The 480,072-nt window shown below is 39.0% G+C and overlaps 18 protein-coding genes, 1 long non-coding RNA gene and 1 other non-coding gene across 37 annotated transcripts in view; 10 read left to right on the top strand and 10 right to left on the bottom strand.

Annotated features, from left to right (window-relative positions):
- Positions 1-491: 491 nt before the first annotated feature.
- On the bottom strand, positions 492-12,532 carry Cerk (Ceramide kinase). Its single transcript, XM_019048085.2, has 8 exons — positions 12,324-12,532; positions 10,756-10,974; positions 9,615-10,031; positions 8,527-8,679; positions 7,556-7,708; positions 6,689-6,885; positions 5,693-5,829; positions 492-5,205 (listed from the first exon to the last, which is right to left on the bottom strand). The coding sequence occupies exons 1-8, from the start codon at positions 12,457-12,459 to the stop codon at positions 5,118-5,120; spliced, it is 1,500 nt and encodes a 499-aa protein (XP_018903630.1). The 5' UTR covers positions 12,460-12,532; the 3' UTR covers positions 492-5,117.
- A 21,389-nt stretch (positions 12,533-33,921) lies between these two features.
- LOC109034737 (uncharacterized) lies at positions 33,922-38,390 on the top strand. The gene is made up of 2 exons (XM_019048031.2): positions 33,922-34,191; positions 36,270-38,390. Exons 1-2 carry the CDS (start codon positions 34,009-34,011, stop codon positions 36,375-36,377), a joined length of 291 nt encoding a protein of 96 aa, XP_018903576.2. The 5' UTR covers positions 33,922-34,008; the 3' UTR covers positions 36,378-38,390.
- Positions 38,391-42,143: 3,753 nt separating this feature from the next.
- Positions 42,144-54,747, bottom strand: LOC109034775 (uncharacterized). The gene is made up of 3 exons (XM_019048096.2): positions 54,617-54,747; positions 43,784-43,887; positions 42,144-43,155 (listed from the first exon to the last, which is right to left on the bottom strand). The coding sequence occupies exons 1-3, from the start codon at positions 54,632-54,634 to the stop codon at positions 43,038-43,040; spliced, it is 240 nt and encodes a 79-aa protein (XP_018903641.1). The 5' UTR covers positions 54,635-54,747; the 3' UTR covers positions 42,144-43,037.
- A 24,615-nt stretch (positions 54,748-79,362) lies between these two features.
- Positions 79,363-107,470, bottom strand: LOC109034774 (uncharacterized). Its single transcript, XM_019048095.2, has 2 exons — positions 107,099-107,470; positions 79,363-85,582 (listed from the first exon to the last, which is right to left on the bottom strand). The coding sequence occupies exons 1-2, from the start codon at positions 107,123-107,125 to the stop codon at positions 85,277-85,279; spliced, it is 333 nt and encodes a 110-aa protein (XP_018903640.2). The 5' UTR covers positions 107,126-107,470; the 3' UTR covers positions 79,363-85,276.
- A 12,929-nt stretch (positions 107,471-120,399) lies between these two features.
- LOC109034745 (synaptic vesicle membrane protein VAT-1 homolog-like) lies at positions 120,400-182,949 on the bottom strand. 2 transcript variants are annotated; one of them, XM_019048043.2, is made up of 9 exons: positions 182,559-182,949; positions 142,721-142,847; positions 133,583-133,798; positions 131,170-131,312; positions 130,574-130,677; positions 129,220-129,296; positions 126,843-127,037; positions 125,141-125,396; positions 120,400-122,548 (listed from the first exon to the last, which is right to left on the bottom strand). In XM_019048043.2, the coding sequence occupies exons 1-9, from the start codon at positions 182,771-182,773 to the stop codon at positions 122,523-122,525; spliced, it is 1,359 nt and encodes a 452-aa protein (XP_018903588.1). In that variant the 5' UTR covers positions 182,774-182,949; the 3' UTR covers positions 120,400-122,522. The 2 variants fall into 2 exon arrangements, with proteins under 2 accessions (XP_018903588.1, XP_018903589.1); XM_019048044.2 differs by having other exon boundaries at positions 129,241-129,296; positions 182,559-182,948.
- Positions 182,950-183,274: 325 nt separating this feature from the next.
- Positions 183,275-188,225, top strand: LOC109034769 (ribitol 5-phosphate transferase FKRP). Of its 2 annotated transcripts, XM_019048088.2 has the most exons (3): positions 183,275-184,499; positions 185,626-185,773; positions 188,061-188,225. In XM_019048088.2, exons 1-3 carry the CDS (start codon positions 183,849-183,851, stop codon positions 188,081-188,083), a joined length of 822 nt encoding a protein of 273 aa, XP_018903633.2. In that variant the 5' UTR covers positions 183,275-183,848; the 3' UTR covers positions 188,084-188,225. The 2 variants fall into 2 exon arrangements, with proteins under 2 accessions (XP_018903633.2, XP_018903632.2); XM_019048087.2 differs by having other exon boundaries at positions 183,277-184,499; positions 185,626-188,171.
- On the bottom strand, positions 187,278-199,380 carry LOC109034729 (dynein intermediate chain 2, ciliary). 2 transcript variants are annotated; one of them, XM_072301857.1, is made up of 11 exons: positions 197,938-199,380; positions 197,033-197,176; positions 196,284-196,488; positions 195,223-195,470; positions 194,533-194,809; positions 194,041-194,202; positions 192,752-193,002; positions 191,713-191,890; positions 190,862-191,090; positions 189,907-190,140; positions 187,278-188,415 (listed from the first exon to the last, which is right to left on the bottom strand). In XM_072301857.1, the coding sequence occupies exons 1-11, from the start codon at positions 197,989-197,991 to the stop codon at positions 188,229-188,231; spliced, it is 2,169 nt and encodes a 722-aa protein (XP_072157958.1). In that variant the 5' UTR covers positions 197,992-199,380; the 3' UTR covers positions 187,278-188,228. The 2 variants fall into 2 exon arrangements, 1 of the variants encoding a protein (XP_072157958.1); XR_011900098.1 differs by lacking the exon at positions 187,278-188,415 and having other exon boundaries at positions 189,973-190,140; positions 190,735-191,090.
- A 130-nt stretch (positions 199,381-199,510) lies between these two features.
- wech (tripartite motif containing 71 protein wech) lies at positions 199,511-241,291 on the bottom strand. Its single transcript, XM_019048072.2, has 2 exons — positions 241,017-241,291; positions 199,511-210,270 (listed from the first exon to the last, which is right to left on the bottom strand). The coding sequence occupies exon 2, from the start codon at positions 210,198-210,200 to the stop codon at positions 208,167-208,169; it is 2,034 nt and encodes a 677-aa protein (XP_018903617.2). The 5' UTR covers positions 210,201-210,270; positions 241,017-241,291; the 3' UTR covers positions 199,511-208,166.
- Positions 241,292-244,224: 2,933 nt separating this feature from the next.
- LOC140224881 (uncharacterized) lies at positions 244,225-247,896 on the top strand. The gene has a single exon (XM_072301861.1). The coding sequence runs from the start codon at positions 246,871-246,873 to the stop codon at positions 247,894-247,896; it is 1,026 nt and encodes a 341-aa protein (XP_072157962.1). The 5' UTR covers positions 244,225-246,870.
- Positions 247,897-248,694: 798 nt separating this feature from the next.
- LOC109034755 (CCR4-NOT transcription complex subunit 10-B) lies at positions 248,695-268,493 on the bottom strand. 3 transcript variants are annotated; one of them, XM_072301858.1, is made up of 13 exons: positions 268,054-268,493; positions 264,189-264,461; positions 263,174-263,324; positions 260,811-260,986; positions 259,686-259,817; positions 258,346-258,458; positions 257,408-257,559; positions 256,563-256,765; positions 255,891-256,012; positions 254,952-255,185; positions 253,792-254,050; positions 251,903-251,981; positions 248,695-251,193 (listed from the first exon to the last, which is right to left on the bottom strand). In XM_072301858.1, exons 1-13 carry the CDS (start codon positions 268,129-268,131, stop codon positions 251,138-251,140), a joined length of 2,028 nt encoding a protein of 675 aa, XP_072157959.1. In that variant the 5' UTR covers positions 268,132-268,493; the 3' UTR covers positions 248,695-251,137. The 3 variants fall into 3 exon arrangements, with proteins under 3 accessions (XP_072157959.1, XP_018903609.2, XP_072157961.1); XM_019048064.2 differs by lacking the exon at positions 268,054-268,493 and adding an exon at positions 264,677-264,911; XM_072301860.1 differs by lacking the exon at positions 264,189-264,461.
- Positions 268,494-272,448: 3,955 nt separating this feature from the next.
- Positions 272,449-275,588, top strand: LOC140224880 (uncharacterized). Its single transcript, XR_011900097.1, has 3 exons — positions 272,449-272,814; positions 274,299-274,406; positions 275,481-275,588. It is a non-coding gene; the product is annotated as an uncharacterized lncRNA (long non-coding RNA).
- A 10,627-nt stretch (positions 275,589-286,215) lies between these two features.
- Positions 286,216-310,880, top strand: scramb1 (scramblase 1). Of its 5 annotated transcripts, XM_072301863.1 has the most exons (11): positions 286,216-286,252; positions 287,808-287,908; positions 293,217-293,274; positions 294,515-294,562; positions 295,462-295,683; positions 304,110-304,220; positions 304,956-305,173; positions 306,149-306,313; positions 307,889-308,050; positions 308,811-308,884; positions 309,941-310,880. In XM_072301863.1, exons 3-10 carry the CDS (start codon positions 293,259-293,261, stop codon positions 308,868-308,870), a joined length of 1,002 nt encoding a protein of 333 aa, XP_072157964.1. In that variant the 5' UTR covers positions 286,216-286,252; positions 287,808-287,908; positions 293,217-293,258; the 3' UTR covers positions 308,871-308,884; positions 309,941-310,880. The 5 variants fall into 5 exon arrangements, with proteins under 5 accessions (XP_072157964.1, XP_072157963.1, XP_018903604.1 ...); XM_072301862.1 differs by lacking the exon at positions 286,216-286,252 and having other exon boundaries at positions 287,827-287,968; XM_019048059.2 differs by lacking the exons at positions 286,216-286,252; positions 287,808-287,908 and adding an exon at positions 292,228-292,427.
- Positions 287,965-289,219, top strand: PIG-C (phosphatidylinositol glycan anchor biosynthesis class C). Its single transcript, XM_072301864.1, has one exon. The coding sequence runs from the start codon at positions 288,400-288,402 to the stop codon at positions 289,195-289,197; it is 798 nt and encodes a 265-aa protein (XP_072157965.1). The 5' UTR covers positions 287,965-288,399; the 3' UTR covers positions 289,198-289,219.
- Positions 310,881-313,542: 2,662 nt separating the features above from the next.
- Positions 313,543-320,943, top strand: LOC109041503 (uncharacterized). Its single transcript, XM_019057872.2, has one exon. The coding sequence runs from the start codon at positions 313,914-313,916 to the stop codon at positions 315,291-315,293; it is 1,380 nt and encodes a 459-aa protein (XP_018913417.1). The 5' UTR covers positions 313,543-313,913; the 3' UTR covers positions 315,294-320,943.
- A 711-nt stretch (positions 320,944-321,654) lies between these two features.
- LOC109034746 (uncharacterized) lies at positions 321,655-390,261 on the bottom strand. 8 transcript variants are annotated; one of them, XR_011900095.1, is made up of 6 exons: positions 389,913-390,259; positions 368,574-368,745; positions 362,210-362,316; positions 355,737-355,851; positions 352,604-352,668; positions 321,655-326,007 (listed from the first exon to the last, which is right to left on the bottom strand). XR_011900095.1 is itself a non-coding variant. In XM_019048045.2 (5 exons), exons 1-4 carry the CDS (start codon positions 389,974-389,976, stop codon positions 352,631-352,633), a joined length of 381 nt encoding a protein of 126 aa, XP_018903590.1. In that variant the 5' UTR covers positions 389,977-390,261; the 3' UTR covers positions 321,655-326,007; positions 352,604-352,630. The 8 variants fall into 8 exon arrangements, 3 of the variants coding, with proteins under 3 accessions (XP_018903590.1, XP_018903591.1, XP_018903592.1); XR_011900096.1 differs by lacking the exon at positions 352,604-352,668 and adding an exon at positions 349,663-349,729; XR_011900094.1 differs by lacking the exon at positions 352,604-352,668 and adding an exon at positions 327,373-327,525.
- A 1,835-nt stretch (positions 390,262-392,096) lies between these two features.
- On the bottom strand, positions 392,097-401,809 carry Gmer (GDP-L-fucose synthase-like protein). Of its 2 annotated transcripts, none has more exons than XM_072301853.1 (7): positions 401,624-401,809; positions 400,727-400,879; positions 400,201-400,315; positions 398,937-399,065; positions 397,779-397,992; positions 397,129-397,257; positions 392,097-395,461 (listed from the first exon to the last, which is right to left on the bottom strand). In XM_072301853.1, exons 2-7 carry the CDS (start codon positions 400,867-400,869, stop codon positions 395,223-395,225), a joined length of 969 nt encoding a protein of 322 aa, XP_072157954.1. In that variant the 5' UTR covers positions 400,870-400,879; positions 401,624-401,809; the 3' UTR covers positions 392,097-395,222. The 2 variants fall into 2 exon arrangements, with proteins under 2 accessions (XP_072157954.1, XP_018903574.1); XM_019048029.2 differs by having other exon boundaries at positions 400,727-400,885; positions 401,624-401,806.
- A 158-nt stretch (positions 401,810-401,967) lies between these two features.
- On the top strand, positions 401,968-416,167 carry LOC109034732 (uncharacterized). Its single transcript, XM_019048025.2, has 7 exons — positions 401,968-402,273; positions 403,339-403,517; positions 404,618-404,703; positions 406,126-406,249; positions 407,467-410,210; positions 411,276-411,513; positions 413,219-416,167. The coding sequence occupies exons 1-7, from the start codon at positions 402,228-402,230 to the stop codon at positions 413,396-413,398; spliced, it is 3,597 nt and encodes a 1,198-aa protein (XP_018903570.2). The 5' UTR covers positions 401,968-402,227; the 3' UTR covers positions 413,399-416,167.
- Positions 416,168-425,077, bottom strand: LOC109034733 (dolichyl-diphosphooligosaccharide--protein glycosyltransferase subunit TUSC3). Its single transcript, XM_019048026.2, has 8 exons — positions 424,732-425,077; positions 424,051-424,223; positions 423,172-423,289; positions 421,870-422,010; positions 420,925-421,065; positions 420,272-420,419; positions 419,342-419,507; positions 416,168-417,528 (listed from the first exon to the last, which is right to left on the bottom strand). The coding sequence occupies exons 1-8, from the start codon at positions 424,810-424,812 to the stop codon at positions 417,516-417,518; spliced, it is 981 nt and encodes a 326-aa protein (XP_018903571.1). The 5' UTR covers positions 424,813-425,077; the 3' UTR covers positions 416,168-417,515.
- A 38,962-nt stretch (positions 425,078-464,039) lies between these two features.
- The window catches only part of ACC (acetyl-CoA carboxylase), a 90,171-nt gene continuing 74,138 nt past the window's right edge, over positions 464,040-480,072 (top strand). The window contains 2 exon segments of the mRNA XM_072301855.1: positions 464,040-464,536; positions 476,537-476,810. Coding sequence (XP_072157956.1) covers positions 464,068-464,536; positions 476,537-476,810 — 743 coding nt within the window. The 5' untranslated portion in view covers positions 464,040-464,067.
- On the top strand, positions 474,976-475,047 carry TRNAE-UUC (transfer RNA glutamic acid (anticodon UUC)). Its single transcript has one exon. It is a non-coding gene; the product is annotated as a tRNA-Glu (tRNA).

Here is a 480,072-nt window from a genome sequence, read left to right as displayed (position 1 = left end):
GTAGTTTCTAATTGCAAAATGTAGTCCAATTCACAGCTAGAGGCTATTGGTTACAAAAGAATGGGACGGGGAATATCACAATGACACAGATTTAAAGTAAAATACACAGTTGAGGAAAAACTTTAGTGTTAAAGGCCACATGGCTTAGCTTGAACAGCTTGATGTGCGCGTTACAAATAGCTTTGCTACAGACACCTAAGGGAGAGCGAATGAAAAACAATGAGACTGTTTAAACGTGCGAATAAAAATCGCTGTGTGAACATTCAAATGCTGTCAAATTCAGTCTTAGAAAAGATTTGTGAGAAAAAATTTGAATGCATTTCATTAAAATTTGCAGTTCCTTCAGATCAAATTAAGAAGAAAATTCTCTGAAAATTTGGAAGAAAAACTTTACAAATTTCTCCAAAAATTCGTGATTTGTCAAGGAAGCTTGGCTTTCTTTCAAAAACTAAAACAATAGCGAGAGAGTTCTGACTTTAATGGGAAAAATCTCCGCATGATTTCATGTTGATCATAAAACATTGCATATACTTTATGCAGTGACATCATAATACTGATTATTCATTTACAAGAGCTGCATCTGAGACTAAAGTTGTGCTGTACTTTTCTACATCTTGAACATTCTAATAAATATTTGGACCGTGTTTAACAGAAAGGAACCAAGTCACATCAGCTATTGCAAACTTTAACAAGGCAATTGCATTTTTTACAAAAGAACGTTTGTGTGGATTTCTTTGAGAACGTTGAGGAATTTGCTTCGACCTATGGAGAAAATCCACTGAAATTTGCACAAAAATCCGCACAACCGTTTTCATGTAAACCATTAAATTGCCAAATTAAAGTTGGCAATAGCTGATGTGGCTTGGTTCCTTTCTGTTTAACGCTGTCCATTTTATGATTCATGCGATCTTATTAGGCAACACAGTATTTGAAATTTCTTGAAACACACTGAAAATTGAAACACTCGCAACAGTCTTATCATTTCATGAATCACAACTCATAAGTGTCATGCAAAACTTATTCTGAAAAAAGTTTCTTCCATTGAAAGCATTTTTAAACCCACTCACAAAATTAATAAGTCCCCCCTAAAAAAATAAAATGCAAAGAAACAAATTAAACATTAAAATACTTAGACTTGAGAGTATTATTCGATAAAACCTAAAATTTATGAATACAGCTGACATTAAGATACATTTCAAGCCTTCGGAAAAGAAAAATTGCAATTACATATCGCACTCTAGAGCTTAAAACTACACTCGAGTATAAAAAATTTCTAATGTGATATTCGTGGAAACGAAGTTGTTAGAGAGACGTGATTCTATTGTTTTCTTCACACGATATTCTTGCTCACTCTTTCAGTACCTGATGGTCATAATTATAGCTGAGTAAGAATTTAATTGAGCTAAGTCAGTGGCATCCGTTTTTTTTAAAATTCATTTTCTGAAAGTACAGAGTGAACAGAAAGTATGGAAATTTAACTATCAGAAAAACTATGCTACAACCCTCCTGCAAAAACTCCTTACTACTGCCCCATTTATTCAATGGCAATTTTGCAAGTTGGCAAGAATGTTTTTCCTAAATTTAGATCCATTTAAAATATAGATTTTAGGAGAGGCGATCGCTACCTCTCCAAGAATCGATTGTTTAACATAAATTCAGACGGAGGAAAACCAGTATTGCCAACTTGTCAGAATTGCCACTGCATTCATTTGTTATTCCTTTACTGCGTTTCTTTTTTGGACCCAATAGGGAATAATTAGTAAGCAAATATGCGTAATGTCAGTCTAAAACAATTCTAATGAAATAAGCTTAAAGTAATACCTTTACCAATACCCTTCCCCAGAAATTGACTATTTTTAAAAATAAAAGTTAAGCAGAAAATGAAATTTTCAATGATTATTTAAATGCATTATGAAAGATTGTATCATTTGTTTCCATAGAGGACTATTTTTCTGCTGGAAAGCTCTGACAGCTTTGAGGCATTACTGCGAAAATTAACAACAAAAAAATAACCTGCCTAAAAAGAGATCATAGGGATCGTAATACTTATTTTTGCACTCTAGAACCACTCACACAGGGGCTTAAAATAAGTTATTCTCCAACATATCGTTTGAAATGGATTGGCCAATTAAACAGGTTTCAAGTTAAATTTTGTGGGTTTATTATGCTCTACTATGGTTTTGATCATTGCAAAGGATTCACGCTATCGCCTCCTCTCATTCGTGCCTTTCGACAACCCTTTAATTATGCTTACTTTCAGCATTAATTTATTCCATGGTAAGTATGATGTTCTCAGAATGATAGATTTCAAACCCTCTTATCATGTGGGTAACACTATGTAATACAATATAAAAATAAAAATAACACGTTTGATCCTGATACAACTTTTTCTTGATAGTGTACATTTCTACACGTAAAAATTGGGCACATTATTCTCCATTCCTTTTGGGAGACGGTAACAGATAGGAAACACAAAGGAATTCAACTTAAAGATACAGTAAAGCACTGAAATTCAATAACAGGGCTTTTCCACTGTTGAACTGAATAATATGATCAAGTGTTTTCAAAGACACCGATGATTATTAAGCTAAAATAAATGCTATAAAAAGGTACAAAACTTGATCATTAAAATTGAGCAATCTTGATTTTTCTTTAATTCCCATACATTTCAGTGGAAATTAATACAGCGGTACTTTGAGTATGATCTTAGTAAATCACCAGAGACATTGAAGTGACCAGCACAATATTAATATTTACATTGGAAAGTTATTGCACGTAGAATTAAATCTAAAGAATAAAACAATTATTTCCTGGTAAGTCACAAAACAACGAGCGAGTACAAAAATTTCTTCGTTTGTTCTAAGATACTAAAAAATCACTAAAATAATGGATGAAAACAAATGCTTTTGCCCAGTCAAGCATGGAATTAACTTGAATTAATCATTCAATCAGAATTGAATACGATTTTAATCGATTCACTTTGATACATTGGCTCAAATTAAACCGAAATGGATCTTCCATTATTAGCCATTACTAAATCTTGTTTACGTATTTTTTTAGGTAACTCACCATGTGGTCTTGTTGAAAGCTTTACAGAGTGATCTTCATACAACACGAGAAATCACAGAAATTTTTAAAAAATAAGATTGACTTTAAAAAAAAAGTGAAAAGAAATAAGGAGATGGCTCATATTGTTGCCTCCCCCATGAAGGAAAGTATCTTGATCGCTGATTCAGTATTTCTTACCGGCATTTTATTTCTTCATCGAAAAGCTGTTGAATGAATTTGCTGACAATTTCCAGTGAATTTTTTTTTACACTTGTGAGAAAATACACAGTAATTTTCAGAAAATTTGAACAGTCATTCTCCCATGGAAAAATAAAATGTTCATAGAAATACTGAAGCTGGCGAGATACTTTCCTTCCGAGGGAGACGATTATATGGAATGATTATTCTTTTCACAAATCAGAAAATATTTCTTCTCTTGGCTGTCCTTTAAGATTAGCAATCAAGCCAAAAACAATGTGATGTAATTGAAAAAAAAGGAATTAAAACATCACAACTTCTAGAACAACTTCTAGAACATAGAATAATTTCTTTGAGAAATTATAAGATCACAACTCCTAAATGATTTCTGAATATACAGTAATTTATTTAATTTGCTGGACAGCACAGCGGTAAAATTACAAAAATAGAAACTTTCTAGGTATTTCCGGTTTCAGAACCTATTAACGACCGTCTGCAAGGCATTTGCCTGACGCAAAGAGGCTACAACTTTTTTACTATCTTTCCGCAATTTTAAATATCATGACCATTCTCACAGCTGAAAAAAATAATTGACTGAGTGGTGTTGGGATGAAATACAACCCGTAGTAAAAACGACACGGAGGTGTTCACTAGAGAGCAAGGCAATGATATAGGCACGTTCATCTAACCGCAACTTTTTTGGCCTGCTTCAGAAACAGCATTCCGTCACTCATTACTCAGTGCAAACAGGTACCAACATTGTCAAAACACTCGATTTCTTTTTTATAAATGCCATCTGTACTTGATGAGCTCAAGGAGATCATGATTGTTAGTTACTGCAAATGCCTTTGGGATGTCAACAATAAAACTACAAAAACGCCTTTACTTCAGGGTTGCAAAAAACCTGCAACTAGTCAATCTTTCATGAGAGTATTATTATTTGACATTTTATGCCAAATTTTCGGAGAATGTACTTGAAAAGGTATAAAAAAAATCACATTAAATTCAAGCATTATAGATTATCTGTCATGCTGCAAAAAGGTAAATATGAGGATGAAATACGTATGATAGGAAACAGAGCTAAGTGATTTCGTAGTTTTACCATCAACGAGCTCTGGAGGTGAAATGAAAGTCCGACTTGAAAGATGAGCGTAGAGGAAAAAGTTCCTTCCAACTCTTGGCTCGCCTTATGAGGTTAATTACTGCCTACTTTCAACCATAGTAACTGTGATATGAGCTATGATTCGTTAGTTATTATTTTGTTTTGGTAGTCTATGAACTATCCAAACTTTTCGATTATTCGCATCACCTCAGCCCCGATTAGCTTGGATAATAGGGAGTTTACTATATGAATATACTAAATTTTTGTTATCAATATGGCAGTGGATTCAAAATTATGATTTGAATTAGAAGAGTCCATGGTAAAAATTTATTATCTGGATTCAGATTTAGGTAAATTTAGGATTCAACCCATTGCTGAATAGGTTGCACCTGGGGACGATCCAGTTACCAGTGATTCTTTATCTTATTCTGTTAAATTATGTTGAAAGTTACAAAAAAGGGTTTCTTAATAAGCAGTTGTGACTGACCGCAGTGTTTTTCATGCGGTAAAAAAGAATTCAAGATTGTGTGAATGATGTAAAACCATAAAGGACCTTTCAATACTAAACAATTGCCATCAAAAAGAATACAAACGCATCGGAGAGCTGAGAATTATTCGTGTGAATTCATTTCGCCTCCAGAGCTTTTTAAGGCAAATGTCTACTTGAGCCTTAATTTCTAAGTCGTTGGAAATTTTAAACATGACACATGAGTATTTTGAACTTATAAGCATGATAACTCATACCGCTCTCGAGACAAAGAAAAACAATTTAAAAACAAAAACAACGTCGCTTCCTGGCTTCGGATAAAGTCTGCTCTGCTCCACGATAGAACACTTGTAGCACCTGTCGGTGAGATCTACAAAAATTAAGAGAAAACATTACACGAGAGGGCACATTGGAAACATTTTTGCCGCAGAATAAACTTTTATTAAAAACTAAGCACTAATTTTGAGTGATAAGATTTTAGTACCCACTCTTTGGAAAAAATTGAGTAATTTTTTAGTTCCTTCCTATCCTGATTTGAAGTCAAATCTTTCCCAACAAATTAAACTATAAAATTGTGCAAAAAATTTGAGCCCAATCAAAAATTTGTTTGACATTTCTGTTTGGTTTACTGACACTCTAAGCTTGCCTTAAAAAATCATGTGTAAGCTTTTTTCCGATTTTTCAGACTTTCTGGATCAGTGGACACCCTTTATCAATAAGAGCCTGTATAAAAGGGCACAATTTTATTTAATTTTTGAATCTGATTACCTTATTTCCTCCGACTTAAAGCAGAGAGGAGACTGAAAAAGAGACACATAGAATATTGAAAAAATATAATTTGTGAAGGATGAACTTACTGTATAAATACTGCTGGTTCTTCTAGCACTTCTCCGTCACAGTTCCAACTACTAACGTCACGACTTCTACACCTTTGAGGCAGTGTGACTAGTTTTAACTGAGATGTTCGATGCACGTCGACAAATGGTAAGTCATACTGAAAAAGCGAGAGATTTCACGAATCAAAATCATAATATTTTTTGAGGCCATGCACTATACAGAGAAAAGTTCTTGCTGAATCGAAAGAAATTCCAATTAGTAATTCCCAGACAAGATTTGAGCAGCTTGGAGGACAAGGCGCATAAGTGCAGTTTTGGAAAAAATTGATGTATTCATGATTTCAACTAGAACTGGTCTTAAAAAATATTCTGTGAAAAATTCACTCCCAAATTCCAATTTTTAAACATAAAAAAATTGAGTTTGAACTTTCTTTCTGCCATAAGGCTCCATGTGATTTTGAAACTTTATAAACGTATTTCTCAAAATAGCAAAAACTGCACTTCAACGCCTTAACTACCAAGTCCATCAAGTCTCGTTGAGCCAAGAGGAAATCTCCTTGTTTCAAACGGTACTTTTGTTATTTCAAAAAGATATCCTGTCACTTTAAAGATATTTTCAGTTGACTCAGCAAGAATCCTTGACTGGGATTCTTTAGTGGAAAATTTTTCTTAAAGTAGACCAATGGAAAGGGTTAAAAATTGAGTACTCCACTTTACGCCCATAGTAAATATTTTGCGCATAAAACAAAAGACACACTGAAATCTCCAAATTTGAAAACCTTGCCAGTATTAATTTCACCTTGTTGAGCATGTGAGACAAGGGGGGAAAATTACAATACATACACCAGATAGCATATAGAGTGTATAAGCCTCTTGCCATGAGAGGATAAAAAAAATTAAGGGGGCTTCTGACTGTGTCAAGCCATAAAGTATCGTAATCTTAAAAATCTAGCTTCGAACTCTAGGTGAAATCCAGATGGGTACGATGAACAAGTAATACCAGAGAATTCTACTTACCACACTTTTCTTTTTTCCAGAAACAGTCAGCAACATTCTGAGGTTGTTAAAGATGGATCCATGTTTGACCAAAACAAGATCAATAGATCCATCTCCCAGATGACAGTGCGGTGAAACACCGTTCGGTGAGCGAGGGCATGCACTTGATACATTTGTTGCAGCTATGTTCCAGTACTTTCCACGTACTTTCATCCACTCTATAAAAAAAACCAATGACAAAAATTAAGAGGGAGAAAAGCATTGAAAAGTCTATTAGGAGTTAAAATGATGCATTCAGTAGCGATTTTCGAAAGGTACCTATATCGTTTTTAAGTCCGTTTAGATGCTTTAAAAATAAACAAACCTATGAGAGGTAGCCTGAATATTTCGTTCTTAAAACTATGCTTTTTGCATTGTGTTGTTGATTGTTGTTCAATTTATATGGTGATTCATACCTTCAGACATTTATTTCTCACTTTTTCACTATAGACTGATTTAGTGACTACATCATTCGACATAATATCGAATTCTTGGTTCAAAGTAAAACAATCTAACATAACGTTATATGCGAATTCTTCATGAGTTTATTGTGTTAATTTATCAAAATTTAGTGACTGACCGGTCATAAATCAAGTAAGGCTTCATTAAACGCAAGAAATTTTGATTGTAAGAAGCACTTGGACGCTTTTTACCACCGTGGTGCAAAGAGCGCGAATGAGCAACAAAGTTATATGTATGTTTACATTTGAACCTCGACATACCCACTAAATCAGTCCATTTACCACACTATCTCTTATATCGTATTGTATTTTCTGGACACAATGCTCCTTGAAAAAGAGGGTTTGATGAACATAATATTTTGATGCAAAGTTAAAACTGTGCACTTACTTTGAAGTTCGATCTGTTTTCGCATGTCTCTCTGAGGTAACTGACACCGTTTACAATCTCGTAAACACTTGGAATCGGCAGCTGGTTGTATTGGTTGCTTGAGGAATGTAATTTCTACTTCGTAACCCTTATTTTGTATAAACTGAAAGAACCCTGAGGCAAAATTGAACAAAAAATTATTTAACAAGAATATGAAGCAACCGCTTTAATGAACTACGAGACAAGGTAAGAGTTAGACCTCTAAAAGACTCGTTTCCTCATTATTTTACACAGAAGATATTGTACGCATCAAAAATTTCTAAAATTAATTTATAAGTGAAAGACTGACGTTTGTAATTCACATTATTTATTGATACTAAATTTAAACTTCCTTCTCGCGAAACAACTATAATCAACATGCGTCAAATTAGCCATTAGGCCACAAACAGGGTGATGCACCACCTCTGTAACCAAGGTTCTTGCTCTTTTGTAACGAGGTCCCTTTAAAAGTTTGGGAGTTCCCAAAAGTTGTTTCCTTTGACCTGTAAACACCCACAAAATTTCAAGCCTCTACCTCCATTTGTTCAAAAGTTACAGGGAAGATGCCTGGTGTTGGTTGTGCAGGACACTCTGGATCACATTTTTGTCACCTTTTTCAAAAAATTTTTGTCCATGTGTGAGCATTGTATCTAAGATTTGAGGAACAAAATTCGTATCAAATGGAAAACAAGGTAACTGAAAATCAAAGTAAAATCGAAAAAATAATCTGAACTTTTTACTTTGAATTATAAACAAGAGAAGAAGTGTGTGGATAAGCAGCTAGATGAAGGAAATGCATCAACAATTATTAGTTGATGAAAATGGACTGCATTGTTGCAAGTTAAATTACGGAGGATTTCAACGGAAGGTGAGTTTTCTTCACTCTTTGGAAGTAAGAGCAACTGCAGATAAAAGCCAATACAAAAAGTAAAGACCATTGAAACAGATTTTACCAGCAAAGTCGTATCGTTTGGGGCCAAGCCATCTAAATCTTTCACTTTCTTTCAGTACATCTCCTAGGAAGCCATACGCCATGACAGTTACAAAAAATGAGCAAAAATTTACACCATTATGCACGCTGCTAATATCAAGACCAGTGCTATGACCTAGAGACAAAATAAAAGAAAGTTGATTAGAATGATGCATAGATGACGATGATTGGTACAAATACAGAGTTTAAATTCAAGGTCTGCTAAGAAAACACATACGAGCAGTGCAATTGGGTCCATTAAAAAAGTTTGACGGGACAGGATGCCCAGCACTTTTAAAAAAAATTAAATTCCCTGATAATTTCATAATTTCCATAACCAAAATGCAATTTATTTCCTGACTATCAACAATTTACAGGGGAAAAGATCTAGGGTCTTTTCATGATTTTCAGAGCGAAGCAGTAAAAAATTCCTCCATCTACCGTAGTTTTTGGCAGAAAGAAAACTTTGAAAATTTCATGATTTTTGAGCAGAGAAATAAAGGTTCTGTGATCATTGATTTGTTGGAAGTGATATGTTTGGAGGACACTTGCTTTGACTTCTATACATGGTAATAATCTTGAAAAAAGTTTATGATCAGTTTTCAGGATTTTTCTACCATGATTTATATGTAGAGATTCACAAAGAAGTATCAGAGGCTCGTGTTCCAGACGGATGGAGGCGCGTGCTAACAAACGGAATTTGTCCGATTTCTCGCTGAATTCCCAATTTTTTGGAACATGAAAGAGAAAACTTGACGGTTTCACAAAAAATATTACCGTATCAAAATTTTTTCATGCAAATTTCATTACGTTTGTCACGTTTCCCCCAAAAAATGTCCAAATAATTCATGGTTTTCCAGGTTGCTGGATAAACTACTTGACAAACGAATTTTCAGGAGGACTGCAAAATTCCCTGACTTTTCCCAGTTAAGTAAAACATTCTATCCTAGGTAAATCACCAATCTACACAAATCTTGGAATGTTCAAAGATCATTATTTTCAGAATTAACCTATGCTAGATTCCGTTGAATTATTAAATGAAACTTTATTGAACATTAAGGCCTCACTTACCCGTAATAATATGAATCACAGCTGTTTGGATATCACAAGTGCCATGAAGAGAATAAGCTAGACTATCTGTACTCCCACCAGGAATGACACCGATTCTAACTAGGGAGGCAGGAATTTTGGTGTGAAGATTGTTGATATTCACGCCTTTTTCTTTTGCTGCAAGGAAGAGAACAGCATTCATTACTTCCGAAAAAGTTCCATCGCCACCGATGCACACGATGCCGTCAAAATCCTGAAGCCTTGATGAATTGATAGTGTCACGGGCATGGTGAGGTCTTTGAGTGATGGTTAAGTCTACTTCAATTTTGGCTACATCCAAAAGAGGCTTCACGACATTTTTGAAAATGGAGACACCTTGCTTTTTTCCTCCATAAGGGTTTACGAACATCATCAAACGCTTCGGTCTAGAGGTTAAGGCTGCAAAATATAAAAGAACAAAAATTTAAAAGAGAGTTCAAATCAAGGGAATCGTGCATACAAGGTTTGGTTTGGTTTTAAATCATCTTTGCATCATGCCTGCGGTGTATGATGGAGGTCAACGAGTCTCAGTCTGGGTAATGTAAGGCTCTCCAGTTTTTAGTGCTCAGCCTTTGTATCTTTGTAAACTGCAACAAGTAGCAACCATCTACTATTAGGAATAACCAAAATACAGTGCTAACAAGAGCATTATAAGTACTTCTAAAATCTTTGAGTGTCCTTAGTTTCAGTGATTACCTCATACAGTTTGGCAAATGAAGATTTTTTAACAACTATGTTGATGGCCAAGTGCAAAACCATGTATCTCCATTAGTAACGTTTCAGACTTCCTGTCATACTTCACTTTTTCATTGGGAAATTAGATAATTTAATTATTTGAAAACTTCCTTGACTTTCCTCCTCCGACTGCAGAATATTCTGTAAAAATTTCCAGCCATAAAGTCGAGTTTCACTTCGAAAAAATGAAATAGGAGCAAAGATTTTGAAACACCGTAATGAATATACGTGGTTTCACACTGTGGACATCCATGTATAGGAAGTACAAAGTTTTAATGGATCCTTATCAAGGGACTTCCGGTTTCCAGTGCCACTTTGCCTTATTTTGAGTAACGATGAACATATTTACTCATTCAATCATACAGGCGCAGTTAGGAACATGACTAACCTTCAATGAATGAATTTAAAGTGGAGATCCATCTTGAAACAAGATTTTGGTCCGAGTTTTGAAAAATAATGTCCTCACACTTCCATTTATTTTTCTTTTTTTTAGAGGCGTATGAAATTTTGAAACTGGTATGTTTCTCCGTGTGAGAGCAGCAAGAGACGCCATCTTTTGGCCAAGAGTCAACAGCTAGTATGTCTTGCACGGAAACTGTTGAGCGAGCTAAAAAAAAAAAAGAAGCAGAATTTTTAATTATTGCGTAACTGAAAACAATCATATGTTGAGCTCAAAAACAGAAATAATTCACTTTTTAATGCGGCTGATGTTAGAAAATCAAGAAGTAAAACAATACCACATACTTCGGAGCAGCTATAGAGATTACATCCTACAATGATATGATAATGTAATAAATAGTGATAACCCCTTTGAGTCAAGTAAGTACTTAATTTATCTAAAAAACAAAAAATGGTTGGGAGGGTTCGGTTGCTCAAGGTGAATGAATAATTAGGCATACTTATGCTAAAAGGAGCAAAGTTACACGCACAACCTGACCCGTGCACATAAATCTTTCCAGCAAAAATAAATCCATTTGTCATTCAATTGATTGTAAAAACCTTAATAAGCATGATTTTTCAAGTGATGTGCTTGGAGATTTACAATACATTGAGGCTGTGAAGGTTTTACATTAGTGACAGAAGAACCTTGGTTCTTAAACCTTGAGCAGCACATCAGAAAAATACCAGGTTCTCATATTCATGAGCCCAATCTTCTGAAAAGTTACGAACTGATTGCAGTAGATGCACGAGTCGTTTAGACAGAGCAAGTTGGAAATGTAGTCAACGCTGTACAAGCCAAGAAGTAGCTCTGTATTAAGATTATCAGTTTACTGAATTGTGACCCACATTGGCTACATTCCCAACTTTCTGTCTACATCAAAAAGTGCGGTAAATATTACTGAAACTTTTAATTATGAATGAGTTTGACTTGAGAGTTTGTTAACTATCTGGACAATGTGCATCAAAATCAATAAAAAAAAACATACGCTATCAGCAGAGCTTTCTCAAAAGGAATGGAGGGTGATTGAAAAGAAACAAATGCAGCATAAAGTAAATAATGATTTGCTTTTAACTCAATTTCTTCCCTAGAACTAATGCTTGAGAGTAATTCTAGCCATCTGGAACCTTTCAGAAAAACTTTTTGGCAGAAGCAGTGCCCAATTCTATTGTACCAGTAACATCCTTTGCACCTCTTATGATAGGGTTCATTGTGATTTAAAAACTGTAGAAACAAGGAATAAGGTGTTGAGACACCTCCGTCAGAGGAGTAGGAGATTTAAATTGAACGGACTGATACACCTTCCCAAAAAGTAGGTGGACCGAAAGCATCAAGGTTAAGTACAGAATGCACAATAAAACTAATCCTTCACTATCCAAGGTAGCGATACATTTTGCATTGAGTGTATTATCAATGGTTTGGAGCAGATGAACTAAACAAAAAACTATACTGCTCATAGAAAGATACATGATGTAGAGCTCAAAAGATGCAGTTGGATAAGAGAAGGGTTTACTCACTGTAAGGGTTAGTATCTAACTCCCATAGCAAAATGCCTTTGTTGAGATAAACTTTATGCCTTTTCTTTTTCACAAAAAAACTATTTAGTAGTACGACCTCATCAAGATCACTGCAGATGTCAGTGATAATAGTCATGTTTTAAATGCATTCACGCGTTTGCACACATTCTGATAAAAAAAACTACTTATCTATCTAGATAAGTTTATTTATTTACAAATCGGTAGTATCACATTTTCCCTGAAGGAAGCAGCAGTGTACACGAGGAGCTGATTTAGCGGGTAATTCAAAATGCGGTATTAGAGAGGAGGGGAGAGACATAACGACCGGTGTAAGTCGGCAATCACATAACTCGGTTTGCGACGCGACGTCGCAGACTTCCTGTCATACTTTATTTTTTAAATGGAAAACTGCTCAGGGCCAGATTTAGGGGGTGGCCACATGGGCCGCGGCCCATGCATGGCGGCAAATTTAGAGGTCGGCATATCTTGCAATTTTTTTAAATGTTTGTACAAAATAAATTTGATTCAGAAAAAAAATTACCAACGAGAAAAGGCGACAGAATCTCTCATTTCCTGAAAGTTAAAGTGTAGTAATTTCTAATTTGTTCGTCTTTCGGTGATACAAGAGACAAGGCCTTTCATTCGTCTGGTTAAGAGAGAAGTTCTCTCTCAACTAGTATCGACCACAACAAGATGAGCCCTGCACCCCGTTTACGGCCGTTCTTTCCCGGGCTCACGCTCGGAAAGCACTTGGGTGCTTTTGCCGGCAACCGAATTCCCCGCGCACTACCACCGCGGACCAAATTACGAGGCCCAGCCTGTATTTTTGCGAGTGTGTGTGTGCGCCAGGTGTCCCTTTGACGAGCCGCGGAATGTTGCATCTGATCAATGAGTGCGAGAGAGATGGACGATACAAGGGCGGCTTGGCAAAGCCGAGTGGTCTCCCTTGACGTGCCGCATCTGCGCAATGAGTGCGAGAGAGAGAGACGACAAAACAGCGTATCGACCAATCCAAGATGAGCCCTGCACCCCGTTTACGGCCGTTCTTTCCCGGGCTCACGCTCGGAAAACACTTGGGTGCTTTTGCCGGCAACGGAATTCCCCAGCGCACTACCACCGCGGACAAAATTACGAGGCCCAGCCTGTATTTTTGCGAGTGTGTGTGTGCGCCAGGTGTCCCTTTGACGAGCCGCGGAATGTTGCATCTGATCAATGAGTGCGAGAGAGATGGACGATACAAGGGCGGCTTGGCAAAGCCGAGTGGTCTCCCTTGACGTGCCGCATCTGCGCAATGAGTGCGAGAGAGAGAGACGACAAAACAGCGTATCCACCAATCCAAGATGAGCCCTGCACCCCGTTTACGGCCGTTCTTTCCCGGGCTCACGCTCGGAAAGCACTTGGGTGCTTTTGCCGGCAACCGAATTCCCCAGCGCACTACCACCGCGGACCAAATTACGAGGCCCAGCCTGTATTTTTGCGAGTGTGTGTGTGCGCCAGGTGTCCCTTTGACGAGCCGCGGAATGTTGCATCTGATCAATGAGTGCGAGAGAGATGGACGATACAAGGGCGGCTTGGCAAAGCCGAGTGGTCTCCTTTGACGTGCCGCATCTGCGCAATGAGTGCGAGAGAGAGAGACGACAAAACAGCGTATCCACCAATCCAAGATGAGCCCTGCACCCCGTTTACGGCCGTTCTTTCCCGGGCTCACGCTCGGAAAGCACTTGGGTGCTTTTGCCGGCAACCGAATTCCCCAGCGCACTACCACCGCGGACCAAATTACGAGGCCCAGCCTGTATTTTTGCGAGTGTGTGTGTGCGCCAGGTGTCCCTTTGACGAGCCGCGGAATGTTGCATCTGATCAATGAGTGCGAGAGAGATGGACGATACAAGGGCGGCTTGGCAAAGCCGAGTGCTCTCCCTTGACGTGCCGCATCTACGCAATGAGTGCGAGAGAGAGAGACGACAAAACAGCGTATCCACCAATCCAAGATGAGCCCTGCACCCCGTTTACGGCCGTTCTTTCCCGGGCTCACGCTCGGAAAGCACTTGGGTGCTTTTGCCGGCAACGGAATTCCCCAGCGCACTACCACCGCGGACCAAATTACGAGGCCCAGCCTGTATTTTTGCGAGTGTGTGTGTGCGCCAGGTGTCCCTTTGACGAGCCGCGGAATGTTGCATCTGATCAATGAGTGCGAGAGAGATGGACGATACAAGGGCGGCTTGGCAAAGCCGAGTGGTCTCCCTTGACGTGCCGCATCTGCGCAATGAGTGCGAGAGAGAGAGACGACAAAACAGCGTATCCACCAATCCAAGATGAGCCCTGCACCCCGTTTACGGCAGTTCTTTCCCGGGCTCACGCTCGGAAAGCACTTGGGTGCTTTTGCCGGCAACGGAATTCCCCAGCGCACTACCACCGCGGACCAAATTACGAGGCCCAGCCTGTATTTTTGCGAGTGTGTGTGTGCGCCAGGTGTCCCTTTGACGAGCCGCGGAATGTTGTATCTGATCAATGAGTGCGAGAGAGATGGACGATACAAGGGCGGCTTGGCAAAGCCGAGTGGTCTCCCTTGACGTGCCGCATCTGCGCAATGAGTGCGAGAGAGAGAGACGACAAAACAGCGTATCCACCAATCCAAGATGAGCCCTGCACCCCGTTTACGGCCGTTCTTTCCCGGGCTCACGCTCGGAAAACACTTGGGTGCTTTTGCCGGCAACGGAATTCCCCAGCGCACTACCACCGCGGACCAAATTACGAGGCCCAGCCTGTATTTTTGCGAGTGTGTGTGTGCGCCAGGTGTCCCTTTGACGAGCCGCGGAATGTTGCATCTGATCAATGAGTGCGAGAGAGATGGACGATACAAGGGCGGCTTGGCAAAGCCGAGTGGTCTCCTTTGACGTGCCGCATCTACGCAATGAGTGCGAGAGAGAGAGACGACAAAACAGCGTATCGACCAATCCAAGATGAGCCCTGCTCCCCGTTTACGGCCGTTCTTTCCCGGGCTCACGCTCGGAAAGCACTTGGGTGCTTTTGCCGGCAACGGAATTCCCCAGCGCACTACCACCGCGGACCAAATTACGAGGCCCAGCCTGTATTTTTGCGAGTGTGTGTGTGCGCCAGGTGTCCCTTTGACGAGCCGCGGAATGTTGCATCTGATCAATGAGTGCGAGAGAGATGGACGATACAAGGGCGGCTTGGCAAAGCCGAGTGGTCTCCTTTGACGTGCCGCATCTGCCCAATGAGTGCGAGAGAGAGAGACGACAAAACAGCGTATCCACCAATCCAAGATGAGCCCTGCACCCCGTTTACGGCCGTTCTTTCCCGGGCTCACGCTCGGAAAGCACTTGGGTGCTTTTGCCGGCAACGGAATTCCCCAGCGCACTACCACCGCGGACCAAATTACGAGGCCCAGCCTGTATTTTTGCGAGTGTGTGTGTGCGCCAGGTGTCCCTTTGACGAGCCGCGGAATGTTGCATCTGATCAATGAGTGCGAGAGAGATGGACGATACAAGGGCGGCTTGGCAAAGCCGAGTGGTCTCCTTTGACGTGCCGCATCTACGCAATGAGTGCGAGAGAGAGAGACGACAAAACAGCGTATCCACCAATCCAAGATGAGCCCTGCACCCCGTTTACGGCCGTTCTTTCCCGGGCTCACGCTCGGAAAACACTTGGGTGCTTTTGCCGGCAACCGAATTCCCCAGCGCACTACCACCGCGGACCAAATTACGAGGCCCAGCCTGTATTTTTGCGAGTGTGTGTGTGCGCCAGGTGTCCCTTTGACGAGCCGCGGAATGTTGCATCTGATCAATGAGTGCGAGAGAGATGGACGATACAAGGGCGGCTTGGCAAAGCCGAGTGGTCTCCTTTGACGTGCCGCATCTGCGCAATGAGTGCGAGAGAGAGAGACGACAAAACAGCGTATCCACCAATCCAAGATGAGCCCTACACCCCGTTTACGGCCGTTCTTTCCCGGGCTCACGCTCGGAAAACACTTGGGTGCTTTTGCCGGCAACGGAATTCCCCAGCGCACTACCACCGCGGACCAAATTACGAGGCCCAGCCTGTATTTTTGCGAGTGTGTGTGTGCGCCAGGTGTCCCTTTGACGAGCCGCGGAATGTTGCATCTGATCAATGAGTGCGAGAGAGATGGACGATACAAGGGCGGCTTGGCAAAGCCGAGTGGTCTCCTTTGACGTGCCGCATCTGCCCAATGAGTGCGAGAGAGAGAGACGACAAAACAGCGTATCGACCAATCCAAGATGAGCCCTGCTCCCCGTTTACGGCCGTTCTTTCCCGGGCTCACGCTCGGAAACATAGAGTACATACAGGGTGTACCAAAAGTCCGTCCCACCCCTGCTAACTTTTGAACGAGTTGAGCTGGGGTAATGAAACTTTGGGAATGTACCTATCTCAAAGGGGACCATCTTTTGGGGGGGGTCAAAATTTTGGTTCACCCTCAGGGGGGGGGGGCGCAGGGGGCCTCCAACTTTTTTTTTTTCAAATGCCAACCCCTATCTTGTGATACCTCATTCGAAAGACCTTAAAAAACCAAGAATTTTTGCGCAAATCGCAGATCAATATCTTAATTTTTGACCGAGTTATGATAGGTCAAAGGTCAAATTTGACCTATTTTCAAAAAATCATAACTCCGGTTCAAATTATCGTAAAGAAAAAAATAAAACGGGAAAATTTACCAAATTGTGTCCGCTTTTAAGGAAAAATAGCAAAAATCACTTCGATTTAATTTTAAGGGGTGGCTCGTACCCCCAAATACTTCAATTCAAAGGTCATTTAATTTTCCCGCGAAATAAGCCAATTCCCCCTAGATTTGCCTCCACATTATCCCAGTAAGATCAAAATCAGTTCAACAATACGTTGGCGAGCCCCCAAATTTGGGGAAAATTTTTAAAAAAACCAAATTTAAGGTGATGAAATTGGACCGTTTAAATTTCGTTTTTTTTTTAACTTAAAAATTAAAAAAAAATCGGAGTAACAATTTTCCGTTTGTTAATTTTATCGTTCATTTCTTATAAACGGAAGGCCTTGTCCAAACAGAGATAGGTTTACGGAATTTAACATTCGCGCAAAGTTCCGTGAACTTTTGCTGGTAGTGTTAACATGGCTCTCGCAAAAAATATGTCCAACACGAGTAAACGCGTCTTATGCACCCCATCTCCTCCGGCACTTTCACTTGATGGTTTTTCTTGATGTTTCAAGTGCGGCCCATGGGCAGCAAGTACGTAGATCCGGCCCTGAAACTATTCAACGGAAATTCTACCGTGATTTTTCTTCTCTGTGCGAAGAAAATTCTGCAAAAACTTCAAGGAAAGATGTCAATTTAAGTTCTCCTTTAAAAAAATAACATAGAGGCGGAGCTTTTCAAACACCGCAAACGAGATAATATGTGATTGCGGACTCACGCTGTCGATAGGCAAGAAAATGATGTTCCGAGAGAAACGCGTGTTTCTCAAAACTTTTAATCTGGTCTAGCTTGGCTATTGAAAATTATCGTTTCTAACTCAATTTTGCAGGTAGGGTCATAAAAATATATCTCCATGAATTAAAATGATAAGGATCCATGATTCAAGCGTTCTCTCGAATAGATACTGATGTACATACATTTTAGGGGTTTGGAGGATAAGGCGCATAAGTGCAGTTTGTTAAAAAATTGAGATATTGATAATTTCAAGTAAAACTAGTCTTAATGCATATTCTGTGAAAAATTCGCTCCCGAAGTCCAATTTTTAAGCATCAATATGTCAGTTTGAGCTTTCTTTCCGCCACATGGATCCATGTAATTTCAAAAAAGACAGATTTCTCCAAATAGCAAAAACTGCCTTTATGCACCTTGTCCTCCAAGCTCCTCAATTTTCACAAGTCCTGTGCTCTTTTTTTTTCTTTTTTTCGCAAAACACCTCTGACATACTCAAATCTTTTTAATGAGCTCTATACTAATTAAAAATTGACGAACGGTCTGATATATTCGGCATCTGCCTACTTACGTCACATAGAATTATGCGACATCGTTTGATAGCGAAACCGTGAGCATTTGCGGGCTCAAAGTAAGCTCCAAAATAGAGAGGTGCGACGAAAAAAAAATTCTTGCCCACATAAGCCGCTCATGGTTTCATCTGCCGTAAGTAACGTGACAAATAATCCACAAATAAGTTGTCTGGGAACCTGTTTCCAGTAGTCATGAAAAAGTGGGTCGAAATCGCATAAAAACTCGTCACTCAGTCAAAATATATCCTAAAATGCCTTCTACGATGGAAACTACCTGCGGCATGAGAAGTTCTCTCCGTTCTAAGTTGCCGTACTAAGGAAGAACGCCGTATGAACATTCGAGAGTTGCCGAATTTCCCCGAATAAAACTTTCATTTTTTAGGAAAGTTATGCATAGTTTTCCTTTAAACTTTCAGATATTTTAAATTAATTTGCGTACAAAAATGTGTGAAAACTTTGGAAACAAAAAAATCACCATTTTCTCAGTAAATTTAGTTTTCACTGGAGGAAATTTGGCAACGTCTGAGGGCACATACGGCGTTTTTCCTTAGCACGGCAGTAAGGGTACGAGTACTTCGTAATCGGAGGAAACAAGACGCATGATGTGCGAGCCCGCGATAACGGACCCTCTCATTGACTCGAACCACCCAGCGGCGCAGAGATACAACTATTCGTGCTTGATGGATGTCTGTGTTGCATCTGAAAAATTGAAGGCGCGACACGATCGCGCTTACCGTAAACTCGCAATGCTCCGCTCTATGCTGCCAATGAGGTGTAGCTTAGATTCGGAGGAAAAGTTTAAAAGAGAAGATGTCTCTCCTACCATCGACTGTGTAATTGACACTCGATTTTTGTCTACTTTTTCTTTCAATTTCATAACGGCGCTAAAGAAGGTCGTCCATGAATTTTAATCTTGCCACGATACTTCGTCACCTTCCGGTCGAAGTATCACAAACGCCATGCGAAGTTTAAAAATTTCCGCCGCCATTTGATTTTTTACAGAGGAATTGTTGGTTGAATCTGTTTCAAAATTTCACTGAATATTATCTGCATTACAAAGAAAATTCAGTGTAATTTTCAAATAGCTTCGTTGAACAATTTATCTGTAAAAAAATATAATGGCGGCGGAAATTTTTACACGTCGCATGGCGCTTGTGATATTTCGACCGAAAAGTGACGACTTCTGTGCCCTCATTCCCCAAGGACAAGTAGTGGTATACTAGAAAATTTAACCGGATCAACTTGTACATACTTGTACATAATATTTATCCTTGACATTTTCAGGTACGATTCTTTAAGTGCAAGGAAAGGTCCAGGAAATTTCAAATAAAATATTCACAAGTTTTCTGGAAAATTCACGTTTCATCAGCTGCAATTCGGCAAATTTCACATTTTGATCCTTAAGTCATTTTACTAAATTATCATTGAGGCCTTAAGACTCTCGCACACTGTCAAATTACGGACAAATCGGAGGGTCACCGATGCCCCGAAATCACACCAATGTCCAATCCAGTAGGCTTCGAGTGTCATCGATGACATCTGAGTTTGTTCCTATTGTGAACATGTGGTAAGGGACCGCTCAAGTATTACTTAACACACTTATTCCGATTCTTGACCACCCCCCCCCCCCCCCGACCACTCCTGTGTAACACATTTGAACGGTATTTCGTAATTAGGGCCTTTAATTACTGGCTCATTCGTATGATCACTTATTTGCATAGGGAAACTAATGGTGCATACATTATTTCTAGGCTAAGCCAGGAATAGTAGTTCCTAATTGTTAAATGGACGTCTTTCTATCAAGCGGAACTACGAGCATTGTGACGTGAGCCCTGTAATGCATATATTCTCATGGGTATCAGGGCTCATGTCTTAATGCGCATAGCTCCGTTAGATAGAAATACGTCCAAATGTGGTCCACTTGATTGACCTTGCCGAGTTGCCGTACTACAGAAGTATATTCTACGGGGTCGTCCCATGGTTAAACTAGATGGACTCCAGAAATGGGCTTCATGAGTCAAAATAATATTTTTGCAGAAATTTCCGCTTTTTCAAAATAAACTTCGGACCAAACTGACGGGCACAAAAAAAAAAAAAAAAAAAAAAAAAAAACTTGGCTAGTCCGTAAATTCCCACAAACAGTAAAACAAGATATATCGACGGTGAAACTACCAAACCACGTATCTCGGTTTGCGACGTCGCAGACTTCCTGTCATACTTTATTTTTCAAATGAGAAACTACTTAACATCCAGTCTTGAAAATTTCTGTGATTTTCCCTCTTTGTGCGGAGAAAATTCCGTGAAAATTTCAAGGAATGATATTGATTTGGTCTAGTTCAAAAAAATAAAATGTGAGCGTAGATTTTTAAACACCGCAAACGAGATACGTGGTTTGGTAATTTCACCGTCGATATGTGTCGGCCGTGCACTTTATAACATCCTGCTAGCCACAAAATACGCGGCAAACAGGTTAGTGGCTTTAGCGATAAACAGAAGGGAGCGTAAGGGTCAAAGAGGGTTGTCATATTGCGTCGAACAACAGCTCGGTATTCAGAGGTCATCCCAGTAAAAGTGAGTCAGCTTGACGTCAGGCTATGTTTCATAAACTACCCTGAGTCAGACTGACGTCACCCTGAATCAGTCTAGACTCAGGGTATAGTTTATGAAACATAGACTGACGTCAAGCTGACTCACTTTTACTGAGGCAATTACTTACCAATCCAATTTTAAAAAAATGATTACAGGTCAACAAGTCGTTACAGGTATGAACACCTAAATGGAATTAAATTAAAGGTGGAGTGATGAGCAGTCATCAAAACGCCTTCAATTCTTTAAGTATGTGATTATATTCCGCAACGCACGAATAGTTGCATCGTACCTGCCGTCGCTCTTCAACAGAATGTAGAGGAGGGAGCCGACTGGTTTAAAAGGTTAAAAGCCTGCGATGACGAGAAAAGCTATATAGTTTTATGAAAAATATAGCGGCCTAATATGTATTAAAACTGTATAAAACACTACGCACAGGGCCGGATTTACCTCCTTGCCACCCATGGGCCGCCTGTATTTTGCCGCCCCTTCTTATTCGTTTTGAAAAATCGGTACAAACCATCAAGTGAACATGCCGGAGGAGATGGGGTGCATAAGACGCGTTTACTCGTGTTGGACACATTTTTTGTGAAAGCCCTGTCAACACTAGCAAAAGTTCACGGAACTTGGCGCGAAAACCAAGTTCCATAAACCTATCTCTGCGTGGACAAAGCCTTTTATTTATAAGAAATGAACGAAAAAATAATGAAAGAATAAACATGAATGTGGTTCAATGATTTTGATTTCCGCCACCGCGCCAACTGCACTATGTTTGGCGCAATGCGTGAAGTATCCCTACAGTCTTGTAGGCGCCATGCGTTTTATGCCGACCGCTGTTGACCGCACTGTTTTTGACGCAATGCGTGAAGTATTCATGCAGTCTTGTAGGCGCTATGCGTTTTACGCCAACCGCTGCTGACCGCACTACATTTGACGCAATGCGTGAAGTATTCATTGAGTCTTGTAGGCGCTAATATGTGTTCCATGCTGACCGGCGCGCCGAGGGCTTCTCCTTTCCATCTCAAGTCCTCGTCATCATTGGTTTCTGCGCCGCGCCGCTCCAGGCCAAATTGCGTGTTTGGTTTCTCTCTCCACCAGACTAATGAAATGCTCTGTCTCTTGTATCACCGAAAGACGAACAAATTAGACATTACTATACTTGAACTCTCAGGAAATGAGAGATTTTGTCTCCTTTTCTCGTTTGTAATTTATTTTCTGAATCAGATTTTTTCATGATACCTACATTTGAAAAAATTACAACTTTTACCGCCCCCTAAATTTGCTGCCATGGGCCGCGGCCCACGTGGCCACCTCCTAAATCCGGGCCTGACTACGCAAGGTGTTTTCTCTTCAAAATTTCACGACGAAAACAAATCACGCAACGGGAGGTCTGAAAATCGACTCTTAAACAAGATTTAAGTGTTTACAATCAGCAGTGGTTCAATGGCAAAAATACAAATGACGTCATTAATTTGTGTAATCTAACTTCCATTTGATCTGTGTTCAAAATATTTGCCAAAATCCCGTTCAGGAGTTGATTTCCAAAATTTCCGTCGTATGATTTTTTTTCAATGTAAAATTTTGTAAGGAGAGAACTCGTGCGACGTTAATTTGGACCGCGTTTAGCAGAAAGGAACTAAGCCACAGCAGCTATTGTCAAATTTATTTGGACACTTTAATTGTTTACAGTAGAACATTTGTGCGGATTCCTTGGAAATTTTAAAGAATTTGCTTCGTACTATGCAGAAAATTACTGAAATTTGCACAAAAATCCGCAGGACCGTTTTCATGTAAAAATTAATTGGCACAATTAAATTTGGCAATAGCTGATGTGAATTGGTTCCTTTCTGCTTAATGTGGTCCATTTCTAGTTCAGACCCTGTCTCCATTGTAAGGATCCTATCAGTCGAATGACAACTCTAAAATGGCCGAATCGATCAGAAATAAACTCCTCAGTGTCAATGCTCTCACACTTAACGTACTCTAGATTCAACGTCAGATTGTTTTCTTTTAACAACGGTGCCTTAAAAACTACCATTCCGTCCTCTGAGTGTCAACACCAGAGAGAGTGCATGACACGGAATCCACTTGTCTTCGGTCCATCAACGCTTCTATTTTCCGGCAAGGACATCGGCTCATTGTTTTTGTACCCGCGTGTTTCCTTTTGTCTCTGCCGGAAATTGCGCAAAACCCCAAAATCGGGCCCCTCACTCTGCCGTGCTAAGGAAAAACGCCGTATGAGCCTTCGAGCGTTGCCAAATTTCCCCTGGTAAAGACCTAATTTTCAGAATTTTTTTTTAATATTTGGCTACCAATTTCTCAGATAATTGTGTTTGTAATTTGATCTAAAACGTCTGAAAATCTCAAGGAAAAATATTCATAATTTTCCTCAAAAATAAATATTTTATCGAAGGAAATTTGGCAACTCTCGAATGTTCATACGACGTTCTTCCTTGGCACGGCAGCACTCCAGGCGGTTACTGCCGTTCTGAGGAAAAACGCAATAAGAGCCTTACTTTGCCAAATTTCCTTTGACAATCACGAATTTTCGGAAAACTTTATAAATATTCTTCTTCAGATTTCTCGAAAAAATGTGTTCGTAATTTGATCTAAAATATCTGAAAATTTTAAGGTAAAATAGGCATAATTTTCTCCACAAATAAGTATTTTTAAGGGGAAATTTAGCAACATGTGAAGGCTCATACGGTGTCTTCCCAGCACGACAGGTTACCTCTAGTGTTGAAACTGATACAACAGTTCAGATCTAGTTTTCTTTATGTACGTTTTCAAACTGGGCATAATCTTTCTCTATATCTTCATCAAACTTTGAGAACGTATTCGTGAAAGGAACATTCTGATCTAAGGCTGCATTTTAGTTTTATAACTTACAGGTGGTTAGATGTATCAACTGTAAACAAACACATGACCTTGTTTCTGATTTGCGTCAACGGGGTAAAATGCATCTCTTGCAATCGAAATGTCTCGTATTTAATGAGTCAATAATTGACTTATGATTTAATCGATCTGTCGAATATAGCAAGAATGACGCAGCTACTAAATTGGTCAATTGCACATAGAGTATCCCTAGTGACACAGGTTACAACGGCATGGTAAACTGCAGATTGATGTTGTATCGGAGTGTTGTGCATGTTGTCTCTCCGGTAGTTGAAGGGTCACCTCCTGTTGAAAATTGCAATACAAGCGAATTATAGGTTGCAATTTTTTTGAACTGCATATCGTCTATCTTTCTCACACATGTAATATATTCTATTGCTTAAAAATAGCATTTGTCGAAATTATAATTTGATGGATGATTGGAATGATGAAACATTGACTTATCAATGGTGCAAAGTGTTGCAGTTTCATGGTAAAAACTTACAATGGACCACTAGACAAGGTACGAATTTAAGCAATCTGATACATGTTTCTTAACCGGAATTTCACGTAGAACACGATTCACACTACGAAAATTACCGAAATCAACTTCTAACGAAGATATCAACGTTTTTATTTCGCACTGATCACGAGGAATTTGAACTGCCCGCTCACAAGAAACTCAAAGCTCTACGTGAGTCAAATCGCGCACTACAACGGTTTCAGCAAGCTTCTCAGTCGAGCAATGTTCATTTTCCACCATGTGTTGTTCAAACTATTGGTAATTTGCTATAGCTGAGCCAAAGTGTCAAGATTGAAGTTGAAGATTTTTACATCGCAGAGACTGTCATGATAAACATTTAGCGCGCGATGTGAATCACGTAGAGCATTGAGTTTTCATGAGCGGGTGGTTTGAATTCACGCATCAAGAATCATCAAATATCTTCGTCAGGAGTTGATTTTGGTAATTTTCGTTGTGAGTATCGTGTTCTACGTGAAATTTTGGTTGAGAAACATGTATCAGAATGCTGAAATTCGTACCTTGTCTAGTGGTCCATTGTATTGTATGGACTCGTAAAATCATTTAAACATTTTTGTTGTAGAGTCTTATTTGGGATGCCAAACCGGGGGGGGGGGGGGGGGGGTGTTCTTGGGGCAGGGATTGAAGGAGAGAAAGATTGAATAAAGAGGGAAAATTTCCCAAAGGCAAGTGCTCCCGTTTGTACCTGGTAACGACCGGCAATGGTGATTTCAAACATTTGTCTACTTTTCTTACTCGGCGTTTAAGTCTCCAAATATATGCACGTTACAGCACAGCTGAATGATTAATCTGATGCATCTTTATCCTCATGAGCATTGCACGCATCACGTTGTTGACACGGTGATCTTACTAACCAAACAACAATCGTCCATTTGAGTCAAACTGCGAATTGAAATAATCATATTCGTAACATTACTTCAGTACCAACCGCGCGCTTTTCTCAGGACACAGACTTCTTCTCAGAAATTATAAAAGAAGATGAATGCGGAAAGTTTAAGGAAGTAAATGTTACTTTAGGGGTCTTCTCCACCTCATCCTCCTCTTCTTCTTTTTCTTCTTCATCCTCTCTCTCCTTCTTTCCCGCTTCGTTTTCTTCTCCTTCTTTCTCCAACCGCTCCAAGCCCTTCACTGCCGTGCAACGCAAAAACGCCGTAAATGCCATTTTAAATTTTTTGGAAACAATGTATCATGCTATCATGGCATAAGAATTTGTGTCCCTTGGGACAATTTTTTTACAGAATTCTTTCGCAAATACTATCAAGAACTTAACCTGAAAATTTGAGGTGCATGGGTAAAATAGTTTTTATTTTATAAAATGTTAAGTTCCAAAAAAACGCGGGAAAATCTTGATGGATTGACGGCGTTCTTGCTTAGCGTGGCAGTCTAGATCAGAGGCCATCTAGATCTTTCCAATCCAGATCAATGAGTAAATCTTTGAAATGTGTCAATCACCTATTGATCTATAGTTTTGTTCGGGTCCAAATTCAAAGATCGACACGTTTGTGACGACAGCCGGGGTCCGTCCATATCGCCAAACAATATCCGGACGTGGCCCGGGCGGCGGGAGACAAAAACTTGATCAGGTGACGTAATACCCAATGGGGCTGGTTTCGCTCCATTGTGATCATTATTAAATGTGAGACACAACTCGTTTTTGAACGGTAATGTGCGTGGCAAGCATCTCTTTACCAACACCTTCCCTCTATTATTGACGCGCCACAGAGCGCGCAGTGGGCATAAAGAAACCGGACCAGCGTTGCCACCCCGAAAGCTTTATCACGCTTCTCGAAAAATGATTGATTTTTACGTGAGCAGATGAAATGAGGTGATTACTGCCATACTAAAGAATAACGCCGTATGAACCTTCAGGCATTGCCAAAATTCCTTTGGTAAATTATGAATTTTCGAGAAAATATGTGAACATTTTTCTTCCAATTTTTCAGAAAATTTCGTTCACAGTTTTACCTACGGTTCTTGAAAATGTACCGGAAAAATATTCGAAAATAATCATTTTATCGAAGGAAATTTGGCAACTCTCGAGTGTTCATACGTCGTTTTTCCTCAGCACGGCAGATCAGTCATGGGCTCCCTTTTGGCGTATGATTTGTTGCGTCGTCTAAGTTAAAAATCTGCGTAAATTTTTACTGAAGACAACGTTTATACCTCTATCCATAGCGAAGTGTTAATGTATCGGTATCGCCCCATTTGAAGCTGTGGTGCAGAATCGATTATTAAGGAGCTCTCGCGAACACATCGATCCTTTCCCATAGGTTCAAATGGCAAATCAATCGATGTATCGCAAAGTGCGCCACGCAACTGACCTACACACGATTCCAGAGAATCATTTGCCACGACAAATTTCGAATTCACAGGAATAATACAGGATTAAACCACGGGAGCAGTAGCGCATTCGGCAAATAAATGGATGTTTCGATTGAATGCGTAATTTTTTTGATAATCAAATCTTGCCTTAAAATGTCAAATCTTGTAATTTTCTTCATTTCACATATTTTTGTTGTTGTTTTCCCATGCGCACAGCCAATGGGATATTGTTATGCATTATTGGCTTACATGTCAAAAGTTGCTTTTTTAACATAATCGCTGCGATATATGGATCCTTAGTTCGGCCGCAACTGGAGCCCGGGACGGACCACCCTTAGCCTCGATTATACGCGATGATCCGCGATTATTCGAAAACCGCGGGTAGGAAAACTAAGTTGCACGGCTTTAAAATCTGACAGGAGCGGATTCGAATTGTTAATGGGGAGGGGGGGGGACCTCAAGACTTGCTCATATAAAAATTGCTCTGGTTCCAAACGAGATGCCCTTGCACCCTGAAATGAGCGGAGCAGCAACACGTAAAAAAGCATTAATATTCTGCCGTGCTAAGGAAAAACGCCGTATGAACATTCGAAAGTTGCCAAATTTCCTCCGACAGAATGTGTATTTTTAAGGAGATTTATGAATATTTTTCCTCGAAATCTTTAGAGACTTTAGGTGAAATTACGAACAATGTAATCTGAAAAATTGGAAGAAAAATAATCATAAGTTTTCTCAAAAATTTGTGTTTAATCGAAGGAAATTTGGCAACGCCTGAAGGTTCATACGGCGTTTTTCCTCAGCACGGCAGTATTGTGTTCAACAGTATAGAAAAAATTAGAAATGATCGTAGAAAAATTTGCGACAATTTTATGCCGCGCTAGCAACGTATGATACAAGCAGTTTTGATTCCTTCGGTACCGCGAAATTATTCTAATATGCGATTTCCTTTGAGATATTGAGGTAGTAAAAACAAACAGTCGCGGAGCAGAACGGATCACATTTGTACCTAAAAGTAACATTGATAAAAAAGAAGTATGAAAAAAATTATAATTAAACATGTATGCATCGAAGAAGCTATACTTAATGGACAATTTTTTTGTTTTGTTTTTCAATATACCTGAAATTCTCTTCAGTGATATCTTGTTTCAAAAGTAACCTGACGATATCACAGGTTTGCTTCAACTCTCACGCCTTCATATTTCACACCCTGACTACCGCGCTGAGGAAGAACGCCGTATGAACATTCGAGAGTTGCTAAATTTCCTTCGATGAAACGTTTATTATTGAGGACATTTATGAATATTTTTCTTTGTAATTCTCAGGGACTTAAGTTGAAATTGCGAGCAAAATCATTTAAAAAATCAGAAGAAAAATATTCATATTGTTAGCAAGAAATTCGTGTTTTATCAAAGGAAATTTGGCAACGCATGCAGGTTCATACGGCGTTCTTCCTTAGCACAGCAGCTTACACTCTTGACTTTCCACAAAGGTCACCAAAAACATTACTGCACGTTTCAAGTACCAAACCGTACAATAATATTAACGGTTATTATTGAATATTTCTTGAAAGAATTTGTTAATTTCCAAGAAGTGCGAGTGATAAATGCACAGCAAAGTATTCACTAGTTTTATCGAGCGGCATGAGGGCTCGTTTTGCACGAGAACGCGACGCGATGTCGGTTATAACGCCTTGATACAACTATTCGAACTTCAAGGATGTCTGGGTTGCATATACACATCGACGAAGGCGTTTTAACTTTTTCATCCTCCCGGCCTATGGGAGCAACGACTCTGCGCTTGCGCGCTAGTTTAAACCGTTACTGCGATGAAACACTGGATAAAAAACACATTGGATCTAGAGTCCAGACTCTTAAAAACATCGACAAGAAAAAATACTCTTGATTCAATCGGATTTAAGCTTAAATCAAGAACCAAACCTCTTAATTTGAGCGGATTTCCTTTTGATTTAAGCTTAAAGCTGATTGAATCAAGAGTCCTTTTTCTTGTCAATGTTTTCAAGAGTCTGGACTCTAGCCCCAATGTGTTTCTTTTCCAGTGAAGAAGGATATAGATGGCCGAATGCAAACCCAAGCATCTCCGTTTGCGACGTTGCAGATTTGCTGACATACTTTATTTTCTCTTCGAAAAAGCAGTCAACTTAACTTCATAAAAACCTCCTTGATTTTTCTCCTCTGTTGGCAGAATTTTCTGTAAGTGTGTCAAGTCAAAAAGTTGGTTCATCTCTCTTCGAAAAAATAAAAAAGGAGTGGAAATTTTGTAACATCGCAATGGAGGCACGTGGTTTCGCACTTTGGCCTGCGATATAACAATTGCAAAAATATTACAAACCAAGAAAGTACGGCCGGAAAAAACCCTTATTTTGGTTTTGATATTGAGAGGTGAACTTATGCATTTAATTTTTACGAGTTCGAGATTAATTTCCCCTAATTCTTCGTCTTGTGACTTTTCCTCGCTATTCCAATAGAACGAAACCACACATCTCCGTTTGCGACGTTGCAGAATTCCTGTCAAATTTTATTTTCTCTATAGAAAAATAGTCAACGTAATTCTTTGAAAACCCTCTTGATTTTTTACATCTGTCGACAGAATATTCTGCATAAACAGGCTTTGAAGTTTGCCTGTTTTACTTTGGAAAAATCAAGAGGGAGTGGAAATTTTGAAACACCGAAATTCAGATACCGGGTTCCGCGCTTTTTTTTTTTTTTTGTAATTATACAAGTCGAGTTGTAAAACAGTTCCTTCCTATTTTCAATCGGGCTTTTACACTGAGAAAAATTTTCAGTAACATCTACTATAAGTCTACTTGATTTTTTACACAGTTATACTATTTAGTGAAAATAACCACCGAAAATCACTGAAAAAAAAGATTGTAGGTTTTATCAAACCCTGACACAGTGATCCGAGTATGCCAATGAACACCAGACCTTATGGTATAGCATTTGCCATATTACGTTAAGTATAGCCAGAGATCTGGTGAATACTACCGTAATTCTGGTTATTTTCACTAAATAGCATCACTGTGTAAAAAATCAAGTAGACTCATTGCAGATATTACCATACTTTGTTTTTCAGTGGCAAAAAGAAACTATGTGCATAGGGTTTGCGTGCAACACACCGGAAAAAAAAAACACATTGGATCTAGAGTCCAGACTCTTGAAAACATTGACAAGAAAAAATACTCTTGATTCAATCGGATTCTTGCTTGAATCGAAACGAAATCCGCTTAAATTAAGAGGCTTGGTTCTTGGTTTAAGCTAGATTCTGATTGAATCAAGAGTACTTTTTCTTGTCGATGTTTTTAAGAGTCTGGACTCTAGATACAATGTGTTTTTTTTTTTTTTTCCAGTGCACACTGAAAAAAAAATCTCGGTGTATTTACGAAGAAAAGGGTAAAATTACCAAGAATTCAGGGTTCTATTTGATCCCAGTTTTTTCTTGGTAAAATTACCATTTATGGAATTTACCGAGAAATCTCGGTAAAATTATTGACTTTCTCGGTAATTTTACTGGACCCCGGTAAAAACGCCAATATTTTTCATCGACTGTGGTAGAATTACCGAGATAAAATGGCCAAGTTACCGGGAATTGATTACCAATAAAAGTTGTATTCTTACCTGAGAAAAACAGTAAATTACCGGTTTTTAGGTAAGCTTACCAGTCTGTCTTGGTAAAATCACCAATAATTGGTAAAAAAAGTGAGATGGTAAAGGTACCAACGGACCTTGGTAAAAACGCGCCGAGAATTTTTTTTCAGTGCACAGTTCCTTTTACCATGAATACGTCCCGTTTCGTCTCGACGCCCACGATCAGCGGCAACGTCGAGACCGAGTCATGTAAGACGAGAAAAAGAAAGTTGTAATCCTTAAGCTCCTGACTTCCTGAATTCATCTCCTCTTGTGCGCGCGCGATCTGATCCAAGATCCGAAACAGTGCCCCCGACCCCCTCTTCCCACTTCAGAATCCAGCGTTGCCAAATCGTGCGGATCGTGGCCCCGAAACCCTCGCGCTCTCCTGAAAAACCCGGTCGAGTGCGGCAAGCTGGCTTTTTTTGCCGGGGCAGTAAGACTTACTCTGGTCAGATCAACACTCATTTGGAATTGATACTTGCCGACGTTCATTGCACCTTGCGCACCGGCTTCCTTCTTCGGCGATCCCGCATCGATTTTTAACCGCGGAGCGCACTCCAGTCATGAACCGGTTGTTTCGTTTCCAGTTCCCGTAGATCACGTAGATAGAGTTTTAAAGGAGGTATTATTCCATGTTGAAAGTGTAAATTATTCGGACTTTGGATATTTTTAGGAAGATGGATATCTTTAAATATGTAAGTGTATTCTTTTCTCGATAATTACAGTTTGTGTCACGATTTTTGAACACTCAGCCGATAGGGAGCGCTTCTCATTTCAACCTGCCTCTAGAATTGAGGGGCTTGGAAGACAAGGCGCACAAGTGCATTTTTTGGAAAAATTGGAATATTGATGATTTCAAGTAAAACTAGTCTTAATGCATACTCTGTGGAAAATTCGCTCCAAAATTTCAATGTTCAAGCATCAAAAAGTCGGTGTGAACTTTCTTTCCGCTATAAGGATCCATGTAATTTCGAAACTTCGAACATTTATTTCTCGAAATTTCAAAAACTGCACTTATGCGCCTTGTCCTCCAAGTCACTCAATTCTAGTATACTAGTGACATAATGTGCTCAAATTGAGCACCAGCTTATCAACAAGATAGAGGAGAGGGGCTAATTAATCTATGATAGGTACCTTTATTGAATGCTTCAAATGTCAAAGTACGGAGAACGATAATCGTTTTTCTATAATTTATTTTTTGGCAGCAGTGAGCTTTTCCCAAAACTGATAGTTGAAATTTGGATGAGCAAGTTCACTGGAAAAAAAAAACTTATTGGATCCATAGTCCAGACTCTTGAAAACATTGACAAGAAAAAATACTCTTGATTCAATCAGATTTAAGCTTAAAGCAAAATGAAATCCGCTCAAATTAAGAGGCTTGGTTCTTGACTTAAGCAAAAATCCGATTGAATCAAGAGTATTTTTTCTTGTCGATGCCTTTAAGAGTCTGGACTCTAGATCCGATGTGTTTTTTTTTCAGTGTTCTTTCATCTCAACGGTGTTATCTTCTTCGGGGAACTCAAAAACGCGCCAACGTAGATAACAGTTGAGCGCTCTTCTCCGATAAAGAGAGGCTCTAAAGTAAAAAATTATAGACGGTGTCATTATTTATAAAAAGTACAAGCTACTGTTATATGATTGAAAAGTACACTGGAAAAAAAACACATTGTATCTAGAGTACAGACTCCTGAAAACATCGACAAGAAAAAAAAACTCTTGATTCGATCAGAATCTAGCTTAAATCAAGAACCAAGCCTCTTAATTTAAGCGGATTTCGTTTTGATTCAAGCAAAAATCCGATTGAATTAAGAGTGATAATTGCTTGTCAATGTTTTCAAGAGTCTGGACTCTAGATCCAATGTGTTTTTTTTTCCAATGTAAGTCATCGGAACCATCTCCGGGAAGTTTCGTCTATGAGGGCAGCTGGCAGCTTTGAAATAAATTGCCCCGAAATTTTGAAAACCCAGTAACCACATGCCCAGGATTATTTTGACATTCTGTCCAAATGTGAATACTCAATTTTTTCGTTATACTTTTGGAGATATAGAAAAAATCTTCACATGAAGAATAAAAAACGCCTTAAAAATAATAGCCTTGTTGAATTAAGCGCGTTGCGGTTTCAGCCTCGACGCGAAACCAAACTTCTGGGTTTAACTGTAGTTTTTTGCCACTTCGATTGAAGTCTAGGTTTAAACGAGATTTCTTCTGTGCATTTCAAAGGCATATATTCCACCTTAGTTCACCGTTTCTTGGACCACAGATTCAAAAATAATGTCAGTGTTGAATAATTTCCACTCAAAACATTTCAATAGAAGTCTCCTTGATTTTTTTAAAATCATGGGCAAAAATTAGCACGACTTTGGAAGGATGTTGCACAGCCATAACCATATAAAAAGAGGATTGTTGAATCAATTTTACAACCTTGGAATGGGGAACATTCTCTTCTCTGGCAAACGACGCATTGTCGGCCTGAGCAGTGTCCTCTCCTCGCCTGCAGTTCACATAATTACAGTTCAGTTCAGTTGATGTCTCTTTGCCCGTGTAAATTGCCTGCAATTCACTCGTTAGGCAACTTTCCATACCGTGCCTCTCTTTCCTTTTGCTGGTGTTCTATTTTTGACGTGCATCTTCACAAATCTGGACAGATTTCAATCAAAAGGAAATATATCCGTTATGGGATAAATCCTGTCCTGTATGCTATAAAAAATGCATGAAACCTTGTGGATCTCGAGGCTCATGTCAGTATGGATACAGTTTCTTTCGATTCAAACATGTCCACTTACCGAATCCAAAATCCACTTTGAACGGTGACAATAGTAACGGCAAACTGCATCAGCGCAATTCTCAAATATTCATTTCTCAACCTTAAAATCTGAGTTGCTCCCGAACATACATGCGGATCCAGAGGGGTGTAAGATGCGCACGCCCCCGCCTCCGCCTCCTTGTTTGCCCGAAAAAAAGGGGGGAAAGGGGAGAAAGGTAGAAGGAAGAGACGGAAGAATTGAATAAGAAAGGACGCTTCTTATTCATGACAAAATTGACTCGAACTGCGTATTAATGCTTCAAAATTCTGAAATTCTTCTAAGGGAAGCACCCTTGACCTACCTTACGCCCCCCCCCCCCCACAAAGTATCTGGATCCGCCTATGCTCCCGAATAATATATTTTTTGGAATATTTTGCGTCAAATCGTCGTTTCCGGGACGAAGGAGCGTAACTCTATTCCCAAGTTGCAAAATTGACTCAAACAATTAAATTATTCACACGAATATATCTGTGCAATTCAACTCCAAAATTTTACTGATTTTTGCACGCGAGATTATAGGAATAATCATTGAAATTTTCAGTCAGGAATGTCCAAGATTCTCTTGGCAAAGTTACAATAACTAACAATAAGGGGGAAACTTGACAATATTGGAATGTAGTTACGATCTTTCGTGAGGAAACCGACGAAATGACACAGAATTACTGATTCTAAACTGTAGTGCAGTATAGCTATCTCATTTTTCCTCCACCTTGGAAGACATTTTGCCTCCATCAAAAATGTTTGAATAATTATAAATCCTCTATGCTTTGCGCTGACATTTCAAAGGAGAGTTTGTGATCTCTGACTACTGTTTTCAGGTACAATGCGTGATTCTGTGGAGTTTAAACGTCGTGGCAATTGGTACGGCCGCCCCTCTGCCGGGCGAAGGAATTAGTTTAATCGACTTCCTCATGGCCTCCTCAGCCAAGAATGTACAGAGGATATCTTTTGGGCCTGACGACGGTCTGCGTTACAGAAAAAGCTACGAGGAGAAATACGGTCCTCGAGGCAGGGACTTGGTCGCCATGCTAGGCCAGGGTGACGTCAATGTTGGCTCTGGAGGATATTTCTCTTTTGGGAAAAACAGGGAAAAAGTAAGTTCTGCCTCTAAGAAACTTCCTACTGCACAAGGATACATGAGAGACTTTGAGGACAAGGCGCATGAGTGCAGTTCGTGAAAAAAAATGATATATTGATGATTTCAAGTAAAAATAGTCTCAATGCATATTCTGCGAAAAATTCGCTCCCAAATTCCAATTTTTAAGCATGAAAAAGTCAGTTTGAACTTTCTTTTCACCGTGTAAGCACTGAAAAAAAACACATTAGATCTAGAGTCCAGACTCTTAAAAACATCGACAAGAAAAAATACTCTTGATTCAATCGGATTTTTGCTTAAATCAAGAACCAAGCCTCTTAATTTGAGCGGATTTCCTTTTGATTTAAGCAAAAATCTGATTGAATCAAGAGTATTTTTTCTTGTCAATGTTTTCAAGAGTCTGGACTCTAGATTCAATGTGTTTTTTTTTCCAGTGAGGGATTCGTGTAATTTCGTAATTTCAAAAACGTATTTTTCGAAATAACAAAAACTGCACTTATTCGCCTTGTCCTCCGAGCCCCTCAAATATGAAAAACGGACTTATAGATAGAGTTTTGAGTGAAGGTAATCATAGTCCTGGGAGCATAACCACACTCTAGCATAATATTTGCAACAGATTGGTACATATTCCACCAGAACTTTGATTGCCTTCGCCTCAAAAGTCTACCTGAGTCCAAAACCCAAGAGGGGTTGAAGTTTACATTCTACGTTGATTCTTATGGAGAAATAAAACTTCAGACCTCTTTTTGGTAGCTAGATACTTGACCCAATTTTTTTTCACCGATATCTAATTTGGCCAACAAATTTAATCCAAGTCATTTGGCTGTGTTGCTCACGTCGCCCTTTAAGCACCGCTACAAATAAGACAAACGGAACCGACACAACACGGAAACAGAGTAAGAGAAAGTATTCACTTCGATAACGGCGCAGAGATACAACTATTCGTGCTTGATGGATATCCGTGTTGTATCTGCAAAATTGAGGGCGCGATGCGTGCGGACTCGCGATGCTCCGCTCTATGCCGTCAATGAGGTATCGTTTTGATTCGAGAGAAAAGGTAAAAACAAGGTCCGATTACATCTCTCGCGTCTTCGGCTAAAAGACGGACGGAACCAACACAACATGGGGACAGAGCAAGGGAAAGGTCGCGCGTTGATGACGGCGCAGGGATACAACTATTCGTGCTTGATGGATGTCCGTGTTGCATCTGAAAAATTGAAGGCGCTGTGGCACTAGGCGTGAGCTCGCGATGCTGCGCTCCATGCTGCCAATGAATTGCCGCTCTCATTCGGGAGATAACTTATGATAACCAAACCCAAAAACGTCTCTCCTATCTTCGGTTGTGTTGATATTTGATTTTGTACTTTTTTTCAATTTGATGTCTTATTATTTTTTTAAGATGTATTTGTAGACCTACATCTCGGCTCGGATGTACCAGCCTTATAGAACCTGCGGAGTACGCAGAGGCGGATCCAGCAAGTTGGCAACACAGAATTTCCTCCATTTAAACCTAGCACCTGGAGCGCCTGGCCCCTCCAAGAATCGATTTATTTCCAAAGGTTTAAATGGGGAAATTCGGTGTTGCCAAATTGCTGGATCCGCCAATGGGAGTACGTGTTTTCAGCGATCCTTGGGTGACCCAGCTTGGGCATCAAAGGAGTACATTCCATTATTTGGCGAAATCTCATCACCTATACCATAGCTTATAACTGGGCTTAGTAAACTATTGGTTCATAGAGCATTGCAGACAAAAAGCTGTTTAACTAACTTTATAAATGGACGATAAAAAATTGGGATCATACAAAATTGGGTAAAAAGTCTGGCCACCCTCTTTTTCTCAGTTTCAACTTGATGTGGGTTGGTTCCTTTCTGATGAACTCGGTCCAAATAACATGTAGAGCTCCACACTGGTCCGGTCGATATCAAGGAAAAATTTGAATCCGCGTTGTGATACCTCGGAAATGAATCACCACATCAGACCAAAAATGTAAATCTTGAGATCCATTTGAGTGCTCGCCTAAGATATAAGAGGTCGAAAGATTATTGTTGTAACTTATACCTAAGTACTTGTTTCAGGCGAAGGTGAAACGCAACAACCAGACCCAAAGATCACAAAAAGCAAAATCATCAACAACGACGACTACAACAGAAAATCCAACGGATGTATCTAAAGAAACGACGTGATGTGATCATTTCAAAATCCATACATCTTTCTCTGATCTCCAGGAAGTCGCGAAGAGGCTGGTAAGGTGATGTTAGGGGTGTCTCTTCGACCATGACCTAAATTCGATTGAAAAGGCTCTTCTCTTTGAGTTCAGTAAATTCTTTCAGAGACGAAAGCTTCATTACAAAATCGATGAAAAATTCTGCCGTGCTAACGCAAAACGCCGCACAGTGGATCGAGTCAATAAGAGATGTTGGACAAAATTTAAAACTTTAAAAGCTCATAACTCCGTTTTTACAAACTTTTAAGGTCTTCAAAATGGTCCCGTTGGTTTTCTCGTAAAATTTTCTCTAAGGATCACCCCTCAAAATTTAAAATTTGACGAAATTAACATCTAAATTTGCGCTCGTAGTCAAAAAATTCATGTCCAACCTCTCCCATGGATTCGGTCCATTGTGCGCCGTATGAGCTTTTAAACGTTGCCAGATTACCTTTGATAAAATCCGAATTTCCTCAGAATTGTATGAATTTTCTAAATGAGTGTGCTCCCGATTGAATCTAACGTTTCTGAAACTTTAAAGGCAAAATATTCAAAACTTTTATAAAAATAAATATTTTATCGGGCAAATTTGGCGACATTTGAATGTTTATGAGGCGCTCTTTCTTAGCGTGGCAGAATTCTACTGTGCTCAGGAACCGCGTCGTTTATATATTGACAGGTTGCTATATTTTTGTCCATAAAATACGAATGTTCTAGACAATTTTACGGACGTTTCCTTTAAAGTTAGTGACAGCTAGATTTAGTGCCTCAAAATTTCAAGGGAAAATGTTCACGACCGGGGTTTATCTCAAAAATCAATAGTTCATGGGCGAAATTTGGCCCCTTTAGATGCTTACACGACGCTTTTTTTAGCATGGTGGTATATGACAGGATTAAAATTCCATCACCGTTAAAATATGTCTCGTCAACGAAATCAGACGTACTCAGAGTATGACAGAAATATTGAAATTGTTAGTAGGTTGGCACACTTCAAATATTAAAATGCATGTCACGGTTAAATATTTTAAACATTTTTTCATTGAAAAATTAAGTAATAAACTCCTTCTATCAGTTTTTCACGTTCACAGCTGCCAATGGTCAGTGACGATGTTTTTGTGCATTTATCTACTTCTCTACTCCTGCGTTTAAGTCTCCAAGAAAATTATGTACGTTAAAGACTTGAGTAGTACTCTATCGTGCTAAGGAAAAACGTCGTATGAACCTTCAGGCGTTGCCAAATTTCCTCCGGCAAATCACTAATTTTCAGGAAAATTTTTGAAAAAATTGCTGCCAATTTCTCAGATACTTTTGTCTGTAATTTGATCTAAATGTCTGAAAATTTCAAGGAAAAATATTCACGATTTTCCTCAAAAATAAACATTTTATCGTAGGAAATTTGTTAACTCTCGAATGTTCATACGGCGTTCTTCTTTAGCACGGCAGTACTAGGCTAGGGGACCTTAATTAAATATTCATGACCTCCCAGGGGGCGCCAACCTGAGGAAGACCTACGACTCATTGTTGAGAATTAAACATGCTATGAGGAGAACTACTGATGTCTACCAATTCATTATTGCCTGATGACAACTCACCGATACCATTGAGCATAACTTGAGCAAGTTCATTTAGCTACATTTTTATTACTAAATGTTAGGTCAGTCAATCATCATCATCACGAGGAAAAATTGAAAGACATCATTTTGTGACAATAGTGTGGACCGAGCGATATTTTACCACTTAGTCTTATACATAGAATGCAATATGCACTTTAAACATTGCGAATTGCTTAAACTCTTTGAGACTTGTAAAGCAAATATTAAAATAAAAGATTAATGGGAAATACTGCTCTAATGAACTTGAACCCAGAGCCCCCCCCCCCCCAATTCTTTATATTTTTTGTTTTTTCTATTATTATTCTGACCTCAAATAGTGTATATTACTTATTGTGAATTTCATTGTTCCAGTCGTGCTGGACTTGGAATGTTCGGTTCCTTCTTTTCTTTTCTTGTACCGGCATGTAAAACATGTTCAAAGATTTATTTTTTGAAAGTAAAACAATAAGACATTTTTCTTATCATATTTTTAACATTTTTTTACCATTTGTTCTTACACAAACCATGTGTTTGCCATTTGTTACATGCAAAAGGATTAAAATGTCCGTTTCTATAGTTAATTTATTTTTGTTGCAAAAGCAGCGTTTTTTTAGCTATGGGACTGACAAAAAATGTGATATTCCAGATGAGATTTTTTAACATAAGAAAATCTCCCTAGTAACACATTCTTCATGGATGAGTAAAAAAAATTATTGAGTTTTGAAATTATTGCTACCATAGTTAAAAAATTGTTTCTCATGTAACAATGAAAACAGAGTAAATCCCTCGATGTACAAATATATTCAAAAGTCGATTTTTCGCCCCCAATTTATTAGCTATTGGAAGTTCTTTAAACGTATCACATTCCAAAATTTATGATAGAATAACTTTTAAACTAAAAGTTTTTTTTGTCTCTTTTTCGAATAATGCGTTCTTGAGGAGAAAAGCAGTTGCTAGTTTCAAATTTTGGTTTCAGTTAGTGATAGATAAATGTCTAAATCGCAAGTATTTATCAAAGTATCAAAATTTATAAATTTCCCTGTCCAGTGAACAAATTAGAAACGTCAGTAAAGAAGCTGGTAACAATACTGCACTTGTTAAGCGGTTGGATCGTTCATAAATCTGAAGGGGATTTAACACGATTTAATTGACACGCAGAATTACAATGGAAAGCAGCATCTTTGTGAATCCACAACGTATTCTGTTGAAGTATTAAAAGAGTGTTTCATCTTTTTTGGCATCGCTATTTGCATTGCCTTTTCTATAAAATGTTTCATCATTGAACGATCGCTGGTTTTTCTGCATGCATTTTCTTTTGATCATTTGCAACATCATAGTTATCCTTTTCGATTCATTCGTTGTTGCACAAGCAGCGAGAGTAAATATTTTCTAGTGGTTATCTTTTCCGTGATTATGACCAAAATAAGTAGATTCTAGGTTGTAGAATGGGTGTTGGAAAGATTTTGTGGAATTTCATGAATCCAGAGAACTGAGGAAAAATCCTAAAAAATAGAAGGAAAATCATCCTTGAATGCGGAATAATACAAAACTTTATAAAAAATATATATATTATCAATAAATTAAACAATCTTTCGACTTCCACATGATAACAATCCGATTTCAAAACAACGTATTCCAACTAACAAAAAGAACATTCGCAAAATACCGATACACTCTAAAATTTAGTATTTACAAAATTTGTATTGCAATCGTGGCCTTTTTCGATGGATTTTTTTCTCTATTACAAAATTTTTTTAGAAACCTAATTTTAAAGACCCTCTAGGATCAAAACAATAAGCTTCCTGTACAAAACTTATACAATTTATACCTTTGTAATAAATTTACGGAAACTATTTATCACGCAACTTGATCTTTTCACCTTGTGTTAAATTCATAGGTAATTCATAACATAAAAAATCAGAAATGTGTAGTGTTTTGATCCTGAAAAGGAGACAAATTTTTTTAAACTTCTACATGCTCAATATTTTGATTCTAGGGACTCTTTAATCGTAAAAAAATTAATAATTTGATAATACAGGAATAAATTAAAAATACTACTTAACTATATAAGTACTTAATGTTATTGTCATACATTGAAAGGAAAAAAGTATAGAACAGACAACAGAAGAAAAAAGTTTCCCAACTACCGATAAACAACGTACTAGTATTGAAGAGAAGCCTATATTAAGCAATAACATATACAATCCAATTTTTTCTTTTTAATTTCTTTTTTTAAAAAAAATAAAGAATTTAGGCGTATAAAAGAAGACAAGGAGGAAAACTAGGCTTACAAATAAATATAGAGAATGAAGTGAACACATACATAAATGATATTTTACTTACATATGATTCTCCGTTGAATAGGTGCACTTTCTATTAATACTACATTTGTTTAAGAGAACGGCAACAGGAAAAAACAGAAATAAGTTATCTTCACCGGCCAAAATATTAATAGTCTCGAGCGTTCAACGTTCCCTTAAAGCGCTGGGATTTTAGGTGGAGCATTTACAAAAAACGATCCAATGTCCCACATTAGAAATGCGCTACGGATTACTTTACAAGGACGTTGTATCAAAGGGGCCAAAAAAATATAAATCCAAAATTTCACTTTCTCAGACGAGTGAATCACAACGTAAATAATAAATGAAAAAAAAAGAAAAGTAAATCATGTGATTCTCTCATTGACAGCTATTCAATCGGAACAATTAAATAGGTGAAAAAGAAAAAAAAATACTTGAAAAAAATGTAGTCATTTTACAGAGAGAGAGAGAAAACATCATAAAAAAACTTCATTATATTTAAGGCTATTTTAAATTTTCAGTGGAATGGATTTGAAACGAGCTCAGGGAAGAAAATGCCGCAGACAGTTCTACTCAGACACTATAGCTGAAAAAGCAATAATTAAGAGGGTTCATTTTATCTTTCCCTTGTTATACTTGTTTATATTCTTCTATTCCTTCTCTTTCTCGCGTTTTTTCCTCTTCATATCCTCCTTCGTCTTTCTTTCTTAGAAAGGCACCAACCGTTCCGTTTCAGCGTTAACAACCAACGTGGTGATTTCATCCATCTGGACTGGATCAAGCTGTCAATGTCATATCCAATCTGTGCAAAACATTGCATCGGGAATTCGTCCAGCCCAGTGTAAATGGTCTTTTAGAATCAGCTTACATGTCATCAATGATCATCTTTTTACACCCCTTCAATTTAAATTCGCTTGTGCGCAGCCCGCCAAATTAGCGTTGGTGTAACACACCTTATTGAGGAATATGGAGACCTCAGTTTGTGTTCTTCACACTCCCACATAAAATAAGTATATCGATTATATTGCCGATAAAATAGCCAATTCAGAAGCCCGAGGTATCGTATCCCGGATCCTCTCCAACTGCTCTCGTTTTTCAATCGCTTTCGACATGAAATTCATTTTTGCATATTGGTAACACTTATTCCACCCCTGGTTGAAATATCATTCAAGAAAAAAAAAATCTATACCTAAGAGTTAAAATTATACCTATATTTTACAAAACAAATTATATCCTGAATTAATCCAACCTCCCAACCATCAGGCCACAGGACGTCTAAATACAGCGAGTATGTTCCACCCTCTATAAAGTGTCTGATTCTTTTCTTTGGAAATTAAAATTGAATGGTCTTAAATCGCGGCTTGATAAAACATTTAATACAGGTCTAAAACATGTCCAAACCTTCATGAACGTATTTTCATAAATGTGAATATATTCCATTTGTTTTTCCCTACAAAACTGATGGGTATTCAAACTTTTCTTTCGCTTTGCCTTTCTTTCGATACATCTAGGAGTGGTGGGAGATTGAATTAACGACTGAAAAAAAAATTATAGAATGAATAATTACTAAGTGATTAAAAATCAATATACAACGCTGACTAACAGCTGAACACTAGCGCTCTAATTTGCATAGCAAACTTTAAACCCGCATGGAAATGATGTACAGATCTCGAAGATGGTCGAAAGGAAAATACCGCCGAGAAAATTTTATGCACACGTATTATCAGCGAAACATTGAGCCTTGCTCGAAGAATGACAAACTTTGATTCCGTATCTTCGTGCTGTGCAGCTGTCAAATTTATTGAATCTCAGGATAGTTCTTCCCTGGAGCTTTGTGAAATAAAAGAAGATGTATCAGCCGTGAAAAATGATCGTATATTTTGACGTTTCTTTGAACACAATTTTCGTTTACATGAAAAAAGTTCGGCACGCATATTTCAGCACGAGTGCTCTGCAGATTTTCGATTGGGCAATCAGTTTTTTACGATCTCTTTTCAAATTCTCGATCGGGAAATACATTGATACAGGGTGATATAATATGATACGTGCTTGATAGCTGGTAATTTTTGAAAAGAATGTCCCTTAATCCCGGCATAAAATTGGTTTGATACTGATCATCGACCCCAGATCGAAAATGACCTCACTGCTTCAGTTTGGACTGATTGTGAGTAATTTTATTTTACAATGACAAGATCTCTTCTTTTTTTTGCGACTGGTATGGATTGTTCAGTACGTAAGTCCTTAAAAATTTCCTTTCATCGGGTATGAAAAATTTGCTATGGCATCTAAAATTATAGTTATTCGTTTGTACTCTAATCTTTGAAAGCTAAAAATCACAAATTGCAAAATTGAAAACAACTTTCAGTTTGGCAGGGAAGGGCATGGCACGACTTAACGTTACCATACCCTTCCCCTAGATATTGCTCTGACCTACATTTTCTATCGTTAGTTCGTTGTTCTCACACTCGACTAGAGTGGCTAAAACAACTAATAGTATTTCCATCGTAACAATCGTAAAAGCAATCATTTTCACGGCTGTTTTAGATTTTTATAATAGCGTGATACTAAATTTATCGAATAATAGTATATCGCAACTTTGGCATTACAGGCAAAAATAAATCCAGCAAAGTTCCGTGAACCTGTGAACGCGGAACTATATCTACTTATCCGCTACTTCGTTCTTCGTGGATTTCTCCTACTACGAATCTTTGGGTTAATAGAGAATAACGAGGTTAAGATTCGGTAGATTCAGTAGATTCCTTCGAGTGGTGAGTAGTATTTGTAAGGGTACAAATCTGGCCCTCCATATCCGTAGAGCAGCTTGCCATTGCCGTTCTCGTCATAGTAAGGATATCGGTACTTTGGTCTGAAATAAAAACCGATAATAATGGAATTAGTAAACGATATGGGCGATCCACATAGACAACATAATTTCAAAAGAAGCTGGAAATGCTGCAAAATTTTCAAACATGTTTTTTAGACAAAATAAATAAATAAGAATAGTTCTACTTACTTAATAAAATTATTCTAATGCTGCCGTGCTAAGGAAAAACGCCGTATGAACCTCCAGGTATTACCATTTCCTTTGATATAACACGAATTTCCTGGTAAACTTATGAATATTTTTTCCCCAATTTTTCTTATAATTTTTCTCGCAATTTCATCTAAGTTCCTGATAATTTCAAGGAAAAATATTCATAACTTTCCTCAAAAATGAACACATTACCGAAGGAAATCTGCCAACTCTCGAATGTTCGTGCGGCGCGTTCTAGCGTTCTTCCTTACCATGACAGAATAGTAGAGCATCTAATCGTGGTTTTCAAAGAGTGTTCGTAATTTTTATTCCGATATCAATCGGTATCTCAAATATCCAAATAGAGAGTAACTATCTACGTGGCATTATAATATTAAAATAAATATATTGGACTTACAGGTTTTGCAGAATGATTTTTGATGTAAAATGATGTATGATTTAAAATAAAAACGATACGAACCTTTCAAAGTATTGGAAATTTGGAGCCCTTGGAGTGAGAGTAGCGGCAGACTCCAGCAGCATAGTCAGGAATACAAAAATCCCTGCGACCAGAAGGGATAGCCTCTGAAAAAAAAGAAAGAAAAATACACAAAATAAGTGAATATAATAAAATAAGCGATAGCCAGAATTGAAAGAGTGGCCCCTCCAAAATGGGAGTGGGTGAAAATGGGTTGTTGCCAACCTTATAGACGTTTATCGCCTGCTGCATCTATTACCATAGTCATTCTAAAGTTTCAAGCTGATTGTTTCCAAAATTCAATGCAAAAAATTGGTTTAAATATAAATCAAACACGTCAGAATATGAGGCATGAATAAAGTTTCTAGTCGTACATGGAGATGAAACCTAATTATCTGCATTTTCAAATCATCTGCATGGGGCAGAATGCTTGGAGACTTAAACGCGGTGTTAGAAAAGTAGATAAACACATAAAAACATTGCAAGTAGGCAACACTGTTTTTCTTCCATTTAAATGTATGTAAAACAATCGATACTTGGTGAGGCAGCTCTGTTTATCGTTTTATATGTTTTATTGAGGGAATTTTGGCAACTCTCGAATGTTCATACGGCGTTCTTCCTTAAGCGTCCAGCCCACGTACAAACTGGGGCTCTCAAACTGGCACTAATTCTTCTATTTCTCAGCCATTTCTGCACGGAATGCCTTGAAAATTTCAAGATCTGATCTGTGATGTATCCCGAACACATCGGTTACCCTCAAAGATCGTCGGCCCGAAGATCTTTGAAAGGCAACAGTCAACAGTTCCATCGATGAGCCTCTTTGAGGCCCCTAGTTTGTAGGTGGGCTGGACGCTTTAGCACGGCAGTACATGTCTACGCGACAAACACAACATTGCTGCAGCCCGCTGTGGTCATACTCTATCCATAGAGGTACTTTACGAAATGGGAGACAACTTCAATCCGCGGTCGGCGAGTCGGCGTGAAGCGATTAATATCTCTTTTCCTCACCGCATCGCGTCGCATCGGTTGAGTCAGCGTTATGACAGCGCTCTTTCTCCCTGTAATTCCTCACTCCTTCCTACCGCTAAAACGGCTCGGGATATCCCATGTTACGATCACTCTTACTTTCATCTCGATCCGGTGAGCGCCGCGCTGGAGATGGCACGACACCCGACTCTACCCGATGGGGGGGGGGGGGGGGGGGCTGGTGTGCGGAGGGGCGCAGCGCACGCGATGGAGGGGAGGCGAAAGGAGGTCACAACTTTCCCATTTCCGAAACGCGACGCGACGCGCAGCACGCGCGGCGTTCAGCCGATAGCTTTGGAGTTCGGACTTCGGTCGCTGTCTTAATAGCTTCGAGTCGAGATGCCGTTCGGCCGTGCTAAGGAAAAACGCCGTATGAACCTCCAGAAGTTGCCATATTTCCATTTATAGAACACGAATGTAATGGTAAACTTTTGAAAGTTTTTCTTACAATTTTTCAGATAATTTAGTCCGCAATTTCACCTAAAGTTCCTGAAAATTCCAAGAAAAAATATTCATAACTTTCCTCGAAAATAAACATTTTATTGGAGGAAATTTGGCAACGTTGCGATGCTAAGAAAAACGCCGTATGAGGCATGAACATACGAAGGCTCCCAGATTCCAGGGGCAAAATACTAATTTTCGAGGAGATTCATGAGTGTAGTTCCTTGAAATGTTCAGATACTGTGGAATAAACTGCGAATAGAATTATCAGAGAATTGGAAGAAAAATTTTCATACAAGTTCGCAATGTGTCGAGGGGGATTTGGCAACGCCTGAAGGCTCATACGGCGTATTTCCTTATATTAAATCCATTAAAAAAAGAAAAACACCGTATGAGATACGAACATTCGAAGGCTGCCAGATTTCTGGGGGTGAAATATGTATTTTGAGGAAATTCGCAAGTATAGTTTCTTGATATGTTCAGATACTGTAGAGTAAACTGCGAATACAATTCTTAGAACATTAGAAGGAAAATATTCATAAATTGCCCTACAAATTCGTACTTTATCGGAAATTTGGCAACGCCTGAAGGCTCATAGGCCGTATCTCCTTAGCACGGCAGCAGCGGTCTTTTATTTCAGTGTGTTAATGATAGGGCATTTGTAGGGGCCCCTCGGGGGGGGGGGGGGGATACATATGCTATGTACGATAGTCACTTGATAGACGACAAGATTCGGAATTCTAGAACATTTACTTCGGATAAAAGCTGCTTGAGGGGCCGCATCTATGGGCTGATTATTTAAATTGATAGACAAAGCGATAGTTATCGGCGATTCTTGAAAGTTGGCAAGACAGCTTTTCTTCCATTTAAATGTATGTGAAACAATCGATTCTCACTGAGGTAGCTTGCCTCGATCGACAAATCAATGGTTTCAAAATGCTGATTCTTAAACGCCACGTAAATGGTCCGCTCATCCATATGCTTCATTCTGACCGAGATATTGGATTTAATAATTCAATTTCGATTTTGTTGGTTTGCTTTTTTACCCCTGCGTTTAAGTCTCCTGGCGAGCGTACATTTAAACGAGGATCCCATCACCTCCCGGAGTTGAAATACTGACATCAGTATCATACTCTCTTGACCCATTACTGTGTGGTGCCCTATGACACTCTTTTACAATGTATTAGAGTTCCTATCTTTATACTTGAATCACTGTTGCCAGATATTGCAATCGGAATTTTTCCCCATTTAAAACCATGTAAAATATCTTTATTTCATTGCAGGCACCTTTGAGTTGAATCAGTCGACGTTAAAACCGAAGTCTGTTTCCTGACATCTTTAGGGAAGGTCGTCGATGGCTAAAGTGCGAAAACACGTATCTCCGTTTGTGACGTCACAAACGGATTACTGTCATATTTTATTTTTCATTTAGAAAAATTGTAAATTTTATTTCTTGAAAGCTTCCTTGAGTTTCCTTCTCTGTTGGTAGAATATTTTGTATAAAGCCAAGCTACAAAGTTGTACGCCTCTCTTTGAAAAATAAATATAGTAGCGGAGATTTTGAAACACTGCGATGGAGATACGCGGTTTCGCACTTTGGCCGTCGACGTGTTCGATCGACCAATCGGAGGATGGAAGTAACTGACGTCGAATCATGATTCATACATGATAAACATACATTTCCATAAGACGATGTCATTTACATACAAATGTCACACAACTGTTTGGTGTAATATATGAGTGTGTGTGCGCGCTTAAGCAATTATGAAAGATTCATATATACCGATGAGCGCGAATTTTAAATGAAAAAATTATGCGATGAGCAAATTCCTAGTAAATATGGTATTTGCTGCACACTACTCGATTGGATTATGAGATAACACGATTAATTAAACTGCATAATCACATATCCCGATTGTGACATTTCTAATTTTTTTCACGTGTTTTATTTTTTAGTGGTAAAAAAAAACCAACATAGTGGCTCGAAATTTTTGCAGTGTAACCACGGAACGCTGTAACGATAAAGCAGAGGAATTTTGAAGCCACTGCGTTGATAAGTTTTACATTTAAAGAATAAAATTCGCACAAGAACTATAATTATACGAATTTGAGGTACGTGATTTTTTAGTGAAGCCATCGAGCGTAGTATGATGTATCCAGCGAATTTTAAACGTTTTTCTTTGCGGAGGTAAAAAATGAACTGAAAATCGGAGGCATTCATCTGATGGCTACTGAAACGGATTCTGCTGCTTTTAGGTATCAGCGTGAAATCAGGAAGATACTAAAATGCAAATAAGGGATTTTTTTTGACGTTCTGTGCATTCGAGACTTTTTAAGAATCAGTGAGGAGTCTTAATTAGCCAATTGATGGAGCTAATTTTGAATTGCATTGCGAGATTATAGATCCAACATTCCGAACGATGTACAGGGCAAACTTTCAAAAATTAATTTTATGTAAGAGATTAACATTTACAATTAATAGAGCATGACATCATCAATTCACTTTTTTGGTCTGACGCAGACCCTCGAAATTGATGGCTGTTAGAAAATTATCAGTTTTCAAAGACAACCTTTCACAGCCCCCCGCACCCTCATTTTTATCTCTCCACTGATATTCTACGCAAACTGTCGGCCAATTTTGCAAACTCTGACTCATCCACGACAGAGATGCAAAACAGAACCGATTTACTGTTACAAACCTCATTCGGATGCCGCACTTTGAAATGAAGTGGGTCAAGGAGTGAGAACAACGCCGTGAGAATGACTCTACTAAACCTTAAATCGTTAAAAAACGTTGCAATTTTTTCCTCTCATTCAATACTTAAATCGGCTATTTTTAAAACTTTACGTGTCTTCTGTCTAACGAGCCCTAGAATATAGGCATTCTTACAGAGCTCGGAGCTCATCAGTAAAGAAACTTGCGAGGTTTTAAAAGCAATCGAATCACTTGTCATGTCGGCAATGAGGAGAGAAAAAAAGTGCATGGCTGAGACAGAAACTGACCAATCAAATACATGGGAGACAAATTAACCAAAGCCAATGTATGACTGGCAGTTAAAAGTGCTGTTCGTTGCTTTCAAATCCGATTACTTTTGAGGATGAAGAAGCGGAAAGAAGTAATGGTCAATCAGTGGCGTAGCGAGCTTTGCGCGGATGTATCGATAGTTTCGTCATTTAAACCTATGGAAAAAGATCGATAAACAGGTTGCTCGCATCGAGCACCTTAATAATCGATTCTTTACCATAGCTTCAAAGGGGAAAATATCGATAATCGATCTCTCACGCCTCGCCACTGTAGTTTATCCTTTAATTTAGATACTTTTTAATTGGTGTTCATCCCGCATAACGCTAAAAATGATTCAGTCCTAAAGAATTGAACCGAGATATACTATGCTATGGCTACACTCAAAAACAACGTATGTGCATGATTGCAACTTCTTCAATTTTGCTTGAAAACTAAATTTTACAGGAAAATCAAATCAACATCATAACCCATAATTTTTACAAGTAGCCAGGGAGTGATAGAAAAAATATGGGAAAAAGTTCTAGCTATGATTTTGATTTATTTCCCCTCTAAATATAAAGCATGCTTAGGAATTTTAAAATGTCGCAACTCAAATAGATGGTTATGGAGTTTAACCGTCGAGTGGTCTCCAGGTATAGGTTACGTAAAAAGGAACGGCATTTTCTTAATTTTGTCCTCTGAAAACAGACTAAAATCTTCCAAAAATGCCTGCCTCAGACATTTCATTTCGGCAAATCTTGTTCTGAGTAAAAGGCATTCTTAGTTCATTTATCAGCGATAATTTTATTCTTCTCTAATTAATTTTGCAGCGGTACGTGTGTATACACAAATTGAAGAATTTCTCCTGAATTATCGGCGGCTTCTGTAGCGGTCGGCATACAATTCGTTCCCAATTATCTGATTTTCCTTGAAATAACTGCATGCGGATATTTGTCGGTATACCAACGCAGCGGCGAGGCGTTAAAGATTGTCAATATTTCCCCATTTGAATCTGTGGTAAAGAATCGATTATTAAAGCGTTCTTTGCGAACAACCTGTTTATCGATCCTTTTTCATTGGTTTAAATGACAGATCAATCAATATATCGCAAAGCATACCACGCCACGAAACTGATACCAAGCCTTCGGCACTAATTAATTGTGTGATCAGTGCGTGTGCAGATAATATTCTTTGCTGGGAATTTACTTAACTCCTGGTTAAAGAGAATGCTGATTTCTCTTCCTTGAATTTTGAACTGCACGATACTGTAAAAGTGAGAAACATTCAGAGACTTAAACGCAGGGTAGAGAGGTGAGCCAACCATACAGAATTTGGTCATTTATCGAAAATAAAAAAACAAAAAACAAAAGCAACATAAACAAAACAACAGCAGTTCTGAACCATCTTTCTTAACATTGGAACTGCACGATACTGTAAAAGTGACTAGCGTCCAATGAATGACTTAAACGCAGGGTCAGAAAAGTAAGCCAGCCGAACAGAAATGGGGTTATTTATTGAAAATAACGGCAGTTTTCAACTCTCTTTCTTAATTTTTGTACTGCACGATACTGTAAAAACAGAAACGTTCAGAGACTTAAACGCAGAGTAAGAAAAGTAAGCCGACCATGCACAGTGGGGTCATTCATTGAAAATAAGAGCAGTTTTTAACTCTTCTACTAAAGCGGGCCTAGGGCAATGTGGCAATGCTGCATTGTTCGCTTATTGCACATTTTTCTAGTCAGATAATCCGTATCCAAAGTTTTCAGAGATCCGAGCGGGAACTAACACAAAATTACAGGAATTCCATCGTGACAAAGCATAATAAGGTGGGGTCTATAGTTGTTCAAAAATCACAAAAAAATAAATGAACTTCTTAAATCCTATCATAGAAGGTCAAGAACGAGAGGAGAACGATCCAAAAATCCGCTTAAACCTAGGGGGTTGTCCTTTAAGTCACCCTATTTTCATAGCCTAGCGCCCATTTTAGTGGTAAATTAAAGGAATACTATGCCTTAAATTATGCAGAAAATGGTTACTGTGTAATAAAATCTTTGGTCTCGGCAAAACACCTACGTTTTACGGGGCTGCGCGGGTGACCTCTCAGTACGATTGAGAATACGTGGAAATTCTGAAACGTCGCATCACTGATAAATACGTGCAATGGACTTAAGCCTTTCAGGGCGGCTTTTATCAGTGAAGGTAACACATTTCGTCCCATGGTGAAATTTAAAACTGAATACCGTTCTCGGTTAGTAATGAACTGATACGAATGAATCTGGGTCAAAACTATGCCTCACCGGGGCAGGCATGCGGAGTTGAGATTTTACCATCGGCGCGGGTAGGGCAGTGTTGCCGAGCGTCCGTTCGAACGGGAAGTTATGAAAATAACTGTACAGCCGCCTTCGCACGGTCGAAATTGGGTCTTCGAAATGGGTAATTGATAACCCGCTTCTGCACAATTTGCCGAATGAGAAGGTTGGAAAGCAGAGGCGGATCCAGCAATTTGGCAACACCGTACTTTCTTTATTTAAACCTATGTTAAATAATCGATTCTTGTCGGAGCACCTAGCCCCTCCAAGAATCGATACATTTCCATAGGTTCAAATGGAGAAAAACAATGTTGCTAATTCGCTGTATCCGCCAATGCTAGAAAGGAGATCGATTACCAGTAGAAAAGACTGCTCGAGAGATACTACACGGATTAGTGGTTCCTTTTTGCAAAATGTAATCCAAATATCAGATACTTCATTCTTGTCAACACATTGAGAATTGAATTAACCCAGCCACAAGGAAAAGATCTTCTGATCGTGGGGGTGAATTCTGCAAGGGAGCTATTTTTGTCAGGCGTCGATTCGGAAAACGGAACATGAATTTTTAAAGGGGGAAATGTCATTATTGTCGCGAAGATTACCTAACTTGTGAGCCGTACAGTTCCATTTTATGTTAATAGAGGGCGTAAGTGCATCTCAATTGGTCAGTCTTAGCCCCGTTCAGGATAGATTAAAATTTTGCATGATATTTTTTTATGACTACATCCTCCAAGCAAGCTGCAAACTTCAAACCGGCAGCACTTCGATTAGTACCTATTACATGTTTCAGCGATTTTCGTTCCGGCATACTCCTCCATGCAGTGGTGCTAATATCTTAATTTTGACACTAAACTCAATTCTTTCGAGGACGGTCGGTTGTTTATTTTTGCAGCCGTGTTTACAGCACCGTTCCGATTCATTCCACGATTAAATGAGTGATCGCATCCAACTTGCTAAAAATCGATTTGAAGAGATGTTCTTAAAAAGCTCCTTAAAAAAGTGTAAAATTATCGACACATCTACTCGGTAGTGAGGCATGGAGGTGAATTCACTCTTATAACAAGTGGCGATTCTTGGTAATGACAACACTGTTTTGCCTCAATTTAAAGTCAATAAAAATATCGATTCTAGGTGAGATAGGCTGCCTCACCAAGAATCGATTGTTTCTTTTTTTTCAAAACCTAATGCACAAAATTGGTTCAAATATAAATTAAACACGTCAGAGTGTGAGATATGAATAAAGCTCCTACTAGTACAAGGAGATGAAACCGAATTATCTCAATTTTTAAATCATCTGCATGGAGCAGAATGCTTGGAGACTTAAACGCGGCGTTAGAAAAGTAGATAAATACATAAAAACATTGCAAGAGGCAACTCTTGTTTCTCCTCCAGTTAAATCCATTAAAAATATCGATTCTAGGTGAGATAGGCTGCCTCACCAAGAATCGATTGTTTTACATACATTTAAATGGAGGAAAAACAGTGTTGCCAACTCTAACGGCACAGTGAAACCGGAAACGGAAACCGTATCATCTTCGGCGGCAAGTGGTGAAGCGAATGAATAACACAGGGAGGGGATGTGCAGAGTTGGCATGCACCTATACTTCTGTGCTAAAGAACAACACCGTATAAGCCTTCAGACGTTGCCATATTTCCTTCAAGAAAAGCCAAATTTACTGAGAAAATTGTCAATATTTTTCCTCAAAATTTTCAGTTGATTTTGTTCACGATTTAATCTAAAATATCTGAAAATTCCAGGGAAAAATATGCAAAACTTTCCTCAAAAATACATCTTTTATTCGGAGAAATGTGGCAACTCTCGAATGTTCATACGGCGTTTTTCCTTAGCACGGCAGTATAAATGTGCATTTTAGGTAGGAGGGGGGACTTCTGTATGTGATGGCACTAGAGGCAAAAAAAGCCGTCTTTCGATGATTTAAAAATGCAGAAATGAAGCTCACTGAATGGAACGAGAGAGACCCAATTTCGCGAAAGGAGAAAGTATGCCGAAATAAGCCGGGCCCTTCGGACATACAGCGCGAACACGCTAACGGACTTGACAGGAAGTATTCTTTTTGATAGCGGCAAACGTGCAAACCTCAAATAGTCGAGATACATATTTGCTGACGAAATATTTGCGAGGAGAAGGGCACTCACTGTGGATGAAAGAGGAAGAGGAAGGGAGTGGAGGGGGTCCAAATTGAAAGCGGCATTACTTTCCTTCAGTTCAAAGATCACCAGAAATCCGACGGTAGGGGCAAATTCCACCCTCCTAGGATCGGAGAAATTAGCAAGTCTCAATGATTGTGCTTAGTAAAGTGTAAGATTCTGATCTAAAGAAAGTTTAAGGTAAAAAAAAAAATCTTTGCAATAAATTAGATTTCCGCCAAAATAAAAACAGATTTTGTGTGCGATATCCAAAACTGAAGAAGAGACTATTCCTGATCGTCCGAAAATATTAGTGTGAGTGAAATTTCAAGGAAAGAAAAAGCAAGAAGACAAGAGGCACTCTGGAACTTGAAATATTGTCGAGCAAAAGGTATTTTTGGTAATGTGGTACAGTCGCGAGTGATGGAGTGGTGGTGGTGGTAGCACTATCGCTTAAAATTCCTTCCACCTCTTGCAAGTCACGAATTCCGCAGAAAAATGGCACTTGGTGAAAAATAGATGCGAATTCCGGAATGATCCTATAGGTAAAACTAGAGTACTTCAGCAAATACATTATTTTGAATTTTTGGGAGAGGGAAAGCGAAAAATTACGGCAAAAAAGAGGTAGCGAATGCTTGGGGAGGGGGTGGTGGATTTATTGCGTAATATTCCTTCCTCCCTCAGTTATTCACATTCTTCAGGCATTGAAGAGTTACATTAAGACCAGTTGATACATTCCTCCGAATAGTTTCGAATACAGATCGAGAAAAAGACATTATCTTCTCGAGCGCAAAAATTTGGATTCGTGGCGAGAGAAAGTAAAACATAAGTTGTTAAAGAAAGAAAGCGGGTGAAGGGGAGGGTGGTAGATGTACCGCCTAAATTTTTGTCTCTTCTCTTCTGTCTCTCATTCCAAAATTTAGTAGTTAAAACGACGTAATAGGATGAAGCCCAAACTTCTGAATAATTCCGGAATGGAAAAATAGACCGTACCTCGAATTTTGAATTTCGAAACGAGAGAAATAAAAAATGAGGCTGAGGCGGAAGGAAGAGTGCGGGTGGCGGGGGCGGTGGTATTGTCAAAAAACCTTCATTTTTCCACCAGTCGAATTTTCAGGATCAGGATAAAATTACAAACCTCGAAATGATTTATTATACTGTCAAAAGGACCGCACCTTGAGTTTGAATTTTGAGGCGAGAGAAAGTAAAAAATATGGCGGAGAGTAATGGCGGGGGGAGGGTGGAAGAAGTACTGCCTGAAAACTCCTCGTTCATTTACCGGTTGGAATTTCTGGAGTAAAAAACGACACAGTAGGATACGACACAGACCTCGAAACAATTTCGAAAACTAGAGAATAGACCGCACCTTGAAATTCAAATTTTAAGGCGAGAGAAAGTAAAAAAACATGGCGAAAAGTACAAAGGTGGGGGGAATAGGAGTTTTGCACTATCCTTTTCAGTCGAATCTCCTAAAAACGACACAACAAGATAAAGCGGGGACCTAGAAATGCTTTTGAAAACTGTAGAATAGGCCGCACCATGAAATTCGAATTTTGAGGCGAGAGAAAGTAAAAAAATGGCGAAAAGTGCGAGGATGGGGAGGGGATAAGAGTTTTGCGCGATCCTTTCATCAGTCGAATTTCCTAAAAAACGACACAACATGACAAAACATAGACCTCGAAATGATTCCGAAAATTGTAAAATAGACCGCACCTCGAAATTCGAATTTTGAAGCGAGAGAAAGTAAAACACTGAGCGGAGAAAAAAGTGCAGCGACTACTAAGAACTATCGGGAAGAAAACAAAATCTGTACACACCTACCGGGAAGTATTCCTTGAAAGGCACACAACATTTTTGAAAAAGTACTAAAGAACTACAGAACTAGGTATTGTTCTTGAGGGAACTCACCGAACATTTGACGGCCATGACGGCGACTAAGAGGGAACGTGCGTTCCTCGGCGGAGCGCCGGGATCTGAGCCGGGTGAAAGTAGTCGCTCGAGCACTGAAGTAACTTTCAATGGACGAGAGCTCGGACGGGAGAAAATGAGAGTAACCACTCGCGGCGCGGGGTCCCGCTCGTCCCCCCCCCCCCCCCACCGGCTGCCCCGCGACGCGACGCGCGGAGACGGGCCCAAGCCACGCTTTCACAGTTGGCGCGCGACGCTGAGTTTCGTGCGCTACCAAGTGCATGATATCAAGCGAACCATGTCTACAGGGTGTCCCAGGATTAAGTACGAATACTGAAGGAGTCGATTCTTTGGGTTAAAAAAAGACTTTTTTGGGGTATAAATTTTTTTGTAAAAACGCTTTCCCTGGGGGCCACGGCTCCCTCAAAGTTGGAGGAAAAAATCGTCTTTTCAACACGGTGATAATGTTTATCAACCAGTACATATCAACCAGAAGGACATTTATATTGGGTAACTATCCGTGACGAAATTTACTCAAACCGCTCTGCAAACCGCGATGCTTTAAAATTTCGAAAAAAATTTGAGGGAGCCCCACGAACTCGCGTCCGACAGCCCCTGGACTCCTGTCCAATAGCCTACCCTCCCCCCTCCCCCATTCAAAATGTCTGGATCTGCCTCGGAATTTAGTACTGGCGCGATATATGGACATATTTCTACCAAATGGAACTATAGACGCGTGGGAAAAGATGGGGTGTGCTCTAGAAAGCTGCATACGAAACAATGTTAAAGTGAGCGTGATTCCCTTTGAAGAAATGGAAAAACGGGATTTTAGATTCTGTCAAACGGAAGTATGTGCCAACTGAATGCGACACTCATGAGCCATGGGCATGTGACAAGAGCGTACTGGACAGGGCTCATGAGTTAAAAACTCCCAGGCGGAGCCGCGGCGGCGGCCTCGTCGCCGCTGACGTCATTGGCGTTTTATAATTCCCATTCATTCTTACGGTCCTCGACTAACGAGTACACCCCTTCTTTCCCACCTGTTTCTTGTTCCGTTTGGCAGGAATACGCCCAACTTATCAATTTTAACCTGCCTGTTACCACTGAAAAGGCGATGCAAGTTGCATAGGTTTCAAATCACTGCGGTTCCGATCGTACGAGAAAGCCGCGCGCCACGCGGTTGACTCCGCGTCGCGCGCTGCCTGTGGAGACGCGGCTTTACGGGTGGACGCGGCGCGGCGTGCGCGCGGGCCGCGTCCGACGAAAGCAAAAGTGTCTCGCGTCTCCTCCGCTATGCCGCCGAACTGTGCACCAGGTTGCCAATGTATGTACAGAACGGTTGAAAACCAATGAAATGGTCGGAATTAGGCGAAAAGGAACCGAAATTTTTGACTCCTTTCAAGAACGGCGTATCTCCCGCTGATTCCTGGTGCAGGTGAGCGTTTCCATGATTAGACCAAGGAGGTTGGTTCCCTTTTTGTGTAATGACGTCGGGTATCATTGCTCAACGCAAACGCAGAACGATTTTTGCCTCTACACCTTCGAATTCGCCAATAAAGATCATGCGAAAATAACACGGAGACTTGAACGCAGAGTAAGAAAAGTTGACTAATAGTATGAATACGGTAGCGGTGGCTTTAAGCAGCGTAATTATATCAAATTTTGTTAATCTTCCATGCATGCTAGATATAGCCTCCTCCTCCTCCTCCTCCTCCTCCTACTCCTTCTTCTTCTTCTTCTCCTCCTTCCTCCTACTTCTTCTCCTCCTTTCTTGTCTAAAGAAATGTCTCTAAATTTTGAAACGATGGAGAATTTGCAAATGTCTGAGGTCTGGTGAGTGTCATGTTTAAGATGAATCTATTCAGAGAACTGAGAATGATCCTTGGTAAATGAATTGAAATGAACAATTATCGGAGGAAACTTGACATAATAACTGAAACTGCTAAAAAAAACGTGCTTAAATGAGAAATGCCACCAGATGATGTTAAAAGGCGGTACATTTTCTTACTTTTACATCTACTTTTCTACAATTCTCTATATCAGAAAAAATAAGGAAAAACACTGCGAACTCGGCTCAATGAGCACTATCAGTTGAAGCAATAAAAAGCTCAAATTCTCCATTGCTGCGCCAAATAAAAGTCGAATCTTGCACCTCCAACCTCCTAATATTTAAGTTACCCCAATAATGTAAAAGAAAAGGAAATGCAGCAGTGGCGGTGCATGCTTTGCGATAAATCGATTGATCTGCCACATAAACCTACGGAAAAGGATCGATAGACAGGGCGTTCGCAATGATCAACTTAAAAATCGATCCTTTACCGCAGCTTCAAATGGGAAAATATCGATAATCGATCGTTCACGCCTCGCCACTGAAACGCAGGGAATAGAGGAGACTTTCAGGCGACTTCTTCCTTGCGTAACCAGGTCTTTTAAAAATTCATACAGAAGGTGCATTAACTAGCGGGCATATTCAAAAACACCGGAAGTTCGTCAGACATTCCTGACATTTCCGCTCTTTCGTCGCTTCACCTTTACACGACTTTTCCAGTGAAATGCATGAGGAGAAAGAGTGATGTATTCTATCTTAATGTGTAAGTTCCAGCAATTCTGAGCCACATAACGTACTGCAAAGTGGAATACCTGTTTCTATTCGTCTAGTTATTACATTTCTACTGTGATTTGTAATTTTTTGTTAAAAACTCATTCTAAGGTAACCTTGAACTTTTTTCCATAGAAAGACGGATCAATACAGTTAAGTTTGAATATTAACGCCAAAGAATTTTTGCAAAAGCATTTGAGTGAATTAAAAGATGCTTATACCTCATAGAAAATGCTGTAAACGATTTAAAGTCAAAATGAAGTAAATTTCACAGGGTCGGACTGGCTCGAATCTGAGGGCGTAGACCTTAGACCCTTGGCTGGTTAAAGGGGCGTAATGTGATGATGGGGCAGCCCCTTCGTGGAGAGGAGTTCAGAAAATTTTGGCAAAGCAGCACAAGTTTACGCTATTTTCAGGTTCAAAGTTATTAACCGTACAGAGTAAACATTGTAAAATTGAACGTATTAAAGTGACCGACAGACTTCTGAAATTAAAAAAAAAAAAACAAAAAAAATTAAAGCACTAGACGCATCTAGGCACCATTATTTCCATAAGAACCGTGTCAGTGCTGCGGTTTACTCGAGCTTAAGACGTGGGTCTAAAAATCCACCCTAAAAAAGAATCAGGCAAGAACCTGAAAAAAGAAGAGAGAACGAGTAACAACACAGCCGACTACAAGAAAGACGTATTCGGGCCTCTTTTTTAACTTTTCTCCCGAATCTGAGCGACACCCCATTGGCAGCATATAGCAGAGCATTGAGAACTCACGCTTCGCTTCATCGCTTCAATTTTTCAGATGCAGCACGGACGTCCATCAAGTACGAATAGTTGTACCTCTGCGCCGTCGTTAACGCGCATCCTTTCCCTCCCTGTATTTCCATATTGTGTTCGTTTCCGTTTGTCTTATTTGTAACGTTGCTTTAAACTAGAGCAGAGCATTGCGAGTTCACGACTCACGCAATCGCGTCTTAGATTTTTCATATGCAGTGTGGACATCCATCTTGCGAGAATAGTTGTATCGCGTTTACACTTTAGATGTCTCTTACTTTTGAATTTCGATATGCCCGAGATATGCTATGATATGTCCAAATCAATAATCATTTTGAAAAGGAAGAAGTATGTTTAAAGGTCTCTTAAGAGGTATATGAAGTGTGCGTATGTCTAAAAATCGAACCGGCTATCGCTTCTACGGGAGTTACACATAGAGAATGAAGGAGGGGGATGATAAAGCGCCTGTATGTCAACAAAAAGGTGACAATTTCACAGAAAAATGTTTACGCTTCAGAAAGTAGTTCTTGGACCTCTGTTCACCACTATGGGTAAAAGCACCTCTCTTCACTCCTAACTCTCTCTTCTTCCGTTCATTCTTTCCGCATATATTCTCGGTCGTAATTTTTTTTCTTCTTATTCTGCAATCTGTCTGAGGGGCGCGTTTTTGGCGCGCCAAGGGGGCGTATCTGTCAATGCCAGATTGGCCTTATGGCCAGTCCGAGCCTGAAATTTCAAGTTGCTCGTGGAAAGTTCCTGTCGAGATTGAGTACGCTATTGTATTAAAAACTTCGAACCGATTAAAGTATTTAAGTATGACACTTTAATGGTCTCATTGCATATCTTTAAAAGAAATTGTGAACAAACCAAGAGAATTCCAATTTTATTGTCCTTCTAAAGATGCACCGAATTTTCGGGCTGTATTATGTATGAATAATCAAGAAACGAAAATAATTTGGACCCTCCCTCCTACTTTTGGAATGTTCCAATATCGCATGATCGCGTCTTTTCATACTTGGGTCGCCCACGATTAGATTACCTTCTTAATTTATGAAAAAATGAGAGAGTAATGTGAATGAGGGGGGGGGGGAGGAGAGGAGAGGAGTATAAATAAAAAAGTATAACTCTTCACCTTCGTGACTGACCTCACATGATTCACCGCATAAAAAATTCGATCAACAAAAATACCCACAATCAAATGCACGGATTATTTTTGTAAAAAAAGGTGGATGCGGTACCGTGTTTGTTCGTTGCATAACCTAATTATTCTTCGACTTTTGGGAGTCTTCTAGAATACGGTAACTTTAATTTTCGGCTGTAAGTACAATAAGCTTCGGTTTGGAGGAATATGGGCTGTTGGGTCGCGTTTTTGGACTATGGAAAACATTATCATAGTATAAATTAATAGTTTTCTTCTTTTTTTTTATTTTGTAAAAGAGAGAATCATTGATCGGTCAACAGTGGTGTGAAATTCGTGGAATTTACTAGTTATAACGAAAAAAATTTCCCTGCCCTACTTTAACGACGCAATTTTTCAATGGAAAAATTTTAGGAAAGTTTCACTCGCAAAAAAATGTATCAGTAGAAATTACATTTTAGTAGAGGAAGAGAAGGACTAAAATTGCATCAATTAAAGACTCATGTTTTGATAGTTGATACGAGTCCCAAAAAATAACATGTGTAGTTCATGCACCGGTCTCAACATTCATATAAAGTTTACTATCAAAATACGGTCTGCGTGGTTCAACTAACCAGTGCGTTTCAATTATTGGTGAAAGAATTGATAGTATTACGTAAAATGAATAATCTACTACCTCAGTCAATGAATTGCTCGTAATTTCAAGAAATTGGAAAATTTGCAAAGGAACAAATTTTTTTTCGGGCTTACCGAGTTTTTTGACCGAACGCGTGAAAGCATCTCTGTTTTTTCGTGGAAAATTCCAATCGCAGAATTTGATCGCGTTTTTGCATTGAGAGAACCGTCATCCGAGTAAAAAGGAACGTTTTCCCTCATTTTTTACACCTTATCCGCAAAATTTCTCTTGAATTTAAGACATTCAGGAATTTTCAAATGGATTACATTTTCTTTCGATTTTTAGATATGTGTGCAAAAGTAAGAGAGTATCACTGGTTAGTTCTAGAAAATGTCGTTCACGGGGAAATTTTTTTCTTTTTTGGCAATACAGCCGCGAGAATCCAAACAGGACGGAGTTTTTGCTCCAGAACGTCCCAAAGTCACGATTTTTCAGAGTGTAACCGGTTTTATTTATAGCTTTTCAGTGCAATTCGTAATTAATTTTAAATTCAAGTGGTGTGCACGTGAATTCAAATGCGAGGAATCATTAATGCACGCACTTTAAAGTAAAATCTCTCTAATTTGGATATCTCCGTGTTAGAAACGGTGCATACTTCCGTGTATGTAAGAGAGGAGTGTACATATGAAATTGTTCTCCTGATTCAGTGAACGGGATAGGAAAACTTGAGTTTTTTTGAAATTCAAACTTCAAATGTTTAAGTAATTTTGCCACTCCGAGAATGAGAAGATGTTATGTTATATATAGACACCTGACCAATGACCAAAAATTACGCTCTTCCATTTTATTTTTGCGCGCTAGATTTATTATTACAGGGACATTTTGAATGAGAGTTGCTTTTCCTCATTGGCAGATCCAGACGCTTTGAACGGGGGCGTCAGGGGGTCTGGGGGCCCTTCCCCTCGAAAATTGTCGAAATTTGAAAGCATGTAACATGCAGTTTGCGTCAATTTCGTCCTGAATAATTACCGTATAATGTGTCTTTCCTTCCTCTTTCCTCCCTTCCTTCCTTCTTTCTTTCTTTCCTTCTTCTTCTATCTTTTCCCTCCTTCAACGCCCTCCTCCCTCCGGGTGCACGACTGCACGGGTGAAATGAAAAATATGAAATGTTAAACATGTCTGTAAAATATTTCATAAAATTGCACAAAGCTATAAAAACGTGAAACATATTTCCAGGGGCTAAGTATACACCATGCACTAAAAAACGCCAAAAAGTAAAAACCAGTCGCCTCTCATATAATTTTGCATTTAATTCCGAAAAATATTTTTCAATATTTTTCATATTTCTCTGAAATTTCAAGATTTTATTTGTATTGAAAAATTGCAACTCAGACTGCGTCTCAACTGCGTCAAAAATACACATTTTTGACGCAATTGAAGCATATTTTTCCTTGAAATTTTCAGATATTTTAGATTAAAGTGTGTACAAAATCGTCTGAAAATGTTGGGGGAGAATATCTGCAATTTTCCCAGTGAATTCGGTTTTTACTGAAGGAAATTCGGCAACGTCCGAAGGCTTATACGGCGTTTTTCCTTAGCATGGCAGTACTAACTGCTCTCTTTGCTATCACGGCCGAGATGGCAGCGCGACGGGGAGGAATGTAGACGGTGGCGGGTGGCGGTAATAGTATTACGAGTCAAGTCGAGGCGAAATGAATGCATGAGCGTGTGATGCCAACACCGATTTGCGAGCCTCGCGAATCGCGATTCGGGGGAGGGGGAAAGGGGCTGAGAGCGCGGGCGGGCGTTTGGCGCGGAGCGGACGCAGGACGAAAGAGAAAGTGAATTGGGCGGAAGAAAGTTTCGTCTCGTCTCTGGAACCCAAATGCTCGGCGACGTCATAGCTCGGAGCTTATTGGACGTTGCACGTTCGTCGTCGGGCTGAAAAATCTGGAGGGTTTTTCGATCTTAGTGGTAACGCGAAATGAGTGGTTTTATCGAAATACGAGCGGTGTAATTGGCTTAATTTAGATAAGATGCTACATTTTAAGCTTTTAATTTGATCGTAGGAACCTGAGGGCTGATCGTTGAGATTGATGGATGAAGCTATAGTAGACTCTGGATTATTCGGATTAATTGGTGCCGGGCCCAATCCGGATGAAAAAGAAATCCGGATAATAATAGTAAACACAAACACCACCAACCAACGCTACAGTATTCTTATTATGTATACATCATGTACATACCAACACGAATTTAAAAGGTTAACGCCAAACTGAACGACTCAATGGTAATTGTGAATGGTAGCCGACAACGATAAATTACAATACAACGATTAAAGCGCGCAATGCGTGAAGTATTCATGCAGTCTTGTAGCCGCTAATGTGCGTTTTAGGCTAACTAACCGACTGCACTGCGTTTGGCGTAATGCGAGAAGTATTTATGCAGTCTAGTAGGCGCTAATGTGTTCCACGCCGACCTCACTGTTTGGCGCAATGCGTGAAGTATTCCTTCAGCCTTGCAGGCGCCAATATGCCTTGCGACCGCTTCTCCGCGGATCCGCTCACTTATCGGAATGCGTACGTAGTTACATGGTTGCAAAATCGATCCGGATAATCCAGAGTCCGGATAATACAAAGCCGGATAATCCAGAGTCTACTGTACGTACAAAGCGGACATAGGGAGTATGTAGTGATCCTATTGGTTGAAATGGGTGGTTCTTATAGACTGAGGGGGTAAATGTTGGACTAGGGTCTCTCGTGGGTTGCTGTTAGATAGTCTATTTACCTACCTCCTTTGTCCGTTGCAACCACCCGCTTCCACCAATAGGATCCCTCCTGATCTGTTTTGTCTTCTTGTCTAAAGTTTAGTCTATCAATTTTAACAATCAGCCCGCTGGATTTATACGTGTCTTCAACTTTAGTGGTGGTTGCAGAAACCTCAAATAGATTAAAGACTACAAATGACTAAAAAAAAAAAAAAAAAAAAAAAAAGACTGGTGGTGAAATCCCAATAGGTGCCCACTCAAATTGAGACATTTTGAAGCAATGGGAGCAAGGTCCGTGTTGCTGATGAGCCCCGGATTACGTATAATACTATCATTGTAGGGCTCAGGGTTCCTAAGCAAAATTGGCTTAGCTTTATTTCCTCGAGATGCCTCAATTTTAACCACCAGGTGTATTATTTTGGAATAATTGATATATCGATAGCGTAAGGTAAATTTAGGACGTAAAAATCATAGAGATATCGAACACATATTGGTAAAATACTGGTTTCTCTTTATATTTATGGTAAAAAAAAATAAAGATAAAAATAAAAAAATGGATCCAATTTCACCTTGCTTTATTTTCTGGCGTGTTTTTTTCGCGACGCAAAACTAAGCCACAATATGCCTCGAGATTTCATCTCGATCAGGGCCGGATTCACCTGCTTGCCGCCCATGGGCCGCCTATATTTTGCCACCCCTTCTCATTCGTTTTGAAACTCGATGAAAACCATCAAATGAACGTGCCAGCGGGGGAGGGATGCATAAGACGCATTGATATTCGCGTTGAACACATTTTTTGTGAAAGCCCTATCAACAGCTACCAGCAAAAGTTCACGGAACTTTACGGAAAGTTAAGTTCCGTAAACCTATCTCTGTGTGGACAAGGCCTTCCATTCTTAAGAAATGAACGAAAAAATTATGAAAGAACAAACATAAATGTGGATCAATGATTTTAACTTCCGCCGCGCAGACTGCACCGTGTTTGCGCAATGCGGGAAGTATTCCGACAGTCTTGTAGGCGCTATGCGTTTCACGCTGACCGCACTGTGTTTGGCGCAATGCGTGAAGTATTCATGTATTCTTGTAGGCGCTATCCGTTTCACGCTGACCGCATATGACCGCACTGTGTTTGATGCAATGCGTGAAGTATTCGTGCAGTCTTGTAGGCGCTAATACGTGTTACATGCCGATCGCCGCGCCGAGGGCTTCTCCTTTTCATCTCAAGTCTTCGTCATCATTTCTCTCTAATTGTAAGTCGCGCCGTTCCAGGCCAAATTGCGTGTTTGGTCTCTCTCTTAACTCGACTTATTGAAGGTGCTGTCTCTTGTATCACTAAGAGACGACAAAATTAGAAATTACTATACTCTCAGGAAATGAGAGATTTTGTCGCCTTTTCTCGTTTGTAATTTTGTTTTTATAAATCCGATTTTTTATACCTACACTTTAAAAAATTGCAAATTTTTGCCGCCCCTTAGATTTGCCGCCATGGGCCGCGGCCCATGTGGCCACCCCCTTAATCCGGCCCTGATCTCGATTACAAAGAAAGCACTCCTAAAATTTCAGGGTAGAACGTCTCTAAATTTCTCACGGATAAAATAAACGAGGTAGGAAATTAGGCTACTTTCAGTGTAGTTAGGCAGATTTTGAATAAATTCGTCGAATGATTCTTTATGACACCGATGAGTTAGAAGATTGCGTCTTGTCAATAGATTATTCAGATTTTTGTATACTGAAGAAAATTAGCTTATTCTGATTTTTCTACAGTGTAGAAAAATCTGAATAAGCAACTTAACAGATATCGCTCCCTAAGGAAGTCTGGGTGCATTACGGTTCCATTCCTTGTGGAAGGTCAGACTTGTGGTATTGCATAAATTAGGTCAGAAACCTGAGGAAAGATGGAATTTTATGCTAAAAAAAAGAGATCATTCCCCTTTTCACTTCAATATATGGAAAGGAGGAAAAAGCAGTGTGCCTATTTACATGAAAAATAGAGAATAAAAAAAATTGAGGATGTAAAAATTAAGGATTTAAAAATCGGAGGGAACTCGGCGTCTTTCTCACGAAAGAATGTAACTGCATTTCAATGTTGCCAGATTTTTCTGCGCAGAGTGCATTTTTACCAGGAGAATTTTGAGAATTTCCGACTGAAAATTTCACTGATTTTCTTCTGATCTCATTCAAAAATCAGACGAATTTTCGAAGAAAATTATGCGAGTTTATTCTAGCAAAAAAATTGGATTGTTTTAATCAATTTCGCAACATTGGAATTTGGTTACGTTTCTTCGTGCAGGAAACGACAAACTGTGAATAAAAATAACACGATAGATTGTGAGTCGCAGAACGGATGGAAATAATGATCATGCTGAAACACTGAATTGACTTTAAAAAATCGAACTTGACATCGCATTTAGCTCTCGCATTCAATGTGTTGATTTCTTCTCAGCGCTCAGCTTTGTTTATTTCTTTTCTTGGAATTTCTGTGCTTTTTTTCTTTATTGCGATGAAAATTGAGGCATCCGATGAATGAAAGAGGTGAGTAACATTTTTGTGATTTCGAGGAAAACTAGTTCACAATTAGGCCGGAATTTTAAGACGTTACTCGAAACTTCCTCGACTCGAGATTTACTCGACTCGAGGAACCTCCAAAACGGCCTCGACTCGAAACTCACTCGACTCGAGAAAAAACTCCTCGACTTGAAAATCTACTCCACTCGAAAATCTACTCGACTCGAAACTCCGTCGTCCAAAAAAAAAAAATGGCTTCCAGGTGAGAGAATGACGTTCAACGTCAATTAAAGAACAGATTAGGAATTTATTTGGAATAATAATCATGGAAAAGTGCGTCAAATTAAACTTTAGCGGCTACTTTCATAAATTCCCGGGCCATGAGTTAATTTCTGATTCATCCGCTTGAGTATGCATTCGTGAGATGGTGACTGGTGAGAAGGCGGCCCCGGCCATTCATTGTATTTGTTTGTTTGTTTATCAGTGCCAGACCAGTAATCCTTTTAATTAATTGTTTCAAAGTTAATAATTCGATTTCTTAGTGGTTTTTGTGTTTCTTTATGTGATATAGCCCTTTGTGTCATAGTTCAAGCGTTCAATGGATCCTAATCGTCTTTGAGAACACGGCTAAACCCACACCACAGATGCTTAACATTCATGCGATTGAATGGAAGTGAATTTCTCGGTGATTGAACCTTTCTTTTCTCCTCAGTACTTATTTTCATCATACATGTATTCCATCATGAATTCTCTGTGAAATTTCTCGGAAATGCGTGATTTATTCTCCGGAGAAAAGTTGATAGTGTAGCCCTTATCCAAGCGTCAGCGTCTCAAATACGTACCAATTATGAAACCCTGTGCTTTATTATTTCATTTATATTGTCTACATGTGATTTATAGCAAAGGAATATCCGTTTCTCTCAGGTAACTTATCAAAAATTACAAACCATACCCTCACTCAAAAGCATCTTCTTTCAAAGCCCTTTGGTTAAGATTGTGATTCATCAAGTTGTCAGCTGGTTTTCACAAACACAAGTTCTATCGAGTCAACATTGAACATTAAACACTGTACCTATGAAGCAGATTTGTGACTTTAGAGATCAGGTTTTTCTTCATTTTCCAGTTTCTGAACATGATTTAATAGAAGTTTTCTACTTGGCCTCTGAAAGCACAAGCATAGGCCACATTACGCGATTCGTATCTCTCATGATTATCAATCTTATTCTACCTAATAAGCGTTTTAGAGCTCACTGAGTGTATGTTGAGACAAAAGTCTAGTATTTTCTTGTCACTGCTCACCAATGGTGCTGTCTGAAAGCATGTATCAACCTGTTATATTGCTGCTGACTTGGAGCTGATCAGATAATGACATTCGTCTCAACATGCGATGAGCAAGCTCTAACAGCGATGCGCAACTGATTGTCCAATCTAGAGGACTTTGCTATCATGATGCTTTTCTTTGGGTTGGTATGTCAAGTGCTCATAATTCTTTGAAATTAAAATGTGTGCGGTCTCCTGGCCCTCAGGTATTTACCTAAGTTAATCCTGAACCAAAGGAATCTCTACTGAGTCATAATATTCACTTATCCCGACACACTGCAGCACATGGGCAGTTCGAATGCTATTCTCATCAAAGTGTCAGACTCAAGAGTTTCCAAGATGGCCATTGCCCAGCATTTAAGAGAGCAACCTACCTCAGCAGTTTGTGTATCTAGTGGCTGTCTCATTCAAAGATCATGGTTCTCTGCTGATTTGATATTAAACAATTTGCGGAGACCATGGATTGATTGTCCACAGCTGTCAATTTCAACGCAACTCATCAGCCTCTGAATTCACTCATCCACGTACCCTCTCATCCTTCAAATCTTCTACCATATAGTGCAGAGAGTTTGATTTTCTGTGAGTATTCATGACATCATGTTCTATAACTTTCATTCCTTCAGCACACAGTATTTTTCTGTTAGGTTCGGCTATTAACCTTGACCTGAAATGCCCATTTTGTTTTGACTACATGCTTAGCTAAAATTACTTCGTCACCAAGTGTCCACATTTGTAGTGAAGTGGTGAAGCTGCTCATAAATTAACTGATTTGATTCTCTCTTCTCAGAAACATTGGAATTCCTCACTCAAATATTGCTTCATTTTTGTTGATGGGACAAACTTGATCTTTTCTCAGTGCTTCATTTCTCCTCTAGTTCTTATGATGATTTTTTGGGGGGAAGGAGGGAGAGGCCAAGGTGCAAAAAGTTAGAGTGAGCATGTTCATGTGTTTTCTCGTGTCCTTTTGTATGTTTTTAATTATGCTCTCACTATTTTTGCAATACCTGGCACCCATGGCGTCACTAGAAATCGCCCTGATAAATTCTATTTTTTAAGGAATTCATTGCTCGGGAAGCCTAACCAGTGGAAATTGTTTGTATGTTTCTCTGAGACTCGGCGCTCAGTTGTTAGAAATCTGAGGCCCCAAATATCATTATTCTTCTTCACTTTACTGAAGAAGTAAATGAGGCCATTTTTAATCCAATCTGTCAATTTTTATGTTGATTTTCTAGGGAGTTACCTACAGGAGTGTTAGCAAAGAATGGGGGAATAATGAGTTGCTCGAACATTTTTCTCCCTGAAAAACTGAAAATTCAGTGTCAGGTTCTTCAGGTTTTTTTTGGAGGAGTAGGAGGGAGGGCGGGGGACGAAGATGAATTCAGGATGAAAGCTATTTCTTTATTTCGTGGAAAACCCATGTTTAAATTAAAGTAAATTAGGTTAAAAACCAAGATAGACTTTTGCAAGTTATTATTTTTGATTAAAAACAATACCTCAGGGAACCAAATGTTTTTTCACCGAAACAAACGATGTAATGTCTTAGATGACAAAAAACGGGAATAACTTTTAAAACTATCATAAAAATATTTTATTGAACATCAATTACATCAACTCCACGTCAAATGAAACCCATTAATGCCCTTGGAATTGCATTAGGATCACTATTTGATGAGGACTTTGAATTTGAAAGTAGCTTCGTAAAGTGCATGACCAAAATCCCAAGTGCACAGATTGCCATAAGTAGCAATTACATTGTAACAATATTGCAATTCCACTGAGTGTTGTGTATGTTGCCTAGCTCCTATTTGAAGGGGTCCCGTTTATTGAAACTTGTTGCAATTTTTCAATGCATTGCATATTGCCTATCTTTCTGACACATGGAACTCATTTTGTTGATTGTTTAAAATCAGCATAAATCGACTAAATGATGTAAAAATGTTGCAATTTAATGGTAAAAAAATTACAATTGTATTGAAATCAAACTGCAATTTAATTTCAATATTTTCGTTGCACTGTGCTACTTGGGATGCGTAGTACCCGTGGCGCTGTACTCTTCAGTAGCTCTTTCTGAGGTTCACTTTCTTTGATGAAGCTTTGAGGGAAAGGAGGGGATGCTCTTCGCACGGGGGTGGATTTAAGGATTTTTTTACTCTGAAAAATTAACCCTCTATGACAATATAAAATGTTGAAATTCAATGTCCGTGACCCCCAAAAATCGCCCTTCAGCTACCGTTTCAAAACACCGAAGTTGTAAGGTAGTTGCAACTGAGAAGGAGAAGTTCTAGAGGAAAAACAGTATACTTTTTTCTTTGAAGGGAAAAATAGCATACATATCTAAAGTAAACAAGGGAAAGTGGGTAAAATTAAATTTTAGCAATAAAATTCATAAAAAAATTCACTTCATTCAAATTCACTTTCATAACAAAACAAATCACTTTCAACCAAGTTTCCTCAGAACTCCCTTGAGGGACCTCAGTACCTCACTCACGAAAATCTCGAGATTGACTCAACGAAATTCACTTGAGGAAATTTGGAGGTGACTCGAAGCGCGTTTCGAGTCGAGGAAATTTCGAGTCGCGTCTTAAAATACCGTCAATTCTCGAGGACACTCGAAAAGCGTACTCAAGGAAATCTCGAGTCGAGGAAGTTTCGAGTAACGTCTTAAAATTCCGGCCTTAATCTACATCTACAACGAGAGGCGTGGCTCGTAATAATTTTAAACTGATGCTGCCGACCTAGGATTAGGCCTCAAGGTATGAATTAAAGCACCATTTTGTGTGTGACCGTTCACAAGAAAAATAACTGGAGTCCTCAGAAATAAAATAACCGGTAATTCGATTTAAGCCGTATTGAGTCAAACACTGAAATTTGAGACAATAGATGGAAAACTTTCTCACTTAAAAAGGTATGGTTTTAGGTACAGTGATATTAGCATGATAATCAGCAACATACTCTCTGGTAGCAGATACTTTACCTCTAACAGCATTCGCACCAAAAGTATGGTAAATGTTGCCGGATGTCTGATTATATCCTTACCCTATAGTATCACTGTGTCGAAAATCAAGTGGGCCCATGATAGAATTCACTATAGGTACCTCTGGTAAAATTTGCAATACTTTGTTTTTGGTGTTTTCTAATTGGTTATTGTTTTAATAGAGGGCATAAATTTGCGTTTAAATCCGGCAATTTTCTATCATGCTTGTGTCGAAATCGATTTTTTAAAAGCTCTTTTCGGAACTATAAGATTTTATTAAAAATTAAGAAAATTATTATCATATATTTATTATCATGTTATATTAACACGAAATCATCGAAATAAGTTCGCAACAGCGCTGATTGCAACACATTGCAGGCACTTCGTTGTTTGAGTAGGAGAATCAACTCATGAAAAAAATTCGCGATGCATCGAAGAGAAAGAAATAAAAACTGGTGAAAGTTAAGCTTAATAATAAATGATGACAACCAATTTTTTTCACCTCTCCCCTCTCGTTTTCCTCTGTTTCTTAAAAAATCCCAAGCAAAATTTCAAAAATTTTGCGGAGCTGTTTAAACACAATTTTAAGGGAAAATTTGGAATTTCCCTGGAGATTTCGGTTGTTTGTCCTTGAATCCCAATTCAGTTTTTTTTCATATTTACTTTCAAATTCCACATAAATTTTTTTAAAAAAATTAAATGATTCTATTTCAAAGAAATGAATGTAAACTTTCCATCGATTATCTAAGTGATTACAGTTATGATTTGCATTCAAAATTACGCGAAGGGTGTTCACCATTCAAGCGAGTCACGCATTCTTTTTCTCTTTAAACAATCATACGAATAAATAATTTTTCAAACTTATTTCTCATTCGTAGTGCTTCTTTGTAGCAAGGCCCGTCCTTTAAAGGGAATTTGATATTTTACATGAAATTATAGGCACATTCTATGTAAAACTATCATTTTTTTCAAATACATTTCAAAGTTTGCATGAATGAAAAATTATGCAAGCACAGCAAGGACGATGACGATGGATAAAATCGAAAAAAACCGTATCTTCGATTCCGATGTTGCAACTGGCAAGCCTCTACTAAGGGTCTATTTATTTATGTTTTTTAAAGAGAAAAAAACGAGCCAACTGTTTTTTTTTAATTTTCTGAGAATTTTCTAAATTCATTGACTACGTAACTCTCCCAGGATATTTCGAGGCGATCTTAGTTTGTGTTCTTAAGCAAAAAGTCCAACAAAATTGGAGATTTTTAAACTATGTATAGTGGAGTTACGCCTCTCTCTATTTTACATGTGGATGTATCATTTTACATATATAGTACAGTTACACCCTCCTTGACGATAAATTAACATTATGTTACCTTAATATTTATGTGAAGTTGAAGCCGTAAGGAGTAATTTATGCTTTTTAGCCGGGAAGGCTTCGTCATATTCGTTTTTTCCTCGAGATTTATTTACCGAAAAAATGACAAATGCATTGCGAGTACTTCTGCGAGCAAATCGCACATGAGCAGATATCGAGTTCTTTCCTGTCTTACCGGAGGAACTTGATCCAAAGCTTCTCACAAATAATTAACCGAGTTTAAACTTTTTAACGTTTTCTTCAAAATCACGTATTTATTCGTCCCAGTTTTAAACAAGTTTATTCGAGAAAGCACCTAAGCGTGATCTATAGCTTCCTCTCACTATATTAATAAAACGCGGAATTTAAGGCAGGTTCTCTGACATCGAAAAAATGTTGTTCTATCAAAATTGTGGGGTATCACGGATAAAGGAGTTCAGTGGCATATTTGACTGCTTCGGCAGTAAGAGTCACTTCGAGCAAAACTCGTCTCAGGATATACTTTGTGAGAAATTGATATACGGCAGCACATATTTTTGCAACAATATTTCATTCGAAAGTGCATTTTGATGACTTGAATCGAAAAGCACGCGTTTCCACTGCAACGTTTCAAAATCTCCGAATACCTATGTTTTATTTCTTTGGAGGAAAACGACATTTTTATTTCCTTGGAATTTTTTTTATGAATATTTCTGAATGATGAGGTAAATTTACCAACAATTTTAAGAGAAAATGCACATTGGTTTTCTTTAAAAAATACAAAATATAAGTTGGGATTTGCGAATAAGTCACATTTCGGATACGCAATTCGACTTAGGCCATCGATATACTATGAAATGAGCCTCTTTGTAATTTATTTCTCAACTGGAGATGTAATTGGCGACAACAAAATGACGTTGGAAGAAAATAAGGTTCAATTTTCCACCCTCTTTTCGCGGAGCACGCATATTTTGCTTTAGAATTAAAATTTGGCGCCGCTGCATTTCTGCGCTCATGCTAAAAGCAAAATTAACCTGCGTTCATTTCTACATCTTGGTCCTCAGAAGAGCGTCCTTTCGAAACGCTCAGAGACTTAAACGCATGGGTAAAAAGGTAGACCAACCCTGCAAAATAGGGTAATCTATTGAAAATATCAGCAGTTCTTTATTCTCCTACAAAACTGCCCAAACTGTTGATACAGTTCTGATCAGTTTTTTCAAAGTATTGAAAGCAAGAGAAGAATAAAATACAACGAAAAGAAAATTATAGTTCTCGAAGCGTAGAGCATTTTCAAAGAGTTTGAATTTCCACGGGTGTCTCTTCTTAGCTGTAGCAGTGGCGAGGCGTTAATAATCGATTATCGATATTGCCGCATTGAAGTTATGGTAAAGAATCGATTATTAAGGTGTTCGTCGCGAACACCCTCTTTATCGATCCTTTTCCATGGGTTTAAATGACAGATCAATCTATACATCGCAAAGTGCGCCACGCCACTGAGCTGTAGACGTGTGCCGAGAGCCTTTTCAAAATAACCCCCCCCCCCCCCCCTAGTTCACCCAATTAAAAAATACGGTGCTTCTTTTTGTCTTACCCCGGTGATTTTTACTGTAGTTCAGATTTCATTCAAACATCTGATGATGGTGATTTCCGAGTCCTTAGTCCACATCTTCAGATCAAAATTGGTGATAGAATATGAAATTTTTCTTCGCGTCCCGTTTGCGAACTTGTCATCTCGAAAAAAAACTACGAATAAACAATCGCACAACGCTGAATCGTCGAAGTGGAACTGGCGTGAAAAAATGAATTGAATAAAAACTCTAACGAAGAATCACTCACAAAATACACCGATGGGTAAAATAGAAGAATATTTGGACGTATTTCTGCCAAACGGAACTATTTACATTATGACGTGAGCCCTGTTATGCATATATTCTCATGGCTCCCAGGGCTCATGTCGTAATGCACATAGTTCCGTTTGGCAGAAACACGTCCTTTTGTCTCCATCGCAACGTTTCAAAATCTCCGACTGTTTTTTATTTTCTTCCTTCTAGGAAATATCCAAGATAGTCCAGGCGCCTGGTAAGTCTACCTGGAATTTTGGGTACACAGCGATTTTTATGGCTTACTTTATGTTTTTTGGGTCGTTGAATCTGAATCTGAAGTTTCTTACCGCGTATTTGGTGAGCATTTTCCGCCATTTTGAAAAAATGGCCTTTTTTTGCGGTTTTTTTTTTATATAGCGGCTACGCATGAGAAAAAATCCCGGATTTAGCTAATGTTTTGAATAGCTGACAAAATTTGAAAGAAAATGGTACATGAATATGCTAGGTTTGCTCAAAAATTGAGGAGCCTCGGATCTCGGAACTTTGGAACGCTTCGGAACTTAGCTGACCGCGGCGAGCCGGATCACGCGTTAACGGGTGCGCCGCGAAAACGTGAATGGGCGCGATGTTCACGATGCTGTATCTTCCTCAATGTTTAAGCAAACCTAGCATATGTATACACCATTTTCTTCCAAATTTTGTCAGCTATTCAAAACATTAGCTAAATCCGGGATTTTTTCTCATGCGTAGCCGCTATATAAAAAAACCGCAAAAAGAGGCCTTTTTAGGCCATTTTTTCAAAATGGCGGAAAATGCTCACCAGATACGCGGTAGGAAACTTCAGATTCGGATTCAGCGACCCAAAAAACATAATGTAAGCAAAAAAAATCGCTGTGTACCCAAAATTCCAGGTAGCCTCATTTTTAGCTACCAGGCGCCTGGACTAAGATACATCCTTGAAATTTTTGGTGAATATTTTTGAATGCGTGAAGAAAATTCACAAAAAATATCGAGTAAAACACAGCCAGGGGAAAAAGTCGTATAAGCCGTCAGGAATTGCCAAATTTCCTTCACTAAAACACAACTTTCCCGGGAAACTGTTTTTTTTTTTTTTTTTTTTTTTTTTTTTTTTTTTCAATTCCGCACTGAATTTTATTCGCAGTATAATTTAAACTATCTGATAGTTTCGAGGAATAACATTCATAACTTTTCCCAGAGGCGGATCCAGCAATTCGGCAACACCAGGTTTCCTCTATTTAAACCTGTGCTAAATAATCGATTCTTGGCGGAGCACCTAGCCCTTCGAAGAATCGATACATTTCCATAAATTTAAATGGAGGAAATCTGGTGTTGCCAAATTGCTGGATCCGCCTATGCTTTTCTCAAAGATGAATATCTTATCGGAGGGAATTTGGCAACGTTAGAATGCTCCTGCGGCTTTCTTTTTCTGCACAGAGGAACAGTTAGATCGCATTTAGCAAAAATGAGCCAGAGGAATTGCAGTGTTTTCAAAATCGTGCAACTTCTTCTTTTCTTTTAAAAATACTTAATATAAGTACGGTATTAAAATTTACACGATTATTTTCCATTAAAATTAACAATTTTTTGGAGGGAAGCAAAAACTATTTGCTTTTCTGGGAGACTTTACAGATAATTATGAAAACAACATTTTAACAACACTGCAATCACGCTGGTTCCTTTTTGCTGAACGCGATCCAGTTGGCTTATTTTCTTCCAAAAAAAATAAAGCAAGCGGAAATTTGCAACGTTGCCATCGAAGATACGCATTTGTTGTCTTTCGTCATTGATATGTTGATCCAAAAACCCATACCGTGCTATATGGAAGTGCACTACACAATACTAACACCACAAACGCGCACATTTATTTTCACATAACCTCCAAGCTGCCCATCACCACGTGGAAAAGGAACTCGACGGAATCAAACGTTTATCCGCGGACACCGGACCACGAGTACTAAAAGAGAATTCGCGGGGAATCCTGAATGAACTTTTGGTTTGCGCCTTGAAAAGAAAACGAAAATAAAAATACCCCCAAAAAACGCTCAAGCGGATAAATAAATAAATAAAATGTGGATGGAAATACAATGAAATGGGTATCAACGTCGCTTTTCTCTTTGTCTTATATAATTGGCAATTTTAAAGTTTTTTTTCTCTCTCTCTCTCTTTCTTCACCTTGATCGAAAAAAAAATTCAAGAGTTGTTGAACTATAGCCGAAAGTAAACTCGTGAGGGGCCGTCATTATTTTATTTATGTTTCCCGCTTCGATCTTTCAATTATTTATTAGATTTGTTCCCCTCCTTTTTTAAATTTAAATTGTGACGCTTTAAAATAAAGCATTAAAATTCATTTGCACGGATTTTTGGTGCGTGTACGGAGTAAAGTATTCTTTTTTTATCCTAATTTCCTTCTGCTTAGAGCTTTTTCGTCTGTCAGTCATTAGTAAGTTCTTATTTTATTGGCATATATAAAAAACAATAAAGTAACTTTTTTTTTAAAATTTTAATCCTATTACTCCAGTGAAAATTTTACTCGCTCACACTGCCGTGCTAAAAAAAAGCGCAGTGTGAGCCCTTAGGCGTTGCCAAGGTTCCTTTGATAAAACGCACATTTTCTGGTAAACTTATGAATACTTTTCGTCCAAGTCTTCAGATAATTTTGCTCGAAATTTCACCCGAAGTTCCTGAAAGATATTCACAATTTTCCTCATAAATAAACGTTTTTTAATGAAGGAAATTTGACAACTGTCGAGTGTTCATACGGCGTTCTTCCTTAGCATGGCAACACAGCATGACGTGCTTGAGGAAATTTTGGAATATGCAGCATAAAAATAATTTTTATATTTATTGGGCACCGCAGGGTAAATGAGGAGCATGGAAGTTAAGTGGGATAAGTGCAAATTTTGCTATTTATTAAAGAAATACGTGTTTAAAATTTCAAAATTACCTACATGAAGCCTTATGGTGGTAAGAAAAATCAAACACACTCTTTGATGCTTAATAATTGGATTTTCGTTGTGAATTTTTCTTTTAATACTTTTAAACTTATTGATAGTTGCAATCATTAATCTCGCAATTTTTTTCAAAAACTGCACTTATCCCACGTGTCTTTCAGGCTCCTTAAATGACATGGGCCAGCTTTGGAAAACTCAATCCAAGGAAGGGTATACAAAATCTCCCTATAATAGAGTACCATGGTAAAAATTGGCGATAGAAGCTGTGTTTCAAAATACCATAGGAATTCTTATAGCCGGCTAAAGAAGGCGACAGAAAATCATATAGCTGGCTGTAGAATGCGGAGAAAATCATACGGCCGGGCTATACGAAGCGATAAAAAATTATGAAAAGCCGGGCTATAGTTCCTATCGCCGGGCTTTACACTTTATCGCCTGCTGTTGCTTTTTCGCCATCGATTATAAAAGGCTTTAAGATATTGTGTAGAGATTCGTGTGCTTTGGAAATCATTAAGTTTGATACGGGACCACCTTAATATTTACAAAACATACATTATATTTTCCTTTGATACATATTTTTTTTCATCAATTAAAACGAGAACAATCCATACAGGATGTGCAAACATTTCAAAATCATGAGTTGAATAACGCTGACTCCGCCAGATTAAATATTAGAGCCTAACACAAAGCGGAGCGGCGACGCACTGGCGCCTACAAACCTAACGGGGATACTTCACGCATTGCGCAACGCGTGAAGTATCCCTGTTAGGTTTGTAGGCGCCAATGCGCGTTTCGCGCTGGCTGCCCGCGTGCCACGGCGCTTGAAGCAACTATTTCACACCAGAGGTATTGCACAGTATCATACGAAACTGAAGGCGCTCTAATATATTAGGAATGGCAGGCATCCATCAAAAGTACGGAGCTTTCCTCGCAGAATAAACCCAGATACTACGGCCCAAATAGAGAGCAGTTGTCCAAAAACTCACTAAGTCGTAGCATCCGTAATCAGTAACGTTTAGCATACACTTTATCGCCAGGCTGTTGCTTAGTCGCCATCGGCTATAAGAAATCGTGTAGCCGGCTATAGAGGCTATTGGAAATCTTACAGCCGGCTGTAGGTCTATGGTATTTTTGAACACAGATTCTACTGCCAATTTTTACCAGGGTATTTGGTACTATTTTATTTATGTGTGTCCGAGACGAACAGAAATCGCCGGCAATGTGTAAACACTCCACGTCTTGTTTCAATAAAGCGTAATAATGCATGCGCATCGGCTTGCTTGATGTTTGATTGATGTTGCCCTTGAAAGCATGATCTCAACTTAGAGCGCCTTCATTTTTTGTGATACTCTCCGCTTGCTCAAGCTGTTAGTTTAGTTGCCTATCCAAAAAAAACCCAGTTAAGATCACTGATTTCACTACACGATCTCTTGAGACTGCCGGTTGTTCCCATGTTTCCAAAGGGGAAATACATAGATTTCAGTAAAATGCAAAACAATCAGAACTCTAATCTTGTTCATTTATTTCTGAATTTTATGATTCTCTATTTAATGCTAAAAGCTTGCAAATAACCGGCCATGATTACTATTATACCTGCGGCACATCGATGGCTAAAGTGCGAGACCACTTATCTCCGTTTGCGATGTCGTAGACTTCTAGTCATACTTAATTTTTTCTTTGGAAAACTAGGCAACGCAATATCTTGAAAACTTTCTTGGTATACCTTCTTTGAAGGTAGAATATTCAGTAAAAATTTCAAACTATAGAGTTGACTTGTTCCTCCTCTAAAATCTAGACTAGGAGCGGAGATTTTGAAACACCGCAATGGAGATACGTGGTGTCGCGCGTTAACCAGCATGCTCACCAGTGGCGTGGCGTGAATGATCGATTATCGATATTCCTCGTTTGAAGCTATGGTAAAGTATCGATTATTAAGGTGTTTATCGATATCGACCCTATTTATCGATCCTTTTCCATAGGTTTAAATGGTAGATCAATCGATATATCGCAAAGCACGCCACGCCACTGAATGCTCACTACGAAGCCTCCTGTTTTTTCATCTTCTCAGTTTCTTGCATTCCGAAAACTCGGAAGCAGTGGTGAGGCGTAAATGATCGATTATCGAGATTTCTTCATTTGAAGCTGTGGTAAAGAATCGATTTTTAAGGTGTCCGTTGTAAACACCCTGCTCATCGATCCTTTTCCATAGGTTTAAATGACAGATCAATCGATATATTGCAAAGCGCGCCACGCCGCTGCTCGGAAGCACTCGCTACCTGATAATTGGACGTATTTCTATCAAACGGAACTATGTGCATTGTGACTTGAGCCCTGTAATACATAAATTCTTATGGGTCTCAAGGCTCATGTCTTAATGCACATAGTTCCGTTTGACAGAAATGCGTCCAATTGTTGAACTTTCGAGCATCGCATTGAAATCGAACTATGTTGACCGCTGACTAAAACAGTTATTACCAAACATATATGGCTTTGCCTGATAGTAACAAGCAAAGGACCCGACAAGAAACGGGTGTTCATAAAATTAGAGGAGGACTCGCACAGGAACAGTTTGTTACGCAAGAAAAAAAGTATTAGCTGAGAAACCGAAAGTGAGACTTTCTCCCAAGATCCCCGTGGCGCGGCGTGCTTTGCGATACATCGATTGATCTGCCATTTAAACCTGTGGGAAAGGATCAATAAACAAGGTGTTCGCAACGAACACCTTTATAATCGATCTTTTACCATAGCTTCAAATGGGGAAATATCAATAGTCAATCATTCACTGCAAGATCCATCGCCTGCTCGGAAGCTTAGTTTTAGCAGTTAGCAGTAAGATCAAATCAAGGATCATTTTCTCATTAACTGGAGTCATAAAACATTGAATATCGTTGATTAAATTAGGGAATTGCGACGTTGCAAATTTTCCAGTTATATTTTCATTTTTTAATGATGACGAAAACGTTGTTGCACGAAAACTCCCGTGATTCTGCGCTTCTTAATTATATTTTTTCCAGAATATTTTTTAAAAGAAGAATACATTTTTAAAATTCCGTAGGCTTATAATCGTTTCCCCAGTATAAAAACGCGTACCAATTCCAAGGCTGCAAAGCTGACTGAACCAATTCATTTTTTTTCCTTGATAATTTTTTTTTATTAAGAATATGACTGTGCATGTGCAATATGTGTCCAAAATTTTGCTGATTTTATCCTTTGCTTTGGTCGGAGAAAAAAAATCAATTGAATCAGCAGAAAGAAATTTCCAACAGTTTCCCGGTAAAAATACAGATTCCGAGAGGAAGTTTCGCAACTTGGAAACTTTATCACGTGCTTCGTCTGGGAATTTATGACTTTTTTTGGTTGTCCTCCATTTGAGAAATTCGACTCAAATTAACTGGAATATTGAATCGTCGTATGCGGGACATGCTTCTCCAGTTTCACCATCAAATGTTTTCTTTTTTCAAGTAGAACAAACGTATTTGCAAAGGGTGTCTCAGAAAAAAATGGTCGTTGCGAAAAACTTCTTACGGACTGCTCGTCGTTTCTTAATACGAACTTCGGATGGACCCATTCTGCTCAATGACACCCAATTGGACTGGATTTTGCAGTAAGCGACCAATTTTTCCAGCCAATTTTAGGAGCAACGTGAATGCCATTTCTTTCTCTATGCAGATAGGTGCTTTTATATGGATGAGCCAGAATTTCTTATCGCAAGATGTAGTCCCCTTATCCCGTATGAAAATCTTTGAATTTCCGATCTCCATGGACAAATCTGATATCAACATGTCGTATGATGACCTTCATCTCGGCAAATTCTTTCAAATGTCCTACCATGTTCATTTTTCATAGCATATGGTTTATAATATGTAAAAAACCTTCATCAAAATAGTTGGGAAGTTTCGTTTCAAAAAAAGCATATTTAAAAAAGAAATCCAAATCAATAATCCAACGAAATCTATTTTTATTCAGTCAAACATTTTGATTAGAGCTCCTGCAAAGTTCTTACTTACAATTTGATTCTAACTAAAATAAGTCTAAAATTACGATGTTTACATTTACAAGTTAATAAGTTATTTCCTCAAAAAAATCCCTTTGAAATTAATAAAATAGTACACAATAGAATTTAAAGGCTGTACTTTAATAAGGAGTGATGCAAACTTATAAAGTTGCACTGCTTCTTACTATTGTGTGTTGAACTTCAAGAGGGTGAAACCACATCATCAATCAAGCATGTCTCTCTGGGCTGTTTTCAATGCACGATTGGTGATGTGTGATTTTACAACCATTTATTCGACGTTGCACAGCAACATTCGAGACAAAGAGATAGCCTGACTAAGAGAGACTTATGCATTGAAGCGCGTATTGTATGTACATTGGCCTAGTCACGATCTGGAAGGAGAAAAGGCCACAAAAAAGTTGGGACGTATTTACAAGCCCTTTTTAGCACAATGCATAATCAGAGGAACACAATAAAGGTGTATTAATAAGTTGTTTTATAATGTTGTGAAATAAATATTAACCATTGAAAGTACTTATTTACGAATGGTGATTAAGAAAGATTTCTTGAGTAAAAGAACTTTCATAGCGAGCATATCCGATTTTCGGGCTTTTAACTGCTCTCTTAGTCTTTCATTAACTGGGTGTAAGATTAGGTTATTACAATTAAAGGAACCATAATTTTATAATCGTACCTGAAGCTCATTAAATACATTTTTTTAATATTAAATGTAGGGAGTAAGCAAGACATTATAGTATCTCAAGATAGTTGTAAAAAAAGAGAAGCAATGATGAAGAGATTGGACTTTCAATTTATTCTCAGCAGTCCATCAGGACATTATGAAAGACTAGAAATTATTTACAAAATGATTTTATGATCATGCATGACTAAATGGTTTGATTTTTGAGTGTAAATTTGTCTTCGGATTAAATTTTGAACTACTTTTTAAAACACGTAATACAAATCTTCCTACCGAAAATAATGAAGCGTGTGTGTTTTCAACGTTAGTACTTAAAAAAAAAAAAAAAAACAAGATGTTACACAAATATCGCAAAAAACCTCAAAGTCCATCTAAAATCTTACAGCAATGTGCATTCTAAGTATCGTCGATGCTCTAACCAGAAAGCGTATCTTTATTTCCGTATGAACCACGGACAGCATCAGAGGCGGATTCAGCAATTTGGCAACACCGGATTCCCTCCATTTAAACCAATGCTAAATAATCGATTCTTGTCAGAGCACCTGACCCCTCCAAGAATCGATACATTTTCATAGGTTTCAATGGAGAAAAGACAATGTTGCCAATTTGCTGGATCCGCCAATGGAAAGCACAAAGTTATGCGGAGAACAGGGCTCACATGAAAATCCAACTACGCTCTCTAGTCAGACGGGCAAAGTTATGTGGGTACCATTCAACCTACCCAAAGTGAAGAATGCACTCGACACCCAGTCAACTAGGTGCTTTGAGAAAAAAATCAGGATAACAGGTATAACTTCTACCTAATTTCAGTTTCCTTAAAGTTTGTACAGTTTTCTCAGCAAACGCGACAAATGGTGTACCTCATTCAGCGAATTTCTATTAATTTACCAATAATTGAGAGATTTAACTACACGAATTGCTAGAAAATATGATCAGTTTATCTATAACAATGGTATGGATGATGTCAGAAGCTTTTCTCGAGGGGCGAACATTTTTGCCCTTCTCGTAGAAATTTCTTTTACTTCACTACGACTACAAATGATCAGAATACAAAAAGCCATTAGATGCAACTAGATATTTATGAAAACACTTATGTCTTCTTCGAATTGCACTTCTCTATTTTGAGGAATTTGTGCACGCTGGATTACAAAGTTACAATGAGTGATTTCTCTCATTTATAGGTATCATAACATTCATAACTGCTACATTCACAAAAATATATTTTGAATATGAAGCAAGGATACTAATCAATATTAATTAGTTCTGAAGAAAGAAGTCTAGCGCTGGTTGGTTCGATGAAAAAAATAATAATAGAGGCTGCTAAAATATTTGCCTACTTGAGTATTTGAAGGAGTTTTATCCACCAACGAGAATTGCATATTTGGTTACTTCGTCATTGTTCCTGGCTTGAGGTTGATATTAAATATTACCGGGACAACAAAGTAATCATCCAACTAGGAAGTATTTTCAAGTGAGACCAATTTAACTAGTTCAGCGTTATGGACTCAAATCGAAAGAAGATCATGGTGAGGTCATTGCGATAGTGACCTCTACCCATATCTGAGTTTTCCGTAATACCGTTTACCCCCAATAAAATAAAGACCTCGACCGCTAAAGAGGAGGGGGGGGGGTGTCACAAGTCGAAAATTCTAGCAGAGGTACGACTGCATCGGAAAGTGATTATTTTTGCGATTTCTTTTCGAATTTTTGGGGGTTTTAAACATCATCTGACAAATCAGCGCTCAATTGAAGCAGTGAAGGCTGGTGACTAGAAACTCTGACATTGACGGTCAGATAGCATCAATCTGATCAAGATAATAATGCAACGTTGTTGCTATGATATTTTATTTCCAGCGGTTCTGCTTGATATTTAAATTACCATGCCCTGTCATCCAAGTTATCGCCTCTCTCAGGCTTGGGAGGTGATGACCGATGAAAAAATTCAATGAGGGTACTAGGCACTCAGAACATAAGTATATACCAAGAGGTGATGCAAGGAAAATAATCTTGACTGAAATGAACACATCTTATGTGGTTATCTTATTTCATGATTTCTTACTTCTTCTACTACGGTAGAATAATTTCTAAACGCTAGAGAAAAGATCTGCTTGTTGAAAGCAAGAAGAGAGAACCTAAGATCGATCAGCGTAATATTTCATTTATGAAATTTTCATTTTAATACTGTAAACGCTACCTTATTTTCCTCATTTCTGGGCATGAAAATTTGGTTGGATTTCTACTTGCACTGCTCCTTTTAATGTGCTTTTTTGTTCACCTCCTTTCTACCCGTGGCAAACAGAGCTATGCTCTTCGTGCGCTTGGTCCAAAATTAAAAACCAAATTTAAACGGACATTCTTTTTTTAAAAAAATGAAAATTTCGATGAAATATTTTTAAAATCAAGTGTAAGATAGGCTCTCTCATCTTCTATCAATATCTATCACTTCCTCGATGGCCTGGCGTTCTTAATCTTGATTTACTTTGTTTTTAGTTCCACGTGAAATTTGGACAATTTGTCACACCTATTTGCCATGTACCGAAATGTGTGCGTCAAACCCTGTAAGTCAGTTGATTATTATACTTTAATCGTTCCTTTTTGGAATTGGTTATTCTTCATGACCGCATTTGCAATAGGGAACTACTATTTCCAGCTCATTTTAAGTACAACGTGAGTGCCATTAGTTTCCTACCCTGGTAAAAATTGGCAGTAGAATCTGTGTTCCAAAATACCATAGACCTACGGCCGGCTGTAAGATTTCCAATAGCTTCTATAGCCGTCTACACAATTTCTTATAGCCTTTTATATAGCCGATGGCGATTAAGCAACTCACAGCCAGGCGATAAAGTGTATGCTAAACGTCACTAATTACGCATGCTAGGACTTAGTGAGTTTTTGGACCACTGCTCTCTTTTTGGGCCGTAGTATCTTGATTTATTTTGCGAGGAAAGCTCCGTACTTTTGATGGATGCCTGCCATTCCTAATATATTAGAGCGCCTTCAGTTTCGTATGATACTGTGCAATACCTCTGGTGTGAAATAGTTGCTTCAAGCGCCGTGGCACGCTGCGACGCGGCAAGTGGGCAGCCAGCGCGAAACGCGCATTGGCGCCTACAAACCTAATAGGGATACTTCACGCGTAGCGCAATGCGTGAAGTATCCCTGTTAGGTTTGTAGGCGCCAGTGCGTCGCCGCTCCGCTTTGTGTTAGGCTCTAATATTTAATTTGGCGGAGTCAGCGTTATTCAACTCATGATTTTGAAGTGTTTGCACATCCTGTATGAATTATTCTCATTTTAATTGATGAAAAAAAATATGTATTAAAGGAAAATATAACGTGTGTTTTGTAAATAGTTCCGGAACAAACTTAATGATTTCCAAAGCACACGAAATGCTACACAATTTCTTATAGCCTTTTATAATCGATGGCGAAAAAGCAACAGCCAGGCGATAAAGTGTAAAGCCCGGCGATAGGAACTATAGCCCGGCTTTTCATAATTTTTTATCGCTTCGTATAGCCCGGCCGTATGATTTTCTCCGCATTCTACAGCCAGCTATATGATTTTCTGTAGCCTTCTTTAGCCGGCTATAAGAATTCCTATGGTATTTTGAAACGCAGCTCTTATCGCCAATTTTTACCAGGGTGTGTAGACAGGTGCTTCTACTGATTAACCAGAAGTAGGAGTTCCTTACTGAAAATTGATGTCCAATTTGAATTGTAAGGAGGCGGTTGTCTCTGTGACCCTCTTAAAAGCACGGCAACTTCGTTTTATAACAGGTTTGACATCAGTCTAAATAATGTGGTCTGAAGCTTTTAGACTTGGCGCCCGTCAACACTGATGTTAAAGTGATATTATACTGACATCATTCTAATTTCTCCTCTAGACAGTATGACGTCTCTCTCACTTTTACGTAGAAACATACATGGACCCTCCACTGGTACACGATGATGGTGGTAACTTTGACCCTCAGGGATTCAACATTTGCGCAGTTTTCAGTTTTGATGACACCTATAAGATCTCTGCTCATGCGGATTGTCAAAAATAGAGAGATCTTGTTATCACTAACTTGTTTACTCCAGTTATTCTTCTAGTATCAGTAGAAGTGCAACTGGTATCAGTATGAATGCAACTGATATCAAAGCAGATGTGACTGGAATCATCAAGAGATATAATTGATATCAGTGGAGATCCAACTGATATTAGAAGAAATCCAACCAGCAAAATGCTTTACCTGCTCCTAGTATGCATTTTGAACAGGCCACAACAGCCAAAAAACAGGTACTCTCAGGGTTCGAGTATGACGCCCCGAAAGTAGAATTTTTTCTCCGTCGTAAAGAGGTCAATGATGGTCTTCAGCTTAAATTTGGTGGATCGATTGTGAATCGCAATCGAAGAACCAAGGTCAATAAATCTGTCTTAGCAGTTCTATTTGTTGACCGAGGTCATTAGATAACGATTAAACAATCCAGATGGCTGATTATTGAATTTGATAGACAAAGGGAAAATACAGCGATCCAGTGGCGAGGCGTGAATGATCGATTATCGACGTTCCCCCATTTGAAGCTTTGGTATACAATCGATTATTAAGGTATTCGTTGCCAACACCCTGTTCAGTGGCGATTTTGCAAGTTGACAACACTATTTTTTCTCAATTTAAATCCATTGAAAAAGATCGATATTAATGAGGCAAGCTGCCTCACCACGAATCGATTGTTTCGCATACATGCAAATGGAGGAAAAACAGTGTTGCAAACTTCCAAGAATCGCCATTGACCCTGTCTATCGATCTTCTCCCATAGGTTTAAATGACAGACCAATCGATACATCGCAGAGCACGCCATTCCACAGGAGTGATCCTATTGGTTGAAGAGGGTGGTTGTTGTAGACTACAGTTGAAAATGATGGACTAACTATAGGATGTCTCGTGAGTTGCCATTCGTTAGGTTATCACTTACCTCCTTTGTCCATTTCAACCACCCGTCTCCACCAATAAGATCGCTCTGTCGCCACCTAGTTCATCCCATTGTCTATCAAGTTATAATAATCAACTGGGAGGCGCAGGTGCTAGAAGTGTGATTGCTACGCGGAGCGGGTGACGTTGTCGCGAAGCGGGACGAAGGGATGTGCGAGCGCTCTCTAGCGGGGAGGAAGTGAGGTCAGCCGGTGGTGATCCCGGTGAAGCTGGTGATGGGGACGCCGATGTCCCGGATGGCCTGCTCCTGTCGGCGCTGCTCCATGCGCCCGTCCTTGCCGAGCCCGAACTTCTCGATGAGGATCTCGGAGTGGTGGCCGTGGAGCGCCTCGAACTCGGGGCGCCGCCGGGCGGCCACGTTGGGGTCGAACTCCCACTTCTGCTTCTTGTGGTAATCGTTCGAGCCGGCGATGGCGTCCCGCAGCTTGAACACCACCGAGTCGATCCCGCACATGACGCCGCCCAAGAGCAGCACCACCAACTGGGCAGTCTACAACCAACAGTAAAAAAAAAAAATTGGTTAATATGTGTGTCCATGGAAAAAGGACCCAAGTCCCGGCTTTAGTGCAAAACTTTAGAATTTTGTACAGTTGATTAGAATATATCTTTGCGTGTATAAATTACGTAACGCTCGAGGAAACGGGATATGAGTATCTGCGTTACGCTGCGTTAAAAGGGGTGATGAAGGGGGATAATGGGTGATAAAGGGTGATGAGGGGTGATGAGGGGTGATGAGGGGTGATGAGGGGGTGAGGGGATGAGGGGGAGAGGGGGTGAGGGGGTGAGGGGGATGAAGGGGTGAGGGATGAGGGGGGATGAGGGGAGATGAAGAGGATGAAAAGGATGGGGAGTGATGGGGGATGAGGAAGGACGAGGGGGATGAGGAAGAATGAGGGAGATGAGGAGGATGAGGGGGATGAGGAAGGATGAGGGGGATCAGCAGGGTATCGGGGGGATCAGGGAGGATCAGGGGGATCAGGAGGATCAAAAATGCCAAAAATTTGTTTACGTAATTAAATGAAAACTCCCCAAGTACAATAGTGGAATAACAACAAAAATACCAATTCTGCTTAAAATTACGCTACCCAGAATGTAATGTGGAGATGAAAAGTAAAAATTTCCATTTTTACCATGTTTAAAGGTCAACACGATAAAATTAGAATGCAATTATTTGGCACATTGAATTGGCAAAAAAAAATAATCTATAAAAAACACCCCAAAATTGTAAAAGGGATACTAGAGTGTGTCTTCCTATTAAAAGACATGTAAAACTTGTTTAATAAAATTTTGCACGAGGTCTATTTTTTTTATTTTTTTTTTTATTTTTTTAAGGCAAAGTAGGAACTATGGTCTCTTTTCTATGGAGCGTCACATATAACCTTTAGCACCTTATCCGAGTCCATTCCCCGGTGCGGCGCGGCGTGGGTATAGATACTAGGCTTCGGCAAGAAACTCCTTCTATAACGGAAACAGGCAACACACATCACATTCTCGGAGATGATGCAAGTGTAGCGAAGACGTGGGCGCTAGGCAGGCTCAGACGGCAGACCATGACCCGCGCCACAACGTCCCTCCGCCCTTTTATGAACGGAATCGTTACGAGGCGCCTGACGCCACGGGAGAGAGATGAAAAACTCGCGGAAAACACGACCTTGACCTGCTGACTCAATGAAAAAACGGTCTTCATTTATCCATTTCTGAATTAAATCTTGAACTTTCATCAGATGCCTCGGCTTCACTCACTGGGTCAGTTGCGCTGGTCACAAAATCGCGTTTAGTGCTCGATTCTTTCATATTAGCTTATAATAAGATCTGTCTAAACAGCGACTTACTACACTGAATATTAACCGAGATACCGCGCTTTGAAAAATTCGATTTATGACGTCATCCACCGAGGTAGTGAGACCCTTGGTTTTTTCCACCTTGCTTTCCTCCGAATTTCACGTTGAATAATCAGTGCAAATAATTGTCTCCCTACCTGATGAAAGCAAGGTGGAAGAAACCAAGGGTGTCACTACCGCGGTGGATGACGTCATAAACCGAATTTTTCAAAGCGAGATATTTCCGTTAATATTGGACTCACAATTGGAGAGTTGCTGTTTGGACCGACCTTGTTGTTTTTAGCTGATCTACAAGACTCAATCATCAAAAAAAGATTCTATGACCGGCGCAACTGACCCATTTGGTACCCTTTCTCAAGTAGCAGCGATCGCGATAAGTTGCGATTTGAGAATTCACCATTTTATCGACGGTGATTTAATGCAATGTTATCGAATAAAAATTGCGATAAGTTGCGATTTTATCTCTTAAATTTGCGATAAGATCGTGTTTTATAATCGTCATAAATTGAGATTCGATCTAGATTTTATCTAACGCGATTTCATGGAGATAAAATTGCGACAGGATCGAGGACAGGGCCGGATTTACTTACTTGCCGCCCATGGGCATTGCCGCCCCTTTCTCATTCGTTTTGAAACATCAATAAAAGCCATCAAGTAAAGGTGCCGGCGTATGAGACGCGTTTACTCGTGTTGGTCACATTTCTTGTGAAAGCCCTGTCAACACTACTAGCAAAAAAGTTCACGGAACTTGGCGCGAAAGTTAAGTTCCGTAAACCTATCTCTGTATGGACATAGGCCCTCCATTTATAAGAAATGAACCAAAAAATTATGAAAGAACAAACATAAATGTGGTTCAATAATTTTAACTTCCGCCGCCGCGCCGCGCTGACCGCACTGTATTTGGCGCAATGCGTGAAGTATTCCTACAGTCTTGTAGGCGCTATGCGTTTCACGCTGCCCGCTGCTGCCCGCAGCGACCGCACTGTCTTTGGCGCAATGCGTGAAGTATTCATGCAGCCTTGTGGGCGCTAATATGTGTTACAATTGTTACATGCCGACCGCCGCGCCGAGGGTTTCTCCTTTTCATCTCACGTTCTCGTCATCATGCCGTTCCAGGCCAAATTCCGTGCTCGGTTTCTCTCTTAGTCTTAACTCGACTAATTAAAGGTGCTGTCTATTGCATCACAGAAGGACGACAAAATTAGAGATATACTCTCATGAAATGAGAGATTTTGTCATCTTTTCTCGTTCGTAATTTTTTTGTCTGAATCCGATTTTTCTTTATGGCTACATTTAAAAAAATTGCAAAATTGTCTGCCCCCTAAATCTGCCGACATGGGCCGCGGCCCATGTGGCCACCCCCTTAATCCGGCCCTGATCGAGGATAATCACACAGATGTTGATGATCCTAGCGATTTTATCGCCAAAAAATCGTAAGAAAATCGCAAATTGATTTCAAAATATCCCGATTTACCATCGAAAAATGCTGCTTGGGTTAGTATCGAAGAAGTTGTGCTGGTTCCTCCCTCTCTACTTTGTGAAGTCCCGATCATTTCCATTCAACGTCGTCCTGAATCGGGCATTTCTGTCAAACGGAACTATGTGTTTTATGACATGAGCCCCGTTACGCATATGTTTTCATGGGGCTCGGGGCTCATGCCTTGATGCACATAGTTCCGTTTGACAGAAATACGTCCAATCATAATGCGAATACCAAATTTCCGTGTCATATCTGAAAACCTCCGCAGCATCCGTTTGCCAAGCCCTGATGCCAAATTTCCTTTCCTCGGCGAGAGTGGTGGCGATCGAATGAACGCCAATGACTAGCACTCATTTTGCTGACTTTAATCGACAAATATTTCTCTTATTCTGATCGAGTGCACATTGTCCTCGGTGTGGACGCTGGCCCGGTTACCCGGTTGCATGGATGATGAAGCAGAAACGCAGTTAATTAATTTCCTCTTCTTTTCTCTTCGTTTTTAATTCAGGTAATCTTGACACTCATTAGAGTCATTTTACTCTCCTCGCGCCGAACTTAATTGTGGGGCCTCGTGCTTGGGCAGTGCTTTTCATCCAATTTTATCATCCACCAGGTTCTAAAGTTTGTGACGTCCTGATCGCAGAGTAGCAAGTTGGCAGCGTTGCTTTCTCTCCATTTAAATCTGTGCTAAATAATCGATTTTTGTCGGAACACTTGGCCCTTTCGAGAATCGATACATTTCCATAGCTTTAACTGGAGAGAAACAATTTTGCCAACTTGCTGGATCCGCCGATGTCTGATCGAAGAATTCAAACGGCACGATAAAGCGTTTTCTTGTAAAGTTCAAGATAAAGCACATTGACGATTGACGGTAGAATTCCAAAACCACGTATCTAGGCTTGCGACGATGTGGACTTCCTGTCATACTTTGTTATTTAAATGGAAAACGACTCAACGGCAATGCATATAAATTTCTATAATTTTTCTTTTCAGTGCGAGTGAGGAAAGCTCTTGAAAATAATTCAAGGAATATTGCGTATTTAAGGGGCTTGTGGGAAAAGGCGCATAGGTAAGTGCAGTTTCTGGAAAAATTTAAGATGTGGATGAGGATGTATCTTCATATCTTCAAGGATGAGGTCTAAAAAGGCCCAAACCGGTATAGATCTCTCGACGTGACTCCAACTTAATATTCCTATGCAAACTGCCTGAGCTGAACACTCTCCCCCCTCAGTTTCGTACTGGTGCGCATTAGAGCTCAAAAAATTAATTTTGACTTTAATTTTAATTTTTGGAACTCCTTGGCTTTGATTCCCCCGCGAAACGGTGTGGACCCAGCACCATTTCTCCACCTTGTTAAACGTTACTAAATACGGATACTAGGACTTGGTTAGTTTTTGGACCACCGCTCTCTTTTTGTGCCGTAGTATCTTGATTTATTTTGCGAGGAATGTTCCGTACTTTTGAAGGATGCCTGTCATTCTTAATATATTGGAGCGCCCTCAATTTCTTATGATACTGTGCAATACCTCTGGTGTGAAATAGTTGCATCAGACGCCGTGGCACGCTGCGGCACGGCGGGCGGGCAGAGAGCGCGAAACGCGCATTAGCGCCTACAAACCTAACAGGGATACTTCACGCATTGCGCAATGCGTGAAGTATCCCTGTTAGGTTTGTAGGCGCCAGTGCGTCGCCGCTCCGCTTTGTGTTAGGCTCTAATATTTAATCTTGCGGAGTCAGCGTTTTTCAACTCATGATTTTGAAATGTTTGCACACTCTGTATGGATAATTCTCATTTTAATTGATGAAAAAAAAATATGTTTTAAAGGAAAATGTAATGTGTGTTTTGTAAATATTAAGGTAGTTCCGTATCAAACTTAATGATTTCAAAAGCACACGAATTTCTACACAATTTCATAGCCTTTTATAGCCAATGGCGATAAAGTGTAAAGCCCGGCGATAGGAACTATAGCCCGACTGTATACTTTTTTATAGCTTCGTATAGCCCGGCTATATGATTTGCTCCGCTTTCTACAGCCAGCTATATGATTTTCAATAGCCTTCTTTAGTCGGCTATAAGAACTCCTATGGTATTTTGAAACGCAGCTCCTATCGCCAATTTTTACCAGGGTGAATATTTTTATTATTCAAAACTAATCAATGGTTTTTTTGTTTTCTTTTTAAATAAAGGACGAATGAGGATTTACAAAGTCGCAATCGGAGGTACGTATTTTTTTTTGCTTTAGCCATCAAAGTGTTACTTTACGAGGTTATGCCAAATTAGCCTACCAAGGTCAAAGAATAGTTCCCTTGCGACGCATTACAAATATGAATCGACTGGAAAGATCAATCAGAATGTTGACCTGAGTCTGGAAGCAATTATCCGTCGGATGAGTTTTTTAAAATTGGTTTTTTTAACTTCGTGAAATATTACGCTAAGAACGCATGTAAAATCTTTTGAAATTAATTATAGCGAAGATGATCTTACATCCTACAAAATTTAAGCGACTTCTAAGTCACTTCACTCTTAGACTCGAGACAAGCCCATAGTGCGAAGCTTTCTTCCGATCGGCTGACTTCCTCATTTGTTTAGGTCCTGCCCTTTCTGAAATAAATTTACTCTACCTCTATCTCAAAAGAGCAGAGGCGAGGCGTTAATAATCGATTATCGATATTTCCGCATTTGAAGTTATGGTAAAGAATCGATTACTAAGGTGTTCGCTGGGAACACCCTGTTTATCGATCTTTTTCCATAGGTTTAAATGACAGATCAATCGATGTATCGCAAAGCACGCCACGCCACTGCAGACAGCTCTCACGAGGAGAGCCTCCTCTTTGCAGCGTTATTCGATGGATGGATATCAGTGGCGTGGCGTGCTTTGCGATATATCGATTGTTATGCCATTTAAACCTATGGAAAAGGATCGATAAACAGGGTGTTCGCAGCGAACACCTTAATAATCGATTCTTTCCCAAAGGTTTAAATGTCACAACAATCGATATATCGCAAAGCACGCCACGCCACTGATGGATATTAGACTTAAAAACTGCTTGAATGAGCAAACCGCAAATGAGTATGATGAAAGTGCGAACGACAAACCCACAAACGCAGCAATAAATCGTTAAAGAGCACCATGACGTACATTAACGCTATTTCGAGTGAGAGGAATTACGTAACTGTTTTACGCGTCATGACATGTGAATTTTTCGAATTGTCGGAGTCTCATGCAAGTTAATAATCATAAATCGCAGGGAGTTAAGGAACGATCATTACTTCAAAGTATATTTGAGAGAACGTGTCTCAGAAAAGTTGACACGTTTTAGTCGAATAATGAATCGGTGACTTAACCCTGAACTTAACTGAGACTGAGCGCTGTTTGTCTAAAAATTTGCGCTATGCGTTATACTCCTCGTGCGTCCAGGAAAGGCTACTCGTAAATTCTCAGAGACCAGTTTTTATTTGTCCATTTTTTCTAATTCGTAGAATTTTGGCGTATTTTCCGACTCCAAAATCCCCAAAAATGCGGAACACGGTGACAAAAGAGTGATTCAAATTTTAAAAAGGGAAGACGCAGTTCTGATTTCTGGGGATCTTTGAGCTGTATTTTGTTGGTCATAGTTCAGTAGAAAAAATAGAAATGCTTGAGAATCTCTTAACAGTTGAATGGGTAATAGAGTGGCGGGAACTTTTGGCACTTCACTGAAAAAAAATTTTCTTGAGATATTATTTTGACTTATAGCGTCGTTTCTTGTCGGCAAAATTCAGCTTTATTGAGATAAAGAAACGTTGTTTTGCTATCATTTCTTTAACTTAAACTTAACGATAGCAAAACGACGCTTCTTTAACTCAATAATACTGATGTTGAGTTGAATCTGCACGGATTTAACTCCAAAAAACCAAATTTTGTCGACGCTTTAAGTCGAAATTATACCTAAAGAAATTTTTTTCAGTGATTTGCCATGGGTCTGCTATACTGAACACGAAATTTTCGATACTCAAACGATCAATAAAAATAATCGAATTTTAATTCATTTCAAAGCTCTGATGAATTATTTCAAAGTTGTTTTTCTTTTAAATATGTGCTAGTCATTAACATGTACCTAGAGTACCACCTACAGATACTGAGCTCACTCTTCTTGAATCACCAACACTAATTTGGTAATTTGGTGGTTCGGAAAAGTTCTCTTTGCCTGCGTTGAATTATGAGGGCAATTTGAACGGTACGCCTCGTTCTTAGACCATTACAATCAAGCTCAATAAAAAAAGTTGATCGATCATAGGTATTTTTTTTCTCTCTTGAGAACACTGGCACTGCTCTTCGCGAGCAAAATATTTGACTATAATTCGGTCGATTAGCAGCAGACTCATAAAAGATGTTTCCACCTTCTTCTTCTATCATCTCGTCTTGAGAGGTGACTGTGTTATGGTCTTCATTAGAATTCTAGTTGCCGTTTTCTTCAAGGTTACCTTCATATAGAGATAAAGGTATTGTTCCAACAGAGTGGTCTATCCGTGTCGTAGGTCAAAAAACAAGTCCTCGGATCTTTGCTCATACGTAAGTTTCGGTCATCCGTCTTAAATATTTTCGTTATGCAACTAAAATTCCGGGTTGCTCTGTGGTCTGTGCGTTTCGCGTGTTGGCCCTGAGATTTTAATGAATCCTTTAAACAATGGCGGTACGATAAAGGCGTGAGCAAGCGTACCCGAATGGCAAAATGAAAATACTTTATGAAAAAAAAATTAATGAAAAAAAAGTTAGAAAATAAAGAAAAAGTAGTTAGCATATATGGAAAGTAGACGGAAAATTTAAAGTGAGTGTCACTATTTACGAAAGAAAATAGGTCTATTTCCTGTCTACAAAATGGATCTATTTTCCGTCTGAAAAATTGACAGGGCTATTTCCTTTAGAAAAAATATCCAAAAACCTGATGGAAAATAGAGAAAAATTGGATATTTTCTTTATCTCTTTCTTAGTAATTTAAAATTCAGAGAACAGATAGAAAAAACACAGAATTTAGACAACAAAACTGTCTGTTTTTCTTGTATTTGAAGTCCGGAACATAGACTGAAAATAGAAATATTTAATAATTTTCTTACTTTCTATTTTATACATCTATTTTCTTTCCATTCCATTCAATTTTATTTTTCTGTCTATAAAATAGACAATTTCTGAATTAGTGTTAGACAGAAAACAGAACTCCGTGTTACTTGGGACATTTGCACATTGGAGGGGCGATGGTTGAGCGAATTTTTCTTCGGGTCAAGCGAGGCACTATTTAGGGTGAAAGAAAGTTATTTAGAGAGATAGTTTCACCCTGGTAAAAATTGGCAGTAGAATCTGTCTTCCAAAATACCATAGACCTACGGCCGGCTGTAAGATTTCCAATAGCTTCTACAGTCGGCTACACAATTTTTTATAGCCTTTTATGGCCGATGGCGATTAAGCAACTCACAGCCAGGCGATAAAGTGTATGCTAAACGTCACTAATTACGGATGCTAGGACTTAGTGAGTTTTTGGACCGCTGCTCTCTTTTTGGGCCGTAGTATCTTGATTTATTTTGCGAGGAAAGCTCCGTACTTTTGAAGGATGTCTGCCATTCCTAATAAGTTGGAGCGCCTTCAATTTCGTACGATACTGTGCAATACCTCTGGTGTGAAATAGTTGCTTCAAGCGCCGTGGCACGCTGCTGCGCGGCAGGCGGGCAGCCAGCGCTAAACGAGCATTGGCGCCTACAAACCTAACAGGGATACTTCACGCGTTGCGCAATGCGTGAAGTATCCCTGTTAGGTTTGTAGGCGCCAGTGCGTCCGCCGCTCCGCTTTGTGTTAGGCTCTAATATTTAATCTCGTGGAGTCAGCGTTATTCAACTCATGACTTTGAAATGTTTGCACACTCTATATGGATTATTCTCATTTTAATTGATGAAAACAAATATGTAGTAAAGGAAAATATAACGTGCGTTTTGTAAATATTATGGTGATTCCGTATAAACTTGCGGATTTACAAAGCACACGAATTTCTACACAATTTCTTATAGCCTTTTATAGCCGATGGCGAAAAAGCAACAGCCAGGCGATGAAGTGTAAAGCCCGGCGACAGGAACTATAGTCCGGCTATTTAATTTTTTATCGCTTCGAGTAGCCCGGCCGTATTATTTTTTCCACTTTCTACAGCCAGCTATATGATTTTCTATCGCCTTCTTCAGTCGGCTATAAGAACTCCTATGGTATTTTGAAACGAAGCTCCTATCGCCAATTTTTACCAGGGAATGTGGAGGTCATCAGAGGAAATATACCACAAAAAATATCTGAAAATTTAAGTGCCCCCTTTTAGTGCAGTATTTTAAGAATTTAAATTTTTATATTCGAGGGGCTTGGAGGACAAGGCGCATACTTAAGTACAGTTTCTGCTATTTCGAGAAAAAACGTGTTTGGTGTTTCGACATTACATGGATCCTAATGACGGAAAGAAAGTTCAAACTGAAATCTTGCTGCTTAAAAATTGGAATTTGAGAGCGAATTTTGCACAAAATGCACTTAGTCTAGTTTTACTTGACATTACTATCCCAATTATGTCGAAAACTGCATTTATGCACCTTGTCCCCAAAGCTCCTCATGCACTCACTCTTCATATTTTCTGGAATGACATGAATAGCCTGAGTTGCTGAATGTCTATAATAAAAATAACTAACTAACTAATCAAATTAAATCTTCGACTTCCAGTCGCCACTCCCAACGATCCTATTTTTTCGGGACGCCCTAATCTCCTGAAATTACAAACAACGTTATTTTTCCCCTTCATTTTCATCCAAATCCTCATCGATTTTATTTGTAAACTCGTCGACAAAGGCAACTTAGATTGTTCTTTACTGAGCTCTGGATTTTTGACGACGCTCATCAGAAGGCATGGACTGACATACTTAGCTTGCGTTAAAGGCACACAAAAAAAAAGTCGCGTGAAAAAAAACCCAGCAATATGTGCTGATTGAGTAATTTCTGTTTGATGTGCGGTCCAACTGTTGCAAGTCTCGGTCCATGAACAAGATCGACACAAGTCGCTTTAAATATGTCCAAGTTTGAACTCGACACGAATCTGTTGCCTCAGCAAATCAACATCTCTCTCACCTTTTTCGGTTTTTTTGTTCTCTTTAATTTGCAGATCAAAATTGACCAATCCAAATAACTTATCTCTTTCAAGGTTGCTGACCTCCTCCTCGGGTATTCAAAAACTCTTTACATCAGAAAAGGGGAAAAAGTTTTGGAATACGCTACCGTGCTAAGTATGAACTTTCGAGAGTTGCCAAATTTCCCTCGATAAAATGTTCGTTTTCGAGGAAACATATAAATATTTTCTCTTGAAATTTTCAGGACTTTTCGATGGAATTGCGAGCGAAATTATCTGAAAAATTGGAAGAAAAATACTCATAAGTTGACCAAGAGATTCGTGTTTTATCAAGGGAAATTTGGCAACTCTCGAATGTTCATACAGCGTTCTTCATTAGCACGGCAGTACGGTGGGTCGGACGCGTGAATCAAAATACTAATCGAGTTTTGACGGGCGAATCGAACACATCGACGGAAGATAATATGATCTGCCGAAACACCAATTTTTCACTCCTAATATTATTTGTTGAAAATTTATTTTTAGAAAGAAGCATACCGCGAGGGTCTATTTGAATCTTGGAGGTCATAGAGTGATGGTCGGTTCTTCCTACTCGCGAGAACCCAAGTATTTTATGAGAGGCAGTACCGATGTCCATTACATGCAGCTCCATTACGATACCATTTTTTTACGATCTTCATATCCTTGGGTTGGTATCGAACAAAATTGGCGGCTATTTAAAGGCGTTAGACGCACGATGCCCTCGGCCCACCTATTGCAAGTTGGCAACACTGTTTTTCTTCCTTTAAATAGTATATTAAACAATCGATTTTAAGTGAGGCGGCCTGAGTCACCTAGAATCGATATATTCAATGGATTTAAATTGAATATAAACAGTGGTGCCAAATTGCTGGGAACGTAATTGCCTATCCGCCTTTCCGTCATCTTTAAGCCCTTCACTGGCAATAAAGTAAATTGAACCCAGAGGCGATTTTGGAGAGTTGGCAGCGCTGTTTTCCCTCCATTTAAATCCATTGAAAATATCGATTTTAGGTGAGGCAGCTGCCTCCAGAATCGATTGTTTTACATACATTTAAATGGAGATAAAACAGTGTTGCCAATTTTCAAGAATCGTTACTGATTGAACCTCTTGTATCTTTATTTTCCGGACACTTGACAGCGTTCCTCTTAAAAATCTAGTTTACCTCATTTTTAAATTCGAGCGCTGAGGTAGATCAGTAAACAGAATCGGTGAGCGATTGCTGACCAACAGACAGAAACCGAGAGTGATCTACATTCGACCACTGTCAGCTATTTTTGTTCATAACACTGCTCTGACAGCTGATGCATTCCATTAATAAAGGTGACTCTAATTCGATTGCAAAAACTCACTTTAAAAAAATCGCTAAGTGATCAATTATTTTTTGGCTATATTCTGTGGTAACTTTCCAAAATATTTTTTAAATTGAAAATATTTTCATTATCTGCTTTGAGATAACTTTTAAAAATACCACAGTAAGTACACTGTAGAGGCCATCTCTGCCGTGCTAAGGAAGAACGCCGTATGAACATTCGGGATGTTGCCAAATTTCCCGTGATAAAACCTGTATTTTTGAAAAAATTCATGCATATTTTTCCTTGAAATTTTCAGATATTTTAGACGAAACAGTGTACAAAATTGTCTGAAAATTTGAGAAAATAATATTCACAATTTTCCTAGTGATTTCGGTTTTTATCGGAGGAAACTTGGCAACGTCTGAAGGCTCATACTGCGTTTTACCTTAGCACAGCAGATCTGGTCCTGGAATGCAACAATTAAATAGCCGATATTCTGGCTTACAATTAGCTTATCTAGGTATTTGCTTACTATGCCTACCTTCATTTTTAAAGGAACGTATTTATGCTAAACGGAAGCACAGACAGGTTGGAAAGTAGGGGTGTGTACGTTAGTCAAGGGCCGTAAGAATGAATGGGAAGTATTAAGCGCCAATGACGCCAGTGGCGATGCTGCATACAGTTAGCGCTTCATTCCTCTCGATAGAATATCAAATCCCGCTTTTCCCTTTCTCCAAAGGGAATCACTCCCACTTTTGCATATTTTCTTACCCAGCTATCTAGAGCACACCCCATATTTCCCACTCGTCTATAATTCCGTTTGGCAAAAGTACGTCCATTCTTAATATGCTACTCATCGTTTCGGTAGTCACCTATTCATCGGTCTCCAGATCTCGATTAAGCCGCTATCATCGATGTTTGGGGATAGATGACCATGTGACCAAATCGACAAGCATTCAGATCAAACGAAGAAAAAAAACCACAGGAAGGCTTATTATTAGTAAACAACCTCGGTAATTTGATTTTATTACAGCGAAAGTAACTTATTTATGAGTCAAGGCTAACGTCAGGCATTCGAAAATGTTTAATTGCTAACTGTCAATGTTCGGATGACATTGTGACTCCGGTAGGAATCGTAAATTGGGGGAATCCAAAGATATCGTACTTAACTTCGTCCGTGGGATGGATCAGGTCTAGCGACCTTGGCGACGCGCATCTCTATAAATATGATTCTGTAGGTATATGATTTCCGCGGAAACATTAACCCCTCCGTAGCGCAGCACGGCGGGTCGAGTTGATCGCGCTCATTCTTGAGGATCGGAAGACATTGACAATGAGTCAAAAAGAAGTGAACATCGGAGACATTGTTACGGTACCTATGATCTCGCCGGCGGCGATGATTAATATTAGTGTGACAGACTATGTTAGTTTTGGAGTCCCCCAACAAAGTAGAAACCCCGTTGATGTTTTTGCTCCCTATCTTTGTATGGAGAGTTTGACTTGATATAGATGTGGACTCTCAGGGTAGCGCGGAATATCTCCTCCGTTACAGCCTCAACTTTGAAAGTTTTTTTTTGAGCTTTGCACGTAGAAAAAAACTTCATGCATGGGACCTGGAGTTGAGGTCATATGGATCTCTGAAGTTTTCTGATCACGCATCCGAAAACTTGAGGTCGAGCTGCCGAAGTTCGGGTCAGACATCGAGGCACTTCGGTATGTACCGGAGCACTTCAGATGTGTGACCCGAACCCTTCGGTATATATAGAAGTACTTCAGATGTCTGACCCGAACTTCGGCAGCTGGGCCTCAAGTTTTTAGATACGTGATCCAAAAACTTCAGAGATCCATGAGACCTCAACTTCGGGTCCCACGCACGAAGTTTTTTTCTCCGTGTGGAGATGATTTCAGAGAAAACCAGTGGCACCATCGTGTTTTTCGCGAAATTTCACTCAGAAACAGAGTTCAAATCGTAAATTCTGGTCACATGCAAAAGCTCCATTCTCCCTCTTCGGGTTTAATAGACCGGAGTCTGTCAGACTTGTATGCACCCTTCTGTAGCGCAGCGAAGAAGGAGGGGGTGGTCGAGTTCATCGTACCCGGCGAAGACCGGAAGACAGAGGACAGTGCGTAAAAAACTAGTAAACACCGGAGACCTAGTTGATGATATTCATGGTCGGCCCGGAGGCGACGAATGCGACGATTAAGATCGCGGGCGGAAGGATGCGCTGACGTGAAATCACGTAATTTCGTCGTCGCGACGCCGACGCGCGTCGCCGCCACCACCAGAGGCGCCGGAGTGGGATCCGACGAAGGCGAGTACATTCTCGAGTCGATCAGGTGCATCCAGTTCAAGGACCACGGAAATTTCTCCGGACGGACCGCGGGCGCCGCTACCAGATTTTGCTGAAAATCCCGCCCGGTTCTCCATGTGAGACCTTGTCTCCATGGGACGCTTTCATGGGATTTGTCCCAAGTTCGAATCGCAGGAATGAAACTTCTGGAATTTTTCCCAGTTACCGCCTCCACGGTACGAGGCTCATACGGTCCTGCGACGAGTTTGCGCGAGAAGATAAATTAGTTAAAACCGAATATTTAACCGGGATTAAAATAATAATTGCACTCAATTAACAATAATACACATTAATTAACTAACTTAACATTAATAATGGAGTAATCAACGAAATATAGCACAATTCGTTTTCACTTCTTCCTCTCTCAGTGGGTCCTAGGGGTACAATTACCATTTTTGATACTGGGACAAATTTATTAACTCAATATTTTTCCCAACTTCGCAAGTGGGATTTTTCCCAGGGACAAATCCCGTGAAACGACCCGCGGAGACAAGGCCTAACTGGGAAAAATGCCAGAAGTTTCATTCCTGCGATTCGAACTTGGGACAAATCCCATGATAACGTCCCGTCGAGACAAGACCTGACTCAATGATGGATATCCGGATCTTTTCGCGCAGTCTGGCAACCTCGCGGCCGGGCGCCGGGGAGATCCAACCTCCATCTCGGATCGATGCGCTCGGAATAGGGTCACTAACATCGCGACCCCGCGACGAGACGCGATGGCGACGGCGACGGTCAGTCTTCGGCCCGCGGGCTGATTATTGAACTTGATGGACATAGCGATAGACAAAAAAAAGACGCAGGGAAAATGCAGTGATCCTATTGGTTGAAACGCGAGTGGTTGGTATCGACATCGGCGGATCTAGCAAATTGGCAAACTTGTTTTTCTCCATTTAAAACTATAGAAATGTATCAAGTAGGGGTCAGGTGCTCCGACAAGCATCGATTATTTAACATGGATTTAAATGGAGGGAATCCGGTGTTGCCGAATTGCTGGATCTGCCTTCGGTTATCGACCAGGGGGAATGATGGACTATAACGGAGAATTTGCATGCAATTTTTGAGTGTTTGTGTTTGGGATTTAATTGTTGCCATTTTTTTGCACTAAAAATTGACTAAACCCCTCTAACACGTAGAACCCATCTGATGGAGCGTTTCAAATCGGCATATATTGACCAAATTATGTCAATTGTGATGAATAGATTGCCATTTTATTGGATTAAAATTGCAACGTTTTTTCAATGTGTTCGTTGCACTGTGCTGGGGACGGAACACTTGCAAAGGGAAGGGGGTCCCGACAGTGGCGCGTCATGCTTTGCGATATATCGATTGATCTGCCATTTAAACCTATGGAGAAGGATTGATAGACAGGGTGTTCACGACGAACGCCTTAATAATCCATTCTTCACCATAGCTTCAAATGGGGAAATATTGACAATCGATCATTCATGCCTCCCACTGGATCTCGGTGGGATTGAAGAAGAGAAAGATTGAATGAAGGAGGAAAATTATTCATAGATTAAATCAATAAATCGATAAATCGATAAATCGAAAATAAATTGATCGATAAATTCATATTTTGGCAATGCTTTTTATCGATCAAGGTCGTTCGATAACGATTCAACAATCGACTCACTGGTTCGACCCGGTAACGATGTTCTTACGCATTTGCCTACTTTTCTACCTTTGCGTTTAAGTCTCCAAATATATGCATGTTTCTAAAAGCGTTAGCACGGTGCGATTTGGGAACTTAGAATTTTTTGGACATTACTAAGTGAAAGTATCACTATTTCTTTCGAACTGAACGCAAAGGTCGGCAAAAGTTTGGATATGAATTACGCAGTCATATCTTTAGTTGAAAATTGAATTGTTCGAGCCAATTTTGCAAACTTGGAGTGGAGTTAAACGATCCTCCGTCTGAAAAACGATGGGCCCGTCAACAGATGGAGGGATCTTAACCCTTCAATCTTCAACTCTACAACCATCAAAATGTGCTTTTTATAAATTGAAGGCTCGAGTCTAAACGTACCATACAGCGTTTATCTATCAATTTCGTCATTCGATGTAAAATTGTATAGAAGTATATGATTTGTAACCGCAGCGGTGTGAGCGCGTGGCATGCTTTGCGATTTATCGATTAATATGCCATTCAAACCTATGAAAAAAAATCGAGTATCACGGCGATGCTAACGAACACCATAATATTCGATTCTTCACCACCGCTTCAAATGGGGGAAATATCGATAATCGATTAGGTATCACGCCTCGCCACTATTTGTTACTCTATGCGGATAACGTTTTAAAACTTAACTCAGGCTGAAGGCAGCCGATTTGCGGAATACTTTTGCACCTATAAACGAATGAAGCTTAATTTATATTCATGTTCAGTGTTCGAAACTCACAGGCGCCAACGCGCCAAATGCGCCTAAAAAATTGGCAATGGCCCCTAAAAAATGAAGGCTCTGCGCCAACGTGGCCCCTAAAAATCCGGATTTTCACAGGAAGTCACGTAAAGAAAGAAAAACAAATCTATTTGAATTGAAAAAAACTCAGAATTTTCAGCACTACAAGTGAAAGCTTGCTTTCTATTCTTCACGTTCATTCTTAGTGCTTTCGTCCTCCCAAGTTACAGCTACTCACTAGTTTTGTTACGAAAACATCTTGCGTCTAACTTTTCACTAATGCGCCGTAATATATAGGCAAAAAGTCAATTAGGCCCCTAAAAAATCTTCAATGGCGCCTAAAAATCGGGCTTGATGCGCCACATAGCTCATCAAACTCAAAGGTGAGATTCGAACACTGTTCATGTTGATAACCTAGCGGATGTTGCAAAATGCGTACTATTACAAGAGAGAAAGAAAGTTCCTCCGATATTGCGTGATTTATTGACTTATTGATTTCAGCGGCGAGAAAATTTATGACATTTTTATGGGCGAAGAGACTCCCTCGACTCTCCTCCTCTCAAGAAGAGAGGCCAAACTACGCAGTACCTTTCGATGCTCGAACACGATTTTAATGGCAATTTATTGAAGTAATCCTGAGTTCAAACTCTGAGAGCAGAAAATGGAAAACCCTGGAAAAATATCATTGACTCACTCTGAAACTTACAGTTAGCATGATTAAGGGTAAGGAATACACATTGAAAAAAACTCCGGCCGTGGGAGCCGCAATTACGGGCTGTATAGACATACCGTCCGTTCCGGGCTCAATTGCCGAAAATTACGGCTTCTGGAGCCGTAGCTTCGGCCTCTGAACCCGGAGAAATCAAAGCTACGCCTCCAGCAGCCGGAATTTTCGGCCTTTGAGCCCGGAACGGACGGTATGTCTATATAGCCCGTGATTGCGGCTCCCACGGCCGGATTTTTTTTTTTTTCGGTGCACTAAAATATTTTCAAGGTAATGTATTTCCAAAGATTCTCAGATATTCCCGAAAATTATATACGTACGATTATGTCTGTGAATATTCACTGTGCGTCGCAATCGATTTACACATACGTGTTCTACTAATCTGGTCGTCCTCACAGAAGGAATCCTACATAAGTAAGAAACTAGATTCCGAGAAATCAGCAATCCTCGATAGGTTAGCAGAGACTATTATTATTTTTAGAGGCAGAGTCCATCCAGCGACGGACCAGGAGCACTTTTGAAAATGCCAAACCTCTTGTCAAGCATACTTTTCCAGGTTAATATGCATGACGGCATCTTCCACTTCAATGGTATATTCTCAGACGGGCCCTACGAGCTATTCAAAACCGTACGTTTGAGATAATTTATTCAAAAAAGACTTCTAAATGTATCACCCAGTAGGTAATCATTTTGTCTACAAAAAGCAGGATTTGTTTAATTTTTTATGCGCCCTTGATAAACAATCACGCAAAGTTGAATTCAAACTTCTGCATGATATTTTTACAACACAAGCTCGAAATATATGCGTTATTTGTTTAGACAAGGAATCGCCCCGGGCTCTTCATATATGGACGGATTTAACCGAATTAGCCCAACAGCATTTCACGTTGCCTAGTTTCATTTCATGTTTTATATTTTCAACAAAAAAGTAAGCATCATTTTGAATTGAGATTTTGTCAGTATATTTTATAAGCCAGGAGAACTATACGAAAAGTTTCAAGGCATTATGTTGTCTGGTTGACAAGATAACTTCGGAATGGAGAGTTCCAGGTACTATAGAGTCGGTGAGCGGTACCTACTGATATCTCAGATATCGATTGCCAAAGTGCGAAACCACGTAAATCTATCGTGATGTTTCAAAATTTCCGCTCTTCCTTTTATTTTTTCCGGGAAAAAAGCAAAATTTTTAGCTTGAGATTTTTACAGAATATTCTGCTAAATACTGATGAAAAAAATCGAGGAGCTTTTCAAGCAATTATGTCGGCTAGTTTCCCAAAGAAAAAATAAAGTATGACAGTAAGTCTACAACGTCTCAAACGGATATACGTGGTTTGCCATTTTGGCCACCGGTATGTAAAACTGCGCAGTCACAGGTCTTTGGCTTTTTGTTACCGAACTAGTTAGCCGACAACATGATCAAATTTTAAGGACAGAAATTCGAGGATAACGCGCAATGCGCGAAGTATTCCGGCAGTCTTGCAGGCGCTAATATACGTTGAGCACGCACCGGTCGCACCGTAGTGTAAGTGCAACGCGTGAAGTATTCTTGCTGTCTAGTAGGCGCTAATATGCGTTCTACTCCGGCCGGCCGTCCTGATTTGGGCACGATTATTCAAACTTGCGCAGTTAGCGTTCATCAACTTATGGTTTGGACGTATTTCTATCAAACGACCGAAGCGCCATAGGGTGAGGAAGGTTAAGGGGATCTTGGATTGGCGGCGGAATCGGGCGTCCGGCGTCCGGCCTATTCCGTCCTATACTCGTAATGCTTTTCCACGGCGCTTAGGTCTGTTTGACAGAACGCGCTATCCGGGATTCTGAATTCCTCAAAAGGAACTCAAATTGGAGCTTAGTTCCGTTTGATAGAAATACGTCCATATGCAAACTAGCTAGGGGATCTACTTGTGCAAACGCTCAAATTCAAACAGAAAATTTCACAGAGGCCACAATTTACGATGAAATTCTTTGAATTTTTCCGCACTTCTCAAATCAGTGTTACGTATACCAAAGGATTGAAATTTAGACGCCTCCACAGTCTCCAGGATGAAATCACATTTAGTATTTTTTCTATGAACCGATTAATTGAGACCCTAATTTTGAAGAAATGTCCATTGATTCATTTTTTGTGTGAAAAATACAGGCACGCGGAATTCAAGTCCACTTACCGCGAAATCCTCTTTATCATATCATATTACTTGACATCAATTTCATGCAAGGAAGGACCGAATCGTTAACGCTGCGAAAGGGAACTTTCAGCACTTCTGGACACCTACACCGATAAATTTAGCCGCCAAATTTTTTAGAGAAATTTTCGTAAATTTTATGAGAAGATTTAAACACAGATATCAACAACAATCAGGCTCTCGGTCGATCTCAATCCCTCCATCGCTTTCGACGTACGTAACCGCGGCCCGAATCGCATGCGCCACTGAAGAAAAACATCTCTTAGCTTTTTTCGACACCCACATGAAAAAATTTAGCGACCAAATTTCTCAAAAAAATTACCCAAAGGGATCATAAAAAGTCACGATTTTCCGTCAATTCCTTCGAGTTTTAACGTATACTGCTGAGCTAGGGAAAAACGCCGTATGAACATTAGAGAGTTGTCAAATTTCCCTTTATAAGACATGTATTTTCAACGATATTTCTGCACATTTTTCTGTTAAATTTTCAGATATTCTAGATTAAATTGCGTACAAAATAGTCAGAAAATTTTAGGGGAAAATATTCACAATTTTCCCAGTAAATTAGGTTTTTATCGAAGGAAACTTGGCGACGTCTGAAGGCTCATACGGTGTTCTTCCTTTGCATGGCAGTATGGCCTCGGGTAAATGTCACGCACTGAGGACTCAAGTCGCAAACGCTACAAACGACGAGCAACTTTGAAAATTTTTCGACACCCACATCGAAACATTCAACCACTTTTCTCAATATTTTAAAATAGATCAACGGAGGAACCGATTTTCCGTAGAGCCCTCCAAACCTATGCGTATTTCTTCAAGGTAAGCGCCACTGAAGAGAAACGACGTTCAGCACTTTTTGACTCCCAAGTCGAAAAATTTAGCCACTAGGTTTCTCAAACAATTTAGCTACTAAATTTCTCCAAAAAATTTAGACTCCGAGATCAAAGATGGGGCGATAGGATCAAAAATCGGGGCGATTTTCCGTACAAGCCTCCAAACCTTGATTGCTTCAGGTACAGGTCACGCACCAGCGAGGGTCCAAATAGCAAGTGGCACTGAAGAGGAACAACTTTTAACACTTTTCGACATCCACATCGAAAAATTTAGCCACAGAGATCAACAAATGCCTCCGAACTTGAACGTGTATCCGTCACGCACTGAGGTCCCAAATTGCAAACGCTATAGACGACGAACAACTTAGGAAACTTTTCGACAACCATATGTCGAAAAATTCAGCCACAAATTTTTCAAAAAAATTCAGCACCCTTCCTTTGAAAAAAATTTGACACAGAGATTGACGAAAGCCCAATTTTCCGTCAAATTCTCCGAATTGTGATGTATCGCCTCAGGCACATACCACGTAACACAGGACCGAATTGCGAACACAATTTTGAAAACTTGTCGACACTTACACTGATAAAATTCAACTTTTTGGAGGAAAATTTAACGGCCAATTTCTTAAAAAATTTAGACTCAGAGATCAACGAAAGCCCGATTTTCCGCCAAATTCTCCAAACTTTGAAATATTGCCTCAGGACCGAATTGCGAACACAGTTTGAAGACTTGTCGACACCCTCACCGACACAATTCAACTTTTTGGAGGAAAATTTAGCGGCCAATTTCTTAAAAAATTTAGACACAGATATCAACGAAAGCCCGATTTTCCGTTAAATTCTTCGAACTTTGAGGTATCGCCCCAGGACCGAATTGCGAACACAACTTTGAAAACTTGTCGACACCCACACCGATACAATTCAACTTTTTGGAGGAAAATTTAACGGCCAATTTCTTAAAAAATTTAGACACAGAGATCAACGAAAGCCCGATTTTCCATAAAATTCTTTGAACTTTGAGGTATCGCCCCAGGACCGAATTGCGGACACAACTTTGAAAACTTCTCGACACCGACACCGATACAATTCAACTTTTTGGAGGAAAATTTAGCGGCCAATTCTTAAAAAATTTAGACACAGAGATCGACGAAGCCCGATTTTCCGCCAAATTCTCCGAACTTTGAAATATTGCCTCAGGACCGAATTGCGAACACAACTTTGAAAACTTGTCGACACCGACACCGATAAAATGTCAACTTTTTGGAGGAAAATTTAGCGGCCAAATTTCTTAAAAAATTTAGACACGAGATCAACGAAAGCCCGATTTTCCGTCAAATTCTCCGAACTTTGAGGTATCGCCCCAGGACCGAACTGCGAACACAACTTTGAAAACTTCTGGACACCGACACCGATAAAATGTCAACTTTTTGGAGGAAAATTTAGCGGCCAAATTTCTCAAAAAATTAGACACGAGATCCAAAGTCGATTTTCCGTCAAACTCTCCGAACTTTGAGGTATCGCCCAGGACCGAACTGCGAAGACACCTTTGAAAACTTCTGGACACCGACACCGATAAAATGTCAACTTTTTGGAGGAAAATTTAGCGGCCAAATTTTTCAAAAAATTTAGACACAGATCAATGAAAACCCGATTTTCCCGAACTTTGAGGTAGCGCCCCAGGACGGAATTGCGAAGACAACTTTGAGAACTTCTGGACACCGACACCGATAAAATGTCAACTTTTTGGAGGACTTACCGTGAAAATCACTCGGGTAAGGTTCATGTCTAATCGGGATGGCGTGTGGACCTATGCTCTACGATCGTGGTGCGGAGGTGCGCGACGTTTGATGGTCTGGGTAGAAAGCAAGTCTTCTGCCGGGGAATTGCGTCATGTCCCTCAGACTGGGACGCAACTAGGACGGACGGGGCAAGAGGTGGTCCTCACGAGGGTCAAGTTGCGCCACCGGCTGCCGCGGCTCAGCTTCGACACAGTGCCCGATCCCCGGTCGCGGTGCCCCAACCCAATTCGACGGCCACTCGCGCCACTCGCCAGCGCTAACTCAACTATGAGTAATTATTCACGACTCGGCTTGTGAGTCGAGTGCCGGCGTCGCGACGACTGTTTGTTTTGCTCATTCCGCGCCGAGCCGGGAGTGGTGGATCGTCGCGCCGCGTTTAGCGCCGCGACGCCGCGCCGCCATGCGGCATCCTTATGGACGATGCGGACAAAAATCGCACTGAAAAAAATCTCGGTGTATTTACTAAGAAAAGGGTAAAATTACCAAGAATTCAGGGTTCTATTTGATCCCAGATTTTTCTTGGTAAAATTACCATTTATGGAATTGGTAATTTTACCGAGAAATCTCAGTAAAATTATTGAACTTTCTCGGTAATTTTACTGGACCTTGGTAAAAACGCCAATATTTTTTATCGACTAGGTGGTAGAGTTACCGAGATAAAATAGCAAAGTTACCGGTAATTGATTACCAATAAAAGTGGTACTCTTACCTGAAAAAAAAACAGTAAAAATACCGGTTTTTAGGTAAGCTTACCAGTCTGTCTTGGGGAAATTATCAATAATTGGTAAAAAAAGTGAGATGGTAAAGGTACCAACGGAGCTTGGTTAAAAACGCCGAGAATTTTTTTTCAGTGCGGTAAAAGACACTTAACTTTAAATAATGAAGATAGTAGCACCGACATAGGGAAAACCCTTTGACACTTTCAAAGTAAAACACTCAATGAATAAGAAAATGTTATATCTCAGGATTTTTTGCGGATTTTTCGAGAACAGTTCATTTGAAGTTGGCAACCTCGAATTATAGCCTTAAGTTAATAATGTATAAAAGCAACGTAAAACACCTAACTTTTAACTTCAAATATCTCTGATAGTCGCAAAAAGTCGCAAGATCTTTTTGGTAGAATTGAAGTTGGATATCTGAGGATTAAGAAAATGTCAACCGCCCAGACCATTTTGCGTTTCAAGCGAGAAATCTTCATTTGAAGTTGACGTCTTTTTCCAGTGTATTTCTTATGGACCAGTCATTCTCGACCCATTTCCCGCCCACTTTCTTTAGTTTTGAGCGAAAAATTTGAAAATAAACCATCATTGTGAGTCAGAAATATCTTTAAGATGACAAACTCCAAAAAAATATTCAGATGTCGAGTTCTGAATTTTTGATTTTTGTCCGATGTCCACAGAGGGCCGCACTGTGCGCCGCGCCGTGTCGATCTATTCTGCGCGCTAAAAGGAAGAACGTCGTATGCTGCCGTGCTAAGAAAAAACGCCGTATTTACGCCGTACATTCGAGAGTTGCTAAATTTCCCCGAATAATACATGTATTATTGAGTTTTGTTATGCATATTTTTCCTTGAAATTTTCAGATATTTTAGATTAAAGTGTGTACAAAATTGTCTGAAAATTTTAGAGAAAAATATTCACAATTTTTCCTGCAAATTCGGTTTTTATTGAAGGAAATTTGGCAACGTCTGAAGCTCATACGGCGTTTTTCCTTAGCACGGCAGTATGAGCCATTGCACTCCAGGTGGCAGTGATCGCCATAAGTTGCGATTTGATCGAGGGATGTATGAGGTCGATTTATTGCAATATTATATCGTATAAAAAAGTGCGATTTCATTGCACAAATTTGCAATAAAATCGCAATCATATTGACGGCGGCAAAGCGTGTACAGATTTTGTAGCGTCTCGTCAATGGTTCAAGAGAAACAAATTTGAAAAAGAAGCGTGGTTAGAATCGAACAGCGGGCTTATGCTTCAATTATCTTGTAAATGCCTGAAAGTCAAATTTGGTCAAAATTGACTTAACATGCCCTCCCCTACAGGATCGTAGGGACAGATTTAAAACCAGAACCAGCCTATCTTCATCAAACTTTGCCTAATTTCCTTTCATGTTACATGTATATTCTTTCCATAAAAAGGTAATCAACATTCTGACTTGAAATTGGACATATTTCTATCAAAGGGAACTGAGTGCATTAAGACATAAGCCCTGAGACCCAGCATAAGAATAAATGCAAACCAGGCCTCACGTCATAATGCATATAGTTCCGTTTGACAGAAATGCGTCCAATTGTGCGAGTATTTTGTTTACAGGCTAGCCGAAATGTACTCACATTTTCATGGCGTTATATAATATGGAGTTTGGTTCTCTGTTTAAAAAAATGAAACAAGAGGTAATTAGTCGCACCGTGAGATGCAGCTAGGTTGATTCCGTTTGAATCTGCCCATTTCAAAGCTTCCCTGGTAAAAATTGGCGATAGGAGCTTCGTTTCAAAATACCATAGGAGTTCTTATAGCCGACTGAAGAAGGCGATAGAAAATCATATAGCTGGCTGTAGAAAGTGGAAAAAATGATACGGCCGGGCTACTCGAAGCGATAAAAAATTAAATAGCCGGACTGTAGTTCCTGTCGCCGGGCTTTACACTTCATCGCCTGGCTGTTGCTTTTTCGCCATCGGCTATAAAAGGCTATAAGAAATTGTGTAGAAATTCGTGTACTTTGTAAATCCGCAAGTTTATACGGAATCACCATAATATTTACAAAACGCACGTTATATTTTCCTTTACTACATATTTGTTTTCATCACTTAAAATGAGAATAATCCATATAGAGTGTGCAAACATTTCAAAATCATGAGTTGAAAAACGCTGACTCCGCCAGATTAAATATTAGAGTCTAGCACAAGGCGGAGCGGCTGCGCAATGCGTGAAGTATCCCTGTTAGGTTTGTAGGCGCCAACGCTCGTTTAGCGCTGGCTGCCCGCCTGCCGCGCAGCAGCGTGCCACGGCGCTTGAAGCAACTATTTCACACCAGAGGTATTGCACAGTATCGTACGAAATTGAAGGCGCTCCAACTTATTGGGAATGGCAGACATCCTTCAAAAGTACGGAGCTTCCCTCGCAAAATAAATCAAGATACTACGGCCCAAAAAGAGAGCGGTAGTCCAAAAACTCACTAAGTCCTAGCATCCGTAATTAGTAACGGATAGCATACACTGTATCGTCAGGCTGTTGCTTAATCGCCATCGGCTATAAAAGGCTATAAGAAATTGTGTTGCCGGCTATAGAAGCTATTGGAAATCTTACAGTCGGCTGTAGGTCTATGGTATTTTGGAACACACTATTTGGGATTCTACTGCCAATTTTTACCAGGGTATTGTCTTCGAGCCCATCGTAGATAGGAGAAGATTATTAAATGGGAAAGCCCATCGCACTCAAGAATTTCCTCAGAGACGTTTTCACGTATACAACGAAATGATGAGCCACGACTTTATAGTCGACAACGTGACTCGTGCAATTTTCAGCGTCATCAGCGAAGTGGGACCTTGTCTATTACCGGCTTTCATTCATTATCGGTGGACCAAAATGGCTCAAATCAGTCATGACACCAAGTTTGCATCCAGTATTGGCTGAGGTATCGCTCGTAGAATGTAGAGGAAGAGAAAGAAGACGAAAGAACAGGATAAAAAACGAAGAAAATCAAATTCTTCTTAAAATTCCTTGTAGCCACTGATTTTCCCTCTACTTATTATTCTTCTTTTCCTTCTTCTCTTTCCCTTCTTCTTCTTATTCTTCTTCTTCTGTTCCTTCTTCTGCCTCTTCCTCTCCTCCTTCTTCTCCTTCGCTTTCTCATTCTTATACTTTTTATGTGCCTTCTTCTTCTTCCTCATCTTCCGCTAGACGCTGATTTCTTTTCAGTGGCCTCAATGGAAATCGCCTTCAAAATGTCGCGTATGCACCCCCTTGACGGCCAAGTTCGAATAGTTATCTCACAGAATAAGGGGCACTTTGACCATTTGACGTGAAAGGAACGCCTGCAATCAGAATCGAAACAATGAATACTACATGAAATATAAATTTACTCTGACTTTGGTTCTTGGTACTAAATTATGTACCAATTATTATTTTTTTTTTTTTAAAATCTCGAAGATATGAAATTCAATCAACTAATTACATTAAATAGCTGGGGTGAGAACCATTCTTCAATCCGTTCAAGTATTTTGTAACGCATTCATGCCGACTTTCTACCCTGTCGTAATAAAATCTATATTTTGAATTTCGTACCCTGCCCCCCCCTCCCCAACACCCATGAATATCTCAGAAAAATTCGAAGATAGTCTGAAGAATTGCTGACAAAACTTATTTTCCTGAAAAATCTCGTAATTTTTCCTCCTCTTCCTCTGAGAGGGAGCCTTACGTGAGGAGGGCGTGACACCCCTCCCACTCCTTCTGTCGTAGGACCCGGTAAGGGAAGTCCAGATCCTCTCCCCGTCCCCTTAAATGACTTACGTAATAGTTTAATGGCCCCTGAATGAGCGCATCATTAGAGACTTAAACGCAGAGATAGAAAAGTAGACGAAAACGAGTTTATCCATTCCTCGTTACACGATGATCATCAAGTGCACGCAATACTGGACCGACAAAATGTGGTAAAGCGCACATCAATATCATTAATAGCATAACACTAATAGCACATGTTCGTTGTTTCTAAAATGAGCCTGAAATATTAGTTCCTAATTGCAAAGTGTAGTCCGTTCGTTCATCATACCCACTCAAAATTTTCGGAGATCATACAGTGAAAAAGAAGGGTAAAATCCCCGAACATTTTTAAGAGTTAGTGCAATTAGCTTCTGAGCGGAAATTTTTCGCAATCCCAATACTTATCTTGCACTTACAGCCATCATAATGAGCCTATCTGATCCTCGAGTCTCGAGTCTGGTAATTGAGAATCGTCACGAGTGAGAATACTGCCGTGCTAAGGAAAAACGCCGTATGAACCTCCAGGCGTTGCCAAATTTTTTTTTTTGATAAAACAAGATTCCCTGGTAAACTTATGAATATTTTCCAGAGAATTTTGTTCGTGTTTTGTTCTAAAGTTCCTGAAAATTTCAAGGGAAAATATTCATAACTTTCCTAAAAAATACATATTTTATCCGGGGAAATTTGGCGACTCTTGAATGTTTATACGGCTTTACTATTCCTTAGCATGGCAGGATCGAAGACAACTTTCTTGACAAAGGAAGTTGGACTTGAGGCAGAGTTTATGTTCGGCTTCACCGCGTAGTAAAAATACAACCACAACACTGCGTTCTGCTAAGGAAGACCACCGTATGACGTTGCCTGATTTAGTCGGATAATATCCGAATTCTCTGGAGGACCTACACTGAAAAAGAAATCTCGGTGTATTTACTAAGAAAAGAGTAAAATTACCAAGAATTCGGGGTTCTATTTGATCCCAGTTATTTCTTGGTAAAATTACCATTTATGAAATTGGTAATTTTACCGAGAAATCTCGGTAAAATTATTGAGCTCTCTCGGTAATTTTACTGGACCTTGGTAAAAACACCAATATTTTTTATCGACTGTGGTAGAATTACCGAGATAAAATGGCAAAGTTACCGGGAATTGATTACCAATAAAAGTGGTATTCTTACCTGAAAAAAACGGTAAAAATACCGGTTTTTTGGTAAGCTTACCAGTGTGTCTTGGTAAAATTACCAATAATTGGTAAAAAAATGAGATGGTACCTAAGGTACCAACGGACCGTGGTAAAAACGCCGAGAATTTTTTTTCAGTGTATTATTGTTTCTCTTTGAATTTTACGGAGGATTTTATTCGCAATTGATAAGACGGATCCAACCGGATCAGCTTAACTACATTCCACGTGGCCTGATTTTCTATTGTGTTTTATTTTTAACTCCAGCTTAATTCTCTTTTTTATTATTAGGTAAAGGATGGACTTTAGTAGGATGAAATTTGAAAGGATGGATCGTCGGCACGACAAGACACTTCACTCACAGAGCACCGACCTGTTCGGTCGACAAACATGCACAAATTTTCAACAATCAGACGTTAGCATATAAATTTTATCATGGTCAATTTGGCAACGTTTGAATGCTCATATATCGCTCGATCCAAATGTAGCATTTCTATTTTCCTACCCGTGCGGATGTTGTTTCCGGATGGATTTAGAGCGAGTTTGCGGATTGATCATCGTTCTGCGGTGTAATTTGGCTTGTTTTATATTTTTCTGTTCTATTTTAGCGGTGCAACAGAGGTAAACAGAGGCAAGAGAGCGGCTTAAGTGGAAGCCCAGCTTGCGGCGAAGGTGTTGCGCCATTCGGAGTGGCTCATGCGAGAAAGAGGGCGCAGTGAATATTACGTGCGCAAGCACACGTAGCGAGGAGAGACCCGCGCTTAGAACCACTTTCGGAGGTTTCGAGAAAAGTTCATTAAAAGATCCAAATCAGGCGCATAATTCGGCAACGCCGTCGAAATATGTCGATGGCTATAGTGCGAAACCACGTATCGTCACCTTCCGGCAGGGTTGCAATTTTTCATGAAAAATAAAATTTTGAAATTTCAGAAATTTCTGAAAAATATTGGAAAATACCGGTTCCTTTTCATGTTTCGCAAAATGTAAAAATTGCGAATTTCTCCTATTTTTCTGTATTTGAGCGCGAGTTGCATACTCTAACCCCTGGAAAATATGAAATATTTCACAGCCTCGAGACATTTCATGAAATATTTCAAGGAAATTTCCAATTTTTCATATTTTTCATTTCACGCGTGCAACCCTGCCTTCCGGCCGAAGTATCACAAGCGCCATGCGACGTTTCAAAATATTCGCCGCCATTTTATTCTTTTACAGTGAAATTGTTGGTTGAATCTGTTTTTGAAATTGTCACTGAATTTTATCGAGAGCACAAGGAAAATTCAGTGGTATTTTCTAACAGCCCCATGGAACAATTTCTTTGTAAAAAAATAAAATGATGGCGGAAATTTTGAAACATCGCATGGCGCTTGTGGTACTTTGGCTGGAAGGTGACGGTTTGTCCATTGCGCGGTTTCAAAATTTCCGCTCTTATTCTATTTTTTGAGTGACAAGCCAACTTTATAGCTTGAAATTTCAATGGCGTGTCGAGTTTTACGATGTATAGATTGATCTGCCATTTAAACCTACGGAAAAGGATCGATAAACAGGGTGTTCGCAACGGACACCTTAATAAATCAATTTCACCATAGCTTCAAATGGGGGAATATAGAAAATCTATTTTCAAGCCTCTCCACTGCTTGAAATTTAAACAGGAAATTCTGCTGACAGGAAAGGAGGAAGTTTTCAAAAGTTTACGATGATTACCTCTCCAAAAGAAATAATAAAATATGATAGGAAGTCTGCAACGTTGTGAATGGAGATACGTACTTTTGCACCGTAACTATTGATGTAGCGGAGTCAGGTACAATGTGCCTCATAGGGTACTTAGGGATAAAAAAGTGTAATGACTATACCGCACATACATAGAGTAGGTTAATTTTGCATCATTTGCCGCGAAGAGTGGCAAAAGGTGCCAAAAATTGACCTTTCGGCAGCAATTCAGATTTTGAGGACGAAAATTGGGCAATTCAGTAAAATGCTGTTGAAGTTTGCCTGCAATGCTGTCATCCTTCAGAAAAATTCGGTTTAACCTTTAGATATCCAAGACTTTCATTATACGCGAAGTTCCGAGTCGGTACAAGTTGACCCGTATTAGAGTACATATTTCATTTCGGTAGTTTTTGAAGTATTATCTATGTTATTTCTAGGTTTTTGAAGGTAATGAATACTTTCGTTGACATTTTTATCTTTATGGTAACATATACCTAGTGGCGCTCTCTTAATTTCCACATCCTCTCCACAATCGTTATATATAACTCCACCAGAAAAGATAGTCGAATCGATTTGACCTGGCTTAGGATTTTTAGGGGTAATCATACAAACAAAAAAACAAAAAAAAAAAAAAAAAAAAAAAAAAAAAAAAAAATCTGACACGACACAACTCTTGCCAAAATAATTTTTAGGGACGCTTGAGAAACCTCCAAACATGGTTTTACCTTATTATTTCCTTTTTTTCAAAATGGTCATCGATTTGGACACAATATAGCAAATTTTGAGCGAACTGAAATTTGAATATCCTCGAATTTCAAAAGTAAGAGACGCCTCAACGCGCGTTGATGAGAGCCCAGAGATACCACTATTCTGCCGTACTAAGGAAAAACGCCGTATGAGCCTTCAGGGGTTGCCAAATCTCCTTCGGAAAATAATTATTTTTTGCGATAATTTGTGAATATTTCTCCTCCAAATTTACAGAGGATTTTGTTCGTAATTTGATCTAAAAAGTCTAAAAATTGCGAGGGAAAATATTCGTAATTTCCTCCAAAGTTAAATATTTTCTGAGAGGAAATTTGGCAACATTCAAATGTTCATATGGCGTTATTCCTTAGCACAGCAGTATTTGTGCTCGATGGATGTTGCACCTGCAAAATTGGAGGCGAAATGGCACACGGCGTGTGCTTGCAATACTCCGCTCTGTGCTGCCAATGAGGTGTCGCTCAGGCTCCGCAACAAAATGTGAAAAAAGAGACCCGATTGCGTCTCTCCTACCTTTAGATGTATTACTTAAGGAGTCCTTGAAGCACCGCTACAAATAAGACAAACAAAAACAAATACAATGAGAAAATAGAACGGGGAAAGGGCCCGCGTTGATGACGGCGCAGAGATACAACTATTCGTGCTTGATGGATGTCTGTGTTGCATCCTGCAAAATTGAAGGCGCGATGGCGCGAGACGTGAACTCGCAATGCTCCGCTCCATGCTGCTAATGAGATGTCGCTCAGATTCGGGAAGTTAAAAAACGCTTACAATTTTCCTGTCTTCAGATGCGTTGCTCACGTAGCTCGTGAAGCACCACTACGAATAAGGCAAACGGAAACAAACACGATATGGAAATGGAGCAAAGGAAAGGACACGCGTTGATGACGGCGCAGAGATACAACTATTCTTGCTTGATGGATGTCCGTGTTGCATCCTGCAAAATTGAAGGCGCGATGGCGCGAAACGTGAACTCGCAATGCTCCGCCCAGGGTGGCATGTAACATAAGAAAGAAATGAAAGATTGGAAATTTCAAGCGACTGTGAAATATTTCATATCTTTCAGAGGTTAGAGTATGCAAGCCGTGCTCAAACACAAAAATAGAAGAAAGTCACAATTTTTACATTCTGCGAAACATGAAAAGGAACCGGTATTTTTCAATGTTCTTCATAAATTTCTGATCCCTAGTAGCAATGGCTCTTAAAAAAGTTCTACAATAAGTTGTCCAAAAAAATGTAAAAAACTTGTAAATTTTAAGTAGAAAAAACTCTTAAAATACTCGTTTTGGTTTTCTTTTAAGTAAAAAATAATGTTATTATTATTAAAAGAAAGCGTAAAATTTACGTAAAAATCAATAAACTATATCCTCAATTTTTATGGGCTGCAACTTTTGCTTTTATTTAGTGGTTAGGGTTAGGGTACTGGTTAGGGATTTCTAGGGATAGTTGCAAAAAAAAAAAAAAAAAAAAAAAAAAAAAAAAAAAAAAAAAATTCCCTGACACTTGATTTGTTCTTTTATCTTTTTTATGTCTGATTCTTCTTTTAAGGTGCCTTTGTAGTACATATACACATATATCTAAAGCTATTATGTACCGGCCCTGTACGAAAGCCGCGGGTCAATTTTTCGCGGGCTGGACATCTGAGGGTTAAACACTCATCCATTATAAACGATAGGAATTATGATTTGAAACTACGACCCAAGATATTTGAAAGAGTGTTGAGCATAAAGGGCTAAAAAAGTATTGTATATTTAATCCCAAGCTGGATTTTGCTAATTTTTTAAAAGAGAACAAATCAACATCATTCCTTGAAGTTAGCACAGAATTTTCTTTGCACCGAGATATTTTCGCGCCTGTGGGAATTTTTTAAAAGTTCGATCCAAGAAAGTTAAGAACGCGATAGGTATAAATAATACAGTCCATGAAACTGGTCGGAAAACAACAAAAAATCCATACCTACTCCAATGCCAGTTTCCCTGGCCGAGAATCGGAAACGCGAGACTTTCGATCATTTTCCCAGGGATATATATTCGCGCCTCCGAAAATTTTTGAATGCTCGATCCGAGAAAGTTAAAAACGCTCTCTAAATATTGTAGTTGATGCAACTGCTCGGAATTTGGCGAAAAATCCACGCTTCCATGCTAATTTCTCCGGCCGAGAATCTAGAGCTTCGGATTTTCGGTAGTTTTCTTCCAAGGATATTTTATACCTGGGAAACAACAAAATCCATGCTCCCGATCAGGCTCGCCACATCCCATCTCGGGCCCTGGTACCAGTTTTAAGGTCCGGGCCCCAAGCACGGAGGGGAAGGGGGTCCGAGGGCCATCTATTGCCATAACTCGGTCAATTTTTATCCGCTTGAGTTGATCTTGGTCCTAATCGATAGGTATTGAGTTGATCTTTAAAATGAGATCAAGATCATGTTTGTATCTATCTTAGTTTTGAAGTTACAGAACCAGTCCCGGTACTTTTGGGACACCATGTGTAAATGGAAATAGCCTCCATGCACGCTGGGCAGTTGGCGTGTCGATTTCCTTTGACATTTTTGCAGTGGTAAACGCATAGCTGAAGTGCGCTCCAGCTAGAATTGTATTTAGCAAATGGGTGGATTTTCTACGAGGATTAAAGATAAACAAGTGGCACGGAATATAACAAAAGAATATGAACTATGCAAAGCGATTATTCCGATAAATGAGCTTGGCTGATTTGAAAACGCCTTCAAATGCGGCGTGATACCTCACGCATTCTGGAGAGTTCAAATAGTTGTATCATTGCGCCGTAAGAATGTGACGGAAGATTTAAATGGAGATAGCCTCCATGCACGCTGGGCTTGTCGATTTTCTCTGAAATTTTTGCAGTGGTGAATGCATAGCTGAAGTGCGCTCCAGCTAAAATTGTATTTACAAATGGGTGGTTTTTCTACGAGGATTAAAGATAAACAAGTGGCACGGAATATAACAAAAGAATATGAAATATGCAAAACGATAATGCGGGTATCGGATCTTGGCTGATTTGAAAACGCCTTCAAATGCGGCGTGATACCTCACGCATTCCGGAGAGTTCAAATAGTTGTATCATTGCACCTTAGAAATGCGGCGGAAGATAGCAATTGAAATAGCCTTCATGCAGGCTCGCCACATCCCATCTCGGGCCTTGGTATGACCAATTTTAAGGTCCGGGCCCCAAGCACGGAGGGGGGGGGGGGGTCCGAGGGGCATCGCCCGAGAAATTTTAGAAGTTATACGACTGATTGGACGCATTTTGAAGCTTCCATAAAGAATTTTTCCATCAATTTCTGCGGAATAATTATGGTTTTTTTTTTTTTAAATACTTTCAGCACAAAATACTTGCGAATTGTTGCATTCGAAACAACTGGAAAATTTTTATTTTTTTTTGGGGGGGGGGGGGCACATGATACTATTTTCGGTTCTATGGGGGCCAGGCCCCCCTGGACTCCCCCTTCGTTTGTCTATGGCAAGGGAGTTGAGCCATGAGCAATTGAAGTCGAGGATGCCCAGACTGGAGACCCTTAGCATCTGACGACGGAAGAAAATGAAGCGGAACGGAAGAGACCACCTATCTCCATTGCGGTGTTTCAGAATTTCCGCATCTCTTTCATTTTTTTGAAGAGAAACGAGCCAGCTTTAAAGCTTGACATTTATAAAACATATTCTGGTAACAGTGAAGAAAAATTCTGGTAGTTTTCAAGAAATTATGCTCACTAATTCTCCAAAGAAATGAAAATAAATGCAGTGAAACAATACAAAAAAAGAAATAGTCAGTATGTAATAATAAAATAATGCAGTATAATAATGAAGTCTGCAACGTTGGAAACGGAGATACATGGTTTTGTGCTTTGGCCATCGATGTGCTACTCCTGACAGATATTCCAAGCTCTCACAGAGCTTGTAGGTGCTACAAAAAAATCTTTGGTCATGTTTCAAAATTTAAGGACAGTAGAATCACCTAAGGATTTACTAGCGAATAGCTGAATTATCATGAAAATCATCCCGGTGAACATCTTGCTTTACAATTGATAAAATAATAAACTTGGAGGAGTCGGAAAGCTCCTGGTAATGATGTGGGTAACTAATTGAACTATATTCTTATCATCTAAGAAGAAAAGAGATTAGAAAATCAAATTCATACTTTATTTCTGTATGTGATTAATTTCTAAACATGATTCACAAATATATCAATCGATATTTTCCACATTGAAAACAAGATTTTAGTATTCAAACTTTATTACATGCGCTGATACGAAGGATCAACGGTTAAGTATAGGTAAAGTTATGTGCTAATAGTTGACCAATGGAGTATACAAGGTCTAGCATATCATAAACATTTTAAGATAGAAGCGAGATATCATTTAATTATGGCCGTAAGACAACTGAAAATTTTCAATTGTAAGGTCCAAACATGAGTTGTAGGGTAAAAGAATTAACACCGAAAGCTAGATCAAGATCCACAGTCTTGGTGCACTGTTCAAGCAAATAAGAAAAAAACTTGCGATCCAAATTTCATGCAATCAATAAAATCGAATGAAAGCTCGAGTTGACACAAAGGCAAACATCAATTCAATTCCTGTTGTTTCAAACCTGTGCTTTTGCAACTGAAAAGTATTAGTGAAATTTGTTTGAACACGAAGCACAAACATGCTGAGTTGAGAGAGAAAATAAAAGGTTTTAAAACTTGCTCTACCTCCCTTATGAAATCATTTCGTATCTTGAATTAGGTTATTACTAAAATAATAAGTGTATACTTCTAAATTAGTTTTCTTCCATTATTGTAATAAAAAAAATAAATTAGGATTGATCTATTCTGACAAAAGGACATTTCGCTTCTTGCCCTTAATATCTGATGGTATTTGAATTTCTTAGACGTTTGTTATATTGCCTAAATATTGATGATATACTTTCATACTGATGTTTCTTACCCTGAGGTTGTCCGATCACATAAAGACAGGGTACATTTTCTGCATTTATTCAGTTGTTTACTTTGTTGACGGATTTCAGAATTAATTTCCGTTACTTTCATTGTCTTTTTTACAATGTGTAAGGAAAGCAGGATAAATTTTTACTGCGCAACTTGACAAAACTACAAGGAGGTTAAAACAATATCTAGACGAGACTGAGAGTAAAATAATAACTTTATTGAAATTCTGAATTATTGAGAGGACAAATTGTGATGATATAAAAATAAAAAAGTAAAACAAACAAATAAAAATTAATATGATACAGCTACAAGCCTCAGAAAGTTAAAAATAAATTATTAAAAACACAACATTTAAAAACTAAAATATGCAGACTGACTGAAGATTTTGGTCTTCTTTGCCGAATACTTTTTGACCGAGTTACAGTAGATCTTATTTCATCTAAAACCTTATCATTCGTTATCTACCTATCATTTTCCTGCATTTGACTCAAGCTACTCGACAAACAGTCATCAGGTTATTAAATAAGAAAGCTTGTACACGTATACACATGCTGCAATTTAAGTCTCATTTGGTCCACTCCTGCACAAAGGAACGTATAATGTTTGCCCCGTTCCAGTATTTCTGCGAGCATTTTATTTCTTCATTAAAGAGCCGTCGCAAAAATTTGTCTGAAAATTTTTGTATTTTTCATCACAAACACAAAGAAAAATCACTAAAAATTTCAAACAAATTCAGCTGACAGTTCTCCCATTGCAAAATAACATGTCAGTGAGAAATACTGGAACAGCGCAAATGAGATACATTCCTTACTGCTGGAGACAACAATTTGTAGAAAACCACTTTAAAGTTTCTCTCAACAGAATTCGTGGGGCTAATGAAATATATTGAGCTGTAAAATTTAAGGAGATCATATTGGCTCAAGTATCATGCAGTGAAACATTTATTGATTCCTAAGCGACACGAATCTTGCAAAAACACCGAAGAGCAAAATTTGATCATTGATTTGTCCGAGAAAAGAGACATACTTACTTTTGGCAGTGACAAGAAAAATAACCACAGATGGGAAAAAACAACTAAAGCACATTAAAAAATAGAGCTTGAAAAATGTCAATTTGATACTAAGAAATTAGAAAATTTCATCAATACTTGATCCCAATTGCAAGACCAGAATCGTTTGCTTTCCTCTTAAACTTAGTAAGTAAAATTATCTTAAAATATACAAAATTCTCAACTGCGGGCCTGCGAGAGATAGGTTTTGATTACGAATATGAGTTACAGTTGAGACTTATCATTCTTCGTTGCTAGCAACCTATGTATTTCAAAAATGTAATTTGCGTTAATGCAACACTGGACATGGACATAATCTGCAGCAGAAAAGTTTTAAAATTGGTTTACGATTTTGCAAAATTAGGCCAGAATTCTAAACTAACAAAAGTATAAAAATGTATTTCGATGGATGTAACTGGATGAAATTAACATCGAAATCTATGATTTACCGCTCCGGTCTAATAATTTTTCTTACGACACATCAAACAATTTAAATTTTTCTGTTACCTAGTTACAATGGTGAGATTTTCTCGTTTTTTTATTATGTTTGAAAAATGGACGAGAGAAATGACAGGAAAAGGATGATCGGACCAAACATTAGGAAATGAGGAAACCTGCCCTGCCCTGTCCTGATTGAAAAATACTTATTACAAATCACAAAATGAAAGCACGGCATTGTCTATATTTTAGTTGTTAATACAACTGGTTGTTAAGACAGCTTTAAGATAAGATACACGGATAGATAGACTGACTTATTTGAATAGGATAAAGTAGACACAAAATAAGTAGGACCCATTAATATCGAACACGGAACTTAACAAGAGCCATGAAGGTAGGTATGCAGTCCCCAAAATATTTGTAATATTGTGAAACAATTAATTTATTTACGCAACATTCTTGTTGAATTATTCGATACTCCATTCAGTTGGAAATTGAATAAGAATTTTTTTGCGGCGACTAAAATGCGGAGTTTGAATTTGATCGTCTTCCCTTGTTATTTGCTTTTCCATCGACTGAATAAAAATATTACATGTTATTGACCAACTTTTTGAAAATTGAAACAAATCCTGAGGAGCTCAGCGTTTAGATAGAAGTAAGTTTTAATAACACTGGCGAGCAGTGAAATTACGGATTGAAGGAGTCAACTTGGAGATTGGAAAGAAGTTACTCCAAATAGGCTAAAATTATACAGTAAAAATTATGGATTTTTAATTTTGAAAGCTTCCGGTCTCATGTTGTGGTTGACCAGAACCGTGAATGGCTTATTTCGTTCAACTTGCATTCTCTTTTGATTTTTCTGAAAAAGAGAAAAAGAACAATTAAAGAGTGGAATTTAGTCTTGGTGTCTAGCAATTTTCAAAAATAAAATTCTCTAACACTTCCCTGATTTCCCTGACAAAAATTGCCAAAAAACCGGGGAAAACTTTAAAATTCCCTGACAGACGGAAAAAATAATTACCCGACATTTACCTGTCAAAAAGGAAAAATTGTCCCAACTTATCAACACGGTTGAACTGATAAGATGTAAGTAAGGATTTGTTAATGTTTTAGGGATATAATGTAATGAACAGAGAAAAATATATGGTGCCTAAACTTATTCAAGGTACGTTTGCCTCATTTTTAAAATTTAAGATATCAGCAGAGATTCCAGTAGAAATTTTAGTATTGATTCGATTTTACTAAAACTTGATTCATTGTCAATTTTCAAAAAAAAAAAAAAATCTGAGTTTTTCAATTTTCCTGACTTTTCCCTGACACAAAAATCACTTGCAAAATAAAATTCCCTGACATGCCAAATTTTTGCGGATTTCCTAGCGCTTTCCCTGACATTTCCCGGTTTTCGAGGTCGCTAAACACCCTGTAAGACATTAATTAGAAATTCGAGCACAGTGATACTTGTGGCGTGGGGTCTGCTGGTACATCAACATCTATATCTGTGCAATAAGCAAGAGTTCAATTCCTTGGGTTCAACTATTCTAGATTTCACTTTCTCTCTGTCTCTCTTGATTTCTTTGTTCTTTAGGAATAAAATGCGCAGTTGAAAGACCACATTAACATTGAGAACCACATGAACAAGTTTCGCAGACACATGATCCAAATTTCAAGTCCAAAAGACATTAATTCCTTTTTCAGGGATCTCAACCCCAGTCCTTAATACCCAAAAAAATCTCCATTAGCTCTTTGGTTACGGATCTCAAGCCTGGGGTGTTATTTCAGTAAGGGTACTTACATTAGGGTACATTTTCGTCATGTTGGAAAATCGACGAGGTCCGGGAGGCAATCGGTGCTATCTATGAAAATAATGGGCTGTATTAAATTTGAGCCAATTTGAAGCTTTTTCAGCTGATGCTCAAAGGGATCAAAACTAAGGGGCAAAATTACATTGGTTTAAATGGGCAGAAAAACGCCTGATCTTCGAAAATGCGTTCTTGGATCTAAAATGCGCTTAAATGAAAAAAAACCTGACCAGCTCTTGGAGTGGCATCTATGATTCCGTTCGAAACGAGAAAATCACACTTTTGACCCATGGGTGTGGGTAGGGGGGATCACTCGAGTGCTAGATAAAATATTTACACCAATTTCGTTCCAGGCTCGAGAAATGGCATGGAAGGCAACATTCGAAAGGGCCAAGTATAGTTCTTAAGGGCTAAAACAACTATTATACATTATTTCTCATCAAGTTTTGAGATACATTTGCCTCGTTAACTTCGGAACACTTATTTTGAGTCCCATCAGAAAGTCTCAAAAGCGATCACTAAGCTGCGGGTGCGGCGCCTCAAAACCGGCTACGCCGTTACCCCCTTGTCCTCGCTCATGGATCAAAAGTGTGATTTACTCGTTTCAAATGGGCCCTTAGAAGCCTCTCTGAGAGCTGATCAGGTTATCTTCATTAGAGCGCATTTTAGATCCAAATAACGCATTTCCGCAGATCAGGCGTTTTTCCGCCCATTTAATCCAATGTAATTTTGCCCCTTAGTTTTGATCCCTTTGAGCATCAGCTAAAAAAGCTTCAAATTGGCTCAAATTTTATGCAGCCTATTATTTTCATAGATAGAACCGATTGCCACCCGGACCTCGTCGATTTTCCGTCATGACAAAAATAAGCCGCACCCAGGGTACATAGGACTGCAGGTCAAATTCATAAGTTTAAACTTTTTGCAGCAAATTGTCAAGTAAACTGAATCCTATGGAGAAAAAAAATTGATGGTGGCATTTCAGTATTTCTCTGCATACTTGGTTCTTAGGCCTTTTCAATACCTAGCCTGTAAATTCGTAATCAGTAAAGAGCGATTGCAATAAATTTTCCGAAAGAATTCTTGTTTTGCATCACACACTCAACTTTCTCGCTCTAGCTTCCATATGTCTCCATAAAATTAAGCTTACAGCATGTTCTGTCTGTTGACATGACCATGACATAGAGCAGCTCAATTCAAAAGCGATTCCTGACCTGGAGATGGATAGATTTACCAGAAAGAAAGATCAAAAATGAAGCTCAACATTTTTTCTGATCATTTTCGCCATTTTGTGGTTAACTTGAAAACATTTCAAGCCACAGTTTCAATTTGTTTCCCTACCAAAAAAATAAGGTATGCGCTAAAATTTTCAAACCTTGCGATTGAAACATGAGGGCTTGGAAGTTCAGCCATCTACTTGCCATCAAGTGGCACCTATCACATAAAAAAAGCATAATGTGCAAAAAAACATTATTGCCAGTCACAGCAAGCGCATAAAAAGGAAAATCTGTTTTAGGGATCTCGGGAGATAACATGTACCCCGCAATTAAGTACCGCAGTCTTTACATACTGTATTCAAGAAGTGTCGGGGCAAAAGGTTTGGTACGCCCTAGATTTTTAAGAAAAACAGATAGGTAAGTGTCTTGTTGTCTTACCTTCAGCGGGAGGATTGCTACTTCCATTTTTGTCAGCATCCTTGTCTTTTTCCTTCTCCTTCTCTTTTTCCTTTTCCTTGTCCTTGTCCTTATCTTTGTCCTTGTTCTTTTCTTTGTCTTCCTTCTTCTTTTCTTCTTTGTCTTTGCCTTTGCTCTTGGCTGGAGTGGCAGGTTTGGGTTTGGGCTCTAGACTAGGATCCAGGATAACTTTGCCCACATTCTTGCGGTCATGTAATTTTTGCATAGCTTCAGGAACCTAAATTATTGAAATCAGTTAAAATTAGAGAATAACAAAAGAGAGGAAACAGAGGGAAGAGATGTACCTAAGACATTTGTTGCTGAGCAAGCCTTGAAATTCGGATACAAATTTTTATTGAAAGGTTCTTCAACCTAAGCCTTGAACTGAAACCCTTCGTCAGCAACGAAAGCTTCTCCTTAGTACAAAGTTGGTGAAAAATTGGAACAAGATTAGCTGATACAATTTGTTGATGTAATACGTCACGTAATCATGGTGAAAGCTTCAATGATAACTCATAATGACAAAACTAAATAACGGACATTTGGAGACTTGGTGAAAATACTTTAATTCTAAGGAAACTGCCATTCTGCAAAAAACAAGCGCCAAGTTGCGCATTTTGGGCCCCTATTTAAACGCACATCACTGAGAGAGCCAAACAAGGTGGCATCCAAAAATATCTGTCGGGTTATAGATTTTTGATAATTTAAACTAATATTGTTGATCAATCGAGCGTAATGGATTGGACAGGACTCGTTGGGCTCTAAAACACTCATCAGAATCTGACCAATCAGAGCGGAGGATCAATCAGGATTGTATGGAACCTCCAAATCCTTCTTCTATAAGGATTCTTCTTTGGCTCTAAAGATTCTACCATCAATCCATTACGTAGGTAAGTTCTGAAAAATTTAATGATGTCATATCAACGCACAAAATTGTATGATCCACATCCACCCATTTAGGCTTGACCAATCAAAAACAAAAATACGGGTACTTAACAACTTTTAAGAGCAAATGGAGTTGGGTAAAACGTTTTCTTACCCCATTGACTGAACGCAATGAGTGGGACTCGTCCGCGCTGTGCTGGGCCAGATCTGAGGCAACGAGTCCCACTCATCCTAAGACTTGGCAACATTATTTGCGTTGTTTTGGGCCACACTTTTCAAGTTTAGAAAATAACCCTCATTTTTATTTTTGCTTGGAATTTTCTAGCTTTTCTTTCAGTTTACGCTCGAGTTTACGCTTTGAGTTTTCTATTTTGTTTTGCACTGGTTGCAGTTTAATTTTTTGCACTCTATCTTATGACATGAGTAATCTGCGTTTCCTCTTGGATTTGCAAACCCTTTTCTCTTGTTGCATGCTGTTTCTTGTCAAAAATGCATGATTTTCCCTAATTTTCCACTTATCCCCCCAATTTTTCCTCACAGATTTCAACAACACAGATGTATAAAAATGGAAGTCATATTCATCGACCAGCCAATTTTTCTCTCTTTGTAGTCTAGTAATAAGTAACCAATTAAATTTTTTTGAGTTAGTGGCTCTACAAGCCCCAAAAATCTGATTTTATAGGGTAAAGGTGAAATTAGCAAATCAGGGCCAAAATTAATGACTCATTCTGGGCGCAGAAACCCAAAATTAATTGATCAGTCAATGGGTTAAACGAGTTGGAATTGTAAAAAAACTCACATCTTCCAAAGCCCAGGTAGAATCAACAATTGGTTTAATTTTGCCATCCTTGAAGAGAGCAAAGACTTTTTCTACTATTCCGGCAATGTAGGCAGATCCGTTCTGCTGGTGCAACAAATGCCTCAGATTGAAACCGGAAACTGACTTGTTGTCTTCGAAAAGCTTGGTAGGAGTGAATTTCTCGACTTGCCACCACTGAAAATAAACAATGAACGTCAATTAAATATTAGGAATTAAAAATTAAAGAACACTCATGAGGACAGAATTTTGTCATCAATTGAGGACCTATCTTGCGAATGCTATTTGCTTTGAATTTACCTACTTGGTTTCAAATTTATATGAAGGTTTAAAAGTCTAGTGTCTCAGCTTGGTTGTTGCAAAGCTTTATTTGGATAAATTTTCGGCAAAATCAAAATAATATTATGAGGATGATATAGATATAAAAATGTGTGTGTATCTCAATTGCAACGTTTAAAAATCTCCAATAATGTTTAATTTTCCTGAAGAATAACGAATCTTTATGCTCCCTTGCAATTTTGAGGGATGTTTTAGAATGAATGTAGAAAATTTGAAAAACAGTGTCAAAAGAAAATGTTGGTTAGTTTTCTTTAGGAAAATTAGACAAGAACAAAGATTTACAACGTCGCAATCTGAGATGCACATTTTTACACTTAATCCATCGATATCTTTTATATTAATCTTCTGAAGAGAAATCAGATTCAAGAAAGAACCAAGCATATCAAAACAACATTTTTGTTCCTAAAAACTTGCACCATAAAGAAATTGATTCAGAGGCAGAGACTATTTTTGTTGTACTTCAAACCCTGGCTTTAAAACTACTGTATTTTGAACGAGTATCAGGATTTTGAGGATCCTGTCATGTTTTGACCTTTCTTGGATTTGAGGAGTGATCAGACAATCCTGAATTCAACCATTAGAAAAGAAAGCTGAATTGCCTAATTCCAGTATCGAATATTTACATCCGCACATTGTAAAAGCTGTCACTTCTTTCATTCATACATTGGATTAAAATCTGCAAACAGTAATGCATCAATTCCTGTAATAGTTTATTGCTAAAGATGCAAAAGCTTGCTAACCAATGTATGATTAAGGTGATTGGTGCATTGTCATGGACAGATAATAATTCTTATTTTACCCACTCATTTGAGCTGTCACAGACTATAGCGATGACATTTGTTTTGATGAGCAGCTACATGCAATTAAGTTCGCTTTGAAGCAGTCGTGAAACATTAAAAACATTCATTGCTTGCAGCACCTAATGTTGAACTTGACGAGGGGGCAATGTTAGCCAAGAGATTCTTAGAAATCACTTGTTAGTTTGACATTTAAGCTTCACAAGAGGCATGCGTGTTACGACAAATGATTTAAACATAGAGTTAGTTAAATGTGTCAGTAGTATACATAAAAAGGACAAAAATACAGTGCGAGGGTGAATTAGTAAATAATATTTTGACGCTGATTTAGTAATAAACATTCCTAAATTTAAAAAAAAAAAAACTCAATTCTGGCTATAGAATAGATGCAATGTTTTGAGGGATTAGATTATGATTAGATGCTTGAAGCTCTACCTTGGCACCTAAAATCACTATAAATTCTTAATGATGACATCGATGAATGCAGTTAGATACATTCACGTATAAATTCTCAGTTCATTAAAGCGATTTGGCTGAAGAAAAGTTTCATTGCATGAATGTATCCAAATTGAAGATGAGTGCAATATTTTTAGGTAGTGCGACAAAACAACTAGTTCATTACATGCAAGACCAAGGTGCTTGACTCTTTCTAAACAAATAGGAAACAGTGATTTGAATACATACTCTTCCTTGATGGCGGCTAAGCAACAGACTCGCAAAGCAATGTTTTTAGCATGAAATCATAAGTCTATCAAACGCCAGATTTGCATTAAGAGGTAGTTGGACAAAAGAGTGCTTTCTGCTATGGGTTTCCTTCGTAGATAGCATTCTTTTGCTTGGTACTATCTATTAAAAAGGAACTCCTTGGTTGAATTTTTTGTGACTTATCCTGGTATCTCAGTAAGGGTTTTTTGATGATTTTTTTTAGAGAAAATCGGAAATATATTTTTACTTATGGGCATATTCATAGATGTTCGAATTCTTCAAAAGTTTGAAACAGGAGCAAAAGAAATCTTTCCTCCAACAAATACAAAACAGGGTGTGCCATAAAATTGAGAAGACATATTGAAAATTGGCCCGGCTGAATTCGTCTTTGGCGAAAACTTTAGGAGAGTAAAATGAACCCTATAAAACTTGATATCATTTGGAAATAAAAGGGGAAGAAAGTTAAAAAGAGATAAGCTTATGAAAACAGTTAGACAACACAGAACACACAAACTTACAGTTCGACAGATGCAACTTACGGATCGGGCAGCTGTAAACAAACTCTTTGTTTCACCAGTAACACTATTTGCAGAACCTGCAGGACAAAAAAGAAAAAAGAATGTAAGAATATAACTCAAGAGGAACTTGAGGATCAAGAAAAGGAAAACATACAGCTTTAGTAAAAATCTCACTTGGTGGTATTTAATTACTTATTTAACTTATCTTTGCCGACACTTTAGCATTACTTCAATGACCTTTCCAAACTAGAAGCAGAAAATCAGGAGGCTTCACAGCACTGATGGCAGTTCGTCACCTTCTGGCTGAAGTAACACAAGGATCCATTTACACACGGATGTTATGTTGTCGCATATCTTGGCGGTATTTTAATTTTTCTTTGAAACTTTGGCTTGTCCTTTCATAAAAGTTTTGCAATTGATCTTGATAGCAAAAGAAATAATAGGTAAAATTGTCGAGCGATTCCGTTTAATAGTTTATCTGTACAAAATTGGACAAGTTTGACTACTTAATATCTAAACACAAAAAGGCACTTGTGGAACTTTGGCCTGGGTGACAAGTTACCTTCCTAATGGTTGAAACAGGTGATGCTTTAAAGAAAAAAGATCATTCAGGAGAAAGGACCCTGGCACTTTCTTCATGGGGATGTGTACGACGATTGGTTTATAATTTTTGTTTTACATTAACTCGTCTACAGATGCTGATGAAAAATCATCATTGCACCAACTTTCTTCAAAGTACCATTTTTACACAATCCACGGTTGAAGTTTGGATAATTACTTAAATAGGCAGCGCTGAGATGAAGAGTTGGAAAGATCCTTCTGTCTTTCAGCACTTCATGAAAACGAGAAAAACTTTCACGTTTAGGTACATTGTGATCAGAAGCAGTCTTATATCAGACTCTGCACACCTTTTCGTTTCACTGTAGAAATCAGATTTTTTCTCTCTCTCACTCTTTCTCTTCCCTCTCTTTGCCTAGGTTTTTCCTTGTTAAAACACCATGCTGCCTTCATTTATTTGAGGAAATATCAAAAATTCAACTGCAGATTGTGCAAAAACGGTGCCTTGTAGAAAGTTGGCACTATGATGACACTAAATAAGCATCCACAGACGAATTAAATGCAATAAAAAAATTAAAAATCGATCATGGTACACGTCCCCATGAGGAGTGAGCGAAGTCCTTTGCTTTTGTAAAGTATTTTCTCTATGCAATGAGTATTTCTATATTTCATTGAACAAACACTGATAGCTTTGATGTAAGGTCAACAGTTTTAGCTTGAATTTATTCGTATTCCATACTACAGTCAACAAGGTAAAGCCCGTTCAACAGACAAACGTGAGTCTTGCTTCACTAACCATACAAAATATATTTTCCAAGAGGCTTAAGGAGGTTGTAGCCTTTGCTGACATCTTCGCCACACAGGCAGTCTAATACAAAGTCAACACCACCTTCTGAGATCCTGAAACAAAAAAATCAGTAGTCTGTCAGTCTTCAAGTTAATAGTACAATCAATCATTTCCATTAAACCTTTCTTAATTTTCTTTGGAAGCCAATCGGAAGTAAAGATGTATGAGTAAATATTTAAACGTTTTCGAAATGCTAAGCTCTTGCTTGCATGTGGTGTGAGAAAGGAAATCTATGAGAGAGAGAGAGGAAACTTTTTAATGGAAACCAATTTTATTTTTATTCAATTTATTTCTTTACTTTTCGTCTTCTTTCATAAAATATATTTTGGGAACAGACAGAAACTCAGCAGGATTTTTTGAATTTCCTAGCTCAACATGTGATTCTGACTTTTCTGCAATGTGAGGAAATTTCTAGGCTGAAATTACAACTACTTTTTGCAACAGAGAACACTCCGCACCCTTCTGTTTCGAGTGATTTAAAATCTAATTTTTACATTTTAAAGCCAAATAAATCTTAGAAATTTGATAGAAAAAGCACAGCTTACTTTTTCACTTCCGCAGAGTAATCAGCACCACGTTCAATTAAGGTGTTGACAGATGACTGGATGGCTTCATGTTTGTCTTTCGATGCAACTCCGAAAACATGGACATCTTTCACAGTTTTACTTAGTTGTGCTATGGCTTGTCCCTATAACAAAAGATAATGATGATTTTAGTAACTCCGTGTTATAATAAACTAATAAGTATGTCAATTTCAATACCATCGGAATGACCAAAAACGAAGGGGAAAAATAGCCGGCCAGCCTTGTAATACAAATTCGATGTTACTTTCAGCAGTACCTAAAAAAGAGAATAGCTGAGCTGCTTAGAGTTATTTAGGATTATTTAGGATAATTTTCTATTTAAAATTCCCATCTTGAGATACTTTTCCTACTCCATCTTAAAGTTTTTGAGATGTATTTAAAAGGACATAATTAATCGAAGGAGGAACAACTCAGAAAACACATAAAATTGTACTGTAACATCTACAGAATTTCTTTCGTATTATGCTTTTTGTACAGAAAATTAATTCACAACTTAAAATTGTGCGGGTGGCTTCGAAAGATACACATATCATGGTGTGAATGTTGATATTTACTATCACATACGCAAGGCTGCGATGTAAAATTTGAAATCTGCTACTACATGATGCAACTGCCTTCAAGGATGCATTGAAATAAATACACATTGACGCACAACAGTCAGTGCATTCAGGTTGGAAAACTGGCTGTTTGAATGATAGAAAGTAAGATTTAGCAGAGCAGGCTGTCGTGAGAGAGAGCATATCTAATTTTGTCAATTATCATGCTTCACTGAAGAAACATTGCTACATTGACTCAGCCTCTTTCTCCCTTTCTCAGCCATCACAGCCGGTGCTGATGCTGGAGTGGGAGGTAGGTGCTCCAATTCACTAGTTTTGCATTCATGTTTCCTGTTAGGAAATACAAAAACAGCTATAATCCTGAACTGCCTTGCTTGGTGCTCCATCGTGTGAGGGGTGAGGGTGAGGGAAGGAAAAACAGAATCTGAGAAGTACACTGGTACCTATGGCCTTTGAATCATTCGTTGAAAAGCTTGTAAAATTTTACATATGAATCATTTGTTGAAAAGCTTGTAAAATTTTACAAATAAGCACCTAATCTTCACAAAATTTAAAAATCGGGAACCCCTATGGTCAAATTTTCATTTAAATTAAGCCAATTTTGGTCAATTTTAGCGAAATTTCTGCGTACGTACGGTTTTTTGTGTTATATATTACACATTCTGTACCATTATTTAAAGATGCAACATTTCCCTGAATTTGACACAATTATAATGCTGACTTTTTTTCAGAGAAAAATTGACCGGAGAGGTTTTTTACAATCGAAGTTTTGAATTTTTTGAAAAAGTTTTTTGTGTCATTGTTACTGAAGCAAACGTTTATTTTTAATCAAAAAACACACAGTCAGGGTCGCCGTAATTTCATTATTATCAAATTCTCTGACTTATATCCAACTATTTTTGCTTTTACCTGACTCCAAAATTTTCTGTGATTTTCCCTGACATTTGAATAAGAATAAAACTTCAACTTCGGTTTTTCCCTTTAAATTACACTCACTCTTCCCCGGGTTGCCACAGTATTTAGAAAATGAAATTCCCTGACATTTCCTGATTTCCCTGACACACTTTGGTGAAATTCCCTGACAATTGAAGATGTGACCGATGGTTAGGAGGGCATAATTGGACGTAGTTCTACCAAACAGACCTATGTGCAAGTGAGAAATGTGGGGTGTGCTCTAGAAAGCTGCATAAGAAGCAATGTAAAAGTGGGTGTGGTTCCTTTTGAAGAATTGGAAAAGCGGGATGTTGCATTCTATCAAACAGACCTATGTGCAACTGAATGCGGAACTCATGAGCCGCGGGCATGGCAAGAGAGCGTTGTGGACAAGGCTCATGAGTTAAAGACACGGATCCGCGGCTCGGAGTCTCCATCGTCGCCGCTGACGTCACTGGCGCTTAATTATTCTCATTCACTCTTACGGCCAGAGAACTAACGAGCACACCCCACATTTCTCACTTGCACATAGGTCTGTTTGGTAGAAATACGTCCAATTGAAAACAGTTTTCAGGCAAATTTTGTTGTTCGAAATCTCAAACCCATTCAGGAAAGCAAAATGAAGGTGTATTAACAAATTTTCCCTGACATTTTAGTAATTTTCGTCATATACCCTGACATTTCCCAGTTTTCCCTGCCTGTGGCAACTCTGTTCTCCTTAACGCACCTCGCAAAATTCCCTGACTTTGCCCGTTTTCTAGACCGCTGGCAACCCTGACACCCATTTTCTTCGGCACCTTTAAAAAAATAAGAAGGGGGAAAAATAATCTTTTCCATGGAATTAATCGTGGGAAATTTAATTATGGCTATTTTTTGCGACTTACCACTCCACCAGCAACTGAGTGGACAAGGAGGTTCTTTCCGGGAGTGAGACCGGCTAATTCGAAGAGGAGGATGTATGCTACAGTGTAGTTTAGAGTGATGGCAACGGCATCGGCAAAAGAGACTTTTGCAGGAATGGGGAAAGCATATTTTGCAGGAACGGCTACCAGTTCAGCCCAGGCCCCTAGTTCTGGCAATGCAACAACCCGATCTCCGACCTGTAAAAAAGAAGACGAAATAAAGACATTATGTGAATAAGCACAGCTGATCATCTACAATGGAGCATTGGCACAAGAAAATGGACCACTAGACAAGGTACGAATTTCAGCATTTTGATACATGTTTCTCCACCAAAATTTTACGTAAAACACGATGCGCACAACGAAAATTACCGAAATTAACTCCTTCCAAAGATATTTAATGATTCTTGGTGCGTGAATTGAAACTACCCGCTCATGAAGACTCAATGCTCTACGTGATTCACATCGCGCGCTAAACGTTATCATGGACGTCTCTGCGACAAAAAAACCTGGCAACCTCAATCTTGACGCTTTGGCTCAGCTATAGAAAATTGCTTATACTTTCAACAACACATGGTGGGAAATGAACATTGCTCGATTGAGAAGCTTGCTGAAACCGTAGTAGTGCGCGATTTGACTCACGTAGAGCTTTGAGTTTCTTGTGAGCGGGCAGTTCAAATTCCTCGTAACCAATGTTAAATTAAAATGTTAATATCTCCGATAGGAGTTGGTTTCAGTAATTTTCGTTACGCGAATCGTGTTTTACGTGAAATTCTGGTTAGAAAACATGTATCAGAATGCTTAAATGGACCACTAGACAAGGTACGAATTTAAGCAATCTGATACATGTTTCTTAACCAGAATTTCACGTAGAACACGATTCACACTACGAAAATTACCGAAATCAACTTCTAACGAAGATATTAACGTTTTTATTCCGCACTGATTACGAGGAATTTGAACTGCCCGCTCACAAGAAACTCAAAGCTCTACGTGAGTCAAATCGCGCACTACAACGGTTTCAGCAAGCTTATCAATCGAGCAATGTTCATTTTCCACCACGTGTTGTTCAAACTATTGGTAATTTGCTATAGCTGAGCCAAAGTGTCAAGATTGAAGTTGAAGATTTTTATATCGCAGAGACTGTCATGATAACATTTAGCGCGCGATGTGAATCACGTAGAGCATTGAGTTTTCATGAGCGGGTGGTTTGAATTCACGCATCAAGAATCATTAAATATCTTCGTCAGGAGTTGATTTTGGTAATTTTCGTTGTGCGTATCGTGTTCTACGTGAAATTTTGGTTGAGAAACATGTATCAGAATGCTGAAATTCGTACCTTGTCTAGTGGTCCATTCTTACCTTGTCTAGTGGTCCATTGTATTACTTCATCTGAGAGTGCTCAATGAGCTGAAGTATTTTTCACAATTTTTTTCAGAGATGGGAAATTTTTGAGGAAAAGTATATTTAAAAGTGAGAAACTGTGCCGCCTTGTGACGTCACCTGGCGGCATTTCCCATTTAAATACATTAATTCTAGCAGATTAGGTAATTTTGTCTTAACCCCTCCAATAATTGTTCAATTTAGAATAACAAGGATACCCACTTGCTTAATTCTGTTTGTATTTTCATCTGAAACATGAAATTCACCGAACAGACCTAAAAATGCTCCACTTGGTACATACATACTCTTCAATATGGTTCATAAAACGTTGAAAATTATTGCCGGAAATATTTCACCAGGGTGTCTATTAAAACAGGCTGGCCAAAAATCAGTACTTTTACAGTACTTTTTCAGTACATTTCCGAGAAATTCAGGACCTCCTCAACGGAAAAATTCAGTACTTTTTCAGTACCGCCATTTGATGAAATTCGAAAAATTTCAAAAATTTGAATTTCTCTCTCAAATTGCGACAAAATCGAAAAATTCCGGACCTTCTAACGGAATTTCCGCACTTTTTCAATACTTCCGGACCGCCTTTAAAAAATCAGTGCCATTTCCGAACTTTCCGGAAATTCCGGACTTGTAGACACCCTGTTCACGATTTTGAATTTCATGACATTTTGCCTTCGACCTTAAAGGACAATCGTCAGGAGGAGGGGGATCGAGGGACACTTACGATTGGAGATCTCGATCGCAAAGCTATGACGTCACTGTGAAAACGGCAGACGGGTGTGACGGATCCGCCGACAACAGGCGTGAAGCCCGTGTCGTGTCGCGGGGCGTCAACGAAGCCTCGGTTCCATGGACGGCGCGCGCGACAAGAAATCGCCCGCGTCACAGGGCGCAAGGATTTTAACGCGAATTTTTAGAGGAAATGAACGTAAATCAAGATATGCAACAAATTTTGCCCACGTATACTATTTCCACTTAAAATTTTGACAAATAAAGGATTCATGTCATTAAAAAGGCATCTTTTGACCGTGTTAAGAAGGAAGGAACCAAGTCACATCAGCTACTGCCAAATTTAATTAGGCGATATGATTATATGCTTGAAAACGGTTTGTTTTGCGGATTTTTATGCAAATTTCGGTGAATTTATGGCATAATGCGAAGAACATTTCTGAAACTTTTCGAAGAGATCCGCACAAACGTCCTCCGGTAAAAAATGAAATTTCCCATCTAAATTCGGCAACGGCTGATGTGACTTAGCTCCTTTCTGCTAAACGCGATCCATTTCATCGTTTCCTAGACGAATACTGTATTTTTACCACGGCACTGTTTAGCGATAACTGACTGAAACTCTAACTGATATTTCTTCCGACTAAACGCAAAATTCGGGAGAAAACTTACATAGCCATATTCTTGTAAAAACTTAATTTTTTTTGCTAAATTTTGCAGCCCTCGAATTGAGTTCTTCGTCTAGAAATTTCCCATTTCAGCTAAATCCCAAAAATCTTTCCTGCGCAACCTAAATTGAAGCTGAAATACGAACGCGAAAAGTAATCCTTCGATTCGACTGATCGAATGAAATATTTTGCATTTGCATACTTTCGGCCTCAATCCAGATTTAATTAAAAGGATTTTTCATGAAATTGCCGGCCGAAACATGCTTCCGCGCATTATCAGGGTGTCTACCAGTTATAAAAAACCAAAATTGGGGACTTTAAGGGGTGTTCTTTCGAGAAAATCGGGGGCTTTTTTCCCCGAAGTAGTAAGAGAAAGGGAGCTAGTTAAAGCGTTAAAAGGCGTATTTTACACGACTAATTTTACAAGTCATGTTGAACCGACGAAAACATACGAAAAACCAAGCAACCCTTCAGTTGTTATATTCCTGGTTATACCGTGCCGCCGCGGCTGGCGGGAAAATTTGAAAATGCCCGTGTTTAGGACGATTTTGGTCATTTTTTGGGGACCTGAACAAGAAAATTGGGGACTTTCAGGACATCGGGGACATTGGGGACTTTGGGGACCGGTAGACACCCTGATTATGCAAAATTAAAAACGAAACGGGTATTTTGGCGAATTTAATTCGATTCTTCAATCTTCGATTACTCCCCCTACAGGTTCTCGGTGACACCCTACGGCGAGCTACGCGTCGCGTGCTGCTTGTAAAGCCTTCGCTCGCCGAAACGCAAAACGCACAACGCATGTCAGTTTCCGGATTCGCCGCGCTGGTCCCCCGTCCAAGGGGAGGAGGTGGCTCTGCCGGGGGGACCGGGGGGTCGGGGGCTCCGAGAAAGTTAGGAGATGGGAGGCAAAGGTCAAAGGCTGAAAATGAGTCACACCAGTTGCGCCTTGCGCCGGGACGTGTCGCCGTCGCAGCGTCCCACCCACTCGCCTTTCGACTGTTGCTTCTTCAAAGGCGCGCGCCGCCACCGCTACTCACTCAACTTGTACTTTCCAGCTCCTCATTCTCATGACTTGCAGGCGCACAGTGGATCGAGTCAATAGGAAAATTTCAGCGGCGTGGCGCGCTTTGCGATATATCGATTCATCTGCCATTTACTACAATGGAAAAGGATCCATAAATACAGTGTTCGCATCCAACACCTTAATAATAGATCTTTTACCAGAGCTTAAAATGGGGAAAAATCGATGATCAATCATTCACGCCGCGCCATTGGAGAAGTGGGACGTAATCTGGCAACTTTGAAAGCTTATATTTTCGAAACTATGAGACAAAAAAGTTTAAAAGTGGTTCCATTGGTTTTTTCGTAAAATTTCATTCTGCAAACACCCGTGGAATTGAATTTGTGACGAAATGAACATGAAAATTTGAAATTTTCGACAAAAATTCCATGTCCGACCTTTTCTTTCGGCTCGTTCCATTGAGCGGAGCTATGAGCCAAGGGATCTAGATATTCACGGTTGCCATTATTTTTTATCTTCAAATCCCCCGACTTTTCCTTTTCTACTTTCGCTTTTCCCTAACTTCAAACTTTTCTAATTCCTTGATTTTCCCTGACCTTCGAACACGATTTCCACGTTCCTTCTTTTCTCTTCAAAGTTAAAATACGTTTTTTCCCCTGAACTTTGGACACAATTTCCTTTCAAATGATATGATAGATAAGTAATAAGATAATTTTGATAAAAAAATTTTTGATATAAAGCTCCGCAAGAAGTAAAATTCGCGAAACGTTCTCCGAAAATCCGTGTTTTCCGATTTCCCTGACGTTTTCCTGGCACGAAAATCGTACGAAAAATGAAATTCCCTGACATGCCGAATTTTTGCGGATTCCCAGACGAGTTCCCTTACTCAAACAAAAAAAAAAAAAAAAAAAAAAAAAAAAAAAAAAAAAAATTCCCTGACATTTCCGATTCTTCCGGTCGCTGGACACCCTGCCAATTGGTGCTTTTCCTTGCTATGCGTCAAACCGAGATTAACTGTAAGTTCGAGAACAAGCGGCTGCACGAGCCAGGCGATAAAATTAGGCCCTAAAGCGTCGCCGACGATTCAACACTCATCACCTCTCGCCCACGCACCGAAATCGGATGCACTTAACTTGCATTACTGATTCGCCTCCTTTTCGGAGCCTGAAACCCAGTTTCACATTACACATTACGCGCGGCGCGAGCGAAATGAAACCACCCTTCGCAGCGTTGTCACGTCATGAGTCAGAATAATTCACGTTCGAGGATAAAATTATCCCTTCTTCAACTTTTTTCAATTCTTAGAGGATTTAGAAGGCTTTACCGAACGTGTTAAATTGAAGAAATTTTAACTTGAGATCCTGCGAAGAGTTTCCCTGGCTTTCCCTGGTAAAAATTGGCAATAGAATCTGTGTTCCAAAATACCATAGACCTACGGCCGGCTGTAAGATTTCCAATAGCTTCTATAGCCGGCTACACAATTTCTTATAGCCTTTTATAGCCGATGGCGATTAAGCAACAGCCAGGCGATAAAGTGTATGCTAAACGTCACTAATTACGGATGCTACGACTTAGTGAGTTTTTGGACCAATGCTCTCTTTTTGGGCCGTAGTATCTTGATTTAATTTGCGGGGAAAGCTTCGTACTTTTGATGGATGCTTGCCATTCCTAATATATTAGAGCGCCTTCAGTTTCGTATGATACTGCGCAATACCTCTGGTGTGAAATAGTTGCTTCAAGCGCCGTGGCACGCTGCGGCGCGGCAGGCGGGCAGCCAGCGCGAAACGCGCATTGGCGCCTACAAACCTAACAGGGATACTTCACGCGTTGCGCAATGCGTGAAGTATCCCTGTTAGGTTTGTAGGCGCCAGTGCGTCGCCGCTCCGCTTTGTGTTAGGCTCTAATATTTAATCTGGCGGAGTCAGCGTTATTCAACTCATGATTTTGAAATGTTCGCACATCCTGTATGGATTATTCTCATTTTAATTGATGAAAAAAAAATATGTATCAAAGGAAAATATAATGTGTGTTTTGTAAATATTAAGGTGGTTCCGTATCAAACAGCTATATGATTTTCTGTAGCCTTCTTTAGCCGGCTATAAGAATTCCTATGGTATTTTGAAACACAGCTCCTATCGCCAATTTTTACCAGGGTTCAGACTCTCGATTTTATCTCAAAATAAATAGTAGCTCACAGGATGGAGAAAAGGGTATTATATGCGTAATCTAGAAAAAAGAACTAAGTATTAGTTTACTAGCTCCATCGTTTTTAAAAGTTCATTTTTTTTAAACATTTGCGAAAAGTCGAAGGCTTTCTTGACTTGGCTCAATTTATTCTCTTTTTGTCGTGGAACCCGAAGAGAGAGAACCGTAAGAGAGCAAGTATGGCTCAGAGCATATTCAAAGGCAACTGGGGATCGATAATCAGAAAGGTAAACGAAAATGTCAATATTTAGGAGTCTTAGCTAGCTTTAACCTTCCTAAGGCCCAGATGGAAGATTCTAGGAACGAAATTCTCTTAAAAGTTACTGGCTTCCGCATTGAAAATTCACAATCCGAATCCCAGAACGCCAAGAGGAACATAACAGCGTTTTCCAGATCTCAAGCTAAAAGCTTCCGGGAATAGTTCAGTGTTTCTTCGTTTAGTCTTCTTCCAGAGTTCAATGCGGGTTAAGCCTGATGTTGGACGATGACGAAAGTATTATGACAAATCTGTCCAGAGAGCAAGGATCCAGTTTGACAAAACTTTCGTGAATAAGAGCTCAACATGAGTTTGATCACTTGTTATCAGGCACAGATGCATGCCCCTCACCCCCCTTTTTAGTTCTTGAGAAAACTTTGAAATCCCGAGTGCGTAATTTTTTTTTCAGCCCGTCTCTTCAGCCGATCTGAGTAAAATGAGTGAAATCAGCATCAAACCGTCTGTGAAGTCTATTATCTTTTAAAAAAAAGTGCCTTTCATTCATCACACAATTTTGACAAATTAATAAATCCGAATACCCGTAAATTACGAGGGAAAGTACCGATTTTGAAGAAATTTGACAACGTATGAATGCTCATACGGCGGTTTTCCTTAGCACAGCAGTATTGACTGGATCGGCAGCTCGGGGCCTCACAAATATTTACCTCCGGGACAAAAGGGCGTATGTGCACTTGACGATGAACCCCCAAGTCCATGTAATTCAATGCTTTTCCGGGCTCATCTCTACGTGTGGTTACGCCCTTTTATCAGCCATACGACGAACTATTTCGTCTCAGCCCGCATACCTTGAACCCCCGCTGTTCAGCGATCGAAGTCAGTGTTCTAACTTCACCGGGCGCCATGCGCAAAATGCGCCTGAACAGCAGACTTGCGCGTCTGAGAGGTGTGCCAAAAAATTGGATCAGTCTTAATTTCTTTTTCCAGGTTTCCCTAAAAGAATTCCCCAATAATTCCCAGTATTTCCGATTTGCGGGGTTGCTAGACGCCCTTTCAAGACAAGAACATTTTCAGCTTGACGGCAAAACTGTTTAATTTCTCCCTGGAATTTCATGGTACACCCGACCCTCCTCGCTTTCTGCCTTACTAAACGGCTCGAATGATTTTGGCGAAAAATTAGTACACGGAGTGTTAACTAAAACAGGCTGGCCAAGAATCGGTACTTTCTCAGTACATTCCCAAGAAATTCAGTACATTTCCAGTACCTCTATTTCACGAATTTCGAAAAATTTCAAAAATTCGAAATTCTCGCTCGAATTGCGACAAAAATGACGTGGACACACAATTTCATTGGTGGCTTGAAGATTAACTCATGTAGGCAATTACTACTCAAGAATCAACGCGCAAGGCGGATTGCATGCTTTCTAGGCTCCATTAAAAACACGCGTGGTATGAAGGAGAAAATTCCGGACCTTCTTGCGGAATTTTCGCGCTTTTTCAGTACTTCCGGGCGGCTCTTAAAAAATCAGGACTATCTCCGGACTTTCCGGAAATTCCCCACTTTCCAGAAATTCCGCACTTGTACTTAAAAAATCAGGACTATTTCCGGACTTTCCGGAAATTCCCCACTTTCCAGAAATTCCGCACTGGTACTTAAAAAAGCAGGACTGTCTCCGGACTTTCCGGAAATTCCCCACTTTCCAGAAATTCCGCACTGGTAGACACCCCGGAGTACTGATCGGAGTCCCTGCAAAATTCGGCAACCAAGACCCTGAACCTGACACGGATCGGAAACAACATGAGCCGGCGTTGATCCGCGAGCGCTCTGGATGAATGTTTAAACGGAGCTGTAAAAATAGCGGGAAAAGAGCCGGATGACGGGGGCGTGGGCGGGGGAGGGGGGCAGCCTTGACGGAGGGAGGAGGAGGAAGCAATTGAACTGACTAATCGATTCGGAAATAGGCGGATCGATGGAATGAGAGAGCTTTATTTTAGAATCCGAGGAACCCGCGACTCGAGATGTGCAACTCGAGATTCCAGCTTCCAGCAAGTCCCATACTTCTCTTTTTTCGAGATTTTGAGGGATGATCCTGGATTTTGCGAGAAAGGAGAAACTGGAATCAATCGTGATGAAGCGAGATCGATACGGGGTGTCTACTTGTTTTTCATTTGGGAACATCCTGATGAAATCCTGATTTTTGACTGCTAAATCCAGATTTCATAATTTTCCCAAATCCTCATTTTTTGCAGAGGCGAATGTAACTTCACAAAAATGGCTCGATAAAAAAATCCGATCGGACAGCCGACTTTTCTCAAATCCTGATTTTACGACCGATTTTTCCTCAAATCCTGATTAAATCGGGATCAAATCCTGATAGAATCGGGAAACTCCTGATTCTAGACACCCTGCAATAGACATGCAATAACATTTTTTTATGGAAAATTCCCATTCATGATAAATTTTGATGAGCAGGTATGAATTGGGATAAATATGGGTAATTTGGGATAAATAGGAGTAATCAAGGGATAATCGGGATGATTCGCAATAAAACATGATAAATACACTGGAAAAAAGTCGCTTGGATCTAGAGTCCAGACTCTTAATAACATTGACAAGAAAAAAAACTCTTGATTCAATCGGATTTTTCCTTGAATCGAAGAGCGAGGCCTCTTGATTTGAGCGGATTTCCTTTTGATTCAAGCGAAAATCCGATAGACTGAAGAGTATTTTTTATCGTCAATGTTTTTAAGAGTCAGGACTCTAGATCCAAGTGACTTTTTTTCCAGTGTAGATGAAACGAAAAATAAAATGATACAATGGAAGAATTAATAATAGATAAGGACGGAAATGGTTTTCAACCATTGAATGACTTTTTAAGGTCCCTTACCTTGAATTTGGTAACGTTTTCTCCGACAGCCTCGACTTCTCCAGCGCACTCGAAGCCCAGGGTGAACGGAGTCTTCGGGGTGGTGATACTGCCCTGCCGGGTCATCAAGTCCTGGAAGCTCAGACCGCTGAAACAGACAAGTAATTCCCACGTTAATTTGAGTGATAAAAAATGAGAGAGAAAAACTCATCGCAAGAAAGACAAAAAAACCCTAACGAGTCGCATACGAAGCCTTATCATCGTTTCCCTCACGAATGAACGTAACTTCATTTCATTGCTGCCAAATTTTCCCTCGCAAAATGCATTTACCTAGGAGAATCTAGGGTGTTCCTGACTGGACATTTTACTGACTTTTCTTCAAACTTCATCCAAAAATCAGAAAAATTTTCGATAAAAATTGCACCGGTACAACTTTGTAAAATAAATTAATTGTCTGGGTAAATTTGGCAACCTTGAAATGGAGTTACGTTTCTTTGTGCGGGAGACGACGTTCCGTGTTAAAATAGCGGATGTCGCCTCTTAAGTTTTGAGAAAATCGCATTCAAAGTTTTCAAGGCTGTGCGTTCCGATTTCTGTGCAACAAGTAGGGTTCGGCCAAGGAATTTCTTATGGACCAAATCCTCCTTTAAAAAATGAGTTTAAGAACTTTAAATTTGAAGCAAATGTCAACGAGATATAGTGATTTTAAAGAAAAGAACACATCCGGTGTTTTACGGAGAATTTTTTTAAGGCATAAAATGAACTAAAGATTGCAAGAGCAACAATGAATTTTTTTCTATATTGAAGAAGTAGAAATAAGTAAAGACCGATTTTTAACGCGTAGGTTGTTACGATCTCTTTCAGAATTCAAAACCGATCAGATAAGTGGTTCAGTTTTACGAAGTTACAATACGTACATTTCAAATCGCTGTGTTACTAAAAATTCAATGAGAGTGCAATCACGTAGTTGTTGATAAAAAATTAAGCTGCGATACTTACTCCCACGTTTGCGCTCTTTAAAAATTAGAATAGATCATTATGTGCTGCTTATCACTGACTGAGAAATTATTTTTAGCCCCGGAAAAAATAAGTAACCAATACATAAACAAAGAGCCGGCATTGACCTTCTTGGAATTACAAAGCACGGAAAAAAATATCTGACTGCAGCGTGGATTTGATAAAAACTGCGAAATGATACATTGAACGGAGCATTTCGTGGAAGTCGATTCCTCATTCTGCATCAGAAATATCATTCGGACGCTGATAGTCACTTCGCAGCTTCGTCGCTTCCCCCACGAAAGGACGTAACTCCATTTCAATGTTGCCAAATTTCCCTCCCTAAATTGCATATATATCAAAAGAATCTTGGAAACTGCTATCTGAAAATGTCACGAGTTTTTCCTCAGATATCATGCAAATATCAGAACAATTTTAGGTCGACAATTGTGCACGGGTATTCTTGTGTAAAGTGAATCAATTGTTTGGGTCAATTTGACAACCTTGGAATGGAAATACGTTCTTCCTTCCGGGAGACGACGACTTCTTGACGCAACTTAGCAGCAAATATGTTCATTCATGATGCTTTTTACAGCTGAATATCCTACTTCGCGTTCACGTACATTTAAAAACGGCAAAAAGCGCAGTATGCGTGATCAATTTCACAGATGAATATCCTATTCCGTCTTTGGGGGCATTCTGATAAAGACATGGATTTTCAGTCCTACACGAAGGGTTGAATTTGCGGGGGGGGGGGGGGGGGATTCATGGGCCTTGGAAGCATTCACAAGTTTTCAAGATTATCGAGAATTTTGAACTGCATGAGCGGAGACGTATCAGGGAATTTTGAAATTTTCGCAGAGCTTAGAAAATTTTAAGGATCTAACATATTATGAGATTTTCACAGAACTTCAACATTATTGAAGATCTAAGACGAAGAGATTTACTTTGTTATCAATAAAGAAACTCACTCTTGAGCAAAAAGACCTGGAGCGCTAAAATCGATTAAAAAATTTAGACAAGGACCTCGGAGGGTCCAATTGGTCCCCCCCCCCCCTCCTTCACAGGTTCAGGACTTTTTGGTCCCAGGTCAAAAAAAAAAGGAAGGTAAAATTTAATAAAACCTTGATAAAACCGACCGCAACTCTCGAGAATCTTTTATTGAAATTACATTTCTTAACGTACTTTTTCCCGAAGGAGAAACTGACACCCTCCATATTTAATACGTACTTTTCAATTTTTGGCGATTTTTTAGACCGTAATTTTTAAACAGAAAACCCCGCAGACAAGAAACAAGTTTGTTTTGGCTAGTTCGCTCAGGGGTCCCAATCCAAATCCACGCTAAGACATTATCGATAAGGCCTACCGTTTTTTGCGTCGTTAAAAAACAAATCGGAGGGGGAAAAAGCACGAAAATGATACAAATACAAGTAATGAGATTAGAGCGAAAACATATTCGAGAACGAAGTGATGCTGTTATTTTTCACAACATGAACGGCGGACACCGAACAAGGATGAAACGGACGAAAGAATAAGACGCAATTTTTCCGAAAGTTAGTATAAACATATTTGCGCCTGCTTCGAATGACTCGAGTATTTACTCGAATAGCAAAGCAAATGGATAGATTAGTGCCAGCCAATACTGCCAGTGATGAATTGAAGTTTAAACAATGCCTACGATAAGTGCACTTGCTCGTTTATCCTGATTAGTTGCATTAGGATTATAGTCGGTGTCATTTTCGAAAATTTTCGATGCGCTTGAATAGCACCCTACTCTTACAGCGTTGCAATTATTACAACGTTGAAATTTTTTTAAATTCCCTCCCAAACGTCACAGTTTAGACAAACTTGAGACAAAAAGAATGATATTAACTGTTAAGATGTTGATTACGAAATGAGACAGTCACAAGAAATGATTTGGATACCAGTGGCGGATCCAGGAGGGGCCATCCTCGAGCCCAAAAAATGGGGGCGGGGAGAAACGGGAAAAAGGGGGGAAGAGAAGGGAAAAGGGGAAATAGGGAGGAAAGGGAGAAAAAAAGTGTTTCTAAAAAATTTACTAAAATATTTCAAGACAGAACTATGTAACCAAAGTTTACTAAGCCGACGGTTACTCATTGTCAGTGCCGCAGAATAAATAGTCCGTTCACTTAAGTGAAATTACTCTGAAACGGTGTTAGTCGTCAATCTTTAACTTTCAAATAATGCACAAATTGTACGCTAAAACCGCTTCAAATTCAAACCTAACTCGAGGCTATTTTTTAATAATATTTCGGGGAAAGCTCCCCGGACCCCCCTTGCTCTGGGAGGTGTCGACCCCTCACTCATCATCAGCATAAAAAATACCCCACCCCCCTCCAACTCACTCTGAATCCACCACTGAAGCTACGCTGCCATGAACATGAGTAGACAGTACGAATATTCGAATCCCAACGAGAAAATTAAAGAATTAAACATTTATGCCAGATAATGCAGTCTCATTGTCACTGCCGTGGCGTGCGTTGCGATATATAGATTGATTTGCCATTTAAACCTACCAAGAAGGATCGATATACAGGGTGTTCGCAACGAACCTTTTAATGATCTATTCTTCACCACATCTTCAAACGGGGAAAATATCTATGATCGATCATTCATACCTCGCCACTATATCAGTCTAGCAGGTCAGAAACCTGTTGCATTTACAGCTCAAATAAATCTTCAGCCTAAACATATTCCTCTCATTTCAAAGGACATTTTTCCGGAGTGAAGACATTTTCATGAGGCATTCCCGAACACTTCGAAAATCGTGGTATCCGAGATACCCACCACAAAACATACCCCCTTCTTTGCGTCGAGAAATCGCGCCTCCCCATCCATGCGACTCCAATTGAAAGTATTTAAACGGCAATTTAAATTGGTAGCGGCGTCGGGTGCGCCGGCCGGGGGCACGGGATCTATCGTGACATATTTTAATTGAATAAAAAGGCGAGACCGCACCGACCGTCCGATGCCGGTGATTCGATTCCGAACCGATCCGCTCAACGAAACGCGCGCCGTTTACACTCGAATCCCTCCTTGCTGAAACCACTTACGTCCACCATGGGACGAAGACGCAGTATTACGGATGATTGAGTGCGGACATGCGCGGTTTTGAAATTCCAAAATTGACCGCTTCACTCATTACAAACCCGCATGACTGTGGAATCCACGATCTGTTTAGATTGCGATCGTTTTCGGGCCTATAATTTCGACCAATCATGTCGAATTTATTTTTTCCGAAGGCTCCGCTCGGGTTCAAAGTTGTGCAACCGTGTGGAAAGGCGGGGTGCGGACCTTCTCTCCAATTATCGTCGCGGCTCTGACATAAGGGCGGATCTCTACGTCAACGTGAGCCCCAGTGGCGTGGCGTTCTTTGCGATATATCGATTGTTATGCCATTTAAACCTATGGAAAAGGATCGATTGTTTAGGTGTTCGCTGCGAACACCCTATTAATCGATCCTTTTCCATAGGTTTAAATGGCATAACAATCGATATATTGCAATTCACGCCACGCCGCTGCCCTGTTTTCCGTATAACTCTACGTTGTCCAGGGCTCATGTGAGGATAGAGGTGCGACGCCACGGTCCGGTCTTCAAACGCTGAAGCGCTCGGCCCTGCAGCTGTCTGCTCTGCTGGAAACTCCGACACCGACAGGCTACAGCAAAACTGGTTCGGGGCCCGAAATGCTACAAGTGCATTGCGGCACTGCTCCGACGGTCAGTGGCGTGGCATACTTTGCGATATATCGATTGTTGCGCAATTTAAACCTATGGAAAAGGATCGATTAACAGGGTGTTCGCAGGGAACACCTTAATAATCGATTCTTCACTACGCTTTCAAATGGGGAAATATCGATGATCGATCATTCACGCCACGCCACTGGTTTTAGTGTGCAACGGTTCAAATCGTCCGATTGAGAGCGAAACGTAATGGACGTTTTGATACGTTTAGTTTAAGTACAGGGTGATTAAACCGCCAAACATGAAGCAGGAAAGGAGCAGAATCCAACCTGAATTTACTGTTTGAGAAGTAGTGACCGAAGATATGAAGTGTCTGACTTTACTTTGGAAAAAAAGAAAAAGGAGATAAAAAAATGATTTAGTAATGCTCATCCATACGAGCTCATCTCTAAAAAGCCTATTCATTTGTCCACATCTCCTGTAAGCAAATGAGATGTATTTAAATAAAATCAGAGACCAAACGGCAAGAGGAGGGGGGGGGGGGGGGGGAGCACGGAGCATAGGCAGGAATTCGGGAAGAAGGCGATCACAGATTACGAAAAACGTTACAAACCGTGTGACCTCTGTGACATTTCATGACATCGGGACCCGAAACGTCTCAACTCTCCTGAAGAAAAGACTTTATTCTGCCGTGCTGAGTAAAAACACCGTAGAGGCATTCGAAAGCTGGCAAATTTCTTCTTTGAAAATATTTACTCAGAAAAAAAGATATGAATACTATCCCTCGAGATTTTCAGACTTTTTATATCAAATTACGAACTAAATCCTCTCAGCAATAGGCGAACACATATTCGCAAATTTTCCTGAAAATCCGTGATTTGTCGAGGGGAATTTGGCAACGCTTGATTGTTCATACGGCGTTCTTACTAAGCACGCCAGTAACGCAATGGCGTGGCGTGCTTTGCGATATATCGATTGTTATGCCACTTAAACCTATGGAAAAGGATCGATAAACAGGGTGTTCGCTGCGGACACCTTAATAATCGATTCTTTACCATAGGTTTAAATGGCATAACAATCGATAGATCGCAATTCACGTCACGCCACTGCAGTATCGTCGAATAGAGGCGCGTCTCCTGACGATCACACGCTCGGGCATGGTCAGGGGCATACCGAACGGACACGTCATAATTAATGGGATCCCTGCGTCTGGCCAGATTTTGGAGCCACCCCCCTCCCCCTCTTCGTCAAACACACGGGCTTTTCTTCTTCTTCTTCTTCTTCTTCTTCTTCTCCTCTGAGAGACGTCACGGGATGACCGCGCCTCGCGTCGGATTACCGTCCGAGATTATACATCGTTCCCCGAACGTAAGGGCATATCTCACTTGGCGTATGAGCCCCGAAAAGCATGGATGAATATGTAAACCAGGGCTCACGTGGCAATTGACACACGCTCTTACGTCGGAGGGTCGACAATCAGATTGAATTGTGAGTCTGCCGCGGCGCGGCGTTTTATTGCCGCGTCGCGACAAAATGACAAAAAGGCCCCGGTTGTCACAATAAGAGTCACCGGAGGAAGCTGGGATTGTCGTGTTGGTCCTCGACATTGTGCTAGATCGGGGTCGAGAGGGTCTCCCTGGCCGGCCGAATCCGAAGTGACTCCTTGCAAGGTGACAGTGAGAGAATATTTTCGAGATCCTTAGCTACACGATAAGATAATGTAACTGATATTTTGTATCAACATGGGAAGCAGAACACAAAATAACCTAAACGGGCGATTGATATTTCCCTGACTTTTTAAAATTCTTTGGCATTTTCCGGCATTCCCTGAGTGTGGCAAGTCCTTTTGGATGATCTGGCCGAAAAAAAGTAACTCAAAGTAACCATAACCACGGACATTTTTAACTGTGTAAAAAACTCATTTAAAAAGTGGAGAGGCGTAAATGATCGATTATTAATATCTACCCATTTGAAGCTAGGGTGAAGAATCGATTTTTAAGAAATTGGTTGCGAACACCCTGTTTATGAATCACTTTTCATAGGTATAAATGGTAGATCAATCGATACATCGCAAAGCACGCCACACCACTGCCTTCAAACCGTGGTTTTTGACACTGAGATCCCTCTTCCACGAGGGGTCACAAATACAGTTCAACTCGAAATCAAGACCATATAACTTATAGTGCGAGGCGTGCGGAACGATCGATTTTGGATATTTTTCCATTTGAAGTTGTAGTAAAGAATCGATTATTCAAGTGTTGGTTGCGAACACTCAATCTGTCGATCCTTAAGCACAGGTTTAAATGGCAGATCAATCGATACAACGCAAAGCATGCCACGCCACTGGTACGGAGGAGAAAAAAAATGACGAGGAAAGGGGGCAGGAAGGGAGTCGGCTGGATGACTAAATAAATCTCCTCCCTTGACCTTAAAAATAACCTCCCATCCCATAGCATCCCGGGAGTGAATCTGTTCCGCCAATGCGCCGTCCCAGATCAAAAGGACCACTATCGATTCTTCGCATTTTCGAGGAAGAGGTTACCGAAATAACCCGACGAACCCGTCAGATAGACCATTTCGGAGTTCATTACCCCCTCCGTCGCCCGTCTTGCGGGGGGGCCCCTGCGGTGTCCTTGACGGCTCTTCGATGCACAACATCTGCCAGGCCCCCCTGCCCCCTCCTCCCCCGGTCGAGAAGCTCGGGTTTAAAGCAGGACTGGAAAAAAATTCGGGACTCGTGCGGCAATGGTGGCACATTACTTTGAGAGTGTAGGTAATAGAAATTTTTTAACAGTCAACATCGAGTATTAGGTCAGCGGGCTGATTCATGGAATTGATAGACAAAGCGACGAAAATCGAGTATTCGGTCAGCGGGCTGATTCTTGGAATTGATCGACAAAGCGACGGAAAAAGAAGCAGGGGTGCGAATAATTGAACATCTCAGGTCAAAAACGACCCATCTCGAAAAATGAAATTTTTTTAGGGACGATAAAAACTGCGTAACAGCCGGAAAAGCAGTGTTTCTACGCTAAAAAATAAATTAACATTGTAAAAAACCCGAGTTGAGTCGTTTCTGAACCGAGGGATTCGTTTGTTATCGACTGCACGGTCGCGACCAAAATCGTGGAGGCTGAGATTTTTTTTTTTCTTTTTTCCCCCCCAGATTTTCAACTCTTGTGAAATAATGAGACTTGTCACACACCCTAGGTTATCGATAAATTCAACAAAATTTTGATCGCCGCGTTGTTGTCACGAAAATCCAGCTGCGCGCAGGAAGAAAATGCGGACGCCTTGCACGATTTGCACTCGAGCAAAGAAGTCAGAAGAGAAAATGGAGCGATCCCATTGGTGATAGCGGGCAGAGTAAATTATCATTCAAGGATTATAATAGTCCTTCAAAATTGAAATTCCCTGATGTTCCCTAAAATTTTCAACGTTTCCGAGCCACAAAATCCCAACCTTGATATCACATTACATTTTCATGGCTCTCAAAACTGCGATCTGACAGAAGGTCGGAAGCAGCTTTACAGCAGAAGATTTACTTTAAAAAGAATTTTCATTGCGATTTTTTTCAGGAGGCACCCAACTTTCTACTTAGGCGAAAAAGGGTTTAGTTCTATACACTTTGATATTGCCTTCGTCGTAATTGTTACAAAGACTCGAGCTCACTCAAGCATAAAGACCTAGTTGCAAAAATTCCGACTCTCAGAGGGGTCTCCTAAAGACAAACCGCAGACATTGTTCTAATTTTTACCTCGGAAGCAACCACAGCATGTTAATTAAAACCTCTGCGCGTCGTGAGCGCAGATGGTACATTTCTGAATATTCTTCGCGGGTTTAGCGATGTAGATATCTCGGCTGGCTGTCGGATGCTAACCAAACGCACCGCTCGCAGCTTTGAGTCTTTGACGTTCGATCAAGTTCGAGGAGACGTTTGAAAAATGAAATCGCCGCATTCCATCATCGACAACATTCCGAGAGTTCAACGCGAGATTCCAGGCTGAAATTTTTCTGACAAGAGTGCAGAATCATTGAAACAATTTCGCCTTTTGAGCCGACGCACGAACCGACATGAATATTTAACAGCCAACTGCATCGTAATGGGTGGCAAAATCGCAATACTGATTTGATGAACGTAGAAACGAGCACTCCACACAGAACTGAATAAAAATATCGATTAAAAGGTTACAACCGAATCTGCAAGTACAATTCCTCTGTAACTTTCACTTTTAGGGATTCAGCATTTTCATCGCGGGTAACAACTTTCATTCTGTACCTTCTTGACTTGATGACGTTCAGTAATGCAGCAAAGAATGAACTCGTCAAACGGACTACATTTTGCAATTGGGGACTAAATTAATGATGGGTCAGTTGAGCTTGTCGCATAATCGTGTTTTGATGCTTGATTCTTGTGGATAAGCTACAAATAATAAGATCCGTCCAAACGACAACTCTCTACGTTCAATATTAATCAAGATATCTCGCTCTGAAAAATTCGTTTAATGACGTCATCCACCACGTGACACCCTTGGTTTTATCCACCTTGCTTTCATCACTAGGGGGGACACACGTTTGCACCGGTTACTAAAGGGGAAACTCGGATGAAAGCAAGGTGGAAGGAACCAAGGGTGTCACTGCCACGGTGGATGATGTCGAAAACCAAACTTTTCAAATGGCGCGATACATCTGTTAATATTGAACGTAGAAAGTTGCTGTTTAGACGGATCTTGATACTTTTATCTAATCTTCGAGAATCAAGCATCAAAACACGATCCTATGACCAGCACAACTGACCAATAAAGAAATTGCACACACATTTTTTGTTGCATCATCGGAAGGGGCCTAAAGAGCTGATTTTGTAGTATTTTTTATAATTTTTTTCTGACTTGGGAAATAGAGTTAAAAGCGAAAAAATGCACCGCTAGTGACGTCATCTAGCGGCATTTTCCATTTAGAGGCATGTATTTTGGCAGATTAGATCATTTTGTCATATCTCCTCCAATAATTGTCCAATTTTAGAACCGAGGGTATCCTCGTGTTCAGCTCACTGGTAGCTTCCATTTGAATACGAAAGTTATCAAATTTCAGACACCTGCAAATTCTCTATCATGCATTATTTTTCAGGGACGCTCGGAAGGGCTACAGAATATCAGAGGAACTGCGGGCTGATTATTGAAATTGATAGACAAAGCTATAGACAAAGAAGACATAGGGGGTATGGAGCGATCCTATTGGTTGATATGTGTGGCTCTTATAGACTAGGAGAAAATGATGGACTAGCTGTCGGGTTTCTCGTGAGTTGCCGTTAGTTAGTCTACTACCTACTGCCTTTGTCCATTGCAACCACCCGCTTCCACCAATAGGTTCCCTCCGTATCCTTTTTGTCATCTTTGTCTATAGCTTTGTCTATCAATTTCAATAATCGGCCCGCAGGCAAGGACGTCTTCTGCAGGCTGATTATTTACTTCCCTCATCTATTGACCTTGATGGATGCGGGCTGCGGATCTATGAGACAGAGATTCCGAGCGATTCAGAACTAATTTCAATAGATCCAGCTATAGATCCACTGATAGATGCGGATCCCCCGGCCCTAAGGCAGTAGATGCGGTGACATCTATTAAAACTGTGCTTCTGATTGGCCGACTGGTACTGCCGCGGCGGGATTCGAACCCACCATCGCTCGGATTGGTAGCGACTGAATATCGACGCCGCTATCCACTGCGCCACGGTAGCTGATAAGACGGAGTTGAGTAAAACACGATAAATGATCTATTTGGAGGTTAGGTTTCCTACGCGCTTCTTCTTCTTCACTCGGTGAATCAAGGTGTCTGATTGGTCAGAACGATTATTTTCATTTCAAAGCAATCGTTCAACACTGTATTCCAATTCTGCTGATCTATCGCTCATCCATCGGATAGAATCACAGTGTAGAATCACAAATAGTTTGATCATAGATGCGCGATAGATGAGATTTGCAGATCTATAGCCGAGATCTATGAAAGTAAATAATCAGCCTGCTGGCCGTATCCGACTTTCGACGGGGCTCGGGGTCGTCGGCGCGCGACGCGAGTGACGCGACGTGGACGTGGACGTGGAAGTCGCCGTCGGTTTCCCCGAAAAACCGGCGGTGGGTTCTTGGGCCGGCGGCTAGGACCAACGGTTACCTCGGCCGTGAGTGTCGTCCCCTTTCATGGCTCAACAAAGGAGTCTGACGACGACCAAGACGAAGACGACGGAGACGATAAGATCCTCGACTTGGGGTCCCCGGCCGGGCTGCGGTAACCTTGATCCGGGCGGCCGGCTCCCGGAGCATTCTTGGGCGCGAGATAATCGGCACGCGTTATTCAACGGCCACCATAATAATCCACCCAGAGGAGATCTCTCTCCTTCCCGTTCCTCCCTGCCTCCGCGCCGCGCTGCACAGTGGGACGAGCCCATGATACACCTAGTCCAATTTCCAACATATTTGGGAAACTTTTGTAAGCTTCCAGGGTGATCCACAAGTCCCAAGCCACCCTTGTAACCCCTCTTGGCTTATCGTTGAAATTGATAGACAAATTGATAGACAAAGCAGACATAAGGAGTGTGGAGCGATCTCATTGGTTGTAATGGGTGGTTCTAATAGACCAAGGGGGTGAATGATGGACTAATTATCGGATCTCCAGTGGGTTGCCGTTAGTTAGTCTATTACCTACGAGCTTTGTCCGTTGCAACCACCCGCTTCCACCAGTAGGATCCCTCCACATCCCTTTTGTCCTCTTTGTCTATTGCTTCGTCTATCATTTTCAACAAACAGCCCGCAGTTTTAGAAACAAATAAGGTACTAACTATTTCGAGTGAAATTAGTCCAAATCCCACTTTTTGAGCATCAACAAACAGTTGGAACTTTCTTTCTGCCATGAGGATCCATGAAATTTCAACTTTAACATGTATTCCTGGAAATAGCAAAAACTGCACTTATGCGTCTTGTCCTCCAAGCCCCTCAAATGCCATTTTTGCATCCGACGCCTTGTTTGGGCTCGAAGCCGAAGCAACAGTGTGCATAGGGCACGCGTCCTTAACAAAGTTGCTTTTGGCTTAAAGGCGTCTATTTCCAGTGCGACACTTCCCGATGGCTGGTTGCACTGTGCGGCGGTTGAATGGGGGCCTGGGTCCGAGGAGGCAGCTCTGGCGCAGGGTTAATGAGCTCTCCAAGCGCAAGATTCAGATTCGGCCGCGTTAATTAGCGCGACCCGCACGTGACACCCGGGATCCAAGCTTCGCCGTCCTCGTCGCCCGTCGCCCGACGCGCGACGTCGCCGCTGTCAATAGAACCTGCCACGCCGCCAAGTGCCCCCAACTCCAGTACCTTATTCCCAGATAAAAAGAGAGCCACCGGAGGTACAAAATCTCATCGGCTCAACCTTCCTGGGCTTCATGGAACTCCAAGAGACAAAAAAATTGAACAGATAGATTCTGAGATATCGCTGTAGACAGATTTGGGGGACGTCGGACGGACGGACACACATTTTTTCAATTATGGTTATTTTGACTCCTGGGACCTTAAAACGTCTAGAAATGATGAAATTTCAACTTTTTTTTTTCTTGGAGGATAACAATACTTCCTCTCTACCCTAGGGGAGCGAGAAAGTAAAAAAAGGCGGACTGGCAAATGATTCAAAATTATGAGAGGTGAGGTGCCAGGGTGTCTACTGAAGCAGGCTGGCCGAAAATCAGCACTTTCACAGTACTTTTTCAGAACATTCCCAAGAAATTCGGTGCCTCCTTAACAGAAAAATTCAGTACTTTTTTAGTACCTCCAATTGACAAAATTCAAAGGATTCTAAAAATATGACTTTTCCGCTCAAAAACGGCAAAAATGACAAAAAATACAAAAATTCGGAGTTTTTTTGCAGGATTTCCGCGATTCTTCAGTACTTCTGGACCGCCCTTAGAAAATCAGTACTATTTCCGGACTTGTAGACATACTGGGTTCCATTTGCTTGCATTACCGGGAATGGGTCACTAAACCATGAATGAATTTGAACCAGAGACAAGAGACTCTCCACGGGCCTCTCAGCGGCAGGTGGAATCTTTTACTTTCTGGGATTCAACACTTCCTTATGGACAATGGGTCAGTTGCGCTGGTCAGAGACTCGTTTTTGGATGCTCGATTCTTGCAGATTAGCAGGAATAATAAGATCTTTCCAACCGTATTAGTCTACGTTCAATATTAACTGAGATATCGCCCTTTGAAAAGTCTGGTTTTTGACGTCATCCACCGTGGTGGTGACACCCTTGGTTTCCTCCACCTTGCTTTCATTTGTCTGGGAAATTCACATTTTCACTGGTTACTCAACGTGAAATCCAGATGAAATAAATAAGGTGGAAGAAACCGAGGGTGTTACTACCATGGTGGATGAAGTCACAACCCGAATTTTTCAATGCGCGATATCTCAGTTAATAATGAACGTTGAAAGTTGCTGCTTTGACAGATTAATTCTAAGCTAATCTATAAGAATCAAGCATCAAAACGCGATTCTGTGACCAGCGCAACTGATTCGTTGAGCCATTATTCTTGAACAACAGCAAGGTGGGCAAGAAGTGCGGCAGGTCAAAACCGTCGACGTTTTGGAACGACCTCCATCCACCCACAGTCTTCGTCATATATTTTTCGTTCCTAGCACCCTACGAGTCTCCATTCCCTCCAAAACCCAAGGATACTTCTATAGAGAAGAGTATGGACACAAGCAACTCTTACGAACCAAAATAATGCCAGCGACTACAGCGGGCCGATTTTTGAAATTGATAGACAAAGCTATAGACAAAGAAGACAAAAGGGATATGGAGGGATCCTATTGGTGGAGACGGGTGGTTGCAATGGACAAGGTGGTAGGTAATAGACTAACTAACGGCAACCCACGAGAAACCTGACAATTAGTCCATCATTTTCTCCTTTAGTCTATAGGAAATACACATTTCAACCAATAGGATCCTTCCAAACTCCGTATGTCCTTTTTGTCTATCGCTTTGTCTATCGACTTCAATAATCAGCTCGCAGGTCAGGGTTGTTGCCAACCTTCGACGATTGATCACCTGCTGCACTTTCCACCCTAGCCACGGTGGAGCTCTCGCGGGAGTAGCCTCACTCCGTGAGCGGAGCATGCAAAAAGCTCTAAGTTAATTAATAGTGCTCGTACGTAGATAAGTCGGAATCGAGCAATACAGAGAACGGACCCGAAATCTGCAAGTCGATTCATCTCCGGTCCTAAAGTTTCCGCGGCAGGTGGGTGAAATGACGAGAACTTCATTTTTCATGATACTTCATGATCTAGTTTTTCAAAGAAATTTTACAACCCTGTCCGAACCCTAGGTGGCAATATGGTTCATTAAAAATGAAAGAGAGGTGAAAGAAAGAAATATGAGAATATGATCCTGGAGGAAAATTAATTTATCAGACCAATTTTTTGGGGGGGGGGGGGGGGGAGAGAGTGGGGAGTGGGGGAGATATCCCGGGGAGTAAAACCTATACAGCAACTTCTTAGACCGAATAATCGAAAGTACGCTATTGGAACAAACTTTTCCTCCCTCTGAGTTCACCTCATGGTAACTATGAGAAAAAGTTGAGGCCGAATTCCTCCGACGTGACAGCCCTGTTTTCACACCAGACCCCTCCTTGGACTCGAATTTTGAGTTTTGACGGTTGACATAAATATTCTTGGGAGTGGTGCCGTGCTCGAGTCAGGTTTCTCATCACCCCGAAATGCAGTTCGGCATCTATGACAGTCATTGGTCACTCGCTCCTCAGATGAAGTATCTTGGAAGACCGCGCACTATTCCTCTTGACCCTTATTTGAACGTATTTCTGCCAAATGGAACTACATATCGACGGTGAAACTACGAAACCACGTATCTCGGTTTGCGACGTCGCAGACTTCCTGTCAGACATTATTTTTTAAATGAAAAACTACTTAACGTCTAGTATTGAAAATTTCTGTGATTTTTCCTCTTTGTGCGGAGAAAATTCTGTGAAAATTTCAAGGAATGATATTGATTTGGTCGACTTCAAAAAAATAAAATGCGACCGTAGTTTTTTAAACACCGCAAACGAGATACGTGGTTTGGTAGTTTCACCGTCGATATGTGCATCATGAAGTGAGCCCTGAGACCCATAAGAATATGTGCATGACACAGCTCACTTCATAACGCACACAGTTCTGTTTGATAGAAATGCGTCAATTTAATCGAATCGGATCCTTTGGAAACGATCGTCTCCCGCACCGAGAGATGCAGAGGAAGTAGACGAAGAGTAAAAATAAAATAATAGGAGGAAGAACACAGGACAGAAGACGGATAAGTGAGAAAAGTAAGAGCAAACAGAGGGAGAAAATTGAGCAAAACTGGAGGAAAAATAGATTCGTCCTCCTTTTCCTCATCTTCTCTTTTCGTCTGTTACTCTTCTTCCTCCTTTTCTGCTACAGAATCCTGTTTCTTCTTCTCGTTCTTTATTTCCTTCTTTTCTATCTTCTTACTCTCTTCCTTTCTTTCCTCATTCATTCTTTCTTCTCCTGCGTTCCATGTTTTCACCTTACTCTTACTGTTCCTTCTGTCCTTTCCTCTCTTTGTACTTTCCTCATTGCTCTGCTTCCCTTTCTTCCAATTCCTATTACATCATAAGTAGGAGTCTCAAGACTAGAGTCTAGTGTTAAACGTTCTCAGCACGCGAGCGCAATAAGAGTTGCATCATAAAATAAGCTAGCGGACGATGCAAGTGTAATAACTCCATTGGGCCTCAATGTTCTAACTGTCAATGACTGAAGAGTTCTCTGGCAACTTGTTCGTTGCTCTACCCGGAAGGAAAAAGAGGAGGCCCAGGACCCGCAGGGTTTTTGAATGACAGGATTGCATTATGCAAAAAGCAACTACTACTTCCGGCTCATTTCAGCAACGATATCTAATGTGTTATCCGTTTCTTGACTGGTGCTTTTGAGGATTAGCAGCGCGTTACTGCAAAATGAAGTGGAGTTGGACTTGTTCTTTTCAATGTCTGACACCCGTGGAAAGGCATCAAAAAGTAAGGAACTTCCTTCCTCAATAGCTTACCGGAAACCTAAGCTATAGGAAGAGGTGAGTAGCACATGACATGCTACTAGGTTCTCGGAATGAGTGTAGCGTTTACGGTGATACCACTATTCGAACACTTGAGAGCCCGTGCTGCCTACACCGAAAATTGAAGGCGAACTGACACGGCGTGAAAGTAGACTAAATATTATTTTAACAAGAAAGGAAAGGTGATTCTATCCGACCACTAACAGCTTGCCTACAGTTTTCAGTGTAGGCATCACGAGCTTCGTGTTCGAATAGTCGTATCATGGTGAAGTAAGTAGCAAACTTCGATATATTTCAGAGTCTCATCAGAATGTGGAGAGATGAGGCTCACACAATAGCAGTGCGCCTGCAATTTCCAGTGTAGGCAACACAAACTCTCACGAGTTCAAATAGTCGTACCATCGTGAAGCAGCAAACTTCGATATATTACAGAGTCTCGTCCGAATGTGGAGCGGTGATTCTAACGTAATGGCAGTCGCCTACAATTTTCAGTATTGGCAAAACGAGCTCCCACGTGCTCGAGTAGTCGTATCACCCTGGTAAAAATTAGACCGCGTTAAACAGAAAGGAACCAAGCCACATCAGCTAATGCCAAATTTAACAAGGGAATGTGATTTTTTACGAGAGAACGTTTGTGCGGATTCCTTTGAAAATTTTGAGGAATTTGCTTTGTATTATGGAGAAAATTCATAGAAATTCGCACAAAAATCCGCACAACCGTTATCATGTAAAAAATTAAATTGTCCGATTACATTAGGCAATAGCTGATGTGGCTTGGTTCCTTTCTGTTTAACGCGGTCCAATTGGCAGTAGAATCTGTGTTCTAAAATACCATACACCTACGGCCGGCTGTAAGATTTCCAATAGCTTCTATAGCCGGCTACACAATTTCTTATAGCCTTTCATAGCCGATGGCGATTAATCAACAGCCAGGCGATAAAGTGTATCCTAAACGTTACTAATTACGGATGTTATTAGTTATTGGACCACTGCTCTCTTTTTGGGCCGTAGTATCTTGATTTATTTTGCGAGGAAAGCTCCGTAATTTTGATGGATGCCTGCCATTCCTAATATATTAGAGGGCCTTCAGTTTCGTATGATACTGTGCAATACCTCTGGTGTGAAATAGTTGCTTCAAGCGCCGTGGCACGCTGCGATGTGGCAGGCGGGCAGCCAGCGCGAAACGCGCATTGGCGCCTACAAACCTAACAGGGATACTTCACGCGTTGCGCAATGCGTGAAGTATTCCTGTTAGGTTTGTAGGCGCCAGTGCGTCGCCGCTCCGCTTTGAGTTAGGCTCTAATATTTAATCTGGCGGAGTCAGCGTTATTCAACTCATGATTTTGAAATGTTTGCACATCCTGTATGGATTATTCTCGTTTTAACTGATGAAAAAAAATATGTATTAAAGGAAAATATAACGTGTGTTTGGTAACTATTAAGGTGGTTCCGTATCAAACTTAATGATTTCCAAACCACACGAATTTCTACACAATTTCTTATAGCCTTTTATAATCGATGACGAAAAAGCAACAGCCAGGCGATAAAGCGTAAAGCCTGGCGATAATTTTTTATCTCTTCGTATAGCCCGGTCATATGATTTTCTCCGCATTCTACAGCCAGCTGTACGATTTTCTGTAGCCTTCTTTAGCCGGATATAAGAATTCCTATGGTATTTTGAAACGCAGTTCTTATCGCCAATTTTTACCACGGCATCGTGAAGTAGCAAAGTTCGATATATTTCAGAGTCCCATCCGAATGTGCTATAGAGGTGATTCTACCGCAATAGCAGTTCGCCTGCAATTTTCAGTGTAGGCAACACGAGCTCCCACGTGTTCGAATAGTCGTATCACCTCGAAGACCAAACTTCGAAAAATTTCAAAGTCTCATCCTAGGTCCCATCGAGCACGCTCTCAGCTCAATCGCGTGAATAATTCGGAGGAAGCTGACGATTGACGAGAAGCCCGGTGTTATGAAAACCGACGAAATTGGTCCGATCAGAGGGAGCAACTCTGGACCCGGGGCCGGATTTCGGATTATCTGATGCAATAATCGAGCGCTAATTACTTCAACTCCGCCCGGCGGCCAAACCTGCGGCTCGATTATTGAATCGATATCGAACGACCTTAATCGAGAGAAAGCATTGCTAAGGTAGGGAGTTATCGATCAGAATTATTCGATAACGATAATCGAATCGTCGGAGCTATAACGCCATGCGCCAACTCATTGTCCGATTAAGTAGATCGTTGAGGCGCCCATTCATCTGATGGATTTGATAAGAATCAAAATATCAAGAGTCTATTAATTAAGCCAGGCACTGGTTATAGCCGCGGCTTGCTATAATACAGAGTGTCCGATAAGTCCTCCTCCTCTGACTTACACTGGAAAAAAAAAAACACATTGGATCTAGAGTCCAAACTCTCGAAAACATCGACAAGAAAATGGACTCTTGATTCAATCAGATTTAAGCTTGGGTTAAAAGAAAATCCGCTCAAATTAAGAGGCTTGGTTCTTGATTTAAGCTTAAATCTGGTTGAATCAAGAGTATTTTTTCTTGTCGATGTTTTTAAGAGTCTGGGCTCTAGATCCAGTGTGTTTTTTTTCCAGTGCACACTGTTAAAATTCGAGGAGTCGATTACGGTGCTGGGGACTACATAGCATCCAAAAACCACAGTTGATATCAGGGTGTCTACACAGAGAGAAATTTCAACACAAAATATTGGTTAATATGGAAAATAAAACAAAAAATAACCCTCGCCTTCAGTTGAAAACTTCAAGAGAAAATGCCAGTTAGTTTTCTTGAAGATATTTAGAAAAAAAAACGAGTGGTGAAAAACAAAGGCACGATCGGAGGAACGCATCCTCCTAGTCTCTCCACTGTTTTCTGCGCGAAGTTCACCGCAAACTGTATCAAAATTGACAAAAAATTTGTGGTGGTTTGTGTTCCACTTCCTACATTAACCAAAAGTAAGACAAGGACAAAAATATTTTTATCGGTGTACTAAAAAATTGTGCGTTTTCCTGATATTTTAGACGAGATTTCCTGACTTTTCGCGCGAATAAATTGACACTTGTTCAATTTGAAAAATCAATGTATTTGATGAACTGAATCAAATGTTCGAAACATGCTTGGACCACTCAGCGTTTCCTGATCCATGGCCGATTTTCCTGATATTTTCCTCGCAACATAAAATTTCTTGATATTTTCCGGTTTTTACCGATAGTGGACACCTTGGATATGGATGCAAAGTGAAATTAGCACCACAATAGTCTTTGACACTCAGCAAAATGAGTGGATTCCGTTCTGAATTCACATCACTCGGGTTTTTGGGTGCTATATAGTTTCCGACACAGAATATCACTCCAAAATTTTTTATAGTGTAAGAATGCATTCATGAACCTATCAACCGGGAAGAGGCGACAACCCCCCCCCCCCCCCATTTTAGGATGTGCTACAAAGCAGTTTTCAGTGACCGAGAGGCACCACCCGAATTTCCGTTTCAGTTGCAGAAGGAAAGGGGTGTTCGGAACTTCTTGGACATCCTATACAAGAACTTACATTAAACGAAATAAGAGCACGGATTCCTCATGCGGCTTGTCAACGGTCCAGTGAAGAAAGTGATTATTTACTTCGGTGAATTGCTATTCAACTTTAAACTAGAATGATAGGAGAAATGAAACAATTAATTTTTGAAAATAAACAAAATTAATTAAAAAAAAAAAAAAAAAAGATTCATTTTTAATACCACATGATAGTGGGGCGCCCGGATTCAAATAAGATGATGGGTTCTGAGAGGTATGTTTAGCGACAAAGTAACAGCTAACGGTGAGAATTTCCGTTGATGAATTCTTAATGGACTTGATATTTTAGGTGGAAAGTTTCGAGGGAGATGTTGACAAGAATGTCACATATTCCGTACACACCTCGACGGATTTAACAAGAATGGATTTAATTGCATTCCACTACGTTCTCCTCATTTTTATTGGGGGGTTGTGCCATACCCCCGCGAAATTCCTGCCATTTTTCAATGGTTTAAAGAAAAACTGAGAGGCATATCTCAAGGCTGCAAAATCTGTCCGATCATGAGATACGATCGGTGAAAAAATTTTCTGGAGAGTGAAGAAATTTTTGTCAAAAACGACCCCGAAAAAATGTTTCGAAAAAAATTCCGACGATCTTTCGGAGACGTTCCGAACAAATTATCTGAGTGAAGGGAGAATAAAATTCCGGACTTGTAGACACCCTGGAATACGTTTTACAAAAACTTGATGCTGAAGCAGAATTCTCTCGGATTCCCACCTCTCTTAGACAATCCGTTGCCATTCGCAATTGAATCAGTGAGAACGAAAACACACCAACTCGGTAACTCGAAAATGCTCACTTTTCACTGAGGACAGACAGTATTTTCATAAAGGCCATTGAAGTTACCGTATGCTGTTAAAATTTGGACATCTAAAGTGTCCTTAAGTACTTGATTTTAGGCACCACAAATCGTTTGCTTAGACTAACTTCTTCACCTACTAAGCAGTTTTGTGTGTGTCTTGATTATTTTCATTTTTCCGAGTTGGTGTGTTTTCGTTCGCACTGATTCAATTGCGGAGACGCTCAAGAAGGATTAAACTTGGTCTGATTTTAATGTATTGTCATTTACTAATCCGAGTAAAGAGAACGAACGCATCGAGAGAATAATTAATTTGAAAAAATCAAGACATTAGCGGATCGGAATGGCGATTTCAAAACGTGACATTCCGTCCGATTCCGCGTGCGCCGCGCCAGCATTCCGACGTATTAAATCCCTGAAGCCTGAACAATTGCCACCTCCATCACCGCGGCGAGGAATTTGAATCAGTCGATAGTAAAATTATAACGTAGCCTCTGTCGTTATCGGATGGACCCTGGAATATTCCCAGTCTTGCGGACTTTATGGCTCGTCAAAAGAACGGACGTGTCCGGTTTTGGCGGCGGTCGCCCGATTCATTTGAATATGACGGCCGGAGGACGCGGCCGATTCGTCTGGTCCCGCGTCCCGTCACCCATGGACCATTGTTGCCATTTTGTCATGAAAAATCAACCCGAACGATCATAATTTATGGCTATGCGTCCCAATTCACCCTGCTCTGTCCCTCCTTATTCATAACTGGGCGTATTTCTGCCAAACGGAACTTTGTGCATTTAGACGTGAGCCCTGTTACGCATGCATTATTATCAGGGCCGGATTTTCCTACTTGCCGCTCATGGGCCGCCTGTATTTTGCTGCCCCCTTCTCATTCGTTTTGAAACATCAAAAAAACCATCAAGTGAACGTGCCAGCGGGGGAGGGGTGCATAAGACGCGTTTATTCGTGTTGAACACATTTTTTGGGAAAGCCCTGTCCACACTACTAGCAAAAGGTCACGGAACTTTGCGCGAAACTCGAAAGTCAAGTTTCGTAAAACTTTCTCTAATGGACAAGGCCTTCCATTCATAAGAAAAGAACTAAACAATTATGAAAGAACAAACACAAAAGGTTTAATGATTTTACTTCACCGCCGCGCCGCACCGACCGCACCGTGTTCGGCGCAATGCGTGTAGTAATTGTAGTATTCACGCAGTCTTGTAGGCGCTATGCGTTTCACGCTGACCGCACTGAGTTTGGCGCAATGCGTGAAGTATTCATGCATTCTTGTAGGCGCTATCCGTTTCCCGCTGACCACAATAACCGCACTGTGTTTGATGCAATGCGTGAAGTATTCGTGCAGTCTTGCAGGCGCTAATATGTGTTACATGCCGATTGCCGCGCCGAGGGCTTCTCCTTTTCATCTCAAGTCCTCGTCATAATTTCTCCCTAAGTCGCCGTTCCAGGCCAAATTGTGTGTTCGGTTTCTCTCTTAACTCGACTAATTAAAGGTGCTGTCTCTTGTATCACTAAAGACGACGAAATTAGGAATTACTATACTCTCAGGAAATGAGAGATTTTGAAGCCATTTCTCGTCTGTAATTTTTTTTTCTAAATCCGATTTTTTTTACACCTACATTTAAAAAAATTGCAAACTTTTCCGCCATGGGCCGCGGCCCATGTGGCCACCCCCTTAATCCGGCCCTGATTATTATGGGTCTCAGAGCTCATGTCGTAATGCACATAGTTCCGTTTGACGGAAATGCGTCCATCTCGTATCCAGGGTGTCTACTAAAACAGGCTGGTGAAAAATTAGTTATTTTACAGAGCTTTCTCAGTATATTCCCAGGAAAGTCAGTACCTCCTCAGCGGGAAAATTCAGTACTTTTATAGTGCCTTCAATTGACGACATTCGAAAAATCTCAAAAATTTGAATTTCTCACTCTAACTGCGACTAAAGTGACAAAAAATGAAAAAACACAGACCTTCTTGCGGAATTTCCGCACTTTTTCAGTACTTCCGGACCGCCCTTAAAAAATCAGTACTATTTCCGGACTCGCAGACACCCTGACGAATCAATACAAATCCGCGTGCAGATTCTCCATTCAATATACGCCAATTGCACCACACGATATTGCAACCAACGGTGGCCGCGCGCGTCCCGATGAGTCAGAGCCCGTTACGTCACGTCCACGCCTCCTCACGACGACGCGACGCGACGGGACAAGACGTTTCGCGCGCCGCACCGCGGTGCCCGTCGCCGTCGGGCGGATCACAAAAGGTTGAGGTTATCCTCATCCTCCACTCCCCCCCCTCCAATGGCCCCCCGCCCCGGGGTTCTCGGAGTTACCGTCTCGAGAAGATGACATCATTCCGCAGGCATTTGAGCGGGCGGTGAAATGCCGGCGTGGCACCCGATCCCTGCCGCGCCCTCCGCAGCCCGTCGTTGTTGACAGTGGCGTGGCGTGCTTTGCGATATATCGATTGATCTGCCATTTAAACCTATGCAAAACTATCGATAAACAGGGGTGGACACCTTAATAATCGATTCTTTAATACAGATTCAAATGGGGAACTGTCGATAATCGATCATTCACGCCTCGCTACTGGTCGTTGAGTTAGGCTTCGTAGGGACCTCAGGGCTACAGGTGGCAATGCAACTTCCACTTGCAGAAGTAGAGCTGTATCCTGGAGAGCAAAAGGTGTCCACTTTGGGAAAAGTCGAGTTTTCCGCATTTCGAGGAGCACGAAAAACGATCCGATGACCTGTCATCATGGAACTACGCCTCGTAGGGACCTTTGGCAACTTCCACTTTGAAAGCTCTACCGTGAGAGCAAAAAGGGTCCCGGCTCGAATTTTAGGAAAAGTCGAGTTTTCCGTGTTTGGGGAATCTCTGAGAAAAGGCAAGTCCATCGGTGTAAAAAAATTGGTAGTCCTCTTATGCCTCGCTGAGGACAAACGCACTGGTAAAAAAAACCTCTCGGTTCAAGAGTGCAGTTTCTTGTCGCCGGATTTAAGAGTCTGGACTCTTGTTTCAAGCGGATTTTGAATTGAATCAATGCAAAATCCGCTTGAAACAAAGAGTTCAAGACTCTTAAATCCGGCGACAAGAAACTGCACTCTTAAGTCAATGCACCGCGGCAATGGTCCACGAGGTTTTTTTTACCAGTGCGTCTTTTAAAAATTCGGAAGTAGTTGGGATTTCCACTGATAAAATAATCGTTTTTGAACACAATTGAACGTGTACCGGCCAAACAGGACATGACATTAAGACATGAGCCCTGGGACCCACAAGAATATATGAATAGCAGGGCTCACGTCATAATGCACATAGTTCTATTCGGCAGAAATGCATCCAACGAAACTATGTGCGGACATGAGCCCTGAGATCCACAAGAATATATGAATAGCACTCACATGAATAGGGCTCACGTCATAATGCTCACAGTTCTGTTCGGCAGAGAAACGTCCAATTGTAAATATTTTTTCTTACAATTTTAAGATTCTTCAGATTAATCTACGAATTTGATTCTCTGGAGAAAGATGAGACAAATTTCACAAATTTCTCAGACAATTCGTATATCATCGGAGGAAACTTGACCAAGTCTGAAGGCTAACATGATGTCTTTCCTTAGCACGCCTGTATTTTTCTACTTTATCAAAATTAACCTTAATCGACATTATCGTTCTTGCTACCGTTGCAATCCCAGGGCTTGGACTTCCACTTCGGACTGCATTAAGCAAAAAAGAGCGAATATTTCCGGCTCATTACAGAAACAACATACGTGTCGTTAGTATTCCCGTACAGGTGGGTGCTATTATGGATGAGCCACGAATAGTGGTTCCTTGATGCAAAATGAAGTCAAAATAATAGTCAGCAGATCTAAACTCGAGAAAACATAATTTCCCGAGAAAATCTGGAAACCGAGCAATGCAGATACGTGATTTTAGGTATCAACCCTCGACTCCGTGAGAACATGGAAACCGTCCCGGCGATACTTCCGGTTTCAATTTCTTACTCGGTTCTGCGAGGTCCCGAGGGAAAGGAGGGAAGGAGGAGGGAGGGGGGTTGTCTGGTTGGTGAGACCGTTTAATGACATCTGAACCCGACGCGGGACGGGATGAGATAAGCGCAGTCCGTCGCATTGTTGTCCATCCGTAGTTGAAGGATTACGGACGACATCCTCGTAATAGCCCTCCAATTGTCGCGGGAGTGGTCTGTTGCATACGAAAGTTGCAGACAATCGAATGAACTTCCAAAAGGTAAAACGGCCAAAAAATCACCATGAGCGCAACAAGAATTCAGCGAATTGAGTGTCGTGACTGGGACACAGAACACGAAGGGAAAATGGAGCGATCCTATTGGTTGAAATGAGGGGTTTTAATATACAAAAGGGGAAATGGTGTGCTAACGACACACAATGGATCGAGTCAATTAGAGAGGTCGGATATGATACTTTTTACTAAAACTGAAAATGTTCATGTTTGTTACGTTACATTTTAAATTTCGAGGGGTGCTTGCAGCAGAAAATTTCACGAGAAAACCAATGGAGCCATTTTTAGAATCTCAAAATTTTGTATAAACGGAGTTATAAGCGTTTGAAGCAGGGCCGGATTTACCTACTTGCCGCCCATGGGCCGCCTGTATTTTTCCGCCCCCTTCTCATTCGTTAAGTGAACGTACCGGTGGGGGAAGGATGTATGAGACGCGTTTACTCGTGTTGGGCACATTTTTTGTGTAAGCCCTGTCAACACCAACAAAAGTTCACGGAACTTAACGCGAAAGTTAAGTGAACCCGTAAACCCATCCCTGTTTGGACAAGGCCCTCCATTTATAAGAAACGAACTGTAAAAACAAACATAAATGTGGTTTAATAATTTTAACTTCTGTGTTTGGCGCAATGCGTGAAGTATTCATGCAGTCTCGTAGGCGCTATGCGTTTCACGTCGACCGCTGCGGACCGCACTGTTTGACGCAATGCGTGAAGTATTCATGCAGTCTTGTAGGCGCTGTGCGTTTCACGCCGACCGCTGCGGACGGCACTGTTTGACGCAGTGCGTGAAGTATTCGTGCAGTCTTGTAGGCGCTATGCGTTTCATATCGACCGCTGCGCCGAGGGCTTCTTCTTTCCATCTCAGTTCTCGTCATCAATCAATCATTTCCGAGAAATTCAGTACCTCCTCGACGAAAAAAATCGGTACTTTTTCGGTGCATTTCCGAGAAATTTCGTACCTCCTTGACGGAAAAATTCAGTACTTTTTCAGTACCCTCATTTCACGAAATTCGAAATACTTCAGACATTTGAAGCTTTCTCTCAAATTGCGACAAAAATAAAAATTTCCGGACCTTCTAGTGGAGTTTCCGGAATTTTGCAGTACTTCCGGACCGCCCTTAAAAAATCAGTGCTATTTCCGAACTTGTAAACACCCTGGCCCTAAATTCGAAAATGATCTAAAAAAAATCGAAATCTCAATTTAAAGAGGGGGTTTTGGGGTGTTTCGGCTCCTGATGCAGTCCGGCCTGTTAACCCTGGATCACCCTGTACAGACAGCGACCATTTCTCCATTTAAATTTGAAACTCTGGCGAGTACTGCCGTACTATGGAAAAAGCCCGTATGAACATTCGAGAGTTGCCAAATTTCCCTTGATAAAACATGTATTTTTGACAACATTTATGCACCTTTTTCTTTGAAATTTTCAGATATTTTAGACTAAATTGCTTGTAAAATTGTCTGAAAATTTTGGAAAAAAAGATTCACAATTTTCCTAGTAAATTCGGGTTTAATCAAATAAAATTTCGCAGCGCCTGAAGGTTCATACGGCCTTCTTCCTTAGCATGGCAGAGTGCTTATTACGACGAAAAATGGATGGAAACTGCAACGAGATGATGATGATCTCGGAGCAGAGTGCGAAGAGCTGTCGCCGGTCTACAATTGGAAGTGGAAGTAGGAAAAGGCGAGTTTTTGTACGGGCATCCGAGTGAAAGGCGGTCCGTCCGCGACTCAACTTTCAAACTGTTTATTGCTAGTTGTCTCGTTCGTCGAACCGAATCTAATTCCACAATCAAGCTTCTCCGACCTCCGAGCCCGACTACTCAGCCTCCGCAAAAATTAGCGCCGTTCCCACTGAAAACTCATCTCCCTCATCAAAGCTCCTCGGCAAGCTTTAATTATCGGCCGAAATATCAATTCTTATCGATACTTGCGACGCTTCACAGGAAAGAAAAACATAGAGAAAGAAATTTTAGTCCGAGGAGCCACAATTACTTCCAGTGCTGCCGTGCTAGGGAAGAACCATGGTGTCTAGTTTTCTTGGCAAAGCTCATTCCCGGATTTTTCCCTGATTTTCAGGAGCTCGTTCCCTGATGAGAAACCGAAGTTTTCTCCCAATTTCCCGAGATTTTCTTGGGGAAAAGAATATAATTTTCCAGAGTTTTAGATATGAATATCGATTTTGATTCATCTTACAGCCATTTCTTTGGCGCACGTTAGATCAGACCGCCAAATTTGAAAACGAAATGATCCCTGGGTGGTTCGAGAAGAGATTCTCGGTTTTTGGAACAGATCCCCTGATTTCCCCCTGATTTTCCCAGTAAATTTTCATTCCCTGATGAATCCCGGTTTTCCCCGGTCTTTAAAAAACTAGGCACCATGGAAGAACGCCGTATGAGCCATCAGGCGTTGCCAAATTACCTTTGGTAAAACACGAATTTCCTGGTAAACTTCTGAATATTTTCCTTCCAATTTTTCAGATAATTTTGTTCGCGATTTCGCCTAAAGTTCCTGAAAATTTCAAGGAAATACATTGATAACTTTCCTCAAAAATAAACGTTTTATCGAAGGAAATCCGACAACTCTCGAATGTTAATACGGCGTTTTTCTTTAGCACGGTAGAGTGGATCCACTTTGGTCGAGTTGAGTTCGAATCAGATCCTGACGTTTCGACGGAAAACGATCTAGTGTTCTTGAGCATAGTTTGACTACATTTTGGAATTGGAAACTACAATTTCTAGAATTTTGAGTTAAGTTGAAGAAATGGATGAAGTCCGTTTTCCCGCCTAGTTCACAACTCCTTCGCACAAAACCTTAAATCGAGAGGAGCAAGCGACACGAGTGAGAAGAAAAAGAATCAGTAAAATCGTAAAAAACCTGTGCAAAGATCATTTTTACAAGGTTTTCATTGAGATGATATAAAATGGTGGTTGGCCAATAAACGCATAAAAAATTGCTAATAACAAGTTTTTCATTAGTTTTCTTCACTTGCCTACGGCTGAGTGCATTTTTGAATTAATACAGTTATAATGAAATATCTTTACTCGAGTTTTGGCGTATTAATTTAAAAAAGAGAGAAAACAGTCTTCCGAGTCCGAGCAAATCTTGATCCATTTTCTTTGCCCTGTTTCGTTTCTTCGTGCAAGAACACGAATAAAGACGATAACGGGTCGCTCGGGGAGGTTGGATGTCTTCCTGTCATTTTGGAGGTTCCACTCATGTGCGAATCAATAGTAACCGCTACAGAGAGCTCCAGGCTTACAAAATGTCTCATACTTTCGAGTTTCGACGGGTTTTCCTCAGCATGCCACCCTGGATCCAGGCGAGGAACACGCCATCAAGATACGCGCTTTCCCGGTTTCACCGCCCGGCAGATGGAGGAAGATACGGTCCTCCGACAATCCGACATGGAGATAATTCACTCCGTCGAGATGTCGTTTTCGTTTCTCTCCCGCGGCACGTGCGACACGAGCGCACTCTAGCGGAGAAAAGAGAATGCGAGAAATTATATCATCCAGAATCGCCGAGCGCGACGCCCCGGCCCCGGAGTGGGTACTTGCCGGCTCCCGACGAGTGACTCAGTGGTCATTCCGTGAAAAAATCGGGAGGAACTTCCACCGAATCGAATAAAAATAGGACGACACGTCTGCAATACTCCGCCGGGAGGGGGCCAAAACGGGGGGGGGGGGGGGGGGGTTCAGACGGTCGGACGCCTACAACTCCCTAATTCGGCCTCTCCCGTTCCGATTGACGGCCCAAAAAATGCACCCCCCCCCCCCGCCCCCTCCCCACGAGCCACGCTTACTCTCTCCGCGTCCCGATACAAAACCCGTTTGGGCAGATCTGGAGATAAAATACGGCCGGGAGAAAGGGAGGGGGGCTTTAATTGGTGGGTTAAGAGGTTGATAGGTGGCGTGGTTTCATTGTCATGGCGCAGACAAATATTTGCAAAACAACGGGACGCTGCTGTGTCGAGGTCTGCAAAAATTCGGCTGGACTCGTCGGGGGCAAAAAGATTTCGGTGTAAAAATAAAGAATATGGGTCAGAGCGTCGCGCCACCAACGGCGCACCTCTCTGCTCGGACCTAACCCCCTTCCTGTCTGCTCATTGACTCGCATCTGGACTACATTTTGCAATTAGGAACTACAATTCCTGGCTCGAACATAAAAACGCTTAGGTGCACAGGGAAACTGATGGTACAAACGTTGTTTCTAAACCGAGTCAGAAATTGTGGTTCCTAATTGTAAAAAGAAAGTCTTTTTGTGTCCACTGTATGGGCTTAACTTCTGGGCAACCTGATGGGAGGTCACTCAAAAAGAAAAATCCTCAATGTCCACTAAAAAGAAGGCGTTGGCTTGTTTTAGAAGAATCGTCTGCATATTTAAAAGAAAAATACGTGGAAAGGAAGTCAAAGCTATACTGTGCGCATACATTGCATTGTTTCTTAATTATGTCCAGGCAATGGCATTTAATTTCTTACAGGACAGCCGCCATCCGCACAGTTTAATTTGGCTGCGACATAGTCGGGTGTAAAGCACTTTTAAGATTAGAGATAAGATTTTAATATGACGTCACAGTCGTGGCGCTTATTTCTGTAAATACGAAATTACTCATGCGGAGCAAAAAAACCTCATTTAGAAGTGAGTTCCCCTTTCTAGAGCGACACTGGTTTCGACGGATGAGGAGGGCAAACCGCAGACGCGTTTTATATTTACAAAATAATCATCATGGCTATGACGTCATGTCAAAATCTTGACTCCGATTTCATTTTCCTTCCTCTCGCTTTTTTTTTCTTTTGAAGAGGTGGCTGAGGGAATAACTGTGAATCATAGACGATATACTCAAAACTCTCCGACTTTCAAAATTTTCAATTTTGGTCTTGCTTTGTTGTGGGGATCTACTGGGCCTATATGCAATTCAGGAGAATTTCTGGGGTAAAAATGTCATTTTTTTGCGCTAGGCTTAGGCGTTTTCTCGACATCTCTAATTTTCTAGCTAGCGATCTCTTCTCTCAATTTTAATATCTTAGGTAAAAAACGTAAAAACAAAATATTCTTCAAAGTGATAAAGCAAACGCGGATTTATGCAAAGTCCTGACTGACAGGCATGGTTTTAGAGTTCGGTCATAGCGATGATGCGTTGAACAGCTCTAGGATGAGGGGCGAATGATCGATTATCGATATTTCCCCATTGAAAGTTATGGTAAAGAATCGATTGAGGTGTTCGCTGCGAACACCCTGTTTATCGATCCTTTTCCATAAATTTAAATGACAGATCAATCGATATATCGCAAAGTACGCCACGCCACTGGAGCAGATGGTCGCGAAACTTCGTCCAACTAGATATTCTTCATCAATCACACTGAAAAGAAATTTCTTTAGATTTTATTTTGACCTAATGCGTCGTTTCTTGCGTCAACGAAATTTTCCTTTTTAATTTTTCTGCTTTTTTTTTTTTTAGTAAAACCCGTGCGTATTTAACTTAATGACAGTTTATTTTTTTACTTAAAAAAACGTCATTTTGCTATCGTTAAGTTAAAGTTAAGATAGCGAAACAACGTTTCTTTACTTAAGAAAAAACGAACTATATTTAACTTTAAAAAAAAAAAAAAATTGTTGACAAGAAACGACCCTCTAGATCAGAATAATATCTTAAATTTTTTTTGCCCGGGGCAAACTGCTCACTGACTCACTCATCATGATGATTTGACGATGATCGACCATGGTCCTAGAAACTGAATTACAAAATAATGAGGAAACGTCCAAGTAAAAGCAGTGGCGTGGCGTGCTTTGCGATATATCGATTGTTATGCCATTTAAACCTATGGTAAAGAATCGATTGTTAAGGTGTTCGCAGCGAACACCCTGTTTATCGATCCTTTTCCATAGGTTTAAATGTCATAACAATCGATAAATCGCAAAGCACGCCAAGCCACTGAGTAAAAGAGAAACAGGGAGTTCCCTGGAGTTTATAGTCTGAAAGTGTAATTAGAGGACAGTGCGCTTCATGGTTCGAGAGAACTCGAGGCTTCCCTAATCCGCACTTGTGTAGAAAGCAACAGCGTCAAAAAACTGAAGGCCGACGAAAACATGGATTATCTCCCCTTGCGTTTTCCAACCGACGAAGGTGGAAAGTGGACACTAATCGTTTTAAGTCACCGGTCCTAAATTACCACTGCTGTTTTATTTTTCTTCCTGAAAGACGAGGGGACACAGAAAGTTAGAGGTCAGTGGGCTAATTGTTGAAATGTATAGACGAAGCTGTAGTCGAAGAGGACAAATGGGGTATGGAGGGATCTTATTGGTGGAAGCGGGTGGTTGCAATAGACAAAGAAGGTGGAAAGTAGAGCTAACTAACGGCGTCTTGTCCTCCAATCCCAGAGACAAGAGACCCCCCACTGGCCTCTTGGCGACAGGTGGAAGCTTTCGGGGATTCAACAGTTCTTTATGGACAATTACAAGGGAGCAACAGTCATCACCCTAATTTCGGCTGTTGACCTACCTACATGGTGGATGATGAGCTTCGGGTGACGTCATGAGCCAAAAAAGTTTCCCAAACTTCGGCCGTTTTCGGCTCGTTTGCAAAACGAAACAGACAACACGTTGTTAAACATCAACCATGTAGGTAAGTCAACAGTAGAATCAGAGACAAGAGACCCTCCACTGGCCTCCTAGCGACAGGTGGAAGCTTTTACTTTCGGGGTTTCAACAATTCCTTATGGACAATTATTAGGGAGCAACAGTCATCACCCTATTTTCGGCTGTTGACTTACCTACATGGTCGATGATGAGCTTCGGATGACGTCATGAGCCAAACAACTTTCCCAAACGTCGGCCATTTTCGGCTTGTTCGCAAAACGAAACTGCCAACACGTTGTTGAACATCAACCATGTAGGTAAGTCAACAGTAGAATGCTGAAGTCCCGAAAGTACAAGCTTCCACCATGGCCAAGATACTAGTGGAGGGTCTCTTGCTCTCTTGTCTCTGAGTAGAATGCTGAAGTCCCGAAAATAAAAGCTTCCACCATGGCCAAGACGCTAGTGGAGGGTCTCTTGTCTCTGTCCGATCCCCTCGATTAATCATTACCGAGCTGCGATAATCTCACGATGCCACGTTCCTCGTCTGAAAAATGACGGTGCTCATATCATCGATAAGGATTCGTTTCAATGGCTCAAATGAAGGTGAGCGTGGAAACAAAGTTGATTAGAGATGCGTGTACCGATCGCTTTTGTTGTTGAACTTTCTCCGCCAACGAGCGCGCTTTCAAGGGGTCTCCGTGCTCCTCCGTCTCCCGTCTCGGAGGTGAAGGCCGACTGACCATCCTTACGTAACGCGTTTATTGGTTCATTGACACGGGACAACCCGTGGCTATCCGCCTGATTCGGTCCGTGATTTACGGACAGAAGCTTCAGCCCTGGCTGATCGGCGGCTCCCGACACACAGTGGATCGAGTCAATAGGAGAGCCTGGACACATTTTGGAAACTTTAAACGCTTATAACTCAGTTTATACAAAACTATGAGGTTCTAAAAGTGGCTCCATTGGTTTCCTCGTTAAATTTCCCTCCAAAAGCAGTCCTTGGACTTTAAAATGTGACGATATAATCATCAAAATTTGCAGTTTTAGTAAAAAATTCCATGTCCGACCTTTCTGATTGTCTTGATCCACTGTGCGACAGTCCGAGTCTCCCGCGCGCGCTAAGGAAAAACGCCGGATGAACCTTCCAACGTTGCCAAATTCATTCACAGAAAATACTTATTTCTCAGGGAAGTTAAAAACATTTTTCGTTGACATTCTCAGACACCTAAGATTAAATTACGAATAAACCTCTGTAGAAAATTGGAGGGAAAATACTCGCAATATATTCAAGAAAATTCGTGATTTGTCGGAGGAATTTTGGCAACGTCTGAAGGCTCATAAGACGTTTTCCCTTAGCATGGAAGAAGTGGACCACTGGGCTCCACGGGGCTTTTTTTCTCGTCTCCGCACTGGACGGCGATCGAGGTGGAAATTTCCAGACTTAACTCGAGTAGCAAAAAAATCTGCATTTTTAGTAAACAAGGGTACCTAGCCGCTGCGCGGCTCAGCCCACCATTGGCGCGACGACGTGCGTCTGTCTGCGCTGAAAAAAATGAAAGTCGAAAACAAGCCTTGGTTGCACTGGAAAGAAAAACACATGGGATCTAGAGTCCAGATTCTTAAAAACATCGACAAGAAAAAATACTCTTGATTCAATCAGATTTAAGCTTAAATCAAGAACCAAGCCTCTTACTTTGAGCGGATTTCCTTTGGATTTAAGCTTAAATATGCTTGAATCAAGAGTCCTTTTTCTTGTCAATGTTTTCAAGAGTCTGGACTCTAGATCCAATGTGTTTTTTTTTGCAGTGTGGGCTTCGCTTTTTGAAATTTTTGAAAAGTGCCTTCCACCAGTCGTTGCTACTGAGGCGCGCTATTAGAATTTCAAACGGGCGATGAAAAAATATTTACGACTAGAAACAAATAATCGGCTTAGTTTTCCTGGTGGGGAGAGGCCGCACAGTGGAGCGAGTCAAACATTTTTCGTTCCAATTTCCGTGCGATTCAACACGATTGTTCCTTAAAAATTACTGATTAAAACGTTAAAATTAGATTTTCCAGAGGAAAGAAACTAAAAAAATCTAAACGAAAGACGACAAACACAAGAAGGTTAGAGGAAACTTTGCATATCATGCTCGGATACCAACTTTTAGGAGATTTTGAGGGCCGGCAACATTGCAATGCATTTAAATAATACATTCCTCGGAAAATTGACAACGCCGCGATAGAAATCAGTGGTGATTTACTTAATCGACACAACAGGCAACGCTGGAATTAAGTTAAAGTGTAATATAAACAATCGAAACTTTAGTTAGTGTCTCGAGCGACGGATACTAAATGAATTTTACTATAACGCCGGGATGCAACTATTCGGGCTCTGTGGATGTCCGTGTTGCATACGCACGGAAAAGAAGGCGTCTTGACATCGGTCACTAACTGCCTCACCAGCAACGCTGATCGAGTCAAATAGAGGAACCCGACAAAATGTGGAACCACTGAAAGCTCAAATCGTTGTTAATACTGATTTTGATGTTTTAGAAGTGATTTCAGTGATTGATTCATAAAATATCCTTGAAAGAGGCACCCCATACAGTTTTGAATGTGAATAAGTTAACATAAAAATTTGCATTTTCTGTCGAAAATCGCATGTCCAACCTCTCTGAAAGGCTCGTTTCGTCGGGGGCGGGCTTTACTGCGAGGATCTAGAACAACGGCGTGCTTTCAATTCTTCATTTATACTCCAAAGACATCTCTTGAACACGAATAGTTGCTCTACAAATCATGCTCAGCACATCGCGATATCAAAATTGAAGCGCTAAAGATACTCCCGCCCTACGCCTGTATGCAAGTATTCGCGTCTGAGAAATATCTACGAAGTACAAACAAAGAATTGAAAGCGTTCGACCATTTTGGATCCTCGCAGAAAGGTCCACCGTTCGCGCCGCATCGCGGGTGGAGTGGTGAGTGCCAGGACGGTCAAAACGCATTCACTTTAGTAGGTATGCAACACGGACATCCTAGGAGTTCGAATAGTTGCATCCAGGAGTTGAGATGAAACTGGCATACTGTTGGTCGCATTTGAAACTAACTAAGGGCACATTGCTTGTTACGCTAACAGCGTAACTTAATTCCAGCGTTGCCTAATGTACTGATGAAGTAAACTGAAACTAATATTCAGCGCGACATTGCCGATTTCACGAATAATGCTTCAATTATTAAACTGTAAGACAATACGTTGCTGTCCGAATGAGGGCTGCGCGCCTAGCTTATCTGATCTAAGAACGGCAAGTGCGACAAAGTCGTTTCAAGATCACTTCATGAAGAATTCGAGCGCGCATCTCAACATATTAGTGTTATTTTCCGCTGAAAAGTTGGAAAAAAGTCCAGTCAGAAATGTTCTAAGGGTAAAAACGGGTGCACTGGGAAAAAAGAACACATTGGATCTGGAGTCCAGACTCTTAAAAACATCGACAAAAAAAAGTACTCTTAATTCAATCAGAATCTAGCTTAAATCAAGAACCAAGCCTCTGAATTTAAGCGGATTTAGTTTGGATTCAAACAAAAATCCGATTGAATCAAGAGTATTTTTTCTTGTCAATGTTTTCAGGAGTTCGGACTCTAGATCCATTGTGTTTTTTTTCCCAGTGTGGTTGTTACAGACTCAGGGGGTAAAAGATGGACTAACTATAGGGTCTCTCTTGGGTTGTCGTTGGTTAACCTATTACTGACCTCAATTGTTCATGGCAACCGCCCGCTTCCACTTAACTTTATCTAAAAATTCAATAATTAGCCGGCTGTCCCAATGGCTCGTTCTACCAGGTGCGGATCCGGCAGATTGGCAACAATGAGTTCTTCCCATTTAAACCTGTACTGAATAATCGATTCCTGTCGAAGTTGCTGGCCCCTGTGAGAATGGATACATTTCCATGGGTTCAAATACACGGAAAACAAAGTTGTCAAGCTACTGGATCCGCAACTTCGTTCCACTGTGTGGGGCCGATGAGGAAGTTGACACACCGACGCGACGCGAGCCGGTGCTTGACATGCCTCTCAGCATATATTTACGCACGGGAGACCCAAGTTCATCAATGAGTCAACTTTTTGTGAATGAATCCACTACTACGCGGCCTCGACGGAAACGGAACTATTCGAGATTGAATGATTCATCATTTCATGATTCAAGTATGGCAATCGAGAAACAAGTGCTCAGCCGCCTCGAACTCATTGCCTATGTCGGCGAGGAAAGCTTTCTACGTTTCCCAGTCTGTATCTGTAGGTTTTTTTTTCTCTCTCTCTTCTTTTTTTAAGGAGCGCGTATCGGAAAACTGCGGAGGCTTGGAGCACATGGCCCGCGTTTAGCAGAAAGAAACCAATCCACATTAGCTATTGCCAAAAACTGGGCATTTTAATCTGCGACAAGCGAACGTTCAGGCAGATTCCTGTAAAAATGTTAAGGAATTTGCTTCGTACTGCGCCGAAAATTCACTGGCGGCACAAAAATCCGCACAATCGTTTCCATGTGAAACACTAGATTGCCCATTTGGCGAAAGCTGATAAGGCTTGGTTCCTTTTCCTTAACGCGGTCCAATTCCTACCCTGTTAATGAAATGACGTCACGAAATAAAAAGGCTACTTCCTAGCAATCGATCAAATCGATTCCATTTTTCAGAAAATCGAAGTTTGACGGGTAAATTCGAGAAAAAAATCGGACTTTCCAAGATAATTGATACAAGAAAATTTTTCCGTCAAGTCTCACCGAAAGTTCGAAAATGCGAATCTTCAGGGACACTCGCGTTTCTTCCGCGCTTTCGAAACTTACGGTACAGCCTGGCGTCACGATCGTCAGTTTCTCCTATTGAGAATTCAAATGCAAAATTGATATCGCATTGTCGCTTGGTCAATGATCACGACTTTTCGCGATTAATTGAAAAAATAAAATGAAAAATAAACGGACAACATAACAGAGTCGAGACTAATATATTCATCGAGATGTCCTTAATGCCCCCTGGGGTGTGGATTACCTTCTGAAACCGCTATTACAGTGCGGCGCACGACCGGTGCTAAGGAAGAACGCCGTATGAACATTCGAGAGTTGCCAAATTTCCTCCGATAAAACGATTATTTCAGCGAAACGTTATGAATATTAACCCTTGAAATTTTCAGGGACTTCAGGTGAGATTGCGCACAAAATAATCTGAAAAATTGGCAGGAAAATTTTCACAAGTTTACCAGGAAATTCGTGTTTTATCAAAAGAAATTTGGCAACGCCTGAAGGTTATACGGCGTTTTTCCTTAGCACGGCAGTACAAAGGACTCGTGGTCTCGGTAAACAGCACGAGCGGCCAAGTTATGATAGCCTGAGGGGCTCATAACCAACTGTAGAATTTCACAAGTCAGCGGCGTAAACAAGTGATAAAATAAAGACCTCTTTCACGCGGACTGTTAAGAATATTGCTGCCCCCCTCCCCTCCCCCCATCCTTTCCGCGTGATTTCAAAATAATGCATTGGATTGATGCATAGACGCATTTGTTCGATTGGGTGCACCCGCGAGGAGTAGAATGAGAATCGACAGGGTGACCTTTTCCTTGAATTTCTAATGTTCTGACTTCTCGAGGGGTTTCAGCGTGAAATGGCGTTCAACAAGCCAAACTGATTTTGAGATTCGGGCTGTGACGCAAAATCAAAAAAACGATTGGATCCCAAAGAGAAAACAAGAACAGCAATTTGAATTGGACTGCATTTTGCAATTTGGAACTATAAATTCTGGCTTACCTGAAAAAACACTTAAGTGCATAGGGAAACTAATGTCACATACGTTGTTTTTAAACCGGGCTAGAATTTATAGTTCCAAATTGCAAAATGTAATCCAATTGCAGGAAGAGTGGCACCCCCTACTTTTGCGTTATACGAGTTGTCTCCGATTGGCTGATCAGCCTGGTGCCCACATTCTAGGGTCCTTATGGAAATTAACACGGGGCTACTTGTTCATGGAAAATACCTCGAAAAGAATGAAAAATGTATGCATCAGAGATTTCTCTGCACTGAGCAGAAGATGTTCAAAAACGAAAGTATCCATAATACAGGGTGATCCAGAATTCGTAAACAACTAGCACTAACCCGGTAACTATTGTTTGAATTGAGATTAAGACTCGAAGTCTCGTGAGTGCTCATAGGTCCAAGAAAACGACTTTTGGAGACCCTCGAAATTTTGAAGGGGCCACTGTGGAAAGGGTCAAGGACCTTAAGGACCTTGGGGATTGCAGGGACTTTTGGATCACCCTGTACATCAGACTTGATAGTCGCCGTGCAGACGAGGATCTCCCATTCAACGAGGCGAAATAAACTTGTCGCCAGTGGTGGCAGAACGACGAGAGACAGATATGTTGCAGTTCATAAAAACAATGCGATACGATAAGCAGAGAGATAACACGCAAGCGAGAATGACTCGAATGGATCGGCTAACGGCTTCGCCTAGGACCGCGACCGGCTAGAATAAAAATCCGCCGGAAATCAAAGGAGAACATTGTTGAAATAAAATTGCGCTCTTTCTCACGTGAACACCTCCCGAAAATTTAGCAATAATTTCAGTTTATGGCCCGACGATGCAGGCGTTCTCCTCCCGCAGGATGTCTGATAAAATTTCAGTTTGGATTTTTCCGATTTTTTCTCGCATTTTAGATGAATATCCCTGATTTTTGGTACGAATAAATTGACACTTGGCTGATTTGCCTAAAGGATATACTCGATGAATTGGCGCAAACGCTTGAAAAATGCTTGGTGCCTTCAGAATTTCCCAATCCATACGGCCGATTTTCCTGACGACATCGAATTTCCTGATATTTTACGGGTTTTCCGGATTATACTGACGGCAGATATACTGAACCAGAGACGAGATAGAAGATAGTAAGGAAGGGAGGGGAGATCTAAACCCCAAGGTTTTAATCAAATGTTTGAGGCACCTAATCACTAACTAAAGGTGCCGCTGGCATGCTGATGCTTTCCCAAAAATAAAACACAGATGATTTCACGATTTCAATTTCCAAAATGTAAAAAGTTCTCGGATAATCAGAGATTAAAATAAACTAAAAATTTTCAGATCCCTATAATTCAAAGATTTTCAAAATGAAAAAATAAAATTTCTCCGGTTTTTTTTAAACCCGAAAGTAAAAGTTAGAGATTTCAAACAATTCTGCGATCAAGGAATTTTAAATTCCATGACACTCCTCTAGGTTTTTCAGGTTGCAAACCAGCCTGTCCGCGTGAGGAGATTTACCTAGATTTTCAGTAGATTACGTAAATAATACTTTTTGGAAGGAATATACAATCTGCGGGAATTGAACTAAAATTCGCCTAAAATGGAATTTTTCGACGATAAAAAAAGGAAAATGGAAGGAAATACAGCGTGCAATTTTATCAGTCGGGAGGAGTCGGATTCTGAAGTTCTGCCCAAAAAAAAAATTGAATTGAAAAATTTAATTTAACGTCTGCATAAAACTTGAAATATTCTCCAAAAAATGTCAATTTTTTTGTCTTTTTCTTCCTATCTTCCGCGGCAGAAATGTTGACTGCAAACAACAGGATTCATCGAGTTTCCCCAGCTTTATCAGACGATGATAACGAGAGGACGACCGGCTGCGCGAAAACCCAGAGGCAAAAATTCAACGATCAGTGTGCGGAGTGGCAACCTTTTTTAGCCATGACTCACACGCGCCTTGTAAGAGCCTTACTCCTTACTCCCATACCCATAGGCAAAGCCAAAAAAAAGTGAGATGGGGAGGGAGGAGCCGTCAAGAGAGAGGATATTCGCGGGTCAAAAATTCCGATCCCACGAAAATCGACCCAACTCTTTCCACTAACCGAATAATGAACTCCGGCTGAGAAAATCCTTCCAGGCTCGGCGAAGTCACGAAATAATTACCTTACCCCTCCCGCCGAGACGAAATGCGCAACTTCGGCACGAAATTCAGGAAAGCCGACGAGGAAAGGCAGTTACAAAAACTTGGAAAAATTAATGCATGCTCGGATAGAGAACAAGTCTCCTCAAGATAACATAATAGAAGAGATGGTCGACTTGATTGGCCGCTGGACCAACCAACAGCTGAGGGTGCCAGCATCCCAGGGTACAGAGGGGAAAAATTCCAGAAAGGAAAGAGTGTTGCATAACCGCACAATGGCGTCCTGCCGCGGTTGAAAACAGACAGGAAGACCCCGATCTCAAAATCGCCCTTTTTTCTCCCCTGTGATAAATCAAAACACGGCTAGCAAGCGTTCCTTTTCCCCTTGCGTGACAGGAAAGGATAACCGGGAATCCTTATCTGTGGTCAGGATAAGAACAAACAAAACGCGACTCTCTGAGCGCGAGGGACAGAATCGGCTTCCTCACCTGTTGATAGGCGAGGCCCTCTGGACCGGCGCAGAACAATGCCGTTCGTAACATATGTTTGTGAACAGATGAAAATAAAATATCGGCTTTTCCTAGAAATTAAAATTATTGAGAAAACGCAAGAACAGTCCACAGTGCATGGAGACGTTGATAAATGAAAGTTGATGGGGATTCAAACGTTAAAACTAAAGTTGTGATGCTTCTGGAACTGTCTAGGTAGAAGGTATCCAGATTTACTGAGGCGGTGATAATGAGAATGACAGTGATTAGAAGAGAAATTGGAAAAGTAGACAAAGTTTACGCGAAAATTGGGAAGGATAGCGGCATGCTTTGATGAACGATCACTTAGGATCGAGTCCCAACGACAAAGGAAATGAATGGAATCGAGTAGTTACTAGCATATGGAAGTAGTGTCACTCACTGAAGCGGTGAAGGATTTTAAAAAAGAGGAGATTCGACTCACCATGACTTCACCCTGATCAGGATTTCGCCTTCAGCAACGGTGGGCTCGGGTTTTTTGGCCGCTTTCACGTATTTCAAGCCGCCAAAACCAGTCAGAACAATGGCCCTCATTTCTTTGGCTGGCTCCTCGGGAGTTTTATCAGTGCTTTCTTCGGTTTTGACTGCGGCTTCCTCGGGTTTACCACCCTCGACTTTCTTCTCTTGTTCCTCAGCCATGATGAGAATGAAATACTGCGATTGAAAGCTGTGGATCGGAAGGTATCAAAGCGTTGAACGGTAACAATTCGAATCACGCACTTCACGGGTTTAAACGCACTATCAACAGGCGAAGCGTCCGCCGAATACCGCTGTTCGTGCTGTTCTTCTCCAGGACAGGATGTTTTGGGGTAGGGAGGAGAGGATGGTGGAATGAGAGAATAATGAGTAACGATGGGTGGTGGGAGAAAAGTACGAGGCTAGGTGCAATCGTGCAAGTTCGGCACATGAAAGTATCCGAGCTTCGTCAAAATTCCTTCGACAGATGACTCACTCCGTGCTTGAAGCTATGAATGAACCAGCACTACGTCACCACTACTTACAAAATGGCGAACGTAATGATTTGTTACTTGCTCACCGTTTGCGTTCCCCTTGCTATCAGACATCCCCCTCTTTTTCCCCCTCTTCACCCTTCAATACTCTCCAAGTTAAAAACCCCTCTCATTTATCCCCATCGACTATTCCAGAGACTATTCTGAAGTAAGAAATTATTTAATAATTCCACGCCTCTTTTAATATTCTATTTTTAAAAATAATAATGATTTTTCATGGTAGTATACTTATTTTGGTCTTGATCCTCTCAGCAACAGGATTGTCATGCAGTGTATCTTGTGTGCAAGCGTTGGCACAACTTCACCATGTTTTCTCCCGTTTGTTTGTAAACAAACAGCAATGCTGGCTCCAAAGTGAAGTGTTCAAAAGTCTAAGTATTTAAGAAAGTTCAAGTTTTATTACCCACAAATTTCAATCTTCATGAGCATTCTCCTCTTATTTTCGGCTCTGCGAAGACGCTCTGTACTAACATAATCCATATTTGAGTGATCGCGTGTAGTACCTTCAGTGATCAGATTGTCAGCTCAAGTTGCCTTTTCATAAATCAAGATTTGTTTTTCTCCTCTAATGATCAACGGATTTTCAAAATAATGGTGCAAATAGATAAGAAAATTCAAATCACGATCATTGCTCGCCGCTGACATTAGTAGCATCTTTCATGTGAAATGACTCATCTGATGACTCCAAAGCTCTCAAAGTTGATATGCGCTTTAAATTCAGAAGACTATTGACACCTGTCATCGTGCTTCTAAATCTTAGTCTCTTTTACGTGGTTTGGAAACCGAGCGGTCCTGCCGATTACTCTTTTATCATCAGAGAATTTGAACAGTTTGAACACGATCTAGAAGCAACAATATCCTCGATAGCTGTCAGTCACCCATCTCGTAAAATTTTCATTATATCTGATGATATTATTTATCCACCAATCAGTTTGAAAAATTGCAGCAGTAATTGTGTTTTGGTAAATAGAGCACCAGCTTTCCACAAAGACTTTGCATCTCAATATCCACTGCAAGCAATCGATTCTGAATTCATATTTCTAGTTCCAGACTCAACAGAATTGCCTGAGCATGGGATCCTGGAAGAAATGTTAGAGTATCTTGAACGACGCAGTATTGATTTTTTAGCCCTAAGATACAAAAGCACTGAAGGCTCAGACTGTCTACATGCAAATGTCAATATTCGAGAATGGTTCCTACAATTGAGCTACCCAAAGCAGAAGAATGTCTGCAACATATTACATGGGAAACATTTACTGCTAGCTAGGAAGACGGCTCTGATGAAGTTATCTGATCCTTTCATGCAACCTTTCCCGGAGGCTTTATATGTGCAGATGTCTGCTTTAAACTTTACAGTAAGTTTGAATTCTCTTCTCCAATATGTTGGATTTGCTTTGCTAACGAGAGCTTTCAAGGCTCTCATCAAACTTAAAACTGTGGGCCTGTAACGCAAGTCTGAGCTATAGCTCTGTATTTTGTAATATTCATTCAAGATCTCTACAAAAAATCTAAAAGTAGCTCAGATTTATCGCATATTTTCAATGAATTTAATCCTAAGTGTGCAGCTGGGGTCTTTAAGTTTGCACATGCAAACCTGAGGCTCTCGATAATGTGCAGATTAATTACTGTGCCTATTGAAAAATATTATGAATGAATGAGTTTGGAAATATTTTTTATAGGTTCAAAGAAACTGTGCTCCAAGTTAAAAAATTACAAGAAAGCTTACAATACAAGTGAGCCTAAAAAATTTAAAAGTACCAAAATGTTCTCAGGTGCTAAGATTGTTCACCAAGTATACCCTCAGACGGCTTTGTCTTGAAACCCTGTACATCTGTTTTTTGTTTCAAAATTTTACTTGACTTTTCAAATACAAACAGATTAAGCATGGGGGGAAAGAGGATCACCCTCTTCACACTCCCTATAACTTGTAACTTCATTCTCCCTTTTCATATGCCCACCCTTTAGTAGCAACAACTGTCAAAAAAACTTTTAAAAAGCTTGAAAATTTTAAAAAGGCAACTCTTAAAAAAAACTGTTAGAATGTTTGTTTTGGGAAACCTTTTTTCAGGTATTTTTTAAAGTAAAATTAATGCTACTAAGTTTTAATGTAAACTCTTCAAATATCAACTTTGCTTACTTTTTCAACACTAAAAAAATTTGAAAAAATGTAAAGAAATGCTGAAAAAATTAGTAATTTTTTCAAATAGACTTTGATGTAAATTTCACAAAGAGTTCAATTTTACTTCAAAAAATAGGCAAAAAGGGTTTCCTAGAAAAGACAACGTAGTTAACAGTTTTTTTAATATTTTTTTAAAAATTGCTTTTCCAAAGTCATTGCTACAACAGTAACTGATTTTGAAGCTAGCTCTTTGAGGTATGCTGGCACAATTGTTTAGGTACAATCTTCTTCTAACTTAAAATAAGCACCAGATTGAATGTCAATTCTATCTCCCTAACATTCATCACACTCTCTCTTTCCAGATAGTCATGCATCCCAAGCATCATGTAATGGACGGAAAACCATTGTTTACAAGTCAACATAATCAGTGGAAAAAGAACCAGCTTGATCTGAAACGAAGGATCGAATTCTTCAAAACAATGGGAATCAAGAAAGTCATTAATGAGAAAGGTAACACTAAATGGTATGGCTGTCGTAAGGATACTCCGCGGTGTTTTGGAACCGTTATCGAAGATATGCCATCTTATCTTTTTGCTGGAAAGTGGACTCCACCTTGTTGCTTGGATGCTCTCAGAAAAACTGCTCTGCATGTTTTTCATGAGTTGAAAAACTCTGGAGTCCGGTATTGGTTGGAGGGAGGTAGTCTGCTTGGAGCGTTTCGTTCTGGCGATATTATTCCATGGGACTATGATGTAGACATAGGAATTTACTTAGAGGATCTTCATAGAAACAGTTGGTTAAGAAATGCCGTCGAGAGACCAACAATAGATGAAAAAGGTTATTTATGGGAAAAAGCTGTTGAGGGAGATTTTTATCGCGTCCAATACAGCTCTGTAAATCACATGCATGTAGATATTTTTCCATTTTACTCTAAAAATGGTACCATGACCAAAAATTCTTGGTTTAAGAGCCATGTCCAAGACAAAGAGTTCCCAGAAACATTCCTGAAACCTTTGGCATCCATACCATTTTTAGGTGAAGTAGTCTCTGCACCAAATAATATAAGGGAATTTCTAGCTTTCAAATTTGGAGCCGATGCTATTAACAAGCCTGCTTATCCCAATCCTTCAAAATTGGCTTTTCCCAATACCTGAAGATGAAGGAAAACTGGTTAACTTGAATTAACTTTGGATGAAACATTTTCTTGCCGTTCATAATTGATTAATAAGTTAATGCTAAAAGAGTCGCTGATTAATATGTTTACTTAGTCAGCAGCTTGTCACCATGTTCCAAAACCAACTAATCAAAAGTAATATTATTAAATCTTCAAATTCATTTGAGAGAGAGAAAGACTTGGTTGTTTTATATTTTTGTCCTCCATAAGGCACACTTTATGCTCAAAAGTGTATTTGATGAAAACGTTATCAGGTTGATCAAGAGAAGCAGGAGTACATAAAGTGCACTAATGCACAAGCCTCTGTTAGTGGTAGTGTAAAGAAATTGTTTAATGAAAATTCTTTTTGTTTGGTAAAAATCCAAAAGGAACCGTAGAATACACTGATTTTTAAATATTTTGACCTTTTCGCTGAGTGAAGAAATTTTTTGAAAATGAGGACATTTTCAGACTAATGAGGAAATTGCGACTAATTTTTCCCCTTAAAGAACATTTTAATTCCGGAGATCTCAACACACATAGCAAAATTTCCAGAAAAATGATCTTTGTCAAAAATTCAGTTTTTGAGTCATGGATGGAAAACATACTCCAGAGTATCTTGAAAATCAATCATGAGTGGTTTAGTTCATTTTTGTGCCAATGGAGGACATAAAGTTACATTTAAATCAAATAGTTTTTAGCTATGAAAAAGACAGATGAAATATTTTGTAAGCTTTTTTGCAAAACAATCCTCCAGGTCCAAACTGCACATTGTAAAGCTGAATTCATGGTCTGATTGAACTTTTCTAGATATTTCTTGTTTCAAAATGTTTATCAAATAGATCCATCCAACAGTATCAATTTGTCATTTTTTTTTTTTTTTTGGCATTGAGGTCACTTTTTTAAAAGTATGGTGTATCAGTGGCCAAAGTGGGAGATCATGATTCTCTGTTTGCGACGTTGCAGACTTCCTGTCACACTTAGTTTTTTCTCAAGAAAACTAGCCGTTGTAATTTATTAAAAACTCTCTTGATTTTTCTTTTCTATCAGCAGAAAATTATTCTGTATAAATACTAAGCTATGAAGTTGGCTCGTTTCTCTTTAAAAAATAAATCTTAAGCAGAAATTTTAAAACATTGTAATGAAAGTAAGTGGTTTTGCAGTTTGGCACTAATGAGAGTCTTAAGAAAAATAGCCATATCTACATTGCAGTGTTTCAAAATCTCATCACCTTTTTTAATATTTGGAAGGAAACCAATCAATATCCCCTCTCGAAAATTGTTGCGATTTTTTTTGCCCATACGAAAGTTACTTCAACTAAATTTTAAGCTAAAATTTTGGTTGGTTCCCTCCCAAGAAATTAAAGTAGAAGATGAGATTTGGAAACCCCAGAATATAGATGTTTTTGCTATTTTGCTTAACTTCATCCAAGTATGATTCTTTTATAATCAAATTTTTTTCCTCATCGTTGATTTATTTTTCACTGTGGATGTAATTTATGTATAGAATGAAATTGAAATACTCACGTAAAACATTAAAATACTCTTTATTCACCTAACTTCATTGTTATCACATCAATTTTACAGTGGACATGGTAACCGTCTATACTTATAAATATTTTAAGCTGACTTCTTCTCATTGCAGAATTCATATTATGGTACTTATGAGAGAAAAATTTATTTTGATAGACTGCGAGCAATCATTTTAACTTTAGGACTGGTAACTCAAATGTATTGCCTGTAGAAGTTGTTGACATTTGTTTGATTTACTTGAACACCTTCATGTAAGTTTCTTCTTTTAATTTGAATTGCACTATTTTGAAGTTTCACTTTGTTCTGCATCAATAACGTTGGATGACGCCGTTGGCTCTCGAACGAGTGCTAGAAGTTTCTCCAACTTGAGCTGCTCCAGAATGCGTTGGTCCATCTGAATGTTCTTCTTGGGTGGCTTTGCTTTCACACGTAGATTAGGCGACAGCTTCACAGTTGTGATAAACCCTCTGGTGAAAATGAAAGACAGATCATCATTTTAAATGTATGATATGATAAAGCAGTCATAAGCTAATCCACATTGATTTTTCTCTCTGAAGAGTTCAAATCTCGAGAGAGAAACTATTTTTTGTATCCTAATCTTATTTGGACCGCGTTTAGCAGAAAGGAACCAAGCCACATTAGCTGTTGCCAAATTTATCTGGGCAACTCATTTTTTACATGAGAAAGGTTGTACGGATTTTTGTGAAACTTTCAGTGAATTTTCTGCATGATACGAAGCAAATTCCTTGAAATTTTCAAAGGAATCCGCACCAACGTTCTCTCAAAATTAAATTACCTGGTTAAATTTGGCAATAGCTGATGTGGCTTGGTTCCTTTCTGCTAAACGCACGCGGTTCATTTTACCTGTGGTTTTGAAATGGAATAATACAGGAAATATTTGCTCATAAAAAGCATTAAAAATTCCTCAAATTTATAGAAAATTAACTTAATATAAGGCTAGGATCTTCTTCCTACATAGGCTGCATATATAATGGCTCAGCTTCACAACTACTTGCATCACCTGTGGTATCTCAAAGTTTTCATGTTTTTTTTATTTTTTAGAGGGAAATTAAATCAACATTATGGCTTTAAATTTTCTCCGATTTTGTCCTCGATATTCCATAGTTATTTTTGGGAAATTTCTCACTATCATGTTGATTTATTTCCCATCTAAAAAGAAAGGATGTATGAAAATTTTAAAGCGTTGTTGTAGTTTAGGTACGAAACGTGAAATACAGCCATTCAGCTATCACTTTTATTCGGTAGCCCTGAAATCACATTTCACATAACTTCAATCATGCAGCATCTAATTCCTGTTTGAAGGATCAAGAATTTAATTCGATTTTGACAACAGCCGTTTCAGCTTTATTAATCATCGTCTATTGGAAAAGAATTTTAATCTAAAGAGTTTTTTGACTTGATCGTGGCTAGTAAGAGTTTAATACCTGTATTTTTTCTAAATCTAATTTAATTAACAATTACACAATCGTGAATAAAAGAAGTTTACAAGGCACTAAAATGCATTCTCCTGTTTTTCGTGTATTTTTAATTTTAAAGTAATGAATTGTCCAAGTTTTACAGGTGCAGGCAGAAGGTCCTTTGTTACCTTAGACAATAGCTACATCCATTTTTCACAAAAAATTTCACGTCCACGGTGAAACTCCCAAATCACGAATCTTGATTAGCGACATTGAAGACTTCCTGTAATACTTTCTATTTTAAATGGAGAATTACTCAATGTCAAATCTTGAAACTCAAAAACTCCCATAACTTTTTACTCCGTGCAAAGAAAATTCTGTGAAAACTTCAAGGAATGAGGTTGATTTGTTCTCCTTTAAAAAAATGAAATTGAAGCAGAGATTTTTAAACCCCTCAAACGAGTTACGTGGTTTAGGAGGCTCACCGATGATATGTAGAAATATTAGCGTTAAATTTGGCTCAAAACAAAAAGATCTTACTTGTCGTCTCCAATAATAATCACAGGCAAGTACCAGTTGAATGCTAGACGAGACAATTTAAATCGATTTTTGGCAACAACATTTTGCACACAGATTCCCCGGTACTTATTAACATTCAGGTCGAACACATGAATCCTGCAATCTTCAGTCACAGCAGCAAATACTGTACTTGAGTAAGGCGCCCATTTCACGTCACCAACGGAGCAGCCAAGATCGAAGACAAAGAGTGGCTCACTGGAAAAAAGACCAAAACTTTAATGCCAAATTACCAAATTTTCACAATTCATAGTAAAAGTAAAGTCCAATGGCCTTATTTGTTACTACTCTGAAAAGTGGGGCATAATGTATAAAATTAATGCAAGCCATTTATTTTGAACCTAACTGTTGAATCAATCGAGTATCAAATGATGTGGCCACTAAACTGGTCTCAAAAATTAGTTTTCCAATAATAGTGTAGACAAAAAAACTAATATACTTCTGAAACTAATCTCTAAACTCATCATGCAGTTCATCAAGAATCTCATCATTAAAATTACTCGCCACATTTTGCGTCGAGGTGTTGTTTAGTAGGGTACAGTTTTTCAGTAATACGCTTTAAATTTTTAATGTGAAATATTTCACTGTGAGCTTCACATTGGAATTCTTGCCAAATCCTACTTGAAATTCAGGAAGCTTTATTTTATGAGACTACGATTGATCTCTTAAGAGCCATAAAATACTTTCATAAAAAATTGAGAAAGAAACCAATTTTTGACTGTGAGCTGAGGGCATTTAAAGCAACGCTGTAAAGAATGTGTTTGAAATATTAAAATATTATAGCTCACTTACTCTCTCCCGTCTTCCCAAATTTTCACTGAATTGAGAAAGAAACCAATTTTTGACTGTGAGCTGAAGGCATTTAAAGCAACGCTGTAAAGAATGTGTTTGAAATATTAAAATATTGTAGCTCACTTACTCTCTCCCGTCTTCCCAAATTTTCACTCTCCAATCTGCGCCACACGAGATGAAAATATCAGGAGAGTATTTATTGTATTCAATGCGATAAACAGGCATATGATGAGCTTCGTAAGTGAAGAGATATAACGATGCATACGCTGTACTGCACTTATAGATGTTGCCTTCCTCAGTGCCTACCAGAAATATTTCTGGATTTTCCGGGTGAAATGAAATCGCTGTTCCGCAACCTACGAAAGGAAAACAGAGGAATTTTGAAAATATCGCTGAATGGTGTGCATTTAACTTCAGTCATTAAGAGGCAAGAGGCTCCTCCATTTCTATTGAAAAATTGTATCCGCCAAAAAATAATCTAGATTTGTTTGTTTCAGTCACAGTCTCTAGGTTCGAATCCCAATTTTGTGAGTCGCAGTTTTAAATTCCATGCATCTGAAAAAGTGTATGCACTACAGCTTGGTGAAATTGTGAATCCTTGTCCAACGTCATGTCCTGGAGATAATCATTAAATTAGAAAAAGGTAGAAATACCGATTTAGGTATGAAATAATCCTTTATTACTATATTAACTATTTTTCTCTGAAACAGTAAAATTAAACATTCAGCTACCTAAATGCTTTTTAAACTGAATTTTGCTGATGAGAATGATTTTTAATGGTGAAATAACAGGAAAATGCGAATCATCTCTATAGGAAAATGACCCAAGCACCACAGCCTGCAAATTGCATTAATTTAAAGTTTTATAAAGAACAAAAAAAATTATCATAAAACTTTTGACGTGTGAAAAGAATCAACTGAACAGCTTCCATCGTAGAGTACCTAGATAAAGAAAAATCGTCTCAAAAATCAAACTTACCGACCAGATTCATTTGATTTCCATTAGGCCCAGCTATTGGATCTATATTCAGAAGTAAATGGATGACAAGTGTTTGCGATAATTCATTTTGCATTACTATCCAGCTGCATACTTTGCCATCAGCTGAGACGGAAAAAAAATTAAGATCCCCATCTATCAAATCTGGTCCCCAACACACCTGAAAAAATTGAAAACCATTCAGTCAAATATCTGGATATCTAGGAGGTTAGTTGAAGAGAAGGAAGTATCCAGAGTAACTCTGATAACGCCACTCTTCAAGGACTCGCTTGGTCTTTCAAATGATTAATGAAGAAATATCTATGTCGCTGGCCAAAAGCAAACGGACTTTAGCCAACAGCGGCAGATCCTGATTGACCAAAATTTAGCGGGTCATAGTTTTAGCTGCTCAGTCTGCTTGATTCTTAAAATAAAGTCATGAGAAAATTGCAATCTTTATCTTTAAAAACATTGTGGTAAAAACTTTAAAAAAACAGATAATCTCTCATTGGGTCAAGTCATTTTTCAACTTCTCTTGTGCAGATCTAACTTATATGTGCGTGGATCCTTCTCATAGTGTTTGCTACTGTGTACACTGTATGGTCTTTAGGGGAACAGCTTTTGAATTTTTTCGAAGAAGTTGATCTCTTGAGCACATAGTTTTACAAAAGAATGATTTTTACTCTGAAGGAACCGTTCCAATAAATGCGTTGATATGTCTTGCAGATGTATAGTAATTTTTAAGAGCGTCTTTATACACAATAGCATCATCATGAAGACTTTATCAATGACTATCGACACTCTCTGAAAAATTGGAACTTAAATGGCGGAACTGTTGCATTTAAAATTAGTTTCATTTGTCGTACAACTGGGAAAAAATGTATCGGGTATTAATACTTGAAATAGGGTCCCAAGTAATTCTGATGAGGGTTTGCCGATCTCACGCAGTGGTCTTGGGTCTATCAGTTAAACTTCGTCTTTTTTGGTGAAAATAGCTTCAAGATGAGGATAAAAGATCTAATGACGAATCGAAAGATCTTACCTGCCAAACTATGCCTCCATGTTTGTTAGTAACTGAATTACTTTCAAACTGAGCTTCTTTGATTGGTAGATGAGCATTGTACACTGCCACAGAGCCATCGTATCTCCCAACGACAATGAAGTTGGATCGGCTGGAGTGAATATCAAGGCACATTGCCCCAGAGTCACAATAGTTTATATACTCAGGGAACGATGGGTTCTTGAGAGTGAAGAGACAAACGTATCCCTCTGTTGCCTTCATTTCGAAATTAACTGATAAAATATTTAACTGAATTTATTTCTAAGAATAATGTTTTGTTTCCTTGAATAATTGAAACTATAGTACGTCTGATACTTTACAGTATGTAAGAAACTACTCAAAAACAATGGTAAAGAGGAATTTCCCCTTCGTTTCATGATGATCAGGGGGTCTCTGCGAGTGTTCCTCAACATCGCAGAAAGATGGAGATATTGAACAGGGCCTTACGAGGAAATAGAGGTGTTGGGTGCAGAAAGGACATTTTTTGGTTACGGTGTCTCAGAATCTCTACTACTAATTTATATTTTAGAGAGGAAACTTTTAGGGAAATTCTCTGTAATTTTTCATTTTCAGCATTGTAAAATCATTAAAAAATTCAGTATAAGTCTCAACGAATTCCATGCATTCGCCTTAATTATAATGGATGAAACGTTAGCAAAGATTATAAAACACTAAAACCAAGAAAAGCCCTTTTTGCACCCAGCACTTCAATTAAGAGTGGTTCACAGCACGTTTTCCGTTCATTATTTATAGCTGTTTGATGATCATTCAGAAAAAAATGTTCTCAGCATGAAAAAGGATGGATCCATCTCTCTTAGCATGTGTCAGTTCTGTCGTCAGGCTAGAACTGAAACAGAGTGGAGAAAAGCTCCAATGGCTAAGACTCGTTGGAGTTCCGCTCCCTCACTAGCCACTCAAGTGAATGCTATTGCATGGTCGTGAAACGATCCAATACAGATCTAACCTTATTTGCCTAAACCTTCCCAGGGTCCTCAGCCCTGAAACGTCTGAGCAGCGGCGTACATATGCTCTTGGGCTCAACATAAATCTCTCTGTGCCTTGTGTCATGGCTCATCTCCACATAATTGTGCTTTGTCTGGGAAAATTATCCTCACAGAGACTGATAGATAATTTTCAACTTTCAAAAAGATTATTAGAATAGATTAGGTATGTAACTTGAAATTATATATTCAAAGAACTTTTCAGAATACGAAGAAAAGGAGTAGCAGACAGGTTCTTGCCATAAGTATTAAAAAAAAGTAGATTCTTACACGATCCAAACGTTGCACCAAACAAATCATAGTAACGAGGGCTCCACCTTAAATCTGTAACAGCCAACTTTTTTGTCTTCTCGTATGAAAATTTCCATAATGGGAGGAGAGTTCCTTGCCCATCTCGAAACTCATCTGATGGATCTTCATAGTACCTGAAATCTAATTCAAAATGTTGTTATCGAAGATTCAATCTGGCATTCTGAACGGCATGATTTATTAGGGAGGACCACTCACATGAAAAGAGATCAAATTTTTCAGGAATGCTATTTTCGGTCAGATGGGGTGAAAATGTAGGTTTTTTATTTTGGAAAAAAATGCAAACCCAACTCCCAAAGCAACCTCAGATCAAGCAACTCAAACTCCTTTAATTTATTTTTGATGGAATATGTTATTAGCTCTGAAATTTTGGTCATTAGTATGAACAAACTCGGTTTGGTGCAATGCAAGCAAAAACATAACTGTACCAGGGTAAAAAACCTCGGTTCCTACCTTGGGAGATTTCATCGTACAAATTCTGATTCACCATTCTCTCTATAATTTTGGCTGCTTGTAGTAAACGGACCATGGTAGGATCCATGCCACCTTTCGACGACTTCTTCCGTGGCTCTTCTTTCTTAACTTGTGAAGTCATTTTTGAAACACGCTCTTTCTCTTTTTCTCTTTGTTGTGCTTCGTAATCTTGCTGGTATGTGTCGTAAATTATCCATTGGGTAACATATTCATTCAGTGTATTTCGTGGAGGCGGAATGGTCTGAGTTCCTATTTCCTGTAAGAATTATATTCGTCAGGAAATCGCAAGCCCAAGTAGGTAATCTCAAAAATACAGTAAATTTTCATTGAAAAGTCAGGGAAATGTAGGAAATTCCAACTTCATAATTGTGCTGCTCCATCGAAATTATCGTAAAAATTTCAACTCAAGCAGCGGCTGCCAATGCACCCGGTTTTTAACAGCGAAATGAATAAGAAAAGCAATAATGAAGTTTAGTAGAATAAAGTTACAGGAAGAAGTGTTTTTCAAGTATACAATTTTTTAATCAACAACAGTACTTAATAAATAAAATTTCAATTGCAAATATTGCCTCTTGTGCTCATGGTTGTTCCATAACTTTTTCCATGACAGTTTTTATTTTATTCAAGTATAATGTTTCCAAACACTCTTAGGCAGAAGTACATGCTCACCCTAGTAGGATAAACTGAAGTAAGAGCTGCACGGTCACTGAAATTGAATTGGTTGGTTAATTTCTTTTTTTGACCTTCGGAAGCACCATTACTTTGCATCTCTGAATCAGCCTCTCGTTTTTCATTGAATTTATCATCATCCTCTTCATCTTTCTCCTCGTCTGCTTCTTCATCTTCCTTGATAGGTTCCTCTTCGATTTCATTCTTAAAATCCTCCGATTTTGCTACAGGAGCAACTTGAGGTGTTTCTGTAAAAAGACTGTCTGAATGTGTCTTAGGATTTTTCTTATGAGATTATTGGAAGTTAAAATACTTTATAGAAAATGGATTTCAACAATGCCAGTCGACAATCGATTACTGAATGCAAAAGATGCGCACCGCGATGCAATGTTAAAAAATCTCCGATAGTTTTTTTCCTAAAGGAAAATAACAGAGATACTTTCTTGCAATTTTCTAATTTTTTAGATAGAATGAAGGAAATTCATAGACAATTTGAAAAGAAACTGATGGCTAGTTTTCCCTTTAAAAAACCATATGAGAGACTTGCAGCGTCATAATCTGAGGTATGCACTTTTCAACTTAGCCATTGAATTCAATGATAATTTCTATTGACGTACCCCACTCAGATAATGTAAAAAAGTCTGAATCCTCCTAATTGAAACTGAGTTTAGTTATCTTTTTCTGTACCTACTCATATGAATTGAGTAAGCATCAATTGAGTCTTAATCTTTTATTCTGGGAAAAAATTCTAGTTTATGAAAATTCGACATATTTGAAGCTAGTAGGTCTAGAATCTAGTCTTTTTGGAAAACGAATCTACAACCAATGAAAGAAAGATTTTAGAAAATATTTATCAACCTAGTTTTTGGTCAATAACAAACAAATGTAACATTTTGTCCAATCAACTCTATTTGTGCAAACAACTAGTCAAATTCTTCATAAGAAAATTCATCAAGATCTTGAGACGTAAGAAATGCCTTGTGTTTTTAACTTGAACACCTTTAATCATGGAAAGCTGTTAAATTACAAAGATGCCATCAATTTAAGAAAACATTACTTGCCTGGCATGGAACGACCATGTAACTGGTCCGCGGCTTCTGGTGACTCAACATGGATTACTTTCGACTCAAGCTCTTGAACAGTGATGAAATTAGGCTGCGGCTCGCAGCTGATGAATGCTCTATCTTTGTAACTATACTCAACCCAATCACTATGAATTAATGGATTCTTTACTACGAGAGATCTTGTGATTTCCTCTTGTAATTCCTAGAATTGCATGTAAATTTCAAATAAAAATTAAAATCTAATATTTTTAAGTAGATACATCATAATTCAGCTTCAAATTCTGTCTATGTTTAAGAAATCACTTACTTAAATAAAATATAATTTTTCAGCATTATGTATTTGGTCAGTGATTTTCCTTTTTATTTTAAACCACCAACCTCCTTGTTTCCAGATTCTATACACACTATTTTTTAATGGACAAAAAACAAAGTAATCGTTACACCTCTCGAAAAATTTATTTTCTTCTCTATTTTGCAGAATATTCTATGAAAATTTCAAGAAATATTTTTGGCTAACTCCCCTTCAAAAATAAGACTGGAACAGAAATTTTTGAAACCAAATGGTAAACCATTAAATGTTTTTTTTCTTCTTCTGAAAATTGAGTAACCGACTAAAGTATGTGGATATATACCTACAATTAATAAACATAGCTGCTTTTTGAGAGGAAATTCTAGTATTCAAGTTTCTTTGAAGAAATTGGAAACAATTTCAGAAATAAAATATGCAATGAACGAAACAGAGTTACCTTCTCGCTTAAATCCAGCTGATCATCAGGTTTCAACAAACTCTTCCCTTTCAGCCATGGATCACTTTCCTCGCCACCTGGTTCTCGCAGCTGATAAGATGATTTTACTTTTACAGGTGATTTTATTGATCTTAATCGCGATGCCTGTGTGGAAATGAAGTGATAGAGCAAAGTTTAAATCCGTAATACAAGACATAATAAAAGAGAATTCTGACAGAATCTACAGAATAAAGGTAAAAGAATGCAACTGAATTTTTCCGTCGAAGGTTGTACGTTGAACCTTTGCTATGATTGAGCAGGACAGATGACATGTTGGCAACATCATAATATTCAATTCTGATTTATACCTAAAATCCTTTATTGCAGGTTCAAATAGTTCTATAATGCTTTTCCTGAAGACAATTAACAATGCTTCTTAAGTCAATGAGTGAATTTATAAGATCAAACAATTAAAAAACTATATTGACGGTGAAAGTCGGCAATCACATAACTCGGTTTGCGACGTTGCAGACTTCTGGTCATACTTTATTTTTTAATTGGAAAACTACTCAACGGTAATTCTTTAAAACTTCCGTGATTTTCCTTCTATGTGCGAGGAAAATTCTGCAAAAACTTCAAGGAATCATGTCCATTTGTTCTCCTTTAAAAAAATAACATAGTTGCGGAGATTTTCAGACACGGCAAACGAGTTAAGTGATTGCCGACTTGCACCGTCGAATGGTTTTTGCTTGGTAAATATCTACCAATGCTTCTTTCAAAATTTAAGCCTTTCAGATAGTTTTTTGAGGAAGAAATTTGATCAGAGAGTTGGTCGCAGCTTTTTGTAATAATGGAATACTTACCTGTTGGATGCATTAATTAATTAGAAAACAACAAAATTTGACAAATAATTTATCTTTACTTACCGATTTTTGAGTAGTAACAGGGGGTGGTTTTCTTGGTGGTGGTTTTTGTGGCATTTTCTCCAAGTTTCAATGTACAACAATTTAATTAAATTTACTTATTAAATTTATTTATTAAATTTACTGTTTTCAAAGAACTATGTGCAAAATCTCAGAACGCTGTTGTGAAAATCATTCAAGGATCCTACATTGCTCTGAATTGTTATGACTTCAAACAATGTTTCGGACAACAAAAGCATTTGTTAATGTGACATTCGTTATCATTAGGAATGTGTGCTCACTTTAAAGAGGAGTAAACTCTTTTAGAAAATTGAACACAGATTATGAGATATAACAGTTGCAAACACCACTAAAATTGATTGGCCACCCTATCACATTCCCAGCTCAAAACAATCCTCTCAGCACCCTAGCAACCAAGTACTGTTTACAATCTAAGATATGTATCTGATAAGCAGCATACATACCCGATGAAAGAAACTAAAGAAAAGCAAATTTAAAAAGATATATGTATTTTGGGCAACTTGATAGTTCTAATAAAAGCTTATATTTCTAGCAAATCTTTCATTTTCATTTCTTATAACTTTCTCTTCAAAGGCACCCAGTAATGAAGACATTTCTGTCAAAAAGTTTCATTAGAATTTAGTATGATTTTTAAATCTTCATCGTAAGCATTAATGTAAGCACCCAATGTTCTGGTATCATTGACTTTACTCAAGCCATTCTGTTAAAGTAACGTTTACAGTGTATTTGAACAGCTCCGCTTTAATCTAGACCTTCTTCAGTAGTGTTAATTATTAAGATTTTAGCAAGAAATTTGTCCTGTTCAGTTGAAAATAAAGTAGATTCAAAATCCTCTTAAAACGTACGTACTAAGTAGCCTTTTGAAAATTTTGTGTGAACTTGTACTTGTGCACTTTTTATGAATCCTCCATTCGATTAGTCAAGAAAATATTACTGCTCATACGCAGTTTAATATTGCAACTGAGTCATACACCTTCTTTGATTCACAGTGCAGTAAACAAATTTTAGAGTTCGAAAAGGTTTTAATGTAAACTCGTATTTTAAATGAAGACATCAGTGCTAAGAGTCTACTAAAAATTGGGAAAAATAAGTTTGCCCCATGAGAGTTAAGAGAACCCTGATTTTGAAATGTCGGTAACATTTTGCCACGAGACAACATCAAATATATCATGTGTCTGGAGTTGTAGTCTCAATTAGAGTTGGATGCTGAAAGTCGCCAAAGTTCAGCTTTTGGTACTCGCTATAACTTGGAGAGCTCATATTGAAAAAAAATTCAAAAAAGGAATTGGACTGTCTCTCAAGAGAAAATGTCTGGAGAGGAAGAGGAGATTCCGCTTAAGATAAAATGTTCTTGCTTTAGACTGTCACACTAATGTCTTCACATTTTATGTAAATTTTACAAAATTTGAGGGCAAAAACTGGACTAAATTTTTCTTTAACTTTCATTTTAAAACTTTCTTCGGATAGATTTTGCCAAAATATTTCTTCTAGAATTTATGAAATTTTCAAAAATCAAACACAATGGAGCGGGGAAAAGAACAAAAAACACAATTGATTTGATTAAATCTCAATACATTTTAATTTATTATTAAAAAAGGTTAAAAAAATGAAAAAGAAACAAATACTTCGAGAAAAGACAGTTTAAAGAAAGAACACAACGGTAAGATGAAAACATAAGACTAACAGTAATAAACTTCAAAAATATATTATACAAATGAACTCATTGCATACCTGAATGCACCGAGGATAAGTTACTGTACAAAATAAATACCTATGAGAAATAAACCAGACCTCACGACAGCGAGGTTGAAAAAAAAATGTCGGTCGTTTTTCATAAACAGAACCTTCTCTCTTCTCTTCTCTTCTCTTTCAAATTGAGAATGAGCAGTGATGTATTGAATACGAAGTTTCTCTTTCATAAAGAAAAACTTTAAAAAAGACAATGATACATGATGCACAGCGGTTCAGGTATGCAATGCAAATACGATAGCCGACAAAACCTAAACGAAAATTCTGAATTGATCCAACTTGTGATTGAGCAAAAAAATGTATATTAAATAAAGGAAAAAATATAATTCCTTACACTTAAGTAATTTACAAGCACTTTGTAAGCGGCAATCAATAAACACGCAGTGGTTTCATCCTCTTCTTTTTTACAAAATTTTCAAGCAAAAATAATTTTAATTGATTTTGTTTTTCTTTCGTTTATTTAATTAGGAAAAAATAGCTATTTAGATTTTCAGCCGTTCGTAGGTATAATCCTACACACAAACAAAAAACTCCACTTTCTCTAACATGTTTCAGCGAGGTTCTGAGTTACACATCTTTTCATTTCATCCACCTAGTCTGCAAGCGTAAAAGAAAAGTCATAAGAATCATGCCCTTGTGCAGAACATCTTACTTTACATGCGCATGAGATTTCATGAAGTCTGATGAAAAATCTTGAACATTACAGAAGAAAATATGATTTCGCAAGAGAGCACTTATCTTTTTATCTCCTCAAATGCTTTTAAACTTCACTTCAGTTTAAGACATTGGTGAATTAGAAATGAAGCTTGGAACTCTGCATAATGTGAAACATATTAAGAGGATTGGAAAGTGACAAAGATTACTCATGCTTTGTCTAACTACGAACACAGCAATTAATTAGTAGATAAAAGGAGACAGCACTCATTGTGCTTAGAAAAATCCTATACATCTTCATAAGAGTGATAGGTACCTATTCAAGGTAAAACGTAACAAAAGAAAACTTAAAAATGGAGAAAACTTTAAACATACACCAGCGAGTTAAGACTACCAAGACTAATTAATACTTGCAAGCACAATATACGAAAAAATATAATGCACCTCCTACAATCCGTCGCTTGGCTGACAAAAGGGCCCAACTTCAATTTGAGATGAGCCCAAGAAAGCATCGAGTTATATGGACAACAGGGCTCATCGTCGAATGTAGTTACGCCCTTACGTCAGAAAAGCAACGAATAGATGCTCAGAAGTCATTGACTTAAACTTGTGCGTAAGATTGACCAACAAAACTTAGGGTCGCTATTAGCAGGAACTTAGATACATATTTTGATTTTTCACTATTTTTCTTACGGAATATGTAACGTTTTTATTAATCGTAAGAGAACTTTTTTTGTAGAACTGAAATAAACACAGTACTTTCATGTGAGACAATGACTACTAAGGGTCACTTTGAGTAGTAGCTGGTCTGTGGCCTGTTACAATTTAACTCCAAGACAAATATTAGTGCACAGGAATGGTGTATTTGCTTGACTGCCTAGATATTTGTGATACTCAGGTGTCTGGTAGCCAGTATCAAATTTCCGGTAAAGTCAACCATACATATACTGAATAGTCGTTCTCAGACAAAGGAACGTAACTGTTGGGATTGCCAGTGGCTCACCAGCCATCGACGAGAACAACCCTCATTCGCGAGCCAGCCATCATGGCGGCCTGAACTTAGTATTGCTTGTCCTCTTTTGTGATTTTTTTAATCAGATGTTTATGTGTCACTTTAGATGAATAAACATGTTTCAAAATTAAAATGGCTTTCTAGTTCTCCTTTCAAGCCTACCACTTCACCACCAACAAACAGTAACTACATTCCACGTTGCAAAATTTCCCCTCGCAAACTCTACTTTAGCGAGGAAGCTGTTGGGCTTTTCCAGGGGAAAATTACACTCATTATGATTGTGAAAACACATTAAAATCAGTTCAATTTAGGACAGAATAGAGTCATGCTCCACTCGAGTAAAAAATTAAATCAGTGAAGCTGCATCAACCTTGGAATGGTTGTACGTTCCTTCGTCTGGGCATCGACAAAATATACCATCATCGCTTCCCGGAGACTGGCATTGGCAAGCAGTTTATCGGAGAATCTTATGAGTAAATAGACAGTCCAGTAGTAACTACAACTCTTATAAATATAGTTGATTCAACTACCCAGGTAGCACAATGCAATGAAAATATTAAAATATGATTGCAAATTGATGCAATATAATTAAAATTTTATTACCATACCTAAAATTGCAATTTGTTTACATAATGAGAGAATTTGCAAAAGTCTGAAATTCAATGAATGCCGTGTTTGAATGGACACTACCAAGTGAGCTGAACACGGGGATACCCTTGGTTCATGAATTGAACGATTATTCGAGAAGATATGACAAAATGATCTCATCTACTAAAATACGAGTATTTAAATGGGAGATGCCGCCAGATGACGTCACTAGGCGGTGCATTTTCTCGCTTTTAAATCTATTTTTATACTATTTCCCATGACAGAAAAAAATTATAAAAAATACTGAGCAATCAGCTCTTTAAGCACTTCCAGATAAAGCAATAAAAAATTTGCTTGCAAATTCTCCATTTGGTCACTAAATGCTGATGTTAAAACCAATAAGATGAGATTCATGTATCAGAAAGATCGTCATTTTGCAATACAAGGAGAAATGACAACTTATTTAATATTATTGCAATGAACTTCAATAAACTGTTTCCCTTCAATCTGTAAATAGGTAACAAACAGGACACTCTGAAGCAGTAGCAATTGTTTTACTATATAATTGTATTCAGTACTACTTGGGTATTTCATCATTAATGTCGAAAGAATTGATTAAATTTCAGATTTCAAGAAATGGAAACATTGTTGATTTTCTCTGCATTGTTTGCGAAAAAATAGGCTCTACAGTTACTGTACAAAAAATAACATGAAATTGACTACATATTACAGAGATAAATCTTTAGTCAAATGCAGCAGATTCTGATTTTTCGGTGTAAGTAAAATAAGGCCTTTGAAATTCAATGATGTGGAATTGATCTAAAGAATGTGCAGTTCAGGGAACCTTCCTTATTTTCCCAGCTTATTTGAACTCTTTCGCAAAACACTTGATATCACTAAAGAAATAGTGAAAGTAGTGGTGAAGTGATCTCAGTTCAATGCTGGGTTACAGCAAGCAACAGGGCGTCTACTAAAACAGGCGGGCCAAAAATCAGTACTTCTTCAGTACATTCCCAAGATTTTCAGTGCCTCCTCAACAGTAAAAATGCAGTTCTCATTCAGTACCTCCAATTGACAAAATCCGAAAAATTTCAACAATTTCAAGTTCTCGCTCAAATTTCAACAAAAAAGTCAAAAAAGTAAAAAAAAATTCTGGACCATCTTGCAGAATATATGCACTTTTTCAGTACTTCTGGACCGCCCTTAAAAAATCAGCACTATTCCCGGACTTGTAGACACCCTGTTTCAGGTACCTTGTTCACCTGAAACCTATTAAGAGAGTTTCCTATAAATTAAGTTTATTCATGCCACTCTGACAACAATTTCTGGGAAAATAAGGATGGTTTTCTCTGGAAGCTGCATAGATTGCTTTCAATTTGACGTTACACAGCATAGTATATCCTCTTAGTTATTGAATAAGAGAGAAAATTATGACAATATTCGACGGGTTATTTTTCAAGAGGGATAACACAATCGGAGCTGTTTTTTCATGGTTTTATTGGGGGCAGTTTGAGCAAATGCTCCTTTAAATTTGAAAATTTATCGGTTATCATTCTAATTTACAAACATGCTCAAAAGAAAGAATACGGATTGTAAACACCGATTGAAATGATGGATTAATTTTGAAGCATGGACAAGAGCAGGGGCAGACTGGTAGTCGAAAAGTTAGGAGGCGACCTGAATGTGGGGGCCCCTCTAAGAAGGTCCGGGGGCCCTCCTTCGAAAATTTTTGAAAATTTCACACTTTTTAAACGCAATTTTAAGCATTATTGGAGTTGAAATTCCACAGTTCCTGAACTTCAAATAACCCATTCTCAGGATTCTTCAGGGGCCCCTTCATCATATAGCTCTAGGCGACCTTTCATGTCTCTTAGAGACAAATTTTCAAGGATTTTGGGGCCTTCTAGTGACAGAAAAGGATAGAAAAATTACAACATTACGGGGAAAAAAACGATGACTCGAAATAAATTCACCGCGGGGCCCCTTCGGGACCTCCGCGGCCAATTGTTAGGAGGCGATCGCCTCCCCGCTCCCATGGCCAGTCCGCCCCTGGACAAGAGGTTTCTATTCAGAAGCACATAAATTAACAAAGGCTGAATTCTTAGAGAGGTCATGGGTGTAAACCGAGAAGAATCAGAAAGTGTGCAATGAGCCAATTTTCTTTTTAAAAATTCAAACTAACAGCATGCATGTAACTAATTTGAACACATTGGTGCATTTGCTTGGATGGGTCAGTTGCACTAGTCACAGAATCGTGTTTTGATACTGTATTCTTGTAGATTAGCTGAAAATAATAAGATCCGTCCAGACCGCGACTTTCTACGTTCAACATTAACCGAGATATCGCCCTTTGAAATGTCAGGTTTTTGACGTCATCCACTGCAGCAGTGAGACCCTTGGTTTCTTCCTCTTTAGTTTGATCAGAGATACAGAGGGTGCAACACGAAACTTCAACGACATTAAACGTAAACAAACTGAAGTGAACTGACTGATCGCCTAATCTCTTCGTGGCGAATGCGTCAGCACATGATAAAAGATCTTTAAAGTGAATATCCGTCTGTTTCTTGAGTTCTGTTACGCTTAACGTACTGGAAGTTTCGCGTTGCACTCTCTGCATCACTGATCGAACAAAAGAGGAAAGAACCAAGGATGTCAATGCCACAGTGGATGACGTCAGAAACCTGACTTTTTAAAGGGCAATATCTTGGTTAATATTGAACGTAGTAAGTTGCGGTTTGGACAGATCTTATTAATTTTCAGCTAATTTACAAGAATCAAACATCAACACACGATTCTGAGCGCAACTGACCCATTATCCGGTTAGTCAGTCTTCAAAGGTTTATGATCAGTCTTAGTACATACAAAGAATCAGCTAATACAAACACACTAGTGTAATAAATAAATGAAAAAAGGATAAATATATTGCTTTGCTTATCCATCACCAATTTTTCCCTGTTGACATGATAGAGGAAAAATGTTTACTGTGAGGAAAAAGCTTTTATCAGTTCAAAAAAAAATTAGCTGCTATTTTATTTTACTTGCATTAACTTAATCCTAACTAACACCTAGCCGCGACTAAATCACCTAAACTAGATTTCTTGAAACTAGTTTCAGTGTTGAAGGTTTGAATGCAGTTTTCATCCACCCTGTTTTTTTTTTAGAGAATACAACGGCCTCTTGGTCAGAATTACCTGGTAGGTAGTATTGACTTAAATCAAGAATGTAACAAATTTACCCGTAAAATAGTCTTGAGGTATTGATCGGTTAGGTACTAATTTCAGTCATTAAGAGTTATTTGTACAATATGGAAAATTCAAACTACAATAATTAGTCTAGTCAAGTTGTGAGGTAGATTTTCAGTCTTAGTAAAAAAAATATTTCATAAAGGGGTCACCTTTTCAACTCTGTGATAGGAAACATGTCAACCTAATATACAATAAAAACTACAATAACATAAATTAGTATTTTAAACATTAACATAATCAATTGTACATATTCATCAGTCTTACAAATAGATTTTAAGTCTTATAGGTAGGATATTGAGTATAGAGACAAATTGCTGGAGCTTGCCAAGTTTAAACTCATTACAAAAAAAAAAAGAATTCATAGTGTTACTATATCAGGGGATTGTCAATGTTTGGATGAATCTTACTTTTTAATCTTTGGCCCTGATGTTTTTATAAAATTATGACAATGATCATTTCGGACCAATACGCAGGTCAAAAGCAATCGCAAAAAACGCGTGCTTGTCGAGAATTACAATTGATAAAAATAAACATAACATTACACCGCACTTTAGTAGAATAAAAAGCGATATCACGTTATTTTTATCAATTTTACTTTCCAGCAAGTACGCGTTTTTCGCGATCGCTTTTAATGATCATCGTCATAATTTTATAAAAGCATCAGGACCGAAGATTAAAAAGTAAGTTTTCTCCAAACATTAAACTCATTAACTTTAATTAGCTTAAAATCAATAAGTAGGAAAATGGGGCAGTGGCGAGGAATATTGCAGGGTTGTGCTACAGTTTCTCCTCTGAAAGATTTTATGAGAAAGTCAAAATGTTCGTTAAAAAGTAGAACCGATCATTTATAAGAAGAGAAGAAGCTGATCAAAATCGAAGTTAACTGAGCAAGACCATGTCTGATGCTGAGATGAGCCGATAAGCAAATACCGTTCTACTTGTCTGGCTACGTCATTGGAGCCTGCAAGAAATATCGTTTCAAACTGGTCACATTTTGACATGTTCAAAACATGATTTCTTTTGCCATTAAGGGTTACAAAAATCTGAACAAATTTCTGGAAGCTTAACAGCACTTCGTACTTTCAGAGAATAAATTTTTAAAAAAAAAAGGGGGCCACTGACCCACTAGCATCAGTTCTTAAACATAGGCGAGTGAAAACTGAAATTATGAATATAAATTGCAAAGTACAAAACAAAGAATGGGTGAATCTCTTAAGTTTGATACAAACTTAACAATGTTCTGCAGAAGAAGACTTGTTTGAACTTGTGTGGAGCTCATTGGAAAAATCACAAATTTCACCTGTCAGCTACAATTTGCCTCTTACTTTCTACATAATGCAAGAAAAGTACATAATTTTGCTATAGACCTTATGAAATGGGGAGGGGGGGAGGGCAAATCCTACAAAAAAACAAACAAACATGGCACAATTTTGCACATTCTCAATGGAGCAATTCGGAGCCCAAACTGAACCATGAATTCCAAAGGATTCAGAGTAGAGCAGTGGTCTGCTAAAGCTTTCAGAACAAATGATTCATCTTCATATCTCGAAGGAAAAATTTCGTAAAACGTAATTTTTCTTAGTTTCACTGGTTTCTCTGATGAATAAGGGGACATACATCTCCACATTGTTACTTTAGGAAGAAATGAAAATAGGTTTCACTGGGAAAACCGTGATACTTTCACTAAGATTCTGTTGGCAACTGGGTCATTACCAACTTACTGATTAAACGGGCTACGATGATTAGTTCATTTTAAAATTTTGGAAAAACAACAAGTTTTTTATCATTTTTAAGTAATAAATAAGTAAAAATGAATGGACGTAAAATTTCAGTCGAAAAGAGTGTTGCTGATTTCTTCAGATACTCCATACTTTTGTGGATCGAATATCATACCTAAGTAAAAAAAAACTATGATGCAAATCGCTACCAGCAGCTTTCAAAGAAGAATGATAATAAATTAATAAATTAAGGCCTTTAACAAGATAAATATACATTTTTCTTCTCCTCATTTTACTTTCTCCATATAGTTCAAAATCTGTTATTTGTGGCTGTTTTTATTTTTCTCTTCTTGAAATTTGTGGATCTTAAACTGAACGAATTTCTGCCGAACGGAACTATGTGCCTTATGACGTGAGCCCTGTTAGTCATTTATTCGTATGGGTCTCAGGGTTCATGTCTTAATGCACATAGTTCCGTTTGACAGAAATACGTCCAATTGAGTCTCGGAGACAATACTGAGTGTAAAAGTAAGGCTCTTACAAGTTGAGCTAAGTCCTGAGTATTCATGAGAATGACCACAACAATAATAAACATTTAATAACTGAAAAAAAGCAAAAAGCACTAGATGAACAAAATAATAAAGAATAAACTTATTAATTATAAAAAAAAAGAAAACAAAAATCAAATTAAATAAAAATTCAAACATTTTCTGTTCAGGTCATTGCGACTTGTCACTAAAATCAAATTCAGAGATAATAACACACTCCAGTAAGATTGAATCTTACAGATAGGTCCTTTCGAGACAGAGCATTTGTTTAGTACTTCAAAGAAACTATTTTAACTTTTCCAACGGACTTTAAGTCAGTAATAAAATTTCATTTTTGAATTAATAAAATCATAAAAAACAAACGAAGGATTTATAAAAATTAAGTTTTCAACTTGAGATCGAATTAAATAATGATCATGATGATTAAGATAAGTTAATCTTGTTTTAGTACCTGGTTGGAAAAAGTTACTTATATTAAAATTTAAAAATTCTGTTTTGATAAATATAAGATCAGAACAAGTCAATCGATAAAATTTTATAATTTAAACGGGTCATTTCTTTTTCTTTTGCGAATTAATTTCAGAATAAATGAAGCTTAAAAGATTACACTCGGTTATTTGATGAACTTCCTTACAATCGTTAGCAAAAACAAAAACCATCATTTGAGGCCACTTTGATTCCATACCTCACAGGAATTTTAAAATACTTGAATCCTATTATGACCGAAGTCTACAACAACAATTTGCCCATCCGGTTTCACCGCAATTCCACAGGGTCTATCAAACTGGCCGTTTTCTTTCCCGTTGTGCCCGAATTGGGCAAGGCAGCATGTGCCATCATGCTTGATGACTTGGATCCTGTGATTTTTCGAGTCAGCAACGATGATATTGCCTCCCTTGTCGCAAACCACACCTTGAGGCCGCAAAAACTGTTTTGGTCCTGATCCTTCCGTGCCAATAAAGAAAATGTTTTCAAATGCTGGATCCAGGACAACGATGCGGTGGTTGTTGAAATCAGTAACGATGATTGAATCATCCGGACCGAAACAAATGCCTCTTGGAGAGTCTAACTGTTTCCAAATCCCACCACTGGATACGTCAAAGCCATACTTCTTGAGGAAATTACCGCGCGGGTCGAACAACTGTAAACGATGGTTGCGAGTGTCTGTTACAATTATACAATTCTTTGAATTGACCGCGACGTCCCACGGATAATTGAACTGACCGTTCTTGGCTCCTTTCTCACCGAACTTGAGAAGAAAAATACCTTCGAAAGTGAAAATTTGAATACGGTGGTTGTCCTTATCCGCAACGATGATTCTGTTATCTTTGTCGACTGTCACACCCGCTGGTCGATCGAATTCACCATCCCCTTCTCCGGGTGTGCCGAAGGCTCTGATGAAAACCCCATCACAATCAAAAATCTGGACTCGGTTGTTACTTCTATCTGCAACGATGATGTTACCGTTCTCATCACAGCAAACGCCCCAAGGTCGACAGAGCTGACCTTCTCCGTCACCTTCCGAACAGAAAGTAAAGGCTGGCAATCTAATGTTGTGATAGACACGATTAGCACGAATTCTAGCAGGAGTAGGGAAGTGATGAGGATCCCGTAGTAGGTCAATGGAACTCCTTTGATTGAATAAACCATTGACGCCATTAATACTGTTCATTCCGTTCAATCCATTCAGGCCATTGTTATTCATTGTATGAGTAGGTCGACTGGGCCTTAAGGTTCTTGCGTTTTCGGGAATAAGATTATTACCCAGTAGTGAAGTTTGCCCTGACTGAGACATGAAAACATTATTGCTAGTCGAGGGTTTGATGAACGGCGATTGATCGATGGAGCATCCGGAAGACAAATTCCTCATCATGTTGTTGATTCCTGTGCTCAACCCGTTGGGGATTCTCTGCGAATAACTGATGGAGGGATTCCTGACAGCTTTCGCTAGTCCTTCTCCCACAGCAAGGCTCGAAACAGTATGATCCGCGCTGGAAATATCTCCCATCTCACTGATGGCCATGATGAGATTTGGGTCTGGCTCGATAAAACTAAAATTATCACTTTCGTACGGTGACAAATTTGCAGTGATTCCATTCAGACCTCTCAGTTCGTGCATTGCTCTCCCTTTGGTTTGAAGGAGATCCACATTATTGCCATACTCGAGTCTTTCGGATAGATTTTCCGAGACCGACATGTACCTATTGATGGCTATGTGAAGGCATTCTATCTGCTGGAGGAGCGCTTTCTTTTTGCTGATCTTGGTTTGCTCCAGCTTCATCAGAATCTCCCTTTCCCGTTTGTTGATGAGCATCTGGAAGCGTTGAAATGCTGTTCGGACGTCTTTCATCACATCGCAAGCTCGCATCTCAACGGCATCGGTCATTTTCTCAGCGGTCTCGACTCTCATTTTCATTGTATCTATGTTAGTATTTACATCTTCTAAAAGCTTTAAGCTAACTGTACGGGCACTTTCAATTGCGTCTTCCACGAGGACCACTTTGTGAACCGAATGTGAAAGATCTCTGCATTCGCAGCAAATCGGTACGAAACAGGATTCGCAATAGAATCTGTTGATGGAACCATCGTGGATCCGGCAATAATTCATCATCCCGTCCTGCACGGGTGGGCTCAGGCTCAAGATCGAGGAAGTTAGACTACTCGAAGTTGAGCCGGATGAGCTTAATCCTGTGTTCCTCCACATATTACTTACTGACTTAGAGGACAACATTCATTACTGACTTAGAGAAGGCAAGATGGCATCCAAGCTCCGGTCTATCCAAACCACCAACTTCAGCTTTCTGAAAAGAAAGAAATTTACAAAAGGTTTTAAAAATGAGTAAAGAAAGCGCTTTTAGGGAATGGGTCATAAAACAATGTACTTAAACTATGAGTTTTCACGGCAAAAAATGGATTTCTTATTTAACAATTCAGTTGTTAAAAAAGTGACTGAAATGCTTCAAATGTACATTTTATTTTAAAATCTACATTCAAAAATTGCAGTCAATTTTTTTAACTGCAAAATTGTTAAATCAGCAAATTAATTTTGTCCGTGAGCTTGAGCGAATACATCTTTCCACATGTGGATGACGTGTAAAACCTATCAAGCGAAGACGCTCGGAGCGCCTTCAATCTGAGCGGGTAGACTTCAATTGTTGACGTGTAGTGCGAATTGCCGAACGTGCGCTTTTGAAGGCTGTTCAGGTTTTCAACGCCTGCGTTAGAAGTCAAATTGGACCGCGTTAAGCAGAAAGAAACCGAGCCACATCAGCTGATGCCCAATTGAATTGGGCAATTTAATTTTTTACACGAGAACATTTGTGCGGATTCCTATGAAAATTTTAAGGAATTTGTTTGGTACCATGCAGGTAATTCACTGAAATTTGCACACAAATCCGCACGACCGTTTTCATGTAAAAAAATAAATTTGCCAGATTAAATTTGGCAACAGTTGATGTGGCTTGCCTCCTTTCTGCTTAAAGCGGCCCAATTGATAGCGGCAGACTTCAGTATACCGCCGTGCTAAGGAAAAATGCGGTGTGAACCTTCAGGCGTCGCTAAATTTCCCCTGGCAAATCACTATTGATCAGGGAAATTTTTCAATATTTGTCTACCAATTTCTCAGATAATTTAGTTCGTTATTTTATCTAAAGATTTTGAAAATTTAAAGGAAAAATATTCAGAACTTTCCTAAAAAATAAACATTTCAACGAAGGAAATTTGGCAACTCTCGAATGTTCATACGGCGTTGTTCCTTAGAACGGCAGAGTATAGGAGGTTACTGAATAGGCGAGCCAACTTGTATTGACGCGACGGAGAATGACAAAAACAGAACGAAAACAGAAGGGATCACAGCTAGGAGCACGTCCACTTGTCCGGCAGTCCTATCTCAATTTCGGGTGAGAAGGGAAAACGCGGGGGAAAAATCGATGAAAGGGGAAACTAGAGAAGAGGGTCCGGTCCTTTCAAGCCACGGTTCCATAGACAGCGCACGACGCGATGTTCGTCGCGCGACCGGGTGCAATAATTTTAAAGCCTGTTACCACTGAAATTACCGTCCTTTAACGTCACTAACGTCGGCGGAACTGAACAGGTATCAAATCATACCACCTGGTCCCCTAGATCTGCCGCGTGGCTCAATTCGCGTGGTTCAATTCGCGTGGTTAAGTTCGCGTCGCGAGCTACCCGTGGGACCGGGGCTTTGGCATCATCCTTGCTTTCGCGGCCGCGTTACCGAGGCGAAGTGAGCAGTAAGTGCAATACTGAGGTGCTAAGGAAAAATGCCGTATGAACATATGAAAATTGCCAAATTCTGAGAATAAAACGTGTATTTTAGAGGAAAGTAAGGCATACTTTTCCTTGAAATTTTCAAATGGTTAAGATGAAATTACGAAAAAAACTGCCTGAAAAATTTGAAGAAAAATACAATTTTCACAGTAAATTCGTGTTTAATTACAGGAAATTCGGCAACACCTGGAGGTTTATACGGCGTTTTTCCTTGGCACGGCAAAATAGTGAGGTGCCGAGAAAGTGGACCTGGTTTGCCGTGCTGAGGTAAAACGCCGTATGAGCCTTCAGGTGTTGCCAAATTTCCTTTTACAAATCACTAATTTTCAAGAAAATTTGTGAAGATTTTTCTTCCAATTTCTCAGGTAACTAGTTTTGAATGTAATTTGATCTAAAAAGTCTAATATTTTCCATGAAAAGTATTGATAATTTTCCTCAACAACAAACATTGTATCGGAGGAAATTTGGCAACTCTCGGATGTTCATACGGCGTTCTTCCTTAGCACGGCAGTAAGTAGCGTCTGAGCGAACTATTTTAAAGAACGAATCCTTCATTCTCTGTAAAATTGTCAACGATCATCGGCAGGACTCTCAGAATCGTTCGGATGATCGAAAACTTGACGAATTGTACTTTTGATTGTATGGGTGGCCCCTCTCGATTTTCCTATCAGGTAAGACATCAGTAAGAGCTTCATTTTATACGCTCGCTTGATTCAGCTTTGGACACATCAAAACACGAATTTCAAGTTTCAGAAAATGGCAGAAAAGGGCAACATGTTACTCAAGACAGCGAAAAGTGCAGCTCGGTGGCCAAGTGCGAGAAAAAGCCGTAAATTTTACACGGTCGGGCTCTGAGGGGCCCAAATGCCAGCTGGAATTTTAGAATTTTGTTCTAAAAATCCCTTTTTCAAGTATGGTGGGGGGGGGTGTACTGAGGGGGCCTAGAAATACAGTCTGCGGGTGGGTCGATGGGCCCCAGCTTGGTAGATTACGCCACTAGCGAGACCACCTGTCATTTCCCCTGACAATATCCGCTTGTCGTCGACTTTTTAAAATTTCCCGACTTTCCTAGCTTTTCCCTTCTTCTACCGACTGTGGCAACCCTGAGTCTGTTTTCATCCCGTTTTTCTCCGGGACGAGTAGTAGCGAAGGGTGGTGTTATACGAGGGTATTTCAAAAGAACTATTTAGTATTTTCTTGACATTTCTCGACTTTTCCGATTTTCCCAGACGATGGCAACCCTGAGTCCGTTTTTACCCCGTTTTCCTCCGAGACGTTCAGCGAAGGAGGGTGGAAAATCAAAACCTTTTTCCTTCCGATTTCGATCGATATGACCGAAGTTCCAGACAATGGATCTTTTTTCTTTTTTCCTTATATTTCTCGATTTTTCCGATTTTCCCTGACTATGGCAACCCTGATCCACTTTCATCCCGTTTTTCTCCAGGACGTTCAGCAGCTAAGGAGGGTGGTATAAATTAAAAAGAACTATGTTCTCTTTTCCTGTCATAACTCGATTTTCTCGATTTTTCCGATTTTCCCTGACTATGGCAACCCTGACACTTCACCGTTTTCTCCGGACGTCAGCACGAAGGAGGGGTTAATTAAAAGACTATGTTTTTTTCGTCATACTCGATTTCCGATTTTCCTGACTATGCACCCGATGCACTTCACCGTTTTTCTGGACGTTGCAGCGAAGGAGGGTGGTGGGATCGGGATGGCTGCCTCGGGGTTGGGGCTTGAGAGGACGCTCTCGGCTCGCGCTGAGATAACGGGCTGGGAGTTTGTTCTTCTGGTCCGGGTTTGGGTGCCATGCTGCGCGGCTCCACCCGTACGCTCGGCCATAACCACCCCGCACGGCACCGCAGCCCACCACACTCATCTCAATGGGGTGGCTCTTGCGGAAGGTCAGGTTCACCCTCCGTCCCCCAGTCCCGAATCCGAATCCTTCAGCCGCTCCACCACCGTTGCCGCTTCGTCCCAATAACCACAATTCTCTCCATCAATTTCGTGATTGATGATTCCTCCCCGGGAAGTAAACAAACATTGATACATCAAACTCATTCTTCTGAGGGACGCGTTTCGATTTGCCTTCTTTGTAAAAACAGAGAGCAGGGTGTCGGGTTTTTTTTTTTTTTTATCATTTTGGGGAATCCTGATGAAATCCTGATTTCTGGTGATGTCTGACTGCTAAATCCTAATTTCATAATTTTTTCAAATCCTGATTATTTGCGGAGAGGTATTAAAAATTTCCGCATAAGCGTATGCGAAAGCAGAACTCTAGAATTTCGGACGGCCGACTTTTCTCAAATCCTGATTTTACGATCGACTTTCCTCAAATCCTGATGAAATCGGGATTAAATCCTGTTCGATCTTAAATCTTGATAGAACTGGGAAAATCCTGATGCGACACACTCTGAAGAGACATACTTTAGCAGTCTTAGGATGAGAATTTCTTCCGAAAACCCTAAATTAAAGACATAAATGAAACTAAATGCGAGATACGGCATTCGATTAGTCGAATCTGACTGGGATTTTCGCATTAATTAGTATTAGCTTTTTGGGATTTTCTGAAGAGGCTTTTAATTTTATAGACTGCTGAAGTAAGCATCTACACTGTTGCTTTTCTGTTTTCACAAAGAGTAAAAAGTAAAACTCAGGCCTCAGCAAAATTACTTCGACGAGGCAATGTCTTTTTACTTCCTGGGATGAATCACCTCAAGGTGCATCTCCAAGTTTCGCGCGATGCATTCCGGGCACGGTCGATGTATTTCAAATTTAAACCTTCGACTGCATTATTTTGAGAAAATCGAAATTTGTCTGTAGATTAATATTTGAGAAATTTTCGTGCCGAATATCGACGGTCTAAGTACAAAACTACGCATCTCCGTTTGGGACGTTGCAGACTCCTTGCCATACTTCCCTTTTTTGCTTGAAAATCTAGTCCACTTATTTTGTTGAAGACTTACTTGAATGTTCATCTCTATTAACAAAATATTGAGTGTGCATTTCATGCAATAATTAGCTTGTTTCTCTTCGAAAAATTAAATGGTACAGGAAATTTGGAAACACAGCAATAGAGATATCATCTTCCAAAGTCTTGAATCTTTGAAAGTACTGTTCCCAATATCGATACATTGAAATCGGTTGCAAAATGGAAACAATACTTGAGACTTCATTTTACAAGATTTTGAAAGATAATTTCCGGCACGGACATTCCTGAATGCTTGATCTACAAGCTGACATTTCGATTTTCCCAAAATAATACACTAAATGGTTAAAATTCGAGATACACCGATCGTACCCAGAATGCATTGCACAAAAGCTAAAGATCCACCTTCAGAAAAATCAAGAGTTAACTCTGAACCCAAGTACTGTCGTGCTGTGGCTGATTGAAACTGACAGACAAACCGAAATTATTTTTTATGCGAAAGTAGAGTGTTACCATAAAAATTGATTTTTTCAAAAACTCGACGTGAACTATGCTTGAATTAATAAAACACCCTTCCTCAGATAAGAGGAAGTCAACTCAACTTATTGTTAGCTCGCATCTTGAGAACGGTTCACACATTCACGGTACGAAACATTTTCAAATCGCCTTCAATTTTTCACGATACCACCCGACCACTGCTCGAGTTGAAATAGTTGTATCCTTGCGCCTGAAAACGATTTCACGTTTTGCCAGCCTCGTTTGCATTTGGACAAAGTTTCCTGGTGCAATATCTACCGGAATATTTTGTACAGGGAAAAACGCCGTGAGATAATTCGAACGTTGCAACATTTCTTCCCATAAAATATACGTTTTAGAGGAAATAAATGAAGTTTTCCCTGAAAAATTCGGGATGATATGCGTCATTCACACTGCATTACTCTCCATTTACAAAAGCAGATTATCTGGCAACCAAAAGAAAAAAAGTAAAAACCTTACTTTAAAGTTTCTGGTTGCGCAATTGCAGTGGGTACTAGGTCAACAAGGCGATTTAATGAGTCACGTAAAATTCAGATTTCACATTAAATTTCATTATACGATGAATATTTTTTTTGCGACTGAAAGAGAATTCTATCAACACAAGACAACAAGCGTTCATTTATTGAAATAATTAACTTCATTAATCGTTTCCTTCACGCCACTAGCGCTTCCCTTAACGCTACCGTATTTTCCCGGGGTGATCTCAGGTTTGAGTGGTACCGTAAAAATTAGTCTGGGGAAAAGGCCGTGTATATATTCGATAAATGCCACATTCGCTTCGAAAAAAATCTATGAATATTTCCTCGAATTTTTCGGATACACAAGAATAAGGTGAAAATAAAAGACTGAAAAAAATGTCAGATTTTACAAAAATTCGTTTTTTGTCAGAAAGAATCCGGCAACAAAGTTACGGTAGGTGGAACGATATTCTGACCGGGATAAGTTTTCACCCTCTCTTCAAGTACGGAATCTTGGCGTGTTGATCATTTGGACCGCCTTTAGCAAAGAGGAACCAGCATGATTACAGTGTCGTAAAAATGTTGCTCACTGGAAAAAAAAGTCGCTTGGATCTAGAGTCCAGACTAAAAACATCGACAAGAAAAATTACTCTTGATTCAATTGGATTTTTGCTTAAATCGAAAACCACGTCTCTTAGTTCAAGCGGATTTCCTTTTGATTCAAGCAAAAAGAAGATTGAATCAAGAGTATTTTTTCTTGTCATTGCTTTCAAGAGTCTGGAATCTAGATCCAAGCTACTTTTTTACCAGTGCTTCTTCATAATTATGTTAAAAATCTCCCAGTATATCAAACAGTTTTCACTTCCCACCAAAAAATTGTTAATTTTAAAGGAAAATTGCGAACTAAACTGTCTGAAAACTGAGAGGAAAAATATCTTAGACTTCATCGATGAATTCGTATTTTATCGCAGGGACTTTGGCAACGCTTGAAGCTTCATATCATACGGCGTTTTCCCTAAGCACGGCAGTATAAGTGTCTGTACTCTCTCTATGATAGTTCACTACGGCAACTATGCGCGGAGGAGCACTGTCTTCCTTCTGTTGGCTTGGATCCCTCCCCCTCCCCCTCCACCCGACTTCATGGTCCTCAACCCTTCCGCCACCGCCGCCGCGACGCCTAGGGCCGTGCTGCCGTACTTAGGCAGAACGCCGTATGAACCTTCAGACGTTGCCTAGTTTCCCTCGATAGAAACCGAATTCACTGGGAAAATTTTGCATATGTCTTTCAAAAATTGTCAGACAATTTTTGACGCAGTTTAATCTTAAGTATCTGAAAATTTCACGGAACTGTATGCATGAATGTCGTCAAAAATACATGTTTTATTGAGGGAAATCAGACAACTCTCGAATGTTGATGCGACGTTCTTCCTGGGCGAGGGAGCGCGAGTCTGTCACGTGACCCGCCATCATTTAATCTATTGATCAGCTTGGTTTCTTCCACTGATCGACTTCTCGAAGCTCCGGCAACACACCTGTGATCTTCGACGAAAATCCAGGGCACGGACCAATTAAAAGCTCTCGCTGTCCCACCCGGCACTCCATATGCCTGGTGAAAGTCCTTGGGTGCGTGCGAGTTGGTAGCATTGTTTTCCCTTCGTATGTATAGGCCTGGTTACACGATAAAATTCCCGTCAAATTCCGATCAAATGGTGACTGTGCGCACCATCTACCATCAAATTTCTGCGGCCTGCAAAAATTTGATGGTAGATGATGGAACTGTGGGGCTCATCCTTCATCTGATTTCCACACAACCGTGCTTATTTCATGCTTATTTCAATCAACACGCTGTTTTAATTAATTTTACTCATCAATCTAGATAACTCTCGACCGCCATCTTGGTCATCATTTTGATCGGAATTTGACGGGAATTTGAGCGTGTAACCAGGCCATAAAGCAATCCAGCGATTCTAGGAGACGGATTCTGCACAGTCTAGAATCCAAAACCTAAAACCCTCCTAAAATCCGATGTCGACGAGGTAAAATGTGCGCGCTGCTAAAAGATCGAGCAATATTTGGAGCTTTTCCAAAAGGCGAAACGTACACGCTGATTGAGCATCGACCGATAATTTGAACAGAGGTGCAGACAGTTCTTCGGCTTACGCAGCTCCAAAAAACCAGGGTTCAGCGTCCGCACGGTGACATTGCGCGTTCGCGATGTTTCTGAACAAAAAATAGCGCGTTTGCGATCATTTTCTAATGGCCTGGTTACACGATCAAAGTCCCGTCAAATTCCGATCAAAATGATGACCAAGATGGCGGTCGAGAGTTACCTAGATTGACGAGTAAAATTAATTAAAAGAGCGTGTTGATTGAAATAAGCACGAAATAAGCACGGTTGTGTGGAAATCAGATGAAGGATAAGCCTCACAGCTCCATCATGTACCATCAAATTTTTGCAGGCCGCAGAAATTTGATGGTAGATGGTGCCACCAGTCACCATTCTATCGGAAATTGATGGGAATTTGATCGTGGAACCAGCATATAAAGACTAATCGCGGTCGCATTCGTTTTATGAAAAGCCAACTCTTTAGCAGGATATTTCTCTAAAAATTAAACACTTGCGCAGCAATTTTCTTAAAAATTCATCGTTTCCGCAACATACTGTGGAAACAACACATAGTTTTTAAAAAAATATAGTTTTGTAAAAACCAAACCGAGGCGAAGAGTGTTCTCTCATTAGAATAAAACCGATTTTTTTATTCGTGGAACCGGGTCACGTAACCGAATTTCTTTCATAAGTTCTATTAAGTTTGGTAATACGAACCGACTGTGCATTACACGAACTGAAAGTTGGGACGAACCAATCGTTGGAATGGCATAGAACACCGGGCATGTTCTCTTTCATTTTGTGGATATAGAATTTTACCTGCTTGAGAATCGAAATAGTTGAATCACGCGTCTTGCCCCATCTAACTTCACTACTCCCCTTCATTATGTGGATATACAATTTTACCTACCTAGAAGTCGAAATAGTTGTATCACGCGTTTCGCCCCATCCAACTTTTCTACTCCTGCGTTAAAGTCTCCAAGGTAGCAGAAAAGAGATTATCCTTCATTGCATGGATAGGCAATTTTACCTACTTTGAAGTCGAAATAGTTGTATCACGCGTTTCGCCCTATCCAACTTTTCTCCTCCCGCGTTAAAGTCTTTGAATCAGCCCCAAAATGTCGACGTTTCCCTTCTATTCATAGATATGCAATTTTACCTACTCGGAAGTCGAAATATTTTAACACGCGTTTCGCCCCTTTCAACTTTTCTACCCTTCGTTAAATCTCCGAGTCGGCGGAAAAGAGACAAGGCTCTTTTTTTGTTGTTGCAAACATGCGAGACGGTTATGCTGCTGCACCATTGTGACCGAATCTATGAAAATCGAGATCATCTTCCTGAAGAAAATTTCCGAAACTTAACTTTGCGCCAAGGAAGATCGCGGAAAGCGCCTGCATCCGTTTCCCTTGAAATGGCCAAAAATTGGTATTTCCAATGAAATACTTCGATTTTTTCCTTTTCCCGTCGCTGTTTCGAGCACTTCCGATTGCAATTTCGAAATTTCCTTATGCGTGCAGATGCTTCTATTCATAAGTGTTAATAAACCGTAAGAAAGTAAAAATCGAAAAAAACCCGAATTGGTGTGTTTTCGAACTCACTGATTCAATTGAGGGTTTGGAAATTTTTTGGAGCAAGCATCGAGAAATCCCGAAATTCGCGAGATGGCGAGATTTTGGCGCAAAATCATGGATCACAGTCGCGAAATAACGTGAAATTTCCTTTCCGTGACAGTTCCGGCTTAAACTTAGAGCTTTTTCTGAGGTTCGGAGTTCGTTCCAGAAGAAAGTAGTGGCACTATGTGTTTCTCGCAAAATACCACGCAAGAAAAGGTACAAAAATCGCGAATTTCCCATGCACGGAAGATTCTCATTATCCCTGCTTTTCCTAACGTGCCGTGGAGCCTTGAATCCTGCAGTTTGTGCACCCCTAGAGGAGAGTAGCAGGTACACGCGCACAACCTCTTGGAAATATGATCGAGCGAATTTCCCCGAATCGAACGATTAAAAGCATCGGCCGCAGGCGCATTCGGGAGAGCACCGACCGCGAGACAGGGCGCCGAGAAAAAAGAAATCGGGTGAGTCATGAGACAGATTTTTCCTGCAATCCCTCTCCAAGGAACGATGCACTTGTCAGGAGTCCATCCTCCGGGAGTCCTATCTTCAGGCATCCTACACGATGGAGTTCTGCCTTCAGAAATCCGACACGATGGAGTTCTGCCTTCAGAAATCCGACACGATGGAGTTCTGCCTTCAGATTTCCTACACGATAGAGTTCTGCCTTCAGGAATCCTATACGATGGAATTCTGCCTTCAGAATTCCTACACGATGGAGTTCGATCTGCCTTCCGGATTCCTGCACGATGGAGTTCTGCCTTCAGAAATCCTACACGATGGAGTTCGATCTGCCTTCAAGAATCCTAAACGACGAAGACTTCCCTTTAGGAATACTACACTGCCACGCTAAGGAAAAACGCCGTACAAACATTCAAGAGTTGCCGGATTTCCTTCGATAGAATGTTTATTTTTGAGGGAGGTTATGCATATTTTTCCTTGAGATCTTCAGGAACATAGGGTAAAATTGCGGACAAAATTATCTGAAATATTAGAAAAAATATTAACAAATTTTCCCGAAAATTCGTGATTTACCAAAGAAATTTGGCAACGCCTGAAGGTTCATATGACGCTTTTCCCTTAACACGGCCAGTGCACGACGAGGCTAACAAAAATTAGAATGAAAATAACAAGTTCAAAATGATAATTCGTCTCCTCGCAAAAAGTATCTAATCTTGCCTACTTCCTGTTCATGAATTCTATCACGATGGAGCGCTGCGAACTTTCAAAGGATTTCGGTATCGAGGTTCCTACTCAATCTTTACTTTGAAATTAGATAAATAGATACTTTATTCGGAAAAAAATACTGTAAAACAATCTATTTTTACTTTTTCCACATTGCTTTTGGCTCGTGCTGTGGAGTTAGTATTGGAATACGGATTAAAATGAAATTGCTGGCTTGGAAGAACTTGGTTGACCACATCGGTTACTAACTCAGACTATTTAAACAAAGTAGAACCACAGAGAAAATATACTAACAATGAATTATCTAGTTAATAACCTATGAAATCAGATACAAATAGGAGAAAAATGATCAAATCTGTCTTTGACGCGCCAAGTGCTGTACATACATTTAGAATTGTTTTTTAAGAGCTGTACATACATTCAGAGTTTTTTTCTAACTCGGAAAAATCTTTACGAATTGTAAAAGGAAATTAAAGTTCTGGCGGTGGTAAATTTTAAATTGAGACTGGAGTGCCGAGTATGTTCCGGGGACATACATTGTGTAGATCCCGGGGTCCTACACAATAAAAGAAGAAAGAAAGAGAAAAAAATCGTCAGATTCAAAAGAATCTATTGTTCTGATTAGAAGACGCAAACCCACGCCCATCAAAGTAAAAACCAACGAAAAAAGAAAGTAAAAAAAAGGGCTAAGCTCTTCCCGATCAAAAACACTCCTTAGTAATTGAGCGTGAAAACGGGGATGAAAAGAAATCTGCCGTGCTAGGGAAAAACGCCGTATGAGCGTTTGAATGTTGCCAAATCTCCTCTCAGAAAATATCCATTTTCGAAGAAAGTTATAAATACTTTCCCTTGACATTTTCAAACTTTTCAGATCAAATTTCAAACAAAATCCTCCGAAAAATCGAAGGAGAAATATTCACAAATTTGCCTGCAGATTCGTTGTTTCTCGGAGGAAATTTGGCAACGCCTGATGGTTCATACGGCGTTCTTCCTTAAAACGGCAGAAATGCACTCTTTTCCATTGACAGATGAAATTATTACGGAATACGGACACTCCTACCATCGCTGCATCGCCGCTTCGAGTTGCCACTTATTTCATCCAATCTATTATTAGGAGCGTGGATTTCGTAAACGGAAGAAATCGTTTGAGCGAGTAACTTTGTTTCCAAATGGGTAAAAAGTGTAGTTTAGGTGAGTTGATAAAACACCGACGCACCAATGCATTCCGAATGGTATTCAAGCGGGGTGTCTTCACCGTGTTCATGACTTTCTTTATTCCCTAATATTTCCCTGTTCGCCGAGAAAAAATTACCTGCTGAAACCTCAGAATTCCCTGTCGTTTACGGCTGGATCCTAATGGAAACTATAAGATTTCTCACATGTTCGAAGGAAAACAGAAACATTTTCATACTTACTAATTTAAAACATGATTGATGGGAATGGAGAAACTTACTCACCGGAAATACTTTTTAACTCATGCTTAGCCGTATTAGCCGTATATATGTTGGTTATCGCAAAGAAAACGTTCGACAAGGCGCTTGAGAATTATCGTGGGGCGAATCTGCGGGTGGATGGTTGAACAGTTATATCGAATGATCTTGATCTATAAATCCCTACGTTGGCAGTGTTAGTCATCGATTAAGGTTCTTCGATGACGATCCTAAAATCAACACGCTGATAGTTGACTTCCGAAAATAACTTGCGTCTCACCCGAATACGTTGCTTAGACAAGGAGTGTGAAATCCCTTGGATTCATTGTCTTCGCTCTAGGTAGGAGGGGGAGGGGGTTTTCTCGATGTAAATCTGGAGCTTCATCCAACCTTCTTTCAGATTTGTTTGGAACCTAAAACGTGAATTCGTCTCCCTACATAATTTTTTTTTCTTTCAAAATACAGTTTTCTAAGTGTCTGGCACTTTTAAAAAATATTCCCCTGGATTTCAACCATCAAAATGCAAATAATTCCCTGGTTAATGACAATATTACGAGGAAAATTCCACGGCATTTCCACAAAATATCTGAGTTTCCGTGTCCAATTTTTCGGCGATAGTCATGAAGTTCAATGCGCTTTCCGCTGATTCTCCAATGCTGAGTCATGGTTTCAAAGCGAAAAAAAGGAACTTCCCGTTTTGCAGCACCGAATTGATTGACAGTTTTTCGATTTTCCTGACTGTCATCTTCCGTGCTAGGGAAGAGCGCCGTAAGAACATTCGAGAGTTGCCAAATTTCCTTCGATAAAACATGTATTTTTGACGAAATTTATGCACATTTTTCTTTTAAATTTTCAGATATTTTAGAGTAAATTGCGTACAAAATTGTCAGAAAATGTTGGAAAAAAATATTCAAAATTTTCCCAGTAAATTCGGTTTTTATCGAATGAAACTTGGCAACGCCTGAAGGCTCATACGGCGTTCTTCCTTAGCATGGCAGTGCTATGCTACGGAAAAACACAGTGTAAGTATTTGAATGTTGCCAAATTGCCTCTTCTCAGAAAATATCCATGTTTGAAGAAAGTTATGAATAGTTTTCCTTGACATTTTCAGACTTTTTACGTCAAATTTCGAACAAAGTCCTCCGAAAAATCGGAGGAAAAACATACAAAAATTTTCCTGCAAATTCGTTGTTTTTCGAGGGGAATTTGGCAACGCCTGATGGTTCATACGGGGTTCTTCCTTAACGCAGCAGTTCTGTTGGGTCGTTCCACGGTGCGTCGGGGCTTGGAGCCGCCTCTCGTCAAGTTTCAGGGCTCATTTCGACGGAGATTGTTTCGAGGTCGTAAATTAGCCGAAAACGTAAAATGTCACTGTTCCCGGAGGAATGAATTAAGTGCGTGCACGGCCCGGCCGGAGGGACTGGGACAGGGGCGCAGGGGAGTCACGGTCGCGCGCTACACTCCCGTATGATCCCTCACACGTTGCCAGACTCCCTTTCATTAAACACGGATCAACAAGGAAACTTGTAAGAATTTTCCTCCAAATTTTTCGGAGAGTGTCACCCATAAGTCAAACTACAATATTTGAAAATTTCAAGAGATAACATTCATAAACTACCATAAGAATGAATGTTTCTTAGGGGGGAATTTGGCATCAACCGGGTGTTGATATGGCGTTTTCCCTTGGCATGGCAGTACAAAGGGCTCCTCGGGACTCTTAGACATGGCCGTATTTCCAGCTCGCTCCCATGTGCACCGTATCGCGACTCCGGCTGCGGCCCTTCCAGCTCCGCGCCGCCTGCCACTTCCGCGTAGGCCACCCGCCCAACGATGACGTCTCAACAGATTTCCGTCCGTGTTGTAGCAAATCTTGCACCAATAGATCGTATTCGATACATAAAACACGAACAAAATTCTCACAGATGCTTTAAATGCAGGTTTGCCATAGAATTCGGAGAATGAAATTCCCTGCCATTTTCCCTGATGACCCCGACACATTTTGGTGAGTTTCCTTGACACTTGAAGATATACCGGATGGTTAGAAGGACATATAATTGGAAAAAAGTTTTCAGGCAAAATTTGATGTCCGAAACGTCAAACCAATTTAAGAAAGCAAATAAAGGTAACTTAACGATTTGTCCCTGACATTTCCAAGTTTTCCCTGACTATTTAAAAATCCCTATTATTTCCCGGTTTTCCCAGTGTTCTCTGACTAAGGCAACCCTGAATCTTCCTAGGTCGTCGTTACGATTTTTCCTGCGGCAGCTGAATCTAAAATGACGTCGATATTTACTCATCTTGCTAAATTTTTCGGAAAATCTATTTTTCTGAGAAAACCCATTTGGGGGGGGGGGGGATCTTGGTGATCTTAAAGTGAGATTTTTTTGGACCCCAATCCTGAACTAAGCGATAAAACGTAAAAAGAGATCACTCAAGTTATTTCTCCTAAAATAAAGCGACGAGGCAGGTAACTGAATCATTGAACTGTGTTTAACATCGTTGCAAAGTGACATCAGTTATGATTTATCTAGCTGGATCATGCGATGATCCAGATCCGACAGAGACTGAGAACTGGGGGTGGAATATTGCGGAAGGACGAGAGAGGGCCTGCCAGAAGGAAACTGAGGAAATTAAAGTGTTTGCATGAACTCTCACACACAATAGAATCACGATACGATAGAAAGAACCACCTGCTAAACTGAGGCAAAACGCCGTAAGAGCATTCGAAGGTTGCCAAATTTCCTCTCATAAAATATGTATTATTGAAAAGTCATGCATTGTGTTTCCTTGAAATTTTCACCTATTCAAGATCAAATTACGGACAAAGCCCTGCGAGGAGGAGGAAAAATAATAATAAATGTTCCCGCAGATTCTTGATGGGTCAAAGGGGATTTGACCACGTCTAAAGGCTCATAAGTCATACGTCGCGCTGTCCATCCTTCGCACGGCAGTATGCACGGTATCATCCAATAAGCATCCAATTTCGAACGGAAACCTTACGGCTTGGACATGTAAGTGCAATAAATAAATCAAAATTCCAGGTGGTGTAAGGTATTTCTAAGTTTGACCCTTGAAGGGGTAGAAAATGACCCTAGATGGGACAGGTTCTTCTGGTCCTTTGGGAGCGTTCATGACGTATGTATCGCGCTAGGAAGAGGTGTATGAACCTGCGTTTCACCATATTACGGGGAGGCGGGATTAAAGCTAACCTATCAATTAGTAAAACAACAGTCAACAACACAAGGTCAAAAATTTACAATCCTCATTACTTCGACAAAGTGTCAAATTTGTCACATTATCATGAAAAATACGTCAAATTTTATCCAGTTATACATTCAATAGTTTCCCCACAATTTCTGGAATCCTAATGGGGGGGGGGGGGGGTGTCCGTCAAACGTTACGGCATTATTAAAAAGGGTCTGTGGTTGCGTTACGAACGGGTGTAACAAAATACGTTACGAAATGAGCGCCGCAAAAGTGCGTTAATATGGTAATTTACGAACGCTCCCTTTCCCACTGTCATCTGAATCTCTCAGTTCGCAAACGACCCAACTTGCGTTTTAAACAATGCTCATTTTTTTCCGTAGGAACAACTCTTTGTCGCGTTCTTGTATCATTGACTTTTTGTCGAGCTGTTGCGCAGTTTTTGTAGTCACCTGAAAAATTTAATACGTCCGAAATGGGTCGTTTTCAAACTGAGAGATGATCCAATTATAAATGGCTCGCTCACTCGCACACACGTCCAATTCCCGCTTCAGGTAAGATAAGCAGCGATTCTTGAAAGTTGGCACCACTGTTTTTCTCCATTTGAATTTATGTAAAACAATCTATTCCTCACCTGAAATCGATATTTTCAATGGATCTAAATTCAGGAAAAACAGCGTTGCCAACCTACAAAATCGCCACTAGGTAAGATACGCTGCAAGTCTCCCAGATAATGGACAAAAGTTCCAACATCCGATTACGAACATCAATCAAATCATAACTTCCCTTCATGAGAGTAAGAAACCTGCGCATATCATGACACTTACGTAATGTTCATACGGTGGGCTGTTTATTTACGGTCGTTTACTCCCCTCAGCTCGCTAATAAACAACATTTTCTAGAACTTACAGGAAACCGTGTACTGATCTATTGCGACGATATCAGGGTGTGTAGTAATTTTCAAAACAAAAAATTCTCCAACAAAAGCGACTAAAAAACCGGGGAAAATCTTGAAATTTCCCGAGACGTAAAAACTTAATTCCCTGACAAAAAGGGAATATGTTCCTCATTTTCAACACGGTTGAACTGATTGGATGCAGCTAAGAATTTTATCATGATTTAGGAATACAATGTAATAAATAGAGCAAAATATATGGTGCCTATACTCATACGAGATATTTTTTGCCTCATTTTAAAAATTTCAAAGACATCAGCAAAAATTCTAGGAGAAATATCGGCGAGATTAAAATTAGCGAAACATTTCCCAAAAAATCCGTGTTTTTCAATTTTCCTGACATTTCCCTGTTTTCCAGTTTTTCCCGGGGGCTAGACACCCTGGATATTCTTCGTCGATACGTTTTGAAATCATGAACTACAATTTCTGCCACAGTTTAGAAACAACATATGTAACTCTAGTTCCCTACACGTATAAGTGTTTTCACGAACGAGTCAGAAATTGTATTTCTTAATTGCAAAATGTAATCTAGTCAGGAAATGTACGGCATTTGTTTCTTTTTTGCTTGACTTCCTGGATATTCTATGTTGACAACCATTCCATGAACGTATTTATGCTGAAATGAACGGTGTGCAAATAAACTGTAGTAAAAGGAACTAGGTACATAGGATTTGTAAACTTCATAATCGAATCCTGTCGTGCAAAAACAGATAATGTCCATTTTACAGCTTTCAGATTTGTTTATGTTAATAATACTTTTCAGTAGTGGATTCGATCATGAAAATGCTGCAAAGGTTCGTTTTGGGGTTATAAGAACCCGAGAACAAGAATTTTCATCACTTTCGCATTGTTGCATCCAACTCTGAAAAGTATTATCAACCCAGAATAAACCAAGACTGGAAAAATCGTCATAAGCTGTTTTTGCACAATACGATTCAAGATATTTTTATGCAGTTTGGTTCTATTAACGGTGGTCATTCTCATCATCCAAGTTTTCCAGTCTTCGTTTATTCTGGGTTGATAATACTTTTCAGAGTTGGATGCAACAATGCGAAAGTGATGAAAATTCTTGTTCTCGGGTTCTTATAACCCCAAAACGAATCTTTGCAGCATTTTCATGATCGAATCGACTACTGAAAAGTATTATGAACATAAATAAATCTGAAAGCTGTAAAATGGACATTTGCTGTGTTTGCACGACAGGATTCGATTATGAAGTTTACAAATCCTATGTACCTAGTTCCTTTTACTACAGTTTATTTGCACACCGTTCATTTCAGCATAAATACGTTCATGGAATGGTTGTCAACATAGAATATCCAGGGTGGCAAGCAAAAAAGAAACAAATGCCGTACATTTCCTGACTAGACTACATTTTGCAATTAAGAAATACAATTTCTGACTCGTTCGTGAAAACACTTATACGTGTAGGGAACTAGAGTTACATATGTTGTTTCTAAACTGTGGCGGAAATTGTAGTTCATGATTACAAAACGGAGTCAACTGTTATCGACCTGGGCATCTGATGACAAAAATTTAAAGGACCCGTTAATTTCAGAAGTCAGCAAGAACCTGCAAACGACATTAACGGCGTTGGGAGATAAGTATGCAGAAATACTTCGAACACGAACGACTTCGGCGTGACTGCACCTTGGCGAGGAGTCACATTTTAAAAAGAATCATTCAAGACATGAGATTCAGACGCTTGGTGCCAATTCGCGAGGGGTCAATTCCTGATCATGCATCCGCGATGATAACAAAGAAAGGGGAATAAAGAACACCTGAGGACGGCGCACAGAAAACACAAAAGAGAACGAGACAGGTAAAATCGTGATAAAACAAAAGGGGCAGGTAAATGGCATGCAAATGGTTTTCCGAGGGCTAATCAACTCACCGCAGATCAAACACACAGAGTAACACACATCAAACACACATCGGGTCCGAACATCGGGCAGCGAATGATAATGCGTCGCCAAAACTGGGAGCCGAGGAAAAGGGACAAAACGGAAAACACGGGAGAGAGAGGGACGAACCAAGGGAAAAGAGAAAGCGAGAATCTCCGTCTCTCTCTGGTCGGGAGGAGCGCGGGTGAGGGGATGCTAAAAATCGGACCCGAAGGCCACGCTGCTGTGCTAAGGAAAAACGCCGTATGAACATTCGAGAGTTGCCAAATTTCCCTTGATAGTATATGTATTTTCGACAACATTCATCACTGGAAAAAAGAAAAACACATTGGATCTAGAGTCCAGACTCTTAAAAACATCGACATGAAAAAGTACTCTTGATTCAACCAGAATCTAGCTTGAATCAAGAACCAAGCCTCTTAATTTAAGAGGATTTCGTTTGAATTCAAGTAAAAATCCGATTGAATCAAGAGTATTTTTTCTTGTCAATGTTTTCAAGAGTCTGGACTTTACATCCAATGTGTTTTTTTTTTCCAGTGATGCATATTTTGCCTTGAAATTTTCAAATATTTTAGATCAAATTACGTAAAAATTGTCTGAAAAGTTTGGAAAATAATATTCGCAATTTTCCCAGTAAATTCGGATTTTATCGGAGGAAACTTGGCAACGTTTGAAGGCTCATACGGCGTTTTTCCTTAGCACGGGAGCACGGCCGTGATTCGTGTCGACCGAGCGCGTCTTTTGTCCGAGGACGGAGAAATTCGGGCGAAAGAGGAGGGAGGAGAAAGAGAAGGAGCGAGAGAGACGCGGAAACCTGTAGCCTTTTCCCTCGGGTTCAACAAGTGCTCGAAAATAAAAACAACCCCCAGCTCGCTGCGGCGGTGAGGGGAGGGGGCGCGCCTTTCAGAGAGAGAAAAATCAGCCCAACAGATCTCGGCTGGGAGCCTAGAGTCAGGCAAAAAATAAGCTGATTCCAAGGCCAAGTGTACACTTGTGCAGGCTTGCAGGTAGAGAGGGATGGGGATGAACGGGGTTGCCGGGTGCCGTCCGCGATGCGTTGAGTTGCGCGGGGGTAGTGCTGATTTTCGGCGCGGTTGGGCAGCCGTGGGGATGAGTGGGAGGTTGGGGTAGGAACCGAGGAGGCTCGCTTACTCAGGCCCGCTGTTGCCGAGGTGGTCGCGGAAATGGTGGATTTTTCGTTGGTCACGGAACAACGGGAGAGAGGAAACAGGTGACAAGCAGAGAGGAATTGATTACATGCACACGTTTGTGAAGGTACCTATCTGTGTAGATAAATCTATGCACATATATAGTCTCCGAAATAAGCAAAAAGAGTAGAATTCGATGATAGTACGCGGAACATCGGACTGCAGATACGAGGGCGAACCAATGATAACAAGATCAATTAGATCACATTTTGCAATAAGGAACCACTGTCTCTGGCTCTTCTCTAAAAACACATTTCTGCATAGGGAAACCAATGTCATATATGTTGTTTCTGAAATGAGCCAGAAATAGTGGTTCCTTATTTCAAAATGTGGTCCAATTTAAGCAGGAAGGGGCTGAGGATGAACAAGACTTGCAAAGGAGGCGAAAGTCCAAAAACTCGTCCAGGACAGCTCATGGGTATTCTAAATTTCGCCTTTTCAGCGAGGCAAAATATTCAACTGTTTCCATTGACAAATAACAATAGAGGAAAAAACCTCATGGTTTTAACGTGTAGGCAAAAATTTCCTTCGAGGAGGGAATTGAATGAAGGCCAAAATTAAAAGGCTCCATTGCGTAAAAGCGTCTATGCCATGGACTGCTACTAAAATGATTCTGGTATTTTGGAGTAAACTACTAGTAGGAGGGTTTGATTTTCTATTATTATTGTTAAAATAGTTTCTTTCCACTCACTTCCCAGGGGCTTTATAATTTCAGAATTGCGACTTCCTGGTCCTATCCAAAACGTGAAAAGAGTTCCGAAGTATAATAACAGCGGTCTCACTGTGAGCATTTAAGCAAGGTAACTCGATTAGAATGGATCGCATTCGATGCATCAAACAGGTGAGATTGTATCGATATCGATTGGTTCGACATATAAACATAGCCTTAGAAGTCAATTGAGTGATATGAGGGAGCGGGTTTTTTGTGATGGGTTTTTTATTCGTATGAGTAGGTAAAAAATGTCAATGAAAAGTGAAATTGTTAGGAATTTTCTCATTTTCAGCTTTTCCAACTTGAATCCGAAATTTTTGTTTGAGAATGTGTTCTTTTGTTTTGAACCAAACGATACATGAAGCACGAGCGAATACGATCTATACCCCGATTCGATACAATTTGCTCGGTCTAAATTTCAGGTCATTTCCTCCAAAACTGGCAACGCCTTTATAGAACAACTGCAGGAACTGCGTCTTTTCCCTTCGAAAGGATATTTCATGGCCCTTCGTGACCTCCTACATGATACATGGCGATGTGTCCAACAATAAAGTTGACAGACACTGCGCAGAACACCAGCTTTTGACGCAGCCTTCGGGTAAACGCAGAGACAAGAGACCCTCCACTGCCCTCTCGGCGATAGATGGAAGCTCTTACTTTCCAGGATTGAATACTTCACTATGGACAATTATAAGGGAGCAACAGTCATCACTCTTTTTCCGACTGTTGACCTACCTACATGGTGGATGATGAGCTTCGGGTGACGTCATGAGCCAAACAAGTTTCCCAAACTTCGGCTTGTTCGTAAAACGAAACTGCCAACACGTTGTTAACTATCAAGCAAGTAGGTAGGTCAACAGTTCGTCGTTTGGCTGACAGAGAGGCGTAACTACAATTGGACGTATTCCTATCAAACGGAACTATGTTCATTGTGACGTGAGCCCTGTAATGCATATATTCTTATGGGCCTCAGGGCTCATGTTTTAATGCACATAGTTCCGTTTGATAGAAATACGTCCAATTTGAGATGAGCCTGGGACAGCATTGAGTTATATGGACGACAGGGATCATGGCGAAGTGTAGTTACGCCTTTATGTCTAGAGGGCAACGAGTTGAATGTTGAAGTCTGGAAAGTAAAACCTTCCACCTTTGCCAAGATACTAGTGGAGGGTCTCGTGTCTCTTGTTAGACGGCAAAATGCTTACGCACTTGACTTTAACGCAGCGCAGAAAAGTAGACGTGACGACAAACGCAAGTTGCTGGAACGCATGAAGACATTATCATTTGAACGTATTTCTATCAAACGGAACTATGTGCATTAAGGCATGAGCCCTGAGACCCATAGGAATACACGCATGACAGGGCTCACGTCATAATGCACATAGTTCCGTTTGGTAGAAATACGTCCATTTAGGGAAGAGGGGTATCGATAAGAGCCGCTTTAGGGTCCACCCTCCACCCTGGCTGAATTTCCTCAACTCGGCGATTTTCCGCTCACTAGATGTCTATATTTTACGGAATGCTTCATAATTTGGTCATTTTCGGTCTCTTTTCAGGTCTGATACTGGTCTGAACATGACTTTGCGGGTCGATTTGGCGAAAAATCGGTATTTGCGGCATTCGACTGCAAAACCACCAAACCTCCAACCTAAATCGGCCTTCAGACCCACACTGATAAAAGTATTAGTGTTCTTGTATTACTTTTGGTTAATATAGGAAATAGGAAAGAAAACAAATCAGCCCTTTTGTGTTGATTTCGGTACAGCTTGCAGTGAATTTAGCGCAAAAAACAGTAGAGAGACTGGGAAAATGCATTCCTTCACAATTCCAACGTTGGTAATCATCACTCGTATTTTACTTAAATTTCTTCAAGAAAACCAGCTGGCATTTCCTCATGAAATTGTCAACCGAAGGCTAGGGTTATTTTGTATTTTACTTCCCGCATTAACCAACATTTTGTGTTGAATTTCTCTCTGTGCATGTTGGGCCAATATTAGACCCGAAAGGAGACCGAAAATGACCATATCATGATGCACTCTGTAAAATATAGACCTTCGATGAGCAAAACACGGTAGAGTTGAGGAAATTCAGGGTGAACGGGCCCGAAAACGACCCTTGTCAATACTCCTTCTTTGCTGATTCTGAACTACACGAGGACCGCTAAGATAAGACGGCAAAATGCAGGAATATGTACAGAGACTTTTTGGAGGCGCAGAAAAAAAGGCGTGCCGACAAACTGAGTTACTTGACGCATGGAGACATTATTATTTAGAAATGTTCTGCTTCTAAACTACACGAGATCGCCAAAGTAAGACGGCAACATGCAGGTATCACTTCAGAGACTTTGACGCAGTGTAGAAAAGTAAACGCATGGAGTCACTATTACTCAGAAATTTTCTGCTTCTGAACTACACGAGAGATCGGCAAGATGAGACGGCAAAATGCAGGAATCACTTCAGGAGACTTAACGCAGCGCAGAAAAGAAGGCGTACCATATCTGGAGTGTCTTAACTTGCATTAAGTGCGTTACATCTGAAAAGGTGCGTAAAGTAACGCTAAAATCAGCGCTATGCGCCCGTTTATCGAAAATTTCGGATAAAAACCGACGCAAATTGACAATTTTTCGTCCAAAATTCATTACGATACACCAATATTGGAGAGGACGGAAGAGCGGTTAGTACATTAGAAAGGGGTGTAACACAGAAATCAGCGCTATGCGCCCGTTTTTCGGAAATTCCAAATAAAAAACCGACGCTAATTGCCAATTTTTCGTCCTAAATTCATTACGAAACACCGATTGGAGAGGACGGTAGAGGCGTCCATAGATTTAAATGGCAGATCAATGAATCCATACATCGGAAAGCACGCCACGCCACTGACTTTGTGGCTCTCGGGAAAATGTCAAGTTTCAAGGCAAAATGCCTGATTCCACGGAAAAATGTGCAATTTGACTCAACCACTAGAATGATGAAAGAAGCAGAGAGAAAAAGAGGAAATAGTCATAGTTTTCCAAAAATTGCCTCAAGTTTGTCAACATCCGCGGTTCGCGAGATCAGGCATCACTATCGATTGTCGATATTTCCCCCATTTGAAGCTGTGATGAAGAATCGATTATTGAGGTGTTCGTTACGAACACCCTGTCTATCAATCCTTTCCCATTGGTGCAAATCACATCATCGATCATCCATGCATCGCGAAACACGCCACGCCGCACTGTACGGCATTTGTTGCACCCGTGGATTTTCCGACTTTTCGTGACATTCCACAGTCGAGTAAAATCCCCTGACTCTGGCAGGTTAATTTGTTTTAAAATTTGATAAATTAAATTGAATTCTTGAGATTCGAGCCAAGAGGCGACCCTCGGAGATTTCAAATCGAATTTCTTTCATCTTAAAGCCTATCTTTCGCACGTGTTCAAATTTTGTATTCCGAAAGCGTTCCTGATTGTCATATTGTCTGGTCAATGAAAGCTTCCTATTACTATATTGATGATTTGAAGATTTAAATACGCCACTCGCGAAGACAATAATGGCGGCTCAGGTACAAGAACAAAACCTTGATGACGACAAATACTTGAAATGTCCGCTATTTTGAAGGCGAAATGGCTCTCAGCGGTAGATGAACAGATCCCCTGAAATTTTTCATTCTCAGATGAGTCCCGGTTATTCCCTGTCCGAGATAACATGGTGTTGGGCCTCGAAGCGCATTGAGCGTGCCTCCGTACCTCCAAAGGCCGATCCAAGGGCCGAGCCCTTGTCTTTGTTGAACGACCTTAGGAAAAAAGCATTCCGAATTCGAAACTCTTCTTTAAAAAACCGACGCTGGCCTTGACTATTCTACGCGAAAAAAGGCCCTTGCCTTTGCGATGTATCGATTGATCTGCCATTGAAGCCGATGGAAAAGGATCGATAGACAGGGTATACCTTAACGATCGATTCTTTACCACAGCTTCAAATGGAGACATATCGATAATCGATCATTCACGCCTGCGATGAGCCTGAAGAGGACTTGCCGACGCTGGTTGTCAAAACACAAGACGCAACCAATCAACGCCGACCAAATGGGAGATGGACAGTTCCCACGTTGAAGCGGCCTCGAGTGGCGGGGTCAAAGGGGATGCAAAATGCCGGGCGGCGGCGATTGTTAAGGGTGGAAAACTCGCCGAAAACGTGATCGGAAACAAAAGTGGCGCCATGGCGGAAAAATCCCCCGACCCGAACAGCTGCAGCTGTGCGAACAAAGGGACGGCCAGGGCCTTTCGGGGGTGTAATAAAGCCATCCCTCTCGACAAGTGAATCGGGATCCGTCCATATGACCGTAATCTTATGATCCCTCAAGTCCGTGAGAATACCTACACTCTATGGCTCATGAGATAGTGGATATATTTGGTTTAACATCCTTGATTCAAGTGCTATGTCGGAAAATTAGCGCGACTTGAAAGGAGCTGCGTTTCAGGTCAACTATGTCGTGGTATACTGCCATGCTGAGGCATGGCCGCATGGACATTCGAGAGTTGCCAAACTCTGTATAAAAATGAATTATAAGGGAAACAAGTTTGCCACAGAATTTGGCAAAAATTAAGTTCCCTGACACATTTTGGCGGAATTCCCTGCCGATTGAACAAATGTCGGATTGTTAAGAAGACAATTAGAAAAAGTTTTCAGGCAAAATTTGTTGTTCGAAACGTCAAACCCGCTCGAGAAAGAAAATGAAAGTGATTTGACGATTTTTCCCTGACATTTTCGTCATTATTTTGCCTGACTTTTCCCGGTTTCCCTGACTGTGGCAGCCCTAGTGAAAGTTATGCATATTTTTCCTTGAAATTTTCAGATATTTTAGATTTAATTGCGAACAAAATTGTCTGAAAAATATGAAGGGAAACATTCACAGTTTTCCGGGCTGATTCGTATTTTATCGAAAGAAATATGGAAATACGAAAAATTTTCGTCATTATCTTTCGAAAGGTAAGATCAAAAATGAATTCTACAATCTAAATATCTCAGGGATACCTTACTTTAACACGAAATTCCCATTGGAACGAGTGGAATAGCCGAAACAAGTAAGGCGATGACCGGCCGTTCCTATGCTTCGCTCCACCGTGCGCTCCACCTTGGATTTTCGAATATGGAAAATTTGAGTTCAAATTCAAGTTACGCGTCAAAAAATGCCACCTGGTACCAAAGTTCACAAAAATCGATCGAACAGGAGTCGCATATCGTAGGATCGGTGGGGATAAACACGGACGAAAACCACATCCGTCAATATAAATACGGCAGTGCGCCTTCATTTCCGTCTGATACTGTGCAACACTTCTGTGGCGGAATAGTTGCTCAGAGCGCCTTCAACGATGCCGCTCCGACTGGACAACGGAATATGACGATTACAGTCGAAAATACATAAGCGCATGCGCAGTTACACATCTCCTCTTCATCGAATGTGAGATAAAAACCATTCATACCTCCAAAGAGAATTTGCAGGTGTCTGAAATTTGCTGAATATCGTGTTTAAGTGGAATCTACCGAGTGGACTGAACACGACTTTCTTGATTCATGAATCGAAAAATTATTGGAGATGATACGACAAAATGATCTAATCTGCTAAAATACGTGTGGTTAAATGGGAAATTCCGCCGGATGACGTCAATAAGCGGTGCATTTTCTCACTTTTAAATCTATGCTTATACTATTTCCCATAATGAAAAAAAAAATTATAAAAAATACTGTGAAATTAGCTCTTTAAGCACTTTCAGATGAGGCAATAAAGCAGATTCTCCATTTGCGACGTTGTAAGTTTCCCATTGCCTATTTTAGGCAGGTAAACCAATGTGAACATGAATACTTTAAAATCTGCCGTCATTTTTCCGAGAAAAGAAAATGCGCATTTATATTAGAGGGTTGGCAACGTTTGAATGTTCATACGACGTTTTTCCTTGGCAAGAACTGACGAAATGCAGACAATAGTAGAGGGTCTCGAAAAGAGCGAACGGAAAATCCCTTATCGCGAATTCGAGGGTTGATTGTTGAATCGTTACTGAATGATCCTGGTCGATAAAACCCCCATCTTCTCAACGTTTTTTATCGATCGAGGCCGTCAGTGGCGTGGCGTGGCATGAATGATCGATTATCGATATTTCCCCATTCGAAGGTATGGTGAAGAATCATTATTAAGGCGTTCGTTGCGAACACCCTATATATCGATCTATTTCCATAGGTTTCAATGGCAAATCAATCGATGTATCGCAAAGCACGCCACGCCACTGAAGGCCATTCGATATCGGTTCAACAATCGACCCGGAGGATTGTTGAATCGTTATTAAATGACCTTGGTCGATAAATCCCTATCTGGACGATATTACTTATCGATGGAGAACATTCGATGCATCGATTTCCCTCCATCGATAGATCCCTGTCTTAGCGATGATGTCTATCGATCAAGGTCATTTGATAAGGATTCAATGATCGATCCGACCCTCCTAGTTCGAGATTGGAGCTGAGAAAACCCGCGGGGACGGGCGTATTGACGAGAGGGGAGTGGCAATGAAGAAAGTGATGATAATGCACCGCGAGCGGTACTGTTGACAAAACAACCGCCGGGGTTGTCGGATGCAACGATAATTGGACTACATTTTCCATTCAAGAACTTCAGTCTCTGGCTCTAACACACTTGTAAAAACACTTGGGTGAGGATTGCAATGAAATTCCCTGATTTCCCGGGCACATTTTGGTGAAATTCCCCGACAATTGGATTACATTTTGCAATAAGGAACCACTATCACTGGCTCTACCATAGAAGCACCTTTCTGCATAAGGAAACCAATGGCATAAATGTTGTTTCTAAAATGAGTCAGAAATAGTGGTTCCTTTTTGCAAAATGCGGTCCAATTGAAGACATGTTAGATGGTCAAAAAGACAGAATTATAAATAGATTCGGGTTAAATTTGTTGTTTGAGACATCAAACCCATTCTAGAAAGCAAATAAAGGTGATGATCAATTTTTCCCTCACATTTCCAGGTTTTCCCAGACTTTATAAAATTCCCTAACGTTTCCCGGCATTCCATGACTGTGGCAACCCTGTTCGGTGCAAGGGAGACTAATGTTTCATACGTTGTTCCTGAACTGAGTCAGAAATTGTAGTTCCTAGTTGCAAAATACAGCCCAATCGAATGTATTCCGATGGCAGCCAAAGTGCGAAATCACGTATCTCCATTGCAGTGTTTCAAAATTTCCGATTACATTTTCTCGAGGAGCAACAAGCTAACTTAATAGCTTGAAATCAGGGTGGCTAGCAAAATTTAATTTTTTTATTCCCTGACTTCTTCTAATTAAATTTCCTGGCTTTTTTACGACACAACGCGATCGGCTGGCCCTTTGCGGATCCGATTTATACGTGGTGCCCGGCCCCACCAAAAATGCCCTGACTTTTCCACGTCGAGTTGCATTCCCTGACTTTTCCCGCTTTTCCCGGTTGCTAGCCACCCTGTGACATGCATACAGAATATTCTACTACAGGGGTGGAAATTGCACTAGGGATCTGCAATTATCCAGGAGGCTCCGCAATTTTCAACAACGCGCAAGATTTTCGCAGGAAGGTCAGCACAACGCGCTGATTCAACATGAAAAACCTTTTTAAAAAAAGAAGGAAAAAAAAAAGAAAATCAAACCTGTCAGCCTCCGCAATTTTGAGGGCGTGTCCGCAACTTGGTCGCGAAAGCGCGGTCGAGAAAAATTAGCACCCCTGTTCCTCTGACAGAGAAGACGATTCAAGGGAGTTTTCAGGAAATTACTTGGACTAGTTTTCCAGACAAATAGCAAATTATGACAGGAAGTCCGCAACGTCACAAACGGAGAACGTACAAACGTGGTTTCGCACTTAGATCATCGATTTGTAACTCGAGTACCTACACTGCTGTGCTGAGGAAGAACGCCGTATGAGCCGTCCAACGTTGCCAAATTTCCTTTGATAAAATATGAATTTTCAGGGAAATCTGTGAATATTAATCCTCGATTTTTTATACGAGGAGAATTTTACTTACAAAAAGATCTAAATTATCTGTAAAATTCAAGAGAAAATATTCTCGATTCACTTAAAACATGAATATTTGATCGTAGGAAATTTGGCAACTCTCTACTGCTCATAAGTCGTTTTTCCTTGGCACGGCAGTATACAGGGTGTCTCTGGTTCCAAAGCCAGACAGCAGGAGCGTGTTTCATACTGACATGTAAAAATTCATAAGACTTTATAAAATGAAAGCTTGAAGAGTAATATCATGAAATTTCACGAAATTTCATGAGGTTTTCTGCAAATTCCGCAATAGCTAATGCGCTCAGAAACGCAAAAAAACATTAGATTCCTGATTTTGAAAAACAGGGAAGAACAATGAGTCTTTCAAGGTTTCTCATGGAATTCTCGGATGATTTTGTGGGTTGCAAACGCAGCCCCGGAAAAATCGTTGAAATTACGTGGAAAATTAAATTTCGCTTTACAGTAAACGAGACAGCGTGTAAATTTCGAAATGCATTCCCGGTTTTAAGGGTCGAAAAAAGACTTTTGACATCGAACAAGTTTTTCAAAGTGCCCCTGTCGGAGCTACGGCCTAAATATGCCCGAAGTTTTAGTTTTGAAATCTCTGAATTAAGTTTTTCATCAGTATGTTCAACCGGAGCTCTGATTGGTTGTTTGGACACCCACCACTCGAGTTGGGCTCATAGAGGGGGACGAAGCTGTTATTGATGTATTGTAGGTAAATATGTCATTTAAATAAATAAAATTAATCGCATTGAGTTGAGTTAAGTTGACTTACATGAGTTTGATCGGTCACACAGCTCGGGAACTGATCGCAACAGACTCGGGTTGGGTTAAGTTAGGTCACGCATCTAAACTAACTCAACGGCAAAGCGGGAAGTATCTCTCGAATTGAAGGCGCCCCAATCCTGAATTCGTGCACACTACTGCCATGACAGCGAGGAGAGCCGTAAGTGCAAGAGTGAAGTTCTGAGAAAATGGACTCACTGGCGTCTGATCAGAACATTTTATTGAAAGGAGCCTCCGTTCTTCGTCATTGAAATAAATAAATTGAGTTTCATGAGTCTGATCGATCACAAAGCTCGAGAACTGATCGCAACAGACTCGGGTTGGGTTAAGTTAGGTCACGCATCTAAACTAACTCAACGGCAAAGCGGGAAGTATCTCTCGAATTGAAGGCGCCCCAATCCTGAATTCGTGCACACTACTGCCGTGACAGCGAGAAGAGCCGTAAGTGCATATGTGAAGTTCTGAGAAAATGAACTCGCTAGCGTCTGATCAGAACATTTGATTGAAAGGAACCTCCGTTCTTTGTCAAATACCACCATTCATCTAAGAGACTCTTGGAAATCGTTTGGATGATTAGAGATCAACCAATTTTATATCAATTACTTATGGAAAAAGGGCATCATTCATTTTCATATTAGGCTAGTGTTGGGCAAGACAGCCGTAAGTGCTATCTTCTGCATGCTTTCGTGGTTGCGTTTTGGACACACAACGAACACATTTTCAGGTCAGAAATTGGCAGAAGAAGGAAGCGCTTCACTTGAGAACACTGTTTTCATTGGCTCTCCTTACTGCTCCTTCCGGCTGTTTGGTCTGAAACTACATCATTTCTTGCGCACTTATGACTTCCCTGTATGTCTCGTTTCCGTACAGTTCAAGTTTGATCGAATGAAGCAAATTTGTGCAACAGGAATCACATTTTAAAAGGAGGTAAAAATTAATTAATGAATGCCAAAATAGGGAATGTTTCCTTCCGCTGAATTTATTGTTGCCAGATAGTGCTGAAAATCAGCACATTTCCCCATTTAAACCCATATAAGATAGCTACATTTTATTATACAATCTGGCGATATAGGCAATTGTTACGACCGTCCCTGGTCCCTGTTTGTTCACATCCGCGGCTATTATCGACACAATTTCTCAATTCGTCTCACATGATTTCTCCGATGGCCAGGAATGCTAAGTAGGAATTGATGTAATACCCTATCAGCAAATTAAGAGACTTTAAGAAAATTTTAAACCTCAGATGTTCAAAAATGAGGCCACTAGAAATGAGGATTTTAGAAGAAAATAGGGAACTCTACAATAGAAAAAGGCTTACGGATGGCAGCAACATCATTATGTAATTGATGTTAACATTATAAACTAGCGAATCAACTTGAAAGATTAAATGAAAAACAAGTTGCCCTGCTATCGAGATGTATAGCTAGATAATATGAGCAAAAGGGATGGCTTCTTGTCACTCAAGTTTGTCAACTCTCATGTGAACGCACAGAATTTGCTTCTACAGCTGTCACCGAAATGTCACACAAATTAATGTACATAATCAACCTGTGTGAACAACTAACTTAGAGAAGTAATTGAATGTAAAGTCAAAGTTGAATAGAATAGCCTGGACACTGATTTACAGCTCATCAATGGGAACAAAAAATGGAAACCTACTGCGACTCACTGTAAACAATACACTAACAGTGGGGTAACTTGAGCGTTGACTAGCAAACCAGGATTGACACAAAGTAGGTACTACTGATATAATAGGGTGCTCCTTGATGATACTAGAGACTACAGGAATCAGTGATGAGTTGATAGCACTGATAAGAACATACTTAAAAGTGTTTAGAAGAACATTAGTCAGAATGTTCAATTTCCCTTCGAAGTGACACTTTAGATGAATACTAACGGAGGATATGAATTCATGATACATATCGGGCAAACCAGCTCAGAGGCAAAGTAATGAAAACTTTGCGAAGAAAGATTAGTAGGTAATGACTGGATTTTCATTCAATTCGTATCATTTCCATGAACCGGATAAAAACGAAAGTAGGCTGACGTAAAAAGTCAGGTTAGGATTTCCATAACAAACTCCTAACAGTGAATTCTTATCGCACAAAACTAGATCCTTGTGATGTAAGGAAATAGCAGAAAAATCATGAACGATAGCTAGGATGATCGAAGTTAATAATACAAGTAATCGAAACTGTAACTCACGTACCTGTGTATTTCTATTTCGCCATTGCGTTCATTCCTTATCACTGTCCTGGAATCACATCGTCTCGAACACTTCTGCCGCGGTGCTTCCTCCACTTTGCAAGGCGCAACACAACTCACAACGTTAAGTAAAATACAGAAAAGCTAGAAGAAAAAAAAATACAAATTGCAACGATACCGAAATTTATCTATCCCATTACTACTGAGATCTAAGCTTTCATTGTTCGAATCGAAGGAAATAGCCAGCTCTACGGCTGTGTGTGGCGGAAAATTTTGGGGAAGACTGATTCGGAGAATCGGATCCCCCTCTTGGCCAATAGCGAAGCGGCTTGCGCTTATGGCTTGGGCGAACTTTCGCGCCAGAGGGCGCCAGTTCACGGAGGGCGATGCACTTCGCCGCTGCGTGCACTAAAAATTAAAACCGAGAAAAAATGTTGAAGATTAATTAATTTAGTTGAATTTCTGCTGCGTTACAGAGGAGAGCCTTTCAGGTTTTGCCTCTGCAATGTTGAGATTTAGGGGGAGGGGGGATAATAGATCCTCTTTTACGAAAAAACGCAAGCGACATTCTCCCCTCCCCCTCCCACTATAACAATCGATGGGATACAAAATTGTCATTACCATTATGTACCCTATCGCTTCACACAGCCGTATACCCAGAATTGCCCCTTAGAGGTTCTTGTCATCAGAAAATGTTATAAAAAAATCACCTTTCAAAATATTATAATTTTTTCAGTCGAAAATCATATATTTTAACAGAAAGTCCAAATGTAATTTTAAACAGAATTTCAAGTAGGTAGCGATGAGCAGTAAGTATAGGAGATATTTTAGGAAATTGTTACAATGTTCAGGAAACCCTATTTAAATGTTTTTGGAGTAAAATTAAACTTTTTGAGAAATTAACCTACAGGAGTCTTTCAGAGCATGACAATGTTTTAAGAGTTTTTATGAATTTTTTTTAAACATGTTTAGTTTAGAAAAATCAGTCAATACACTTTTTAGAAAAATTTACTTAAAGGCTTCTTGTTTTTACTTTAAATTATACTTACCAAAAAATAGTTTCCTGAAATAAACTTTCAACAGTTTTTTCACAGGATTATCTTTTGATAATTTTCAAGATTTTAAAAAAAATTTTCAACAACCCCTGCTGTGGAGGAGGGTTTCTTATACCTACTTAAATTCTCTTGATAAATTTCTCCTCTCATTTTTTCAACTCTAATACTTGAAGCGGAGTTTAGTTGCAAAATTTACAACACGTATGTGCAAATATATTGCTTTATGATTGTGGGACTTTCAGACGAAAAGATAGGTAAGAAGTAACTATGGAAACACTATTTCATAAATGTTCAGATCAAATACTCAATTCACAATGCATTTCCACTGATTGACAGGAAGGAAAACATAACCGAAAGTGGAGAGAAAAAATTATCGTGTGAAAAAGTGTGTGCCAGTTGAAAATCAGACCAAATTTTAAGTTGAGAGAAATGCCCGAATGGCGTTAGCGGCCATCCAATGTTTTATAAACATATATACAGTCGTAACCATAAGAATGCACAAAAAATCTCAACAGTGTCTCAGACGACTTTCAAATAATTACAGATCGTCTCGTTTCTATAATGAATACAGAGGGCCTTCAGTGTTACTTCAGAAGAATTTACAATATGCATTACTTAAAGATTTGAAGCAAATTCACTCAACATTTGGATGTAATAATCGAAGTGACTTTAAAAATTTTGGTTTTAACAGTATCCTAAACAACAAATCAAATTTTTTTGGAAAAGATACAGCTACAGTATACGATGGATCTGATATTAAAAGAAGGGCCGAAAATTTCTCAAACAAAAACGTCGTACAATGCTCTACTGGCAACTATAACTGTTACCCTGCGCTTGGTAGTGAGTTGAATCTGAACGAGCCGAATAATGAATGTTACCCATCTGTGAAACAGAAGAAATATCCTATTACTGTAAATTTGAACTGCTTTCAAAATCTTTTACATAAGCCTCTTGATATCAGGATTGGAGCAAGAGAATGTTATCCTCACCCAAAAGAAAAGGAATGCCTGCCTTTAGAGCAATTACTGGGCGAGGAATACCCAGAGTGCCCTTCACCCTGCCCACTCCCCAGATCTCCAAAGCTCAGAGATCTGGAAAAAAGTCCTTGTGCCTGCGCTCCTTCAGATAGCCCTCTTAAATGTCCGATTCCTCTTAGACCCAACACACTGTGTCTCCCTCCATCCCCTCATCCAGGCCCAGGTCCAGAACGTCCTGAAATATATTTTTTGCCAAGAACTCCGTTACCCTATAGTATTCCCTTAAAGCCAGACGTATGCTTATTACCCCCAAGTCCTCTTCCTTGTGCTCCTCAGAAACAGCCGTGTATGTGTCCGATTAGCAGTCCTCCGAGACAGGCGGGCTGCCCTCAATGTCCTCCGATTTTTCTCGACAATCCAACACTTGAACCATTGCCCAGGTGCCCAAAGCCTTGTGCTTAAGTAAGATGTCATAGTTTCTCCAGGTCATGTCAGCTGTGAGAATGTTTGTGCTCAGTGATACACAAACGTCAACTGACTTTCGATTTGTGCGAGCTCAAAATCTTCACTGCTAGCCAGAAATTGAGCATGGTAAATTTGTGGGAGAAAGCTCGAAACTTCCACTGATAGATGCAAGAATTAAAAATCACACTTCATTAGTAACAAAACGAAACAAAATTTGAATTGACAGGTATGATTGAGAAAGGAAAAAACATAATGCTGTTGGACGACCATTTATTGACTTGATTCTTTGTCATTTTCTATGGTAGCCTTAATGATGAACTTTAAAACGCACAAAGAAATTACCCTTGCCATTTGAGCCTTGCATTTTTCCTAAGTTTATTAAAATTCAATAACATGTATCAAAAATAATGCTTTCATTGTTAATACTAACAAATTACCTAAAGATAATGGTAAAAATGACTTGTTCAAACTCCTTGCTATGCAGAAAATTGTAGGCTATCTCGCCAAAAAAAAATGATTCACTGATTGGATGTCTAAAATAAAACTTACTCCTTATTGGTCCATATGGCATTCGATTATCAATGGATTTGAAATAAATAAAATTAAAAACAAAAGATATACAACCAAAAAAAAATGCGCCGCATGGACAAATTCATGCATGTTTCACCTACAAGAAAGAATTAGCGACCACATTAAGAATGCATTTACCTTTTGTATGAAAATGCTCAAAAAACTCTTCAAGTAGATCTGATCGCATCATAGAACATTAAATAACTATATTCTCGTAGACGATATGTTACTTTATTCTGAATGAATGATAGACTGAAAATTAGGATACAATTAGCATGGTCAGTGCGGATATTGTTTTGATGTATATGAGTATTGTTACAATTTAAGTCAATTTTTTTTTCTGCTAGGGTATTTTCCAAAAGTAAGACCCCAAAAGGTAGATGCTCATCTAAAAAGTGGATTAACAAAGTTTGAAGTCAAAATACTCAAAAAAAAAAGTACTCATTAAGAAATTGTGCAGGTAGGAGAATTAATTCTTCCAAGTAAATGGTTTTACTTTTAGGTAGGAAGATATCAGAATTTTTAAATGCATAACTACTTACGGGGAGGTTGTTTTCAAGAGTAATTCAAGTAAAACTGAGAAAAATTAGCATGAATTGAAACAATCTTGATTTTAACTGTAAAATGCCTTCAGACACCTCTATTTTGACACGAGGAAAAAAACAAAAGAAAACAATGTATCTTTAAATTCATGCCTTTAAAATTCAAGACTTTGCAAGAGAATGTAGATGCAAAATAGGTACGGACTGAGCATCAGAAATTCAGCTTGGTTCTGTACGTCATTCTCAAGCATGATAAGTTTTTTCCATACCATGTTGTGTATGTCTTTAAAAGAGAGATACATTTTTAAAAAATATAAGTTAGACTGAATAACATCAGTTGGAAATTTACTCTGCAGAGAACGTCTGGTTGTTCACAGAAGTCCAAACAGAACCTTCCAATGATGGCAACATGATTATATTAACAAGAAAGCTCTTTGATTTTTTATCATCAAAGTATACACAATTGATGGCGCAGCCATCAGAAACTCAGTGATCATAATTAAACATTCTCATCATACAATGATTCGGAGCATAATTTTCCTTCAAGCTCAAGGAGAATTAAAAGTCGTATTTTGTTCGAAACAACAAATTGTTTCAGTTTTATTTCTTGTTTCTTTCGCATGATTCTGAACAACCAATGAGAAAGCGAATTTCAATTTTAGGTTAGAAAACAGCATTGTCTTAGGCAACAGCATAAATACGACTTGTCTCTCAGCACGTTGCAGTTGTTGTACAACAATGTTGCTTTAGGAGTTCCCAAATATTGCGCGCGGAAATAGCCCTGCCCCCACAACACAAAACAACTTCGAACAAAATGCAATTGTTGCTTGTTTTCCCAACATATTGCGAGTGTTGCCTCCGAATAAAATACGACTATACTGAAATATGTGTTGAAGGATGAAAAGATAAGACAATGATATTGAGACAAATTTAAATTTCCGTTTGGTGAAAAGCTTGTGAATTAAATTCTAAGCTTTGATATACAATTTATCTTCATGCCATTGGACTGTATGAATTTTTTCTATCACTTGATTCATCCATCAATTATAACATTTGGACTGCATTTTGCAATTTGGACCTATAAATTCCGGCCCGGTTTAAAAACAACGTATGTGCCATTAATTTCCCTATGCACATAAGTGTTTTTTCAGATGAGCCAAAAGTTATAGGTCCAAATTGCAAAATGCAGTCCATTTATGAATAAACCATAGGCTTGGGTAATATCTCTCACCAATTATACATACTTCTATAGTACACTTCACGAAACCTGAGACTTTTTATTCGGCATTATCCCTGACAGCATTAAAACTGAACGCGGTGACCTGACTGCATTAAAACTGAACGCGGTGACCTGACTGCTTGCCGGCCACCCTCTTTTGTTCCGTAATGAGAGGCCGGCAACCCGTCCATTGTAAGGGTAGGAACAATGGGCACCCTTCATTCCTCATACCCGGACCCAATTTTCTTTCTCGTTGAAAAAGTCAACTATTAGCGTGAAAATTCAGGTCCAGCAGGAAAATTTGATGAAAACAGACTAAAATTCCATCCGATTATCTTAATTTTTAACCGATATATAGCATTTGTGGTTGACTGCGATTTGGGAACCCTTCATCCCTGCTTAATGAGCCCTGGTACCCGGACCCAAATTTTTTTCTCGCCAACTTTTAGCCTGAAAATTTAGGTCTGGCGGGAAATTTTGATAAAAACGGATTGAAATTCCATCCGATTATCAGAAGTTTTACCCAATCTACGGCATTTATGGTTGGCCGCAATTTGGTTCGATGAAATTAAATAATTTTAAAAAATTGTTCCATACTGTGTCCATGCGATTCTGCGGTAATAACAAAAGCAGTGGTGTGGCGTGCTTTGCAATATATCCATTGATCGGCCATTTAAACCTGTGGAAAGTCATTGATGTACAGGGTGTTCGCAACGAGCACCTTCATAATCGATTCTTTACTCCGATTTACTACGATTCTGTGTCCCCTCCTCCACAAATACCTGGGAATTGATCCTTGGAAACTTGGGAAATCCAACTCTTTGTGTCCACCACACTTTGACCCGTGCCAATTATATCCGAATCTTGTGGTTTCAAGTCTGCTCATCAGTTACTCTAAAATAAGCTATCCTGAAAGGTCATGTGTGTTTCCAGTGCTCTTAATAATAGTGAATCATTGTGAGTGTTAATAATTAATATTTTTGACTAACCATCATCGGTGTGACAGGCTTCTGAGAATAGAATATGGAAGATGGGTAAATACACTCGAGCTCAGAGTAAAAAAGTTATGTATCATGTTTATTTGTGCATCCTGGCAGTGCTGAAAGACCCAAGTATTCTTTTCGCAAAAGCCCCCCAAGAGGCAGCTGCAGAAGCTTGCAACACACCTTTAACAAATATGAAAAAGATTTGTGCAGAAGCCAAGAGATCCAAACCAGCAGAAGATGAAGAGCCTTCATTTTCTTCACCAAATTATAAGCGTGTTAGGGTGAAGAAAATCACTGGCTGGCACAATTTCAATTTGGATCTCTTGAGAAGGATTCTGTTTGAATTTTATGACAATCGCATGTACCCAACGGTAAGGAAAGTACGTGCATCACTTACGGAGAAAATAGACTTTGAAGGATCCGTTGCGTCTGTTTTTCAAATACTGAAAAGTATCGGCTTCAAGTACAAGAAAGGCAATGACGGAAGAAAATATTTGATGGAGGGAAGTGATATTGTGGCCATGCGGGACGTTTTCCTCCAGAAACTGCACAAACTTCGATCTGAGAAGGATTCTCGGCCGGTTGTACATTTAGATGAAGCCTGGGTGAACAAGAATCATTCACCAAATTATGTCTGGGAAGACGCTGATGGAAACCAAGGGTTAGTGGTGCCCACGGGAAAAAGAGGCAGGATCATTCTAGCCCACGCGGGATCTGTAAATTTTGGATTTGTAGCAGGCGCAAAGTTGGTTTTTCGAGCAAAAAAAAATGGTGATTATCATGACGAAATGGACGGAGATCGTTTCAAAGAATGGTTTACCAATATGCTCCAGCTCTTAGAAGAGAGTTGCGTCATCGTTATGGACACTTCGAGTTATCACTCGATAATCCTCGAAAAGGTGCCGAACACTCAATCAAGAAAAGGGGAGATTATCGAATGGTTGAAGCTGGAAAAATTAGCACATGATTCTACTCAGAAAAAATTCGATCTATTGGAAATTGTTAGAAGGCACAAGCCTCATTATGTGTTGTACGAGTTGGATCAACTGGCCATTAAGATGGGTCACTAGGTAATAAGGTTGCCACCTTATCATTGCCAGTGCAACCCCATAGAGCTGATATGGGCTCAGGTGAGATCCTCAAATTTTCTCCAATATTCTTTTAGTCTTCAAATTCTTAAGAAAGGTTTTTTTTAAATTGTTATTTTATTTTTTTCAGTAGTTACAATATATTTTCCGGTTACTGTTCATTACATCAATAGCTTCATTCAATTGCTTTACAATATTCTCCAAATATCCGCTGAATTTTTCCTTCATTTTCTCATTTTACTTATTAAAAATTTTCAGATTGAGAGAGAAGTTCCCGACAACAGCACCTTCAAACTGGATGAAGTTGAGAAACTTTCAGATTCCACAGTTGATCGGGTTTCTATTGAAGATTGGAAAAATGTTGTAGAACATGCGATAAAGGAGCAGAAGAAAGATTATGAGAAAAGTGGTATGCGGGCTCTGCACATGGAGCAGTTACAGATTGTCATTCAATTAGACGGTTCTGATGACGATTCCTCGGATTCTGATGATGATGAATCTGATACTGATATTGAAGACCATCAATTTTGAAGAAATTCTCCTACGTTATTGATGACTTCTAAGTTTTAAAGGCTTTCTTATGCAATCAGGCATTGTGAGATGTGGCAATCCCACAAGCCTTCCGATTAGCTCACTGCCACTGCCCTCCGATTGGCTCCTTGTATATTTTGGTTATGTGTGATCCTTTTCATGGCGTCGCCTGTTGCTAGATTTGTTCACTCGTTTTGTCGAGCTTTTTTCTTTGTGTCATTTTCATTAATACAACGGTATTACTTCAAATGCTCGTCATTCATTGAACTCATTCCAACTCATTCCTTCATAGGTTATGGGCCTGCATCCCTAACTGTTGTGGTTCGTGAAGACTAAAAATTCGCGACTCGCGTGTTCACGTGGCCGCACAGGTTTCGGCGCTGAAAATGAACTGATGTTGGAAACGTGAAAAATATTCGGGACTCTCGTTCGTGTTGACATAGCTATCTTGTTTTTGTGCCTTGACTACGTGTTGTGGAATATTTCCTCGTGGGATATTAGCACATGTGACTGAGGGTGAAACTTGTGCATGTCAATCGTTCGTGTGTGCAACCGATCTGAAACTGCAACGTAATGGCTAGCAAGTGTACCAATGATCTAACTGCAACCATTAGCAAATTCAATGGAAAGAATTATCCTCAATGGAGATTCCAATTGAAGCATGTGCTTCAGGCCAAGGGGCTCCTCGGGTATGTTGATGGAGAACTTCAAAAACCTGGTGACGATGATAAGGAAGGTGTTCGGAAGTTTCTAGAGAAGGATGCATTGGCAATGTGTGTGATCTCCTCAGCGTTAGATTATGGTCAGGTGCGAATTATTGAAAATTGTGAGTATGCAAAACAAGCACTAGATAGATTGGATAGTATCTACAAGCAGAAGTCTGAATTCTCAAAAATGACGTTGTTAGATAAGTTTCATCAATTAAAGATGGGAAAAGATGAATCAATTCTTGATTACATCATGTCCGTTGAGAATTTAGGAAAAGAGATTAGAGAAACTGGTGAATCTCTTAGTGATGTAGCAATAATCACTAAAATCATTGGCACACTTCCGTCAAAGTACCAAAATTTTCGCCAAGCATGATTATCCATGGATTCTGAACGGCAAACTATAATCAATCTAACATCTCGTCTTTTGGATGAAGAGGCTAATCTCTCTTTGTGTGATAAATTTGATTCTGCACTCACTACAGAGAAGAGGACTTCTCATAATCGTCACAGTAAAGGATCGCAACGCATTTGTTACAATTGCAACTTACCGGGGCACATAGCCCGTTATTGTAAAGCAGGAAAAGGCAATAGTTCGAATACTCCTACCCAAGAGAGCAACCATGATAAAGAAGATAAGTCTGACACTAATCAAAATAAAGGTAAGAAAAGTGCTTTCTGTACTGATTGTGGTAGTGACTTCGAGTCAAATGGATGGGTGTTGGACAGTGGTGCCTCATTCCATATGACCTCTCGTAAAGAATTTTTGAGTAACTATGTCGAAGTAAGTGACGAACGAATCACCCTAGGTGATAACTCCGTCCTAAAAATCATTGGTTAATTACTGAGATTTGTTAGTCTGTAAGACAATCCGCCCTTGTAGGATTGGGGGGGTGTGTGAGATGTGGCAATCCCACAAGCCCTCCGATTGGCTCACTGCCACTGCCCTCCGATTGGCTCCTTGTATCTTTTGGTTATGTGTGATCCTTTTCATGGCGTCGCCTGTTGCTAGATTTGTTCACTCGTTTTGTCGAGCTTTTTTCTTTGTGTCATTTTCATTAATACAACGGTATTACTTCAAATGCTCGTCATTCATTGAACTCATTCCAACTCATTCCTTTATAGACATTCTCTCTGAAGCTGAAAAGCAGGACCAGAAGAGTGTTATAATATCAATGTTGACTTTTTTTATTTTTTCTTCTCTTTTATTTTTACTATTTCTGACAGGCCTGTGGGAACAGTCACCTTACGACCAAACTTTTAAACACGCTGGTGTTGTGCACGCTGTTAGTCCTAAGCCTGGAATAGAAAGTGTAAAGGGAAGTTTGGAAAATACGCCTTAAAATTTGTGTAATTCTCCCTTTTTTAGTGAAAGATTCTTATGTTATTACTGCAGAATCGCATGTACCTACAACGGTATGAAACAATTTTTTAAAATTATTTAATTTTATCGAACCAAATCGCGGCCAACCATAAATGCCGTATATCGGGTAAAAATTAAGATAATCGGATGGAATTTTAGTCCGTTTTCATCAAAATTTTCTGCTGGACCTGAATTTCCACGCTAATAGTTGAATTTTTCAACGAGAAAGAAAATTGGGTCCGGGTACTTGGGCTCATTAAGGAGGGATGAAGGATGCCCATTGTTCCTACCCTCACAATGGACGGGTTGCCGGCCTCTCATCGCTGAACAAAAGAGGGTGGTCGGCAAGCGGTCAGAACACAACGTTCGGGACTGATGCGTTGCCAATTACGGATTTTAATGCCAAATAAAAAGTCTCAGGTCTCCTGAAACGGACTATAAAGTTGATATTTAAAAATCCTGACTTTAAAAATCAGCTCCACTGACTGAGATTTAAACAGTGCATTCAAACTTTTCGCTACTTTTATCATGTTCTTCATATACTGAAGCGGGCAAACTGAAGAAAAGTAATCCTCATGCTGATGTCATGGTGCGATGCTCCAACTTACAGGAATAATAAATTCTATCGGAACTGATTACAGCTTTGTTTCACTATAGCACGAGCAATATCTGCATGCCCTGAAAATGAAAAATGAAAAATTAAAGTTAATTAACTTGAAGCTGAAATTAATAATAAATGAAATCTAACTGAATAATTTTAATTTTAAAGGGCTTGCATTTTTTTCTTCATTTTCAATCATTACAGTTATATCCAATGCACTTAACAGGATTGCCACAGAATTCAGAAAATGAAATTCCCTGACATTTCTCTGATTTCCCAAACACATTTAGGTAAAATTTCCTGACACTAGAAGATATGTCAGATGGTTAAAAGGGCATACTTTGAAATATTTTTCACACTAAAGCTATTGTTCTGTAAGTCAAAACCATTCTAGAGAGCAAATACTTAAAGGTAACTTCACAATTTTTCTCAGACACTTTTGTCATTTTCCCTGACAATTCCATGTTTTCCCTGATTTTTTAAAATTCTCTGACAATTCTTAGTATCTCTGACATTTCTTAGTATTCTCTGACTGTGACATGTGGCAACCCTGAATTAAATTAATTATAGTCTGCTTGATTTCGATCATCACCAATGGGGCTCCTCATAACCGCTTCCATTTGCGGCAGGTGAAAGCAGCATCGGAAAAAGTTTTATAAAATGATTTGACAGGAACAAGAGAAACTGCAAGTGTAAAATATTTCTCTTTTCATGAGAGCAAAAAAAATTGGAAAATGAAAGTTTTAGATGTATCTTATATTACAGAAGCTCAATGCTGATACTCACCTAACATTAATTCAACATACAAAGCTAACGCAATCACTTGTACAGGAATTTCTGACTGCTCTGATTTTGTCACCCAGATCTGAAAACAGTAAAAGAGCAATGATCAGTGCTTTTCCTTTTTCTTCCTTTTTCCTATAACTCGTTCTTTCTCTCTCTCTCTTTTTCATTCTGCTCCTCAAAGAATAGATTTTTCAGTTGTTCAAGTGATAATGTCATTATTTGGTGTATTATTACACATATCATTCCGGTCAATAATGTAATGCCAGCAAATTTTTGCGGAAAATTCAGTTCTATTGCCATTAATTACCATCTGAATTCGTTAAAAGTATTCACCGACAAAATGTAAACTTTGGTAAGACTGAGGAAGGGTTAAACAATGCCTCACTATTTTTTTTCACCATTATTTGCTGTGTAATTATTGAACATTCTGTCACGGCAATTTTTGATAAAAGAAATGTGTCAGCTACACTAACATACAGAAGTAATGTTTTTAGTTTCTTAGTGGTCCCACTATATTCCTTCATATTTCTGCCTGACCACTATGACATTGGGATCTTTGGCAATATAGCAGAAATTTAATGAAGATTTTCACAGTTATAAATAGGTAATGTTCCCTTGTCGTCATTCCCTGGAACATATCTCATCTGCACTGTTTCAGTGTCTCTACGAACATTTAAATTACTCTCTTATGGAAGAACCATCGCAGTTTTTCGGAAAATTTTAGTGTCTATTTTTACAGAAGTAAAAAAACTCAATGGTTGGGCGTCTCAGAGCGCCAGAGAGCACTATGAAAACGACTTATGTACGTAAAAAAACTCCCCAGCTATTTCAGGCAAAATCATGAGACAATTCTCAGAAACAATCCTCTTCCTCCTGAAATGCGAGTAAGAAATACTGTGACGGCACAATTAAGATGCATTCCTTTGTGCAAGAGACAACAAAGTGCACGACCAGAATGATCGCGAAAGAAAAGCGAAAAAACATTATTATTTGTATGATCGCTTTGAAATGGGCCTGTTGCAAACTTTTGCCAGAGCAAAACTAAGAGTTGTTTCTTATAGATAATGCCTCAAAAATCACGATGAGCGCATCGGCAAAGTCTGAAATGCACTCATAACTTCACAGTCTGCGTAAGAAATTTGCGGTTTTTTGAGCTTCCCGCTTCAAAAACGATACTACGGCACAGGTGAACATTTTGTAAGAGGAGTCGTTCCATCGTCGGCAATACTCATCATGGCCGACGCCAATCCGCCAAAACACGTGTGATGGGACAAGATAACACCTGAACTGGATTAGACCAGATAACAATCGGCCTGTTAACGTTCATATTTTCCACGCCTGAATTGATTGACCTTGAACTCTCCTCGAATTATGCGTGGAACTGCGCGCAAGCGTCGGCCATGATGAATATCGCAGACGATGGAGCGACTCCTCTAACAAAATGTTCACCTGTGCTGTAGTATCGTTTTTGAAGCGGGAAGCTTAAAAAAACGCAAATTTCTTACGCAGATTGTGAAGTTATGAGTGCATTTCAGACTTTGCCGATGCGCTCATCGTGATTTTTGAAGCATTATCTATAAGAAACAACTCTAATTTTTGCTCTAGCAAAAGTTTGCAACAGGCCCATTATATAAGAATATTACTGGGAAATTCAATTATTTTGAGCTGATCATTCACTAAAGTTCCAAATAAGTGTTCTTAAAGCAAATATTGGATTTTTAAGGTTGGGTTTCCATCAATTCAAAGTTGAGGCTAAAATTAGAAAATGCTTGACTCCAAGGAATTGAATTAATTACAATTAATGATTGTAGGAAATTTGGGGACTTACTCAGCCCTCGGCACAATAATTTAATTTTTTTCATTCAAGTCAAAATAAAGGCATAACTTACCGATTTCAACACTTCTGCAGATTTTTCTAATTCCCCTTTAATTACTAGAGCAACAGCTAAATTGTATTGAAGAATATTTTTGGCCGCAGTAAGATTATTAGGGAACCAGGATATCGGAGGTTTCAGTGGGACTTCATACTTTTGGGGAGGAGAGGGTAAACTTAAATCATTCAAGTAATCTAATTTTAAATGATCCATGGCTTCTGGTAATTGGCCTAAAATTATCAACGCTTCAGCGGCATACAAATGACCGAGGAACCTGGCAACAAACAATTTTACAGATAAATACTCATTCAAATATGTAGAACTTCAGAATCAATATCGAGAAAATATAAGAAAGCTTTTACAATCCTAGAGGGCTTTTGAAATTTAGCTTGAATACTATTCATTAGGCAAGGTATGAAAGTGATTTCTTTACAAATAAGGTTTCCCTAGTTTCTTCAATTTACCTAATTCCAAAGTTTCTAAATTCCCTGACTTTTGACAAAACTTCCGCGTATATTTCTTTCCTTTTAATTCTACCTATTATCGTTGGACTATGGATGGAATCTTCACTTCTAGTGATTCAAATGAAGAAAAAAGACTTTCAAAAGTAGTTTGCGCTCTCTCCGATGGCACAGGCTGAGGATGTTGAGCCGATATGCTCTTGGCAAAATTCCCCAACTTTTCTCGTTCACCATAAATTTCATGATTTTTTGGGTTTTCCACGGTGCAGATTATGAGTGCAGTATTCAGCAAAAAGAGCTTAATATCAATTTCTTGTAATGTATAACTGAAAGTTTCAGATATTACTACCTACAAGAGTTAATGAACATTTCTTTGATTGTTCTTTGAAAATTGTCACATAGTTCTGACCCCTGAGCCAGAAGTAAGTAATGCATAAAATGTCGAACGAATTCAGTTTCCGCTTTCTTATTTACAAGATTGAATAGAACAAAAAATCTAAAATTATTTGGTCAACAATCGACAATTTTTTTTTTTTAATCCTTCAATTTTTCCCGATGTTCTTTATCAAAATTAAAAATCCTTCAACGTCTTCTACGTTTTCCAGCTGTGCCAAATTACTACCAACAATGGCAAGGGAAAAAAATCACCTATTCATTAGTGGTAAATTCTTTTTAAATGGATTACAACTTAAAAATTGAGTAACTTAGTCTTACTTGTGCGCGCCAGACAGGGAGTTCTGACAGAGCAATGAGTTGGCATGATTTAGAGCGAGGATGGAATCTCCTAAACATAGACAAACATACGCGCTTGCAGCTAAAATATGGCATCTTAAATGTACTATGTTAGGTGCATCTCCGCCATTCCTCGTTAGAAATAGCGCATTTTTTAAACATAAGGATCCGAATTCTAAACCAGCAACTGGAATTGCATAAGATTGTGCTTCTGAGCTAAAAAAAAAAAAAAAAAAAATTTATTATTAGTGCATACGAGCGATTATACATGACTCAGAACACTATCAAGCCATAGAGAAAAAAAAGGTGTTTGCATTTCGGGCATCTTGGAATTTTTTTGATGACGTAGGTCGGTACAGCAACGTTTATCATCGATTTTCTTGGAAATGGTGTAATTTATGGGAAAAAGGCATGCTATATAAGTGCTTGAAATTATATCATGAGTTGATTTAAGCAAAAAAATGGGACATTATGGTCCGTTTTTTCTACTTCGAATTCCGGATTTCGCTGGCCAGGTTGTACCGACCTATGTCACAGGGTAAACAAACCTCAAGATGCAAACACCTCCTTTTCGTTCTCTATGCTATCAAGCAGCATCGACTATCATGCTTCAATATTTCATTTTGGATAACAGTACAAGGAGTAGTGGTGCTTCTTAGCAGCATCAAAGTTAAAATATTATTTTCCCGGAGGTTCTTGCTATTTCTTCTATGGAAGTTCACTCATTGGTCTTATGAGCTTCTACCACATCAAAGAATGGTTTGGATAGTTGCTAAAAGCACTGAAGAGAACTCAATTAAAAATTAAACATAAAAGATTTAGAGAGAAAATTCCAAATTAAAATAGCGTGATATTGATGCTACGGTGATAAAATGATTGAGATCTACCAATGATTTAAGCAGAAAAAAAGTAAAAAGTTACCTATACTTAATATCTGTAAATATTTGAGTGTTGAGAACAATTTTCCGATGAGCGCCGCTCCCGACTATTTTACTAACGATTTCATTTCGTTTCACAGCCAAGTCAAAGTCTTTCCTGTTATCCTAAATATCAAAAGAATCATACAAATGAATAGCGTAGGAATATGGACAGTGCTACTCTAAAAATTGCAGCATTTTTTGGTAAGCATTTAAGGTTAGAGTAGTAAATACATACACAACTTTTGGAAGACAGGCCAATTCAACATCCATATAATAATGATACTTTTTTTTAGGTTAAGAACTACTATCTTCCATACTTCCAGGCGGTAAATTTGGTTTGTGTGCTTGGATTTTAGTACACAAAAAAATGGAAAGTTATGATAAATTCGGAATGTGATAAGACTTGAGATGAGCAACGTAACAGCTGGTGATGCAATGAAGTACTTCAAGTCATGATGAATTAGTAGATTGCACATTCAAAGGATAAGTTATTTTCTTTATGGAAATAAAATGAACTTCTTGGAGTCTTGATACTTTCCAACAATATTATGACCAGCTCTAAGAGACGTAATTTTAATCATCACTGATTTTAAAGCTTCCCTTTAAAAAAATGGATGAAAAAATTTAATTTGAAGAGAGAGAAAAGCTGCCAGTGATAGAAAATAAAACATACCGATTTATATGCCATTATGCAGGCTTCAGCAAGTCTCAACCATAGAACAGGATTCATATGATAAACTTGCACAGCTTCTGTCAAGCAGTCGAATGCTGGAATAGGTTTGCCTGCATGCAGCAAACTCACGCCCAAATTGTATAGTACTTGAGATGCTTTGTTGAAACCTAAAGTATGAAGAGCTCTCCCTGACAGAGGCTCCGCTATGGGAAAAAATAATTGAATTATTAGATAAATCCTGACAGTTTCCACTGACAAGCGATGAAAATGACCTAATCACCAACATTGTGGTGCTGACGGGACTGAGCAATTGAGGCATTTTTTGGTAAAAGAGCGAATGATACTTCCAATGCGGCTAGGATTGTGCACAGTCGTTCTGTAGTTGCAAGTAACTTCTTCAACAATTCTGCTATTAATTTTTCCTTGAATTTGCTCCGAGTTTTTCTTCACTATTATAGGGAAGTAGGTAGACTGTGAATGAATTTCATCTGACTCACATGCTATTAAAAATTGTACAGTCTCAGCAGCATTGCAAGCCTCTTTTACCAAAAGAATCCTCAATTTCTCAAAATCTGCTCTTCATAAACCACAAAATTTATTCATCTCCCCCTCTGTTCAATTTGAATCAAACAGAAGTCAAATTATAGGCAAAACTATAAGAAACTGGTGGGTGCAATTTGATTTTTGCCATTACATTCTACTGTTTTGTTCATGATAAAAATTGAATCAGTTTCTATTGGACTTGCGCCCTTCCAACAGAAATCGATTAAAATATGACCTTAATGACACTTCTGCTACCCGTGTTACTCAATTTATAATAGAATTTCGAACAAAAATGTGCTTACCTGCATCGGGAGTTGCAAATGTTTTCAGTCCTTTATTATTTTCCAGCAGTGCTTTGTGAAAATATGTACTGGCTAGGTTTGGTTTACCTATGCAATAATACACACAACCCAAGTTATTGTACACCATCGTCGACAGTGATTCTCCACTTTCTCTGCGCCAACATACAAAAAAAAAGAAGTTAATAATACTAATATTGCGGCGAAGACTGGATCTTCGGAACAAAAATGTGATTTTTCCTGTGAAACGATCTGTTATTTATTTTTTTCTCCAGAGTATTGCTAAACAAGTTGCCTGCCATGTTGGAATCAAAGTCCTGACACCAAAAGAGTCCCTGTGGTGTGTTGTATCAGGCTCAAGAGACCGATACCAGCCAACTTAAACACTGACCACAAGCTGACATTTTTTAAGTAATGGCGAACTGATGGCAAACAAACTTAGGGCTAAAAATTTGTTTGACCCAGGTTATAGACCTTTTCCAGTGTTCATTGCAGTTTGCTATTTGTGTGATTGTTTTCATAGCGCACTGCAAACAAACCCATAAAAGCACTTCGGCAGGCAAAATTATAAAAACTAGCAAGTTAAAATTATGGACCGGATCTGTGAAAAGGGACCTCATCTTGAGAGTGGAGAATTTTTTTAACTTTTTCAAACACTCAATTCACGTTTTTCTACCGCCTAAGAATTTCTGTCTTGGAACTTCAGAACTAATATTTCCTCCAAATTTTGAGATTTCAAGATCAAACCAAACTTTCCAGATTTTCTTCTTGCATGCATTTGGAAAAAATTAAGGAAAATCTTCCTCTGGAGGATACCGAGGTCCCTTTTCAAAGATCCAGTCACATTGAGATTTATTGGCCATACAAGGCTTCTGAAAACAAAAATTAAGAGCAATGAGGGGTGAGAAAGAGAGAGAGAGAGAAAATAAGAGCAGACTCACTGAATTGGAACACTATTGACCGGTATACCGGTATTCAAGATCATCACAGCTTTCCTGAAATTCCCACTGACATATTCAGCATTTGCGAGGAGGAAAACTGGTGTGGTGATATGCTGTGGGAGGAAAAATAAAATGAATCACCAAATAATTACACAAAAGCTGGAGGTAGCAACGGATTTTTGAAAGTCCATTTGTTTAGAATTTCAATAAGGCTAAATTTTGCAGTAAAAAACTACAAGCTTTAGCTGATTTCAGCCATGACACATGAGAAATTAGTTTTCCTATAAAGATATGAGCTTTTTCGGACAAGTTACAAATTTTAGTTCCTCAATGAAAAATGTAGTCTGATGGAAGTTATGAGGTCTGCATAGATCGAGTATTTATATGTACCCTCATTAAAGTTAGATTTGGTGCTTGTATAGGTATTCGTTAAAATCGATTGCTTCAGCTATGTGGCGAGAGAGAGTATTGCTATATCCTACACAAAGCTTAATTGAGAGAGCATAGACATTATACTGGCGCCAATCTAAGACCCCCGGGTGGAATTCTTCTAACTAATTGGAAATTGCTGTTTTACTGAGAGTTGCACAAAACTCGTACCAGTTTTTTAGTTCTCATCAATATAGAGAATTTTATCTTTAATTTTTCGTGTGAATAAACTTTTTGGAGAAAAGAAGACTCGCTGATGTGAAAGTCGCATGGCATTCTATGACTGAGTTAAAACGACCCTCATCAGCTATAAAATCTGATGAAATCTTGCGTCGTTTCAGTCATGGATCAGCAATAAAGTCTTCAAGTTCTAGCTTTCTTTCCTTTCCGCAACACTCTGCAATGTTTCTATGAAGTACAGGTCTTGAACAACAGCCTTCAATGGTTAACAGATTACCTAAAATCTTCTTGCTGAGTGAGTCTTCTTTCAAGTTAATTGTACAGGCACCATTTTGGGTTTTTGCAGGGTCAAGCAAAAAGTGACAAAATTTTTCTTTGTACTTTTTTTCCAGTGAAGCAGTAGTTAGCAGTGGTTGCTTAACTGAGAAAAGTCATCAAATAACCTTTAAAAGGCGTGTGTTCCAAACTCCATCTGAATATTTTCCTACAGTCTTTTCTGTTCTTGTTGCCCTGCCAAGCGATTTATACCAGCTTGAGTCCAAAAGGCAGGGCCAAGCCATTGCTTGGTCTGCCTCCTCCCCTGAAAACCGCCCCTAATAATCCTGTAGGGGCGTGCTGCTGATCATGTTCTCCATGTAGATAGAGTATAAATTCAACAAATTAATTATCACCTATAAAATCATCTCAGTTCCCTACAGCAGAGCAAGGGATGGGCAAGAGGGGTTTATTACCTGTTTTTCCCCTGCATACAAACTTTTTAAGTCTTTTCGACAATTCTTGACGAGACCAGTCTTCAGATAAAATCTTGCCCTGAATTGCAGTAGTTTCAATCTAAGGGCATCTGTTGCTGCATCCAACACCATCTATATTTAGACAAATAACAAAATAAATAACGAATTACTAAGATAAATAAACAAATTTTATTTTCTAATATCCATAATTAAACAAATAGACACAATTGAGTGTGGGACTCGGTGAAAGTAAAAATAAAAAAGAGAGGAGGCAGCTACAATATTCAACGTTATTGAGAAGCTTCCTCAAGTGCATAGATCAGGAAATAATAAAAATTAACCTACACATCTGATATTCCGTCATCCTGAAAGGACACTATGTTCATTTTTCCACTTGGACAAATTGTAAAATGTGGTGAAAAATTCAAAGATTTGAACTGAGGTTAGGTTATTAAAATTACGGAACCGTCGAGTACCTGTAGAGTCGCAATGTACTGGAACGCCGATGAAGTCAATCCATGAACGGGCCATTCCGAGCCCCTTTTTTGCCGGAAACCATCACCGGTGGGAACCATCTCAGAACTGTTCGGCATTTTTTAACACGGCGGCTCATGGGAAAATCGCAGATTGCGAGTGGCTTTCGAAATCAATCATTATTTCCGCGAATTTTGGCAAATTGTGTTCACCGAAGTCATAATAAATTAAAAAATGTACAACACTCCCGGTTTTGATGAAATAAATATTATACCTGTATTTTCTGAGAGAAGACCAGATCTGGGACCCCGTGCATGTGCCATCGCCAGTCGCCGCCACTAGTCTCAGGAGTAATGGACAAAACAGCCTCAAAAGTGTTTTTTTGCTCCAGAATATATTGCGACTCTTTTGTACTCTAAGTACGGAACACTGATGCCCGAGAATTACAATCTGCTGATACTTCCAGTGAAGTCAAGTCAGGTTATTTTCTAACTTCTTAAATCAAGTTACCTTCAATTATTTTTTACAACTAATATGCTTCATTTCTGAGGGTGAACACTGAAAGAAATTTTGTTATGATGCATCTTGAAACTTAGGAAAATATTATGATTGAGGGAGACAGCCTCTAAACAAATTGTAAAGAATACTTACTGGTTTAGCTTGATCAAGAGGTTTTATCCTTTTCTCTCTGATCATTTTCATAGCGTTTTCTGTTGAAACAAACTGAGTTTCAATGTAGGAAATTAGTGATAATGCTTTTTCTAACTGATTAGTCCGTAAATGTAACTCCACTGAGAGAAGGCAAACTCGGTGTGCGAGACTTTCCTCTGAAAAAATAGACAAGATTAAAAAAATTGAAAAAAAAAAAAGAGACAAAGCAGGGACCCAGGAAATGGGCCTGTTGCAAGGTGCGGAGATTTGCAAATTGATGCCAGATTCTTGTGGCAACTTTCACGAAAAAAACGATGGCGCTACTAAATAACCTTGAAATGACCTCTCAAACTCAAAAAAAGCTGTTTTTGGAACCGACCCATTCAAAACGGTCGTTTTTCAACCGCCATACTTGTGATTGGTGGATTCTGTGCTTGTGACGTGAAATGATATGACAGACCTGGTTTCTTCATCACTTACAATGTATTTTCCCGTAAGGAAATGGCAGCCGCTTTTCAAATGCAAATATCGAGTCAATCGATAATTTTTTGATCAAAATGGAAGTCAGAAATTGATTCCTCGTACGTTTAAATGGTTTAAACCTTCATTAGATGAATAAGAACCGACGGGATAAACCCTATTTTTAAGGAAGACTGTAGTCAATGGGCGATTGTTTACATCTGCTTAGTGATAACAGACATGGACATTAGCTCAATATTTGGCCATTTTCATGAGTTTTTACTTTTCTGTCACTATTTGAAGGTAAGTTTATTTTGTAAATCAATTGTTTAGTGCCTTAGGATCATGTTAAAAGCTGAAAAGGTATACTTTGTTACTTATTAATTCAGAACACACTCCGGCATTCCAACGCTCAAACCTGGATGTAGCGAGTCAGTTGTTATTTCTTACTATTTCACCCTTTATTGCTTCACTGAAGACACCAAAATGATAGTATCAATCATTGATGATGAAAAAAACTTACCTTTGACAATACTGATGAGATGAGGAGACTGGTATGTTTTAGCTGGAGGCAAGGAAAGTAGATGTAGGATCCTTCTTTAGTTACCAGACTTTATCGATAAATTTTTCTGTATAGTGTTACACTTAAAACACACAGAATTTTAAAATAACATAAGTTTATGAAATGTGGGAACGTTCTGAATGATATTGAGATGTTTGTTGAAGAGTTAAGAATGATTTACACGCATTGAGAGAACATCCATGGTTTGAGTGTTGGACTGCCAGAGTGTGTTCTGAGTTAATAAGTAACAAAGTATACCTTTTCAGCTTTTAACATGATCCTAAGGCACTAAACAATTGATTTACAAAATAAACTTACCTTCAAATAGTGACAGAAAAGTAAAAACTCATGAAAATGGCCAAATATTGAGCTAATGTCCATGTCTGTTATCACTAAGCAGATGTAAACAATCGCCCATTGACTACAGTCTTCCTTAAAAATAGGGTTTATCCCGTCGGTTCTTATTCATCTAATGAAGGTTTAAACCATTTAAACGTACGAGGAATCAATTTCTGACTTCCATTTTGATCAAAAAATTATCGATTGACTCGATATTTGCATTTGAAAAGCGGCTGCCATTTCCTTACGGGAAAATACATTGTAAGTGATGAAGAAACCAGGTCTGTCATATCATTTCACGTCACAAGTATGGCGGACCCGAAACGACCGTTTTGGAAATCCAAATTCTGAGGCGTTTTTAAGTTGATTTTTTGGGGGTTTCCAGTGATCAAAAAACTCCGGTAAAATTCCTGTGACATCAGGAGCCTTAGTTCTTTCAATTAAAGCAATAAAAAAAAATTGGTGCAACAGGCCCATTACTATAATGTCCAGATAAGTTTTGATTGACGGGTTTGCCGAAAAATAAAAAGAGTTCACTCGCAAATATGCATGTGTCGGAACAAAATAATATGTACTATCCTGGTAGATTGCTCTTTAATGAAGGGACTGAACCTCAAACTTATCTTTAGTAGTGTGTTGATTCTTTAACATATAAATTCGAACTTCAATTCAAGACTTTTTTAATTTGTTTAATTTCTGAGGAATCACAGTGAAGTCTCTGAAAAATTCACAGACAGTTAACCACAAAATTTTCATCATCAATTTTTCCCAACTTAGCAGTCATTTAAAATTGGAAACATCTTATCCTTGATTAAACTCTAGACCGCCAAGACTCCATTTTGGCTTAAAATTTTTGGATTGTTTCTGTCCTTGCTTTTTTGTAAAATAACTCATAAATAATAAGTTAAATATCAAGAACTCAAAATTTTTAGTTTTAACAGATAGAGGTCCTTTCTTCTGGGAATAGTCAAACTTTAAAATAAATGAAAAATAAATATCTTACCCATTGGCTCTATAAAAGAGAACACTTTGTTGATGAGCCGTAATGCAGCTTGATGCTGTTGCATATGATATAAAAGTAGAGCATAGTTGTAATATATTATGCAATGTTCGACATCCTCTAGGGTTTCTAAATCATCGATGCTGATACGAAACTGCAAAGACAAACGAGAGAAAATCCATTAACTCATTTCTACTTACAAGTGCAAGTGCACTTTTTGTGGAGATGAATCGCAATTTAATTTTTTCTGTATTATTGTTTGTCTAATTAAGTGTAACGTTTAATGACTTGCTATACATTATGATGAACTAAACGCAGTATAGTGGCGCCAAATTATAATGCTTCATTTACACATAATTTAAAGTTTATTCACTAATTCTGAATCAATTCAAATAATTTTCAATCAAGACTGTGAATGCACAGATATTTTGGTGTGCATGCAGTTTAAACAAATTTTCGCCGATAAGCTATCAGTGCCAATTTAAACCAGTACTGCTAAGTGCCCTGAAAATGGCGAATATAACCGCGACAACCGGTATCAAAGCCGAGGGCTATTAGATTGCATGATGCGATGGCAGATATAAAAGATACACACATACTTAGCAACAGCTCACTATTGCCAGCTCTGAAATTTCAGATTGGGAAGAGCCTTCTAGAGCCCAATTCACACTATTAAACTTTTCATTTAACATAACTGGATGAAAGAGATAGTGTGATACTGATGTAAGAAAATGACAATTTGATGAAACACCGAACGGAAACTTGAATAAGACGCCACACACAACTTTTCGTTCAATTTTCTGTCCAATTGGCGCCGCCGATTGGATGGAAAGTTGGTTGGAGAGTACTTAATTGAAATAAATTTTATGGCACTCACCTTTCCATCCAACTTTAAATGAAATTATGTTGGATGAAAAGTTTGATAGTGTGAATTGGGCTTTAACGTTACTTTTCCTGCACAGAATGAGTTCGGAGACATACTGAGGACCAATGGGACAACCCTGGGTCTATCGCTCACCTGATTGAACGCAGACAAAAGGTTCTTCTTGAACTGATCAGTCTTCTTCAGATCACTTTTAAAATATTCAACGACCGCCTTGTTATGGACAACCTTGAAGTCATTGGGTCGCGAAGCTTCTAACTGCTTGAAAAACTGATAACTAGCTTGAAAATTGTTCCGGTTGAACTCAGCTAGAGCTGACTGAGCCCAATCTTTCTCCTGGTCCGATATAGATTGATTGCTTCTGGTGGTTTCACTAGTTTTGGATGAGTCTTTACTCATCTTTCCGAGCTAAATCAAAAGAGAGATGAAAAGGAAAATCGGTAAAATTATCACGGGCCCAAACCGCTGACGCCGGGCTAGCGGCAACAAGTACCCGAAGTCAAACGAAGAAACGCTTCCTGACATGTGCGTGAAACTTTTAATAATTATTCATTGATAATATTATGACGTTGATAAGGATATCAAATTATCACATTATTAAACTACTATTAAACAATCACTACCTGTGCCACCCGCTGTACCGATTGAAAATCGAAAAACCGAAATAACCTCAAAAAACTTCTGTTAGGTTTGTCTTTGTTGTTTGATTCTCGTTGTCTCGAATTGATGGAATACTTTTAATTGAGCAGAGATGACAGTTTTAACGGCTGATAATTAAATAAATTAAAGTGAATTGAACGATCTGGGGACCGGCCGTGATTGCGCGTAAATATGCGTATTACATACATTGCATTAGCGTACGCATGGCCGCCATGTTGCTTTCTGCGAACGAATATCGAATATCGTATCGAATGCGATTATTCGAGTATCGCACTATCGATTCTTTACCATAGCTTCTAACGGGGACGTGGCCATATTCGATCATTCACAAAAGTTGGCAAGAAATCCGCCTCTCAGCCAGACTCCGTTTTTCTCGCACCGGCTCACATTCGAGAAAGGCTGCGGCTAGAATTCTTACGATCAGCGACCTTCCTCCTAATTTTACTTTAAAACTTTCAATCTTAGAGGAAAATGTCATAGGACCCGAAATAACGACCGTGAAATTTCCTATCGGTTCATTACACAAAATTTTCGAAAAAATAATTTTCGTGACCAAAAATACGGGTTTTAAAAAGGGCGCAGGCAAAAATTCTTATGATCAGCGACCTTTCTCCTCATTTTACTTTTAAACTTTCAATCTTAGAGGAAAATGTCATAGGACCCGAAATAACGACCGTGAAATTTCCTATCGGTTCATTACACAAAATTTTCGAAAAAATAATTTTCGTGACCAAAAATAAGGGTTTTAAAAAGGGCGCAGGCAAAAATTCTTATGATCAGCGACCTTTCTCCTCATTTTACTTTTAAACTTTCAATCTTAGAGGAAAATGTCATAGGACCCGAAATAACGACCGTGAAATTTCCTATCGGTTCATTACACAAAATTTTCGAAAAAATAATTTTCGTGACCAAAAATAAGGGTTTTAAAAAGGGCGCAGGCAAAAAATGTTATGATCAGCGACCTATCTCCAGGGACGGACTGGTCGGGTGGCGATGGGGCGATCGCCCCACTTTCATCGGCCAAAAGGGGCCCCGAGGGGCCCCTTTTGGCCGATTTGAAGGGCCGTATTTCGCCGTTTCGAAGAAGCGCCCGAGGGCTTTTTCGGTTCGTCCTCGAGAAAGGGCCCCGAGACTCCTGAGAGGACAGGACACTTTATTGCCGATTCGGAGAGCGCCCTGAAGGAGCTTTTTTATGCCGTATCTAAGGGCGTTGCATTTTGAGAGCCCTTTTTTCTGATTCGAATAAGTCCAAAGGGGTCCTTTTTTGTCATTTCGGAAGAGCCCTGAAGGACTCATTTATTGCCGATTCGAAGAAGACTCGATGGAGCCTTTTTTTGCCGCTTCTAAGGACCTTAAAAGAGCCCCTTTATCTGATTCGAAGGAGTCCTTTTTTGCCGTTTCCAAGGAACCATTTATATTGCCGATTTGCCGATTGCTTGATTATTTGAAAGCGTGGAATGTTGTCAACACAATGACTGATTGTATCCGTAGTAAAAGGAGTGATTCGCACTTTGAAAAATTGTATGCGAGGTGCAAACAATATACAAGTTCGATTGATGAATTTTGTGAGCAAGATGAATTGGTAGATATTGAGGAGGATTTTCCTTCAAAACGCGTCTCGAAAAAGAAAAAACATTTTGACGAAAAAGCACCTGATGAGAATGCACGGTTAGGTCCTCTTCAGTCATTCAGAAGAAATTATTTTGAAATTGTGGACACTATTTTAAAAAGTTTGGACGAAAGGTTTATCTCAAATAAAGATCTGATGACTGATCTGTCTTGGTTAGGACCAGCAAAGTATGAAACCATCACGAAAATGGTACTTGAAGATTTCCCCCCTGAAACATTTGTGAAACTTTCAAAACTAGTAAAAGTTGATCGCTCAACGATAATTAGTGAGCTTAAACAGTTCGCAGATCTGTTTCCTGCCTTCAAGTCTAACTTTCACTCAAATGATTGGCTCGACGAATTAATAGGTGAAGGCAATTTTGAGACTGACTCCGATGTAGATTGCGAGGATGAGGAGGAGAGTGTAAGAAAATGTCCCCATGCATATACCAAAATTGACAAAAAGGCTTGCGAAAACTGCCTCATTGCGCCTATAAAATCTTGTTTGAACAGTCAAGTCAAACTGGCCACTTTAATGGTTTATTACTTGTCTTTAGGCATGTTTTAACCTTACCATGCACCCAAGTTACCTGTGAGCGAGTATTTTCGAAACTAAAACTTATTAAAACGCGGATTCGATCGCAAATTGGGCAGGAACTACTGACTTACTTGATGTTATTGTACGTAGAAAGAGATTTGACCAAATCTATTGATCACGAGATAATAATCAACTTGATCGCGGCAACCTCAACAGAGTTAAAAAGGCTGTTAATGGCGTAAAACTGTGTTTCTATTTCCAGTTTATATAACACAATACTTTTCAAAGTGTTAGATTTTTGTCAATTTTTTGTTTGTATTTTTATTTTCATTTTTATTTTTATTTCGATGGCTAAATTCTGAAAACACGTATCTCGGAATCCGCATCATTAACTCATGAACCCTGAGACTCATAAGGATACACGCAAAACATGAGCATCCTTACGAGTCTCAGGGTTCATGATGCGGATTCCGAGTTACGTGTTTTCAGAATTTAACCATCGATTTATTCATTCATTACGCGTCATTTAACTAGTAAACGGCACTGATTTCTCTATGAGCAGAGCGAAGAAAGGATCCAATAAAACGTTCAAAAAAAATTAAGACAGTTGTCAATTTTGGCGGCTAAAAAGTACATTTAAAAAAAACAAACGAACAAAAAAATCCGAACTGTGTTTTTCAGAATGTGTTCTTTTTAGACTGTCACTATTACTATTCTACTTGATTCTATGTATCTTCTGTATACTAATTTAGCTTTGGCACAATTTTTCGTTGGAAGAGGAAAATAAAAGTTGAATTCCAAGTATACAACGGATTCTCATTTTTTCATCCAGTTTAAGAAAATATACTAAGTTTTGCATTTCTGGTCTCTTTTTGGATAATGTTTCAAAAATAATATTAAAGAATAGGGTCTAAAATAGCGTAAAATTCATTCTAAAAGGGCCTAATTTTCAAAATTTTCCGGGGGAGGGCCCCCGGACCCCCCTTCTACTGGGGGCCCGCCCCATACTTAATTTAGGGCCAGTCCGCCCCTGCCTATCTCCTCAGTTTACTTATAAACTTTCAATCTTAGAGGAAAATATCATAGGACCCATGATAACGGCCGTACAATTTCCTATCGGTTCATTACACTAAATTTTCGGAAAAAATGGGAGAGGCGATGGAAAGGAATACATACAAGAAAAACGTCTCGTACCTGTAAAGATCCAATCTGAATTTCGGAGGCTAGCGGCAACAAGTACCCGAAGTCAAACGAAGAAACGCTTCCTGACATGTGCGTGAAACTTTTAATAATTATTCATTGATAATAGTATGACGTTGATAAGGATATCAAATTATCACATTATTAAACTACTATTAAACAATCACTACCTGTGCCACCCGCTGTACCGATTGAAAATCGAAAAACCGAAATAACCTCAAAAAACTTCTGTTAGGTTTGTCTTTGTTGTTTGATTCTCGTTGTCTCGAATTGATGGAATACTTTTAATTGAGCAGAGATGACAGTTTTAACGGCTGATAATTAAATAAATTAAAATGAATTGAACGATCTGGGGACCGGCCGTGATTGCGCGTAAATATGCGTATTACATTGCATTAGCGTACGCATGGCCGCCATGTTGCTTTCTGCGAACGAATATCGAATATCGTATCGAATGCGATTATTCGAGTATCGCACTATCGATTCTTTACCATAGCTTCTAACGGGGACGTGGCCATATTCGATCATTCACAAAAGTTGGCAAGAAATCCGCCTCTCAGCCAGACTCCGTTCTTCTCGCACCGGCTCACATTCGAGAAAGGCTGCGGCTAGAATTCTTACGATCAGCGACCTTCCTCCTAATTTTACTTTAAAACTTTCAATCTTAGAGGAAAATGTCATAGGACCCGAAATAACGACCGTGAAATTTCCTATCGGTTCATTACACAAAATTTTCGAAAAAATAATTTTCGTGACCAAAAATAAGGGTTTTAAAAAGGGCGCAGGCAAAAATTCTTATGATCAGCGACCTTTCTCCTCATTTTACTTTTAAACTTTCAATCTTAGAGGAAAATGTCATAGGACCCGAAATAACGACCGTGAAATTTCCTATCGGTTCATTACACAAAATTTTCGAAAAAATAATTTTCGTGACCAAAAATAAGGGTTTTAAAAAGGGCGCAGGCAAAAATTCTTATGATCAGCGACCTTTCTCCTCATTTTACTTTTAAACTTTCAATCTTAGAGGAAAATGTCATAGGACCCGAAATAACGACCGTGAAATTTCCTATCGGTTCATTACACAAAATTTTCGAAAAAATAATTTTCGTGACCAAAAATAAGGGTTTTAAAAAGGGCGCAGGCAAAAAATGTTATGATCAGCGACCTATCTCCTCAGTTTACTTTTAAACTTTCAATCTTAGAGGAAAATATCATAGGACCCATAATAACGGCCGTACAATTTCCTATCGGTTCATTACACTAAATTTTCGGAAAAATGGGAGAGGCGATGGAAAGGAATACATACAAGAAAAACGTCTCGTACCTGTAAAGATCCAATCTGAATTTCGGAGGCTAGCGGCAACAAGTACCCGAAGTCAAACGAAGAAACGCTTCCTGACATGTGCGTGAAACTTTTAATAATTATTCATTGATAATATTATGACGTTGATAAGGATATCAAATTATCACATTATTAAACTACTATTAAACAATCACTACCTGTGCCACCCGCTGTACCGATTGAAAATCGAAAAACCGAAATAACCTCAAAAAACTTCTGTTAGGTTTGTCTTTGTTGTTTGATTCTCGTTGTCTCGAATTGATGGAATACTTTTAATTGAGCAGAGATGACAGTTTTAACGGCTGATAATTAAATAAATTAAAATTAATTGAACGATCTGGGGACCGGCCGTGATTGCGCGTAAATATGCGTATTACATACATTGCATTAGCGTACGCATGGCCGCCATGTTGCTTTCTGCGAACGAATATCGAATATCGTATCGAATGCGATTATTCGAGTATCGCACTATCGATTCTTTACCATAGCTTCTAACGGGGACGTGGCCATATTCGATCATTCACAAAAGTTGGCAAGAAATCCGCCTCTCAGCCAGACTCCGTTTTTCTCGCACCGGCTCACATTCGAGAAAGGCTGCGGCTAGAATTCTTACGATCAGCGACCTTCCTCCTAATTTTACTTTAAAACTTTCAATCTTAGAGGAAAATGTCATAGGACCCGAAATAACGACCGTGAAATTTCCTATCGGTTCATTACACAAAATTTTCGAAAAAATAATTTTCGTGACCAAAAATAAGGGTTTTAAAAAGGGCGCAGGCAAAAATTCTTATGATCAGCGACCTTTCTCCTCATTTTACTTTTAAACTTTCAATCTTAGAGGAAAATGTCATAGGACCCGAAATAACGACCGTGAAATTTCCTATCGGTTCATTACACAAAATTTTCGAAAAAATAATTTTCGTGACCAAAAATAAGGGTTTTAAAAAGGGCGCAGGCAAAAATTCTTATGATCAGCGACCTTTCTCCTCATTTTACTTTTTACCCAGAAAATTGTTAAAATTTTACGGTATTTGCTCTATTTTTCGGAGGAAATATGATGGAACGTCTTGAAAAACTGTGGTTTTATTACTTTCTCTCTTACGTATGATTTCATTTACTCAACTTGTTTCAAATGTTACTGAGCATTAGAGGACGGCTCCATGCTCTTAACTCCTAATTTTGCCACTTATTTGAGGTATTGTAGTCTTTATTCTACATTATTTAGAATTTTTTGAGTTTAAAATTAGAAATTAGAAAAATAAGTTAGAAAATTAGAATTTTCTGCGTTTAAAACATGATTGAGAATTTTCTAATTCATCACTAATCAGATCAAGTGAGGGAAATTTTATAGAATTTAAGGGCATTTGCACCGAAGGAGCAATTACAACCGCGACGGATAGAGGGAGCAAGATAGCGCATCGGAGGCAGAAGGCAGCGCGCTACGGTGACGGGCCAAGAGAAGCGAGCTGCGATCGCGCAGCGAAGGGCTCGGACTCGGAACGTACCGCTCTACCCGCCCGCCTTGATTCCGCCGCCGAGCAGGGGCTCTCCGCTCAGCTGATCGCAAAGCGATTCTCCAGCGCATGAGTCGGCCCGTGTTCAGGCCGCGCAGCGCGCTGCGCCAGCGCCACCTCCATCCGCTCTGGTGCTTACCTATACTTTAGTGGCACTATACGTATTTCTGTCTCTCTCTCTTTCTGTTTTTAATGCAATTTATATACTGAACACGCTTTATAAATATATTTGCTAAAATGTAAAACATGCATCTAACAGGTGTAATTTTCTTCTTTCTTTTGAAATCTTTGGGCAAGCAGTGCTTGCCTTGCTTATCCGGACCGCACGCCACTGTAGGAAAGCGGCAGAGCGGACGGAGGTGGCGCAGCGAACACGGCGCAGCCAACTTAATATGCTCTGGAGAATCGCTTGCTATGGGCTGTGAGCGGAGAGCCAGACAGCTCGGCGCGGGGCGGCGGAATTAAGGCGGGCGGGGAAAGGGGTTCGTTCCGAGCAAAGCACTAAACCTACCGCACGCCATGGGGGTGAGGGGGGGGGGGGGGTATTTTTAAACTTTTAGTATCATAGTGAAAAGAAGTTATTCAAAGATGGATTTTACTAATTCCGGTTGAAAATGCACGTTGAATTGTTGATACTTAATGGTATATGTTCATCGAAAATCCCATTTTTGACCTTGCTTATGTTAATTGATTCACATCAATACGCGATTTTTCAGCCCCATCTCACTCCCTTAAAACTGCACTTTTCCCCCTCCCACCACCTTTTGAATCATTTTGATACCATCTCTACTTACCCTTTTCCACCCGTAGAATGCCTTTCATTATTCAAGGACAACTCTTCTTCCGCCCTTTTCTACGAGACCCAATATGAGAGTCGGCTGATGAGAAGAGCACAATACCAGGAAGAAGTGTTTTGGAGACTCGCGGGTAAGGTAACTCTTAAACCAATGCAATAGGGCGGACATATATAACGAGCACTTCATTCAAAAGTATTGATAGAACATGTAGTATTCCTTAATGTTCTCTCCATTAAATGCCCAAAATTTGTATAAGCTAGAATGAAAACAGCTTTTTTCCAACCCCGACCAACAACTCATAAACTCCGCGAATGATAAATTTCGGTCAAACGAGCGAAAGTAAGGCGAAAATTGACTTCTGCAATGAAAATACTGTAGGTGTATCTAGTTTTAAAATAAAAATCCAACTGATTGTATCAGTGGCGTGGCGTCCATTAGATTCGCCGTGTTCGCCGAAGAAAATATTTTGAAAGAATTAATAAATACGGCTAAGAATGTGGAAAACAATATTGAATAGTATACCGCAAATAATTATCGGGCGCTTGGCTTCCGACAGCGGCATGCGGCGCGGTCGCGGCGCGGCGGAGAGAGAAAATCCTGCGACGCGGGACCGCACCAGCTATCGAGCCTGGATGAAAGCGAGAGGCGAACGGACGGGGTGAGGCAATGATGAAGGAGTAAGGGGGGGGGAGAGAGAGAGAGAGAGAGAGGAGTGACGAGGCACTGGCGCGGCGCGGCGCGGGGGGCAGCGGGCAGAGCTTATGTTGTGAGCCCGAGTTTCGCATATCATCCGTTTCTCCTCATCGCAGCTTTCATCAAATCGCAATTGCCCGGAAACTAGGACTGCACATCTTATCTGATAAAATCGTTCGTCCTTTAGACCAATTTTGAGGGATTAGGCTCGACTAGTCGATGAGTCAATTGTTGGTCTAATTTCATCACGTGAATCGGCTTTGTCTCCACGGGACGTTTTCATGGGATTTGTCCCAAGTTCGAATCGCATCAGGAATGAAACTTCTGGGATTTTTCCCAGTTACCGTCTCCACGGGACGAGGCTCATACGGTCCTGCGACTAGTTTGCGCGGGAAGATAAATTAGATAGGTAAAGTCGAGTATTTAACCGTCATTAAAATAATAAGTGCACTCAATTGACAATTAGACACATATTTTAACTAAACAAACAGGAACAATGGAGTATTCAACGAAATATCGCACAATCCGTTTACAATTCTTCTTCCTCTCTCGGTGGGTCCTAGGAGTAAAAGGACCATACTTGGTACTGGGAAAAATATTGATCAACTCAATATTTTTCCCAACTTCGTAAGTGGGATTTCTCCCTGGGACAAATCTCGTGAAAAGGCCCGTGGAGACAAGACCAAACGCAGAAGAAAAACGGGGTAAAAAAATACTAGTGCGTGATCAATTTTTAAGGACAATTCTGTAATTTCTCCTACAATTTTAAATAGATTAAAACGCGTAATATCCAAAATCTAAGCTCAGATTCGGATTCCTCGTGAAAAATCGATGCGATTTCATGTATCATATGTTAGCATAACATGAAGGAAAGAGGTTTAACGACGCGTTTAGATTCTGTCGTACAACCCCATCTGAACTACGCCGCCGCGCCGGTCGCCCGAGATACAACCGAACGGGGAGGCGCGCGCCTGCCGCTACAAGCGTTCGGTTTCGTCCCGAGGAATTATCCTGAGCACTACCCATGTTGCCACGTTGCATTCATATGCTCGAATCAGTATGCCTACGTTACGTTACGTGTCTTTCCTTCACGCTATGCTCGGGTATGAAACATGAAATTGCATCTATTTTCAACGAGGAATCGGAATCTGAGCTTCGATTTTGGGTATCACGCGTTTTAAGTCACATGTTCCAAATTCGAAAATCCGAAATGACGGGCGTGGCTTAAAATGCTATCTCGGCTCCTGTTCGATGGATTTTTCTGAAATTCGGTGTCAGAGTATGATACATGAAATCGCATCGATTTTTTACGAGGAATCCGAATATGAGCTTCGATTTTGGGTATCACGCGTTTTAAATCAAAATCTGTCAAAATTCGAAAATCCGAAATGACTGAAGTGGCTTAAAATGCTATCTCGGCATGAGGAGCGCTGAGTCATAATGTGTTTTTGTTCCTGTGCTTAAATCGATTGATAACATTTTTAATAATGGACGCAAGAAATAGCTGACCAGGAAACTTAATTAATCGTAAAGTGTGAGTACTTTCGTTTTGATTTTTGATAGTTTCCTTTGACATTTTAAGTTTGAATGCTGCCATGACCAGGGATTGATAGTACGTAAAAATGCATTCAAAAGCGCAATGACCAAGTTTCATTATCTGAGCCCTGGTTCACCATTCTTGTGTATTGTAATATGCTACCTATTACTACAATGGCCATTGATAATGAATGAGATATTTGTTATCGTTGAATTCACGGTCTGCATGCTACTTCTATGCACACACTGGGTCTGGCCCTCAAACTGCACATGTTTTGGAGGGAAAATTTTCCATATTTCGTTACAGCCTTCTTTTGCTTCTCACCCAATTTTTTCAGCAATTTTTGTTTTGTTTAGGTCAACAAAAGTAAGGTCAAAAATGAATTCTACAATCAAAAATCCCCAAGGAAACAGAGTTTTAACACGAAATGCCCACAAGAACGAGTAAAATTTATCTTTAAGTACGTAACTATAATATTTTTATGTTTCTACGGAAAGTTTGAAAGAACGCGTAAAATTGTGTATTTGTGTCATGATATCAAGAAAAGTAAGGTCAAAAATGAATTCCACGATCAAAATAACCCAGACAAAGTTTGGTTTAGTACGAAATCCCCAAGAGCGAGTGGAATAGCCGCAACGCAACAAGTTAAGGCGTTGTTAAAGTCCACAACTGCCCAACGAAAATTACCCGCTGAGCGTTGAGCTCAACGAAAGCGTTGGTAAATTCTGGTGGATTTACCCGTTTTCCAAGATGGCTGCTCAGCAAACTGCCCAACAGCTCAGCGAGGTTCTCGGCTGCTGTGGACCGCTGCCGAGTTTGCTGGATTGTTGTAATGTTATTGTTTACATCCATAACCGCCATTTTTTCGCACTTCTTCGCCACATGTTCGTCACCAGACTGACTTGCAATTGCTTATAATCGTTTATTGCGTCAATTTCGTAGTAATGTGGGTGTTAATAAGATTTTTAAATGTTAAAAATCTTAAATTTCAACAAAACTTAACCTCCAAATCCGCAGAATCCTACGGGAATTTAACAACGACACCTCGATTTTCTCCCGTCTGTTGAGCTGACGTCATCGTTGAGATGACGTCAACCCTGCTAAGATTCGGCCATTTTCGTTGGGCAGCAAAAGTAATTTAACAACGCACCTTTAGTATAAGGCGATGAGCGGGCCAGGCATTCGAGCCGGTGCGTCGCAATGCAAAACGGAATCAGTCAGTGCCGACTCGGCAGTCGGCACTGCCGAGGCGGTTTTTTGGACAACTTTCGTGATTGATCGAATATCGCTATGTCCCCGTTAGAAGCTATGGTAAAGAATCGATTGTACGATATTCGAATAATCGCATTCGAGACGAGTATTTCGATATTCGATTCGTCCACCTGTTTAAAGAATGCAACATGGCGGCCTGGCCATGCACTGGCCATATGCATTTTCCCACTCAATCACGAATTCACGACCGGTCCCCAGATCGTTCAATTAATTTTAATTTATTGAATCATTAGCCGTTAAAACTGTCATCTTCTCTGCTCCTTTAGAAGTATTTCATCAATTCGAGACGAAGCTTTAACCCCAGGGCCAACGAGAATCCAGAAGAAGCCATGGGAATAGTGCGGAGGAACCGAAATTCAGAGTGGATCTTTACAGGTACGAGTCGTTTTTCTTGTATGTATTCCTTTCCATCGCCTCTCCCATTTTTCCGAAAATTTAGTGTAATGAACCGATAGGAAATTGTACGGCCGTTATTATGGGTCCTATGATATTTTCCTCTAAGATTGAAAGTTTAAAAGTAAACTGAGGAGAAAGGTCGCTGATCATAACATTTTTTGCCTGCGCCCTTTTTAAAACCCTTATTTTTGGTCACGAAAATTATTTTTTCGAAAATTTTGTGTAATGAACCGATAGGAAATTTCACGGTCGTTATTTCGGGTCCTATGACATTTTCCTCTAAGATTGAAAGTTTTAAAGTAAAATTAGGAGGAAGGTCGCTGATCGTAAGAATTCTAGCCGCAGCCTTTCTCGAATGTGAGCCGGTGCGAGAAAAACGGAGTCTGGCTGAGAGGCGGATTTCTTGCCAACTTTTGTGAATGATCGAATATGGCCACGTCCCCGTTAGAAGCTATGGTAAAGAATCGATAGTGCGATACTCGAATAATCGCATTCGATACGATATTCGATATTCGTTCGCAGAAAGCAACATGGCGGCCATGCGTACGCTAATGCAATGTATAATACGCATATTTACGCGCAATCACGGCCGGTCCCCAGATCGTTCAATTAATTTTAATTTATTTAATTATCAGCCGTTAAAACTGTCATCTCTGCTCAATTAAAAGTATTCCATCAATTCGAGACAACGAGAATCAAACAACAAAGACAAACCTAACAGAAGTTTTTTGAGGTTATTTCGGTTTTTCGATTTTCAATCGGTACAGCGGGTGGCACAGGTAGTGATTGTTTAATAGTAGTTTAATAATGTGATAATTTGATATACTTATCAACGTCATAATATGTGACAGTTGACTTACCCGTTGGAAAACGCGTTGTTGGTCGTCTCTGTTGACTAAAAATTGTTGTGTTTTGAATGTGACACCGCGTGCACAATATCATTTAGAGGTTAGCTCAACGCTCTCAACTACCTCCTGAGACCGATGACTTGTTGACTTCCGTTTGGTAAACAGTCCAGGACATCGGGCAATCCCAACGGAAGTCGAACAACGCCGAGCTTATCAATGAATAATTATTAAAAGTTTCACGCACATGTCAGGAAGCGTTTCTTCGTTTGACTTCGGGTACTTGTTGCCGCTAGCCTCCGAAATTCAGATTGGATCTTTACAGGTACGAGACGTTTTTCTTGTATGTATTCCTTTTCATCGCCTCTCCCATTTTTCCGAAAATTTAGTGTAATGAACCGATAGGAAATTGTACGGCCGTTATCATGGGTCCTATGATATTTTCCTCTAAGATTGAAAGTTTAAAAGTAAACTGAGGAGATAGGTCGCTGATCATAACATTTTTTGCCTGCGCCCTTTTTAAAACCCTTATTTTTGGTCACGAAAATTATTTTTTCGAAAATTTTGTGTAATGAACCGATAGGAAATTTCACGGTCGTTATTTCGGGTCCTATGACATTTTCCTCTAAGATTGAAAGTTTAAAAGTAAAATGAGGAGAAAGGTCGCTGATCATAAGAATTTTTGCCTGCGCCCTTTTTAAAACCCTTATTTTTGGTCACGAAAATTATTTTTTCGAAAATTTTGTGTAATGAACCGATAGGAAATTTCACGGTCGTTATTTCGGGTCCTATGACATTTTCCTCTAAGATTGAAAGTTTTAAAGTAAAATTAGGAGGAAGGTCGCTGATCGTAAGAATTCTAGCCGCAGCCTTTCTCGAATGTGAGCCGGTGCGAGAAAAACGGAGTCTGGCTGAGAGGCGGATTTCTTGCCAACTTTTGTGAATGATCGAATATGGCCACGTCCCCGTTAGAAGCTATGGTAAAGAATCGATAGTGCGATACTCGAATAATCGCATTCGATACGATATTCGATATTTGTTCGCAGAAAGCAACATAGCGGCCATGCGTACGCTACCCAGGTAGCAAGGTCTGCTATAAAATAATTTTTATTATATCTTCGAAATAACAGTTTTATTGCTATTAAATGAGAGTTTTAATTCCTATTAATATATTATAAAAAAACAATTTATATCGGTTGAAAAGATCGATTAAAGTACTCCCCAGTTACAACAGTTTCAGGCGCTATATTCCTATTTTATGAAGTTAAAAATAACAGTTTAAAATAATTTAATGACATAAATCAACAATGATTAAAGTAGTGAAAAACAAATTTCATTTGGAAAATTTACTGGTGTAAAGCGACACTTGTCTTAAAATAAAAATAAAAAATTTAAATGTTGAATACGAGTTTTGAATTATTCTTGTAAAGTATTAAAAAAAACTTAAAATATCCATAGAAAAACTAATTTCTAATAATAGAACGACTCGTAAAATTGTAGTTTTATTGAAAATTAACAGTGTCAATATATGAAATTTTATTCGTTTTTAATATTTTGTTAAACTGTTATTTTTTGGTTTTAAAAGATCAATTATAGAACTCCCCAGTTTCAGGCCTCATATTTCTATTTTGAACACCGATGACGGTGACAGTGGCGTAACGGGCGCCCCCGCAGACCCTGCTATGCAGGGGGGCCCAGGCGCCAAGGGGGCCCTCGGCCGCCGGAATTTTTTTTTTCTCTCTCTATCTTTGATCCTTAGCTTGGGTTTCAAACTTTGGGCATTTACTTACCGAGATGGGGCTTCTTCCTCCGATTTTTATTGTTAGCTCGGGGTTTTTCATACTTCTTTCGGACTGTTCCGAACTTTTTATTTGCTGGAGGGCCCCTGCCTTCCAATGTCCACTCAGTGATTACTAAATCGTTTTTCTTTTTTTGTCACTTTTCGTATTTCGGGCTTTGGGAGATCCAATAATCCTTGGGCCTGGGCTGGGCCCCCGCCACCCTTTAGATCCTTGATCCTTTAGGGGTCCCATATAATCGGGTACGGGATCTGGGACGGTGAGGGGTGAGGCAGTCCAAGTCCGTGATTTGAGATGCCTCGGACCAAAAAATGGGAAGGGGTGGGAGGGGGGATAATTTTGGAATTTTATCGACATGGGGGGGGGGGGCTGGAAAAAATTTTGCGGGGGGGCCCAGCGGAAGTCCGTTACGCCACTGGACGGTGAGCACCGATACTTCCTCTAAGGAGGAGCAACAAAGACTATGCAGCAGGGATGTGATTACACTCGACACACCACACTACAATAATAATAATAATAATAATTTATTTTATTTGTAAATGCACATTTATAACAATCAACGCTATAGATAGGCCCATGCCCTGTCTAGGCACAGTTAACCACAGGGGGGTCATCAAAAATGTGAGAAGAAAATCCACTCATATGCACCGAACAAAGCAAACATAGAAGCCGTCGATAAAAAAACGTATGTCGTAGAATATAAATAATATATTTTATGTTTTCACTACACACAAAGGTTAGACAGGCACCATAAACGACCCATCCAAAAACAAAATAAATCGGAGCTCTCTATCGGAAATAAAAGGAAACACCCCGATTACAATAAAACAATCGGAAATTAAAATCGGTATTTAAAAAAATAATGTAATACTAATTTATATTTCACAACTGTTTAAAATAAAATGTTTTGCAGAAAAACTGCAATAAATCAGATATTTAAACTGTCATTTTATCACTATCACTTGTATCTTTTTATCGATTTAAATTATATTTTCCTTGTTAGTGATAAATAGTTATCAAAGTTTTTTATAAGGATTCTTTTTCGACAAAAATTAAAGCTACACCGGTTTTCAGGAAACAATGATTTAAAAATAGTTTCTCACCAATATTGTTTAATAAATAATGTAATAATAATTAATATTTCATGGTTATTTATAAGAATGTGTTTTGCAAAAATATGGCAACAAATGAGATATTTAAATTTGTTTTTTATTGTCTTTTTTTTATCTTTTTATTGATTTAGATTAAATTTTTCTCATTAGTACAGTATAATACTTTATGTTTTGTAAAATAGCTTTTTTAAAACAAAATGGTCTACTTCTGTGTTTTATGAAATCAACTTTAAAAAAAAATAAATTAGAATAATTTTTTTAACTTTTTTTAGTTATTAAAATGTTAATCTACTTTCCTTTCTTTAAAAAAGTTTTGTTAAGTAAGTGATTTTGATTGAGAATTTTAAACCGTCGTTTTATTTCAAATCTAAGTATGTTTTTATTGCAATAATAGTTTCCTTTTCGATCGGTGTATAACACTAGTTAAATTTGTGTTATATTTTCAGAAAACATGACTAAATTATAAATTTTCCACTGGTATTTTTTAAGTATGTAAGAAAAATTTTTCAGTGATTATAGTCGCAAAGGACTTCTCTTTTCCGTTGGTTTTTCAACTGTTGTACTAGAGCAAATTTTTCGATGAAAAAGTGCACAAAAGTAACAGTGTAAAAACTGTTGTGAAATTGCAATTTTGAACTGTTACTATTGCTACCTGGGTAATGCAATGTAATACGCATATTTACGCGCAATCACGGCCGGTCCCCAAATCGTTCAATTAATTTTAATTTATTTAATTATCAGCCGTTAAAACTGTCATCTCTGCTCAATTAAAAGTATTCCATCAATTCGAGACAACGAGAATCAATCAACAAAGACAAACCTAACAGAAGTTTTTTGAGGTTATTTCGGTTTTTCGATTTTCAATCGGTACAGCGGGTGGCACAGGTAGTGATTGTTTAATAGTAGTTTAATAATGTGATAATTTGATATCCTTATCAACGTCATAATATTATCAATGAATAATTATTAAAAGTTTCACGCACATGTCAGGAAGCGTTTCTTCGTTTGACTTCGGGTACTTGTTGCCGCTAGCCTCCGAAATTCAGATTGGATCTTTACAGGTACGAGTCGTTTTTCTTGTATGTATTCCTTTCCATCGCCTCTCCCATTTTTCCGAAAATTTAGTGTAATGAACCGATAGGAAATTGTACGGCCGTTATCATGGGTCCTATGATATTTTCCTCTAAGATTGAAAGTTTAAAAGTAAACTGAGGAGATAGGTCGCTGATCATAACATTTTTTGCCTGCGCCCTTTTTAAAACCCTTATTTTTGGTCACGAAAATTATTTTTTCGAAAATTTTGTGTAATGAACCGATAGGAAATTTCACGGTCGTTATTTCGGGTCCTATGACATTTTCCTCTAAGATTGAAAGTTTAAAAGTAAAATGAGGAGAAAGGTCGCTGATCATAAGAATTTTTGCCTGCGCCCTTTTTAAAACCCTTATTTTTGGTCACGAAAATTATTTTTTCGAAAATTTTGTGTAATGAACCGATAGGAAATTTCACGGTCGTTATTTCGGGTCCTATGACATTTTCCTCTAAGATTGAAAGTTTAAAAGTAAAATGAGGAGAAAGGTCGCTGATCATAAGAATTTTTGCCTGCGCCCTTTTTAAAACCCTTATTTTTGGTCACGAAAATTATTTTTTCGAAAATTTTGTGTAATGAACCGATAGGAAATTTCACGGTCGTTATTTCGGGTCCTATGACATTTTCCTCTAAGATTGAAAGTTTTAAAGTAAAATGAGGAGGAAGGTCGCTGATCGTAAGAATTCTAGCCGCAGCCTTTCTCGAATGTGAGCCGGTGCGAGAAAAACGGAGTCTGGCTGAGAGGCGGATTTCTTGCCAACTTTTGTGAATGATCGAATATGGCCACGTCCCCGTTAGAAGCTATGGTAAAGAATCGATAGTGCGATACTCGAATAATCGCATTCGATACGATATTCGATATTTGTTCGCAGAAAGCAACATAGCGGCCATGCGTACGCTAATGCAATGTAATACGCATATTTACGCGCAATCACGGCCGGTCCCCAGATCGTTCAATTAATTTTAATTTATTTAATTATCAGCCGTTAAAACTGTCATCTCTGCTCAATTAAAAGTATTCCATCAATTCGAGACAACGAGAATCAAACAACAAAGACAAACCTAACAGAAGTTTTTTGAGGTTATTTCGGTTTTTCGATTTTCAATCGGTACAGCGGGTGGCACAGGTAGTGATTGTTTAATAGTAGTTTAATAATGTGATAATTTGATATCCTTATCAACGTCATAATATTATCAATGAATAATTATTAAAAGTTTCACGCACATGTCAGGAAGCGTTTCTTCGTTTGACTTCGGGTACTTGTTGCCGCTAGCCTCCGAAATTCAGATTGGATCTTTACAGGTACGAGACGTTTTTCTTGTATGTATTCCTTTTCATCGCCTCTCTCATTTTTCCGAAAATTTAGTGTAATGAACCGGTAGGAAATTGTACGGCCGTTATCATGGGTCCTATGATATTTTCCTCTAAGATTGAAAGTTTAAAAGTAAACTGAGGAGATAGGTCGCTGATCATAACATTTTTTGCCTGCGCCCTTTTTAAAACCCTTATTTTTGGTCACGAAAATTATTTTTTCGAAAATTTTGTGTAATGAACCGATAGGAAATTTCACGGTCGTTATTTCGGGTCCTATGACATTTTCCTCTAAGATTGAAAGTTTAAAAGTAAAATGAGGAGAAAGGTCGCTGATCATAAGAATTTTTGCCTGCGCCCTTTTTAAAACCCTTATTTTTGGTCACGAAAATTATTTTTTCGAAAATTTTGTGTAATGAACCGATAGGAAATTTCACGGTCGTTATTTCGGGTCCTATGACATTTTCCTCTAAGATTGAAAGTTTAAAAGTAAAATGAGGAGAAAGGTCGCTGATCATAAGAATTTTTGCCTGCGCCCTTTTTAAAACCCTTATTTTTGGTCACGAAAATTATTTTTTCGAAAATTTTGTGTAATGAACCGATAGGAAATTTCACGGTCGTTATTTCGGGTCCTATGACATTTTCCTCTAAGATTGAAAGTTTTAAAATAAAATTAGGAGGAAGGTCGCTGATCGTAAGAATTCTATCCGCAGCCTTTCTCGAATGTGAGCCGGTGCGAGAAAAACGGAGTCTGGCTGAGAGGCGGATTTCTTGCCAACTTTTGTGAATGATCGAATATGGCCACGTCCCCGTTAGAAGCTATGGTAAAGAATCGATAGTGCGATACTCGAATAATCGTATTCGATACGATATTCGATATTCGTTCGCAGAAAGCAACATGGCGGCCATGCGTACGCTAATGCAATGTATGTAAATATGTAATACGCATTTACGCGGAATCACGGCCGGCACCCGGATCGTTCAATTTATTATAATTTATTTAATTACTAACCGTTAAAACTGTCAGCTCTACTCATTTAGAAGTATTCCATAAATTCAAGACGAAGATTTAACCCCAGGGCCAACGAGAATCAAGAAGAAGCCATGGGAAGCGCGGAGAAACCGAAGTTTAGAGTGGATCTTTACTTGATCTTTACAGGTATGAGTCGTTTTTCTTGTATTCCTTTCAATCGCCTCTCCTTCAACTAAATCGCGGAAGCTTACACTATTGATTCCTCTCTGAGAATGTAGAAAAGTTCCCATAACTTACGATGTTACAACTGAATTGCCATCAGATATGATAGAACATGTCCTTTTGTCTGTCGCCGGACTTGTCTTGCAGACTCCGCTATGGACCAAGAGGTATCTCTTTATCTCCTCTTATCTTATCATCTTATCTCGTCAATCAATAGCTACGTTTATGCGAGGCTTGAAACCGAGGTTTCACGAAACTCGAGTTTATAATGCGAGTTTCTTCTGTTGGGTTTATGCGGGCGCTGTAACCTGACTTTCGTGGGAAATCAAACTTTCCAATTTTGGCGCTGTCTATGCGCATCATATTTTCGATTGAACTTGAATCTCATGTTTGCCCCTTTTTCACAAGCTATAATACATTTTTCCACTATGAATTGATTCAATAATATATTATTACTCTTATATCCTGTGTATGTTCCCCAATATATAAGCTGAGGAGACTAAGCTAAAGCTAGGAGATAAGGAGGCTTCATCCTCACTAGAAAAGCCTTTACCGACTTTCTGAGGAATAGTTGGAAAAATGACAGTTTAATCATTTTTTCACAATTTAAACACTGGACCAGTAGACATGGCACGAATTTCAGCATTCTGATACATGTTTCACAACTAAAATTTCACGTAGAACACGATGCGCACAACGAAAATTACCGGAATCAACTCCTTACGAAGATATTTAATGATTCTTGATGCGTGAATTCAAACCACCCGCTCATGAAAACTCAATGCTCTACGTGACTCACATCGCGCTCAAAACGTTATCATGACAGTCTCTGAGATATAAAAATCTGGCAACCTCAATCTTGATGCTTTGGCTCAGCGATAGCAAGTTGTTTATAGTTTGAACAACACATGGTGGGAAATGAACATTGCTAGATCGAGAAGCTTGTTGAAATTGTTGTAGTGCACGATTAAACTTACGCAGAGCTTTGAGTTTCTTATGAGCGGGCAGTTCAAATTCCTCGTAACCAATGTGAAATAAAAACGTTAATATCTTTGTTAGGAGTTGATTTTGGTAATTTTCGTTGCGCGAATCGTGTTTTACGTGAAATTTTGGTCAAGAAACATGTATCAGAATGCTTAAATTCGTACCTTGTCTAGTGGTCCATTACTAAAATTCTGTTTATATAAAGTGGTAAATAATGGCAAAATTACATCAAAATCATGGGAGAAGCACCAGTTGTTTACGAACGTTGTGATAACGTATCCGCCATGTTGCCAATTGCTCACCTGGAAATCGCATTTGAAGTAGAATTTCAACCTTCGGTTTGTTTATGCTGAATGCAGAAACCTAGTTCTCAGTGTGAAATAAGGTTTCAAACACAAATTTCGGAAACCTACATTTTGTTAGTTCCGCATCGTTTATGCCGTGATTTGAACCTTGGTTTCAAACTCAGGTTTCGATTGAAGTTAGGTTTAGAGGCTCGCATAAACATAGCTTATAAATGCAGACCGGTTTTTGAAACTCTGTTGGTACGCCAGGACAAGATGAGGAATGTGTGAGCTTTGCGTCTGGAAGACCTTGATCCCCTAGGCCTGGGCATGCCGATAAGAGTTTCAACAATCGATTCCCGTGTGTGAGACTGATGCTAACTTTAAAGAAGGAACCTCTGAGCACAGTGAAGAGTGTTTTACAGGTTTTGTTTCCCAATCCCCTGCAAATAGCAAGAACTGTCAATACTGTTGCCACACATAATGATCATCCTTGTTTGGAGTCCATTGCCAGGTATTTCTCGCCTAAATTTCCTCCTCAAGAATTGTAACTTCCTCTTTCCCTGAATGTCCTCTAACTCTCTCCCTCTTTCACTTTCATGTGAAGTCATGTGTCACTTTTAATCTCTGAAGAGAAAGAGTTAGTTAGTCTGCATGTAGTCATGCTGTGATAATGAGGCTTATTTCATCATTTTGAAAGCCCACCTAGACCATCTCTTCCCTGCAAATCGATAGCTTAGCCACTGTTTCACGGGCCAGTTGTGCTGGTAATAGAATCATGTTATTATGCTTGGTTCTAGTAGACTGGCTCAAAATGAAAAGATCTGTCCCAACAGACTGCAACTCTCTACCTTGAATATTAACCGACAAGATATCTTGCCTTGAAAAACTCGATTTATGATGTCATCCACTGTGGTAGTGCATAACATGATACGTCCTAGAACTGGGGAAAGAAAAGAAATTCAGAAGTCACATCAGTCTGGATGCATCAATCGTCAGTTGGCCCATTGATTAGCATGAAAATATCTGTTGAATGGTGCAATTTTTGGATGTGACATTTGTCTCTGCTTTTCTTTCCCCAGTTCTACCGCGGTGGATGACTTCATAAATCGAGTTTTTCCAGGGGAGATACCTCTGTTAATATTCAACGCAGAAATTTGCTGTTTAGCCAGATTTTGTCATTTTTAGTTGATCTGCAAGACTAAAGTATCTTGAATTCATTTTCTTTAATCGTAGCCAAAAAAAAACCCTGCGGATGTCCCTTAAAAGTCAATTTTTGAAAAAGTTTTTTTTTACTATGAGGGCATCATCTAACTTAAACCAAACCAGGGTTAAAATGTGTCCCAAAGCCTCCTTGATAACTTATCAAAAGTTCGTTTTAGTTAGCCAATGCGCTCGGTGTCAAAAAAGCCTTGGAGTGATAGAAAAACATGCATTTTTGCTAAAATACGCCTGCAAATGTATATTCAGGCAACCGTTTAACACGTATCCAGTGGCCTATGGACCAAATCATGATTGTTTCTGTAAACTACATTAAGTCAACTTGGAAAACCCATATAAATTTATCTATTTATTTATTATACCAAACGGGCAAGTTGCCCAATTACCAAATAATTAACAAAAAAGAGCAAAACAGCTGAACAAATGATAAACTCAACTGACAAATAAAAGAAAGAAACAAAAGTACAATACAAAGAAAAAAAAATAATTCCGGATTTTAGGTGGGGCCAAAAAAGGTCCTTATCGATACCCCTTCTTTTCACTGTTTAAAAGTGCGCCACTCTGAGTTTGAGTGGAAACTTTCATTCTTTTTTATTATTACTTACCTATTTCATATTACAATGTTTGTTTCAGGTGAAGAAAGAAACAACTGAAATTAACAAGCAACTGAGCCACCTAAGGAGGCTTAAGGACTTTGGCAAAGCAAGTGTGCTGAAAATTTAATGGACGCATGCTCGGATAAAACTCAACCATAGATTAAGCATGGTCAAAATAGCAATAGCCCAGACAGATGCAACACTAGGTGATAAAGATAAAAATTACTATCTCTAGAGAATTATTGTTACAAAGGGAAGGAAAACAACGTCAAATCATTTGTTTTCCTGAATTAGCCCCAACTGGCTACTCACCATCGTTCTTAGGTGAATAATATTTCTCACTCAGTGAGACTAAGGATGGAAATACAGACTCTCTGTTTACCAACCTATCCACCAAACTTAATTTAGCCCTAATCTGCGGTTTTGTAGAGGGAGATGATAAAACAAATGCAATTTATAATTCCGCTGGTATTTGGATACCAAATAGAAAAATTTGGCTAGATTTATATCGAAAAATGCATCTGTCCAAAGATGAAAAATTAGGGTTTACCCCCGGTGACAGACTAAGCACCTGTTTTTGATATTGGTGTGTGCCGTATTTAAGTGCTTAATGATTTGTTATGATGCAGCATTTCCTGAAGTTGCCAGAATTTTGAATTTAAAAATTCAGATATTATAGTTATGCCATCTGCTTGGTGCAAACCTGCTCTATGAGCGTGGTGTATCAACACACCACGTTGTGCTTATGAAAATTTAATTCATATAGTCGCTCTAAACAGGTGAGAAATAGAGGGTAGCTCATTTTTATTCGGTGGTAGTCGAATAATTAATAGGTCCAAATGGACAAATAATCACTGAAGCAACGGAAAATTCAGAGGATATAATTTACTATGAAATTGATCTCAATATCCAAATTGAGGCAAGAAAATCCTTGACAATGTCAATTGATAGGAAAACAAACTACGAGATCTATTCACAATGAGCATAAAATTCTTTCAGGGCCTTTGCAGTTAAGTAGACGAAGTTTTTTTAGTTGCCGTAACAGCATTAAGTTAACAATTTTGTATTTAATATCAAGTGAAGAGTTGAGTATTGATTGCGCATGAAATGTTTGACGTTGAAAAAATTAAATGTCAGTACAGTTTTCCTACGAACAATTAATTTTTCTAAACAAGACAGTTTACTCAAGGTATGAAAATATGAAGTTGACAGCTGCATTTATTAAGATCCATGTGGTAAATTTCAGCCTGATACTTAATATAATTTACTCCCATGGATAAAAATAGATAAAAATAGTTAACTTGATTTATTAACAAATTTCATACTGCATGCGATCTGGTTTAATACTTTTGATACTGTGGTCAGCATCTAGTCTCTAAAATTCCCTAGGCAACTATTCTGTGATACTTGTACATCAATGCCATTAACAAGATGTAGATAAAGAAGAATAACTAGAATTAAATAAAAAAAAAAAAAAAAAAATTATTATACTCTTAAAAGAAACTTTTTTCATATATGAGAGAATTTTTTTGAACATGAATTTTATGTATTGATATTTTATACCAACTTTACCTTAACAAATTAATTTGATTTTTAAGCACAATTATGTCATCACAAGTAATAACCAGCATATTATGAAACAAGCCGTGAAAACTGTATCAATAAATTGTGGTAAATAATTCTCATTGATTCAGTCAAATATTTTTCATGAGCCTTATTTAACAGTTTTCTTTGGTTTGTTTTTTCTTTGGCTGTTCTCAGGTAGTTGGCCCAGTTGCTCAATAAGTGCAGAGAGTCATTAACGGGAATAAAAAAACCTGAGTGTGATAAAGACGCAGTTCAGATATCTGGTAACATCACAGGTGAACATTCTAGCGAAATACAAGACATATTACATCATACAATAGACGGTGTTTAACAAAGTAGGTTTTTATAATAAAAATGATACGGATGTTATTTTACAGTAAATTTTATATGAATGTATCATTTAGGAATTTAGCAAAATTATCAGCAATGTCATTCTGCGCTACTTAAGGTTCTTATACTGGTATTTCTAACATAGCAAAAAAGGTTGCTCAAAGAACTACAGATTTTAAGAAAGAAATTGAGAGCGCACAGGAAGAGAGATTGTAGCATTTAAAAAAAATGCATTCTATTTTTATAGAAGCAAAGCATCCAAGTGATAACCCTATCCTTAAATGTTATGAGGATTGATGAAATTCATCAGTTTCTATACTTTTAAAATTTGGATAGTGACTGATACTTTTTCAACTTCTTTCCAAAAGTTGTAGATTTCCCTCAAATTTTTGGTGCTTGATTTTGCTGAAAAATCTTGTGTAACAAAGATTCTAGCATGAAATGCTGGAAGAAGAACCTATATGAAAACAAAGGTTATCCGGACAACTACACTGACAAGACATTTTTGGATGAATTGAAGAAAAATCTACATGTCAGGTCAATAACTTTCCAAGAAGCATGTTTAGGGGCAGGTCTTGTAATCCAGGAATTTTGCATTATTATTTTTTTTATCCTGGGATTTATCTACTTGTACAATGAGTGGATACAACCAGAGGCCCTGCTGTCCTACTTAAGTCTTGCCACATGTTGCAGTTATATTTTATTTTTTTCACGTCAGTACAGCATTTTGAAAGTTTTTAGAACTCTCCTTGTATTTCTGTTATTTAGTTATTTACTCGCCCCAATCTTGAAAACTTTGACAGAAACAATTAGTACAGATACTATTTATGCACTAACCGTCTTTATGATGTCTGTTCATTTAATATTTTTTGATTATGGAGTGCCAGCAACGATAGTTTCTAGTTCTTTGTCCTTGAATGCGGCAATATTTGCCTCTATATGCCTTGCTTCAAGGCTTCCTTCTCCATTTCATACATTTGTGTTAATTACCCTAGCGGTAGAATGCTTTGTTTTATGTCCCATCCTTATTTCAAAGATTGGGAAATCTTTTTTAGTAATTTTCATACTCTCTGTGATAGCAGCCTTTGGACTGTTAACTGTCTCACGTACTATGACATTCTTATTTATTTTAGTTATCCTTTTCATAAATTTTATATGCCCATTGGCCTTTGTCCGGTTACAGCGGTATAAAGATAATATTTATGGGCCGTGGGATGAAGCTGTTGTCCGCTAAAATATATGATTTCTTTATTCTACTTCAATACTTTTTTCTTTCAAGCCATGGATTTGGATAGGTCCCATGAACCGAGAATTCATTAAGTCCCCCTCTCATCAATTTTAATTCAATTCATTGTAAACCTTTTTTCCCATACTTAACAAAAAAAAAAATTGGATTTTTCTAAAATAAAGGGGGAAAGGTAACATTGCTTCCATACTTCCCCCTTTAAAGTTTCAGGCCAATGAGAAACGTTCTTCTCACCACTACAACTTTAAAGGAGACTTAATTAAGTCTCCTTCTGTCAGTAAAAACACTTTTGACCTTTTTTAAGCTCCTTGGCAAATTTTTTGCCAAAATTTCCTCAAGAACTCCTCACTTTCAAAGCGATCTCTGGACCATCCAAAATTCTTATTCAGACACATTCACTCTATTTAGTAAAACTTAATAATTACAAACTTGTAATAACAATCATTATTATTACTCTCTTTGCTTAAACCTTTATTTTCAATGGGAAATAAATTTTATATTTTTCCAAAAGCTTTTCATGACAGACTCTAAACTTTTTTACATTATAATGTTAAGTAACGCATTATAAATTGAATAGACAGTTTGAGCAGGATGGATCATTGAATCTACAGCATGAATGCGCATTCATGTCATGTTGTATTTAACAACGCACACGCTCACACAGACTCTTTGTGTCACTAAATAAGGCCAGCCAGTTTACCTTCTTCAGTGCGCCTTCATTTCAACGTGATACTGTGCAATACACAAGAGTCGGAATAGTTGCTTGCAACGCCGTGAGCGATCTTGCGCAAGTTTGATTGATAGTTGTGACGCTGTGAGAACGAATATCACTCTTTTCGTTAAAGTTGACGTATTTAGCGCATATTTCAATGTCACTGGACAGTGTGTGAACTTAACAGTTTTAAATAGATGCCTCCCAGCCAGCGACCAGTGAAGGACGTTAAAATAAGAGGTACCCGCGTCAATGCATCTTTCGTGGACTCTTTCCACGCCTTCGTGTCAATTTAAGCGATGTAATGGCTTGCACACGCGACTACATGTCTAGTTTCGAGACAATCTAGTTTCACTTGACCCCCTCACGAAGGTAGTTCGTTCAACTCAACACATCCATCCTCGTCTATTAAATGACCGAAGGTTTCGTCATTTTCTTACGCGACACAGTTATGCGAAATATCCGTGTTCATCTTTTTTCCAGCCTCATGGAGACGGCCAATTTCACACTTAACATTTTTCAGGTAAAAAAGGAAAGAAATAAGAAACAAAGTCCTTAAATAAATGAACATTGATTAAAAAAAAAAAAAAAATCTGGGGGATCTTTCTCTTGTGGCTCCCGTGAACAGAGGGGGACCAAGTATCCCCCTACGATAGCAGCAAAATTCACGAAATCGGCGCGGTAGATTTTTAAAACGAGTTGTGTTCCTATAAAGTACCTGTGTGCAAAGTAGGTACCCTAACCGAAATTGCTAAGTCCGGAAGGAGTGAAGCCTCATTTAAATGCTCTAAAAACTTTATGGAGAAACCGAAGAACTAAAAAAAAAAAAAAAAAAAAAAAAAAAAAAAAAAAAAAAATCAATATTTACGCCCTCGAAATCTCTTATCCTCAGGAGAATTGTGTCTGGACTTCGTTCGACCGTTTTACTCGAGGACTCAAACAATCGCGACACCGCGGAAATTTAGAGCTATAACCGCGACACTGCGTAAATCCGTACAGTAACCGCGATCACACAACCGCGATAGTCCACGAATATTTACGCTAATATGCTATGACCACGAGTATATTTTTGAGTGCCCCGAAAACCCACGAGCCCACGAAATTTTATCGAAATACCGACAAGAGGCCGCGAAAGATCGAAGTACCCACCCGCGAGACACTCGATAAATCATTTTACAAAATTCTGGCTATTTGTTAGTTGGAACAGTCCAAAAAATTTCTATCCCACGTCATTTTACGAAGTTAAGAAAAATCCGGCCAAGTTCCAACTTATTATTGGCCATATCCCCCTACGAGTATGCGTTTTGTGCGTGCGACTCGTTTCACCATAAAACGAATAGGGGGGCGGGAGGAGGGAGGGAGGGGGGCCTAGTTCTACAGTCAACCATACCCATACCGCAATGCGGACCTTGAAAAAAATGTGTGTGGGCACGCAGCATTGCCGACTTTCAATAAGTTCCTTAAATTATCAATGTCTCGTGGTATTACCAGATAAGATACCTTTCATGCAAGGATGTCTCAAAAGGATTGTTACACCCCTCCGCCCCGATCCAACCCCGTCTCAATATCAATGCAAGGCTGCTCAAGGAAGGTGTAGAGCGGTTTCCATCGCCGACAGACGTAAAGTGTTAAAAAAAAAAAAAAAAAAAAAAAAAAAAAAAAAATTGATATTTTGCTTTTAAAGCAATTTCACGCTACGCTTAGAAAATTTTATGGCGGAAGACTTCCTGAAAATTTTTGCCCGTGCGTAGGTCAAATTCAAATCCTTGCCAGAGCGGTGCTCGAAAAGTGGTAGAAAAGAGCGCTCCCCCCCTCCCCCCCTTACCCATCACCAAATTATTGCGATCACTAGAGCAGAACTACCCTTTCCGCATAGCTATTCCATCTTTTTATGTCATGAACGAAGAAAAGTTTAAAGCAAATCCTGGCTCCCGTTCCTGATTTGCGATTATCACTGTAAATTTGGCAACCTTTCTTCAATGAATGAGTCTACGTCTGCAATGACGTACATAGCAGAACACTTTCGTTTGAAAGACCGAACTACTTGAAACTTGAAGACCTGTTGAGGTGATGCGGAAGAGGGAAGACTAGTTTCTCTGCAATGAGAGTATTACTCACTCTGGTCATCAACTTATGAATCACTCTTTTTCCCGTTTGATGATCATCTTTTTTGCCGCGATCTTGACGTCAACCGCAACAGCGGGGCGTCCACCCATTACTCATTTGGCGGGAACTCAAAATCATCGAATTTCATTGGCTGTAATATGAGGTGACGAAACTAGGTCGTCCCTGATTGGCTAGAAATTCACTGCATCTGACCTAAAAATATCATGCTCGCGCAGCGTCGACCGTGTGTTGTTTGGTTAGAGAATACACTTTTTGAGACATTCTTATCAGTAGATAATTAAACAATTATTATTGTTACTTTAATTACCGGAACCAGGAACTTCTTGAGAACTTCACGTTGCCGTGTGAACATACTTTAACCATTCTACTTCAGTATTCTGTAAGTAAAGTGAGTCTTCTTAGTCGAAAAATAACTCTCGTTTTCTCAAATATTGCCTTGTTTGGAAGGCAGTAATTAGACTGCATTTTGCCATCGAGTCTGGGAGTAAGTGGTGTGTACATATCAGCAACCATGGTATAACGTTTCAACTTTAGAACTTTTTGCACAGTTGAGCAGGTACTGTCACTCATAAACCCATTTCATCAAGCAGCTTAAACATCTTTCATCTCGTAGCTGCTATGATTGTCTCTCAGAATATTACAACAAGTGTCAGATTAACAGAGTCGCTCTCACAAAATCTTTGTAATTCTTGCTGTGCCCCCATGGAAGTTTGACCACTCACTTTTTCTCCAGAAAGTCTATGCTGGATGTCGTTGCTATCACAGGGTGGCCAGCGACCAGGAACAGTTGGGGAGGAGAGTCAGGGAATTTGGTCAACGGTCAGGGAATTTTTTGCGGAGTCAGGCTCCACGTCAAAATCAGGTCCGCGACAGGCCAGCTGATCGCGTTGTTGTGCCAACGTTTTGCCCACATTAATTAAGTGCCCCTACATTATCAAGAAAAGGCAGGGAATTTCATCAGGTAGAACTGAGCAAACTTCTTCGGAGAAAAGCTCGACCCTTTTTTTTTCCTATCAAGCCAAGTTCAGAAACATAACCAGGGAAATTTTCTGGACAGAACATTAGTACTAAACTGAACTGCTCATGAACTTTTGATTATCTATGTATACTTACCACCTCATGCCAAAAGATATATTAAATTTATAATGTATTTTAATTTTCTTTCCAGATTTTATCAGCTGCTGAGACACTGTTAACATAACTTCAAAAAATGTATAATCAGCCAAGTGAGTTCGATGTTATTTACTTTTGTCCTCTGTTAACCTTTCGCTTCGTTCAAAATCAATGTCAAAGAAACAATACGGCGGCGTAAGTCTGCCACATATCTCATTTGCCGGTATCTGAAAATCTCCGCTTCTATGTCATTTTTTTAAAGAAGAACAAATTGACATCTTTCCTTGAAGTAGAGAAATTCTGCATTCCATGCAGAATTTTCTTTGCACAGAGAAGAAAAATCACGGCAGTTTTAAAGAATTGCTGTCCAATAGTTTTCCGTTTAAAAAATAAAGTAGTATGACAGGAAGTTTGCGACGTTGTGAACCGAGTAATGAAATTACGGACTTACACCGTTGAATACTGACAAATAGCAATACTTAAGCCTGATGTTTGACAGCCTTGCTTCAATAGCAAGGCAGAGATGACAAGGGCACTACCATCGCCTGGACCTCTAAACCTGTCATTTTGGGCCATAAGTGCAGCTGTATGCCTTGTTCTCCATGAAGATGGTCTGGAATTTAAAAATTCCAGAAATCTAAACCAAAACTTATGTTGTCACCTTCCGGCCAAAGTATCACAAGCGTCATGCGATGTCCCAAAATTTCTGCCGCCATTTTATTCTTTTTATTGAGAAATTGTTCAGTGAAGCTGTCCGAAAATTTCACTGAATTTTCTTTGTGCTGCTGATAATATTCAGTGAATTTTTCAAACAGATTAAATCAGCAATTTCTCTGTAAAAAAGTAAAATGGCAGCAGAAATTTTGAAATGTTACATGGCGCTGCGCTCATGATACTTAGGCTGGAAGGTGACAATGTGTTTCAAACTTTCTGAGGGACTTCCAGGTAATTGCAATGGCAGCATCTGCAATCTTAAATTTTCTGCATTCAAGTTTTACTTTAAAATAAGGCATACAAAGGGGATCTTTGCAGGATTGCAGTACAGTTTTTACTAAGTAATTCGAATGTGCTTTTTTTCTTTTTCCTTTAAATTTATTCAAGGGAGGCACGCATAAAAATGACATGAAACAGTAGATCCTCTCCCAAAAGCAGAAGCTTATGTGGAGGAGTTACATGCCCTCAGAGAGAAAAAGCAACATAAGGTAACCTCTCCTAAAACCCAAGAGCGAATTATGCACCAATCTTTGAAAAATGTGTATGCGGGCCGCATCTGCTTAAAACTGGCCCTTGTTTTTATTAGAATGTTAAATATTAAGATTGCTGTTTAAATATTCATGTATATTTTATTTTCAGATTCCGGCTACCCTCCCAATCCGCAATCTGGCTATCCTCCTCCAGTTGGTGAGACTTTTGAAAATTATAGTTTGCTGGTTTCCTTTCCTTTCTCTCAGGTCTTATTCATATATTTCTCATTTCTCTAATCTTGCGGAGAATGTTGAGGGCAACCATACTAGTGCCAATGATGCATCATTTATTACACGTCAGTATCTTCTCTGGATCATGATCTCTGACACTGTCCTTGTTATTGCCGTTTTGCTTTGCATATCTGATGCTATTCTTAGCGCTGTTTTTTTTTTTTTTAAATTAATTCGGAATTTTGAAATGAATTAATTTGGAACTTGGAAGTTGAGAACACTGAAAATCTGTTATTAAAATCAATTCCAAAAAGCAACACTAAGAATGACATTATCAGATATGCAAAGGAAAACAACAATAACAAGAACAACATCGGAGATGCCACAACTGATGAACGGATACAAGCGATCACATCGCTATATATCCTGAGAAAGGTACCCAGGAAGGCCCTGAAAAGCGTAGACTAACAAAATTTATCGTGAAAGTGGTGTGTTAGTAAAAAATTGATTTATCATTTGAACAGGTGTATGAAGATAGGTTTAATTCAACAGGTTTCGGTTTATTTCGTTTTATTCTTTTGTGAAGAAGCAATATTTCAAGTTGTTAAATTGTCTAGAAACACACTGCAGATCAAGTTCTCTTATCTCAGTATAAGTTGGACTTCATTTTGCAATGAGGAACTACAATTTCTGGCTCAACCGCAAAAAAACAAATGCATAAGAGAACCAATGGTACATATGTTTTCTTCAAAGGTAGTCAGAGACTGTAGTTCCTGATTGCAAAATGAAGTCCAATTGCTCCTAGTTTGCTGTCTATTGTTGATTACAGTTATTGTTTAACTCTCCAGTATTTTCCATCATTCTCTTGTCTTTTATGGTTTGCAGGATTCGCCCCTCAAGGACAAAATCAAGGCTATCCTGGATACCCTCCAGCTCAGGGTTACCCTCCTCCACAAGGTTACCCACCCCCTGCTGCACCGTATCCAGGACCACCGGCAGGATATCCACCTCCATCTGGGTATCCTCCCCCCTCTGGAGGCTATGGACAAACCATAAGCCAGCAACCAGGTCCTGGCCCCAATATGGGGGGCTACGCACCTCCTGGTGGTAAGTTTATCACAATTTCTTTTGGCTATTCGAATCCTGACAACATTCTATACTAGCAACCCTGACAAATTATGTTGCAGGCAAATAGTCATATCAGGCATTCTGTCAAATGCCTAAGCCAATTGTCAAATATTTCACTTAGATTGAAGTTCTGATTCTTTTCCTAAATTTAGAGAAAATAATTCATCGCTACTGCTAGAAAAAATTCTCTGCAATAATGTGCATCATACAGTAGTATTTTTGGCTACTGAACGAACATTTAAGTATCTTGAAATTCTCAGCATGTTTAAAATTTCAAACACTTAATTATATAAGAAGCATTTTAAGAGTAAGAAACGAGAGGAGTTGTAAATTTGATGAGTTATTTTTCCATAATTATTGAAAACTCGAAAACTCTTCGCTGTAATTTACCAAATTTCGTAAACAGTCAAAATTTTATTATCTGCCGCGGCATTTGATAACATGTCTGATTTTACTATTTGCCTGCAACATATGTAACAGCGGTTCCCTGTATACCATTACGTGTGGTTTGCAGACCCCTGAGAAAAGGTCTCCAGTTTTGAAGTACACATGGATTACAACAGGGTTGCAAAATGCTGTATACTCAAAGTCAGTCATCACAATTTTTATGGCAGTCTTAGTATCGCATTTTTGTATACAAGAAGGCTTTTAATAATTTCCCTCTCTTCAAACAGGTTGCCAAACAGTTTTTTGCTCATTTAGTAGCAAATTTACAAAAAATGCTTTTACTTCTAAGTAATAAAGAGGCTATTATCCTATTGCAGTGGATGAACTGTCCTCTCTCTTTCAGGGATCCTTCCTTTTTTCGTAGTTCCAGAACTGCAACTAACGGGTTGCTGGGTCAAGCAATTCAAGCACCCTTGGGTTATAGGCCAGATGCTTTTTGGTCCAGCAATTTTAGAACTTTGAGCATTATTTTGCCACCAAAAACAGCAAGGTGCAGAATCTTTTCGGCCCTGTGATAGACCGCAGAAACAGATTTATGAACTAAATTTGAAAAATAATTATTTTAGAATAATTTGTAAGTGAAAAAGTATGCTTGCATCAGTTTGAAAACGGCTTGTTATCTTTTAAAATCTTTGTTTTTTGCAATTTGAAGGGGTCATCACCTTGAAAATTGATTCCTCCACCTCGAAAAGGATTTGAATTACATACTACTCATGCTGGAGCCATGTGAATTCAAGCCAAAGGTTGGCACATTAATGACTTTTGTCAGGCTTTTCTGATTTCTTAAATCCTCTCCTCTCCCCTTTATCAGGTAGAGGGCAGGCACCTTAAAGATGACCCCTCTTCAAAATGACGTCAGGTGTGAGTTACCCTTTCCCTACCCAATTTTTGACGAAAATGAAGAATCCTGAGGAAAAGTAGGAACAAGTCCACCAGCATTAAAAACGAAAGCAATCTCCATTATTAAGTTTTAAAAATATTAAGTGAATGAATTACTTCTGAAAAAGAGGAACAATCAAGGTCATAATTCAATAAATAGTTGCATGAAAATCTCTCTCACAGAGGTATGTTCTAAATTGATTTGTTGAACAGAAGATAGTAAAATTTCACTCTTGTCCTCTCTCTTGGCCTTCTCAAATGTTCAAACCTTTCAGGTATTGGGTAGCTTTTATTGTTCCTTTAACCTGATGTTAGATTTCGCTTGATCTCTTCCCCCCCCCCTCCCCCCCTCTGCCGTGATAGCGAAGAGAGCCGTAAGTCTCAAATTTTCGGAAATCGAGCTCCTTTCAAAATTCGTCTAATCTCTTTAAGATGAAATCGCTGAAATAGCCGAAACAACTAAATTTATCTTTTTTTTTATGAAAACGAGACTTATGGAAAAGCCATAAATATGCAAAAAATGACGTAGTTTCAGGCAAAAGAGCCGTTGGTAGCATTATTTCTCCAAAGAGCCAATGAAAACAGTGCTTTCAAGTAAAATGCCGCCTTTTTCTGTCATTTTCTAATCTGAAAGTGTGTTTGTTGTGTGCTCAAAACACAACCATGAAAAATGTAAGAGATAGCACTTACGGCTGTCTTGCCTAACACTAGCCTAATATGGAAATAAGTAATACCCTTTTTTTATATTTAAAATGAAATTGGTCGATTTTTAATCATCCAAACGATTTCTAAGAGTCTTTCGGATGATTCAAGGGAATTTGACAGAGAACAGACGCTTTTTTCAATAAAATTTTCCGCTCCAACGCTAGTGAGCCTATGTTCTCAAAACTTCATTTTAGCACTCAAGGCTCTCATCGCTATCATGGCAGCCTTGTTGAATACATGCCATTTATCTCTCGATCCCTTTGACCATCATGTAATATATGGAGGGCCCGCAAGAGTTAAAATATCAGAACATGGAATCATCCAAACCTGGAAATGTTGTTGGCTGTTAGGACTGGAAAACATAGTTTTTCTCCCTCTAGTTTCTTCCGTCTTTCATTCCACCAATTCTGGTTTTATATTTGACCCATGCACTTGCATCACAGCAAATTTTAAGTAAAACTCCAACTTCCTTAAATTCTCTGATCGTTCAACCACCTCCACAGCTATCATTTTCTGAAAAAGTAACAACTTCAGAGATGGTTGAATGAAAATTAGAGGAAGAGAGGAAAGTTGTGTTCTAATCGTGCATATTGTATAATTTTGCCGTTTTAAAAAAGATCTTATCTTTAGAAGTTTTGATGATCCACTTTCTTTTTTATCTTCCATTTGCCTCCTCTTATTTTCTCCAAAAATTTTCCTGCTACTTTTCTTTCATCTAGTTAAAATTCACCACAGCCACACTGTCCAGACCCTAATCTTATCATTTCTTTTTATACTTCCTCCCGAATTTCACTTTTTTCATCCCAAAAACTGCGTCAGTATTCCGTCGTGTTTGTTTGAGAAATCAGTGAATGTGTCGTTAACCTCATGATAACTTTCTCTACTTTCATCCTACAGTTTTTTTTTAACCTTTCTCTCTCATTAAAATCATCTATGAGATAATACAGCCAAAAACTTCTCATTAACATAATGTTTTTATTCAGGTGCTTCCTGAGAGTTATGTAAATGTCCGAATTTTTTAAGTGCATGGAAAGCAGAGGAACTGATACCCACCAAAAATCTGTCTGTAAAAAATTGGTATCTTGTCAGTGGGTCTATACTCAGGGCTTTTTTTACTAAAGCTCAGTGGGGTCAGTCTACTCCATAATTATCGGCTATACTTTGTATTTATGTGAGGAATAATGAACTCATATTTTCAGTCAGAGCATTGAAAAAACAAGTTTATTAGACAAATTGACAGCTTTTAAAGTGTTACTGAGTCTGTTTAAAAGTCAGGCAGTTTGACAATAATTGTGATATAATTCATGGAAAAAGGATATAAAAAATCTGCAGGAAGAATGCACTTTTGTTGTCTTCAAGACGGATGACCACAGCCTTATTCCAAGGTTGCAAGAGTGACTCATACAATTCAATTTCTTATGAGAATGAGACTGCTAGTAGTGCGTTTTTTGTTCCAAATTTTGCTGATTTCTGCATTTTATCAGAAGAAAAATTTAATAGAAATTCCCATTGGTTTCTCAGTATAAGTACAATTTGGTAATGTCAATTTTGCAACATTTTAATGTTGTCATGTTCCTTTGTCTGAAAAGCAATGAAGTTTGACCATCCATAGGTAGAAAACTTCAGTGCCTGGGAGCTAATTTTGCAAAACAGTATATTTGTGAAGGTCGGTCAAAAAAATGGAATTTGAGTTTTTCATGGGGAATGTTGTGCAGTTTTTTAAAATAATAAATTAATTTCATTTTTGTGTCAATAGAGGAAGCTAAACTACATCACAACCTGGTGATTTTGAGTCCTGAACATGACCGATTAAAACTTTGGAATAGCTTTTTCTCCAACTGTGTTCATCGGACTGCAAACTTCTAAGCGTCACACGTGGTCAGTTCGGTTTAACATTTGACATTTTTGGGCAACTTGGCGCCCAACTGTTCGTGGCTCGCGCCAGTGGAACCAGTATCTGAATTTTGAGTCAGGTTCTAATTTCCCTTTTCCACATGGACAGTCAAAATTTTGACTCTTTGTTCAAACTCATTGTCAGTGATTTACGACACAAAACTTAAGAAGCATAAGTACAAAATTCAAATGGCTCCTCCAGACCTAAGTAAGCCTTAATAAATGGTAACGCTTTTCCTGCGATAAAGCATTGTAGAGAACGTACGAAAAAAAGAAATTAAAAATTTTAGAAAAATAATCATCATCAAAAGAAATAAACGTAAAGTCTCTATCTACTATTTTTCATAATTATCAGCTATTTGAGGTCTACCAAGTCTATCTTATCTGCATTTCTATTATATTTTTGAGACAAACAGGATGCTTCAATTTGCACAGAATTGTTTCACTCATTTTTCATATTGTCAAATACATAGTGTATCATTCAGTAGGGACTCTCTTAGTCCCTATCAAACGATACTTGACTTGGAAGAAAATGGAAATCGAAACTTTTTCAGTATAGACCAAAAGTGCTAATCTATTATCAATTTAAAATGGCAGCCGACAAATGTCAACATTTTTAAAACTTCTGCTGGTTGCCATTTTGAACTGCAGAAAGATAAAGACTTAGTTCATGCCAAAATTCTTTTCATTCATACTGTATTAAGTAATTTTTCACAGGATGGAGGTGCCACTATGATAAATTCGAGTTTGGAGCTACACTAGAGCCTAGGGCCTAAATTTTTTGGTATCCTCATAAGTAGGTCTTATTGACCAAGCAATATCTTCAAAATTTCAAAACTCTTTCTCCTTTTTCTTGTTTTCTCCTTTATTTTTATGGGAGTTTTTTGGTCTTTTTCCTAGAGGCTTTTCATTCTGTGATCTCACTAAAAAGGTTTCCTGAAACTTGGAGTATTAACAGAACCATTGACCATCTAATGACCTCCAGCAATCATTTGAGCTGCCTCTATAAATCGTCATTGTTCCCCTTTTCAACTGACTTGAACTTTGACCTGTCCTAAAATGCAAGATAATATTGCTTCCCAAATTAGTTGAAAATATTTTGAGTGGACTCTTGCTCAGTCTTCCCTCCTTATCAACTGACCTGATTTCTTGATGATAAATGCCCAATCAAAGGCTGCAGACTGCATCTTAAGCCTGTTAGCAATACTGTTTGTTTCATCAGTTGGACAGAGATAGCAGTGTTTACCTTTCTCTCTTCATTTTTTCAAGGTACCTGCCAAAAGATAACGGCCCAACCAGAATGAAGCTTGGCCTCTCCCCTTCCAGAACTATTTCTCCTGTCCTTTTGAACATAGTTCCCCCTCTCCTTTCATTCACTTGCTGTACTGGGACCAGTGTGGTATGCCTGTGTGCGTAGTCTGTTTAAGTAAATAATTGGGATAGTTTAAGTGCTCTTGAGCCCGTAGCCCCAGGCCACTGATAAGTGACAAGGGGACTTGCTCACTTAATAGGATTGATTGCGAGATAATCTGCTCTAGCCGTGCCATGTGTATCCTCTGTTTTACATTACTTTTGAATTTTCCATCAAAGAGAATCACATTGTTAAGTTTTCTGTCTCACTGATAGCTTAGACTTAATTCGTGGCTAATTTTCCTTTCAAGTGCTGTAAAATGATCTCAAATGTTAAAGAAGAATTTTTTCCCAACACTAAACAAGATGCTTATAGTGCTATTTCATTTAAGAGAACTTTCAAAACAATCCTTTTAAAAAACTGCAAAAAGTTTTCTGTGCTGTGTGACAAACTTTTCAAAAGATCAAACAAGAAGATGTATTCAAAACTCATTTCAGACGAAGATAAGAGGTAACAAAATTTGAATACTTCCTATTTTATTTCTGTAACTAATATTTACTCTAATAAACTGAAGGCAGTTTTATGAGTTGTTCACTTTTATTTTTCAAATACATAACAAAATGGGTATCTTGACGAACCATTGTGTACTTTCCAATTTAAAAAATTTAAAGGAATGATTTAGGAAATACTCACTAGCAATTTTTTTGAAAAAACAGATAAAAGGCAGGTAAAATACAACATCATTTGAAGCTACTATGTGTTTCGTTTAATAATTAGGTTTTTAAACTAAATTCCTACAGTTTTTTTATTTTTATTTTTCATTTTTTTCTGTAAGTGATACGATTTATTGTAGAAATATATTTCTTTTTATTTTATTTCATTATCTCCTAAAGTCATGGCTTGTTCCAATGCTAAACTCACTTTAATTTAATATCTGACAGCTCTCTAACTTCAGCTTTTTCGATGGTTGAAACTATGTTACCCTCTCTTTTATAATCAAGTATAGTTAATGGCAAGATTTACAAATCGCTTTTTTCATCTTATTAAAATAAATATACCTGTCGTCTTTGACTTTAATTTACAGATTGTGAAAATAACAGTAGGCTATGAATTCTCCAGCAGAAAATGTTTGCTCTGTTCCCGTAATTTCATAATAGAAGGAAAACAATTAATTCTAAGTGAAGTGATTCTGTCTCAAGTTCTTATTTTGTATGATCCGTTTGATGATAGGCAACTTTTAAAATTAAAATTTCCTCCAGTCTCTTTTTATTTTTATTGGTGAAATCATTATTGAAACATAAACAGGAAGACAATTTAAGTTCTTGTAAACAAAATCTTGATACGCAGTTTGATTTCTGGTAAACTGAACCTTGACACACAGATAAAGAATTAAGTCGAAGAAGTTGGAAAGAGAAAAATAGTGATCCCTATCATTAACGTGAAGCACGAAATCCTAGCCACTGTCTAAGAATGATGAGGGAATTAAGGACATCAAATTCATATAAAATAAAGTGAATAGATGCAACATGCGTAAAAATCCTAACATTGCCTTACTCTGGAACTTAAAGTTCAGTCATTCCTGAAAGAAAACAAAAAGAAACAAAAAAAAAAAGTCATATAGGTAAAAATAACGGTGAGCCAAATGAAAATGAGGTGAGTGATATTGGCGCCTCTAGACCTCTTGAAGAGTTCAGAAGATCCTTAAATCATAACTATTTTTTGTAGTTCTCCACTCAAATTGTGGTCTTTTGGCATGAAAAATTTTTCTCACAAAACCTTAATTTTCAAACATGTAGTAAAATATTTTTGATATTACTGTTCCTAGTCAGGTTTCAGGTGATAATTTCTCTTCAAAATTTATCATGCTGAATATTTCTTGTGTTCCTGTCATTAAAAGAAAATTGGTGATCCATGTATTTCTCTTGCATCCAGTTCAAGAAAACAAGGGAAAGGGAACTCAAAGTCCTAAAAGCAGTGATGAAACATCGTTGAAAATAAATGTAGTTGATAATCTTGCCTCTCTCATTTTGTGTATCGAATATTTTTTACCTTTTGTTATTGAATATACAAGCATAATTATAAGTAGATCACCCGCCTTGGTAATGATATGCTGCCGTGTCAAAAGTGGTAAACAATGAAATACGTAATTAGTAAATCAATTAATTAATCACTCAGTCAATTAATTAACCACACCAACCGATCTATCATTATCTCCCGTCGGAAGGAAGAATCTCAGGCAGAATATGTAATTGATTGATTCTTATGGTTTTTTTTATCTTTTTTATTGCTTTCCCTATTCTTGAATTATCACATTTCCTATTTTTCTGTGTATTTTCTTCTCATTTACTGTCCCACTTATGAATCATGATGTGAATGTAAAAAGCAGCTTTCATTTATCAGACTTTTGGTCGCGTGCTTGCGAATTCTCGAGTGGATTCTACGGTGGAAAAAAAGTCTGTTTTTAATTGATGTCAAAGACCCTTATTATTTGATAACATACACTCTGTGAAGATTCAAGGTGGAGAAGTAACACCGCTCTGTCAAAAGAACCCTCTCCTACCACCCCTCCCCTGGTCCATTTTTCTCTTGGATACTCCCGCCAAGTTCTTTTCATGATATTGATTTGTGAGGCAAAAATAACCGAAGCTCTTTCTTGAGGTTAGAATGTGTCCAATGTTTATTTGTTGGATATCTCTCCATCAAATATTCACTAACTGTCTGCTAAAAGAGACTCGTTTAAGATGTTCCTGTGCCTTGAATTTTAATCTTTGTCAATCAGTATTTTCTCAGTTGTCACATCATGGACTTAGCTGACCCAGGTTCAAGTTTTTTTTTTTTTTTTTTTTTTTTTTATCCTGTGGAATTATTCGCTTTTATTCGGGATTTTTCTCGCCCAAGAGTATTTTATTTTGTAGTGAAAACGAATTGGATCTCTCGCCGGCAAATAGAGCCATATTTGGTTAAAGCAATGCCGATACTGGGGGTAATCCAATGTTCCTACCTTAAAACGAAAATCGGTTTGATTTGGACACTGGATCTCTACAGACTTTTCAAGATTAATTTTTTAATTTTGTACCTTTTCGACTGAGTCATGTCATTTTTTCTTACCTCTTGCTATTTTTGTTGTCAGATGGTTGGATGAATATTCCGCAAAGCTTACCGTCCAATATCCCTCCTGGCTTGGAATACCTAACATCGATTGATCAACTACTGGTGAAGCAGAAAGTTGAACTACTTGAAGGTACGAACTGTCTGCTCATAACACAACCCATAATGTTTTCTTGTTCATAGGAAATGCATTTGCTGACAAGATTATACTGAATATCTTTTATTCACCTGTTAACATGCAGCTGTATGTTAAGTAGAGTTTTTATTGAACAGGAATTTCAGAAGAGCACTCAGTTTTAAAACTGCTCCACTTAAGTAGCATGCAGATCAATTAATTTTTGTGTAGATAGCATGTATTAGGGGGCCAAGCTTCCTGGCCACTACGCTGTCCAACCTGATAAGGCCTGATTTGCAAGCCCCCCTGAGTTATTCTAAATAGAGCATGCTTATCTAGGGACTACTCACCATCGATAGTCGCAAAAATAATGAAACTCGGCATGTTAGATCTTTAGAACAAACTGTGACAAAAATGAATATTTATATTCACGTAAAATAAAAAAAAATTGTGGGTTATATTTCCAAAATCTGAATGAAACAGGCTCATTTAGGGACTACAACCTGTTGATAGCGGCAATTATTATGGAAATTGGCCCAGTAAAATGGTTGAACAAACTATCATAAAAAATGAAAATTTAGGGGGTCAAAGAGCTCATAGTAATGATTAATGAGGTAAGACTCATGTTTTTCATTTTAAATAATTTTATTTTCTTTAATTTTTACAACACATAACCTTATTTCACATAATTTTTGACTTAAGTGTGTGAAATCCTCAATTGAAAGATTCCATTCATTCTCTTTCTTTTTTCAGCTTTGGTTGGTTTTGAAACGAAGAACAAGTTCACAATTAAGAACGGACAAGGACAGAAAGTTTACTACGCAGTCGAAGAATCTGATTGTTGCACGAGGAATTGTTGCGGCCCCATTCGCCCGTTTGGAATGAAAATCCTCGATAACTACAAGAACCAAGTCATTCATCTCGACCGACCACTTGCTTGTGATTCTTGCTGGTTTCCATGTTGTCTCCAAGTAAGTTTAAGGTTTGAGTTTTTCCTAGTCTCAGTTTAGAGGTGATTTCATTTTTTGGTAGTCCGATTTAACTTCTGTCAAGTTTATTCAGGTATGCTGTACCTCATGTGTGCAACAGAGCCATTGTTACTGAAAAATAACTTATTTATAAAGTTGAATTATGGCGCCAATGTGGCCCAGTAAGTCTAACATGCAGGTCCTTTTTATAGCAATAGAGGCTCCCAAAATGAGACTTTACTATGGTGCCTAGGAAGAACGCCGCATGAACATTAGTGTATTAAAAAATGACCGTCATATTACCAAGGAAATGTTTTTTGGTTTATTTGTAGGCTCCTTTTAAGCAGAAGCCTTAAAAATCTGAACTGAAAGCTATGGAGCGGAGATATTCTCTTGTCGAACTTAGATAATTTTTTGAAAGGTAATTTTTGTGATTGAGAAATTTAAGACGTCCCTCCTGATTGTCATGCAACCTCTGCCTTGGATCATACATTCAGTGTTCTTTAGTGTGTGTAAGTATCGGCCTTGATTGGTGCATGCATTCTCTCCTCCCATCCATTATTCTATCCAGAGAGGGTTTTGCTGGACGTGGTGCAGGAAGGTGTGGAGAGGAAACACATAAGAATTCTCAGGCTCATACTTGAAAATTTCAGGCCTAAAATGAGTAAACGAATAGCTTGATAAAATTTCATCAAAATGTATTGATGCCATTTCCCAAGGATGTATAAAGTCTTTGTGCACCCCCTTTTAAAATGTCTCTTTGTAAAGAGACCTATGCACATTTTTCTTTGATATTTTCAGAGAAGCTAGTTTATGTTTTAAAAAAAATTTCCTCTGTAATTTAAAAGGAAGAATTCATATGCCTTCTGCAAAACTTGTATTTTATGAAAATAAATAAAATAAAATATTTTTTTGCTCTCCCCAAATTCTTCATTACTGCCTATCCACCTATTCATTTTTTTAATGCTCATTTTTCAGAAAATGGAAGTCTCAGCTCCACCTGGCACTGTGGTTGGTTATGTGGAACAAGAATGGAGCATTTTATCTCCTTCGTTTGCAATCAAAAATGCCTCAGGTGACACGGTCTTAAGGATAGAGGGACCTATATGTACGTACAGTATCTGTGGTGCCGTTGAATTCAAAGTAAGTTGAACTATATTGTACCCTTAGAATATGTACGAGGTCTATTAGATTAGAAACCAGATTTTGGTGATAACTGGCCCACAATGCATCCGAATTTGGTTTTTTTGGACTTTCCTGATAGCTGTAAATATACTTAAGAACGCTAGGTTCACAGATTTTGTTTATTATGATCAGTTTTCATTCTGTGTCACCTTGAATACGAGTTAGTCAGATGCGTTCTGCGATTTTCAAAATGCGATCACTGATACAGCAAAGAGTTCACATTAAATTTTGTTTTAAACTTGGTATACCTTGAACTGAAACTTTTGGTATGCTAAGTAAAGTTTACCAAGATCATTGTATGAGTTGTTCTCACTGTTTTGAGTGGGTTAAACGATGCAAAACTGGTCAGGAGTCCGCCGAAGATGAGGAGCACGGGAATCGACCATCAATGGCAACTGACATTTGCCATGTGGAAGAAGTGCGGGCAAAAGTGCTCGAAAATGGTCGTTTCGAACTTGCTGATCAGTGTAATATTTTGGAAGGCTCTGTACGTACAATTTTGATAGAATATGTAGACATGCATCGAGTTTCAGGTACACTTGCCCTTTGATTGTTGTCTGTTGAACAAAAATCCAACCTAATGTCAATTTCCCTTTAGCTGCTTGAACGTTCTAACAGTGATCCCACATTTTTGGTTAAGATAATTTTCGGTGACAAAACTTGAGAGTACGGCTACGATATGGAGATGAAACTCTAATCATCCTTGTCGGTTGAAAATTGTAGTGCAAGGCCGAAAAAAGAGACAAGTTCGGTCAACATAAAAATCGCAGAATACCCATGAGGTCGCCTCACTTCAAGCTACATATCAACGAAGCTAATCAGGATTTTTCAAATGTGAATGTAGTGTTCTTAAGTATATTTCCAGCTATCAGGAAAGTCCAAGAAAACTTAATTCGGACGCATTGTTGGCTAGTTATCACCAAAATCCGATTTCTAATCTAACAGACCTCGTAAATGTAGCTTTTGTCAATGTCAAATATTTAATGCATTTATGCAAAATGCAATGTCAAATGCATTTGCTTGACAAATTGATTCTGAAAAAATTCTGAAACTTTTATAGGAATCTAATTTTATTAGAATGTCATTCCATAAATTTTCTTAGCCCAAATCAATTTAAAAAGTCCTCTCAAAGAAACATCAATTGATTGTTGTCCTCATATGGAGTGAAGGATTCTTCTTCTCTCATATCATATTACATACCAATAATGAAACTGCAGAAATGTGTTTATAGGTTTATGGCGTTGCAGACTTCTTGTCATACTTTATTTCTTGTATGGAAAACTTCAAAATGTCACTTTTTGAAAACTTTGGTGATTTCTCTTCTCTATGTCAAGAATATTCTATGAAAATTTAAAGCCATTTTGTTTGTTCCGTCTCCTTTCAAAAGCTGAAATATGAGCTGAGATTTGAATACTTCACAACGGAGATATGCATCTTTGCAGTTTCACTATCGATTTTTAGTCTCAATATTCTTCATTGGAAATGTGACTAAGAGAAAATGAAAGTAAATTTTATCATTTATTTATTTTTTAGGTATTATCCAAAGATGGCTCTACTGAAGTGGGAAAAATTTCAAAACAGTGGTCCGGAATGCTGCGCGAAATGTTCACAGATGCTGACTACTTTGGTATCACTTTCCCCATTGACTTAGATGTCCGCATGAAAGCTGTCATGTTAGGAGCTTGTTTCTTGATTGTAAGTTATTTCATATTTCTTGATTTTTCCTTTTTTACTAGTAGCTCAGAACAGATGAGTTGTAATTATTTATTCTCTATTGCAAATCATCAGGAGAAAGCTGCCCGATAGATATTCCTCTTATATCGCTTTCCATGTAATTTTTAATGTTTCAAATTTTGCTTCTTGCAACTGGCGGCAATTACAGAATTTTTTCACTCATTTGGAGCCTTTTCATAGTATATGTTAAAAAAGAAGGTGCACATTCTTCCAGTCTATATTTCATAATTTGTAGTGTCCGCATCAAATAAGTTTGCTCATTTTTAGACTGTGACAGAAGATCATCTGACGTCATTCTCACATAGAAAGAAAATGCAAAAATCAAGATAGCGGATCTTCTGTTGCAGTTTGAAAGTGCGTAAACTTACTAGGCGTAGACTCAAGCCAGGTAAAAAATTTTGATGTATATGAGTTATTCCCTCGAAAAATGTACTGAAAAGAAAAATCTGTTGGTTTTCCAAATTTTGCAATGCTGTGTAAGATATTGGACTCTTTTTGGCAGGCTTAGTATGGTCTCTTTCAACGAAACTATCTTTGAAAATTTGTTTCATCAAGTTGAAAATTTTGTTAATTTTACTGAGTTCACGGGGATTTATCTCTCAAATAATTTCTATCAATGTTTGAAGCAAGGAAGAACATGCCTGCACAATTTTGTTATGGATTGTACCCTCATTTATGTACTCAAGTAATTTTAATCCTCAATCTTGTTTTCATTTTTCAGGATGCGATGTTCTTTGAGAAAGCAGGAAATGAAGAAACAGATCGCCCGGGAATGTTTTGAAGAACTTTTTTCAAGTGAGTCATCATCTTAAGGTTACCGCAATAAAAGATTTAGAAAAGATAGGGATTGTGGGTATGGAGTTAGAGAAGGGATAGCGGATTGAGTGGGTGCAGAATGCGCAGGTAGGGGTGATGCAATAGAAGTGAAAAAGGAGGTAGGGTTTGGAAAGGGTAGTGGACACGCCCAGCGTTAAGTTTTTTGCGCTAGGATTTTTGGCGTTATACCTACCTGAGCTTACCATTTTATATGGAGTAGGATTTAAAATGAGGCTCGCAACATTTTAAAAAAAATTTCCAAATGAAGCAAGGATTCTGGAGTCTTTTAAAGGCTCACTGGTAGAAGTGCTAAAATGTGTGTTTTTAAGAACAAGAAATTTTCTTACGAAGGACTACACGTGGAATACTAAATAATTCAGCCCAGGCTGAATTGCAAGATTTTTTATTTGTTGTTCCTTACGAGCTCCTGAGAAAAATAAGCTTTTAAAATCGAACCTTCTGTGTGTCGATCTAGAAAAAAGCAGGGCTGGAAAGTGAATTTGTATGCATTTTCACTTGCAATACCTGGTAAAAAAATCGGAACATCTGATGAGTGATTGAGAAGATCTTTTGTTTCTTTGCCAGTTAAGGAGATGAGAGAGACGAAAATAATCAAATTTTTTGGAGTGATAAGAGCCTGCGGCGTAGTATCCACATACATAGCAACAGTCTCACATCCGCATCAGAAAACTCGTGTTAAAAGGCCAAAATATTGACTTTTCAGCCCTGTTCTTCTCGAGATTGGCATTTGGCACCTAGGAAGTTTGATTTTAAAAGCTCATCGTGTTCAGGAGGTCTTAAGAAATAAATATCAAGAGGGGCAGCAGCACCAAATTTTTTAGTGTTAAATGTGTCCTTTGTTTGTAGGGCTTATATTTTAGTCATTCATCAGCTCGGTACCTTTTATTTCAACTCCAGATTTCACAAATAATTTTGAATAAAAATGTTTTCGTAACTGTGAATTTATATGAAAATCTGTAATCTTGTGTTTCTGCTCTTTATCTCATTGAAGATAATTAAATTCGATTTTTACAGATGGTGTTTTGCGGCGCTTCTGTTTCCTATGCTTAATGGCAACCCCAAAATGTTCTGTATGCCTTCATTTTCTCCATTCAAGATCTGAGCCTTGGATTTTAAATTTATACCTCCTTTGAGATGGACCACTGAAATATGACAAGAGAATGAGCTGAATTTTTTATTTAGTTAGCTATCAGATTGAGTCATACTATTATAGGCGCATCTTTTTGTAATTTTTCTAGAACTAAGCTGTTTTTTTCAAGTCTCACAATTTACATCTCCTTTGATGCATCATCTTAGACTTTCTCTTTTTGAAACAACTCAGGAAGAAACCTGATCGAATGTTAGAACTTTTCAATGTCACGGAATTGGTAAATCATAATGTATCGAGTATTTCAGCTCATGTCATTTCTTAAATTATCTGCTACATAGCTTTTGAATTTCAGTATTGGCAGTGCGCTGCAGGGCTTTTGATCTGCTCATAGTTTTTAGTCTAAGTGTAATCTACCGTTTTTTAATTTATTCCTTGCCATATTGAATTTTGCTCCATTCATTTGCTCTCTTTTCCCCATAATTTTAAGGTTTATATTGAAAGGGTGGGTTGAAGGGTTTGAAGGGGGGTTATCAGAAAGGGCGGGAAACGATATGAAAAGAAAATAAATAAAACCATCATTTTCCGGTTAAATTTGAAAAACTGGTGCTGCACTATGGTCGTTGATATGGCTTGGGCTTCAGTATTTACAGGCATTTTTAACCAAGCAACCTGGGAACTTAGTAATAATTTTTTTTTACTTTCTGCAACAGTGAGCATCCTATGTTCACTTAACACAAGACCAGGTATAGGCGATGTATTGTTACTTAGCTCTTCAATCTGCTGTTGTCGGGGTAACCTTTAAACCCGACAGCTTTACAATTGTTTAGTTTTCAGTGTGACTGACATAGCGCGTAAAAAAAACAACTTTTGGCTGTTTGCGATAACTTGAGAGGCAAAGCATCTGCTTATCAGGCTAATTTTCTTTAAAAACTTTCTCTCGACGCTCTAATCCTCATTTTATTTCTCTGATAATTTTTTTTCAGTATGAAGGTTGTCAGGCTGTGTGTTTGAGCACACCTCCCCTCCTTATGCGCATTTCTTTTAAGTGTGCTGGTAATGAATTATTTTAAACGATTTTTGGCGTTTAATTCTCCCTAAAATGTTTCAATTACACAAGGAGAAAGGGTACATGTTCATCACCTCCTGAACATCTTTCAGCACCATTCTGTTCTTTCTGCACAATATGTGTACCTCGGATGTTGTAGAGATGCAGTCACAAGAAATAAAGTATTAAGTGTAGTATCAGCTTTCAGTTTAACAAGCCCTTTTTGTAATTAAGTTGCCTTGAACGCAACTCAACACTTTATTTTCTCCATTCTCGTATGTTGAAATGCATCAAAAATTTGTCTTTTATTCCTGACTATTACACTTTTTCATTTCTTTTTTTTTCATCTACACTTACACTCAGAGCTATAGCTCTTAAGTAGTGGTAAACATTTATCTAATGTAACAACAAAGGCATATGAGAGTTAAAAGTCACTATTGCTAAGGCCTATTCCCTAAAATTTTCTTCCATGGAACAATTCTAAAACCCCCCTGATCAAATACTAATTACTGTTGGCCTAATATAAATTTATCAGTTTACTTTTTTCCGTTTTCCAATGAAACTCAATATTGAACTTGACTTTCTGAAAATCATTTCACATACTGAATATTATACTCTACATGCTTCCTCTGCTTGTGTGGATCGATGCTTGTTATACATGTTTGTAATGTCTTACCATAATTCTTGTCATCCATGATTCATTTCAGATCTTAGTTATGTCATATGGTTTTATTTTATAATGAAAACCGTCTCATTATTCATCATTTGATGAGATAGGTAGATTGTGCAATATTGTCATCACATCATTTTTCTTTTATCGCTCAGCTTTCTTTTAGCGCCATGACTTTGTAAGCTTTTCATGACAGCACAAGTCCAGCAAGCTCCAAAAATATTCAGTTAAAAGAACTTTCTGTCTCTCTCTTGTTTGCCTTTCTTTATACGCATGAATTTATAATCTGTTTTACTTAGCCTTTTGGCTCTTTTATTTTTTAAATGTATTTTTATTTTAGCATATTTACACTTTTTCTAAAGTTACTCTGTTTGGCCTTTATTGCTGATGTGTAGTTGGCAGATTTTCTTTACTTACTTCAGTCTGTTACCTCAGGTCTCTTCAAGGGCTTACTGTTTTTCTAACCTTTATATTAGAATATTATTCATTACAATGAAATTCTGTCATGAAAACGCAGCAACAAGATATGTAATCATTCAATGATCGTTATTTTTTACAAGTTTATTTAAAATTTTTTAACAGTACCCTACCCAGTATTTTAAAATTATTCTTCAAAGAGACGGTATTAGTCTTAAGTCGTTTGTATTTATTTTTTAATGTCTAATAAGTTATCCAGCTACTAAATGTAAGCTTATATTTATTCATAATTTATTTTCTTACACATCTACGTTTTGTTATTGGTTCAATAAAAGTTTATTAATATTTCATTTTTGTGAATTAATTTCTCCAGATTTCCTTGTATTAACCGAGTCTCACTTCTTTCTTTTTAAATGCTGAGTAACTTTTTCTGTCTATCTTTCCTGTCTGTTTGTGCAATATGGAGGGCACTTCTCTTTTTGATCCATGGAGAACAATACGCAAATCTGTGGGGAGGAAATGATTAAGTTCCCAAGTAGTCATGGAGTCGATGGATGACGCATCATTAAGGATTTGCAGTGTCATGGGTGGTCCAGTCTATCTTCTAAGCAGAGAGCAGTTTCAGCCCCCCCCCCCCCCCCCCCCCAGGGAAAAATAAAGCAATGAAAGTAGCCACCGATTTGGATTTCAAGTAAATCCAGCCAATGAATTGAAAAAAAATGATCGATACTCAAAACTAAGAAGACAATTTTGTTTAACCATCGACTCTTGTTGTCCATTTTCGGAAATTTTTACCCTGTTTAAGAATGTTTTGGTTGAAACAGGTTTAATCCAATAAAGTAAAGAAACTTCAGGGACGCGCAGATCATCAACCTGAGCAAAATGTTTTCAATCAAGAATCGAAAGAAATTACAATCATGATTCTGACCAGTTGCATAAGCTCCATCATTGATAAGCGTGATTTCAACTTTCTTGGATCGGAAGGGAAAAAATTCTTCAAGCACTATATGTGGACATACATAGGTACATCGAGATCGTGGAAATTCGATTACGTGGCTTTAATACCACTGCAATGAGTTTTCAATGGTTTCTAATTACCTAAACATACACACTCTCAAGAATTTGAAAATTTAAGATTCCAAAATGCACTTTCTTCTCCAAAGAATTTGATCTTACTGATAATAAATTGATAGCGTTAGCAGAAATGCCGAGAATCCCAGTGACTGGATATCACTTTCTCCGTCAATTTGAATATCGCGGGCTTACTTCTGTCGAAGTCATTAGCCAATCAGCGCAGTTTTCATCAAAAGTAACTAACCAATGAAAATCTTTGCTCGGATCTCTTCCGCTGTTGCCTGTTTTATATTTATATTTGTTAATTGTTGTTGTTTTGTTTGCTTTGCAATCAAACCTAACCTCTCTTGCATTCTGCAGTCGGTGAAGTCAGTTCCACTATATTCTTTTGTTTGACCAATTATGTATTAGATTTCCACCTGAAATTACTTTACGTTATTACGTTACAGTATCTTTCAGAGTGTGGGCTATTAGTATTTTCATAGGAATCCATTTGGTGCAACATGAGGCCTTTGAATGTGCTCAGTTCCATGAACTTCGTGGGACATAAAACACTACCTGGTGACAAAAATTTTCTATCCTCAGTAATTTATGTTTGTTGAATAGTAAGCTTGGTGTCGCATGTTATCAATCGCTGATAAGCTTATGTCATTCATTGTGTAAAAGTGTTCTGTATTATGTTTATCGGACCATGAAGAAGTACCGACAACTTGCTTTGATTCTGATAACGACTTTCAGTGTAGGTACACTGTTGATGTACAGGCATGAGTACTTGAAGCTTAGATATGTCCTAGAAGTCCTCAATTTTTTCGGATCACCTCAAGAAACTTTTAACAGCAACTGCGCTGTTTTGAATGAAACATTTTTGGATCAAAAACAAAGGCACTACAGATTCTCCAACCCTCCTCCAGCATGGACAAAAGTTGACCAGCATTATATCTACTCAGCATTTTTCAAAGGTTATAAAGATAAAGATCTCATTGAAGCGATAGCAGTCGGGCCGCATTCTAATTTTTACAATTTTAATTGCCGCGTATGGTTTTCTAATAATGGGGTCATCAACTCAATCAGAGGAAAATTTCACTTCACAACTGTCTATCACTCCAAATCCAAAGAAACTAACATCATGAGTCTCTATATGTACATGTTATTTTGTGAACCAGAAGAAAATCATGACACAGTATATGGAGCCCATGAACCTTACGGTGTTATTTTCACAAATGGCTCAAGTGTCAACTCGCGTGTCTTCATACCAGTCCACCATCAAGTTTCAGAAGTCAGCACAAATTGGCAGTCAGTGATGTGCGTTAGACCAGACAAATCGGGTCTTCAGAACTCTGCACTTGTTGAGTTTATAAGCTTTCATCGCAGTATCGGAGTCTCTGATTTCATTGTCTATGATAGCGGTGTGCAGCATGGGATCCTACCTATTTTACAATCATTGGCTGGACGTGATGGGTTTAGTGACAGCATTTCAGTCATGACATGGAATTTCCCATTCTCCGATGCTTTTATTGAAGACATGGTCATACAACACGATTGCTTGCTCAGGGCAGCAGATAAAGTTCCGCTAATTATGGTGTCCTCATGGCAAGACTACCTTATCCCTAAAGTGAATAATTCATTAAAGCATACACTGGCTCCCTACATAGCTCAGCAATCACCCGTTAGTCTAAAGCTCAGCAATTTTGTATGTTGTACAAATTACCCTGACAATAAGCAATCCCAGTTATCCTGGCCAATGGCCTTACGGAAAACTCAGTGCCTAGACCCTAACACCCTCATGAACTCGATTTATATTCATTTTGACAAGTATGAAAATTTAAATTTAGGTTTAAAGAAAAAATTAAGATCTGAAGCACTACCTTTGACTGCTGGTGTGTTGCATCAGTATATTGACTGTGATAACTATCTATCCAAACTAAAACTAGTCACCGATAAACCAATTTTAGCGAAGTTTCTCGGCAACTTCATGACTGATAAGTTATTAATATTATGGAAGTCTGGCTCTTTAACCAAATTGAGGCATTCCAATATTGTTGGCTTGAATTTGCAAGATTTTCTCTCTTAACTTTAATATTTATCATGTGATTTGAATCACTTGGGCAAGACTTTCATTCATTCTCAAGATTCATTGCGATCTTTAGATTCATTCTTCACAAATTAAATATGCCTTATTGTTTTTCAAGCCCAGTTTTTCTGATAGTAGAATCGAGAGGGTAATTGGAAAAAGTTTGACAGTCTATAATTTTTTTCAAACGCAAGCAAACTAACCTAGACTTCAATGAACAGATGAATAAATCAACTGGCCTCAAACTTTTCAAGCTTTACTTCTAATACTTAATCCAATCATTCTTCTTCTGTTCAGTGTACGATTGTATAGCTACTCTTGGGTAGTTTCATGCACTACTTTTGCGTAAGACGTCTTTAAATGTAGCATCCCTGACTGATTCTGAGAGCTAAGCTTTGAGATCTTTTACAGACCATCCAAGATGAATGCATTGTAAGTTGAAACCTTTTGGTTTTATAATTACGGACCATCTCTCACTCCAGTCTATTTTTAATACTTATTTTTTTTCATGACTCTTTACTAATAGTCTTCCTACTTGATACCTATACTATTTTTGCAAACTTAAGTCATTATCAGATTTTTACAGCATTGCTCAGTCATTCTTAAATACATTGTTCAATCTAACTCATCAGAATTTTTTCTTTTGCCCCATAGGATCATGGAAACTATCGTTAAAATTGTGAAGCATGTGTGTTGTGAAAATATTTACAGTAGAACCCTGGCTTATCAGGGTAATTGGGACTGGAGGTACTGCTAATAATACGAACTTACAACCCCTGGAATGAAATATTACCGTAAAAGTCGTTTTTTGCAAATAGTACAGTAGTAAGTATGCACAGTAAACTTAAGCAAGATAATGAAAAATTTTGTCATTTTGAGTACAATTTGATTATACATGAAGAAACTTTGAATGGTCGTATGTCCCATTGAGCCGGAGTCACGATTTTTCACTGATTTCACCCTTTTTTCGCCTAAGAAACTAAACCATGAATGCTTCAGATGGTCGCAAATAGTTAGGGTTCTACTGTACTTGTTAAGGAGCACATGGAATTCGGATTTGTACCAAAAGAAATGCTAGTGACTTTTCACTGACTTGATCAATTCATTACCTACTTTTCATTGAAAGATGAAACCTTTCCTGAAAAAAATTGAACAACAAACATTTCTTATAGTTAAACGAAATTTCACTCTAATCCTCTATCCTCCTTCTCTAAAAACAGCATTTATAGATACCTAATTGAAAAACTTTATAGCCAGTTATCTATCTGAGCTCGTAGACAAGGTACGATTGAAGCCCAGCATTGGCTTGTCTGTAAGTAACCAAATGCCAATCTGAAAAAGTACTCGAAAATTTATGAAAAAATTTAGAATTATACCATAATAGCTAATGAATTTTTCTCTAAAATTCCACAGTTCTTTAGAAAGGATTTGGAACAGTCGCCAGCATTTCATGAGATCTGTATTTCCTGTATTCCTGCTAAATCCTATGCTCTTTCAAATGAATATATTGGAAAATGATGATATACTCAAAACATTAGAATTGACAAAAAATATCGACAGTAAAACTGCAAAAACACAGATTTTGTTTGCGGGGTTCCAAAATCTCTACTTCCAGTCATTGTATTAAAGGAGAATAGACTGACACTGTTGCTGGAAATTTTCTTGAAATATTCTTCACACAGAGTTGATAAATCAGGGAATTCATTAAGAGATAATGTCTAGTATTTTTAACAAGATAAATAATGATTAGAAGGCTGCAGCATCGCAAACCGAGTTAAACGTATTTGCAGTTTCTCTGTTGATACATTTCAATGGCCCAAAGTGAAACAACGGATCTCCACTTCAATGTTTCAAAATTTCCTCTCCTATTCAATTTTTTCCAAGAGAAACAAGCTAACTTTATAGCTTGAAATGTATGTAGAATTTTCTTCTGACAGAGAAGAAAAATTAAGGAAGTGTTCACGAAAATATGTTCTTGACCCAAAGGCTCTTGTTCCAAAAGAGAATAAATAAACTATGACTGGGAATCTACAACGTCGCAAAAGGAGATACGTGGTTTCGCACTTAGGCCATTGATTTGATGCATATGCACTCCCTCATTGAGATACTCAAAAAAGTCCATGCAACATGCTTTACGTCTGGCTTCCACATTGAATGTATTAAGTAAAAATGCATGCTGTGTATTTTCTCACTCAATGTGTAATTCCGTCTTAAACTGCTTTTGTTTAGCGCTGATGCTTTTTTTTCTATGTGCAGCATTGCTTGCTCCAGTTTTATACTCTGCAAACAAACTGGCATTAATTTTTTCCACTGATGCTAATTTCAATAATTTAATGATTGTTTTATTAATTGTCGCAAATTAATATCTCAAAAAGCCACTGTAATTAATCAAAATAGTTTGCTGAAGTACCTAGGGGCTGTTGATGAAATATGTAATGCTAAAAATTGGACACCCCCCCCCCCCCCCTCGGTAGAGTACGCACTCGGAACAGGTGTACGTCACTGTATTACATTACTTGCGCTTTGTTTGACTCATTCCCCTCCAGCTGGCGTTTTATGATGAACTTTGGCAGAAAATTGCCACCCTATGTCGATTTTTCATCCTAGATTTTCGAAAAATCAGCGCTACATGCCCATTCTAACGTAAAGAACGCAACGCAGTCCTGAATGTCCTCCTCCCTGCGACACACCCTGAATGCAAGCTCTGACCCCCCCCCCCCCCCCTCCAGAGCATTACGCACTTTATGAACGACCTGTAAAAAGACAAATAGGTCGATTGCCCAAGAGGCTAGGCTAAATTCATTAGCCTCTGTGTCTGATTGTGAGTTTCATTCTAATGATAGTCATCACTAACAGCTTCGATTGGATCGTCAACCATTAACATTTTCAGGAGGCTCTGTGGAAAATTTGAGGTCAGCCATGTATTAGAAAGTCATCGGAATTACCCTTAAAATAATTTCACTTCCACCAAAATTTGCTCCATTAAAGATGAAAAATTGAATTTTGTACACAAATCCCTGGATTGCATTCATTTACTCACGATTCGAGCATATGCATTCAGATTCTAATTTTTACTCATTATCATAGAATTTTTTTTTTCAATTTGATATATTTATGTATCTACCTTTAAGTGATAGAATTTCTACCAAACATAATCTTGTTTATTTTTTAGTCGCGCTAAGACACAATATATTAAGAATGTAGGTGAGCTAATGTATATTGGACTGAATTCACCTTTTTCTTGTCTTTTGGAATTTGTGTGAGTCTGCCGTCCAAAGCAAAAAAAGCTGTCACCTCATTTTAGATTTTTCCATTTCTCTCTGACTAACTTCTCTAAGGCAAGAAAATCGCTTTTTTCATCAATCACTCACAACATACACTTCAATTTTTAGCATGACTGTGTCATGCTATTGAAACTTGTATTGAAGAGATAAATATGAGAGTAGCCTGACTAATTTGTAATTGAACATCTTGTTTTTAAAAAAAGTATGGCAGATCGTAAAATGGAATCATATTTTTGCTTTGTGCGGCAGGATACTTTGTTGTAGGCACAGCTCATTCTAATCATGGAAAAATGATTGAGTCCTTGATAGGTTATCTCCATTAAGTGCTCCAACACAACAGAAAAAATTTCAGTTTCAGTCACAATTTACTCAAAATACGAATTTGATCTCACAAATATTGTAAATGACTTGACAAGTTTAATATTTAAATAGATATATTCATGCCAAAATCTTATCCACTTATTCTTGCCCTAAGTATCAAATTGTTATAAGTAGATAGAGGGGAAAGTTAGGTCACTTTAAAGGAGTATGTCATTCAGTGCTTGTAAAAATTTTGCTCTCCACACCCATAGTTCATAAAATGATCCATCACGTCTACCAAAACTTTATGAGAGATTAAAATTAAAGAAAATTAAAGAACTCAATCGAAATGTTGAGCCAAATACAAAACTGTAGGTAGAGTACCATTACCTTCATATTGAGGGATACAGTAAAATTAGATAACTTGATATTTTGCATAATTTGGCGTCTGGCAAAATTCTTTACCAAATTGATACATCTCCTATTTCCCCAAAATCTACATGCAAGGGAGCAGATAATATTTTCCCTCAGAAATTTTCATGGAATCCTGATAACTACATATAGTTCTCACAGTTTTTTTCAGTCTGACAATGACAAGGAAGTGACGGAACCTTTTGGCAGTGAAAGAAATGGTTCAAATATCCTATTATTTCAAGGGCTCCCAAGTTTCTTAAGAGTCCTTAAGTTTTTATTTACTGCTCCTCTGCTTATTTAAAAAAAAAAAAAACTAGGGTATATTCCTTACTATTTTAAAACCCTGGTGGAATGGTTACTCTAATGAGTGCATCCCTAGCACCTGTTTTTTCGTAGCGTAATAACTTCTTAATTCAATAGTTCTATATCCTTTTACTAATACGTCAATTAGTCAATTTTACATGGTAGTGACAGAATTTTATTGCTGTTTGAAGGAGATCCGAAGAGACCAATGTAAGGGTGTTCAAACGAATTTTTTATGGTAAGCTATCGATAATATTTTGTTTCGAAATGCGAATTTGCTTTGTTAAGAGCACTGTTGTTGAAACTCTGAGGGCCTTGAATCAAAACGTCAGGTGTACCTGTCTGTAGAGTTGATTGGCCCTCAGAGCGGATAAACAAGGCAACAGCTCATTTTCATTAGTTCCAAAAACTTCAATTGTCAGTGGTAAGCTTTTCCTTATTATTACTACTTCTCAATGGAACTGTTATAATAGCTTCACCAAAAACCGATTGAACACCCCTAGACCAATGATTTTATTGGTACTTGACAAAAAGGCAGCCTCAAATCCTTGCCTGATCAGTTCACATAATTTATCTCTCATGATGAAAAATTAATGCCCTTTGAGAAGAATTCTACCTGAAGACCTCCTCTCAACTTTAAATAATCAAATCATGAAGCAATTTAATACATCTTGTTCTAGTCAGACATTTTTGAATCCATGTCCATTTAGCTTTCAGCTTAGATGTGAAATGATACATTACAACGCTCTACACGAACGTTTGCACAAATAGTTTTAGGAAATTATTTGTTTAGAAACATTTGAACATTTTTTTTTAGTTCTCTTAAGGAATAAGGAGGATACTCTTGGTGCTCTATTTGAGAAATGAAACCTGAAATATGTAGATTTTAAGAATATTCTCTCAAGACTTGATATAGATCAACGATGTGGGCTCCTGGCAGTTTTGTAATACAAGACACAATAAGCCAAGAGTGGACATAGTCCAATACTTTCATTTTCCTTCAGTTATATTAATACTGTTCCATGAAAACATAAATACACTAGATGACTTCCAAGAATAGGTAGCTCTTTATCTGGCAGATACCCGGATAAATATTATTAAGCCCTCAAGTCGTGAAACAGCAAGATAGTATCTTGTGATTTGTGCTACTTTTATGGCAGGATCATTTTCTTTTGTAACTATGATCTGCACAAGAATCAGGTTATTGTCATTTGTATGCAACTGACTTATTCTCTATTAAAATTATAAATTGTAGTTCTCTTGTGTGAACTGTTCATATTATTTGTACTTCTGTTACGGAGGGTATAAGACAATACCTCTTTTGAATAAAGTTAAAAAATAAACTTAAACTTCTGATTTTTCATTTTTCATCATGATAGTTGTCAAGGTTTCGATCTCTTAATGAATTAAGAAGAGAGAAACTAAATTAAAAATTAAAAATTTGAGACAATGAAGTGGAGATCTACTTGAAAGGAGGGTAGCTCACTACGAACTTTGTTGGTACTAGCATAGCGATAGCCAAGGAACAATCCTGCCTAACTGGAATTTTGGCAAAAATAAGCAGCGACTTCGCCTTATTCCTCAGTATAAAATACGCAAGCTGGTGTTTTTTTAGTTTTTTTCAATTCCGCATGAAAGTCCTGGAATGATGCTTAATGTATAATAAAAATTGCTAAAACCTCAAATCAACGAAAATTGAGAAATTTTTTCTTCATCCTGTAAAATCGTCATTTTTCTGATAGGCCATATTGTTCCTCAGCTATGGATAGCTAAAAATGCACTATCTGTGTATCCCAATCACTCAAAATTGTGTCTGTGTAAATGGTCAATGCTGCAATTTTCGACTTAGTTTTCCTTAAATGACTTATAATTAGTGATATGAGGCCTATTGATATTATCAGTAAGAGAGTGCCCTAAAAGTTGAATTTGCCAAGTTTCATGTGTTCTTGTGAGCTTTAGAATGGACTAAGTTGGCTTTGACTATTGGCTAAATTTGAGTCAAGTACCATTTTTCTTTAGGCTTTAGATAGAGGGCCAATGAAGTTAAAGGAACAACAGACTTGCGGTAATAATTTAGTTTTTTAATATTTATAAATACAGATAGCAGAAATATGAAAAAAGAACACTTACATAATATAAATAAAGCTTCATATCAGGCACATGAATAAAGTTATTTATTGTTCGACATTTGATTGGGGGAAAACATTAATATCAGTTGGGGTTGAAACAGAAAAATGCTTATGTAAACTACCGATTGTGGACATATTTGGCACAGTTAGATTCAACTTCAAACAAAATCGGACACAACAAGGCGCTGCATTGTTTCCTAGGTTATTTTCATCCAAATAATTGCTGAACTGTGTCGTGTGAAAAAATCTGCAATTAAATAATTTCCTCAAAACGGATTGCTGCAACCAAGAGACTCAACTCCAAATCGTGGACTTGGTCAACTTTCATTTATCCAGTCCATTAATGTTTTCTTGAAAGCTCTGCAATTAAGTTCAAATTTTGTACGACTGACAGTGTGAGTGTTCTTCGGAGTCAAGGCCTTGGGTCAAAGTTAAAACATACTATGTTCACTGAAAATCAGTATGCGCAATTGAGTTGGTTCAAATGTGACGCATGAACACAAAAATTTAAATAGAGAGTTCAGTTGTTCAGAATTTTTTATTCTTATTCCTCACAGAAATAACACCCTTCTTTTACACAAGTCGTAGTTGGAGGTAAATATCCTATCACATTTTGGGAATTCTAGCAAAATGCTCACCTCAGTGTACGAGTGCTTTGCTCGGTGAGTATTTTTTTCTGGCACCCAACACAAGTTCAGTTTATTTAATGCAATTGACGCCTACACATTTAATAGAGGGAATTAAAAAAACTGAACAAGCAAAAACACCTACTTTCACGAGTATAGTGTGTAGAAATACCTAGAAAAAAAAAAAACAAAAAACATGTTGAGTGAGAAAAAGTCACTTTTTCACGGCCAAGGTAAACATCATTAACATTTAAAACCAGAAATGTTGTTTAAAGGCATAAAAAACCAAATATTGAATTCATCACACAATAAGAGAATACCAGCTTTTTTCCTACTGATGTTTTAAATTTAATGGGCGGTAGCTTTGATATACGCAGCATGTGATAGAGAGTAGAAATTACGGAAAGGTCAATGTCAACCTGACAGCTATGATATTTTTACGATGTTCCAGGCTAGATGATTTAATGAGTTGACGTAATTTTGGTTAGCAATTACTTGCAATTCTCAAAGGAATCCTTTGAATGGCATTCCAATTTGAAACCACTGAAAAATCTCGAAGAATCCTTAAATTTGCGTAACTAAATTGATCCTTAAATTAATTTTCACTATCTTGAGAGGCTCTTACATTCTCTAACACATGCGTTGTATAAAATGGAATGACACCGAAGAAAATCAATTTTAATGGATGCACTCATCCATGATTCGTAACGACGATTTTGGTTTAAGTTCTAATAATGAATTACTTTCTTGAGTTTTACAATCAAGTGAAAGTACTTAAAGGAGAGAAAAAAGGGGCACAGGTAGAGGGAGAGTGAAAGATACAATCAGGTGCCAAATGGTTAACTCATAAGAAAAGGAATACTTAATAAGTATTTCAAAGAAGATGAATTAATGTTGGGGAAATAGTTGAAAAATAAAAAACTTGGGAGTTCAGACCAGGCATATATTGGTAACACTGTTTCACTTCCCTTTGGAATGATATCTTTCTTTCTCCTCTCAATGAAATCATAGATACTGTTGTAACTTCAGATTAGAAAAGAAACAAACCTTCAAACATATAGGGGGCGTGGCAAAATTTTGCTTCACGACAATGACTTTGCAACATTGAGAATGAAAAACCATTCAAATAATAATGAAGCTACGCTTAAAACCTGCAAGCTTTTCTCTTGCTGGGGAAAAAAATGTCCAAAATTACTGACATGAGGAAGAAAAAGAAATTTACCACCAAAGGGAAGAACTTCTTCAGAAATGTAGATTATGTTAAAGTACAAGATATTTTGTGTATTGGACCATCAGTTAGGTACTTGCTCTGAACTTAAAAAAACTATTTACAATGAAGAATAAACAAAAACACATTCACTCCTACGCAATTAAGATTTAGATAGTAAACCTATGTTATAAAAAAAAAAAAAAAAAATTAAAAAAAAAAACAAACAAAGAAGGACAATAATATCTCAAAAAGTGTTTGACCGTCTTTTAGTATGCATCATTCACGGCTTACGAATGCCATTGAAAGTTTAGAGTAGGTAGATCAGAAGAATCATCAGAAGACGGATGATATTCAACAACTCAGTTTCAATCAACAACTCAGTTTTGCTCACATAACATCAATGCTCTTAAAATGAAATCCTTCTGATTAAAATAAATGTGAAAAGACAATCATTTACTCCTGGTTAAATGGACCGCGTTAAACAGAAAGGAACCAAGCCACATCAACTATTGCCAAATTGAACAGGGACATTTGATTTTTTACGAGAGAACGTTAGAGCGGATTCCTTTGAAAATTTTAAGGAATTTGCTTTGTTTTATGGAGAAAATTCACCGAAATTTGCACAAAAATGTGCACAAAAGTTTCCATGTAAAAAATTAAATTGCCCGATCAAATTTGGCAATAGCTGACGTGGCTTGGTTCCTTTCTGTTTAACGCGGTCCAAATGGAACTAATTTCAAAACTATCATTCAAGACTGTTACCTTCTAAGTAAAAATGGCAGCCTTTAAGTTACGTTTTTGAAGTCCTCTTTCATCATGATTCAAGTGGCAATAAAAATTGTGCCATTCCAAAAAAAATGCTAAATCTAACAAAAAACAGCAAATTTAATTGTAAAATTACTGTGCCAGAAAAGTTCAACGTAAAAAGGAAGAGATTCAAAAATTGAAAAATAAGAAACTGTACTTTTGCAGTAAAAAAGGAAGTGTACAAGCTGAATACAACTGAAATGTCAGTATGAGAAACTTTGCTTTTACTAAGTTTGACCTGGATTCAAATACTTTCTTAGGCGGTTTGTGCATTGAAAAGACAAAATATATTACAAAATAACCCAAAACAGCTACTTGCACAGAATAAGTAAGGGGGAATTTGTGCCGCGCACTGCTTCGGCAAAAGCTTATTTAGTCCACCTGGAACTCATAAAATTACCAGTGATTGAAAGGAATCTCTGAATCTTAGGCGTGGTGATCCTCTCTAGTTTGAAAATAGACAACTTCTAAAAGAATTCATGGGAAAAAAAAGACGAAGAAAGTTTCAGAAAAAACCATGAGGTACAGAAATTTGGAAAAACCTGAGAATAAGTGATGAAGTTAGAGTTAAATGATTTTCAATAGGTTACACATTAATATTCACACATTTGCATCAGACTATTGTAAAAATAAAATTAACAACTTTAATAAAAAGGCTAAGGTACGGTAAAAACATTTTGCTCTTTTAGTCTACTAAATTGAGCAAAGCTCAAATTTAAATGCATCTTTCAAGCATGACATATACACTATGATCATACATCCATTAATATTTAATTAAATTTTTAGATAAAATGCTGTTCCTGAACAAAAATTTCTACTTCAAAAATTTGGTGAAATAATAAAAGGACTTCATCATTAGAAAATAGAAGTTGTAAGTAAAAACTGGCGTCCTTTGCTTTTCCTTGTTTTTAAAAAATAAACAATAAGCTGAGAAAGACATACAATATCGCACATATATTTATGCAAACATCAAATGAAAAAAAAAAGTTTACACAAAAGCTCCATAGCAAACTTGGTGAGAAAAAGTAATGAAGTCTTAGGAAATCTGAGCTTAGGAGTCGAAGGGCAATTATTTTTCGTAGGAGGTTTTATCAAATGACACATGTTACACAATTGAAGGAGCTAGGAGTAGCTCTTCTACAATAAAATATTTATTTTCTTAGATTAAATGGAGGGAAAATTGATACCGCTTTATGATTTACTCTTCTGTCTCTTCAATCTAAGTAAGGAGACCATTCTCTGATCAGCTCACGATCAGCCTCCAAGATGTTTAAATACAAAAGTTGAACTGAAAATGCATCCTTAGTTGGAATTTATTTGATTGAAAAGTTGGACATTGATGCAAGTTGAAGAAGTTTTTTGTAAGAAAGAGACTTTCTGAGAGCAGCAAACTTAAACGTACCTCCTACTTATGTAAATTCTTACCCACGCACTTACTTATAACATAAAACTAGAAAAGGTGGTCTCTTAAAAAATAGTACTTAAGCGAGAACAAATGTAAAAAAGGTTTCACAGAATGCATGGTTCATGACCAAGAGCTAAGTAGTATCAACAAACATGAAAAAATAAAAAAAAAATTACGAGTTAGAAAAATTGAGTGCCATTGAAAGGAAAGCTGCGACGGTTGAATTTAAACAAAACCTGAAACAAAAAAGAAAAAATCATTAGGTTCCTCCAGTCAGCTATTAATTTTAGGATATTGACAATTATTAGGTCTGTGTAATTTTGTTCCATTGTCTTCTATCAAAAGAAAACTGTTAAGAAAACTTGAGCAATTGATGGACTCTGTGTCAGAGGCGATAGGTACCAAACGATAATGTGTACCAGTGATGTGTTTTCAAATGATGTAATGTTTCCCGTATGCTGAACTTTCCTTAGTAAGATCACAAGTGCCGCATGCGCAGCAAAGAAGGAGGGAGAGCTTTCTGAATTGTATCTCTAATGAATAGTCTAACAACAAATTTAGTTGCAATGGTTGATTTCAGATTTATTGAATTTGGTTTTTGTGCCAGAGGAAAAATTGATTCAGCTAATTTTAATGTGAACAATAAAGGCTGATCTCTTACTGAGGGATATAGAAAAAACCACAATCAACCGGTCCCAGGATTAATGTAAAGACGTCTAAAAAGGAGCAAAAGGTGTAGGAGGCTCTACTTTTTGCGAAGGAAACTCTTAAACGTGTTATTTTGAGAGAACGAAACTTCTAAGCGCTTTACTTTCTGCGAAGGAAACTCTTTGTTGGTCCTCTTTTACGCGGAGAAAATGGTGATGTGCGCAGCCCTCAATGGACAACGATGTAAAGGTAGCCTCATAATATGTGGAGACTGCCAGAAGAAATGTGAAGGCTGAAGGCACAATGCTTTTTGCACCCTTGCTCTAGTTTATGAATTAATTTTAGAAGTTTTTAAAGTTTCTGGCAAGTTTTCCTTCAAATTGGTTCCAATTGGTTAACATGTCTTAAGGGGCTTGCTTTGTTCTTGCCCTACCGTTAAATTTCCATTCTATTCACTTATTTCAGTAATGTGCTGAAACTGAATATGATGGTCAGGATTTAAAGAATTATTTAGAGCTTCATTGAAGAAATTATCAGTCACAGCACAAACTGAAAATCCTAGAGGCAGCAAAATATGACCAAAATAAATAAAAGAGAAAATTGAAAAGAAATATATAGTATCAACCTATAATTCCCGCACCATTTGGAAATTTAATTGAGAGAAGCAGAGAATAATAATTATTGGCCAAGAAGTGTAGTAGTTATCGTGTGTTAAAAAAAAAAAAAAAAAAAAAAAAATGCCTGCTACCACAAAAGCTATGATTAGACATTTTGACATACTTGAACGAAGTGCTAGGAAGCTGGAGTGCTCTGAGTTCAACTAAAAAAAGACTTACTGTGATAAAATAAAACTTACGAGAGGAACGTAGGTATTGATATTTTAGAATGTAAAAGGATAAGACTATAAATTAGGAAGAAAAAATTAAAATAAATGAAGAGATAAGAACACTCACAAAACAAAACTTTAGAGGAAGTGGTTGTCAGTTGTCCTTAAATAATTTTGATAGCCATGCCCGTAGTGAAGAGTTAATTCAGCAATGCAATTGAAGGTTACGCCATTTGTTTATAAATGACAGTGGTTTCGGCTGCAGGATAACGGATCACAACTAAACAGAATAATTATATACAACCTTTTGTAAAAAGGAGGTAAATCTTTGGCAGCTTGTCTCAAATCTCTGACTTGCTCTGATTCCATAGATTAAAAAAACTAGACGTATCAAAATCAAAAGGATTTATCGAGGAAACACAATCTTTCCGGAGGATTTAAATGAGAAAAAAATCAATTATATGAAAAACTGCTTTTATGAAATAACAACAGAGGGAATTTAGATTCTTGAAGCATTGAAACTAGGGGCTCAAAACAAATGTCCGAGCTACCTTTAATTTAAGTTGAGTCAAAAAAAATTAAACAATCTTAGAGTTGTGATCTTATAAAGCTTTCATAATAATTAACTCGAGCTCACAAAACAGCCGGACGTCATTTAAAATTTTTTCACAAGTAATTAGTATAAAAAAGTCTCACTGGATTTTATTGTCCTTTCTTAAAAATGTTTGTAAAAAATACTAACAAAAAAAAAATGGATGCTTGTAAAATTCACTGATTTATTATGTATTGTAGAATGAAAATTATTTTTCCTAATGAATAGAAATAATTGATATAGGCCCAACAGACAAAGAAATCGAACTCAAAAGTAAAAAAGAAGAAAAAAAGGAAAGAAATTGCATTTTTCTAATATGATAAAACAGGGCAAAATAATGAGAATAAAATTGAACCAATAGAGTAAAAGAAACCATAAAAATAATGTGCGACCTGAATAAAAGAAACTAAAGCCAAAATAATACAGCGGTTGTTAAAAATTACTTAAATAAAATAATTAGTAGGTAAATGAAAATTCATGGAGGCAGCGGAATGAAGAAAATAAAAGAAGCTTGTGTATATACATACATTTAGAGGCATTAGAATGATGAGGACAAAGCGAGTAGAAGCTCTACACTTGACACTTTCTATTCCACATAGAATAATGCGAGGAAGCAAATCATAAAAGAAGAGAAAAATTTCTGCGAAATCCCTTGCAAGTTTCCAACTGTTAGAAATGTCACGTTGAGAAAATAAAGGGAGCCGGGAAAAGAAGAGGAGGATCAATGGAAAACCAAGGCCGTCATAATTCTCAAAAATGCTATTCGGAAAAAGGCAAGAATCAAGTCGAAATACTCTCTTCGATACGACAAGGTTGGCAGGAAGTGATAACCATCAAAGGTTGGCAACATCCCTTTCACATCAATACTAGAGTCGATCTATTATCTCACTCTATGACTTATACAGTCGCTACTGTCGTCATTTTGGGGCTAGCTATACAGGGTGTCGCAAAAGTCCATTCAACTCCCTCTAAAATTTTACCTGATTAATATTTTGAAACGAAACTTTGGAGATGTTCATGGATCAATGTTAGCTACTATTGGGGCTCCCCAAAAGTTTCAGCCCCCCACCCCCATAGGAAGGGGCTGCAGACCCCAACTTCGGTTTACAAGTGGCACTCCCCCACTCCCCACCCCTTCTTGAACTATCAATCGAAAGAAGATAAAAAAGAAATTTTTGGAGGGAACGTGTCCGTCCCCTTTACTTTTTCTATGAAGCTACTCTACCGTGCTAAGGGAGAACGCCGTATGAACATTCGAAAGTTGCCAAATTTCTTTCGATAAAATGCTTATATTTGAGGAAAATTGTGAGCATTTTCTCATGAAATTTTCATTCACTTTAGATCAAATTACAGACAAAAATATCTGAGAAATTGGCGAAAATTTTATTCAAAACTTTTCCAAAAAATTAGCGACTTGCCAGGGGAAATGTGGCAAGACCTGAAGGTTCATACGGCGTTTTTCCATAACATTCGAGAGTTGCCAAATTTCTTTCGATAAAATGCTTATATTTGAGGAAAATTGTGAGCATTTTTCCTTGAAATTTTCATTCACTCTAGATCAAATTACAGACAAAATTATCTGAGAAATTGGCGAAAATTTTATTCAAAACTTTTCCAAAAAATTAGCGACTTGCCAGGGGAAATGTGGCAAGACCTGAAGGTTCATACGGCGTTTTTCCTTAAGACGGCAGTACTCTAGTCGGCTCTCGTCATGAAAATGGTGCGTACTCTAACGTGCTCTAACGTGCTAAGGAGGAACGCCGTATGAACATCCGAGAGTTGCCAAATTTCCCTCGATAAAACATGAATTTTTGACATTTACGCACATTTTTCTTTGGAATCTTCAGATATTTTAGATTAAATTGCGTACAAAATAGTCTGAAAATTTTGGAAAAAAATATTCACAATTTTCCTAGAAAATTTGGTTTTTATTGAGGGAAACTTGGAAACGTTTGAAGGCTCATACGGCGTTCTTCCTTAGCATGGCAGTGCTCCAGTCGGCGCGTCTGTCATTCACCGATGCGTTAAAAATCGCACCGATGAGTTCCGTGCCGATGCTCCGAGCGCGGCTCAAAACTCGCGGCAATTAGTTACCACATCGTTGGCGACGAGCAGCTATTACTCCCCGAAAGGTCGATCCCGATGCAATAATTCCAAAGCTCCAGCGCTGAGTTGCCGCTCCGAAGAAATAATTCGCCTACTTCACAGCGGATCTCACGGGGAAAATTCGAAAATTCGATTATTCCTCCGCGGGGCGACCATCATCATCCCGTGTTCACGCGTGTCGATCGCTAATTATTCATGCTCTGCTGCCGAATCTTCGGACACGACGCTCGTCCTAAATTGGACCACTAGACAATGGGAATTGAGAGGATTCGTTCCGGGGTCGAATTTTCGTCTGTTTCGTCCCGATACGTTCATGAATCTGGTCAAATGTTGTGTTATTTAAGCAGTGGCGATTATATTAGGTTGGCAACACTGTTAATCCTCCCTTTGAATCCGTTAAAAATATCGATTTCAGGCGAGACAAGCTGCCTCGAGAATCGATTGTTTACATACTTTTAAAAGTAGGAAAAACAGCGTTGCCAAATTCCAAGAGTCGCCTCTGTATTTTGTATTTATGTCGAGGAAGGAAAACAACCTTTGGCTAGGTATGTTCTTTTGAATTTTTCAGAGCATTAGCTTGCATTTTTTTAAGCCAACAGATGATGAAATAAAATATCACCCTGCTGGAGAAGATCTTGGAAAAATGATGAGTTCCTCCCAGGGCCGGGTTTAGGGGGTGGCCACATGGGCCGCGGCCCATGGCGACAAATTTTGCAATTTTTTCAAATGTAGTTATCAAAAAAATCTGATTTAGAAAAAAACATTAGAAACGAGAAAAGGCGAAAAAATCTCTCATTTCCTGAGAGTTAAAGTATAGTAATTTTAATTTTTTCGTCTTACGGTGATACAAGAGACAGCACCTTTCACTACTCAATCTAAGAGAGAAACCGAACACGTAAGTTGGCCTGGAGCGGCGCGGCGCAGAGAGCAATGGTGACACGGACTTGAGATGAAAAGGAGAAGTCCTCGGCGCGTCGGTCAGCATGAAACACATATTAGCGCCTACAAGACTCCACGAATACTTCACGCACTGCGGTCAGCAGCGGTAGTCGTGAAACGCATAGCGCCTACAAGGCTGTGTGAATACTTCACGCACTGCGCCAAACACAGAGCGGCCAGCGGTCGGCGCGGCGTGAAAAGCATAGCGCCTACAAGACTGTAGGAATACTTCACGCATTGCGCCAAACACAGTGTGGATGGCGCGCCGGCGGAAGTTAAAATTATTAAACCATATTCATGTTTATTCTTTCATAATTTTTTCGTTCATCTCTTATTAATGAAAGGCCCTTGTCCACACAGAGATACGTTTACGGAACTTAACTTTCGCGCAAAGTTCCGTGAACTTTTGCCAGTGTTGACAGGGCTTCCACAAAAAAAGAGCCCAACATGAGTAAACGCGATGGTAAGTAAACTTGATGGTTTGTATTGATGATTCAAAAAGAATGAGAAGGGGGCGGCAAAATACAGGCGGCCCATGGGCTGCAAGTAGGTAAATCCGGCCCTGGTTCCTTCCCATCCGTTCTTGCAGAAAAGTGGTCATTATTCATTATGAGACGTACTGTTCAACCTCAACCAAATACATTACAGCAGAATATTCTGCATACATTTTAAACCGTAATATTTGGTTCGATTCACGGATTTGTCGATCGATCCACGGGTTTGTCGATGGATTCGCGTTCGGACTACTGAAAATCCTGAAAAATAAATAACCGGGGGAAACATTGCGTCGATGCAATTGGTCACGCCTCTTGACCTCCATCCGAACTCGATTGTGCAGGGATATCGCACTTTCAGACATTGTTCCCCAGATCAAACCGTATCATTGCTATACGGCGAAGTTGTGCGGGTGATATCCTTTCCTGACGTTGACGGAACGACACACGGTGGATGGAGTCAATCAGAGAGGTCGGATATGAAAGATAGGACTAAAACTGTAAATTTTGGTGTTTAATTCGTAACATTATACATTTAAAGGAGCACAAATGGAAAAAAAAATTCACGAGGAAACCAATGGAACCACTTTTGGAACCACAAAGTTTTGTATAAGCGGAGTTGTATTTAAAGTTTCCGAATTTTGTCCGACCTCTCCTGTTGACTCGATCCAATGTTCACTTGTGCAGCATCGCTAGTCGCTGGACAGGGAATGGTATAAACAATGTCTGCGGCTAACAGATTAGCTGATTTTTCCCTTAACAATTTAACAAACATCAAGTTTTAAAACCCCAAAAAACTCCAAATAAAAACCAATTAGGGTGATTTTCCGGATAAGATAAATTTGGAGGTCGACGCTTCTATCAATGCCGATTTTGCAAGTTGGAAACACTGCTGTCCCTCCATTTAAATCCATTAAAAATATCGATTCAGGTGCGGAAAGCTGCCTCAGAAGAATCGATAGTTTTACATACATTTAAATGGAGGGAAAAGAGCGTAGCCAACTTTCAAGCCACTGGTCCAGTCGGAGCGCCAGGAAGCAGTCACGCCTTCAAATGGTGGGATGAGAGATAGAGACATTGACACCCTGCTGTTTCGTGCAAAAACCGCGGCTGTCCACTGAATACTAATTACAGTCGCGCGGTTCTTCACCAGCAGGAGGTTCAACCGATAGTGTTTTCCATTAACTCGAGATGCTGGTCGTGTGCCGCCGCGCTAAGGAAAAACGTCAAACCAGCCTCCGGACGTTGCCAAGTTACATTTGATAAAATCCGAAATTTCAGGGAAACTTTCAAATAATGGACCACTAGACAAGGTACGAATTTAAGTAATCTGATATAAGTTTCTTAATCAGAATTTTACGTAAAACACGATTCGCACAACGAAAATTACTGAAACCAACTTCTAACGAAGATATTAACGTTTTTATTTCACATTGGTTACGAGGAATTTGAATTGCCCGCCCACAAGTAACTCAAAGCTCTACGTGAGTCAAATCGCGCAGTACAATGGTTTCACCAAGCTTCTCAATCGAACACTGTTCATCCCCCACGATATGTTGTTCAAAATATAAGCAATCTGATATACCTGAGCCAAACCGTCCAGACTGATAGTTTGCCAGATTTTTTATATCGCAAAGACTGTCATGATAATGTTTAGCTGCAATGTGAATCACGTAGAGCATTGAGTTTTAATGAGCGGGTGGTTTGAATTCACGCATCAGGAATCATTAAATATCTTTGTAAGAAGTTGATTTCGGTAATTTTTGTTTTACGCATCGTGTTTTACGTGAAATTTTGGATAATAAACATGTATCAGAATGCTGAAATTCGTACCTAGTCTAGTGGTCCATTCTTCCCCACTTTTGTCGAGAATTTTCCTCGCAATTTTATCTAGTTCATCTGGCAATTTCAAGTGAAAATATCCATAACTTCCTTCAAGAATGCGTGTTATCACAGAAGAAATTTGGCAACGTCGGAAAGCACATACGGTGTTTTTTCTCGGCGCTCGGATGCCGTGCCTTCAATGACGAGGCCGGCCGGATAACGTCGGCCCACGCAGGATGTCGCTGCGGACAATTCGACGCCCGGGTGACGTAACGGCGTAACAGCTCGTTGAGATGAGCCCTTCATTACCTTTAATCCCGTACGTTTCGAGGCTCAAGTTGAAATCGAGTTACGTTCTTACATCTGCGGAACGGGGAATTGTGGTCGATCAACCGAGATCCTGACAGAAGCACGTTGCTCCTTCTCGCCTGCCCGTATGTACGGTACTATGGGTTCAGTGCATAGAGTACATAGAGTCGTAATGTAAATGGGAGAGCTGGCGCCATGTTCTGCTCGACGAATTCCGAGCCCGGTGTGCGCCGAGTTCGGGTCGCTTTTTCGATACATTTTCGATCCAAAATGGCGGTTTGGAATACGTGGTAATTCCTATCTCCTCTGTTGTTGTTGTTGTTGTTGTTGTTGTCATCGGTGGCCGGGCACCTGTGTATCGCAAACAATCGATTATGTATCGAAAAAGTGACCCGGCGTCACACAGGAGTCTCGGAATTCGGGACCTGGAAAATGCTTAAAAGTGGCGCCAGCTCTCCCACTTACATTACGACTCTATGTACTCTATGGTTCAGTGGCGTGGCGTGCTTGGCGATCCATCGATTGATCTGCCATTTAAACCTACAGAAAAGGATCGATAAGCAAGGTGTTCGCGATGAACACCTTAACAATCGAGAGAGAAAACATCGCATTCGATACTAATAGCGAAACTGCACTCGAATGCGATGTTTACTCTTTAAAAAAACCAGGCTTTTATTACGTTGAATTACTTTGTTAAAATTGGTAAGCAGTGAGTGCTTTAGTCTCCTGACAACAGAATTGCGATCTCAAAATTGGAGGAAAATGACGAGTAGCTAAAAAAATGGAACCCATTGATGCGATGTATCGCATGCCGTTCTGATACAAAATATGGCGTCCATCGAATCACCTTAATCATGCATAGATCGATGGCCGAATAGCGAAACCACGTGATTCCGTTTACGACGTTGCAGACTTGATATGAATCGTATAATCGAGCTTTTTTCAATCATTCCGAAAATTGCTGATTTAAGATTTTCATGCTTTCTGCGCATATCATGAATTCTCGAAATTCGAGCGTTCTGCTGTGCTTATACATTAAATAATTATAGGAAAAATCGAAATGAAGTCATCCGAAATATATTGTTTTATTTTATTTTATTTTTTTTTTTTAAAAAAAACTCTAAATCTGCTGGGCTATGACGTTTTTGGTTCAAACGAAGTGCTTTTCAAGACGGTCAAGTAAAAATAAGAAATAGGTGACAGAAACACTTTCCCCTTCACTTCATCGTCGAGCTACGGAAACTAAATGGCCAAACCGACAGCAATGTTTTTTTACAACGTGATAAACGATCATTAAGTCCAATTTATGGCTCGAGGTATTTCTGTAGCATGGGTGAAAAACTTCGGGATCCGAACAATTCACCTTCATCATTCTTTGAGTGCTTTGTAATAATTCTTCTAATATGAGTCATAGTTTGGCATTCGCCGATGTTAAGAACGGAAAAGAAAACGAAGTGGTAGATACCTAATCGTAATACAAGTGGCCGTTCCGCTAAATTTATGGTATATTCTAGACCAACGACTGATTCACGAAGTGAATCATTCATCGATGGAGAGAGAGAGGGTACTCGAAATGGACGTCTTTCTTCCAAACGGAACTATGTGCATTAAGACATGAGCCCTGAGACCCATAAGAATATTTGCATAACAGGGCTCACGACATATTGCACATAGTTCCGTTTAGCAGGAATACGTCCAAATAAGTTTTAATGTAACGTTCATGCAGCGGACAGCTGGCATTTTGTTACAATAATATAAATGATTGGTCAAACTATACGAGGCACTGAAAAGAAAAATTATTGAAATATAATTTTGACTTGAAGCGTCGTTTCTTGTCGACAAAATTTGGCTGTTTGGGTTAAAGCCGTGCGGATAAAACTGTGCATCTGTTTTTCGGAGTTAAAAAGGCGTCGTCTTGTTATCGTTAAACTTAAGTTAAAAAACGATATCAAAACAACGTTTCTTTAACTTAAAAAAAACCAACTGACTTTCAGTTATCCACACGGATTTAACTACGGCTTTATCGCCTGGCTGTTGCTTTTTCGCCATCGATTATAAAAGGCTATAAGATATTGTGTAGAGATTCGTGTGCTTTGGAAATCATTACGTTTGATACGGAACCACCTTAATATTTACAAAACACACGTTATATTTTCCTTTAATACATATTTTTTTTCATCAATTACATATTGTATAACGAGAATAATCCATACAGGATGTGCGAACATTTCAAAATCATGAGTTGAATAACGCTGACTCCGCCAGATTAAATATTAGAGCCGAACACAAAGCAAAGCGGCGACGCACTGGCGCCTACAAACCTAACAGGGATACTTCACGCATTGCGTAACGCGTGAAGTATCCCAGTTAGGTTTGTAGGCGCCAATGCGCGTTTAGCGCTGGCTGCCCGCCTGCCGCGCCGCAGCGTGCCACGGCACTTAAAGCAACTATTTCACACCAGAGGCATTGCACAGTATCATACGAAACTGAAGGCGCTCTAATATATTAGGAATGGCAGGCATCCATCAAAATTACGGAGCTTTCCTCGCAAAAAAATCTACATACTAATTACTATGGTCCAAAAAGAGAGCAGGAGTCCAAAAACTCACTAAGTCCTAGCATCCGTTATTAGTAACGTTTAGCATACACTTTATCGCCTGACTGTTGCTTAGTCGCCATCGGCTATAGAAGGCCGTAAAAAATTGTGTAGCCGGCTATAGAAGCTATTGGAAATCTTACAGGCGGCTGTAGGTCTGTGGTATTTTGGAACTCAGATTCTACTGCCAATTTTTACCAGGGCTGCTAAAATACGTATGTTTAAATGGGAAATGCTGCCTGACGACGTCATTAGGCGGTGCATTTTCTCACTTTTAAGTACATTTTTATACTATTTCCCATATCATTAAACAATTATGAAAAATACTGTGAAATCAGCTCTTTAAGCACTTTCAGATGAAGCAATAAATAATTTGCATGCAAATTCTTCATTCCGCCATGAACAATTACCAAATCAGGGCGTCCTTCCTTCCTTCTTTCTTTCCTTTTCCTTATTCCTTATTTTCATGCGAACGGGGGATACGCTCCCCATGTCTCCCCTTGGATCCGCCTTTGGTCAAAGTGTGTTCTCCATGTTTCTTATAAAACTCGACGGAAATCGTTCATCTGAAAAATTTGCTTTGGTGCAGGTCCCTCGTTCTTTGAGAAAATCCATCAACTTCAGCATCTATTTGATCGACCTCTCTGCCTCTGAGTTCAGTATTTGATCAAGATTCTGCACAGCATTTGAAATTCAATGCCATGCGCTCCGCCCACGCACGTAGACGCGGCTCTGGCGTGCAAAAATTGCGATGGCGCGGCTCATGAAGGGGCCACGATAAATCCTCGATACTTGGTGTCTCACTGTCTCAATCATGTGCTCGGCGTCAAAAATGGACGATCATTCACTTGTTTCAAGGAGATGATTCGTTTCTTGCTGAAGGCGTGTCACTACGAGCTGCGGGCCGATGGTTGAAATTGATCGATAAAGCTATAAACAAAGAGAACAAAAGGAATCCTATTGGTGGAAGCGGGTGGTTGCGATGGACAAATGAGGTGGGTAATAGACTAACTAAAGGCAACCTACGAGAGACCCTAGATTAAGTCCATCATTTTCTCCCTTGGTCTATAAGAACCACCCTTTTCAACCAACAGGATTGCTACATACTCCATACTATGTCTCCTTTGAGTCCTTTGTCTATCGCGTTGTCTGTCATTAATTTGAAGAATCAGCCGCTGCAGGGTCCCATTGATGGCGATTCTATTTTTCAGACGTCGGGAGCAGTTTTCAGAAGGGACTAATAATGAGTTCTGCCGTGCTAAGGAAAAACGCCGTATGAACATTTGAGAGTTGCCAAATTTCCCTTGATAAAACATGTATTTTTGACAACATCCATGCTTATTTTTACCTGAAAATTTCGGATATTTAAGCCTACATCGCATGCAAAATTATCTGAAATTTTTGGAAAATAATATTCACAATTCTCCCAGTAATTTCGGTTTTTATTGGAGGAAACTTGGCAACGTCTGAAGGCTCATACGGCGTTTTTCCTTAGCACGGCAGAGTTGCTGTGTGTAACAACGATGGCTGAAGTGCAAAACCGCACGTGTCACTATTGCGGTGATTTAAAATCTCTGCTCCTATTTTATTTTTTCGAAGAAAAACAGCTCAACAATGAGCTTGAAATCGCTACGGAATATTCTGATGATACAGGGGAAAAATCAAGGAAGTTTTCAAGAAATTAAGTTGACTAGTTTCCCAAAGAAAAAATAAAGGATGAAAGGGAGTCTGCAGCTTTGCAAACGGAAATGAGTGGTTTCGCACTTTAGCCATCGGCAGAATAAAACTGCCTTTTTTCCACAACCCCCCCCCCCCCCCCCCGCGACGGCTACTTTTATCAGTGTGAGGAAATAAGAGCGAGAGCTTTCGTTTCGCTGTCAATCGCCGCGCGCATTTGCGCGGGTATCTTCCCATTTCACTCCATGGTTATTGACTTTTCAAAGTTCTACTCGTCTATGATGACAAGAGCTCTCCAACTTTTCTAATCAATTACAGCGTTGAAAATTCAGTTTAATTTCATAAAACTTTCCCCCAAAGTTTCCCTAGGTTCTGAAAAGTGAAGAGAAATCTTCTATCAGAAGAACTTTGCACTGATAAAAATATTTGTGACCTCGGGTTCCTTTCGGTTAATACATGATGTGAAACACGAACCAACGAAAATTTTGTGTTGATTTTGGTACCATTCGCGTTCTTTTGTCAGAGAAAAAACAAATCGTTCCTCTCGTTAACTCAAAGCTGCCAACGTGACCATCCGACTTCATTTTTCAATGAGGAATTACAATTCGTGTTTCAAACATAAAAGCACCTATCTGTACTGAGAAGCTTACGGCGCATATTTTGTTTCTAAAAAAACTAGAAATAGTAGTTCTTTGTGGCAAAATTTAGTTCAATTTACTCTCGGAACGGTCCTGATTTTAGCAGAAGTCGTGGCAATTCTAGAGAGTTGGCAGCCCTGTTTTTCCTCCATTTAAATTCATTGAAAATATCGATTTCGGTGAGGCAAGCTGCCGCAACGAAAATCGATAGTTTTACATACATTTAAACGGAGGAAAAACAGTGTAACGAATCGACAAGATCCAGTGGCGTGGCGCGCTTTTCGATCCATCGATATTTCCCCAATTGAAGCTGTGGTAAAGAATCGATTATTAAGGTGTTCGCTGGGAACACCCTGTTTATCGATACTTTTCCATAGGTTTAAGGGGCAGATCAATCGATATAAGCAAAGCACGCCACGCCACTGACTGGGTCGGTAAATACTAGCGCCATTGTGAAAATCCTTCGTTCCGTGAGATTACCGTCATTGCGTCGGGAAAACAATCAATTGGACGTATTTCTATCAAACGGAACTATGTGCATTAAGACATGAGCCCTGAGACCCATAAGGATATATGCGTTACAAGGCTCACGTCACAATGCACATAGTTCCGTTTGATAGAAATACGTCCAATTTGAAGAGTGCCAACCGCGGCCGGGCCCCTTCAACGTGGCAAGACTGACAATGCTGCCGAGCAATGAGCTTTCAGGCGTTGCCAAATTTCCTTTGACAAAACGCGAATTTTCTGGTAAATTTATGAATATTTTCATCCCAATTTTACAGATAATTTAGTCCACAATTTTACCTAAAGATCCTGAAAATTTCAAGGAAAAATATTCGCAACTTTCCTCAAAAATGAACATTTTATCGAAGGAAATTTGGCAACTCTCGAATGTTCATACGGCGTTCTTCCTTAGCACGGCGGAATGAGTCGAAGGCTACTAAAACCTGAGTCGGCGCGCTATCCCTGCCTTGGCTTGATAAGCTCAGGTATTCGAGAACCCCCATGAAGTTGCCTTTTCTGCGGATGGTCCGATTTCCCTACCAGAGTTGAAAAATTCGCGTGCTTTCATCATTAGGATTACATTTTGCAATAGGGAACCACTACACTTCACTAGACGCGTGGAAATTAACCTACTAGGTTTGAAAATTGACAACACTAGCCGTGAGGTGGCCATAAAATAAGAATGCCAAGAGGCTTTTCGAGCCTCCCCCCCCCCTCCTCCCAAGTTCGCGACTGCGAATTCCCTCTCCTTCCGCGAAGGGAGTGGTGCCCGGTGCCGAGCGATATGCTTTTCGCGGAGATGGATTGGACGGAGTGATTCAGCTAAGTCCGGTGACTCCGGTGTGACGTAACGAGGCATCAGGAGGCTGACAAAGCGCACATCGCATGACATCGTTTATTTTTAGACTCTTTATCCGCTCTTCATTTTGCAATGAGGAACTACTATCTCTAACTTGTCTGTAGAAGCACCTATTTGCAGAGGGAAATTGGTTTTACATATCTCGTTTATGGAGTAAGATGGAAATATTAGTTCCTCATTACAAAATATGGGAGACCGGTGGACATCAAGAAAGCAACCATAAAACACGATTCTGTGATTCCAAGGCTACAGGGGGAGATAATAAAATACGTAACGCTCTAAAGAAAGGGGATCTAGGCCTGTGTTGCAGGGGAGGGGGTGTCCAGGGCTGGGGTGCGTAAAGTTGAAATCGGTGCCAGGAAAATGGAGATGTTGCATGTGTGAGGAATTTGCGATTTGACTGATGATTCTTATGTAAATGTTCGCGAGAAACACGATGGTGCCACTGGTTTTCTCAGAAATCAACTCCAAAACTCAAAAAAAGCTCGCAAGTTGAGGCCAAAATGGAGGGGATATCCCACCGTACCCTGAGAGTCCACCTCTACATCAAGACAAACCTCCAGAGGTGGACTCTCAGGGTAGGGTGGAATATCCCCTCCATTTTGGCCTCAACTTGAGAGCTTTTTTTGAGCTTGGGGGGAGTTGATTTCAGAGAAAACCAGTAGGACCATGGTGTTTCTCGCGAACTTTTACAAAAGAATCTACAGTCAAATCGTAAATTCCTCACACATGCAACATCTCCATTGTTTTTTGGCCACAGGCAGATATAATAAAATACGTAACGCTCTAAGGAAAGGGGGTCTCGGCCTGCGTTACACGGGAAGGTGGTGCCCACGGCTGGGGTACGCAACGCTAAAATCGGTGTGAGGATTTTTTTTTTGTCTGTGTTCACAGAGTATAGAGGGTATAGACTTCAATACTCTCAGTCTGTGTTACGGACGCTTAGCGGAGGCGTTAGAGGTACATGAGAGAAAAATCCGATGGTCAGCGATACGTCAACGGACAAAGTGCGAAACAACGTATCTCCGTTTCCAACGTCGCAGACGTATCAGCTTTTATTTCCACGTCAGAAAATCAGTCAACGTAATTTCTTGGAAATGTCCTAGATTTTTCCTCTTCGTTAGCAGAATACACTGTAAAAATTCCAAGCTATAAAGTTGACTCGGCAAAAAAGTAAAATGTGAGCTAAAATTTTGAGACACCGAACTCAAGATCCGCGGTTCCGAGCTTTGTCCATCGACGTATTCAGCCGTGCTAAGGAAAAACGCCGTATGAACCTTCAAGCGTTGCCAACTTTCCTTTGATAAGACACGTATTTCCTGCTAAAATTATGAATATTTTCCTTCCAACTTTTTAGATAATTTTGTTCGCAGTTTCATCTAAAGTTCCTGAAAATTTCAAGGAAAAATATTCATAAAATTCCTCAAAAATTAACATTTTATCGGAGGAAAATGGCAACTCTCGAACGTTCATACGGCGTTCTTCCTTAGCACGGCAGTATTGAAAAAAAGGCCCCAGACTTGGGGGCGCCCGTGACCGTGAAAAACGAAACGGTGAGAAAACGATCAACCGCGTGTGAAACACTCCGCCGCGCCGCCGCGGAATCTGCCGTGCTAAGCAGAAACGTCGTATGAACATTCGAAAGTTGCCAGATTTCTCCGCATAAAACATGTATTTTTGAGAAAAGTTATGGATATTCATCGGTAAAATTCTCAGATACGTTGGATCAAATTGCGAACCGAAATAATCTGAAAAATTCGAAATAAAACATTCAAAATTTTCCGCAGTGAATTTGGTTTTTGATAAAGAAAATCTGGCAACGTCGAAAGGTTCATACGGCGTTTTTCCTTAGCACGGCAGAGAACGTCGTTCCTCTCACGAAAGAACGTAAATTCATATCAATGATGCCATTTCCGTTTGCAAATTTCATTCTTATGAGGCGAATCTTGGACATTTTTAACTGATAATTTCACTGATTTATCTTCCGATTCCATGCAAAAATCAGGAAAAGTCTGGACAAAAATTGCATAGATGCCTTCTTGTAGAAAAATTAAATTTTTTAAGTCAATTTGGAAAACTTAGGATGGAGTTGCGCTCCTTTGTCTGGAAAACGACGCATGGATAAAACAAACTGATAATTTCTCTGATTTTTCCTCCGATTCCGTGCAAAAATCAGAAAAAGCATGGACGAAAATTGCAAGGATGCATCCTAGTAAAGAATCGAATATTTTTAGCCAATTTGGCAACCTTTGAATGGAGTTACGCTCCTTCGTCTGGGAAAAAACGAATAGATAAAAGATCTCGGCGCGCTTCCTGCTTCTTTCCTCTTAGCATAAGTACTACTACTACTACTTATACGCGTCGTCGATCCGAAGGTAACGAGGATTTACCTCCCATGAGATCCATCTTGCTCGCTTTCGTTGCCGTAGCCGCACGAGTGACATAACCAAGGTTCGGCTACAATTTGACCGGGGGAGGGGGAGGGGGAGGGGCTCCATGCATGCCGCCATTAAGCAGGACCTGAGGACCTGGGATCTCGGCCAAGGAGACTGGAGCTCCCGGGAGGCCGCGTGGAGGAAGACCTTTGGCGGAGCTGCTGCCCGCGCCGCGACGCGCGCCACGCCGCAATTTAGAGCGTCGCGACGCTGTGCTCCATCCGTGGGCGATGCTCCAGCGGCACCGGCTCGGTACGGCTGCATATCGCATATCGGCGCCAGCGCAGCGTAAAGTTTAACTTAGCCGGCGGGCAGAAAAATTGCTCCGAGACCCCGAACTGCCTACCCACGACAGCGTCGGGGACTCGGGGGGGGGGGGGGGGGGGCTACAAGCTACAATGATAGCGAAGAGAGTAGTAATTACTAGAGTCCCGTAAATACAAGGATGAATTTTTGAGAAAACCAAGATGTCTATTGGTACCCTGCCATTCAAATTCCTCACTTATTCAGTACCTTTTCCTTGCTTTTTCCTTGCTTATCCGAAAATTCATACTTTTGGCTATTCTTAAAAATCCTTGCTTTTCCTTCACCTCACACGCATTTTTATCTGCATTCGGAATGGGAAAGAGGAATGATCGAATGACGAAGGAATAAACCGAAAAACAAGAGGAATCGAACCAGGGACCTAATAAATGGAAATCGCATACCCCCAAGGCTACTTTTTAGAGTTAATCGTGAAAATCTAAAATTTCCATTCCTTCAGGCGGAAAATCCGTACCTTTTCCGTGCTTTCGTACCGACCTTCCAAAATCCGTGCTTTCTCAGTGTATCTGTACTTTTTCCGTACGGTAGACACCCCGGAAAATCGGCTCAGAAGCGTCTGACTGGAAAATTTTATTGAAAGAACCCTCCGGTTTTTGTCAAATTGCCATTAACCATCCGAGGGACTCTTAGAAGTTGTTTGGATTATTAAAACTTGACCGGTTTTATTTTAGTTACATAAAACAAGCACAGATTTAGAAGCACCACGATGGAAATACGTGGTTTCACAGTTGAGACATGAGTACGCTACATGGGCTCATTATGGGCCCACGGGTACATTAAAGTAAAAGGAATCAAAGTCCTGGTTATTCAGCATACTCTCCAGGGTGTCTAGTATTTTTTAATTTTGAAAAATCCTGATATTTTCCTGATTTTTCCTGATGTTTTATAGAAAAATCCTGATTTTTTTCATTTTGAAAATTCCTGATATTTTCCTGATTTTTCTCGTAAAAACTATATTTATTGCATAATTGTATACGGAAACTAAATTTTCTGACAAAGTGAGAAAAATTCTTGATAAAACGTCCGATTTTTCCGATTTTTCCTGATCGGCCAAAATTCCTAATATTTTCCAGTTTTTCCAGATGCTAAACACCCTGCTCTCCCTTAGTAAAACGGGCTGAATCGAAAACCTAAGTAGACTTCTGAGTGAGGGACACTTCAGTCGATGAGATTAAGTTAACTACATCAGCGAAGGCCTCAAGAAAACCGAGTCTTTCCAGTTTCGAAAATTATTACTTCAGGGGCTTGATTTCATACGATTCACGTCTCGTAGCGTAATCCTGATGCCACTAACAATTCTTAGCACGTATGTGCCTCGTCAGTCTCACTTTTCATGGCAATGAGGCGTATTCGTGAGTGGTTGCCCCTCTCCGGCGCCGAAAAACTCGGGCAAAATAGCCACCTTCATTTAATCTGAGAATGCGAATTATGGACCACTAATTACCAGTCGCGGGCCTGAGCCTATGCTGCCTTGCTAAGGAAAAACGCCGTATGAGCCTTCAGACGGTGCCACATTTCATTCAATACCAAAAGAATTTACTGAGAAAATTCTAGATACTTAACCTACCTCTATTTTTCGGGCAATTTTGTTCACAATTTAATCTGAAACATCTGAAAATTTCAGGGGAAAAGATGCATAACTTTCCTAGAACTCAAAAATTTAATCGAAGGAAAATTGGCAACTCTGGAATGTTCATACGGTGTTCTTCCTTAGCGCGGCAGTATGGCTCGTATTTTCGTGCTGATCAACTGCTACAGTGAAGTATTCTAATAAGTGGAAATTTTTTCAAAATCATTAGTTCTGCTAGGTCCATTAAGTCTACCATGTATGGACGAAACACTCAAATTTTTGAGGATTCCTTTTTATACACTCCGATTCCTTCTGTTTCTTTCCATTCTTCTGTCCCTTTCCTATTTCTTTTTTGGGAGATACTCTCCCTACTTGACAAAAGGTTTCCAAATGGTAAAATCAATCCAACGGATAAAACTAATTACGTAGCGACATTTAGGGATTTCTTCCATGCAAAAAAAGAGAAAACCCACAGACTCCTTGTTTTCTAAAAGAAACTCGGCTATTTTCTGTTGCACTTGATCCCATATCGATGGCTTAAGTTCGAGACGGCTTGACCACAAGTCTCCGTTGGTGACGTTGTATACTTCCAGTCATACTTCATTTTTTCCTTGGAAAACTAGACAACGTAATTTCTTGAAACTCCCTTGATTTTTCTTCTCTGATAGTAGAATATTCTGAATAAAAAAAAAGAAGCAATAACGTTGACATGTTCCGCTTCGAAAACAAACTAGGGGTGGAGATTTTAGAGCACCACAAAAGAGGTACGTCACATCGAATTTTAGCCATTGATACGCTTCTAATAACATAATTTTCTGTAGGACACTTTGCTCACGACGAACAGTCCAGCCTCACTTTGGTTTCAACAAAACGCTTGGAAGCTCTAGTTCGAGTTTAATCGGCAAAATGCAAGCTCCGCTCTTAATGTTGTATACTTAATCGTTAACGATGCATCACGTACAACTATTGCTAAACTTCACGAGCAGTTCGGAAATAACGAATGTAGTTTTCATGGAAGCAGTTTTATTTTACTGTGCAACACTGCTCGAGGGCGGAGGGACGGTTTTCGAGTTTGCAATGAGTGACGTCAGTCGAATGGACTGACTCATCACTAGTCTGTTTTTATGCACTACGTCATTTTATGGGATTGATAGAGGTGCGGGCAGCGATGCTGCTTTTCAGATTCGGGTGCGCCGTTTAACGCTTAATAACACTATACACTGCCATGCTAAGGAAAAATGCCGTAAGAGCATTCGAATGTTGCCAAACTGCCCCTCGGGAAATATGTATTTATGAAGGGCGTTATGATTATTTGGACTGCATTTTGCAAAAAAGAACCGAGAGCATTCCAATATTGCTAGGATTGTGTAACATACATTCTTCGCAACAAAATTACTGAAATAATGGAAATAATCATATTTAAAAAGATTAGTTTCTTCTTGAATTCATTGTATATTGACGGTAAAGATAAAATTTGTATAGATGATCAGTTTAGATTTGCAGGGTAAAGAAAGTTGCACAATCTTAGCAACATCGCAATGCTCCTGGTTCCTTTTTGCAAAATGCAATCCATTTTTCCTTGACATTTACAGGCGCTCTACATCAAATTACGAGCAAAATTCTCTGTAAAATCGGAAGAAAAATATTTGAAAATTTGCAAGAAAATTCCTGATTTGTTGAGGGAGATTTGGCAACGTCTAAAGGCTCATACGGCGTTCTTCCTTCACCCGGCAGAACAGTGCTGAGGAAACGACGCCGAATGAAAATCCAGAGATTGCAAAGTTTCCGGTGATAAAAATCGAACGCTCTAATGGATCAATGCACAATTTTCTGCAGCCCTGTTACGAAAGAGTGTATTAAAAAGTTCATTCGGAGGACAAGAAAATTTTGGTGGAGAATATTTATTACGTTTCTCTAAAATCAAAGTGATTCCGAACAACATTTTTGAGAAAGAAAAATGTATTACACTCTTGGCTGACCAGAGACAAATTCAATAAATTTACGATAAAATAGACCCGAAATTCGTAGACGAAGGTATGATTCGTTTGGTGCAGCCTATGTGATTTTAGTGCCAATTTTACCTCTTGGATATTTCATCATTGCAGCATTTTATGCGCCTTCGATGCACATCTGAGTATCTGCCGGTAGCGGAATACTTTAAAATATATATTCGACGTCGGCTATGTGGCAAGGCCAAGTGCGAGGTTTAACTTGTTACCATCTGAAGGTTTACTTCTTTTTTTCCCCTTCGGAGAGAATAATTAGTTGCTACAACAGGTTCTATGTAAATCTACGGCAGGTTCGAAATGAAATAAAGTCATTGCTAAATGCGGCTTGACTATTTCGTTTCTTCCATTCTTTCGCTTCTTGGGTGCAAATAAGTTCCTTGATCGTATAAGACTGACGAACAGTTCGCGCATACCTCGAAAATCAGAATTTTCTCAGACGAACTGTGGAAACGGATGGTTTTCTTTTTTCACTTCATGGGTAGGTATGCTTTGATCTCGGGCAACTTTTTAAACTCCCCGGAGATAAAATTGCATACCCAACCGAAGTGAAGGAACTTCGAGTGGATCCGCTTATCCGTGGTTCACAAGTCTAGTAATTTTTAATGCTGCGTCGAGCGTCGCGCGCAGATACGTTGACTTCGAGCAACTATTTTAACTCCCCGGAGATCAAATTGCATATTCAACGAAATGAAGGAGCTTCGAGTAGGCCTGATGCCGCAGTATGACTAGATTGCTCGCTCAGGGTGTCTACGAAACCAGGCTAGCCAAAAATCAGTACTTTTCCAGTAATTTTTCAGTACATCCCCAAGAAATTCAGTACCTCCTCGACATAAATGGACCGCGTTAAACAGAAAGGAACCAAGCCACATCAGCTATTGTCAAACTTGATTGGGCAATTTAATTTTTTACACGAAAACGGTTGTGCGGATTTTTCTGCAAATTCCATTGAATTTTTTCCATAATACAAAGCATATTCCTTAAAATTTTCAAAGGAATCTGCATAGACGTTCTCTCGTAAAAAATATAAGTTCCCTGTTAAATTTGGCAATAGCTGATGTGGCTTGATTCGTTTCTGTTTAACGCGGTCCAGTTATGCAGTATTTTTTCAGTATTTCCAATGGACCACTAGACGAGGTACGAAGTTAAACAATCTGATACCTGTTTCTTGACAAGAATTTCACGTAGAACACGATTCGCGCAACGAAAATTGCCGTGACTAAATCCTGACGAAGATGTTAATGTTTTTATTTCACATTGGTTACGAGGAATTTAAACTGCCCGCTCACAAGAAACTTAAAGCTCTACGTGAGTCAAATCGTGCACTACAACGGTTTCAGCAAGCTTCTCAATCGAGCAATATACATTTCCCACCATGTGTTGTTCAAACTATAAGCAATTTGCTATAGCTGAGCCGAAGTGTCAAGATTGAGGTTGCCAGATTTTTATATCGCAGAGACTGTCATCATAATGTTTAGCGCGCGATGTGAATCACGTAGAGCATTGAGTTTTCATGAGCGGGTGGTTAGAATTCACGCATCAAGAATCATTAAATAGCTTCGTAAGTAGTTGTGATTTCCGTTGTGCGCATCGTGTTCTACGTGAAATTTTGGTTGAGAAACATGTATCAGAATGCTGAAATTCGTACCTTGTCTAGTGGTTCATTGACAAAATTCGATAAATTCCAAAAATTTCAATTTCACACTCAAATTGCGACAAGATGAAGAATGACTAAAAAATGAAAAAAAATTCCGAACCTTCTCTCAGAATTTCCGCACTTCTTCAGTACTTCCGGACCGCACTTAAAAATCAGTACTATTTCCGGACTTTCCGGAATTATAGACACCCTGTCGCTCCCTCCTTTTCCCTCACCACAAACGGTCCTTTAGCTATAATTTCACTTCCAGTGGCAAGGCGTGAATGATCGATTATCGACATTTCCCCATTTGAAGTTATGGTAAAGAATCGATTTTTGAGGTTTTCAAGACGAACACCCTGTTTATCGATCCTTTTCCATTGGTTTAAGTGGCAGATCAATCGATACGTCGCAAAGCACGCCACGCCTCTGTTCACTCTCCTGTCTTTTAAGACATTTCGGGATGAAAAATAAGACGAATGAAATAATTTTACAATCCGGCCAGAACACATTCTGAGAATAACATTAAGTAAAACTTAGAAAGTAACTGTAAAATTAGACATTTTTTCGACTGGGGAAAGGCAGCGTTGCCAATTTTCAAGATTCACCCCTGCTCGCGACCCGCGGCTGGGACTCGAGCGCTTATCGCAATATTCTGCCGTGCTATAAGGAAGAACGCCGTATGAGCCTTCAGACGTTGCCGAATTTCCTTCGATGAAAACCGAATTTACTGGGGACATTGTAGATATCCCCCCCCCCCCCGAGTTTTCAGACTATTTTGTGCGCAATTTAATCTAAAATATCTGAAAATTCCGAGGGAAAATATGTTTAAATTGCGTCAAAAAAACACGTTTCATCAAGGGAAATTTGGCAACTCTGGAATGTTCATACGGCGTTCTTCCTTAGCACGGCAGAGCGCTTATCACAATATTCGGGGCGGAACACTGAAAACCCGCGTCGATACTACTTATTTAACCTACAAAGATATTAAACAGCGATTGGCTCGCAGAGCTTTCGAAGGAGGATGACTATCGACCCACCGGTTTCTGCTTTGCCACGCCAATCAACGGGCAATATTGACAGGAGGTTGACCTCTTTTTACCGAAGGGAATGGTAGCTCCGATACACTATGACTTGGATTTTTCTCTCCGAGGAAAGAGATAAGAATTTATGACGGCCTTGGTCCCGACTCCAAACAATGACGTATCTGCCGTACTATTTTGTAAGGGAAACGCTCAATGGCAGTACTGCCGTGCTAAGGAAGAACGCCGTATGAACAGTCGAGAGTTGCCAAACTTCCTTCAGTAAAATGTTTATTTTTGAGGAAAGTTTGTGTCCTTGAAAATTTCAGGAACTTTAGGTGAAATTGCGTAAAAATTATCCGAAAAATCGAAGGGAAAATATTTATAAATTTACCGAAATTCGTGTCTTATCTAAGGAAATTTGGCAACGCCTGAATGTTCATACTGCGTCCTTCCTTAGCACGGCAGAGTAGCAGGGTACCGAGTTTCCGATAATAACGAAATTTCCTGACTATTAAATGATTTCTGAGAATGAAAATGCGTCGCAAGCGACACATTCAAAATTCGAGCTCTGCCGATATTGGTATGACTGCCGTGCTAACGAGAAACGCCCAACGAGCATTTGAGTGTTACAAGAAGTTACCCAATAAAACCATTATTTACGAGAAAGTTACCAACATTTATTTAGAGAATTGTTTTAGAAGTTAATAGCAGGGTTTTAGAAAAAATTCCAAGAAAAACATTCACAAATTTTCCAAAGAATTCGAGTTCCAGAGGTTCACGGCAGATGAGAGCGATTGGAGCTATGCAAAAATTTAAACAGAGCAACAAAATTCAAGGTTTGAAGGCATTTCCCGACTTGTCAACTAATGAAAATGAAACTTACTGAATTTTTCACGATTTCACTGTATTTTCGAGGGAGTGTCACTCTGGTTAGGCTGTTGCCAAAATTACTGCGAAAAAATATTAATGACAGAGAGCATTACAGAATATTTTACCTTGAGATTTTCAGGTAAAACAGATGTAACTGCGAGCGCAATTCTTTTGAAGAAATTCCGAAAACGAAATTCACAAGTTTTATCGGGGAAAAATTAGCGATGTACAAGACCTCGCACATCGTTTAATTGTGCAAGTTGGCAGCATAGTTCTTGCTCCATTTGAATCTTGTGAAAATATCGATTCCAGACAAGGCAAGCTGCCTCATCTAAATCGATTATTTCACATACATTTCAATTGAAGAGGAACAATGTTACCAACTGCAAAAATCCACACTGCAGGCTGATTATTGAAATTGATAGAGAAAGCTACAGACAAAGAAGACAAAGAGAAAATGGAGCTATCCTATTAGTGGAAGCAGGTAGAAGGCTGGAGTGGACATAGCTACCCACGAGAGATCGAAAAGCTAGTCCATCATTTTCCCCTTGGTCTGTGAGAAACACTCGTCTCAACCAATAGGCTCACGGAAAAAATTAAATTTCTGATTTAACAATTCAATTGCTAAAAAAAGTGACTGAAATGTTTCAATGTAGATTTTACAACAAAATAATGCTACTTTAACCACCCTCGTGGTTTAATTAGCTCACAATAGTGATTGAAGTAGCATTTTCTTGTTGTGAAATCTACGTTGGAATATTGCTGTCACTTTTTTTAGCGACTGAATTGTTAAATCAGCAATTTAATTTTGTCGGTGCTCGCTCCATATTCTTTTTGTCATCTTTGTCTATCGCTTAGCTCGATCAGTTTTGATAATCAGTCCACTGGTGGCGCTTAGGGTCGTTGAATAGCAAGACTAAAATCAGGAAAGCAAAGCCCGCAACCAGTTAAACGGATTAGGTACCCTTCTCCTTCACCAAAAGCGTGTTACAAATAAGTGGATAAATACACTATGACGGATCCGTCCCAGCGATTTTGCTCGACGCCATTATGCAGACGGAAAAGAGCGTTGATCGATCAAAGAGTAGCGGTGGGTCAGGGATCATTAAACTCATTTCGTAATTAGAGAGTCAGGTTGAAACAGTTGTTATAGCATCGTAATTCAAAATTATTGGATTGCTCGAGCAGACAAAACCGAAATTTGTGCCATAAGGATTGCTCTTCCTCACTGCCAAACAAGACTTGGAAAATTATTGGTTCAGCGTTTATGAATACAGCGTTTCAGTATTGTTCTATGGAAGGGTTTATGTAATATCGGTGGCTAAAGTGCCGTGCTGAGGAAGAACGCCGTATGAACATACGAGAGTTGCCAAATTTCCTTCGATAAAATGTTCATTTGCAAAGAAAGTCATGAATATTTTCCCTTGAATTTTTCAGGACTTTTCGGTGGAATTGCGAGCAAAATTAGCTGAAAAACTGGAAGAAAAATATTCATAAGTTTACCAGGAAATTCGAGTTTTATCAAAGGAAATTTGGCAACGCATGAAGGTTCATACGGCGTTCTTCCTTAGCACGGCGGTAAATTGCGAAATCACGTATCTCTGTTTGCGGTATTGCAGACTTCCTGCCAAACTTCATTTTTTCTTTGGAATAATACTATAGTGAACGTAATTTCTGGGCTTTCAGTTATCAAGTATTTTGTATATATTCCGAACTATAAAATTGGCTTGTTCTTTTTCGAAATAATATAACAAGAGCGGAAATTTTGAAACATCGCATCTGAATGTAGATACGTGGTTTCACACTTTAGCCATCGATATCATAAGTTCCCACCAAAAACTCTCGAGTGGAAAATCAAGAAACTAACCCAAAAGATGTCGAAGTCCGCACACAGCGAAAATGTGCGGCAGCCCTCCAACCAAAAATCTCGGTTAATCGTACTAATGCTCAAGTTATTAACACTGGGTCATCAATTTCACCGTGACTTTCCCAGAATTCAAGGCTGATACACATTCACTTTTTGAGGTTTAAACTTAGATGAATCATTTTCAACTCAATGAGCTCATTCGAAGAGTGGCTGTGCGCGTTTTTATTTTTTCTCAAAGAAATGCTAATGAACACTTTAGAGTCCGCTTGACCCCCTAATTGAGGAAAATCTAGTGTCGTAATTTATTTTTATGTAATCCTCTCGAGTTAAATCGCCCGGCATGAAAATGAGCCTTGAGATCAGATCACGACCACGACCGCTAAAAATAAAGGTGCGTCAGGTCAGGGCAAGAAAGAAGGGTCGCTAATTCTCACATCCTGCTGAACGTTAAGTTAATACCACACCTTTAAACTTGAATAATTTGATTTTTTTTAGGATGAGAAAAAAAATTTCGTTCGATTTTTTGAAAAATTAAAATCCTACGCGCGGAGACGGTGAACGGGTTAGTATTAGTGATAGTCAGTGGCGTGGCGAGTTTTGCGATATATCGATTGATCTGCCATTTAAACCTATGGAAAAGGATCGATAAACAGCAACAATCGATTCTTTACCATAGCTTCAAAGGGAAAAATCGATAGTCAATCGCTTACGCCTTGCCACTGGGTAATACTGCCGTGCTAAGGAAAAACGCCGTATGAACATTCGAGAGTTGCCGAATTTCCTCTAATAAAAAATGTATTTGTGCGGACAGTTCTGCATAATTTTCTTTGAAATTTTCAAATATCATAGATTAAATCGCGAACGAAATTTTCTGAAAAATTTGTTTAAAAATATTCACAATTTTCCCGGTAAATTTGACTTTTAGTGAGGGAAATGTGGCAACATCTGAAGGCTCATACGACGTCCTTCCTTAGCACGGCAGAATAGTGTTATCCTTCTTCCACCGGTTAAGAATCCACCACGAAACATAGACCGTGAGGACAACATGTTAGCGCTTGGTGAGTGAATTCCAGAAATGTTGACTCACCAGACTAGAAGATGATATTAACTCATCTCAACAACAACAAGGGATTGGTATGATACAACAACAGGCTATACAGAAAATGTGAAAACCAGGTTAGAAACAGCCAATCGAGAATATAGGAACAGAAGAATCTTTACAAACAAAATTCAGCTCCGAGCAGATCGCAAAACGCAAGGAGGGAGCACCAGCTTTAATTTACAGGATTTCCAGCCAATTTTACAAAAAAAGGGCCCTGACTTTTCGAGATTTTCCAGACTAAACTGTACAGCAAGACATGCGAAAAGCTATGAAATTGAAAGCTTTTAGCGCTTGTGTAGCATCATTCCAGCCGATAATTGAGGCTCAGCATTTCGATAAATAAGCTCTAATATTATAGGTTTGACTTTATCCTCACAGTAGAATCAGAAGGTGTTGACTTAAAAATTTCAGATTTTATGGGAAAGCGTAATCAAGTGAGGGCTCATTCATTGGCGGAAAGGAAAATGATATTCGGGCTTGAAACGACAAAAGTAAAGATTCCCATCTGAAAGTAAGTTCAATAGCTATACATCATTTAGCCTCGATTAACATATTTTTCTTTTTTTTCCTTTTTGGAAAAAAAAACTCAAGGAAGAGTTCTAAGTTAACCGCATTGAGCATATCATTTGAAAATTTATTCGATTACTTTGGATATCCATTCGCTGATTGAACGCTTGACATGTAAATATACGCTGGAAGTCGCGATATGAGATAACGTAACGTAAAAAGGATAGCTATGTAATGTCAATTTACGCCAACCTTCATTTCGGACAAGATTCCGTTCCTAAAACGTTTATTTTAACTTAAATTAAAGTTGTTATTTTAAATCCTGCGCCAAATGACCACAGTCATGGGTGTGCACTTTTCATCAGGTGACTGTTAAAAAATGTTGATAAGTGTAACTCAAGGTAAAACAGGCATTTTGAACATATTCAACATCAATAAAAGAACAGATCTTGCCTCTTCATCGGTGGCGAGGCGTGATCATCGAATATCGATATTATCCCGTTTGAAACTACGGTAAAGAATCGATTATTGTGGTATTCGTTGCGAGCGCCCCAGTAATCGATCTTTTTTCATAGGTTTGAACGGCATATCGATCGATGCATCACATTCATATCGACAACTCTTGCGGCGCCCACCCGCGAGAAACCGGTGGTAAAGTGAACATGTACTAAACACTGATAAAATGCATGGCACACCCATGATTTCCGTTGTCAACTCGTGTAATAACTCTCCGTAAACGTGATTCGATAAATTGAACGTACTTCTGTCAAACGGAACTATGTGCATTAAGCCATGAGCCCTAAGATCCATAAGAATATATACATAACAGGGCTCACGCCATACTGAACATAGTTCCGTTTGCCAGAGATACGTCCAATTGATTTATGAGGCATGGCTTAAATTTTAAGGACACTGATTGTGAGAAACTGAATAAGCTGTTGAGAAGCATGCACTTTTTTCCGAAGAAGAGCTGGAAAAAATATAGTCAACTATGCATCAGGAAGAGGGACAAGCAAGTTACTTGTCCGAGGAAATAAACTAGTTGGTCTCATACTTACTTGTTCGTACGTATAAGAATACTTCGAAGGCCAAAGGTCAAATAAGGATTTTTTTCAAAAGACAGGGCAGTTGGTTTTTTAAACAATTATGAAGGTTTTTAAGTTCTTGACGAAGAACTCTGAAGTATTCATTATTTTGAACGTAAAAATAGATCCAACAAAAAAATTTTTCTGAAATATTTCTGATGGAAATGATCCGTGCACTGATTTTTAAAAATCAATATTGAGAACATGTTACACTTTGTGAAAAACTGCAACATTTTGGAAATAAGATGTTCTTTCAAGCAATAAATAATACTTAAACGTTCCTTTCACGGACATCTCACGTACGCATTTCAAGTGATCAAATTATTTATAAAAAAATCAGGATTTCAACGACAAATTGGATCCCATTCTGAAATCAGACACTCCTATTTCTAGCTCATCCACCAGAGCACTATATATTTTTCTTTCTGAAATGAGCCAGGAATAATTTCATGTAAGAAAATGGTGCCGATTCCAAAATGTTGTCCAATCGTCGGACTTGACGATTGACCTTCGACGGGAGCATAAAAATACATGGAAAGAAATTCGGGCATGCAAAATATGATACATGATAAGGAAATGTATGGGGTACTACGATCCAGCGCTAAACTGTGATGTCTGTACGCACGCACATATCTACCAAAAAGCCACAAATGAACAGGAGAGAGTAAGATGTAAACGTATGCTGGACTTGAAACACTGATCTTTACGATCACACACCGGACCCTGACTTACTAATTTGACACCTGTCAACACCTGTTGTATATGACCCATCACGCAAGTTTTAGATCTGAAAACCTTATTTCTAACCATTAACAGAATTTTTACACGGTTATTGAAATGCACACAAAGCATTGTGCGAGTTTAAACTTAGCAGTGGCGCAAAAAACAGCATGTAGCCGCCCACGAGAAAAGGGACTTCAGTCTACGGAGGCAAAATTTACACTCGAGCGATTTTAGCCGAAAAATTAGCTCTGATCGCAAAGAAACATACGATTATTCTTGCCGAGGTGTGCTGGAAATTCAGCTATATGAATTTTCCCTAACATCAAAACGGAAAATATTCAGATTTTGCGCACAGTCAAGCAACATAGAGGTGGCAATAATTGCAAGAGATCGATTTTAGACGGAAAACTCCCTCTAATTGCGTCAAATTAAGTTGTTGTTGCCGAATGGTTCTGAAAAATAGCTTATGTCCTCCATTTAATTCAGTGTAAGATATCCAGATTTTTACACACAATCTGACGACTTATATTGTGCTGCTGATGAGGAGACTAAAGTTGCATGAGGATCCGGAAATTTTGTGCTACGACTATGAGGGACATAAATTAAAAAAAGCTCTTGCTTGAATCTCCTTTTCTGAAATACGAACTACAATACTAGGAATTGCTTTCACGTTTTACGACGATTTTCTTTAACTTTGGCAGGGTTTGAGGGTTTCGGCTGAAAAAATCGGCTCAATTTTGCGCTTTCGTGTTCCAAGGTCCCTTTTTCCGTGAACGGTCAAAATTAGAAAAATTGAAACTTACGGTAAATTTCTAGGATTATTTTCCCTTTTCTATTGTATCGTGGTTGACAGTGTGTTCGAGGCTTTATATTATGTACATTAGGCACTTAGACTGTTCGGCGACTAGCATTAACACACTGGAAAAAATCCAAGACGCTTGGAATTAAGAAGAGTTGAAATCGAAACGCGGGTTTCAAGTCGAGCATTGATAGGGTCTGTTTAAGATGTTGCTACCAATGAATGAAAACGAAAACGGAAAGACAAGGAAGTTGGAATTAGAGAAACTTCATAGAAAGAGTATGGATACCAATGCAGGGTGTCTACTAAAACAGGCTGACCAAAAATCAGTACTTTCACAGTGCTCTTTCAGTACAATCCCAAGAAATTCTGTGCCTTCTTACCAGAAAAATTCAGTACTTTTTCAGTAGGTACCTAAAATTAACGAAATTCGAAAAATTTCACTTTGAATTACACGCTCATATTGACTCATTTCGCTCATATCGCTCATATATCACTTTCTTCATATCGCTCATATCGCTCATTTGACCAAAATGACAAGAAATGAAAAAAATTCCGGACCTTCTTGCGAAATTTCTGTACTTTTTCAGTACTTCTGGACCGCTCTTAAAAAATCAATACTATTTCCGAACTTTCCGGAAATTTCGGACTTGTTGACACCCTAAATTGGCGCCAATTTTATGTACGAAGTTCGAAAAAATCTTCTCAAATGAAACCTCTATTATGGCAAGGTTGGGAACAAGTGATAAACCGTCAAAGATTGGCCACAGCCCCTTCCCATACAAATTCGCTGCCATTTTTAAGTAAGGGTCGAAATCTAAATGGGATGAAGTTCCAAACTCTCTCTATGAAGGTAGTCAAAGAATAAAAGACGACCGGCAAGGTTTCATAGAACAAGGAAGAAATAAAAACACAAATCTTCTAATTACTATTAGCCTACTCAGTTTAAAAGTTTACTACGGACGAGCAGGGTAAAAAGGAGTGAAGAGGTAGTATGGATGAAAAGTAAAAGGCAAAGAAAACATGACAGGGAAGAAATGAAGAAATTCACTGTCTGATAAACTGATTTGGTGGCTAATGACGAGTCATTCTTGCGATATACGATACATGGATGTTCCGTACCTCAAATGTTAACAAAACACATGATTAAAATTCTGTGTCAAGTTTGTCGCTGATGAATCAAATAATTCAATTTAGAACTCGTCAGTAGTAAAACACGGGAAAAACCTAATGTCATTACGAGGAGGTTACCTTTGCAATTTTATTTGTAACCATCGAACATCAATAAATCGAAAGTCGCAGGAGTGACTTTGTAATGAACTTGGAAGTATCGAAGGATGCCCACAACATATCCCATAGCTTATCGATGGCTTTTGTCGAAAATGCGTATCTCTATTGCAGCGCTGTAAGTCTCTGCTCGATGGTTTTTCTTCTCTTCTATTGGTAAAAAAAAAAAGAAAGAAGAAAGAAGAAAGAAACTAGGTAATCATTCAAAAACTAACATTCTCTCCCGAAACTTTCTTCAACTTTTCCCTCTTATTCAAATATATTCACGAAACATTTCAAGGATGTTTCAAACGGTTTTCTTCAAAAATAAGAAAAAAAGTATAATCGGAGATTTTGAAACATTGCAATGGGGTACGCTTTTTTGACGTAGCCGTCGATATACAAGGTTCGGCAAGCGAGCTCACTAGGGGAATTTTGGATTTTGGCGAACTGAAAAATTTTAAAATGGCATTCTGCATGGTTCGTGAAGGCTTGAAAAACGGATATTTGATTATGTTCGGCATTCTAAGTGCCAATTTTGCATTTTATGGTGAAAACTTGAATAATCGCGAGTACCTATAAAACCACGCTTGATTGCATATTTTAAGTATGTCTCGGAAGCTTAGCGTCTTGAGAGTCTGACAAGGCTCTTCATCCGATTTGATAACTGAAAATTAAGCTGACTCTCATGATCGATTATCGATAGTTCCCCATTCGAAGCATGGCAAATAATCGATTTTTAAAGTGTTCGCTGCGAACACCCTCTTTAAAGATCTTTTTCCACAGATTTACATGGCAGATCAATCGATATATCGCAAAACACACCACGCCAATGCTTCCCAGGCTTAGTTGATTTCTACGCATTTTCCAGAAATTTGGTATATCTTCTACAGAAATTTCAAGAATACTCGAGAGCATTCCGTCAATTCTTCAGAAGTCAAGTATTTCAAGTACAGAAAAAAGTTGGAAAAGCAATCCAGTACAATAATTGCGTATTTTCAAGTGTCGGCACGAACCATGACTTTGAACCTCTTTAGACGCGAATTCCGATGATCTAATAGACGGTTTTGCATGAAAACTCCTAGAAGTTTTTTCATAGCGTTCTTGCTCTCTCAAATCATCCGAGAAAGGTGATAAGTAAAGGAAAATTGGCAAGTCTTGGAGGTTGGCAATACCGAGTTTTATCCATTCAGATAGATATAGACCAATCGATATTATCGAAGCAGGATCCTTCGTCTAGATTCGATCTTAATGTGGATTATACTAAATTACTCGGTGCGAAAACGACCCGACTTCGAACAAGTTAAAAATTCAGCTCAATGCAATAAAAGGATTTTAAGGGTAAAATGTAACTTTTTATTGATTCATTCATCCCAAAACTCAATGTTGTATCTCCATATACACTACTTCCAAAATATATGCACACTTACGAGTGGCAATTTGTTGAGCACCGTTAGGGATAGCAACGATTATGCATGGAGTTATTCATGGGAAAAGAACCTAAATGCATTTACTTTAAGACTTGTTATAGGACCCTGGTAAAAATTGGCAGTAGAATCTGTGTTCCAAAATACCATAGACCTACAGCCGGCTGTAAGATTTCCACTACCTTCTATAGCCGGCAACACAATTTCTTATAGCCTTTTATAGCCGATGGCGATTAAGCAACTCACAGCCAGGCGATAAAGTGTATGCTAAACGTTACTAATTACGGATGCTACGACTTAGTGAGTTTTTGAACAACTGCTCTCTTTTTATGGGCCGTAGTATCTTGGTTTATTCTGCGAGAAAAGCTCCGTACTTTCGATGGATGCCTGCCATTCCTAATATATTAGAGCGCCTTCAGTTTCGTATGATACTGTGCAATACCTCTGGTGTGAAATAGTTGCTTCAAGCGCCGTGGCACGCTGCGATGCGGCAGGCGGGCAGCCAACGCGAAACGCGCATTGGCGCCTACAAACCTAACAGGGATACTTCACGCGTTGCGCAATGCGTGAGGTATCCCTGTTAGGTTTGTAGGCGCCAGTGCGTCGCCGCTCCGCTTTGTGTTCGGCTCTAATATTTAATCTGGCGAAGTCAGCGTTATTCCGCTCATGATTTTGAAATGTTTGCACATCCTGTACGGATTATTCTCGTTTTAATTGATGAAAAAAAAATATGTATTAAAGGAAAATATAACAAGTGTTTTATAAATATTAGGGTGGTTCCGTATCAAACTTAATGATTTCCAAAGCACACGAATTTCTACACAATATCTTATAGCCTTTTATAATCGAGTGCAAAAAAGCAACAGCCAGGCGATAAAGTGTAAAGCCCGGCTTTTCATAATTTTTTATCGCTTCGTATAGCCCGGCCGTATGATTTTCTCCGCTTTCTACAGCCAGCTATATGATTTTCTGTAGCCTTCTTTAGCCGGCTATAAGAATTCCTATGGTATTTTGAAACACAGCTCCTATCGCCAATTTTTACCAGGGGATATACTTCCTCTAAATTTTAGTCGTATTTTCATGATGAATTTTTTTTTCAGGCCGCTGGATTCCCGTCAAATGACCAGAATAGTTGCCAAATCGTAGCAACGTTTGATGGAGCTTTTTAAGTTTTGAAAATTCCCACTTAGGTGAGGAAAAACGGTTTGCCATTCTCCAAGAATTGTCTCTGAGGGCTCTCTCTTGAAATTGATAGACAAAGCGATACGCAAAGAAGACAAAAGGATAAAAAAGCTATCGTATTAGTTGAAATGGGTGGTTGGTATAGACTAAAGGGAAAAAGACGGATTCACTATGGGGCCTCTTGTAAGTTGCCCATAGTTAATCTATTGCAACCACCTGCTTCCACCATTAGGCTCGCTCCAGTATCCCTTTGTTTTCTTGGTCTATAGCTTTGTCTATAAATTTCAATGATCAGCCTGCTGGGAGGGAAAGGAATGTATCGCACTTAGATGAATGAAGGGATTAGATTCCCCCAGCTACGGCGATCGTATTCCACTCGAAGCAAAGCCCACAGCCTATCCGCATTGGGGCCCAGATCGTAAAGTTGCAGCTTACAGCACGAGTGATCGCATGGGCATGAGGACATGGGTCACAATAGATGGAAAGAGCGCACATTTTAAAAGGCAATCTACTCGTGCAAAGGAAGGGGGCGGGATGAAGAAAGTGAAGTAGGGGTCAATGGGGGAAGAATGACTCACGGATCGGGAATTAAAAGTTGGAACTATATAGTAAGGTTCGCAAACTATCCATCGCATCGGCCCAAACAACTTTTCCCATTCTGTTATCTTATCAGTAACAGTTCCTCCTCAGGCGTTATCGCGTTTTTCGTTGGTCGAGGTTGCCTGCTCACCCCATTTCCTTTCGAGGCAAATGAGACATTCATTGCAGAAACAACGTGAGAGTTTCGCAATAGTATCGTGCAACATCAAACGTCAGTGGCGAGCAGTGGCGTGGCGTGAATTGCGATATATCGATTGTTATGTCATTTAAACCCATGGTAAAGAATCGATTATTGAGGTGTTCGCTGCAAACACCCTGTTTATCGATCCTTTTCCATAGGTTTAAATGGCCGATCAGTCGATATATCGCAAGGCACGCCACGCCACTGGTGACGAGGCGTGAATGATCGATGAATCGATATTCCCCCATTTGAAGCCATGGTAAAGAATCGATTGTTAAGTTGTTCGTCGCGAACACCCTGTTTATAGATCTTTTCGTTAGGTTAAAATGACAGATTAATCGATACATCGCATAGCACGCCACGGCACTGGTATTTGGTAGAGTACCTGTATAGGGAGAGTAGCGACAGATCGGTTCATGAAGGGCTTAGGGCCCAAAAGTGCAGCCACCCTTCTGAGCAACTTCTAACACATAAAATTTCACTGCCAGCCTCCAGATTTCAATTCTAACCAAGATGGCTAAGAATGTACATAAATGAGCGTTCTTTCGCAAAAATAAGTAAATTTATGCAAAAAGTAAACCAAATACATGCTTTCTAAACGACGGTTCGTAACAATTGTATTTGTAAATCGCTCTGGACATTCGAAATTCATAGGTTGGCTGCTCTTTTGGGCCCTAACTTTATTTGCGGAGGCATCGGTGAAGGCCTGATGGACTGTCGGAGTTTCAGATCTGTCGCTACTCTCCCTATACAGATACTCTAGTATTTGGACTTAATTTTTCAATTAGGATTTACAATGTCCGACTCATCTTTAAAAACATTCATACGCATAGAAATACTTATAGTACATACGTTGTTTCTAAACTGAGGCAGAAATTTTAGTTCCGAATTGCAAAATGCGGTCCATTTGATAGTGAAACATATAGCCCAAATACCGATACTCTCTATGGAAAATTCGGTGATATAAAGGTAGATTTTCGAGGTAAAAATTCTAATGATACCAAATTCCTGTTTAGATGCATATGAAGCACAGTGTTGCACGATCTGAACAGCGTTGCAATGCTCGTACGTTGTTTTTGCGAGAAACAACTCACATGTTTATCAGCAATTTTATTGTTGTTTCAGAGTGATTCGCACTAGTTGTGGGGTCAACCTGGTCAAAGACGCCGATGGCGATGTGGTCTATGATTTTCTAGATGATTTCTCCTCAGTGAGCAAGAGAGGCAATTCTTAGAGAAACTATTTATTAAATTCTTGCAGTTATTAATTTTGCAAGCTGTAAAAACTAGTTTCGCTCTATTTGAAGTATTGTAAATAATCGATGGCGGGGCAGGCTTCAATAAATTTGATTGCTTTACGTGTGTTTTAGATTCCGATTAACATGCAGACTGCAGAATTAATGGACGTATTTCTATCAAACGGAATTATGAGCATTGAGACATGAGCCCTGAGACCCATAAGAATACACGTATAACAGGGCTCACGTCATAATGCACATAGTTTCGTTTGATAGAAATACGTCCAATTGGCAGCCTCAGCTTGCAAAAATCGGCACCGACCGTTCTCTCCGGAACCAATGGGAAAAGCTGATTGGGACACTTTGGACAAAGCTAATTCCTTGAAAAGAATCTCTCTACTTTTTTGAAGTCTGGAATAAAAAGCTACTACTTTGCTTGGGAGGAGAAGGGAAGGGGGCTGGATAATATAAAATCACGAGTGAAACAAGAATGATGATACTCCATCAGGTACTGCAAAAATTAAACGAATTAAAAAAAAAAAAAAAAACTAACGAGGCGAAAAGGAAAAGAAAAAGACACTTACTTCCACCTCCTTGCCTTCGTTTGTAACAAAAACAACACGGACAGCAGAGACAGCAGATGCAGCTCACGATCGATGACAGGATCAGGAGACCGATCAGAAGGATAGCCCTGTGAATTAAGAAAACAGGAGACATTAATTAAAAACGAAGGGATTGAACACGTAATTTGGACTTCATTTCGCAATTAGGAACTAAAATTTCCGCCTCACTTGTAAAAGCACTTATCTGCATATGGAATCAGATTTTACATACTTTTTTCCTACAGGGTGTCTAGTTTTTTTTCATTTCGGGAAGTCCTGATGAAATCCTGATTTTTGACGGCTAAATCCTGATTTCATCATTTTTACAAATCCTGCATGATTTTTGGCGGAGAAACTGTAACTTCACAAAAATAGCTCGATAAAAAAATCCGTTCGGACGGCCGACTTTTCTCAGATCCTGATTTTACGACCGATTTTTCCTCAAATCCTGATGAAATCGGGATTAAATCCTGATTGACCTCAAATCCTGTTAGAATCGGGAAAATCGAGAAAATCCTGATGCTAGACACCCTGTAAAATGAGCTGAAAATTGTAGTTCTTGATTGCAAAATGTATTCCGTTAGAAGGATGAAGGGGCTGACCACCAAAAATCTACCGTCGAAAAGACATTAGAAAACTTGATTTCTCCGAAAGTTCTTTATTTCCTGTGCGAAAAAATCAACCTGTGTTCTACATACCATCTGTAGTGAGATCATGGTCACACGAAAAGGGTCGGAGATATTGGGTAAGAAATAAAATTTCTTGGAAATTTTGGTATGTACGCCCCTTTTTCAAGTATCCGCTCATGTACTGCCCTTCGCAGTATTCCAACAGTCAAGTCACATGAGTGTTCCATGAAAATATTAAAAATCTTAGTTCGTCTCTTTGGATACTCATGGCTTTTTCATGAGAAGGCACCTGTTACTGAGAAAGGTGCCGTAGTTAAGAAATTACGCCCTTTTCCCGCTGAAGCGGACATTTAAATGTTAAAAACAAGACATCGAAAGAGCAAATTCGGTGAAATTGATAAGATTCAGTCGAGTAAGATCAGGGTTGCCACAGAATTTAGAAAATGAAATTCCCTGACATTTCCCAGGCACATTTTGATCATGGTGTCTAGTTTTCTTGACAAAGCTCATTCCCTGATTTTTCTCTGATTTTAACTGATTTTCAGGAGCTCATTCCCTGATGAGAAACCGAAGTTTTCTCCCACTTTCCCGGAATTTTCTTTGGGAAAAGAATATAATTTTCCAGAGTTTCAGATATGCATACCGATTTTCATTAATCTTACAGTCATTTCTTTGGCGCACTTCAGATTAGACCGCCAAATTTGGAAATGAAATGATCCCTGAGTGAATGGGGAAGAGATTCCCGGTTTCTGGAACAGCTTCCCTGATTTACCCCTGATTTTCCCGGTGAATTTTCATTCCCTGTTGAATTCCGGTTTTCCCCGGTTTTTAAAAAACTAGACAACATGATTTTGATGAAATTCCCTGACAAATAAAGATGTGACGAATGGTTAAGAGGGCATAATTGAAAATAGTTTTCAAGCAAAATTTATTGTTCGAAATCTCAAACCTATATTCTAGAAAGCAAATGAAGGATTGAACAAATTTTCCCTGACATTTCGTCATTTTCCCTGACATTTCTCGGTTTTCCCTGACTGTGGCTGAACAACTGTAGGCTGCGCCAACTTTCAAAGAATAGTAATCCGTCGAAAACTCAATTTCTGACAAATTTTGGGCTGCGCGCTTCTTCAAATGACCCGTTCAACTATGACAACACACGTGAGAACGTTTTAGAATTCATCAAGCGATCCTGTTTTTTAGGCTTGGAGAGATATGGGTGCAGCGTACTGACGCGCCAATTAAAAAAAAGAAACAGAAAAAAACACTGCGGCGATTTTCACGCATGGCTACACATTGCGTAGCGCACTGTTTGAGTTAGAAATCTTGAGGTTTTTGGTTTGGTGACAGGCGATGATAATTGCGAGTATGAATGAGCTTTCACACACACACTGGTTCCTGTGCGAAAGTTTCAGATTTTATTCGATTTTTTTATGGCTACGTCTTTCTTTTTCTTTCTTTCTTTTTTTTTCACTTCAAATATCATAAGAGAGATAGTCTTGCACTTTTACCGTCCCTAAATCCCCCCCTCCGTCCCTGATTAAGCCAGCCTCAGATAACCATTGTTTCAGACCATTAAACTCGGGCCAACTGGCTGGGAATCGAACCCAGGACCTCCGGATCATGGAGCAAGCACTACAACCACTACACCATAAAAGGCAAAAATAGAGTTAGGTTACTTTCGACTCTGGGGTGCAGAAAATCGAATTTGTATTCACTTATATCAGTTTTTAGGCGGCGAGGAAAGTCATTCGGGTTACATTTCGCAATTAGGAACTACAATTTCCAGCTCACCAGCGTTAAGTTACGGGTGTCAACTAAAACAGGCTGGCCAAAAATCGTACTTTTTCAGTACATTCCCAAGGAATTCAGTACCTCCTTAACATTAAATATTCAGTACTTTTTCAGTACCTCCAATTACAGAAATTCGAGAATTTTCAAAAATTCGAATTTCTAGCTCAAATTGCGACAAAAATGACAGAAAATGTAAAAATTCCGGACCTTCTTGCGAAATTCCCGCACTTTTTCAAAGCTTCCGAACCGTCCTTGAAAAATTAGTAAATTTCCGTACTTTCCGAAAATTCCGGACTTGTGGACACCCTGATTTATCTACAAAGGGAGACTAATGCTACATACGTTTACTATAATATGAGCCAGAGGTAGTAGTTCCTAATTGAGAAATGCAATCCATTTGACAACTTCGGCTAAGTTCAACTGTTCCTAACAATAAGTCATGTTGACTCGATGATTCAGCATCGTGTGGTGTGGAAGCACCCACAAATCCGTTTATGGTGCATTATACTGCACAGAACGTTGCAACTGGAATATCCTGACACTGACACTAGACTAACGAGAAACATCAGGAAATTACGTAGAGTAGACTCATTTGCAATGATGCATCACGTGCATTACTGTCGTGCTAAGGAAAAACGCCGTATGAACCTTCCGGCGTTGCCTAATTTCCTTTGATAAAACATACGATTTTCCCGGTAAACTTATGATTTTTTTTCTTTTCAATTTTCAGATAAATTTCTTCGCAATTTCACCCCACGTTCCTGAAAATTCCAGGGGAAAATATTCATGAATTTCCTCAAAAATAAACATTTTAGTGAAGGAAATTTGGCAACTCTCGAATGTTCATACGGCGTTTTATCTTAGCACGGCAGAATAAGGGCGGGAGTCGCGAGTCTAACGGTATAAGCATTCACCAGAAATAGAAACGAATCGAGTTCCTTCTTTTAGACAACAGATGTTAGACTTTTCAGTTTTCTGCTTATCGCTAAACTTTAGACGCAATAATCAACCGAATTTTTTTCTTAAAATTCAAACTGTTTTCCACAGTGCAGATTACTTTATTAGTTACCTACTTTATCTCAAATTATAAGTGGACAAAATTTGTTCCCAACATCTACTTCCTGGCTTAAAATAACTACTGCTAAAAGAATATTAATAAAAAAAAGGAGATTTTTCGGAGCACAAAATCATAATTTAAAAAAACGAGTAGGTAATGCTTTAAAAATAGAGAGAAGAAAAAAATAAAAAATAGTGTTTATTCTTCTATAGAAATCTTTTTCACACCTATGGATATGATTTTTACCAGCTGTAAGATATCATTGAGAGAAAAATTGAAATCGGTCTTTGGATTGGTGTTTTTTTCCTCCTATTATATACCTAGTTGTTAAGTATTCAACGTACAAGCATGGCTTCTTGCCAATCTTGCCAGCATATTAAGTAGATATTCGCTACCATGTACGGAAACTAAATATACAATATAACCTGCGCCGAATTCGTTCAAACCCTTCTGATCTGGGATGATTCAGATCAACTTTATACAACTTGTGATTAAAAGTTGTATAGACGATTTGTCTTTTAACAAAAGAATAGAGATACCAAAAATATTTACTTAACTTTGAACTTAGAGGTATATAACGTACTGGATAACTTTTACTGACCGCTTCGCGGTCAAATTCCCCCTCCCCTCCCATTAAGCGTTTTGTGTTCCTCTAATGACTACATATTACAGAATAAGTAGAGTAAGATAAGTTGAATAAGTTTGATAAGTCGCAGTCGCGACTTTTCCCTTGAGATGCCATCAGAGAATGTATCGCAGACACTTCAACAATCGATTTTTCGACTTAACCCAACCCAATTTGCTCTTCCAGGCAATTTTGCCACAGTGGGTGAAGGTCCTTTTCTCCGTATCAAATAAAAGAGCTTTCTACGAAACATGTTTATTACATCCTGCTTCTCAACCTACGATGTAATTATTTTTATCTGATGCTTTGTTCTCTCGTGAAATGATAACAAAGGTTTTTTTCACTCAGTGGCGTGGCGTGCTTCGCGATGAATCGATTGATCTGCGGGCTGATTATTGAAATTGATAGACAAAGCAATAGACAAAGAGGGAAAAAAGGATATGAAGGGATCCTATTGGTGGAAGCGGTTGGTTGCAATGGACAAAGGACGTAGGTAATAGACTAACTAACGGCAACCCACGAGAGACTCGATGGTTAGTCCATCATTTTCTCTCTTAGTCTATAAGAACAACCCATTTCAACCGATAGGATCGCTTTAGACTTCTAATGTCTTCTTTGTCTATAGCTTTGTCTATCAATTTCAATAATCGGCCCGCTGCCATTCAAACCAATGGAAAAGGATCGATAAACAGGGTGTTCGCAACGAACACCTGAAAAATCGCTTCATTACCAAAGCTTCAAACGGAGAAGTATCGGTAATCGATCATTCACGCCTAGCTACTGGCTTCACCGAATAAATCACCGGCGTATACTAGCGTGTGTGCAGCAAATGACCTGCTAGATTTGCTAACACTGCTGAGGCTTTTCTCGCCTCCTGCATTCATGAATTATTGCAAATGATGAACCATTTCACCGCCTGCAATTCACGGTTCCAAGGCAATCAAGCTCATACTAGAACTCACTGTGGGCGCCTGACTCTTCGTGCGTATAGCAGTGGCGCGGCGTGCTTTGTGATATATCGATTGATCTGTCATTTAAACCCATAGAAAAGGATCGATTGACAGGGTGTTCACAACGAACGCCTTATTGATCGACTCTTTACCATAGCTTCAAATGGGGAAATATCGATAATCGACCATTTATGCCACGCCACTCGCCACTGGTGTACAGGTAACACGCAAGGACTGAATTTCAGCGGTTCAAACCCACGTGAAGGAAAAGTGTGGATGTATACGCGCGCCAAAGTATAAGATTCCACTTATGTGATCGTACAGGGTTCCTACTGAAACTGGCTGGCAAAAAAGTAGCGCGTTTACAGTAATTTTTTTCCGACGTCTTTAAAATTCGTGTGATGACGTCATCAACCGCGGTAATGACACCCTTGGTTTCTTTCACATTGCTTTCCTTTGTCAGGGAGACGCACATTTTCACAGGTTACTCAACGTGAAACTTGGATGAAAGCAAGGTGGAAGAAACCAAGGATGTCGCTACCGCGGTGGATGACGTCATAAACCGTCAAAGCGCGATATCTGGGTTAATCTTGAACGTAGTAAGTTGCTTTTTGGAGGGAACTTATTATTTTTAGCAAATCGACAAGAATAAAGCATCAAAATACGATTATGTAACCAGCGCAACTGGACCATTCTCATATGTTCAGGGTTCTACTAAAACAGGCTGCCCAAAAATCGGTGCTTTTACAGTAATTTTTCAGCACATACCCAAGAAATTCAGTACCTCTTCAACGGAAAAATTCTGTACTTTTTCGGTACCACCAATTAACGAAATTCGAAAATTTTCAAACAATTGCATTCCTCGCTCAAATTGCGATCAAAATGACAAAAAATGAAAAAAAAATCCGGACCTTCTGGCGGAATTTCCGCACTTTTTCGATACTTCCGGACCGCCCTTAAAAAATCAGTAGTATTTCCGGAAATTCCGGACTTGTAGACTACTTGGATTGCATTTTGCAAAAAGGAACCACTAGCATTGCAATGATGCTAAGATTGTGCAACGCCATCTTTCGCAATAAAATTTCGGAAATCGTGAAAAACTATGAAATTTAGATGGTAATTGTTGTCTTAAATTTACAGTTTTTAGCGAGTAAAATAGAAACTATTAATGGATAATCGGGTTTTTCCTCCAAGACAAAAGAAGTTGCACAATCTTAGCAACATTGCAATGCTAGTGGTTCCTTTCTGCAAAATGCAATCCACTTGATGTAAATGGTGGGAGAGGTGTACTTACACGAAAAGGGCGAAGTGGGGGAAGTCACAACAGTAGGGCCTTCCGTTGGTGCCGTAGCAGCAGAAGGCTTTGGCGTCGTCCCCGAAAATGGGGACCGGGCATTGGTGGTTGATGATGTCTGACACTTTGTCCGCGAGGTCGTCCGCCTTGAAGAATTCGGGACACTCCATCCCTGAAAAGTGAGGACAGAGAATTTAATAAAACAACTGCGAGATTACGAGAATATAATATCATGATTTGAAGTCAAAGACGCCAAACTCACTCCATTTTCGAGGGAGCGCAATTTCTTGCGGGCAATGGGGAAAGAAGGAGGGGAAACAATAGTTCAGCAAGTCACAAAATACGTGGAGAAAAAACTATGGAATATGACGAGTAAAATAAAAAAGCGTAACACATGTTTTGGCGGGGAGGGGAAAGGAGGGGGCAATCGCTCCCTCGCCCTCGCCGAAAATATCACTTTTGCAAACGTAATATTTTAAGAAAAACCTGGCGCCAGGCTTTCGACGGCAACATTTTATTTAGTATAAAAAATGGCGAATTTTTCGATACAAGGATACATTTTCTTTTGGGGGATGAAAAAAGAGAGTGGGTGAAATTATCATTTTTTTGAAAATTTAAGAGTTTTCAATGGAAATTTCGACAACACGGGAATTTTTGGCAAAATTTGAAGGAATTTTGAGATTCTGGCTGACAGTGGGAGTCTAGGAGGAGCAGCCTCCGAAACGCGGTGAACTGCGTAGAATTTCAGAAAATGTTGACGCCCCCCCCACCCCCCTCGTGGATACTCTGCTTAATTTGAAATGTTCTTACGGTGAAGTTTTTCTTTGAAACTGACGCACAGCATGACAAGACTGCATTTTGCAATTTGGAACTATCAATTCTGGCTCTTCAGGAAAAACACTTGTGTGCATAGGGAAACTGATGGCACATACGTCGTTTTTAAATCGGGCCGGAATTAATAGTTCCAAATTGCAAAATGTAGTCCAATTCTGGAATAGTCTTTATCACTGACGACTGATATGAGGAACAGTTTATTACGGTTCTGCGTCATGCGAAAGATACCAAAATCGTGCGTAATTCATGTAGCCTTGAGCATCTCTCATGGCATGGACGAAATCCCGGTGGGGAAAAAGGATATATCAACTAAAGAAGTTCAGAACAGTCGTTTTCCGGGAAATACGATTTGACAGACGGGAATGTTGGGCAACCCTTGAGTGCCTCATCAACGTCACCTCGATACACAGAAAAAAATGGAAGTCATTCAACAAAAGTGATCAATTTACACTGAGAGGGCGTCGAGAGCTCCTCTGACACAAAGACGTATCTCTGTTTCCCTATGGGCCCCGGAAAGCATACACTTCTACGGAGCACAGGGCTCACTTGGAAATTAGGATACTCTCTTGCGTCGCTGTAACCCCGCGATCTCATTATTGCTACATGGAAACATGCTTGTTCAAGTCTTTTAATGTGGATTAATCGTTTCTGGTTGAGGAGTTGTTGCGTCTGGTTGGTTTTTTTGTGCTCGTCGGTACCACGTATTCTTCAGCTCGTTACTTTGAAGGAAAGTTATGAATATTTTTCCTTGAAATTTTCAGGAATTTTTGGTGAAATTGCCAAAAAAATCATCTGAAAAATTGGAAGGAAAATATTCATAAGTTTACCAGAAAATTCGTGTTTTACGGAAGGAAATTTGGCAACGCCTGAAGGCTCATACGGCGTTCTTCCTTAGCACGGCAGATTGGGAAAGGACCGAAAATAACTGAACGCAAAATGGCAGCCTCGGCAATCGTGACACACTTCGCGACTTCGCGCTTTCAGCATGTTTTGTCCCGCCAAGTCGCCAAGACTATCTTTAATCCACTCGCTTGTCCAAACACAATTTGTTTACAAACTGAAAGATTTTGTTCGAGGCGACACATTTCCACGATACAGCGAGCGATTTGTCAATAATTTTAGCTGATTGGTTCTTCGCGGGTTGTTCGCGGTTATTGATATCGGCAAACGAAATAAGGTGGAAAATTGCTTTTCCTTGACATGGTTTTGGCTAAAATAAAAAAAGGCGTAGGTACATACTGCCGTGCTAAGCAAAGACGCCGTATGAACCTTCAGGCGATGCCAAATTTCCTTCGATACAACACGAATCTCCTGTTAAATTTATCAATATTTCTCTTTCGATTTTTCTTATAATTTCGTTCGCAATTTCCCCTACAGTTCCGGAAAGTATCAAGGAGAAAAATTCATATTTTTTCCATAAAAATAAACGATTAAGAGAGGAAATTTGGCAACTCTCGAATGTTCATACGGCATTTTTCCCCAGCACGGCAGCATAAGTCTGGGACGTTGCAAATGATGCCCGCTCACGACTAATTGGACCGAGTTTAACAGAAAGGAACCAAGCCACATCAGCTATTGCCAAATACAACGAGGCAATTTAATTTTTGACGAAAGAGGGTTTGTGCGGATTCCTTCGAAAATTTCAGGGAATTTGCTTCGTACTATGCAGACAATTTACTGAAATTTGAACAAGAATCCGCACAACCGTTTTCATGGAAAAAAATAAATTGCCCAGTTAAATTTGGCAATAGCTGATTTGGCTTGGTTCCTTTCTGCTTAACGCGGTCCAATTGAACTATCAAAATTAACTACTAAAATCTTTCTTCCTCGATATCATCCATTAATTCGAATATCCTTCTCTCCCTCCCTCTCCTTCTTTTTCATCATTTTCTTCTCTTCCTCTTCCTTTTCTTTCCCTCAACGCAACTCGGGTGAGAAGAGAGAAGGCGCTTAATTCTCTGTTACCATGGGTGTCGATCGGAGTCAACACTTTGGACTACGTTTTGCAAATTGGAACTACAATTTCTGTCCAAAGTAGCTTTTATACACAATGGCGAAGATAACGGGGCGAGGTCTTTAAAATATTGTCTTTGATGGTGATGGTTTTCTCTCCCGACCGCCGCAAAATGAATCGAATCAATGAAAGAGGTCGGACGAATTTGGATACTTTAAACGCTTATAACTCCGTTCATACAAAACTTTGAAGCTCTAAAAGTGGTTTCATTGGTTTCCTCGTTAAATTTTCGACTAGAACCACCCTCTTGTATTTAAAATGTGACGAAATACACATCAAAATTTGCACTTTTAGTAAACAATTTCATGTGCGACCTCTCGAATTGACTCGATCTACTGTGCGCCGTAACACGGAGAAAGAGTTCTTTTCTTCTCTGATTTAATTACGATGACATCATCGCTTGCTTTAAAAAAAATTGATAGGCGGAAATAATTCACTCTCTTCGAATTCCGAACTCTCAAGTGGAATACCACTTTCGTTCTCCACTGGAATACTCCGAATAAGGAGCGATTAGCTAATACCCCGCCGAGGCTCTGACATGACCCGGGCCTTCCAGCCAAATTTTGCGAATCTGATATTTTATTACCCTCCGAGGAGTGAAAAAACGATATTCCCCGCATAACACGACAACATTAAACACGGGTTACGGCGAAGACTTTTCGAGATAATAAAACTGGATATTAATAAATGTGAGCGATTTCGTGAACAGTCGCGCCGCAATTCGTAGTCAAAATGTGGGATTGCTTCATTCCAACTTCTGAGCGGTTTTGCCGGAAGCAGGGTTGCCATAAAATTTATGAAGTGAAATTCTCTGCCATTTCTCTGATTTCTCTGCCACATTTTGGTAGAATTGATGGACAGTTCCGCCGTGCTAAGGAAGAACGCCGTATGAACATTCGAGAGTTGCCAAATTTCCCCAAATAAAACATGTATTTTGGAAGAAAATTATGCATATATCCCTATGAAATTTTCAGACTTTTTAGATAAAATTACAAACAAAATCCTCCTAAAAATTTGAGAATAAAATATTCACAAATTTGCCTGAAAACGCGTGATTTGTCGGAGGAAATTTGGCAATGCCTGAAGGTTAATACGGCGTTCTTCCTTAGCAAGGCAGAGTTGAGGATATGCTAGATGCTTAAAAAGACGTGTTTTGAAATTTAGTTTTCAGGCAAAATTGGTTGTTCGAAACGTCAAACCCATTTTAGAAAGGAAATGAAGGTGACTTGACGATTTTTCCCCGACATTTTCGTCATTTTTCTTAACTTTTTAAAATTCCCTGACATTACTCGGTATTCCCTGACTGTGGCAACCCTGCAGATAGTACGATGAACTCGTTCATTTCACACTGATTGATACTTTGATGAAGGGAATGAATTATTCAAAAACGCTTATCTTCCGTTCGACAGTGTTAAATTCAGTTATGCAGTTTCTTATGCATTATGCGGTTGACCTGATGAGATACGCTTACATCCACGCGAAAGCAGTTCGTTCTCAAGGACCGAATGGTTCTGATCGATAGACGCGGGCAGCGGAAAGAAAGGGACTTAATTTAACCATCAGACGCCCAAGCCGGGTCATGTTGACCCGAGGCTTGCTAAAAACGAGTGCCCCGTGGGTTAATACAGTCGGTATAAACGATCGAGCTTTAGATATAGGTCTACTAATATATCCTAAAAAAAAAATTTCAGACGTCAAATTGAAAAAAAGGGGGAAAACGAGTGTCAACACGGTGGTCGGGCCTCGGTTTTTTTTTTAACTTTTCACCCGAATCTGAGCGACACCTCATTGGCTCACTGGCAGCATAAAGCGGGAGTTCATGCCTCGCGCCATCTCGCCTTCAATTCTGCGGATGCAACACGGACATCCATCAGGCACGAATAGTTGTATCTCTGCGCCGTAATGAACATACGTCCTTTCCCTTGCTCTATTTCAGGTTTCTGGACATTTTGTCAACGATTTTTTGTCCGCGCGACTTTTTTCTCCAGTAGTTTACGCCCACACGTAAAATAAGCAACAGTGACTTGGTCCAAGGGTTATATTTTAGTCGGTATGTAAAATTATATTGACAATATGGAAATGAGAAATTGAGAGAGAAGGAGGTGTTGTTATGGTTGCTCATTTTCTAAATGAAATGTTATTACTTTCTCCTTTTGAATCGTCTTTTTAAATTGTCATTGGTGAATATTTGGTTTAATTTCTATCCTTAAAATATTGAATGTACAATAGACCTTATATACGTATAGGTACTTTATTTATTTATTTTATTTTTTCTTTACAAAATTATCACTTCATTATGAAAACATGTATATTTTTAAACGTGACAAATATTTATAAAACCTTTTTCGAGCGACATTGATCTCAATGAGCTGCATTTGTGCCCACAGAGACTGCAAAAATGAATAAAAGAGGGAAAAAAACCGAGAAGCACGCAATCTTTAGTTTTAACCCATTTGTACATCGATCTTTTAGAGTAAAATGCGGCAAATTTTGAGCATTTCGTTGCGCGTACAAGTCGCTGCAGCACAATAAAAGCACAAAATGTAAAAGAAAAAATTAAAGTGCTTTGGAAATCACGGAAATTGACGTGATATTTGACACGGAACCACCAATATTTAAAAAACACACATTATATTATTATTCTCCTTTGATAAATTGATACATATTTTTTCCCATCAATTTAAATGAGAATAATCAATGCAGAGTGTGCTAAAATTTCAAAATCATGAGTTAAAAAAACGCTGACTATGCGAGTATAAATATTAAAGCCGAACAGAGCGGAGCGGCGTGCTGCCAGCGCGAGAGGCTCACTGGCGCCTACAAACCTAAGTGGATACTTCACGCATTGCACAATGCTTGAAGTATCCACTTAGGTTTGAAGGCGCCAATGAGCCTCTCGCGCTGGCCGCCCGCCCGCCGTGCGGCGGCGCCTGAAGCAACTATTTCACAACAGAGGTGTATTTGCAAAATTTGCAAAAATAGGTACAAAATTTCATAATAATAAAATAATAGGCGAAATAAGTTGTACGAAACGTCAAACCCATTCCAGAAAGAAAAAAGGGTGACTCAAAAATTTTCCCTGACAGTTCCAGGTTTGCCCTGACTTTTTAAAATCCCTGAAATTTTCCGGTTTTCTCGGTATTCGCTGACTGGGGAACCAGGGTGTCTACTAAAACAGGCTGGCCAAAAATCAGTACTTTTACCGTGTTTTTTTGGTACACTCCAAAGAAATTCAGAACCTCCTCAGCGGACAAATTCAGTACTTTTTCAGTACCTCCGCCTGACGAAATTCGAAAAATTTCAAAATTTGAATTTTTCGCTCAAATTGTGACAAACATGAACAAAATTCCGCACTTTCTTGCGGAAGTTCCGCACTTTCTCAGTGCTTTTGAAGCGTCCTTGAACAGGCTCGGACTGGCGTGAAAAAAGTTAGGCCGCGGCGTCGTATTGTGACGGCCCCCAGGGGAGCGGGGGGAGACCGCCCTAGGGTGCGTCAAAAAAAATGAAAGTCTGAAATGTTCCGCTCCCCAGGCGGCAATCGATGACGTTTGGTAAAAAAACATGTTTGCTAAAATTTGGGCCAATTTCAATCATTTTAAATGGTGCCAAAGGTCAATTTTGTGATGAAATTATGATATTTTGGTTTAGACCTCGATTTCGTACAAAAAACTCGATTTTACGCTGAATTCGTGCGTTTACGAGAAAAATGTCAAGGAACTCGACTTGTAGAGGATGAAATTTTACACTAGGAGGACGTCTTTGTAACCGATAAAAATCAAATTGAACTAGAAAAACTCAACTCGGTATTTATTTTTTTGGTCCTCAGAATTTCCGAGGTCTTACTAAGTAGAGGTTTAAAAGACTCATTTTTCACGAAAATAAGTCGAAAGAGGGTATAAATGAACTGTAAGCAAGTGTTGAGGATGCAAATGTCATCAGAACTTCCTCAGTTACAAAAAAAGTTACAACTATTTTGCACAATCCTCCAAAAAGTGTACGACTCGAGAAGCAGGATCGTGCTATAATATTAGGGGGAAAGTGCGGTTTGACCGGGAAAAATTGCGTAACAAACTTTCCCTATGTAATCGTCATCAGTAGGTCCCCTGAACAACTTCCTAAAAGTTAAAAATGGCCCGACCCCGGAATATCCCTCAAAAAAGTTAAAATTGAAAATGGCGGCCGTAATAAGAGGGTCCGGGAAATCGGTATTTTAAAATGCTCATTCTGTCTCATCATGTGAGGTATCATTTCCTATGTAATTTTGGTCGTAGATTTCATAAATGAATTCCGCAAGGCCCCTTCTGAGCTTACGTTTCTCTCGGTAGTCGTAAGTTTCTTTGATTTCCTTTATTAAATACATTTATAACATCAAATTTAAGTTTCTTGGCCATAAATACATGAAAATAAAGACACTTCACTTTCCTTGTTCCTTCGGTGAATATTTAAAAAAATGCAACCTCCTGCCTTTCACATTTGGCCGCCATCTTTGATTTGGAGCGCCCCCTTTGGCCGGAGGGCCTTGCGGAATTTATTTATGAAATCTACGACCAAAATTACATAGGAAATGATACCTCACATGATGAGACAGAATGAGCATTTTAAAATACCGATTTCCCAGACCCTCTTATTACGGCCGCCATTTTCAATTTTAACTTTTTTGAGGGATATTCCGGGGTCGGGCCATTTTTAACTTTTAGGAAGTTGTTCAGGGGGACCTACTGATGACGATTACATAGGGAAAGTTTGTTACGCAATTTTTCCTGGTCAAACCGCACTTTCCCCCTAATATTATAGCACGATCCTGCTTCTCGAGTCGTACACTTTTTGGAGGATTGTGCAAAATAGTTGTAACTTTTTTTGTAACTGAGGAAGTTCTGATGACATTTGCATCCTCAACACTTGCTTACAGTTCATTTATACCCTCTTTCGACTTATTTTCATGAAAAATGAGTCTTTTAAACCTCTACTTAGTAAGACCTCGGAAATTCTGAGGACCAAAAAAATAAATACCGAGTTGAGTTTTTCTAGTTCAATTTGATTTTTATCGGTTACAAAGACGTCCTCCTAGTGTAAAATTTCATTCTCTACAAGTCGAGTTCTTTGACATTTTTCTCGTAAACGCACGATTTCAGCGTAAAATCGAGTTTTTTGTACGAAATCGAGGTCTAAACCAAAATATCATAATTTCATCACAAAATTGACCTTTGGCACCATTTAAAATGATTGAAATTGGCCCAAATTTTGGAAAACATGTTTTTTTTACTAAACGTCATCGATTGCCGCCTGGGGAGCGGAACATTTCAGACTTTCATTTTTTTTGACGCACCCTAAGACCGCCCCCCGGAAAATTTTTGGATCCTTTATATCTCGAGAATGCAATTTTATCCTCCCGGACGCTTGTAAAATTGTCAACTATTAGAGGTTTGGATTGATACAATATTCGACCTAAAACGTAATTTTCAGAGCACGTAAGTTTTAATTTACATCAAAAAATTTCACTTAATTAACTCGTAACAGTGGAGACGCCCAACTCGGGGGCCCCAGTCGTCGAAAACTAATTAACCCTTAGATTACAGTGTTTTAAAATTAATAAAAACAATTCTGGGGCCCTCAGCCTCGGGGCCCCGAGGACAACGGCAAAGAAAGAGAATTAAAAAAAAAAATTGTGGGGCCCTCTTCCTCCGGGGCCCCGGGAAAGAGGGCCCCAGAATTGTTTTTATTCATATTAAGAGTCTGTAATCTAAGAGTTAATTAGTTTTCGACGACTGGGGCCCTCGAGTCGGGCGTCTCCACTGTTACGTGTTATTTCAGTGAAATTTTTTGACGTACCTAAAATAAAACTTAAGTGCTCTAAAAATTACGTTTTAGGTCGAATATTATATCGTCCTCGGGGGCCCCGGCCGCGATCGCGGCCTAGCGGCTCTGGCCAGTCCGAGCCTGTGCCTAGCCGCAAATAATGCATAGAGATAATAGAGGATTTCCGACCAAGGTCAAAGGGACAAGCCGTAAGGCGCCCTTAATTCAACTTCATCTCATCGCAACCATTCTAAGCCCCTTCATCTCGTTGAGTATGCAATTCGATCTCCTGGGAGTTGTCATGGTTGCTCCAAGTCCAAGTGAACCTCTACATGAGCCTTGAGACCCATGAGAATGTATGCATAGCAGGGCTCACGTTATAATGCACATAGTTCAGTTTGGCATAAATACGTCCAATTGTCCGTCTTGAAATTCATGAGGAACTCTTGGTTTTATCGTCACACGATTACAATACGAACAAATTCAGATGTCATCTATCACACTTCACTGGCCAGTGATGTGATTTCGGGTCATCGGGGACTTTTCTGTTTGTTCGCAATTTGACCGTGTACGAGGGTCTTACAAGTATTCCCCCACAATGCATTGCTGCAGTGGAGGTATTCTAGTTCCAAATTCCTTCAAATATGCTGATCAAAATATGCTGTGGTCACATTAACAATATTTCGGTCGAGTCTCAAGGTCACGCGGTGGATTAACCGACATTGACGTCACATTATACACCATTTCCGTCAATTTTTGGTGGCCTACGCAATATTTTGTATAATGACTACATGACCTTAAGATAATGAGGATAATATTGATGGTGTGACCACGGACCCTGGAATTCAGAATAACGTCACCCAAAAAAACGATGCTGGGGTTGGTCAGTTCAAATGACAAACGTCTGATGACGTTTGAGTCGTCATGGAGCATGGATGGATTTACTAGTTTTTTTCTTCTTTTTCCGAAAACTATTGATTTTTCCTTGACTATACGTTTGGTACTATGATGGATCTTCCCTTCGAATTTATAGGTTGGCAACGACTGAAGTTTTCATGTGGGGAGGTTGGCAGCCCTTTCAAGGGCCTACACGGCCTCCAAATAACGATTTTACTTATGAAAGTCTTCGAACCTAGGTGTACTCTGGTTTCACTTCAATGGGTCAAGTAAAGGTTGGCAACAACTACAATTCGGTTTCGAATATTTCGTGGAGAAAAGTTGGCTGCCCTTTCAGGCTCTTAGACCTCCAAGAGCAAACTCAATCGTGATAGGCTCCCAACTTCGGTGCTTTATTTTCACTTCGATGTTTTTTTTTTTTCAACGCATTTGATTGGTTTACGGTAATAGCCAACGTGACGTCACAGCTGAAAATGCTCCCGGGCTATGTTTGCACCACGCCGTACGTTATAAATATAGGCACCAGGGGGTGGATCGGGCAGTCCCTGGCCAGGACTCGTTGGTAAAGGTATTATGTGTTGCATGTGTGTTATATGTTTTATATGTGTTATATGTTATTTGTGTGTTATATGTTATTTGTGTGTTATATGTTATTTGTGTGTTATGTGTTTTTTATGTGTTATATGTTATTTATGTGTTACATGTTTTTTATGTGTTATATTTGTTATCTATGTGTTATATGTTTCTACTGATGCGTGTTGCGTATGTGTGTTGCGTATGTGTGTTACGTATGCGTGTTGCGCATGTGTGTTGCGGGTTGCTTGTGTGTGTTGCGTGTTGCTTGTGTGTTACATGTTCCTTGCGTGTTACGTGTTGCTTGTGTGCTATATGTTGCTTTTATATGTTACGTGTTGCTTTTAAACGTTACATGTTGCTCGTGTGTGTTATGTGTTGCTTATCGCATGCTAGTTCTAATTTGTTGTTCTTTTTTATTTTTTGAGGTTTCTTTTCTCTTTGTCTTTTAGCAATTTAACGCATTTCCCGGTGTTGGTTCCTCCTCTTTTTCTACTAACTTTTTTTTTTTTTGCTTTCTAAAAGACAAAGAGCAAAGAAAACCAGTAATTACTTGTAGATTCGCGTTTTTAAAGTAGAGTCCCCCAACCCCTCCCGCGTAGTAACATAATTTCAATTATGTTACTTTTTTCTTTTTTTCTTTGTCTTCTGAAGCGTGCCAGTAGGGCTCGCTCTTTTTCTTTTCATTCTTTTTCTTTGTCTCCCCTCCCCTAACAGAGAGTGGGTCTAGGAATTTTAAATATTCTAACGCCTCGTAAATTTATAACAGGGGGCGTACGATACCGTAGCTTTGGTTCGAAGGATGCAGTGGTGTTTCGGCACTTCGTTCAGTCGGCCGGCGGCCATCGCTTTCCTACGACGGCTGAATCCATAACCAGGACCCGGTATGGTGCAAGTTAGAGGGCGGTAAAAGAAACCCTCGGCCCTTCTGGCGAAAAAAAAAAAAAAAAAAAAAGATGGTCCATTAGTATAGGCGGGAGGATACGTAAAACTCCTTCATCTCTCTCTGTTTTTTCCGTAATTAGTCATGAAGTGGATTGGTAGGCCTACGGGGGAAGCAACCACTATAAAAAAAGAAATAGTGTATTTTCCGAAGAGAATACACTAGCAACGCGCCACTGAACTTACCTCCTGAGAAATTAAGTGTTTATAAAAGTCGGTCTTTCCCTGGTAAAAATAATCTGATGGCTATCGCCAAAACACAGTGATGTCATGAGTTTTTACTAACATAAACTGTGTTTTGGTGATGGCCAACTGATTATCTTAACGAGGGTTTCTCTAAGGTGGTGTGGAAAGAGTTCCATAGATAAGAATCAAATTTTCTCGTCGGTTTTTCCCAGTTCAAATTGATGAGTTAGCCGTCACCAAAACAAACATTAATTGAAGTCATATGTGTTTTGGTAACGGTTAAATCTTAATTTTAAAAAGGGGTTCTTTAAGGTGGTGTGGAAAGAGTTCTTCTGAGGATAAACCAGCAAATGGCAGGAAGTAATTGTAAGTCGCGAAATAGCTTTCTGAGATATTATGTAACACGTTACTTTCATTGAAGCGAAATAATAATATGGAAAACAGTTTTTTCTAGTTTCACACGCAGAAAATTCACTTGTCCTCAGTGTTTCAAAAAAAAAAAAAAGAAATTAGGAAGCACATTGAATTGAACGTCTTTATATTAAAAGGAACCATATCCATTCTGACATAATCCCTGAAATCCATCAGAATGCATGCTTGGCAAGGCTTATGTCCCAACGGATGTAGTTTCTTTTGAGTCAAATGCGTCCAATTTTGGTTGAAGGAAGATTACTTTCGTTATAGAGCGAAATTTCTCGCTTACAGACAATCAGCAGCGATATACAAATAGAGGGAACGGAATAACAACGATGATATAGCCCGAAATGTGACAAGGACAAACAGCGCAAAAAATGGGTAACCAAGGCTAAAAATTAGAATTTTATTGATCCTTTCTTACTCATTTTCTTTGATTTTTTATCCGTGTGACAGAAGGGGTTAATGTCGCACTGATCTCCAGACTTATTGACAATTCCTGAAGTTTCCACCACTAACGTGTTCCACCACTTCCCGAACCGCCCACGCTACGAATAAAATTGTATGATGACCTCTGGAATAACCTCTTCAAATTTGTAGATTAACCCTCCGACACCTGAGCAGATTCTGGCCTCCGACACAAGATAGAGCGTATTTAAGTTGCATTTATTTATTTACCTTCGTATAAAACATGAATTTGTTATACAGGGTTATCCAAAAGTCACTGACCACCCCTGTAACTTTTTTCCAAATTGAGATAGAAGTTTGAAACTTTGGGAATGTTCCTCGGTCTAAGGTAGCAACTTTTTGGTCCCCCCAAAATTTTGGGGGGTCGAGGCTCGACCCTTAGGCGGCTCGAGGTTTTCAAATAGCAACCCCCCCTTTGTGATACCTCATTCGAAAGATAATAAAAAAAGAAAATTTTTGACGCAAACCGCAGGTCAAAATGTTCATTTTTGACAAAATGGCGGCCGGTCAAAGTTCAAAATGGCGGAAATTTGGCATCTCCGTTGTTTATTGACGGATTGGTGTGAAACTCGGAATTCTACGGTTTTTTTAGATGAGAAAAACGATTCTGGCATTGGTTTTCCAGAAAAGTCAGTCCTTTTCAAAATGGCGGCGGTCAAAATGGCGGCCTAGAGCGGGAAGTGGATATTTAGGCTGCATATCGTTGGATTTGCAGGAAACTTGGTTTCTGGGGGTGTTTCGGCACGAGAAGAACGAATCTTTCATTGGATATCTGAAATTTTGACAAATTCCAAAATGGCGGGAAATCAGTTTTACGGCTGTTTACCAATGGATTTGCATGAAATTCGATATCCTGGCGGTTTTTTTAGCTGGATTAAAAGGAATCTTCCATTAAATTCTTGAGATATCAAATAATTTCATGCTAATCCATCGGTAAACAGGTGTAAAACTGATTTCCCGCAATTTTTCCGCCACCATTTCGGAATTTGTCAAAATTTCAGATATCCAATGAAAGATTCGTTCTTCTCGTGCCGAAATATCCCCAGGTACCAAGTTTCATGCAAATCCAACGATATGCAGCCTAAATATCCACTTCCCGCTCTAGGCCGCCATTTTGACCGCCGCCATTTTGAAAAGGACTGACTTTTCTGGAAAACCAATGCCAGAATCGTTTTTCTCTTCTCAAAAAACCGTAGAATTTCGAGTTTCACACCAATCCGTCAATAAACAACGGAGATGCCAAATTTCCGCCATTTTGAACTTTGACCGGCCGCCATTTTGTCAAAAATGAACATTTTGACCTGCGGTTTGCGCCAAAAATTTTCTTTTTTTATTATCTTTCGAATGAGGTATCACAAAGGGGGGGTTACCATTTGAAAAAAAAAAAGTTAGCCCCCGCCCCCCTTAAGGGGGGCCGCCCCTCAAAATTTTGGGGGGACCAAAAAGTTGCTACTTAAGACCGAGGAACATTCCCAAAGTTTCAAACTTCTATCTCAATTTGGAAAAAAGTTACAGGGGTGGTCAGTGACTTTTGGATAACCCTGTATGTTCACATGCATCATAATCAAAAGCCCAGACCCACAGTGTACTGTCGAAGGAGATCATGCGAGACCATGCCGAATACGAATTTTTGATTCCTTGAAAAATCAGTGCTATTTCCGGACTGACCAAATGTTCCGGACTTATAAAGTATAGACACCCTGGGCAACCTTGTCCACAGGACCAAATGTCCACACTCCCCTGCACCATCAGGATCTTGCTGGATGGCCCATTTTCCAGTAGTGCCCGCCGACGCGTGCTATTAGAATACGAGCAGTACCCACTAAAAAAGCGTAGAGCAGTAGTAAGATAATGGATACTCGAAAGCGCACAACAAACAACCCAGCATGAGCCCTGGATCACGTGCGAGAGCAGCGTCACCGAGGCTCGAGTCGACGTGTAAATAGAGTCCTTTCGCCTCGGGCTCTTCAATTGGACGTAGCAGCCGTGTCTAATTGCTGTATTAATCGAGGATTTTGATCCGAGGCCCCGGAGGTCGCGCTGCTGAACCCGTGACATCCGATCTCCGAACCCGATCCGGGACCCCCGCCTCCTCCTCCCCCCCCCCCCCCCCTCGGGCGCACGGTGGGGAGAGTCGACGTGAGAGGTTGGACATAAGGTCATAGGATAAGTAGACTACGTCAAACAAAGCGAAAGCTCCGTGCGAAAGAGGCAATGTTAACATTTTCCTTCCAAGAGTCTTTCATTACCAACACCATGTAACGTCGTGCTGGTCTCTTTCGATTTTAATTTCTTTTATATTTTTGTACTTTTTCAGCGGCTGATAATTATCGACGGATTTGTGCATCATAACGTGAGCGCTGTTATGTGAATTGTACATCCTTATGGATCTCTAGTCTTAATGCACCTGGTTCCGTTTGGCAGAGATACGTATACGTCCATACCAGAGACGCTAGATTTTCAACGTTTTGCCGCGGCCCCCTTTCAGATTTCAGGTGCCAACCTCCCTCACGGGGCGTTTAAATCCGTCTCGGACCGGGTAAAAAAATTCTAAGACTTTCCGGCACTGTAACGTCAAGTGTGACGAAATGGCATCGTAATTCGCAATTTAAGTCTTAAATCTCAAGTCCAATGGTCCAAGCTCTGGCAAAAGCTCGTTCCAGTGTGCGGCGGCGGCTGGGTTATCAATTCGGGCGACATTCTTCATTAATTGCATTACGGATCCTTCATTTTCCTGTCGCTCGGTTCGGGCGCCGCACCACGACCAACGACCGGATGTAAGCTCCTAGACCCAGAAGTCGGTTCTCACGAGGAGAAAGAGAGGACTTTCGGGCCACTCGGATGGGACCAAAACCATAATGGAGATGTTGCATGTGTGAGGAATTTGCGATTTGACTGTTGATTCTTCTGTAAAAGTTTGCGAGAAACACGATGGCGCCACTGGTTCTCTCTCAAAAAAAGCTCTCAAGTTGAGCCAAAATGGAGGGGATATCCCACCCTACCCTGAGAGTCCACCTCTACATCAAGACAAACTCTCCATGCAAAGATAGGGAGCAAATACATTGACAGGGCTGCCACTTCATTAAATTTTAGGGACTCTAAAACTGAAAAGACGGCATCCCTGCTGATGCATTTACTCCCTATCTTTGCATGGAGAGTTTGTCTTTATGTAGATGTGGACTCTCAGGATAGCGTGGAATATACCCTCCATTTTGGCCACAAATTCAGGCCTTTTTTTGAGCTTGGGAGATGATTTCAGAGAAAACCAGTGGCACCATCGTGTTTCTCGCGAACTTTTACACAAGAATCAACAGTCAAATCGCAAATTCCTCACACATGGAACATCTCCATTTTCAACGAAGATGTCCAGGCGGTCGTGACAGCGAAGAGAGCAGTAAGGGTCTTTTCGAAATCGAGTTCCTTTCAAAATTCGTCTAATCCATGGTGTCTAGTTTTCATGGCAAAGCTCATTCCCCGATTTTTCCCTGATTTTCAGGAGCTCGTTGAAATTTTTCGGATTTTTCCCCGGAACTTCTGAAATTCCCGAAATGTTCCCATGCAATTCATCGCATTCCGACGTCTAATCGTCCTGCTTCCGACTTTCAATAATCAGCCTGCCACAACTCAGAGCTCCCCTCGGTGCCTTTCCATGCCAACGAACCATCGGGCTTACTTAATGAGGTAAAAAATGACTGCTATAGCGACAGGGAAAACTCGAAGTCATAGTTATCCAGATAAGCGAGGGAGGGCCCGGGAAGGAGGAAGATAGAGGAGCGTCTAAAACCGGCACCAATCATGCGAAACCAATAAAATATTCAGATACGTAGGCTCTCCGTAAATCGATAATTATTTTCTCGCTTTTGTGAACGACCGAACGAACCCGGGCGAGTCGGTCTTAAATCCCAGAGAATCGATTGTTGAAACTTTATCGACTCACCCTAATCGATACGTAGCATTGTTAAGATAGGGATATACCGATTACGAATGTCGATAACGATTCGACTATCGATCCGTGTCTGGAGTAACGACGTATCTCAATTTTCACGAGAACCACTGACAGCAAGGAGTTAGACGGTCAGTAAGCGTTATTTCTACGTGTCCTTGCGTGCTTACGTCAGTGAAGGGATGAAAAACACAACAGTAGGGACGTCCCTGCTTCTAGCGAAGCCCGATGTGTTGCGCTTTTGTTCGGAGGGTCTTTTCAGAGCGGGAGGTGAGAATGGTAAGAATGACTGCCGAAAAAGTAATATTATTAAGCCGTCAGCGCTCAGCTGTTGCGCCGCTTCGAGGCGCGTAGTATCTCCCCTCGCCCTCGGTCTCGGCGCGAGAAAAAACACGATTAGAAAACAGTATTCTGACTTCGACGGGTGCCATATGCCGAATGCGTCTAAAAATAAGGGACGCTAAACTGGAGGGTACCTAAAAAAAATTTCAAAAAGGTGCGCAGCCTTGATTTTCATTGGTAACAAACGGACCAAACCTGGATTCCTGGAACCAGAAGTGGAAAGTGAAAATTCACGTTTGGAAATTTCAAAGGCCCTTCCATATTGTGTTTGTTTCCATGTGTCTTATTTGTGGTGTTGCTTCAAGGACTACGTTAGCAACCCAGCCGAAGATTGGAGTAACATAATCGGGCCTTATTTTTAGACTTAATTCCCGAATCTGAGCGACAGCTCATTAGGAACATACAGCGGAGCATTGCGAGTTCACGCCTCGCGCTAACACGCCTTCAATTCTGCGGATGCAACACGGACATCCATCAGGCACGAATAGTTGTATCTCTGCGCCGTTATGAACACACGTCCTTTCCCTTGCTCTATTTATTCATTCCATATTGTATTTGTTTCCATGTGTCTTATTGGTGGTGTTGCTTCAAGGACTACGTTAGCAACCCAGCCGAGGATCCGAGTAACATAATCGGGTCTTATTTTCAGATTTTTCCCCGAATCTGAGCGACACCTCATTGGGAACACACAGCGGAGCATTGGAGTTCACGCCTCGCGCTGTCGCGCCTTCAATTTTGCGGATGCAACACGGACATCCATCAAGCACGAATAGTTGTATCCCTGCGCCGTCATCAACGCGCGTCCTGTCCTTTTCACGTTTGGAAATTCCAAAAGGCCCTAATAAATTTCACAAAATTCGAAAGGTGCTAATTTTTAACGGAATTATTAATTAAACCTTCGGAAGTCCGGAAAACTTTTCAGATAGTCTTCCCTTTGATGCGGCAGTTTTATGCTACTGTGCTGGGGTGCTATAAACGAAGGGAGCACAAAGGGGGGTTACAGAGAAATTTAGCCCAAACCAAACCTCTAAACTTCTTCTTGGTTTTTTTTTTGTGCTATTACTCTAGTAGAGGAGCAACCTCTAAAATAAATGAAAACATTTACAACGCGTGAATGTTTTAGGCAGGTATGTTGAGGTGTCAAAATCGAAAATCACAGTTTCTGGGCGTTTCTTGACCTCCTGAACGAATCTTCAAAAGTTTCAAAAAATTGTATGAAATTTTCCATTTCAGCCTGGAACCCCTCCGTTTGGAGTGTTTCAGGGTAATCGGAGCCAGAGGACTGATGATTAAAATTGCACTAGAAAAAAAACACATTGGATCTAGAGAGACTCTTAAAAACATCGACAAAAAAAATGCTCTTGAATCAATCAGATTTAAGCTTAAATCAAGAACCAAGCCTCTTATTTGAAAGGATTTCCTTTTGATTTAAGCTTAAATCTGCTTGAATGAAGAGTCCTTCTTCTTGTCAATGTATTCAAGAGTCTGGACTCCAGATCCAATGTTGTTTTTTTCCAAAGGGGTAGATAAAGCGATAGACAAAGAAGAGAAAATGATAATAGACTGATCCTATTGGTTTAACGGGTGGTTGGGCATGGACAAACGAAGTTAGTAAGGGATTAACTATCGGCATCCCACGAGACGACCCATCAGTTAGTTCATCATTTTTTCTCATAGTCTATAAGAACCACTCATTTCGACCAATGGGATCGCTCCATACTCCTTCCGTCTTCTTTGTCTATCGCTTTGCCTATCAATTCCAACGATGAGCCCGCTGTTCCTATGCCGCTTACGAAGTTTCAATTCCCACTCGACAATCGACGAGCTCATTTCATAACTACCGAATAGAAGCGGCCAAAAAATATCTCGAGTGGGTCTGGAAATAGTGATGTGTTTGCGTAACCAGCGCCTGCACTTGACATTTTGTCTCCCGGGCAGGATCCGATCAAGTTAGCTAAAATAACGAGTCGGGAAGAACACACGAGGAGTTTGAGGCCGCTACGAGCGTTGTTTGCCCAAAGACGCGGTTGGCGGTCTCCGCGAGAATCCGTCCCCGACCCTGACCTTAAAGTCGGCAATAAAATTTAAGGTGAAGGCAGCCCGTCGAAGGGAAGCTGGTCGATCCTTCATCAGCGATCGGCATCGATTTTGTTGCCGGTTCAGGTTATTTGGAAAAGCTCGAGGTGCTTAATTGCTCTCATTAGTCACGAGGATCTACTTTCGGACTGTGCCGGAAGTTGGGGTGATCGTTCAGCGATCGGGATCTATTCGAGCCGCGCTCAGCAGTAAGGAAGCAGCCCACTGGAAAAAAAATACATTGGATCTAGAGTCCGGACTCTTGAAAACATTGACAAGAAAAAATACTCTTGATTCAATCGGATTTTTGCTTGAATCAAAACGAAAATCCGCTTAAATTAAGAGGCTTGGTTCTTGATTTGAGCTAGATTCTGATTGAATCAAGAGTACTTTTTCTTGTCGATGTTTTTAAGAGTCTCGACTCTAGATCCAATGTGATTTTTCTTCCAGTGCCGTTTGCAGACATTTTGGGCCCTGAGGCCTCCATGGGGGGAGAGGTGTCATGACGTTATGTCCATGCTCTCTCCATCAAATTACCTACTCAACCGATGAGCCAGATAATTGTACTTATAATTGTATTGCATTGTATTGCAAATATGTGCAAAATGCAGTCAAAATGAAGTTCGGCTGAAAATCGGTCCGATTCTTAAAGGTCAGAACTTCCAGGCACCGTGCTGCACGGTCCGTGCAGCCTCGAAACTTCTTGACGTCCGAAAGAGCTGTGGCTCTCAATATTCCTACGCGAGTATGCCCGTGCGGCACTGGACGAGCGGTCAAAATATTGCCGTGCTAAGGAAAAACGCCGTATGAACATCCGAGAGTTGCCAGATTTCCCCGAATGAAAAACGTATTTTAGAGGAAAGTTATGCATGCATATTTTTCCTTGAAATTTTCAGATATTTCGTATTAAACCGTAAACAAAATTGACCGGAAAATGTTCACAATTTTCCAAGTAAATTCGGTTTTTATCGGAGGAAACTTGGCGACGTCTGAGGGCTCATTCGGCGTTTTTCCTTAGCACGGCAGAATAGAAGTCACTGTCTCATCATTCCGATCTCGTGCCTCTTCCCAAGTTCCAACGCATGTCAATGGGGCACTCGCCGGGGACCCCTGAGGAGGGGGGGGGGGGGGGGGGGGGGGTTCGGCCGTGAGGACCAAGGCCGCCGAAATGATTCACCGCACGGTTCTCTGATCTCCGATGGGCATTCTGGGCACCACCGCCGCGTCCTGGCTTCAGCGACCGGTGCGGTGGTGAGAAAACTCACCATCGCTTGGAGAGGACGGAAATGGGGGTTGCCAAGTTGTCACGAAGTTGACTTCAAGTTTTTGGCGTTGAAATGGCGTCGGATTTAATTTACAATTTTTCGTCCTGTCCCCCCCTGTCAGGAGCGTGTCAGGCAACGTTGAAGGCCCCCCTCCCTCCATCCAAATGCACCCATGTAATATTATGGGACGCAGGCAACCCCCCCACCCCCCCCAAAGAAAAGAAAATAGAGGAAAAGAAGGATGAGAATGAGAGCAAGAAAAAGGAAGTAATAGGTATTTATTAAGAGACATGCAGGATAATCGAAAAATTTTAAGTACTGTAGAAGACGATAAATTTCCTTCTTTCGTGGAAAAAAAATAAATAAATAAATAAATTTAAAAACAGTTAAAATTTCTTATTATAGGTAAAAGGCAATAGATTTTCTTGTCTCCAGCGAGATTAAGTTATGTAAGCCGTTTTGTAAGAACATAAAGATCATGCATTTTTCACCTCGGTATCACAGCAAATACGCGATTTTTCTAGAGGTCTTGTAAAAATATAAAAAATTAAGCAGTTACAACTTAAAAAACAGCGTAAAATCAGTCCTGAAAGACAGCAGGTTTCAGAGGGTTTTTCTCAACAATTTTCAGAGGATCTTTGTTAAAAAATTTTAGGGGGTCTTTTTCAAACATTATAAAGGGGAAGACCTGAGGACCCCCTTATTCTAGGGCACTCCCCCTTAACATTCCGACGAATATCAGGCCAAGGTTTCAAGCTCCTAGTAATTTGCTTTGTAGAGAAATTTTCCAGGGTTTCAAGGGTATTGTTCCTAAGATTGGTAAAAGCACTGGCAAACAATTTCCTCAAGTTCCTAATTGTAAGTTCTCCATTTTGGAATTGCTGTCGTAGGGCCAATTTTAAAGGAATGTTCTTGGAGTCTAAGGATGCAGAATTAACCTGTTTGTGCAGCGGTATTGCAAGCATTCACATGGCATGCCAAGCCATTGGATAAACCTCAAAGCGATCATGTGATTGTTTCCCCCCATCGCCGAACACGGTCAGCACTGATCATATGGGGCTTGTCAAGCACCTCGGCAGGACAAGTGTACGCGCCTTCATATATTTCCCCATCTTTGCGTACATTTTGTCCAGCTGCATCACACATGGAGAGCAAAAGGAGACCCTTAAGAAAGAAAAAGAAAAAGGAAAAAGTGTTTCCTAAGGAATATTTCAGGAGATGAGTCGAAATCTTCACAAACTAGGATTTCTGCTGTTAGGAACTTTCCTTTATCCATACTGACAAATACTTTATTCGAACTTGTGCGATAGTATCTTCATTTCATGACGGTAGGATCCCAAGTCATTTGATCATCAACCGTCAAGAATAATTTTATCGTTCAGGAAACACTGGAATTCTACCCTCTGCATTCAACAAACCGAGTATGGGCGGATCCAGTTTATGTCAGGCAGAGCACATTACTGAAAGAGTATGCATGCAATCCAAAAGTGTTTGAACACATAACTGAAAGAATATATTCAATTCCGAAATTAGGAGCAACAGTTTACAAAGCGCGATCAGTGATTTAAAGATGGATGAGCTGTTCTTACCGTAAACGGTGCTGAAGAAACATACGGCTAAAATCGCCACACAAGATCCTTTGGAACCGATCATAATGAAAATCGCACGCTAATCACACACGTTCAAAATGAACACAAAAAGCACCACAAAACGTGCTTTCGACGCGAAATAATCAACGGGAAGCTAACTAGAACTTCTCTTGGAATGATTATATTACTACCACACACAGCTGATGGGACAACAATTCTACCGTCACCCGCGAAAGTTGGAGGCGAAACCGAAGAAGATAAAAGCGTACGTTCCACGGACGTAAACAAAGGAAATCACGTAAGCTTCGTGCTTAGGGCTTTGAAGCAAATTCTCGAATGCGACAAATGCAAATGAATGAATCACAAGCTCAAAACAAAAATGGCGGCGGAAATGGAATGACATTAGTTTCTTGGAAACGCCACCAGGGTCGCTACGCTACAATACGTTCACGTACAATATGAAAGCGCCTACAATTACGAGGAATACCAATTAAGCTACATAAGAGTACACAATGGAAGGAGATTTTTCTGTATTTTCACAGCCATGGTTAACTTTTCGGAATTCTTGAAGGTTTGTGTGAGTTAAGCAAAAACTTGTACATGGGGGAAGGCCGTACTGGACTCTAGGCCGTACCAGTGATCAAGGGTGGGCAAATTTGTCGGTGCCATCCCTGCGTTGAGAGGCGCCAAAGCCTGGGTGAGATGACATCAAATCATATTTTCTAAAATATGGCAGTTGGACTTTCACAATTTACTTAAGTGAAATGCGTGCAGATCTTTGGAATCACTCTAAGGAATCATTTTTTATCCTCGCCGGGTATTATACGTCAGACACACCTAAAAGTTAGAATTTTATGCTGAAAAAGGTCGGACACTGCGCCACAGTGGTGCCTAGAACATTTTTGTACAACCTTGATTTCTATTGCAACCCAACTCCTGAAATCCTGAAAATTTTTTACCTGATGATAAATCTCTGCAGCTCCCACTTGGTGGACTTTTGGTCTCCTCACCAAAGGGCTGCTATAATTTTAAGACGAAGTAAGAACACTGATTGAAATGCAGATGATTTTTTTATTCCACCCTCGGTTTGAATGAGAATTTGTTTTCCCCCACTTATAAAAAAATATACAGGGTTATTCAAAAGTCACACACCACTGGCCATGAGGGGGGTGGCCATTTGAACTTTTTGAGTTAACCCCCTCCCCCCCCCCCACCCCACTCTCTCACAAGGGAATCAAAAATTGGAAAGTACCTTAAAAAGTTTCCCCCTCAACATGAGGAAAAACTTCTTAAACCGCAAATCGATATCTTAATTAGAACTAAAGTTATGGCCAGTGGTGCGTGACTTTTAAATAACCCAATATATTAGGTGTGTTTTTACAAAAAAATAAAGCTGGCAGATTATTTTTTCCTTCTTCTCTTTTACAGGATATACCTACTCTGAACGCTTAGTTCTGATAAAAAGGGTAAATCATGAGTAAACAAATATATTCAACAAAATAAGTTTACTCTCATGATAAAATAGGCCAAAAAATTAAATAAATAGGTAGGTAACAAAGATATGACACAGATTGAACCACATCCCGATACAGCAAATATTTAAGCTGTCTCTGAAATCCTTTATTAATGATTGCGATTGAAATTAAGTAAGTATTTCTGAGTCGATAGGTAATGTAGGTTCCCTAAGAGCTTGTCTCAACTAGACGCTTGTGGAGAATTAATTGTTGCAACTAGTTTCTCAAATGTTATAGCATTCTGAAGAAAACATAAGAGTAGGAATTGATAACCAAGCAAGATAAATAGCATAAGGGCGTTTTACTGGGTCCTCTGGTTGTAGCTATAATTTTGAAGAGATCAGAATTAAAATTCAATTTGCTGTACACAGCGATCAGTTGTCTGAAAACTACAATTGAGACAAGCCCTTACACTTTGAGAGCGATTTTAATTGACATGAAAGGACAAAATAATCATTCAGTAAGCTTAAATTGATGGAGAAGGAAAAAGGAATAAGAAGGCAGTTATAAAATTGTCGCTTCTCCTGAATACTTGGTACACTCTGGACTCTATAGCATTAATTACTTCCATCTAATTTCATGATTTGTTAAAATATTTCTAGCCTTTGCCCTTTCCTTACTTGTAGAAAACTCAAATCACATGTATAAAGGTGGCTGGAGAAACATAAGATTGTATTTTTGAACGAAAAGAAATCATAGTTTATTGCCATGAAAATCACGGAGAATGGTATCAGTGATAAATTTCATATTTTTCAGTAGAAAAAAATATCTATAACTAGGCAATAAAGTAACAATAATTGACAGGATTTTGTGGAAAAAATAATAATGAAGATGTGCGTTCACATGAGGAGATTTTAGAATGTTCCACTTTCAGTTTCAGAGGTAAAAAATTTTGAGGTTTTTTTTAGTTGCGAGGACCTTTGCAAAATGAAGGAAGAATGCCTGACAATTTACAAAAAGTTTTGATCAGCTCAAAAATAATCGACAATATTTCAAGGATAAATTTTTTAGAGACTCTGATAGAGAAATTAATGAAGAGGATTTTTAGATGAGAAGTATATAAATATGTTTTCTTTCTTTCATTGTGGACTGGATGTATGGATAAGATAAAAATTCCTTGAAAAATGATGGGTAGCTTTAAATTAGGAAGCATACATGGATTAAATTTGAATAGGTACCCTTATTATGAAAGGGATTTCTTATGAATTAATCTTTGGTCGGAAGAAAAAATTGGAGGTTTCTTTTTCATTTTAATTTTTAAAACTTTCCCTGTGCACAGAAACAAGTAGCATCCTTGGTGACATATTAGAAGAGGTGTTACAAAAAAATCTGAAGATATAACACTGATTACATAAATACAATCCATTTGCCATCAAAAATTAAAATACAATCCTAGAGGGAAGAATAAAATTGAAAGTTGGCTGAGGTAGCCCACTATTTTTTTATGGCTAGAAAGTCTGGGTAATTAAAAATTTTTACCAGATTTACCATTAACGTAAAAGTGCCCGATGGAAGGGTAAGAAATTACGTACATCCTATTAAACGTACACGTTAAGATGCAAACAAAACTGCAGATAGTGAAAAAATTATGGATAATACATTTTTGATCATATTGACCATCCACCATGAAATCTAAAATATTTGGAGAAGTTCTGTAGATAAGAATTCTGAGTGATTAACAAAGCTAGGAGGCTGATGAAATTGAATTTTAAATACATACAAAAACATACTATAAAAGAGATCCTTAAGATAAGTTGATTTGAAAGAACTTGATTGATTCTTCTTAAAAATAAAAACAAAGTAGAAACAGTTACAGCAATCTTAACATCATAAATTTGGTCACACATGTTAGCAGGTAGCGAAAGTTGCATTATCACGAAAATTGTAGGTGGGGAAAATCTCACTTGTAATTTTCCTCTAGATCGAACTGTACAGGGAGACTCACAATTATTTTAACACCTCACAAAAACCATTTGAGGTTTAGTAAGAAAACGATGTCTCACCAGCAAATCATGCAGGTACACAGAAATTCTTCTCCCAGTTGTCACAACTCGTTGTCTGCACATTGATAAGTAGGTTTGCGCAGAACATCTTTTCCTTTGTAAACATGCAGAGCCTTAATGAGGATGAAATTGTCGTCTCCAGCACAAAGAAACGCATATAGTCGGCGCTTCTTCAGTATTTCTACAAATATTGTATTTTTTCAAGAGAGAATCATAGCACGAATAGGTCGGAAATTTTTAGTACCTTTTCTCACCAAAGTAGAGAAAAATCACTAGAAATTTCAGGCAAATTCATGTGATGGTTCTTCAATGGTAAAATAAAAAGTAAGTGAGAAAAACTGAAACAGCGCAATCAAGATACATTCCTTTATGCAAGAGGCTAGAAAAAAAAAAACCACATTTCTGTACTGCTCTCTATAATATTCAAAGATTATTTGTTAACTCATTTTGAGACTTATGAAATCTTATGATATTCCTACTTATCTTAATTCTATATTGGACCAATCTTTTTTTCATCAGCAGCACTTCAGAGGGAAGATTTCCAAATTCACTAAAAATAATACCCTGAAAGTATTGGGGACAAATATTTTCTGCCTTCATGCAAATTACAGTCATCAAATTGTCAAGGTTTTACTTTATTAAAAAGACATCAACACTTCCTATCGAAAAATAGGCGAGGGCTTAGGAAGAGCCCATGCAACTGTTGACTGTTTGGAGGTAACAAACAGGATATACATAATTGGCAAAGACTCAACAGACACAGACTTTATAAAGCTCTGGATTTTGGAAAAACCCTGACTTTGTACCTATAGACTAATGCCGCTAAAGAGCTCTAGAGAAAACATAAAAGAAAACAAAAAGAAAAGTGCTCAGACTTTAAATGTGATAAAATGCAGCAAAATGCCACTTTGAAAAGGAAAGGTGCTTGGTCATCAATTTCGCCAAAACAATAAAGTAATCACAGATATTATTCTACTAACCCTCTTTTCGATTTTTGTTCTTAGGTTAATATTGGTCTAAGTGTGTGTTACATGGTAGAGATATGCTATCTGAGTTGATAAAGTTATGGTTTTTTCTTTTGCATGAAGGTTTTGCTTGGCGAAACTTCAGCCGTTGCATGAAACATACACAGAAAAGAAAACGAAAATCTCTGATAACAAACTCCCAGTTACCTTATATTAAGATTACACTTTGCAATTAGGAGCTACTGTTCTCGGCCCACCCATAAAAGCACCTATCTGCATGGAGAAACTAATAACACAAATACTGTTTCTGATGTAGATCAGAAAGAGTAGTTCGTAATTTCAAAATGTAGTCCATTTAACGCATTTTAATTCTACTTTAGGCACTAAACATAAATCCAAAATGTAAAATGCTTTGTGATTATCTATTTTTATGAGGAAGAGATTTTCTTGCAAAATACCTCTTTGACTTTTTAAAATTGGTAGACACAGCAAGAGACAAAGAACACGGCAGGAAAATGGAGTGAGATCCTATTGGTTGAAATGAATGGTTCTTATAGCCTAAGGGGGAAAATTGAAGACTAATCATGGGGTCTCTCATGGGTTGCAGTCAATTAGTCTATTACTTACTTCCTTCGTCCATTGTAACCACCCACTTTCATTAATGGGATAGCTCCATTTCTAATTTTATCTTCTTTAAATACACTTTATCTATCAATTTCAATAATCAGCTCGAAGTTTTGATATTGAAATAGTGCACTGGGTTACGGAGACGCCTACTTGTGTCCCCTCCTTGCTGTTGTCTTATCTTCTGATTCTTTCACCAAATACTCACAGGCGAGCAATACCATGGTTATTCTGGAACCATGCTACTGTTTCTTGAATTGCTTCTGCCAGCGGTGTGAATTTAAACTCAGTACCAATCAAGCTCCGTAACTTATTATTGCAAGCAGTTTTCTTGTACTGACCATCTGCTGCACTACTGTCGAATCTGATCATTCCTTGGTAACTGAACGATTTGGCAATCAATCTCGCCACTTCTTCTATTGAAACTTCATCTTTTTCATCCACTGAAAAATTTTAAACACATCCTTTCAATATTATACGCAAGAATACTTATAAAAACCAAAGAAAGTACTGAGAAACTATCAATGTTTATGGAGAAATAAAGTCTTTAAATATTGGTGACTAAAGTGCAAAACCACGTACCTCCATTTGAGATATTGCAGACTTCCTGCCATGATTTATCTTTTCTTTGGAAAAGTAGACAAGATAATTTTTTGAAAAATTTCCTTGATTGATTTTTTCTTTGGAAAAGTAGACAACATAATTTCTTGAAAACTTCCTCGATTTTTCCTCTTTATAAACAGAAAATTCTGTATGAACTTCAGCCTATAAAATTGGATTGTCTCTCCATAAAAAAATAAAATAAGTGTGGACATTTTGAAAGAAGGCAAGGAAGATAGGTAGTTCAGCGCTTTGGCCATTAATATCAATGTTCTAGCCAGCTTTGGTGGTGTAGTAATGAGGGCAACTGACAACACTGTCATCACATATATACATATATAAATGACAAATGCAAACTCCAACTTAATATTCCAATGCAAACTGCCTGAGCTGAACACTCTCCCCCTCAGTTTCGTACTGGTACTCATTAGAGTTCAAAAAATTTATTTTGGGCTCTAATTATAATTTTTGGAATTTCTTGGCTTTGTTTTCCCTGCGGAATGGTGTGGACCCAGCACCATTTCTCCACCTTGTTACATACATTTTGGGCCTCTTAGTGTTTTTTTTTTCATTTGTACGCACAGTTCGGGGATATGTGTTCTTCCGTTAGGGAGCGGGCGGTTGAGTCTAGATGCGTTCACATCTCCAACCAGCCTGATAATCATTTTTTCGGGTTTTCCTTGATTTGTTATGAGAGTTGTTCAGCAGCGACGGTAGATGGCGCGAGGATCACACTTTTGTGTCATGCCTCGGGTCATATCGATGACAGCGTTTTGATGCTGTCTTGGATTTTGCGACATGTTAAGTTGGGTTCACTGCAGAGTGTGATCTGCTGATGAGGTCTAAAAAGGCCCAAACCGGTATAGATCTCTCCGCATGACTCCAACTTAATATTCCAATGCAAACTGTCTGAGCTGAACACTCACCCCCCTCAGTTTTGTAAAGGTAATCATTAGAGTTCAAAAAATGTATTTTGGGCTCTAATTATAATTTTTGGAATTTCTTGGCTTTGTTTTCCCTGCGGAATGGTGTGGACCCAGCACCATTTCTCCACCTTGTTATATACATATATATCAAGCTGCTAAGTAAGCGCATTAGAGCGCTCTGCGATTCTCAATCGCCATTGGAATCCGTCCTCCCACAGATCATCAGGCAAATGACACATTCCAATCTCCTCCTCCTCTCCCTGTTGCCAGCCCTTTACTGGAAGTAATAATATCACCGTCATCATAAGTTGTTATTTAAGCTGACAATTATATTCAACTAAAATCTCCATGAACAGGTGAGAATATGAAATAATTAGGTTCTCGTACTGCCTCTATCACAGCTAAGCAATGTCTTGATCAGCATATTTACTGAATTCAACCGAGAAATTTGACATTGTTAAAGAGAAGACAAAAAAATTGATTTCTGCCAGCCTTTTTTTAAAATGAATTATTTCCTGGTTTTTTAAATTAAATCGATGGAAAAGATTACTAACAAAAAACTTACAAAACAACAAGAGACTTACCGGATAAAATAACTGGTTCAACTTCATCATACTCTCGCAGCACCCACAGGAATAATTTAGCTAAGTCTAGAGAATAAATGAACTGACGTAGTGGTTTCCCTGATCCAAGAACAACAAATTCTTTGTCTCCTAAAACAGAAAAGAGCAAAGTATGAATTCAGATGTTTTTTAGATTTAGATTGTCTGTGCACTGTGCCTTTCACCTACGCTCAGACAATCTCAACAGACACAGGAAACAAAAAATAAAAACAAATCAAGTATATTTGAGCATATTCTAGTATTATTATAACAAATTTTTCAGAAAAATTGCAGGTGCAGTGATAGGTTCTTTTCCCTTAAACTAGCTAGTGCAATACTTGAAAAAAGAGGCATTTTCATTGATTCGTTAAATATATATGAGACCAGTTCTTGTGATCAGTATCAGGTTAACTATCACAGATGAACCAATTGCCTGCCTGCATGCAAGAGAGTGAAGTGGACGAAGAGATGAATAGGAGTTTAAACACTCATATTCCCGCAGGAATTCCCAGTTTTTACCTCCCAGTTACAAAAAAATACGAAAGTTTTTGTGATCGATGTCTCTTTCTTGTTTTACAATTGGCTTTTGATGTTGAAAAGTCTTTCAATTACTACATGCCTAATTAGCGTACCTCTTTCCATTGCATCATACAATTTCCGAATCAAACCAGGTATAACATGACTACTTTTCAAGTTGAAGTTATCGTGAGGTCCAAAGACATTACATGGAATCACAGAAGTGAATATTTTGCCGTACTGATCATAATAGCCTCTGTTGGAGATATCAATCAGTCGTTTAGCATAACTGTACCCATAATTGGAATTGTGAGGGGGTCCATTGTGCACCTGTAAAAAATAAGAAAATACTTTCACAAATTTTTTTGGCGTTAAAAACTTTCCACTTCAACAGCAATTTCTTTACGGTGAATTCTCACTTCAGCATGGTTCAAAGAGCCTCAAGAATAAAAAATTAAGCACTGTAAGCACAGTTTTCCAGCACTTTCTGAGACCTTTCCCATGATTATTTCCCAAATACACAGTATTCTTCCAATGTCGTGATTTTGAAAAATGAGAATTATATCTTATTATTTTGATTTTTGTTTTTAATTTGCTTCTTTTCCGTAATTATCATCTGCATGCATAATAAACTTATCAGCCGTTCATAGGTAGGTGAAATTTTCAAAGAAGAGAGGAGCAGTGAAGGATTTTTGTTGTGAATGGATTTATTGGACCATATCCAACAAAAAAAAATTGGCTTAGCAGCATTTACGCAGATATTTAACAATAAAATAAATAATATAAAATATGAACATATACAGATATAAATTCAAAATTTGTTCAAAAATCTCAAAGATGTCTTTGCTCAAAAATTAAAGGAAATGTAGTAAGCTTTACTTAAGGGCCCTACCTTACCTAAGGTGCCTATATCAAAGGGCCTTTGAGTCCACATCAGCAATTTTGTATCCTCTATATTAGGAGGTTTGCAATATCCTTTGTAATCAGGATGTCTTCCCAAACAAACTACTCAACATTAGATACTTTGTTGTTTCTGAACAATGAGCATTTACAGCTAAAAATCATTGAAAAGTGAAATTCAAGCACCATCCAAAAAATCAAGCACTTCAAGGCCTTGAAAAAAATTTCAAAAGCAAGCCATTATTAAGGGCGCACAAACCATGTTTGAGTGATTGCAAATCTCAGCTTATCAATGGAATAACTTCAAGTGAGAAAAGTTACTTACATAAAACAAGTATAAATCAATGAAAAAGTAAGGAGGTACCTTGCCTTACCATGGTTTCATTGATGGGATATGTGGTTTTATCTGGAAATATGCAAGTTGAAAGACATGAAACGACCTTGAAAACACCAGTTTCATAGCTTGTTTGCAGCACATTGTCATTTATGTGTATATTTTGTCTCTGTGAAGCAGAAATCAGGCAATTTTTATAGGCGATTGGGGTAATACGTACAACCAGTCAAATATACAGCTTCAAAAATATGATTTCTTGGATTTGTAAGTAAATGAGACAAACATTTGACATAAATTCAAATTTAAAAATAGGGGGGGGGGGGGGGGGTATGCCCTCTTTTACAAGGAGCCCCAAACAAAAGCTTTCTCTGAGGTCTTTGCAAGAAATTGAAAGTATATGCTTCCTGAAAACGGACTATTTTTTAGCATATTACAACTCTGAAAGGAAAGAATAGTATGCTTTGACTAACAATTAAACTTACTTCCTGCATCCTAAGACTTTAAAAAAAAAAACACTTAATTCATAATTTTGCAGGAAGCTGGAAAAACTTAAAAGTTTAGGATGATTTAAGGGGAAATGCCACCTACACGAATTTAAAAAAAAGGAAAAAGGTAGGAGAATACAGAAAGTTTTTGAAAAACGAGGGAACTTCTGGGATATTCCCAAAAATCCTTAGGAAAATGTTTCCAAAAATTTTGCTGATATATTTAGAAAACTTCAATCCTTTCTGAGGATGTTCCAAAAATGTGAAGATTTTAATACTTCTAGATGCTGACAAAATTTCCCTGAGAAAGAGCAGAAGATTCTGTAGTTTCCTGAATTTTTCCACAACGATGCGGGAAGTCCAAAGTTTGACAAAAAAATTGGGAATTCCTGAACTGGATCTTGGTTCGGAAGCTTTCAAAACTGAAGAAATTCTGATCTCTCCAAAATATTCTTTACTTGTCTAGGAAAAATTTTGAGACTTCCCAGAAATATTTTGAAACTTTTAAAAGAAATTCAAAAGATTCCAATAATTTTATAAAGAGACGAACCTTGCAACTTTCCTTCAATCTGGTTAGACAGTTTTATTGTTTCTCAAAGAAAAACTGGGAATGAATTTGCTTCTAATTACATGTTTTTCCATCTCATTTTACCCCAACAAAAATTACCTGAAGGAACTTCTCAAGAGCCTTCTTGTTTGGTGTCCATGAAAAAAAAAATCAAAAAATAAGAATGAAAACGGAAAGAACTGAAGAGTGAAAATATTGCTAAAATTGATTGTACAAGCTAAACAAAATTGAAAGCATAATCTTTTCTGTACCAAAAAATCTAGATTGTGTGCCATGTTGTCAAAAAGACCTCCAACTTTAGCCGCTAGATGTATGACGTGAGTTGGTCGGTACTTCTCAAAAATTTTCCTAGTTGCTTCTGCATCCCTGCAAGAAATAAAAAAACAAACCAGAATAGAAATATAATTTTGTAAACATCTGAGGAAAGCAGGTAGTAGATCACACTGGAAACTACCAGACATTTTGTAGCATATTTTAAGGGAATAATCATAAAAAAGAGAATCATAGAAAAAATTGTGCAGTAACATTGATCAGTCAATCGTCAAAAAGTCTAATGTGATAAGGAAATTTTAAAGATCGAGATGCATGGTTTTGTAGTTTCATCATTGATATTTTGCGAAGCTACACCAATTTTTGACGTAATTATAATGAAGAGATTGGTTACTTGAAATGCACACTTGATACTAACTTTTCTGTTCTTTTTCTTCTTTCTTTTATTATCATCTTTTTTGTCTTTGTGAATTCCATAATTTGCTTCGTGTTGTACACTGCACTTACGCTAAATCGCCGTCCTTGGAGGATAAAAAAACAAATTTTTCCCCTTCCCTCTTTTCCGTCTCTACAACTTTCTTGATTGCTTGGCCAACCAAACCGCTTCCTCCTGTGACCAAAATGATTTTTTCCTCTCCTCGTTTTGACATATTTGCTGACCTGAAACTGAGAGAATAAGTATTATGCCTCTTTTCTTTACGCTAAACTTTACAGGAGCTGTTTAAAATGTAATATGATTTACTTGGTAGAAAGAAAACAAAAAAAAATGTATTCCTTCTTGTTTTGAAAAAAAAAAAAAAAATTGAGGCCATTATAAGCATTTAATACTTGCGCATTGACCCTTTGATGCTGAGTCAGAAAGTATTAGTTACAAGAAATATAATCAAGTTATTTCACTCGATAATGCTGTCAGCAAGCAAAAGGCTACTGCAAGGGAATGTAAATAAAGAGACAAGGTAGGTATGTGCCAGCAATGGGACAATAAATCTTATCTTAATCTAGTCGATAAAAATCTTTGTTTAGAGAGCTGTCAATACCTTCCTGGAGTGTGCTCAGCATTTTACTCTTTTTGAACAAGGATGTAGGTTCAATCTAGAGCTGATCTGCATTTAAAATTGAGATTCCAGTCTGTATCCATTCAGTTAAATTTTGGCACTTTGGCTCCAGAATGACCTCTCCGCCCGAGTGAATTGAGGTGCTGAGCACTTGACCTGGCTTGCATCACACTAGACTCAATGAATCTACGTTGAGAGATTTTATTTTAGGGAAAAGAAAAAAGGATGGCTTTGAAACCTCATACTTTAATTTTCAAGAGACGTATGAGAAAGAAAAAGTACCTCCCTTTAATGAATGGGTAAGTAGATGACAGGAGAGAACTAGGTGAATAAAAGTTAGATAACTTACGATTCGAAGAGTAATAAAAGCAACAAGTCCGAGTACGATAAGCTTCAAAAATATCGAAAAAAAATTAGACTGGAAAATTAAAAGCTATTCAGAGTTGTCACTAGATCTCTTATAATACAACAGCTCGATGCTAATAAATTCATTCGTTATCAGGTGATAAGTAAACAAACAATCCGCTTATCAATCCGGAATTCTATAGACTAAGTAAGAGACCACGATCTGCCACGATCTCACGAGAAAACTCTGAAAGGTATGCAATTTCTACGCATCTACGCTCTGTTTGGAGTCTTGTTTTCCCGCGCTTTTATCAATAACTCATCTGGCTCTTATCATTATTTTGCTCTATTGAACATTTGACGGTTACGAATTCTATCAAAAAAAGGTGATGTGATGTCGTAAGTTGAAGCGGGTGGCCGTTACAATCATTTTTTTGTTCTTCAGGATTTTTGTTTCCGCGAACCGTACTATCTTTTTATAAGTATGATTTGCACAATTATTGGCTTCTAAATTAAAGCACTTGGGTGTCAGCATCTCCATAAAATAACATCTTTGAGCAACAGTTGAGTGAACTTCACAGCACACGAGTATACCTAACTTTTGGACCATGTCTTTCGCAAAAGCCAAGATTCATCGCTTCAATGATGATGTCTGTAAGTTGAAATTTTTCACATCAATTATGTTCCTCACACCTTTAGAGACACTAAAGAGCATTTTTATATGATTATTGTGTTCATTTGGAAGGTAAGGGTTACAACGTCTCATCTTATCCATCACACATAAACTCGAAAGTGATTTTGAGTTTACAAGTTGTGATAAACCCAAGAATGAGTGCACATTGTCAGCTAATTTCGGTCTGCAACATTGCATAATTCTGTCGCTCTACAATTGAATACATGGTTCTTGAGTCTAGTCATCACCATGTGGGTTTGATCCTTTTGTTCCATGAAAGATGAAAGTAGACGAACTCCTGATGACAATATTGTGCATTTCCGGTCTGGAAGCATATGAATGAGTGACTAATCTTAATGTCGAAGAACTTGATGATAAAAGGGTAATCATAGCAACTGGGAAAAGTCAAAGAATTATGTGAGATGTGTTCAGTAGAAGCGAGGGTAATTTAAAGGGAAAAAATTGAAGTGGAATTGTTAACGTTGGTACCTACTGGAGAAAAAAGTCAGCAATGAAATGATCAAGCATTAACTACAATTGTTTCTAATCAAATAAGGTTTAATATGTCCAAAATGAAATTTTTTTCCTCACAAAAAAAAAATAGAAAAAATGAGTTGAAAACTAATTCTTTGTTGGCACATTTCGATAGCGTTAGTCAGCAATCACATATCTCGTTTGAGGTGTCTGAAAATCTCCGCCTCTATGTTACTTTTTTAAAGGAGAACAAATTGACATCATTCCTTGAAGTTTTTGCAGAACTTTTTTCGGACAGAGAGGAAAAATCACGACAGTTTTAAAGAATTGCCGTTGAGTAGCTTCCCATTTAAAAAATAGAGTAGGACAGAAAGTTTGTGACGTCGCAGACCGAGTTATGTGATTGCCGACTTACACCGTGGATTTGCAAAATAAGTAATGACTGTTTTACATGGTGATTTAGAGAGCATTGGACCTCTAAGTAATTACTTCAAGTTATTAATCTGCATCATTAGTGTGTTGTTCAATTTAGTCGAATATTAATTTTAATGCCCAATTCCTCTCTTTTTTAGCTTGTGCTCCACCTCCAGGTGCTTATGATCCGAAGTTTGATGATAAAGGAAAAGCCATCCCTATAGTGATTCACACCTCAGAGCGGTTTAAAGAAAAGAAACCATCGGACAGTCAATCACTATGTTCATCCACGGAAAGTCTGGATTCAATTGGTTCAGGCGTTGCTCCATTTCGAACAGTTAGTATACCTGTTATTTTTTTAAAAAAATATTTTCTATCTTGCTTCTGATATCAGTATTTTAGAATTTGTTTTTGCCATAAGTCCTCAAATGAAAAACTATCCATTTGTGTTTTAATGTTGTAATTTAAATTGCTCCAAATGACAAAAGACTTGAAAATGTGTTTTAGAATTTCTGATAAGCCGACCAACAAGCACAACTAAGAATTTCTAGGGAGCACCAAGAAATGTCAAGAAATACTTGAGTGATCACATTATATGCTACAACAAAAATCAGCCTTTTACTTCCCAAGCACTTCGACTTATCTGTGAAAGCTCAACTGAACACTCGGTTTTGTTGTTGTAGTCCTTCTTTAAAAAATGGAGGGTGACAGGGATTTGTGTTAGGGCTGATTGGTTTTGGCGAGTGTTGGTCGTTTAAATGAGCTAATGCACCGGATTGACCCTCAAACTTATACTCAAAGCCAGTCACTGTCCCTGATAATAAATGCCGCTCTTTGTGGTGTAGATTGAAGTTCAATTATTTTTTTTCTTCTTTTTCTGTTAGAAATGGTGATTTATTCTCCCAAATATTGTAGGATTTCCTTGTTTGTTTTTGATCCCATTAGGAAAATGATCGATTCTTTGCAATGGTCGGAATTTTGATCAATTTATGAATTTGTCAGACTTGCTGACCCAAGCATGGAATATGTCAGAAACTGACCATTCCATGAGATTAGGCCGGAGAAAACTGACCACTCTGCAGACTGGCGAGCATTTCCTTGCCCCATGTCACAGAATGGTCTATTTCAATTCATGTGACGCTCAGCCTCAGCTGGTCTATCTAAATCATGAATTGGTTAAAATTCTGATCATTCCAATGGATCATTTTGCCAATAGGACGTATCATGAATATTTACAGCCTTCGCCTACCTTTAAGTTGTTCTCCATGTATTATAAGTGTTTGTCCCATGATTTTTCTTGGAACAAGCTCAACAATTTAATACTTCATATTCATCCAAATTTTTTAAAATTCCTTTTCTCCTCTCATGAAGTTGACTCTTTCAATCAACTATGCATCAAGTGAATGATCTAAGTTGTATGATCTCCCTCTTTTACAGCCACAGCTACCACGGCGCAGGATTCCTCTGACTCCTGCTCTTTCAACCTCAAAACTAGACAGAATGTTTTCCCAGAAAAAACCAGGGTAAGTAATAATTTGCTCTTCTCTCTAATTCTTTTTGTATCATCGTAGACAAAGCATTCTCAGCAAGTGAACAAAAAGCCAGAATTTTTTTGTTTTTTTTTGTTTAGGGGCCAATTAGAATTACTACTTGCTGATGGAGGTATTGATGAACTGCATGGGTAAAAAAAAAAAAAAAAAAAAAAAAAAAAAAAAAAAAAAAACTGCTAAGTTTTTATCATACACACACACATCACATATTCATTTTTTTACCTATTTTTGAAATTTTGACAGGAAAATGTCCAATTACAAAAAAATGGAATACCTACATACAATAGCATCAAAGCAAAAAGGAACAATGCGTCCACATGGCCATGAAGAAATAGAATGAATAATTTATATTTTATAATATACTCTATGCATAACAACACACCAAAGCCACGGTGACATGACGATGCTATGACGATCTCCCTTCTCTAGAATACATACATACATACATACATAACAACTGCTTTTACAGCGCAGCTTCTCTCTCTCTACACCCAATCAAGATTGCCCCCTTAAATACCATAATCTTAATATTTTCTCCATTGTGTCGCTTTAACATTTCCTCTCGTCTCCAATTCTTTCCCCCAAAATATCACCCAATATTTTTACTCGAAACAAAGCATAAAATTTTCTTCAGAGGGTAAAATAATTTCGTACAATAATTGAGGACCGTGCCGAAAGAAGGGCGTATCTCGAGATGCGCCCTTCTTTCAACATTCGACTTATCTGATTCTACGCCGAATAGTGAGAGTATCCTCCAAGTTTGAGAAAAATCTGTCAATTCGTTACGTGAATAATTGATTCGTAAAGTACACCGAATGTACGCCCTTCTTCTGGCCAACGAACTTTCTCTCCTTATTTACACATTTTGCCTTCCGTGATATGGATTTTTACCTGTTTTCTAGTGACAGAAGTGTCTTTTCCATGTTTTTCTCATTAAAAGGGATAGTTTTAGCCGAATAGAATGATTATTTATTCATTTTTATTTACTTTACACCACAGAATGTGAAATGTGAGAATTATGATTTATTGCATATTACATTAGTAATGTTAAAAATGCAGTCCGAAGCTTTTAGTTTCGGAGTTATAAGTTTATAGACAAATTTCTCGACAAATCTCTATGCAAAAGTGTTGCTCTAATGCAACTAATTTCTTCACTAAAATGTCAACGCCACATCCCGCTCTAGAGGATTGGAAAGAAAATTTAGATTATAAATTGAAAGAAAAAAAACCTTAACCGCTCTGACAAGAAAGCTTGGGAGCATCGTATGATAGCAATTCAGCATTTTCTGGACCCTTGAACTGATCGAAACGCTTTTCTAGTTTTCAGTATTGATTTTTTTGTCTCATTTACCTTTATCAAAAGTCAGAACCTTATTGCAATTATTTTTTTTTCAGAAATTCATCTTCTTGCTGTGACAGTCGGCTCAAAATGGAAAGTAAATTGAAAGAAATTGAAGGGTTGAAAGAAGAACTTAAAAAACTAGAGGGAGAGCTGGTCTTGAAGCAAGGAGAAAAGGAGGTAATGAATAATTTTTTTCCTTTCATGAGCATGTTATTAGGAAGAAAACCAAGTTGTATGCGGTATACTTTTTTAGCCTTTCTTTTTTTTATCAAAAATTTTACGTTTTGTAGAATACATCTTTTTTTTAAAGAGATTGCAATTTGCCTCAGTGGAATCATGAAAACAAAGGAAACTGAACGGTTTATGACACATTGAGTTAGATAGATGAATAATGCTAAGACTTGTAAATAATAGGTATTTTTCAGCAGGTATATTTTCTGGTAGTTTCTTCACGAAAAAAGAGATTGTTGATGGCGATTCTGTAGCAGAGAAGTGCTCCTTTTCCACTGAAGAGAATAAGTGTTCAACTTGATTTAAAGTTTATTGGAACTTTATTTTGATCGCGGAAAATGTTAATATCTTGATTCTTCGTTTCTCACCTAATCACTTGTGTAGAGCTTTATTACTTAGTAATATCAGGAGTTTAGTAGTAGTAATAAAGTTTTGCAAAAGTGATCAGATAAAAAATGAGGAACTAAGATATTATCACAAAAGCCAAGGAAAGCAGTTTGAAAACTATCTAGAATACAAGCAAGTAATTAAAAAGGTTTATAAGACCGATTTCCGTTCTGTGAGAAATTTTAAGAGACTTAGAACAATGACGGATACATAAGCCATAATAGGGTACATATCCGTATTATCTTCAAGACAGGGTTTTTCCCTTCAGAATTTTTTGTGCAGCATCCAGTGTATGATTTACGTGGAAGGGAGGCTCAGTCAAATTTTAAAGACAAACTCTTATCCATTGAATAATTCGCTGTTCGCTGCTGGCTGAGACTGGAGATGTAGATTCCAAAACGCATTCCCATAATTAATTTTACTGCAAGTGAGTCCATGAAAACATTTTTATAAGGACTCCAGTACTGAGGCCATTTTCTTCTCATCCATAGCTTGAGCTCTGATCAATGTTTGCCATGTTACCGGTTCTCAGCTCAGAATATTAGAAAGAATATTCACCATTGGTCCCAGCATTCCAATTGTTAAAAGTATGTTGGCACGACAAGACCAGACAAAATCCTATCTGCTTATCAATTTTTGTTTTTTTGGTTATACTGACACAAGTCTCTACATCTTCTGTCATCAATCTATCTTGTAGCTTATACATCTCTAATGTAGTTTTTTTTTTCTTCATTGAATTCATTAAATTTGATCAATTGACTTTTGCTTCATTTTAGGCGCTGGAAAAATTGCACTCTGAACATCTACTCAAGTTATCAGATTCTCATACAGATATATCTGCAAAACTTCATCTAACTACCAATAATCTTAAAGCAGCTGTAGTAGAGCTTGCAGACCTCAAAAAAGAGAATGATGAGCTCAAATCGACCATCAAAGTCAAGCAAGAGACAATTCTCTCTGTCCAGGCTGCGTTGTCAGAAATGGGTCTGAAAATGAGTGACATGAAGAACCATTACGATCAAGAAAAAGCTAAGATCAAACAAGATCATTTAATGGAATATACACAGCAGAAACAATTAATTGCAGATCTTGAGAGTAAAATGGACAGTGAGCGAAACGATTACATCAATTATATCAATGATTTGAACGGTCAAATCTCAGAACTGCAAGAGGAAGAGAGCTCTGTGAAGTCCAAATTAACCGAAAAGGAGGCTGTCGCTGCAGAAATTGAGAAGAAAATGAAGGAGAAAGAAGCCGAGATTTCAGCTTTAATTGCAGAAAAAACCCAATTAAAAAACGAACTAGCTGAATTATTAAGTGCAAAAGAAACTATTGAGAAACCGCTTGAAGCTCTTAAGGCGGAGCTGAAATCAAAGGAAGAAGAAGTATCGGCATTGCAAGAACAAGTATCATATCTGGAGCAACAGATGCATCATATGAAAATCGAAAAAGAAAAAATAATGATAGACAATGCAAATACTATGCTGGAACTTTCTTTGAAAAATGAAGAGCGTTTGCAAACGACAAGAGAAGCTTTTGAGAATCGCTTACGAGCACTTCAGTCCAACCTAGCTGAGGATGAGAACAACTATAGAGGTCTTCAAACTTGGCTTGCGGATCGTTTAGAGTCTCTTCAAGAAAACCTTGTTTCAGAGCTGAGCACTATTGAAACCAATAACCAAGCGAAGCTCGACGAATTAGCCGGTTCATACAGCGGAATTGAAAGCAAAATAAAAACTGTCAGAGGCACCCTTCACAGCAGAATCAGCAAGTACGCTGCTGAATCAGAGAGCAAGTATAATCAGATAGTTGACAGATTAGCTGGCAAGAAAAAAAAAGCGGAAGCTGAAAGAGATGATTTGAAAGCGAGAACTGAAAGCCAAGAAATGAGCATCAAAGAATTAGAAAACAACTTATTGATGGCTAAGAAAGAGTGTAAAAGTCTGCATGTAGCCTCAAAAAATGCTCAGGCAGCGGTAGAAGCTCTCAGCTCACATCTAGAACAAGCTGGGACACGTATCGAATCTCTGCAAGAAGAAAAGCAAAAGCTGGCCGATTTATTGAAGGAAAAAGAATTGGCATACGAGAAACTCGAAAAATGTATGAACGAGCTTGAAATAGCATTAATAGAGGAAACCAAACTCATCCACGATAGATTACTCAACGAGGTTGAAAAGTTTAAGCAAATGGCAAAAGCTCAAAAAGAAATGTACGAAGAAAAATTAGACGAGTCATTAAAGCGCCAGTTAACCCTAGAAGACCAAATCAATGAATCTGAAGTTGTCGTCAACAGTCAGAGTTTAGAGATTCAAATTTTGAAATCCAAATTAGAAAATGAAGATGGAGAAAACGCTGAACTCAAAGAGATTCTAAGAAACATATCCCTGAAAGTCAGTGAATTTTGCTCCGATCAGAACGAGGGCATTTATGAAAGCAAGACTTTGATCTGTGATTATTTAGAAAGATGTTTAGAAAATGCCAAAAATAATGTAGCAATTATCGATCAGTTGAATTCGTCACTCGCAGAGAAAGAAGCAACCATCCAAAAGCTAGAGGCCAGCAAGAAAGAACTGAATGAAAAATTCGAAAGCTTGGAGAATAACTCTAATCATCTCCTCTTACAGAACGGAGAGCACCTTGAACAGTTTGCAAAGTTAAAAGAAGATGTAGAGTCTGCTCAAAAAAGAATCGACTGTCTCACCGCGGAGAAAGACTGCTTAAACAGCCGACTGTCTGGACTGAAAGTTGAGATTGAGTCGCTTAATAATTCAAACCTAGATAAAGATAGAACCAATCAAGCGTTAGCAAAAGAGCTCAGTTTGAAAGATGATACGATAGAAATCATGTCCAGGGATCTTGCTCACTTGAATAGCACCCTACAGGCTCAAGAAAATTTATTATCAGAAGCGAACAAGAGCCTGGAAGAAAAACAATGTGAAATCGTTGATCTTGAAGCTTCTATCGAATCATACTATTGTAAACTCAAGGAGAAAGAAGATTTCAGGGAGCAAGTAGCTGAAAAGGAGCAACTCATCAAAGAGCTGATCAAAGAAAAGAAAGAACTAATCGAAGAGAAAAATCAAATGATGCAAGATTATGCAGAGAAAGTTGTGTATTTGGAGAGCTTGAATTCTGAATATTTCGAGAAGTTGCAAGGACTAGAATCTTCTTCGCAGTGTCTTGAAGATGAGCTGAAGGCAGTTAGAACATCAAACCAGCAATTGAAAGATGAAAATGAGCGTGTGATCAAACAGTTGGAAACAGTCCAGGATGAGAAAGAAAGTCTGAAAGTTGTAGTTTCTCGCAGTAGCTGTAATCTGAAAATGATGAGCGAGAAGTTGACAGAATTCAACAAACTTGAAGGTAAAATTGAAGAACTTGAATCATCTCTAAAAGAAAGGAATGAGAACTTGGAGGAGTTCGAGAAAAATTTGGCAGCGTTAACAACGCGTAAGAACTATTACAAGCAATGGGCAGCTGATCTCCAAAAAGAACTTTCAACCCTAGAATCATCTAAAAGGTACATGCTTTAAGTTTATTAACTTCAATTTTATAGGGAAATTTTTTTTAATTTTTTATTACATTCAGGCCCTGTTTTCTTTAAGAAATGTTACACAGGAGTGTTATTTAAATGTTTTGCCAAACTCAGTCAGTATCAACAAGAGTGTTAAAAATCAGTGAAGGATAGGTACAGGAAGCTCCTAGCCATCCCGTTTTCCCAAGAGCTTCCCTTTTAAAAAAACTCTTTTACCCCTCAAAATTTCAAAGTGATAGTCTTTTATTCTCTCTCTCACGTTGCGAAAACATGCAATTTCTCTGCAGTTTTGCAAAAAAAAGTAATTCTCCCTCTATTAACAGTCGAATGCCTCATTTCTCACAGCCCTCCGATTTTTTATGGTTGCTTGGTTGGAAAGCACATGCTCTCATAAACCCTGTGATGTCATATTTGGCTGCACGAAAGCACGAGTTTTTGCTCAACATTTTTGCCAAACTTCGGGCGACTGATCGGTGAAATGAAGCTTCACGTTTTACTTATTTTTTTTCTGATTTTGTATTAATTAAAGAAAGAAGGCATTCTGTGACCACCATTTCATGACCATTCAGTTGAACCTACAAAGCTGCTGGAATCATTGCAGCGATGATCGAAATCTGCCGCTCTCTTTTCTACTTATCATGAATATTTTAGGGAACAAAATCAATTTTGAGGTGCACAATTGTAACATGCTACTGTGGAAATGAAAACTAATATCTCTTATCGAACATCATGGACCAACCTTGTATCGGTTGTTATAGTTCAATCAGATGGCAACACATCCAAATTTCTATAATTTGTTGACATTTTTAATGTTGTAGGCCATTTTTCCTGTTTTTAAAACCTGTTTCTAGCCTTCCCATTTTCAGATGTGATCCGCTGGTCACGCGGTCAAGAAGTTTCTGCACCCCTGACAACAATCATGAAACGTGTCTCTGATGAGACTTAGTATACCAATCAGGTGCAATACAGAAAATACATTACATATCAATCTTCAAAATTATTCATCGGTATTTTTTTTCACTTATTAAATCGTTTATTTGAAAATTACAGACAAAACGAAGAGCTGAAAAAGAAATGCAGTGATTTGGAAACTTTAATCGGCCCGTTCCGTCAGCATCTGGAAGATTATGAACGAGAAAACAAAGTACTGGAATCCACGAATGAGGCCTATCAAGAGGAGAAGAAGGCTTTACTGTTGAAATTTGCAGATCTCCTCGGCCACCAAAATCCCAAACAGAAGATAAAGTATATTAACAAAATTATAGAAGAAAATAATGAACTGCACAAGGTAAGAACAAGTGAACTTTTGCTCTTTGTGAATTAAAAATGAAAGAAAAAAACAGTGTTTTTCCCCCTTCACACTAACAATTTGTAAGCTTTATTGTTGAAGTCAACAAAATAGGCTCAATCAGCAAAACCTGTCAACTCAGCAGTAAATAAATCAATTTTCATCGGACTTTCTAAAGCTGTCGGATATCTTCCATTTAAATTGAATTAGTACCATCCAAGCCACCTAAATCAAAAATAAAGAATTGTCAATTTTCCATCATACCTACTCAAAGATTAGCCTGTGCACTCATCAACCTCAAAGCTTGATAACGTGATGGGGTCATTGTTGAGCATTTTTGAAAAGTTACAATCCCTGATTTTAAACTTGGAGAGCATGTGTAGGTATTATTATAAATGAAAGAAATTCCAAGGCTTCCGACTTGCATGTTCTAAAATTCAATGAAAATTGATTTATTTTCTGCTGAGCGTTTTCGCTTATGTGTAGCGCCTTGTTTGCTGACTTTAGTTTACTTTAACAATGCAACTTTAATGCAGGGGAAACCAAAGAAACTGGAGCAAACATATGAAATCTAATTTAGAGGGTACAACCATTGTAGAAACCTTTCAAAAGGCAGGTACTTGGGGGAAAATTCATTGAATTTTGGCACTTTACAGTAATGACCTTTAGAATTTTAAAATTTGATTATCTGAATCGCTTTATCGCTGAACTTTCCCGGTAACTTCTCTGTTCATTTTGCAAACTCATTTGCAATCAGGTCTAACTGTAAGGACTTTGGATAATGCTATAAATCCTGATACAAAAATTTTTTTTCTTTGCACAACCAGTAAGAATCCTCTGCAAGCCTGCCTCATTTTGTTTATTCTGCAATCAATCAAGGAGCTATTATTTTATTTTTTACTTAAAGATCCTCCCCAAAACATGTTCAAGCATTTCATCTTTGTTGCTTACAAAGAGAGAAAAAGGGAGGGGGAAGAAAGAAAGAAAAGAATAAGGGGCGGAAATTCAAAAGGTTCTAAACACCATCATCAGGTGTCGTTAAGTTTGTGCATGATGTTTCTTTAAAAGAACCTAAATGTCTTTACATTTTTAGGGTGACAATTTCATAGAAAATCATTGAAAACCTTGAAAATACAGGGAATCTTGTCAAACCCTGATCAATTAAAGAATTTAGCTGCAGAACCTTGAAACTCTTTTTTTCTGGCCGAAAAATTTCATTATTTTCTGCAGATTTTACACGCTCTATTGACTAAAATCAGAGTTATGACCTTTTATGTCTTAAAGTTTAGAATGTTTTTTTTATTTTAAGAGCCTCAGCGCTAAAATATTTTGTGAAAAAAATTGTGAATTTCATTTTAAGGTGATTCATTCCAGTTTTTGCCAGCCAAAAATTGGCTCAATTAAGAGAAATAAAATGAGAAGAAGTCTTTAAAAATTCTTCGAATTCGAATTTATTCGAATTCTTTATTTAAAAGTACATTGCATTTGATACATACAATAATGGACTTCTAACTTTCCTTCAAAAAAAAACGTCATTGAATTTTCTTCTTTTTCCTTTGAACAGCTTTTGATATCATCATGTAGTATTTTATTAATTTGAAAAAAAAAAATAAAAATGGAAAGTTTATTCAGTAGTTCCTATCATGTTCCTTTATCCTACTCGCACCTGACTAATTCACAATATTGTTTGAACTTTGTTTTGAAGGAGATTGAAAGATTGAAAAAGCGGTTACGGAAGCTCCAAAGTACGGAAAAGGCGAATGTTGAAAACGGCCTAAATACTGTCAAAGTGGACGGAGGTGGACTCAACCCTGTCAAAGTAGACGGATCCTCTAGTCCTCGCCCTGCCAAATTAGAGAAGAACCCTCTGAGAGAACGGAATTAAACAAGATTTTCGAACAGTTTGTTGATTCTATTTGTCTTAAGTCTCGAGGCAAGATTCTCCTAAACCTGTTTTTTATTATTTTTACTTTTGTGATTAAATTTTTGTAATGAGACAATGAGAGGAACGATTTATGTCCTCTCATTAATTTTTAAAACTGTTGTATTTTATCTATTTTTTGTAAGCATTATGTTATCAACGTACAAGAGGGAAAATTCAGATTGAATCCTAGTGTAGAATGTGTACACTGAGGATGTAAAGCAGGGTTGCTGCAGCCAGAAAACATCGGGAAAACTAGGAATCGCCAGGAAATTTTTAAAAGTTAGGAAAACCTGGAAATGCCAGGTGTTGTGATGAAAGTGTCAGGAAAAAATTGTTGAGAAGGATAGTGTGCAAAATTTTTCTTACTGTTTTTCTATTTGGTTGATATTCACTGTGAATTAGTGATTATCAACCAATTAAAAAAATCAGTAAGAAAATGTTGTCACACTATCCTGATAAAATAGGACCAATGACATTTACCAAAGAAGTGATAAAATGGCCAAGTCACCTTGATTTGCTTGCAAAAATGAGTTTGATGTATCGAACAACAAATGGATTGCATTTTGCAAAAAGGAACCACTAGCATTGCAATGATGCTAAGATTGTGCAACTTCATCCTTTGCAATAAAATTGCGGAAATTGTGAAAAACTATGAAATTTAGATGGTAATTTTTGTCTTAAATATACAGTTTTTAGCGAGTAAAATAGAAACTATTAGGGGATAATTGGGTTTTTCCTCCAAGACAAAAGAAGTTGCACAATCTTAGCAACATTGCAATGCTAGTGGTTCCTTTTTTGCTAAATGCAATCCAAATGTTGTGGCGAAGTTTTTTTAAATTATGTCTTTTTAACCATCTGGAATTTACTTAATTGTTAGGGACTCTTACCAAAATGTATCAGGGAAATGTCTTGAAATTTCATCTTATAAATCCTGTGGCAACCCTGCTTTTATCAATTTATGAAATTGTTGTAATTTATTTAAACATTTTCTCTAAGTATTATGTTATCAACGTATGAGAAGGAAAAAGCTGATAAAATCTCATTGTAGAATGTGTACTGAGGATGTCAATAATTGAAACAGACTAGGGTTGAACCAATGTTCAGTTTAGTGTGATGCCACATTTGGATAAAAAAATAGGCAAATAGGCAAAATCACTCCTTCTAATAGCTTGGTTTCCACAATTGAAATGGGCTCATCAAAATGGGTCACTGTTGAGTGTTATTGATCAAAATTAAGAGATGCCTGTATGTATTGATCAACATTAGTTGCATGCAGAGAGTCAAAGACATTTATTTGGACGTATTCCTATCAAACGGAACTATGTGCATTAAGACATGAGCCCTGAGACCCATAAGAATACACGCATAACAGGGCTCATGTCATAATGCACATAGTTTCGTTTGACAGAAATACGTCCATCTGATGCTCCATTTATTTGAGATTTATGCCGATCAAATATTAGCGGCGCCTCTTAATTTTGATGGGCAACATTCAATAGTTGCATCCATGGCCCATTTTGATCGTGGAAACCAAGTCAATAGGTTGATCAAAATTCCTAGTGAAAGGAGGCGTTTACAGTTTTAAAGATTTTTCCCCCTGCGTTTTCAAATTTATGGATCATTTTGATTTTTAAGTACTGAATTAATAAAATAATATTTGCTAATTTTTTCAAGCAAATAGGTGTTCTATACTGACCCTAATAACTGCCACTACCATGCAATTTCCTAAAGTGTATTCTTGAGATTTTTTAAAAGAAACCCGGCCAGTTTGGTGGTCCCCTCCTCGAAGAAACTTACCGTGTCTGCACTGTTCCAGTACTTGTGCGGACATTTTGTTTTTTCAAAAGAGAACCATTGTATGAATTTGTCTGAAAATTTTAGTGTCTTTTCTCTTAACTGTGAAGATAAATGACCGGAAATTTTAGGCAAATCCATTTAACAGTTCCCCTGAGAAAAAAAATGTTTGCTTAAACACTGTAACAGCACAGACATGATATGTTCCTTCAGAGCAGGTGACAGAACATCAAGGTGGAATCCTTTTCCAAAGTTCAAAAATAAACGTTAGGAGAGTGCATGTAGCAGTTGTCAGGGCCAATATCGGACCAAATCCGTACAAGATCTTAAAATTATAATTTATATTGTTATTAAGTATCCTTCTTCGCTTTTACTGTATCACTTTTTAGAACTAATTTTATCACTCAGATATTTCGTTTTTTAATTTTATACCTAAGAGATCATTTACTGTACAAATTTTTGTTTAAGAACCATGGAAAAAAAGATGAAGTGGCCTGTTTTTATTTGATGGGCATCTTGCATGTTAATTAGGACTGCCAGGATTTTTTGTGATATACACTCGATTTAGTTATTTGCCCAAGAATGAGTTTGTTTCCAACAGTCATTTTAACTTCTATAGATTCTTTTGTTTTTTGCTGATGAAAGTTTGAACAGACCGCTTTTCATGTCTTTACTGGGTTGGTTCTCAAAGCTTTTAAGATGTTAAACTTCTTTTTAGGATCTTTCAATGAGTTGACAACAAACATGTCTTATGCAGCTTTAATTTTTATCGTATTTAAAGGTGCATTGTATCATTGCATCTTAAGTTCATTGTGGCCCCAACTTCCTCTTCTTTTCTATGCTTTAAGTGGATAATCGCCATGTAATATTGTGTGCTCATGTGATTTAATTAATTTTGTAAGGCCAAAGTTTTTTAATAAAAATCATGCAAACAAATTTATGTAAACAAAAATTTTATTCTATTGCGCTTGGGAATACAGAAAAGTTTAACGTTTCCCTTCTCAAGACAGGAAACCTTAACAGAAAACAAATGCAAAAAAAAGAAAAGAAAAAAAATATGTATAAACTATAACTCCAATTGAACTTTAAAAATGATTGCACACGTGGATCCATGAACATGTTAGTGCTCCTCTTTGTTTGTTCTGACAAACTGGCGTTTTTACAATTTCAGATCATTTTTATAATAATGTACTTTACTTACCATGATCATCTACCGATCATTAGATAAAATTTTCCAAATTTGACAATGAAATCGTTTGAAGTAACTCTGAAAGAAAAAAGGACATCATAGAGCAGAAAAGTTCAATCCGCAAAGAGGGTGTTGAAATACTCCTACCTACAACAGGGCCACAGTAACCTTTGCGTTGTTTTCTAAAACTTCTTTTAAATCGTATCTGTTTAATAATCTGGTTAGATCATGGTTAAATCATCTTTAATTAATAACAACGCGAGAGTCCAGATGAACATTTAAAGCTTAGCCATTTTGCGTTATTCACTTTGGGACTAGTTCAGAGTTGTTTCAAACAATGTATCTAGTGGATTTTAGACAGCGATAATGAATTCTCAGCAAAATGCTTCAAGCTTTAGAGTCTTTTATAAAAAATTTTCGAAGTTTGAATTAATTGACAGTTACATCATGGTGATGGCAAATCTTAAACTTAAATCTAAAGAACCACCGTGAAAAAACATTTTAAAAACAATTACAGCCGAAAATATTAAGTAAAGAAGGAATCATGAAAGGTGGCTGAAATAAAATTCCATTTTGACGGTGTAAGTCAGCAATCAAATAACTTGTTTGCAAAGTCTGAAAATCTCCACATCTATGTTATTTTTTAAAAGGAGAACAAATTGACATCATTCCTTAAAGTTTATGCAGAATTTTCTTCGCACAGAGAAGAAAAATCACGTCAGTTTTAGAGAATTGCCTTTGAGTGGTTTTCCATTTAAAAAATAAAGTATGACAGGACGTCTGCAACGTCGGAAACCAAGTAATGTGATTGCCGACTTACATTGTCGATTTGATAAAATTTGCTACCGTTGTGAAGTAACGATATGGGTGTCCAATGGTTACAATAGTGCTGGTTTACAATGTGTCAATATGAAGGATTATTTTCTAAACACAACAGATGAAATTTTCAAACTCGGAAACTTAATTCATAGCAAGAAACCTCATCATTTCCGAACATAACCTGTGCAAAGGTAGAGGGAGATCGAAAATCAATGCTTCTGTTGGCGTTTTCTGCACTTAATAACTGAATTCTCCTTTTCAGCCTGAAGTGACGAATTATATTAAGAAACTGGAAAAGAAAAAGAGAAACATTATTGAGATAAATAGAAAGTATACTTTCTTCTCACCTTTTTGAGTTTATAAAGCTACTGAGATTTTATTTTTATAAACTTTTGTAAAAATGTCGTTATCATCTTTAGTACTTAAAATTGTAAAAGTTTTTATAAATTAAAAAAATACTAATCAGTGCTCATACACTTAAAAGCCGCAAATAGGTCCATTACTGACAGTCACTAAAAATTGAATTCATTTGTTAATAATGAGGGAGCATAACTTCATTGCTGCATACAGAAATAGAAATACGGCTGAAATGTATGCTTTTTTCGTATTATCTTCTAAAATCTGTAGGGTTTTTGCATGTCTCTAAAACAGAAGTTCTTGACGTCATTATACGTCAAGGACTTCTTTTGAGTTCTTGACTGAGGGGTGAGTTATCATTTTGTTGAAGGGAACGTTGAAAAGGTTAAAACTAGGTATGTGTTTGATTTGGGTTCTGTTTGATCTTAAAATTTGATGCAGAAATTCAAAGCCTTTTTTGTGCAAATTCAGGCAGTTCAGAGGGTCGAAAAAAGCAGGGTCTGAGGTTCAGGAACCTTTTTTAGGGATCTGATAAATATTTTACTTCGTTTCAAAAATCATTTATGCAGCTCTTAAAAAGAGATGAAAAGGGTACTTATCAGTTCTGAACCTTCTTAGCCCTCAACTGGGTTCATATCGAAAAAAAAGGAGGTGGTCGCATCTTGAGGATTATTTACCCCGTGATGTAGGTTGGTACAATATGGCATCAGTATTCCGGCAAAATCCGAAATATGAAAAATGGACCATAACGTCCGTTTTCCTTGCTTGGATCAACTAAAATTATAAATTCAAACACTTTATACGGAATGACTTTTTCCATTATTGGTAACATTTCCACGGAAATCAATGATAAAAACCATCCGTATCGACCTCTGTCATCAACAAAATCCAAGATTTCCGAAATTCAATCACCTCCTTTTGTCTCTCTATGATCTAGATTAAATTGTGAAAGCAAAGAGTAATTTACGCAATTCTTCTCAGGTAAACAGGGATAACGCACAGAAAGATAAAAATCAGTTACCTCCAAATTATTGCTGGTAACTATTTTGATCAATAAAAAGGTTTTAGAGAAAAAGACAGTGCAGACTGTAATACCAGACGCAACGACATTGAATCATGTAGCCCGTGAATCCTGTGTTACGGAAGGCAAGACAACTTTTAAAAATTTGCATGCCGATGAGTAGTGGCCCCCATCGATAAGTTCGTGTGCCCCTATTGCGCACATCTGCGCATGCGGCTCCAGTGAATTTTTGTCGAATTGTGAGGCTTTTCTTCTCGGTTAATAATTAGTTCGGAAAAATGAAACAATGCTATTTGGTTGTAAAATTATATGTTCTAAAACTTTGCTTCTTAGGAATTTTGTCTAAAAACGGACTCTAAACAAGATATTCGTGAAAAACCGAGCGCGCGAATGAATTCTTCATCGCCTCTCGGCAGACTCTTCGAGTGCTTGGGACCCTTGCTCTCTCCCCTTCTCCACCCGCCCATCATGGGGCTCCGAGCGACTTGTCTTGCTCTGCCTGTACTAAATCAAGCCGGACGCACGGTCTACAGGATTCAATGTCTTTGACCAGAGGCCAGACCAAATAAGTTTACCCACTTTTAGAGAGAAACAAGAAACCTGTCATCATAAATTTTTATCTACTTTCAATACTTAAATGAAGATAACAGATCTTCTCTCAAGGTGCGTAAATTTATTTGACAAGACTCAGCCTAACATAACTTTGATAAAATGGGAGGCATACCTGTAAGGATATCCATGAGCTTTTGATCTGAATATGGACAGAATAACGCTAAAATCAATAGCGACAAAAACGAGTCCAAGAATAGCCATGATTCGACGTACTCTCACTTCTCCTTTTTTTGATGCTGCATCAATCATCATGATCATTCCAACGACAATTGCGGCATCTGAAAGGACTTATTAAGGAAAATTGAACCACATGCAGGAATCAAGAATGCACAGTTGTATCTCTGAATAGAGTGATCGCAGATTTGCAACACAGTAATTTCTTATTATGTGGCAAAAAATGTGCTTCGAGTTGAGTAACGATGGTGAAAGTTATAAACACAACATTTTTTGACTTAAATTGAAAAATTTTTGGAATTTCTTGGCTTTGTTTTTCCTGCAAAATGGTGTGGACCCAGCACCATTTCTCCACCTTGCAAAAGCATAAGTAAAGATTTATTGCACCCAAAAGGCTGGCAAACTGATTTGAGACTTACTTAACAAGGCTGTAGAGTCTACTTATTCCTCAGCACAGCATTACAGAGAATATTAGGGAAGAGGAGGTATCAGCAGCAAGGCACCGTGCTGCAGCATTTTAGTAAAAAAATGACTAGAAATGCAATTCAAACTTCAAAATCAAGACACTTAATTGACAAAGAAGGCTGTTACATTTTAACCATAAAATTATTTTGTACCATTCAGGCATGATAGACAAGGTGGTGGTTGATTTTTATGGCTCAACCCTTCTTTTCCTTCCAATCATTTCTTGCTTGATCCCCTACTGCTTTCTTTTTCTCTCTCTTCTGTTGCTTGTCCTTTCTTTCATCACTGGTATCATTGCCAAAAATTAAAAAGTCATAGGTATTCCTTCAAAAATTCACAGAGAATACCTCTGAATATCTTTGAGTGATAACTAAAAAATAAAATTCCAGGTATTAAAGGATACTCAAAATGATAACGATATACGTCTCTAGGACAAACTGCCCTTGAGAGGAGCCATGAATGTACATGACGCCTTGATGAGTTTTATGCACAAATGGAGGACTGCGAATGTGATTCCACATTTGTCCGGAGACCATTGCAAAACAGAAAAACTGAAATAAAACAAAAATATTCAAAAATAACAATAAGAACATTTAATTGATTAAATAGAATGAGAGTGATTGTTCTTAATCTGCAAAAAATTAAGCAGAGTTCCCATATGCACATACTGCGCTCTAAATGTTTTTTTCTTAACATAATGACATCAACAGCACCAGAGAATTTCTGTAAAGAGCTAGTTTTTTGACTTCACAGAAAAATTCTAATTTAAACACAGTAAGAATTTCTCAGCTCCTAAAATTTTCGAAAATACTCTAAAATGTGAGAGACTGATATGTCTTTAACTCCTTTAGCATTCTATTCACCATCTCGTAACAATCAGAAGTAGGGGGTTTTTTGAAGGAGCGCTTTTCAAAGCTTTTACAATATCTGATCAGAGAGGCACATTAAGAAGAAGAAGCTAACTTAAGAAAGCTGGACTTGGATTTGTAAAGTTACTTTCCCATCTGATTTGATGTTGTTTCAGGGAATTAAAATACTTATGATTTCAATATTTACCACAGAGGCCACGCCCCAGAGTGTCTTGTTATAGAACATATCCAAATTGTTGCGCCGAAGGTACAAGAATCCTCCGAGTAAACAAAGCACTAATAAGAATGCTACGGAGTTGGAGTAATTTGGTGGTCTGAACACTCTGATCTGAAATAAGACAACGTAAAGTGGATTAAAGATACTTGATCAAAGGAAAATTTAGTAGACAAGGACTGAAATTGTGAGAAGGAAAAAAAAAAAATTAAAAGAGCAAACTAACTGGAATGATGCTTAAGTTTGATCTATCTGTCTTGCTGCCAAGAGTTAAAAATGGATACATTGTAATAACTGTTTGTGCTAGCGGTGGTTAGAACATGGTCTCTTAGCTCACAGTTGTTTTCTTCATGGTGTCATGAAAAAGGGGGGTAAAGAAGTAGAAAAAGATCACAAAATTTGGATTGCAAAATTTACAAGAGATGACGTAATTACCTGTCAAGGGGAAAAAATTCTCCCCAGAATCATACAGTTTTCCACTTACGGTGAGACACCGTCAAGGTATCTAATGTAAGATTTTTATGGACACTCTCGCTTTCTGATGAGGATCTTCTTTTGGCAATTAATACTAACACTTGAATTATTTTTTAAAAAAATGAAGTTGCTTATTTAGCAGCTGAAATACGGTGCAGATATTGCTCTGATTTATGTATCGTGGCGCAATACAGGAGAATTATGTCCACGAAGACAGTAAGTAGGCCAAAACATACAGATGTGACCAAGTGCTTGTTGGTTTAAACTTTATTGAGTTTCTTTTATTTTGGACTTTTTCATTATAAATGAAACTTTAATATTTCTTCCAGTGCTTTTGAAATTACAATTGTTGAATTCATGTTCTGTTCCTGTTGACTTGGCTTCAATGGCCATATGAAAAATGTAAAATAGTAATTGAGATGTGATTGTGGGATTGTTACTTACTTGAACATCGGTTTGTTCGTGAATCCACTTGGCAATTGATTCTGCTGCAAAACCTACTCTTTGTACATCAAGAGTGTCCTTGTTCTTAGGTTTTCCTTTTGGAGGAAAATGAATGAACATTGGTGCTGTGTTAATTTTCATCTGGGAAGAGAAAAATTTCAACATTTAAAATTGGGACTTATTTATGGGAGGCAATTGTTAGCAGTCTGTTCGGGATGCCTGTTATGCTGCATTGGAAGGAAAAGGGGGAAAAATAATACATTAAAATCATAAGCCACGACTGTCTGGAGATAAGCTTGTCATTTCATCTTAGTTTTCTTGTGCTGGTTTAAGGAGAAAGTCAAACAGATTTGATAGAAATTGACACCTAATTACACTGTTTGCAATGAGCACTGTTTAACCATAGCTGCGTTGCTAAAGTCTCCGGAGAGCTCTCCGGAGTTACCCGGAGACGTAAACAACCGTTGTTCTGACTCTGGAGGAATTACCCGGAGACTTGCTACGTCATGCTATGTCAGTCTCCAAGTTGCTGTCCAGCTCTCCAACCTCGAGAGGTCTAAGAGCTGGAGACCAATACGTAGACTGACGTAAGAATATAGGCGTTTACCATTCTCGCGTCTTTTTTTCTGCTTATGCAATGAGTTTTAGAATTTTCAAACATTTAAAGATAAAAGTGTTTGTGGATTTCATTTTTAACTTTGGGAATATAGAAACTTAACCTAAAATTGAAGTGTAAACAAAACAGAATCCGGCGGACCATGGCGGACCCAACAACACGGAGAGACTGGAGAGATGACGTCAATCCTCCGGGTAATTCTCCGAGACTCTCCGCTCCCAATCCTCCGGAGAGTTTAGCAACGCAGCTACTAGCTCAATAGCATTTCTGACACACGAGACAGGATTGGCTAATGCCTTCTTGATATTGTAGGGGCGAATAAAAAGAAAATTTCATGCATTAAATTGAGGAGTTAAAATTTGTTTTGTCTTAACTTTGATCTTGGATGACAGAATCATCAAGTTGTTCTTCTTTATACACAGCAAGGACTATTCGGCTGACAGTCGTTGCCCTTGGCAAATTTTTCAATCTACAGCCTTGTAAAAATACTTGTAATGAATTAAGCTTTGTACACGCAAAAGTTTTCAGCAAATTATATTTATGCTAGCACTCCATTGTGACTGATAATAACTACTAGAGGCTGATAGGTACAAATCGAAAACTAAAGTGAGAGGGATACCACAGTATTTTATTGTATTCAATGTCTTAAAATTCAAAGGAATTGAAAAACACAGTAGGATTCTTACCCATTGAAATACTTCTGCACTTCCATCGAAGTCCAAAACAGCAAAGAATAGGTCTTTATTATAGACTGCTGAGTAGCGATGAGAGTTGGCAACAATAGTGAACTCTTCACTTGCCTGCCTAAAATAGTGCAATAAAGCAATTTTACTAAAAGATATAAGTCTGCTGCACTTATTAAGGACTAGGACATATCATAAAAATACCATTTATGGTATATGGATTCAGGATACTGCACATGCACATTATAAAGCGAGCCAACTTTTTTGTAAGGAGTAAAATTGGTGAGGGTACAAGGATGACAGTCTGGTGACTTTTTCCTTCTCCAACTATGTATTCTTCCAAGTCATTGTTACCAGGTTGTGCTGAAAAACCGGCACTATTCCCCATTCAAACCCATCGAAACTATCTCAATTCAATGGCATAACCTGGCAACCGTGTTCCAAGTACCCGCGAGTGAGAACCTCGTTCTTCAATTTTCAAAAGCAATCTTCCAGCTCTTTTAAGATGGCCAATAAATTAGATATTGACGCAACAAAAACCTAAATTTACAGTTTTGGCACTGCAAAAATTCCGTCTCATTTTATCTTTAACTTAAGGGGCTCATAAAATATTATTACTTCAAATAGTTTCAGGTAACTCCTTTCTTTGAACACACAAATTTTTCTGAAAATTGTAGGCAAACATTTTGGTCGGTTTTTTAAGGAAAAACATTATTAAAGGCAAGTTTTTACGAGATCGCGCTAAGATAAAATTTTTCCTCGTTTCCCTGTCTATATATAAAAATATACTTGCTGGTATAGCTCCTAAAAGTTTACACTGAAGGAGAAAATATTGAGTATAAGTGAGTGAAAGCTGGTATGAAGATACATTCAACTTCTTACCTACAAATTGTACATTGTCGCGCTGGTGCAATAGCAGTAAACATAATGACGACAGAATAATTTCTAGGTGTGGCTTTCACGAAGTCTTTGAACTTTTGAGGATTGAATTTGATCACAGACCGTTTGAAGCTCATCTCTGATAACTGTTCCACCCGGTCAGAAAGCGATAGCCCCTGAAATAACAAAAGCAAAAAGTAGAAATTTATGAAAAACTGAGTCTATTTGCCAACTCAGCTACTTTAAGGCTTTTCCTTAATATCTGCGACAACCTGAAAGAAGGCTGTCACGCACAACCAAATTACTAATATTATGACTTCTTGTATCTTCATTCTGGGCATGGTTATTTAAAAGAGTTGATAAATTTTGTTGTCATACTGAACTGAGGCGAGAGCAGTGAGAGAGGGGCAGGGTCTCTCTCAGTGTTTCGGAGCATTCGAGTGAGATGGAGTATTTGTTGACTACTGCGAAATCTGCTTAATCAAAGAACTTTGCAAGTTCGTAACTTTCTTGTGTTTTATTTTTGACATTAGAAATCACACATTTATCTCTCTATATCAGTGATCAAACTCCCGTGAAAATATCAAGATGAAATTCCCCAGTCCATGGACTTATAGTTTTTCCACTCAGACCGTATTTCTGGGCAGAACCTACAGAATAATGAAAGGTAGCACAGATACTCACTTTAGTTCTGGACTGACCATCACAGCAAGTTAAGAAATAGAGACAGTAAAGAGCGCATAACAGAGCTATAGATGACTTCATCGTGATCCAAGAGAAGAAAATCCTTATCAAATACTTAAGCGTTCAGTTTGATTTTAGATCAACAGACATTTGAATCAATAGTTCCTGGCTCACAACGGTGGTATTCAAATTATACTAAACACAGGGAAATTCATAAATAAACGTGGCACACTACTGCCGACAAATGCACAAAGGAAAAAAAAGGAAGCAATTTCTCATGAATCAAAAGACTGATTAGAAAAAAGTGCCACAGTGGAAGAATAACATCAACATAACCTCAAAGCTTGAAGCCGGCATGGTGGAAGAGTAGCAAGAGAGGCAAAGTTTGATGATGTCAGAGAACTTTTTGACATGTGTATGACGTAAAAGGATGATAAATCACGGGCGCTAGGTTTACCTAACCTCAAATTGGTCAAATTTTTTCATGGAGATCGTTGTTGTCGTCAGTGCCGTGTTCGTGTTACAATTTCTTACTTGATAGTGTTGTTTATTCATGAGACGAATTAACTGAATTTTAATTAGGATGAATAATATCGGTCGTATTAACGCTAGTATCAAAACTCTAGTCATGTTAGGAAACTTGGAGGAGAATAATGTGTTGCAGTGCCGAGGTGATCTTTAATTGTGATACGTGTTTTTGATATTATCGGTAAGTTTATCAAATTTTGTGTTTACTCTCTGTTTCTTTTCGTGCAACATCATCATTCTGTCTGCCGAATGTGATGCGGGTGTAATTGCGCCGTGCATTTTGCTTATTTTGACCGACCAAAGCTCTTCGTTCATCTTCAAATTCCTAAGCTGCTTTCGTGCTTTCCATCAATTCAATTGCAACTGTAAATAATTATAATGGACCAATCGCGATCGAGTATAACTATCTGGTGATACTCATCGTCCAATCGTGAGCGGGATCCATCGCGGTGGTTTTAAACACTTCTCTTTTTTTCGCATTCTCAGAGTAAGTAATTTTTTATAATTCGAAAGAGTAACTCCATCAAAACAGTATTTTCTTAAGTTCTGTTTGGCCTTTTTTTCATTATTCATAGCCATTATGAGCTCTATGCATGTGTGATAGTGGCTGTAATCTACAATTGGATCTTAACTTCAGGTACATATTATCTTTGTGTCCCTTTTACCTCTAAAATGGAATTCCTTTTTATCATAAATTTCAGTCAACAACTCAGAAAATGATGTAGAAATCCGTATCGTCTATATCAAAAAACACCAGTTGTTTCTATCATCGCAAAACCAGAGATAGATTACATTGTGTACATTGTTCAGAGTTTTACTGCCCTGTATAATTGTTGACTAACAGAAAGTGTGATCTGCTCTCAAAGAAAAAGTTCATCATGAAATAGCTTTGAAACTAATTATAGACTCAAGCATTGCAAGCTGAAGATTTACCGTCATACAGATTATTGAAAAACAACTGCTAATACTTCAGCAAATGAATCTCTATCTCTCTAAATGAAGTTTGATTATCTTACGTAGTGCTTTAATAAGCAACTCTGTTCGAAGTCGGTACCTACATCGAGCAGCGATGCATGTAATTGCGTGCTTAATAGTCAAGATTAGGATCAGCAGAGATTCTCTCTGTATTGCAGTATTATTATATCTTGGGGGGGGGGGGGGGAGCGGAAACCCTTTCGTTCCTACACATGCAGGCTCCAATCGATTGTTGCTCATTTTCTGCCTCTTTTTTTAGTATTAATTCTCATTTCTTTGATGAGCTTGCTCTTTTATCCCAACTCCGCTCCATTAGTTCTGTATAATCAGTCCATTACTAAGCGTGTCCATCTCACGTATTCTTCTCCTGATAAGAACTTCTTGTCATAGAGCTTGCGCATCGCATGTTGAGACAAACGTCAAAGTATTGTTATTGTTACCACTCATCAGTGGTGCCATCTGACTGCATGTATTAACCTGTTGAGTGGCGCTAATTCAGAGCTAATCAGATATTGACGTTTGTCTCAACATCCGATGCGGCAGATGTGCGAGCACTATTTTTGTTCGTTTTTCTGGGGTCCTGATATTTCTGTGATGTTGCTTGTTGTTGACAGTTAAGAGGCGCCTCACTGTCATCAACTGTTTTGGGAGTGAGTCGCGGGTTGTGACCTGTGAGCCTCGCTCCCAGAATGTGGCTCTACCTTTGGCCTCAACTGTTGAGTTCTCTGAGCGTCGGGATCTTTTCCTCCTGGACTCTCTATCTTGTCGTCTGTGCTTTCATCTGCTTTCGCTTCTGCTCCTTCAGGGGTAAATATTTCCTTGATATTTTTTCAGGGTATCTTTGCTCCTTTGGGAATTCCTTGTTTTCACTTGTCTCTTCACTGGGGCCGTTCATGAAGAATAGACTGATTGTGAGTCAATCGGAAAGGAGCCAAGTCATGTTTTCAAGAATAATAAATTAAGAGAGATTTTTAAGCTTAACAACGACATTACATTCCCTTGCCAAAAAAACAAAGCCATCGAATAATTTGCAGTAAAATAACATTAAGTTATATAAGTAATCAGTGTAGCAGTGTAGTAAAAAGACTACATAATGCAAGAAGGAACTACCATATCTAGTGTATCCATAAAAAGTATCACTTATCTGTATAGGGAAACTAATGGCTTTTAAGTTTTTTAAAAAATGCAGTCCAAATAATTTTTTGTGAATCCCAAATGTAGACTCAAATTTAATTTTTTTTAGTGCCAGCTATGGAAGGAAAATACTTTCGATTTCTCTTTCTCTGTTCTAACTTAATGTGACTTGGTTCCTTCTTCTTTTCTTGCTCATCTGTAAAAACACACATCTGTATAGGAAAACTGATAGCTTATAACGAGGGGCTTGGAAGACAAGGAGCATAAGTGCAGATTTAGAAAAAAATTGAGTCATTACTTAATGATTCAAGTAATTCTAGTCTGCATGTACATTCTGTGAAAAATTCGCTTCAAAATTCCAATTCTTAACCATCAAAAATTCAATTTGAATTTCTTTCCGCCATAAAGTTTCCATAGTATTTCGAAACTTTAAACTTGTATTATTTCTCAAAATAGCAAAAACTGCACTTACGCACCTTGTCCTCCAAGCCCCTCATATATTGTATCTGAAACGAATTATTAGGGAATGGGTACTTAAAACCGGGAATTTCTCCCCTCTCTGCTCCGAGATTAAATTATTTGCGAAATTACTAGTCTATTTTTACTTCGCCCTTTGAGAATCAGACTAAACGAGAAAAAGTTGAATTTTTCAAAAAATTCGTGTTTTCTACTAGCGAATCAAGCAGAATATATGAGAGGAATTCCCGGGTTTTCGGCAGGAAACTTTTTCTTGAAATCAGGCAAAATCTGGAAATAACTTTTTCTCTAGACTTATTAGCTACATTGAAACGCTGAAATCGGCTCGAAGCGCTCATTTTTCGAAAATTTATTATGATAATCTGACGCTAAATCGCAATTTCCCAGCCTGAATTGATCTGAAGGAAACGCCAGTTCGAGTAACAGGGTCAATACAGAGAGTTACGAAAATCTTGGAAGGGATCGGGGTCCAGGTTTATGTTACCTGGGGGGGGGGGGGGGGGGTTTCAGCGTCAAGTATTTCATGAACGGCCCCTCATATAAAACGGTTGTGAGACTTTTTCGTTTATTTGCTGAACCGCTTACGGTACTCAATTGTAGAAAATAATTGATTTTTCTACATTGTTGCAACGTCTTAGGATGCAATGCAAATGACAATCGTCATTCAATGACGAAAAGGGGGGGGGGGGGTTAAACATTTTTTCCCAGGAAGAATTCAGACTGTCTGTTCTGTCCTGGGCTGCGCTGTTGAAGCCAAATTTTTTCGTGAGTCCTGAAATTCTCTCGCGTATTGCGAACAAAATTCATTCTCTTGTCGGGCTGAGGAAGGGCGCCGAATAAACTTATTGACGTTCTTACTTTCTGCTTCTTTAATTTATCAAAATTTTATGAAAACCGAAAGCAAAAGAAAAAAGAAGAAGAAGAAGACGCGTGACCTTATTACCTACATTTCGTCCGACAAAATACGAGGTTCCCAGAAAAATCGTGCACGTTTTTCTGTAAGTCATTTCGAGATTTTGACTTTCTAACTTTGTCAGCACATGAGGAAATTTCCAGGGAAAACTTCCTCAACCGCTCTCAAAATTAGTATTTTATCAAAGGAAGTTTTCCAACAATCAAATCCTCTTACGGTGTTCTTCCTTAGCGAGGGAGCAGGTAGCTTTTTGTTTACCATGCGTTATCTTCGCTTGGCTGTGATAAGTCGCATGAGCCCGGATGAAAACTTGAACAGCGGGTCGATTACTGATTCGATATCGAATGGACTGGATCGATAAATCCCTATCTTCGCAATAATATTTATCGATCAGTTTCATTCGATAGCGATTCAACCCGATTCCTATCGTTTCACCACTTTTTTCCTTCGAAACCGTTCCATATTATAACATAGAAATCAGCATAATTTCCTACAGTTGACTTCTTGTTGGTGGGCAGGGGAAAGGGGGAGGTCTTAGCTTTAGAACTTATGATAATTCAGAATAGAAAATTCGCGACGTTTTATTTTTACTATTTGGCCAGTATTACGCGACGCGGCTTCGCACAGTGCAACGAGCGTTTCAAAGCGGTCGGACGAAAATATTTTTACTAAAACTGTAAATGAAAGATGTTTATTTTGTCACTTTTTAAATTTTAAGGATTGGTTCTTGACAGGATTTTTTTTTTAAAAAAAAAATAAATAAAAAATAAATATATAAATGAAAAGTAAATAAATAAGAAGTAAACCAGTTTTCAAACCTCTATGTTCTATATGAACATAGATATCGTCGGTGAGACTCCCAAACTACCTATTTCATTCGCGGTGTTCTAAAATTTCCTTATTTTCTTTCTTTTTTTTGGAGGAAAACCGATGGACTACATTCTGCAATTCGGAACTACAATTTCTAGCTCATTTGTAAGAACTCTCATGTGCATAGGAAAACTAATGCTACGTACGTTGTTTCCAAACCGAGCCAGAAATTACAGTTCCAAATTGCAAAATGCAGTCCAAATCGATGTAATCGACGTAGTTCCTCGCAGTTTTCTCAGAATTTTTCTCGCACAGAGAAGATGAATCATGGAATTTTTCAAGCATTGGCGTTAAGTCGTCTCGTTTTTGATGGAAAAAACTTTCAGTGTGACAAGAATTCTGCAACATCGCAAACCGAGAACGTGGTTTGAGATTTTCTTCGTCAAAACGAGCTTTTTAAGTTTCCAAACTTGGTCCGACTTCTCCGATCCAATCGATCCTCTGTGCGCCGCCGTAAAGGGGCGTCAAGGACGCTTATCATATCGCACTTCAACGTCGCAAAAGCGCTTTAATAAAAACCCGAAATCACAAGTTTACATGACGTCAAATGTGCACCATGAACCTCTGTAAGTGCAAACGTCTATGCTTTCTGAGTTCCTTTGTTTTCGCATGGTGCGTCACTTGGAAATTCTTTTAACAGCACCTCAGTGGGAGGTTGTTTGACTCGACCGGAGGTGGTTAACGCCACTCTTGATAATGCTCAGCCAATAAACTCTCCGATCATGTTAGGACGTTAAACTTTGAGCCTTCAATACAGAGGTAGTTTTAGACAGTCAGAATTTCAATCCTCTAGTCTCGCAGATTCGAGTCCTTATCTTTCGAATTGGAAGTTATGGAAAAACAACCCTTTTTTTTCGAGGTTTGCTTGGCTTCTACTCCTTTTTTTTCTAGGAGTCAGGGTGTCTACCGTCAGGAAAAACCGGAAAATATCAGGGAATTCGATGCTATCAGGAAATGCCAAGAAAATCCGTCATGGATCAGGAAATTCTGACTGTTATAAGCTTTTTTCAAACATTTGATAAAATTAATTAAATTCGTTGATTTTTAAATCAAACGAGTGTCCACTTACTCGCGCGAAAAATCAGGAAATCTCGTCCAAATCTTTGAAATCGGAAACCTTTGAAATTCTTCAAGGTTTTGTTTAAAAAAAAAAAAAAGAAAGCTTTCGTTCACGTTTAGGCGCTGTATACCGGTTTTCTTTTTGTTGTTTAGCGCCATCATTCTTTTCTCGCATATCTTTAAAATTGAACAAGAGCTTTGTCTCTTTCCCGGTGACTTAGAAATTGTAACGCATGGAGAGTAGACAAGTTGGTTGGGGCGAAACGTATGATACAACTTTTTCGACCTCCAAGGAGATGCAATTGCATATCTACAAAATGAAGGAGAATCTCTTTTCGGCTAACTCAAAGACTTTAACGCGGGGGTTAAACATTCGGATGGGATGGAACGCGTGATACGACTATTTCGACTTAAAAGTAGGTCAAAATGCATATCCACATAAATGAAGGGGAACTTCTTTTCCGTTGACTCAGATATTTTAACGCAGGAGTAGAAAAGTTGGATGGGGTGAAACGCATGATACAACTATTTCGACTTCAAAGTAGATAAACTTGCATATCCACCAAAATGAAGGAGAACATGATGTTTGTATCTTTTCAACTATCGATTTGTCAAATCCAACTTTCAATCCGTTTAATCGAACGTTCGGTTCCTTCAACCGAACTTATGAGGTTAAAAGAATTTAGGAAAGAAGTTCGGTCACATGGACCGAACGTTTGGTCACACGAATCAAAAACTCTACAACTTGAACGCTCAACGTACTGATTTTTACGAAAACTAATGCCAAGGATGTTGTTTTGTAAAAATTAGTGCAAAAGCGTTCAATTTTTGAAAATATTACTTCGGAAGTGTCAAATTAGGAGAAAATTAATGCTCATGTGTTGAATTTTTGAAAAACTTATCGCGAAAGCGTTACATTTTTGAGAGATTTAGTGCAACCACTTTTAACTCTTAGAATTTTTCCGTAGTGTGGTATAATGCCGTGCTAAGGGAGAACGCCGCATGAACATTTGAGAGTTGCCAAATTGCCTTCGATAAAATTTTTATAGTGGAGGAAATTCATGAATATTTTTCCTTGAAATTTTCAGGAATTTTTGGTGAAATTACGAACAAAGTTATCTGAAAAAATAGGAAGAAAAATGTTCATAAGTTTACCAGGAAATTCGCGTTTTACGGGAGGGAATTTGGCAACGCCTGAAGGTTCATACGGCGTTTTTCCTTCACGGCAGGGTAGCGCACGAGGCTGAAGAGCGGAAAGCGGTGGGTCTCACGGAATCGATGATTATTGCGTCATCGTTTGATTCCCGCTCGGGGCGAGAATGTGAGCGATGAGAAAATCCAGCAACAACGGCTCCAAGCTCGCTATGCAAATCATAATCGGGTGACTGGATCATCGTCATCGCTCGCGGACGACCCGAAACTTTTGCGTCATTGGAGTTCCGCAGCTGACCGACATCCCCCCCCCCCCCCCAATCCGTCACCTCTTCTTCAGCGCGATGACTCGTCCTGGAAATAGAAGTGCGTTCCGCTCTGAGCGGAAAGCTATTGCCCAGCTAAGGAAGAACGCCGTGAGAGCCTTCAGGCGTTGCCCATTGGTGGATCCAGCAAATTGGCAACATTGTCTCTTCTCCATTTAAACCTATGGAAATGTATCGATTCTTGGAGGGGCCAGGTGCTCCTACATGGATCGATTATTTAGCATAGGTTTAAATGGAGAAAATCCGGTGTTGCCAAATTGCTGGATCCGCCTCTGGCGTTGCCTCATTCCTCGTAAAAAAAACACGAATTCACTGATTAAATTGTGAATATTAGTTTCAAATTTTTTCAGTCGATTTTGTTCACGGTTGAATCTAAAATTTCTGAAAATTGCAAGGATAAATATGCATAGCTTCCTTCATAAATACATGCTTTATTCCGAGAAATTTGGCAACTCTCGAATGTTCACACTGCGTTTTTCCTTGGCACGGCAGTGCGGTTCTTCGATCCTGCTACGCAGAACGGTTTCAGCTGAAACTGTGGAGGCCATTCATTTCACGTCACAGAAAAGCGATGGAGGATATCGACGGTGAAACTACCAAACCACGTATCTCGGTTTGCGACGTCGCAGACTTCCTGTCATACTTTATTTTTTAAATGAAAAACTACGTAACGTCCAGTCTTGAAAATTTCTGTGATTTTTCCTCTTCGTGCGGAGAAAATTCTGTGAAAATTTCAAGGAATGATATTGATTTGGTCTACTTCAAAAAAATAAAATGCGAGCGTAGATTTTTAAACACCGCAAACGAGATACGTGGTTTGGTAGTTTCACCGTCGATATATGATCTTGTCTCATTGATAGCACTGAAAGAGGTTGTCACTGTTGCTGTTTGAGTGCAATTCGGCGATAAGGAAAAACGCCGTATGCGCCGTCATACGTTGCCAAATCACCGTCACTATAATATTTATTTTGAGGAAAGTTATGCATAATTTTCCGCGAAATATTATGATATTTTCGATTGCATTGCGAACAAAATCGTCCGAAAAATTTGACGGAACTTATTCTTAATTTTCCTAGGAATTCGCCTTTTATCGGAGGAAATGCGCACTGAAAAAAAGTTGCGGGCTATATAGACATACCATCCGTTCCAGGCTCCGAGACCGAAAGTTCCGGGTGCTGGAGCCGTAGCCTCAATTGCTCCTGGTGCTACGTCTGGAACTTCCGGCCTCTGGGCCCGAAACGCGGGCGGTACGTCGATATAGCCCGTAAGTGCGGCTTCCACGACCGGACTTTTTTTTTCAGCGTGGCAGCGGCTGAAGGCTCACATGGCGTTTTTCCACAGCATGGCAGTGTCGCAGACAGTCAAAATTAGGGCTCACAATCAGACACTGGCATTTAAGAGCGGTTCCTAGGATTGCACTCGGACTTAAGGACTTAAGTCTCACCTTTTGAACCTCCATAAAACGTAGCATGAATTAATACATTGAAAGGGACAATTTGGCAGCACAACTCGATGGTCATACGTTCTTTCGTGCGGCAGTGCTTTGCCGTGCTAAGGAAAAACGCCGTATGAATCTTTGGGCGTTGCCAAATTTTCTTTGTTAAAGCACGAATTTCCTGGTAAACTTATGAATATTTTTCTTCCAATTTTTCAGATAATTTCGTTCGCAATGTCACCTAAAGCTCCCGAAACTTTCAAAGCAAAATTTTCATAACTTTCCTACGAAATAAACATTTCATCGAAGGAAATTCGGCAACTCTCAAATGCTCATACGGCGCTCTTCCTTAGCACGGCAGCGGAGGAGACCGTCAAAATTAGGGCTCACAGTGAGACACTGGCATTTAAGCGCGGTTCGTGGAATTGCACTCGGACTTAGCGGACTTAAGTCAGGCCCTTTGAACCTCCATAAACCATAGCGAAAATGAATACGTTGAAAGGGACAATTTGGCCGCAAAACTCGATGGTCATACGTTCCTTCGTGCGGCGGTGTAGTAGACCGTCAAAATTAGGGCTCTCAATGAGAGGCTGGCATTTAAGCGCGGTTCCTGGAATTGCACTCGGACTTAAGGACTTAAGTCTGACCCTCGTGAACACCATCAAGCGCGGAATGCCACCGGTAGAATTTGCGGCAGCACTCTGGCTCCGCTCATATCCGGATCAGATCTTTCTCGCGTCTTGATTTTTTAGCTTATGAAATTGTGCGCTCCTCCAAGGGCACTCCTCCTTGCTCACCTTAGGTCTCTCCGCATAATTGTTTATTGTTTTACGATTCTTTTTCGGAAGCAAGCACCGTGCCGTGTCCGTTCAGTTTCCACACCGCCAAGCGTGGGGCTTTACTCGGTCCCGTTCTCGTCCCGTTTTTCAGTTTTTCGGCGCGTTTTTCGGTTTTTCGGTGCGTTTTTCGGTTTCCGCTTCGGTTCGTTCGGTTTCGGTTTTTGGTGGATGCGCGAGGCAAGCGCCGTTGCTTATTGTTAGTGTCCCGTCATCTAGGATTAGGATCAAGTGTGCTTTTTTTTACCCACCCTGTGTTTGTAACAAATGAGATTCATGATCGAGCCTCTCTCCCTGTGGCTGAATTATTTTGAACCCTGGAAATGATCTCGAAAGGGAAAAGTGTCGGTTTTCTCACGTGACATGCCTCTTGCTCTTGGCACCCCTCGAAGTTTTTCCGACTATCGATGGAAGACCACCGATTTTGTAATTTTATCTTTTACTTCTTTAAACGTCATTTTACCATCGTTTTCTTTCATCTTATTAAGGACGTGCAGTTAACGTCGTACAGACGCAGCAATTGGACTGCATTTTGCAATTTGGACCTGTAAATTCTGGCTCATCTGAAAAAACACTTATGTGCTTAGGGAAACTAATGGCACATACGTTGTTTTTAAACCGGGCTGGAAGTTATAGGTCCAAATTGCAAAATGCAGTCCAATTGGACCGTGTTAAACGGAAAGGAACCAATCTACATCAGCCATTGCCAAATTTAACTGGGTAATTCAATGTTTTAAATGAAAACGGTTTTGCGGATTTTTGTGCAAATTTCAATGAGTTTTTTTCATGGTACGAAGCAAATTCCCTAAAATGTTCAAAGGATTCTGCCTAAACGTTCTCTCGTAAAACGTTAAAGAGCCCAGTTAAAATTGGCAATACCTGATGTGCCTTGGTTCCTTTTTACCAAAAGCGGTCCAACAATTGTTCCAATAAGACTATACTCATAGTGGAAGAGTGGGGGAAGCTCCAGTTGTCACCTACTGGCCCAGTTACCCCCATCTCACCCCACTTTCTGGTTTTTAGTGTATTTTCCGAAGAAAATACACTATTTTTAATAATAGACTGATTTAGTGGTTACGGCATTCGATTCATCGCCATGCAAAGCGATCGATATAAAAAATTCCGTTCGTTCCAGCTGGAAATATCAAATTTTGAATGAGGTAGTCGCTAAGTCAGTTCATTATGTTGAGTTTTTACTTTCGGCTGCCGTGCACATAGTGATTGAAAAACTTGTGCATGGCCCACCGTTCTGAGGAAAAACGCCGTTTGAACTTTCAAATGTTGTCAGATTTCCCTCGATAATCAATCACTTCTGGAGAGTATTAAGGAATATTTTCTTTGAAATTTAGACATGGTAATCTCATTTTGAACAAAAATCCGTGGGAATTTCTAAGTAAAACATTTCATAAGTTTCCCAGAAAATTTGTGTTTTATCGGGCACAATTTGGTAACGTCCGAATGCCCATACGGCTTTTTTCCTGCTTATCGTGAAACTAGTTTTCGGAAGGAACAGAAAATTCTTCGTTCTTTGCGTTCATGAATCATCTGTAAGATCAGTTTCAAATGGGAATCGTATATTCCAAACAAATCGAGCTCTATGCTCTCTGGCATTTCAAATATTCTGCTTACCTAGGCGTTATCTGTTAGACGGTTACTTCCTCAGAGCTTGCATACAGCTCCACACTTAACCTTCCCCCCCGCCTCGGAGAAGTTACAACATCGAATCGCTGTTTATCTTCGATCAAGATAATCGATTTTTGCAAAATTTAATTTTGCTTTGTCACTATCGAACAAATATCTGTCTAGGTTGGATTTTAGTACCTGTCCATCTCTCTTAGTCTTCCATCTTTCCCACCTCTGTGAAAGGAGCACTCATATATCACTCATGTACTCATATATTTTACTCATTTTGTCTTCAGCTCCTTGACAAATAGCAATAAAAAAACACAAAAATTGGCAACGGTGAAAGAAATTGTGTGGTCCCTGTGGGAGAATATAATCTGAATTAATAACTTGGATTTCAAATGAAACAGCGCTTATATTTATACTCAGAAAGAAGCGGGTTTTTTTTTTTTTTTTTTTTTTTTTTTTTTTTTTTTTTTTTTTTTTTTAACGAATCAGCGGACTTTCTTAATGTGCAAAACCACGAATGTATCTTTTGTAAAATATGTACTACATTCGTTTTATCTACAACGAAGGCTTCGAGAGACAAATAAGGACCTAGACTTCCATGCCGTAAATTAACACAAGTTAAGAATCAAGTTTCCACTTCTCTAGAAAATCAGGTCAATATCATCAGTTCCAAAGTAGATAAGCTCCTTCATTTCGGCGGATATGCAATTTGATCTCCGGGGAGTTAAAATAGTTGCTCGAGGTTAAAATGAGCTTGACAACGGCGCGTGCGGCGTCTTGCCCGCAGTGAATTGTCAGGCCATAGGGCACCGAGCGCTTTCGAAGATCCTTCATTTCGGCGGGTATGCAATTTGATCTCCGGAGAGTTAAAATAGTTGCTCGGCAATTTCAACGAAGGCGCTCCTAATTATGTTCTTACGACAGCTTCCCTTCTTCCCATGCGAAGTGTGTCAATGCAATTCGCGGCAAGCGCGGAATTTTACGGAAAAGATGATGAAATATCCTTTCTTTTCCACTAGAATTCACGCACGAGTAACTACGAATGATTCCCTTTCTCAAGTTGGGTAAAATTGCAGAGAATTTTGCACAAAAAATATAATGAGGCAAATGCGCTCGGTTTTTTGTAACTTATGAAAGAAGTTGTACGGTGCTGTGTTCTGGCGTGTAACTGGTTTCGCACTTTCTTGATCTCATGAGTGCCTTCAAGAAGGAAAAAAACCGGTGAAGTTACCAGCGCTCCCGGCTGTTACCGATCATCGAGAATTATATGCTCATTAATTTTAATACAACTATTTACTTGCGGGTAATCTTACCGGGTTCGGTAAAACAAATCAAATTATAGAATAAGAAAAACAAAATATCAGGAACAAAGTAAACTTACAAGGAGAGAGTGTGATTCACTCATTTTGAAAAAAAATTTCGTAAAATTCTATACTTTTAAGTCGAAACTCTTTCTTTCTTTTTCAAATTCTGTTAAAAACACTCCTTCTGTCCGAAGTTTAGAATATTATTAGGTACAATCTTACCCTGTTAGCGTTTTTATGCCACATTCAAGTACAGTGTAGCTTCGCATCATTTGGACTACATTTTGCAATTAGGAATTATAAATTCCGGGTCGGTTTAAAAACAACGTACGTGCCATTAGTTTCTCTCGGCACATAAGTGTTTTTTCTGATGAGCCATAATTTATAGCTCAAAAGTGCAAAATGCCGTCCATTTAAACTTCGAGACCTGAAAAATCAAGGGATCAGTAAAGGGCCATCAGACCAGGTCTAAACTATAAAGAAAATCCAAAATCTAACGTAAAAACAATTCTCACAACGGGGAGCTCAGATATCAACTCCGGAACGAGATATCAACAAATGTTCTCAACACAGATCAAATAGGAGTTAGATGATATGGACTGTATTTTGCAATTTGGAACTATAAATTCTGGCTCACGTGAAAAAGACACTTATGTGCATAGGGAAACTAATGGCACATACGTTGTTTTTAAACCGGGCCGGAATTTATAGTTCATAATTGCAAAATGCAGTCCATATGAACGACGTCATTTGTATTTTTTTTCATTTAACCAATGTTAATTCCAATCACGTTAAGGAGTTGATTCCAGACCTCCAGTAGTTTGATTCGTTCTCCTCATCAATTTTTGAAAAGAGAACATGCAACGCGCTCCTTTAATTTCATACCTTGGAGGTTCCCTTTGAAAGAACTTACGGCTAAGGAATGAAAACTTTTCAAATCGCCTTCAATCTTTCATGATACCGCCCGACCATCCCTCAAGTTGAAATAGTCGTATCCCTGCGCCTGCGAACAATTTCACGTTCTCTCAGCCTCTCTCTCATTGCGAGATGCTTGCTTGTGCAATGTCTACCATTGCCGCTCAGGAAAGACAGAATCCTATTTAGGAGATGATTCCAGAGTTCCCGTTGTGCAATAAAAATTGTGTATAAATAAAAAATTAGAGGAGAAGAGGCAGCAAAAAGCTGCGTGAGGCTTATTCAGGTTACTTCATCGCACCCCTGCTGGAAGGGCGTATCTCTATTTTCGCATGAGCTCCGAAAAGCATTGAGTTTTATGGAAGACAGCGGGCCGATTATTGAAATCGATACGCGCAACTGTAGACCAGTGGCGTTGCGTGCTTTGCGATATATCGATTGTTCTGCCATTTAAACCTATGGTAAACAATCGATTATTAAGGTGTTCGATGCGAACACTCTGATTATCGATCCTTTTCCGTAGGTTTAAATGGCATAACAATCGATATATCGCAACGCACGCCACGCCACTGCTATAGACACCCTGGTAAAAATTGTCAGTAGAATCTGTGTTCCAAAATACCATAGACTTAAAGCCGGCTGTAAGATTTCCAATAGTGTCTGTGGCCGGCTGTAAAATTTCTTATAGCCTTTTATAGCCAATGGCGATTAAGCATTAGCCAGACGATAAAGTTTATGCTAAACGTTACTAAATACGGATACTAGGATTTGGTGAGTTTTTGGACTACCTCTCTCTTTTTGTGCCGTAGTATCTTGATATATTTTGCGAGGAATACTCCGTACTTTTGAAGGATGCCTGTCATTCTTAATATGTTGGAGCGCCTTCAATTTCTTATGATACTGTGCAATACCTCTGGTGTGAAATAGTTGCTTCATACGCCGTGGCACGCTGCGGCGCGGTGGGCGGGCACTGGCGCCTACAAACCTAACAGTGATACTTCACGCATTACGCAATGCGTGAAGTATCCCAGTTAGGTTTGTAGGCGCCAGTGCGTCGTCGCTCCGCTTTGTGTTAGGCTCTAATATTTAATCTCGCGGAGTCGGCGTTTTTCAACTCATGATTCTCAAATGTTTGCACACTCTGTATGGATTATTCTCATTTTAATTGATGAAAAAAAATGTGTTTTAAAAGAAAATATAATGTGAGTTTTGTAAACATTAGGGTAGTTCCGTAAAAAACTTAATAATTTCCAAAGCACACCAATTTCTACACAATTTCTTTTAGCCTTTTATAGCCAATGGCGATAAAAAGTAAAGCCCGGCGATAGAAACTATAGCCCGACTGTATACTTTTTTATAGCTTCGTATAGCCCAGCTATATGACTTGCTCCGCTTTCTACAGCCAGCTATGTGATTTTCTATAGCCGTCTTTAGTCGGCCATAAGAACTCCTATGGTATTTTGAAACGCAGCGCCTATCGCCAATTTTTACCAAGGCAAAAAAGACAAAAGGGGTACGGAGGGATCCTATTGGTGGAAGCGGGTGGTTATGCAATGGATGAAGGAAGTAGGTAACAGACTGACCAATGGCAACCCACAAGAGACCCTATGGTCACTCCATCGTTTTCTTCCTTCGTCTATACTGCCGTGCTATGGAAGAACGTCGCATGAGCACTCTAGAGTTGCCATATTTCCTTCGATAAAATGTTCATTTTTTAGGAAAGATGTGAATATTTTTCCTTGAAATTGTCGAGGACTCTAGGTGAAATTGCGAGCAAACTTTTTTGAAAAACTGGAAGGAAAATATTCTTAAGTTTACCAGGAAATTCGTGTTTTATCAAAAGAAATTTGGCAATGCCTGAAGGTCCATACGACGTTTTTCCCTAGCACGGCAGTGCGATCGTAAGTGAAGATTTTGAGGTCATTGTTTTGTTTTGAGTGGAGGAATATGTCAAGAGCTCGTGACGTAGCTCTCAAATCCGTCGGCCGGAACTTAATTCCATAGGGTAATAGCTCTTGAAGCGTTGGTAATGAGTGGAGTGCTTTTTTCGCGTGTGCGATTCCGATTAACGAGCTCGCTGAGTTATCGAGGAATAATATCCATACTTATTAGCCCGCCAGAAGCCGCGTCATCGGTGCCGCGTCGCTCCCGAAAATCATCAAAAATCTCTCCGTTCCGCGTCTTTGGGTCAGTGGCGTGGCGTGTTTACGATGAATCGATTAATCTACCATTTAAACCCATGGAAAAGGATCAATTCACAGGGTGTTACTTAACTTAATAATCGATTCTTTATCGTAGCTTCAAATGGGGAAATTTCGACAGTCGATAATGGAGATGTTGCATGTGTGAGGGATTTGCGATTTGACCATTGATTCTTATGTAAAAGTTCGCGAGAAACACGATGGTGCCACTGGTTTTCTCTGAAATCAACTCTCAAGCTCAAAAAAAGCTCTTAAGTTGAGGCCAAAATGGAGGGCATATCCCACGCTATCCTGAGAGTCCACCTCTACATCAAAACAAACTCTCCATGCTAAGATAGGGAGCAAATACATTGACAGGGCTGCCACTTTATTTGAGGACTCAAAAACTGAAAACACGGCATCACTGCTAATGTATTTGCTCCCTTTCTTTGCATGGAGAGTTTGTTTTGATGTAGAGGCGGACTCTCAGGATAGCGTAGGATACCCCTCCATTTTGGCCTCAACTTAAGAGCTTTTCTTGAGCTTGGGAGTCGATTCCAGAGAAAACCAGTGGCACCATCGTGTTTCTCGCGAACTTTTACTTCAGAATCAACAGTCAAATCGCAAATTCCTCACACATGCAACATCTCCATTCACAGGGTGTTACTTAACTTAATAATCGATTCTTTATCGTAGCTTCAAATGGGGAAATATCGATAGTCGATAATTCACGCCTCGCCACAGGATACAATAGACATTCCTTCTTTTTTGTCTGTCGCTGGGTCAATCAATTTCACTCATGCTGATTTTTCTTCTAATTAACGCGAAAATCAAGACCAAAATGCTCCTCTATGGGTGGATCATTTTGAAAAAATCGGAATCTCAGTCTTATGATGAATTGGTATTCGTGGCGACAATTTTCTTCCAAAATCTCGAAGTAAAGTCTAAAGTACAGCTTCCATTTTGTTATTGATTTCAATGTATCGATACTTACTCGGAAACAGTATTTTTGACTCTGTTTGAAAATTTTGGACGATGATATTAAAAATGATAGAAATCCTGGCCAATGTTTGAACGATTCCGAAAATTTCGTCCCCTTTTCTGTGTTGAATTTTACATTTTGGCTGCACCCGGAACCCATGCTTTGGAAGACCCCAGATTTTTCCCGAATAAATAATTTTTTTTTCTAAAAAGAAGAACAAAAACGGAACATCGTAGGTCTTTTCGAATTTAAAATTCTCAGCCACCTCAAAAATTCAGGCGCTAAGTGAAGCAGGAAAGCTTGTTTCGTTGGCCGTGGCGCGCCACACATAGTACTTCATTCTGCCAAATTTAAGTACGGGTATGATCATACTGTAACGAAGCCAAGATAGCCGAACTAGGCTGCCGTGCTGAGGAAAAACGACGTATGAACATTCGAACGTTGCCAAATTTACCCTCAGAAAATGCTTATTCTTAAGGTATATCATGAAAATTTTTCATAGAAATTTTCAGACACATTAGATCAAAACACGAACAAAATTCTCTGAAAAATTGTCAGAAAAATATTCAAGCATTTTCCAGGAAATTCGTGGTTTGTCTAAGGAATTTTGGCAACCTCTGATGGCTCATACGGCGTTTTTCCTTAGCACGGCAGTAGGGGGCCCGATCATCGCCGACCGAAGATCGGGCGTGAGGTTGATCACCTTGTGGTGTTTTGATAGAGCGCATAGATGCCAAATATGACAAATATTTCCTCCAGGCTCGGAGATAATATCTTTGGAAGGGGGGGCTAAGTTTAAGGTGATTCGATGGACGCCATATTTTGTGTCAGAACGACATGCGATATATCGCATCGATTGGTTCAATATTTTCAGCTACTCGTCATTTTTCTCGAATTTTGAGATCGCAATGCTGTTGTCAGGAGACTTACCAATTTTAACAAAGAAATTCAACGTAATAAAGGCATGGTTTTTTTTCAGAGAGAAACATAGCATTCGATACAGATATCGAAACTGCACTCGAATGTCATATTTTCCCTCTAAAAAAACCGCGCCTTCATTACTTTGAATTTGTTTGTAAAAATTGGAAGTGAGTGCTTTAGTCTCCGGACAATAGAATTGCGATCTCAAAATTCGAGAAAAATGATCAGTAGCTGAAAAAATAGAGCCAATCGATGCGATATATCGCACGTCGTTCTGACACAAAATATGGCGTCCATCGAATCACCTTAAGTCCGGAAAATTGAGCGAAGTTCAACTGAGAAACTGCTGCTCGTTTTCCAGACGAAGGAAAAAAAACTCGAAAAATTGACTGACTCGAACAGTTGAATGTTTTACAATATCCTTTATGAAATTTTTCTTCAAAATTTTGCTGCTTTTTGCGTGTAACCAGAAGGAAAATCCGTGGAATTTTTAGTTTCAAATGACCAACTATTTCATTATAAAAGTACCATTTTCTAGTGGAAATGTTAAATTTTGAAATTTTTTTCTTTCATCTTGGAAACGATGTTCGTCAGATATAAGATGTGCGTGATGTTTACGTGCTCTTCGGAGGAGAACGAAGTTTTAAGTTTAGAAATCGTAGCGAGCCCATACATGCCCTTGAAAATTATAAACTTATGCTGTGGAGCTAAAGATAAGTTTTGGAACCAAATTTTCTCACAAAGCTCGCTTTGCAGTCATAATTAAATGTTTTAGTTTTTTGCCAATGATGTCGTTTATTTCGTCGTTAATTAGAGGCTTTTTGTGGTCAAACGGACGCGCCGTCACAGATGACTTAATTATTCAGCATAATAAAGTTAGTAGTAAGTAAGCATGATGGCATACACGAACAGTATTTTGCATAACAGCAATTTATTGTGCTATTTATGATACAACTAACGAGTTAGTTTAGCCGAAAAAAATAACAAAAGCGAGTGATGATCAGATAAAAGACAACGTCCAACTTGATACTGGTCTCGAATAAGAATTCGTGACAAATTCAGAGATCGCTAAGTTTATAAAGTTAAGAAACTTTCAAGCGAAAAGTTTATTCTAAAAATCGGTCATCTCGTCACCCTGAAAAATTTTATCTACACCAGGACCAAATTTTGCAATGAAAAATCACTATTTCTGATTTATTTCAGAAACAACACATGCCAATACGTTTTCTATGCAGATAGGTTTTTTTTCATGTATGAATCACTTATGACGCGATAGGGCGTCATATGGCGACATTTTCCATTTAAACACATGTATTTTAGCAGATTAGGTTATTTTGTCATATTTTCTCCAATAATTGTTCAACTTAGAAACCAAGGATATCCTCGCACCCAGTTTTCCTAGCTAGTTTCGTTTTAAAGATGAAATTTACAAAATTTATGACACCTGCAAATTCTTCATTCATTGGAAGGTAGGGAACTCCCTCTTTCGCTGAAAAAACGTCTTTACTGCAACCAATCGAATTGAGCAATGAATCATTTCCATACAGCAGGGTCTGAACAATCGCACTGAATGGGTATTAAAAAGCGCTGCTGGTGTATGTACGTTCAACGATGTGAACCATGACTATGCACAAGCTGTAATCATAATCAGTGATCGATGCCATCAAGTCTCATGCCGCCGTGCTAAGGAATAACGCCGTATGAACATTCGAGAGTTGCCAGATTTCCCCAGATAAAACACGGATTTTTGGGGAAAGCTGTGCATATTTTTCCTCGACATTTACAAATATTTTAGATAAAATTGCGAACGAAACTATCTGAAAACGTGAAACGGCGCCATGACGTCATAACAAAATTTCCCACCCGAAGAAAGCGATTTCAATGAAATGACACATTTACGGAAGTTTTTGACTTCGACTGGAATATTTCTGACTGGAATTTGTTTCTTCACTTTCAGTTTTCTTCTCTTCGTTAAATCTACCGCAATTTTTTTGCGGCTTGAGATCGGAGGGTGGGAATTTAGAACTTGTCCTTTCTCATTCCAGTCCGAAAGAATTTGCATTAATTAACCGCGAGTAGTTCATCGACACGCACAGTGCGCGGGTTCCGTTTTGAATCTCTTTCATTTCCTGCGGACCGATTATTGAAACTGGTAGATAAAGCGATAGACAAAGACGACAAAAGGGATTTGGAGGGATCCTATTGGTGGAAACGGGTTGTTGCAATGGACAAAGGAGGTAGGTAATCGACTAAGTAACGGCAACCCACGAGAAACCCGACAGTTAGTCTATCATTTTCCCCCTTAGTCGATGAGAACCACCCATTTCAACCAATAGAATTGCCTTATACCCCCTATGTCATCTTTGTCTATCGCTTTGTCTATCAGTTTCAATAATCGCCCCGCTGCTTACATTGAGAGGAGGCATCGAAGGACCCCCTTTAAACTCTTAAAATGTTTTACAAGGATTTCTCTCGCTTTCGACAAAGAGACGGAAAATGCACGCCGTATCCAAGTGCTTTCACTGATAAAGGTTATTGTAGTTGATCTCAGTAGTTTTCGTTGCGCGAGTTGTATTTAACGTGAAATTCTGGTGAAGAATCATTTATCAGAGCGTTTATAAATTCGTACCTTGTTAAATGGTCCATTCGATCCAAGAAAACGAACGCAGAGAACTTCCCTAACTTTTCTCGGCGAAAATATTTTACTGGGAGAAACGAGGCTACGTTGGAATGTTCATACGGCGTCGGAACACAACATGTGCCTTTTAAGCCCCATTAGTCGATGCCGCGATTATTCTAACGCGAGTTCGAATAATCGCGCCAAACACAATAGTGCGACCGGTGTAAACGCATATCGGCGCCTGCGAGACCTTAGGAATACTTCACGCATTGCGCCAAACAGTGCGGTCAACTTAAAACGCAGATTAGCGCCTACAAGACTGTATGAATACTTCTCGCATTGCGCTAAACACATTGCAGTGGGAGTGGGTCAGTTGGCGCGAAACTTCTTACTTTAGGTATCACTGCACCGTTTGCTTGCCCCTATCACTCTATCACACAGTGGCGTGGCGTGCTTTGCGATATATCGATTGATACGCCACTCAAACCTATGAAAAAAGATCGATTATTAGGGTGTTCGCAGCGAACACCTTAGTAATCGATTCTTTACCATAGCTTCAAATGGCGAGATATCGATAATCGATCATTCACGCCACGCCACTGCTATCACATTATGTTTTGTTCTTTCCCACGTCATTTCCTCATGCTATAACTTGAAAAATATGTGTCATGATTTGCCATACATTCAACTTTCCTTACAAAAATTTAAAATTTTGTGACCTAGAGAGAAAGATGATCAACCGAAAGTATTTGCTGGAACGTTGTGTGATTTTTCGTCACCTAAAGTATCCTGTAAAAATTCCATAACATTTTCCATTTTAATTAAATTGTGAAAATTTTCAATTTTTAATTAAATTGATGAAAATCTTCAATTTTTACTAAAATTAATTAAAGTTTGAATGTGTTACACTAGAGTACAAATTTTGAAACTCAGCAATCAAGATATGTGTTTCTGTAGTTAGATCAAGGTCTTGGAAAGCTAGCTTTGTGGTAGCACTGGGTGATGTGAATCTGTGGTAAACTCTCTTATTTTTTAAGCTATCAAACTCCTCAGACTCCATCTTTCTCGATCTTAATTTAAAATGGGAAAAATCTAGTTTCACGGTAGGCAGCGATCATTTTTTCGGCATCAAAATTTCAGTCGCAGGGAAGGATTCGGCTCAATTGAACGACTGATCATCATTTGTTACAAATCCAAGGAGAACAAAATGCTCCAACGTTTCCACTTCTTGATTTTTTAGGAAATGAAGAAGCGGGTTTTTATAAATTTTGGCACCGGCAATGGCCCCCGAGCAGCCTATAAGCAATGTAAGAGCATCTGTTTATCTCTACTTTTAACGCATTATTTACTTTACTAATAATGATGATTTATACCTATGACATGTTATTTTACTCACAAGGTATTGGATTAAACCTTCCCAGATAGCAAATTTGCTTCTCGCAAGGCAGGCCAAAATATTCGGAATCTGGGAACAATTTTCTGCTTTTTAATCTATTTTTCGCTCTTCGTCAAAATTTAAATTATGCTATGCTATTCTGTTCTAATTTCGCATGATATAATTGCATGATAACTTCTAAGTAATGCATTGCTTTGCTTTTTTGTCTCTCACCCTGTGAGAATTTATTTGATTTCCATGACTATCCAGAACTTATAGTCTTAAATGAAAGTAACCCCAACTGTTCACTTAAGCAGTTTAGCGTAGTGTCCTTTTTAGGTTTCACCATATCTCCGTTTTGCCAGAGGAAGTACACATATGAAGGGGATAGAGAGGGCTGTTCAATTCGGTTAAAGTATGTTCACATAGATTCAATTCGGTTGAGCACTCTTTGCGGTTCGGTTATTCGATCAATAACTTCGGTCCTATCAGAATATTTCGTGTTCTTCAGTTGAGTGCACTGCACATTGAGAAAAAAAACTTCTTTTCGTATTGAACATTAAAGTTTTCTGGCTTACGGAACCAAAGTTTTCAGTCTTGGAAACCGAATTTCGGTTAGCTGAACCAAAGTTCGGTTTTTGTGATCGACAACTTAAATCACCTGAATTGAAAACTTTGGTGTTCGAGATGAACCAAACTTCCTCCGTGCAGAGATTTCGATTGGTGAAACCCTCAGTTGCTCAAACCGACTTCTTCAAGCGGCGTAACCGACATTCGGCTCGGTGAGACCGAAACATTAAGTTTGGGTAAACCACCACCCCCACCCCCCCCCCCATTATGGCGAACTCTGCATTCGGTTCCGAATTTCGACTTTTCTAACCAAAAGGGTAGGTTTGCGCAGCTGAGGGTTCAGTTTTCCGCACCGAGAAGCGGCTACTACACTGAGCCGGCTCATGTACCCAGTTTCTAAGTTTTTTCTTCATGCGGTTATCTATCTTTTATCCCTTCGTATCCTCAGAAGCGGGTATAAAAAGGGCTTTGCCCCCAGGCGGATCGAGTCTAGATTTGAGCCGTAACCAGCGCTGCAGCTCTTGGATTAAGCGAGACGTAAATCTGAATAAAGTAGTGGCGCGGCGCGACGTAAGTAAGTAATTTAAGCCAGCTACCTTGTCGACCGACCAAGGTCAGATTCGTCGGTACATGTGCTCGCTTCTAACATCCTGATCTTGGCATTCAAAATTTCAGTCTAGTTCCTAACACCTCGATTCGAGTCAACTCCTTATCCAAACGATAAATTAAGAGGCTCTTAGGTTACCCAACTCTCCTCAAAGAAAGGAGGCCCCCTCCTTATGTCATAGATTTAAAAACAAAATAGAAAGCAATGAAGTTGATCTGTCAACGATCAGTGAGTATAATTTATGCAAAATTTTAATCCATTAGTAAAACTGATAGTTATAAAACATATACTTATAATTGTAAAGGCAACAGAAAAAGGATCAATATGTAAAAAAATGAAAACTATTAAAGAAAATAACAAGATTCCCCCCTCCCCTCCTCCCTCACACCGGTTGTGTATTCTACTTGTAGTACGTTATCACAAAATGCACGGAGAAAAAAACTTCAGTGCGTGAGGGATTTTAAATTTTTCCGTCAAAGATGTCAAAAACCGCAGTCTTCGTGGAAAATATGAATTTCAGCATGATTTTGAAAATTTGCCCAAAATTCTTGTATATTGCGAGATGAAGTTAGGAATACTTCATTTAAACATTGTAATTGTTCATATCTTGTCACACTTATCGTTCGACAGATCTTCCGGCCGATTTTGATGATTTTTGCGGCTACCGATAGGAGATGGTCCCTAGATAAGCCCGCTCTGTTTCTATCAACTGGACTGCATTTTGCAATTAGGTACTATAAATCCCGGCCCGCTTTAAAAACAAAGTATGTACCATTAGTTTCCCCATGCACGCACATAAGTGTTTTTACGAATGAGCCAGAAATTATAGTTCCGAATTGCAAAATGTAGTCCAACTCATAGGTGCCCGCGGAGGGAGCTTTAGAGAGGAGGGGGCGCATATGGGGCTGGGCATAGCCCCCTAGTGTTTTACTCATTGGACAAGTGTTTTAAAGTGGGCCTCTTTTCCTCGTCGGAGACTGAATAATGAGGAAATAGAGGTCCACTAGAAGAATTAAAACGTGCTGGACAGCTTGTTCCAAAGAGGAAAACCAGTGGCGAGGCGTGAATGATCGATTATCGATTTCCCCATTTGAAGCCATGGTGAAGAATCGATTATTAAGGTGTTCCTTGCGATCACTCCTCTCATCGATCCTTTTCCATAGGTTTAAATGCCAGATAAATCGATACCTCGCAAAGCACGCCACGCCACTGAGGAAAACGAAAGTTGATTGATCTTGTATAATGAGGAACAGAACGCGCGGTCAGAAAATTGAATCGGCCTGGGCGCTCAGCGAGGGGAGTGCTGACTGACCAAGGCTGCGTGCGTCTTAAGTCTTGAATGAACAAAGTTAACTTTTAAATCGTGTCAAATTCTCGAGTTTTTGGAGAATTTTTTTAATTTACTTTCCCTCAATATAAATATGTTTTTAGGTGTTTAAGTGTTTTCCTTCCAAGCCCATTCCAAGAATGCAAACAAATCCGAAGAGCTGTCCGTGTACCGCAATCCGGCATTTTTGCCGCACGGCCAAATAGTCGATATTCCAAATTTCATTGCAATACGTCTTAGTCCACGGCAAAATGAGTGATTTGCTCCACAACTTCTAAAACTACCTCTTGCTTTGAGATCTTTTCAAGTCCGCCTCGATCCGCAGGCATTTTTTGCACGCATGGTCAATTGGACGTATTTCTGTCAAACGGAATTATGTGTATTATGCTCACGTCATAATACACATAGTTCCGTTCGGCAGAAATACGTCCAATGGGTGGCTAGAGGTGCAGAATATGCTAGAGCATGCGAGTCCCTGCTCAGGGGCGGACATTTTTCGGCAAGATAATTTTTTTTCTTTTTTTTGTGGTAAGAGAAGACTGGAGAAGAAAAACCTATAGAAAATCGCGCTGAATTTTAAAAATTCTTTGCTAATGCGTTCTCATGACGGTTTTGGAGAGCGAGAAAATTTCTCGAGTTCGGGCGAGTTGCGAGATCGAGATTGCAATCAATTTCTTAGGACCGGAGTTGCCACAGTTAGTGAAAGTCGGGATATGTCTTAGAAAATGACAAAAATGTAAGGGGAAAAGTTGTTACGTAAATTTTATTCGCTCTCTAGAATGTGTTCCATCTTCCTGACAACAATGTTGCATGTTGAGCGAGCTTCGGTAGTGGCGATTTTTAACCATCCCGCAAATCGTCAAACGTCAAGGAATTTCATTTTCTAAATTTTGTGACGATTCTGAAGAACTTTCCCACCAAGCCAAACGTAGACAAAAAAGACACAGAAAGTATGGAGCGATCCTACTGGTTGAAACAGGTGGTTTTCATGGACTAAGGGGGTGATAATGGACTAACTTTAGGGTTTGTCTATCACCTACCTCTTTTGTCCAGATCGTATTTGATATATCAAACAGGCGAGATTGTATCGATATCAATTGGTTCAATATCTAAACATAGCCTCAAAAGCCAATATAGAAATCTGATGGAACGGGTTTTTTGTCATCGATTTTTTATTCGCATGAGTATGAAATGGCAATGATAAGTGAAATTGATGGAATTTTCTCATTTTCAGCTTTTCCAACTTAAATCCTAAAATTTTTGTCTGAGGTTATGTTCTATTATTTTGCACCAAACAATACATCGAACCATTATCGAATGCGATTCTTTGCAACCGCCGCGCCGGCCTCCTCCAATAGGATTCCTACGAATCCCTTTTGACTTCTTTATCTATAGTTTTGTCTATGAAGTTCAAAAATCGCCCTACCGCCCTGACGGTCTGCCGTGCTAAGGAAAAACGTCGTATGAACATTCGAGAGTTGCCAAATTTCCGTTGATAAAATATTTATTTTTGAGGAAAGCTATGAATATTTTTCCTCGGAATTTTCAGGAACTTTAGGTGAAATTGCGAGCAAAATTATCTGAAAAATTAGAGGAAAAATATTTACAAATTTCCCCAAAAATTCTTGATTTACCAAATGAAATTTGGCAACGCCTGAAGGCTCATACGGCGTTCCTTCCTTAGCACGGCAGCGGTGCGGAGGGGAGAGTGGTGATCCGTCCCTGGTTCCCGTTGTTTTCAACGCAGAGCGCGACTTTTTTTTCTCGACGAGGCAGACGCAAAATCTCGAGTGCAAAGCCCTAATCAGTATTTTATTCGCTCGGGAAGGAGGGGGGGGGGGTGGCTGCCGATCGCCGATTAGCGTGTTTTATGACCTACAGCAAAATCCGCGGCGACCTTTGCGGAGGTGAAGAGCAAAGCGGTCATCCGTCCACGAAAATGTAAATAATTCCATCTTCACCCGCGGACCTTCCTTTTCCACTCAGTTTGTGCTCTGTTTACGCGCGGACGGTCTCTCGCTCTCGCCCTACCCGATTTTCCCGAAAAACGAAAAAAAAAAAAAAAACACCCGGGCCCCGCCGCGTTCCCTCTGAACCCGATTTTCGGATTTCGTTGTGACGGATTTCAGTCGTTCCCGGTTCCGAATCGAGATCTTTGCGATTTTCTAACTCAGCTCCCAATGTCAAATCCTCGGATTTTGTAGTGGGATATTGTGTTTCCGGAACTTTGATTGAATCAGTAAGTGGTTTCATTCTGTTGGGAATAATTCATTCTGTGCCCGTTTGCATACTCACCCTGCAAATGCACCGAGAAGAGAAAAAAACCGGGAAATTACTTATTTTGCCGGTAGAAACCGGTCATCAGGAATCCTCGGTAAATTCACCGTCTGGCGGTAATTTTGCCGTGTTCTCGATAATTTTCACCAAATTTTTCTGTTAATTTTACACTCTTTTACAGTTAATTATACCACGTTCTTGGTAATATTGCCACTTTTGATTTTACTGTGCTCCATTTTTTTAAAAAAGAAGGTCAATTTAATCGAATGGGAACACGATAAGATTACTGAGAATTCATGATGATAGGTAGCTATTGGAATTGGTAATTTTACCGGGATTCTTCTCTCAATGTAGGCTTCGCGGTAATGCTCTGACAACATCAACGCCGCAATGCTTTGGAAACATTGTAGCAATATTGTTGATTAAATGATGGCATGTATTTGTATATTCATCTCATTATCAGCATTTTAAAAGGTCCCCATTCTTTAATCAGTTCACTCAGCCAAGTGTTCGGAATTTTTTGTGAATTTCCTTTCACTCGTATCGACAGATGTTGAAAATTCGGCCAAAAAGATTATGTATACTGATCATATAACTAATAATTATGTTTTCCTCTGTGAGAAAAAGCAGAAAATGCGTTTTTAAATGTCTAAAATGTGCGTCGTTTCAATTCTTGAGCGATTCGTTTTTCGAACGATTTTTTAGTTACAATTGCCTGATAATTTTGTGCCCTTAAATCGAGATAAATTTCATTTTTGAACAACCGCTCGCGCGGTCACATAGATTTGGCTTGAAATAATCGATCTTAGTTTGTGTGACAAACATTGTAAAGATAGAATAGAGAACAAAACATCTTTCAGCAATATTGTTTATTTATTAATATTTTCCCAGCGTTGTCACAATGTAAAAGGTATTATTGACATTACCCTCGCAATAATGTGGAAATGTTACCACACTATTGCTTTGCCAGGTGGGTGCAACTTGCTAATTTGAACCAAAGAAAAAATGCTTGAATGAGTAACAACGCATCGATGATATCTTAGATACTGTAGAGCAAGATTCATTCAAAAAGTCATTTAGTTCTAAATGGACTACATTTTGCAATTTGGAACTCTAAATTCTAGCCCGGTTTAAAAACAACGTATGTGCCATTAGTTTCCCTATGCGCATACGTGTTTTTCCAGAAGAGCCAAGTTTTATAGTTCCAAATTCCAAAATGCAGTCTAAATCACAATCATGGCTCAGCCTATATATAATCTTTCTGGAAATACCGGAGATTTTGCATGTTCCTTCAACAAGAAATGGTCTTCAACTATTCAGAAGGAAATCGATGCCGCTTTTCCGGGAGGGTGGGGGGGGGGGTCTGAGGAATGGCAGCGTCGCAATTAATTAATGTCAGGTCCTAATGGGACCATAATCACCCTTAATCGTTGTCAATAAAAAAGTTGCTAAAATTTAAGGTGAGTCTTGTCACGCTTAAACCCACGAGCTATTCAGAGCTCACATGAAAATAAAATTGCGCTCTTTTCGAAGGAAGAGAAACCTCAATAATTCCCTGTCAGTTATTAACTCTTCCCATTTTTGTTTTTTTTTAAAAAATATTTTCTTTCTTTTCCCCCAAATCAATCTCTGAATCTACAGTTTGCCCTTCATTTTGATTTTGACCCCCGTTTTTTAGAGATGTTGATGAGCTACTGTCCCACGATCGAAACCGGAGCTTAAAATAAGTGCAATATGAATTGCAGGGCATCAAATTTTATACATTACTACCGAACGAACATTGCGATCTGTTCTGCGGGTTTCACTATTCTTCGATATTCCATCGATGGATGTCGATTAAAAAAGAGAAGCGCCTTCTTCTCTCGAGCTATGCAACAATTGCAACACTCGAATGTGTTGAGCTCCCAAATTCAAATCTGGTATAGCTCCCTTGTTGCATAATGAACCCGAGCACTCATTTTGAGCTCCTATTTTGATCGTAGAATCATAGCTTTTGAGACACGATTTGCCAAACGGCTTCCTCAAAGTTGACCCCGCATTTGACTGCTCGAGAAGCGTGGAGCCTTGTTTGCAAGCGTGTCGGACGTTATCAGGAAATCGTCAGATCGAATATAGCATCGTTAATTTGATCTGTGACGTCGGTTGTGCGAAACGGCGAGGTGGGTTTATTTTAACGAAAGGTTATCACACTTGTTGCCGTTAGCACTATGTACAATCTCGTCGGCAGGTCGAGCAGTTTTTATTTATCATCGCTCCCCTTACATTGTCCGCTATTCTCGATCGACCACGGACGTGTTTGAAGGACGAAGAAATGTTACTCTGTACCCTCTGCGTTCGAAAATTATGCAAATTGCTGTGTCCATTTGAGCGTTTTTGACGCATGGTTCTCGTAATGTGTTCAGAAGAAGTTCTTCTCAGTCAAAGGCTTACAATCTTGCCTTAAAATTTTACTTTTGTAGAGTCCCTTTTTCATCCTAATCTTTGCAGTCATTGATCAGTCATAAATTGAAACAATTATTAGAGAAGATATGACACTGAAATACGTGTGTTTAAATGGACGTATTTCCGTCAAACGGAACTATATGCATTACGACGTGAACCCTGTTATGCATATATTCTTATGGGTCTCAGGGCTCATGTCTAAATGCACATAGTCTCCGTTTGGCAGAAATACGTCCAAATGGGAAATGCCGCCAGATGACGTCACTAAGCGGTGCATTTTCTCATTTTTACAACTATTTTTTCACTAATTCCCATGTCAGATAAACACTATAGAAAATACCACGAAATCAGCGCTATATGCATTTCCAGACTGAGCAATAAATACTTTCCTTGCAAATTCTCCATTAGAATCATGAACGTCGCTTATTTTTGGAAATTTTTTATTTAAAATTTGATCCTTTCAATTGCAAAAAATGTTGTCATCCACGTAGTCTCCAAGTCGAGCCTTTTATTTATTTTTGTTTTACCGATCAACCTCAAACTGAGCTTTCCGGGTGAGCGATTTCGCAAGCGCGTTTGTGTCGATCTTACATCATCGGGAAACGGAACGGTGGCGGCACATTTCGCCGGAGCAGCATCTTTTTCGCGTCTGCATCGCCCGCCGTTCGACCCGGTGAGGCTTTGACCACCGAAAGGTCATATTATTGTCGAATCGACGCCTGGCGTGACCTTGCGCTCAGCTGACAGCGCGCCGCGACGCGACGCAGCGGCGACGTTACGTTTCAAAAGCTCCAAGTTGAAGTTGACTGCCCGCTCCTAACGCGGAACCATGCTTCGCCACTTGGAATCGGACGTAATAGATCGTTTTCGATAGTGGTTCGATGTATCGTTTGGTTCCAAAGAATAGAACATAACCTCAAACAAAACTCTCAGGATTTCAGTCGGAAAAGCTGAAAGTGAGAAAATTCCTAACTATTTCATCTTGCGATGCCATTTAGTACTCATAAGAATCAAAAATCTATCAGAAAAACCCCGTTTCCTCAGATTACTCGATTGACTTTTGAGGCTATGTTTACATGTTGAACCAATCGATATCGATACAATCTCACCTATTTGATGTATCGAAAACGATCTATTTAAGGGGATCAAATCGAGAGTCGTTTATTTCAGGGTTGCCACAGTCAGGGAATACCGGGAAATGTCGGGGAAAAATTGTTCGGTTACCTTTATTTGCTCTTAGAATGGGTTTAACGTTTCGAACAACAAATTTTGCCCGAAAACTATTTCATGTGGCATGTCTTCAACTGTCAGGGAATTTCACCAAAATGTGTCAGGGAAATGTCAGGGAATTTCACTTTCTAAATTCTGTGGCAACCCTGTTCTTTTCGTTGCAATTTCGCAAAATTTTGTTTCAAACTATATTTATCTCACTCCATGAGTATGATATGGAAGCCTGCCTTCAGGCATGTCTTATTAACAATTCGGTGTAAAAATCGTCGAGAATGTCGAAACAAACCGGAATTGTGTCCGGTTGAAGTTCGCAGTTCATTGAGAGGGTACTACAGAGAAAAAGCTATTTTTAAAGTTTTAATCTCATGCAGTGCTCACTATTTATTGTCAGATGAAAGTTCAGCTTTGTGCCCTCCATTAACTAGACAACAAACGAAACCGCTGGCAACTTACTATGTGGCACATTCGGACCACATTTTGTAGTAAATACCCAGTGACTATTCCTGAGTCATTTTAAAAATAACATATGTGCCACTAATTTCTCTATGCAGTTAAATTGAAACATCGAAGGTTTCCGATGGAAAATAGTGTCAACAAATGGACTAAATTTTGCGATATGGAACTACTATATGCGGCTCATCCATAAAAGTACCTATTTTTATGGATGAGCCACATATAGTATTTCCATGTTGCAAAATTTAGTCCATTTGTTGACAGTATTTTCCATCGGAAACCTTTGATGTTTCAATATTAACTTCGAAAACATATCTCTGGAATATTTCCCTAGTGCGCACGACGTCTCATTTTTGCGTGGTCGGTCATATCTTATCATAAAACTTTAAAGTATAGATCTTCAAATTAAGAAAAGAAGTGAGGAGTTTAAGAACGTTATGTTTGATCTGAATTCATGAATAGAGGAACGAGAAGGTTGCAGCTGTCCCCAAAATGTTCCCAATTCTACAAAATATTACCGCAGCTTGAAGGATTTTATCCCAAAATGTGTAATTTGGGGCTTCCTATCAGAAAAATTTTAACGTATTAAAAATTCACTGGAAAAAAACCCACATTGGATCTAGAGTCCAAACTCTTGAAAACATTGACAAGAAAAAATACTCTTGATTCAATCGGATTTTCGCTTGAATCAAAACGAAATCCGGAAGTTGTCAACAATTCTGGAGCAGCAGTTTGAACGCACTGTTCCTCCAGAATGAACACTCCCTAATTTTTAACGATTGCGACGTCATGATTCGATGGCGGCCCTTAATAGCATTCCTGCGTAGCATTTGCTCTGAAAAAGCTCTTCTCTTCTTCAGAATAACTTCTGGTCAGATTCGTTGAACTGCGCCGCCAGCGAAGCGAGGGCTACGAAGGCAAAGTGCCTTCATTTTTTAGGTATGCAACCCGGACATCCACTAAGTGCGAATAGTTTTATCAAGGCGTCGTCATCATCCACGTCTCAATGTCCGGCGGCAAGGTACCGCGGTACCTCGTTCTGTTTCTAATAATGACCAATTGCAAGAAGCGCTCACCTTTTTCTTTTTCTTCTTGTGGAAAATATTCATAAAAATATTGATTCTCGTGACCTAAAATAAAATAGCCAGAATTTTCCGTAGCAACATCGGAATGATTCTTCCGCGAATTTTATAATTCCGCTTATTATTTTCATCTAATATCCAAGAATCAAGCATTAAAATAAGATTTTGTAACCAACGGTACTGACTCATTATCAGTTTTCGGCAGAAATAGCGGAGACCTTTCCCCCAAGAAATTGAATATCTGTTATACCTTTATTTAATACCTCTGTTATCAAAGAGCGAAGGACGTTAATAGTTTTTCTATAATTTATTTTTTTAACGTTAGTGTGCTTTTCTCGAAATTGATTGTTGAAACGTTGGTGAGGCGAGTTCTTTCACTCAACGTTGCTCATTTTCCTCGGGGAACTTGAAAACGCGCCTACTCAGAAAACAGCTGAGCGCTGCTCTAACACGAACGTACAAGGGCTTTCCCGCTCGTTTTTTTGTAGTAGCACATTTGTAGCCAAAAGTTCGACAACATGGCGCGGAGAGACCGGAAGGAAGGTCACTCATTTCGTAGCGTGCACGCGTTCATGTCTCAGGTCAGGTTGTCCACCAAACCACCGAGGACCGGACTCATCAGTGCAACCGGCTTTCGCTTTCGGTGGTAGCGCCGCCGCGCCGCGTTTCGCTGATCGTTGGAATCACAGCTACGTAAAACATTAATCAATGATCGGAGAAAAAATTCTCTAGACCCCACTTTTCTGTTTTTCTGGGATCCGCATTAATGATCATCCTTCGAATCCTTCGATGGTTGATGAGTGATGCTCGTGGGGGTGCAGAAAGTTCCTAGCTTTCCCATTTTTTTAAAACGACCTTCCCATTTAAAAAACCCTTTTTTCTCTAAAAACTTCTACAATTTGACTGTTTGGCGGCTCTGCACAGGGTGGCTAGCAACTGGAGAAATTGGGGAAAGTAAGGGAGTGCACCTCGACCGGGAAATCAGGGAAAAGTCAGGGAATTTTTTGTGGAGCCGGGATCCAGGTAAAAATCGGGTCCGTGACGGGCCAGCAATTTTACTTGGCAATTCAATTCTTTACAAGAGAACGCCTGTGCGGATTCTTTTGAAAAATGTCACGGAATTTGCCGCTCACCATGCGGAAAATTCACTGTTTGCACAAAAATCCGCACAATCGTTTTCATGTACAAAATTACATTGCCCAGTTAATTTGGCAATAGCTGATGTGACTTGGTTCCTTTCTGCTCAGTACTCATCGCGGTCTATTTGACCTCCAGAAAGACGCCAAAATTCCAATTTTACTGGGAAACTCCATTCGCGTGCAATTTTTCGGCACATTTTGCGAGAGTCCGCACAAGAAAACGTAAAATATTAACAACGTTTTAGGACTCACTTGCACTTGGGAGGGATTAATTGGACTATATTTTGCGATTAGGAACCACAACTTCTGGCTTATCCGTAAAAACACTTTTGTACTTAGGAAAACCGATTGCACATACGTTGTTTCTGAACCGAGTTAGAAACTGTAGTTCCGAATCGCAAAATGTATATCAATTGAGGGTAGAACCATCATAACGCGTTCAAATGTAACCTCCCCCCCCCCCCCCACAAAAAAAATGCAAGTTAGTCTTTGAATATGGTTAATTTTTAGTATATTTTCAGAAGTCCGCGCCAAATTTCGAAAAAATCGACCCCGTCACGGTTTCGGCCGTCGAGAAACGAGGGCACTTCGTCTCGGCGCGGTCATTGTCAGGTGTCAGAACCTAGGCCGCGACACCGGCAAAAACTCCGTTTTTTTTCCAGTCACTTGGGAATGGAGTCGCGTAGAGGTGGCTAGGCCGCCGCGCCGCTCGGCTCTATCCGCGACTACCGCGAGCCTGCAGATCTGGTTTATCAATGCCGATCGGATCGGTCGACCCTCCGGTTCACCTCTTGCCCAAACCGGATAGTCCGCAATTTCAGCCACCCAATTTTTCCCCGCGACCCCCCCCCCCCCCCCCCCCGCCACGCCCCCCCCCCCCGCGCGAGAATGAAAATTCGATTTTTTTTTCGCGCGATTACTCAAGCGTCGAGCCGCGTGTCAAGGGGTTACGCGTCGCGTCGGGTTGTCTTTCGAGTTTTCTCGCCGGTGCGGGGGAGTTGGATTCCCGGTGGTGGATTTGGATTTTTCGCTCTTTCCCTCGCGAATCGACGCGTCGTGGTCGATCCCCAACGGTCGGTGATTTTGCTGCCCCCTCCACCATTGTTCTTTTTTCATCACAGTTGTTTTTCCCCAACGCCCTTTCCGCGCGCCTTTCTCCTTTTTCCAGTGTTTCGAGCGGGTTAGCGGTGGTCGCCGCTTCGACGATTTTCTCTCGATTGTTGCCGAGGTACCTCAAGTTTTCTTTGTTACAGCTTCGATTTTTTTATTTATTTTTTTTTTAAAAAAAAAAGAAATATTGGGTGAAGTTACCTATAGTGCGGTGAAGGTACCAAGTGTCGGCCCGAAAAGCCGTTTCTGGGTCGAAGAAACGCGTGCCAGTGATTTTTTTTATCTACTTCATACAACCTATCGCGATTTTTTAATTTCTCTCTGAAGGTGATTGCTTTTTTTTCATCGAAGTAAATTTTTGAAAAAAGTGGATTTCTTTAAATAGCGCAAAGGAACTGTTTGTATCATGCCGGATTCTTATGGTGAGATAGTTTAAGTACTCAGCTGTCTCGATTGTGAGTATTCTTAACTCTTTAACCCAGGATCAATTGGAATACATCTACGAATTACTCGCGGGTAGGAAGAAAAATGAAAAATAAATCCCAAATACCCAGTTTTTTTTCCTATCTTTTTTTACGGTCAAATGAAAGAAACAGTCACTTGAACTTTCGCTCTTCTGTTCGTATGCATTGCAGAAAAGGGTTCCATTTTTAACAAGAAAATCTTTCTCATTTTTCATGACATAGATTTTTATGATGCACTTACCATCAAACAAAGAAGACTTAGCAAAGATTTTAAGCTGCCTCACATCGAAAAGTAGCTATTTTCTTACACCATTGCATACGTCCATAATGCCGGACTCGGACCTGAGACATTGTCAAGAGCATCGATCTCGGACCGTATTTTTTTATTGTATCCCACATCGCTCTTAATATAAAATTTTTTGGTATAGATGAAAAACTAGCTTTTGCCAAGAAAACAATGTGTAATTTTTTTACAATAGGCATTGAAACTCATTTTACTGAAATTGTGGAGTGTTAGCATGTAATTAAATTTCATTTGAATTCAGCGATTATAAAAATGATCGTCGATTATTGAAGAATAATTTACTTAATCATATGCAGTCGATAAATTAAATAAAAATGTATTATTGATGATTCTTTTATTTTTTTTAAGAAGAAGAAAAAAAATAAGAAAAGAAGAAACGTGACTTTGCGACGTTTTCGTGACGAGCGTTTAAGTAAAGCGGTATAGAGGAAAAGACATACTCGAACAGTTTAGTCATCAGTAAACATTCAATTTTTTTTTCTCTGCGATTTTGCATTTCGGCATTGCATTCATTCATTTGTACATTTCACCATGACCTACGAGAGTTGAGTCACCAACCAATTTTTTTGTTCAGACTGAGGCATGCGTTTGGATGTAAAAAATACTCAGTCGAGATAGAACCTCACGGTCATATTTGTTTTTCATACCTGATCAGTTGCGTCTTAAATACAAGAAAGAGGTTCATTTTGATAGTCGCTCGTATTATGTGTTCAGAAGATAGTTCGGCGCCAGGAAAATACATTTTTAATAACTGGACTGCTTTTTGCAATAAGAAATTGCTATAATTTCTAGCTCATTTTAGAAACAACGTGTGTGCTAGCAGTTGCCCGATGCATATATGAGCTTATTGCAAATTGAAGTCAAAGTGGATGGCTTTAAAAAAAATCAGCCTAATTGCGTTTCGCGTTGCCTAGTTTCGTCTGATTTTTTTTAAAGGCAAGTAAATTATGAATTCTTTGAGACTTTTCGTGAATTTTTCATCAATCGTGAAGAGTTTTTTTGTAAAACTTCAAGTCAGAGTGTTGCTTGTTTATATTCTTAAAAAATTAAACTTAAGAGAAAATTAGGCAGCAATTGATGCGTAGTTCAGCTTATTTTGGCAAACTTCGTTCCATTGCACTTGGATCATTTTCTGGGTCGGGGAAAAAAGGCGGGTATTTTTGTCTTCGATAGCTGCATGTATTAAAATTGGCCATCCTTCCTTCCGCGTCTTCAACCGATTTAACGCAATATTCGTAATGATGGGATGCGAGTCTTCGCTTTCGGTGTTTGAGAAAAGGGAATAATGAATGCGCATTCGTCATCTTGTCGGCTGACCATGCTTAGAAGGAAACTTCATACACTGCAGTCATGAACCATCACCTTTTCTCAGAGGTGAATTGAGAGTGTCTCAGACAAAACTGCATGGAAATTTACATAGGGTAATGCTGAGCTGTTGGATGAGATACTTATCCCGTAGAGAGAAAAATCTTCTTTTTTTTTAAATTTATTTTTTCCGCGAATTTTAACTTCGAACATAATTTACATACTTAAAGCAAGAAAGAACGCAAATGCAATGGAAGCAAAAATTCACGGAAAATCGCAATCTAGATTTCAAATGGAAATGCAGACAAAGCCCGATCGATTAGCAAAATACTGTTCTCGAATGAACAATTTTTCAATTCTCCGAAGTTTTTCACTTCCTTTTAAGTTTTAACACCTTGATTCCTTGGGTAACTAAATATCTACTTTTTTCGTCCCTTTTAAACTGCCATTTTCCACTATTTTTTCACTGTTTTTCGTGTACCATCGCTTCTAAACTTTTCGCTGCAGATGCAGACACAAGAATCTTCCAAAAAAAAAAAAATTCCATTGGTGTAACAATCTTGTCAAATGTTAAATGCAGCTCGCAACTTCTGCGTTCTCTTCTTTTTTTTTTTAAAAAAAAAAAAAAAAAAAAAAAAAAAAAACAATAAAAAAAAAAACTAGAGTTATTTTAATTTCGGTTAGATACTCGTAATCTGCCTCACCTAAAATCGATCTTTTTAATGGACTTAAAAGTGGAGGAAAATAGCGTTGCCAACTTGCGAAATTGCCACTACCAAATAGTATTAAAAAATCAGCACTTTCCTCCATTTCAAACATCATATCACACAACCTAGCAACCTTGACGTCTAATAACAAATTTTGCCATCCACTACTTCTCCTGCATTCACGCCTTTGTTGAAGAGTGCAGCATTATTTCGAGAAAATCCTATAAAAACAATTTTTGAGCTCATTTACCGTTTAAAGGTCAAAATGCCGTTGAACGTCGATCAAACTACGTTCCTGGCCATGCAAGGGCAAAACGTAACCTGCCTCCCTTTTTCCGCCGAAGTGGATTTTTTTCCGTCTGGCGGTGGAGTGGAACTAGTTTTCCACCGTTAAACAGATTATTTGCATTCTGCGTTGAACTTGTTTTTTTAGAAAGGAGTTTTCCCCTCGAGTCGACGTCGAAATGCTACGGATTCGAAGGTTTCAAACTCGTTTTCGTAGCTAGGAAAATGTCATTGGTTTTACTGCTGTCGTTAATTCACACTTGATGTAAAGACGCGGTCCGGGTCACGTTAGTTTGCATCGCTCGAAGCCGTGGTTTTCCGGGAATTAAAGGGACCTGGAAACCCCCCCCCCCCCCCCCAATCTCCCGAGGCAAGGACTGACATTGTACATAGGTTTGATTTGCATTTGTAGACCAGGCTACCCGTCTGTTACCTGTAAAAATCTTCATAACAAGAAAATGCCAGGAAAGTTTCAAAGGCCCGGAAAAATCCGAAGATAATCGGGGAGTAAGGGGGGGGGGGATCCGAAGACCCAGGGGAGTGCGCTGATTTTGAGGTGGGCTCGAAAATACCTAAGATGTGTGGAAATTCAGAGGATCTTGTCATAATTCTATTTTTGGCTGCATTTTGCAATAAGGGACTACTATCTCTTGCTCATTTTAGAAACAATGTAAGTGCCTTTAGATTCACCATGCAGAATGATGTTTTATAAATAATTCTGAATTAATAATTCCGTTTTGGAAAATGTAGTCAAATCATTTTTATTCTGAAATGCTCGACTTTAAATCATGGCGGAAATAGTATATCGACGGTGAAACTTCCAAACCACGTATCTCCGCTCTTGTTTTATTTTTTCAAAGGAGAAAAAAATCAAAATTTTTCCTCGCAGTTTTCTCAGAATTTTCTTCGCACAGAGAAGACAAACCATAGACGTTTTTAAAAATTGACTTCGGGTGGTTTTCCATTAAAAGAAAATTAAGAATGACAGGAAGTCTGCAACGTCGTATACCACGGTACGTGGTTTGGGAGTTCACCATATAGCATACCGTATTTCTTCCCCAATGCGGATACTTAATCTGTTTTACTATCGCGGAAATGTACCACAAGATCACCGAACCGAAAAAATACTGTATAAATCCCGAAAAGTTTTCTTCAGATATCCTGCTGTGGACTTTTTAAAGTCAGTTAGACCGACTCACATGAGTCACACGATGTAAGAGTTGCGTTGCTCCAGGAACTCTGGAAAAGCCAAAGATTAACTCAGCGCAGGAGTGAACGCTGCCAACGAAACGGATCTAGCGTGCAGCACATTCTGGAGAGGATTTGTCCGGGCAAATCCAGGTTTAATCGGAACTGATTGCCGTGTCTGATTTATTTATAAAGTAGCTTACCGCAAATGAATGAAAATAGGGTACCCTAATGTAGAACTATCTACGCTTAATCTCGATGGAATCAATATTTTCTTCTTGGCCCCGAGAAAGTTAAGATGAATTGACTGAATGATGAAAGAAATGTGGATTATATTTACATTTTAGACCGGGAATCGGTGAGATATCCTTTACGCACGCTTAGAATATCTAATTTTAAAACAGCTCATGCTAAGTATGTTTTGAATATATCTGAGATTTTTCAATCCGAGTTTGGAAGAAAGGAACCAACTGTTTTGTCAGAAACTACGTCATCTGCCGTTGATTCTCTCGTAGAAATAAGTGGTCCTTAACGTGTTCCATACTACGTTTAATTTAGGCTGTATCTCAAACTTTAAGGAGCAAACGTAGAAATTCTACAGGATGCCCTAAAATGAAACGCGAATTTTTCAGAATCTATTTTAGGGATCGAAATAGGCCTTCTCTGTTCAACATAATGTTTTCCCAAAAAATCTCCCCTACCCTCTAGAGGTGTAGCCCCTCTTTTCGAGCCCCTCGAAAAGAATAATTTCAGTTTGAGGTCAGAAATGTGTTCAGCGTGTAAAAGAACCCATAAGAGGCAATTTTCTGGCAGTTTATTAACAACACCGTCACAATTAAGAAGAAGAAAAAAAAAAGATTCTGTAAATACACCGAAAAAAAGATGCTGATTTAACATTTTGGATATGGAAAGTATGCAAGACCTCACAAAACGCTGAATTAACCTCCACAGCAGCTAGTTTTACATCTTGACATTGCTATTTTAGGAACTGTTGTGGCTGTTAAATCAGCGTTTTGTGAATTCTCGCACACTTTTTTACATCCGGAATGTTAAATCTGCATCACTCTTTTTTCGTTGTATTCTCGTTTAACTTCGAGACATCCCGCAAACTGTCTCTACTAACACCCATTATTTGTTTTGAAGTGATCCGGCACGCTGAGCACCCTTTCGGGCGAGACCCGGACTCGATCCGGAGTACGTGACGTCGCCTCGATGAAAAGCTCAAAAAAGTGGAAGCGGACCAAAAAAGCTCTGAAGCCGAAAAAAATGTTCAACTTCCTGAAAAGACTGACCGGGTTCGAAACCCCCAAAACCGCAGAGGACGGAGCGAGCGGTTCCACCTCGCGCGACGAAACCCTCCCCACGAACACTCCCGAAGGAAACACCCCTGAAGACGCGAAGATCCCCGAGGGAGGGATGGATGACGTCACCCGGGTGCCGCCGGTGATAACGGTGACCGCAGGGACGCCCCAGTCGGGTTCGGGGTCCGGCTCCGTGGACGGCGGGTCCGTCGCGTCCGGTTCCGACTACGTTTCCGCCATCAACGTCCCCGTTTCCGGTTCCGGCTCGGCGTCCGTTTCCGGTTCCGGTTCGGCCGCCTCCGAATGTAGTGACTACGTCGCGCGCTCCCTCAGCGAGTCCTCCGACGAGAATTATTTGTCCTCCGATGACGTGAACCATGGTAGGTACCGCCTCTTATTCTCAAGTTTGGTTGCGCAGATTGGGGTCGACTTTGGTAGAAATTGGACGTATGGGTCTGTTGTACTCAAGACCAAAAGATGCCCTCTCCTAACCTAAACTAACTACCTAACCTAACCTAACCTAACCTAACCTAACCATCCTAACCTAAACCAACCTAACCTAAACCAACCTAACCTAAACCAACCTAATCATCCTAACCTAACCTAACCATCTTAACCTAACCTAATCATCCTAACCTAACTTTTTCTCTTCGGGCTTTAACTTTTTCTTATGACCAATGGCCCAATGGGTCAGTTGCGCTGGTTATACAATCGTGTTTTGATGCTTGATCCTTGTAAATTAGCTAAAAATAATGAAATTTGTCAACACAGCAATTTTCTAAGTTGAATATTAAGCCAGATGTCGCATTTTGAAAAATCGGTGTATGACGTCATTCTCCGCGGTGGTGACACCCTTGGTTTCATCCGAGTTTCACGGTGAGTAACCAGTGCAAATGGGTGCCTCATTAATTGATTAAAGCAAGGCGGAAGAAACCGAGGATGTCACTATTGCGGTGAATGACGTCATGAACAGAATTTTTCAAAATGCGATATCTCGGTTAATGTTGAAGGTAGGAAGTTGCTGTCTGGACGAATCTTACTATTTTTAGCTCATCCACGAGAATCAAGCATCAAATCATGATTCTGTGTCCAGCGAAACTGGTCCATCATGATGCTGCATTACTGCTGTGCTAAGAAAGAACACCGTTTAAGCCACCTGTCGTGCTCCACCTTCCATGATAGAATATTTATTTTTAAGAAAAGTTATGCATATTTTCCTCAGAAATTTTCAGACATTTTAAATTAGACAGCGTACAAAATCATTCGAAAATGTTGATTTAAAAATATCGACAAATTTCCTGTAAATTCGTACTTTATCGACGAAAATTTGGCGACGTCTCAAAGCTCATATGGTGTTCCTCCTTAGCAAGTTCGAACAGCCATCTCCTTATTTTCGGCCGTTGATCTACCCACTGGGTGAGTGCTAAGCTTCGGATGACGTAATGAGCCAAACAAGTTTACCAAACTTCGGTTTGTTTCCAAAACAAAATGCTCAACACGTTGTTAACTATGCACCTAGTAGGTAGGTGAACAGTTGAATGTTCAAGTCCCGAAAGTAAAAACTTCCACCATGGCCAAGATACCAGTTGAGAGTCTCTCTTTGTCTCTGGTCGCATTGGTCGCAGAATCGCATTTTGATGGTGATTGCGATTCTTAAAGCAAAAATAACACGATCCGTTCAAACGCATATTTCTTGATAATAGTATCGAGAATTGTCACATCTTATTTCAACTCATTTTCCATTTGCATCATACTGACGAAATGAACCACCAAGTTTATCAGAGTCAAGTTATCATCAAATTTTTCGCTATTATATTGAATAGGGTCTCCATAAAAACTAGCCAGCAAAAAATCAGAAATTTTGCAGTACTATTTCAGTAGTTCCCCATCAAATTTAGTAGTAAAACAATTCAGTACTTTTACGTGACGAAATTCGACAAATTTCGAAATTCACACGCAAATCACGACTAAAATTATGTTGCCTATTATTATGCCTTATGTATTATAGAAATTCGCAACCCATCGATAGTCTGATTGAATCCGGTTGGAAAATCACGATTTAGCGGGAAAATACGACACCATGAATCAATGCGCAAGGGGTTGCATACTTCCCGGACTGTTTTAAAAGAACATGCGTGGCATGAAGTTCAAAATTCCGGACCTTTTTGCGGAATTTCCATACTTTTTCAATGCCTCCGGACCGCCCTCATAAAATCAGTACTTTTTCCGGATCTGTGGACGCTCTGGTTGAATTTGCGTTCAATTTTGGTTTTTTGTTCGTCTCGGTCTCCCTTCTTCAAAATTTTAACGTTTTTCTCTCCATTTTTGGTGCAATGTCGGACTCGCCGCACGTGCGGTTTTCTCTCAACATTTACTACTTGAGGTCGAAATTCCTTCAAGAATTTAAAAATAAACGCAAGTTTCCTGCAAGTAAAACTAGTTTATCCGCGGCGGCGGCGGCACGGTTACGGTTCGGTTGTCGACCTAGCGAATGAAAAATCGATTTTTGCCAGATTTTTGAAGGCCGCGTGCGGACCAGAATCCGAGGAGGATTGTGTAACCTCTTTTCTAATCCTTTTTAAGTTTCCAAAGCGCACGTTCTCTTCCTCCTGTCGGGGACTTGTATCAACGCCACTGCCGCTAATTGAGAAACTGGTTTCGTTCTAGTCCCACCGCCGAACGGATCTTGACTCTTAGCTCACCACCAGTGTCGCGGCATGCTTTGCGATATATCGATTGATCTGTCATTTAAACCCTTGAAAAAGTATCGATAGACAGGGTGTTCGCAACGAACACCTTGATAATCGATTCTTTACCACAGCTTCAAATGGGGAAATATCGATGATCGACCACTCACGTTTCGCCATTGAAAAACTCAAACCAGCTAAATCGGTTTTGTATTGTACTTCAGTATTCCTTACAGGTTACAGGGAATCGGTGATAAAATCCTACTTAAACCATTTTTTTTCTCTTGTTTTCACCTTTCATTTTCTCGTGAATAATTTTCGCTGATTTGTATGCAAACATGCTAGTGTTTTTCCCCTGGCTGTTCGCCTTTTGTTTATTTCATTTGACTTTATTTTTTCTCCCAATCGCGAAACCCTTGAGTCACCCTAGTTTGATGCTCTAGAAACGAGTTTGCGAATAAGTTAACCGATCCTTGAAGGCCAAAATTTTGTCTTTCTCTCATTTTTCACATACGCAAACGATTCGGAAGAAAAAATGGCAAGCGTGCGACTGATATGAACTTTGACCTGACTATTGAGACGAAAAATGAGTTTTAGCGTTCAAATTTTTTCCCCAGCAAGTGCATTATGTTTCTCAGGGCATGCTTATTGTAAACACACGAGGAGTTTACTCGAAATGGCTGGTATCTCAAGTTTTTAGAAAATGCCACCTTAACTTCCTCTTTCGTTATTCTACTTCACATCAGCTTGACGTGTGCAAGATTTTCAACTTGAAGACTTTTTATTTATCTCACCTCAATTCTCACCTTGCGTAAGTTTTAGATGTTAGATTGGACAGCCAGGGAAAATCTGAGATTTGCGAGGCAATTTTGTATTGTTTTTTTCCTCAAAATCTTTTCCAGGAAGTCTACAAAATATTTAGTGGTTCATAAATCGACTCTAAAAGCTGCATGATTCCGGAACATTTCCAATGCGTTGACCTCTGTCTCTGTTAGTGTGCGTCACGACTTGTTATTGTGGAATTTTACGATGCAATTGGGGAACATTGATAAATTCAAATCCAAACGTCAGTCTAATATTGACTCGAGGATTAGACCTTTGCAGAATGCAGTTCATACTTCACGCGAGTACATAAGTAAATAAAGGATAAGCAGTCGAGCATCCATCCGACCGGGCTGAGGCATTGCTGCCATGCTAAGAAAGAACGCCGTATGAGCCTTCAAGCGTTGCCAAATTTCCTTTCATAAAATGCGAATTTCCTGGAAAATTTATGAAAATTTTCCTCCCAATTTTTCAGACGATTTAGTTCACAATTTTACCAAAGATTCTGAAAATACGAAGGAAAAATATTCATAGATTTCCTGAAAAATAAACATTTTATCGAAGAAAATTTGGCAACTCTTGAATGCTCATACGGCTTTCTTCCTTAGCACGCCAGCATTGCTGCCGTGCTAAGAAAGAACGCCGCATGAACATTCATGATTTGCCAAGTTTCCCGTGATAAAACACGTATTTTTGAAGACATTCATGCAAATTTTTTTTTGAAATTTTCAGATATTTCAGATTAAATTGCGTACGAAACTGTCTAAAAATTTTGGAAAAAATATCCGCAATTTTCCCGGTAAATTCAGTTTTTATCGAAGTAAATTTTGCAACGTCTAAAGGCTCATACGGCGTTTTTCCTTAGCACGGCAGATTAGAGATAGCACGGTCTTTTCCTCCCGCGCTTTGCAATTCTGCATCATCAACAACAAGACCATTAATCTTCACATGCAAAGATGATAATTTTTTAGTTTTTAGATCAATGGGTCTGTTGCGCGCAAGAGGTACAGCCAACTGAATATGCCTAATAAATGCAAATTCGCTCGGAAATCACGTTGGGCACATCAAAAAAGCCTGGAAATCCACCCCTTACTGCGCAATCTGCGTAGTTTATAACACCATTTTTCAAATTTACCGCGTATCCGGGAAGTTTTTCTCGGTGGTCGGCGGTCAGGTTTGCCCGGAGAGAGACCTAACTTAAATAAACAAACAATCTCTTGTCATAAACTCTCCTTGCGTAAGATATTAATTTATTCAATGATTTTAATTTTGCAAAGTGCAGAAATAAAAAGGAAGCAAACCCTTGTAAAAATTGGCAGTAAAATCTGTGTTCCAAAATACCATAGACCTACAGCCTGCTGTAAAATTTCCAATAGCTTCTATAGCCGGCCACACAATTTCTTATAGCCTTTTATAGCCGATGGCGACTAAGCAACAGCCAGGCGATAAAGTGTATGCTAAACGTTACTAATTACGGATGCTACGACTTAGTGAGTTTTTGAAAAACTGCTCTCTTTTTGGGCCGTAGTATCTTGGTTTATTCTGCGAGGAAAGCTCCGTACTTTTGATGGATGCCTGCCATTCCTAATATATTAGAGCGCCTTCAGTTTCGTATGGTACTGTGCAATACCTCTGGTGTGAAATAGTTGCTTCAAGCGCCGCGCCGTGGCACGCTGCGGCGCGGCAGGCGGGCAGCCAGCGCGGAACGCGCATTGGCGCCTACAAACCTAACAGGGATACTTCACGCGTTGCGCAATGCGTGAAGTATCCCTGTTAGGTTTGTAGGCGCCAGTGCGTCGCCGCTCCGCTTAGTGTTAGGCTCTAATATTTAATCTGGCGGAGTCAGCGTTATTCAACTCATAATTTTGAAATGTTTGCACATCCTGTATGGTAACTGAGAAAAATTGCCCGGAGACGCGGGAAATTTGAAAAAGCGCGTCAGAAACTACGTATAATGCGCACCAAGGCCCGGATTTCAGACTTTATTGACGTGCCCAACGTGATTTTAGTGCGATTTTACGCGTGAAGAGTATATTCATTTAGCTGTAGCTCTTACGGGCAACAGATCCATTGACTTTTATCGAAACAAATATAGGGTATCCCAGAGTTAAATGCGGATATTTTCAGGGTAAGTTTTTGGGATGAAAATAAGATTTTTTCTGAAGACTTAACGTTAGACTGTGTCGTTTTTCCGAAAAATCCGTATTCCTTCAGGCCTGGATACACGATCAAATTCCGAACCAACTGTGACCAAAGTAGACCACTTGATGACTGATGGTCATCATGCAACAGTCCTCTTTGATCAAAATTTGATGGGCCGTCAAATTCTTATCAGAATGGAGTGCCACCCTTCATCATTTCCTGCCACAGGAAACATTTCTGCCAAGTTTTCATTTTAAAATTAAGCAAATTAATGATTTTAAGACTCATGACTCCCGACACTTCGATGGTAATTGGTTCGGGAATTTGATTGTGTATTGAGACCTTTTGGAGTTTCAGACCCTCAACATTCGATGTTCAACAACTATCGCTTCGTCTATAAATTGTAATAATCATTCCGCGGATGACGGCGCTCCAGCGCGAAAACTTTAAAGGTCAAAGTCATGCGTCATTGAACTTCCCTGCTTCGACGAAGGTACTCATCCACTCCCTCGTGAAAATTCCATCCCGTGATTCCCGAGAGACTCAGACTCACCCGCGGAGCTTCTTAATCTGGAATGGGGACGACGGACGACGGGAATCCCGACGGAATCCTGACTCCTGAACCGCGAGTCGTCGCCGGCGACCGCGCTCTCAATGAGAGACAAGTGATCCGCAAGGTGACTCATGATCAGGATGTCTGGGCCGGCCAGTCGTCCCAGCAGCGGCCAGCCGACCAGTCTGATTCTTGTCCAGGCTTGCCGCACGGCACCGGCCGCCTGGTCCTCGACCCGGAGAGCCGGGTCATTTCGCGCCCATCTTGAAGCTATGTTCCGGGATCCTCGTGCGACAGTTAATCCCACGTATTTCTGCGTGTGCCGTTCAGTAGCGTCGCGAAAGCCTTGTCTCCACGGGCCGTTTCACGAGATTTGCCCCCGGGAAAAATCCCACTTACGAAGTTGGGAAAAATATTGAGTTAATCAATATTTTTCCCAGTGCCAAGTATGGTCCTTTTACCCTTACAGGACCCACTGAGAGAGGAAGAAGAAGTGTAAACGAATTGTGCGATATTTTGTTGATTACTCCATTGTTCATAGTTTTTAGTTAAAATAATGTGTCTAATTGTCAATTGAGTGCAATTATTATTTTAATCCCGGTTAAATACTCGACTTTATCTAATTTATCTTCCCGCGCAAACTAGTCGCAGGACCGTATGAGCCTCGTCCCGTGGAGACGGTAACTGGGAAGAATCCCAGAAGTTTCATTCCTGCGATTCAAACTTGAGAAAAATCCAATGAAAACGTCCCGTGGAGACAAGGCCGTTTTTTCTGATATATCGATTGATCTTCCATTTATAGGTACTCGTGGAAAAAGATCGATAAAAAAGGTGTTCGCAAAGAATCGATTATTTTCCATAGCTTCAAATGGGGAAGTATCGATAATCGATCATTCACGCCTTGCCATCGGTGCCGTTTCTGCTTCTTCGTTCCGATGCTCCTGAAATGAAATGCGTGTTATGTTTATATCGCTTGCTGATCCCTGGAATGACGGCAGGATTTTAAAAATTGCTCTTGAAACGTGGTTGAGGACCTGGAAAAACCGGGGCTATTCATTCATCCGGGAATGAAAAATATCCGGGAAAATTGGGAAATTTGTCGGGATACTGAAGATAAAATTCGAGGATTTTTTTTCTCTTAGCTCGGATATTGAATCTTTCTTAGTTGTATAAAATCGTAGATTTACTGATAAGGCTTAAAGCACGAAGCGCTTCAGGAGGATGGACCGCAAAGCGGTCAGGGGGCTAGTTATTCATAAAATTTGAATTCCGTGTGGACATGGCTTTCAAGAATCAGACGAAAGGTGACAAAAGTCGATAGTATTCTTTTTTCCATGAGGATCTAGCGCTAAACGAGAGAGAATCCGGGGTTCTTGCAAGGGAGTGTTTCCTTGAAAATCAGGAAAATCAGTATATCAATGAAAAAAATTTGGAATTCCAGACGCACCATGTTTGAGCTGAATAGTAGGAAGGGCTGCTAGCGATCTGAAATATCTAAAAAATAGGCAAGCAGAATTGCGACCTTCTACACGGAGAAAAAAACCTCGTGCGTGGGACCCGAAGTTTAGGTCATATGGATCTCTAAAGTTTTCGGATTGAGCATCTGAACACTTAAGGTCTAGCTGTCGAGGTTCGGATCACACATCTGAAACTCCAGTTCTTACATCTGAAGTACTTCAGATGTGAGAACCGAAGTTGTTCAGATGTGAAAACCGAAGTACTTCAGATGTAAGAACTGAAGTTTCAGATGTGTGATCCAAACCTCAGCAGCTGGACCTAAAGTGTTCAGATGCTCAATCCGAAAACTTCAGAGATCCATATGACTTAAACTTCGGGTCTCACGCACGAAGTTTTTCCTCCTTGTACAGAAACTTGCATAAGTCGGGGAATGGTTTTTTTTTTTTTTTTTTTTTTTTTTAAATGAAAATCTGAAGACTTAAGGAATTTTGCAGGAAGTCAGGGTATATCCATTTGAAGATAATATTTTTTTTTTAAAGTGAAAATGAGGGATTTGCCAAACCTAACCAGGAAATTTTTCAAAGAAGTTAAAGAAAAGCTAAGAACTCTATTGCTTTTAAAATGAGTGCATATGTAGGCAAGACAGATATTTGATTTAATGCCACATGCAAGTTCAAAATTGGAAGCTGGATTTGGAGTCAAGTAAAACTAGGAGAGGCATGATCAATGCAAGTGATTAATTCACCTTAATATTTATTTAATGACACCGTCTTCATTCATCACAATTCGGCTTCAGTCACACGTTGCGCGATCATTCGATTACTTTGCCAATTATACTGCGCGTGGGATCTCATCGAATTCATTTTCTGATGAACCCTCGGATGTACGCCTTTTAACGGACCGCAGGGTGCACAATAATATTGAAGTATCAGGTTTTTACACTTACTATCTTTTTCTTGTTTTCTTTTTCTTTGGGGGGGGGGGGGGGGGGGTAAACGCAAGAGCATTCAATTATTTGGGAAGCTATAATGAGCTAGCAGTCAAGGTTTCAGCCGCTAGATTCAATTTTTTAGTTATTTTTTTACGATAACGACTATTCTGTGGATTCTGCGCTTGCAATATACTACTGCTTGAGAAAAAACACCGTATAAATATTCGGACGTCGCCAAATCATCCCTGATTGAATATTTATTTTTGAGAGATATTGGTATTTTTCGAAAAGATTTTGGAATACCATAAATTGAGTTAAAAGTAGAATTGTCTGAAAATTTCGACAGAAAACACTCTTCTTTTGTCCAGATAATTTGCATTTTATCAGAAGAAATTTGGTAACGCCTAAATGCTCGTACCGCGTTTTTGCTTACCACGGCAGAACAGCCTAAGTGTTTATATCTTGATCTCTCGACGCATGTCTACCTGACGCATTACGTTAAATCAGTAGCAACGTAAATAATTTCTGATTACTCACTACTCCACGCATTACGTGAACTGATTGTGAGTAACGACAACGGAGACCCGGTCAGTTGTCCGCCGTTAACCCTAGCGATTCGGTCTGTTTTTTTAATTCGCGCGGTTGTGTTATATTTCCTTATTTGTTCGATTGAATTCAAGTGCTCCGCTAATTTTTATTTTTTTACGTATGCAAATTATTTACTTATGTCGTTCGCACCTGAGAATATTACGTCGAAAATGCAAAGTGTTCGCACCGCTATTATTTTACCGCCGCTTCGTGTCATTTGATTTATTAATAAAAAAGTTAAGTGTCCAGTTCTAATCAACTTTTTTAAATTTATTTTTTATTTACTGTTATTTGTTTTTTTGAAAAAAATGAGTGTTTATTACCGACTATTAATTGCACAACTATACGAATATTTTGTTGTATGAATTTTTGTATCTTAAAATTTATTTAATTACGGGGTTGTTATTCAATATTCATTTTGAGCCTTCAAAAATCCTCCAATTTTAAATCAAAGAACGTGCCATTGAAACGAATTTTTCTCCTTCCAATACCGATTAACATTTGTATAATTTTTTTTCTTTGCTAAGTATCTGAACTCAATATTCACGAAAGCTCATTTATATTAACAGGTCATACTTTAAAGAATTTTTTTAACTGATGCTAATAGCATGCTCCGCTTCTGCCCTGCCCTTTAATTGATCATTGCCTTTTATCGTAGAATCGTTTGATCATTAATTCTATTTACTGAAAATCATAATTTAATTAAAACACTGAAAAATCTTTTGGTGAAATTATCATGTCGCGTATTATTTGAAATGTGAATACTTTGAGAAAATACATATAATCTATGATATCCGCCTCCGCCTCATTGGAGGGTTTTTTCTAGTCAGTAGTGCTCTGATTTGAATTTCGATGACATGAGTGGAAACACACGCATCTGAATTTGCATCGAATTTTTCCCGCGTACTTTACTTTGTAATGGAAACATTTCAGTAATTGTCAAGGAATACAGAACATCTCCTGATAATTTTATGAAACGGATTGAAATTTTCTTCGAACTTGAGATTCTCCTTTTACGGTTTGTTTGTAAACATTTTGAAACTTTTTAAATTAAAGTAGCGGTTATTATTACGCAGTCTGACTGCATCGAGGTCCAACCCCCGAAACGCTTCGCGTCCCAGGCGTTACGCGTTATTCTTGTGATTTTATATTTTGGAGTAAAATAATTAATAATACAAAACCAAAGTTTTCCCCCTTGAATTCGCGCCCAAATCCAGTGTAAATCAAGCAGTGTAGGGTAAATTTTGAAATTAATTGTAGAAACTATCGCCCCCCAATTGTTAAACGAAGTCGGTGGTCCAGACCCCCCCCCCCCCCCCTTACTCCCGGTGTCCCATGAATTTTCCCGTTTAAAGAAAAATCATCGGGTGTTTTCTTTTTCTTTCTGAACTTTTGAGTCTTTTTTTTTTCCCTCTCTATACCTGTGGGCCCTCCCCCGTTATACATTCTCTCCATACCATAGAAAATTTCAGGCAAGCTCACCGTACAGGTAGGCTATAAATTGATAAATTTCGAGAATTTTCGTCATTTGAACTGGGGATAACCTGAAAAAACAGGATTTTATTCCCTCTCGCAGTTTGTACAGTCGTTTTACGGAGGAAAATCGTAACTCTGTCTTAGCTCGCCCCACTGCGCCGATCCGGTATGGTCTAGTGGCTAGGATACCTGGCTTTCACCCAGGAGGCTCGGGTTCGATTCCCGGTACCGGAAGAATTTTTTTATCGCATCTTTTTAAAGTTTAATTTTCCCTAGCCAAGTTTGGAACAAAATTTTTTCAAAATGACCCAAATTTTATACCAGTGATTTTTTTTGCGATTAGAGACGAAACGCAGCACTCTTTTATTCAAGCGCGACGCGCATAATTTCGAGTACTCTGAGTGCTATTCTATTCATCCTTGAGTTTGCGTACCGCTTTACTCGTAAATTTGTTTCTAAAAAAACCCAAAACATTGGCGGATCCAGACACTTTAAACGGGGGGGGGGCGGGGGGCTCCCTTCAGGAAATTTTCACATTTTTAAAGCATCCAATGTAATACAGCTTCGAATCAATTCGTCTTGAAGGAACACCAAATATCATGCATCTTCCTCTTTACTCCGCACCCTGGTCCCCCCCCCCCCCCCCCCAAATCCGCCTCTTATCCCATAAGGGTTTCCTGAAACGAACATTTTAACATTGTTTCTTAGAGTTTTCATTTTAAAATTTACGCATTTTTAAAAAAAAAATTTAACAGTCGTTGCTACAAGTACTTCGATCCCGATCACCGCAGCCTCAACCGTGGTAACCCATGCTGTCGTTCTAAGGAAAAACGCCGTATGAGCCTCCAGATGTTGCCAGATTTCCTTCAAAAAGAATGAAATTTGCCGGGAAATCGTGAATATTTTTTCTCTCAAAAATTTCAGGCAATTTTGCTCGCGATTTAATCTAAAATATCGGAAAATTTCAAAGAAAACTATGAAAAACTCTCCTCACAAATACACGTTTTATTCGAGGAAACTTGACAACTCTCGAATGCTCATACGGCAAACAGTGGATCGAGTCAATAGGAGAAGTCGGACAAAATGTGGAAACTTTATACGCTCATAACTCCGTTTATACTAAACTTTGAAGTTCTAAGAGTAGTCCCTTTGGCTTTCTCGTAAAATTTTCTTCATGAGGCACCCCTCTAAGTTTATAATGTGACGAAATAAACTCAAAAATTTGCAGTTTTAGCTAAAAAATTTCAGGTTCGACCTCTCTAATTGACTTGGTCCACTGTGCGGCGTTCTTCCTTAGCCTTCGCACGGCAGCCTCTATCGTAAAATTGATAAATATCGTCATAAAGGTGGAGAAATGGTGCTGGGTCCACACCATTTCGCGGGGAAATCAAAGCCAAGAAGTTCCAAATAAAGCTCCAAAGTAATATTCCAATGCAAACTGCCTGAGCTGAACACTCCCCCCCCCCTCCTTAGTTTCGTGCTGGTACTCATTAGAGTTAAAAAAAATTATTTTTGACTCTAATCAAATTTTTTGGAACTTCTTGGCTTTAATTTCCCCGCGAAATGATGTGGACTCAGCACCATTTCTACAGTATTCGGGACACTTCCTAGTGTTTTCTTCTTATATCGCCATAAATATATATGATTTAAATCGTCTCATGTCTGGTAATCCTTTTGATTTGAGTATTACGAGTAACGTATTTTGTGTTTGTGTGTGTTGCAGACGGTGGTAGGGGGGAGATCCCGGGCTTGGCGAGGACTGGAATAATGGAAGGGGAGACGGGGCAGAAGGCGAACAACGTCAATTTCATCGTGGGCGACGACGGGCAGGATGGGGAGATCCCGAACGGGATCAACACCATCTCCGAGGAGGACGAGCGGGAGCGGAGGGAGAACAGGGACTCCTTCCCCTCCGGCAACGGGCCCACCGGAATAATCAGCAGCAGCAGCTCCTACAAGGACATGTTCGGACTCGCCGAGAGGCGTAAACGACTCAGGTAAGACCCACTTTTCAAAAATCTACAAATGCATCGCATTTAGCAAAAAGGATCCAGCGCAATTTCAGTGTCTACAAGTCTGGAATTTCCGGAAACAGTACTGATTTGTTAAGGGCGGTCGGAAAGTACTGAAAAAGTGCGGGATTTCGCGAGAAAGTACGGAATTTTTTCATTTTCGTCGCAATTCGAACGAGAAATTCAACTTTTTAAAAATTTTCGAATTTCGTCAATTGGAAGTACTGAAAAAGTACTGATTTTCTTGGAAATGGACTGGAAAAATACTGCAAACGTACTGATTTTTGGCCAGCCTGTTTTAGTAGACACCCTGATGGTTGTTAAAATGTTGCTTCTTGATAATCATCCAAAAAATCCCCCAAAATAGCAAATAGTTTTTGCATCTCACCACAAAATTGTCAATTATAATGGGAAGTAATTGGGTAAATTTTAATACTGTAAATTCATTTAGTATTTTTAAAGGAAAAAAAGAAGTGGCACGATTTTGAAAACACTGTAGGTAATCACGCTGGTTCCTTTTTTGCTAAGTGCGATCCAGACCATGGCCGGAACAGCGGAACTACTGAGCTAGTCGGGGGCAGGGTAGCACGGATGAAATGAAAAATATGGATCATTGAAAATTTACGTGAAATATTTCATGAAATCTCACATACTTTTGAGAAATATTAAACAATTTTCAGGGTCTGGGTCGGCAACACGCACTAAGGAACACCAAAAAGCAAAAACCAGTCGTTTCTCATTTAATTTTGCTTTTAATTTCGGAAAATATTTTTCACTACTTTTTTACTACTTTTCATACTTTTCTGAAATTTAAAAAAGTATTTCACATGAATTTTCAAGATTTTATTTTTCATGGAAAATCTCAGGCAGAGCAGTTTGTCTTATTTGGAATTTCCAAATGAGACAAACTGCTCTGCCTGAGAACCTTCAACTTAATTTCAGGATCAAGATTTCTCTGCAATTTTTTAACTTCTTAGAATTCGAGGTTTCCACCAATCAGCGTTCGTGAATAATTATTGTCAGATGCATGCAAAGTCTGCACTCAAAAAACCCTAAAACTGACTCACAGTCGTGTCCGACAATTATCTAGTTGAATGGCAAATAATTATAATTATATTTGAATGATCGATATCAACATCAAATCATTCCGCGCGACAATGATGTTTTTCTATCAGGCAACTATTCGAGCTCCGGGGCATGTTTGTTGCCTATCCGCCAGCATTGAAGGGGAACTACCAGTGGGCAATAACTAGTGATACGTTTGCTTATTGCTTATTGGTTGAATCCCTCATTCGTTGAATCTAAGCAACAGTACACTCCAATCGGAATCTAGTGAATTTCTGCCAATGAAAAAATAAATAAGTGCAAGGAACATTGAGGGACGGTTACTAAGCATTAAAAAGTCACCCGAAACCCCAATTTGTGAAACGGAGTGATGAACTTTGAGTGTGCCTCGTGTCTGCACGCGCTATAGGGAAAATTAGACGTCTTGATGTCGTTAAATCCGCATAAACGCCACTTCTCACCTCTTGAAGTTCTAGCACCCTTATCGCAAGACCAATTCATATCAATGAACATTGAATGACTTGCTATTAGAGTTATTGAGCCATTAATCAATCACAACGAGGATGACGCTTCCAGTTTTTTAAAAGTTGAAGTGAGATTTATGATACTATGATCAATTTATAAATCAGTTGAATTCTAATTAAGTTGTTACAGTATTTAGAAGTAAGAGAGCGAGTGAGTGGTTTTTCTAGTATCTGTTCCATAATTTCAGTTTCAATTAAAGTGTGAACACGTTTTATAGTTTAATAGAAGGCCCAGAGGCCCTTCTTTCTGAATTATATTATAGAAAGATTTTATTCTTCTTTTTTGTCTGTACTAAGCAGAAAAGTTTTGAGAAGGAATTTGTTTCCTCTCGGAAGTTTTAAGTATTCTCATGATTCTCTACAAAATTCTATTCAGACTTTGGTCATTCAGTGCTCATTGTTGAAATTAAGTTTTATCGATCGTAAATTAATTATAGGTGTTTTGAATCTGCTCTTTAAAAAAGTTGTCCTCCCTTAAAAAATCTACGGATGCTTTATTTATTCATTCCTTTTTTATTCTATCAATTAATTTTTCAATTTTCGGTATCTATGAAGCGCACGTGCAATACATGCATCTCAAGTAGTAAAAGCTCAAAATACCCGGCGCAAGTTTTCCTGCCTTCTCAGCTTTCTACGTCATTTCACGTGATCCTAAATCATCCGATTCCCGCCATCGAAACCGGCCAATCCCCATCTCAGACCGCATATCGTCGCTCCTCTGACGTAAGGGGGTATCTCAATTTCCGTATGAGCCCTAGGAAACATGAATTTATATGTGAAACAGGGCTCACGTGGAAATTAAGATTCGCTCTTACGTCAGAGGAACGACGATATAATCCCGGGTATACTGTAATTTTCCAAACTAGTTACCATCCGCCTATGTTTCAAGTATCATTTCCTTGTGTGACTTATTTAGTCAATAGTGAAGGATCAGACCGATTTACAACTGGATTTTTCTAAAGTACGGAATTACTGTCAATGGGACTTAGGCTTCCGTTTTAATAGATTAATAAACTATGAGACGTAGTATTCTCAAAAGTTCTATATTATACGTCTAAATCAATATGGACCCAAGTCATCAAATGTCTGGATTAATGGATCAGTGGTAAGAATTAGACCTCCTAGAGACGTGTTTTCTCGTCAAAATTTCGCGCAGAATTTGGAACATATAAAAAACCTCCGAAATTACTTGTCCATGTAGTTAACAAAATGAAAAGTAAATCCGAACATCCCGCTTAAACGTAAAACGTAGGTTAAATCAGCCATTGAAATAACGGATACGTTCGGCAAGTAACTGGATTTTTTTTTTCTTACACATTTCCATTCTCTCCTAATTGCACCTCCAAATTTGTCAAAAAAAGTCACCTAACAGGATCTATTACTCATTGTAAAATATACAGAAATACAGAAATTAATGTAGTGCTTGATTTGACGTATCAGAAAGACGTCGGTTTTTTAAAAGCGGAAAATACAAATTGACGTTAATTAAAATCGCTAGTTTTTCACTCAATGAGATGGATCTTGAAAGTTTTAAAACATCAATCTTATTCTCCGTGAAGTTTCGGTATGGAAACTCATTATGTGGTGCAAAATTTCGTACCCTGTTTAGTAGTCCATCAGACCTATGATACTGGCTCCTAAATTTTCTTTTTTGATCA

This window comes from Bemisia tabaci, chromosome 6 (assembly GCF_918797505.1).
Source record: "Bemisia tabaci chromosome 6, PGI_BMITA_v3".
Taxonomy (NCBI): domain Eukaryota; kingdom Metazoa; phylum Arthropoda; class Insecta; order Hemiptera; family Aleyrodidae; genus Bemisia; species Bemisia tabaci.
Note: the sequence above shows the minus strand (reverse complement) of the source record. Positions and strands in the feature narration are given on the sequence as shown.

What these genes read in the sequence shown, in the direction of transcription:
- Cerk (XM_019048085.2), bottom strand. Translation starts at nt 12,459, where the DNA reads ATGACTATTATCACTGACATCTGCAGTGATCTTGATGAGGTCGTACTA. An exon ending in GTTAGATACTAACCCTTACA is followed by an intron (nt 10,975 to 12,323) that starts GTGAGTAAACCC and finishes TTTTTTTTTTAG; the next exon opens with CTCGCTCAACAGTTTCCGTG. An exon ending in AAAACAGATCGAACTTCAAA is followed by an intron (nt 6,886 to 7,555) that starts GTAAGTGCACAG and finishes TTTTTTTTATAG; the next exon opens with AGTGGATGAAAGTACGTGGA.
- LOC109034737 (XM_019048031.2), top strand. Translation starts at nt 34,009, where the DNA reads ATGGCCTCCTCAGCCAAGAATGTACAGAGGATATCTTTTGGGCCTGAC. An exon ending in TTGGGAAAAACAGGGAAAAA is followed by an intron (nt 34,192 to 36,269) that starts GTAAGTTCTGCC and finishes TACTTGTTTCAG; the next exon opens with GCGAAGGTGAAACGCAACAA.
- LOC109034775 (XM_019048096.2), bottom strand. An exon ending in AATTTCCAATACTTTGAAAG is followed by an intron (nt 43,156 to 43,783) that starts GTTCGTATCGTT and finishes TTTTTATTTCAG; the next exon opens with ACCAAAGTACCGATATCCTT.
- LOC109034774 (XM_019048095.2), bottom strand. Translation starts at nt 107,125, where the DNA reads ATGAACCTTACCCGAGTGATTTTCACG. An exon ending in TTACCCGAGTGATTTTCACG is followed by an intron (nt 85,583 to 107,098) that starts GTAAGTCCTCCA and finishes TGTTGGTTGTAG; the next exon opens with ACTGCCCAGTTGGTGGTGCT.
- LOC109034745 (XM_019048043.2), bottom strand. Translation starts at nt 182,773, where the DNA reads ATGGCTGAGGAACAAGAGAAGAAAGTCGAGGGTGGTAAACCCGAGGAA. An exon ending in CTGATCAGGGTGAAGTCATG is followed by an intron (nt 142,848 to 182,558) that starts GTGAGTCGAATC and finishes TGTCTGTTTCAG; the next exon opens with CGGTCTGAGCTTCCAGGACT. An exon ending in ACTCAGTTGCTGGTGGAGTG is followed by an intron (nt 131,313 to 133,582) that starts GTAAGTCGCAAA and finishes CTTTTGTTATAG; the next exon opens with GGACAAGCCATAGCACAACT.
- LOC109034769 (XM_019048087.2), top strand. Translation starts at nt 183,849, where the DNA reads ATGCGCTTTAAATTCAGAAGACTATTGACACCTGTCATCGTGCTTCTA. An exon ending in TGTCTGCTTTAAACTTTACA is followed by an intron (nt 184,500 to 185,625) that starts GTAAGTTTGAAT and finishes CTCTCTTTCCAG; the next exon opens with ATAGTCATGCATCCCAAGCA.
- LOC109034729 (XM_072301857.1), bottom strand. Translation starts at nt 197,991, where the DNA reads ATGCCACAAAAACCACCACCAAGAAAACCACCCCCTGTTACTACTCAA. An exon ending in ATGGAGGCATAGTTTGGCAG is followed by an intron (nt 191,891 to 192,751) that starts GTAAGATCTTTC and finishes CAATTTTTTCAG; the next exon opens with GTGTGTTGGGGACCAGATTT. An exon ending in ATTTGGGAAGACGGGAGAGA is followed by an intron (nt 190,141 to 190,861) that starts GTAAGTGAGCTA and finishes TCTTTTTTCCAG; the next exon opens with TGAGCCACTCTTTGTCTTCG.
- wech (XM_019048072.2), bottom strand. Translation starts at nt 210,200, where the DNA reads ATGTTGTCCTCTAAGTCAGTAAGTAATATGTGGAGGAACACAGGATTA.
- LOC140224881 (XM_072301861.1), top strand. Translation starts at nt 246,871, where the DNA reads ATGGGTAAATACACTCGAGCTCAGAGTAAAAAAGTTATGTATCATGTT.
- LOC109034755 (XM_072301858.1), bottom strand. Translation starts at nt 268,131, where the DNA reads ATGTCAGGAAGCGTTTCTTCGTTTGACTTCGGGTACTTGTTGCCGCTA. An exon ending in CTCTTGATCAAGCTAAACCA is followed by an intron (nt 259,818 to 260,810) that starts GTAAGTATTCTT and finishes GTCTAAATATAG; the next exon opens with ATGGTGTTGGATGCAGCAAC. An exon ending in GTCAATAGTGTTCCAATTCA is followed by an intron (nt 257,560 to 258,345) that starts GTGAGTCTGCTC and finishes ATGTTGGCGCAG; the next exon opens with AGAAAGTGGAGAATCACTGT.
- PIG-C (XM_072301864.1), top strand. Translation starts at nt 288,400, where the DNA reads ATGAAATGCTGGAAGAAGAACCTATATGAAAACAAAGGTTATCCGGAC.
- scramb1 (XM_072301863.1), top strand. An exon ending in TGGCTATCCTCCTCCAGTTG is followed by an intron (nt 294,563 to 295,461) that starts GTGAGACTTTTG and finishes TATGGTTTGCAG; the next exon opens with GATTCGCCCCTCAAGGACAA. An exon ending in GGTTTCCATGTTGTCTCCAA is followed by an intron (nt 305,174 to 306,148) that starts GTAAGTTTAAGG and finishes CTCATTTTTCAG; the next exon opens with AAAATGGAAGTCTCAGCTCC.
- LOC109041503 (XM_019057872.2), top strand. Translation starts at nt 313,914, where the DNA reads ATGAAGAAGTACCGACAACTTGCTTTGATTCTGATAACGACTTTCAGT.
- LOC109034746 (XM_019048045.2), bottom strand. Translation starts at nt 389,976, where the DNA reads ATGATCGGTTCCAAAGGATCTTGTGTGGCGATTTTAGCCGTATGTTTC. An exon ending in TTTCTTCAGCACCGTTTACG is followed by an intron (nt 368,746 to 389,912) that starts GTAAGAACAGCT and finishes CTCACTTTTCAG; the next exon opens with GGATGGAGTGTCCCGAATTC. An exon ending in ACGAAGGCAAGGAGGTGGAA is followed by an intron (nt 352,669 to 362,209) that starts GTAAGTGTCTTT and finishes TTTTCTGTATAG; the next exon opens with CCTGTTGTTGTATCATACCA.
- Gmer (XM_072301853.1), bottom strand. Translation starts at nt 400,869, where the DNA reads ATGTCAAAACGAGGAGAGGAAAAAATCATTTTGGTCACAGGAGGAAGC. An exon ending in TCCAAGGACGGCGATTTAGC is followed by an intron (nt 400,316 to 400,726) that starts GTAAGTGCAGTG and finishes TATTTCTTGCAG; the next exon opens with GGATGCAGAAGCAACTAGGA. An exon ending in ATCCCATCAATGAAACCATG is followed by an intron (nt 397,993 to 398,936) that starts GTAAGGCAAGGT and finishes TATTTTTTACAG; the next exon opens with GTGCACAATGGACCCCCTCA.
- LOC109034732 (XM_019048025.2), top strand. Translation starts at nt 402,228, where the DNA reads ATGTCTTTCGCAAAAGCCAAGATTCATCGCTTCAATGATGATGTCT. An exon ending in TGAAGCAAGGAGAAAAGGAG is followed by an intron (nt 406,250 to 407,466) that starts GTAATGAATAAT and finishes GCTTCATTTTAG; the next exon opens with GCGCTGGAAAAATTGCACTC. An exon ending in ACCCTAGAATCATCTAAAAG is followed by an intron (nt 410,211 to 411,275) that starts GTACATGCTTTA and finishes TGAAAATTACAG; the next exon opens with ACAAAACGAAGAGCTGAAAA.
- LOC109034733 (XM_019048026.2), bottom strand. Translation starts at nt 424,812, where the DNA reads ATGAAGTCATCTATAGCTCTGTTATGCGCTCTTTACTGTCTCTATTTC. An exon ending in GTGCAGAAGTATTTCAATGG is followed by an intron (nt 422,011 to 423,171) that starts GTAAGAATCCTA and finishes TTCTCTTCCCAG; the next exon opens with ATGAAAATTAACACAGCACC. An exon ending in TCTGGGGCGTGGCCTCTGTG is followed by an intron (nt 420,420 to 420,924) that starts GTAAATATTGAA and finishes GTTTTATTTCAG; the next exon opens with TTTTTCTGTTTTGCAATGGT.